The sequence below is a fragment of the Podarcis liolepis genome (genome assembly GCF_965112155.1).
Source record: "Podarcis liolepis genome assembly, chromosome: 1".
Taxonomy (NCBI): Eukaryota; Metazoa; Chordata; class Lepidosauria; order Squamata; family Lacertidae; genus Podarcis; species Podarcis liolepis.
This window is the reverse complement of record NC_139554.1, coordinates 122,450,200-123,026,915: the sequence shown is the minus strand read 5'-3', so window position 1 is coordinate 123,026,915 and position 576,716 is coordinate 122,450,200. Positions and strand designations below refer to the sequence as shown.

At 44.0% G+C, this 576,716-nt stretch overlaps 1 protein-coding gene and 3 long non-coding RNA genes across 8 annotated transcripts; 2 read left to right on the top strand and 2 right to left on the bottom strand.

Moving 5' to 3' along the window:
• The first annotated feature begins 103,989 nt into the window (after nucleotides 1–103,989).
• LOC310691414 lies at nucleotides 103,990–104,257 on the top strand. The gene is made up of 2 exons (XR_014518496.1): nucleotides 103,990–104,107; nucleotides 104,142–104,257. It is a non-coding gene; the product is annotated as an uncharacterized lncRNA (long non-coding RNA).
• Nucleotides 104,258–148,707: 44,450 nt separating this feature from the next.
• Nucleotides 148,708–295,579, bottom strand: LOC310691273. Of its 5 annotated transcripts, none has more exons than XR_014518437.1 (5): nucleotides 295,441–295,579; nucleotides 294,921–294,971; nucleotides 282,618–282,763; nucleotides 267,218–267,312; nucleotides 148,708–148,828 (listed from the first exon to the last, which is right to left on the bottom strand). It is a non-coding gene; the product is annotated as an uncharacterized lncRNA (long non-coding RNA). The 5 variants fall into 5 exon arrangements; XR_014518438.1 differs by lacking the exon at nucleotides 148,708–148,828 and adding an exon at nucleotides 263,801–264,692; XR_014518439.1 differs by lacking the exon at nucleotides 148,708–148,828 and having other exon boundaries at nucleotides 267,095–267,312.
• Nucleotides 197,301–198,261, bottom strand: LOC310705003 (RNA-binding protein PNO1-like). The gene has a single exon (XM_083499174.1). It carries the CDS (start codon nucleotides 198,243–198,245, stop codon nucleotides 197,493–197,495), a length of 753 nt encoding a protein of 250 aa, XP_083355300.1. The 5' UTR covers nucleotides 198,246–198,261; the 3' UTR covers nucleotides 197,301–197,492.
• Nucleotides 242,010–460,820, top strand: LOC310691260. The gene is made up of 3 exons (XR_014518432.1): nucleotides 242,010–242,140; nucleotides 244,396–244,733; nucleotides 460,720–460,820. It is a non-coding gene; the product is annotated as an uncharacterized lncRNA (long non-coding RNA).
• The last annotated feature ends 115,896 nt before the right edge of the window (nucleotides 460,821–576,716 follow it).

The following is a 576,716-nucleotide window of genomic DNA, read 5'->3' as shown; positions in this document are numbered from 1 at the left end:
TGAGCTAACTATTGGAATTGGAATACAAGAAGGGGAGGTGTGGGGAAGTCAGGGAAAGATGTTAAGAAAATAAGGATCCGAAACTATACTTGTTATTTGTGTTGTGTTTGTTTGTGTTTTTGTGTTTGTTTAAAAATTTGTGAAACTTTAATAAAAATGTATATATATATAAAAGAGAGAGTTCAATCCAAATTCCTTAGAGCTCTCCTACAAGTCCCCAGATGCGTTTCAAACGCATGGGTTAGACTAGAAATGGGGATGATGAGAGCGGAGGCTTATATCCACCTAACATCAATCTATAAATGGCTGACATTGAATCTGCTCCCCCGAGGAATGGCCCCACTGATCCTCTGTGACCAGTTCCAGTCAGGCTGGCAGACAGCAGTCCTGAACACCCTTCAGAAACTGGGTTTTGCCCCTCAAACCCTTCTAAGTCTGGGGTTGGGCCAGGCAAAAGCTATGGTTAGGCAAAGAATCATAGACACTGAGAGACAACAGGACTGCTCAAGGTGCCCCACTATAAAATTGGAGAAATCGAGAGATAAATAGCTGCACCAGCAGCATATCTCTTCTTTCTCATATCCAAACATGCAAGAAGGGCTTTTACACTCGCCAGAAGCTCGGCTCTGCCCTCGCCGGTCCTGGAAAGAGCCTTTTAAAAGTCCCATATACTCAGAGACTTTGCGCCTGTTCATTGGGGGATATAGGAAGCCCAGAGCACCTGTTCTTTACATGTCCCTTTTATGAAGAGGCACGTAGTGAGACCATTGATCCCCTGCTGGTGAGGCTTGCTGACCTCCTGGAAAAGCAAAAATGTGACCTTTTCCTGTTAGGCAAAGATCATAAGATGACCTGGATGATCGCCAGATTCTGTGTACAGATCTGTAGGCACAGAACATCCCCCAACCCAAACTAGTTTGTTAAGAAAATCCCCAAACTCGGTTCCATGGGTGACTCATCTCTCTGTGGTAGCTTACCTTAAAGTTTTAAGTGTCTATATGCTTATCACATTTATAAATTTTAAATTTATTTTTGTACATTGTTTTACATGTTTGCTTTCCTTCTGGGATTGTACCCCTAAGTGTGTTTTATAAGCTGGTCTCCGACCGTAATAAATTATCTATCATCTATCATCTATCTATCTATCTATCTATCTATCTATCTATCTATCTATCATCTATCATGGCCTAGGACCCTCATACCTACAAGACCGCCTCTCCCCCACGGAGAGCCTCAAGGTCCATAAAGAGCAACACCCTAGTGGTCCTGGGCCCTAAGAAAGTTAGATTAGCTTCAACCAGAGCCAGGGCCTTTTCAACTCTGGCTCCGGCCTGGTGGAACGCTCTGCCTCATGAGACCAGGGCCCTGCAGGATCTGATTTCTTTCCGCAGGGCCTGTAAGACAGAGTTGTTCCGCCTGGCCTTTGGCTTGGAGCCAATTTGATTCCGTCCCTCTCTTTCTTTTTTCCTTTCCTTCTCCTCCTGCGATGAGGCTACATTTTAATATTTCAATATTTTAATGTTGTATTTTAATTTTGTTTTTAAGTTGTAATCATTCAACTTGTTTTTATTATTGCTTGTAAGCCACTCTGAGCCCGGCCTTGGCTGGGGAGGGCGGGGTATAAATAAAAATTATTATTATTATTATTATTATTATTATTATTATTATTATTATTATCATCTACATAAAATGCAAAGTTGGTTTGGAAAGTTTGGGGTCTGTTCAGTGCTCTAATACATCCCACAGTCTTCAAACGTCAGACATGTGAGAATTTTCATACCTTTCTGGGAATCAAGGGCTTTGCTGTCAGGTCTATGCAAGGATTCAGAGTCACCCAAGATGAGGCTTGTCTAGAGGAGATCTCAGGTCTCCTATCTTTTTAAAATTTCTTTGAACTGGGCTGCAGGGAGAGGGGGGCAAATTGGCTTGGACTGGTGGCACTTGGCTTTTAAAAAACACTTCCCTTTCTCTACTGCTTTCTTGATCTGAATCGTCCTCCCTCCCAGCTGCTATTTTCCCAATTAGGATAAGCCTACTGCTGAATCACATTTTAGGGATTTAAGGAACTGAATCACATCTTGTATTGAAAGTTAATGCAAGTTTGCTAGCATTGTCAAACTGCTTGCATTTGATTATGGTGGTTGCCAGATGTACCATAGATTCAGCGTTGAAAGCTAAAATGCACATCATAGATTCTGACAATCTCAGCTTGTGTCTCTTTATGCTCTTTGTGTCCCCAGGCATCTGATCAGAGATTCATATGATCTCTCTCTCTCTCTCTCTCTCCCTCCCTCCCTCCCTCCCTCCCTCCCTCCCTCTCTCCCCTCTTTATCTGCTTCTCCCTAGCTGGCCAGCTTAATATTTCATAGCCATGGGGGCATAATGAATTGGTCTAAAATAATCATGCTTCGTCTCCTCTTGTCATCCGACTGCTCATTTTGTGTGCGAATTAAAATCATATTAACTTGAGAATAATGTAGATAGGACAGCTGACAAAAAAGTTAATAATCTAAGAATAGGCTGGAGCAGTGCTAAGACGTCCCTTGCCTCAAAGAGGCCATGTGTGCAGGAGTAGTTTCAACTTTATCTGCGGGTACTGCAAGGCTGAGTGCCTGCTCCTCTTGACTGTCTTGTCTCGTCCTGCCAAGTTATTCCTTTCCCACAAACTTACATTATTTTTTTCTTTTAAAAATGCCACTTTAATCATCATGGTTTCCCACAAAGAATCCTGGAAATTGTAGTTTGGGGGAGATGTTCTAACCAAGCTGCAATCCTATGGAAATCTACTAAGGCAGTTCCATTGATTTCAGTAGTGTTTCTTTGGTTTCAGCAACACTTGGTTCAGATGAATAGTGAACAGCATAACCCAGATGGCTAAACTGTAAAACAAAAATAGGGACACCCCATTCCTTAATGATAATTTTACTATTTATACCCCACACATCTTACTGGGTTGTGCCAGCCACTCTGGGCAGTTTCCAACATATATAAAAACATAATAAACATTTTAAAAAAACTTTCCCTATACTGGATTGCCTTTAGACGGCTTGGTGGGGTCAGATAACTCCATACCTTCCAACATTTATCCAATGAAAATAGGGACATCCTAAGGAAAAGTGGGACATTCCGGGATCAAATCAGAAACCGGGACAGCTTCTCTAAATCAGGGACGTTCCTGGAAAATAGAGACACTTGGAGAGTCTGTAAAAGCTCAGGCAGCTAATTCATTCAGAGAATGTTCCAGAGGCTGTCCGTCATGTAGACCTGCTAAAAATATAGGTGTGAGATGTCCACTCTTTGCACCTGATTTTAAGGTCAAGGAAGAGCTCATCAGATACTGCTGGGACTGTAATACTATCCAAATGCTATGGGCATCCAATGCTTTGGCTGCCTTGGAGCAATTGTGGGAGAGTGTCAGGATGTTGTCAGTGGCTCCCTGCTGGTTGCCCAGGAAAGTATAAAGTATAAGGAAAAGTTTCTTATAGTCCTTTTTTATTTCAGGCTATAGAGGCTATAGAACCCATCCTCTTGGATAATGGCCTTGTCACAAGTGAATCTCCACCCCGTCTCTCTCACTTCTCATTCGTCATCAGCATCACCTCCTCACGGGTGCTGCTAAGTGCCCGTTGTCTTCAAGCTCTTTGCTCTCCTACTTTTAAGGCCCGCCAGGTTCTGGGATATGGTGGGTCTGGAATGCTTTCTAATGCAATCGAAGATTACAACATGCACATATCCCAGGTCAGAAAGGAGGACCAGCAAACCCTTTGAGCTGGTTCATGCAGATTTATGTGGGCCGATGTAGGTAGCTTCTTTAAGTGGATCGAAGCATGTTTTGGTTCTGATTGATGATTTTTCAAGACACACCTGGCTGTTTACAGTTAAACACAAGTGGGAGGTGGCTGCACTGATCAGGGATTGGATCACAGCGGTAGAGCTGCGATTCTCCGCCAGGGTGGTTTCCTTTCAATCTGATCAGGGGGCAGAGTTTACAGGTTCTGCGCTGCAATCTTTCTTCAGGCAGAAAGGTATCAGTCATAGATTGACTGCCCCCTACAGTCTGCAACAGAATGGAGTTGCAGAGAGAAAACACCGCACGCTACAGGAAGCAGTGAATGCTATGCTTGCAGGCTCGGGTCTGCCACAGCGCTTTTGGGCAGAGAGTTATAAGACGGCATGCTTTGTGCAGAACAGGGTGTTCAATTCAAGTGTGGGAAACACGCCCTATTTTCTGCTGCATGGTAAGAAGCCTAAAGTGGATTTCTTGCGTGTGTTTGGCTGTGAGGCTTGGGTCCTCATCCCAAAGGCCACTGGCAGAAAGGGTGAACCAAGGTCTAGGAAAATTATCTTTGTAGGCTATGAGCCAGGCTCAAAGGCATGGAGTTTTGCATACCCTACTGGCAACCAGTCTAAGCTGCTTATTAGTGGCAGTGCTGAGTTTTGCGAGCAGAGTGGGTGGAAACGTCTTCACGGGAACCCGGATGTTCTGTTAGACTCAGATGAGGAAGAGGAGGAGGAGGAAACTGAACCTGTTGCTGAGGTGGACAGTCCACAGCCACAGAGTCCAGAACTGGGATCTCCAAGGCAGAGGCTCCGAACCTCTCCAAAGGGAAGTCCCAAGACACCTCCACAGATCTCTGTCAAGTCTGAGCCAAGGAATGAGCCATCCTCGCCTGCAGAACCAGCTGTGAGGCCTAAAAGGCGCAGCAGGTCAGAGGGGGAGGTTTCTGGCACAGGGGATGGTGTGGCTGGCCCAAGTGAATCAGGCACAGTTCCAGAGTTCACGCTGAGAAGGTCAGCAAGGTCAACCAAGGGAAAGCCACCAGAAAGGTACGAAGCCACTTGTGTGTGGGTAGGTGTGGCTAGATGTGAACCTGAATCCTTTGAGGATGTTCAGAAGTTGCCTCAGGAAGAAGCTAGCAAATGGTGTGAGGCGATGCAGAAAGAAATGAACTCAATGGAGTCTCTTGGTGTGTTCTCACTCACACAGCTGCCGGCTGGTAAGCAGGCTGTGAGTTGCAGATGGGTTTACTGTCTTAAACCCACAGAAGCTGGAGAACCACAGTATAAAGCTAGGTTAGTAGCCCGAGGATTCACTCAGAGGAAAGGGGTCTATTTGCCGACCTCGAGAGCTGAGACTTTGAGAGCACTTTTAGCAGTTGCTGCACAGAGAGGTTGGAAGGTGAACCATTTTGATGTGGATGTTGCCTACCTGAACTCAGACCTCCAGGAGGAGTTGTACATGCTTCCTCCTCCAGGTTTTGAAGTCAGTGGGCCAGGCATCGTGTGGCGGTTGCACAAATCCATCTATGGGTTACGCCAATCTGCCAGAAATTGGAACATGTGTTTGAATGAAGCCTTAGAAGAACTAGGTTTCAGGAGAAGCCTTGCGGACAGCTGTCTTTACCTTAAAGGATCAGGTGAGTTGCAGCAAGCTACTCAGATTTTTGTTGATGATATCTTGATCACACAGACAGGTAAACAAGTGGAGAAGTTTGCTAAGGAGCTTGGAAAGCGGTTCAAGCTCAAGCAGCTTGGAGATGTCAAGTCGTATCTAGGCATAGAGATAACGAGAGCAAAAGATGGAAGCTTTTTGCTCAGCCAGAAAGGTAAGATTGAGCAGTTGCTTGAGAAGTTCAGAATGTCTGAGTGTGCAGGTGCCAAAACACCCATGGAGGCTGGTTACGTGAAAGAATGTCAGCAAGTAGAACGCGTTGTGTTCAAAAATACTGAACTCTTTCAGTCAGCTCTGGGTAGTCTGCTGTATCTGTCACAGTGAAGCAGACCAGACATAGTGTTTGCTGTCAATCTGCTCAGTAGAGAGGCTTCAAGTCCTAGTGTGCAGGCCTGGAATGGTATTAAACGGGTGCTACGTTACCTGCAAGATACCAAAGACTTTTGCCTCAAGATGTCAGCTGAGGGTGGTGTCAAGCTGACTGCCTGGGTGGATTCAGATTGGGCTAACCTTGAGGACCGCAAATCAGTGTCAGGCCTAGTGGTGAAGTTTGGGAACTCTGTAGTTGGGTGGAGATCCCGGAAGCAAAGTCTCATAGGGCTTTCATCTACTGGAGCTGAGTTCAGTGCGCTATCTGAGGTTTGCAGAGAGCTGGAGTTCTATGTGTGTTTGGTCCAGGAACTCTGTGGAGAGCATTGTCTTCCCGTCGTGGTGCACGAAGACAATCAACCGTGTCTCAAATTGGCCGAGACAGCGCAAATCAAGGCCAGGACCAAACATCTGGACATACGTTTTCAGAATGTGTGTCAGAGCGTTCATGAGGGGCTAGTTGCTCTGAAATACTATCCCTCAACCAAGAACCTCGCTGATGGTTTCACCAGAAGCACGAGGAGTTCTGTGAAGGTCTGTGTTTGGGGTGAGCATTCTTGCTTATTTCCCCCAGATGCAGGACAAGAGGGGGTGTGGAGTTTGGAGTTTACAGGGTTAAAACTCCTTGGTGTCCTGTATCTGGGAGGGGCCTGACACAGGGCCGTACGTCACAGGCTTTGTCCGACTTTGTCTGTGAGAGTTGGTTTCACTTTAGACTGAAAGACGCAGCAGAGAGACTGTGTGTGCTTTTAGCACGGGAAAGAAGCTGGAAAGCTCCGATGGAATGAGACCGATTTATGGCTTGTAAATAAACGCTTTTAGAGATAGCAACGAACTGTCTCTGGACTGATTTATCCCTCTATCTCACACAGACGGCAGGACCGCTGCGACTCTGTTTTCTTGCCCAGGTCAGCCCCAGCAGAGCTACGCAGGGGAGCGCTGACTGGACAGCAGCATTTAATTGGCAAAAACATGTCAGTCAGCTACCATTCTGGTCCTGCCTCCTTCTCTCCCATAATTTCCCAGCTTTCTCCCTCATCTGCCTCTGAGCTGTGATCTCCCTCAACCCCCTCTTGTAAATCTATACCATCTTCCTCTTCCTCCTCCCTGGAAGGGTCAGGATGGGGAGGCGGTCTTCACCATTCCTTCTCTGCCCAGTCCCTGACAGAGAGAGGCCTCTGTGCCTTGCCTGAGTAACTTCCGGAGGCATCGGAAACAGGATTCTGGCAACCTGTTCCCTTCCAAAGATAGTTTATATTCTGCCTTTTTTTACTCCTCAATAAACATCCAAGGTTTCTTGCAATATTAAAGCACAATCAATCAATAGCATGCTAAAACAGAGGAAGAGCTCAAATGCAACTATTTAGCAGAGAAAAGGGATACTTGTTTCTTTTCACAATCTTGGTGAAGGAGATACTGTCTAAGGGAGGACAAATGGATAACAATTCTCTCCCCCTATACCTGGATAAATGGTGTGTGTTAGAGAAATACTATAGATTTTTGATTCTTATCACGTTCTTTAAAAATAAAAACTTATTTATATCAAAATATGGAGCTTACAACATAAAGCATTGGTTACCCCCACAAACCCCCAGGATCAAAAGACTCATTAGCAGTGTCTTGTTAATATCCAAGACTGCAATCATTCATGGAAAACAATGAGACTTGTTTTTAAGTAGACATGAATATGCTTGCACTGTAAGACTGAGACGGCTGGGTGGCAAAAGTTAATTTAAATGATCTGATCCCTCATGCTACAGTTCTGTCAAGCACCAGCTCATTTGCTACAGTACGTCAATGTGCTTTATTGGAGCATAGTGTATAATATAGGGTACAATAGAAGTAGAGAGCTGGTTCGGGTGTGTGTGTGTGGAAAAATCAATGGCTTATTTGTAAGAAGCTTGCTGTTGACATTCAGTGGAATGACTCCATTTTTCTAATGTTAAGCTTTGGTACTGCTGAGCTTATCCACTTCTGTTTTGCCATTCAAGGAACATGTAAATCAACATGGGCATAAGTTATAAATTCTGGAGGACAAAGGTGGGCAGAAGCAGGGCAAATCTTCAGGATCAAAGGCTGAAAGATTTCATTACATTAGGGAGGGTTGCAGCTCGAAATCTCATATTAAGATATGCTCATTCAGGTGCCAAGCAGAAGTACATTGATAGATTGCAGCACGACAATGGAGAAGGAGGAGAAGGCACATGACTATTATGCGCTGCTAAACTCATTTCACCTGCAAAGGGGAGAATATTGATTTCATTCATCTCACTTAGCGGCTGGTATGACTCAAGCAAACACACACACACACACAAGTTCAATGACATCAGCTGTGAAATGACAGTGCTATAGCTGAGGACAAAAAGAAAAGGCGGCTGGGCAAATGATGAATGTAACTTCGTTAAAAGATTTTAAAAACATAATTTGTCTTCATAAGGAGATGGAGCAGGAATTGCAGAGCCTGGCAGTTGCTTTGGTCTGTGTGATGACCTTTACCGCACTCTTGATATACGAGGCTTAAATGATAGTGGATTATTTTTGAGTGAGTGCATACTTATTCATAATCAGCATACGAAGATCACCAGGGCCAACTTATGGAGCACAGGGGCTGATTCACTGCTCTTGCACATGAATGGAGTGTTCAGTGTGGAAGTACCTGAATTTTATTACACAGGGGGGAGGATGCTGGTCTCCTGGGCTGGAGTCAAGGATCAGTAGGGGTGGAAGGTCACTTATAGTTCTATCGTTTTCTCATTTTTCCAGCCTTCAATTCACTCTTCCACATTTTTTTTTTAGCCATTTGCTTATTTTCCATCCTCATGGAAATTCATCAGCATTTTACAGTGGTACCTCAGGTTACAGACGCTTCAGGTTACAGATGCCGCTAACCGAGAAATTGTACCTCAGGTTAAGAACTTTGCTTCAGGATGAAAACAGAAATCGTGCTGCGGTGGTGCGGTGGCAGAGGGAGGCCCCATTAGCTAAAGTGGTACTTCAGGTTAAGAACAGTTTCAGGTTAAGAACGGACCTCTGGAATGAATTAAGTACTTAACCTGAGGTACCACTGTACTGTGAATTTTTCCTAAAAACACATTTTTATATGCAGTTTTGACAAATGTACTCATTTTTGCAAGCAATTTTCCCCAGTATAATTCTTTTTCTTTTTTCTTTGCTACTCTCTTCATACTTCCCCCTAATATATGTGTCTTTGTGGGTGGTGGTTGAAGAATTTCATTGCAAAATTCGTGTAAGTGTCCATTTCAAAGGATGTATGCATTTTGGTTCACATACTGTTTTGGAACATGATCGATTTGGCTTCAAATGCATCCTGAATCAAATTTCCCCTCCATCCCTAGCCAGTTCAGCCATGTTGGGAATCTGTCAAAGTACACATTCCAGAACAGACCCTATTTCTTCTTTGTTCTTTGGTGATCACTCGTAGCCAAGTAAGATTGTCTTCCATGAACATGATCTTAACAGTTAGTCCGTAAGTGACTGTGGAGGCTAATTCTGGATCCACGTTTTTCCACAGTGGGGACGTAGGTTTCAGAGTGGGAGTTGATCATGGTGAGGGTTTTCCAAGCGTGCCTTCCTCTTAGTGCGTTTCTCCCTTTCATCCTGTTTGAGCGTCTTCAAAGTCCATGACACCTTTGGTAAAGACTGTTCTGCAATTGGAGCACTCACAGGCCAGTGTTTCCCAGTTGTCAGTGTTTATACTACATTTTTTTAGATTTGCCTTGAGAGAGTCTTTAAACCTCTTTTGTTGACCACCAGCATTACACTTTCCATTTTTAAGTTTGGAATAGAGTAGTTGCTTTGGAAGATGATCATCAGGCATCCGCACAACATGACTGGTCCAACGAAGTTGATGTTGAAGAATCATTGCTTTGACACTGGTAATTGTTGCTTCTTCCAGTACACTAGGCATTAGTTCACCTGTCTTCCCAGATGCTGTGTAAAATTTTTCGGAGACACTGTTGATGGAATCTTTCGAGGAGTTGGAGATGGTGCGTATAAGTGGTTCATGTTTCACAAGCATACAGTAAGGTGGTAGTACAACTTCATCCTGGCAATAGCGTTGAGAGGAGGAGCCCCTGAGAGCATCTTGTCCAAGGGTCTCCAGAACCTGGAGCTGATACTTTTGGTCCATGCATTCCAATTCAATGAGCATGATCTAGAGCAGGAATGGGGGAACTTGTGATCCTCCAGGTGTGGTTGAACGACAGCTCCCACAATCTTTTACCATTGGTCATGTTGGCTGGGGCTGGTATCCATTAAATATAATGGAATGTCAGAAATCTCTTTTGCCTACATGCCCATAATGAAGACACAAGAGAACTAACATAAAATGCTTAATATATAACAAATGAGAAGATCTGCAACAAATGTAAATTATGGAAGTATGCATGAGTGGAATCTGGGTTGGGATACCCCCCTCCAGGCCTCTGGGCATGTTCACAGCAGCAGTCCCTTGTTTCAAGTAAAAAGAAGGGAAGCAAAATTCTCCCTTCCCATCATCCTTTACTATTGGCCATTCTGACCGAGGCTGGAAGGAAGTGTATCACTGGCCTATCACTGGCTCAACTTACCTCAATGGTAAGATAAAATGGGGGAGTGGAGATGAAGAAGAAGAAGAAGAAGAAGAAGAAGAAGAAGAAGAAGAAGAAGAAGGGAGAATTATGTACCGTATTTTTTGCCCTATAGGACGCACCGTCCCATAAGGCGCACCTAGTTTTTTTGGGAGGAAATAAAGGGAAAAAAAATTATTTCCCCCCCAGGTGTGGGGCTGGGGTGGGGGAAGCCCGAGCTTCCCCCGACCCCAGCCTGCAGAACAGGCAACTCTCCGCAAGCAGAGGGAGCCCAGCGCAGGGCTCCCGCGCCTTGCGGAGAGGTGCTTGAAGTCTGGGCGCTGAGCTCAGCGCGCTCAGCCTTCAGCATGCAGGCAGCTCTCCGCAAGCAGTGGGAGCCCAGCGCGGGCTCCCGTGCCTTGCGGAGAGGTGCGTGAAGTCTGGGCGCTGAGCTCAGCGCGCTCAGCCTTCAGCATGCAGGCAGCTCTCCGCAAGCAGTGGGAGCCCAGCGCGGGCTCCCGTGCCTTGCGGAAAGGTGCGCGAAGTCTGGGCGCACTGAGCTCAGCGCGCCCAGCCTTCAGCATGCAGGCAGCTCTCCGCAAGCAGCGGGAGCCCAGCGCGGGCTCCCACGGCTTGCGGAGATCTGCATGAAGCCTGGAGAGTGAGAGGGGTCAGTGCGCGCTGACCCCTCTCGCTCTCCAGGCTTCAGCGAAAGCCTGCATTCGCCCCATAGGATGCACACACATTTCCCCTTCATTTTTGGAGGGGAAAAAGTGCGTCCTATGGGGCGAAAAATACGGTACTTCATATTATATTCCTATGGCATGGGGACAAACAGATGGACAATACAATAGCCCTTGTGAGCTGTTATGGTTGCAAATTGACTTATACTGTAAGGTTGGAAGGATAAACACCCACCATCTGAAGATCTCACTGCTCTTTAAACATATAGCTTGCCGATCTCGTTTGGACATGTGGAGTGCTTATATAGATTTGTTTGCTTATAAGTGAAGATCAATGGGATATTTTTAGAGTCCATGTCAGCTGACAGCCCTCCTTTCTCCCTCCCCTGTTGTATTTGGAAAGGATGAATTTGTTGATGATGGTGGGGTTTTTTATATAAAAAATGTCATCTCCAATTTGCTGTTCTGCTCCCTTTCGACCTTTTCCTTATCAGCTGCACTAGCTCTTCTCTCCAAATGCCCTGGTATTTGGCACAGTGCAGAGCAGACACCCTTGCCCAAATCAAACAACCAACGCTTGAAAAACCAGTAGCATAAAGGGATTCTGTAATGGGGACTGAAGCCCAGAGGGCAAAGTGTGTAACGACAAAGATGTTCTCATCGACAGCCGGGATGTTATTTTGATCCCTGCTTTTGTTTTGCTGTTAACTCTGTGCTTCGGCTGTTGCAAACCCACTCTGGCAGCTGTGTAAACTCCACTTTAAAGTTTGATATTTCAGTTGCTCGCTTGGCATTTAAGCTCTACGAGCTTCCTCTTGAGTGAGTTAATGAACACACCAAACAGTTTTCTCTGGGTGGGGAGGAATCCTACAAAGGTCAAGTCCTTATCTTCTAAAGCTTCATTAGCACGTAATTAAAAAAGAATATTTACAGCTGATTGCACTGTCAAAACTAAAGCACCATTTATTCCTCCTTTTTAGTGAGCACATTTAGCGAGCAGGAGGTGGCAGCAGTGGTGGCAGGAACGTCTCTCAAGACAGGCCTTTGGTTATGGTACACTGGAGAGACCTGTCAGGAGTAAGCATGGACCAATGGTACCAAATAGTATGGGAAACAGCCCTACTAGAAAAATTAACTAATAAACTGAAACTGACACGGGGACAAACAGAAGAAGATGCCTTCACCCCGGTATGGCTCCCCTTTATCACATACACAGCCCAACAGGACAGTGACAATAATCCACCAACAGCATACAAATCAATATGGCTAACCTGATCCAAAACACCCACCCACCCACCCCACTCACACACGAAAGCAAAGATCACCACAGCCAATCACAAGCAAACAATCACACCCTAGGCCAACCCCAACCTCTCTCACCACCAAAGGAACACAAGTGAACAACACAAGCAACGCTGACACCAAACTCTACATACATTAAACATAATAGAAACACCGCCACCCGACCCCACCCCTATCCATCCTCCCTCTCTCCACCCCCTTTCTTTTTTCTTTTTTCTTTTCTTCTCCCCCTAATGCCTCAACAAATGAAACGGATTTGTAAAAATGTTACATGAAAAAAACAACGAGGCACTACACTTCTGTAAAACAAGAAAATCCTGATATATATATATATATATATATATATATATATATATATATATAGACAGGCCTTTGAAAGCACTCCTTGGTTCTTCTCCCCTGATGCTTGGGAGACTCTCAAAGTTAAGAGCCGCTGCGAGAAACCTGCTACTCTTTTATACACCTTTTTGGATAGAAGGCTCTTAAGATGGTAAATCCCATTCACATTGCTCTCCATTGTTTCCACTGGCCAAGTTCTGGCACATGTGTGCAAAGGTCACTGCAGGCATCAGTCCCAGCAACAAGGCGCAAGATGTGAACTCAGAAGAGACTCGGGGGGGGGGGGATAGAATGAGAATAATGATAATGATAATGATAATGATAATGATAATGATAATGATAATGATAATGATAATGATGATGATAATAATAATAATAATAATAATAATAATAATAATAATAATAATATATTACTTATACCCTGTCCATCTGGCTGGGCCTCCCCAGCCACTCTGGGCGGCTCCCAACAGAATATTAAAAACACGATAAAACATCAAACATTAAAAACTTCCCTAAACAGGGCTGCCTTCAGATGTCTTCTAAAAGTCAGATAGTTGTTTATTTCCTTGACATCTGATGGGAGGGCTTTCCACAGGGCAGGCACCACCACCGAGAAGGCCCTCTGCCTGGTTCCCTGTAACCTCACATCTCGTAGTGAGGGAACTGCCAGAAGGCCCTTGGCATTGGACCCCAGTATCCGGGCAGAACGATGGGGTCACCCTCATCATTTTATCTTGAGATACTGCATCTGTTGAGTCCTCCTTGCTGTCCCACATTTGGCCTCCCTTTAGAATCCACCAAAAACACCACTGACGCTCCTGGGACAACTTACTGAATTTCTGAACCTTAAACTAGAAAGGCTAATATCATGGGGAGAAAGTGCTTAATTCAAACGATTTATGCTAATTCAACAATTTGAAAGTATCTGATTAACACAGCAGGGGCATGCTGCTCTTAATAGTCTGCATTCTGAAAAACAGTAATCACTGGATACGTATTCTAATGTGATGATATGGTGAAAAAGTCCCCTGACTTCCCCTGCCTACTCAAAATGGAGATGCACACTTTCAGTCTGCAGTCTGCATAAAAATGAGTTTGGCAGGTATTTGGCCAAAATGATGGGAAAGTCTGTCTTGCATCGTTGAAGGTAACCAGATTATTTTTTTTCCTTCAGAAAAAAACAACACAGCATCTTCTTAGCCCCAAAGGCAGTAGATTCAAGGACTGTTTTGTAACTTTTCTACCTGCTATATCTAGTCCCATGCTTTGAGAAACCTTCTTAAGGGTCTTGAGAGCTCAACAGGAACTTTCAACAACAACAAATCAGTAAAACTCCACCAATGTATTGGATCAAAAACCGTGAGGTACATGTTCAAATTACTTAAGGTGTGGGGGAGGGAAAATATGGGGCCCTGAATGAAATCCACAAGCCCCACCCTTGATTCCCACTAAATTTAGCTGGCTCATGTTCCACAGTAGCTGTCTTGGCAGCCACCAAACAGGAATATAGGAGTTCCAGAGTATGGTCTGAATCAGCGTTTCTCCACCTTGGGTTCCCAGATGGACTACAGTTCCCATCATCCCTGACCACTGGTCCTGCTAGCTAGGGATGATGGGAGTTGCAGTCCAACAACATCCAGGAGCTCAGGGTTGAGAAAGGCTGGTCTAAATGCACATGAAGACACAAGAACCTGGGAAGCAGCCTTACACTAAGTCAGACATTTGGTCCATCTTGTTCAGTATTGACTGAGTTTCCTCCTAGTCCTACCTGACCATGCTGGGAACTGAACCTGGGGATGCTTTATCCAATGAGCTATAGCCCTTCCTCCGTGGTTGGTATATTCTCTACGTCTACATTGCAGAAGCTAAGCAGGTCTGGGTCTGGTTAGTTACTGGATGGGTGACCTCCTGGGAAAGCCATGGACATTATGGATACATTATGGAAGAAGGGCAGCCTATAAATGGAAGAAAATGAATGTTATTATCTCTCAGGGACGAGAACAGCAAAATAGCAGGAAACTCCTGAAATTAAGTCCACTGCCACCTTGTGACTCAACTACATACAGGAATAGCACTATCCACACAGTAGCTGAGGGAGCTGTCACAAGAGGTAAGGAGGCCCAGGCCCCATCTGACCAGCCTGCAATTCAAGCACAGCCAATCAGTTACTTCTTTTGCAAAACCACTTTAGCACAGCTAATACACTATAGCCACATCCCAGCTTCTTTTTTCTTGTGTTGGTGGCTATGAACAACAGTTTAAAATTCTGCAGAATGCCCAATGCAGTCTTGCAGTGAGGTATTATAAAACATTTGAAATGATGGCTACACCGATCACAGTAACATCACTGCTCAGTAACCCTACTGAGGAGACCAGTGGTACCAAAGGGCTTTATGCTAAACCGAGAGCTGTTGCTGGATTTAGGTAACATGTAGAAGAGAGACTTGTGCATCTCCCTCGCATTTGGGATTCAGACCCTCCTGTTGTCTCTCTTTTCCAGGGACAGTCCCGGATTTACAGAATCTGTCCCTGTTTCTGATTTGATTCTGGAATGTCCCACTTTCCCTTAGGATGTCCCTATTTTCATCAGAAAAAAATGTTGGAGGGGGCATTTCTATTTTCATCAGAAAAATGTTGGAGGGTGTGGGGGTTCATGCATTTAGTCGCAGGAGAAAGGCACAATTTCAGCATATTCCAAATGCTGTTGCTTCTCAGAACATGCAAAATGACCCTTAGATAGATAGCTGGATCTTAATCAGTTATTCTTCCAGTGTTCATTGCTAGCGGATGAAAGTCCAGTCATTTTCTTAAGCCATATTAGCGTAATGAGCCATATATGGGTCCCTATAGTCTTTGTATTTATATAGCAATTTCCTGATTAATACCAATTAATGACACATCAGTGCACATTAGAAATGAATGGTGATCATTCAACCCTGTTAATGGCATTGCACCCAAGCCAGGGAGAATAAGCTGAGTAAACAAGTTTGAGTTCATATTTTTAGCTGCACTGTGCTGCAAACATGTGCTTAACACTCCTTTGAAATCACTAGGACTTAAACAGGGTTAAACTTGGCTGCATCGTGCTTAAAATGTGTGGTGTTAAAATGCAGAAAATCTCCAATGGGCTGGCCCAAGACATTTTGGCACCTGAGGCAAACCATGAAACGGCACCTCTCCGGCCAAGGAAGAAGGGGCAAGTGACATTGGGAACAAGAGGGGGATCAGATCAACCTTACCTGAAGGTTGAACTGGGAATCAAAGGTGGGTGAAGACCCCAGAGGGCAGCCATAAGGAGACCAGAAGCATTTCTTATCTGCCAAGAGCTCACTGTGGAGGCTGCATGGGTGCTGCTGTTGAGGAGACAGCCGATCTGACCTCCAAGGAGCATGCTGTAGCCACTGCTAGCATTGCGGATCCTGATACCAGGACCCTGTGGATCCTGCCACTTGAGGCCATCACTACACCTTGTCTCGTGGTTGGGTTGGCCCTGGTCAGCATTGAAGGTGCACTCAGTCTTCATTGGGCTGTTTTTGAGGGGCAGGGCACCCACTTTAAGAGAAAGGCACACTTGGCAAACCATCACCATGATCAACTCCCGCCCGGAAACCTATCTCCCCATTGTGGAAGGACGTGTGGATCCAGAATTGGCCTCCACAGTCACTTACGGACTCACTGTTAAAACTATGTTTATGGAAGACAATCTTAGCCGGCTACGAGTGATCGCCGAAGAGGAAGAAGAAGACTTATTTTCTCACTATTTTTTGTACTTCAGTTTTCAGGATATCCGTGAGCATGCCCTTGAAGATTGGGAATAGAATATAACTTTACTACTTTTTCTGTGGCTTTGCTGAGGTTGCCCCTAGCACCTGTCAGGATGCTGTCAGTGGCTCCCGGCTGGTTGTCCAGGAAAGTAGAAAGACAAGAAAAAGTTTCCTACCGTCCTTATTTAATTCAATATTACAGAGAGGGGCTATAGAACCCAGCCTCTTGGATAATGGCCTTGTGCCAAGTGAATCTCCACTCCACTGTCTCTCCCACTTCCTAATTCACCATCATCACCTCCTCTACAGGTGCTCCTATGTGCCCTCTGTCTTGGAGCTCTTTGCTCTCCTGCTTTTAAGGCTCGCTGGGTTTTGGGAGATGGGGGCAGTGTCTAAAATGCTTTCTAAAGACACCATGTCACTCAGCGGCCATTCAGGTCCTGCCTCCTCCTCTCCCATTATTTCCCAACTTTCCCCCTCATCTGCCTCTGAGCTGTGACCTCCCTCAGACCACTGTTGTAAATCTATACTGTCTTCCTCTTCCTCCTCCCTTCCTCCTCTGCCCAGTCCCTGACAGCACATTGGTTTTGAAGCTGATTTGTGGCTGATTTGACTGGCACTTTTTGGCTGACCCAACGAGGATACGGACCCCGTACACATTGCATAACAAAGTACTCTTACAGTTTACTTGTTTGTGGCTACGTCTTGTGGCAATGCCTGTTGTTTTTGTCCATGGAGTTTTCTTGGCAGGGATACTGGAGTGGTTTGCCGGTTCCTGCTCCAAGTGGATCACATTTAGTCAAAACTCTCCACTATGATCTGTCCATCTTGGGTGGACCTGCACGGCATAGCTCATAGCTTTTCTCAGTTATTCAAGCCCCTTCACCACGACAAGGCAGTGAGAGATTTTACTTTCTTGGGCTTCATGATCACTGCAGATGGTGACAGCAGTCATGAAATTAAAAGATGCCTGCTTCTTGGGAGAAAAGCAATGACAAACCGGACTTCCGGGTTGACGCGATCTGGAAATGGCGGATTCCCTCCGAGCTGCGGAGGGAATCGGCTCTACCGAGGATGGGTCTTTGCCGCGCCGGCGACGCGGGGACCCTTAAAAACCGCAGGCGTGGAAGCCTGCGGACTGAAGACTCGGCGGGTGCCTTAAGCGCCCCCCTGATTCGCAAAGAGCCTTTTTAAAGGCTGCGGAGGGGATACGGGGGTGGCGTGGCACTGAGAGTCGATCGCTACCTTGGTGGAGCGAAGCCGCGAGCCATGACCAGAAAGCGCTGACTTCCTTCCTTGAAAATTTGGACTGAAAGAATCACCCGTGAGTAAGACGGATTGGGACTTTAAAAAAATTTACCTTAAATTGGAGACAACCGGGGGGTGTGCTAAAAGGAAGTCCGCACCCCCCCCCTTGCAGACGATCTAAGCAACGACACAAGAGCTAAGCTGGAGAGCCTACCCTTGGCGGGGTGAGTTAAAAAGGACATTAACTTCCAAGATTTAACTAAAGGGAACTTTGGGCTGGAGAGTGGAGTTTTGGAAACCCTCCTTTTGTTTTAAACAACCCCCCCTCCCGGGCTCGGGAACGTCCTGCCTTTGTGCCTGCGTAAGAGCTGCGGAGTTTGACAGCTGTCAAAGCTGCCAAACGGGCGGTTTAAAGTGAGAAATTGTCATTTAAGATCCCTCTGGACTAAGACGAGTTGTAATTGAGTTAAAACTGTTGGAAACAAAGTAATAATAATCAGTTAAAGGATTGTTGGTGAAAAGGCAAATAAGTAACCAGATTCCCCCTAGGGGGAATTCTGTGAAACTACAATGGATACAATGGCTGTGGAAGGAAAGTTACTAGTGGAAATCGAAAGGATGTTTCAATTGGTGGGAATCTTACAAGAGCAGAGCTTGGCCATGAATAAACAACTTGAGACTATGACCTTGGGAACAGGCAACTCTGCTCTTTGTATTGAGGACCTCAATGAGAAAGAATCCACAGCTGTTTGGGAAACAATATCTACAGAGCTGGAAGAGACTAAACAGCAAGAAAAAGAAGAAGTAATCCTGGGAAGCAACAACCAAAAGTTGACATCTGTGGAATACAAGCAAGGAGACGCTGGGAACATATCCACTACAAGTCTGCGAAAGACACAGAAGAAGAAGGAGGAGGTCCCAAGACAAAATGGAATACAGGAACTTAAAATAAAGAAATATGATTGGGGCCTCCGTTTGGACTTAGACTTTGAAGAGATAGACTTTGTGGAAATTCTTCAGCAGTTACTTTTGAATCTTCTTGTGGGAAGAGGATATACTTTGATGGTGAAAGAACTTTTCCCAGACCCGACGACTGACATAAAGGACTACCAACAGGACAGGCGGAGAGGGACTGAAAGAGATTTGAAAGCCTCGGACGTGAGGAACCCAGGCTGAGAATCTCGAATTTGGATTTTTATTGGGAAGGGACAAAAACCGGGGATGGGAGGGAGGGAAGAAGAGACTCTTAAAAACTCTTAAGACTTCTAGGTTTGGTTAAGATGACTCTTAATTAAGATAAAATGAAAATCGATGGAAGAGAACTTAAGTCCAACTTATGAAAATCAATTTTTATTATAAAAAAGGTAATAAGATGAATAAGATTGTTAAGAGGAGAAACACCAACTTGCTGATATAATCTTGAAACTGGGATGCACGAGGGGAGGTGGGGGGAAGTCAGGGAACAAGGTTATGAAACGGGGATTTGCTGATTTCATACATGTTTTTGTCTTTTGTCTTTTCTTTGTGTATGTTTTGTCTTTATAAAAGCAGAAAACCAAATAAAAATTTTATAAAAAAAGAAAAGAAAAGCAATGACAAACCTAGACAGCATCTTAAAAAGCAGAGACATCACCTTGCCGACAAAGGTATAGTTAAAGGTATGGTTTTCCCAGTGATGTATAGAAGTGAGAGCTAAACCATAAAGAAGGCTGATCACCAGAGAATTGATGCTTTTGAATTATGGTACTGGAGGAGACTCTTGAGAGTCCCATGGACTGCAGGAAGATCAAACCTATCCATTCTGAAGGTAATCATCCCTGAGTGCTCACTGGAAGGACAGATCCTGAAGCTGAGACTCCAATACTTTGGCCACCTCATGAGAAGAAAAGACTCCCTGGAAAAGACGCTGATGTTGGGAAAGATGGAGGGCACAAGGAGAAGGGGATGACAGAGGACGAGATGGTTGGACAGTTTTCTCGAAGCTACTAACTTGAGTTTGACCAAACTGTGGGAGGCAGTGGAAGACAGGAGTACCTGGCATGCTCTGGTCCATGGGGTCATGAAGAGTCAGACACGACTAAATGACTAAACAACAACAACAACTTGTGGCAATGCACCACCCCAAGTCCAACAGCACAGGTAGAACTCTAATACTTCTCTGCCCCTAACCAGGGATTTGGGGATAGAATCACATGTTCATAGTGAGTAATGTTCAGATGTGGAGTAATCCGGTGGTGTAGAGGCATGTGTGAACCTTGTGTCACCTGCCTCTTCTTAAACTCACTCATATCAATATTAGAGGCCCAGGAGCAGCTAATATGGCCAAAGCTTCTGATTCTGTCCTCCATGTCTCATCCTTGGTGTGGAAAGCCCATTACTGTTCCTTCAAAAGTAATTTCAAAATGCAAATAGGCTTGCTAACAGATTTTTGTCTCAGAGAGATTGTCAATTTCCATGCCCCATGCTCATTTATTTTTCATAAAGAATGAAATATGGGGCAGAGATTTATTTGTTGACAGTTATCAGCAGTAACTCAGCCTCAACATTGACCTAAATTTTCCCTGCTCAGAAGCAGTGAAGGAGAAAATAATGAAGGCAGTGTTATTTCGGAGATGCAAAAACTTGAAATTGTCAGAATTTATTCAAGCCCCTTGAATGTCAGAAAGTTCAGGGCCTCAGGTTTTAATGTCCTGAATGTGGCAACAGATTCCGATGTATAGTATTTTATTTCGCCACTGCCACCAACCCTCATATTGCAAATGCATTGGTGGAAGGGTTCTTCCGTGGGTTTGTATCATATATGCTAAGCAGCCTCAACTTGGAAGTAAGTTCTACTCAATAAAAGCTGAGAGTTGTTAGGAAATCCATTACAGAACTACAGTTCCCAGCACCCTTACATTCTACGGTTGCCAGGAATTTACCGTATTCTCACTCTATAAGACGCACCAGACCACAAGACGCACCTAGTTTTTGGAGGAGGAAAACAAGAAAAACAATATTCAGAATCTCAGAAGCCAGAACAACAAGAGGAATAGCTGCACAGCGAAAGCAGCAATCCGTCTTGCTGTTCTGGCTTCTGGGATAGCTGCGCAGCCTGCATTCGCTCCATAAGACGCACACACATTTCCCCTTACTTTTTAGGAGGGAAAAAGTGAGTCTTATAGAGCAAAAAATACGGTATTTTCTTTGTTTGGCTGGGGGAGACAAGGTCCACAACTGTTAAAGTGGCATAGAGAGTGCTTTAAACGTATGTTGTAGATGTGACCTTAGTCACTCCTAAATATGTTGGTATGAAAATAAGTCTCACTGAATTCTGTGACATTTATCCTCAAGTAAGCACACCTTGATCCTCAAGTAAGCACACTCCTGCCAACCTAGCAGTTCAAAAGCATGTCAAATTGCAAGTAGATAAATAGGTACCACTCCGGCGGGAAGGTAAACGGCATTTCCGTGCGCTGCTCTGGTTCACCAGAAGTGGCTTAGTCATGCTGGCCACATGACCCGGAAGCTGTACGCCGGCTCCCTTGGCCAATAAAGCGAGATGAGTGCCGCAACCTCAGAGTCGGTCATGACTGGACCTAATGGTCAGGGGTCCCATTACCTTTTTAAGCACACCTGGGAACCAGAAGTTTAATCCATTTGTTGCTTTCCGCAGACTGGAGCCAAATCACATGTGCCAGGTTTAAATAATCTGCTCCAGGGTTTCATAAAGGAAGCTCCCTGTTTCTTTGGATCTGCCCACACCATGTTTGAAATATATCCAACTTTTGAAGATTAATCAAAGCTTTGACCGCTGTCTGGTGCATTAAACACTTCTTATATGAGCCCACAGAGAAGATGGATTTCAGCTTCATAAACAGCCTTCAAAACTCGACTGGTTTTTGTTTTCCTCCTTTGGTGAGACTTTTATTTAGAAAGCAGGTAAACACCAGCAAGCAATAATTAGAGCCCTTTGTGTAGTTTTGACATCTCACTAGGAAACACGACTTCCCCGCTGCTGTTTTCAGGGAGTGAAGCTGATAACAATATGGCTGCCTCTGAGTGCCCACTTCCCCCCAGGTTAAGTTGGCAGGGAGCCCATTTGCCACACATACACACACACAGACACAGACACACACACACACACACACACACACACACACACACACTGCAACTCCTTGCCAAAACACTTCTATTTCCTGTTTCCCCTTCTTCTCCTTTCTATGATTATGGGCTAAGTGCTGCTGATTTCTGTTCGACATTGGAGATTGTTTTCCTTCACAGGGAGCTGCTTGCTTGTCAAAGGATTCCTTTTTCAACCCACCAGAGGCAGTGGGGAAAGAGAACAACTGGGGGGCGGGTGGGAAACAAACGCTCTCCTGTTTTGTTGAGTCAGAGAGAGAGAAAACGCAAACCAAGAGCTAACATTTGTGTCACCAGGGAACTTTGTGGATACCCAATGAAGCTGAATGTTGGAAGAGACGGGGCAGAGAAAAGAAAGTATCTTACAGATGGTATTTAACTCCAGATAGGCGTGCTAAGATGTATAAGACTGAATCAGAAAAGTGTTGGAGATGCAATAAGGTTGAGGGTACATTCTTTCATATGTGGTGGATCTGTAGAAGGGTAAAAGACTACTGGGAAATGATTCATAATGAACTGAAAAAACAACAACATTTAAAAGCACTTTTACAAAACAACAACAACAACAAACCAGAGTTCTTTTTGTTGGGGACAATTCAGGTGGAAATTCCCAGGTGTCAAAAAAGGTTATTTATGTATGCCACTACTGCGGCCCGTGTTTTGTTAGCTCAAAAATGGAAAACGAGTGAAGTCCCAACTAAAGAAGAATGGCAACTTAAACTGATGAAACATGCGCAGCTTGCGGATCTAACATATAGAATAAGAGAACAAGAAGAACATACATTTAAAGAAGATTGGGAAATTGAATATATAGGGGTGGGGTGGGAATTGTGTACACCTGAAAACGTTGGCAGCATCAAGATAAATTCTACAGTGTAAATAAGTTTTGATGGATGCAATAATGGAATACTGAATGGTTTATGTAAAATATGCGGGGATTTATGTTATGCAAAATGAACCATGGAAAGAAAAGAAGGGAAGTCACTGATATTTTAAGGTTGTTTAAATGAATATTCTAAATTGTAAAGCAGAAAATCTAATTATATATATATATATATATATATATATATATATATATATATATATATAGGGAGAGAGAGAGAGACTACCAGAGGGTATATTTGAAGGAGCGTCTCCACCCCCATCGTTCTTCCCGGACACTGAGGTCCAGAACTGAGGGCCTTCTGGTGGTTCCCTCACTGCGAGAAGCCAAGTTACAGGGAACCAGGCAGAGGGCCTTCTCGGTAGTGGCGCCCTCCCTGTGGAATGCCCTCCCACCAGATGTCAAAGAGAACAACTACCACCAGACTTTTAGAAGACATCTGAAGGCAGCCCTCTTTAGGGAAGCTTTTAATGCTTGATGTATTACAGTATTTTAATATTTTTTGGGAAGCCACCCAGAGTGGCTGGGGAAGCCCAGCCAGATGGGCGGGGTATAAATAATAAATTATTATTGTTGTTGTTGTTGTTGTTGTTATTATTATTATTATTATTATTATTATTATTATTATTATTATTACTACCATGCCCATCAACTGCCCTGGAAAAAATGGGACATCTCATCTCCCACCCCGCGAGAGCACGACGGCCATTTGAGATGCCTTGCTCTTGTGCAATTTCATGCTGAGACAGGCCCAGTTGCTGGGAACCACAGGAAGGGGAGTGCTCTATGCTTGGGTTCAGGCCCTGCTTGGGGGTTTCCTACAGGCATCTGGTTGGTCATTGTGAGATGCTGGATTATATGGGCCATTGGCCTGATTCCGGTCAGCTATTCTCATGTTGCTAATCATTCTAATTATCACTGTCATTGCCTGTTACAGTGGTGCCCCGCAAGACGAATGCCTCGCAAGACGGAAAACCCGCTAGACGAAAGGGTTTTCCGTTTCTGAGCTGCTTCGCAAGACGATTTTCCCTATGGGCTTGCTTTGCAAGACGAAAATGTCTTGCGAGCGTTCCGATTTTTTTCCGCTTCCCCCCCTTTTTCTAAGCCGCTAAGCCGCTAATAGCCTTTTAGCCGCTAATCCGCTAAGCCTTTAATAGCCGCTAAGCCTTTAATAGCCGCTAAACCACTAATAGCGCTAATCCGCTAAGCCGCTAATAGGGTTGCTTCGCAAGATGAAAAAACCGCTAGACGAAGAGACTCGCAGAACGGATTAATTTCGTCTTGCGAGGCACCACTGTATATATAACTTGAAAGTAGCACCAACTGTTAAGATTCTTGCTCCGTGTTTGCAGTCATGAGATTGTTGTCTATCACATGACGGTGTATGTTTTCATTCCACAGAGTGGGGAGTGACGGAGACAGGATGTTTTGGTATTACTGTGTTCCATGAATTAGAATGATTAGGAACATGAGAATAGCCGGTCAGAATCAGGCCGATGTTAGAATCGTCCTATTTTTGTGTAGGAACCTGGCAGAGACACATGCCTGACCGGCATGTTCTCTCCCTCCTGGTCGATCGTTCAGGAGCTTCAAAAGCTTTCCTCAGCCTGAACACCACAGCGACTGATGCCAAGAAGCATCAGCACACTTAGGAATCCGCAGAGTATTCACAGTTTGCGTAACAGACCTCAGTAGCACAGCATTCTGGCTAATCTACTTTATTTACATATAATACACTCAGAGCCTGTTGTCTTTGTCCATGGAGTTTTCTTGGCAGGGATACTGGAGTGGCTTGCCGGTTCCTCCTCCAGGTGGATCACGTTTTGTCAAAACTCTCCACCATGACCTGTTTATCTTGGGTGCCCTGCTCGGCATAGTTCATAGCTTCTCTGAGTTATTCAAGCCCCTTTGCCACGGCAAGGCAGTGATCCATGAAGGGGGATGCTACCAGCATGAGTTTGACCAAACTGCGGGAGGCAGTGGAAGACAGAAGTGCCTGGCGTGCTCTGGTCCATGGGGTCACGAAGAATTGGACACGAGTAAACGACTAAACAACACACTCAGAGCATTCTGACTTAGCTCCTTCCTCTTTCTCATCAGAGAGCAAAGAGAGAAAGAACAAAGGACAATAGTTCCACTTATCACTGTCATTATTGCCTGTTATTATAACTTGAAAGTACCAACAACACTGTTGGCATGAGTAGGAAACAGAGGAAACTGCCTTAAAGTGAGTTAGACCATTAGTTCATTTAGCCCAGTATTGCCAACAATGACTGACAGTGGCCAAGGCTTCGGATGGCAGGTTGTCCCAACTCTACCTGGAGATGTGAAGGGACCAAATCTGGGATCCTGTGTTTGTTAGGCTGCATACAAACAATACACTCAAAGAACATAGCTTCTCCCAAAGAATTCTGGGAACTGAGTTTGTTAAGGCTGTTGGGAATTGTAGCTCTGTAAGGGATCAACTACAGATCCCAGGATTCTCTGGGGGATGGTATGTGCTTTCAATGTGTGGTGTGTGCACAACCTTGGATTCTACCCAGTGGAAAAAGGATACACAAATAGTAACAAGCACCCTTAATATGTAAGAGGAAGATTGAAGGACAACGAAATGATGAATTATGAATCTATGTTTTTAAAGTTTCATTTGTATATTTGAAAGCATTAAGAAAAAGACTTGCTTTGATGATTTGCACCTTGCATTTAATAGAATTCCAAGCACTGTGATTCTCTATTTACACAGAAAGACTGTGACATGTCTTTCTCATGTGAAGACACCTGTGTTGTTGTTTTTTAAAAAAATATATCTTTGACAGTTTTGTTAAAGAATAGAGCTGAAGAAAGCAGGAAGTGCAATATGAATTGGCTCTAAATACAGGTATGAGGGTGTGAGGCAAGACTAGTACAGTGGTACCTCAGGTTAAGAACTTAATTCATTCTGGAGGTCCATTCTTAACCTGAAACTGTTCTTAACCTGAGGCACCACTTTAGCTTATGGGGCCTCCTGCTGCCGCTGCGCAATTTCTGTTCTCATCCTGAAGCAAAGTTCTTAACCTGAGGAACTACCATATTTTTCGCTCTATAAGACGCACCAGACCACAAGACGCACCTAGTTTTTGGAGGAGGAAAATAAGAAAAAAAATATTCTGAATCTCAGAAGCCAGAACAGCAAGAGGGATCGCTGCGCAGCGAAAGCAGCAATCCCTCTTGCTGTTCTGGCTTCTGTGATAGTTGCGCAGCCTGCATTTGCTCCATAAGACGCACACACATTTCCCCTTACTTTTTAGGAGGGAAAAAGTGAGTCTTATAGAGCAAAAAATACGGTATTTCTGGGTTAGTGGAGTCTGTAACCTGAAACGTCTGTAACCTGAGGTACCACTGTACAGAGTAAAATTACAAATTCAGTGATAAAAAGAAAACAACCGTGCCTGTTTAAGATCAGGGTTAAGGCTATCTCAATTCGGATCAAGCTCCACAAACCTGTGAAACTTGGAAGCTAATAGGAATTAGTCCCATTGAACTCAATGGGACTGATTTCTGAGTAGACATACATTTGCATGCATTCTAAAGCTTGCAGCCTTGCTCTTTTAATGCAGAAGAGTCTGAAAGAAAACACCAGGACATAGGAGTATTCTCATACTTTTTCAAAATATTGTAGGATAGTTTGCTAACAGAGGATGTCATCTTGCTAATGTAATTTTGTATTAGTCATACTTGCATATTGAGTTTTCACTTTACATATTGTAATTCATATTTGATCTCATTACTACACTTTCCTAGACCATCCTGCCCACTGGGGAGTTGTTAGGCAGAGTATTTAGCCTAGTTTTATTTTTCAATTCATGCTGTTCCTCTCAGAGGTGTTGTTAAGCCAAGAGTTTGATGTTTTATATTTTTAATCATTCGTTTACCTCAGAGGGCTCATTATGCCCTGGTATTTGAAGCTGTGTTTATATAAACTATGCATCCATTACAGATAGTTGGATATTTTGTGGGTAAGTACTTCTTATGAAATGGGACGTGGGTGGTGCTGTGGTCTAAACCACAGAGCCTAGGGCTTGCTGATCAGAAGCTTGGCGGTTCGTAACCCTGCAATGGGGTGAGCTCCCATTGCTTAGTCCCAGCTCCTGACCACCTAGCAGTTCGAAAGCACATCAAAGTGCAAGTAGATAAATAGGTACCCCTCCGGCGCGGAGCTAAACGGCGTTTCCGTGCGCTGCTCTGGCTTTCCAGAAGCGCTTAGTCATGCTGGCGACATGACCTGGAAGCTGTCTGTGGACAAACGCCGGCTCCCTCGGCCTATAGAGTGAGATGAGCGTCGCAACCCCAGAGTCGTCCGCAACTGGACCTAACAGTCAGGGTGTGATGGCCTGGGATTCAGACTCGGAGGCTGAACCTGAGGAATTCGAGCCTGCACAGGATTTGCCGCCTCCAGGGCTGGCTGAGCTGGGGCAGGGGCTTGAATCTGAAGGGCCCCCACCTGTGCTGGATCCTCAGGAGCAGACACCAGCTGAATCCGCTCTGGCTCCGGAGGTGATGGAGGACCCATTGCCTGCAGGTGCTCCTCTCCCAGCCCTCTCAGGGGAAGGTGAGGTTGCCTCTGGGTCCAGTAACCCTCCAGGCTCTCCTGAGCTGCAGAGGCTCAGGGCAGAGAGGCAGAGGGAACTAAGTTCCTGCAGGAGGAGTGCTCGCCTCCAGGCCAGGAGAGGCGAGTCACCTGTGGACCGGAGCCGCCCTATGCCTCGGGGCAGATAAAAGCCGGCCAGCCCCTATCCCAAGTTGCGGGAGCAACGTTGTTGCTAGCCAGCTCCTGCCTGCACCCTGCCCTGCCGGGTCTCCTGAACCCACCCGACTCCCTGCCTTGGACCCAGCTTCAGCTTTGACGGGCGGCCTCAATACTGCTCCCTCGACCTCGAACTGGACTTGGACCTTGCCTCACGGAAACCCACGGGACCAGCACACAAGGGTACCTTTACCTTTTACTTCTTATGAAGAAGGAATTGTGAAGGAAAGGAGATTGAACATTGATGCCTGAAGGAAGGCAGATGCATCACAAAAGGACTCATTGATGGCTGAAGGCAATAGAAGCTCTAGTTCAGGGACGGGGAACCTGTATCCCCTCTCCATGTTGAAATCAACACTCATATTCCTCAGCCAACATGGCCAATGGTTGGGGATAATGGGTGTTGGTGTTCCAAAATATCAGGAAGGCTGAAGTATTTAAGAATGATAAAAAGAAAGGATTTGCAGATGAAACTTCAAATTTTCAGAGAGAAATAATAGAAAGTGATATTAAATTGTTATCAAAAATATATAACATATTGTTGGAATGGGAAACCAACGATGAAGAGGTCAAATGTGTTGTGATAAAGTGGGCAAAAGATGTGGGACACAATATTCAAATTGGGATGACTGATTGGGAAAGACTACAGAAAAATTATATAAAATTCCTGGCCTGTACTTCACATAGACACTAGTCTGTTACATTGTACATATGAACTCTAATAGCTTTATTTCTACTTTTTGAATGATATCATCATTCTATTAGATATGCTTTAACAGCCTACGTGTTGTGCCTATATTTCTGTGATTGGTTCTCATTGCAACACAGGGGCTTTGTTTTGGCATTTTATTTAAATATATGACTATGAATGTTCGGGCATGATTTGCCTTAGTACTCTGTTAAGCCACAGTACTAGGATGTAATCCGGTTTAGTCTCATTGGGAGCCAATAGATTAAACCCTTCAGGACAGCTGGGATATGATTGGCCAGTAAAGACAAATAATACAGGGTTGTTCACAGAGATGAACAGTCTCCGTTTAATCCCTACCATCTGCCTCTGTATGAAGGGATTACATGAAGAAGTGTCTTGTAGGAACTAACACAAGCTGCTAAGACTTCCATGGTAGCACTTTTGGAAACCACAAGGCTCAGACTGAATAATAAGTCTGTGCAAGGACATCTACTAGTGCAACAGAACTTTCTTCCTTCTCCTCCACATTGCAACCCCGCCAAAATTGGCTGGGTGGGGGTTCCGGAGAACGCTAGAACAACACAGAGAGGGAGGAGGTGGGAGATTGTTCCATCGGGCACACAGAAATGTAACAGTGTGGAGTTGAATTCCTTCCAAAGGGTTGCATCCAGGGTACTCAGAGTAGACCCGCTGGAATTAATGGACTTGACAGTCATGTCCATTGATTTCAAAGGGCCAACTCTGAGTAGGACTAAAGTGGATGACCTTGCTCTATCTCAGGACAGTAGCATAGCTGCAGGACGAAAGCTTCAGCACCTGTCCATTCAGTCCCTGTTGTGAGGAATTACTACGTAGAGGGTACTTGGTTGTATAATGGCACACTAGAAAATCCTTTTGCGTGTCGAGGTCCCCCAAGCCACCCCTAAATAATTCACAATTCACACATAATTTTTGTTTAAGGTTTTTGGCATAATTTTGGCCACAACTTTATTAAAATACATAAATGTGAGTGGTTGCTTAGGCATTGGTTATGATTATCTGTCCCCACGCCCAGGGACAGAACTGACTTCCGAATTCCAGGGAAAGCCAGTAAGGGAAAACAATATTGGGGAGAGCATGGAGCCAGGCACCAGACCCTCATCCCCCCTTGTATGCTCCCGGGGGCTTGCGTGGCCCTAAGGCCCATTCAGAATGGCAAGCCCCTGGATCCCTTTAATGGAATTCCCTTTCCGCAGCATCATTGGAGGGGCAGGCACCACCAATCCTTATCCCTTCACCAACCAATTTTTTAAGCAATGCCTAACCGCAACCTTACAAGTTGTGACGATTTGCTACGCAGTAGACAAAAACCAAATGGCACCAGCCAATCAGCCAAAGGGACAAAATTCCTACCAGGCCCCTGCCCCAAAAGCAGACGACCCCATGACAGGCTTAGCAAGGTCAACGCAATAGCCCTAGATTAGGGAGGGTGGGCGGGTGATCCGATGCACGCAGCAAAAGAGCCCAGTCAGTGCTGCGTGACTTGATTTTATAACCTTTGGTCCATCCCCCTAAATGGCAACACCAAAATTTTCTCAGTAACCCAACCGCCCAATCACTGTGGATGGTCATTCGTACTAACCCACCCAACAACAGAGGGGGGGGCCTGTTAGACCCCACCGCAACACAGGCTCTCTATGAAAGAGAACACGCTTTCCAAACTTGAGTTTGATGTGGATTCTAAAACTGAAGCCCTGTATGTTTATTCTGTAGTGATTCCTATTGAAAAGGTTTCTCACGGTTGGGTGGTTATGGATTTGGGTCCTAGGGGCACAGAGTTCTGAATTTACCAATCCTGTATTTTGAGGGTATATTTATCAATGGATTCCTCAGTCACCAAGATGGTTGCTATTGTTGCTCTGTAGACACAGGATTTCTACTTCTGGCAGAAGTCATGTCTCGCATAGGCGGCTGATATTAATAAGATACGGCTTTATCTCTCCCTGCATATTCACACTGGGGAAGCACAACTGTTGCTGACATGTCTCCTGCCCACCCAGTATTTACTGGTGGGCAAAATTAGGAGGATTATGATGTTTTAGGAACGCCTTGTTTTGGGTTTCCTCCATCCCTTTGGATGCTTCTGCTTTGCCTGGTTTGAGGGTTTTGAGGAGTTTTATTTGCTCCAAGCTATCCTGAATGCCGGCTCTGCAAAGAGCATATTGAAATAAAAATCCGCTCTATGATTTATCACCAACTTGCCTAATTAAATCAGCTCTCCTGCTTTCCCCGGCGCTGTTAAGGATAAATTGTTACAAGTCTGCAATCTGCTAAGAACAATCAAATAGTGTATTAATTGTTTTTTCTGGGGAACTTAAATGTATGAGAGATTTGGTGGAAGCAGAAAGCTTAACTCTCCTGCTGGCAGGAATGAAAGTTCTCGGGTGATTTGATCCCGTACATATTGTATGGCTCCATATATAATCCTATCAATCAGCCCTTGCCCCTTGTTCTCCCACATTTCAAGAACAGCCATAAAACATCCAAAAGGCCCATTAGAATAATTTTATTTTTTGTTTCGGGGTCCTTCATAATCAGAACATTTTTCTTTTTAAAAAAAACAACAATTAGCCTACCATATATTAAAAAGTACAGCAGACAAGCTCAAATGCCATAACATAGCAGGCAGCCTTATAGATATAGGAACTAGATGTGAACAGTACACTTATTTCATGTCTGCTGACATAATAATAAATTAACCATAAAATACCCTTCCATAACAAGTTAGGGCCACAATCGTATGTGGACTTCTTTGCATGAAACCAGTGAGGCACCTGTCTAAAAAGCATGAATAGCGTCCTGCATTGATAGAAGAAATTTAAAGTATAAAAAGTCAAGGGACAGGAACATTGTGACTTGAAACAATTGTAGTGCATGACTACTGCCAGGGAAAGGTAATCTCTGGGCGACACCTTCATAAGATGGTTGTGTGTCCTATTTGATGAGGAAGTCCTCTAGTTGAAGGAGTTCTCTATTTGGGGGGTTGTTTGGTCCAAGTCCCATTTCAAGGTAAAGAACCATAAGAAAGGAAAGCAGGAAGGTTCTTGAAGATGCCCATGAACACCTAGCACCCGGTCAGTGCATATTTGTGACGTTGGATTGGTTGGTTCCACAAGCCTGAGATTGTCCATGATGTTATTGGTGGCATCGGCAAGGGCTGATGTCTATTTGCTCTCACTGCAGCAATAGGGTGGGCAATTTGTGGCTTCTGGGCTGTGAGGGAGCAGCGCTGATCAGATGGGTTAGCTCAACAACTCTGGTCAAACTGCCCAAAAAGCTCAACAACTCTGGGCAATCTCCCCCCCCCCATTTTCTGAAGTTTGAGTCCCCCAAAATAGGGGGTGTCTTATACATGGGGGCATGTTATACATGAAAAAATACGGTACTTTTGTCCTCTTTTATGGCAATGCATTACGTGGCTACGCTACTCAGCTCAGTTTGGTCAGTTTCCATATACAAACCCTCCAACATCTCTCCAATGAAAATAGGGGTGTCCTATTCAATAATAATAATAATAATTTATACCCTGGTCATCTGACTGGGTTGTCCCAGTCACTCTTGGCAGCCGCCAACATTTATAAAAACATAATGAAACATTAAAAAACTTCCCTATGCAGGGCTGCCTTCTGATGTCTTCTAAGAGTTGTATAGTTACTTATCTCCTTGGCTTGAGGGTCAGATAGCTCCATACCCTCCAACATTTCTCCAATGAAAATAGGGACGTCCTAAGGAAAAGTGGGACATCCCGGGATCAGATCCGAAACCGGGATGGCTTCTGTAATTCCAGGACTGTCCCTGGAAAATAGGGACACTTGGAAGGTCTGCTATATATTGTATGGTATAGCATATCCATTGTTAGTCAATGTCAGTGACTGGGCAGAGGAGGAGGAATGGTGGAGACCGCCTCCCCAGCCTGACCCTTCCATGGAGGAGGAAGAGGAAGATGGTATAGATTTACAAGAGGGGGCTGAGGGAGATCACAGCTCAGAGGCAGATGAGGGGAAAAGCTGGGAAATAATGGGAGAGGAGGAGGCAGGACCAGAATGGTAGCTGACTGATGCGTTGTCATTACAAAGCATTCCAGACCCACCACCTCCCAGAACCCAGCAGGCCTTAAAAGTAGGAGAGCAAAGAGCTTGAAGACAAAGGGCGCTTAGCAGCACCCGTGAAGAGGTGATGCTGTTGATGAATGAGGAAGTGGAAGAGACCACGGGGGGGGGGGGCAGATTCACTTGTGACAAGGCCATTATCCAAGAGGTTGGGTTCTATAGCCTCTCTCTGTAAAGTTTGAAATAAAAAAGGACTGAAAGAAAGTTTTCCTTGTCTTTATACTTTCCTGGGCAAGCAGCCAGGAGTTGCTGACAGCATTCTGACAGTTAAAGACTTGAAAACAGGGGTGCTAACTCATGGGGGCCAAGCCCTTTTGCCTCCCCCTCAATATTTTTGGGAGGGGGCTGGCCACCCCAATTACCCAAAAAATTGGCGGGCGGAGTAGGCCGAGTGTGGAGCCAAGCACAGCATGGCTTCAGTGGCTGGCAATTGCCTAGCTCAGTTGGTTACAGCATGGTGAGGATTGTCGGAAGCTGTGCTCGGCCAAGCTGATAAAGCTCATCTTCCTCCGGCTGAGTCCTTCGGAATCGCCTCCGACGATAATTAATGACCTGAGCCTTTGATGAGGCCTCAGGCACATTCCCGTTCAGCAGAGTTTCCAGCACAGGGAAGTGATGAGATTTATGGCTACATCGCTATGCTTTATTTCTTACTACGCAGGCAGCAAAGAAAAATACATCTTCTCTCTGTGAAAGCAGAGAGCAACTGAACAACAAAGGAACAAAGGAACAGGAAACCAGTACGTCACCTCCATCTCCTGTCTCCCATGAGACTTCCAACAGCCTGGACTGTCTCTGGAACGTAAACAGAACCTTGTGACTCTAAGCAGCTTCACAGTTGCAAAACAGGAACTAACATGGATAACTCCAAGGTTGCAGGTTCGATCCCTGGATGGGGCAACTTGCATATACCTGCATTGCAGGGAGTTGGAGTAGATGATTCTCAGGGTCCCTTTCAACTCTACAATTCTGTGATTTTATGATTCCTGTTGTGGAAGGGAAGGAGGGTCAAAGCAGACCCTCACCAGTGGTGGCAGCAGCAGCAGGAGGAAGAGCTGCTGGCCATTGAAGCCATGCTGTCAGTGAGGTTGGCTTCACGCCCGACTCATCCTGTTGCCTCATTTGCGACTTCAGGCTCCCCCCCCCCAATTGCCCTGACAAGCTGGCGCCTCTGCTTGAAAACGATGGACATCCCGCTCATCAGTGTACATTGGGTAGTGTCAAATATGGTTAAGTGTCTTCTCCTTCATGGAGAGCACGTGTTGTGGTGGGGGCTAACAAGACACCCACTGTTGCTGGGTGGGAAAAGTGTTTGGCCACCATTATCATTGAGCTTACTGTTGCTGGGGAGATTTAAATGTTGTCATTTCGTGATTGACAGCCATAGCCTTTAATACCCTGCGCGCAGCGTTGAGCTTCCTCTTTTCGCTGCGCGCATCGGGTCACCCTCCCTCCCTCTCTATTTTCAGGTTGTTCGCTTGACCTTGCTATGCCTGTCATGGGGTCGTCTGCTTTTGGGGCAGGGGCCTGATAGAAATTTTGTCCATTTGGCTGATTGGCTGGTGCCATTTGGTTTTTGCCTACTGCGTAGCAAATTGTCACAACTTGTAAGGTTGCGGTTAGGCATTGGTTTAGGAATTGGTTGGTGGAGGGGTATGGATTGGCTGTGCCTGCCCCTCCAAAATGCTGCTGCAAGCGTTTTCCATTAAAGGAACCTAGGGGCTCGCCATGCTTTTGTCCGAACCCCTGTCAAGAGGCTAGGGTCACGCAAGAGCCCCTGGTTGCATTTGGGGAGAGGCGAGGCATGGTACCCAATTCCATTCCCCCCCCCCCAAATATTTTCCCTTTCTGACTTCACAGGCGTGCGAATGTCAGTCTGTCCCTGTGCGGGGTCAGATAGTCACAACCAATGCTTAAGCAACCACTCACATCGCTTGTAATTTTAATAACGTTGTGGCCAAAATTGCACCAAAAACCTTGAAACTAAAATCATGTGTCAACTGTGTTTTATTGGGGGGTGTCTTGGGGACCTCGACACGCAACTCTACAATAGCAGTCAATTTGTTTTGTGAAAGCCACTTCCGGTCTAGGGAGGAGGTGGGATTGCGGGCTTAACGCCCACCCCACACACGCGGGGCTGCCCTCAGCCCCGCAATGACCTGGGGAATCCTCGGACGCGTCTTCCCTGCCCAGCCAATCGGCTGGGCCGGGGTGTGTGGTCTAGCTGCATTTAGGTCTGGCGCGGCAGAGGCTCTTCCTCTTTGCCGTGCAGCTTCAGCCAGGTTTTCCCGCCCCGCCCACCCATTAGGCTAGGTCTCTGATGATGCTATGGACTCCGGTCGGTCACCGTCAAGGGACCTGGTCGGAGTTTTCCCATTTGGCAGATTGGCTCCAGCCACTTGGTTTTCGCCTACCTCGTATCAATCCGTCACAGCTCTGTGGTATTGGCGGTTAGGCATTGGTAGGGGTATCGATCTATTGTTATGCAGATGATGGGGGGAAGGAAGCGCCATCACCGCCCCCAAAGCTAAGGGTAGTCTGGTAAAGGATTCGGGGGGGGGGCTTGTCCTGAGCCTAGGGAGGTGTGGGCCCTCGGCACGCCCCCAAGCGGTAACTCTGGGGGGAGCTCCTAGCCAACGTGCCTCGGCAGGACTCCCCCTATTGGTGGTTAACCTTTACCGGTTGAATCCGGTTAGTGCAGGAGCAATGCCTAAGCTAATACCGCTCAATTCCTGTAATCAATAAAGTTGTGGCCTAATTTGACCCATTAACTCGAATTCTTGTGTCTCGTGTCTTTATTTCCAAGGGGGGAGGCGGGAACTTGCCACGCAAACCACGAGGGGAAGAGAGGCAGCGCTTCTGATAGCAACGTAAATGCTATAACTTTCTTTCTGGAACTTCTTTGATCCACACCAGATTTTACAGGTGGATCTGCTGTATTTAAGGTGATAAAATCCTCTGCAGGCTGCTCTGAAAAAAACAGGCACAGCTAGAGGAGGAATTCCGACTACGGCATGTTAGGAATCTGGTAAAGGAAAACGCTGCAGATGATAATGGCCTAATGCAACAAGGTTCTAAGAAGTAGCTCGTTCTTAGTGCGTATTTTTAGTAAACAGATTTGGGAATAGTGCAAGGAATAATCCCCCAATGGCCAATTAAACTCTCTTAACCAATTTAACAAATACATTGCAAACGGGGAGCCGGAGATACTGTAAATAAGCATACATTTCGCAGTCGAATGTGAATAGCTAAGCAAACAAAAGCCACTTCAGCTTTGTCAAACGTCTCGAATAAATAAGTTAGAAGGCGGTGATGGGAAGAACCCCCCCCCCCCAAAAAAATAAATTAACCAGCATAACAACAAATGTGATTTTCATTCGGATAACTATGCTCCACGGCACTTGTCGGGGGGGGGGGAATATCTTCAGTGATACAAGAACTTCAAAGCTTTACTGGGAATCCTCCCACTCTGCCAAATTCGGAATTGCAATTATATATCGGTCCACACATATCTTCAAACAATGGCTACCAGGCAGCTGTGACAAGTTCCAAAGCTTGAAGTGAAGGGTGTGTATGTTTTAGGCATAGATAATCCTTCTTCCCTCCCTCACCTGTCTTCTCTTTTGGTCGGGAGGTTGATCCTTGATGTGCCAATGAAGCGAAGCATCTGGCTCTCCCTCGCAGTGAGCTTTGGCGTGGTGCCGGCCCAATTTTTATCCTCACGAACGCCCCGCCGAGTGCGCAAACTGTGCCTCAATTAAAGAAGACTGAAGGGCACAGACGGCAGATGAGTAGCAGCGTGTGCCCTGGGACTTGGCTTGACGAGTTTCCGTCAAGCAAGAAGATCAAGCACAAAGCAGGCGACTGTGGATAATTCACTCACGAGCAAATATTTAATAAGTCTAGGATCAGATCAAACAACCACGGTCCGAGGGGGCTTGTTTTCCTGGCGTGTTCATATTCCAGGCCGATTGAAGCGGTAGATGTCAAACATGCGGCAAGGCAGCTTTCCCCAACCCATGTGACTCTCTGTGTTTGTGTCTGTGTGCATGTGAGGGAGGAAGGCAAGAAGAGATTGTATGTCAGAGATGGGGAAACCATGGCTTCCCAAAGGTTGGACTACAAATCCCATAAACCCCGATTATTGGCCATGCTACTGTAGCTGGGGCTAGGATGGACAAGGCTGTCAATTTTGGGTCATAATTTTTCTTGTAAAATTTATTTGTTTGGTTTTTTCAAATCAAAATTTTACAGAGATATATCGCACATAAATCATAAAAACAAGATTCAAAGGAATCTCCCGGACTTCCACCCTCACCTTTGTGGGTCCTATTATTAATCCTTTCCTTCCACATCTTTTATGATACAGTGGTACCTTGGGTTACATACGCTTCAGGTTACAGACTCCGCTAACCCAGAAATAGTGCTTCATGTTAAGAACTTTGCTTCAGGATAAGAACAGAAATCATGCTCCGGCGGTGCGGCGGCTACAGGAGGCCCCATTAGCTGAAGTGGTGCTTCAGCTTAAGAACAGTTTCAGGTTAAGAAAGGACCTCTGGAACGAATTAAGTACTTAACCCGAAGTACCACTGTAATCCAAAACCTTTACCTCTTCCATTATGTCCAGAATTCAGCCTTAAACTACAAGTGGTATTCTAATCCTACTAACAATTTTAACTGTTTACAATGGTCTTTAAGGCAAGTTATAAATTCTTCCCATTCCTTGTTAAAATTTTGGTCTTCCTGATTTCTGACCCTTCCGGTCATTTTAGGCATTTCAGCATAGCCCATCTGCCATTCTTCTCTGGTAGAAACTTTATCTTCTTCCCATCTCTGGGCCAGTAACATCCATGCAGCCGTGGTTGCATACATAAATAGTCTTTTCTACTCCTTTGGGATTTTGGCACCTAGAATTCCTTCAGTCCAGTTTTCTTTTTTAATTTTTTTTTATAATTTTTATTAGATTTTTCATATGTTTTCACAGATTTACTTCACACACAATATATCAATATATCATTAGATTTTTCGTTTTGACTTCCCAGCCCTCCCCCCTGATGCTTTTATTCTTATCCTTGATACATGTTGCTAACCCCCCCAACTCCATCCTGCCATTTTTTTTATGCCTCTCATATCTCAAATCCTGCTCGTGATTTCATTTCGCTGTAATACTATGACAGATAGTCCAGAAAAGGCCTCCAGTTTTCCATACCTTCAGTTCAGTTTTCCGCATTTCTGCCTCAATTAGCGTCTTAAAAAAAGAAAAGTCCTCATGAGCGTTAATTAGCATTTTAGTGCAATTTTCTTATAATTTCTTATAATGGGCCAATGGCCCATACAGTATCCTGTTCTCACAGTTGCCACACAAATGCCTTTCCCCCTAATATATACACCCCCCCAAGCAATTCCCCCTAATACAGTGCATTACTGTCCATTAGGTGCTTTTTTCAGGCACATTTCCCCTTAATATGCACAGACAGAGTGCAAGGTTAGATTCTGGGTAAAATTTGGACCCGTCTTCTTTGTTTTAATTGGATCGTTCCCCTCCCCCATTTTTCCAATTATTTTGTATAAGAATGCGCTGGAACATGGAAAACAGTACATGCTACGGAGCTGAAACGTGCCCTTTTAAAACTGAGAAGGCCTTGAGCATCTTTTTGTCTCCTTCCCCTTCCCTGCATTAAAAAAATAATAATCAACCAGTTCTCTGCCGCTGCAAAATCTTCACTCGAGTGGCTACAAATAATCAGTCAAAATCTGCCTGTAATCAGCAGCTGCAGCACTCCGATAGGAGTCAAAATCTGGCTCTCCAGAGCAGCAATTTCCCCTTTGCTGGTCTTTTATTAAGAACAGTGGCTCCTGCTGTGAGGTTAAAGCACACAGATATATACCCTTTCTCACATACTCCTTGAAATATTCTATAAGATGCATGTACTTAGCTGCCTTCACCACTCCACTCCACCTGGTCCACATTTACCACATTTTTCCATGTATAACATCTCCCCCCCCCCATGTATAAGACAACCCCTACTTTTGGGGACTCCAATTTCAGAAAATGGGGGGAGAGGACACAGAGTTGTTCAGTTTTTTGGGGAGGGGAATGCCAAAAATCACTGACCCGACTGACAAAGCGCATGCCCAATTGCCGCAGCGGCAGCCAATCCACAGCAACCATTGCTGCAGCCACCAATCGCCCACCCAATCGTCGCAGAAAAGCTCCAGAGAGCCAGTGTGGTGTAGTGGTTAAGAGCGGTAGACTTGTAATCTGGGGAACCGGGTTCGCGTCTCCGCTCCTCCACATGCAGCTGCTGGGTGACCTTGGGCCAGTCACACTTCTCTGAAGTCTCTCAGCCCCACTCACCTCACAGAGTGTTTGTTGTTGGGAAGGAAGGGAAAGGAGAATGTTAGCCGCTTTGAGACTCCTTCGAGTAGTGATAAAGCGGAATATCAAATCCAAACTTCTCTTCTTCTTCTTCTTCTTCTTCTTCTTCTTCTTCTTCTTCTTCTTCCTCCGGATGGAACCAATCGCATGTCCCCCCCATGTACTATCCATGTATAAGACGACCCCAGATTAATTTTTTTTATTTAAGAGTAAAAAAACCTCGTCTTAGACACAGAAAAGTACGGCAAGTTCATGTCATGGTACAAAGGCTTTCTGTGTCTTACCGCAACCAAATGAGAAATCTCTTCCACGCTACTATTTCCCAAGACACAGGTAGCATACACTAATAAGACAGGACAAATTAGTTTGGGACTTTAATGGTGCTCAAACTATTTCTCTCCATGCCTTGTAGAGAGGTGGATAAGAAGGGAATCAAGCATATCATTAACGATAAGTTACCACCGCCTTGCAAAACACTTCTGTGGGTTCTTTTAATGTGCTCGGATTCCAAGTGAAACTAATGGGACTACTAATTTACTTTAAGTTTAGCACATGCAAATGTTCTTTGCCTGTTCTTTGACTAGCGATTCATCTGACTTGCTGATAAGCCTCCTGCTCTATCGCCTGAGGAATTGTAACCAAGAAGTAGGGCTATCATCCGGCTTGGTCAAATGAGTAAAACTGTTGGGTGATCTGTACTGGCATCTGAAAAAGTGTCAACACTGTCAGTTCTACCCATAATCCTCCAGGTAAGCCTCATGTAGGTTCCGTTCTTGCTCTAACCCTAAAGCTATGGGATTTTTCTTCTTCTAGGTTTTCTCCACCCCCAGGACACCAGTCCTTGAGATAATACTAACAATAATTTATTTGTACCCCGCCCATTTGACTGGGTTGCCCCTGCCACTCTGGGCAGCTTCCAACATACTGTATATAAAAATATAACAAAACATTAAACCTTAAAAAGCTTCCCTATACAGGGATGCCTTCAGATGTCTTCTAAAGGTTATATAGTTACTCATCTCTTTGACATGTGATGGTAGGGTGCCACTACCAAGAAGGCCCTCTGCCTGGTTCCTTGTAGCTTCACTTCCCAAAGTGAGGGAGCCGCCAGAAGGTCCTCGGAAGTGGATCTCAGTGTCAGAGCTGAATGGTGGAGATGCTCCTTCACGTATACCGGGCCAAGGCTGTTCAGGGCTTTCAAGGTCAGCACCAACGCTTTGAATTGTGCTCAGAAATGTACTGGGAGCCAATGTAGGTCTTTCAGGACCTATATATGGTCCCAGCAGCCGTTCCAGTCACCAGTCTAGCTGCCGCATTCTGGATTAGTTGTAGTTTCTGAGTCGAAGGAGAGAAGGTGAGCATTCTCAGAATGGGGAAGAGTTGTATCTCAGTGACACAGCATCTGATTTGCATGCATAAGGTCCCATATTCAATCCCCAGCATCACCAGGTATGGCTGGCAGAGACCCGGGGGGCGGGTGGGGAGGCACTGCCAGTCAGTGCATACAATACTGAGCAAAATGGTCTGTGTTATGTATTCAGTGGTCTGTGTTTGCCTGAGCTTGAGTCTGAGCTCCTCTGTTCTGATTCGATACATGATATCCAATCACAGAACATTTCAGGATTTGGGCCTCTGGACGCGGGTGGTGCTGTGGGTTAAACCACAGAGCCTAGGACTTGCCGATCAGAAGGTTGGCGGTTCGAATCCCCTCAACGGGGTGAGCTCCCATTGCTCAGTCCCTTCTTCTGCCAATCTAGCAGTTCGAAAGCACGTCAAAGTGCAAGTAGATAAATAGGTACTGCTCCGGCGGGAAGGTAAACGGCAATGTGGTGTAGTGGTTAAGAATAGTAGATTCATAATCTGGGAAACCGGGTTCATGTCTCCGCTCCTCCACATGCAGCTGATGGGTGACCTTGGGCCAGTCACACTTCTCTGAAGTCTCTCAGCCCCACTCACCTCACAGGGTGTTTGTTGTGGGGGAGGAAGGGAAAGGAGAATGTTAGCCGCTTTGAGACTCCTGAAGGGGAGTGAAAGGCAGGATATCAAATCCAAACTACTACTACTACTACTACTACTACTACTACTACTACTACTATCCTTCTTCTTCTTCTTCTTCTTCTTCTTCTTCTTCTTCTTCTTCTTCTTCTTCTTCTTCTTCTTCTTCTGTGCTCTGCTCTGGTTTCACCAGAAGCGGCTTAGTCATGCTGGCCACATGACCCAGAAGCTGTACGCCTGCTCCCTCGGCCAATAAAGCAAGATGAGCGCCGCAACCCCAGAGTTGTCCACGACTGGACCTAATGGTCAGGGGTCCCTTTACCCTTTACCTTTACATTGGCCCTTAAACTCTGAGTGATGATTCGCAGCTTGGAAGTTTAGACAGCCAATCACGTTGGGAGTGGGAGTGGCCCAGGCCTTCAGAAATGTATATAAGCAGTTGTTTTGCTCCTGTTATCCCGTTATGTAGTTCAATAAAGGTTTGTGCTGTTATCACTGTGTCTTGCCTCGTGGGAACCCACCTACAGTTCAGTCTGATTCTATGTTCCCATGGCTTCTTCTTGGACTGACCAAGATATGAACTGATTTGCTTCTTCCCAAACTGGAAGCAGATCAGTTTCATTTCCCGAGTCAGTCTAAGGGCTCGTAAAACGAAAAGAGAAGACTCATTTCTCACAGCCAGCCCTCCTACCGCAGCGCCCTCTCAACTACTTACATGCAAAGGGATTGTGTGAATGTAGCTTAAGTGAGCACCACTAGTGTTTGCAGATTAAAAAAAAATAATCACAAGAACAGCATCAACTGTTGGTTAAACTGTGCCCTAACAAATTGTCCTCTTAGGTTAAGGAATTTGTATTTCCGTTTGAAATGTACCCACGTGTGTGTGTTTGTCTGAACAGATTGGGCAGTGCAGCCTTGCTGTGATTGACTGTCAGAGAAAAAAGAAAAGTTTTGTCATCAGAAACTTTCAGCAGCAGTATCAAATTTTCATTTCCTTCCAGTGCTGCTTTGGACAAAGATACGGAGAGCACAGAAGAAGAGTGAAAGAGGGGAGGGGAGGAAACCAACGAACGCGAAAGTCAAGCAGATAAGCACCCAATAGGTCACTGCTTCTAATCTAAAGAAGTTCTTAAGATTGGTGTTCCAAATTCGAAGCTATTTCCTGGGAAAGTGCTAAATCATTAAAAAATAGCTTTGAATGAAAATGTCATATTTGCTATAGCTGTAGGTGTGACCGGCAGAGTGTTCTGGGTGATGTGTGTTTCTTCCCTTCCTGCCTTTGTGCAACGTTGTAATGTCCAGAGAGAGGTCTTGCTTGATAGTGATCAACTTAACCAACTGTGGATGAGCTGGTTGGGCACCCTGGCCCAATACCAGTCAAGAAAAGGTTCTGAATCAGATAAAACAGTACACATATTTGGCAATTTATTGCAGGAAGCTTCTTCACTAGCCTGAAGTATATAGCCACAAGGTAATTAATAATAATAATAATAATAATAATAATAATAATAATAATAATAATAATAATTTTTTACTTATATCCCGCCCTCCCCAGCTGAAGCTGGGCTCAGAGCAGCTAACAACAGTATAAACAACACAGTTTACATAAATTCACAATCAATTAATTGAAATACATTCTAAAATCAATTCATTCTAAAATCAATCCAGAGTTGAATTAATGGCAACCATTGGGCTAGAGTTCTATGAGGATTACAGAAGGAGGGGGTCAGACTGTGCCTTGGCCAAAGGCCTGGCGGAAAAGCTCTGTCTTGCAGGCCCTGCGGAAAGATGTCAAGTCCCGCAAGGGCCCTAGTCTCTTGTGACAGAGCGTTCCACCAGATTGGGGCCACGGCCAAAAAAGCCCTGGCTCTGGTTGAGGCCAGCCTAACCTCCCTGTGGCCCAGGATCTCCAAGATGTTTTTATCTGAAGACCGTAAGGTCCTCTGTAAGGTAACCAATGTAGTGCCCTCCAGATATATTGGACTATAGTAGTAGTAGTAGTAGTAGTAGTAGTAGTAGTAGTAGTAGTAGCAGTAATAATAATAATAATAATAATAATAATAATATTCATATCCCCCCCCATCTGTCTGGGTTTCCCCATCCATTCTGGGCGGATCCAACAAAAGATAAAAAATACCTTAGAACACCAGTCATTAACAACTTCCCTAAACAGCGCTGCCTTCAGATGTCTTCTAAACGTCACATAGTTGTTTATTGCTTTGACATCTGCTGGGAGGGTGTTCCACAGGGCAGGCGCCACTACCAGGACCAGATTTAGGTTGATGAGGCCCTAAGCTACTGAAGGTGATGGGGCCCTTTATATAACCAGCTGTCCTTGGTCAACAACGGATTGTCACTGTTTTGTGTTGAATATATGCTATATGGTAATTTATGGACCTAATAGGTATCTAAAGCCATTTGCACAGGTAGAATGTAGGTACCCTATATATAGAAATGAGCAAACCAGTGATATTTTAGGGAGCAGGCTAGCAGGTGGGGCCCGTTACGTACATCATAGGAGCCTAATCAACACAAAACACTGTTTGTGCTGGTCCCGGGGGGGGGGTGTTACCGTGCGGCGTGGTCTGAGTCCGGTCCTGGGTTGAGGGTCTGGAGGCTGTCCATCAAGGGGGAAGCGGGGTCCAAGGCAAGGAGCCGGGTGTGGTCAGGAACTCTCGAAGAGCAGGTCAGGGTGCTGGCTGGAACAGGTTTCCAACGATGTTGCTCCCGCAAGCTGGGACTGGGCTGACTGGCCTTTATCTCCTCTGAGGCCTGGGGCGGTCCCAGCCCACAGGTGACTCGCCTCTCCTGGCCTGGAGGCGAGCACTCCTCCTGAGAGAACTTAGTTCCCTTTGCCTCTCTGCCCTGAGCCTCTGCAGCTCAGGAGAGGCTGGAGGGTTACTGGACCCAGAGGCAGCCTCACCTTCCCCCGACAGGGCTGGGAGAGGAGCACCTGCAGGCAATGGGTCCTCCATCACCTCCGGAGCCAGAGCGGATTCAGCTGGTGTCTGCTTCTGAGGATCCAGCACAGGTGGGGACCCTTCAGATTCAAGCCCGTGGAGGCAGGGACTCCTGTGCAGGCTGGGATTCCTCCGAATTCAGCCTCTGAATCAGATTCCCAGGCCATCACACTGTTGCTGTAAGTGGTTTTTATTTTATTTGTAAGTAGTTTTTATTTATGTACGTCCAGTTTTCCTTTTCTTTTAAATTTTTTGGAGACTCCCAAGAGAGTGAGGCCCCAAGCTATAGCTTCTTTAGCTTATACATAAATCTGGCACTGGATACTACCTATTACCCTGTGCCAGCATGGCCAATCATAGATGAGAATTGTTGTCCAAAACAATGGGAGTAACACCATACTTGCTTCCCTGGGCAGAGCCTATTGGTGGAGTTTATCTCAGTGAAGATCTTACTTGGAAAATCAATACAACCCAGGTGGTTAAGAAAGCCCAACAGAGACTCCATCTCCTCAGAGTATTGTGAAAGAAAGATGTCAATCAACATTTGATGATCTCCTTCTACCGGTCGACAATAGAAAGTGTCCTTTTATACTGCATCACAGTGTGGTACACTGATTTGACATCAGATGATAGGAAGTGCCTACAGAGGTTGGTGAATACAGCACAAGATATTATGGGCTCTCCCGTGAATCCACTGGATGACATTACGGAAGAACGTTGCCTCAGGAGAGTGAGGAAAATTCTCATGGATGATTCACACCCTGGTCGGCACTTTCTTGATCTCCTGCCCTCGGGAAGAAGATATAGAAGCATGATTAGTCACACCAACAGGATAAAGAACAGCTTCTATCCGTGGGCTGTTAGGCTGCTGAATGTAAAGATAACAAAAGGGCAACTGACTTTCTGGTTTGGTGTGTGTGTTTCAGTAAACAAGGGAAATTAAGACTAAGAGAGCTGAGTGGGGGGTGCTCGTGTAATCTCACTGTATACAAGTTGTACAAGTGACAATAAAGTATTTCATATTCATTTCATATTTCATATATTTTGAATTCCCTGCTTCCCATTGGCTTCAACCAGAGCCAGGGCTTTTTCGGCTGTGGCTCCAATCTGGTGGAACGCTCTGTCACAAGAGACTAGGGCCCTGCAGGACTTGACATCTTTCCGCAGGGCCTGCAAGACAGAGCTGTTCCACCAGGCCTTTGGCCAGGGCACAGCCTGACTCCCTCCTTTGGCAATCTTCGCAGAACTCTAGCCCAATGGTTGCCATCAATTTGATTTGAATTAAGTTTATAATGAAATGATTTTATAATGTTGTATTATTTTATTGTTGTTAGCCGTCCTGAGCCCAGCTTTGGCTGGGGAGGGCGGGATATAAATAAAATTTATTATTATTATTATTCCACTAGTGAGAGCAGCTTCGCCGTGTACAAAATGGAGAACGGACGCCTCATAAAAGCTTTGAGACCGTGATGTCTCTTCCATGAAGGCACCAGAGGAAAATCATCTTAATCGCTATCTATTTGTTCAGCTGCCGTGTCTGTGGGAAGGCAGAGCTGTGCAGCAGAGGGCCTCAAGTGGAAACAGAAGAACGCGGGAACAAATGCGAAGGAGTGTAACTAATAGGGCTGAATGGATGTGCAAAGCAGAAGGATGCAAAATGCAGCTAATGAAGCTAATTCCTCTTCTTTTTTAACCACATTCATTTAATGGAGGTTTCCTTGGGCACAAGCAAGGCACCCCTACCTCTTCATTCTTATGACTCTGTCCTTCTCCTGTTCTCATTCTGTTTTTTAACTCACCTATCCTCTCCACGCTCAAGCTCATTTCAAGGTGGCACTTGGCATATTCACATTTTCCTTTTGATAAAGAAAAGAGTATTGTTATAATTCTTACGGATTTTCTTCGCCCCCACTTTCTTTTTTTAGGTTGATGGAGGCTAGAGCTCTCATAATAGAGAGATGCAGGCGCAATGTTACTCAAAGATCGTTCAATGACTCTCTAATTGCATGTCTGAAATGGTGTTTTTTCCGACTACAGTGTACTAAGTGGGGTTGTCACCCTCTTTAGTTAGTGATTCATTTGACCTGATTTCTTTTTTCCATTTTTATAATTTTTTTATTAGTTTTACATAAAAGTTGCACACCATAAACCTAACATTTTCAATCCATTTAAAAAAGGTTCATTCGAATCTTGAGACCTCCTTTCCCCCCTCCATGGGTTCCAATACTAAAAGATAAATAAATTCTTGCATCTTTTGCTGTAATCTATCTTTTATATAGGGACGTGGGTGGCGCTGTGGGTTAAACCATAGAGCCTAGTACTTGCTGATCAGAAGTTCAGCAGTTCGAATCCCCGCAACGGGGTGAGCTCCCATTGCTCGGTCCCTGCTCCTGCCAATCTAGCAGTTCAAAAGCACATCAAAGTGCAAGTAGATAAATAGGTACCGCTCCAGCGGGAAGGTAAACGGCGTTTCCGTGCACTGCTCTGGTTCACCAGAAGCGGCTTAGTCATGCTGGCCACATGACCCGGAAGCTGTACGCTGGCTTCCTTGGCCGATAAAGCGAGATGAGCGCCGCAACCCCAGAGTTGGCCACGACTGGACCTAATGGTCAGGGGTCCCTTTACCTTTACCTTTTTACCCCATTCTCATTTCTCAAACCTGTAGGTGGAACAAAACACAGCTATCCATTGACATCCACACTTCTCTGAAAATTGTGATGCAAGTTGTCCAGTCAACCAATCAATATATGCAAGGATGCAGTGGCGTAGCGTGGGGGGTGCAGGGGGGGGCTGGCCGCACCGGGCGCAACATCTGGGGGTTAGGGTTAGGGGGCGCAAATTACTTGCCTTGCCCCGGGTGCTGACAACCCACGCTACGCCACTGCAAGGATGGATATATTAGGGGAAGTTGTTCATAAAAACGAATATATGGGTGAAAATAACATAGAAAAAAATGCATTGTTTCAGGGAAAACTGCACGCAAAAATGTGTGTTATCAGTTGCACAGCAGCAGTAGGTCCAGATGGGCAGCCACAAGTATGGCAGAGGGCTAATGTGGCCCTCTATACCTATTTATTTGGCTCTTAAGACTCTCCCCAGGTCACACACCCTTCCATAGGCCACACTCTCCTTGCCTGGCTGGAATGCCTCTTTGAACTGTGTTCATGCCTCTTGCTTGCCTGGAAAACAAACTCTGATGTTTGCATGGGTGGAATACAATCCATTGTGCAAATTGCCTACTTTTGCACCTGATCCCACCAGTATGTAATCCCTGGAAGGTTATTCAGGAGTCAGCATGACCCTCGGTCCGTAAAAGGTTTCCTATTGCTGGTGTAGCAGAACACAGAAGCACCCAGATTCATGGCAAATGCTTTCCTCTCCATCCCATCATGTGTTTAGAAATAAATGTCTGTTTGCATTGGCTGAATCATGAGCAATCCATGACTTCTTGGTCCTTAACCGGTAACCTTGTTCATTTGTTTTATATCCCCATTAATGTAATTAGCGCTAACCTCTTGAGTGTCAATATTGTTAATGGGAAAATCTAACGTAATGTACTCCAATTCTTTCCGCCACGTTAAGATTTTGGACTTTAAATGGATGTCTGAATAAGACATATACATAATAATAACTGGAATTCTGTATAAATAAAGTTCCCCAAGAAGTTGTATCAGTCCCGTTTACTTTTGAAAATGAAATGTTCATTGTAATCCATTTTAAGGCTCTTGTTTCCCAGAATGTGAATCAGTTTAGGGCTAGCTAGCCTTGGGACTCAGCTACATCAGTAAAAAAAAGAGAGCTTTGAATGAGTTATAAACATGTGACACCAGGTGGCGCTGAAGAGCAAAGAAAAATTACTTGCAATTTCCCATAGTGTTTTTTTCCCTTTTGTTATACCGGTTTTATTTCTTACTTATTTATAATGCCCCCCCCCTGCATGTAGATCCACCCTTGCTCTCTGGATTTTATTTGACCTAGTATTTAATGTTCACTGAGTGAACCACTTAACCATTTCTTCTTAACCACTACCCCAAAGGGCTTGTCCTGTGATTAACACAAACTTATCATACCTTGTCTTGAGAGTCCCATGAACTGCAAGAAGATCAAACCTCTCCATTCTTAAGGAAATCAGCCCGGAGTGCTCACTGGAAGGACAGATCCTGAAGAATACTTTGGCCACCTCATGAGAAGAGAAGACTCCCTGGAAAAGACCCTGATGTTGGGAAAGATTGAGGGCACAAGAAGAAGGGGACGACAGAGGACGAGATGGTTGGGCAGTGTTCTCGAAGCTACCAGCATGAGTTTGACCAAACTGCGGGAGGCAGTGGAAGACAGAAGTGCCTGGCGTGCTCTGGTCCATGGGGTCACAAAGAGTCGGGCATGACTAAATGACTAAACAAATCATACCCTGGCCCCATGGCTCCACTATGCCTGGACCTACAAATGTGGGCTCCCATTAATGAACAAGGTATTTCTAAAACGGCAACAGTGAAGGATATGGAGCTGTCCTGCCCCAGGAAATCAAAACAGAAGCTGCTGAATTGTGCCTTTCTCTCTATCTGTGTGGGTATCAGAAGAGCACACATGTTTGGGCAGCCAGTCCCTCAAATGGGGTAGATATCTTTGAAACTGTAACAGGAGCAACCTAAGTGGAATGAGTGAAAATTTCACTCACAGATGACAAAGCTTAGTTTTGTCGGAGCATCTTCGTACTCCACCGAAACACTAGAAACAGATGCCGCCATGTACAGCTGTGAAAATTTAATCGTTGCCTTTTTGAGTGATACAGAATAACAGCGCTGTAAGTGCCTTTGCCTACTTGGGCTTAGCTGAAACTGCACTAGAAACCAGGAGTCGCTGCCTCTCCCTTACACTTTTAACATGGTTCATAAAATATTCTTGAGCAGGATTAAGTAATGGAAAAATAATGGGTCCATTAAAATACAGTGCAAAGATGTGGGACAATTTCATTTTGATGGGTCCACCGGAGCAGACCTCTTTATAATTTCATATCTTTCAACAGCTTACCATATGAAAAAGAAGAGCTAGGCAGAAACAACCACGTCATAGATCTCTCTCTCTCTCTTTCTCTATCATCTATCTATCTATCTATCTATCTATCTATCTATCTATCTATCTATAGTGGTGCCCCGCAAGACGAATGCCTCGCAAGACGGAAAACTTGCTAGACGAAAGAGTTTTCCGTTTTGGAGGTGCTTCGCAAAACGAATCTCCTATGGGCTTGCTTCGCAAGACGAAAATGTCTTGCGAGTTCCTGCGGTTTTTTTCCCCTTCCCCCCTTTTTCTAAGCTGCTAAGCCGCTTATCAGCTGATCCGATAAGCTGCTAAGCCACTTATCAGCTGATCCGATAAACTGATAAGCCGCTAAAAGCCGCTAAAAGCGCTAATAGCGCTAATCCTCTAATCCGTCAATGGGCTTGCTTTTCAAGACAAAAAAACCGCTAGACGAAGAGAATCACAGAACGGATTCTTTTCGTCTTGCGAGTCACCACTGTATCTATATCTATCATCTATCTATCATCTATCTATTTATCTATCTATCTATCTATCTATCTATCTATCTATCTATCTATCTATCTAGCTATCTATCTATCTATCTATCTATCTATCATCTATCATCATCTATCTATCATCTATCTATCTATCTATCTATCTATCTATCTATCTATCTATCTATCTATCATCTATCTATCTATCTATCTATCTATCTATCTATCTATCTATCATCTATCTATCTAATCTATCTATCATCTATGTATCTATCTATCTATCTATCTATCTATCTATCTATCTATCTATCTATCATCTATGTATGTATCTATCTGTCTGTCTGTCTGTCTGTCTGTCTCTGTCTGTCTGTCTGTCTATCGCATTTCAAGCTTCTCTTCTACCCGGATGGATAGAAATCTCCAGGAGTAGATTGTCCCAAGATCAGTTTCCTATGTGTAAACAGGAAACTTGCATAGTGTTTTTGTAACATTTTTGCATTTTCAGTGTTGTGTGTACACACACAACACACACACACACACACATGCACATTGGCGCTGAGGTGTTTATTTCTTGGACTTCATTTCCTACTACTACTGCTATTATGATTATTTAATAAACATATAAGCATACAGTCAACGAAAACGCCCAGACACATTTCACATGGGTCTGTAATTAAGTTATCATCTGTTTTCTCATACGTTAAAGTCTTACTTCCAGTCTTTGTTCTTTGTGTTCACTTGTCAATCAGTGTAATTTTTGCTTCGTTAAATTAGTGTGTGCTGATCTGGGTAGACACACAAATAGTAATCTCATCCGGCATTCATGACTTGGTTTTCTTCTCCAGCGTATGGCAAAACTGGACGCTAGTCATTGGCGGGAGGGTTGGGAAACCTACAGCGCTCTAGAAGCCGTTGGACTCCAACTCCCATCTGCTCCAGCCAGCATGGCTAATGGTTAGGGATGTTGGAAATTGTAGTCTAGTGGCAATTGGATGTCCACAAGTTCACTACCTAGGGTGAATAGAGACAGGACTTTGGTAGCACTGTTATCTCTTTTCTCCTCAGTGTTAAGTATAGTGATTTAGTTTACTGAAACTGGGGGTGCTTAAATGCATTACAGTGGTACCTCGGGTTACATACGCTTCAGGTTACAGACTCCGCTAACCCAGAAATAGTACCTCGGGTTAAGAACTTTGCTTCAGGATGAGAACAGAAATTGTGCTCTGGCGGCACAGTGTCAACAGGAGGCCCCATTATCTAAAGTGGTGCTTCAGGTTAAGAACAGTTTCAGGTTAAGAACGGACCTCTGGAACGAATTAAGTACTTAACCTGAGGTACCACTGTACTTTGTGTTTCATTCTGGAATGTTCCCCAATAACTCTCGTGTGATTGGTTAACTCTGGTCACATGGGAGGTATCTTATAATATTTTCCATTTTGTTTTGTGTGTGAGTGACTTGACTGTAATGGGCCATGACCACTGAAGAACAGACCATATTAGATAACTCTCTAAACGCAATAGAGGAGAGGAGGGCTAATGTTTCTGTGGGAATGTATGTGACAGACAAAAGTAAAGAAGTTGATGTTCTCCCAGAGAAGCAGTAAGGAGAAGTCTGCTGGAAGGAGAAAGTGGAAACTTTTCAGAAGGAACTTCATGGCCTGGCTGGGTCATGGGCAGAAGGCTGAGTGCAAGTCCTGGAAAGAGAGAAAGACACGGTTTGCTTGAATGTTTAAGGAAGAAGCTGTAATCTTCAACTAAGAAAAAGAATAAGTCCATGCTTGAATAAATACTTGCATTTATTCTTCTTTAGCCAGATGTTCTGCAAGTAAAAGCTCTTGAATATTTCAACAAGTATTTGGACCTTGTTTTAATTTCAATAAAAGAGTCAGTATGGCACATGATGTTGGCTTCCTAGGTTCAATTTAGTTACTCTGCCAACACTCACTACATAAGAATCTTTAAGTGGCAAGTATTGATTCTTTGGGAATTCTAGCCGCCCAGAGTGGCTGGGGAGGCCCAGCCAGATGGGCGGGGTATAAATAAATTATTATTATTATTATTATTATTATTATTATTATTATTATTATTATTAGAGATTTAGTCCCTGTTCAGATCTGGTCTTTTGGTTAATCTTCACTTGAGTTTATTGTGAAAACTGGAAAACGCAACAAGTCTGTGTTTGCCACTGAGCGTTCAGTCACCAGGAACCTGCAGCCAAACGTACCTCTATGACACATAAGTTTTTGAATTGAGAAACATGTTTAAAATAACTTTTATCAAAAAGCCCGAAGCTTTTTTACTAGGAATTATTGGAAGCGAAATACCAAAAAAAATATAGAAATCTATTCAGGTATGTGACCACGGCCGCACGAATATGTTGGAAAGAGGTAAAAAATACCCATAAAAAAACATTGGCAAATGAAGTTAATTGAATATGCAGAAATGGCAAAATTAACAGGAAGACTCAGAAATCAGGACAATAACAAATTTAAAAATGAATGGGAAATATTTATTGCATATATATCAAAGCATTGTATACAAGTTGATACATCAACAGGATTCTAAATAGCATTTGCAATATTTTAAAGAAAGATAGAATTAGATAGGAATAGATGGAGAATTTAATTTGGACATGCATGAATTAATAATAAAAATAAAGGAATCATGGAGAGGGTAAATGAAAAATCCCACATTTTGATGTTGTATTGATTGTATAAAGAGCATGGAAAATGTTACAGTTGTATTTAAACTTTCCTTTTCAATGTTTAAGTTTATATGATGTTTCTTATAATTAAAATTAATAAAAATACGTAAGTTTTCAAACAGCTGCTTGTTGGCATTCACACTTTACATCTTCAAGTGTATACATTAAAAAACCTTACAACTGAAAGATGCAATGTGTGAAGTTGGGCTAAGATTTGGAAAAAAACTTTTAGAGCATATTATAATATCTTGGCTCTGAGTCTGAATCTATTATACAGAGCTTGTTCCATCCCTCTCGCTCTTTCTCTCTCTGCGTGACATACGGCTGAAAGCACATCTGGAATGATTCACAGTTTGCTGTCTCAGGAATTAAACACCTGCAAAAGTCGGAATCGAATCTCAATTAGTCTCGCAATACTTTAATACATTTTGGCAGCAGCAATTAATCTAATTTGTGCATTTTGTACAACTCCTTTCCCTCCCCTGAAAGTAAAAGAAAGAAGGAAATGTAAACAGTAAAAAAATAAGGTACCTAGCGATCTGGATACACAAGGTAGATCTTTATTTTCCTCTGGAATGTTTTTGGTATTATTATAAATGTCATCCATCATTTGTAATGAGAGCTGTCAGGAATATTTAGCTGAGAAGCAGGTACTTGATATGCTAATGGGGGTCTCTTAGTGAATTCATTTGGTTCTGCTGCATGACATTAATGGTCTTCATAATCTAATGAATGATGTGTGTAACAGAGGTGAAGCCAGGGGAAATGGTATTCAGAAACCAGTGGAAGTATACCTATAGTATATTCAATATATTATACCCATTCCAGTTTATTTGCTTTTTTGTGTGAATATATTCTGAAATATAAGCACATGTGCTTTCACCAAAAGGGGCCCATCCTACCTCTCTAGTGGTAGGACGCTATGGGGTCAGGTGGGCTGGGGTGGACTGTTCACAGTTTGGCAACCTGTGGCCCTGTAGCAATGAGTAGACCTTTCTCTAATTTCAAAAGCCATCTGCAAGCAATCAGTTCAGGTCTTTGCCATGAGCGATATAATAATAATAATAATAATAATAATAATAATAATAATAATAATAATAAATAAATAAATAAATAAATATTAATACCCCACCCATCTGGTTGGGCCTCCTCAGCCACTCTGGGTGACTTCCAACAGAATATTAAAAACATGATGAAACATCAAATGTTAAAAACTTCCCTAAACAGGGCTGCCTTCAGATGTCTTATAAAAATCAGATAGTTGCTTACATCTGATGGGAGGGCGTTCCGCAGGGTGGGCGCTACCACCGAGAAGGCCCTCTGCCTCGTTCCCTGTAACCTCACTTCTCTCAGTGAGGGAAGCTCCAGAAGGCTCTCGGAGTTGGACCTCAGTGTCTGGGCTGAACAATGAGGGTGGAGACGCTTCTTCAGGTATACTGGGCCGAGGCCATTTAGGGCTTTCAAGGTCAGCACCAACACTTTGAACTGTGCTCGGAAACGTACTGGGAGCCAATGTAGGTCTTTCAGGACTGGTGTTAGATGGTCTCGGTGGCTACTCCCAATCACCAGTCTAGCTGCTGCATTCTAGATTAATTGCAGTTTCCGGGTCACCTTCAAAGGTAGCCCCATGTACAGCGCATTGCAGTAGTCCAAGCGGGAGATAACCAGAGCATGCACCACTCTGGCGAGGCAGTCTGCAAGCAGGTAGGGTCTAAGCCAGTGTAACAGATGGAGCTGGTCCTTCCAGTGAGCACTCCGGGCTGATTTCCTTAAGAATGGAGAGGTTTGATCTTCTTGCAGTCCATGGGACTCTCAAGAGTCTCCTCCAGCACCATAATTCAAAAGCATAATTCAAAAGCATCCAGTGAGCACTCCGGGCTGATTTCCTTAAGAATGGAGAGGTTTGATCTTCTTGCAGTCCATGGGACTCTCAAGAGTCTCCTCCAGCACCATAATTCAAAAGCATCAATTATTCGGTGATCAGCCTTCTTTATGGTCCAGCTTTCACTTCCATACATCACTACTGGGAAAACCATAGATTTAACTATACGGACCTTTGTTGGCAAGGTGATGTCTCTATTTTTTAAGATGCTGGTGGGGAAGACAAAAGAGAGGGAAGGCAGGGAGAAGAAAGCAGGGAGAGAGAAGGAAGCAATATGTCTCAGAGAGGGATGGAAGAGCAGTTTAGTTCAGTTTGCACTTCACGGCACACTTACCCAATCCACATTTTACAAAGCAATACACAAAGCAAAATTTCAAGTTCCTTCAAAATTCACACTTCCCAGAAATTTGTGCTGCACTTCTCCAGCCAAATAATGTGTACAAAAATGCACATGTTAGATTAAGGGCATATATTAGTGAAAATAACATTTAAAATGCACTGTATTGGGGGAAATTGTCTTGCAAGCCCCCGCAAACCCCCCCCTGCTTACTCCCATTTCTAATGGAATTCTACAACATCCCTGCTTACAGGTCAAAAGGAGCATAACCTAAATTATAATTCTTGTACAAATCCTCCTCCCACCACTTGCCAGTGTTCAGAATGGCAGATTTGATGACACTTGACTCCTTCCATGCCATCTCAACCAAAGTACTATCAGATAGGGGGATTATGACACCATCCCTATGCTTGTTAAGACAGTTTCTTAACACCACACTCAATTGTCAACTCACGTAATCTGTTGGAAGGTCCTGTAGGATGTTTGACTTGCTACAAGATTTTCGCAAGATCTATTTAATGCTGATAAGAGGAAGTGGATTTATCCAGAAAATAGTTACTCTTCCAATCCTGTATTATAAATCTAATCTCCCAAGAGCATCACCTCTGTGCTCTGCTGCCTGACTGTGGAGTTGCTCCATGATTATATATATTTTTAAAAAACCCCGACCAGCCTCTTTTCTCCTATTAGCATCCCAATTCTGTCCCTTCACCAAAATAATCTGTTTGTTTGTCTGCAGTGTTGATGATCTTTGATTATGGTGCTAACCTTTGAAGTTTTGTTAGATCTACCAACTAAAACCCATTTCTATGAAGGCAGTTTAGCCATAAGGCATGGGTCCCCTTAGCTACCATGCATTCAGTTGCCATGTATACAGCCATGGCCTTGGGCCTATCTATCTATACTTTAAACAGATTATCTTCATAGTTAACAATCATGGGTTTTCCTGAAAGTATCATGGGAACTGGAGATCTGTAAGAATGCTGAGAACTCTATTGCAGATCCCTAGCTCCCTGATAGAAGTGCCATTCCCAATGCTCCTCAGGCAAAGAGGAAATGGCTGCTAAACTAGTTTAAAGCTGTCACATAGCTACACACTCCAAGAAGAAGCTGTTCCCATGAAAAGCTCATTTGAGATATTGTCTGCATCTTCATGAAGAAAAGTGATTATGTGAACCATCCCACAGTATCATTGCAACTCCATAGACAATCATGGTAATCATGGAGCCATTGACAAGGTCAACATACTTAGCTATGGGTTAAGTACTTAATTCATTCCGGAGGTCCATTCTTAACCTGAAACTGTTCTTAACCTGAAGCACCACTTTAGCTAATGGGGCCTCCAGCAGCCGCCGCGCTGCCGGAGCACGATTTTTGTTCTCATCCTGAAGCGAAGTTCTTAACCCGAGGTACTATTTCTGGGTTAGCGGAGTCTGTCACCTGAAGCATATGTAACCCGAGGTACCACTGTACTAGTTTCTGGGAAACAATAAACAGTGGTTGTCTATGTCTTGTTTGTGGGTTTCCCAGTGACATCTGGCAGTTGTGTGGAACAGAGCCACAGGGCAGATCTGGGTGTGCATGTGTGTATATGTGTACATGTGTGCATGTGTACACAGCCTTAATATTCATGAATGCAAATCCCGGTTTCCTTTTTTTCATTCAGCAATTGTATTCATGACAGGTACCTCGCTTGGAAATGGCTTCCTGTTGAAGTTAATAACAGCATATACACCTGGGTATACATCCTAAATTGAAAGCACATTTAAGGCACATGACTTCCTCCAAGAAACCTTGTAATTGTAGTTTGTTAAGGGTGCTGAGAATTGCAGCTTTGTGAGGGCTAATCTACAGTCTCAGGATTCTTTGGGGAAAATAATGGGAGTATGTATGGTGCCTCCAAGTTTTGAGCCCAGGGGAGTGAACTTACCCAGCAGTCGGGAACAACCAATCACTCACGATGACTGCTTTTACACCACATAAATCCAACCCTTGAATGCGGCTGATCTGGAACCCATTTTGTGATTTGTCTACATCTGGTGAGAGTTACCTGTACTGCAGAAGTTCACCCGTTCCTCCCATTTGGACTAGAAATCTATAGCCACTGACTGAACTCTAGGATGGCAATTTTACAATAAGGAACTCTTCTCAGATGAGCCAGCCCTTGCTAAGTGCTTCATTCAATCCCCCGATGGCATGCCAAGGCGTTCATTGAGTTTCTGACTATTCCATGTCAAGCAGAAGACTAATGGACGGCTTTGATATCATTTCCAATTTCCCCCTGAGTCTTACAAGTGATTGAAAGCATCTGCTGTTTGATTGTAATGTGGCACCCAGGGCGTGCCTGGAGGTGGAGGAAACATGGAAGAATTTTCACAGTGTGAGCACACGCCTATTGCATGCCATGTGACAAATTGGGGAAGTCTGCTCTCAGCGTGAGCTCAGCTTTACCTCCCATTACACCTAATGGAAGGTAGCGACTGGATGTTTGGAGGAGCATGCAGAAAGCAGCCTCTGATGAAAGCTTATCTCAAAGCTGGCACATCCCATTTTCCTTTAAAAAAACAAATAAAAGCTTCCTGTGGCCCTTTTGGCATGAACCACATTGAATCATGATGAAAGGCTTAGCTAGTTTTAATGGAGTTTTGATGGCCTTGTAATAATAATATAATATATTATAATAGAGTATAATAATACAATACAATACAATACAATACAATACAATACAATACAATACAATACAATACAATACAATACAATATTTAAGAGACTAGTTGGTTGCTTGTTACACAGAGATTCTCCAAGCAACTTCTACTTGCTATGGTCATTTTTACGATTTCACATTTTGTTGTCTTAGTGGTAGTTGAGCATGGATAGCTCAGCTGGTTAGAGCATGGTGCTGATAATGCCAAGGCTGCAGGTTCAATTCCCATAAGAGACAGCTGCATATTTCTGCATTGCAGAATGTTGGACTAGATGATTCTCAGGGTCTCTTCCAACTCTACAATTCTATGATAAGATATTTATGCTATCTGTAGATTCTGATTTTTTAAAAAAATATGCAATGGCTTGTGAGTGCATTTCCTGAAAAAGAAATGTTGGCCAATATTTTTAAAGAAGTCATCAATAAAAAATACATAAATCTTGAGATACTTTCTGCATGATGCTGCACTGATCCTGAAAACAAGTGAGCAGCTGCATTTGCTAGAGAATTGTTATTGTCCTCACTTAATTTTCATTTCTTTGGGTAAGGGGAAACCTGAACTTATCTAGGAAGTGAGAACACTCTAGGTTTAATGTCTCTCTGTGTGTCTTTGATTGTTGTTACATTGGGGCTCTTTAGTGTTGCTGATGTGCATGTTAACTGGCAATCCATTTCCTTCTTCTTAACCTCCATCCTACCCCTTATCAATCGATAGGGTTTCCTTTTAACCTCCTGCACCTTTTGTCCCTGCAGAAAAGACATCAAAATGGGTGGCACATAACTAGCCAAAGGTCTCTGGTCAACTCAACCCTTGTGCCTTAAAAACAAAGCAAGAGACCAAACCTGGTGAGACAAAGGAGTGACCACAGACTGAAGCATGCACAACATTGCAGTGCAACCCCTTTGATTGTGGAAACAACTGCAGCCCTTATCTGGGAGTAAAGCCCATTAAAGTTAAGGGGTTTACATAGAGGGGACATAGGATTGCACTGGAAAGATCTTAAACTGGCTTGCCAAAGTTGGGTAACAATGGGTGCTTCCAGGCAGTTGGTATCTTGCAGGAGGGATTCTAGGATGTACCAAAATTTTAGGTGTGCACATTTAATGTGGATTAAAGCACCCTGTTGCCCTAGTGTAACAAATCCACTAAAAAACCAAACAAGAACCAGTTAGGAAATGGATGTGCAAGTGTGCTGAAAAGTGTGGGATGAACATAAGCAAATCAGGATGGGTGCTCATTGTATATAACTACCCCACTCAGTAAAGACAGGATATAGTTTAACAACAACAACTTTATTATTTACACCCTGCCCATCTGACTGGGTTGCCCCAGCCACTCTGAGCACCTTCCAACACATATAAAAACATAATAAAATGTCAAATATTAAAAAGTTCCTGATACAGGACTGCGTTGAGCTGTCTTCCAAAGGTTATGTGGTTCTTTATCTCCTTGCCATCTGACCGGCAGGTGTTCCACAGGGAGGGCGCCACTGCTGAGAAGGCCCTCTGCCTGGTTCCCTGTAGCTTCACTTCTTGCAGTGAGGGAACCAACAGAAGGCCCTCAGAGCTGGACCTCAGTTTAACCTTCATGTAGGCTTTGTGCAACTGTTAATGGAAAAATCCGAGGGCTGCCTTGGACAAAAAACAAAGACACCAACCAGGATAACTTGGAGCAAAACAGCAGCCTGTAGGCTTGGCCTTTACTGATCTGTTGCAACAGGGTGCTCCCCTCACCCGCAGGAGAGAGGAGGGACCCAGAAAAATGGTGTGCAAGGCCTTATAAAGACTTTTGAAATTGCCACCCTGTAGATCAAGACCACCCCCAGAAACATCATACATACACCACAGAAGGGGTGTAACCTCAGATACATCATACCTACATCACAAAAAGGCGGTCTAAACAGAAATTTGAATGTTGTTTTTCTCCTGTCCTTGTTTATCTCCTGTCTGGCAGGTTACTTGATTGGATTGCCTGGGGAGCCTGACCAATCTTTTGTAATGATAAATACTTAGTTCCTGGGCCATGTCACAGGCTCACACCCTATTCAAACACAGACATACCCTTAAGACAGGATTTGTGAAGGAAAAGACAATGGGGAGGCTTTTCCACTTTGACCTTGCAGAGAAAACATTTGCTCAGTTTAGGAATCAAAATGGCTTCAGGCTGGTCTTCCTGTGCTGATCTATGTATGTGCGGTTATGAACATTACCATATATCTAAGACCTCAAAATTCCTATCACACAAGGAGATCAGGATGAATGCTCAACAGATAGGTCTTTTGGAGGAGCCTATTGATTGCTTCTTTGTATCCTATGGATATTTGTTTCCTATGGCTGCACTTTAACATTGCTTCCTCCCGTGACTAATCACTTTCTGGAGGCAATGTGCCAACTTGGTATGTGTCCATCCATTTTTTTTTTTGCTTGAGGATGCAGTTGCTGTATGTTTTATGAGGTTAAATTATTTATCGACGCTGTTACCTTCTGGAATAATGCGAATTGCAATTAAAAGAGAGAGAGAGAGGCTGTAGCATGTTAAATGTTCCAGAGCAATGGGCTTGTACGGCATTTATAATTCACAGCACTTCCATGTTGCATTTTATCTTCAAAGCGTCTATATGAATGAGAGCATACTGTGAAAAGAAGCAAAGCCTCAGGCATGCCAGCGAGCTATAGTCAATGGAACAGTCGACAGCTTGGCTAAAAGACACAAGTGAAGATTTAAACCTCTGCTAAAGCTGTGTTCGGATCAGAGAAACCAGAGAGACCTGGATCCCTTCAGGACACTCTATTCAGCTGCTCTGATCCTGGGAGTCTCTTAATGTCGCACACAAACAATCACTCCTTTTAATCCACGGTGAAGGATCACTCTCTGTCTGTCTGCCTATAACTCTTTGCAAAATCTCCCCAATTTTGTCACATTTGGAGTGACCGAGAAATAAGAACCTCATCCGTATGCAGACAAAAGGAAGTGGAACTGTGCAGATAAGCACAGGTTTGATCTTTATTTGCAGGAGTCTCCAGACAGAGGGAGCAAGTTTGTTTATATTTATCTATTTACCTATTGCATTTATATCCTGCCTTTCTCTCCAAGGATCTCAATGTGGCACATGTGGTTCTCCACCTCACCATTTAATCCCTCACAACAACCTTACAAGGTAGGGTTAGGCTGAGAGGCAGTTATTGGCCCAAGGTGAGCTTCATGGTCAAGCGGGGATTTCAACTCTGATTTCCCAGGTCCTACTTGCACACTTTAACCACTACACCACACTGAAGTCCGACGCATCTATCTCTGTTATGGCTTTCAGTTTGACCTCTTCCATGCCTTCCAGCGCTGCAGATCTTACTGGTTTCTGCTGTTCTTTCACATCTCTACTTCCTTGTTCTGGTGGCTGACACTCATTGACTAACCATTTCTCCACCCTTCCTTTGCCTTCTGATGATTTGGAGTCAGAGACTGTAAATAAAAGACCTCTTATATTTTCTTCCCACCCTTGTACCCACTCAAGTGTTGTGCTTATGACAAGGATGGTGGAACCTGCAACTCTTTAGAAGTTGCTAGTTTTCAGCTCCCATCACCCAAACCATTGACCATGTTGACTGGAGCTGATGGGATTTGAAGTCCAGATGGTGAAGTCTGGTCTATCTCGATTGGTTGTAACTCTCCAGGGTTTTTAGACAGAAACAGTTTCCCAGTCCAACTTTGCATTACCGAAAACTGAACTTGGGACCTTCTGCTTGTGTTCTACCTGAGGCCACATTCACCCTATACATCTAAAGCATACTTATAGACTGGTGATTGGGAGTGGCCGCCGAGGCCACATTGGCTCCCAGTATGTTTCTGAGCACAATTCAAAGTGTTGGTGCTGACCTTTAAAGCCCTAAATGGCCTTGGCCCAGTATACCCGAAAGAGCGTCTCCACCCCCATTGTTCAGCCCAGACACTGAGGTCCAGCTCCGAGGGCCTTCTGGAGCTTCCCTTACTGTGAGAACTGAAGCTGCTACAGGGAACCAGGCAGAGGGCCTTCTTGGTAGTGGTGCCTGCCTTGTGAATGCCCTCCCATCAGATATCAAGGAAATAAACAACTGTCTGACTTTTAGAAGACATCTGAAGGCAGCCCTGTTTAGGGAAGTTTTTTATGTTTGATGTTTTATCATGTTTTTAATATTCTGTTGGGAGCTGCCCAGAGTGGCTGGGGAAACCCAGTCAGATCGGTGGGGTATAAATATATTATTATTATTATTATTATTATTATTATTATTATTATTATTATTTACAAAACTACAGTGCCCAGCACCCTTAATGAGCTATAGTTCCCAAGATTCTTTGGGCAGGGCAGAAAGTAGCATAAGAGTGATTTAAATCTATGGTGCACATGTGACAAGAATGACAGCCCTTTGCCATAGTTCAAGCACACTGCTCCACCCACGACTTCAGGGACCCTGAGCTGGAGAGACCAAAGTTGGGCAATTATAACCTGTCCATTTTTAGTTTCAACAGTCTTGATAAGAAGTGTTCTCTTTGAATGGGATAGACTCATGGGTCGTTTCTCTGAGGTTCAGCAAAGCAAAAGTCAGAATGGGGGCATTGTAGTTCTGCTTTTGTCTCGGCCCCTGATAACCCCATGGTCAGGCCCGTCCTGCTTTAGAATCATAGAATCATAGAATAGAATCATAGAATCATAGAATCATAGAATCATAGAATCATAGAATCATAGAATCATAGAATCATAGAATCATAGAATCATAGAATCATAGAATCATAGAATCATAGAGTTGGAAGAGACCACAAGGGCCATCGAGTCCAACCCCCTGCCAAGTAGGAAACACCATCAGAGCACTCCTGACATATGGTTGTCAAGCCTCTGCTTAAAGACCTCCAAAGAAGGAGACTCCACCACACTCCTTGGCAGCAAATTCCACTGTCGAACAGCTCTTACTGTCAGGAAGTTCTTCCTAATGTTTAGGTGGAATCTTCTTTCTTGTAGTTTGGATCCATTGCTCCGTGTCCGCTTCTCTGGAGCAGCAGAAAACAACCTTTCTCCCTCCTCTATGTTTTAAGTCCCGTGTTCAGATCTCTTGCCGTCAAGAAAGTCTGATGCCAAACGCCCTTTACGAATGGTTGAGTGCATTCGCTTAAACAGAAGGATGTCTCTTTCGAATGTTTGCTTCAGCCGCCATCTCACCTAGCAGCGAGCTAAGATGATTAAAGCCTGCAGGGTGGGAGGGAAAGATAAGGGAGGAAAAGGGGCGCAGAAAGAAAAGTGCTGATCGCAGTAAGCAACGAGAGCAAGCCCAGACACGAACAAACTCCGACACATCTGGTGTGAAGAAAATATACTGCCGCAGAAGAAGTGTCATCTCTGGTTTCAGGAAGCAAACAAGAAAGCAAAACCAACAGGACAGGGGATGGATTTGTTATTGCAATCACAGCATTATTGTAAAGCTTCCTAAACTAATTCGCTGTTACCTGATGAAGGGGAGGGGAGTGGGGGGGCGAACCTATCTCCAGCATGTCACCTTTCATTAAAATTGTGTTTGTCTGAGATTTTGTTATTTGCAGCTGCTCATCTGTAAAATTAGAAGTTTTAATTCTTCACAGTTTGTCACCTTTTTTAATTCTGCTCTGTTGACATGTGTGTGTGTGTCAGAGAAGGCTAGAAATGAAATTTAAAAGCAAATTAGCTGATGCAGGAACTGCTAAATCAAGCACCTTTTTGTCACTGAAGCTGTTATTTTGCATGCAGGGCACTGAGTCTAGGATTTTTTTTCTTTTTACTTAAATGGAAACTAATGCACGGTGAAGTAACTGACTGTTTATGATCGCAAGCAATGAGCATGGACTGTTTGGAACTGATGCTGTTTGTTATTAGGGTTATGGCCAATCAGCATGTGCAGAAGAATTGTGTGGGATGGGACAGTATCAAAATTCAGCTCATACAATCATATGGCTGAATGCTCTGCCATGAAAAACTCACTCCACATAGAAACCAGCATCTCAGTGCCAGGGCTACACTAGAGCCTTTCTGCTGACACTCAAGCTTTCTGTAGGCAGGGACCATCGCTTATATACTCATTTTTTCTATTTGCTACCTGCCTTTCATTCTAAGGTCCCATGACAGGTTACATCAGGAAAATATAACAAAAGTAAAAATAAAATAAAATGCCCCCTCTCCCAAATAGTATACAATACAATACAGTGGTACCTTGGTTCTCAAACACCTTGGTTCCCAAATGCCAAAAACCTGGAAGTAAGTGTTCTGGTTTTTGAATGTTTTTTGGAAGCCGAATGTCCGATGCGGTTGTCGGGTTTTGTTTCCGGGGCGGCTGCACCAATCAGAAGCTGCGCCTTGGTTTTCGAACATTTAGGAAGTCAAACGGACTTCCGTAACAGATTAAGCTTGGCACCCCTGAAGGCAACCAGTGCGGCTGCTTCAGGAAGAAAAGAAGAGAGTTTGGATTTTGATATCCCGTTTTATCACTACCCGAAGGAGTCTCAAAGCGGCTAACATTCTCCTTGCCCTTCCTCCCCCACAACAAACACTCTGTGAGGTGAGTGGGGCTTAGAGACTTCAGAGAAGTGTGACTGGCCCAAGGTCACCCAGCAGCTGCATGAGGAGCGGGGAAGCGAACCCGGTTCACCAGATTACGAGCCTACCGCTCTTAACCACTAAACCACACCACAGGAGGCATCATGCAGTACACAGCAGGTTCTTTCATGTGGGAAAGGCATTCTATTATGCAGAGTTAGGAGAGGAGGGAATGTAGGGGCAGGTATGAATGGGAAACAACAACAAGAAGACCCTGAGATAATCTTCTGAGCCCCTTCTTCGTGTGCCCCCTCCATAAGAAGTCTGGAGGGTGGCAACATGAGAATGGGGACTTCTCTGCAGTGGCTCCCTCTCTGTGGAATGCTCTCCCCAGGCAGGTTCACCTTGTGCCTTCATTATACACTGTTAGGTGCCAGGCAAAATTGTTCCTCTTTAACCAGGCCTTTGGTTGATCTGATTGACATCCTATGCCCTTTTGAAATGTGTTTGGGAAGGAGGCATTATTGGGTTGTTGTTGTTTTTATTTTCCTTATGTACTTTAAAAAGCAGAGATTTCACCTTGCCGACAAAGGTCTTTATAGTTAAACCATATAGTTAACTATATACTATATAGTTAAAGTATAGTTTTCCCAGTAGTGATGTATGGAAGTGAGAAATGGACCATAAAGAAGGCTGATCACCGAAGAATTGATGCTTTTGAATTATGGTGCTGGAGGAGACTCTTGAGAGTCCCATGAATGCAAGAAGATCAAACGTATCCATTCTTAAGGATATCAGCACTGACTGCTCACTGGAAGGACAGGTCCTGAAGCTGAGGCTCCAATACTTTGGCCACCTCATGAGAAGAGAAGACTCCCTGGAAAAGACCCTGATGCTGGGAAAGATGGAGGGCACAAGGAGAAGGGGACGACAGAGGGCGAGATGGTTGGACAGTGTTCTCGAAGCTAAGAAACATGAGTCTGACCAAACTGCAGGAGGCAGTGGAAGACAGGAGTGCCTGGTGTGCTCTGGTCCAGGGGGTCAAGAAAAGTCAGACATGACTAAACAACTAAACAACAACAACAAATGTACTTTGTGGTTTCATATTCTGATTTTATCCTGTGAACTTCCCTGAGACCTGCAGGAATAGGGTGCTATATAAATTCAAATAATAATAATAATAATAATAATAATAATGATGATGATGATGAAGAAGAAGAAGCAGTAGCAGCCTGGACGTAGTGGAATGAAATGCCTTGCACGAGAATATGGTCAAGCTGGCCAGTCTACCTAGAAAAGAAGCAGTGGGCTAGTCAAGCAGTAGTGCAAATCATCTCTGGTTTAGCAGGTGGCCTCAAGCTGGATTAATGCACAAGACACAAAGCTCAGTGGTAGGCAACACATGACCCAACAATCTTTTATTTCCAGCATGTAAAGGTAAAAAAAAAAGGTAAAGGATCCTTGGACGGTTAAGTCTAGTCAAAGGTCACTATGGGGTTGCGGTGCTCATCTCGCTTTCAGGCTGTTTGTCCACAGACAGTTTTCCAGCATGACTAAACCACTTCTGGCACAACGGAACACTGTGACGGAAACCTGAGCACATGAAAACACTGTTTACCTCCCCACCGCAGCAGTACCTATTTATCTATTTGCACTGGTGTGCTTTCGAACTGCTAGGTTGGCAGGAGCTGGGACAGAGCAACGGGAGCTCACCCTGTCACAGGGATTCAAACCGCTGACCTTCCGATCAGCAAGCCCAAGAGGCTCAGTGGTTTAGACCACAGCGCAGGCAGCTCCTTATTACTGAGTCAGACCACCTAGCTCAGTATGGTCTACACTGACTAACCAGGGCTCTCCTGGGTGTCAGTCCCAGCTTTACTTAGAGATGCCAGGGACTGAACCCAGGAAAGGAGAAGCTTCTCGTGAACGATTTCTGCACTTCTGTCCTGTGGCCATTATAAATGTACAGGAACCCTACCTAAGAAAAGCAAGAGTGACTAATCTCCTGGCAATATATTTGATGGCAGCTTCAAACTGGCATAAATGAGAACCTAAAGGCAAAAAGGGAAAAGGCTTCAGTTGATTATCTCCTTGCCGTTTGGAGCCTAAAAGAGGAAAGAAACGAAGCTAATGACAAATAGAGAACTATCAGGTATTTCTGTAGCTAGATCCCAACAGCCTAACTTGGGCAATAGTTTTGTTGCTGATCTTCCAAACACAGATCTATTGCCCCGGCCCTCCCAAAGTAGCGGTAATGGGTTGAAATTAGTGGAAATTCACCATCAGCAGCATGCTACCACTGATTTGATTACCTTCCAATGTTCTCTGAGAACAAGTTCTTAGGTATATCTTATATTGCACAGGGGATTCATCTAATGACAGGGAACTGAAGTGACGGAAGAGAATGGCAGCACCCCTGCAAAATTTCATTTGAGCCACTTGGAACTGATTATAGCCAGAGGTTAAGCCAAAAGCTAAAATTGCTGGAAGCCAGGCCTCCAAATTAGCCCAGTTAATGTCTTTTCATGCCAAAGTTTCTTTCCTAACACTTTTGCAATAGAAAATGGGATGGTAGTAACGATGAAGGAGGAGGCAGGGGTGTGTGTATGTGTTTGTGCGAGGTTTAAAATCACACATTTTGACGGATTTTTCTGATGACGGAGCAGGAATTTCTCAAGTAATCCGGATGCCTCTCGAATGCCGGCTTACACAACCCATTATTAACATGCTCGTCTTAACCTCTACTTTGTTTGAACTTTGAGGGTTTTTAGAGATGCAAGTAAATAGAAGGAAGTTCTTGAGAAGTTCTTGTTGTCCACTAGCTAGGGATAAACAAATCTGGCAATTTTGATTCTCCCAGTTTCTCATTTCATCAATCTTAAATTCAGTTCTTCACATTTCCACAGCACTCTGAGAGCACTCCGAGAACTGTCCTTAAAGTAACCCTCGTGAAAATTCACCAGCCTTTTAGTGAGAATTTCTCAGAATAAAGACATTTTTGTATGCAGTGTACGTTTTAGCGAGCAATTTTCCCTAACATCACACATTTTTAAAATGTGATTTTCATTAATGTGTGTTTTCATGCTCCACAACTATATGCATTTCTGAGCATAGCAATTGGCTAGAGAACTGCACTGTAAGATTCCGAGAAGTGTGAATTTCAAAGGGCGGGTGTTGTTTCAGAAAGTACGAATTAGGAAAGTTTGCCTTTAAATGCAAGCAGAATCAGAAAACTCCTCCATCCCCATTGCTAGCCTTTCAAAAATCTGTGCTCTCTCCTTCTTTTCTTCCAAGACAGTGCTCTGGAAAATGAGTTTGCAAAAAATAAAAAAAAAAAAAAAAGGGGGGGGGAGAGGTCTCTTTCCCCCAAGTTCAGGCGACTGAGTAAAATAAGGAAGCATTATCCGACTTAAGAACAAAACTTTTCCTAATGTAGGCTAGCCCACCTGGGGCCCAACGAAAGCAGAGCCTTATTACTGCACCTGAAGCCGTATGACTTGGAAATACATCTTCATCAAACATTTATGGAATTGTTGGGCAGCTTCAACCAAGACTGATTCACATAAGGAACACTCATTTTCTGCAAAGGCCTTTCCAAGATTCATGTTTAGATCTCTGAGGCACGGAAAAAGTTCCATGTGTTTATTTTTTTTAAAACCCCCCCCCCCATATATAAGGTAAAGGGACCCCTGACCATTAGGTCCAGTCGTGGCCGACTCTGGGGTTGCAGCGCTCATCTCGCTTTATTGGCGAAGGGAGCCGGCGTACAGCTTCCGGTCATGTGGCCGGCATGACTAAGCCCTTCTGGCGAACCAGAGCAGCGCACGGAAGAGCTGTTTACCTTCCCGCCGGAGCGGTACCTATTTATCTACTTGCATTTTGATGTGCTTTTGAACTGCTAGGTTGGCAGGAGCAGGGACCAAGCAATGGGAGCTCACCGACCTTCTGCCGACCTTCTGATCAGCAAGTCCTAGGCTCTGTGGTTTAACCCACAGCATCACCCGCGTCCCAGTATATATGTGTGTGTGTGTATAAAATTGTGTGAAAAAAGGTGGTATGACAGAGGAATCATTACCCATGGTGTGCATAATTCCACCCGGTAGCAGATGGAGTGGTGTGGCAGCCCCATCCTTGCCCTCTACTGTCTGTTGAGCAGCAGCAATGGGGACAGGTGAGCACCACTGCCTCGCCCTCCACCAATCCCACAATAAGCTCTAGTCCAGTGGTTCTCAACCTGTGGGTCCCCAGATGTTGTTGGACTACAACTCCCATCATCCCTGAGCTCTGGCCTTGCTAGCTAGGGGTGATGGGAGTTGTAGTTCAACAACATCTGGGGACCCACAGGTTGAGAACCTCTGCTCTAGTCAAACTGGTTTTTGAAGTTTGTTTGACTGTAGAAGAGACTGGAACAACCAATACCAAAAGATCAGACTAATTCATGTAGGACGACGCTACCAATAGCTGCTAGCGATGATGGCTATGCTCTGCATCCATGGTCAGATGCAGTGATGCTCCTAAATGCCCGTTGCTGGAAACCTCAGGAAGGGAGAGTGTTGTAATCTCATTGCTGAGCACTATGTGCAGGGCTCAGTGGAGCAGGAGGCCAGCCAGCCGGAAGAGTCTCAGAGGTGTACTTGCCTGGAGGCATAGCCAGCATCCAAAGTCAGGTCAAGTCCTAGGGCTGGGCAAACAGCAGTCTGTGTGGTTAGATGTTCCAGGGGTCAGGGAATCCAATGGTCATGTGTTCAAGGGAAAGATGAGCAGGATGAAGCGAGGCAGGGCCAGGAACTACAACAGGCATAGGCAAACTCGGCCCTCCAGATGTTTTGAGACTACAATTCCCATCATCCCTGACCACTGGTCCTGCTAGCTAGGGGTGATGGGAGTTGTAGTCCCAAAACAACTGGAAGACCATGTTTGCCTATGTCTGAACTACAAGCATTGTTTCCAGCATCTGACTGCTGCTGGAAGCTCTGGTTAAGAAGGCTGAAGCCAGTTGGTTCTCTTCAATGCTTTCTCCTCTGTGTCCTTGAGGGCTGATCAGCTGCAGATGGAGTCACTCCCCCTTCAGCAGGCAAAACTGACTCCTGGCCCATGGCTCTTGGCTCTTGTACTCAGGTCTAGCTTGAAGGTTTCCCACAGTCATCTGACTGGCCACTGTGAGAAAAGAGTGTTGGATTAAATGGGCCTGATCCACCAGGCTCTTCTTATGTTCTTATCTTCTTAACCATGGCAAAAAAACATGTACGCCAAAGCAGTGATGGCTTTATCATTCCAAATTAGCTCTCTTCAAAACCATTGTGGGTTTCCAGACGGTACTACATTCCAGGGGTCAGGTTTGGGGGCCACTTATGCTGAATCTTGCTAGCCAGGTAAGTGTGATCCTTCATGTTTGTGTTATATATTCCTTCCTTTCTTAAAAAGGCAGGAGTGCCATTGACACCAGCCCTGTTTCTGTCTGAGAGCATGGCATCAATCAGCTAGTTTTACAAAAAGTTCTACAAAATTGTTTCCAAGCGCCTGGTTCTTTTTAATACAAGTAGGACAAAAGTGATCTCATCTCTGCAATTCTTTGAAAACCCTTTAACATCAATTCTTGAACAAAGAACTTCAGACTTCTTGAACAAAGAACTTCAGTTTTGAGATGAATTCTTTTTTTAAAAAATCCAGCTACTTTTATATTCTCCAGAATATAACTATGGAGTGTCAGAAGAAACTTTTTGATCCATTCTTCCCTGAACTAGAGAGCATCATGTGCAGCAGATCCTCACATGTAGGAGTGAGCTCGCCCATGTGAGCATCTCTGGCTCAGGGCAAGAATTCATCAAGAAAAGTTTTGACAAAAGGAAAAGTTTGCACTTTCTCGAGTGCTCCTGCAAATCACCTGCTGTGTGTAGAAAGGGAAGATGTGACTAGAATCAATTCTTCCAGACAGAGACCCAAAAAGATGACTGGTGCTGGGTCCTGATATAAAGCTGGTTATTGGTCAATGAGAAATACATGCACAGTTCCCTATGGTGAATATAGAAATCCAATAACTGGACATCTGTTTTGCATACATGGTTGACACTCGTCTATCGTGAAAGACAATAAAGGAGTATGCCTTTGGAGGTGAAGTCAAACTGTTGAAAGGTTGCAGTGCCTGCTGTGGCTGTAGAGACCAATATGGGAGAGACATGTTTCATTGCAGCTGGGGCAGATGAAGGCATTCAGCTGTACTGCTGCATGGCGTTTCTTCTCTTCTTCTTCTCCCTATGGTCATTCCACCTCTGATCACTGCTGTGCATACACAACCTGACTTCCTGTCTCCAGGCACTGTGGCCATCGGGAAAGGATTCCCACATGACAGGATCGGTTTTGCCAACCTTCAGGTCCTGCTTGCAGACATATTTGTTTTTTTTAAAAAATGATATTTATTAATATTTCACAAACAATAAAAACAAATTCCAACAAATTCCAACATTCAAACTACAAAAGCAAAACAAATAAAAGATACACAGTAGAAAAACAGTTGATAGAAGAAAGAATAAAAAATAAAGAATAAAGAATAAGAACAAAGAGAAAAGCCAAAAATCAAAACTGAAAAATAGATTAATATTTTCAAATCTTATACTTTCTTCACTAGTTTCTTGACCTCCTCACACCTCCCATTTTGTATTCCAGTTCAAATATTAAATTCAGCAAATCCTTACCCTCTAACATTCATCCTTACTCCATATGTTAACCTATTATTATAAATATCCATTTCCAATTATCAATCCCTATTTACATTTTCTTAAGCATCTCTTTACCAGTACCACTTATTTTCACTCAAACGTCATTTCAACATTCCTTAATTTTACAGTGCTTCTGCAAGTAATCTTTAAACTTCTTCCAATCTTCCTCCACCGACTCTTCTTCCTGGTCACGGATTCTGCCAGTCATCTCTGCCAATTCCATGTAGTCTTGCTTGCAGACATATTTGGAACATATTTGTATTTTTCTAGTTTGGTAAGTTGTTCTCTGAAAAGAAGCCTATTTTAATGATAGGGTCCCAATAAGAGGGGTAAGTGAAAGTAAGCTCCTTGCTTTTTAGGGTGCTTCCCCTGCCCCCTCTCTGGCATCACCTATTTCCATTCTCCACTCATCAAATGATCTACCAAGAAGCGGGGGAAATTATAGCCTTATATGGGTTCTGGGCTCCACTACCCCCCAGTTCTTGGATGTAATCCTTGGAGCAGTCAAATTCAACCTTCCTTGTTTCCCTAGAGTGGACACAGACAGGGGGATGTTACTCCAGCCAGCTTAACTTCCTGTTACACCTGGTCTAAGGTCCGTATAGCTAAAGCTATGGTTTTCCCAGTAGTGATGTATGGAAGTGAGAGCTGGACCATAAAGAAGGCTGAACGCTTAAGAACTGATGCTTTTGAATTATAGTGCTGGAGGAGACTCTTGAGAGTCCCATGGACTGCAAGAAGAACAAACCTCTCCATTCTGAAGGAAATCAGCCCTGAGTGCTCACTGGAAGGACAGATCCTGAAGCTGAGGCGCCAATACTTTGGCCACCTCGTGAGAAGAGAAGACTCCCTGGAAAAGACCCTGATGTTGGGAAAGATGGAGGGCACAAGGAAAAGGGGACGGCAGAGGATGAGATTGTTGGATACTGTTCTCGAAGCTACCAGCATGAGTTTGACCAAACTGCGGGAGGCAGTGGAAGACAGGAGTGCCTGGCGTGCTCTGGTCCATGGGGTCACGAAGAGTCGGACACAACTAAATGACTAAACAACAACAACACACCTGGTCAGGAGCATCCTCCCCCTGCATGTAACCAGGTAGGTGGGCGTGACCTTGGTAGACCCCACAAAAGGTCCAGTCACGCAGCCATCTTCCTCTATTTTTTTACTCTCAGCCAGCAGTACATGGGATAAATCCCCATATGGGATGAATCCACACCTTTCTCATCAACTGTAACTACAAGCCAAAGCCTTCGAGGATCATACTGTGAACTGAATGTAAGTAAACTTATTGCTACTTTTAAGGAAAGACTGTTGGGTCTTTATTCTTTTGAGAGGGATCAAAAGGGGACTGACCAGGAATAATCCAATCTGGGCAAGCGAGACTGGATTGCTTAACTAAAGAGATTAAAACAAATCTGCAAACTAGCTTCCTGATGTATAAGGGGAATGTGTTCTGCTACTTGACTCACTAGAGTGAGTGAGAAAGGATAATATTTAATCAATATAGCCTCTCCTGCTATCCACAATGGGGACGTGAGTGGTGCTGTGGGTTAAACCACAGAGCCTAGGACTTGCCGATCAGAAGGTTGGCGGTTCGAATCCCCGGGACGGGGTGAGCTCCCGTTGCTCGGTCCCTGCTCCTGCCAACCTAGCAATTTGAAAGCACGTCAAAGTGCAAGTAGATAAATAGGTACCGCTCCGGCGGAAAGGTAAACGGTGTTTCCGTGCGCTGCTCTGGTTCGCCAGAAGCGGCTTACTTATGCTGGCCACATGACCCGGAAGCTGTACGCCGGCTCCCTCGGCCAGTAAAACGAGATGAGCACCGCAACCCCAGAGTCGGTCACGACTGGACTTAACAGTCAGGGGTCCCTTTACCTTCACCTTTTTACTATCCACAACATTCCCACACTGGGATCCCTACACTTGCTGCTACTGCCATGAAAATAAGTGGTGTCTTGGTGGGGAGGGAGGAAACTGGAGAATGGTGACCCCTGCTTTACACGATTGTCAGATTCACTGCCAGGTTTGATGGGCCCCTCTGAAAATCTACTTCATTGCAAATCTCCTTCAAAACCCAGAGAAGGGCACAATGTCAGCAGGAATTACATTTCAATCCTAAAGCAAGTATGGGCACATAGGATTGGGTTGAATCGCTGTAAAGGTGGTGTTCCCTCTTCTCAGGAAAACTCCAGCACACGCAGTGTGATTTTTACAGCCTTTATTACATATATGGGGACGCGGGTGGCGCTGTGGGTAAAACCTCAGTGCCTAGGACTTGCCGATCGTATGGTCGGCGGTTTGAATCCCTGCGGCGGGGTGAGCTCCCGTCGTTCGGTCCCAGCTCCTGCCCACCTAGCAGTTCGAAAGCACTCTTAAGTGCAAGTAGATAAATAGGGACCGCTTTATAGCGGGAAGGTAAACGGCGTTTCCATGTGCTGCGCTGGTGCTGGCTCGCCAGCTGCAGCTTCGTCACGCTGGCCACGTGACCCGGAAGTGTCTTCGAACGGTGCCGGCTCACGGCCTCTAGAGCGAGATGAGCACGCAACCCCAGAGTCGGACACGACTGGCCCGTACGGGCAGGGGTAGGGGTACCTTTACCTTTATTACATATATACAAAGAACAGCTGCAGTTCAAAATCACGCGTCCGAACCTGTCGAGTCAGATTCGGGGAGTGGCTTCCTTCGATTTTGGCGCCAACAAAGCAGATGTGGAAACCTCGTGATACATCTTTGGTCTTTACATTTTGTTAAGTCGTGGGTTGACATAGCAGCCGGCACAGCGATTTCTTCAAGTAGCTCTTTATTGTGGTAAGCTGGAATAGAACTGACTGCGAACAGCTCAGCCGGCCTGTATTTATAGGCAGCCGGCTGTCAACATTGTAACCACCACAGCCCAGAGTTCCCGCCTAAAATAACTGCCGCGGACCTGAGTGAAAACTATCTACAGACCTGAGTGAAAACTATATACAGAATCCCCCTGTTGGCCCAGGGTGAAACTACACTACATAACACCCCTCCCCACCGAGATAAGGCGTTAGTTACAATCGTAATGGTTTCCTTATATACAGCACTACGCGTAATGGTTCAAATAAGCACAAAAGCATATCGGTTACATTTCCCATACTTAGACCAACAGTGATACCTGTCCAACAACATAGTCCTTTAAATACGTTGGGCGCTTGGAAACTCTGCCAGACCGCCGGGGACTGGTAGCCAAGTCCGGAGGGCCACACAGTTCTCGCTGAGGCTGTGGTGCGACCCTAGGTGACGTTGGAACCAACTCCCCTGGATCCGCTGCTGTGGGTGGAGCCTCCGCAAGTGGAGTGGTCTGAGTCTGTTCTGAAACGGCTTGGTTCGGCTCCACGCTGGCAGTTTGCGAGGGAGGTGTAGGTGGGGCCTCGCCATCTGTACGTGTCTCTTCTGGAGCCGCAAGCGCAGTTGGGGGCACCTCGGTAGTGTCCAAGTCCCCAACCCTGCGCCTAAGCTGGTCTATGTGCCGTCGCCACAAGCGTCCATCTTCGAGTGCCACCTGGTATGAGCGAGGTCCAGTGACTCCCACTACTGTGGCTGGCACCCAAGGGATGTCCCCCACATAGTTCCGGGCAAAGACCTGGTTTCCTGGGACAAATGACCGTGGTGCGTTGGCACAGCCTGGGGGTTCAGCCACGGCAAAGTCTGGGTGTAGCCGGTCGAGCGGTGACCTGAGGCGGCGGCCCATAAGCAGTTCAGCAGGACTCCTCCCTGTGGCCGCATGAGGGGTGATGTGTTGCACGAACAAGTATTCGGCGACCCGCTCATGCCAGTCTCCCTGGTCCAGGCGCGCCAGTGCCTCTTTTGTCGAGCGCACCATTCTTTCCGCTTGCCCGTTGCTGGATGGATGAAAGGGTGCCGTTAGGGCATGGCGGATGCCCAGTCCCAAAAGATACCGCTCAAACGTGCCTGACGTGAACTGCGGTCCGTTGTCAGAGACAAGGACATCAGGACACCCATGCGTTGCAAACAGGCCTCGCAGCACCCGGATGACAGCTTCGGTAGTGGTGGAGGGCATCAGGGCGACCTCCAGCCATTTGGAATAGGCGTCCACCACTACCATAAAGGTCCGGCCGTGAAAGGGGCCAGCCAGATCGATGTGCACCCTCGACCAGGGTGTCTTTGGCGTCTCCCAGGTGTGTCCCTTAGCTGCCGGTGGTGCAGGCCTCGACTCCTGGCACGCTTGACAGGCGGACACCCAGGCAGTGATGGCATCATCCATATTAGGCCACCAGACGTAACACCGAGCCAACGCCTTCATTTTGACAATTCCCGGGTGGCCAATGTGCAAAGCCTCCAGGACGCGCTGACGGAGTCCCTGGGGAATCACGACGCGGTCTCCCCACAGCAGGCAGCCGCGATGAGCTGAGAGTTCATGTTGTCTGGTTGCGAAGGGCTGGAACTCCGATGCAAAAGGCCCTTGTGGCCACCCCCTCCACACCCAGTTGAGCACCCGGCTGATGGTGCGATCCTGGGCAGATGCGGAGGCCACAGTGGCAGCCGATACAGGCGCTGCCGGAAGATCCTCAATCAGAAGGAGCGATGAAGCTGGAGCCGGGTCTTCCACAAATGCTGGAAGAGGGCAACGGCTGAGGGCGTCGGCATGGCCCATCGATTTCCCCGGGCGATGGATGAGCCGGTAGTGGTAGGCAGCCAGGAAAACAGTCCATCGCAGCATGCGTGGTGAGAGGACCGGTGGAGTTGGACGATCACCGGCGAGGAGGCCCAGGAGTGGCTTGTGGTCAGTGATGAGGTCAAAAGTCCTGCCATAGAGGTATTCATGGAACCTCTTCACTCCAGCCACAAGTGCCAATGCCTCCTTGTCGAGCTGGCTGTAATTCCGTTCCGTCGGAGATAGTGTCCTGGAAAAGTAGGCGAGCGGTGCTTCTCTTCCATCTGGAAAACGGTGACTAAGGACAGCACCGATGCCAAAAGGTGAGGCGTCGCAGGCAAGGACCAGCGGCCTGGATTCACTGTACTGTACCAGCACACTGTCTGAAGAAAGGAGAGCCTTGACCGCGTTGAAGGCCGCCGTCTCCCGATGACCCCAGGCCCAAGGCGTCTTAGTGCTAAGGAGTCGGTGAAGAGGCTCAGCCACTGTGGCTTTGTGGGGCAGGAACATGTTATAAAAGTTCAGCAGCCCCAGGAATGCCTGCAACTCCGTTTTGTTCTTTGGGGTGGGGGCCTGCTGGATAGCGCGGATCTTGGATGTGGTTGGACGAAGACCGGCGGCATCGATAAGATAGCCCAGGAACTCTACCTGTGGAACGGCGATCTGGCACTTCTCCCTCTTTACCTTGAGCCCGGCCTCCTGGAACCTGGTCAGCACGGCACGGAGGCGCTCGAACAGCTGCTGGTGTGAGTCTGCAGACACCAAGACGTCATCAAAATATGGTACCACGCCCGGAAGCCCTTGCAGGAGACGCTCCATAAGGCTTTGGAAGATGCCAGGAGCCACACTCACCCCGAACTGCAACCGGCGGCAACGGAATGCCCCCCGGTGGGTGACGATCGTCTGGGCTTCAGCAGTGGCATCATCGACTGGCAGTTGTTGATAGGCTTGGGCAAGGTCCAGCTTAGCGAAGACCTTACCCTCACCCAGGGAATGCAGCAGGTGTTGGACAACAGGAACCGGATAAGCATGCTGCTGAAGTGCCTTGTTGATCGTGCACTTGTAGTCAGCGCAGATTCTCACCGACCCATCTGGCTTGACAGGCGTGACGATGGGGGTTTCCCACTTTGCGTGGTCAACCGGCTCCAAAACTCCTTGGGCAATCAGTTTGTCCAGTTGTTCGTCCACCTTAGCCTTGAGAGCAAAGGGAACCCGGCGTGGCTTTAGCTTGATGGGGGCGACTTGTGGATCAAGGCTAAAGGAGATGGGCGTACCTGTATATTGGCCCAAGGTGCCGTCAAAAACCTCGGCAAAGTCTTTGACCAGACCCTCAGTCTCTGCGTTAGAGATGCAGTTGATGCCGGTGACTTCCAGGCCAAGGGCATCAAACCAGTCTAGCCCTAGGAGGCTTGGCCGCTGACCTTCGACCACCACCAACCGGAGCAGGCCCGAAAAATCCTTGAAGGCGATCCGGAACCGGCCAACGCCTACCACGGGAATGTCGTTTCCCTGGTAGTCTCTCAGGTGTACGCGGTGAGAGTCGAGTTGCCTTTTGGACACTCTGGGTACCAGTCTTTTGATGGTGCTCCATGACACGATGGACAGGGCAGACCCGGTGTCGATCTCCATGTCACATGGAGCTCCTTCAATGAGCACCGTGATGTTCAGCTTGCGTCGCGTAGTCGAGTCGGTTTGGCCAATCGTGGTTCCAGACGGGCAGCGGCAGTTGGTGAGAGCGAAACAACTTTCCTTGGCAGACTGGAGTGAAGACTTGGACTTGCGAGTCGATGAAGGGGGGGTGTCAGACGGAGCCGATCGGCAGACCTTAGCGATGTGGCCCCTTCTGGAACACTTCCTACAGATGGCGTCTCTGAATCGACACTTGGCACGGGAATGGTTGCCTCCGCAGCCAGCACATTCCGGTTGGCCCTTGGACTTCTGTTGGAACTTCCTGCGCTCCCGCTTTGTCTGGTGCACGTCATCGTCTTCACTGGAGGATGCCTCCTCACTGCTGGCCTCTTCATGATGCACCGGAACTGGCTCCCTAGCAAGACGCGGGCTGCTGGACTTGCGGATCTCCTGGGCGGAGCGTTCAGCAGCTTCTGAGGCCACAGCCTCCTCAATGGCTTTCTGTAGCGTGAGGTCTGGCTTGGCTAGGAGGCGCCGTTGCAGATGGATGTCCCGGACCCCGCAGACGATTCGATCCATCAGGGCATCGTCTAAGTCTCGGAACTCACAGTGCATTGCAGCCTGTCGCAGGGCGGTGGTGTAGTTGTTGATTGACTCCCCCTCTGCCTGGTTCCGGTGGTAGAACGCATGGCGGGCAGCAATCTTGGACGGCTTTGGTGCGTAGTGGTTGCGGAGCTTCTCTTGGATCGTGTCCCATGGTGTTGCCTGGACTGCTTCAGGCGCAACCAACGCTCGGGCCGTCTCAAACACCTCAGGCCCACAGAGGCTGAGGAATAGGCCCCGCTTCCGATCCTTTGATACTGCTGTCAGCTCGTTGGCTTGGAGGTAGCAGTCGAACCGAGCGAGGTAGGAGTCCCATGATTCAGAGGCTGGCGCAAACGGCGGTAGAGGCACAAGTGAAGCCATGATTCCGATGCCGGCGTGAAGGGCGATGGATGGAACCCAGTGCTCTAGCCAGAACAGTCAGCTCTGAATTGGTTCTGCCCAGTGATTTCGCTCAGTGATTTCGCTCTGTGATTCAGCTCAGTGATTCAGCTCAGTTCAGAGGCTGGCCGCATCTGGCTGTGCTCTGATGTCCATCTATCCCATCCTCGTCGCCAGTGTTAAGTCGTGGGTTGACATAGCAGCCGGCACAGCGATTTCTTCAAGTAGCTCTTTATTGTGGTAAGCTGGAATAGAACTGACTGCGAACAGCTCAGCCGGCCTGTATTTATAGGCAGCCGGCTGTCAACATTGTAACCACCACAGCCCAGAGTTCCCGCCTAAAATAACTGCCGCGGACCTGAGTGAAAACTATCTACAGACCTGAGTGAAAACTATATACAGAATCCCCCTGTTGGCCCAGGGTGAAACTACACTACATAACACATTTCATTTCCCTCCTTGTCTGTTTTGGTGTGAAAGCCTCCCCCCTCCCTTTCTCAGTCTGAACTTCCTCTTACCTGCTCTGGTGGGTCATAGGGCTCTTCACCATCCCTGACCCCCTGCTCCTCCTGTCTACGCCCTGTCCCCTGTTCTGTTTCATGCGCCAGTTCCCTATCTTCCTCTTCTGCCAGTTCCTGCTCAGAACCCTCCCCTGCTACTGACGAAACCGCGCGTTCTGGCTCTTCCTTGACAATCGTTGACAAAAGTAGACAAATGAAGTCATTCCCCAGAACTAGAAACGGGCGTAGTGTGTGTTGGGGGGCACAGGGGCAGGTGTTGCCACGGGTGCAAAATCGTTAGGGGTGCAGAATTTCAACACCCGGTGCTGCCTTAATACAGCTGCACATTTCCGTCGCTGGGCTCCGTTGAAAATGGTTTCTCTGTACGAACCAAGAAGTGACCTCTCCAGACAACGGAATGACTCTTCTCTTCTTATCTCTGCGGCTGCAATGTCCTGGGTGACACAGACGCCTTTAGGCAGTTGAATACGTATGTGTACTCTGTCTGTTTCCCTCCATCCCCTCCACTTGCCCTGGGCACTAGCAGCCCATGCTACACCACTGCCTAGAAATCCAGCAGCAGAAATTACTTTTCAAATGGTCTGTAAGTCATGGCCTTTTCGGTTGTGCAGGGAGAAATGTAATGCGTTTCGCGACGATTGCAAACTCTGTGGTGAGGTATGCCGATGGACTCTTTTCTCACCTAAGCCTATTAATTTAACTCAATGGGAGAAAATGCTTTAAATCCATTGCACGGCTCCAAGTTATTACTGAAAAAAGAAGATTTCCTAGTGCCAGGGAGGAGAATGGTTTCTTTGTGTGCTTCATTTTTAATGTGGAATCCAGGGATTTAATTCAGAAGTCTGTTCAGATTTGTGTCAGTGATTCAGCGATGGGGGGGGGGGAGAGTAAATTCAAACTTGGAGCAGCATATGGTGAAAGCACTAGTATATTACTGCCTCTATTAATGTTTAAAGTGAGATTATGCTCTGTAAAAACACCCTCAAAGCCTGCGGCGAATGTATGCCTTGCCCTCCCCTCCCACTTAGGGTGGTCACTTATCATTGTCAAAAGAAAGAGGAGAAAAGAGAACACAGACTGGCATAAAATTTGCATATTTTTGTGTGTATTACAGAGAGAGAGGGGATTACTCTAATTTAAATAGAAATACAATACTGTACAGCTCACCATGGTTCAAGAGACGGTGACCTTGAAATCTATGTGCTTTCCAAGGATGGACAAATTTGTAAGATTTGGTTTCTCTCCGTTTTCCTTATGTCAAGTCTGCCCAATAATAATCTTGAAAAATCTGCACAAAAAATTGGGCATTTGTGTGTGTGTGTGTGTGTGTGTGTGTGTGTGTGTGTGTATTTCTCCTAACATGCATTTTTAAAAATGCAAATTGGGGCCTCATATCTACATTACTGCAAGCAATTCCTACTAACTGAATGCGGTTTTCAATTTTTCATTATTATTACCAATACATTCTTGAGCATCCTTTTTGTCCATAGGACTACAGCAATTTTTTCTGGAAAGGCGTGAACTTTGAAGGGTATTGTGTTCTGGTCCCCTTATTGGCTTAGGAAATACATGTTAGGCAGTTTTGCATGAAAACTGAACCAATTTCTCCCCCATCCCTGGTGTGCCCGCTTAGCCTGCTCTCCAGGTGCTAACTGTTAATGGACAACTTGAGGGTCCCTGTTCTATTTTCTTATTTTTGTTTTGTTTTTAAAATTAAACAGGGCATAGACCAAACAGCCCTTCAAACTAAGAATACCTTGAAATAGAGGACTGTCCTCTAAGAGCCTTTGAAATACAGGACACATGGCTGCCCTATCTCCTCTTGATGTACCAGAGGGACAGGCTATCTCTGTTGGTTTTGTTTTGTTTTTTCCCCTTTAGCATGCAGAAATCTTAAAATACATACAGTACAGTGGTGCCCCGCAAGACGAATGCCTCGCAAGACGGAAAACCCGCTAGACGAAAGGGTTTTCCGTTTTGGAGGTGCTTCGCAAAACAAATTTCCTATGGGCTTGCTTCGCAAGACGAAAATGTCTTGCGAGTTCCTGAGGGTTTTTTTCCTCCCCCCCTTTTCCCAAGCCGCTAAGCCGCTTAACAGCTGATCCGCTAAGCCGCTTATCAGCTGATCTGCTAAGCCGCTTATCAGCTGATCTGCTAAGACGCTAAGCCGCTTATCAGCTGATCTGCTAAGCCGCTAAACCGCTTATCAGCTGATCCGCTAAGCCCGCTAAGCCACTAATAGCGCTAATCCGCTAAGCCACTAATGGGCTTGCTTCGCAAGACGAAAAAACCACAAGATGAAGAGACTTGCGGAACGGATTCTTTTCGTCTTGTGAGGCACCACTGTACAGACATTGCATTTCAGACATTATAAATATACAGAAAAAGAAAGAAAAAGTAAAAAGTAAAAAGTGAAAGAAATAGAAAAAGAGATAGAAGATTTTATTCACAATAAAAAAGGTAACCTTCCAACTATACCTGTTGTACTATTTTGAAATTATTGTGTTATTTTCACAGTTTCCCAGAAATATTTTCCCCCTTTTTGATTCTAGTTTCCTCCGATGTCACCTTATTCCATTAAGGTTAATTTCATTGTACACAGTTGTACATTGACAATAAAGGTATTATTATTATTATTATTATTATTATTATTATTATTATTACTACTACTACTACTACTATTACTTATGTTACAAGACTCATTCAATATCTGCCAAAAAGCTTTTGTTGTCACAGTAACCTTTAAGGTATTCTTTGATTACTATCCATTCTTTATTAACATCTTGTATCAAATTTCCTCTTACTAACCCAGTTATCCTTGCTAACTGTAGGTATTCTATCAGTTTGGTCTGCCATTCAATTTTTGAGGGGATGGTTTTGCTTTCCAATTTTTTGCAATTAGAATTCTGGCTCCAATTGTGGCATACATGAATAGTGGTCTAACCTTCTTGATTTCTCTTGTCATGATTCCTAATAGAAAAGCCTCCGGTATTTTAGTGAATGGGAGCTTGAACATTTTTAAAAACTCATTATTAATGATATCCCAAAATTCTTTAATCTTTTCACACTCCCACCACATATGCAAGTATGTTCCAATCCCTTTTTTGCATCTCCAGCACTGCTCCGATCTACTCTTGTACATTTTAGCTAACTTGGCCAGTGTTAAATGCCATCTGTATATCATTTTCATTAGGCTATCTCTGTTTTGACATGGTTCTGCTCTGCTTATTGTGGCCTATCCATGTGCAATGCCTTCAGTTTTATTTCCACAGTTGTCGACACAACACCTTGGCTTGCGGTATTGCACTGGGTCTGTTACTTCCCCGCAAGCCTTTTTTCTTTCAGCTCAGCTGGTTAGAGCGTGGTGCTAATAACACCAAGGTTGCAGGCTTGATCCTGTATTTGAGACAGCAGCATATTCCTTTATTACAGGGGGTTGGACTAAGACGATCCTCGCGGTCCCTTTCAACTCTGTAATTCTATGATTTCCCAACAAGAGGCATGTGAACTGCACCATTGTAGGGCCTGAAAATTGTAACAGAACGGGCTCTAGAGAAACATATCCAGCCGTGGTCGATGACCCAGCTTATGGACACATTCAAAGAACAAGCATTGTATTGTGCTTTCAATTGTGCGAAGGCAACTGCTGGGACAGCACCGTAGAAATGCAAGGGATCTGAAAATAATATAGAGCCTGAGGAAGCAACTCCCAGCTATGCATGCATTTCTCTCTCTGAAGCCAACTAAAGTCAATATATACAGATTAAATTTGTTTGGCCAAATCAAGGTCTTGAATCTGCATCCCACTGACTGCATAAAGCCCAAGGCATACTTGAGGAGGGTCCATTGGTCAGTGACAGAACACATGCGCTTGCATGCAGAAGGACTCAGGTTCAGTCCCTGGCATCTCACATTGCAAATATCTTAGATGGAGGGGATGAAAAAGACTCTACGCTGCTCAGGATCTTGGAGAGCAGCTGCCTGTCAGAGCAGATCTTCTTCTTCTTCTTCTTCTTCTTCTTCTTCTTCTTCTTCTTCTTCTTCTTCTTCTTCTTCTCCACATGTGGCTGCTGGGTGATCTTTGAAGTCTCAGCCTCATTCACCTCACTGAGTGTTTGTTGTGGGGGAGGAAGGGAGGAAAGGAGATTGTTAGCCGCTTTGAGACTACTTGGGGTAGTGATAAAGCAGAATATCAAATCCAAATTTCTCCTCCTCCTCCTCTTCTTCTTCAATCATTCATAGCCAACTAAGATTGTCTTCCATAAACACGGTTTTAACAGTGAGTCTGTAAGTGACTGTGGAGTCCAATTCTGGATCCACACGTCCTTCCACAGTGGAGACATTGGTTTCCAGGTGGGAGTTGATCACGGTGAGGGTTTGCCAAAAGGGCCTTCCTCTTAGCTCATTTCTCCCATCCATCCTGAGTTCAAGTGTCTTCAAAACCCATGACAGCTTTGGTAAAGGCTGTTCTCCAATTGGAGCGTTCGCAGACCAGTGTTTCCCAGTTGTCAGTGTTTATACAGTGGTACCTCGGGTTAAGTACTTAATTCATTCTGGAGGTCCATTCTTAACCTGAAACTGTTCTTAACCTGAAGCTAATGGGGCCTCCTGCTGCCGCAGCACCGCTGGATCACGATTTCTGTTCTCATCCTGAAGCGAAGTTCTTAACCCGAGGTACTATTTCTGGGTTAGCGGAGTCTGTAACCTGAAACGTATGTAAACTGAAGCGTATATAACCCGAGGTACCACTGTACTACCTTTTTTTTTTTAGATTTGCCTTGAGAGAGTCTAGAAACCTCTGTTGTTGACCAGCATTACGTTTTCCATTTTTAAGTTCGGAATAGAGCAGTTGCTTTGGACGACAATAATCAGGCATCTGCACAACATGACTAGTCCAACGAAGTTGATGTTGAAGAATAATTGCTTCGACACTGGTGATCTTTGCTTCTTAGACAGGCAACTAGTCTGAGCAAGCTGAAGAAAGCTTCCTCCAGCCCTCCAGAAAATGGACACGATAAGCTTCAGGACAAGAATCTGATGAAAAACTGCTACATTGTAGGGATGATATGATAAATGAGCCTGGACGCTGGCCATGTACCGTTAAATCTCTCTTGCAGCAGGAAGCAAGGCAGCTGTGACTTCTTCTCCTGCCCAATCCATCTCTGGCACTGTCATCGACCCCTCTCCCTCACCTGTAATGTCCAGAAATATGCCAGGTGTGCCACATAGCAGATGAGGAAGGGGGATGGGGAGAGTGAATGGGCAGGGAGATTTGTGGCTGCCTCTCTCTTCTGATACCTTTGGGAAATTCAAAGGGTGCTGCACCACAGTGTCTTTATTTGTTTATAAGATTCCTTCCCCATAAGTTTTTAAAACAACAACAACAACAACAACAACAACAACAACAACAACAATTTATTATTTATACCCCGCCCATCTGGCTGGGTTTCCCCAGCCACTCTGGGCGGTTTCCAAAAGAATATTAAAATACTGTGATACATCAAACATTTAAAGCTTCCCTAAACAGGGCTGCCTTCAGATGTCTTCTAAAAGTCTGGTAGTTGTTGTTCTCTTTGACATCTGGTGGGAGGGCGTTCCACAGGGAGGGCGCCATTACCGAGAAGGCCCTCTGCCTGGTTCCCTGTAACTTGGCTTCTCGCAGTGAGGGAACCGCCAGAAGGCCCTCGGTGCTGGACCTCAGTGTCCGGGTAGAACAATGGAGGTGGAGACGCTCCTTCAGGTATACTGGACCGAGGCCAGGGTTATATGAGCTGTAAATGGAATCCCAGCCATACATGGTTGCTGCATTTTGGACCAGTCATAAAATCATAGAATTGCAGAGTTGGAGTAGATCCCAAGGATCATCTGGTATTCCAGCCGCTTGCAATGTAGGAATCATCTTCAAGGGCAGTCCCACATAAAGCTTATTGCAGTAGTCCGGTTTGGTGGTTAATGGAGCATGGAATATAGTGATCACCATCTCTGTCTAGGAGGAGACATAGCTGATGAACCAACTGTAGCTACAAGGAATAGCTACAATGTGAGGGGGGAGACTTCATCAGGCAAGGCCTCCTTCCACCTGCCTTGCCCCACCCCCCTGGCCCTGGGATTCTTCATAAGGAAGCTATGCCTGGAGGAAGAACTGTGAGGGGAGAGACTCCATCAGGTAAGGCCTCCTTCCACCCGCCTTGCCCCACCCTCCAGTCTCTGCTTCTCATTTTGTATTGTATTATGTTGTGCACTGTGGTTTGCTGTTGTTTGATTGATTGAAGTTTAGAAATTACTTATTGTAACTGTTGAGTGGATTTCTGTTTAATTTTGAAATGCTGATATTTAATATTATTCTATATTGTTTTAATGAATGTTGAATGTTATTTTATTTGCATATTGTATATTGCATTATGCATATTGTCTTATTTATATGATGTTAGCAGCTCTGAGCCTGGCTTTGGCTGGGGAGAGCGGGATACAAATACAATTTATTTATTATTTATTTATATAGGCACTGCCAGCCATTGAGGCTTCCTGTACCTCCAGTACAGGAGCACCTCTAAGCTATGGACCTGTTCCTTTTAAGGGAGTGCAGTCATGTCCAGAACAGGGCAGCTCTCCACCTGCTAGGTGTGAAAACTCGGAACACCTAAGACCTCTGTCTTTTCAGGATTCAGCTACAATTTATTGGCCTCAATTTTCATTGGAGAAATGTTGGAGGGCATAGAAAAGAAGTGAGAGAAATGGACACGTACAGCCCAATGCTTACTCAGGATGAAGTCCCCCTGAGTTCAGTAGGACTTACCCTCAATTGAATGAGCAAGGATTTGCAGCCTAAGCAAGTGCGTCTGTTCTTTCCAGTGGGAGGCACCATTCCAAAGGAAAGTTCACTGTGGTCTGCTGTTAATGACCCACTCAAGCCCTTAGTGGCTAATAAAAGTCATTAGCAACATTTGAATTCAAGAAGCCTGCAGTCTGCTCCCGGAGAATTTGGAAAGGAGGAAATCTATTAAATAAATGCGCTCTTACGAGTTCACCCAGTTCTGGCAATGATGCCGGCATTAATTATTCCATTTTGTCTGATTTCCCAAGGTGGCTCATTCTTACTAGAGCAGTCTTTCTCATTCACAAGGCTTGTAATATTTTAGAAAAAGAAGAGGGAGGAAACAGTCTTTTAATCATAGTCAGCACATCCCAGAAGGCTATCAAGTGAGCACACTTCTAAATGGTAGTTCATCATGGCATCTATGAGATTCATATACCTGGGGGATGCCATTTTCTCAGTAATATAACTCGGTATATCCTGTCCTCCCTTTCCTCTCCCAAATGGTTGTGACCAGGTCTCAAGTGCTGTTTTATGGAGCCACCATTTTCAATCTCTGCTTAAGGAATGTCAGACAGACATTCTGTCTGTCTGTCTGTCTGTCTGTCTGTCTATGCTGCAAGTGTAGCAGAAGGGCAGAAATGTATAGCAAGCCAATGCATCTTCCTATCTTCCTTCCTTCCTTCCTTCCTTCCTTCCTTCCTTCCTTCCTTCCTTCCTTCCTTCCTTCCTTCCTTCCTTCCTTTGGCTATTTCTCGCCAATCAGAACAGAACAGCAACAGGAAACTCCTCACTCCATCCAGATACATCGGAGTCCAATGCCACCTCGTCACCAAGCCATACAACAACACAATCCACACAGGAGACCAACAATATGTCATAAGATGCTGTTATAGGATGCCCATCCAACCAAGACGGTGGATTGTACTAAAGGGAATCTGCTCAGCTTGGGTGGACCAGTTTCTTCGTTAGGCTGATGGCTGTCACTGGATCATACTGCCAGAGAGGCAAATGGATGGGACTTGCCCCTGGCCTGACTGGAAGTGACATCATCTTGAAGTTAGGAGAACAAAGTAAGCAACAGTGATCTACCAGCTAGGAAGACTCACTTTACCTGGTCAACCACCATATCATTACTGCTAATTGGTAGAGTTAGGAGTGAATCAGCAGACAGGTCGAGCTTACAGAAGTGCTCTCTGGCTCTGCCAGTGTACCTGTACAGATGACTTCTTCTTTCCATCTCCCAGTGATGTTGTGGGGAGGCTATTGCTGTGGCTCTGCCCCACCAGACGAGGTGCTCCTTTTATGCTGGCTTTCCTAAGTGCCTGGTTTCCAGTTGCATTCTGTTTTTCCACCTTTGTCTTGAGATTATCGAGAAAGTCTTGCTTCCCAGCGCACTTTGCCTCCTTAGTTCTGAGCTGCTTGGACCCGGGGCTGTGCAGGAGTGCAAGAAACACGTGGATTAATCTGGATCAGCTCCATGATCTGGGATGGGCCAGCCATCCTTTCCCTTTTCCCCAATGTACTTTTAATGGCCAATGAACCTCTGAGCTGATTATAATGGAGATGCTGAAACTTTTTAAATTACAACGCCAGGCAGGAACAGCTCAGCTATAATTACTATGCTAATGACCAAGTAATATTTTAGCACTCCTGAGTGAGTTTCCAGTATTTTTAGTCCCCATCACTTATACCCTGCAGAAGGTTTAAGAGCTGTTGTGAATCCCCTGCTGGCTTCTCATGTGGAGTTAGCCATCAACACTTCTTTTCCCCACACATCTCAGCGAGTCTCTGGCCTGCTGCCACTTCCCTCTCTGTCCCATATATATACACTGTGATTCAAGGGTTCCTTCTACCCTCTGAAACCTCCCACAGAGATCTGCAGCAGTGTTGCCTGAAAAAGGACCCGCAATTGGTCGTTATTGCACAGATCAGATTAGTTATCTGCAGAAGTAATGAAATCCATCTTGTTTTATTTCTGGGAAATAGAATTGCATATCTGCAGCTGTCGAAAGTCTTATTCAGCTTTCACACGCTGCTCCTGGGTAGGGTGTTCCTGTGATTCCTCAGAGGAGAGCCACACTGTTGGACCGACTTTTGACATCACGTCTCCCCCTATGCATTGCCCACTATTGTCTGAAGAAGTGCTGCAGCCCAGGGTCTCCAGCTTGCATGCAAGGTCTCCATGTGGTTGTGACATCTTGTTGTGCAGGCACCTGGGCTGAATGGAGCACCTCCGCAGGTGTTTGCATGTCTGAGTGTCCCCCAGTAGCATCAAAAAGCAAGGAAGAAACAAGAAGTTTGCATTTATGATTTTATTCGGTCATCGTGGTGCAAAGCAAAGAATCCCGTCCTTAACTCCATAGTGACATTGTTCACTCTGAGCTCTTCCCCTTCTCTCCCCAGCAACAGCACTTGGCCCTATGGGGGCCCCCAGTAGTCAAATGTCATTGAGACCGTTGCTGTTGAACTCTAATTGAGCGACAAGTTCTCAGGGATGGTGGCGCTTCTGTGCTTTCCAAGGACGTCTCTGCTGGCTCCTCTCACTCTCCACGACCCAACCTCTGCCATGCAAAATCTCTCTTTCCCTCTCTCTCTCTCCCTCTCTCCTCCTCCTCCCCCAAGCCCATGTCCCACGATAACTCTCACTCTCAGCTCTCCTCCATATGGACCCACCCTTTGCCTGCATAAACTCTCCTTCAGACTCTTACTCTCCTCGTCCAATCCACACCATTTTGAGGATGAAGAGGAGGGTGAGCTCAAATACTTGAAAAGGGGCATCCCGTTTGAAGTCCAAACAGGACAAGAAAGGGGAAGGGGAAAGGGAAGAAAAGGAAAGGAAAGGTATAAGACAAATAATAAATGTTGGAAATGTAAAGAAAAAGAAGGAACATTTTATCACATGTGGTGGGAATGTAAGAAAATAAAGAACTTCTGGGAAATGATATATAGTGAGATGAAAAAGATGTTGAAATATACATTCTTAAAAAAACCAGAAGCATTTTTACTTGGTATTATAGGCCAAGACATTAATAGACAAGATGTCAAACTGTTTTTATATACAACAACAGCGGCAAGAGTATTGTTAGCCCAGAAATGGAAGTAAGAAGAAATTCCGACGAAAGAAGAATGGCAGATGAAATTAATGGACTATGTAGAATTGGACAAAATGACAGGAAGGATTCGAAACCTGCGGGACCAGAGATTTACAGAAGACTGGAAGAAATATATAAATTATTTGAAGAGCAACTGTAATCAACAAATTACGCTAGTAGGACTACAAGAAGTTTTGTAAGGAGAAATATACAAAGTGTTACAAAGTAGAAAAAGAGAGATATTGGTTATGAGTTTGAAATGTAATAGGGAAAATAAGAAATGCATACTAAGAGATTAGATTGGAAAATTTTCAGACAGGACTGATGGAAGTCAAAAAAAATTGACTAAGATGTAAAAGTATGTTTAATTACTGTTGAAAATGATATGTTAAAAAACTAATAAAAATTTATATATAAAAAAGGAAAAAGGAAAAAGGAAAAAGGAAAGGACAATTACATTTTTCTAGGGATGGGTGGCAACCCTACTGAATACCCAAATGGCCATTTGCTCTGATTGAGCGCTAAAGAATGGTTTGCCTCCGGGTATGTGGGTGGGGGGTATGTGGGTGGGGGGGAGAGCAGTGGGGCTCTCTAGATGAACCTGATGAGGCTTGGTGCCAAAAAACCCAGACACCCTCGTCTCTTTGAGTTAGCAGAGTAAGCAAAATGTGTGCAGAGCAATTCCCATGGCGCCGAGGGCAAAAGAGGCAGCAAAAGTTTTCTTCAGTAGTTTGCCGAGGTATAAAGTGTACAATTCACGTTGCGTTTCAGCAGGCAAAGCTTAGCTCTTTTTAGAGCAAACCAGAAATACAAAGCAAAAAACAACAACCCAAAAACCACATGATAAAATGCAAAATGAAAGTAATAAATGTAAAGGCAGAAATCGGAAGCAGAAAGAAGAGTAGCATTGCTCACTAGGCAGCAGATATCTCATTCCCGGAGAGAGCAGTGTCGTTGGAGCACAGATAAAACACACAGCTTGAAAACACCAGCTGTGCTTTGGAAAGTTACAGGCCAGCTAGAATGTTCTAGCACATTCCAGCTTTTACTGGCAGCTTCTTCACAAATAAAACTTCACTCTTTGACAGGACCAATTGTCTGAGTCAGCATAAGGCTGTTTCCTATATTCCTATGTCCCTATTTCCCCCCCTCCTCTTCATCCAGAGAGATTTTATTTGAGAGAAAGAACAGAGGAAGGATTTGGTGCAATGACAGAAGCGAGAACTCAACGCAGCCTTGTCTGCGCAAACGGAAACAGGTTGATTCCTGCAATTTGTAGGTATTTTAGATATATATGATAGGGAGAGAGAGCTCCCTTTGTCCGCTAAGTGGCAGAACACTTAATGGGCCAGAGTGATAAATAGAGCAGGCCGATTGTACGGGATGACAGAGTGCATTGTGGGCCTTTTTCTCTCTCGGCAATGGCCAAGGGATTTACATGCCTGACTCCCATTAGTGCTAACAGTAGCTTTCACACATAAATCGCACAATGCATCGATTGCCATGTAAGACTTCCACTCTCTAGTGCTGGATATAGATAAATGGATTCCCTTCATACTTAGGCCAGGACGCACCTTTCTGTTTGGTCCTACCGGAGACCACTTTGCATTAAATATTTACAATCGGGGTTTTATTCAGCTCTAAAAGGCCTCTTAGCTGCATAGTACCACTTTGAAACCAAACCCGAGCGTCCAACAGTTGTTGCAACCGATCTATATCTAGGTCATAAAATAGCTTTCCAAAAACAGGCAGTTGGTAGGGTTTCAGTTTCTTAACAACTCAACCCTATACCTTTCTACTCAGAAGCATGCCCCATTGAGTACAATGGGACTTACTCCTAGGTAACAGTGTACCGGGTTGGAGCCTAAGCCTTGCAACTACTTACTTTTTTAGCGCTGATGGCACAGTGATGCAAAACCAGCAACTTTTCATTCATATATATATATATATATATATATATATATATATATATATATGAATTAATTGAAGTTGGTTTTATTGAAATGCGATATTTTAGGCTTATGTTTTATTCACGCGTGTGAGCCACCTTAGCAAGGCTCTACCCTGAAGGCAGTATAGAACTATTTTAAAATAGGAAAATAAATTAATTAGCCGCTACTAGCTGGATAAGTATAAAGTCAGCTCCAAGGGAGTGCTTAAAGGTGTCGTATGGCTTATGCCCACATGTGAATTGTCGTAACTTCAGTGGGAACATTATATTGCTAAGATACACAGTGATGCATGCTCACAGCAGCCCAGTGATTTGAAGAAAGTGGGTGGGGTTTTTTTTAGAAGGGGAGGGGAATCTCTGAGTTGGCAAGGCTCATTTGACATCAACACGAAATAGAGCTTTTAGTGTCATTGGCCCAGGCTTCTGGAATACTCTGCCAAGATGGGATTCAGCAGGCAACCTGATTTAGAACACTATTTTAAAGACCCGTCAGGTTTAGATAGAGGAGCAGCAGAAGCTGAATGGGGTTTGGCTCTGCTGTGACTTTACGCCAGCTTAGAATAAACTGGCTTGCTTCATGCCAGCTTCTTCTAAGTAGGATTGCTCCCTTCATCCCTGAATGAGTAATGGTGGGGGTAATGTGGTGGCCATGGATTGTCACAGTCTCTTTCTGTCTTTAAAGTGCAGGTCTTCCTTCAAGCAGAAAAGGGTGTGTATTGTTGCAAATCATACCAGTGCCTGACATCACGGCAACTTCAGAAATAAAAGATGGGGTTTATTTCCCCTCTTTCCTGCTTTTGGCAATGAGTGCTGCTGAATGCTGAAAATCACGTCAGGAGCAAGCGAAGAGAATCTGCATATGTTATTCTGTAAGTTTGTTCTGCAATGCCAGTGCAGGGCACGGGGAAATAAGAAACCATCATCTAAACAGAATGCAGAGACAGTTCCAGTACACGTCTAATTGCTTCGGATCGGAAAGCAACCAAACAAAAAATGACAACAAACTGAGCAGAGTTGTGAGCTTAAGCTTGCAGATTGAGATCAGTGAGGAAATGGGGTGTGGGTGTGTGAAAAGTTTATCAAAAGATTAATATCAAAGACTGCTCAAGAGCTGTCACGTGTAAGGTGAGAGGGACGCTCCACATCTGGGTGGGGTGGTGTTGCGAGCAGGCTAAGGGGCCTCCTGCTCACAAAGGGGGCTGGATCATGCCCCTTGCATCATCAGGAAGGCCCCGACCATGTCATGGTCAATCCAGTTGGCTGGAGGGGGGGGGCTAGGGCTATTTAAACAACTGTGTGGTCAGGGAACGTCCTTTTGGTTTGGCTTTGCAAATCTCCCTCCCTCCCACCCTCTTTTCAAGTCTTCAGCATTGGCCTTGCTTTGGACCTCGGTTGGTTGCCATTGAGGGGCCTGGCAGGAATCTTTTCCACTTGGAAAATTTGCACTGGCCATTTGGTTTTCGCCTGCCTCGTAGCAATCGTCACAACTTTTGTAAGGTTTAGCGGTTAGACATTGGTATAACTTGGTTTGGGAGAGGGGAGGTGTGGCCATCACCTGCCCCTCTATTTTAAGGGTATTCCGTTAAAGGTATCCAGGGTGTGTGGATCTTGTCGAAAGCCCAGGTAGGGGCTAGGGCCATGCCACGACCCCAGCAGACACCCTGGGGGAGCTTGAGTCAATGTGTATCGACAGGGCTCCCCCTATTGGTGGTTGACCCTTACTGGACTTCCTGCATGGCAGATATAGTCGGTTCAATTCCAATGCCTAAACCAATACCGCTCACATTCTTCAACCAATAAAGTTGTGGCCTAAATTTTGCCCATTAACCATTCACCTAATATACTGTGTCCAAGTGTCTTTATTCATCATGGGGGGAGGCCTCGGGGTCTTGACGCGCAAATCAGTTTGTGCGTGAGCATGAGAGCTCTGCCAAAGCCCACTCTTCTGCTCCCTTTTAAAAGTCTCCGTTCAACATTTATGTCAGTGCAAAGAACTTCGGCAACAGATCAAGTTGCAGCTTGAAGCTGTGGGATCTCTTTCCTTGAGATTTTCAAGAATTGCACAGGGCAGGGCAGTACGTTTCTGAGCACAATTCAAAGTGTTGGTGATGACCTTTAAAGCCCTAAACGGCCTTGGTCTTATATACCTGAAGGAGCGTCTCCACCTCCATCGTTCTACCCGGACACTGAGGTCCAGCGCCGAGGGCCTTCTGGCGATTCCCTCGCTGCAAGAAGTGAGGTTACAGGGAACCAGGCAGAGGGCCTTCTCAGTAGTGGCGCCTGCCCTGTGGAACGCCCTCCCAGCAGATGTCAAGGCAAGAAACAACTATTTTACTTTTAAAAGACAACTGAAGGCGGCCCTGTTTAGGGAAGTTTTTAATGTATGACACTGTATTGTTTTTAATATTTGGTTGGAAGCCGCCCAGAGTGGCTGGGGAAACTCAGCCAGATGGGCAGGGTATAAATAATAAATTATGATTATATTATTATATATATTACTTTGCTTACCCTACCTTAGAGCACAGGCCCAGATGAGTGGTAGCCAATGGGGTGATATTGAATGAAAGAATCACAGAGTTGGAAGGGGCACTGAGGATCATCTAGTCCAACCCCCTGCTATGCAAAAATATGCAGCTGTCCCATACGGGGATCGAACTTCCAACCTTGGCATTACGAATAGATCAACCAACCTTTCAGAATGTTTTCCCAGGATGCTGGACTACAACACTCATCAACCCCAGCCAGCTTGACCAATGGTTGGGGATGTTGGGAGTTGTAGTTCAACAACATCTGAAGGACCCCACAGTACACAGGGCATCCCTGGGTTAAATTGTTGAAAGTTCAAGCCCACTCACACCATGAACTGAAAGGACATTTATACAGCTTTAACAGTTATGGCGAAGATCATGCCACTGGTCTCATCACCTCCTGGCAAATAGAAGGGGAAGAAATGGAGGCAGAGAGGGATTTTACTTTCTTGGGCTCCATGATCACTGCAGACAGCAGCCACAAAATTAAAAGACGCCTGCTTCTTGGGAGAAAAGCAATGACAAACCTAGACAGCATCTTAAAAAGCAGAGACATCACCTTGCCAACAAAGGTCCATATAGTAAAAGCTATGGTTTTCCCAGTAGTGATGTATGGAAGTGAGAGCTGGACCATAAAGAAGGCTGATCACCGAAGAATTGATGCTTTTGAACTATGGTGCTGGAGGAGACTCTTGAGAGTCCCATGGACTGCAAGAAGATCAAACCTATCCATTCTGAAGGAAATCAGCCCAGAGTGCTCACTGGAAGGACAGATCGTGAAGCTGAGGCTCCAATACTTTGGCCACCTCATGAGAAGAGAAGACTCCCTGGAAAAGACCCTGATGTTGGGAAAGATGGAGGGCACAAGGAGAAGGGGACGACAGAGGATGAGATAGTTGGATGGTGTTCTCAAAGCTACCAGCATGAGTTTGACCAAACTGCGGGAGGCAGTGGAAGACAGAAGTGCCTGGCATGCTCTGGTCCATGGGGTCATGAAGAGTCGGACACGACTAAACGACTAAACAACCACAACAGTCATGGCTTCCTCCAAAGTATCATGGGAACTGTAGTTTGTCCCATGCAAAGCTGCAACCCCCAGCCCTCTTAAAAAACCACAGTTCCCATGATTTTTTGAGGAGAAGCTAGTGCTTTAATTGTTCTTTGTGGATGTGTCTATCCTACATTCTTTTACTCTGAACACCTACATTCCTTTTTTTAAAAAAATAATATTTATTAAGAATTTAATAATTACAAAAAGAAGAAAAAGAGTTAAACAAAGCAAAACAATACAATACATAAAAACAAAAAAACCACTGCTTATCTTAACAAAACAAAAACAAAAACAGAAACAATTAAAAACACATCCAATATTTTCATATCTTGTCTTTCATTTACTTGTTTCGACGACCTCCTCACACCTCCCTTTTTTGTATTCTAGTTCAATTAGCTATTTCAGCAAATCCTTTCCATCTTTCTCAGTTTTTGTCCTATAATTTATCTTAACACAATCTAACCTTATTTTTTCCCCTTTGGCCCATTAACAGTCTATTTTTACTTAATTCTTTATAACATTTCTGCTAAAGCCATATAACTTCATTCCAGCATCATTCTAACATTCATTAATTTTACAGTGTTTCTGTAAATAGTCTTTAAATTTTTTCCAATCTTCTTCCACCAACTCTTCTCCCTGGTCTCGGATTCTGCCAGTCATTTCCCCAGTTCCATGTAGTCCATCAACTTCATCTGCCATTCTTCCCGGGTGGGTAAATCTTGTGTCTTCCAATACTTTGCGATAAGTATTCTTGCTGCTGTTGTAGCATACATAAAGAAAGTTCTATCCTTCTTTGTCACCAATTGGCCGACCATGCCCAGGAGAAAGGCCTCTGGTTTCTTCAAGAAAGTATATTTAAATACCTTTTTCATTTCATTGTAGATCATCTCCCAGAATGTCTTAATCCTTGGGCACGTCCACCAAAGGTGAAAGAATGTACCTTCAGTCTCATTACATTTCCAACATTTATTATCGGGCAAATGGTAAATTTTTGCAAGCTTGACTGGTGTCACGTACCACCTGTAAATCATTTTCATTAAATTCTCTCTTAAGGCATTACATGCCGTAAACTTCATACCTGTGGTCCATAACTGTTCCCAGTCAGCCATCATGATGTTGTGTCCAACATCTTGTGCCCATTTAATCATAACAGATTTCACCATTTCATCCTGAGTGTTCCATTTCAACAGCAAGTTATACATTCTCGATAAATTCTTAATTTTGGGGTCTAACAATTCTGTTTCCAATTTTGATTTTTCCACCTGGAAGCCAAGTTTTTTATCCAAATTATATGCCTCCATTATTTGGTAATAATGGAGCCAATCTCGCACTTTGTTTTTTAATTTTTCAAAGCTCTGCAGTTTTATTCTGTCTCCCTCTTGTTCCAGAATTTCCCAATATTTCGGCCATTTGGCCTCCATATTGAGTTTTTTCTGAGCCTTCACTTCCATTGGTGACAACCATCTTGGGGTTTTATTTTCTAACAAGTCCTTATATCTTATCCAGACATTAAACAATGCTTTTCTAACAATATGGTTTTTAAACGCTTTATGTGCTTTAACCTTATCCTACCACAAATATGCATGCCAGCCAAATACATTGTTGAAACCTTCTAAGTCCAGCACATCAGTGTTTTCAAGAAGCAGCCACTCTCTCAGCCAGCAAAAAGTGGCTGATTCATAATAAAGTTTAAGGTCTGGCAGGGCAAATCCACCTCTTTCTTTAGCATCAGTTAATATCTAAAATTTTATTCGAGGCTTCTTGCCCTGCCAGACAAATCTGGAGATGTCTCTCTGCCACTTGAAACAGTCCATTTTGTCCAAGATTTGCAATGTTTGGAACAAAAACAGCATCCTTGGCAATACGTTCATTTTTATCACAGCAATTCGGCCTAACAGTGATAACTTCAAATTTGACCATATTTCTAAGTCCTTTTTCACTTCAGTCCAGCATTTTTCATAATTATCCTTAAATAAATTTACGTTCTTAGCAGTCATGTTAACCCCTAAATATTTCACTTTCTTAACCAATATTAATCCTGTCTCCTGCTGAAACTTGTCTCTCTCTATCCCAGTTAGGTTTTTCTCTAAAACCTTAGTTTTTGTCTTGTTCAACTTAAAGCCTGCTACCTGACCAAATTCTTGAATCAGTTCCAGTACTCTTTTAGTACTGGATACTGGCTCCTGTAAAGTCAATACCAAATCATCAGCAAATGCGTTCAGTTTGTACTGTTTAGTTCCCATTTGTATACCTTAAACTGATTGGTCCCTTCTAATCATATTTAGCAGAACCTCCAAGACCGTGAACACCTACATTCCATAGCATTTTTGTTATATTTTCTCCCGACGTTCCAGATGTGAAAACATGCCTAGAAGCATTGCCTTTTCTAGGGTATATAAAAAAGCCACGCGTTAGAAAAAAAAGAGAGGCGTTCTGTACTTTTTAAAATGCTGCACATTAGCAGTTGGGGACAATCTTGTGCGGCAGCAATCCTTGAAATCTTCAAGTACTTTTGTGATTTGGGATCTCGCGTTGCTACTCGCAAAAGGAATTGCCCCCCTCTTCAAATAATGGTCTTTTGGAGTTCTGAGTACACAATCTGCAAACGCCTCAATGCTGATTCCCAAGTGGAATTTTGAGCCTGTTATTTAAATTTATGTTGTTGTTTTTTAAAATTGTTACGTAAAGCGGCATTTGAGTCCTCTCAGACTTGCGTTCTGGGATGGTGAATAATTCAAAGGAAGACTCAAAGGGTGTCTTTTCAATTTTCCTCCAGTCTCCCTATAGCCTCCAAAATCAGGAAGTCATTCAGCCCCTAAACATGCCAAGCCCTTCAAATCCTTGGTCTTCAAAAGACCAATTTAAATAGAAGCACATTTTTAAAAAACCAAAACCCCCCCACAACCAATCAATCACAACATCCTTATGTTGGGAGTGTTCCAAGAAGCAAACTGACATAAAAACCCACCTTATTTTACAGCATCTATTGTCTGCAAATCAAAAACCGAGCAACCACACCTGCTATTTACTGTAATTTATTTATTTAAATAATTCATTTATTACATGTTGTTGTTTAGTCGTTTAGTCATGTCCGACTCTTCATGACCCCATGGACCAGAGCACGCCAGGCACTCCTGTCTTCCACTGCCTCCCACAGTTTGGTCAAACTCATGCTGGTAGCTTCGAGACCACTGTCCAACCATCTCGTCCTCTGTCGTCCCCTTCTCCTTGTGCCCTCCATCTTTCCCAACTGAGATTCCTCTCAGACAGGGGCAGAGGAAGGGGGTGCGGTGGGGGCGGTTCATCCTGGGTGTCACCACTGAGGGGCATGACAAAATGGCGGGCGGCACTCACTGCGGGGCCTGCAGTGCCCCCGAGCCATGTGTCTCTCTTGGGAGTGGCTTGGGCGCCCGCAGAAATAGTCCGCCCTCCACATCTCCTTCAGTTGTAGGGAGGCTGAATTGGAAGAGGCAGGCAGAATCCTTGGAGGCCTCGCGGAGCATCGTGCCCTGGCTGGCCCCACCCCTGGGTGCAAGTCACGCACGCTGCCCCAGGCACCCAATCGGCCTGCTCTGCCACTGCTCTCAGAGGCACCATTTGCCTGTGAAGCTTAGAGCCAGGGCCATAGCTGTCAACTTTTCCCTTTTCTTGCGAGGAATCCTATTCAGAATAAGGGCATTTCCCTTAAAAAAGGGGAAAAGTTGACAGCTATGGCCAGGGCTGCTGCAATAAACAGCAGTGCAAGCCTTGGGGAGGCAGAGATGTGAAAGAGCAGAGGAGGGAAGGAAGGAAGGAAAGAAAGAGGAACAGTGTTGCCCACCGCACCCCTGACCATCATCCAAGGCACCCCAGGGTGCCACAGCACACTGGTTGAAAACCACTGCTCCAACCATTATGCAACACTGACTCTTTAGTTAACAGGTTATTGTAAACTGTGAGGATCATAGTGAGGGATAGATCAATCAATTTCTGGTCCATGGTCAATTGCACATGTGTTCGTTCTAACCCAAAGTTCATTTGTTAAGCCTTAATGTGTTTTTAAAAACTTGAAGCTATCCAGTTAGAAGTAGGCACCAGTGATTTCAATGGAGCATAATGTGAGCATAATAATGGATGAGCGCAGCTTACTGTTGGAGATATTTTGATGGGCTTCTGCACTTCAAAATTTGCCACCACACCACTGCCTAAGGCTGACAGGTTTGGAAACCACTGTTTTAGTCGATGGTGTGGAATTGGTCACATAGGTAAACAGAATAAGATGGCCAAAATGAACAGCTTGAAATCAGTATATGCTAAGCCTTTTGGCTCAATCGACCCCCGTTCATGTCAATCTCCCTCTTCATCTTCATTTGCCCCAATAATCGCACCAATTATTTTAAATTCATTTCTCCTAATCTTTAATTTTAAATTTAGCATTAATTAAACATTTTGGATAGTGATTTCCCCCCTACCTGATTAATTTCTTACAAAGACAGGAAATGGAAAGCAATTTTGTTTTTATTAACGTTAAAATAATTCCAGCTCGAAATTGCTTGCAAAATGAGCAAGTGGTACCCTTGATTGCTCTCCAGATAAGCGCAGCTGGAGAACCTAACAAATTATTCCCTCCCCCCATCAAACTTCATTACTATTAGCTAAATGCAATTAGTCAAAAAGTGACTTCCATTGAGAGCTTTGGGAACACTACAAAAGTCATTCAAGAAAATAAATTTGACTTGTATTTGTATTTACTTTTATGTTTTCCCTTTGCTCATTTTCCCAATATTTCAGCAAATGTGTTGCTTCCAGAAAGAGCAGATTAATAAATTTCTAAAAGCTGGGAATGTCAGTGGTTCTGTGTCTCTGCTGAAAACTGAAGCTTGACTATTAGGGAGCTGATGAAACCAGATTATGGGGGCAGTTCACAACAGTCTATGCATCGCCACTTGCTTGAGCGACAAAATGACTAAGCCTATTATTCACTCTGCCACTAGGGTAAGAATTAAAATCCTCTACCTGCTTTCAGCTTTAAACCCAGGTTGTGAGGGGCTGGGGGAGTCACTGACTATAGAATCTTATTTTGCATTGTGTAAGGGAGCATAAAAAATACTCCCCATGCTTTCCAGCTTTATATATTTTTTCATCGTATATTGCGATGTTTATCTGGTTATATATCGCAATGTTGAAAACCAGATATCACCCAGCCCTAGACAGGGCATAGGTAGCAAATGTGCTGCCTTGCAGCTGTCAGATACTACTGTTACAACTTCCATCATTGCTAACCATTAGCCATGATAGCTGGGGCTGATGGGAATTAAGAGGGAGGACACCAGGACCATCCCAGAATGCAGGAGGGGTTTGGCGAAGTTCAGGGATGACACGACCAGGCGACCTTCTACTCCAGGAGTGGGAAATTTGCAGCTCTTGGGCTAATTTCATGCAGGTAAGTGGGAGCCTGGAGAGTAGAAAAAAGGGGTTTAGAAGAAGTCAACATGGATCAAGCAATAGAAGGAGTTAGGTGGCAAAGCTCTCTATAAGCAATCAGTTTAGACCAGGCTTCCTCAACCTCAGCCCTCCAGATGTTTTTGGCCTATAACTCCCATGATCCCTAGCTAGCAGGACCAGTGGTCAGGGATGATGGGAATTGTAGTCTCAAAAACGCCTGAAGGGCTGAGGTTGAGGAAGCCCGGTTTAGACTCCGGCAAGAAAAATCTGTCCCTCCCCTGGCAACCTGTTGAGTGTGAAGGGAGAGGGGAGAAAAAGAGAGGTGGCCCTTCATAGAAAACTTCCCACCCACCCTCTTCATCATAAATTTTCTGCTTGTGAAAAGCCAGTCTATTACAGACAGAGAAAGGTTTCAACCCATCCTTCTGCCTTTATTTATTTCAAAATTCATCATGAAAATTCAGTGCCATTTCCACGAAAATTTCTCCTAATATTTTTGCGACCTTTCCCTTATCTAATGCCTTTTTAAAGGTGATCTTCACTAATATATTCCTTTCCCCCCTGCACCCTCTACCCTAACAAATGCATTTTTGTATATATTACTTGTCTGGAGGGCTGTATTGCAAAATTCAGAGAAGTGCAAATTTTGAAGGACGGCTGTGTTTCAGTTGATCAGTTGTTTTGGAAAGTGTGAATTTGATATGTTTGCCTAAAAATGCAAAGAGAATCAAGTTCCCCCTCCCCTGCCCTACTTGTGAGCAAAGCAGTCCCCTTCAGATTAATACCAATATGTATTGGCTACCCATCCTACAACCAGGCCTTGTCCCATATATTCCTGTTTGCCCCATTCAGACTGGATGGCTAGAAGACTCTCATGTTTCCAATACATTATGAAAAATTTGAGGATGAATATCTTAACCATAAAGATAGCAAACACTCCATGTTTCATTGTAGTACGTATATTTGTAAGTTCCTGTAATATCTTCTAGTTTACTCTAATATGGATGTCAGTTTGGGTAAAGGAGATTGCTCTGTTATCAAAAGACACTCTTGGCTCACAGAAATCCGTGCAGAGAAATCTAAGCAAGAATTTCCACTGTTTTCTCTTTGGTGGGGGTGAATAGATCTTATTTAACAAGGCCTGGCGTTATAATTGGTTATTGGAATCGGGAATAGCAAGGTTCTATTTTCTTGTCAGGGGTATATATGATATTTCCAGCTATATTTAAATGTGAACAGAAATCAGGAGAGAGAGAAAGGAGAATGAAAGTGAGATTATATGGGCAACCTCTCTGCTATTCAATATTTAATGAGTGTAGGATTTGCAGTCTTCACAAACACATTTATAACTGCAGACATGTCAATATTTTTAAAGGTCAAGTAGGATTCGCCACATTCCTTGTAATTACAATCTTCAGTCTGGAGGAAGCATGACTCTTGGTGATCTCATTCCATAACCTTAACATTGAAGTTCGGCTCTCTGCGGAATTTGCTCAAAAGGATCTGACTTGTTCAAAAGAAACTGTTTGGTGAATTTTCTGTTAGCCAGCATTTTTTATACACACAACTATTATAGGCTGGAGAGACTTTTTTTGCTTCTCTTTCACTCCTTCGGGCAGGAAGGTTGCTCACATTTCTGTATAGTTTTCCAGGGCTTATTGATACAACCAGTGCAAATTCCCAACACTGTTTCAGAGACTGTTGAATGAGATGGCAACCCTAAACATGCTGACTCGGAATGGTATAATGGTGAGAGGGTAGGACTAGAATTGGGGAGATCAGGGTTCAAATCCCCATTCATCCATGAAGCTCACTGGGTGAACTTGGGCCAGTCACTGCCTTGCAGCCTAACCTACCTCCCTGGGCTGTTGTCAATGATAATATGGAGATGGGGAGAACATGTATGCTCTTCTTAGAGGATTGGTGGGATATAAATTAATAACTAATAACTAATCGAGTCAAAGTGCCGGCCTTAAACTGTAATACCTCAAGGACTGCCTCTCTCCATATAAACCACCCTGGACTCTGCGATCATCGTGTGAGGCCCTCCTTTGTGTGCCTCCTCCACGAGAAGTCCAGAGGGTGGAAACACGAGAACAGGGCCTTTTTTGCAGTGGCTTCCAGTTTGTGGAATGCTCTCTCCAGGGAGGTTCACACGGCACTTTCATTATACACCTTTCGGTTCCTGGTGGAAATCTTCCTCTTCAACTAGGCCTTTGGCTGATTAACATCCCATATTATTTAAGAATGTGTTTGTGGCAGGGAGAGGAGGGAGAGGGGTTATTGGTTTGGTTTGCTCTTTTTCTTTTTGTGTTTTTATCTTGTATTTTTTATGCTGTGAACTGCCCTGAGTTATACAGATGGAGGACAGTATATAAATTAATAATAATAATAATAATAATAATAATAATAATAATAATAATGCACTACCTTCTGCTCTCCTGCCACCCCCTGTCCACGATTAACTATTTTCCCCATTCGATATCAAATTTGACATGTTGTTATATCCCTCTCAATCCCTTTGGCTCACAGGCAGATGTTCAGCAAATGACAAACCTGTACTGGAGCTTCTCATTTTCTGTCAGCTGAATATTTTATAATTTGTTCATTTTTTTTGGCTTTCAAGTTTATCTGCAGATCACTTTTTATGTTGTAGCTTAACGCAGCCTTCCTTTGCCTGGCACCATCCAGATGTTTTGGACTACAAGTTCCATCAGCCCCCAGCCAGCACACAGCTTAGCAGGTTTTGTTGCAGGTTTATTTAAAGACTGATAATGAAACTAATAATGAGAGTCGCATGGACTGCAAGAAGATCAAACCTATCCATTCTTAAGGAAATCAGCCATGAGTGCTCACTAGAAGGACAGATCCTGAAGCTGAGGCTCCAATACTTTCGCCACCTCATGAGAAGAGAAGACTCCCTGGAAAGGACCCTGATGTTGGGAAAGATGGCGGGCACAAGGATAAGGGGACGAGATGGTTGGATAGTGTTCTCGAAACTACCAGCATGAGTTTGACCAAACTGCGGGAGGCAGTGGAAGACAGGAGTGCCTGGCATGCTCTGGTCCATGGGGTCACGAAGAGTCGGACACGACTAAACGACTAAACAACAACAACGAAAAATGAAACAGGTTTGATGTATCTAATAAGTATTCATCCGAAGCTTTGGTGTCGAGACCATTACCAATGATGCTAATATAGCTATGCTGACCCCCAGTAATAAATAACCAGATTAGTTGTCAAGAGCCCTATCCATGCATGACTCTTACGTACAGTAGAACGTTCACAGTTTAAAGCAGAAATGGGGACATGCTTCTAACTTGACATTGTGTCCCTGTCCTTTGGCATCCACACTTTTGAGCATGCATGTCTGCAAAGGAACCACTGTGCGGAAGCAGTTGCCAGTGCATAGAAGCTTCACTTGATGGGAACAGCTTCTACGCAAATACCCATGTACAGGGCTCCTTTGCAGGCAAATGTATTCAATATACAGATGTTGGAAGCATGGGGCTGTGATGCTGGAAGAGGGACAAGAAGCATCATCACCATCATCATCATCATTAATTCCATGTCGATCAGAAGGTCAGTGGTTCGAATCCCCGCGATGGGCTGAGCTCCTGTTTCTCAGTCCCTGCTCCTGCCAACCTAGCAGTTCGAAAGCATGTCAAAGTAGATAAATAGGTACCGCTCCAGCGGGAAGATAAACGGTGCTTCCGTGCGCTGCTCTGGCTCTCCAGAAGTGGTTTAGTCATGCTGGCCACATGACCCGGAAGCTGTACGCCAGCTCCCTCAGCCAGTAAACGAGATGAGCGCCACAACCCCAGAGTCGTCTGTGACTGGACCTAATGGTCAGGGGGGGGGGTCCCTTTACCTTTATACCACTTTATATTTTAAACAACAAATCTCAAAGCAGTTTACAACACATTAAAACATCAGATAAAACAATCCAGAATAAAACTAATTCATGCTTCAAGGAAAGTATTTCAGATCCTTCTCTAAGTGACATTTTCTTTTCCCCAGTTGCCAACCTGCCATCCAGAGATCTTCACGTGGTTGCAAATGGACTCGCGTCAGTTGCAAAACACGCCTGGTGCCTGGCTAACTTTGAACACTGAAAGTATTAGATCAAGTGGAGAGGTATACATTTCTCTGAAAACCAGCTGCTTTTCCCTCCACCACTGCTTTTTAACTGTTAATCCCTTTCGTGTGTGTTGTTTTCAAATTCCCCTCTCTCTCCAGTTTCGGAAAGATCAGCAAAGTAGGAAGCTTGAAAATTTAGGGGCGGGGCGGTTCTTCAGAGGTTGCAATACAAAAAATGTTGAAGATAGTATTTTTAAAAACAGTGAGGAAGAAAGCAAATCCAATAAACACTGATTAAAATATATGTCCCCACTCCTGCTTCAAACCTTGAATACATGGGTAACACATAGATCTCCAGTTTCAATTGGCAATTATGGTTGCCAGTGTTTAAATGGCAGGGCTATTATGCCTGATTCACTCGTCTGAAAGGTAACAGGCATTGACTGGACCTTTCTCTGGGATGGTGATATAGGTAAAAAGGTAAAGGTAAAGGACCCCTGGATGGTTAAGTCCAATCAAAGGTGACTATGGGGTTGTGGTGCTCATCTTGCTTTCAGGCTGAGGGAGCTGGCATTTGTCCACAGACAGTTTTCCTGGTCATGTGGTCAGAATGACTAAACCACTACTGGCGTGTGAAGGACCATGATGAGTGCCAGATTGCATGGAAATGCCGTTTACCTTCCCGCCGCAGCAGTACCTATTTATCTACTTGCACTGGTGTCCTTTTGAACTGCTAGGTTGGCAGAAGCTGGGACAGCAATGGGAGCTCACTCCGTCATGTGGATTCAAACTGCCATCCTTCCGATCAGCAAGCCCAAGAGGCTCAGTGGTTTAGACCACAGCGCAGGCAGCTCCTTATTACTGAGTCAGACCACCTAGCTCAGTATGGTCTACACTGACTAACCGGGGCTCTCCTGGGTGTCAGTCCCAGCTTTACTTAGAGATGCCAGGGACTGAACCCAGGAAAGGAGAAGCTTCTCATGATCGATTTCTGCACTTCTGTCATGTGGCCATTATAAATGTACAGGAACCCTACCTAAGAAAAGCAAGAGTGACTAACCTCCTGGCAATATATTTGATGGCAGCTTCAAACTGGCATAAATGAGAACCTAAAGGCAAAAAGGGAAAAGGCTTCAGTTGATTATCTCCTTGCCGTTTGGAGCCTAAAAGAGGAAAGAAATGAAGATAACGACAAATATAGAACTACAGTGGTGCCTCGCAAGACGAAATTAATCCGTTCCGCGAGTATCTTCGTCTAGCGGTTTTTTCGTCTTGCGAAGCAACCCTATTAGCGGCTTAGCGGCTTAGCGCTATTAGCGGTTTAGCGGCTATTAAAGGCTTAGCGGCTAAAAGGCTATTAAAGGCTTAGCGGCTTAGAAAAAAGGGGGGGAGCGAAAAAAAAATCTCAAGACTCACAAGACATTTTCGTCTTGCGAAGCAAGCCCATAGGGAAATTCGTCCTGCGAAGCGCATTGAAAAACGGAAAACCCTTTCGTCTAGTGGGTTTTCCATCTTGCGAGGCATTCTTCTTGCGGGGCACCACTGTATCAGGTATTTCTGTAGCTAGATCCCAACAGCCTAACTTGGGCAATAGTATTGTTGCTGATCTTCCAAACACAGATCTATTGCCCCGGCCCTCCCAAAGTAGCGGTAATGGGTTGAAATGAGTGGAAATTCACCATCAACAGCATGCTACCACGGATTTGATTACCTTCCAATGTTCTCTGAGAACATGTTCTTAGGTATATCTTATATTGCACAGGGGGATTCATCTAATGACAGGGAACTGAAGTGACGGAAAAGAATGGCAGCACCCCTGCAAAATTTCATTTCAGCCACTTGGAACTGATTATAGCCAGAGGTTAAGCCAAAAGCTAAAATTGCTGGAAGCCAGGCCTCCAAATTAGCCCAGTTAATGTCTTTTCATGCCAAAGTTTCTTTCCTAACACTTTTGCAATAGAAAATGGGATGGTAGTAACGATGAAGGAGGAGGCAGGGGTGTGTGTGTGTGTGAGGTTTAAAATCACACATTTTGACGGATTTTTCTGATGACGGAGCAGGAATTTCTCAAGTAATCCGGATGCCTCTCGAATGCCGGCTTACACAACCCATTATTAATATGCTCGTGTTAACCTCTGCTTTGTTTGAACTTTGAGGGTTGTTAGAGATGCAAGTAAATAGAGGGAAACTCAGTCCCTGGCAAGATCCCTGGCAATCTGTTTTCCGTAGCCGAGTTTTTTTATTTCCAGTGGCTGAAAAAACTGAGCTGCAATTCAAAGGTGCAGCAAATAGCTTTGTGTCTGTTTTCAATCCCATCAAAAATTTACAGGAAGGAATTATTATTATTAATAATAATAATAATAATAATAAATTTTATTTATATCCCGCCCTCCCCAGCCGAAGCCGGGCTCAGGGCGGCTAACAACACTAAAATAGTGCAACATTATAAAACATCATAAGAATTAATTAAAATCAAAATTGATGGCAACCATAAACTAAAGTATTGTAAAGATTGCCAAAGGAGGGAGTCAGGCTGTGCCCTAACCAAAGGCCTGGTGGAACAGCTCTGTCTTGTAGGCCCTGCGGAAAGATGTCAAGTCCTGCAGGGCCCTTGTCTCTTGTGACAGAGCGTTCCACCAGGTTGGAGCCGCAGCCGAAAAAGCCCTGGCTCTAGTTGAGGCCAGCCTAACCTCTCTGTGGCCTGGGACCTTCAAGATGTTTTTATTTGAGGACCGTAAGTTCCTCTGTGGGGCATACCAGGAGAGACGGTCCCGTAGATACGAGGGTCCTAGGCCGTGTAGGGCTTTGAAGGTTAAAACCAGCACCTTAAACCTGATCCTGTACTCCACCGGGAGCCAGTGCAGCTGGTATAGCACCGGATGAATGTGATCCCGCAGCGAAGACCCCGTAAGGAGTCTTGCTGCGGCATTCTGCACCCGCTGGAGTTTCTGGGTCAGTCTCAAGGGCAGCCCCACGTAGAGCGAGTTACAATAATCCAGTCTGGAGGTGACCGTCGCGTGGATCACAGTGGCTAGGTCAGGGCGAGAGAGGTAAGGAGCCAACTGCTTAGCTTGGCGGAGATGAAAAAATGCCGCCTTTGTTATAGCTGCAATCTGTGCCTCCATGGAGAGGGAGGTATCGAAGATTACACCCAAACTCTTAACGGACGGTGCTGGCACTAATTGCACCCCCGCAAGAGATGGGAGTTGCCCCCTCAATCCCATATCGTCCCGTCCCAGCCAGAGGACCTCTGTCTTTGAAGGATTTAACTTCAACCGGCTCCCACGTAACCATCCAGCCACAGCTTCCAAGCATCTGATCAGTGTGTCTGGGGCCGACTCAGGATGGCCATCCATCAACAGATAGAGTTGGGTGTCATCAGCATACTGATGGCAGCCCAGCCCAAAACTCCGGACAAGCTGGGTGAGGGGGCGCATAAAGATGTTAAAAAGCATCGGGGAGAGAATCGCACCCTGAGGCACTCCACACACCAAGGAGTGGCGGGATGACAGTTCCCCCCCAAGCACCACCCTCTGTCCCCGACCAGAGAGAAACGAGCGCAGCCATTGAAGGACTGTGCCCTGGATCCCCACGTCGGCGAGGCAGTGGTCCAGAAGTTCATGATCAACCATGTCGAAAGCTGCTGACAGATCTAGAAGAATCAGCAGCCCCGACCCACCTCGATCCAGCTGTCTACGAAGATCATCTGTTAGGGCGACCAGAGCCGTATCGGTCCCATGACCAGCGCGGAAGCCGGACTGGAATGGATCCAGAGCCGATGTTTCATCCAGAAACCTACCAAGCTGTTCAGCAACCGCTCTCTCAATCACCTTACCCAGGAATGGAAGATTCGAAACTGGGCGGTAATTGGATAGATCTAAGGGATCTAATGATGTTTTCTTTAAGAGCGGGCACACCACTGCCTCCTTCAGTTCCCCTGGGAATGTCCCGGTGCCAAGGGACAAATTGATGATATCCCCCAGGGGGGCCCGCACCTCGTCTGGACACGCTCTAATCAGCCAAGACGGGCACGGGTCGAGAGGACAAGTGGTGGGCTTTCCAGCTCGGAGGAGTCTGTCCACATCGGCTGGGGATATCCGGTCAAAGTGGTCCAATACTGGACCCGAGGACAGTCGAGGGGCCTCCAGTTCCTTTATTGTATCCAAATTGGCAGGGAGGTCATGGTGGAGCGACAGGACCTTCTCCGCAAAAAAGCTCGCAAATGCCTCACAGCTGTGTGTCGAATTGTTATTTAAATTTGGCTGTCCTTCGAGGGACGTTAAAGACCGAATTATACTAAATAATTGGGCCGGGCGAGAGCTAGCGGATGCAATGGAGGCCGAGAAGTAGGACTTCTTAGCGGCCTTCACTGCCATCTCGTAGGTTTTCATAAAAACCCTATAAGATGTTCTTGAGGCTCCGTCACGGGCACCCCGCCATACTCGCTCTAGCCGTCTGAGGTCCCGCTTCATTTTCCGGAGCTCCTCAGTAAACCAGGGAGCCCGGTTTCTGCGGGGTCGCAGAGGGCGCTTAGGTGCGATCTCATTGATGGCTGCCAGGAGCTGGGTATTCCAGCCCTCAACAAGCTCAGTCAATGAGTCACCAGGGGGAGAAAGGTCCCGCAAGGCTTGACGGAATCTATCAGGGTCCATCAGCCTCCGCAGGCGAGCCCAAATCGGCTCACCACCTAAGCAGGGTGGGGGTGGAACGTCAATCCTGGCTTTCAGAGCGTAGTGATCAGACCATAGCACCTTCATCGAAGGAAACATGATCACATCTATACCGACGCAATTATTATCATTATTATTATTACATTTATACCCTGCCAGATGGGGTAGCTTCCAACACATATAAAAGCATAATAAATGTCAAACATTGAGAACTTCCCAATACAAGATATTGGGATATAGCCTTCAGATATCTTCTAAAAGTTGTGTAGTTCTTGACATCTGTTGAGGAGGGTGCCATTGCGAAGGCCCTCTGCCTGGTTCCCTGTAACTTCATTTCTTGCAGTGAGGGAACCGCCAGAAAGCCCTTGGAGGTGGGCTTCAGTGTCTGGGCTGAATGATGGGAGTGGAGACAATCCTTCAAGGATTGGCTAATCCAGAATGCGGCAGCTAGACTGGAGACCGGGAGTGGCCGCTGAGATCATATAACACCGGTCCTGAAAGACCTACATTGGCTCCCAGTACGTTTCTGGGCACAATTCAAAGTGTTGGTGCTGACTTTTAAAGCCCTAAATGGCCTCAGCCCAGTATACCTGAAGGAGCATCTCCACCCCCATCTTTCAGCCCGGACACTGAGGTCCAGCGCCGAGGGCCTTCTGGCGGTTCCCTCTCTTGCCTACAAATTCCATTCACTTATGTGAAAAGAAAAGAAGTAATATTCATGTATAGGTTCCTCATTATAGTCAATGGGAGTGAAGCAGAGTTTCAAAGCAAACAGATCAGATTTGAACCTGAATAACAAATCAAATCAGGATGAAAAATAAAGATCCCAAACAAATTGGGCTGCTGCTGAACACTACAGAGGAACTACAAGGCAAATCATATGGCCGTTGCAGATCCTTAATATTTACTTTCAAAGCTGTCATACGCAAGGGTTAAAAATAATCATGAGAGGACTTATGGCTAGAGCATGAATTCATAAACAAGCATTAAATTAAATTATGCCATTTTTCTAATAAAAATGGGAGATTCATTTAAAAATAAATAAACGTGATATTTAAATGTGGAATGCATTTATTCTCCAACGAATTAGGCTTTCTCTGCATGTACTACTATTTGTAATCCTGCCAGTAGTTTTTCAAAGCAGCCTGTGATAATTAAATCTAGTTTTTCATATTAACAGAAGTATGAAGCACAATGCCACACAAATCTGCTGCTTTGTGTACAAGAAAGCTTAAGGGATGTTCCGCAATCTGTATACTGCTGCAACTTTCACATGGTACAAAAATAACTACACGAGGATGGACTGAGAAGAAAACACCCCCTTTAACAAAACAACAACCCTGAAGACTTGAAAATGGATTTTAATCACGAAGCACTGAATGCTCAAAGCACACTAAAGGATGCTAAACTTTTCTCCTAATATTTCTGCCCCCCCCCCCAAGTTCTAGCCCACTCCCAGTGCTTTGGGAAGCTGTGAATTCTTCATCAGTATTCATAGCTGTGCACTGCAAAACAACCCCCTCTTGTTGAATCACAGTTCATTTGATAAATTGAAAAATTGAAAACAGCCACAAATAGCTAGTTGCAATAATTAAAATAGGCATATGCTGTAAGCTGCCCAGAGTGGCTGGGGAAAGCCAGTCAGATGGGCGGGGTATAAATAATAAAATCATCATCATCATCATCATCATCATCATCTATGTAGCCATTCACAATCCCTCCAGTTGATTGATTGATATTACAGTTGTACCTTGGATCCGGAATGCCTTGGTACTCAGATGTTTTGGCTCCGGTTTGTGTGTGTTCCGGTTTGCAAACATTCTTTGGAACCCGAACTTCTGACGCGGCTTCCGCAACTTGTGATTGGCTGCAGGAGCTTCTTGCAGCCAATCAGAAGCCATGCTTTGGTTTCCAAACGTTTTGGAAGTCAGACAGACTTCCAGAACGGATTGCATTCGACTTCTGATGTACGGCTGTACTTATTTATTTCTTCAGAAATACTTAGATCCAGTGGCGTAGCGTGGGTTGTCAGCACCCGGGGCAAGGCAAGTAATTTGCGCCCCCTAACCCGTGGATTTGCGCCCCTAACCCGTGGATTTGCGCCCCCTAACCCGTGGATTTGCGCCCCCTAACCCTAACCCCCAGATGTTGCGCCCTGTGCAGCCGGGCCCCCCTGCACCCCCACGCTACGCCACTGCTTAGATCCCAACTTATTTTATTTTATTTATAATATTTATTACCCACCCTTCACCATGAGACCCAAGGTGGGTTGCTGAAAAAGGAAAATATGATTTTTAAACATATAAAAAAATCACTGCAGTTTTACAATATATAAAACTGTATGAAGGTCCTGTTTGCACCTTAAGTTTAAATATAACATGTTAATGTCGCTGAAAGTTGTTAAGAAATCCCTATAATGAAACTGAAGAATGTGAACTCAGCAAAATTTATAGCCCTGAGAGGCTCTCAAAGTGACTTACAAAAAGCCCTCAAACTAGCATCACACTCAAATCTAGGTCAGGGGCAGAATTGTGCCAGGATTATTCTGGCAGCATGTCTTGCCCAAATCCTGTACTTCCCTGAACTAGGCATGCAGTTTCTGCCAAAGACCTGCGATGCAAGGGAGGGGAGCTCTGAGCAGCTCGGATCTTTTTATAAGTGTGATAAGGCTATCCCTGTCACAGGCAGAAAATTTAACATTCCAATAATAGCCAGTAATAAAACTGCATTTTAGTAGACAGCAGGTCTCTCTACAGCAGTTTCATGTTCACTGGAGGCTATTTCTGACAGGTAAAGGCTGATGACTTCCAGTAGCTCAGAAGTACACCTCCTGCCAACATTGTACATGGCTTATTAGGTTTTATAAAGATGATTAGTGAGTGATTTGTGAGTGAGATATATTTTATGGCTTGTACCACTTATCGAGAACCCACATTCATTTCTCTCTCACACACACTCACACTCTTTCTCTTCCCCTGGTCAAAGTCAAGCAGTAAAAGATAACATTCTAGAAGCTTTAATATACCAACTTCTCAGAGGCAATGGGAGAATATTTTGTTTCCCAGCTGATACTGATGCTATGTTTGCGGACACAATGGCAGAGCTGGCTCTAGGTAAGGCAGGGCTCTCTTCCTCCTTGCAGCCACCCACCTGTTCCAGAGATAAAAGGCAGGTAATGAGTAGGTCTCCAACTCTGAGTTGTTGGAACACTTCTTCTGCTTTGGCGATCACCGTCTTCCATAAACACGGTCTTAACAGTGAGTCTGTAAGTGACTGTGGAGGCCAATTCTGGATCCACATATCCTTCCACAGTGGGGACATAGGTTTCTGGGCAGGAGTTGGTAACAGTGAGGGTTTGCCAAGCGTGCCTTCCTCTTAGCACATTTCTCCCTTGCGTCCTGAGTTTGAGTGTCTTCAAAGCCCATGACACCTTTGGTAAAGGCTGTTCTCCAATTGGCGAGCTCGCAGGCCAGTGTTTCCCAGTTGTCGGCGTTTATACTACATTTTTAAAGATTTGCCTTGAGAGAGTCTATAAACCTCATTTGTTGACCACCAGCATTACACTTTCCATTTTTAAGTTTGGAATAGAGTAGTTGCTTTGGAAGGCAACTGAACAACATGACCAGTCCAACGAAGTTGACGTTGAAGAATCATTGCTTTGACACTGGTGATCTTTGCTTCTTCCAGTCTACTGGCATTAGTTCGCCTGTCTTCCCAAGTGAAAATATTTGCCCATAATGTTGCAGGCTTTATCCATGCTGGAGTGCCTATGATGCCTGCAAACTTCATCCATTTCTGCCAAAAAGAACAGAAAAAACACAATGTTTGGATTTCTCTATAGTCAGTAGGGAGGTGAATGAAACAAACTCAGAGTGAGCCAAATCGAGCAGCCTACAAAGTGCCTTGAAATGCGGTGGACTTTTATTTTAAGGGCCAAATCTGGGTGTGAACTGAATCTTGTGGGTTAGTGGACACTTCTGTTCATCAGGTGCCCCATATTGCTAGCTCTGACAAACTCTGTCAATCTGTCAATCTAGATATCATAAGAGAGACTGGATGAAACTGAAGTGGAATGTACACAAAGAACCTATTTTTGAAGCTTGAACGCCTATCAATTAAACTACTTATTTATCCAATTTATATATTGCCTTTCCTCTAACAAGCTTTGGCAAGCCAGCATACATAGTTCTCCTTGCCTTCCATCTGATCTTCACAGCCACCCTGTGTGATAGGTTAGAGACAGTGAGTAGCCCAAGGTCATCCAGTTTCCATGACTTGTATCCTAACGTAGCAAAGCCTGATATGGCAGTACTTAGCTTGCTTTAGAAGACATGTATCACGGATCCCAGCCCTCCTCTCAACGAAGAAACCTCAAACTGATGCGGATGATAAATAATACATTGCTCAGGAATCTTCTTTGGGAGGTTTGCCAAGCTTGTAAATGAAAAGATAGTGTCACGAAATAAAAAAACAGATAAATAAATTGGAACTTCGTCCTGAACTGTGGAGTGAATCAGTCTTTTTCCAGCTTGAAAAGTTTTATGGCACAAATGTTTTATTATTATTATTTTTTATGCTTTGAAATATGCAGCAACATAAAAATGCAATGGTTGGCTTAACCTATAAAGAGTTTTCTAATCAGTTAGTTCCTGACAGAAGGTAGAATTTGTATCACGGTGGAAGATTTATTTATTTATTTTCCCGCTTTTTTTCTTTCCTTCTTTCTCCAAGAAGTTACTTGGTATTAAAGGGTATGTGTCCAGGTGTAGGGAAAACGCTGTGGCTGCATATATATATATATAAAGAACTTTAGATTTATGTCTGTGCATCTCCTGAGCTGCTTTCTTATAACTCAGCTGGGATAACTGCATGGAGGGAGGAGTATACGCAGAGGGAAAGAAATAGAATGGGCTGCAAATTTGTCTTCTGCTTTGGCATGTGGAGCTGGATCAAGCCATTAAACATGACATTTCCTGGTTCTCGCAAATCACCTGAATCCACGGTGATTGTGAAATTGGAACTGGGAAAAGGGCATGAATTAACACCAGCTCCCTTGAAACCTGCACTGTGTCAGGTCTAGGATTTTGGGGACGGTTTGAATCCCTGCGACGGGGTGAGCTCCCATTGTTTGGTCCCTGCTCCTGCCAACCTAGCAGTTCGAAAGCATGCCAGTGCAAGTAGATAAATAGGTCCCGCTCCAGCGGGAAGGTAAATGGCGTTTCTGTGCACTGCTTTGGTTTCACCAGAAGCGGCTCAGTCATGCTGGCCACATGTCCCAGAAGCTGTATACTGGCTCCCTCAGCCAGTAAAGCGAAATGAGTGCCGCAACCCCAGAAGTCATCCACGACTGGACCTAACGGTCAGGGGTCCCTTTACCTTTACCTATGACCATGATACATTATGCTTAGGAGACAGGAAAGGCCTCACTGGTTTGATGCCAATGGTGCATGCTTCATCTATCCATCCTATGAAACCATCCTTCACAATTTAAAATAAAAGCTCTCTTCTACCTGAGCTGTACAGGCTGCTGAATGGGAGCGGAATTGGACTGCTACAAAACGATATCCACAATTTGTTACAAATGTGTCATCATTATTACCGTGTCAACTCAAGTGCCTTGGATGTAAATGGTCCTTCTATTACAGCAGAGTCAACATTCAACGTGATGGAACTGAACAGTTAGGATAAATTAAGGACCGATCCATTCCGGTCATTTCCATCTTAACATGCAATATTCGTCTGGCTTCATTACTTAGTAAATTAAAACACAGAGAGGACAAGTGCTCAGAATTGTTCCTGCAATCATAGAAGCTTCAGAACTCAGTAGGTGCAACTGAGACAAAGTGACTTTCCCTTGTGCAGACAAGGCTTCAGTGACAGAAGCATTTTGTCCAAATTAGAGCTGCTTGGGGAATTAAGAATAATCTTCTCCAAAGAGATAAGCAAGATGGCATTCAGTTTGCCATTATTAGGTTTCTAAAATTATTTTAATTGTTTTTAAAGGGCTATAGTGGTACTTGGAGCAAAGGAAATTTTGGGTGCAGTCTAAATTTGACCCACGTCGAGGTCTCTGATGTGGTTCAGGGTCCTTCCTTTGGAGGAGTGGAGAAGCATCAGTATCCTATTTGGGGCCCTATTGCCCAGGAGACCCAGGCCTACCACCATCTCTGACTCAGAAGAAGAGTTTCTTGCTGTACCTTTGTGTAGTGGATGGGAGTTACTCGTGCATAAACTTTCCCACTTTGAAGCTTGGTTGCATAGTTTAAACCGTTTTGACTGCACAGCCCGTCTCAGCGTGGCTGCCTCAGTCGCTAGCAGAATCTGTCTGTGGGCGTTTCTTAAACCTTTGCCAGCATAAGAGCTGTTTGACACCCAATTGTCTTCGCCTCTCATTGCGCGGAAGTCTCCTGCGCAAGGAGGGCGTGGGTAGTGGAGGACCAGTGCTCTCCTCACTGACTTCCAAGGAAGAATCCCGGAGCCCTTCCACCTCCTCTGCCATTTGCTCTCCTGGATCCTTGGTGTTACGCTGATTTCCTTCCCCCTCTATCAAGCTACGTCTCCCCCTTGTGCTGGTACCTTCCCCTGCAGAATCGGAGAGCCTCTCCTTCTCCCGTTGCTCTGATGTCAGTTCCCTGACACTTTGTCTCCCATCTAGTCCAACTTCATGTTCTTGCATTGTCCAGTCAGATGCCTGTAGGAAAGCCTCAAGTAGAAACTGAGCACAAGAACACTCTCCCCTCCTGTGGTCCCTAGCTGTGCTGGTCCCGTGGGTTATCTGAGAGTTGAGGTCCAAGTCCAGTCCATGGTCAAAGGTGCAACATGGAGTCTGTAATAGCTGATGCTGGGTGCAGGGCAGGGAGTCAGGTGAAGTCAGGAATAGGTATGCACGCAGGGAGCCAGGGTGGGTCAGGAGCTCTGGCAGAAAAGCAACCAACTAGCAACCAACAATGTTGCTCCCGCAACCCTGGGGCTGGTCGGCTTTTATCTGCCCCGAGGCATAGGGCAGCCCCGATCATCTGGTGACTCACCTCTCCTGGCCTGGAGGCGAGCACTCCTCCTGTGGGAACTTAGTTCCCTCCGCCTCTCTGCCCTGAGCCTCTGCAGCTCAGGAGAGGCTGGAGGGTTACCGGACCTAGAGGCAGCTTCCTCTGACGGGGCTGAGAGTGGAGCACCTGCAGGCAATGGGTCCTCCATCACCTCAGGAGCCAGAGCAGACTCAGCTGGTGCCTGCACCTGAGGATCCAGCACAGGTGAGGACCCTTCAGGCTCATGCCCCAGCCCCAGTTCAGCTGGTTCTGGAGGCGGGGAATCCTGTGCAGGCTGGAATACCTCAGGTTCAGCCTCCGAGTCCAAATCCCAGGCCATCACACTAGCAAACGGTATTCAGAAGCATTTCTGTCTCTGGCCAGGGAGGCAGAGAATAGTCATTGCAGCTGGCAGTCATTGATAGCCTTCTTCTCCATGAATTTATGCAAGCTTCTTCTAAAGCCATCCATGTCGGTGGCCATCACTGTGGGAGCAAGTTCCATTGTTTAACTATGTGCTGTATGAAATAAATAAATATAATAATAATAATAATAATAATAATAATAATAATAATAATAATAATAATTTCTTATTTATACTCCGCCCATCCGTCAGGGTTTCTGCAGCTACTCTGGGCAGCTGCCAACAGAAACTCAACATGGACATTGCATTACAACAAGTAACTTCATCAATATATCACTGATATATCGATGGTATCTAACACCAAGTAAACTGGCAAAAATGTATAAAACTAGATCAAATAAGTGTTGAAAATGTAAAGAGAAATTTACATTTTTTTATCATATGTGGTGGTCGTAGTAAGGTTAAGGCTTACTGGGAAATGATATATAATGAAATGAAAAGGATGTTTAAAACAACGTTTGTAAAAAGAAACAGAAGCCTTCCTTCTGGGAATTATAGGGATAGAACTACCTAAATTGTATAAAAAATTATGCATGTACGTGACTGCAGCGGCAAGAATGTTAATGGAAAGAAGAAGAAGAAGTCCCAGCAAAGGAAGAATGGATACAAAAACTTATGGACTATGCAGAAATGGCGAAACTTACCGCAAGAATAAGAAACCAAGGTAACAAACTTTTGATAAAAGAATGGAAATGGTTTATTGAATATTTACAGATAAATTCTTTCTGGAATGATTTCCATGCTGTGCAGCGACCACACAGATGTCACCTTTATCCATGTCCTAAAGTGAACCGCAAGGATGAAGACAGATCTGTCTTCAGTTTAGAGCAAGCCAGCAGTTTAGGCATTGTGTTACTGAAGCAAAAGCACTTCTTATGCTGCAACTAGCAATGTAATGCCTGACTCAATCTTGAGCTTCACAGCAGATCTGAGATTTGAAGCTGAGCCACTACATCCAAGCACAAGGTTCTGTCTGATGCATGAAAGTGGATGGATGAAGCAGGGAGATAATGGAAGGGATCACGGAAAAGTTACAGGGCTGTTTTCTGCAAAGGCTCCACGGCAAGTAGTTCGTCCGCCATCTTTTATTTTTTAACACTAGGGCTGAGAGAAAATGGCCTCAGCCAAGAGCAGAAACAGGACATTTAGCCCAAATTTTGTTGCTGCGTATCATTCAGGGTGGGGCAACAGTCTGAAACAGGTTGATTTTTTGGGTGTGTGTGTGTTTGTGTGTGGTAGAAATAACAACATTCAAAGAAAATTTTCTTCTGATAAATTTTGACTCAGTTAATACTGAGTGAAACTCCACTGTTTAGCTCATATTTGTGTATGAACAAAACTATGGGCTAAGAGAAGGATACTGGACCAATCACATTGCTTCTTTCAATCATATAAAAAATTGTTGAGTTGCACGCAAAGTTGTACACAGCATTTTCCACTTTGTTTGCAAGTGAAGTTGGCAGTGATGGTGTACCTTTGCCCAATACTTATTTGGATTTGGATTTGATATTATTTGGATTTGGATTTGATATTCCGCTTTATCACTACCCGAAGGAGTCTCAAAGCGGCTAACATTCTCCTTTCCCTTCCTCCCCCACAACAAACACTCTGTGAGGTGAGTGGGGCTGAGAGACTTCAGAGAAGCGTGACTGGCGCAAGGTCACCCAGCAGCTGCATGTGGAGGAGCAGAGACGCGAACCCGGTTCCCCAGATTACGAATCTACCGCTCTTAACCACTACACCACACTGGCTCTGGGGTGTTAGTGTTGAAATTAACAGGTCAGGTGTGTGTTTGTGTGAAAAATACCCTGGGAAAGCACCATGCAAACAACAAACAGCAACAAAGCAATGGGTGGTGATAAGGGGTTTTTTTTTAAAAAATGGGCCATCTCCACTTTTAATAATAAATTAATAATAATAATAAATTTTATTTATATCCCGCCCTCCCCAGCCGAAGCTGGGCTCAGGGCGGCTAACAACAATCAAAATAGTCCAACATTCTAAAACATTCATTATAAAATTAATTAAATCAAATTAAAATCAAATTAATGGCAACCATCAAGCAAGAGTTTGTGCAGATTGCCAGAGGAGGGGGTCAGGCTGTGCCCTGACAAAAGGCCTGGTAGAACAGCTCTGTCTTGCAGGCCCTGCGGAAGGATGTCAGGTCCTGCAGGGCCCTAGTCTCTTGTGACAGAGCATTCCATTTTAAAATGAACTGGTGGAAAAATCACATGCACACTGGGGACCATCTTTCAATCCAGTTCCCCTCCCCTTGACTCCTCCCATGGTAGCCTGTTCCTCTTTCTGAAAGACTGCTTTTTAAGGCCAAGGGAACCTCCTGCGAAAAATCCAGCACAGTTTCCCCCACTGTATGTGTTCCAGATTCTTTTTTCTCTCCCAAACATTCTTCTTTTTATCTTTTTACTTTTGCTGACTATCACCATTTTGCTCACAGAACAGTCATGTGGATGACACTGAGGTGGACCTGGAAAAGTAAAGGGAAGAAATTTCATTTGCTTCTCCAGGTCCAGATTGTCTAAGGCAGAATTTCATCTTGCTAGTCTAGAACAGGGAAAAGGGATGAGGGAACTTATCTGATTTGCTGGAATATTAAATAAATGTGATGACGATTTGCTTAAAGCATTTCTATACCACACTTTACCAATGATTCCAGGGTGCTTCACAGCAAGATAGTTACACTCCCAATCAAACAATACAATAAAAAAATACAACGACATCCCCAGTAAACCTGACAATGACTTCAAAAGTTTGGTTTTAGTGACCAACAGATGCCTGAATGGACAAATAATGCAATGCATATACTGGCACAAGGTGAGAAATAAAATCTGGCCATTAGCCATTAGCGTGCGGTGGCTCTAAAGTGAGAATTTGACATTTCGCACTATCCTCTTAAAATATTAAGCATTATGGATAAAAGTTAATATTCCCTGAGGAGCTGACATTTTCTGTAACGTAGAATGCAGACACATATAAATTCTATGTGCCCAAATAAATCTTTGATCATAGAGTGTGCTGTGCATTATCGTTCTATAGCCACACACAGCATTTTTGCCACTAAGCCTGTGATCTGATATTTGCTTCCCATCACACCAGCTTCAGTGATAGAATTTATTTGGATGGTTTAGCCCTTAGTCGTAGACAGGAGATTTGATGCCCACACTTGTGATTTGAGATCAAGCCTAAGTTTTCCTTGTGATATTTTAACAGATATCAGATTTCTTTGTTGTTGTTGTTGTTGTTGTTGTTGTTGTTGTTTAGTCGTGTCTGACTCTTCGTGACCCCATGGACCAGAGCACGCCAGGCACTCCTGTCTTCCACTGCCTCCCACAGTTTGGTCAAACTCATGTTGGTAGCTTCGAGAACACTGTCCAACCATCTCGTCCTCTGCCGTCCCCTTCTCCTTGTGTCCTCAATCTTTCCCAGCATCAGGGTCTTTTCCAGGGAGTCTTCTCTTCTCATGAGGCGGCCAAAGTATTGGAGCCTCAGCTTCAGGATCTGTCCTCCCAGTGAGCACTCAGGGCTGATTTCCTTCAGAATGGATAGGTTTGATCTTCTTGCAGTCCATGGAACTCTCAAGAGTCTCCTCCAGCATCATAATTCAAAAGCATCAATTCTTCAGCCTTCTTTATGGTCCAGCTCTCACTTCCATACATCACTACTGGGAAAACCATAGCTTTAACAATAAAGACCTTTCTACCTTTCTACCAACACCTGTCATCAAATCTTCATTTGGCACTGGCGGGGGCGGGGGGGGGGGATAGGATCATTCCAGGATCAAACCAGAAGCTGGGATGGCTTCCATAATTCCAGGACTGTGCCTGGAAAATAGGGACACTTGGAGGAAATGCCATCGGACATCTGATATCTCCTTTTGACAGGCAGCAGTGCTCCCAGATCTCATGCTCTTTCCCAGCCTAGTTAACTGAGAATGAACTGGGGCACCTCTCTGTGTGCAAACACGCAGCCTGCCACCAACACCATGAAAATACAACTTGAATAAGATACCTTACAATTCTGTTAGGGGGGGGAAAGCCACAAGTCTCTGGAAGCGGGTGGGGAATCTTAAGATGCTACCATGGCAATAACTAAACACAAAATTATGCGGGGAAAATGTGCTCAAGGGTGTCATTGAAACCACGACATTAATGCCAGGCTCTCATTGCAAATAACAAATCTCACCATTAACACCTAATTATTATGATTATATTGGATTAAATTAAAAAGTAGGAGGAAAACGCAGTGCTCTCAGCATGGCTATTATGAAAACTTTTAAAGGCTGCAATATTTGAACATTTCTGTTTGTGAATAAGCCAATAATTTCCTTTTCCCTAGGATCTGATATATGAGATACAAAAAAGCTACTGGAAACCCATTTCAGTTAAGAGGCCAGATGATACTGGAAATATATCCCATTTTGTTTCCAGAGCCCCGGATATTTAGAATGATATTCTCATCAAGCTTTGCAAAGTTCGTCCCACTGCAGCAATAATTTGATACTGCATCTTTTTCATCTTACATCAGTTGTTATATATTTCTGTGTGGTTTTGTTTCTTTGCTTAATACAAATTTTATGAAATAGGGTTTTGTCTAATCATGGAGAGATCCCCCCCCTTTCTAATTCCTTCTTACATCTACACAGGGCTCCCCCCCCCCCAAGACGGAACTCAATTCTGGCACCTCTCTGGTGGGTGCCATTGCAATTATAAAAGAACATGGTGAGTTCTGGCACCTCTTTTTCTAGGAAAATAGAACTGCATCTATGTGCCATGTTTTGGAGGATATGTAAGAACAGAAGGAGGGCCCGCTGTAGCAGGCCAGTGGCCCTTCTAGTTCAGCGTCATGCTCACAACAGCAGTTACTTGGATTACTGTCAGAAAATACTCTGAAAACGAGGTTTGGGGAAGGCAAGGAAATCAGCTTCTAACAAAAGAGTCAAGGAACTATTCCTCCCCCCCCTTGCCTTCAGCATTTCCAGAATCAAAGAGACAGGCAGAGCTACCCAGCTTTGAGATAGTTGCTAAGCAACCAGAAGGGAGGGAACAGCTGGGAGATATATCAATAGAGAGTGGGAGGAACCCCCTTCCCAAACTCGGAGGTACGAGTGTGTCAGAGAACAAAAGAGACACAGGGAAGGAGGGACATCCTGTTGGTGTGCTTCTTGCTGAGGAAGTGAGTAACTTCGATCCTTGCAGAGAGATGCTGACAGGGCCGCCTTACCATAGGGGTGCGGGGCTCTCAAGGGCACCAGGTCGAGAGTCTGGGGTCGAGATTCGGAGCCCGGGGATTGGGAAGAGCTGACAGCCACTGCCAAGTGGAGCAGAGCCCGCCGGAGCACTGCAGCTCTTCTGCTGCAGGTGAGCGAGGCGCTGAGGCAGCTGGCCAGCTCTGCCCTCCTGCGTGCCTGGGATTGGCAGGCTGTTGAGAGGCCCACCCAGAGCACGCAGCTCGAGGTGCCCAGCTTCACTCAGTCGCCACTGCCGCCTTGGGCTTGACTGTTGTTGTGCTGAGCTCTGCTTGCCCCCCCACCTACCCCAGGTGGCTGGACCCAGCCTTGCTCTGCTGCCACCTCAAGTTCCTCTGTTGCTGCTGACGTGGCCAACTAGGCCAGCAGTTCTGCCATGTGACCTTGCCAGCCTGCCCTAAAAAGATCAACAATTTTGGGTTCCCCCCTAAAAGGTCAACAACTCTGGGCAACCTGGGGGGTGTGTGGATCTTTGCTCCCCGGTGCCACATATGCTTAAGATGGCCCTGGATGCTGATCTGTATTTGCAATATGATACTGTAATAAAAGGACTATAAGTCTACCAGATGCTCATTAATTCTGATCAGTGAGCTAACCGAAGAGGAGAGGGGAATTCCCGTATCTGACAGTTACAGTTTCATGCAAGCTCTGGCAGGCAAGCAAGCCTCGATAAGAAGTAATGACTCTCCAGTTTTATGTACGTTTATTTCCAAAAAGACACATCCAGAGCACGGCTTCTCACCTGCTCGCATTTATGATAGTTGATCAGTCTGAAACTTCGCCCCTCCCACAGCAGGAAGGACGCCAAACTCCCGCCTTTCCTCTCTTGCCCTTCCATTGCCCTCTGATTTTATCCAGTCGCCTAGAACAGGGACTGAGAGACTGACCTCCTTCCTCCCCACTAGACATAGACTCAGACCTTTGCTTATCTGATTGCCTAGCAACACTCTGGCTGCCTTTCAACTCTTTCTCTTCTTGAGAGCTAATTGAGTCTTCCCCGGGAAGGGGGGGGTCAAACTGCCCTTTCTCAACTCTGTCAGCCAGCTCTCATCTGCAGAGTAAATCCCTCAGTCACTTAGTTCCATTTCTGGAACTATGGGGGGGGGGCACGTTCCTGACACTGCAATTCTTGCATCACGCAACTATCTGTGGTGATTTCTCAGTGTCCTCTCCTGGACTCTGGCTTCCTGTCCCTACCTTGACCTGGTGCAAATGCAGCAGCTGACTTGATGAAGAGGTAGGTGTGCTCAGGAGGCAGGAATGGAGCTTCAAAACAGCGCCAACAGGACAGGAGAGTGGGGCAGAAGCAAGATGACTGGCTTTCTACATTTTGAAATAAGTAAAGCGACACACATTCTGATCTAAAGAGCCCTCTCACCCCCAAACAAAAGAACAATTGAGTCTAAAATTATCTAACTAAATCACAGTAGTAAATAACTTTCAGTTCAGACAAGGAGACCTATGGAACTGGTAGGTGTCATTACAGAGCCATGCTGTGGCAACCCTCCTTAATAACTAAACACCCCTTCATGTAGGCAGAAGCAGTGTTAGAAACTGAGATAGGAAAGCTAGGAGCTGAATGGCACATTAAACCTGGGTTATGGGTGCAACAATGGAATGTCTAGGTGCACTTTTTTAATAACAGGAATTCAAAGCTGAAAGTGAATGTGTAGCCTTATTGGAGTTCACCGATTGGGTCTGCGTTGCTCCGGGACAGGAGGAAGGAAGTCAAATGACACCGAGGTTGGTTCAAAGAAAGAGTTGATTCTGCTCTCCGGATAGCAGAAGGCACTTGCGTGGTAAGTCCACAGCAAGTCCAAAGAAATGAGAGATTACATGCAGTATATATATCCTCCAGGCACCCTCTCCCTCCTTCCCCAGGAATCCAACCACGTCAGCCTATGTACGCAGGTTGACATCACATATGTTCTTGCTCTGGTATTCTTAACCATAAAAGGGAATTCCTTCCTGTACTTCTGACCATAAAAGGATCTTCCTCTTCCTACTCTTATCTTGGAGGAAGAGGTCATCATCTCCGAGAACACACTCTGGTGTTATTCCCAGACTTAGGTTTGTGCGTCAGGATTGTGGTCTTTGTGGTCAGGGTGTAAGATAAGGCCCAGAGTGTCATCCCTGTTCCACTAGAACAGCCATGGTCATCCTTGACGTCACAAACTGATAAGGGAGAGAGCTTCGAGCACAGCCGGGTTTTTGTTTATACATTGACTCAGAGCTCAAGATAATGGATTTTAGCTAAGGAAAAATAGGGATTTTGGTGCAGTTTGGGAAACCCATTCCTTCAAATGAACTGCAGCTAAAATATTATGTTCATTTCCCCACATGGTCTAGTCCTTCCCCTGCCCAGGGGGTCTCTCCTCCAGAAGTGGAGAGGCAGAAAAAGGTCATCCATTCTTTCCACTCTGGAAGTTTTAATCTGAAATCTTAGGCTCAGTACTGCGTCCAGAGCTCAGAAACTGCTCGCGCTAATGAAATTCCCTGTCGCAAAAGGCGCCTAGAACAATGGGAGTTTTGAACACTGGTAGAAGCTAGTTGATCAGACATAAATTCTTCCCTTGCAGTTTTATCAGCACCAAAGGAGCAGCCTGCATGAGCCATGAAAGATTATTGGGGAAAAGATCTAGAAATGACACAGTATATCATCATCATCATCATCATCATCATCAGTCAGGCTGCATCTCCCTCCCTCCTCTCTCTCTGTCTATGTATTTCCTAATACTGCAAAGCATATTCCTGTACCTTCTTTTGACAAAGAAAGCTGTTCTTTTAAAATGTCAATACTGGCTGTCCCTGGTTGTCCCAGTTGTCACATCTTCACTTGCATATAGCGATGGCTAGATTGGCAAATAGACTTATCTTCCCTTCATAAGATGCTCATCGTTTCCTGAATGGCCCTCTAATTATCTTGCTAGTTTATGCTGTATGGTAGGAGCTAGTTAGCTGAACCCAGTTTGTAAACTTTACTTTTGTTTGGACCAAACACACTTTAGATTAAGCGGGCATCAATGCAGGCATGCTCCGTAATAAAAACCAATTACCATTAAGGCTTTTCAGGCTTTCAAAACATCTGGAGGAACCAAATGTGGGATAGAAAGTTGATTTGTAGTCAGAAAGCGCTGCAAAAGAACTCAAAGGATTATTCTCTCTCGGTGATTTCATATGAAATTTGCTAAATTTACAAGTCAAAAGATCCTTTTTAAAGCTTGCTTCCCATGCTCCGATTGGGTTTTTATTTTATTTTTTAAAAGCTATTTCCTCTTTGTCTCATATCATCACATAATGCCAGTGCTGCAAGTGATAATGTAGCTGATAATGTTCATGATGATAAGGGTGAATAGACACCACCTTGCCTTTCTGTATCTCTAATGCCCTTACTAACAATCTAAATTTAAATTGAGTCAGCCTGCCTCCTTAGATTCAGCTGCAGCTGAATCCTTACACAAATGTGCATGGATCCAGGAAGGAAATCCATGTGTACCATCATCCTTCGTATATTTATTTTACTGTGTGTCCACGCACTGGAGGATATGATTGGCAGCACGTTCTCAAAGCACATTCCTGAGAAATTCACAAAGAACAGTGTACTTTTCCCCCTTACAAAAAAGGAAACTGGGATGGCTTCTGTAAATCGGGGACTCTCCCTGGAAAATCAGGACACTTCGTGACCCCATGGACCAGAGCACGCCAGGCACTCCTGTCTTCCACTGCTTCCCGCAGCTTGGTCAAACTCATGTTCATAGCTTGGAGGGTCTGTTTCAGGGTAAACAGTGTCATACTACCTAATGACTTCTAGTACCTAATCTCTAGCTTTCAGTTTGCAGACCATAAGGAGCCTGGAGTCCTGGGGAAGTTACATTTCCCGAGTTCTCTGCTCCCTGCTCCCTGTTCCCAAGCCCAGGAAGTGATAGAGGACAGGAGTGCCTGATCACCTCATCTGTCTCCTGAGAAATCTCTATGTGGGACAAGAAGCTACAGTTAGAACTGGATATGGAACAACTGATTGGTTCAAAATTGGGAAAGGAGTACGACAAGGCTGTATATTGTCTCCCTGCTTATTTAACTTATATGCAGAACTCATCATGCGAAAGGCTGGGCTGGATGAATCCCAAGCCGGAATTAACATTGCCAGAAGAAATATCAACAACCTCAGATATGCAGATGACACAACCTTGATGGCAGAAAGTAAGGAGGAATTAAAGAACCTCTTAATGAGGGTGAAAGAGGAGAGTGCAAAATATGGTCTGAAGCTCAACATCAAAAAAACGAAGATCATGGCCCATCACCTCCTGGCAAATAGAAGGGGAAGAAATGGAGGCAGTGAGAGATTTTACTTTCTTGGGCTCCATGATCACTGCAGATGGTGACAGCAGCCACAAAATTAAAAGACGCCTGCATCTTAAAAAGCAGAGACATTACCTTGCGAACAAAGGTCCGTAAGGTTAAAGCTATGGTTTTCCCAGTAGTGATGTATGGAAGTGAGAGCTGGACCATAAAGAAGGCTGATCGCTGAAGAATTGATGCTTTTGAATTATAGTGCTGGAGGAGACTCTTGAGAGTCCCATGGACTGCAAGAAGATCAAACCTATCCATTCTTAAGGAAATCAGCCCTGAGTGCTCACTAGAAGTACAAATCGTGAAGCTGAGGCTCCAATACTTTGGCTACCTCATGAGAAGAGAAGACTCCCTGGAAAAGACCCCGATGTTGGGAAAGATGGAGGGCACAAGGAGAAGGGGACGACAGAGGACAAGATGGTTGGACAGTGTTCTCGAAGCTACCAGCCTGAGTTTGACTAAACTGTGTGAGGCAGCGGAAGACAGGAGTGCCTGGCGTGCTCTGGTCCATGGGGTCACGAAGAGTCGGACATGACTAAATGACTAAACAACAACAATATTTCAGGCATAGGGAACCAGTGACCCTCCCAATGTTGCTAGACTAACCCTCCCTCCATCATCTCTAACCATTGGGTCATGTGCTGGTGGGGCTGATGGAAGCTGGAGCTCGACAACATTGGGAGGGTCAAAAGTTGAAAGTTGCCATGTGTCCATCTTTTTCATGGGTAGAGTCGTCATAGCGATCCATAATTAAAAGTAGAAGTTGGCAAATGTGTCCTCTATATTGCTCTTCAAAATATAGCAACCCTACAACTTTCCCATTCCTGCTATATATTAATATAAGATAGCATCTCTTCTACCTGGTTTTTAAGAATTCTCCCAAGTTCTACAGCAATATTTTCATTTATCATGAGGTTAGAATTTCCAGATCAGTTTGATAAGACTCGCACACAAGGGAGATAATTCTGGTCATGCTTCCAAGCGCAGAAATGACAGGGAGGAAAGATATGGAGAAGCCTGTTCTGCCTTTATCTTTTCAATAACTAGACAACATCAAGCTTCAGGCCTTGTGGTTTGGCATCTCCTGTGGAGTAGTAAAATTGGTATTTACAAAAGGAATTAAGTGAAACTTTGAGAATGATGTTGTATGCTCTTGAAGGGGTTTTATAAATGTCCATCACAGCTTGTTATTCCCTTCACTGAGAAGACACATTTGTTTTATGAAGCCTACTTTGGCTTTTACGGGTTCATTACCTGTTGTATATCTGAACAATAAATGTCCTGTTTCATTTGCTCCATAAAAATAAAAGAAAATGCCATGAGAAACATTTATAAACTGCATCTGTGTTCCACTGTCTGTCTAGAAAAGAAAGTTTGATTTAAAAAAAAAAATGTTTTGGAGAAAAAGAAAGCTGCCAAATTGAAAAAGATACTTATGTCTTGTGGGAGATTGCAGTCAAATACAACGAACAAACACAGGGCTAGTTAGTGCATGAAGGGGCTAAGGACCACAAATAGATAGATTCAGCTAGGTTGCACCCAGTCTCCTCCAGGGGGAATAATAATAATAATAATAATAATAATAATAATAATAATAATAATAATAATTTATTTGTACCCTGCCCTCCCCGGCCGGAGCCGGGCTCAGAGCGGCTAACATCATATAAATAACACAGTATACATAAAAACAGGCATCAAATAATTAATATACATCTTAAAATTAATTCAGACAAATTTAAATCTGGACAAATGGCAGTTTTTGGGTTAAGATTGAGAGCGGTTAATACTTGCCAGGACCAACTGTTTTCACTGATCATTTAAGGACCTGTGAACAGGCTGGGAGGCCTCCTTCATGCTTGTTCTTATTCAAAAGAAAATAGGTCAGACTGCACCCTGGCCAAAGGCCTGTGAAGTAAAGCCTTTCTTCTCTCTCTCTCTCTCTCTCTCTCTCTCTCTCTCTCTCCATCATGTCCAAACAGCTCTATCATCAGTCACAGCTCTGAGTTCATTCATTAGCTAAAAACACTACCAGGCGGGAGCAGTCAGGCTTTTCATTTCACAGAAATCAATTAGAAGGGTACCTGCACATTTTGTTTCATAACTTTCTTGGAAGGCTAGAGACTTCCGTTTTAAACATGAAAAGTTAGATTCTAGAGCTTTTGTGAGGACCATGGCACCCACAGGTGCCAGGTTGGTGACCCCCCTACTCTAGGAGTCACCCCTCTGTTCCAGGGGTGGATAGACCATTTCCTGACCCCTCTTTCCTCTCTCCCATTCCTACAGTTAATCTCTGCTGTCAGAGTTAATGACACCAACCATCTTCTTGACAGGTATGCTCATGCATGAAGCCTGCCACCATCTATACATTCATATTTTAAAATTGTTAAATACAAGAAGAACACAGATTTCTGACAAAGAGATTTTTTAAGGACACATAAAGTTGTTTTTATTTGTGAGTACGCCAAATTGCCACCTATTTCTATGCTTAGACCCAGGTGGATGAGTAATGCTAGGAATTCTTTGCTTAGATGAAAAGATGTGTTTAGTTTTTGGCAGCTCTGCTAGTTGATCTTCTGAACAAATAACCAATCTCCTCTTGAGAGGCCTACCTTATAAGTCACAAAGCCCTTGTTAATTATGCTGTGTACTCACATCACTTTTAATAAGAGCCAAAGAATTAAACCTAAATGGATATCTGAGGTGAAGAATCCATTTTTATCAGGTGATTTCTTGTCTTGAGTTGGTGGTGAGATGTGGGTGTCATAACCTCAGGGATTATATTGGAATATTCAACACATGGCCGGGAGTTGTGCTTATGCCTTTCTTTTTCACTGAATATAAAAATGTTTTGAGAAGTATGCAGAACTTCTGGGCAAGTCCCCAGTTCTAGGTCTACGCAAAAGAAGTAGTAAACCCTGGGTGCCTATAATTTGCACTTCCTGATTAATACATATAAATGCAAACTGAGAGACAATTACTATGAGTGAGAGCCAGTGTTAGTGATACTCAAAGTAGACCCACTGAAAAAAGTTGGCTTAAGTAGTATAACTGCATTTATTTCAAGAGATCTGCTCTTGAGTGTCTCATAGTTTGGCATCTCCCACTAACTTACATTTTTTGAATTATGGCACTGGAGGAGACTCTTGAGAGTCCCGTGGACTGCAAGAAGATCAAACCTCTCCATTCTGAAGGAAATCAGCCCTGAGTGCTCAATGGAAGGACAGATCCTGAAGCTGAGACTCCAATACTTTGGCCACCTCATGAGAAGAGTCCCTGGAAAAGACCCTGGTGTTGGGAAAGATTGAGGGCACAAGGAGAAGGAGACGACAGAGGACGAGATGGTTGGACAGTGTTCTCGAAGCTACCAACATGAGTCTGACCAAACTGCGGGAGGCAGTGGAAGACAGGAGTGCCTGGTGTGCTCTGGTCCATGGGGTCACGAAAAGTCGGACACGACTGAACGACTAAACAACAACAAGTAACTTAAATTAACATGCAACATATCTCACCATTGTGGGGAAGACTTTGACCAGCTGCATACCTGTTTAGTCTGCTGCCCAGATACCAACTGCTGGTGGGCAACTTTAAGGCTCCTTCTGCTCTCCATTCTTGTGGCTCTTTATGTTTAAAATGGTCTTGGACCAGACAGACCATCCAATTGAGCAAGACCTTTTTCAGCTTGAGGACTCCGTTGTCTATGGGCAATCTTCCGGAGCCATATGCCAGCAATGGGCATAGTGAGAGGTCCCAGTAGGCTACATTTTAATCATGCAGATGTCAGGTTTGTTGATATGCATGTCTGTATTCAGAAACATTATCACAATTCAAGGATGCATCCCAACCAGACAATAGAATGACTTAGGACTGCAATACCTCAAGGACCGCCTCTTTCCATATGAACTTAACCCTGAGATCACCTTCTGAGGCTCTTCTTTGTGTGCCTCCTCCTCAAGAGGTCCGGAGGGTGGCAACATGAGAACGGGCCTTCTCTTCAGTGGCTCCCCATCTGTGGAATGCTCTCCCCAGGGAAGTTCGCCTGGCACCTTCATTATACACCTTTAGGTGCCAGGCAAAAAATTCCTTTTTAACCAGGCCTTTGGTTGACCTGATTGACATCCTATACCCTTTTAAGATGTGGCTCTTTTTTTGGGGGGGGTGTTATTGGGTTATTATATTTATTTTTATTTTATACATTGTGATATTTTCTGTGAACCGCCCTGAGACCTATGGGTATAGGGTGGTATATATATCCAATAAAAAAAATAGAAAAATAGAAATCACGGGGTGGGGTGGGGTGGTTTACAGCCTGTGAAGAGTCTCACATGTCAGATAAACCTTAAGGCAGGGGCCGTCCATCCCATTTTACCACCTGAGGTGAAAAAGGCAGCTTTCTTACAGTCCTTTTTTTTCTCTCCAAACTTTACAGAGAGAGAAGCTTATAGAACCCAGCCTCTTGAACAATGACATTGTTTCGAGTGAATCTCCACCCCGCTTCTCTCCCACTTCCTCATTTTGGAATATTCTAGAAAGAACTTGGTCTTGAATAGGTTGCTAGGCAACAGAAAAATCTACCCAGCAACAGGTGCCTTTATAAAGGGCATGTGATCAACAAGAGTCAGTGTAAAGTGTGTAAATGAGCATGAGTCAGCATTAGGTCTCTGACCGGATGGCTGGAAGAGGAAAGGATTATGTTATTTTATTTGCATTCGACCAGTGTAAATTTTTGTAAATAATAAAGGTAAAGGTAAAGGGACCCCTGACCATTAAGTCCAGTTGCGGACGACTCTGGGGTTGCGGCGCTCATCTGGCTTTACTGGCCGAGGAAGCCGACGTTTGTCCACAGACAGTTTTTCCGGGTCATGTGGCCAGCATGACTATGCTGCTTCTGGCGAACCAGAGCAGCGCACGGAATCGCCGTTTACCTTCCCGCCTGAGCGGTACCTATTTATCTACTTGCACTTTGAGGTGCTTTCAAACTGCTAGGTTGGCAGGAGCAGGGACTGAGCAACGGGAGCTCACCCCATCGCAGGGATTCAAACCACCGACCTTCTGATCGACAAGCCCTAGGCTCTGTGGTTTAGACCACAGCGCCACCCATGTCCCATTTGTAAATAATAAAGATACTCAATTAAAAAGAAACTCTGCTGCAAGACTGTTAAAAGAAGAAAACCCAAGATGTCAACATTATCACCTCCTCTACAGGTGCTGCTATGTACCCTCTGTCTTTGAGCTCTTTGCTCTCCTACTTTTAAGGCTCGCCAGCTTCTGGGAGATGGAAGGTCTGGAATGCTTTCTAATGACAAGTTAGCTGGGTGATTTTCTGTCCATCCCATGATTTCCCAGCTTTCTCCCTCATCTGCCTCTGAGCTGTAACCTCCCTCCACCCCCTGTTGTAAATCTATACTGTCTTCCTCCTCCTCCTCCTCCTCCCTGGAAGAGTCAGGATGGGGAGGCGGTCTCCACCATTCCTCCTTCTCTGCCCAGCCCCTGACACCTACACATACAACTTTCAACATTCTGGTTTCTTAACCACCATGCAGGGGTAGGCAAACTAAGGCCCAGGGGCCGGATCCGGCCCAATCACCTTCTAAATCCGGCCCATGGATGGTCCATGAATCAGCGTGTTTTTGCATGAGTAGAATGTGTCCTTTTATTTAAAATGCATCTCTGGGTTATTTGTGGGGCCTGCCTGGCGTTTTTACATGAGTAGAATGTGTCCTTTTATGTAAAATGCATCTCTGGGTTATTTGTGGGGCATAGGAATTTGTTCATTCCCAACCCCCCCCCCCCAAAAAAAATAGTCCGGCTCCCACAAGGTCTGAGGAACGGTGGACCGGCCCCCTGCTGAAAAAGTTTGCTGACTCCTGCACTAAGCCCTACAGGTATATTTTATACTTTGTGAGGCGATTTTTGTCTGCAGAAGAAATACTGAAAAGCAACCATTGGGGCTCTTAAATGCACTAAATGAAGATGATTAATTCATAAATACCAAAGTCGCTGTTATTTTTAGCAAAGGCAGCTCGGTGTGCTGTAGGCAGGGGTGGTTTGAGAATGGGTTTATGAGGACTTCTATATTATGTAGAAATGTTTGTGTAAGGTTAAATATTATTACCCCCGTGCCCCATTGAGATTGCAAAAGCCACATTCAGGGACTGTATTTCTAATTCTCTCACACTCTTTAATTCAAATGTGTACACCAGGCTCAAAGCCTTCTCAAGAAATGCAGATCAGAGGAGTTGTTGCTGCACAGAAGTTATCAGACCATTGCCTGTTCATAGCTCGAGTGCTGCTGCTGCTGTCACCAACAAAGCCCAGCCCCCTTCTAGGCAGGGCAGGCAGATGCCAGGAGGAGGGAGGGAGGAGGCGCTGTCGCCGCCATGTGAGGGAGAGGGAAAGAACGTGCGTGCTGGCGATCCACGCGGCAATTCCTGGACCATCCGCGGACCAGATCCAGAAGGCAATTGGGGCCTGATCTGCTCCACAGGCCTTAGTTTGCCTAAAGTAAAGTAAAGGGACCCCTGACCATTAGGTCCAGTCGTGGCCGACTCTGGGGTTGCAGCACTCATCTCGCTTTATTGGCCAAGGGAGCCGGTGTACAGCTTCCGGGTCATGTGGCCAGCATGACTAAGCTGCTTCTGGTGAACCAGAGCAGTGCACGGAAACGCCGTTTACCTTCCCGCCTATTTATCTACTTGCACTTTGACGTGCTTTCGAACTGCTAGGTTGGCAGGAGCTGGGACCGAGCAACGGGAGCTCACCCCGTCGTGGGGATGAGAACCGCCAACCTTCTGATCAGCAAGTCCTAGGCTCTGTGGTTTAACCCACAGCGCCACCCGTGTCCTTAGTTTGCCTACCCATGCTCTAAACATCTAAAGGAACATCCCATAGCAGGGAAGACTGGAACTATAAGGCAACTCCATGAAGCCGGGAGATTGATAGTAAATGGCAGCACAGACACAATCTGGGGAGGAGGATCTCCTTCACAGCTTCGTAGTTGGGAAGGTGAATGTTGCTGCTGTTCTTGCTGTTGTTTGGTTCCTATGCGTTCACATGATCAAGCTAAGCTGAAGAATCACCCTCGCCACCCTCACAGCACAGCAGATAGCCTGGAAAGAAAGAGTGCATTTTTAAAGGACATTTGCTGCCACAAGGGGGCAATTTGACCTCAGCTATTCTGATTTCCGAACTTCCTCATCCATGCAACCTCATCACTGTCAGACTTTTTTTGGGGGGGAGGGGAAATGCTGGCAGACAAAAACAAATCTCGAAATGGTAAAAATAAAATAAAAATAAAACAAATTCAGATGCTTACCTGACATTAGCGATGAGCCTCCTGAATCTGCCCGTATGTTCAAAAGACTTGACAAGGTTGAATGACTGGGGAGGGGGTTGTAACAAGTCGAGGGTGAAGGCAGGAGTGAGAGGAGCTGACAGGAAAATGGAAGGGTTTGGGAGGACAAGGGATCTGGGCAAAGAGCTCGGTGGCTGCCATTGCTGCTGCCCGCTTTGATTCATGCTCTTTTAGCAGCCTTTAATGAGGTGCTTGAGAAATCCCTTGGGGGATTATTATGGTTGTGTTTTTCTGTTATCCTTGCCAAGGTTCCATGATGGATGGATAGAACACCTTCTTTTTGAGGCTGCTGGGTCTGAACTGTAGGAGAGGGAGATTTTAAACAAAACAAAACAAAACAAAAAAGTAGGGGATTTTGTGTATATCAAGGCATTTAATCACACACACAAACACCCAGTCTTAGAGTTCACATGGGGGTCCGTCCGTCCCCTGCTCAGTATTTAGAGATCAGCAGGCCTGCTAGTTGGACTTGATTTGAATGTCTGCTTCGACGGAGCCTCCTTTGTCATCATCAGGGTTTAAGTGAGAAGCGGCAGAGTTCAGACACATCATGCTTGGACTCCCATGGAGAAGCCCAATCTAAATGGAAAGACTCCTGTCTTCCAAACTGGATTTGTGGAAGCGGCGATTATTTTTTCAACTCCTTTTCGGCTGGGATCCTTTCCGGGAAAGGGAGAGGAGTGGTAGCGGAGAAAGAATGGAACAGCTTAGGGGTCGGATTTTAGGATGGTACCAGCTTCATGAAGAACCTCCCTCAATGTGTGCTGAGATAGTTATGAGACAGTCATCCTTCCTGGATTCCCAGAGGATTTTTCCAATCAGATGGGTGGGGAATAATAATAATAATAATAATAATAATAATAATAATAATAATAATGATAATAATAATAATAATAATAATAATGATAATAATAATAATAATAATAATAATAATAATAATAATAATAATAGAATAGGACGTCCCTATTTTCATTGGAGAAATGTTGGAAGGTATGTGGTAGTGGTAGGAGGCGGGTGGCACTGTGGGTAAAACCACAGTGCCTAGGACTTGCCGATCATGCAGTCGGTGGTTCAAATCCCCGCGGCGGGGTGAGCTCCCATCTTTCGGTCCCAGCTCCTGCCCACCTAGCAGTTCGAAAGCACCCTTAAAGTGCAAGTAGATAAATAGGTACCGCTTTATATAGCGGGAAGGTAAACGGCGTTCCGTGTGCTGCGCTGGTGCAGGCTCGCCAGAGCAGCTTCGTCACGCTGGCCACGTGACCCGGAAGTGTCTCCGGACAGCGCTGGCTCCCGGCCTCTAGAGTGAGATGAGCGCACAACCCTAGAGTCTGACAAGACTGGCCCGTACGGGCAGGGGTACCTTTATGTGGTAGTGGTAGGAGACAGGGCTAGCACAAGACATTTTGGCACCTGAAATGTACCATGAAATATCATCTGCCCTCCCTGACAGGGAATATTGGGTGAGTGAAGATCTACATCAGGAACAAGAGGGGAATAAATATCAACATTGGGATCTGCTGCCCCTGTGGGTTCTGCCACCCGAGGCAGTTGCCTTACCTTGCCTCATGGTTTGGTCAGCCCTGATGGGAGATGATTTTGACCTGTAGCATCGACTTGTAACCCCTCCTGCCAACACCTGTTCTGAACAAATTCATAAAATCAGGGCAAGGGAGAGAGACTTGACTTTTACTGCATTCAGAAGAGAAATAAGGGAGAGAATTAGGTTAATGAGATTTTACCCATGAAAATATAAAAAGCTGCAAGGCATGAACAAAGGATATCTAATAGGTGCTCAGAACAAGGCCACTTAGGAAGGGAGCATTTCCCAGCTTGATCTTGTACCCTCTAGACCCTCTACATTATGGGGAAGGTAAGGTCACACGGAATGAATGATAAAATACTAGGCATGCCTGTTCAACAAGGCATAGGTTTTAAATGGGTTAATGCAGACCTGAGTCTTAGGGAAGGGACAATAGCACCTGCTCTGTACACAAAAGGTTCCTTCAGCATCTCCAGCTAAATAGGTCAGATAGCAAGTGATGGGACAGATCGCATACTGTTCAACATTTCTCTGATGATGATGATGATGATAATTTATTTCTACCCCGCCCATCTGGCTGGGTTTCCCCAGCCACTCAGGGCTGCTCAAAAAGAATATTAAAAACACGATAAAACACCAAACATTAAAAACTTCCCTAAACAGGGCTGTCTTCAGATGTCTTCTAAAAGTCAGATAGTTGTTTATTTCCTTGACATCTGGTGGGAGGGCGTTCCACAGGGTGGGCACCACTACTGAGAAGGCCCTCTGCCTGGTTCCCTGTAACCTCACTTCTTTCAGTGAGGAAATCGCCAGAAGGCCCTTGGAGCTGGACCTCAGTGTCCGGGCTGAATGATGGGGGTGGAGATGCTCCTTCAGGTATACTGGGCCGAGGCAGTTTAGGGCTTTCAAGGTCAGCACCAACACCTTGAATTGTGCTCGGAAATGTACTGGGAGCCAATATAGGCCTTTCACGACCGGTGTTATATGGCCACTCCCAGTCACCAGTCTAGCTGCCGCATTCTAGATTAGTTGTAGTTTCCGGGTCACCTTCAAAGGCAGCCCCACCTAGAGAACAGGACTGTTGACTAGACAGGTGTGTGCACCAACCTTTGGTCAAGATTAAACATCCATCATTGTGTGTATAGGTAGAGAAAATGCACACACATAATGACACGCAAGGTTACGGGACTTCTCAATGAACGTTTCCCCTTGTCTTCCATGTGATTTATAAGCACATTAGCAGGTAGGGGGTCAGTTATTACTCCCACTTTGAATCTTTTTGCAGGTAAGGCCACAGCTATTAGGCTAGTGGCTTTCTCCTTTGACTTATTTTATCTGAGCTGCTGTGTTAATTAGATCCTGGGTTTGGCTTCCTTGACTGTGAAATATAAGTCTGTTATCAGTGAAACCACATTCTGCCCTAGGTGATTTCTGCTTAAGCTTTAATCCTTCTTCCTCTTTTTCTTCTCAGTCTTCTTTTTTTTAAAAAAACAACAAAACAAAACCCATGAAATAAAGACTATTACCTTACCAGGGAAAGCCAGAGAGTCCTTTGCTCTAAAATAGAGTCCTTTCAGTGAGAGATTTCTGATACGTGAAATCTCTGCAAAAGTTTGATAATAAGGTAACTTGGAGGCTTAAAAAAAAATATTAATTATGCTCAGAACATTGACCAGACTCCACTGGGAGGTGTTCTGAAGAATCCATGCATGTAATATAGTGGGAAACATTGTTTATAAAAATAAATGAATTGGAAGGTTTGTAACCCTTGAAACAAAAGATGTAAAATCAGAGTGCATTGGGCAAATTTACAATTAAGCGGTGCACTTGAGTGTTATGATTCTTATCTTTGTTCCCCAATAATAAATAGTTGACAAGGAAGAGGGTGGGGTTGGAGGGATCGCTGCTTAAGTTATTAAAGTCCTTACCATAAGGAAAAGAGGTATTTGAAATGTTTTTTTAAAAATATTTGTTCTCTCTTGCAAAATAAGCAGTGCATGTAGACGTGATCTGCAAAATGTCATATTCTCTGCTTACCTAGGGCTCCACAGAAGTGGCGTTTGCTGTTCGGCGTGACGGCAGCCTGATCCCTAGGGGCCAATGTCTTCTTCCCATGTGGCCATGGGCATTTCCTCCTCTGGCTGCTGTGGGCATTGGCCGAAAGGCCTGTTTGAATTGGCCAAACAGGGGACTTCAGGGAACAGGGTTGCAGTGTTTTAATAAGGAAGGTCACATCTGGGTGTCCTCTCCCCTTGTGGTAGCAGACTTTGGGCTCTCAAATTTCAGTGGTGCCCTGTGTGACGCAAAAATCCAGTGCCCCCTGCCTTTAATCCTGGTGCAGAAACTCAGACAAACAAGGTGTGAGGCAATAAATCAGCTCTTATTTGTAATCACACAAACCAGCTTGGCTAGAAGTTCATCACATTCCGTGTTTAAACCACCTCACCTCAAACACATGTTTAAACAAAGGAAGCTAAATCCAAAGCTTATTTCTGTTTTCCAGATCCACCTATTTAGCAGATGTTCTCAGCAGAGTTCAATTTACTCAAAAAGAGCTAGCCAAATCTCAAGGAGGATGAAGATCAATGATGGACACAAACCTGACTTGGGACAAAAGTAAGAAGGCAAGCCACCTTTCTGTACAGCTCGTCCACCATGATTAATCTTCTCATTCGGGAATCTCTGATAGCTTGTAACTCCAGGCTTCCCCTGAACACAGTTTGCAAACCACAGGCCTTCATGGAAAATCACTATGGTATTCTTGAACACCCCAACTTGACTCTGCTGGATTTGAGATTGAGCTGGAACAGACAAATGCAGGTAGAGAATTTCTATCTCACAGAGGCATTCAGTATCCCACCTTCTCCAAGGCAAAGAAGATCATAAAATGATTTTTTTTAAGAGACGGTGACTTTCAAATTCCCTCTCTAGATGGCCATGTATTGCTAAGGAAAATGTGGCGAGAATTTTACTACAATTTCTACTTAGAACAGACAGACAGATTGGCTTACCTCAAGGTACTTAGAGCTTGCGTAAGTAAAACTGGAAGGTGTCGGAGTTTAGGTATTGAACATCAAGGAACAGAGGTAGAATTTATCCTGCATTTTTCCATCTTAGGTGTTGTGGTTGGGGAGGAACATGTCTACTGTGTATTTTATTTTGTCAGCTGCCTGAAATGGAGAAGTTCTGTGATAATCCTACAAGATTCTCGGAAGATTGCCTTTAGCAACTTGTTTGCTTCCTGAGTTGGCCTTATGAAAACACTGCTTTAATTGCCCTGAAATTCCATGTAGGGAAAAGCTTAAATAGTGGAGTGTGGAACCAGATTTATGTCCTTCTGCTAACTATCCCCTTATGATCCCCCGCTTATTTTTCTTTTGTGGTAAAGATGCCCAACGCCTTATTTGTCCTTAGTTTGGCAGCCTTTATTCTGCAAATTTCATCAAATCCTGACAAAAGGAAAGAAAAGGTTATAGCTGTTCCTTAAATTTCCCCTATATAGTAGTAAGGCTTCGGGGAATTCTACCCCTCCCCCGGTGGCAGCAAGGAGCAGAGAAAAACAAGGAAGAGTTCTTACTAATGAGTATATTCATTAATCACAGTGAGGGACAAAGGAATGCAGTCTACCTCCCATTAATGGCGTTGCTCCAACTGAGCTCCTCTCCCCTCCCTTCCTAGCAACAGTACTTCCCCTTATGGTGGCCACCAGGGGCTAATTGTCTCTGAGTCCTTTGCTCTTCCACTTTCAATGCATGCCAGGTTCTGGGAGAAGGGGGGGGGTCAGAAATGCTCTCCAGTGATAACGTGTCAGCTGGCTGCTCTGTCTCCATCTTGCCCTTTTCTTCTCCCAACACCTCCCCAATCTTCTGTTCACCTGTCTCTGAGCAGTGACCTTCCTCAAACCACTGCTGCATTTCAATACTGCCTTCCTCTTCTCTGGAAGCTTCAGGAGAAGGGGGCAGGGCAATCTCCACCATTCCTCCTCAGTCTCGTCCCCTTCAGTGTGGTGTAGTGGTTAAGAGCGATAGTCTCGTAATCTGGGGAACCGGGTTTGCGTCTCCGCTCCTCCACATGCAGCTGCTGGGTCACACTTCTTTGAAGTCTCTCAGCCCCACTGACCTCACAGAGTGTTTGTTGTGGGGGCGGAAGGGAAAGGAGAATGTTAGCCACTTTGAGACTCCTTTCAGTAGTGATAAAGCGGGATATCAAATCCACACTCTTCTTCTTCTTCTTCTTCTTCTTCTTCTTCTTCTTCTTCTTCAGTCCAGTCCCTGACAATAGTAACTGTGGAAAGGATGAAATTAGTTTTCCCTATTCAGTAAAGGTAAAGCTAAAGGGACCCCTGACCATTAGGTCCAGTCGTGACCGACTCTGGGGTTGAGGCGCTCATCTCGCTTTATTGGTCGAGGGAGCTTCCGGGTCATGTGGCCAGCATGACTAAGCCGCTTCTGGTGAACCAGAGCAGCGCACGGAAACACCATTTACCTTCCCACCGGAGCGGTACCTATTTATTTACTTGCACTTTGATGTGCTTTTGAACTGCTAGGCTGGCAGGAGCAAAGACCGAGCGACGGGAGCTCACCCCGTCGCGGGGATTCGAACCGCCAACCTTCTGATTGGCAAGTCCTAGGCTCTGTGGTTTAACCCACAGTGCCACCTGCGTTCCTTTCCTATTCAGTACCAGGACTGAAACCTGAACTGTATCCGGCGGCCTCCAGAGTGCCGTGGATTGCTTTGGGCTGTTTTCCAAAATGATGGAGTCTGAACCAAATATTGTGGTTGGTGCTACTTTTCTCGAAAAAGAAGTGCCAAAACTCACCATGAACACCTCCCTTGTTCTCTTATAATGGTGCGCACCTTAGGGCTACTACAACTGAAGTGAGTTCCGGCTGGAAAAAAAACCCTGGTGCACTCCCCTATTTCTTGCCCAGAGTATTAGAATCTGAGGCAAGTTATAGCTATTGCTTTAGAGTAGGGACAGCCAGAGGTCATCACATCGTCCTTGACCATTGGCCATGTTGGCTGATGCTGGTGGGAGTTGGAATCTGCCAACATTTTGAGGATGCCATGGTGTCTATCGCTGGCTCACTGCGTGCCCCCCACTCCCAATTTCATTTTTCAAAATAGGGATGGATGTTTTACTTCATCACCACCATGTCTTCAAAGGGTTATTTAGCAGCAGCATGGCTGACATTCAACAATAGGTATATAGCGAAGGAAACTCATAGTCCTTTTTTTGTAATGTACTCTGAGACCACCTTACGGCTGCATTCAGTGGGATGTGTTTTCAGCAGATATTTACTTCCAAGCACATATGCTTTTGAGCAGTACCTTAGCAGGCTACACATACAAAGCTGTTTCAGATCAAGTTTGTGTTATGAAAGATTTCCCAAGCATCTGATTTGTCCTGCGTTCCTTTCCTGTGAGTATTTGTCCCCGAGATCTTTACCAATAACAAGGGATGAGGAAAAAACCTTAAGCTTCCCTAATCCTCTTACTATCCTCAAGCAATTCCATTCAGGTTGTCTACAAAGAATCAACAGTACCCTCTTTTGAACATAATGGTGATCTTGCCCTTTTCTGCTTGGTTATATTCATTGTATTTATACCAGATAGTTACCTGCTGCTATGCAGCAAAGGCAAGCTTTTGAAATAATGTTGAGGCAAGCAAGTGGAAAGCTTTCCTTGCCTACCCAGGATCCCCTGTTATGTGCAAATGTCTTTATTGGCTTACTTTACTAATTCTATCCCCTCCACGTTTATGGTTGGATCTATAAGACAGGAAGAGAAAGGGAGAAGAAAAAAACTGTTTTACTGTAACAAATATAAAAAGAGTATATTACTGTGTAATCGCATCACACATGGGGTTTCTATTCCAGAGGAGCATGTATACAAAAAATCAATCACGTATAGCCAAAATATGTGCCCATAGGTTTAAAACCTTGGTTTTAAAATCCTTGGTTTAAAACCTTGAAATGCAAATACAGTCAAACCTCATTTCATGGATAGGATCTGTCCTGGACGCCCGTCTGCAAGCCAAAAATGATGTGCATCGAAGCGCTGCGTCTGTGCATGAGGTGTGATTCAGCACTTTGCGCATGCGCGAGTGGCGAACCCGGAAGTAACCTGTTCCAGTACTTCCGGGTTTGCCGCGGATGTTCGCCGAAGCAGACGCAAGTGGAGGTGGGCGCAGAACGAGGTTTTGACTGTACAGTTGTACCTTGGAAGTTGAATGGAATCCATTCCAGAAGTCTGTTCGACTTCCAAAACGTTCAGAAACCAAAGTGTGGCTGCAGAAGCTGCTGCTGCCCCGTCAGACGTTCAGGTTCTAAAAGAACATTTGCAAACCAGAACAATCACTTCCGGGTTTGCGGCGTTCGGGAGCCAAAACGCCTGAGTCCCACGGCATTCGGGATCCAAGGTACGACTGTAGTTGGGAATGTGCTGCTTGGGCATCTGTTTCTTGCTGCTTCTCCACAGTACTGCTCCTCCCTCCTATCTCTGGAAGTTGCACTCCTCCATGTTCTTTGATTTCTTTGCAGCAAACCTGCAACTTACACACATTCAATTCATGTGCATTCAGCTTTCTGTGCTTGGCAAACAAACATAAAAAAAATTAAAAGGGGGCAGAAGGGGAACAGGTATCCAGGAAAAAAGACTTTGGCATTCCCACTTGCCATAGCACCAGGTGTGTTTTGACTATACAGTGGTACCTCGGATTAAGAACTTAATTCGTTCTGGAGATCCATTCTTAACCTGAAACTGTTCTTAAGCTGAGGTACCACTTTAGCTAATGGGGCCTCCCGCTGCCACCGCGCCACCGCCACACAATTTCTGTTCTCATCCTGAAGCAAAGTTCTTAAACCGAGGTACTATTTCTGGGTTAGTAGAGTCTGTAACCTGAAGCGTCTGTAACCCGAGGTACCACTGTACCGGATTTTGGCTTTAGGCACAATTCCCAGAAAGTAAGCCCTGTATAAGTTGTGGAGTTACTATACAATGGGGTTTCTTGATACTCTCCTAATTTCTGTGTCTCTTCATTTTTTTATTTTATTTTTTAGAAAAAAACCAATAATCACCACTGAAGGCATCTTTGACAAGTATCACACTTTATTTAAGACACATAAGCATGTAATTTTATTCAAATCCTCACCTGATTATCCAGCCACAGTAATTTCAAAGCAGTTCCTACTGCTGTGCAATGCATCATAAAATCACATCCCCATTTAAATAGATGCTTAAAGCTGAATACCTTTCAGTGATGTAAAGGGGTGTGGGGTTCACACCACGAAAGGTAATCATACAATGTGGGATGGTGTGTGGAGGGGAGAATTGCCCACCCAACAGAACAAAGTGGTCTTATACTGAGACAGGTCCATCTAGTTAATTATTGCCTGCACTGATTAGCAGTGGCTCTCCAGGTTTCCAGTCCAGGGTCCCTTCCAGACTTACCTGCAGATGCTGAGCATCAAACCTGGAATCTTTTGTGCGAGAAACAGATGCTCTACCTACTATGGTACCCTCTGCAAATACGCTTTAATGGAGCAGAAGATGACAACTCAACAAGCCAGAAGAAGGAAGAGAGAGAAGAACACTGGTTGGAGGTAAGTTGTTTATGTAAAGAGGAGTCTCTAGACCTAAGAAAAATGCAGCATGGACATGGATATTGATGCTTTAGGTGCAACTTCCATGTTTTACCTTCCTGAGGAGGAATTAAAGAACCTTTTAATGAAGGTGAAAGAGGAGAGCGCAAAATATGGTTTGAAGCTCAGCATCAAAAAAATGAAGATCATGGCCACTGGGCCCATCACCTCCTGGGAAATAGAAGGGGAAGAAATGGAGGCAGTGAGAGATTTTACTTTCTTGGGCTCCATGATCATTGCAGATGGTGACAGCAGCCACGAAATTAAAAGACGCCTGCTTCTTGGGAGAAAAGCAATGGCAAACCTAGACAGCATCTTAAAAAGCAGAGACATCACCTTGCCAACAAAGGTCCGTATAGTTAAAGCTATGGTTTTCCCAGTAGTGATGTATGGAAGTGAGAGCTGGACCATAAAGAAGGCTGATCGCCAAAGGATTGATGCTTTTGACCTATGGTGCTGGAGGAGACTCTTGAGAGTCCCATGGACTGCAAGAAGATCAAACCTATCCATTCTTAAGGAAATCAGCCCTGAGTGCTTACTGGAAGGAGAGATCCTGAAGCTGAGACTCCAATATTTTGGCCACCTCATGAGAAGAGAAGACTCCCTGGAAAAGACCCTGATGTTGGGAAAGATTGAGGGCTCAAGGAGAAGGGGACGACAGAGGACGAGATGGTTGGACAGTGTTCTTGAAGCTACCAGCATGGGTTTGACCAAACTACGGGAGGCAGCGGAACACAGGAGTGCCTGGCGTGCTTTGGTCCAAGGGGTCACAAAGAGTCAGACACAACTAAATGACTAAAGAACAACAACAACAACTCCTGGAAGATGCACAATTCCGCTTTTGTGAATGAGACAAACAAAATAAATATCAAATAAAATGAGTGAAAGAGCATGTATAAGGAATGCGTACAAGAGAAAATCTTCTACAATTTTCCTATGCCATTTCTTTCCTATTGACATGCAGTTTAAATCACGGGAGGTAATTCCTTCTTGGATCTCCCATAAAACGATGATTTATATCTCTTGCTCACCAGGCAATTCTTGTGATATATAGAAGTATATGTATCAGGGTTTGTGCAAATATATCCACTACACTTGATACATGGCTTATTTATTAGGAACAGATCTGCCATGTAACCATCTTTTAAGAACTGTCATTTCTCTTCATTTGGCATCTCTTTGCTTCGGCCAATTTTTCCCATTTAGCAAACTATGCCATTAAATGATGCCACACTCTTGCAAGCATCCCACATATTTATCTTGAGTGGTTAACATACAGTAATGGAGGGTTGTTCTTTCCCTCAGGAATACGACTCCAATATGCTATTTATATGGAAAGGGATGGGGGGGCGGACAACCTAGGTACCATTCTGAAAAGGCAGTGTTTTAATGTGGAAAAGTGTGTGAATGTGGTGGGGGCGGTCAGATGAACTCCCTTATGCATTCAGTATATTCACATATACAGCATACTTAAGGTGGGAGTCAGGAGCAGGTCAGGAATAACTCACAAGGTGTCTGTGGTTAACTCCTTATTCAAAGAAACAAAACAGCTCAGGCCTAGTGATCACAGCAACTCTTCCCAGTAGGTCTTGCCCCAATGAAGCAGTTGCAAGGACCAAAGATCTCTGCCTTCTACTGCTCTCTAAGACTCCTCCGGCCCCGGGTCCTTCCCCAGCAACCTGAGGCTCCTTCGTCTTGTCTCTCTTTGCTTCATTCTCTTCATCCCTCTTCGTGTTCTTGGAGACCAGAGGGGAGGGGAACTGGTCACAGCAGGGAGGAGGAGACTCTCTGGCTTCTTCAACAGCCTGCCTCCCTGCTGTCTCATGACCTCCACTCCTCACCAGCTTCTGCTTCTGCCTTTGATTCTGGACTGCTCTCTGCCACAGCCTCTTCCTGCTCACTAAACCCTGTTACCTCTTCAGCTTCTGACACCTCTTCCTCCAAGTCTGCTCCCTCTTCTCCCTTTGACCACTCATTGCTGTCCCACCACCAGTGTCCTGACTCTGAGCCTGGTTTCCCTGGTGGTTCCCTTGGGGTTTCCCCAGCTGGTGTCTCACACCACTCCTCAGTATCCAGCCAGCCCATGACACTGCCTGCTAATCGCATGCCCAGCAACAGTGAAAAGGAGGACTGTGCAATCTGGAAAGGGCCACACATCAGTGATAAGAATACCTGTTTTGCATGCAGGAGACCCAAGTTCAATCCCTGGTATCTCCAGGGGTGGTGTGTCTCAAAATTTCAGTGAGATCTCATGAGAGATCACTGGTAGTAGAGGAACCAAATTTTGGCATTCCACCACCTGAGACAGCTGCCTCAGCCTGCCTCATAGGTGTACTGGCCCTGCCAGATAGGACTGGAAATGTTCCCTGGCTGCACAACCACTGACTCCACAGAATTTCCATCTTCCACGATGTCTTCCATGCTTCTGGGTGGCTGTATGTGTGAGGAATTGTGGAGAATATTTGGAGTAAATTCTGTGAAGCCCTTTTCTAGGAGGGTGAAAAAGAGAGAGAAAAAGTTTCATCCATCTTCTCAGAAAACGTGTCTTCTGAAAAATTGCAGCTCAGATCTTTATATAATTCACAGGGGCACAAGACAAACATCTCAGCTGTGGAACATTTATGCAGGAGAACTTTTCCCAGCAAATTGGCCTGTGACTTAGAGAAGACAGGGTGATAACAGATCAGACCTATGATTATGATCTTGAGCTCTTTTGCAATCAAATGAAATATCTCTTTGTTGACCTGGGCTCTCAACCAAGTTTATATTTAAAATAAACAAAATCTATTTTGAGAGTGAAAAGCAAATGAAAAGATAGAAGCCTTATGTCTGATTTAATGAATTTTTAAGAACAGGTCTCCCCTGTGATGGACATGACATTAAACAGAAATATGAGACAGAATCTTTCTGGCGAGATTGGGTTAGGATGACCTTGATGAAGCTCTGTTTGAAATACTTATTTGAATCTGAGTAATGCAATTTGTTCATGGTAATGCTGACAAATTAGAAGGAATTTAGCAACCAAAAGGAAGGAATAGCTGAAAGGATTGACTTAGTACCTCTTTATGGCAGGGGACGGTTATTCTGGTTAGGTAAGAGGCTGTAAATTAGACTTACTGATTAACTGCCTGACCTTCATTTCCATTTTACTATATCGTATTCAGAGTCAGAAAAACCTGTAATAGAAATCTAAGGAGCAACTGGGGTTTAACAGTGTTAGAATTATTGAGGAGGGGGGAGAGAGAAGGTCAGAGGTCACTTAACAAAATCCACTAGGCTGACACCTCGACTCACCTTGATTTTAGTAACTTCATTCTAAAAACAGGACTGGGGAACATACAAGATATAAGGACCACCCCCCCCCGCAGCATTCCCTCCAAGTGTCCCTATTTTCCAGGGACAGTCCCAGATTTACAGAAGCCATCACAGTTTCTGATTTGATCCTGGAATGTCCCGCTTTTCCTGACCATTAAGTCCAGTCTTGGACAACTCTGGGGTTGTGGCGCTCATCTCGCTTTATTGGCCAAGGGAGCCGGTGTACAGCTTCCAGGTCATGTGGCCAGCATGACTAAGCCGCTTCTGGTGAAACCAGAGCAGTGCATGGAAACACTGTTTACCTTCCCGCCGGAGCGGTACCTATTTATCTACTTGCACTTTGACGTGCTTTCGAACTGCTAGGTTGGCAGGAGCAGGGACCGAGCAATGGGAGCTCACCCCGTCACGGAGATTCAAACCGCCGACCTTCTGATCGTCAAGCCCTAGGCTCTGTGGTTTAGACCACGGCGCCACCTGCGTCTCCCCGCTTTTCCTTAGGATGTCCCTATTTTCATCAGAGAAATGTTGGAAGGTATTGTAGGGTGTCTCTATTTCCATCGAAGAAGTGTTGGAGGGTATACTATATCCCCTTCTGCCTCTTGTGTTTTTAGTACTAAGATGGAATGTGTATGTGAGTTCATAGTGGGATCCTGCAGCCACTCAATAACATCACACCTATCTATCTCTGGAGGTTCAGGTAGGTAGCTGTGTTGGTCTGACGCAGTTGAAATAATAATAATAATAATAATAAATAGTCCAGTAGCACTTTAGAGACCAACTAAGTTTGTTCTAGGTATAAGCTTTCGTGTGCATGCACACTTCTTCAGATATGGTATCTCTGGAGAGGAACTGTTGGTCACTGGCGGAGAATGTGCTTTGCATGTAGACACCCCCAGGTTCTGTCAGGAGTAGCTCCAGTTAACAGGGAGCAGGTGATGAGAACAATCTCTGCCAGAAACAGTCTGGAACATCAGGACATATTATTGATACTGCCTTATACTGTGTCAGACCATTACTCCATCTAGCCCAGCATTGCCTTTACAGAATGGTAGCAGATATCCACGATTTCAGGCTGGGTTCCCTCCCAGCAATAACTGGAGATGCCAGGGACCTTCAGATGGCCCACCATTAAGGGCCGGTCCTGCAGAACCACTGCTGGTCATAGCAGACCATGGTGGTGTAACTGGACCAACTGGTTGACCTGGGATAAAGGAGCTTCCTATATTCCAAAAGGTAGTGGTGATAGCTGGATATTAAGATGGTGGTGCTAGAAACTGAGGTTCTTCAAATCATCATGCATTTTTCTTTGTAGCTGGTTAGAAAATATTATATAACAAGGAAGCTAGCATTGTTGTCTTAAACTGGACACCCCCAATCTGACATTCCTAAGATGGTTTGGAAGTGAGAGCTGGACCATAAAGAAGGCAGACCGCCAAAGAATTGATGCTTTTGAAATATGGTGTTGGAGGAGACTCTTGAGAGTCCCATGGACTGCAAGAAGATCAAACGTCTTCATTCTTAAGGAAATCAGCCCTGAGTGCTCACTGGAAGGACAGATCGTGAAGCTGAGGCTCTAGCACTTTGGCCACCTCATGAGAAGAGAAGACTCCCTGGAAAAGACCCTGGTGCTGGGAAAGAGAGAAGGGGACAACAGAGGACGAGATGGTTGGACAGTGTTCTCGAAGCTACCAGCATGAGTTTGACCAAACTGCGGGAGGCAGTGGAAGACAGGAGTGCCTGGCGTGCTCTGGTCCATGGGGTCATAAAGAGACGGACACGACTAAACGACTAAACAACAACAAGATGGTTTGAATGGCAATGTCCATATCCTTGCTCATTGGCCACGCTGGCTGAGACTGATGGGGAGTTGTAGTCAAAAGTCTCCAAAAGGCATCAGGATGGGAAAGGCTGCCCTGAAATTTTCCTCCATCCCCACTAGCAAGAGGCAATCCTACCACCTGCCTTTCTTGGCATTTATCCTGCTTCTTAGTTATCACTGAGATCTGAGCACAAGTGATGTCCTGCCCTTTGGAGCCCTTGCTTCGTTTGTTCAAGAGATCTCAAGCTTAAGAGTGTCAAAGAGAGACATTGTTCCAGAAGAAACAGTTAAATTAACTCTGACCCTATGAGCTTATAATCAATGCTTGCCTAGCTACAGTAACCTGTAGGCCACTTCAGATGAGTCAGATCATAGGGCATTGGCACAAAAGGGCATGAGACAATAAAAATGCCAGATGCCGGAGGGTTATAAATCAACTGCTCTCACTAATTTCTTACTGTTTCCCTTAAGCAGATTTTAAGCTAAAGGGACCCCTGACCATTAGGTCCAGTCGCGCCCGACTCTGGGGTTGCGGCACTCATCTCGCTCTATAGGTGAGGGAGCTGGCGTACAGCTTCCGGGTCATGTGGCCAGCATGACTAAGCCACTTCTAGTGAACCAGAGCAGAGCACGGAAACACTGTTTACCTTCCCGTGGGAGCAGTACCTATTTACCATATTTTTTGCTCTATAAGACTCACTTTTTTCCTCCTAAAAAGTAAGGGGAAATGTTTGTGCGTCTTATGGAGCAAATGCAGGCTGCGCAGCTATCCCAGAAGCCAGAACAGCAAGAGGGATTGCTGCTTTCACTGCGTAGTGATCCCTCTTGCTGTTCTGGCTTCTGAGATTCAGAATATTTTTTTTCTTGTTTTCCTCCTCCAAAAACTAGGAGCGTGTTGTGGTTTGGTGCATCTCATAGAGCGAAAAATACGGTATCTACTTGCACTGTGACTTGCTTTCGAACTGCTAGGTTGGCAGGAGCAGGGACCGAACAACGGGCGCTCACCCCGTTGCGGGGATTCGAACCGCCAACCTTCTGATCGGCAAGTCCTAGGCTCTGTGGTTTAACCCACAGTGCCACCCGCATCCCTTTCAGACTTAGTACCTTTTTAAAAAGAAGATACTCCCTGGGTTTGATTTCATGAAATAATATTCTGATTCTAAACATATTTATGTGGCAAGGAGGTTCGCTGAGTGCCAGGCACACACACACACACAAACGTAAATTCAGCATTGGCTCTGTCCTCCTGCCAGTCCCTGATAGCCCGCTCCAAGGCGCCTGCAACGCTGGAAGTCACGCCGGGACGGCCCCTCCGTAGCAGCCTGGCTTGGCACTGGAGGAGGGGACCAGCTGCTCTGGGCTGACTTTTGCTGCAGAAAGTGACCATGACTGGCCTACATGAGCAGAGATTTACAGAAGAGAAGCCACTGCTTTTGGGGTAGGACACTGAGCTGAAGAATTCAGATACCGGTACATTCCTCTCAGCAGTGATCACAGACTGCTGTCAGATAACAAGCAGAGTTGCAATTGGGTAACTAGGCAATGGCCTTATTGGACAGAGCAAAACCAACATCACAGGAAGAACTGATGAAGAACAAGGCCATAGGTTTACCTATCTGTGTCAGCAAATTCCTTTGCACATCTTCACAGACATGTTGACTCCTTTACAACAGGAAGGGAGTGGAGGGGGTTATTAGTTTGTGAGTTTTTTCATTATTATTTTTATCATGTATTTCCTGTTTTCATATTGTATGTTTATGTTGTGAACCGCCCCAAGATCTAGGGATGAAGGGTGCTCTACAATTTTAATAAATGATAAATAATTGGTGACACCTACAAGCCACATGGAAAGAGCGTTGTTGAGTTACCAACTTATCAGTTAACCTCTGTGCCTATGCATGGTTGGCAGTCATTAGCATTTACCTCCACGATGTGTGGAGCATCACTTGCTATTTTTGTACTGCTGAAGATGTGTAAGAGAGGAGGCTATTTTAGGAGGTGGGGTAGGTCAGTGGGAGGTACTTCGGAAATCTGAACGTGCTTATATCTCCTCTTAAGTCTAAACAGTATACCAGGTACTGGCAGGAACAATGTATGTATCTCAGCCTAGAAGCACAACTATAGCACAAAATTAGTACTTCTTTCATTAAATGTCTTTCCCTACAAAGCATAGCCGACAGCAGCAGGAAGCTGCATCCACATCTACTGTAATCTTGCCCTTTTCTAAAATTTATTTATCAGTGTGTCTGTGTGTTTACTTTTTATAAACCTACCAAGGTATAAAATAAAATAAAATAAATAAAATAAAATAAAGGGGTTTTATCAGGACGGTGGAGGGTGTGTGTGCCATTGGTGTGCCAGTGGTGGCACTTGTCCTTCTTCTGATAGGAAGTGCTTTGTGTGTGGGGGGGGGGGGTGACAAATAAGGGGGGGTCAAGGAGGGTCAGTTGGTGGAGGAGTGCGAAATCTTCCTCTCTTCATCTGGGGTATAAACATAGGTATGCTGTCTGGGGCTCACTGCAGATTCACTTTTGGTGGGACACATTGGAGCACAGTGGAGCCAGCTTCTTTAAGGCAGGCCACAGGCCTGTCCAATAGGTCGATCGTGATCCATTTGTCGATTGTGGGATGTCTGGCTTCCTAAAAAAAGCTCAACAACAATAATTTGGTCAATCCAATGGGTAGATCACTGCCAGGTTGTTGTTTTTTATAGTGGGAGTAGATCACAATCTCTTGGAAGTTGGACAGCCCTGCTCTAAGAGATCAAGTTTTGATGACTTCAGGAGATCTGGTTACTAGCCAAAGGGGCAAGTATCACAATCCACGGCCAACTCTAGTCTTCTTGCTGCTGCTTTTGTCTGAGCAAATCTGCTTCCACACACATGCAGTTAAATTGTGGTGATTCTTTTTTCAATGGAGACATCATCATCATCATCATCATATACTGGATTCATTTTATGTATTTTGCATATATTGCCACATGGCTTGCAAGGTAGTACAGAAATAGAACCACAAGGGGGAAAAATAGTTTAGGAGTGACAACATTTTGTAATAAAAGTAATACTTCATTTGCATGTGCTAATTAATTTTTACTTTATAACACCAACATTTGGGACTTATTGTCCTTATTACCTAAAATGAATTTGCTTATAATCAGAAACTCAATTCTGAGCAGTCTGAATGAAGGTCACCAATTTTTCTTTAAATTATTAAGGTTAATTATAAAATTAATTAGACCCATTTGTAATGTTGATTAGAAGAATACACCCTATTTTACAGCCAGCAGAGAACTTGGATCTTTAAAAAAGCTTCCCTTCTTACCACCTGCAGTTGGCTTTTGTAAAAAGTCTCATTAAAAACTATTTTGGGTTGGATCTCACGGTCCATAATATCCATCTTAGTGTAACATGATTCATATTGTGCTATGATTTATGATTTATAATTGAAGCTTGATTTCATCTTGATGTTCTCTATTGGCTTGCACTGTTCTGATATAGAAAGAAAATTCTTTAGGTTATTTTAGGGGCTTGTTTCTCATACGAAATAGGAAACATAATCCTATCCTCCGGTTACATTGGCTGGGCAGGATAGCATCCTTCTTTTGACAACCTTCACTGGTGAGAGCCCCAGGGCAGTGGCAGCCAAATTGCACTGATAATAGGGTTGCCTTGCATGTAAAGCAGGAATACTTTATACCTGTCCATGGATTTACAACATCTGCTTCGAAGACAGGGAAAGTTTCACAGCCAAATTTACTTACGTTGTTGGGCCAAGAATTGCCGTTCAACAGGGAAGGTGTTCCTTGTCCAGAGTGAGCAAATTAATCCACATTCCATCAACAAATAGAAGAGTGGTCCTCCTTAGCACTGCCCTATTTCATCACATCCAATTATCATAGAATTATAGAGTTGAAAGGGACACCGAGGGTCATCTAGTCCAACTCCCTGCAATTCAGGAATTTCAGCTAATGCATCCATTACACATGCCCACCCAACCTCTGCTTAAAAACCTCCAAGGAAGGAGAGTCCACCACCTTCTGAAGGAGACTGCTCCACTGTTGAATAGCTCTTACCGTCAGAAAGTTCTTCCAGATGTTTAGTGAGAATCTCCTTACTTGTAACTTGAAGTCATTGGTTTGAGTCCTTCTCCCCAGAGCAGGAGAAAGCAAGCTTGTTCTCTCTTCCATGTGACAGCCCTTGAGATATTTGAAGATGGCTACCATATCTCCTCCCAGTCTCCTCTTTTCCAGGCTAAACATACCCAGCTCCACACAACTAGCGACTTCGTGGTAACTGGGGGTGATGACGGCTTACGATTCAGCTTACAAGTGTTCCCCTAAATCTGCTCACCACAAACCATTTGGGTTGCATTCTCAGCTACACGTGAACACACATTTCTTCTTTGTCTTCCTCACTTCCATGAAGTGCATTGATATAAAACACGGAAGGTCTAATCTGACTAATCTGAAGACCAACAAAACTAATGGAGCGAGGAGGAGAGGTTGTCACTAACTTGTACTAAATTGGGGCCAGACAACAGAAGCATGTATTAAGCATTTTAAAAACTGTATCGACATTCCCTGACTTTTAGAAGACATCTGAAGGAACTTTTTGATGTTTTATCGTGTTTTTAATATTATTTTGGGAGTCACCCAGAGTGGCTGGGGAAACCCAGCCAGATGGGCAGGGTATAAATAAATTATTATTATTATTATTATTATTATTATTATTATTATTATTATTATTATTATAAAATCCTTGCATGCTTCCAGAGCTCCCACACATAAGAGGAAGGACATGACATTTACACATGGTTGCTCTTCTCCTTGCTAGATTGCATCACCTTAAGTGCTGCCATCTATGGAAACATTATCTGCAGAACGTTTGCAGAAGTCTAACAAACATTTTTTGGGTGTCTCTCTGTGTGTGGAAATCCTAAGAGGTGGTGAAACCCCCCAAACAGTCCAATGAAGACTGCATACAATCGACAACCATAGAATGTTGGCTGTCCATTGGAAGGAGAAAAATGGAGCACTAAGGGGGGTGGGGGGGAGGCTAGAATAGAATTTCCTGGAAGACAGCATGGTGGATGGACTGTCACCATGAAAAGGAACACTGCACAACACACCATTTTATTGCAAGATAATAGAATATTCTTGTATTAACTTACAAGGCCCATAACAACTTGGGCCCAGGATACATCAGAGACCACTTGAGTCCTTATATTCCTGCCTGGTTACTGAAGTCTGAAGTGATGCTGGTTACTGAAGTACTGTAAGTGATCCCACACGGCTTAAATGCGGCATCTGTTCAGTACTGTGGGTCCAATTTTACGGCCGTCCCTTCCAGTTGAGGTCAGACAGGCACTCTCCCTCTTGAACTTTGGTAAGTACTGAAGACTTCCTCCTCCTCCTCCATCAGAGAGATTCAAACCAAAGTTCTTCACTCTCATTTACGAGTCAGAATAAAACTTGCCCAGGGACTTCTAGGCAGATGTTCCATGACTCTTTGTCCGCAAACATTTCTCTCCACTTCCTAATCCTCTCTATTCATATTGGAAATCCTCTTTCTTCACGTTTGTGTCACAGCCAAGAGTGCTAGTTGAACTAATATCAACAATTCCTTTAGGATATGTTAAAGAATTAAAAATAGACTCAAGTTAAGCCACTAGTTACATTCCCTTGCTTTAGAGAAATGTAAATGCGGTACATGGTTTGCCAGCAATTCTATAACGTTCTTGTGCAGCCGCCGCCTTCTTCTTCTCTTCCTGTTAAATCTTTGGAGTCATTCTGATGCTGTTCTTTCCCATTCCCTCGCCAAAAGATTTAGCATTCTCTTTGTTGTTGGTTTTGCATTTGTGTTGTGGATTAGGATTGCCAGATTTCAAAAGGTCAATTTCTGTAGACAAGGAGCTTTGGGAAGGAAAGGTTCATGGGCAACAACCCATCAGGCTTTGACTGTGACTCAGAACCAAAGAGCACAGCTGAAGGCAACCCAAACGCATTATCTGCCCAGCGTGTATATTGGATTGAAGACGTAACAGCGGTGTGGTCATTCCCAACATGTCCAGGAAGAAGACTCCAGAGAGAGAAATGCATGATGAAAATGTCCTATTTATTAAACTGTGATGGCCTGGGAATCTGATTCAGAGGCTGAACCTGAGGAATCCCAGCCTGCACAGGAATCCCCGCCTCCAGGGCCGGCTGAGCCGGGGCAGGTGCTTGAACCTGAAGGGCCCTCACGTGTGCCACATCCTCAGGAGCAGACACCAGCTGAATCCGCTCTGGCTCCGGAGGTGATGGAGGACCCATTGCCTGCAGGTGCTCCTCTCCCAGCTCTGTCAGGGGAAAGTGAGGTTGCCTCTGGGTCCGGTAACCCTCCAGCCTCTCCTGAGCTGCAGAGGCTCAGGGCAGAGAGGCGGAGGGAACTAAGTTCTCGCAGGAGGAGGGCTCGCCTCCAGGCCAGGAGAGGTGAGTCACCTGTGGGCCGGGCCCGCCCCAGGCCTCAGAGGAGATAAAGGCCAGCCCGTCCAGTCCCAGGTTGCGGGAGCAACATCGTTGGTCACCTGTTCCTGCCGGCACCCTGTCCTGCATTCTGCCTATCACAATAGGTCAGTGTGTCTGGCTGTTAAACAGAAGGTTGATGGTTTGAAACCACTCAGGGATGGTTGTGGGCAGGAATCCTGAATTGCAAGGGGTTGGACTAGATGACCCTCAGGACCCCTTCCAGCTATGATTCTGTGATAACTAACCAAATTGTGAAAGAATGGGCAGGTGACTTCGAATTAACATCTAGAAATGAACCATCCCTCTAGTCCTCTAGGCATGTTTACGGCTGTATTATGTGGCTCTCCAGTCAATGTTGTTGTTGTTTAGTCGTTTAGTTGTGTCCGACTCTTCGTGACCCCATAGACCAGAGCACGCCAGGCACTCCTGTCTTCCACTGCCTCCCACAGTTGGTCAAACTCATGTTTGTAGCTTCGAGCACACTATCCAACCATCTTGTCCTCTGTCATCCCCTTCTCCTTGTGCCCTCCATTTTCCCCAATATCAGGGTCTTTTCCAGGAAGTCTTCTCTTCTCATGAGGTGGCCAAAGTATTGGAGTCTCAGCTTCACGATCTGTCCTTCCAGTGAGCACTCAGGACTGATTTCCTTCAGAATGGATAGGTTTGATCTTCTTGCAGTCCATGGGACTCTCAAGAGTCTCCTCCAGCACCATAATTCAAAAGCATCAATTCTTTGGCGATCAGCCTTCTTAATGGTCCAGCTTTCACTTCCATACATCACTACTGGAAAAACCCATAGCTTTTACTATACGGCCCTTTGTTGGCAAGGTGATGCCCAGTCAATAACTGGGTGAAAATTCTCCCTTCTTGCTAAGTAAGCCTTGGTGTGTGAACACAACATGCACACTCAGTTTCCACTGTGCAGAATCCACCAAGCTATGCACACCAGGTCCAAATGCCCCCCCTCCCCAAGGATCCCCCAAGCTGAAGATAATGGAAAGTGATTCAAGAGTATCCTCAAAACCCATAATGCCTGAGAGTGCCTGTCAATTAAGTTCTTACATTTCTTTACCTTCCTGCACTAAATGCCAAGCAGACCAAATAACTCGCATCAAAAGCCAACCAGGGGTTCTCCAAGTAATTCCCATTCAGCCGCCCAAATGCACTAGTGAACACACACTTGGCTCTTCTCATATTTTGGAACTCCCTCCCTAGAAAAGTTAGACTGGCTCCACCCATGTCACAGTTAGAGATCAAAACACAGGTTGAAACTGGTTTGCAGGCCACCATTTGTGCCAACCATGGCTTGCCGTTATGTCTGAATTAAGAAAAATCAGTCTATGGTCCTTGCTCTGCTTCAAAAAATTGCTGAACCATGGGCAGCAGGAGAGAATTTATGAGTGTTGAGCAAACAGGGAAACCGAAATGGAAAAAACTCAAAACCATGGTATGAATGTCTGGACAACCAAACCATGGTGTGGGTTCTTAACCATGGCTAGCAGAAACCATGGTTTGGCACAAAGCTTGAATTAAGCAAACAGGTCTATTTAAACAGAAATTTAGTCCATGGTCAGAGCTGGGGAGACAGAGTGGAGTCTAAGCTTTAGGGAGCCTCATTGGGGTAAAGTTATAAGGCATAACAGAAGGAGCTCAATGTTGAGTTCTCTGTAACATGAAGCGAATGTACTCTGTGGCCTGATATCACCAGGTTGTGTTTCTCCCTACCTTCATCAGACAGAAGCCAATTATGTGGAACAGGAGTGGAGAAACACACAGCCTGGTGGCATCCAAACACGGAATAAGCTTTGACTGCATATTACAGAGGGGCAGGATCTGCCCTTCCATCCTGCAATCTCTTCCACTAGCTGCATGATTTCAGTGGTCATGTGTCCCAGTCATTCCACACTGGAATTCATCATTGAACCTCATTCACAGCTACCAGACAGCCCTGTGCATGAGCTTCTATCCCCCGTGGACTGGGCACAGGAAAGGTGCCACACCCTAACAGGCACTTAACAAAATGGCCTGCAGGCATTTCCCTTTGCCACACAAATGAAGCACAGTTGTGATTTTCATTTTTTGAGTTAAACAAGACTTTCAGAGTAAGGATATCCTGTTCCAAAAGTCAGCTAGAAGGTCGTTAGCTGGATTGCAGCTGGGAAAGACGTAAGGGAGGGACAAATGTCCTCAATTTTGCATGGCAGAATGGAAGTCATATGGCTATATCGCCAGATAGGTCCTTAGCACAATGGCTCCTAAGGTGAACAAATGATGATAATAGCTATCAGCTCATGATGTGCAGTCAATTAGTGCAGGTTTGCATGTTAAGTAAGACTGTCCACTTCTGCCAGAATGGCCAACTCATGGAGTGATTGGGATATTTGTAACTGGAATGGATTAGCGAAGTTGACAGGTGTGTTTTCTTTCTCTTTTTCTAAAAAATTGGTTCTTGGCATCTAAAAAAAATATCTTGTGAATATACTGTTTTCCCTGTCTTTCATATTCTTCCTCATGTACAAGGGGAAAGCTTTTGCTGCATAGTTAAAAAAAATAATCAGGGGATTATTAGGTTATAAAGAAGTGACGTAATAGGGACTGTTCATTTGCTGAATTTTAATCAGGTTTCAGGCAAAAGTTAACTCTTGAGAATCTCAGTTTGGGTCTCTTCCCCACCTTCTTTGTACATTCTTCTCCTTGAGACTGCCAGTCTGAAAATGTGTGGACAATGTCTTCTCAAGTCGCTGGAATCTTTGACTATAACTTCTAAACAGTGTATTTATGACTGAAGATGCATACTAATAAGCCAGAGGGCTTACTGAATCTCACTAATTAACATAAATTGTCAGCTGTGTGCAGAAAATCCAACCCACAGAAGGTGCTCTGCTTTGCTATCTGGTACTACAGGTGAGGGTACCTGCAGATTTCGCGATATGTGATGACAAATTAAAAATGTGGTTGGAGAACCTTGTTAAGATTGGTATAATCAACGAAATCAACTAGCAGAAGTCAGTGCAACAGCCTTTTCCCTCTCTCTCCTGTGCCCTGCCCAAATTTGCTGCAGAGGGTTGAGAGAACTCCTAGAACAGACCCAGGTGTAAAAACAACAACAACAACAACAAACTATTTGTGTATGCTACCACTGCAGCCCGTGTTTCATTAACTCCCAAATGGAAAACGAGTGAAGTCCCAGCCAAAGAAGAATGGCAACTTAAATTGATGGAATACGAGCAGCTTGCAGATTTAACATATAGAGAGAACAAGAAGAATGCACATTTAAAGTAGACTGGAAAATGTTTACTGAATATATAGGTGAAAATTATGTTTATTTAAAAACGCTGGTAGCATTAAGTTAAATTCATCAGTGTAAATAAGTTTTGATGGATGTAACAATGGATTACTGCATGGTTTGGTTCATGTAAAATATGCAGGGATGTATGGTGGTGCTGTGGTCTAAACCACTGAGCCTAGCGCTTGCCAATCAGAAGGTCGGCAGTTCGAATCCCTGTGATGGGGTGAGCTCCCGTTGCTCGGTCCCAGCTCCTGCCAGTTTGAAAGTGCGTCAAAGTGCAAGTAGATAAATAGGTACCACTCTGGCGGGAAGGTAAACGGCGTTTCCGTGCACTGTACTGGTTTCACCAGAAGCAGCTTAGTCATGCTGGCCATATGACCAAGAAAAACTGTCTGCAGACAAACGTCGGCTCCCTCGGCCAGTAAAGCGGGATGAGCGCCACAACCCCAGAATCATTTGCGAATGGACTTTACTGTCAGGGGTCCTTTACCTTTACCTTGATGGTATGCAAAATGTTGGAAGACACAAGATGTCTACCCACCTTGGAAGAATGGCAGATGAAGGTAATAGACTATATGGGATTGGCAGAAATGACTGGCAGAATCCAAGACCAGGGAAAAGAGACGGCGGAAGAAGATTGGAAGAAATTTAAGAACTATCTTAAGAAACATTGTAAAATTAATGACTGTTAGAATGATGTTGGTTTAGAAATTAAGTGGTTTACAGCTGTAATGATTAAGTTAAAAGAAAAGAAAGCTTAAAAACTAAATTAAATTAAGGGTGAGGATTTGCTGAATTAAAATTGGAATACAGAAAGGGGAGGTATGAGGAGGCCGGGGAAGTAAGTTATAAGAAAATAAGGGACTGAAATTATACTTGTTTTTGGTCTGTGTTTTGTTTGTATTACTGTGTTTGTTTGTTTTTATATAATTTGTGAAAATTCAATAAATATCTTTTTTTTAAAAAAAAAGATGGTATGCAAAATGAACCACAGAAAGAGAAGAAGGGAAGTCATTGATTTAAGGTTGTTTAAATGAATATTTTGAAATGTGTATGTATTATATATCTTATGTATTATATGTATTATGAAATGTGTATATATAAAGCAAGAACTCCTAGAACAGCAAGCAGGAAGAGGAGAGAGGAAATCATTCTACAGGGCAATCTGATGGAACAATCTCCATTGTGCTTTGCTGAATACAAACCTATGTATCTGTATTCTTTACACCAGGCAGAAAAACTGCTGTTTGTTTTGTGGATGAGGATCCTTTATTAAACTATTGACCAGCTGGAGAAAAAGTTAACAGCTTCCAGTCTTGGATCTGAATGGGTTTTGCTCTGAGCCAGCTCCAGCCCTGGTGTCTCAGTCCTGCCAGATTTTTCGGTCAGAAATTCTTACAAGAGGAATTTCAACATGATTGGGTTTTGATCAGAAATCCTTGCACATGCTGTGCTTTTCAACAAATTGACTGAATGGATTGCTTAAAAAACGGAGAGCTCTTTTAATCAAGCTAAAAGCTATTTTTATACCAGATGTGGAAACAATCTATTCCTGCGCGATTGTTTCTGGAACATGCACATCATCAATGCGACTTAGGCAGACTATCTGTATGGAGGAATAATGTTCCGAGACAAAGAGCCTCTATTTGGAATTTTTGGGTGTCCAGCAGTAAGTCCAAATCCTTTGGTTCCAAGTGTTCCTCCTGATTTGGCATGAGGGTATGGGAAACATCAGGTCAATAACATACACATAGCGACGATGGGGAATCTGTATCCCTCCAGTTGTAGTTTGACTACACTTCCCATCATCCCTGACCATTGCCCATGCTAGCTAAGGCTGATGGGAGCTAGAGTCCAACAATCTCTGGAAGGACTCGGGTTTCCCACCCCTTTTAAAGGTAAAGGGACCCCTGACCATTAGGTCCAGTCTTGACCGACTCTGGAGTTGCGTGCTCATCTCGCTTTATTGGCCGTGGGAGCCGGCGTACAGCTTCCGGGTCATGTGGCCAGCATGACTAAGCCGCTTCTGGTGAACCAGAGCAGCGCACGGAAACGCCGTTTGCCTTCCCGCCGGAGTGGTACCTATTTATCTACTTGCACTTTGACGTGCTTTCGAACTGCTAGGTGGGCAGGAGCAGGGACCGAGCAACGGGAGCTCACCCCGTCATGGGGATTCGAACTGCCGACCTTCTGACTGGTAAGTCCTAGGCTCTGTGGTTTAACCCACAGTGCCCCCCGTATTATGTAATGTAAATATGCACGTATACTTGCACATCTACTGAGACCTTGAGCATGGCAGAAGAATATGAGCACCCTACCATGTCAAACCCTGGCTCACATTAGGATATGTAACAGTCCAAGAGCTAGACCAGGTTTTATTTACCCTTGATTCCCAAAAGAAAATGGGACACTTTTTTTCTAAGGCCTGTGTATACATGTCAACAATGCAGGTTCTGTATGCTCTTCAGGAAAAAATGTAAATTTCCACAAAATCTATTTACAGAAAAGTCAATAAAAAATAACAGTGGTGCCTCGCAAGACGAAAAGAATCCGTTCTGTGTTTCTCTTTGTTTAGCGGTTTTTTCGTCTTGCGAAGCAAGCCCATTGACGGATTAGCGGATTAGCGCTATTAGCGGCTTTTAGCGGCTTATCTGCTGATCGGATCAGCTGATAAGCAGCTTAGCGGCTTAGAAAAAGGGGGGGAGGGGAAAAAACCAGCAGAAACTCGCAAGACATTGTCGTCTTGCGAAGCAAACCCATAGGAGATTCGTTTTGCAAAGCACCTTCAAAACAGAAAACTCTTTCGTCTAGCGTGTTTTACGTCTTGCGAGGCATTCGTCTTGCAGGGCACCACTGTATGGAAAAGAACACACAAAAGGGATGGCTTGAAAAAAAGAAACGAAACGAAACGCGAACATGGCAAATCCAGTGTTGCCCTTGCAGCAATTACTGGGAGGGGTTGGCTAGAGGCAGATGAGGCAGCAAAGGTGGCTAAATCAGTTCTCCTCCACACCCCGAATGTCCAGAGCTCACCAATTCCTTTACAACATCATTGCAGAAGGGTCTGTAGTGTATATACTATACTATGCCTACAAATTTCATTCAATTCTGCTCAAAAGTTTTTTTTAAAGTTATTGATGCCCTCCTTTTGCAAACAAACACAGAACCATTTAGTGCTTGTTGCACAAATCCCTTTCACCTATTTGTCTGAAATAAGACAGACTTAACCCGCACCCCCAGAACGAGCTGCTACACCTGCAAACTTAAATCTAACTCTGAGAACAAAGGTAAAAGTTACATGCAGTTGATTGTTTTCCACCGTAGTCCCAATCTTTGCTGATTGGTGCACGAGGATTCAGTGGTTCTAAGGTCTGAGCTTCCTTTTGCAAATAAGTGGAGTTTGTGGTGTCTTTATGATATATGGTTTATTTACACATATATGCAACCTGAAGTACACAAAGGAGGAAGTTCAAAGCATCACATCCCAAGGGATTTCTGGTCCTCTTTTAGGGATAGCAGCATCCTTCCCTTGCAGCTTAGCCTTTTCCGAGACCGGTCACATCCCACCTGTCCTAACCTTGCTAACCTAAGCTCTGGTCTTTTGTAACACAGAGAGTAACGCTCACCTGCGTTCTCACACTTTGTTCTTTGATGCTTTGTTGTGCTAATGGATCATTACCACCAGGGTAATACCTCCAAGGAAATTAGCTTTTACACGTGTCGATTGCCTAGGATTAAAGAGAGTGGCTGATACACAATTTAGGAAGTTTGCCTAGGTTAATTACCTCTTCACATATGCTAATTCCAGGGGATTAACAGCAGCTAACACGCATTTTAAATACACATGAGTCTGGCTATTGCCTCCAAGGAAATTAGCTTTGACACCTCCAATCCTTAATTAAATTCTGGCACTAACTTGATCAAGCATTTAGGATGTCTTGCACCCCCAGATTTGTAACAAAATCATATAGCCATTAGGAAAGATATCCAAAGCTTTGGAAAAGTGAGGTTTTGCCTCAGATTTGAACCAATTCCTGATGTCAGTCCAAAGCTCTGAGGCAGCTCACAATCTGAAGCATCAAATTGGGTTTCTAGCTGTGCACACAGCATATATTTACACAGAGTTCTTTTTCTAGAAAAAGAGGTGCCGGAAATCACCATGTATTGTTGTCAGAACTGTTCTCTGATAATGGCAATGGCACCCACCTGAGAGGTACCGGAACTGAGCTCCAGTGAGTTCCAGCTGAAAAACAGCTGTGTGTGTGTGTGTGTGTGTGTGTGTGTGTGTGTTGACATTCTTATGATACTGTATTCTGTGCTTCAACCCTTATTATACTTGTGTGAAATTTTAGAATGAGATAAATATTAGTAGGAGATAAAATGCACCCCTCTGCAGCTGGGTTGTCAGAAGCATAAGACTACTAACTAACTAACTAACTAACTAACTAACTAACTAACTAACTAACTAACTAACTAACTAAGTCTGTTCCATCACAGGTGCCATCCAGTACTTTTCTGAACATTCAGCTACCATCACCAGCCCCATGAGAACACCTTATATATTTTTGCCACAAAAAAACAGTAATTTTCAGTCTAAGAAAAATCCATTCTGAGTTTCTTGCACTGGATCACAAACTTTTAACCCACCTGTCAACACCGTTAGAAATTTTCTTCAGAGAATGACGGACGCTTTGTGCGAGCACCAGATATTTTGTAAAAATCTGCATTCCACGTTTGGATATGGAAATGTCTGAGGTAGTTTCTCCTAACAGTTAAGGGGGGGGGGGAGAGAGAGAGAGAGAGAGAGAGAGAAACCACCCAAACAAAACGAAGCCATAAAGTGACAAATTGAAATTGTGTGCACTTGCTTTATGCAGAGCCAAGAATTATCTTAAAGTACTGCGACAGCTTGCTAATGTAGCACTGCATTTCACTAAACACCAACAGTAAACAGATTTATGCAATCCCTTATGAACTGCCAGGTGGATGAGGAGTTGTTCTGAAAGTGCTGTACCTCATTTACTGCTTCCCTCTCCACAGGCTGTTCGAAACACACCACGCAATCTAGCCAAAGTCACATCCTTCTGAGTCCCATTGCCTTCAATGGCAAACTTAAGCATGTGCTTGGATTTCTCCCCATTGAAATTGATGGGACTTACAAGAGTATAGCTCGGGCTGGAATGCGCTCAATGTTTGTGCAGCCCATCGATTTTTCCAGTGCCAAACATAAGGCAGCTCAGTCTATTTTCCAGGGCTATAGTTGCCGTGATTGGACAGGGCTCTCTGGGTCTTTTCCAGTCCTGCAACCTTAACTTGACCATTTAACTGAAGATGGATGGGATTGAATTTGGGAACTTCTGCAAGCACAGTGCGTGTTCCATCATAGAAGGACCTGCCTTCTTCTACTGAATAATGTTGGATCAAAGGATAAGCAGGCACTGTTGCAGACGTGAATATCAATTTAAGACAAACTCCCAGAGCATGCCCAGTCCTTGTTGGACTGGCTTTTCTCCTCCTTAGTTTTGTGTATTTTTTGGTACTTCTGCAAGTGTCCTATGCTGTTGTGGGTTGTATAGGTTAAGAATAATGCCTTGAACTTGGCCAGGTAACAGAAAAGTAGGGTTCATGCTGCCCTACTGAGAGGCAAGGCAACTATGTGCTTTTGAGGAAAATATTAGTCACCATGGGTTACTTTGGACAGAAGCTTAAAAGAAGACTCAGGAGATAATGTGCACATGATGGCTGCTGTCTTCACACCTCAGGGGATTATTTGAACAAAGGAGATGTGTGCTATGCCTCAGTTTTGAGGGGGGGGGGGAATGTGCTGTTTTGTATCTCTCTTATCAGGATCTCCTTTACCTAGGAAGAAACCTTTATTTATTTTTTATGTGAAGGAATGCAGTGAAATGAAAAGCACGAGAAGTGATGTGGGGAGGGATGCTAGTCGTTCAGAGTACATTTCCTAAGAAAAATGCCTCATGTTCTTTACTGACTGCATTCTGTTTTCCCTGATTGTAAGAACATTTTGGGGGAAATATCCCGATGCAGACCACTTTGCATAGCCTCTAGAAAACATAATAAAGGTGTAAGGAAGCGCAAACTGTCAGGCTGAGGCAGTCATTCTCACTTCAAAACATTAAGGTTGATCTAAAAGTTATTTTAGCAAATCTTTTCGGTTAAGATTTGGAGACCACAGGGGTGTGTGAGAAAGATGCTCAGAAACCACCCCATGTCATTTTTAAAATTTCCATTGCTCCCTGTTTCCAGGTCTTGGCAACAGGGATAATGATGCCCTTGATGTAATATATGCCCTTTTAAGATAAATGGCTCTGAGGCCACTTCCTGAAGAGCTGATTCCGAGGTGTTGCCTGGGTGGATAAGTTATCACTACTCTCTGCAGGCCCCCAGGCCTCATCAAGAATAAAGTTTAATTTACCATTAGCTCAACTCGTAGTATGTTCAGACTTATGCAGCAGAAGACAATGCACCTAGGAATCTTTGTAGTTGATGGCTGCCATTTTGCTTCTCAGGAGGACACACAGTGAGAGTAAGGAGCAGGGCCCTCTCTCTGATTTGCTGCCTGGTGATATTATGTCATCTTTCATGCAAATCAGTGTGAAATCTGATTGGCTTCATGGAGATTCTGCCACATTACCATCTTTTTAAAATGCTCTATTATAGCAGTTCTTAATCTGTAAAGTCAATGCCTCAGAATCAAGTTCATTTTTTATTTTTCTCATTTGTTCAGTTTATTTTTGCTTCAGTCAAAAAGTTGTGGCAACTACTCTTAAAAATATATCAGATCACCCTATTGCACAAAGCATATTGGTCTGGATTCAACCTTTCAGTTACTGTACTCAGACTAGACCTATGGAAATTAATGAACACAATTAAATTACAGCCATTAATTTCAGTAAACGGGCTCAATTAATTTCTCAGGCAACCAACTATACATATATGGAATATGTTATCATGATCACTGCAGATGGTGACAGCAGTCACGAAATTAAAAGACCCCTGCTTCTTGGGAGGAAAGCAATGACAAACCTAGAAAGCATCTTAAAAAGCAGAGACATCACCTTCCCAACAAAGGTCCGTATAGTTAAAGCTATGGTTTTCCCAGTAGTGATGTATGGAAGTGAGAGCTGGACCATAAAGAAGGCTGATCGCCGAAGAATGAATGCTTTTGAATTATGGTGCTGGAGGAGACTCTTGAGAGTCCCATGGACTGCAAGAAGATCAAACCTATCCATTCTTAAGGAAATCAGCCCTGAGTGCTCACTGGAAGGACAGATCCTGACGCTGAGGCCCCAATACTTTGGCCACCTCATGAGAAGAGAAGACTCCCTGGGAAAGACCCTGGTGTTGGGAAAATGGAGGGCACAAGGAGAAGGGGACGACAGAGGACGAGATGGTTGGACAGTGTTCTCGAAGCTACAAACATGAGTTTGACCAAATTGTGGGAGGCAGTGGAAGACAGGAGTACCTGGCATGCTCTGGTCCATGGGGTCACGAAGAGTCAGACATGACTAAACGACTAAACAACAACAATGTTCACTGCACATGTGGCAAAAAGATGCATACATTTTCCCCATGCGGTTTTTCAGTGTCCATTTTATGCCATTTCTATTTTACGGTATATAGCATTGGGGAATTCAAAGTATTTTGCTCTCCTATATGATGAGCCTGGACCACTGACAGTTTCAGCAGAGTAATGACCTTCAAACATACTGTACAACATTTGTAGTGAAACAGATGGGAAACATACCGGGCAGGCGCTTTTCCAAACAGCAATGCAGTTAGATGTTCCCATCAAGTCCTAGTTATAAACATTGCCTCTTCCTCACATATTATAGCATGTGCCAGCACTATTGGTGAACCAGAACAATTTTTTTTTCAGTGAGTTAAACCAAACTATCCCTGAGATATTTAAAGAAGCCAGAAGTGGGAGGTGAAACTGGATGCCAAAGGTTTCTTGCTGATGTCAAAAGAGTTAGCAAGTACTGAAGTGCAAATTACTTTAAAGCTCAGCTCGTTCTTGTTTATAATATGAAACAGGGCTGTTAATGGAAGGAAAGGAAAATAATTTTTAGAATCATTGCAAAAAATCCACTTTTGAATCTTCCTCATAAATAGTATTGATTAGGACCAGGGATCAGCGAGGTTTACCTCGCCTGGGCCGGTTCCCTCCAGCAGAGATCCCTCTGTGGGCCGGATTGTGCCCACGATTTCCGGTGCCTGCGTCTGCACAGACACGATTCCCGGCACCACAGAAGTGAGTCCCAGTGCTGCGTTGCACCGGTTTAGCACCGACCATGGGGACTCGCCGAGCGGGCGGCTCAGTTCGGGGGTGGCTCATGGGCCGGTTAAACGACCCCCGTAGGCCACTTGTGGCCCATGGGCCTTAGGTTGCCTACCCCTGATTAAGACACACCATGTAGCTAGATGAACGATTCAAGCAGTGGAGACGAAGATGCCTCCTTCCCCTTTCAAGTTCAGATGGCTGCATGGAGAGTACCCAGACCTACATGACCAAGGCTGCATTCACATGGCCGTTTATTCAATTTCTCTGATGCTTCCCTGACCATTAATTCTTGTACTATATTTGAATTTTCACATGGCATAAAAGCCACTGTTGGAAGTTTAGTGGAATATGGCTCAACTGCTCATTTCCAGTTACAGTGGTACCTCTGGTTAAGTACTTAATTCGTTCCAGAGGTCTGTTCTTAACCTGAAACTGTTCTTAACCTGAAGCACCACTTTAGCTAATGGGGCCTCCTGCTGCTGCCACGCTGACGGAGCACGATTTCTGTTCTCATCCTGAAGCAAAGTTCTTAACCTGAAGCACTATTTCTGGGTTAGCGGAGTCTGTAACCTGAAGCGTATGTAACCTGAAGCGTATATAACCCAAGGTACCACTGTATTTGATTCCAGAAACGATCCATTTGCAGCCGCATTAAGCCAGAAAAATCACAGGTATAAAGTGACAAAATTTGGGGTATTATATTGGCATACAGTTCTTCCCTGCCATTTTCATGTGCAGAAGCAAGCATTTGCAGAAAAGGTGGAGGAGGAACAGGACTGCCCAATGACGTTTGTTTTTTCCCCTATAATTTTTATTACATTTTCTGTTTTACATTTTGGAATATTCATTTGAACAACCGTAACATATCAGTGACTTCCCTTCTTCTCTTTCCATGGTTCATTTTGCATAACATAAGTTCCTGCATATTTTATAGAAACCGAACCATTCAGTATTCCATTATTGCATCCATCAAAACTTATTTACATTGTTGAATTTATCTTAATGCTGCCCACGTTTTCAAATGTACACAATTCCTCCCCATATATTCAATAAATGTTTTCCAATCTTCTTTAAACGTATTCTCTTCTTGTTCTCTTATTCTATATGTTAGGTCCACAAGCCGCGCATATTCCATCTTTTTATGTTGCCATTCTTCTTTAGTCGGGACTTCACTTGTTCTCCATTTTGGAGACATAGGCCACAGTATTGGCATTCATAAATTTAAAAAATCGACACCTGGGAATTTACGTCTGAATTATCCCCAACAAAAAAGGACTCTGGGTTTTTGGGGTTTTTTTTGGAAATCCCCCCCCCATCCATTCAATTATATTTACTGTTGTGTCACACCATGCCGACTGGTGTGAGTGAAATTTAGCATGACATGTCTATATATCAGTCAAAAAGCCACAGTTCTATAGCACTGGAATACTGCCATGTGAAAAGAACATTAAAAATGAGACATAAGTGCTAGCATTATCTTCTGGAAAAGTAACACAATACCCCATATGTCTGAATGCACCCTAGGGCTCTGTACATGTTATCATTTACTCTGGCGCTGGTGTGCTCACATATCCACCAACATTTCTCCAGTGACAATAGGGACGTCCTATTCCATACCCTCCAACATTTCTCTAATGAAACTCCTTGAACAGTTCCCCATTGTAAAGAGGGACGTCACTTCTGGGGCCCCTCCAGGCCCTGAAACTTAAGCTTTATTAGTTTTATAGTAGATTTCCTGGTCCTGAATGGGGTAACTGTGCCCCTGAAGGATCAGGTGCACAGCTCGGGAGTCATTTTGGTCTTGCAGCTGTCTGTGGAGCAGCAGGTCAATTCTGTATCTGGGGCAGCTGTTTACCAGCTCCATCTGGTACGCAGGCTGAGACCCTATCTGCCCGTGGACTGTCTCACCAGATTGGTGCATGCTCTGGTTATCTCTCGCTTGGACTACTGCGATGCGCTCTATGTGTGGCTACCTTTGAAGGTGACCCGGAAACTACAACTAATCCAGAATGCGGCAGCTAGACTGGTGACTGGGAGCGGCCGCCAAGACCATATAACATCGGTCTTGAAAGACCTACATTGGCTCCCAGTACGTTTCCGAGCACAATTCAAAGTGCTGGTGCTGACCTTGAAAGCCCTAAACGGCCTCGGTCCAGTATATCTGAAGGAGCGTCTCCACCCCCATCATTCTACCCAGACACTGAGGTCCAGCGCCGAGGGCCATCTGGTGGCTTTCCTCACTGTGAGAAGCCAAGTTACAGGGAACCAGGCAGAGGGCCTTCTCGGTAGTGGTGCCTGCCCCGTGGAACGCCCTCCCACCAGATGTCAAAGAGAACAACAACTACCAGACTTTTAGAAGACATCTGAAGGCAGCCCTGTTTAGGGAAGCTTTTAATGTTTGATGCATTACTGTATTTAAATATTTTGTTGGAAGCCGCCCAGAGTGGCTGGGGAAGACCAGCCAGATAGGAGGGGTATAAATAATAAATTATAATAATAATAATAATAATATTCACCCTTGCTAGGTAGAAGGACTTGGGGAGGGTGTTAGGCAGGGTTGGTGAGGTGTGTAGCTAGTGGAAGGGACATTGTTCTGGGACAGTCTTGGGGCTCAGATGAAGAGGTCTGGAGAGGCCCATTCAGCCCCATGAGCCTGTGGTTCTCCAGTCTTGCACTAAATGTTCATTTTCCATGTTGACCTAGATTCCAACAGTTCCTGTCTCCCCATGAACTGTATTGCAAAATCAAGCACTGCTTTCTTTTTCTGAGATTATTTTTTTAACGTTGCTAATTGTGGCTATTCTCCAGTGTGCAAATTGCTGTGAGGGAGAAAGGTGAACGCAGCACTGACAAATGACTGTGTAGAAGTTCATCACATAAAGACAGTGAGCCAAAGAAAGTGTGGTGATTATGTGCAGTAGCTCTTGAATATTAAGTTGTGAAAACTGTCCTTTTCCAAGAGCGTTTTGCAGGCATTTTTTTGACAAATTGCTCTGTTTTGGAGTTAGGCTGTTGTTGATGTGTTTGCAGTTTTGTGTGTGTTGGTTTTCAACACACACACACACAGTTTGTGGGTCTAGATTCAGGTAGGTAGCCGTGTTCATCTGACGCAGTCAAAATATATTTAAAAAATAATAAAAAATTGTCCAGTAGCACCTTAGAGACCAACTAAGCTTGTTCTTGGTATAAGATTTCGTGTGCATGCACACTTCTTCAGATACACTGAAACAGAAGTCACCAGACCCTTATATATGGTTCGAGGGTGGGGTGGTTTTTTCTCAGGAGGTTAGTAGGAGATGGGTGATTGACTCAATGGATATGGTAAACCTGTTGATGACTGTTAAGGTAAAGGTAATTAGGTCCCGACGCTAATGACTCTGGGGTTGCGGCGCTCATCTCGCTTTATTGGCCGAGGGAGCTGGCGTGCAGCTTCTGGGTCATGTGGCCAGCATTTGAACCTTCTGATCGGTGGGAGTTGATTGCTTTCCATTTTTAAGTCCGGAATAGAGTAGTTGCTTTGGAAGACGATAATCAGGCATCCATACAACATGACCAGTCCCATGCCATGTGGTGTATTACAGTCCCATCAGAAATGGACCCCTTGATTGTTCTGAATGTTTTGACTTCTGACTCGGGGCAGCAGGCTGACAGGGACTTTCCAGAATGAGAAAGCTGCATCTTCTTTAGCAATAAAAGGAGAGCCTTGAATCCATTGTGTGCTAAACTTCAGACGCAAGGAGGAAACTTGCTGAAAGCAGAGATGTGCCCTTCAAATGCAATCTTTTACTTAATTCCTTCCCAGGTGCCTGTTCTACAGTATTTTATTTCATTATAATCAGAATGGAGTGGGGGAAAGTTTAACTTGCAAAAATTACGCTATGTAAATGACAACCGTTTTCCCCTCTCAAGGTGAAGAAAGGCTTGTGGTAGAGTGGCCTCGTTTCTATGGTAACCCTGCAAAACTTCTGTGTGGTGGGGAAAATGTCATGTTCCAAAAGAGACAAAACTTCATGGACAAGTGGCGCTGTGTCTCCGGATGGGAAATTACGCTTTAAGAAGGGAAAGTTAATTTGCATTTATGTTTCTGGGTTTCATTTTCGACTTTACGGGGCCCTGGCTGCACATTCTTCAGCAGGAACAAAATGATATTCAGCATTGCTGATGAATAATCTAATTCATGATGATGTTTAGGCACCTGTGGCCCATTCTGAGGCTTGCAAGTGAAACATAATGAGCTGTTGCTCATAGATAAAAAATGGTGTAAAATCAACAATAGCTCAATTGGCATGAGTGGAGTTGGCTCACATTTGCACCTGCCTTTCAGAGACCTGATCCAGTCAATAAACCGTTGAGAATTCATGACATGGCTTGCCATTTTAGCGAGTAAAATTTTTACCTTCCCATTCTGTGCTACTTGGATGCCATCAATCACCATTCATAGTAGCCGGCATCACATAGAAGAGCATTTTATGAAGAGCATTATCGTCGTGGTATAGCAAAGAGCATTGTTAATGAAGCATGGAAGAAAGAATAAATTCGTCTAATGGGTATATGTGTCAAATTTCAATTAAGGATAGGTTGGAAAGTGAAAAAGAGAGATGAGCATACAAATTAAACCTTTGACCTTCAGAAGGAAGTTAAGGAAGAAAAAATAGGGAGGAAATGGAACTGTTTTAGGCTTCTGTAAAAATGCTATAGTTTTCATAGATACTATTATGATTTTTCTTTTTCTTTTTAAAAAGGCATTGTATCAGATGTTAACCATACTCAGAGTAAATCCAGTGAAATTAATGGATATCTGCAGGTGGTACATTGGATCCTTGGTCTTGCACACAATTCTGATATCAGAGAACATAATCAAAAGGGAAGACAGCCAAACCAACACTCTGTCTTGAGAAATTGTTTTGGACATACAGTCTTTGCAAACTGAGAGGACATATTGCCTTGGCAATATATCAGGCGGAGGCTAAAATCCCTTCTCCAACAAATGCCCAGCTATTTGCTTCTCCCGTCACTGATCGCAGACATCACCGCCACAGAAGACATGACACACCATAGGGAAAAGGAAGTCCAGTGTGGTGTGATGAGGTGAAATAAGGTGTTAAGTCCTAAACATGGGCTTGTTAGGGCATAGGTGACTACAGCTCCCATGAGACTTAGCCAGCATGGACAATGGCCAAAGATGGAATCCAGCAACACCTCTGACCACAAGTTTGTAACCCCCTGATTCAGGGCAAACTTCACTCTTGTGGCTTATCACCACAACAGCTTTGGGTTTTTGTAAAGCAAACAGTCTAATTTGTCAGCGCCTGAATGATATCGAGCGTCAGAACAACTTGCCCACAAGAAGGAAATTTTGTCCATGGTGTGACTATTTTCCACCTACCCATTTCGACTCCCTGGCACCCTATTTGCATAATCTAGCAATCCTAAAATATAGAAGCGCTTTTACTCTCACATGATTGAATGTATTGACCTCGGCTGTACTTGAGGGACGATTCCAACAGATTCCACATGAAAAAAGCTTATGTCCCTGTGGAGATGGCAGTACCGAATTGGTGGCGCATGCCCTTCTGGCTTGTACTCTTTATAAAGCATTGAGGAATTAGATTATCATCCTTCTTTTATTGTCCATTCTGGGTCACCCAGCCACTGCCACAGTGTCCTTTCTCTTGGCAGATCAAGATGAGCAGGTGACAGCAAAGGTTGCAAGGTTTTTAGCTGGGGAAATTAGGATAAGATCCACTATTTGAGTATTGATAAAAAACCATAAAATGTATTTTATATAATTGACTTTTTATTTCTATTCTTTGTATATTGTTGTTTTATTGCTATGGCTGATCGCTGACACAAATAAAGATTCATTCATTCATTCATTCATTCATTCATTCATTCATTCATTCAGGGCAAAGTGTTTAATTTGTCAAAATAAAAAAAAATCCTTCCAGATGCCTATCTCCCATTCCCACCACCCTTCTGAGTAATACCCATCCCCACCTTCTCACTATATAGAAGGATCTGGCAACTTCGTTTCAGTGTATCTGAAGAAGTGTGCATGCACACGAAAGCTCATACCAAGAACTAACGTAGTTGGTCTTTAAGGTGCTACTGGAAGGAATTTTTTTATTTTGACTATGGCAGACCAACATGGCTACCTATCTGTAACTGTTTAATTTGTGGCAGTCACCCTATTTTGATATCTTTAAAAATATAATTTCTGCAATCTCATGCAAACGTAAGTTTGAGTTTGTTTCACTTTTTAGACTTTCAGGAAAATTTGTTTTTCAACAATCACTTAAAGCATATGTGAGTGTGTGAATCCAAGATCTTCTTCTTAAGCTCTTTATCAATTTCGTGCTGAAGTTCTGCAAAACCTAGACGGTCTCTGGATATTCATTATGACTGGTTACTTAATTTATCAAAGTCAACTTCTGAAAGCTCAGTGGATAACACAGAGTTCTGTTCTTCAAGGTTTAAAGCAAGATGAAAACAATTCTCACCTTTTTTTGCAATATGGAGTGTAGATCTAGTAGGTATTGTTAGGAGGATGTCATGAAATATAGATTAATGGCTGCATTTTCATACGTTTGATGTGCCATTTAACGAAGTGTGAACTCTTTCATATTTGACATCAAAAGGGACGTGCTCGAATTCTTATCTTACACATCAAATGGTTTCTTTGCATTCATGGGTATCATCTGAACTTCCAAATACCTGCTTTTTACAACCTCTGATGTGCATTAAATCACAGATTCAATCATTTGCCAGGATGCAGTTTAAGATAAACTGATGCAATTTAACTCCTGGTCAGGCGTCACTCCATAAAACTTCATTGTCTGTAAGCAGAAAGTAGGGAGAGGGGGGAATGAATTCGTGTAAAAATTTACTGCTAAGTTTGCTAATAATCAAAGAAGAACTAAGGGCTGAGGTCAAATGAAAAGGTGTTTGTGCTTTCAAAAAGGATTGTGCGCTGTGGAAATCCATTCCGCTATTTGGAAGAAACCAGAGACAGCTGCATCATGAGCCCAAATCTCTGAAATTTGGGTCTATGTCTCCCTAACATTGCCACCATCTCCCTTTCCCATAAAAAAATTATGAAGCAATTGTACCTTCAACAATGAGGCCTCACTGTAAACTTTCGTTGCTGACACAGGTGGATACAAGGGCCCATGGGTGATCTCCGTAGTTCCCATGGACTATGATGAATGCAGACACAAAATAACCTGGCATAATTAGGAGAGTTTAACTCTCAGATACTAAATACATTTCACTGAAATGACATGCCCTTCCATATCACAGATATTCGATTTCCCATATCCATCAGTTTAAGTCTAATTAAATCTGTTCATTTAGCTAGGTGAAGGTAAAGACACGGGTGGCGCTGTGGTCTAAACCACTGAGCCTCTTGGGCTTTGCTGATCAGAAGGTTGGAGGTTCAAATCCCTGTGACGGAGTGAGCTCCCGTTGCTCTGTCCCAGCTCCTGCCAGCCGAGCAGTTCAAAAGCATGCCAGTGCAAGTAGATAAATGGGTACTACTGGAGCGGGAAGGTAAATGGTGTTTCCGTGTGCGCTCTGGTTTCTGTCACGGTATCCCGTTGCGCCAGAAGCGGTTTAGTCATGCTGGCCACATGACCCGGAAAGCTGTCTGAGGACAAACACTGGCTCCTTCAGCCTGAAAGTGAGAACCCCATAGTCGCCTTTGACTGGACTTAACTGTCCAGGGATCCTTTAAAGGTGTAGGTAAAGGGACCCCTGACCGTTAGGTCCAGTTGCGAATGACTCTGGGATTGTGGTGTTCATCTCGTTTTACTGGCCAAGGGAGCCGGCGTACAGCTTCTGGGTCATGTGGCCAGCATGACTAAGCCGCTTCTGGCGAACCAGAGCAGCACACGGAAATGCCGTTTACCTTCCCGCCACAGCAGTACCTATTTATCTACTTGCACTTTGACATGCTTTCGAACTGCTAGGTTGGCAGGAGCAGGGACTGAGCAACGGGAGCTCACCCCGTCACGGGGATTCGAACCGCCGACCTTCTGATCGGTAATCCCTAGTTTCTGTGGTTTAGACCACAGCGCCACCCGCGTTTACCTTTACCTTACCTTTATTTAGCTATACTTAGGGCTGCCATACATCTGGATTTCCCCAGACACTACTGGGATTTCAAAAGCAGAAATGATGTCCGTGGGTGGGGGTTTCTGAAATGTGGTGCTTTGTCCTGTATCTTAGGGAAGTCAATTGAAAAATTGTGTTTGTTCGGTCTTTTGGTTTTTACTTTTTGAAATATGGCAACCCTACTATACTTATTTCCTATTATTTACTGAACTAGCTGTACTTATTTACCATTACCTGAATTCCAAAAGTGATACTTAAAGCTTATCATAACAGCATCTGTGCATATAAAGTGATTTACAGTGCAAAACCTATTTAAGTTTATTCAGAAGTAATTCCCATGAAGTTCAGTTGTACTGACTTCCAGGTAAATGTGTTTAGAATTGCAGCCTTAGCTTGTTTTTCTTTAGGCATTGTTTCCGACCTTATATTTTAGTCCAAGAATTCGAGGTTAAATAGGGTGGCTTATAGCACTTATAAAAACATAGTAAAATGTCAAACATAAAAAACTTCCTGATACAGGGCTGCCTTTAGATGTCTTCTGAAAGTTCTGTCGTTTTTTATCTGTGGGAGGGCATTCCACAGGGAAGGTGAGACTGCCAAGAAGGCCTTCTGCTATATTGTTTTATTGGGCAGTTTATCTGGTATTTATAAATATATTTACACTGTTGGCTTGTTATTGACTTTATCCTGTTTTATTGTAACATGCTCTGGGCTTATTGTTGGAGAAGGGGGTTGTGATCATCACTGAATAAATAAATAGCCAGTTTGACATTTTGGCTTCCAAAATGGCAAAAACTCTATGCAGGTGAGTCAGTAATATTAGTATTATTTGTGTGTGTGTGCTGTTTTGTCTGTTACTTAGAATGAAAAATCTCCTACACCCCATTCCATTCCCTCTCCAAATCCCTCTTATATGTTCTGAATTGCTTCCAGGCCAGTCTATCCAGAGAGGTTGTCAGTAAAAAAAAATCTAATTGTCCCAGAATTTCCAGTTCAAATGTTAATTCATTTGTAGCAATGGAGGAACGGGGTCCCCCAGGCAAAGGGCAGAGCATCACTCATTTCTTGCCCAGCTCCAAATGGCTTTTCATAAACCATACCTCTTGCAGTCTTGGAAGTTATTGATTGGTTCGTGCCCTAAGGGGTGGAGGCTGATTGACCAATCCTTGTGAGTTCTTCCCACTGACAAATAGGACTCTAGTGCCTGGAGGATCCAGACTTTAGATTAAACCAGCTTCTTTTTTGAGTGCCTGATACTATGAGGAGGAAATCCTGTTAAGGGCTAGCCACCACATGAAGTCCAGCTTTAGAAAATTACTTTTTAGAATTTTGTAACTCAAGGAAATGCACTTCCTACCTCACTGAGTAGAAAGCGTTTCAGAAACATTTTTACTTTCAGTGCTTTGACTTCCAAGCGATACAATTTCTTTCTTTCTTTCTTTCTTTCTTTCTTTCTTTCTTTCTTTCTTTCTTTACTTTTCAAGTTTATACATTTCACTAATTTTACAAGCATTTTGACATTTCAAAACTTGGCTTCCTTCCCCCTCTTTCTACGGTTCCTTAAATTTATTTTTATTTTTTATTTTATTTTTCTTCTGCATATCCAAATTAACTTAATTTGCTCATTTATTCATCTTCTATAAATATATACTCTTATGAAACTGCAGGTTATTACAATAATCATGCCAATGTTTTTATCTGTTTGCAATTAATCTGAAAATATTCAATAAACCATTTCAATTCTTTTATGAAAAATTTGTTATCTTGATTTCTTGTTCTTTCGGTAAGTTTTGACATTTCTGCATATTCCATAAGTTTTTGTATTCATTCTTCGTTTGCTGGGACTTCTGCTGGAAAGGAATCAAGTGATACAATTTCTTAACAATAAATCTACATCTAGAGTCAAACTGAATGGTAATATGTCTGCCACCTTTCCTTTGGCTCAAGGAACCAGACCAGGATGCCCACTTTCACCTTTGTTTCTTAATATTTGTTTAGAGCCCCTGCGTTGTGCTATTAGACAACACTGTGAAATTCATGGAACAGTTCATAATTCAGTTGAACACAAATTAGTGTTTGTTGCAGATGATATTTTTTGCTTATTTCGGAACCTCAGACTAGTATTCCCATCTTGATGCAAATGATAGATGCTTTTGGTAAAATATCTGGTTATTCTGTTAATCAGTCCAAATCTGGACCAATCAGTCTGGCAGGCCATTGCTAACTGAAGTAGCAAACCATCATGCCCTTGGGTGCCCAGTCTCTCCAAGGGTTTTGCAGGAGTTTTCCACAATATTTTTAAAGGATTTTAAAATATTCCAATAGGCAAATTTACTGCGCTTTTCCTCCATGAAGCTTATCTTTCAATTGCTCCTAAGCATGGCATGGCTCAGGGATTTTTGATATACTTTGGTCTGTTGATGTGTTATAACCAAATAGATTGCTATAATACGCTATTAAAGATGATTCTCCCCTTCTGGAAAGTCATTGCATTATAATGAATTATAACCCCATATTTTGGCATATAGTGTTTCAGTCTGCAGTCTATCCTATCAACACAAACTTTACAGAAAGGTCACCTGGGACAGGATTTCAAACTCTACAGCATGAAAGTTTCTTGTAAGGAAAGGGTTTTTATTCCTTTAATTGGATGATAACTTCAAGCAGCAGTACTGGAATTTTGACATGAATATATCTGTAAGAGCCCGAATAGAATTTACTGGGCAATGTGGAAGTCCCAATCCTTTATCTTCCTCCAAAGTGAGGATTGGATGATGATTTGACCAATTCTTTTTCCAATGTTCACCTCACTTTGCCACATTTGTGCATTAGTCTACGATAAAATAAAATAAGAAGTTCTCATTAACATTTTCCAACATTTCAGTGTGTATCTCACTTTGTTGTTGTTTAGTCGTTTAGTCGTGTCCGACTCTTCGTGACCCCATGGACCAGAGCACGCCAGGCACTCCTGTCTTCCACTGCCTCCCGCAGTTTGGTCAAACTCATGTTGGTAGCTTCGAGAACACTGTCCAACCATCTCGTCCTCTGTCGTCCCCTTCTCCTTGTGCCCTCAGTCTTTCCCAACATCAGGGTCTTTTCCAGGGAGTCTTCTCTTCTCATGAGGTGGCCAAAGTATTGGAGCCTCAGCTTCAGGATCTGTCCTTTCAGTGAGCACTCAGGGCTGATTTCCTTAAGAATGGATAGGTTTGATCTTCTTGCAGTCCATGGGACTCTCAAGTGTCTCCTCCAGCACCATAATTCAAAAGCATCAATTCTTTGGCGATCATGCTTCTTTATGGTCCACCTCTCACTTCCGTACATCACTACTGGGAAAACCATAGCTTTAACTTTATGAACCTTTGTTGGCAAGGTGATGTCTCTGCTTTTTAAGATGCTGTCTAGGTTTGTCATTGCTTTTCTCCCAAGAAGCAGGTGTCTTTTAATTTCGTGACTGCTGTCACCATCTGCAGTGATCATGGAACCCAAGAAAGTAAAATCTCTCACTGCTTCCATTTCTTCCCCTTCTATTTGCCAGGAGGTGATGGGACCAGTGGCCATGATCTTCGTTTTCTTGATGTTGAGCTTCAGACCATATTTTGAGCTCTCTTCTTTCACCCTCATTAAGAGTTACAGATAGGTAGCTGTGTTGGTCTGCCATAGTCAAAATAAAAAAAATTCCTTCCAGTAGCACCTTAAAGACCAACTAAGTTAGTTCTTGGTATGAGCTTTCGTGTGCATGCACACGAAAGCTCATACCAAAAACTAACTTAGTTGATCTTTAAGGTGCTACTGGAAGGAATTTTTTCCTCATTAAGAGGTTCTTTCATTCCTCCTCACTTTCTGTCATCAAGGTTGTGTCATCTACATATCTGAGGTTGTCGATATTTCTTCCGGCAATCTTAATTCTGGTTTGGGATTCATCCAGTCCAGACTGAACCATTTCATAGCAAGTGCCCTCATTCCAGAAAGAGAGATCCAATCATTGGCTCATGGAGTTAATGTAGATGCGAATACCCCATCATTACGGTGCCTATCCCAGAGCTATAAAGCTGTCTGGGTGTATGTTTTGATACAAATGAAGATGCCTACAGGCACCCTGGACTGTCAATTCTTCTTCTTCTTTTTTAAAAGTGACTACTACAGATAGATGCTGCCCCCTGATGAATAACAAGCATAAAACATTCTCGGCTAGTTCACCAGTAGGAATCTGTAGAGGATTCTAATGGTGTGAGGCAGCATCCATCTCCTATGCCCCTGTCGAGAAGCTGTCTGTTTCAGGAAATTGTGTGCAAGAATAGGGGAAGCGAATGACACACACTGTTCAGTATGTTGCAGTTCATCTGGGCACCACCTATAAATATAATTAATTTTATACAGGTTAAAAATGGTTGTAAACTGTCAGCAAGGTATATGATGCATAAAATGGCCTTCCAGAAAACAGTTCTACAGTAAATTGTTTTTTGTTCATAATGAAGCCATATATAATCTACACAATGAGGCAAGCTGAGCCCACGGGGAACTGTTTCCCAGCATCTAAACCTGCTATTATTACCTCATTATTTTTTATTTTCTTCCCTGCACAAGCCCCTTTGAATGTTTTTTAAATGAAATGTATGCGGGGTTGTTTTTTTCTTCTTCTTCTGAAGAAATACTCTTCAGAAGAAGCTGGGTCTGGAAATGCATACATTGCACTGATCCTAACTATTCTGCATATTGTGATTTTATGACTTTTGCAGATGCAACAGAGGTAGCAGGAGGAAAGAGCTACAAAGTGTATAGGGAGGCAGTAAGCAGTGATGTAAGAGATATGGTGTCTTGAGGGAAAATAATAATAAAGCAGAGTGTATGGATTAGTCCAAAGGTTTTTGGTCAGGCCAAATTAGAGCTCGTATGGATACTGACCAGGTGAGCAAGTAGTGTTTGCGGTGAGTTTTGAGAGTCCTTAAATAACCCCTAGAACCTGTGAATTGCCCTATGGGTGAAATAATCCAGTCCCACGTTTCAAAAACATTTCTGCACAAAGCCTTCTGGGGAGCATTCAGCTACTTTTTTAAAAAAAAAACCTGCCATTTTGGTGATGAAATGCCCAATTCTCATTTATAAGAGCAAATGACCAATGGTTCATTTCACTGGTGAATACTGGCCAATATGTTGTCTGAAGCTAGGCCTCATGCAGAGCAATAAAAAACATTTTATTTATTACAAAAACATCTCCCCTCCTTCTAAATGGCTCAGGAATTTTAGTAGTGGCTCTGTATTTGTAATTCACACAACTACATGAAGCAGGAAAAGTTTGAGAGAAAACAGTTGGCCCCCAGCAAGCTTTATGACTGAACTGTCTGCCCAGATCTTCCCAGTGCGATGCTCTATCTGTTCCACACAGTTTCACACAACATAGAGTTCACGATGGCAACAGCGGCGTAGCGTGAGTTGTCAGCACCCGGGGCAAGGCAAGTAATTTGCGCCCCCCCTAACCCCTAACCTGCCGCGTCAGGTGATCTGAAGCGAGTTACCGCTGGCGCTGCCGCCCAAACGACACCGCTTGCCCGGAGGAGGAGGGGGGCAGAGGCGAGGAAAATGCAACATGGCCCAGCAGCTGCAGCAGCGGCGGCGGAGGCGGGGCTGTGAGGAGGGGCTGCCTGGCGCGTCCTCCGTGGTGAGCGCTGAGAGCCGCTGCCTGCCGGACGCCTTCAGCCCGGACGCGCGCACAGCTAGTCGGTTCCGCGAGACATGTGGCTCTGCTACAGCCTGCGCCCGAGGCTCTTCGGCGACTCCAGAGGCAGCGAGCGCGCCCCCCCAGATGTTGCGCCCGGTGCGGCCGGCCCCCCTTGCACCCCCCACGCTACGCCACTGGATGGCAATCACTATCCTGTGAGGTGGTGATAGCTGACTACCTGGATGGCTTTAAGGAGAATTAGACAGGACCGCTCACCATTTTTGGTGGGCAGTGTTGTGGCCAAGCATCTGTGGCCCGATAGTGATCCGGCGTGGAGGCGGAGATCGATGTCCCTTGCTTAGACAAATTCACAGAAGATAGAGCAAACAATGGCTCTTACTTATGAGGATATATTATCCACCACCAGACCATCCCTCAGAATACCAGTCGTGGGAGAACATGAGCCAGAGAATGAGATCATGCTCATGTCCCGATGTGGGAACTTCATAGTATCTGGTTGGCTATGGTGAGAAGAAATATGCTGGGCTAGATCAAGGAGCGGGACTTAATAGTGGACTTTGTTATGGTTCTTGACAAAAAAAGAACTCCCCCTTCTTTGTTTTAAACTAACCCCCTTTTTGTATGATAAGGAAAGTGGGTGGTGCTGTGGTCTAAACCACCAAGCCTCTTGGGCTTGCTGATCGGAAGGCTGGTGGTTCGAATCTGCACGACGGTGTGAGCTCCCATTGCTGTCCCAGCTCCTGCCAACCTAGCAGTTTGAAATCATGCCAGTACAAGTAGATAAATAGGTACCACTGTGGTGGGAAGGTAAATTGCATTTCTGTGAGCTCTGGTTTCTGTCACGGTGTTCCGTTGCGCCATAAGCCTCTCGGCTCCCTTGGCCTAAAAAGTGAGGTGAGCACTGCACCCCATAGTTGCCTTTGACTGGACTTAACCATCCAGGGGTCCTTTACCTTTTTACCTTATGATAAGTAGAGATAAGTGGATGATTCATGAAAACAGCAGGAAATCGTCAGCTTTCTTTTGGACTGCGTCCAAAAGCTGAGAGGGGCATCTTGTTGTCAGGGCAGCCCAGGACCTTCATACACACTGCCCAGGCCAAAGGGAGATCACTTTCGTGCTGCTAATGCAGCAGTTTGACTTCTTGCCAGACTGTCTCGCCAGAGTGGTGCATGCTCTAGTTATCTCCCACTTGGACTACTGCAATGCGCTCTGTGTGGGGCTACCTTTGAAGGTGACCCGGAAACTACAACTAATCCAGAATGTGGCAGCTAGACTGCTGACTGGGAGCGGCCACCGAGACCACATAACACCAGTCTTGAAAGACCTACACTGGCTCCCAGTATGTTTTTGAGCACAATTCAAAGTGTTGGTGCTGACCTTTAAAGCCCTAAATGGCCTTGGCCCAGTATACCTGAAGGAGCGTCTCCACCTCCATCGTTCTGCCCAGACACTGAGGTCCAGCTCTGAGGGCCTTGTGGTGGTTCCTTCCCTGAGAGAAGTGAGGTTACAGGGAACCAGACAGAGGGGCCTTCTTGGTAGTGGCGCCCGCCCTGTGGAACGCCCTCCCACTAGATGTCAAAGAGAACAACAACTACCAGACTTTTAGAAGACATCTGAAGCTTTTAGGGAAGCTTTTAATGTTTGATGGATTACTGTATTTTGATATTTTGTTGGAAGCCGCCCGAAGTGGCTGGGGAAACCCAACCAGATGGGAGGGGTATAAATAAATTATTATTATTATTATTATTTGACTTCACCCCTGAAGGCACGTTCCATTGTCTCTCAAGACAGATAGTTGCCAGTAGCAACAACAAAATGTTGCATTGTGTGAGGAGAGGAAACATGATCTAGTTTCCCACTGAATCCTTCACTACAACACCTTGATTACCGTCTCTCCATCTGACCTTCATCTCAGTGGGTATAAGATTCTCATTTAGGCTACAATCCTAAGAACACTTTCTTGTGCGTATGCTCCATTGACTTACTTCTGATTAAGAATGCTTTGTATCCTATTGCCCATCTCTATCACACACCGTACTTAAGCAACACAATTTGGCTTAGCTTCCTTTTCATTCAGGGCTGCTTTTATGTATCAAAGCTGCCTATTTCATATAATAGTGCCATCCTTCCCAGGTGATATTTTCACGGAATGGCAGTTTTTCGGTAGCAATTGCAAACAATTCTTTCATCAAGCAGGTTCTTGGCATCTTTGTCTTCTTGTCAAAGCTATTCGGCTCTCGCTGAGCTTGCCCTAGCGCAAGAGCACCTCGGCTGACATTGCTGAATCCACACTAAACCAAACCAATTCTAATTTAGAAGATAATCAGGCCCAGCAACTGAACAGGATCCTTCTACAAAGCTATTCAACCCACGACTGAGAACGGGATGGTAGAATTTTGGATTGTGCCAATTCTTTCAGGCTGCCGAGAGAGCGTAGCACTTGTTATTTGAATGTAAACTACATCCCCCCTGCTGTTTCTAGCTAAGGAGCAGCCTTGCCGGGCCTCTCCTTAGCTAGAAATGACTCACAGGGTGTTACAAGCCCCATGATCTCCCAGCAGGAAATGACATTCTGCATACCATTTTCAGCTAAGGGGAGGCCTTATGTGGAAGTGAGTTTTCTGCCACCTGTACTCTAAAAGTTTTGCTATATGTATATAGCAAACATTTGACAAGAAGAGAACCAAGAGCCAGACAAGGATAGGGGATCAGTTCACAGATATACCTAATAGGAAGCTGACTTCAGTGGAGGGTTCTTAAATTCGCTCTGAAAACCAGGAACAAGCCTACTGTTGGGCAAAGTGTGACAATGGTCTCAGGGGGCAGATCGAGGGAGGGGAGGAGCAACAGTCCTCTTGGCTGTTCTTCCGAAGCCTTCTGGCCATTCCCCTCTGTTTGAGAACAGGCCTGTTAGAAGAAGAGTTTGGATTTGATATCCCGCTTTATCACTACCCGAAGGAGTCTCAAAGCGGCTAACATTCTCCTTTCCCTTCCTCCCCCACAACAAACACTCTGTGAGGTGAGTGGGGCTCAGAGACTTCAGAGAAGTGTGACTGGCCCAAGGTCACCCAGCAGCTGCATGTGGAGGAGCAGAGACACGAACCCAGTTCCCCAGATTACGAGTCTACCGCTCTTAACCACTACACCACACTGGCTGTCTTGTGTCCCCCCCCCCAACTAATCTGCTGTCTTGAGTAGTAGAGTACATTATTCTGTCACCAGTGTTGAAGTAAAGATTAAACAGTGAGCTTAGCTAATGTGTGTACAGTGGTACCTAGGGTTACATATGCTTCAGGTTACAGACGCTTCAGGTTACAGACTCTGCTAACCCAGAAATAGTACCTTGGGTTAAGAACTTTGCTTCAGCATGAGAACAGAAATCTCACAGCAGCGGCAGCAGGTGGCCCCATAAGCTAAAGTGGTGCTTCAGGTTAAGAACAGTTTCAGGTTAAGAACGGACCTCCGGAACGAATTAAGTACTTAACCCGAGGTACCACCGAACATGGAATAGGGAGGGGGCACAATCATGACCTTTGCCTCAGTCCTGCCAAAAACCACCTCCACATATCACACACAGCTTCCAAGTTCAAAGTCCTGTTGACCTCAGTCTAACAGTTACTTGAAATCCTGCCCTTCCCAACACCAGGGACTGGGCACAGTAGGAATGGTGGAGACGCCTCCCTAGCCTGACCCTTCCAGGGAGGAGAAAGAGAAAGACACTATAGATTTACAACAGGGGGTGGAGGGAGGTCATAGCTCAGAGGCAGATGAGGGGGAAAGCTGGGAAATCACGGGACAGACAGAAAAAGACTCAGCTGACTCGTCGTTCCAGACCCTTCATCTCCCAGAAGCCGGCGAGCCTTAAAAGTAGGAGAGCAAAGAGCTCAAAGACAAAGGGCACGTAGCAGTACATGTAGAGGATGTGATGATGGTGATGAATGAGGAAGTGGGAGGGGGGTGGAGATTCACTTGGGGCAATGCCATTATCCAAGAGGCTGGGTTCTATAGCATCTCTCTGTAAACATAAAATCAAAAAGGATGGTGAGAAGCCAGCCGGGAGCCCCTGACAGCATCCTGACACCCAATGAGAAAAATTAAGCACATGTGTAACTCTCTCAATTTGATGATGTTGGCATGTGTGACTTATCTGTGTAACTCTGGCTTGAGTGTGCTCACAATTAGCTCACACTAGTCACATTTGACGGGTGGCGCTGTGGTCTAAACCACAGAGCCTAGGGCTTGCTGATCAGAAGGTTGGTGGTTCGAATCCCTCAGACGGGGTGAGCTCCTGTTGTTTGGTCCCAGCTCCTGCCAACCTAGCAGTTTGAAAGCACATCAAAGTGCGAGTAGATAAATAGGTACCGCTCCGGCGGGAAGGTAAACGGTATTTCTGTGCACTGCTCTGGTACGCCAAAAGTGGCTTAGTCATGCTGGCCACATGACCCGGAAGCTGTGCACCGGCTCCCTCAGCCAATAAAGCGAGATGAGCACCATAACCCCAGAGTTGTCCGCAACTGGACCTAACGGTCAGGGGTCCCTTTACCTTAGTCACATTTGATGTGCCTAGATATACCTAGATATGGAGTTATTTGATGGGGAAAAGGCATTTTTGAAAAATGTAGAGCAATTCTCTTGTTCTCCTTCCATTTGTGTAGGGGTTCCTTTGACCAAAAAATGAGAAGAAAAATAAAATATCTTAGACACCAAATCATCGTCAGCAAGGCACTGCATCCCATTTTGATGTTATAAGTGTTTTCTTTTGTATGGCAAATTAGAAATGCAACTTTCTTTGTGGAAAGGTTGGCACTGGGGAGAGTTTAAATTACTATCAGGGGAGAGAAAAGTTAAACAAGGTAGTGGGGCAATGCGTACATATCTAGTGGTCCTTATATTTATTGGAAATGAATATACAACAATCCACTATAGAGAAATCGAGTTGCCGCTTATGCATAATTCAGGTTTGTTGTGATATAACCAGGCATAGGTTTTGAGCATAAATTTCAGGTGCCAAAGGCTAGAACTTACTATTTCACCAGCACTACTTTCAATAAAAATATTAATTCCTTTTACACTCTTACGATGAATGCAATTTATAGAGCTGGGAATTGGGAAGAGCATTCCTGCAGTATACTCTTGTTAATGCCAGGACAGGAGATGCACACTGCGACTTTGCCAGCAGAATGACCAACCTGTTCAGAGTACCAAGAAATTTTAAAATGGTGTAAAAATGACAGACACATCCCTGAATTCTAGAGAAGTACCTCCACAGCCAAGCAGATGTTGGGTTTCCTTAATAAGTAAGGAAATATCTCTCTTCCCTCCCAGTCCTCATGAAGATTCGTTTGTGTTTTACAGTGGTGCCTCGCAAGACGAAAAGAATCCGTTCTGTGATTCTCTTCGTCTAGCAGTTTTTTCGTCTTGCGAAGCAAGCCCCTTGACGGATTAGTGGATTAGCGCTATTAGCGGCTTTTAGCGGCTTTTAGCGGCTTTTAGCGGCTTATCGGCTTATCGGATCAGCTGATAAGCGGCTTAGCGGCTTAGAAAAAGGGGGGGAAGGGGGAAAAAACCCGCAGGAACTCGCAAGACATTTTCGTCTTGCGAAGCAAGCCCATAGGAGATTTGTTTTGCGAAGCACCTCCAAAACGGAAAACTCTTTTGTCTAGCGAGTTTTCCGTCTTGCGAGGCATTCGTCTTGTGGGGCACCACTGTACTTTGAATTTTCCCTAATACACAGATTTTAATGCAATTTCCCAGTATCCAATTTTCACTAATATATGCATTGCTATGCACACTTACTATAGTAAGGTAAAGGTAAAGGACCTCTGTACTGTTAATTCCAGTCAAAGTCGACTATGGGGTTGTGGCACTCATCTCGCTTTCAGGCTGAGGGAGCTGGCATTTGTCCACAGACCACAGTGGTACCTCGGTTTACGAACAGTCCTGTTTACGAACTATTTGGTTTATGAACTCTGCAAAACCAGAAGTAGTGTTCCGGTTTGCGAACTTTACCTTGGTCTACGAACGGAAGGGCACCGGTGGTGGGAGGCCTCATTAGGGAAAGCGTGCCTCCGTTTAAGAACAGATTTGGTTTAAGAACGGACTTCAGGAATGGATTAAGTTCGTAAACCGAGGTACCACTGCATAGTATACGAATTTTTCTACCCATTGCAAATTTGGAGGTGTGCGACTATTGAATTATAGCTGTGCTTCAGTTTGCGTATTGTTTTGGAAATTCTAATTATGTTGGTTTGCCTTTAAATGTGAACAGAATTCAATTTGCCGCCCATCCCCAACTGAGGCTGATGGGAATTGGAGCACAACAATATCTGAAGAGCTACAGGTTCTCCAGCTCTGTTGTCTCCTTTCAGCCAATGCCATAATAATAATATAATAATAATTTATTATTTATACCCCGCCCATCCGGCTGGGTTTCCCCAGCTGCTCTGGGTGGCTTTTGACAAAATATTAAAATACAATAATTCATCAAATATTAAAAGCTTCCGTAAACAGGGCTGCTAGTACTGGGCTGAACTAAAAGTAAGCTCTCTTACCCAGATGTTTGTTACTCACCACTGATGCTAGATATAATGTTCTTGTAATGCTTATGATCCACCAGTCGAATAGTTTTAAGAAACTGGAAAATGCACAGAGATTTGATTGCTATCCCCCTCAGTGTACAACAATTCCTTAACTGCCAAAGTAAGTCTCATCTGATTGATTTTATTTCAGTACTAATCAAGTGCTCTACACATTACATTTTGTTTTCAACCAAATGCCATCTTCATGAGATTGTTTGGCTTCTAAGAAACGAATCTCGTGAGGGACTAACCAGCTGGGATGAGGTGAAACTGTGCATGTTAATTGCTTGCTGCTTTTCTATTAAGTAAGATGTAGTTTTGTTTACGTTGATAATTCTTTTTGTACCTCAAATGTCCCACAAAGGGTTTCCTGTCCCTGGTAGTCATTTTAAACATGATCACCAAAGAGGATGATTGTCTCCAAAGAACCGGTCCAGTTTTTGGGATCTCTGTGGCTGAAAATAGTTGGGTGCCTTTCCAAGCAACTGTAAGAGGAGGAGGTAGGCTGGAGAACATCTGAAGAACTTGAGTGAGATGTACAGACTTTTGATATGAAATGCAAAGCTCCCATTTGGGCGGCAGAATCACAATGCAAATAGTAGAACTTGCATTATCCTGAAGCTCTGTAGCAGAAGCCCTAATTGTCTAGTATTAGTTGACATCCTAGATGTAGACCACATGGACAACACAAGCCATGTTGTTGCTGCCCACCCCACAACCTGCTGTGACCCTGAGGGCAAATGCTTTAAAATATGGAGAGGAGGTAGGTGATTCTAGAAGATTCCCCTTCACTGGAAGCCCCTGGCCTTAGAGCCAGGGCTACCAGCACCTCCTTGTTCTGAGAAGCTTGCATCAGACTCCTTTCTGGAACTTATGGCAGAGCTGAGGTCTTCTGAACGGTACCAGAATCAATGTCATAGAAATTGGGGAGGGTCCCCTTAAAAATCACAGGAGGTGGTAGGGGAAGTAATATAACCACTTTTCATGACTGCATTTAGAAATCTTCTGTGAGCCACAGTTGCTTGCTGGTGCAACCCCTAACCCACGAGTTGCTAACCACTGCCCCCAGATGTTGTTGGACATCAACCCACTGTCTTAGCCATGCCAACTCATGCTTCCTGAGTGCGTCAGGGCTGGAGGGACCCCATGGCATCTCCTTGTGTGTCCTGGGCGCACAGGGGCGGGACTGGGTGTGTGTCTCATCCTCCCCACCACTCCAGCGCTGCCTCCAAGTAGACCACTTTGAACTTCTCCTCCTGCACAGACCACTGGAGCCGCTGCAGCAGGGGGCACCAAATTTTGCCCTTGCTCAGGGAGCCATAATAACCTTGAGAGGATAGCGCAATGGCTGTGGTTCTTACCTTTGTATAGTAAACTACATTTCAACCATGCAAAAGCCAAAGGTTTGCATACACGCACCTTCTCCAGTCTCTTCCAGGCAATCAAGAGGAACCGTCCCAGTTCAGGACATATTTCAGCTGCACAAAAGCACCCCTGAAGGGTGCAGAGTCTGGTCAGTGAGGGGTTGTGACATGGGGAGAGTCTGAAGGGCCAGGTAGAGATGTTCAGAGGGCAGGATTCAGGGAGGATCTCCACCACTGGACAATGAGAAACTTTGTATTTTAGAGTTCTAGTAGGTTCTGCCCTTTGACTAGCAGAAAGTCTGCTGTAAGCCTGTATTTCAGGACCTTAGCAGTATATAGTGTTACCTCAGGTTAAGTATTTAATTCGTTCCAGAGGTCTGTTCTTAACCTGAAACGGTTCTTAACCTGAAGCACCACTTTAGCTAATGAGGCCTCCTCCTGCTGCTGCTGCTGCTGCGACGCCGGAGCCCGATTTCTGTTCTTCTCCTGAAGCAAAGTTCTTAACCTGAAGCACTATTTCTGGGTTAGCGGAGTGTGTAACCTGAAGCATATGTAACCTGAAGCGTATGTAACCTGAGGTACCACTGTATAGCATATAATGTTTTAAATAAACATGCTATGTCTCCTACCAGCACCTGTTAGGTAAAGCATGAATCAGCAGTCAAGATTCATCTGAGAATACACCAATGCTCTTCTGTAGAATGCTGTGCCCGCTGATGGAATAACCCCCCTCCCCCCCCCAAAAATACTACCTAACTGTGAGAAATAAACGGGTAGGACTGTCCAAAATTGCAAGTAAATAAAATTACGAGAACTTTTTAGCAAGAAAATCACTACGTGGGTGGGTTTGACTCATGGTTTTGTAAGTCTGCAGCTGACAACGCTGTTATGCCTTCTCTATAGAAAGCCATGTGTAGGTGTTGGGTGAACTAAAAGAGATAGGAGATCAGAGCGATGCTTCCATAATTACAAGTGACTTTTCTGCTCCTGGTGAAAACTTTTAAAAAACCGGTTTCTTTCCTGCAAGACAATGAAGTTTAACCAAGTTCTCAGAGTAAAACAACCGTGCTTCCATTTCTCTGAGGCAGCTTCCAGAAACTCTTGTTTAATTACTCAGAAAAGAAATGCAGTCACCAGTAACCAACGTGTTTCTCAGCACAAATAAGCTGCCAACTTTGGATATCAAGGAGAGAGGAGAGATTAGCAAGATGCATTCATTTTGACTACTTGAGGTACTATCTGGATATTCAGTGGTTTCCATCATTGGACATATTATACTCACATTTGTAATCACTGGGCCTTTCCTTTCTAAATTGGCCACTGGAGTAATTTCCTTTTGTGTTGATCCAGATTCTTCCTGATCATTTCTGTCCAAAGCCCAGGATTTGTCATCTTAGGAATTGTTTTTGTTGCAGGTGGGAGTAAGTTTTCCTCTTTTTTACTTTGCACAATATTATTTGACAAATACAATATTATTTGACAACAGATTTATCTCTGCAATAATCCGTTGCTGTGCAGGGTCATTTTTCCATTTTTTATCTCCTCTATCACTTGTGACTTAAATTCCTTTAATTTTAATTTTAAGCCCATTGCTTCTTCTGTGTTGCACAATTTAAGCCCCGTTAATTACTTTGGCCACCTCATGAGAAGAGAAGACTCCCTGGAAAAGACCCTGATGCTGGGAAAGATGGAGAGCACAAGGAGAAGGGGACAACAGAGGACGAGATGGTTGGACAGTGTTCTCGAAGCTACAAACATGAGTCTGACCAAACTGCGGGAGGCAGTGGAAGACAGGAGTGCCTGGCATACTCTGGTCCAGGGGGTCACGAACAGTCGGACACGACTAAATGACTAAACAACAACAACAACAATTTCTGTTTTGCACAATTTAAGCTTCTCAATAAGTCTAGCCTTTCCAAGATTTCTGCTAGGGCCATGGTTGGCAAAGTCCAATACTGACGCATTAAGGCTTTCTCTTCCGAAGTAAAATTTTCTATCGACTTGATAGCGGAGTATTGTGGGTCGTGTTTAGGTGCTATCTTCCATTCTGTTTTTGATGTCTCGTTTATAATAAAGGGGCAAGGGTTGCTCAGAGTTATAGAATTTCAGCCTTGGAATTTAAAGCATTACATTCATTCAGATGAAATCCATACATTGTGCTAATAAACTGTAGCAAATTATATATATGATGCTCCACACTGCAATGCTTTAAGAAAATATTTTAGGTCAGAAATAGATATTGCTGGTTAGGGACACATTAATGAGCCAAAGGCAACAGCCCCCCTCTCTTTCATCATGTTTCATATTACATGATTCTGAAGTTGGACATGATGTATACCTGTATACCTGAAGGAGCGTCTCCACCCCCATCGTTCAGCCCAGACACTGACATCCAGCACAGAGGGCCTTCTGGTGGTTCCCTCATTGCGAGAAGTAATGTTACAGGGAACCAGACAGAGGGCCTTCTCGGTAGTGGCACCCGCCCTGTGGAACGCCCTTCCTTCACATGTCAAGGAAATAAGCAGTTATCTTATTTTTAAAAGACATCTGAAGGCAGGACATCTGATGTTTAGGGAAGTTTTTAATATTTAATGCTGTATTGTTTTTAACACTTGATTGGGAGTCACCCAGAGTGGCTAGGGAAACTCAGCCAGATGGGCGGGGTATAAATTATTATTATTATTATTATTATTATTATTATTATTATTATTATTATTATGTCACTATGCGATGAGTTTCCTTGAGCCTCCTGAAACCTCGTGAGGTAGCATAGTCTTACGGCTTCTAGGCTTGGGTGTGTGTGAATGGCATCCAAAAGGTTTTAATTAAAACCCTCAAAAACAAATGGGTTTTAAGAAATATATATTATATGTAGACCTGTATGTTGGCTTTTTGCAGTATAGTAACGCTGCAGAGAGCTTGCTGGGGAGATCATGCATTAAAAAGAGGGGACTCAAAAATAACTTAAAGAAGGTTTTAATAAGAAAAACAAAAACTCCATTAACACTAAATATATTAACAAACCAGACCCAACCACCAACCCATCCCCCAGGGTAATGGGAGAGCTAGGTGCTGCTCCTTATATACTCTACCCAGATGCTGACACACCTTAATCAAATACAACTCAGCAGCACCTGCTATGTTTCACAGCTGTAAAGCTGGGTCTCGTTATCTTGCTCTGGCCCTTGCTCTGGCCCCTTAAAGACATACACATGGAGTGGAACAATGATGAACCTTTACATTTCAAGAAACCATTCAACATTTCCCCTGCGGTTCATCATTGTGGAACAAAAACATAAAGCATACTTTGTACATGTTTTTCATGTGTAACCTTTGGAAGTGCTTTAGTAAACTGCAACCTATAATGTTTGGTATGTTTAAGGTACATTACCACTCTCTTAAGAGCAGAGAAACATTGTGTAGTGGGCTTTTCCACATTGTGATGCATCTTTTAACAAAAGCTTAACTGTTTCATATTTTACACTTGGTGAATAGCACAAATCATAATCTCCTGAAATTTGTTGAAAGCCCCTAGCAACTAGTCTTGCCTTGTACCTTACAACTTCATTTTTGTCATTCATTTTAACTCTATAAACCCATTTTGAATCAATAAGTCTCATATCTGGGGTTTGTGGTACAAGAGACCAAGTGTTATGCTCTTTTAAAGAAGCTATCTCAGAGTTCATAGCTTTATACCAATTTACAGCTTGGTGCTTAGGTAAATTCTGAACATCATTGTAGCTTTTTGGCTCAAAAACCGCCTTATTGGCATACACAGTATTAAAGTGTTCATCTGCGAAACGTTGTGGCTTCTGCCTCTTTCTATCTGAACGTCTCAGTCCGGAAGGAGAGTCAGACTCCTCAGACTTAATGGGACTAAGTGAACCACTAGTTTCAGGTTGTAAATCATCATTGTCAGACTGAAGAGGTGCCTGTAGGCTAAGCTCACGGTCAGAAAACTCAAGAGAATCTAACCTCCCCTCAGATGCCTGTGACTTTAAATCATCAAACAAATTATCAGATTCAACAGGCTTTTTGTCTTTCCCCATTAATTCAGAAGCACCATTTCCTGCTGCTGCTGTTCCTGCTTCCTCTTCTTCCTCAGTATCATTTATACCATCAGTATCTTGGAAAACAGCAACCCCATTCCAATTTACAGTTTGTATCATGCTTCTGGTAATATGAAATTTGCCAGTTGCTGGTATGTAAATTCTGTACGCCCCCTGCTGGTAGCCCATTAATTTTCCCTGAACACTACGTTCACCCAATTTTTGCTTAGCAGGATAATGCATAATTACATCTGAACCCCAAATACGTAGGTATTTCAGATTAGGGCGTTTTTTAAACAACTTCTCATAGGGGGTGACATCTAAACCAGAATGATAACTGCGATTTCTAACATAACAAAAGGCATGGAGCGCTTCAGCCCAAAAGTCTTTGGGCAGATTAGCATCGTGCAGATAAGTTTTAACCCCTGCCTGCAGGTCACGCTGCACAACTTCAACAAGCCCATTTTGCCAGGGACTTCGGGGGCAAGATAACTCATGAGTAGTCCCCTGCGCTTCCAGGAATTTCTCAAAATCCTCAGAAACAAATTCCCCGCCCCGGTCAGAAAACAGGTTCTTAATTGGTTTGTTAAAGTGCGTTTTTACCCAGTTGCAAAAAACCTTGTACTTCTCAAATGCCTGGGACTTCTCAGCTATTGCATAAGTCCAACAATATCTACTATACTGGTCTATCAGGGTAAGCCAGTACTTTGAACCTCCTAATGATGGTGGGAGTGGCCCAACTAAATCACAATGTACACGCTCAAATGGCTCAGTTACTTTCCTATCTGAGCACCTACCCTTGCGTGCAACCTTAATCTTATTCTTGCAACAGGATAGACACTGCATAAAGAATTTGCATGGTTTAAAGTTGAGGCCATTGACAATATTCTTTGTCTTAATTACATCAGCAAAATTCAGGTGTCCCAGAATTCTGTGCGCCTCGTGGACACACCCAGAATGTGGCCTTACATTCCTCAACCCCTGGCTTGACTGTGCTACTCTGCAATTTATAGGCGATTGGGAGTAGGTGCGAAAATACAGTCTATATAAACCATCAGATTCCCGGGCATACAATAGACGTTTGTTCCCCTCGAAAAACTCACACATTGACTTTAAGAAACGCACAGTTATCCCTTGACGAGCAAAACACCTTACTGATAATAAATTGTCCATTGACGGGCAGTAAATGCAGTTCGCTATTGTAATGTTTAAAGAGTCAATTTTAACGGTACCCCTGCCAAGCGACTGCAGGACTTGTGAATTGGCTAAATGTACATTACCAATTTCCTCTTTGAAAGAAATAAACAAGCTTCGATTGTTGCAGACGTGCTGGGATGCTCCTGAGTCGATAACAAAAGACTTCCACTTGGCACCTTTAATTCTTTTACGATCTTTAGTCCGAGCGTGAAAAGCTCGCGGCTCGTTTCTGTCTCTACTATACGATGCCGGCTGCTGGGCTGACGACCGTGATTGACGAACAGAAACAGGCTTGGGAGTACTTTGCTTTCTTTTGGATCTGCAGTCCCTTGCAAAATGTCCTTGCTTATTGCAGAACCAACAACGCTTTGCAGCTTTAAATGCAGTTGTATCACCACAGGTTTGCATATGGCGTTCCTCATTCTTTCTGGAAACAGGAGTGCTTATGGCACAAGCCTCCCTTCTATCCAACTCGCCCATTAATCTTGCCGTTACCCCTTCCACAGTTAATTGTGCTGGTGGAACAGCAGATATCTGGCTAGCTATACCATCAAAGTCCTCATTAAGGGAACAAAGGATGATAAAAACATACTGAATATCAGGTATCTCCATGTCCCTTCGAATTAACTCGCCACGTATTGCCTCCAGACGTCTCAAGTGTGCTGCCAAATCACCACCAGGCTGCAACTTCGTCTGGTACAACTGCTTGAAAAACGTCAATGCAGACGCTGACTCTTTTCTAACATGCACTGCTGCAAGACTGTCCCACATTTCTTTGGCAGTTTTCTTATTTCTTATATAGACTACTTGCTGGTCGCTGACTGCCAAATTAATTATCGCCCTGGCTTTTGCATCTCCTTTCGACCAAGCATTAGTTACAGGGTCAGGAGGGTCATCAGTTACATAGGTCCATACTTCTCTAGAGGTCAAAAGCGCCTCCACCCGAAAAGACCATAAACTATAGTTCTCATCTGTTAGCTGTGGGAAGACCAGAGCCTTCTCAGCTTCAGGAACCCGGTCAACCATTCTGGATATCTTCCAGACCCACAAAAACTACGCTAACAGGAGAAGGAGTTTTCAAACCTTTCTCAGAGTCCAAAAATATGCAGTCATCCACTCAGCAGCTGGGCCCATAACCAAAGATGTTGGCTTTTTGCAGTATAGTAACGCTGCAGAGAGCTTGCTGGGGAGATCATGCATTAAAAAGAGGGGACTCAAAAATAACTTAAAGAAGGTTTTAATAAGAAAAACAAAAACTCCATTAACACTAAATATATTAACAAACCAGACCCAACCACCAACCCATCCCCCAGGGTAATGGGAGAGCTAGGTGCTGCTCCTTATATACTCTACCCAGATGCTGACACACCTTAATCAAATACAACTCAGCAGCACCTGCTATGTTTCACAGCTGTAAAGCTGGGTCTCGTTATCTTGCTCTGGCCCTTGCTCTGGCCCCTTAAAGACATACACATGGAGTGGAACAATGATGAACCTTTACATTTCAAGAAACCATTCAACACTGTATACCTGAAGGAGTGTCTCCACCCCCATCATTCAGCCCAGTGCATATTTTGTTGTCGAATGCAGGTTCTCACAGAAACAAGACTGAATGGACTTAAAGGTGAAGACGTGGACCAGAAATAAACTGACCCACAGATCTGCAATCAGTGCAGTTTGAGCTGTTGGTCATATTCATGTTTTTAGTTTCGAAAACTGCACAGAGAAATAACTGGGACGCCAGCGTAGGTCTATTTTTTATGCAATGTTTTATGAATGCCAGGTTTCATGACTCCCCTCTCTAATATAACTGCTGATACATTTCATTCAAAGCTCTTTTGTGCTGGCATGGGAAGGGTTTGGACCACAGTTTAGGGGGGGGGAGAGTTATTGAGAGTTTAAAAACCAGCAAACGATGAGCTTAACGTATCTGCAGAAGGTCCCTACAAAATCATGTCACCTTTCATTATTTTGAAATGGCTACTTTAATAAATCACAAACAATTTTGCGTGACAAGCAGCCTACCTTCCACCACCCCAGCCCCCAGTCAGAATGATAATTGACACATTTACTTTATGGTTCTTCTGTTTTCGAAAATATTATATATCTATAGATGGTGATGATCAAAATGAACCACATCCAGAGCCAAAGTTCGTAACTGGCAGATGGTCACTGAATGGCTACATAAAGGCAGAAGGCCATAGCTTTTGTGAGGGGAAAAAGGCATCCGTGAGGATAACTTTTCATGTAGCACTGGTTCCAACACTTCACTGATGAATTTGGAAAATTAACTTTAACTACAGTCCTGAAGTATTTCTCCACGTCTGAAATTAAGGACTTCAGGACAAAGCAAGAAATGAAATTTTGCATTTAAAGAAATGTTCAGGGGTGATTTTTGGCACATTCCGCAAGTTAGTCTCTACTTTCCAAAATGATCCATTTCTGTGCTCTGTTATAAAATTCTTTCATACTGAAGCAGAAACAAGCATTATAAGGGCCAGGTGCACCTCTGAACCTTTTACCTTTTTATTAGTAGAAATTCCTTGTTTGCCAATTGTGTTGTGAGAAATAAGGGAAGCGTGTGGCATGCAGTCTATACCACTGAGCCTCTTGAGCTTGCCAATAAGAAGGTTGGCAGTTTGAGTCCACATGATGGGGTGAACTCCTGTTGTTCTTTCTCAGCTCCTGCCAACCTAGCAGTTTGAAAACATACCAGCACGAGTAGATAAATAGGTACCATTGTGGTGGGAAAGTAAATGATGTTTCCGTGCACACTGGCACTTGTTACGGTGTCCCGTTGTGCCAGAAGCGGTTTAGTCATGCTGGCCACACGACCTGGAAAGCTGTCTGCGAACAAACGACGGCTCCCTCAGCTTGAAGCAAGATGAGCACCACAACCCTATAGTCGTCTTTGACTGGACTTAACCGTCCAAGGGTCCTTTACCTTTCTACCTTATGGGAAATATTGAAAAGCTAGGAAAATGTTCACCAAATTACGGGAATGTAAATAAGAGTAGTTGTCCTAATGGGTGAACTTTCTCTGAACTTGCACAGTGTGCTGGTCCCGGGGAGGGGGGTTACTGTGCGGCATGGTCCGTTTCCGGTCCAGGGCTGAAGCGGGGTCCAAGGCAGGGAGTCGGGCGTGGTCAGGAACTCCAGCAGAAAGCAGGACAGGGTGCTGGCAGGAACAAATAACCAACGATGTTGCTCCCGCAACCTGGGACTGGGCTGGCTTTGATCTGCCCTGAGGCATAGGGTGGCCCCGATCCACAGGTGACTCGCCTCTCCTGGCCTGGAGGCGAGCACTCCTCCTGCAGGAACTTAGTTCCCTCCTCCTCTCTGCCCTGAGCCTCTGCAGCTCAGGAGAGGCTGGAGGGTTACTGGACCCAGAGGTAACCTCACCTTCCCCTGACAGGGCTGGGAGAGGAGCACTTGCAGGCAATGGGTCCTCGATCACCTCCGGAGCCAGAGCGGATTCAGCTGGTGTCTGCTCCTGAGGATCCGGCACAGGTGAGGGCCCTTCAGGTTCAAGCCCCTGGCCTGGCTCAGCCGGCCCTGGAGGCAGGGACTCCTGTGCAGGCTGGGATTCCTCAGGTTCAGCCTCTGAATCAGATTTCCAGGCCATCACACCCAGCCTCCCAAAACATGGATGATCACATGCCTTTTTCTTTAAGCCATCGCCATGCATTCAGGGTGAATGCATGTGAGCATAAAATGAACATACATGTGAGACCCATTCTCAAATACATTTTTTGAAGTTAATAACTCATTGGTAGTTTGGAGGTCTCTCCCCTTCTTCTTCTTCTTCTCCTTCTCCTTCTCCTTCTTCTTCCCTTCTCTTTCATGATCTGAAGATACCTTTGTTTGACAGGAAGTGTTTAAACGTGCCATTTGAGTTGGCCTTCCCCGTAGATTTTGCCCTAATGAACTTTGACAACGGAAAGCTTTGAGATAGGTTCGTTAAGAAACAAAGAAGCATGGTCATACATTTTTAACTTATGACTGGTTTTGACTTAGTAATGGTTTTCCATTAGATAATCTGTACAGTAATTTTATTACACAATGTGTATGAGAATTACACAAGTCATCTTTACACAAATAAATGTATTTCAAGCCTAATATCTGCCAGTTTGTATTTCTTAGTGCAGAAAGTATTGATCTGATGTGTAGAGTGATTTCCTATTCTACTTAATTGAAGAGGGTTCTGGAAATTTCTAGAAGCTTCTCTGTGTGAAAGAAACAAGCAGAAGGTCCATGATGTTAGGTTTATTCCTTCAGAGAAGCTGAGTACAGCTGGTTTGAACTAGTTCTCTTTCTGTCAAGGTCATGCTGACTATAAAAGTAGAGCCAGAAGGAGCCTGAGTTTCACACTTTCTATCTCTTTTCCTTCTGGTGTGGTGTTTTGTACATAGTATGCATAGTGTTAAGGTTTAGACTTATGCTATTGTTAAGTTTCGGGGACGCGGGTGGCACTGTGGGTAAAACCTCAGCGCCTAGGGCTTGCCGATCGCATGGTCGGCGGTTTGAATCCCCATGGCGGGGTGAGCTCCCGTCTTTCGGTCCCAGCTCCTGCCCACCTAGCAGTTCAAAAGCACCCCAGAGTGCAAGTAGATAAATAGGTACCGCTTTCTAGCGGGAAGGTAAATGGCGTTCTGTGTGCTGCGCTGGTGCAGGCTCGCCAGAGCAGCTTCGTCACGCTGGCCACGTGACCCAGAAGTGTCTCCGGACAGCGCTGGCCCCGGCCTCTTAAGTGAGATGGGCGCACAACCCTAGAGTCGGACACGACTGGCCCGTACAGGCAGGGGTACCTTATTGTTAAGTTTAAGTTAAGTTTGCAGCAAGTGGATCTCTTATGGACAGTGCCAATCCTGAATCTATTGGATTTGTGACCATTATGCTCATTTGCCTTCAGTAGCAGTAAAGCTCTGCTGGATGAAATATTACTTGCCTCTGGTCTATTTTTTGGGGAATTCTGCAATGTGTTTAAGTTGTTACTCTGCTAACTATACGCTGGAATCTACTCTGGATCAATATTGAGTAGAATTTCCATGACAATATCTCCCAGACAATAATTTAAAAAGTAAGACCTCCTCTCAACCAAGTTTGTGCTGAAGGAGGTGCCATTTCTCTTCTGGAGCAAATCAGGCTGCTTTTTCATTTCCTCTAGTTCAAGGCACTTCAAAAGCCATTCCTGTATAGGTGGATCATGAGGGTCTTTCTATTTTCTGGCCCATATTATTCTGGCTGCTGTTAACAAGATTTTTACTAAAGACATCTGTACTGCATCCTCAAACCAGCTAAATATTATCAATATTGGATAAAGTCTCAAATGTTCTGCTATCATCAGTGATCTGTAGCATAACAAATAGACCTTTCCAGAAGAAAGTGTAGCCTCCTTTTTCTTCCTCCAGTTGTCCCTCGCCTGCTCTTCGAGTCTCTTGAAGCGCCACAATATCAATGTGAAAACGACACAGCTCTCTTGCAATGATGGCAGTTCTGCGTTCTGGATGCTCGCTGTCTGTGTTATCTGACAAAGTCCATATATTCCATGTTCCAAAGTTCAATTGTCTTTTACGACCGCTAGGTGGTGACCCCGCTGGGCATCTAGCCCCTCCCCCTTTTCAGGGTGAGCAGAGCGGATCCTAAAAAGGGTTGCTCAATCATGGATACAGCTGCCGAGCTGCTCAACTCCCTTGTTCCTTGAGTCAGAACAACTGAATGGACGTGTGGGTCCAGAATTGGCCTCCACAGTCACTTACAGACTCATTGTTAAAACCGTGTCTACGGAAGACAATCTTACTCGGCTACAAGTGAGCGCTGAAGAAGAAGAAGAAGAAGAAGAAGAAGAAGAAGAAGAAGAAGAAGAAGAAGAAGCATAACAAATAAGGCTTATGTTCTGAAATAATTTGTGTGTGTGGTTAGATAATTGTAGAACGAATCTCACATTATTATCATTTTAGAGAAGTTCTTGGCTTAAAGACATTGGGCCAATTGCAAAAATCAAGAAAGCATCTTTCCCCGCCCTCATTTATTTATTTTTTGCTTGCCATCTTTATTACATATGCTCATCAGACAATATGTCTGCTTGAGAACACAGTTACGCTCTTTCCTACACCCATGTTGGAGTGAAGAGTTGCCACAGGCCTTTTTCTTCAGTCACACTGTTTCTGTATACGAATCATTGTACAGAAAATCCATTTAGCTTCAAATCCAGCATTGTTCGTCTTAAGACCTTTCTGCTGCTCTGCTGGCCACTGCTCTAATATTGCCATAAACCTTTGATGGAGGACTTCCCAAGATGAGGTTGCAGATTGCTGTTTGCGCCATTTTAATATTCTGGAAAGACCCTAAAATATGAATTTTCGAGTCTGCAAGAACTATTCGTGTTCTGGTCACCTTTTCAATAGTGAATTTTGTTTTTCCACCTTTCCCAGCAATTCTTCCTACTGCTCTAGAAAGATGATCTCCTTTTAACAGCTTGACACCTGTGACTTCAAAGGATTCCAGGAAAAGGTCATCAAATCTAATGAGAGCAAGTGCACCCTCAACTTGAAATCCAGGTAGAAAAGCTTTCACAAAATCAACTGCTTTTGTCAAAGCACCTACGTCTTTTGTTTGTTTACAAGTCTTTATCCCTACATTCCTTGTTTTTAAATTAAACCTAATTTGAAGCTGTAAGTGTTCTACGATAGACGTAAAAATTTTCATCCAGTTTTCTTTCAGAGGTGTGAATCTGTTTGGTGGTACAGAAATTTTCCTCACTTCACCTTTTCCACCCCCAAGAGCCTCTCTGCGGAGAGGGGGAAAATCCGGCCGCTTCAGGGGCAGAGGGCCCTCGGCCATCTCCATGGCACCTTCCTGGCGCTCACACGCATGCTGCTTCCGCTTGTGGACCCACGTGAAGCCTTCACCGGCAGCCTGCGCCTCCATGGCCGTGGGAGGCTCCGCGACCCCGCTCTCGCCGGCAGAGCCCTCCATTCCGAGTCCACAGGACACGCCGAAAGGCATCCTCATTTAAATAAATTAATCTATGAGATAGGTTCCTCTGTTTTGTACACATCACGCACCAAATTAACGCCATTTCCTCTCATTATCACATTTCAGATTCAGTTCCATAGTTCTTCTGTATTGCCAAACGAATTCTAGTCATATATGATGGAACCTGCTGACTTTTTTTTTTTAAAAAAAAAATCCCCTCCTGCCTTTAAGCTATACCTGAAAAGGGAAGGGAATCTTCTATATCAGACACTGCCAGATGTAAAACACGACTCGAAAGCAGCTCAGGAACCTGTGTTTGCCCCAGAGACACTTTGTGACAAGTAATAAATGGAAAATAAAAGCATGCGCTCGGTCAAAATTTCAAGGCAACGCAAGTAACCAACCATGATTATTTTCAAATGAAATCTTTCAGACTGTTATCAGCTTGCTCTGCTCCAGTTGGTTCTTCTCTCCCTCTCCTAAAAATTATATAGCTTCGCCTCTTAAAAAGAAAACAGAAAAAAAGATATACATGAGGCAAGGAGTATGTGGTTTAAGTTGCGCAACTCATAAAGCAGTGTGCACAACTAAATTAAGTAATAAGCTGTGCTTCTAGGAAATGTATACAGTGGTGCCTCGCAAGACGAAAAGAATCCGTTCTGTGATTCTCTTCGTCTAGCGGTTTTTTCGTCTTGCGAAGCAAGCCCATTGGCGGATTAGCGGATTAGCGCTATTAGCGGCTTATCGGCTTATCAGATCAGCTGATAAGCGGCTTAGCAGCTTAGAAAAAGGGGAGGAGAAAAAAACCCCCGCAGGAACTCGCAAGACATTTTCGTCTTGTGAAGCAAGCCCATAGGAGATTCGTTTTGCGAAGCACCTCCAAAACGGAAAACTCTTTCGTCTAGCGAGTTTTCCGTCTTGCGAGGCATTCGTCTTGCGGGGCACCACTGTACATTATTTTGAATGAACAAATGAATGTCAGATATAGAGCAGGGGTTGGGAACCTGTTGTCCTCCAAATATTGTTGGAGTCCATTTCTCATCAGTCTCAACTAGCATGGCCAGTGATAGGAGATGTAGTTTTGCAATATCTGGTGGGTCACAGGTTCCCTAGTCATGGCATACAGTTCCATATTCTTCCTACACAACCAATTTACTGCCTTTCTACATTTGCCATGTGATGATCCCAGAGCTGAAATGTGGAGAGCAGTCTCCTCACATGCTCCAACTATTCCAGTATACATGAAGGAGCATCTCCACCCGTATCATTCAGCCCGGACACTGAGGTCCAGCTCCGAGGGCCTTCTGGTGGTTCCCTCACTGCGAGAAGTGAAGCTACAGGGAACCAGGTAGAGGGCCTTCTCGGTAGTGGCGCCGGCCCTGTGGAAAACCCTCCCATCAGATGTCAAGGAAATAAACAACTATCTGACTTTTAGAAGACACCTGAAGGCAGCCCTGTTTAGGGAAGTTTTTAATGTTTGATGTTTTACTGTGTTTTTTAATATTTTGTTGGGAGCCGCCCAGCCAGATGGGTGGTGTATAAATATTATTATTATTATTATTATTATTATTATTATTATTATTATTATTATCCTGCCAAGACAGTATCTGTTTTGTGAAGCCTGTCCCTGGAAAACCACAGTCCCTGTTCCGGAGAGATGTTGACAGAATATTTTATTTATAAAAAACATATATGCACTGGAATTCTTTTATGTTGAAGCTTCTAAATGTCTCTAGAAGTTTAATCTCTGACGGAAGCAGGATGCAGACCACAAATCTCTTGATGGATTTGGAGGCCATTTTCACTCACGTATACAGCAAGAGTGTTCAAAAAGAATACCCTGTATGTGTTGAGGAGGGGTTACATTCAATCAATGCACCTTCTGGCCATGCTGCATGCTCAGTAAGCCGAGAAAGGACTCCTATGCATGCAGAAAGATGTATGACCAGATCTCCTTCATGTGAGAAGGGATTCACCTGAGGTCCACCTTCAAAAGCTTTCTTGTGGTTCCCTCACTCTGAGAAGTTACTTATGATAGTTGGTCAGCAGGAAGGACGCCAAACTCCCACCTTTCCTTTCTTGCCCTTCCATTGGCCTCTGATCTTATCCAGATGCCTAGAATGGAGACTGAGGGGCTGACCTCCCCCCTCCCCACTGCCACTTGACACGGACTCAGACCTCTCCTTATCTGCTGATTGCCTAGCAATGCTCTGGCTGCCTTCCAACTCTTCCTCTTCTTGAGAGCTAACAGTCTTCCCCTGGAAGCAGGGTTGAACTTCCCTTTCTCAACTCTGTCAGCCAGCACTCAACTGCAGAGTCGGTCCCTCTTTCACTTAACTCAATTTCTGAGTCTAACTCTTCCCCCGCGCTCTGGGGGGCCACGTTCCTGACAGGTGGGATATAATAATAATAATAATAATAATAATAATAATAATAACCTCTTGAGGTATATATTATATATTAGAACATGTGTAGGGCCCCTTCTTATGCTCGCTGTATGTACAGCCACCAGAGGGCATGGCCATGAGACACATTCCTTTGAACATCTCTGGTATCATTACAAACCCACCAGGCTTAGTCTTCTCTCAGCCAGTCCCTCACTGGCCTAAAGGTAAAGGACCCCTGACAGTTAAGTCCAGTTGCAGACAACTCTGGGGTTGCAGTGCTCATCTCGCTTTACTGGCTGAGGGAGCTGGCATTTGTCCGCAGACAGTTTTTCCAGGTCATGTGGCCAGCATGACTAAGCTGCTTCTGGCACAATGGAACACCGAAACCAGAGCATCACATGGAAACGCCATTTACCTTCCCGCCGGAGCAGTACCTATTTATCTACTTGCACTTTTGGTGTGCTTTTGAACTGCTAAGCTCGCAGGAGCTGGGACAGAGCAATGGGAGCTCACCCCGTCGCTGGGATTTGAACCGCCGACCTTCTGATTGGCAGGCCCAGGAGGCTCAGTGGTTTAGAGCACAGTGCCACCCGCGTCCCTCACCGGCCTACCTGCTTACAACTATTCCATGAGGTGACACTGGCTGCCAGCTTAGTCTCAGAGTTGCTCTTGTAGCACTCAGCGGGGAAGAGGATAAGAGCTTGCCATTGGCTCTGGTGCTACCTATCATTGCCTTCCCTTGCCTTCCACTCAATAGGCACCAACCTCCACTGTCAGGGCTAGACAAGGTTGAAAATGTTCCATTTAACATTTGTTAAAAAACCCGAGGCATTTTTGTTGGAGATTGTAGGGAAAGACTTGGCAAAAAAGCTGAAAAACATCTTCATGTATGCGACAACGGCCATGAGAGTTCTGGTAGCACAAGGATGGAAGACTGATGAAACCCCAACTAAAGAATCATGGCAAGAAAAATTGATGGGCTATGCAGAACTGGCAAAACTGACATATAAGCTACGGGACAAGGATAACTGTGACTTTAAGGATGAGTGGGAACCCTTTACAAAGTATCTGAAGACACAACAAAGTGAACTGGACTCCTTGGCTGGTTTTGAATAAACATTCACAAACTTTTTATTGATAATAATCAGCTAAATAGTTTGAGGATCTATACAACTGTGTAACATGCAGAAAAAAGCAGTCTCAGAGAAACCAAAGACTGGAACTGAGGGAAGTCAGGGGGTGGGGGTGGGTGGGTTTTGTGTGGGAGGGTGGGGGGAGGGTGGGGGGAGGGAGGAAAAATAAGGATGATATGTTTTTGGATAATATGTCTTGTTTTAATTTTGAATAAAAAAAATTAAAAAGGGGGGGGGGAGAAAAAGGGCTAGACAAGGTTTATCATAGGCAAGTCAAACTGAGGTAATGGTAGATATGTCCTCAACTATCTGTATAGGGAACTGCCAGAACAACAGAAAATGGTATTTGTCTTGCTCAAGGTGGAAGAGGACTTTGATTGCATCACTTGTTCCTCCTTCAATAAGTATCCTTTGTCATTTTGGATCATCTGAGGCTCCAGTTAACTTCTGAGCAGATGTAGGTTATTGTTTAGCTCAGGCTGAGAATCCTAGAAGTAAACAACCACTGAATCTTGATTTCTGTGTTGGAAATTCCTGGGTTGGAAAGTATTGTTTGGCAAGTATAAATAGCTGTGCAAACTCTAGAATTTTTCCACAGAAAGTTTATTTAATTAGTCATTTCCCCAAAGCCCAGCTAATAGGGATTTAGAAGAGAGCCAGTGTGTGGCTGCTTAATAAAAGGTTATGATTTCTCTGAGAGCTGAAAAGAAAGGGAGGGAAGGTAACAGAAAGAAAGCTGCTCCGTCTTGCACAATGGGAGGCAGAATTATAGAATAAACACCTGGGAGATAAGAGAAGAGGAGGAAGATCTGTTTAAATGACCTTTATTCAGGCTCCATTGATTCAGGTGAATAAAGAGGATTTATTTTGCAGGAAACAGAATAGAACGCTGGGCTGTCTAAATAGCATATAATTCCATGTACAGAAGCACATGTAAGTCTAATTACAGTGAGGGGGAAAGATTTATTTATTTTCAAACCTACAAAAGAACTCACAAGCCAATATTGCTAGGGATGGAATAGAAATAGAGTTAAAATGAAAAAAGCCATGTGAACACAATGATGAAAGGGAGCTCATATTTAAATCAGAGGGGAAAGGGATTTCTTGGTTTGCACCATTAATCACAGAGAAATTCATATCAACCCTCTTTTTTCCTAATTGGCTGTCTAATCCTCTGAAGCCCTGGTATATATTCAGAGTGTAGCATTCAGGGAGGGGAGGTGGTTTAATGGCTTATTACTAGAGGTAGGAAAAAAACAACACTCAACGTGCAAAAATAACGATTTGTGAATTAGTTAAGATGCTTGAACAGTCATTGTTATTCAGTTGCCAGAAATGTGAGCGGCTGTTGTGCATGTGTGTATGATCAGCTGCCAGCACGGTGCTATGCCTTCCTTACTTCTTCAAGTGGCAAGGAGTTCCAAGGGTATAGCATTTATCCAGGTTTGGTTCCCTTTGGGAGGAGATGGTTGGAGGATGATGGGCATTTTGCAATATTACAAGCGGAGCACAGGTCAAAATGAAATTTCAACAGACAGCCAAATCCAGTGCCCCACATTAGATAGCCAGAGGGAACTCCGCAGGAAGGCTCTTTCTCTGAGCTTGCACATCCTCCCAAAATCAGCTCTCTTGTCATCTTCTTCAGATGAGGCAGGCTGTATGGGCGGGTATGTTAACCCCAACCACCCCAAATGCTGGTCTAATCACAAGGAGTGTCATTCTTTATAGATCATGGCCACCGGGCCCATCACCTCCTGGCAAATAGAAGGGGAAGAAATGGAGGCAGTGAGAGATTTTACTTTCTTGGGCTCCATGATCACTGCAGATAGTGACAGCAGCCACAAAATTAAAAGACACCTGCTTCTGGGGAGAAAAGCACTGGCAAACCTAGACAGCATCTTTAAAAGCAGAGACATCACCTTGCCAACAAAGGTCCGTATAGTTAAAGCTATGGTTTTCCCAGTAGTGATGTATGGAAGTGAGAGCTTGACCATAAAGAAGGCTGATTGCCAAAGAATTGATACTTTTGAATTATGGTGCTGGAGGAGACTCTTGAGAGTCCCATGGACTGCAAGAAGATCAAACCTATCCATTCTTAAGGAAATCAGCCCTGAGTGCTCACTGAAAGGACAGATCCTGAAGCTGAGGCTACAATACTTTGGCCACCTCATGAGAAGAGAAGACTCCCTGGAAAAGACCCTGATGTCGGGAAAGATGGAGGGCACAAGGAGAAGGGGGCGACAGAGGACAAGATGGTTGGACAGTGTTCTCGAAGCTACCAACATGAGTTTGATCAAACTGCGGGAGGCAGTGGAAGACAGAAGTGCCTGGCGTGCTCTGGTCCATGGGGTCACAAAGAGTCGGACACGATTAAACGACTAAACAACAACAACAAAAGGTGCTTGGTAATGTGTCCAGCTGTAGAGCAAGTTATAAATGCTTTGAACAAGTAATTGGAGTCTAGGAGTTGGCCACATAACAGGGAGGGAGGAAGGGGTGAGAGCACCCACTGGATACAACATATGCACATTGGAGCTGGCAGTAATATAATAATAATAATAATAATAATAATAATAATTTATTTATACCCCTCCCATCTGGTTGGGTTTCCCCAGCCACTCTGGGCAGCTCCCAACAAAGTATTAAAATACAGTGGTCTCTTAAACATTAAAAGCTTCCCTAAACAGGGCTGCCTTCAGATGTCTTCTAAAAGTCTGGTAGTTGTTCTTCTCTTCTCCCACATCTGGTGGGAGGGCATTCCACAGGGCAGGTGCCACTACCAAGAAGGCCCTCTGCCTGGTTCCCTGTAACTTGGCTTCTTGCAGTGAGGGAACTGCCAGAAGACCCTTGGCGCTGGACCTCAGTGTCCGAGCAGAACGATGGGAATGGAGAAAATAGGTGGGGTGATCTTGCCACAAGCCACACTAGCGAATGGTTGGGCGATGGGAATCAGAAAAAGTGTTATCTGGGCAAGAAGAAATAGAAACAGGAAGAAAAATCACAATGATAACAGTGTCCAGGAGAGAATCCATAAATGTGAGAGTATTGAGGGGATCCTTATGTTTTGCTGTTAAATTTAAATGAAATCCACATACTTAAATTAAGTTCTTTTTCAGCATGAGGACTTGGGAGCCCAACACTTTGCAGATCGCATTCCTGCACAGATCTAAGTGTTAATGCAATGGTATCTGCGAGGAAGCAAGCTTTAAGAAACCGGTTTTCATGCACACATGAGGCTACCCACTCTAAGCAATGACCTTCAGTTTACAGAATGCCCCTCTCCCTTTCAGCAATCAAATGTGGCCTCGTAAAAAAACCATTGTGTGTAGCTTCCCCGAGAAAGCGGTATTATATTTCATTTGCCTTATGCAGAAAGCCAACAGACAGGGAGTCTAAGTGACAAAAGGAGAGGTGCTTTGGTGTTTGTACCCTTGAAAAAGCTTCAGGTGAATGCTATATTCTTTTTTTAAAGAAAGAAAGAAAAACCCTTTTGCTTAGTTCTCATTGACTGAGCCGACAAGTGTTAAAACATCAGTTAAAGAGGAAGCTGTGAAACTTCCTGCTCTCCTTAGCAACACCGCCATGGTGAACAAACAATACACACACACACACACATTTGAGTGGATGGAGGATTGGTGTGTTGATTCCTGTTCCCTAAAAAGAAAAGAAAAGGAAGATAGGGCAGTTGCAAATGTTTTATCTTCCTCCAATGGTGAATGCGGTGTTGGGAAGCTATCAGATTCATACTGCAAACATGAAATAAAAGGGTTTTTTTATATATAATAGCCAATAATATGAGTGAGCTGTTGATAAAGATATTCAGCACACACACAATCACAGGCGTTTTCATCTGGTACATATGACAGATGAAATATGGTCTGTGGTTTTGGAAGCCAAAGACACAGGTGACAATAGCAGCCCACAAAAAGGAGGGGTGCTCTAATAATAGGTGTGCTGAATGAATGAATGGGGAAAGGTTATGGTCATCTGGTTATCTGACAGAAAAGCCCGGGTTCAAGCAAAGAGAGCCTTCTGTGCACAAAAGAAAGCCCTGGGCTGAAGCAATGCTGAATAGAAGAAGGAAATGGAATTTATTTTTTTTAACATCTCAGCCAAAAAGCAGCATTAACAAGAAGGCAGCTTGGAAGCTAAGTCCTCCATCACACAATGGGAAAAGCCTGTTCCGGAATCCTAGCTCCTGCTATTAGAGAGAGAGAGGCTGGGGCAATCTAATGAATGTAGGGCTTTGTGTCAGTGTAATTTGCAAACCGTCTCAGAAATAAAGTCAAGGTTTTATATGCTGCTTCCTCTTGGTGGGGATGAAGAATCATATCATCGGAAAGCAGCGTGCACATAAATGTCCCAAAGAGTTCACTGGATTTGAAGCCACTTACGTAGATTATTATTATTATTTTTTATCAAGCAATTATATTTTACTACCTAATTAAAAGACAACTTGCACTGATCACATAAATTACGCTTACCAGTTTAGTACGATGCCTCCAGAGCACGGCATTTGATTAACTGTGGCAAGGGGATTACTGTCATCTAAAAGCCGTTTGCAACCTGCTTGATAGGTAAGGGTTATGAAATCCACAGGAACATAAACTCAATCCTCAGCGTTGGTTTCATTTTTTCCTCCCCTAAATGAAATCTTTTATTTTTGATATTACATGGATGAGCAATATGGTGACATACTGGAAATGTAGTTTAATGGGCTCCAATCTGCATCTGTTAAGGGAAGCATTGACATGGAAAGGAATTCATTTGGAGGCTTGTAAAGTCTGGAATGGAAAATCCTGAACTTGCAACATGATGCCAATCTTTAAATGAGAGAGAGAAAGGCCATTATAATGTGCAGAGGTAGTGTGGTGTAGTGGTTAGGGCACCAGACTAGGACCTTGGTGTCCATGGTTCATATCGCCACTTAGCCATGAAGTTCACTAGGTGACCTTGGGCCAATCATTGTCTCACAGCCTAACCTTCCACACACAAACACACTGTCAGGCAGCAGAGGAAACAACCCCCACGGCAGGTTGCCAGGAACGCATAAGACAAGGAAAAGTTCTTACCTTCAACAAGTGTACAATCTGTGTACCTGTGCACACAAATAAACTGATCTGTGCACTCATACAGTTTTCACATATACAGCGGTACCTCGGGTTACAGACGCTTCAGGTTACATACGCTTCAGGTTACAGACTCTACTAACCCAGAAATAGTACCTCAGGTTAAGAACTTTGTTTCAGGATGAGAACAGAAATCGTGCTCCGGCGGCGCGGCGGCAACAGGAGGCCCCATTAGCTAAAATGGTGCTTCAGGTTAAGAACAGTTTCAGGTTAAGAACGGACCTCCAGAACGAATTAAGTTCTTAACCCGAGGTACCACTGTAATGTTATATGCGTGTGCATATCCACTGATCTGTACAAAACAACAAGTGCAATCTCTTCTCCACAAAGGTTTGAACATGTATAGAGTGGCAGCTTGAACTTGTGTTTAGAGAGAACAAGCCTTGGTATATCTACATCCAAAGATGTCCATAAGTAGCGATGATGCTAGACTTTCGCCCCACATTTCCCTACCATTGTGCTTAGGCAAGTTTTCCTGCTGCTAGTCTAGTGGGGACTTAAATATGGAAGCCGGTGGAGCTCTCAAACTGTATAATTTTATGAAATTGGAGATCCCTGGAACTGCAGACTACAGATCACATTAGTCAGGGAGACACTAAGAGGACTCTGACAAGTGGAAAAAGCTACCAAATGTAATAGCCTAAGTGTTCTGTGTTTATAGCAAAGCTTCCTGGTTATTTTCAAGTGCTATCTGGAATGACTGGTTGATGGAAAATTATGCTCTGTGCTTATCACGAGTGATAAATCATCTCAGTCGATGAGCGTGTGGATAGCAGAACAAAGGGGTTTACCATATGCCATGAAGCATTAGGACTGAGACTCTGCTGCATCCAGCATGGAACTGTAGACATTGAGACATCATTTGGGGAAGGAAAATAACTCCTTCAGGGGATTTGAGAAACATCACAAAATGAAAGCAAAGTGTGCCACAATTTATAAATGTCAAACGGGGGACGGGGGACGGGTTGAAGCAGTCATGGGGCGATCGCTCTTAAATAATTCTGGCAGGCTGTCAGATTTTGATCTCATTGCACACTTTTATTTGAGAACAATTTAGCTATTTTTCGTTGTCATTCAAACAAAGCCAAACAAAACCCAGGGCTGCCTGAACTCTAAAGAGGTCAGCAAAAAGAATAAGAGCAACACAGAGGCCAGAACTGCCCATAGGGCAGAACTGCATGTTGCAAAAGACAAGGAGTCACCATTGTCCTCCCATCCTTCCTGTCTTCCTGTCGTGCATTTTGCTGCCTACCAACAGCTAATGATGATTCGGAAATGCATAGCTTGGGGTGGCTAGCATGGTTCCCCTCCAACTACTACAGCATCCTGTCCAGTCAGAGGCATATGGGAAGCCCACAAGCACAGTCTCTTGTTTTTTAAAAGATGTATTTTACTAACAAAGGTCTGTATAGTTAAAGCCATGGTTTTCCCTGTAGTGATGTATGGAAGTGAGAGCTGGACCATAAAGAAGGCTGATTGCCAAAGAATTGATGCTTTTGAATTCTGGTGCTGGAGGAGACTCTTGAGAGTCCCATGGACTGCAAGAAGATCAAACCTATCCATTCTGAAGAAAATCAGCCCTGTCAGCTCACTGGAAGGACAGATCCTGAAGCAGAGGCTCCAGTACTTTGGCCACCTCATGAGAAGAGAAGACTCCTTGGAAAAGACCCTGGTGCTGGGAAAGATGGAGGGCACAAGGAGAAGGGGACGACAGAGGATGAGATAGTTGGATAGTGTTCTTGAAGCTACCAGCATGAGTTTGACCAAACTGCTGGAGGCAGTAGAAGACAGGAGTGCCTGGTGTGCTCTGGTCCATGGGGTCACGAAGAGTCGGACATGACTAAACGACTAAACAACAACAACAACGATTTTTTTATTAACAATTTCTTGGTTTACAAAAGTATGTGCATTGTCTCTTTTTTCAAGTTACATTACCTGTCAGGAGTAAGCATGGACCAATGGTACCAAATAGTATGGGAATCAGCCTTATTAGAAAAACTAACCAATAAACTTAAACTGACATGGGGACAAATAGAAGAAGATGCCTTCATCTATTTTTATCACACACAGACAACAAGACAATGACAAGAACCCACCAACAGCATATAAATCAATCTAGCTAACCTGATCCAAAAACACCCACCGACCCCACTCACACATGAAAACAAAGTTCACGATAGCCAATCACAAACAGACAACCACACCCTAGGCCAACCCCAACCTGTCTCATCACCAAAGGAACACAAGTGAATAGTAAAGAGAACCTGCACAAGCGAAGCTGACACAAAACTCCATACATACATTAAGTAAAATAGAAACATCGCCACCCGACTCCACCTCCACTCCCCATGCCCTACTCCACCTCTCCCCCCCCTTTCTTCCTAATGCAACACTAATGTCTCAACAAATGAATCTGATCTGTAGCACAGTCTCTTGCTGAACTCCTCTTATGATTAAAGTCAAGTGGCCATGGTGGCTGGGACTGATGAGATTTGTATAACCCTGGAATAGCTAATGACATTACATCCCATGTTGTGTGAAATGTAACATTACCGGGAAGACAGGGAAAGGGACATGAAATAGTGGTCATTACATGTTGCTTGTAGAGTTCCTTCCTAAGTAAGAGCGACCAGTTGGTGGGATCTCAATGGCTTGCTGGACTGTACTAACAGTTCCGTATACTGGGGTGCAGGGTGTTTAAGGACCGGGACATTCACAAGGAAACCAAAATGCTTGTTTACAAAGCTATTGTACTACCAACCTTACTGTCTGCTTGCAAAACGTGGACCAATTATGAATGCCATCTCCATGTCCTCGAAAGAGTCCATCAACAGTGTCTCCGAAAATTTTTACACATAACTTAGGAAGACAGGCGAACTAATGCCAGTGTAGTGGAAGGAGCAAAGATCACCAGTGTCAAAGCAATGATTCTTCAACATCAACTTCGTTGGACTGGTCACGGTTATGCGGATGCCTGATTATTGTCTTTCAAAGCAACTACTCTATTCCGAACTTAAAAATGGAAAGCGTAATGCTGGTGGTCAACAAAAGAGGTTTAAAGACTCTCTCAATGCAAATCTTTAAAAATGTAGTATAAACACCGACAACTGGGAAACACTGGCCTGCGAGCACTCCAATTGGTGAACAGCCTTTACCAAATGTGTCATTGGTTCTGAAGATGCTTGAACTCAGGACGCAAGGGAGAAACGTGCTAAGAGGAAGGCACACTTGGCAAACCTTCACCATGATCAACTCCTGCCCGGACACCTATGTCTCACTGTGGAAGGACATGTGAATCCAGAATTGGCCTCCACAGTGACTTATAGACTCACTGTTAAAACAGTGTTTATGGAAGACAATCTTACTTGGCCATGAGTGATCACCAAAGAAGAAGATGATACTTCATTAGATCTCATGCAAAATGGAATGGCAAGATGCAGTGTTAGGTATAGGAGGGATGAACTCTGAGCATTTCATATTGCTTGGGGACTCTAGGTTATAATAGATGGCTGGCTGCTGAAGCACATTGAATTTTCTTTGCCCTTCAAGCAGCAGCCAGTGAAGTGGACCGGGTTCAGAAACTCACAGTGCAATGGCAAAATTTCACATGCAGCATACGACACAGCTGGACTTTGGTTATGAGCTGGAAGTGAAAAGGGGGCTGTGTGTCATAGTGGGATAGTAATTATTATTATTATTATTATTATTATTATTATTATTATTATATTTATTTATACCCCGCTCATCTGGCTGGGTTTCCCCAGCCACTCTGGGAGGCTTCCAACAAAATATTAAAATACAATAGTCCATCAAACATTAAAAGCTTCCCTAAACAGGGTTGCATTCAGATATCTTCTAAAATTCAAATAGTTGTTTATTTCTTTGACATCTGATGGGAGGCCGAGTGCCACCACTGAGAAGGTGCTCTGCCTGGTTTCCTGTAGCCTCACTTCTCGCAGTGAGGGAATCACCAGAAGGCCCTCGGGGATGGACCTCAGTGTCCGGGCAGAACAATTGGGGTAGAGACGCTCCTTCAGGTATACTGGACTGAGGCCAGTTCGCGCTTTAAAGGTCAGCCCCAAGGATAGAGAAAGTAATGATGATCATGGATTCTTCCAGCCTTTGTTGAAAGAAAAAGTGGAGGAAGGAGCATTTGGGACATTGTTTGCAAACAAGATGATTATGGTTCCTCCACAGAGAAATGGCTGAAAAGAGGGTTCATCCTCTCTTGTATGATATATATTAAGTCAAATGTCTAACACAGAGGTAGACAATGTGGTTCCCCTCCAGATGTTGTTGGACTACAACTCCCATCAGCAGGAACCAGCATGGCCAGTGACTAGGTGTTCTGGGAGTTGTAGTACAGCATCATCTACATTGGCTACCCCTGGTCTAATAGATAAGGACAACTGAGCATCCTTAGGCTTATGTAAGGCACTGTTGACGCCACATCTGGAATACAGGGTATAGTTTTGGTTTTGCTCAACCATATTTCCCAGAGACTGGATTCGAGCTGAAACAGATGCAAGGAGGAGCAATTATGATAATCATAGGAATGGAGAATTTAATGAGGACAGATTAAAAGAGCATGAAAAAAGGAGCCTCAGAGGGGTTTTTATAGCACTCTACAAATCTCTCGGTGGGGGTAATATAGAAGCGAAGCATAGACTACATAGATTAAAGGCAGCTGTGTTTATCAGAAGCAAGGGCTGCATATTGGTCATTCACAAATTTAAGTTAGGGTGTTGTGCTTTACAAATTTGCTTTTTACTAGCAGCAGGTGCTGGGAGAGTCAATCCTGCGACGGTTGTGGAGGCAAAAGGAGACTGAGCTCAAGAAAGAGATTTTTATGTAGGATGTTGTATTTATTCTTGATGCCTTGAGGTGGATTCAGCACCAAGCATGGAAGCAGCTGAAAAACTTTGCGATGTGGTAGAAGGAAAAACCACAGAGAAGTAACAGCATGCAGGTGGACTGGCACGGAGAGCAACAGAGAAGGAAAATCTCCTCCTTTGTTTAAGCCTTGAACTCTATCACATGGAACTCACAGGATCGAACACTCTTCCACAGAACAACAAAAACAAAATCCACACATAGAGCAAACTGGATGCAATGGGGGAAGTCTAGGCCTTAGGACTCTTCTCCCTGACAACCACTTTTCTTGTGGAAAGATAGAGCAACATTTGGTTACATGAGCCCTCGCCTGTAGTTTGAAAAAGGGCACAGCACGAGTCCTTACCTGCTGAGCTACAATGTCAGGTTTACAGAGCAAACTGTACCATCGGAGTGCATGGATCTGATCCAATTCTCAGAGAGATCCTAATGAACACTTCAAATACATCTTTAATAAACGAGGACGTAATAACTACTTATCCAGTGAGGCAAAATGGTGGGGATTCATAGGAACAATTTTCCAGCCTGAGGACCTAAGCAACCTTCCAGAGGCCACAAACTAGTGGAGAACAAGGCCAGAGGCAAACTAACTTTGTGCAGAGAGAGGGAGAGAGCGAGCGAGAGAGAAAACTCAGCTACATTCATAAAAATAAAGCGCTTTATATGTGACACCACATGGCACTGTGGAGACCCATCTTTCGCCAATGGGATTTCCCTGTATGAAGTTTATAATGCATTTAACTGAATCACTTTTTTTGATGTGTGTAGATCTAGACAGAGACAGAGACAGTGTGCATACATTAGTATTGTTAATTGACACTCTGGGGCCACCTTCGCTACCAGTGCCAGTTCTGGTCCCTTTTTAAACTCTTGGAGTGTACCAGGTGAAGCCTGCTCACTCATGGTCTGCTCCTCTGGCTCCACCCACCCCAGCCTCAGGACTGGATAATTTGAATTGCGTTTTGGCGGGAACCCAGAATGCACCACGGCAACCAAGGAGGGGCAACCCACTCAGATGGGCAGTAAAGGTAAAGGTAAAGGGACCCCTGACCATTAGGTCCAGTCGTGACCGACTCTGGGGTTGTGGTGCTCATCTCGCTTTATTGGCTGAGGGATCCAGCGTACAGCTTCCATGTCATGTGGCCAGCATGACTAAGGCGCTTCTGGCAAACCAGAGCAGTACACCGAAACACCGTTTACCTTCCCGCCGGAGCGGTACCTATTTACCGTATTTTTCGCCCTATAGGATGCACTTTTCCCCCTCCAAAAATGAAGGGGAAATCTGGGTGCGTCCTATGGGGCAAATGCAGGCTTTTGCTGAAGCTTGGAGAGCGAGAGGGGTCGGTGCACACCGACCCCTCTCGCTCTCCAGGCTTCAGGAACACATCCGCAGCCTAGGCAGCCCTACGGGAGGTCCGGCAGGGGTGTCTAGGCTGCGGATAGCAGCCTGCCGCCCGGCGGGCGGGGCGCCCTGAAGCAGAGCGCCCCCCGCGCCAGGCAGACATCCGCAGCGTGGGGAGCCTTGCAGGAGTTCCCGGCAAGGCTCCTCACGCTGCAGATAGCAGCCTGCTGCCCGGCGCGAGGGGCACCCTGAAGCAGAGCGCCCCCCACACCAGGCAGACATCCGCAGGGTGGGGAGCCTTGCAGGAGTTCCCAGCAAGGCTCCCCATGCTGCGGATAGCAGCCTGCGGCCCGGCGCGAGGGGCGCCCTGAAGCAGAGCGCCCCCCGTGCCAGGCAGACATCCACAGCATGGGGAGCCTTGCAGGAGTTCCCTGCAAGGCTCCCCACGCTGCGGATAGCAGCCTGCTGCCCCGCAGGGGGGGGCGCCCTGATGCAGAGCGCCCCTCGCGCGGGGCAGACATCGGCCAGCCCCACAAGCTCGGGGGACAGCAGGGAGGCGCAGCGCCGCCATCCCGCTGTTCCTCGACCTGGTTCTGTTTCCCCGACCTGCTTTTTGGGGGGAAATAAAGGGAATTTTTTCCCCCTTTATTTCCCCCCCAAAAAACTAGGTGCGTCCTATGGGGCGAAAAATACGGTATCTACTTGCACTTTGTGCTTTTGAACTGCTAGGTTGGCCAGAGCAGGGACCAAACAACAGAATCTCACCCTGTCGCGGGGATGCAAACCACCGACCTTCTGATCAGCAAGTCCTAGGCTAGGTGGTTTAACCCACAGCGCCACCCGCGTCCCTTTCAGATGGGCAGTATAAAATTATTATTATTATTATTATTATTATTATTATTATTATTATTATTATTATTACTACTACTACTACTACTACTACTACTACATTATGGTGCTAGTGAGAAGTCTGCTTAATATCTAGTTGTGGATGAAGTTTTTAATTCCACAGGAGTGGAGTTTTCTTTTACTACTGCTGGTACCTTTGCTGCTTATTATAAAGTCGCCGATATGAAATGCGCGAAACAATGAATTCAGGTTGTCTTTAAAAAAAAAGCAAAAAAAGGGCAGAACTATGGTTAGAGGTGGAATTGACTAGCTGAGAAGCTATTTGCAAGCTGGTTGTGTCAACTTCAAAAACAGTTCTGTGTTGTGACAGAGTGCATAACTTAGCATGGGCCTCATCAAACAGGTAGCAAGGTATTTTATCACTCTAGGTGCTCCATACTAAATTTGGGGGAAAGGAAAAAGGTGAAATAAACAAGCAGGGAAAAGAACATTGGCCGTCCACTGAACATTTGTCATATTATCTGTACATGCAATGATATCAAGCCTGAGGTCCAGTGCCGAGGGCCTTCTGGCGGTTTCCTCGCTGCGAGAAGCCAAGTTACAGGGAACCAGACAGAGGGCCTTCTCGGTAGTGGCACCCACCCTGTGGAACGCCCTCCGACCAGATGTCAAAGAGAAAAACAACAACCAGACTTTTAGAAGACATCTGAAGGCAGTCCTGTTCAGGGAAGCTTTTAATGTTTAATAGACTATTATATTTTAATATTCTGTTGGAAGCCACCCAGAGTGGCTGGGGAAACCCAGCCAGATGGGCGGGGTATAAATAATAATAATAATAATAATAATAATAATAATAATAATAATAATAATAATAATAAAAATATTTGTGAATTTCTTTCCAAGTTCCCATAGATTTCCTGGTTTCCTTTGCAGACGCCACTTTTCAAGAAATAAAAAGAAATGAACCCACTATAATTTCTCAGTGCTTTCGCTTAGAAGTCTAAAGTTACTCCTATTCGCAGCACAATTTTTTACTTGTGGCTGGTCATATGGAGCCAAACGTCAGGAACCGGCAAGGTTTTTGAGAGTGATGGGCGGGGAGGGATGTTATTATTTTATACTAGGCAGTCTCTGTGTTGGAAATACAAATATAGGAGCCTCATAACCGTGAAATGTTATGATAAGGAAAGCTCCTCTCTGTTGATCTTGCTTTCTCTTTGCTGAGCTTTATACATATGGCGCCATCCCATATATCAGATAGTGTTTCATTATCTTGCTAGACATGATCGTACTTGAGTAATATATTTTCTAATAAATCTTAGATCTGCAGACCTAGCAGAATATCAATAACTTTGCCTCCCAAGCTACTTGCTTGTTCTGCTGTAGCTACAATGTTTCATTCTTAGTGCCGACTTTTTTTTTTTTTTTTACAGTTTACAATGATCAGACATGACAACTTCTGTAAATCGGAGCCCACATTTAGCAAGTTGTGATATTTTTCTTTTTCATATGCATTTATTGCAAAGGATGCTGAAATTTCCACACATACACTTTAGCAGTCACCTAATGGCAAACCTCTAGAGGACTACCTTAATCAGATCAGAAATTGAAACCTAGAGGATAGTATATTTGGGTGGAGGGGGGACATAGCTCAAAATGGCTCAGTTGTTGCCATTTGGATAACAAATTTCCAGATAATGGTCATTTGCATTTGCTTGTGAACCACTATTCTTCTGATACTGAGGCACACTGTGGAGAATATTCATTATTCACTCAAAGGCCAAAAATGTCTGATTTAATATGTTAGGTCTGCTCTATCCAGGAGTCTTGGAGTGAAGAAATTCTCTACCTTTTTCATCCTCTTCTCTGACATTTGCAATTCCAATTTATTTATATATAGGCTTACTTTTACAGACTTGCGTCAAATATATCTCAATCAGTGCTTCGTTTTGCAAGGCCCGATGAATTCTTCAGTGCATCTTCTGTAGAGCAGACTGCTGGGGAAATAACCACAGGATATGGCTATACTGCTGTCTAGCAAACAGTGATGAGTGAATCCCTTCCCCCGGGTTCTGATCAGATTGGCTCAGAATAAGCAGAGTTATTCCATCCCAAATTGGTAAATAGCTCAGTTTATTCTGATACAATCTGAATTCAATTGGACCTTGTGTCCCCACCAATTAGGGGTGTTAAGGAGTACACCTGGTGCTCCCCATTAATCTTCCACTTACCAATGGGCCTGATAACACAGTGAAACACTGCAGATTGGATGAATTCATAATATAAACTGGATAATTATGAATTTTGGAACCATTGCTAATTCCATCACTTGTTCATTGTGAAGGTACTGTGAAAACTGACACACACAGAAGGATATACAGTGGTACCTCGGGTTACATATGCTTCAGGTTACATACGCTTCGCTAACCCAGAAATAGTGCTTCGGGTTAAGAACTTTGCTTCAGGATGAGAACAGAAATCGCACAGCAGTGGCGCAGCAGCAGCGGGAAGCCCCATTAGCTAAAGTGGTGCTTCAGGTTAAGAACAGTTTCAGGTTAAGAACGGACCTCCGGAACGAATTAAGTACTTAACCTGAGGTACCACTGTAGTCTAGAAAGTGTGAAAAGGCACCTAGCCACATCAGGTTTGGAGGTTATACTCTGCATAACCATTATAGCATCATTTAAAACCTTTCAAATTTGACGAGTAAGGAAGAAAGAGATGGGCGGATTGGTTTTGATTTGGTTTTGATATCCCGCTTTATCACTACCCGAAGGAGTCTCAAAGCGGCTAACATTCTCCTTTCCCTTCCTCCCCCACAACAAACACTCTGTGAGGTGAGTGAGGCTGAGAGACTTCATGGAAGTGTGACTGGCCCAAGGTCACCCAGCAGCTGCATGTGGAGGAGCAGGGAAGCGAACCTGGTTCACCAGATTACGAGTCTACTGCTCTTAACCACTACACCACACTGGTTTCCCCAAGACTGCTCCCACATTCCTCTTTTCTTCTGTTCAACAATCCATACTTTTTCATCGGGTTCAGTATGAAATGGGAACCATGAATGCTGCTGTAAACATTCCTGATTCCCCTCTAATGTACCAAATTGAATACAGTGGTACCTTGGGTTACAGATGCTTCAGGTTACAGACTCCACAAACCCAGAAATAGTACCTCGGGTTAAGAACTTTGCTTCAGGATGAGAACAGAAATCACGTGGTGGCGGCATGGCAGCAGGAGACCCCATTAGCTAAAGTGTTACCTCAGGTTAAGAAGAGTTTCAGGTTAAGAACGGACCTCTAGAATGAATTAAGTTCTTAACCAGAGGTACCACTGTATAGCCTTTGGGAATGCTTCCTTCTCCTCAACCAGAGACTGTGTTTTTAGGTGGAGATGGCTAAAGAAGCAATGCAGAAAATTCCCTCCCTCTTCCCTCCCAAACACAACAGTAGCTTCAGGGAGGAAGCATCAGAAATATATTTACTCCCATCTTCAATGCTGGAGCTACCCTTATAAAGATAGGCTGTTTTCTTCTGCCTATGGTAATAGTGGTGTTGGGCGATGAGTGTTCAGACCCCTGGGCTCTCACTTGTGGGGTGCCTCAGGGTTCCGTCCTCTCCCCCATAGAATCATAGAATCATAGAATCATAGAATCATAGAGTTGGAAGAGACCACAAGGGCCATCGAGTCCAACCCCCTGCCAAGCAGGAAACACCATCAGAGCACTCCTGACATATGGTTGTCAAGCCTCTGCTTAAAGACCTCCAAAGTAGGAGACTCCACCACATTCCTTGGCAGCAAATTCCACTGTCGAACAGCTCTTACTGTCAGGAAGTTCTTCCTAATGTTTAGGTGGAATCTTCTTTCTTGTAGTTTGGATCCATTGCTCCGTGTCCGCTTCTCTGGAGCAGCAGAAAACAACCTTTCTCCCTCCTCTATGTGACATCCTTTTATATATTTGAACATGGCTATCATATCACCCCTTAACCTCCTCTTCTCCAGGCTAAACATGCCCAGCTCCCTTAGCCGTTCCTCATAAGGCATCGTTTCCAGGCCTTTGACCATTTTGGTTGCCCTCCTCTGGACACGTTCCAGTTTGTCAGTGTCCTTCTTGAATTGTGGTGCCCAGAACTGGACACAGTACTCCAGGTGTGGTCTGACCAGAGCAGAATACAGTGGCACTATTACTTCCCTTGATCTAGATGCTATACTCCTATTGATGCAGCCCAGAATTGCATTGGCTTTTTTAGCTGCCGCGTCACACTGTTGGCTCATGTCAAGTTTGTGGTCAACCAAGACTCCTAGATCCTTTTCACATGTACTGCTCTCAAGCCAGGTGTCACCCATCTTGTATTTGTGCCTCTCATTTTTTTTGCCCAAGTGCAATACTTTACATTTCTCCCTGTTAAAATTCATCTTGTTTGTTTTTGCCCAGTTCTCTAATCTGTCAAGGTCGTTTTGAAGTGTGATCCTGTCCTCTGGGGTGTTAGCCACCCCTCCCAGTTTGGTGTCATCTGCAAATTTGATCAGGATGCCCTTGAGTCCATCATCCAAGTCGTTGATAAAGATGTTGAATAAGACCGGGCCCAAGACAGAACCCTGTGGCACCCCACTAGTCACTCTTCTCCAGGATGAAGAGGAACCATTGATGAGCACCCTTTGGGTTCGGTCAGTCAGCCAGTTACAAATCCACTGAGTGGTAGCATAGTCAAGACCGCATTTTACCAGCTTCTTTACAAGAATATCATGGGGCACCTTGTCAAATGCCTTGCTGAAATCAAGGTAGGCTACATCCACTGCGTTCCCTTCATCTACCAGGCTTGTAATTCTGTCAAAAAACGAGATCAGGTTAGTCTGACATGACTTATTTTTCAGAAATCCATGCTGACTATTGGTGATCACAGCATTCCTTTCTAGGTGCTCACAGACTGTTTGCTTAATGATCTGTTCCAGAATCTTCCCTGCTATTGATGTCAGACTGACTGGGCGGTAATTATTTGGGTCCTCTCTTTTCCCCTTTTTGAAAATAGGGACAACATTTGCCCTCCTCCAGTCTGCCGGGACTTCGCCTGTTCTCCAGGAATTCTCAAAGATGACTGCCAGTGGTTCTGAGATCACATCTGCCAGTTCTTTTAATACTCTTGGATGCAGTTCATCTGGCCCTGGAGACTTGAATACATCTAATCTAGCCAAATATTCTTGTACTATCTCCTTAGTTATTCTGGGCTGTGTTTCCTTTGCTGAATCATTTGCTCCAAATTCTTCAGGTCGGGCATTGTTTTCTTTATCGGAGAAGACTGAGGCAAAGAAGGCATTGAGGAGTTCAGCCCTTTCTGTGTCCCCTGTTTGCATTTCACCATCTTCTCCTCTGAGTGACCCCACTGTTTCTTTGTTCTTCCTTTTGCTACGAACATACCCATAAAAACCTTTTTTGTTGCTTTTAACCTCTCTAGCAAGCCTGAGTTCATTCTGTGCTTTAGCTTTTCTGACTTTGTGTCTACACGTGCTGGCTATTTGTTTGAATTCCTCTTTGGTGGTTTCCCCCCTTTTCCATTTTTTGTACACATCCTTTTTTAATCTTAATTCAGTTAAAAGTGCTTTAGATAGCCACCCTGGTTTCTTTAGGCATCTTCCATGTTTTCGTCTCATTGGTATTGCCTGACGTTGTGCTTTTACTATCTCCCTCTTAACAAACTCCCAGCCATCATGAACTCCCTTTCCTTTTAGTATTGCTGTCCATGGGATCTCACCCAGCACTTCCCTAAGTTTTATGAAGTCGGCTTTCTTAAAGTCAAGAAATTGAGTCCTAGTATGCTTGGCTGCTACTTTCCGCTGTATAGTAAACTTCAGAAGAGCATGATCACTCGCGCCTAATGATCCTTCCACATCTACCCCACTAACCAGGTCATCAACATTGGTTAGGACCAGATCTAAAATGGCTGTTCCTCTTGTTGCTTCTCCCACTTTCTGGACAATGAAGTTGTCTGCAAGGCCAGTGAGGAATCTGTTTGACCTTATGCTCTTGGCTGAGTTTGACGTCCAACAAATATCCGGGTAATTGAAGTCCCCCATTACTACTATCTCCCTTCCTTTTGCATACTTGGCCATCTGTTCCAGGAAGGCAGCATCTATGTCCTCCGTTTGGCTTGGGGATCTATAGTAAACTCCCACAATGAGGTCTCTGTTATTCTTCTCTCCCTTAATTTTGACCCAAATGCTCTCACTTTGGCTTTGAGGTTCTAAATCTTGGATCTCTTCACAGGTATACACATCCCTGACATATAACGCCACTCCTCCTCCTTTCTTGTCTGGTCTGTTTCTCTGAAATAGATTGTATCCCCCCATTATTACATTCCAATCGTGGGACTTATCCCACCAGGTTTCAGTGATGCCTATTATGTCATATTTAGTTTGCTGTACCAAGAGCTCAAGCTCATCTTGTTTATTTCCCATGCTTTGCGCATTAGTGTACAGACATTGAAGTCCATTAATCATTCCCCCGTGTCTCTTATTTAAGGATTTTTTCCTCCCTCCACTAGGTCCGCGTGCTGTTTGCTCCATTTGGTCTATGACATTTGGATGATCATCTTCATTAATTGATAGACTCCTACCTTCAGGAGCACTGTCTCCCTCCCCCACCTTAGTCAGTTTAAAGCCCTCCTGATGAGGTTTCTGAGATTTTTGGCAAAAACATTTCTCCCAACCGTTGTGAGGTGCAGCCCATCACTTGCCAGAAGTCCATCTTCAAGAAACTGCAGTCCGTGATCTAAGAATCCAAACCGTTCCTGTTTACACCATGCTTTTTAACATCTATATGAAGCCACTGGGAGTGATCATCAGGGGGTTTGGGCTGGGTGTTCATCAGTATGCGGATGATACCCAGCTCTACCTCTCTTTCAAATCAGAACCAGTGAAGGCGGTGAAGGTCCTGTGTGAGTGTCTGGAGGTGGTTGGACAATGGATGGCAGCTAACAAATTGAGGTTGAATCCTGACAAGACGGAAGTACTGTTTTGGGGGGACAGAGGGCCGGTAGGTGTGGAGGATTCCTTGGTCCTGAACGGGGTAACTGTGCCCCTGAAGGACCAGGCGTGCAGTCAAGGAGTCATTTTGGACTCATAGCTGTCAATGGAGGTGCAGGTCAATTCTGTGTCCAGGGCAGCTGCCTATCAGTTTTATCTGGTATGCAGGCTGTCTTGCCAGAGTGGTGCATGCTCTTGTTATCTCCTGCAATACACTCTATGTGGGGCTACCTTTGAGGGTGACCTGGAAACTACAGTTAATTCAGAATGTGGCAGCTAGACTGGTGACTGGGAGTGGCCGCCAAGACCACATAACACCTGTCCGGAAAAACCTTCATTGATTTTTCTGAGCACAATTCAAAGTGTTGGTGCTGACGTTTAAAGCCCTAAACGGCCTCAGCCCAGTGTACCTGAAGGAGCGTCTCCACCCCCATCGTTCAGCCCGGAAACTGAGGTGCAGCTCCAAGGGCCTTCTGGCAGTTCCCTCACTGCGAGAAGTGAGGGTACAGGGAACTAGGCAGAGGCCTTCTCAGTAATAGTGCCCACCCTGTGGAACACCCTCCCAGCAGATGTCAAGAAAGTAAACAACTATCTGGCTTTTAGAAGACATCTGAAGGCAGCCCTGCTTAGGGAAATTTTTCATGTTTGATGTTTTATTGTGTTTTTAATATTCTGTTGGGAGCCGCCCAGAGTGGCTGGGGAGACCCAGCCAGATGGGTGGGGTATAAATAATAAGTTGTAGTTATCATCATAGTTATCTCACTATGAACAAAGAAAGTAGAGCTTTAGAAACTATTCTAGAACTGCGGAAAGGCCTGCAATGTCCATTTTCTTAATTTCTAATTGTACCATAGGTGCAACCCTTAATTCCATAGTATTGACACAGCTGACTTAACCAGTTTCTGAATACCTTCTGGATATCTCAATTTCACTTCAGGTGGTACACACACACACACACACACACAGAGAGAGAGAGAGAGAGAGAGAGAGAGAGAGAGAGAGAGAAGTCATCTGAATGTATCCTTTCGCATATAAAACTACTACTTCATACAGTGGTGCCTCGCAAGACGAAAAGAATCCGTTCTGTGATTCTCTTCGTCTAGCGGTTTTTTCGTCTTGCGAAGCAAGCCCATTGACAGATTAGCGGATTAGCACTATTAGCGCTATTAGCGGCTTTTAGCGGCTTTTAGCGGCTTATCTGCTGATCGGATCAGCTGATAAGCGGCTTAGAAAAGGGGGGGGGAAGGAAAAAAAAACCCCGCAGGAACTCGCAAGGCATTGTCGTCTTGCGAAGCAAGCCCATAGGAAATTCGTTTTGCAAAGTACCTCCAAAACGGAAAACTCTTTCGTCTAGCGAGTTTTCCGTCTTGCGAGGCATTCGTCTTGCGGGGCACCACTGTATAAACTTGACAATATTAGATATGTGAAAGCATGTACTCAAAGGCCTTTTTTAAAGGGGTGAGGGCAAAATGCCCTGGGCAGAGTCTTGAGGATTGGTGGGCCACATTCTCAAAACTGAGGTCTTGAGGTTCCTCACTCCTGCAACAGAAAGTAATTTGGCAATAAGCTCCTTTCCCCACTTGATGGTAGATTTGTGAGTCTTGTGCCTGGTCGTATCACCACTTACAGTCCCATTAAAATCAGTCCCTTGATGGGTAGTTTATAAGAACATTTTGAGTGGTCTGTACTCTATAAAAGCCACATGTAGCTTGTTCCGGTGCCCTGCCTGCCTGTTAAGGACACAGCACCTCTCTCATTATACCCCTCGAGTGTGGCTTGTCATGTTACTGTCAAAATTATCCATGGGTAATTTCATTTCATGAATAATTAGTCCACTTTGTGTCTCTGCTTAAAGGGTATAACTAATGGAACCCCCCCCCCACCCCAAGATTCAGAAATATCCAGCGTGATAGAATAAAGAGAAATGTCTTTTCTCTGTGTGGTTAAGTTCGATTTTGAGTATAGTGACAGGGACTTTTTTAAACCCTATTTTTTTATGTAAAAAATCTCATCCCTCTCCCATGAGTACTGAATACAAAATGTGAAAATAATAAAAGACCATAACTTCTGACATCTCTCTCATGAAAATAGGGACATCCTATTCAATAATAATAATAATAATAATAATAATAATAATAATAATAATAATATTAAATATACCCTGCTCATCTGACTGGGTTGCCCCAATCACTCAAGGCAGCTTCCAGAACATATAAAAACATAATAAAATGTCAGACATTTAAAATTTCCCTATACAGGCTGCCTTCAGATGTCTTCTAAAGGTTGTATACTTTTCTCCTTGGCTTGGGGATTGCACAACTTCAAACCCTCAAATGAAAATATTTTAAAATTGCAGCTATCTTTCTCTTTATTCACGGAGCAGTGGGGGCGGGGAGAGATAATTAAGCTTATTTGCCCCATTTGCCTCCCCCCATTGCCATGTGAATAGAGAGAAGTAAGACTGCACTATAAAATGGAGAATTTTCTCTTCCCTTCCCACGGTAATAATAATAGTAATAGTAATACTAATACTTTCTTATTTATACCCTGCCCATCTGGCTGGGTTTTCCCTAGCCACTCTGGGCGGCTTCCAAGAAAAGATTAAAAATACATTAAAACATCAGTCATTAAAAACTTCCCTTCAGGGCTGCCTTCGGATGTCTTCTAAAAGTCAGATACAGTGGTGCCCCGCAAGACGAATGCCTCGCAAGACGGAAAACTCGCTAGACGAAAGAGTTTTCCGTTTTGGAGGTGCTTCGCAAAACGAATTTCCTATGGGCTTGCTTCGCAAGATGACAATGTCTTTCGAGTTCCTGCTGGTTTTTTCCCCTCCCCCCCCTTTTCTAAGCCGCTAAGCTGCTCATCAGCTGATCCGATCAGCAGATAAGCCGCTAAAAGCCGCTAATAGCGCTAATCCGCTAATCCGTCAATGGGCTTGCTTCGCAAGACGAAAAAACCGCTAGACGAAGAGAATCACAGAACGGATTCTTTTCGTTTTGCGAGGCACCACTGTAGTTGTTTATTTCTTTGACATCTTATGGGAGGGCATTCCACAGGGCGGGCACCACTACCGAGAAGGCCTTCTGCCTGGTTCCCTGTAACTTCACTTCTCACAGTGAAGGAACCGCCAGAAGGCCCTCAGAGCTGGACCTCAGTGTCCGGGCTGAACAATGGGGGTGGCGATGCTCCTTCAGGTATACTGGACTGAGGTCATTTAGGGCTTTGAAGGTCACCACCAACACTTTGAATTGTGCTCGGAAACGTAGTGGGAGCCAATGTAAGTCTTTGATGGTAGTAGTCACGGTGCTGGTAGTGGCAGTTTTGGTGTGTATGTGTGAAGAGGAGACTTTCTCTCCTTTGCTCCTTTCTTTCCATATGGGAAAACTGACATGCGGAGTGCAGGAAGCCTCAATATGCCCACCCAGTGCTGTTTCTTCCTACCCCATCTGCCTCTATCTGCCTTCAGTTCCCTCCTGTGGTGGCCACATGAACTGCAGCATGGCGACATCCTTACAATCTCATTATAAACCAACATGCACACTTTTGTATGTAGCTTCATCTAATCTAAGCAGTTTCCCTTAATATAATGCACCATTGTGTGCTGTGTTCATTAATACATGCATTTCTGTGTATACTTTACCCCATTTTTGCACACATTCTTGGCTTGAGAACTGCATTGCAAGATCCAGAGACATGCACGTTTTGAAGAGCAGCTGTGTTTCACTTTGCGTCCTGTTTTGCAATGTGCAAATTAAGTAAGTTCACTCTTAAATGTGAGCTGAATTGAGTATCCCCTCCCTACTAACAGGGAAGGGAGATGGTGGCTTTTTTTTCTTTTTGCTTGTTGTCAGAGGTATACTGATTAAATGTGGAGTCTTGGGATGAAATAATAGAATTTACATTCTAGGAAAGATGCCTAGATATTTGGAAATACCCTCCCTGACATTCTAGATCCCCCAAGTTGCTTAGAATTCATCAAAGTCGAGATGCTTAGTAGCTTGCCATTTGTGTTACGAAATAAATACATACTTGCACTCTCTAATAACCTTTGTGACACAGAGAAATGATTAAATATTCATGTAATTTAGCTTAGTTCCAGTTTGTTTTCAATTAACAGAAGAAAATCCTCTCTCATACATAATGTGCCATTTTATGTATGGCTTTGGTTTATTTAACTAACAAAATTAAGCTCCAAGGCTTGGGAATCGCAACGATTAAGGCTGTTGAAAACAACGTGTATTAAACAAATGGATAATAATGAGAAATAGGCAATAATGTGCTCGCAAATATAATAAAATGTAATTACTTTTCTTCTTTCCTCTTAAAAACAAATATTTTGCTAGGAAACCATCCCCAATAGGACAGGATGGGGGGGAGATTAAGGAAGCATCTGATGTGTATGTAATGTATCTTGATTTCAATAAGGGTTTTGACAAAATCCCCCATGATATATTTGTGGAGAAGCTGGTAAAATCTGAACTGGACAAGATAAAGGTCAGGCTGATTTGTAGCTTGTTAATGGACCAAACCCCAAGAGTGCTCATTAACAGTACTTGGTCATTCTGGAAAACAGTGACAAGTGGGGTTCTGTAACTGGGTCTGCTGTTCAGCATCTTTATAAATGACTTGGATGAAGGTATTGAGGGGATGCTCATCAAATTTGCAGATGACACCCAACTGGGAAGGGTAGCCAATGCCACTGAAGACAGACTCAGGGGTCAAGATGAATTTGGAGAACTGGGCCAAACTAACAAAATAAATTTCAGTAGGGACAAAAGTAAGATTCTACACTTAGGCAGGAATAACCACCTGCACAAATATAAGATGGAAGCCACCCAGCTTGAGAAAAAGATCTAGGAGTCCGTCTTAGTAGACCATAACCTTCCTCTGGGTCCTGTTTCGGGAACCTGGATTCAGCATAGGCACTAGCTCCTTGGACTTTATGGGGCTCAAGCTCCCCAAAAAATATATTTGAGGGGGCACAGCTCCTCCCCCCCCCCAGATGATGAATGTGCCATCGACACACCAACAGAGGGCAGGCTGTTTCTACAGGGCTGGCAGAACAAAGGTGAAGTCCCAGCCACCCAGAAGTACTCCTGAGCTCTGCCTCACCAGTTGAAACCTGATCCACTGCTCTGTTGGCTTGGGTGGAGGGGAGGCAGCGTTTGCAACTAGGGAAGGGCTGAGGCTGAGCAGGCCGGCTGGCCGGCTCTGTAAATTAAATTGTAAACAAATATTACATGGCTCGCATGGTCACACACAGTCTCATGTGTGTGGGGAGTGAGCCAATGAAGGAGGCTGCTATGGGAGTAGCTGGCTGTTGTAAGCATGCCCACATGGTCCAGTATGGAGTATTAAAGCCCAGGCAGGACCCGAAAGCAAATTGGTAATGACAACAGTGCGTGCAGTATTGGCAATTATATGTTTCTACATCCAAGCCAAGAAGTGAGCCCATTTGTTCTACACTGTTCCTAGAACAGTCTTCAAGGGCATGTTGGGAAACTGTGTATGTGCAGCTACTCACACAGAGTCAATTAAGGTTTGGCAGACAGCCAGAAGGCAATCTGAAGGAGTAAGTCTGCCTGGAGATAACAGAGACATGGAGACTGCTCCCTGATTGGTCAAGCTCTTTCAAGGGAGTGATAATTAACGGCCTACTAACTGGAATGTGTTAGTTCAGGAGTTCAGTGTTCAGAGTTCTGTGTCAGTGTAGGAGTTGTGAGTCGTGTCAGAGAGAGCTAGCAAAAGATCCACGTTCTGTTCCTGTAAATAGTCCACTGTATATAATAAACACCTAACTACAAGTTCCTGGTTCCTGCTTCGTCTATCCTGTCTGCAGCCAAGTCGCCAATTGCTTCCGTGGTTTCTGGGTGTACTCTGCTAGGTCTGGCTAAGGTCCTGCAACTAGTCAGAAAATGGCGAAACACCAAATAGGTTTTGCCAATAGGGCAGCCCTTAAAAAAAAACAACAACTCATAGCTGCAAGTGTCTTCATAATATGGACATGCTAAGATGCCCAGCTGAGGCAGGTGTTTGGCAAAGCTTCCAATTCCTTCTGCCCTGTTTACACTTCTGAGATTCACATCTGAACCACGGCTGCGTTACAAAGGAATCCCCCTGCAGGCATAATCTGACTTCTCCCCTTTAAGTGACTTCAAAGGGCAAGCAGTATAATTTATGTTGGGATCTACTCTCAGCAATACCCTAATGATTTGTACAGTAGCTGCTGCATGCTGAAGAATTTACAGATTCCCCTCTGCACCCAATGCCACAGAACAAATGTCTCCAACAAATCATATATATATATATATATATATATATATATATATATATATGTTTTCGTAGATTTTCACGGGTACAGGAATGCAGGTTTTGGTGTCCTCGGGTGTCTTCCCGTGTAAAAGTTGGGGTGTCTAGGCGACGTTTCGACGAGGTCTCACTCGTCATCTTCAGGCTGGTGCTTTCGGCTTCTTGTTACTGGAACAGAGCGGGATCTCAGTGTTTGAGTTCCTATAAATACTGTTGAGGTATTTATAAGACAGACACACACACCAACAAACTCCACAAACTAGAGAGACGCCAGAAGCCCAGCCACCCTCCACAACAACCCATGAAACAAACAGTACATAACATATCAGACAGGATCCTCACCTCAACTGAAACCAAAGTACTCTCCAAAGGTTTCAACTTTGCAGTTACCCCGAGACGCATCCCCACGGAAAACATCATATGCGGAGTCGAAGCTAGCCTAACCAAAATCAACCCAGATGAAGCCAATAAAATCAGACTTGAAGTCACCAACATCCTCTGCTCCAGCAAACCACCCAGAAGCAATTTACACAAAGAAGAACAGAAAGCACTCACCAACCTGAGGAAAGACAACAACATAATCATTCTCCCAGCAGACAAAGGTAATGCCACTGTTGTGATGAACACATCGGACTACCAAGCAAAACTATCAAATCTACTCCAAGACCCTACCTACCAACCTATAAAAACAGATCCCACCACCTATCTGGAAAAAACCACCAAATCCAAAATAAAAGCCTCTCCTATCAGTGAAGAAATCCAGCTAAGAATCATCCCCAGAGAAAAATCATCCAGATGCCCCAAACTCTACGGCCTCCCCAAGATACACAAAGAAGGAACACCACTCAGACCAATAGTCAGCTCCATAGGCTCACCTCTACAAAATCTCGCTAAATTTCTCGCTAAGCAACTTCAGCCCTATGCAGAATCCATCTCTTCACACGTTACAAACTCCTTCCAGTTCATAGAAACAATAAAGAAGCAAAACCTACATCCCGATGACCTACTTGTGAGCTTCGATGTTGTATCTCTCTTCACACAAGTGCCCATTAATGAAGCCTTGACAGCCATTCAAAACAAATACAATCCCCCCGAATACATCCTGGACCTGACCAACCACTGCCTAACCAACACGTACTTCATCCACAATGGACAAAGATACAAACAGATAGAAGGAGCACCTATGGGATCACCCCTCTCACCGGTCATCGCAAATCTGTACATGGAACACTTTGAAACCAATGCTTTAGACAAGTCAGAACACAAACCCAAACTTTGGCTCAGATATGTTGACGACACCTTTGTAATTTGGCCACACGGGAAAGAAAAACTAGATAGCTTCCTCACACATCTCAACAGCCTACACCCCAAAATACAATTCACTATGGAAATAGAAGCCAACAACCAGCTTCCCTTCCTTGACGTCCTAATCTACAAAAAACCTGATGGCTCCCTAGGACACACTATCTACCGGAAAAAAACACACACCAACCGCTACTTACATGCTCAATCACACCACCACCCTGCACAAATAAACTCCGTAGCCAAGACCCTCATCTCCAGAACCAAACGCCTGGCTGACAAAGACCACTTGACAACTGAGTTACAGAATCTCTCAAATGTGTTAATCGCCAATGGATACCAGCAAAACAGGGTTAAGAAGCTAATCCAAAAAGAAACACCCCCCAAAAACCAAGACACGGAAGAAAACAATGGCATGGCCCTCCTTCCTTATATCAAGGGCACTACAGATAAAATTAGCAAAATCCTCCATAAACACAATATCAAAACAGCCTTTTGCACCAACCAAAAAATAGCCAATATCCTCAGAAACCCCAAAGATAAAATCCAGTTGGAAAACCAAGGGGTCTATGAAATACCCTGCAAAGTCTGCCCAGCCACGTACATTGGACAAACAAACAGACGAATAAATGCACGTATCGCAGAACACAAGAATGCCGTCAAAAAAGAAGAAAAATCTTCCTCTCTTTTCCAACACATGAAAGAAACAGGACACGAAATTAATTTTGCAGATTCCAAATTGCTCTTTAACATGGAACATCACCACAAGAGAATAATCATGGAAGCCATCGAGATAGAGAAACACCCTCACAACATGAACAAGCGTGACGACACGTCCCGCCTGCCAGACATCTGGAAATTAGCCCTCCCCACAAAAACCGACACCAGATCCAGAGGCACACAGAACGCCACCACCAATCAACCACACCAGACCCAAACCCAGACCCTCTCCACAGATAAATTACAGACACCATCCAGTAACCAAACCATAGTGGCACCTCCGGATGCTGCACCCCCCTGCAATCCCTACACAGATCTGGCTGGCACAGGGCACAAAACCACAGCTCGCCCCTATACACGAAGCCAAGCCAAAGCACAACTAAGTGCAGTACAGCCATCTTCCCAGAAAAACTCTTCACAAATTCAAGAGGTCAAGACACGAAGGCTTTAGCAACTAATCCACACCTAATGACCCACCTAAGTGGTACTCAGAATATCACTCAAGAAATCACTCAAGATATCCCTCAAGTAATTAAGGAACAAAAGAAGAAAAGAACACTAGCCTGGGAACTTCCCCTCTGCCCAGAACTTTTGAGGCAATACACCACACCCCTCTACAGTATTTATAGGAACTCAAACACTGAGATCCCGCTCTGTTCCAGTAACAAGAAGCCGAAAGCACCAGCCTGAAGATGACGAGTGAGACCTCGTCGAAACGTCGCCTAGACACCCCAACTTTTACACGGGAAGACACCCGAGGACACCAAAACCTGCATATATATATATATATATATATGCAGGTTTTGGTGTCTTCGGGTGTCTTCCCGTGTAAGAGTTGGGGTGTCTAGGCGACGTTTCGACGAGGTCTCACTCGTCATCTTCAGGCTGGTGCTTTCGGCTTCTTGTTACTGGAACAGAGCAGGATCTCAGTGTTTGAGTTCCTATAAATACTGTTGAGGGGGTGTGGTGTATAGCCTCCAACGTTCTGGGCAGAGAGGAAGTTCCCAGGTTAGTGTGCCTTTTCTTCTTTTGTTCCTTAATTACTTGAGGGATATCTTGAGTGATTTCTTGAGTGATATTCTGAGTACCACTTAGGTGGGTCATTAAGTGTGGATTAGTTGCTAAAGCTTTCGTGTCTTGACCTCTTGAGCTTGTGAAGAGTTTTTCTGAGAAGATGGCTGTACTGCACTTAGTTGTGCTCTGGCTTGGCTTCGTGTATAGGGGCGAGCTGTGGTTTTGTGCCCTGTGCCAGCCAGATCTGTGTAGGGATTGCAGGGGGGTGCAGCATCCGGAGGTGCCACTATGGTTTGGCTACTGGATGGTGTCTGTAATTTATCTGTGGAGAGGGTCTGGGTTTGGGTCTGGTGTGGTTGATTGGTGATGGCGTTCTGTGTGCCTCTGGTTCTGGTGTCGGTTTTTGTGGGGAGGGCTAATTTCCAGATGTCTGGCAGGCGGGACGTGTCGTCACGCTTGTTCATGTTGTGAGGGTGTTTCTCTATCTCGATGGCTTCCATGATTATTCTCTTGTGGTGATGTTCCATGTTAAAGAGCAATTTGGAATCTGCAAAATTAATTTCGTGTCCTGTTTCTTTCATGTGTTGGAAAAGAGAGGAAGTTTTTTCTTCTTTTTTGACGGCATTCTTGTGTTCTGCGATACGTGCATTTATTCGTCTGTTTGTTTGTCCAATGTACGTGGCTGGGCAGACTTTGCAGGGTATTTCATAGACCCCTTGGTTTTCCAACTGGATTTTATCTTTGGGGTTTCTGAGGATATTGGCTATTTTTTGGTTGGTGCAAAAGGCTGTTTTGATATTGTGTTTATGGAGGATTTTGCTAATTTTATCTGTAGTGCCCTTGATATAAGGAAGGAGGGCCATGCCATTGTTTTCTTCTGTGTCTTGGTTTTTGGGGGGTGTTTCTTTTTGGATTAGCTTCGTAACCCTGTTTTGCTGGTATCCATTGGCGATTAACACATTAGAGAGATTCTGTAACTCAGTTGTCAAGTGGTCTTTGTCAGCCAGGCGTTTGGTTCTGGAGATGAGAGTCTTGGCTACGGAGTTTATTTGTGCAGGGTGGTGGTGTGATTGTGCATGTAAGTAGCGGTTGGTGTGTGTTTTTTTCCGGTAGATAGTGTGTCCTAGGGAGCCATCAGGTTTTTTGTAGATTAGGACGTCAAGGAAGGGAAGTTGGTTGTTGGCTTCTATTTCCGTAGTGAATTGTATTTTGGGGTGTAGGCTGTTGAGATGTGTGAGGAAGCTATCTAGTTTTTCTTTCCCGTGTGGCCAAATTACAAAGGTGTCGTCAACATATCTGAGCCAAAGTTTGGGTTTGTGTTCTGACCTGTCTAAAGCATTGGTTTCAAAGTGTTCCATGTACAAATTTGCGATGACCGGTGAGAGGGGTGATCCCATAGGTGCTCCTTCTATCTGTTTGTATCTTTGTCCATTGTGGAAAGAAAAACTAGATAGCTTCCTCACACATCTCAACAGCCTACACCCCAAAATACAATTCACTATGGAAATAGAAGCCAACAACCAACTTCCCTTCCTTGACGTCCTAATCTACAAAAAACCTGATGGCTCCCTAGGACACACTATCTACCGGAAAAAAACACACACCAACCGCTACTTACATGCACAATCACACCACCACCCTGCACAAATAAACTCCGTAGCCAAGACTCTCATCTCCAGAACCAAACGCCTGGCTGACAAAGACCACTTGACAACTGAGTTACAGAATCTCTCTAATGTGTTAATCGCCAATGGATACCAGCAAAACAGGGTTACGAAGCTAATCCAAAAAGAAACACCCCCAAAAAACCAAGACACAGAAGAAAACAATGGCATGGCCCTCCTTCCTTATATCAAGGGCACTACAGATAAAATTAGCAAAATCCTCCATAAACACAATATCAAAACAGCCTTTTGCACCAACCAAAAAATAGCCAATATCCTCAGAAACCCCAAAGATAAAATCCAGTTGGAAAACCAAGGGGTCTATGAAATACCCTGCAAAGTCTGCCCAGCCACGTACATTGGACAAACAAACAGACGAATAAATGCACGTATCGCAGAACACAAGAATGCCGTCAAAAAAGAAGAAAAAACTTCCTCTCTTTTCCAACACATGAAAGAAACAGGACACGAAATTAATTTTGCAGATTCCAAATTGCTCTTTAACATGGAACATCACCACAAGAGAATAATCATGGAAGCCATCGAGATAGAGAAACACCCTCACAACATGAACAAGCGTGACGACACGTCCCGCCTGCCAGACATCTGGAAATTAGCCCTCCCCACAAAAACCGACACCAGAACCAGAGGCACACAGAACGCCATCACCAATCAACCACACCAGACCCAAACCCAGACCCTCTCCACAGATAAATTACAGACACCATCCAGTAGCCAAACCATAGTGGCACCTCCGGATGCTGCACCCCCCTGCAATCCCTACACAGATCTGGCTGGCACAGGGCACAAAACCACAGCTCGCCCCTATACACGAAGCCAAGCCAGAGCACAACTAAGTGCAGTACAGCCATCTTCTCAGAAAAACTCTTCACAAGCTCAAGAGGTCAAGACACGAAAGCTTTAGCAACTAATCCACACTTAATGACCCACCTAAGTGGTACTCAGAATATCACTCAAGAAATCACTCAAGATATCCCTCAAGTAATTAAGGAACAAAAGAAGAAAAGGCACACTAACCTGGGAACTTCCTCTCTGCCCAGAACGTTGGAGGCTATACACCACACCCCCTCAACAGTATTTATAGGAACTCAAACACTGAGATCCTGCTCTGTTCCAGTAACAAGAAGCCGAAAGCACCAGCCTGAAGATGACGAGTGAGACCTCGTCGAAACGTCGCCTAGACACCCCAACTCTTACACGGGAAGACACCCGAAGACACCAAAACCTGCATTCCTGTACCCGTGAAAATCTACGAAAGCATATATATATATATATATATATATATATATATATATATATATATATATATATATATATATAACATTACAATGGGTATTGTATCAACTTTGCTCACAGTACAAAGATAATTTGCCAGTCCCTTCCTCAGCCATGGTCTGCTTTCTCTGCTCTGTGCCTGACTTTCAAAGTGGATTCTGTGTTTGCTCTGACAATCGGCTGGTGCCCAGAATCCTGCTTCTTTAATTAAAGAGTGATTGCCACAGTATGCGCCGTGCAACCCCATTGATTGGAACGAGGGGAGAGCGTGAGAAATAACAGGAGTGCTTTCTACAGAAGGTTGCACCAACATGTCATTCAACTGGGAACACAGATGGCTGGCACTGTGAAGGCGATAGCATAATGGCGGTTCTATAGCAAATCCTCATTACATGGGAATGACAGAAAAACCCTGTTAAGATGAGCGTTGAAGTGCAAAGTTTCCCCAAATTGGCTATAGGCAACAAAGGAAGGAAGGAAGGGAAGGGAAGGGAAGGGAAGGGAAGGAAGGAAGGAAGGAAGGAAGGAAGGAAGGAAGGAAGGAAGGAAAACGGGGGAGAAAAGGAGGCAGGATAGAATATAACATATAACAAGGGTCCATCTAGCTCAGGGGTCTGCAAACTTTTTCAGCAGGGGGCTGGTCCACTGTCCCTAGAACCTTGTGGTGGGCCAGACTATATTTTGAAGGGGGAAAAAATGAACGAATTCCTGTGCCCCACAAATAACCCAGAGATGCATTTTAAATAAAAGGACACATTCTACTCACGTAAAAACACCAGGCAGGCCCCACAAATAACCCAGAGATGCATTTTAAATAAAAGGACACATTCTACTCATATAAAAACATGCTGATTCCTGGACCATCCGCGGGTCGGATTTAGAAGGCGATTGGGCCAGATCCGGCCCCTGGGCCTTAGTTTGCCTACCCATGATCTAGCTCGTCGTGGGCTACCTACACTAAGTGGGAGCAGCTCTCCAGGGTTACAGGAACGGGACATTCCAAACCCGACTTGGAGAATGTTGGAGTGTTGTGGTTATCAAGGAGTTAACACTCTGTGCTGGGTGGAAATGCTGACTCAGCAGCATGTGATGCGTCTCCACCCCCATCATTCTATCCGGACACTGAGGTCCAGCGCCGAGGGCCTTCTGGCGGTTCCCTCGCTGCGAGAAGTCAAGTTACAGGGATTAAGGCAGAGGGCCTTCTCGGTAGTGGCACCCGCCCTGTGGAACGCCCTCCCATAAGATCTCAAGGAAATAAACAACTATATGCCATTTAGAAGACATCTGAAGGCAGCCCTCTTTGGGGAAGTTTTTAATGACTGATGTTTTAATGTGTTTTTATTCTCTGTTGGAAGTCGCCCAGCGTGGCTGGGGAAACCCAGCCAGATGGGCGGGGGGGGGGATAATAAATAAATAAATAAATAAATAGCATCACAAGACATGGAGAGTTGACTAATTGGTCCTTATCCAGCTGGTATAAAGAGGTATGGTTGTTTTTCCCATGCTGGCTTCTCCGCTGTATGGAATCCCACCTGTGTACTCTGGTTCCTGAATGTAAGAGAGACTGCTTTATGATGATGCAAGAGTTGCAACTAAAATAAAGCCCTGCTTAAAATACAGCTTGACTCCTAACAGCTTCATTCAGGGCTTCCGTATATCGCAACAGAGATGACGGGGATGAAACCTATGCATGCGAATCAGATATTCTGCTCTGAGCTCTGGCCTTTCCTCAACCACGCTGTCAATCCACCCACAAGCTCCAAGAAGAGGTTTTGGGAAGATGACTGTGCGTGAATTTGTTTTATGTGTGGAGATCAGTGCACGCAGATCAACGCACAGTCTTCGCAGTAAGGCTCTATTCTGATGGCATGAGTATCACAAAGAACGGTAATTTATTATCTGCTGCAGCCTTCATCCACCGTCACAACCATTGTAGAAATGTTGGACGGTATGTCTTTTTAAAATTTTTATTTATGCATATTTACACCTTTACACTTAACAGAATATCTATCGTTTATCCCTTTTCCCAGGACTTTCTAGTCCATCTCTCCATGCCATTCTAAGTAAACCTTGGTCAGTTGCATATTCTAATACTCCACCCATTCATCTGAAATCTTCCTTTATTCGATGTTATCTGCTGCTCATAAGTCAACTCCTACTTGTAGGTTAAAGTGAAGATTGCATTTCCACTCTTGTCTTATCCGTGAGTCATGTCTTAATTTCGCGGTCAAAGTTACTAATTCTGTATATTCTATCAATTTCTTCTGCCAAGCTTTTTCCGTGGGTACCTCTTTTTCTTTCCATTTTTTCGCATATATCACTCTAGCTGCAGCAGTCACATATAAAACGAGATTGAGTGCATTTTTCAGGATATTGTCACTTATTATCCCTAATAGGAAGTTCTCCGATCTTTTGGGAAATGTGAGTTTAAGCATCTTTTTAAATTCTGTGTGGATCATTTCCCAGTATTCTCTAGCATATTTGCATGACCACCACATGTGTATCAGAGTGCCTTCTACCTTGTGGCACTTCCTGCATAGGTTTGAACCTTTTCTGTATATTTTCACCAATTTGCTTGGTGGCAAGTACCACTGGTATACAGGGCCATCTTACCCATAGGAGCTAGGGGTGTGGGGCACCTGGGCGCCGGGCTCTCAGGGGCACCAGGCTGAGAGTCCAGGGCCCAAGAATTGAGTCCATAGAAGAGCCCACCCATTGTCAGTATCTCAGTTCACAGTCAGAGGTAAACTGGCCTCCCCCGGGCAATTGAGTGAGATACTTTGTTTACATTCCGTCTGCGTCTCCCGGCAGACGTGGTCGTAAACCGGCGATTCTCCTCATTAGACGTGAGGAGAGCACACCCTCTGCTTCTCTCCGCTTCTCTCCCTCCCTGCATTCTCCCCAGGGAGGGGAAATGAGACAGACAGGAGAACTATTTACATGTTTTATTCCTGTCATTCAGCAGTACATAGAAACGCGACTGCTCCCTTCAGACTCCATCAGAAGAGGCACAGCTCCTCCCCTGTATTTCCAGCACAGGTCAGATGACACTCTGAGCTAACATCCGGTGCTCAGTAGAGAGAATAGACTCCTCCTTTTCTCCAACAGTACATCTGCAAACCACAACATCCTGTTTTGCATTCCAGCCATCTGGAGCTGGCTTTTGCCTTGCTGCTTTTATCCAACACCCATCAGCTCCACCCTCCTGCGCGTCTGGGACTGGGCAACCTGGGGGGGGGGGCACCGGGCAGATCTTTGCACCCCAGTGCCACATATGCTTAAGACAGCCCTGCTGGTATATAACATTTTATTAAGTTTTCCTTAATAAAGGTAGCAGGCAGAGAAAATGTTGAACGGTATGTAATCCCTGACCACTGTCTGAGGATGATGTGAGTTCGCTTCGCATACCCTATGACTGTGGACCCAATTTGCATAACTGGCTAGGGATTCATCTCTCCATCATTATTTTGCCGTCTCCATCTCCTCAACCTGGTCATTCCTAGAATGCTCCGAGAGGTCAGGTAGGCAGTCGGTGTTATCAAAGATGAAGAGATCTCTGGGGATCAGCATCACACCCTCTGCTGGCTTGCCGATCAGAAGGTTGGCAGTTCAAATCCCCATGATGGGGTGAGCTCCCATTACTCTGTCCCAGCTCCTGCCAACCTAGCAGTTCGAAAGCAGGTAGATAAATAGGTACCGCTGCGACGGGAAGATAAACGGCATTTCCATGCGTTCTGGTTTCTGTCACGGTGTCCTGTTGCGCCCGAAGCAGTTTAGTCATGCTGGCCACATGACCTAGATAACTGTCTGTGGACAAACACTGGCTCCCTCGGCCTGAAAGTGAGATGCGTGCCACAACCTCATAGTTTCCTTTGACTGGATTTAACTGTCCAGGGTCCTTTACCTTTACCTTTGGCACCAGTGTGCCTCTGTGTCAAAGATTCCTATTTTTCAAATGCCTATCAACTTCTTCAAAGGCAATCTGGGAGAAAGAAAATCCTTGCCTTCTGTTCTGCCGAACTTGCTCTCATAAGGTATTTTATAGACCAGATCAGTTTGAGGAAATGAATAAACTTGCCATGCATTTGTGAGGGAACTGTGTTCATTTCATATTCCAGCATGCAGTTAAATCATTCCCCAGGGGGGAAATAAGAAGGAGTTTGTGTATATCTCTGTGGGTGTTGTATAGTGATTGAAGGATGCCTTGGAGAATTCCATATTTTGTGTCATCTCTGGAGATGGGGATATTACCCAATCTATCAAGAAATCATTCAGAGAAGGGGAATACTTTAAATAATATTGTCATTGTTACATACCAAACCCTGGATTTCCTTATAGCCAGAGTCAAGAAGGATAAGTAATATTTTGGATAAATAGCAGGAAGAAGGAAAACCCAAGACTGAACACTTATGAGAGTTAAATCTGAGTTATAGGAGTTAAATCTGAGTTATAAAAGGAGGAGAACTTCCAGAAATTTTTATCCATTACCTGGTGTTCCTTTGTTGTTTATATTAATTTTAAAAAGATGGGTTAATTTCTCAAAGACCCATGCAGTCATATGATATATGGCCACCGAGACCATATAACACCAGTTCTGAAAGACCCACACTGGCTCCCAGTATGTTTCCAAGCACAATTCAAAGTGTTGGTGCTGACCTTTAAAGTCTTAAACGGCCTCAGCCCAGTATACCTGAAGGAGCGTCTCCACCCTATCGTTCAGACACTGAGATCCTCTTCTGAGGGTCTTCTGCTGGTTCCTTGACTGCGAGAAGTGAAGCTACAGTGAACCAGGCAGAGGGCCTTCTAATAAATTATTATTATTATTATTATTATTATTATTATTATTATTATTATTATTAAATTCCTAAGCATTTCTGGTCACTGGTTTGATAACAACGTAACCTGTGCCTACTCTACTTTACCCTACATTGCACATTCTGCGAGTTTATGGTATTACATGTCGTATCTGTACCAAATATTGAAAAATGTAAATAAGAAAAGATTGGGGTGGAATAAAGGAGAGGGGACTGAAGCCATTGGTCCCTTGGAAAGTTGTTCATTGCCACCCACTCACAACATTTCTCTGATGAAATTAGGGACGTCCTAAGGAAAAGTTGGGATCAAATCAGAATCTGGGATGGCTTATTATGTAAATCCCGGACGTTCAGTGGAAAATAGGGACATTTGTGGGGTCTGATTCCTCCCATATAAATGACTGGCTATAGCAAGTCAATGGTGGTGTGTTTTACATTTTGTTCTGCCCAGTCCCTGGATAAATTAAACAGTCACCTTCTTGATGTACAAAAGTTGTTTCCTGATTGCATTGTGGTGATTTAATTTAAAAAACACACAAAAAACCCACCATGCATAACACTATGACCTCTTCAATCATAGATAAAGGGACCCCTGACCGTTAGGTCCAGTCGTGGATGACTCTGGGGTTGCGGCACTCATCTCGCTTTACTGGCCGAGGGAGCCAGTGTACAGCTTCTGGGTCATGTGGCCAGCATGACTAAGCCGCTTCTGGCGAACCAGAGCAGCGCACGGAAACACTGTTTACCTTCCCGCCGTAGCGGTACCTATTTATCTACTTGCACTTTGTGCTTTCGAACTGCTAGGTTGGCAGGAACAGGGACTGAGCAAAGGGAGCTCACCCTGTCATGGGGATTCGAACCGCCGACCTTCTGATCTGCAAGCCCGAGGCTCTGTGGTTTAACTCACAGCGCCACCCGCGTCAGTCATAAGGTCAGCCTAAAATAGATATGGCATGATGGCTTTCTGGTGTGCTGCCTGGTACATATCTCCCTTCGTATGGGAACACTATATGAACCCCAACTTTCCCTTCTGTTTCCTCGATGAATGCCTCCCTTTATTTTCATTTTCTGTGAGTTCATGGAACTGTTAGTTGGTTATATGCCAGAGTTAAATGAAAGGTTTAGCCTAAAAAATAAGGGGAGGGGAGCTAATGGATTTCTAATGATGTTCCAGCGTTGTTCATCAGGAATTGCTTCCCTTCTCCCTTTCATTTGACCTTTCCCCCTTTCCTTGCTGCAGTTCTACAGAAGAAAACGATACCATGGAAATGTTAATTAAAGCATAGACCGTTCTGTTCCACACTGATTTATAATAGTTTCCTCAAGTGTTGGGCATTTTATTGGAGGTTTGTATTGTTTATTTGAGAGTATACCTGAGCTCTGCCACTCTCTTTGTCTAATGAATTAAACATTTGAATCCTTAAAGAAAAAACAAGGAATTAAGATAAAGCCCCACTTTATCCTCAGCTAACAGTGTAGCCCATCTATTGATGGACCAAACCTGAAACTAAAACACTGCAAAACTGGTTTCTCTGGAGATGACCTTTGTGGGTCAAATCCTCCATCAGCCGTCGGCTGTTATAACAACACAAAGCTGTAAATTTGGAAATCAGAATGTTCTATTCATTCTCAGAAATGTAAAAGTGAGATGTGAAGAGTCCGCATAGGAGAGCCAGCTATCCCAAGGGGAAGGACTCACTCTCAGTCATCCTGCCAAGTGCAAAGGAGGTATTGTCTCACATAAGATGCAAATGTGTGGTAGAATGTGTGAGGGAAGTTTTGCTATTCAAATGCACACTGGAGACTCAGCTATACAGCGGCAGATATAATGTTTTAAGTGCATTATACAGTGGTGCCCCGCAAGACGAAATTAATTCGTTCCGCAATTTTTGTCGTCTAGCGAATTTTTCGTCTTGCGAAGCACGAAATCCCATAGGAATGCATTGAAAATCAATTAATGCGTTCCTATGGTCAAAAAAAGTCCAAACAAAGCCAAATTTGGTACAACAACAGTTTATTAACTGCTCTTTAAAGTCACACATACTGTAAAGAGCAGTTCAAAAATTGAAGGGAAAATAAATAAACTTTATAAACATGACAGAAATACATTTAAAAATCAACAAAGTACAGTATACAGACATTTTCTAAGACTCTGGGGGAGCACTTGAAGAAGGCTCCTCTTCCACTCTTTGCTTCTTGGTCAAGAACCTGTCCATTGTCTGCTGCTTCATCCGCCTTTTCAGCAGCTCCCTGAAATACGACATGACCCTCGTATCATAAAAGTTCCCAGCGTCATGTGCCACGTGCTTCTCATGGTGGTGTAGATCTGCAAAAGTCTGCACCTCCTTCCACCTCTGGCAAATGTCCCTCAGTCTTTCGGAGGACAGCCGTTCCCCAGTTGCTTCCTCCTCTTCCAGTGAGGCCTGCTCCAGCGCAGCCTCTGCCTGCAGTTCGACCAGCTCCTGGGTGGTCAGCTCGTCGTCGTGCCCCTCTACCAGCTCGCAGACGTCCTCCTCCGTGACCTCCAGGCCCATGGTCCTCCCCAAGGCAACAATGTCCTGCACCACTGTTGACTCTGGTGCATCAGAGTCACTTGGTGCCACACAGTCCGGCCACAGGTTGCGCCAAGCGCAATTCAAATTTCTCTGGCTGATCCCTTTCCAGGCCGTGTTGACCATCTTCAAGCAGGTGGCAATGTCGAAGTGGTCCTTCCAGAATTCCCGCAGGGTGATGGTGGTGCAGTCAGTCACCTCGAAGCATCGCCTGAAAAGCTCCTTGGTGTAGAGTTTTTTGAAATTGGCGATGACCTGCTGATCCATCGGCTGGAGCAGTGGCGTGGTGTTAGGCGGCAGGAACATGATGTTGATGAAGCTGAACTCCTCCAACAAGTCCACCTCAAGGCCTTTGGGATGGGCAGGAGCATTGTCCATCAGAAGCAAAGCCTTCAGCGGCAGGTCGTTGTCCAGCAGGTACTGCTTGACAGCAGGGCCAAAAGCAAGATTGACCCAGTCCACAAACAGCACACGTGTGACCCAAGCCTTGCTGTTGGATCGCCACATGACACTCAGCCGCTCCTTGTCGATCTTGTGTCTCTTGAAGGCCCGTGGGTTCTCCGAGTGGTACACCAGCAGGGGCTTGATCTTCAGGTCGCCGCTGGCGTTGGCACAGAAGAGCAGGGTCAGACGGTCCTTCATGGGCTTGTGGCCAGGCAGCCTGGACTCCTCCTGAGTGATGAAAGTCCTTTTGGGCATCCTCTTCCAAAACAGCCCGGTCTCGTCGCAGTTGAAGACCTGCTGCGGAACGTAGCCCTCCGTCTTCACAAGCTCCAGGAACTCCGCTGCAAAGTCTTCAGCCGCAGGAACATCAGAACTGGCAGCCTCTCCATGCCTGACCACGCTGTGGATGCCAGATCTCGTCTTGAACCGGTCAAACCAACCTCTGCTAGCCTTGAAGACTTCTGGCTCGGCTGAGGTTCCTGGCTGATCCCGGATGAGGTCAGCATGCAAGGCCTTGGCCTTCTCACAAATGACGGCCTCAGACACTGTGTCCCCTGCACGCTGCTTCTCTTCTATCCAGATGAGCAGCAACTTCTCGACCTCCTCCAGGACAGCTGGGCGGTTCCTCACGATCCTGGTGACTCCCTTGGCTGCATCAGTCGCCATGATCTTCTCCCTCATCTTCAGGATGGTCCCGATGGTCGATGGGTTCCTGCCGTACTCCCTGGCGATGTCCGTCACACGCATTCCGCCGTCGTGCTTCCGAATGATGTCCTTCTTCATCTCCAGCGTCACCTTCTCCTTCTTCCTCTCGCCGGCCACCGCAGGAGCAGTCTTCTTGGGTCCCATGGCAGCACAGGTCCTACCTTCGTAAACTAAGAAACAGGAAAAAAAATCAGTGATGTGCTTCAAACCCAAAAAATACAAAAGCACCCAGCCACCCACCACACAGAAATTAAAACCCAGAACCAAGGCCTTGAATCCCAAGCACCCCAACCCCAAATCCAAAATCCCAAAAACCCCCAAAAAAGTTTTAAAAGTTGAGCTTACCAAATGGATGAAAGAGAAGTTCTGGAAAAGCTTCAGCAATCAACCACCGAAGTCCTCAGGAACCTCAAATGGCTGTAAAAAAAGTTTAGGAAAAGCTTCAAAAATCACCAATGTCTTCAAAAACCTCAACTGCTCCCACAGACACGCACCAACCCACCCATAACACAGAAATTGCAAACCCCTCCTCAACTGCTCCCCCAGCCCCTCCCCTACTGCTGCAAACCCCTCCTCAACTGCTCCCCCAGCCCCTCCCCTACTGCTGCAAACCCCTCCCCAACTGCTTCCCCACCCAGACAAAAAAAAATTCAAAAAATAACAACAAAATTTCAAAAAAAAACAGCCATGCCTAGTGGTCACAGAAAATCATAAAAATTCCCAAAAAACCCCCACATGGTCCCAGATTTCTGCAGAAACCTCCCCCACTGTTCCCCCAGCCAGCCAGCACTCAGAAATTCAAACTCAGAAAAAAAAATTTGAAAAAAACAGCCATGCCCAATGGTCACAGAAAATCATAAAAATTCCCAAAAAACCCCCACATGGTCCCAGATTTCTGCAGAAACCTCCCCCACTGTTCCCCCAGCCAGCCAGCACTCAGAAATTCAAACTCAGAAAAAAAAATTTGAAAAAAACAGCCATGCCCAATGGTCACAGAAAATCATAAAAATTCCCAAAAAACCCCCACATGGTCCCAGATTTCTGCAGAAACCTCCCCCACTGTTCCCCTAGCCAGCCAGCACTCAGAAATTCAAACTCAGAAAAAAAAATTTGAAAAAAAACAGCCATGCCCAATGGTCACAGAAAATCATAAAAATTCCCAAAAAACCCCCACATGGTCCCAGATTTCTGCAGAAACCTCCCCCACTGTTCCCCTAGCCAGCCAGCACTCAGAAATTCAAACTCAGAAAAAAAAATTTGAAAAAAAACAGCCATGCCCAATGGTCACAGAAAATCATAAAAATTCCCAAAAAACCCCCACATGGTCCCAGATTTCTGCAGAAACCTCCCCCACTGTTCCCCTAGCCAGCCAGCACTCAGAAATTCAAACTCAGAAAAAAAAATTTGAAAAAAAACAGCCATGCCCAATGGTCACAGAAAATCATAAAAATTCCCAAAAAAACCCCACATGGTCCCAGATTTCTGCAGAAACCTCCCCCACTGTTCCCCTAGCCAGCCAGCACTCAGAAATTCAAACTCAGAAAAAAAAATTTGAAAAAAAACAGCCATGCCCAATGGTCACAGAAAATCATAAAAATTCCCAAAAAACCCCCACATGGTCCCAGATTTCTGCAGAAACCTCCCCCACTGTTCCCCTAGCCAGCCAGCACTCAGAAATTCAAACTCAGAAAAAAAAATTTGAAAAAAAACAGCCATGCCCAATGGTCACAGAAAATCATAAAAATTCCCAAAAAAACCCCACATGGTCCCAGATTTCTGCAGAAACCTCCCCCACTGTTCCCCTAGCCAGCCAGCACTCAGAAATTCAAACTCAGAAAAAAAAATTTGAAAAAAAACAGCCATGCCCAATGGTCACAGAAAATCATAAAAATTCCCAAAAAACCCCCACATGGTCCCAGATTTCTGCAGAAACCTCCCCCACTGTTCCCCTAGCCAGCCAGCACTCAGAAATTCAAACTCAGAAAAAAAAATTTGAAAAAAAACAGCCATGCCCAATGGTCACAGAAAATCATAAAAATTCCCAAAAAACCCCCACATGGTCACAGATTTCTGCAGAAACCTCCCCCACTGTTCCCCTAGCCAGCCAGCACTCAGAAATTCAAACTCAGAAAAATTTTCAAAAAAAAACAGCCATGCCCAATGGTCACAGAAAATCATAAAAATTCCCAAAAAACCCCCACATGGTCACAGATTTCTGCAGAAACCTCCCCCACTGTTCCCCTAGCCAGCCAGCACTCAGAAATTCAAACTCAGAAAAATTTTCAAAAAAAAACAGCCATGCCCAATGGTCACAGAAAATCATAAAAAATCCCAAAAAAAACCCACAAGCCCCCAGATTTCTGCAGAAACCTCCCCCACTGTTCCCCTAGCCAGCCAGCACTCAGAAATTCAAACTCAGAAAAATTTTCAAAAATAAGCAACCTGGCACAATGGTCACAGAAAATCATAAAAATTCCCCAAAAAGGCCCACAAGCCCCCAGATTATCGCAAACCCCTTCCCAACACCAAGTCCTTGAATCCCAAACACCCCAACCCAAAATCCAAAACCCCCCCAAAAAGTTTTAAAAGTTTAACTTACCAAATGGATGAAAGAGAAGTTCTGGAAAAGTTCTGGAAAAGTTTTGGAAAATCTTCAAAAGTGAGCAAAGTCTGATAAAAGGCTACCAAACCACGTGCTAACAGTTGCTCCTCGAAGCCAAGTCGCAACTGCAGCTGCTCAAGCTAAGCACCCTTGGTTTTAACGGTTTTTACACAAAGGAAACAATGTCGCGAGACGTTTTCGTTTTGCGAAGCAAGCCCATAGGGGAATTCGTCTTGCGAGGCAAATCGCGGACAAAAAAACCTTTCGTCTAGCGAGTTTTTTGTCTTGCGAGGCATTCGTCTTGCGGGGCACTACTGTACCAATGCGACATTAGATGGCGCTGATGAGCTAATGGCAAATTCTATTTATCTATCACAGTAGTGATGTATATGGAATTGAGAGCTGGACCATAAAGAAGGCTGATTGCCAAAGAATTGATGCTTTTGAATTATGGTGCTGGAGGAGACTCTTGAGAGTCCCGTGGACTGCAAGAAGATCAAACCTCTCCATTCTGAAGGAAATAAGCCCTGAGTGCTTACTGGAAGGACAGATCGTGAAGTTGAGGCTCTAATACTTTGGCCACCTCATGAGAAGAGAAGACTCCCTGGAAAAGACCCTGATGTTGGGAAAGACTGAGAGCACTAGGAGAAGGGGATGGTAGAGGACGAGATGGTTAGACAGTGTTCTCGAAACTACCAACATGAGTTTGACCAAGCTGCAGGAGGCAGTGGAAGACAAGAGTGCCTGGCGTGCTCTGGTCCATGGGGTCATGAAGAGTCAGACACAACTAAATGACTAAACAACAACAACATCTATCACAACTTTTTTTATATAAAAAAGTTGTATGTGTGCATATAAAAGTTATATCTGTTATATCTGTGTAGATTGAGCCTGGGTCACATCCACGCCATACATTTTAAGCACTATTATAGTGCTCCTACAGCCATGGAGAACGCTGGGAACTGTAGTTTGCTAACTGATTTCACAGAACTTCAGTTCTATTATTATTTTATGTAATTCACAGTGCCCTTGACGAACAACAGCTCCCAGAATTCTCCACAACTGTTAAAGCGCTATAATAGTGCTTAAAATGTATGGTGTGGAACACCTTGAGTGACCACAACACCGTATTTAGCATTTGTATAATTGCTGCCAGTGTGTCTCTGCATGTATTTGAGATGGAATTTATATTTGGCAGGGAGAAGCATAATGAGAAACTTGCCGTCTAAACGAAAAGGGAGGGGGAACCCCAAGAAGATAATAGTTGACAGGGAACCCACACTCAGGGTGGACACAGCTTCTTAAAATGTTCTCCTTATAAATGCATATACAGTGGTGCCTCGCAAGACGAAAAGAATCCGTTCTGTGATTCTCTTCGTCTAGCGGTTTTTTCATCTTGCGAAGCAAGCCCATTGACAGATTAGCGGATTAGCGCTATTAGCGCTATTAGCGGCTTTTAGCGGCTTTTAGCGTCTTATCTGCTGATCGGCTTTTAGCGGCTTAGAAAAAGGGGAGGAAAAGGGGAAAAAACCCGCAGGAACTTGCAAGACATTGTCGTCTTGCGAAGCAAGCCCATAGGAAATTCTAGCGAAGCACCTCCAAAACGGAAAACTCTTTCGTCTAGCGAGTTTTCCGTCTTGCGAGGCATTCGTCTTGCGGGGCACCACTGTATGTGGAAATAAATTTGGAATACCTGCTTTTAGCACTAAATGATCGTGCACCTAGGAAACGCACCCACAATTACACCCCAAACCCTGGCATTAGATCTTGTTTTCCACAGCCTGCCATTTAAGAAATATGCAAATTGCTTAAAGGGAGATAAATCTGTTTTAGTGTTATTTATCCTACCATTATTTGAGATTGTAGCAGTGTTGTTGTTGTTAAAATGATTCCAGTGGGGCATTTTTAAGTCCATATTTTTGGCACTTTTGATGACCTGGTTACTGCTGCTCAATGAACCTCAAATTGCTTACCTATCTCCAGTGCTTTTTTTCCTAAAAAATTTTTTAGGCGTACTCTCATTTTGACTCAAGCAAATCACCATTTTATAGTTCAAATCAGGAAAAATAAATACAGTAAATGGACAAAAGTACAATGATCATGCATTGCCTCATTTCCTACTCATATTGAAATAATGCCCCTCAACGAGGCCAAACTTTCATCAGTAAAACACCACACATCCAAATTCCACACTGCTTCACACATTAAATGCTCGCTTCCGTCTCAGACTCAGGAAACACCAGGAAAGGAAAGGAAGCAGCCATTGGAGGTGGTGAGAATGAAACTGACCAATCGCCATGCTAGATGCCAACTCCTACTTCACACATTCAACGCTCGCTACTGTCTGAGGCTCAGGAAACACCATGACAGGAAAGAAAGCTGCCATCGGGGATAGCAACGGAACTGACGATTCACCATGCTATTCACCAGAACTGACGATTCACCGTGCTAGAGAAGAAACCTTACATTTTTTTAAAATTGTTGGTTGCTTCTTTTCCCGTTAGATTCACAAAATGTTTAGGGGTACGTGAACCCCTGCGTCCTCCCCAGAAAAAAGCACTGCCTACATTAAAGCGATGAGATGTTGGGAGTGAAGAGGGGATGTATTTCTCCTTGACACAAACTGGAGGAAAAATATATCGACATATGACAAAGTACTGCTTGAAATTAAAATGTGTGCCTTTACCAAGGAAGCAGTGTGCTGGTAGCACAGCATGCCATTGAACTGTGTCAGGTTCACAAAAAATAAAAGTTTACTCATGAATTTATTCCAGCAAACTCAACAGTTTTGAGATTATATGGTGAGAAATGTTTGTTTGCTACTGGATGTACTTATAGCAGGTAGCTTCCGCTAAAGTTGGCTTTATTTTTTGTTTTTGTTTTGTTTTTAGAAATTTTTATTATAATCCAACGTCTAAAAGAACATATACATTATTAATAATAGAACAAAACACAAAAAAACAAGGATAATAAAATAATTCAGGAATCAATATACAATCTTTACGTTCTTGACTTCCCACCACCACGACGTGACCTCTATCTCAACGATATGTACAGCAGTATCTTTTGTTAATCGTCGTGTTCTACCTCGCGGTTTTTATATTATACCTACTGTGATTTTGGTGTTTCCTAATATCATCTCCATGTATGAAAAGAATTTGTTCCAGTCATTAATAAATTTAGTATTTTTCTGATGCCTAATCTTCTGCGTCATTATTGCTAAGTCAATATATTCAATTAGTTTGGTTTGCCAGTCCGTGATTGTTGGAATGCTGGGTTTTTTCCAGTTCTGCGCTAGCAGAACCCTAGCGGCTACTGTTGCATACTGGAATAGGGTTTGGTCATCCTTATTAATCTCACTACCCGCCATTCCCAAGAGGAATGCCTCGGGTTTTTTTGGGAAAGTATACTTTAGCATCTTTTTTAGTTCATCATAAACGGAGCCCCAGAACTTCTTTACTTCATCGCAGGACCACCACATATGGAAGAAATCTCCCTCTTTCTTTTTACATTTCCAACAGTTCTTATCTCCGGTTTTATACATTTTAGCTAATTTTGATGGGGTGATGTACCAACGGTACATCATCTTTTCCATATTTTCTCGGAGGCCGACACATGCTGAGAATTTCATATCTTTGGTCCATAATTTTTTCCATTTTTCATATTCTAGGGGGTGTCCTATGTCTATAGCCCACTTGATCATAACCTCTTTGACTTCCTCATCCATAGTATCCCAATCTAGTAGTTGGTTATACATTTTAGTTAGGAGCTTAGACTTCCCTTCTATTATTTCTAACTGGAATTTGGATTTGTTTTTACTCATTCCAGCTTTTTTATGTTCATTCCATAAAGAATTAATTTGGTGGAATTGTATCCACCCCGTTAGTTTATCTTTTAACTCTTCGTAAGGTCTAATTTCCCATCCTTTCTCAGATCTTTTCAAAAGTTCAGCATACGTCCATCTTTTACCTTCCATATTCACTTTTTTAATTACTAGAATGTCTATGGGTGACAGCCATAATGGGGTATCTTTTTCTACCAAGTTCTTACATCTATTCCACACTTCCAGCAACGCTCCTCTTATGATGTGATTAGAAAAACCTTTATGCACTCTCCCCTTATCTTGCCATAGGTAAGCATGCCACCCAAACCTAGCATTAAAACCCTCCAAGTCCAGCAAGTCGGTGTTGTCCAAAACTATCCATTCCTTCACCCAGCATAAACACGAGGCCTCATAATATAGTTGTAAATTCGGGAGCGCAAACCCACCTCTATCTCTTTTATCAGTGAGCAACTTGTATTTGATTCTGGCCCTTTTGCCCTGCCAGATAAATCTGGAGAGGGTCCTCTGCCAGTTCTTAAACATTGTTGTGCCCCTGATTACCGGGATGTTTTGAAATAGGAATATCATTTTAGCAAAAATGATATTCCAAAAACGCTAAAGTTGGCTTTAGATATTCCTTTATGACACAAGGAACTGGGAACACGTTTGCCATGTAGCACTGTTTTCTCACATACCTGCAAATATATTTATTTATTTAATTACCCAAGATGGCAGTTCTCAGGAAGTCACCCAACCAGGCACTCACCAGATCCAGACTTGCTTAGCCTCATCAAGGTGGTGGCCTTATGTGCTTTACCAGAACATATACCTTGGTATACAGGAGACATGTGTATATGTTGGTGTAAAAAAAAAAAAAAGTTACTGATTCACACTTGCATGAAAGAGTAAGTGGGTGTGGCTTAGCAGGCTTTTGACAGCCCCTGCTCTCCCCTTCTCAGTCTTTTTCTATTTATGCTTCCTGAAACAATCAAAGAAGGAGCCATGCTGCCATGGCTCCCTGCAAGTTAACTGAATTTCTCTAAAATGAAATTTTACAGCCTGCCTCTTTGCTAACGGAAAGATTGCATGACCCCTTTTTTGTAAGGAAACCAAATTATTTTCTTTTAAAGTCATTTGAAACCTTTGCTTCTTCTTTGTTTTACCTCCAGGGAATGGGGACTTGTCTGATGTAACTTCTGGAAACTCTGAGTAAAACATTCACTTACTTGCAAAGCTAAGTGTCTGTGATTTATTCTAGCCTAAGTATTTTAGTGGGGAATGTTTGTTTAATGGTAGTTGAGGTCAGATGAAAAAAATCTAACCAAGTTTGCCATGCCTGTGCTATGGCTGGACTTAGGTCATGCCCTAAACTTTTAAAATCTGTTGTGCAAGAGCAGTTGTCCTGAAAACTGTGTGCTCTGCCCTGTAATTTCACATTCAACACATTTCATTTCCCATTTCTCCCTGTTGGAACTTTGAGAAAATGCAATTCCAGAACTGGCACATCTTTAAGCTGTTCCACATTTCCAGGGAAATTTTTTTATACATTTCAGTCCTTCTACTTTCTGATTCGAGGACAGAGACTAAGGAAATATAAAAAGGTAAAGGGAACCCTGACCATTAGGTCCAGTCGTGACCAACTCTGGGGTTGCGGTGCTCATCTCACTTTATTGGCCGAGGGAGCCAGCGTATAGCTTCTGGGTCATGTGGCCAGCATGACTAAGCCACTTCTGGTGAACCAGAGCAGTGCACGGAAATGCCATTTGCCTTCCCGCCGGAGTGGTACCTATTTATCTACTTGCACTTTGACGTGCTTTCGAACTGATAGGTTGGCAGGAGCAGGAACCGAGCAACAGGAGCTCACCCTGTCACAGGGATTCGAACCACTGACCTTCCGATCGGCAAGTCCTAGGCTCTGTGGTTTAACCCACAGAAAGCCTTTAATCTGTGGAGTTTACACACATTCGGGGGAGGGGGGAATGAATGGAAAAGAATCAAACAAAATGGTTACTTTTGCACTTTGAAGAGAACAAAAAGCCTTAGGAAACATTATTAGCATTTATGAGCCGGTGGAATTGCCACTTTACTTAGCTTTATCACAATGCTGCCGTGACCAATAATTCAGCTTCTATCTTCATTAATGTGGTTTTGTTTTATGGAACCAATTCAACTTGCAGATGCTTGCCATATCACAAACATGAGGAAAGAATTGCTATTGCTCCCCCCACTCCACTTATTATATTAGATAATTATGCCTCAGTACATGAGATGAATAAGACACATCCCTTCTTCCATTTTCTTTAGTCACTAAACCGCTAACACTTTGCATATTTCTTCCGGCTCAATTCTGTGATAGCTGAAATCAGAGTTTGCTGGAAGAAGGTGCATTTTTTCTGCTTAGCTCAATGGCATAAGTTCATTAATATGCAAGGCAACCTTATAAGACCAGGACTTCTTCAAAGAACAGCAGAAAGTGGGGGACAGTGTTGGTGTTGACCTTTAAAGCCCTAAATGGCCTCGGCCCAGTATACCTGAAGGAGCGTCTCCACCCCCATCATTCTGCCTGGACGCTGAGGTCCAGCGCCGAGGGCCTTCTGGCGGTTCCCTCATTGCGAGAAGCAAAGCTACAGGGAACAGGGCAGAGGGCCTTCTCGGTAGTGGCGTCCGCCCTGTGGAATGCCCTCCCATCAGATGTCAATGAGATAAACAACTACCTAACATTTAGAAGACATCTAAAGGCAGCCCTGTTCAGCGAAGTTTTTAATGCGTGACATTTTAATGCATTTTTAATCTTTGTTGGAAGCTGCCCAGAGTGGCTGGGGAAACCTAGCCAGATGGGCGGGGTACAAATAATAAATTATTATTATTATTATTAGGGTCTGCCCATAGTCCTACAAGATTGTCTTGGAGGTGGAGATTTAGACTCTGGCAGCAAAGGATATGTATGAAAAAATGTAAACACATTTGTTTTTGTAGTGTCTTGGCTCTCTAGCTCAGACTGCCGTCTGAAATTGTGCAGCTAAGTGTACTTATCACATGACGTGACTGGCTGGTACAGAAAGCTTATTTCAAAAATCCCCACAACTGCACCATTCTTCAGCCACGTAGAAGGAATTCTAAGTTCCAACCACACCCCTACGGGGAATAGTTGTATGTTCCCATTATTTTCACATGCAACCTACGACTTCTTGGCTTGATGAATACATTTTCTACTGAGGTTAATATATGCAAGACATGCTCACCTTCAATTGGATAATTCATTGCCTATTTGCAACACATTTTTTTTCTAAAGAAAATCAAGCATCCCATGAGTCTTTAGACTTTGGGAGTGAGGAATCCATTTGCATCTGCATCTTTGAAGATATAATTGCTTGCCAATTATCACAGCTCTGCAAATACATATATCTTAATTTATTACCACTCAGACACCCATTTATTTGTGTATGTATATATAGAGAGAGTGAGAGTGAGAGAGAGAGAAAGTGAAACCTCCCTAATATTTCTACTGTGCTTTTCTTGGCTTAAGCTTTGGGAACGTTTCTCACAAATTACTGTTTCCATAATTGTACAGTGGTTCGTAGCAGATGTGACTCCACTGTTACGGAAACATCAATCTCCATCTTTCTCATAAATGCACCACCCATCTTATCGGTGTTCAGGAAACCCTACGTTTGCAACTGTCCAAGCAGCTACTTGCTTTGGGAAGACAGAGTATTTTATGGGAAAGCACATGGGTGGAGAAATGATTTAATCATATATTTATTTAAACCAATTCTTTGCCACTTCACATTACCAAAAGAATCACTTACTGGCACACAGCCTGTCTTAAATAATCAAGGGCAACTAAGCAAAATATCGAAAGAAACCATTGCAAATGAGAATAATATACCGTATTTTTCGCTCTATAACACGCACCCGTCCATAACACGCACGTAGTTTTTAGAGGAGGAAAATCTGTAGGCATGCCACCCGTAGGCATTCCCTCCATAACACGCACAGACATTTCCTCTTACTTTTTAGGAGGAAAAAAGTGAGTGTTATGGTGCAAAAAATACGGTACAAATACAATAATGATCCACATTTAAAGCAGCAGAACAAAATATGATGCTAAGCATTAAAACACATATATAGATATAACATCATAAGCAAAATATTATGTGAAGGACACATTACTAATAAAAGCCAAGTAGATAAATACGATAAAATTCCACATATAAACATATTCTTAAGCACTAAACAAAATAAATGAAGTAGAAGTTGAACTCACAGTTGTGATTCTCCCAAAAGTCACTGGTAGCATAATCTAGGGCTGTGGTTCCCAACATGGGGCACACCTCCCACAGGGGGGCAATTTGATTTTTAAGGGGGCCAATTCAAGAATGAGTTATTAACAGTTAATGGCCTTTTAGGCTTCCTCCACGTGAATAGGAGCTCACTTTTTAAATACAGCGGTACCTTGGTTCTCAAACTTAATCAGTTTCGAAAGTCTGTTCCAAAACCAAAGCGTTCCAAAACCAAGGTGCGTTTTCCCATAGAAAGTAATGCAAAACGGATTAATTCATTCCAGACTTCTAAAAAGAACCCTTAAAACCGCTAAAATAGCAATTTAACATGAATTTTACTATCTAACGCAGGGGTGTCCAAACGTTTTTTCAAAGAGGGCCAGATTTGATGGCCCTCTTTGGCCAACCAAAGTTGTTGAACTTTTTTCAGGATTCTCCCCCAAAGTTGTTGACCTTATTTTAGGTTTGAAGTTGCTGACCTTGCTTTAGGATTTTGCTCCAGGAAATAAACTGCCGCAGGGACAGGATTCAAACAGCAGGTGGGCAGGATTAGACCCCCAGACCGGACTTTGGACATGCCTATCTAGTGAGACCATTGATCCATAAAATGAAAGCGATAATCAATGGACTGTACTATAAAATAAATAAGACAGTATTGTAGAATATAACACACACACACACACACACACACACATATATATAAAATTCTTACCTGCACTGATAGTCATTGTTTGGATGTGGGACTTTTATCCACTTCCACAGTCACTCACTCACTCACTCAATCAATCAATCAATCATCAATCAGTAACTGAACTGGGTTCCACACAGTTACAAAAACAAATTAACAACAACAAAAGCCTCAAAAGCAAAAACGCAAAATAAATAGCAAAAACAAAGATGCCAAATTTACTCCGTTCCGGAAGTCGGTTTGATTTCCGAAATGTTCAAAAACCAAGGCATCGCTTCTGATTGGTGCAGGTGCCCGGAAACAATAGCTGACAGCTGCATCAGACGTTTGGCTTCCGAAAAACGTTAGAAAACCGGAACACTTACTTCTGAGTTTTCAGTGTTTGGGAACCAAGGTGTTTGAGTACCAAGGCACCACATATAATAAGAATTATATGTCACGGGGGAAGGGGGTATTAGGATTTTAGAGATGCTTAGGTGGGGCATGGCCAAAAAAAGTTTGGGAACCACTGATCTAGGGCAATACAGAAGTAGAACCACCCTCTCCCCTCATCTCATCTAGATAGGGTCTTGTTCTATACCAGTTCAGTCTCTCAAACTATACAACAATCCAGAGACTGTCTCTCTCTCTCTCTGCTTTACAAAGAGCAAAGCACACAGAAATTTAGTTGACTATCCAATAATGCACCACGCCTCCCCCATCCCTAGGTGGACTCAAGCCAATCCACCTCTCTGCTTTGGTTCCGAATTCAACAAAGGCGCCTCGATAAATACTGATGTACAACTGAAAAGCAAGATAATGCGCCCACAATGCCTAAGCTGGCAAACAAACAACAGAACCTGAAAGAGGTGAGCGGATAATCCAAAGTTCCATGGAGAAATCACAAATACAGGAGTGCAATTTAGTTCTTCATTAAGGCCAACAGGTGCCAAAGGGAGATAACCCTCCAAAACAGCAGGCAGGAGGAGGTCGAGGGAGGATGGAGGATTGTTCTGCCTGGCAAGCAGCGATGCTTGAACAGACGGAACGTTTATCCTACGACGACACTGAATTCCATCCATATTCTTTCCCGACATTCTTTTCTATTTGAAAGTTTGTCTTTTGGTCTGGGAGGGCGTTGGATGAGCCCTCACCTACAGTCTGAAGTGTTATCATGGCCGAAATTCAAGAATGCCACCACAGTGAGAACTAGGCCTGAGCTTGCTGGGCTAAATATGCATTTCCACAAGTGAGAGAACAAACGTTTTTAAAGGAAACAGAATGTGCCAATAGTAAGGTAAGGTAAAGGTAAAGGACCTCTGGACAGTTAAGAACTGTCAAAGGCAACTTTGGGTTCCTGTGCTCATCTTGCTTTCAGGCAAGGGAGCTGGTGTTTGTCCATGGACAGCTTTCAGGGTCATGTGGCCAGCAGGACTAAACCGCTTCTGGCCCAACGGAACACCGTGACAGAAACCAGAGCACACGGAAACGCCGTTTACTTTCCTGCCACAGTGGTACCTATTTATCTACTTGCACTGGCATGTTTTCGAACTGCCAGGTTGGCAGGAGCTGGGACAGAGCAATGGGAGCTCTGGGGGGATTTGAACCACCAACCTTCTGATTGGCAAGCCCAAGAGGCTCAGTGTCAGGAGTGCATGCAGGAGCCAAACCCTGTGACTGGTATGGCCTCACAGGACTGGGGCCTTCCTGAGTTTGGCCTGGAAGGGCAAGGCACAGCCACACAGGTGAGGCTTAACAGAAGACTCGTAGCACCTGGTGGCAAGGGCTGGGAGGGGTATATAAGACCATTATTTCCCTCTGGCTCTTTGCCAGCAACATGCTACCCCATCAGACCCTTGGCTTCCTGACCCCTGGACTGCTGACCTTGGACTTCTGATTCCTGTTTCCCGACCTCTACCCCAGTCCCAACGTACCAAGCCAGGACTCCAACTGCCTGTAACCCGGACCGTGACACTCAGTGGTTTAGACCACATCGCTAATTCCTTCCATCAATATATAGGAAAAGGACCTCAAGTTTCTAAAGGTTGAACTACTGGAGTTAGAAGGAAGCTTTTCCATGAAGTTATCTCAGATGTAAAGAGCACCAACAACTCCACAACAAACAATTTCTGTACATGTTCCCCAGCTAATTTTGCTGGGCAGTTTCAATTTGGAATATTACTTTCATATTAATTCCCCATTTGGGGAGAGGAGGAAGAAGGGGAGTGTTATGGAAATTTAGTGAAATACTAATAATATCTAACTTCATAAAAAGATCCTTCAACAATGACAAAGGGAAGTCTTCTTTTTAAAAAGAAAGTTTAAAAAGCACTATTAATACCCAAGAAACAGCATTTTGAAGCTAAGATAGCCCTAATTTATTTTAAGCCTTCAATCATGCTGAAAGGTTTTTGCATATAAAAGGCTTTTGTAATATTTTCTGTCTTTGCTCGTAGGCTCAGTTGCTTTGATTCAGTAAACTTTGCTAAGACGGGGTTGGGATGGGGAATAAGATATTTTACACAGATATGCAGATGAGGAAATAAACCCTTCTAACTACTGTGCCTCTAATGGGGATTATGGCTACCGATGGTGGTTTCTTGGGAGCAAAACAAACCACAGTCCTGGTTTGGACTTAACCCTAAGCCAGGGATCATGGCTTGTTTTCCTTCCAGCAATAGCAAGGAAGAACAATGTGGCCCAGATGGGCATATTCACTGTGACTTACTGTGATGCGCGAAAGGTGCTCATAGGTGTGGCGCTGGCTATATGGGTTCCCAAGGGCCTCTATCTGTGAGTTGAGATGGGTGGATATGTCAAACAGGGTTTCTTTCCGTTTTCCATTTTTCCAGCATTAAGTTCAGTTCTCCTCATTTCCAAATTGGTTTGTGTATTTGTTTGTTTGTTGTTGTTTTTTAAAAAAAGTCGTCATGAAAATTCACCAGCATTTTAGTTTTCATTTATTCTCATATAGACATTCTTGTATGCAATTTTCTGTTATACGTATAAGGCATTTTGTTTATATTTTGAATTTAAAAAAAAAATGGTGCCTCCATATACTGTATTGGCTGGAATATAAGCCTTCCCCCCCCCCCAATTCCAACTGTGAAAAGTTAAAGTGTGGCTTAAATTCGTGACCTAACAAAAATTGGCTTTTGTGATATCACTGCTGAAACAGCATATGGTAAAACAGAGCGGGTGTGAGTGCCTGCAGAATTTTAAGGGAACAGCTTATATTTGGGTATTGTCTCTCTCTCTCTCTCTCTCTCTCTCTCTCTCTCTCTCTCTCTCCCCCCCCCCCCGAATTTGAAAGGTGCGGCTTATATTTGGGTGTGGCTTATATTCGGGCCAATACGGTATTATATCTACATGCTTAAGGCCTCTAAAGGTCTTAATCTGGTCCTGGGTTGAGGTCCTGCTAAGCTAAACCAAAGAGCAGCCAAAACAGGAAATACTTTTCAAAAAGTGAAATGAAGAGAGATATATTAGGGGTGTGCATATGATTTGGATGAATCCCAAATTCTGAGGTGAAGCGAAGTGCGTCCGAGGGGTTTGGGAGCGGAGGGGTCGTCAGAAGTGAAGCAGGATCTGTATGACGCAACTCAGACATCAAATGAGTGTTTGCTGAAAGCAAAGATAATATCTCTAAGCTCACTATTATGTTGTGATTAGGTGATGGAGAAAGAGAGAGCAAGTACCGTAGTGTGGATGGGGCAGAGAGAGATCTCCTTTGTGACTGACATGCCAGTCTTGTAACCAGAGGGAATGATTTTACTCAGAAAAAGAATCCCTTTTAGTTTTTCTCACCCCAAAAATCCATTTTAAAACTAGCTAGCAAAAAAGCCCCTGGACCTATTTATCTGTTATTTGGCAGTTTACAAGAGCACCTTTCTCATGCCTGCCATTTTCAAACCAACTGCCTAGAGAAGGGGTGAACGTCCTTGCAAATTTCATTCAGTTGCACTCTAAAATAAGAAACTTGTAGGTCTTCCCTTAAAAAACAACAAGAAGCAGACTTTAAAGGTGCCCTGAACAAAAGCTTGTGGACTGGTCTGCATCTAATTTGACTAGACTGATATGCATCTAAACTGGTATTTATCCAGCTATTTCTATCAAAAGGTAGGGAAATTATAGCTGTTTTGTTTTTGGGGTTTTAATCCCAATAATGAAGGGGTGGAGAAATGAATCAATGAATCAGACCTTGTGAAATACCTTGAACCAAGACAGACTTTTTATCTCAACCACCAAACAGGGTACAAAACAAACAGGTGGTTAATGCACACCTCTAAAATAAATATTTTCTCCCCATCAATTAAACAGTGTTTCCTTCCCATATTACTTCATTCAGCCTGACATAAACAAATTGTGCAATATGGTCCGGAGAAAGCTTACATATCCCCTTTTTGCTGGACAGATTTAAATAAAGGTCTGCATTAAGTCTCCAAATGTTGCACAGAAGCCGTCGTTGGAATTATTTTAATTATTTTGCAGATTCTGTATTGTAACCATCCTCAGGCACCCTAGTCCTGAAGTCGTAAAGAGAAGATGGAGGAAGCAACGCGGTTTTATTTATGCATCTGGTTGCATTGCACCATCTCCCCTTGTGATTTCCTGGTTTTGAGTGCCTGAAAAGGATGTTTGAAGATACAGATGAAACCGGTTCTGTGTTTCTTTGCAGAAAATCCATTCCTGGCTGCGAGCAAAAGTGGCAGTGCAAATCCCTGACAGGAATGTACCTCCAGTCACAACATCTTAAGAATCCAGCTTCTTTTCTGAAGTTGCTGCATTCCTAATCTCCCATGCTCATTAAATTGGATGATGTTGTTATCCACACACTTGGGATTTCTCTTTACATGTTTCCCAATTAAGAAGCAAATGTCATCGGTGTGGGGTGAGATCAACAGATGCATGCTTACAAAAATATCCCCACCATAAACTAGGTATACAGCAGATGAGATGTGTGAAGATTAAAAAGATAAAGGACCCCTGGATGGTTAAGTCCCTTCAAGGGCGACTATGGGGTTGCGGCATGCGTCTCGCTTTCAGGCTGAGGGAGCTGGCGTTTGTCCACCGATGGTTTTCCAGGTCATGTGGTCAAGCATGACTAAACCGCTCAAGGATGCTCAAGCCTCCCATAGAATCATTGAGCTGTAGAGTTAGAAGGGACTCCAAGGATCATCTAGTCCAGGCTTCCTCAAACTCGGCCCAACAGATGTTTTTGGACTACAGTTCCCATCATCCCTGACCACTGGTCCTGCTAGCTAGGGATCATGGGAGTTGTAGGCAAAAAACATCTGGAAGGCTGAGTTTGAGGAAGCCTGATCTGGTCCAACGCCCTACAATGCAGCAAGTTCATCCATGTTACATGGCCATCCAGCCTCTGCTTAAAAACCTTCCACAACCTCCTGAGGGTGACTGTTCCACTGCCAAACAGCTCTTCCTGCCAGAAGGTTTTTTCTGGATGTTTAGTTGGAATCTCCTTTCTTGTAACTTGAAGCCAGTGGCTCAAGTCCTACCCTCCAGAGCAGCAGAAAACAAGCTTGTTCCCTCTTCCATGTGACAGCCCTTGAGATATTTGGCTATCATCTGCGAGAAGTGAGGTTACAGGGAACCAGGCAGAGGGCCTTCTCGGTAGTGGCGCCCTCCCTGTGGAACGCCCTCCCACCAGATGTCAAGGAAATAAACAACTATCTGACTTTTAGAAGACATCTGAAGGCAGTCCTGTTTAGGGAAGTTTTTAATGCTTGATGTTTTATTGTGTTTTTAATATTCTGTTGGGAGCTACCCAGGGTGCCTGGGGAAATCCAGCCAGATGGGTGGGGTATAAATAATAAATTATTATTATTATTGTATTATTACTATTTCCCAGATTCCTTCAGGCAACTTGATCAAGATGGTGCAGCAGATGGGCTTGTGTTTAAAAAGTGTGCTTTTCTTACTGTCTTGAAGCAAGCAAGCAAACAAACAATTCAAAACAGTTGCCCGCTACTGTAACATAATGTAACCCGCAGCTGACACAACAGCAACTATTTTATAATGAAAGGAACAGGGGCAAGCTGTACACTTTGGTGCTTTCTGTTCATTGGGCATCTTCTGAAAATATGCCGCAAACACTCTAGGAAACTCACAATGTTTTATTCCTGTTTTCTTTCAGTGTGAGCCTACAAAACTAGTGTCCTGGGCATTCCTGTAGCATTGCTGTTTTGCAGCCATCCTGTGGCAATGCCTTTTAATGTCACTGTTTGAACTCATCAGCCAGCTGACTGATAAAATGAGATGGGATTACCCTTTGGCAACCACTTTCCCCATTTCTGAATGAAATGACCTTCAGTGGGTGAAATTCGCAGCAATCTATTCTTTGCTGTGACCCCTGTGGTAGCCGAAATGGTGGCTCACATTATAAGTGGAATGTCTAAGTGCTCTGAGTCATCGTCTGACCAGAGAAGAAATGTCAATGTGTTCAAAGATAGAAGGCTTTGCACAAAGAACACAATACAAAAAAGGCTCAACGGTGTTCCAGAAATGACCTAACAGGCGAGCCAGTTCATTCAGATTCATGGCAACGCTGTGCTCCTCATTCACCTCCTTGATGCCACTGCCTTGCTAAGCAGTTGCAATACATATGCATACATATACCTTTTCTCATCTAGTTTAACATTGAAATGAAGGCATTTTCTGCTTTGATCATGGCAGTGGTAATATTTCATGCTTTGCACCTGTGGACTGCCAAGTATTTTGTCTCAAAACTTTGAAGAAAATAATAATAATCAACCACTGATAAGGTTTCTTTAAAAGGCCAGCGTACTTTAGTTATGGGACAAAGGAAAGGAAAATTAAACGGCACTGTGGTTATCTGCCCCTATTGGGGGGTGTGTGTGGGAAGAGAGCTTACTGTATATTTCCACAACAAATCTGTGCAAATATTACGCCAATTTATTTGTCAGTGGGCCAGATTCAGCCAGTGTGGTGTAGTGGTTAAGAGCAGTTGACTCGTAATCTGGTGAACTGGGTTTGATTCCCCGCTCCTCCACATGCAGCTGCTGGGTGACCTTGGGCTAGTCACACTTCTTTGAAGTCTCTCAGCCCCACTCACCTCACAAAGTGTTTGTTGTGGGGGAGGAAGGGAAAGGAGAATGTTAGCCGCTTTGAGACTCCTTTGGGTAGTGATAAAGCGGGATATCAAATCCAAACTCTTCTTCTTCTTCTTCTTCTTCTTCTTCTTCTTCTTCTTCTTCTTCTTCTTTCTTCTTCTTCTTCTTCTTCTTCTTCTTCTTCTTCTTCTTCTTCTTCTTCTTCTTCTTCTTCTTCTTTTCCTTTCCATGATGTAGAAGGAAGTGCAAGGTTTCCTGCAAATGCAATAGGGCTTCCCCCTCTTCTCCTGCATGCCCTCTGCAGCCTCCACCCCCCAATCCACTCTGGAATTTTTGAGAGAGTGCCTATAAGAGCGCAGGGAGGAGAGGAGAGATAACTTTTGTCCAGCAAGTAGAATTGCTTGCCCTGATGGAACAGCTACATGGAATTCCACCTACTGTTTCCCTCAAGGTAAAGGTAAAGGGACCCCTGACCATTAGGTCCAGTCGTGACCGACTCTAGGGTTGCAGCGCTCATCTCGCTTTATTGGCCAAGGGAGCCGGCGTACAGCTTCCGGGTCATGTGGCCAGCATGACTAAGCTGCTTCTGGTGAACCAAAGCAGTGCACGGAAACGCCGTTTACCTTCCCGCCGGAGCGGTACCTATTTATCTACTTGCACTTGACGGGCTTTCGAACTGCTAGGTTGACAGGAGCAGGGACCGAGCAACAGGAGCGCACCCCATTGTGGGGATTCGAACTGCCGACCTTCTGATCGGCAAGTCCTAGGCCCTGTGGTTTAACGCACAGTGCCACCCGCGTCCCTCAAAGCAGCCGTTTCCCTCAAAGCAGCCTGGAAATCTTGGTCTGGTGAAGGAGAGGGATCAGAGCTCATTCACAGAGCACGTGTTTTGCATGTAGAAATTATAGGATTCAGTCCATGGCAATCTCAGCAGCAGCTGATTTTTAATATTTTTTTTTAATACAACCTCAGCCTGGAGACCTTGGAGAGATGATTTCAGTCAAAGTGAATATCCTGGGATGGTTGGTCAAATAATCCAACCTGGTATATGGCAGCTTCCTAAACTCCTATTCTTAGTTAGTGAACCCTAGTTCCCCTCACAGAACAACAGTTCTCACTGGTGAGAGGGAATATCTATTATCAGTCAGCTGTTGATTAGCTAACCCAAGGCATGCTGGTTCTGCTGTAAGAATTCTGAAGTAAGACCAAGACCCGTGTTAGGTGTTGCCAGAGTAGCACAGCTGCTGCAGAAATAAGACATTGCATGGAATACCGGCCAATGCATTTTCTGTTGTGTTGGCTCTCCTGGCTTGTCATACCATGAACTGCCTGAGACAGCTCTCAAGCACTGTGCTCTTTAACTTCTGTTCTCTGTTGCACGCAGCACACCATTGCATCACTTCTCCCGTAGCCTTATTGGAGTTCACCGATTGGGTCTGCGTTGCTCCCGGAGAGGAGGAAGGAAGTCAAATGACACCGAGGTTGATTCCAAGAAAGAGTTGATTCTGCTCTCCGGATAGCAGAAGGCACTTGCGTGGTGAGTCCACAGCAAGTCCAAAGAAATGAGAAGTTTCATGCAGTATATATATATCCTCCAGACACCCTCTCCCTCCTTCCCCAGGAATCCAACCACGTCAGCCTATGTACGCAGGTTGACATCACATATGTTCTTGCTTTGGTATTCTTAACCATAAAAGGGAATTCCTTCTTGTACTTCTGACCATAAAAGAATCTTCCTCTTCCTACTCTTATCTTGGAGGAAGAGGTCATCATCTCCGAGAACATGCTTCTGGCGTTGTTCCTGGACTTAGGTCTGTGCGTCTTTTGTGGTCAGGACATAAGATAAGGCACTGACGTGTCTTCTCTGTTCTACTGGTGAGGTCAGGGTTATCCCTGCTTTCACAAACTGATAAAGGAGAGGGCTCTGAGCACAGCCGGGTTTTTGTTTATACATTGACTCAGAGCTCAAGTTAATGGATTTTAGCTAAGGAAATATAGGGATTTTGGCGCAGTCAGTTTTGGGTTTGGGAAACCCATTCCTTCACTCCCACCATGTTAAAGTTGTTTTGGTTGCGCATCCTCTGGGTGGCCTCCTCTTTATGATACAGTTGTACCTCGGGTTACAAACACCTCGGGATAAAAACACTTTGGGTTACAGACTCCGCTAGCCCAGAAGTAGTACCTTGGGTTAAGAACGTTACCTCAGGATGAGAGCAGAAATTGTGTGCCGGCAGCGCGGCGGCAGCAGGAGGCCCCATTAGCTAAAGTGGTACCTCAGGTTAATAATGGTTTCAGGTTAAAAACAGACCTCCGGAACGAGTTAAGTTCATAACCAGAGGTACCATGGTACTCTTAATTTTCCAAACAGCATTGGCTAGAGCTGCTACCAACATTTCATCCAAATAGAAATTCGAATTACATTGTAGGGGTTTCTCCTGCAGTCAAACATCTGGGTGTGAGTTCTTAACAGTGGGGTGAGTCCATACACCCCAAGAAGGCCAACGGGCTTCATCTAAATTCAACTTTGAGGTGCATTTTGAAATTGCCTCCCAACCATCAACTGAAACATCAAGGTGATTCCAAGGGAAGCCAATGGAGTTGTTTAAGCCAGTGTGGTGTAGTGGTTAAGAGCGGTAGTCTCGTAATCTGGGAAACCGGGTTCGCGTCTCCGCTCCTCCACATGCAGCTGCTGGGTGACCTTGGGCCAGTCACACTTCTTTGAAGTCTCTCAGCCCCACTCACCTCACAGAGTGTTTGTTGTGGGGGAGGAAGGGAAAGGAGAATGTTAGCCGCTTTGAGACTCCTTAAAGGGAGTGAAAGGCGGGATATCAAATCCAAACTCTTCTTCTTCTTCTTCTTTAAGACATGGGCCTTTTGCTTATCTCTAGCTCTGGTTGATGTCACCACTCCAGCAACCAAAGGGGTTTTCTGTTAACAAGGTTAAATTGATCCTAAGCACACAAGAGCCACTTTGCTCAAATTGCTTCCCATGTAGTTTGTGCATGAATATGATCTCCTTCCTTGCGTTCTCCATCTAATAGTCAATTCTGTTCACGATGATGCCAGCTTTGCAGCCTGTTTCAAATTTTGGAAGATGGGTGAATTTTATTTTTCAAAAGGTGGTTATTTGAAGGGGAGACAAACCACACTTCACTCTTACTAAGAGCAAATGCAGTTTAGACATTTCACTAGCTGGTTACCCTGGGCCTTGGGGTTGTGATTCTATGCACATTTATTTGAATGGAGGCTTTTTGACCTTTGCTTCCTTCTATGCATAGGACTGAGGTGCCAGTCGCATGAGGAAAACCAAACGAAATCAAGCTTTTCATGACACCAATACTGCCCCCCCTGCCCCCCCCCCTGGAATGGCTGCAGTCATCAGATCATGTCTTCATGAACAGACAGCGTTAATTGCTATCATGAAGACAGATGATTCGCTTCAGTTTTATGGCAGCACAACTGAGCACAAGACTCAGCCTATTTGTCTGCACACCATGAAGCAACATTGAAAGCCTGACACTTCATAGACCTCCAGCATGGATTCTGTTTACCATGCTGATCACATACTTGAGTTGAACTTGTCCTCCAAACCATATTTAAGGTTTCTTTAGCAGAGGGCACCACGCTAACAGCCAACGCATATCTTGCTTATGTATGAAACGGCATCTGGAATGCTGTTTGTCCCCACAATGTCAACCCAGCCACATCCTTGGAAGCTCATTTGAAAAACAACCACCTCCCTGACCCAAGTCCTTAGACCCCATCCATATTCATGATTGAGTATTCTTGGATGTTCGGAGGAGAGCTCAGCCAAACTTGCTGGTGGATTAAAGAAGATAGCTGTAATTGTTCCATCTAATTTGTTTGATCTTATGCTTTAGATCTCCAGCTATGCGGTGACTCAGAAATCCAATAAATGAATAAATAAAGTTAAACTAGATTTTGAGAGTCCAACATGGCAGTGATTCCAGTGAATCAGATAAGAGACTTAAGAGGTTTCACTCAATGAGTTTCATTCATAGGTTTCCGTGGGACTTACTTTTCAGGCATAGAAGCTTCCAAATGCCTTGCATGGATAATACAGTCATTAATTTACATCACAGCATGACACAATGACTTATACAGTGAAGGAGATTGATGATGAGCAACACACTGATGGCCCCAGGCTCTTCCACACCACGGAAAGCTACAATTGCCTTCTCCTGTAGAAATCTGCCTAGGTTTTGAGATATTTTGGAAAGACTCTCTGCTCTGTCCCTCTGGTATCTATTGTCAAGGGCCTTTTCATTGATTCCTCAAACAATCCCATCAGAATAAGGCAGTATTCACACACTAATTTTGCTGTTATATAAATTGTCCTTCTGTATGGACTGGCTGCTCTAAAACCATTGAGTTTTACTGCTGGTGATTCCTGTGCCAGAAGACAAACAGAACTCTTCACTTCTACAATTAGTCCCAAATTATTTCTGATTTCACAGGTATTAAGCTAAACAATCAAAGAGATGCACATCATTTGGGTTTTTCATAATGCACTTTAGACGTATGAGGGAAATGTTTATAATCTGATGCAAACTGCACTCCTATCTCGCTGGCATTTGAAATGACAAACAACTGTGAGTCTAATGATGCAAAATATGTTTCTCTCTCTTTGAAGTCTGATGACATGCAATGCCTTTGAATATCCCCTGTTTAATTATATACTCCTTGCTGTGAAGAGTTACAAAGTGCAACATCCACGTTTGAGATTTCATTTTTTCCCTTTTTAATGGTGAAAATCTGAAAAAAGCCTATTGAAGTTTTCATGAGGGACAGAGACTTTCTGAACTAATGAATCGGAATCAGACCAATGCTCAAATGAAGCACCTTTAACAATAACACACACATGCACACAGCCTTCCTACTCTTTGCTGCAGTTAGCAAAGATTTGTAACACGTCAGCAAGTGGCTATCCAATTACACAGAATTTAAAAAGGATGTCCCCAAATGACCTCTTTTGTGAACTATTCTGGCAGGCCTTGCGTAACTGTCCTATATGGCTTTATTTGGTTTTATGATAAGAGAAAATAAGCGGAGGCTCTTTCTTTAGCAAGACCAGTAATTGGAAAGGTTCTGAGCAATCAAACAGAAAAAGGCCAATTCATAAATTACCAATGTGTCATGAGTTTGATGCTTCCTGCTAGTGAACCCACATCAAATGGTTAACATGGAAGCTCTTAATATGTGGATCACATGGTTACTTCCTCTCTTGGTGAACCCAAATTGTGGTGCACCACTGGAGCTGTGGGGGAAGTGTAAACCAGCATTCCCTTAATAACAATAAATGATAATTTTATTATTTATACCCCACCCATCGGGCTGGTTTGCCCCAACCACTCTGGGCAGCTTCCAACACATATAAAAATATAATAAAATGTCAGATATTAATAACAACATTCTGATCCAATACAAAAAAGTCACAATAACTTTAAAATAAACAACACATGAAATAAAGCAACATTCCATTAGAATCTTGGCATACTTGTTTGTATAACATTATTCTTGTTTATAAGACCCAATAAAATAAATATATAAATAAAAAATGAATGAGGAAAGAAAAGAATACCGTATGTTTTGCTCTATAAGCCTCACTTTTTCCCTCCTAAAAAGTAAGGGGAAATGTGTGTGCGTCTTATGGAGCGAATGCAGGCTGCGCAGCTATCCCTCTTGCTGTTCTGGCTTCTGAGATTCAGAATATTTTTTTTCTTGTTTTCCTCCTCCGTGCGTCTTGTGGTCTGGTGCGTCTTATAGAGCGAAAAATATGGTAACTAAACTTTAATCGATAAAAATAATGGCAAGTCACAATACCATAAAACATTTAAAAAAATGTATTCCACCCAACCCTCCTGTTTTTATTCTTCTTTTTTTTTGCAATAGGGCAATGGCATGTGAATCTTGACAATGGCTTTTGAATTACCTTTAAGTATGGATTTTGGAAGCCAACTGGCTCTAAGGCTTTCCCTTACTTCCTTTACTCACACTACCTCCCATTTGTCCATCATCTCCACGCTTCTGACACCCAACAGCCAAAATGGTGCTTTTGTTCTGGTGCTGTTTTGGAATTGAGCCTAATGTTATGGTGTGCAAAGGTAATCACACCCATTTCAGCTAACTAGGCTTCACCTTTCTGTACAATATCATAGCTCACCTGGCTCTTCAATGCTTTATAGGTACGTACCTTTGCATTGCTGTTACGTATATCCTTTGCCTGTTACTTTCAAAACGATAGTTTTGTTACTCTAGCCAATTGCAGTTTTGGACAGCAAATCATAATGATGTATGACCACATAACACTGGTCTTGAAAGAACTACATTGGCTCTCAGTACGTTTCTGAACACAATTCAAAGTGTTGGTGCTGACCTTTAAAGCCCTAAAGGGCCTCGGTCCAGTATATCTGAAGGAACATCTCCACCCCCATCGTTCTACCCGGACACTGAGGTCCAGCGCCGAGGTCCTTCTGGCGGTTCCCTCCTTGCGAGAAGCCAAGTTACAGGGAACCAGGCAGAGGGCCTTCTCGGTGGTGGTGCCCACCCTGTGGAACGCCCTCCCATCAGATGTCAAAGAGAACAATAACAACCAGACTTTTAGAAGACATCTGAAGGCAGCCCTGTTTAGGGAAGCTTTTAATGTTTGATGCATTACTGTATTTTAATCTTTTGTTGGAAGTTGCCCAGAGTGGCTGGGAAAGCCCAGCCAGAAGGGCGGGGTATAAATAATAAATGATGATGATGATGTGTTCATGACATTTAAATAGTATTTAGTATGGAAACGCAGCTTTTCTCAAAATTTTGCCCTTTGTTTCAGATCAAAGAAAACATCCTTAGTAGCAGATGAAATTGAATGTGTATGAAACCACTGGTGGCTCCCATTTCCTTATATGCTATGCTGTCCAATATTACCTCTTATTTCCAAAAAGGACTTCTGCAATGTGGTCAGCATGATGCTATCGCAAATATTTGTGGCACCTTTTTATAACCGCCCATGACAATGCTATCTGCAAGAGAGGACAATGCAAAAGCGAGAGAATATTAACAAATGCCCCCAAATCAATGCAAATACCAAACAAAGAAGAGGAGGCCAATGCTAATGTTAAATTAAAATTCGAAAGAATAGGTTAAAGGTAAAAAAAGTAAAGTAAAGGACCCCTGGACGGTTAAGTCCAGTCAAAGGTGACTATGGGGTTGCAGCACTGATCTCAATCCAAGGGAGCCGGCGTTTGTCCACAGACAGTTTTCCGGGTCATGTGGCCAACATAACTAAACCACTACTGGCACATGGAGGACCATGACGAGTGCCAGAGTACACAGAAATGCCGTTTACCTTCCCGCCACAGTGGTACCTATTTATCTGCTTGCACTGGCATGCTTTTGAACTGCTACGTTGGCAGGAGCTGGGGCAGAGCAACAGGAGCTCACCCGTCGTGGGGATTCAAACTGCCGACCTTCCCATCAGCAAGCCCAAGAGGCTCAGTGGTTTAGACCACAGCGCCACCCGTGTCCCTAATAGGTTATACTTAATAATGTAGGGAATATTATTGAGACCAATATCACCAAAGGGGGTTATATTAGCCGTTCTGCAAATTGTGCCACCTTCTGATTTTATTTATACATTTTCCCCATGTGGGATTGAGGGAGACCTCTATGGTTTTTCATACATGCAGTGAAACTATTGTTCCTTCTAATAGCAAACTCAGCTGATGAATGTGGAGAACATTGTAGCCAAAATGAGGCTGCCCAGAAACAAGAGGGACTATTAGACCTGCCACAGTTTGCTTCTTATTAGATATGTTCTCGCACCCCGGTAACTAAGCAAACCCTGAATTGCTTCAGTTAACCAGACTGTGTGAGATTGCCCATAAAGAGCCTATACTGGTATTTCCTATGGGACTTCTGTGGACATTGTATATGAATCAAATTGCTAGAGAGACAGGTCTTGTATAAAAACTCATTTAGTTCACAATATCAAACCGTATCTACAGAATGACAAGCTTTCAGAGCACAGAACATACATACAAAACACACACAATGGTGGCGGCTGCGAGATACAAAGGTTTCTAAGAATTCCTAAGGAGCTAGCCTTTCCTTAAAAAGCCTCACCTCTGAGCTTGTCTCAAAGGTGAAGAAGAAGTCATAGATGTTAGAGCAGGGGTAGGCAACCTAAGGATGTGGCCCGGATGTGACCCAATCACCTTCTCAATCCGGCCCATGGACGGTCCGGGAATCAGTGTGTTTTTACATAAGTAGAATGTGTCCTTTTATTTAAAATACATCTCTGGGTTATTTGTGGGGCCTGCCTGGTGTTTTTACATGAGCAGAATGTGTGCTTTTATTTAAAATGCACCTCTGGGTTATTTGTGGGGCATAGGAATTCGTTCATTATTTTTTTTCAAAATATAGTCTGACCCTCCACATGGTCTGAGGGATGGTGGACCGACCCATGGCTGAAAAAGGTTGCTGACCCTTGTGTTAGAGGCTAAGGTGTCAAAAGCCTCCTAACATTTTCATATTTATTCCCTGAAATATCGGTTCGAATCCCCGCAACGGGGTGAGCTCCCGTTGCTCAGTCCCTGCTCCTGCCAACCTAGCAGTTCGAAAGCACGTCAAAGTGCAAGTAGATAAATAGGTATCGCTCCGGCGGGAAGGTAAACGGCATTTCCGTGCACTGCTCTGGTTCGCCAGAAGCCACTTAGCCATGCTGGCCACATGACCCGGAATCTGTACTCCGGCTCCCTCGGCCAATAAAGCGAGATGAGCGCCGCAACCCCAGAGTCGTCCACGACTGGACCTAATGGTCAGGGGTCCCTTTATCTTTTTATGATCTCCAACTTTAAAAAGTCCTGAATTATCAATCTTAAATAACAGGCTGTCTGGCCCAGGAATGTAGTGTGGGTTCCAAACTCCCAGGGCCGTGTCCCTTCACTGGCCAGCGTCTAACCAAGGGAATTTCTCCTTGTAAACCAGCCCCAACCCGGGAGCAGAGAAACACGGAGCCAGGAGTGCTGCTATGTTGCCTCGTCTTCCTGTCTTTGAAGTGAGGTGCTTTGGGAAATACATGTGGCTCTGGCAACACTCTCCTCCTTCCTCCCTCTCGGCTGGTCCAGGGGCAGGGTGCACACAGGTGTCCCTTTGCTGACCACGAGGAGAAGGAGGCATTGCTCCAGCCCTGAAGTCCTGGCCTGGGCAAAGCTTGCCTCCTCACAGCTCCAGCTTCGATGACAGAGCTTGTCATGGAGGCACCTGGTTGCACCTCATAAATTTGCACCTGAGGCCATGGCTCCCTGGCCCAACCATGCTACGCCACTGTTCTGATGTGGGTTGTCAGGCCATGTAATTCTGGAGTAAGGATCCAGAGTAAGCCCACTCCTCTGCTCTCACCTCTCTCCCTCCCTTCCCCCCAGAATGCCTATTTTTCAGGGTTAGTGCTGGTGCAAGTTCCTCTCGCGTCAGTTCAGCTGGCTTAGCCTAACTCAGACAGAATCGAAACTGGCTGGAGCCTCTGGACCACCTTGCAAACGCTCACATTTTGTACCCCAGGCAGTCTCCTTCTAGCACAGGGGTCCCCAAACTACGGGCCGTGGGCTGGATAAGGCCCAAGGGACTCGTTTATCCGGCCTGCTGCCCGCTTTTACCAGCACTGTGCTGCCTGGCTGCCCACCTCCGGGTCAGAGGAGCACCAGAAATAGCTTGTGCGCATGCGCAAGCGTTATTTGTGCATGCACAAGCATTATTTCCGGTGCACATCCGGGTCAGAGGAGGCCTGTGCGCATGTGCACAAGCTATTTCCGGTGCTCCTCTGATCCGGAAGTGCGCCGGAGATAGCGTGTGTGTATACATATGGGCACGCGCTGCCCTGATCTTCAGCCCGGCGCTGGAGACACCGGCCCAAGGCTGGGTATGTTTGCTGACCCCTGTTCTAGCAGAACCTTACAAAAGATTTCACCTAACAGGCACAATCCACAGTCCTCTCCTGGAACTGCAGAATGTTATTCAATTACTTCTAAATCAGGGCGATAAGTTTGAGATTCTCATTTATATTTCCTTTTGGCCCTGTATTGATCTGCAATCAATTTTCTACGGGAAAGGAACTGAGGTGATCGGTGGCCAGCCATGAAGATTCTGAAAGCACAGTTTATTCATGCTTAATATTTCATATGGCCAGTTTAATCAGTTGTATAGACAGGGCATTAAGTTCTGAGGTAAGAGTGTGTGTGTGTGTGTGTGTGTGTGTGTGTGTGTGTGTGTGTGTGTGGAATCCCAGCCTCCTTTTAAATTTAATGCACCTGCCATTTGATCTTTAGTCTTTGTGTCCCATCTGGATTTCTATTGATAGCATTTCCCAGTTTTTCATATACCTTTTTTTAAAAAAAATTGTGCTATGTGCTTTTATGCTTTTGATTTAAACGTAGCATCTATCAAAAATCAATGCACACATTGCATATGTCTTCATTTTCATAATTTTCACAGGGACACCATTTGGATTGTTAAAGATGAAACATCCTGGATCAAAAAGGCAGAGTCTTAGCTTTTCTCATTAAAAGAATGACAGAGGTGCTTTATTAATATTATGGTCCCGTGTTTTGATTCCCATTGCGGCTATATATCAGAAGTCCTGGATCCCTTGACTAAGCAATGTTAAGCCCTTTCATTCTGTGTTCTGATCATTTTGCTGTATTTGCTTCATTTTTAAATTTCCTAGTGCTCATAAGTGCTATGATTTAAGAGGAGCAGAAAAATCCATCCAAGTGCTGAGATGCTAGCTTAGAAGTCCTAAAGCGAGCAAAGCTTCAGTTCACTTAATGTGGGAGTTTTTGAGTTAGGATTTCCATAGAATATGGAAGATATCTAAGGTTTCTTTGAGCTTTGCAAAAGCTAAAGATAATCCACAAGTGTTATAAGAATATAGCATAAATATTCATAAATGCACACATATTTAATATATATGAACCATGCATCTGAAATAGTATGGGAGAGCAATCCTGAAGCCATTTTGACTCTCCCAATGACCTCAAATATTCCTCTGCAGTAAGGGAGGCAAATGGGGAAAGCCTTCCCATTGTCCTTTTGCTTGTGAATCCTGTCTTAAGGGTGTATTTGTCTATGAATAGGGTGAGCCTGTGACCAGAATTCAGGAACTAAAGGAACTAAAAACCATCACAAAAGAATGCCCAGGCTGCCCAGGTAATGCAACCAGTGACCATTATCTGTTATCTTGACAGGCAGGATTTCTGCTGTAGACTGCCTCCTGTGATGTATTTTTGCTGTAGATCACCACCCTGCTGTAGACCACCTCCTTCTGTGATGTATGTATGATGTTTTGGGGGGTAATCTTGGGCTACAGGATGGGCAATTTCAAAAGTCTACATAAGGGCTTGCGCACCATCGTAATACAATTGCCATTGACAGCCTCAGCCTAGTTCTTAAAAAGACAAGCACACTGGATGGCTTATGTAGCTGGAGAAGGTAGATAGAGCCATGGGAGGTAAGTAACAGGAGACTGAGGACTCAGCTTTACAGCTGCAAATAAAATGTTTTAAGTGTGTTGTAAAGTACAATATGATGGGACGCGGGTGGCGCTGTGGGTTAAACCACAGAGCCTAGGGCTTGCCAATCAGAAGGTCGGTGGTTTGAATCCCCGTGACGGGGTGAGCTCCCGTTGCTCGATCCCTGCTCCTGCCAACCTAGCAGTTTGAAAGCACGTCAAAGTGCAAGTAAATAAATAGGTACTGCTCCAGCGGGAAGGTGAACGGCGTTTCCGTGCACTGCTCTGGTTCGCCAGAAGCTGCTTAGTCATTCTGGCCACATGACCCAGAAGCTGTATGCCGGCTCCTTTGGCCAATAAAGCGAGATGAGCACCGCAACCCCAGAGTCGTCCACGACTGAGCCTAACAGTCAGGGGTCCCTTTACCTTTTAAAGTACAATACACAAATGTGACACTAGATGGCGATGGTGAGCTATGGCAAATTCAATAAATGTTTCACACAAAAAATATTAAGCATTTTCACAGCGTTTTTTTTATATATGTGTAGATTCCACCTGAGTCAGATGCTACAGTTTCAGCAACTAAGGAGCCACTAGATTCCCAATACTGAAACTGACTCTGGTGATTAGAAGACGAAGAAGAGTTTGGATTTGATATCCCGCTTTATCACTACATGAAGGAGTCTCAAAGCAGATAACATTCTCCTTTCCCTTCCTCCCCCACAACAAACACTCTGTGAGGTGAGTGAGGCTGAGAGACTTCAGAGAAGTGTGACTAGCCCAAGGTCACCCAGCAGCTGCATGCGGAGGAGCGGAGACGCAAACCCGGTTCCCCAGATTACGAGTCTATTGCTCTGAACCACTACACCACACTGGCAGGGAAGCACCGGAACTGGAACTGCCCATGGAACCAGATCCCTCAGCACTGGGTCCTGTAGAAGCATAGTCAGAGCTCTCATGGGCATCTTCTCCTGGGCTGAAGGAACCAAATGCCTCCCAAGCTATCTCATTAGTCCAACAGTGGAGGGAGCACCCTGGGCAGGAAACCATGGAGCACAGGACAAATGCCCGCCTTCAGGCAAGAGGGTTGACCTGAAGCACTCCAGCAGGGGAAAGACCTTAGGAGAGGTGGTCTGACTCTCATAACTTCTCCCTGTCATAACTGAGAAATCCTGCCAAATGGGCAAAAATTAAAATTGGTTAATCTGACTTTGGTACAGTGGTACCTCAGGTTACAGACACTTCAGGTTACAGACTCCGCTAACCAGGAAGTAGTACTTTGGGTTAAGTACCGTATTTTTTGCTCTATAAGACTCACTTTTCCCCTCCTAAAAAGTAAGGGGAAGTGTGTGTGCGTCTTATGGAGCGAATGCAGGCTGCGCAGCTATCCCAGAAGCCAGAACAGCAAGAGGGATTGCTGCTTTCACTGCGCAGCAATCCCTCTTGCTGTTCTGGCTTCTGAGATTCAGAATATTTTTTTTCTTGTTTTCCTCCTCCAAAAACTAGGTGCGTCTTGTGGCCTGGTGCATCTTATAGAGCGAAAAATACGGTACTTTGCCCCAGGATGAGAACAGAAATCGCGCGGCGGTGGTGCGGCGGCAGTGGGAGGCCCCATTAGCTAAAGTGGTGCCTCAGGTTAAGAACGGTTTCAGGTTAAGAACGGACCTCCAGAACGAATTAAGTTCTTAACTAGGGGTACCACTGTACTGTGGAAGATACTAAAATAGATTAGAATAGGTTAGATTAGAATAAACACATTTCTTTCAGTGCAGTGACTTTTTTCAGTCAGGTTACTATCTTCATAGATTGTGGGAATGCTGTGCACATAATTTATCTTTATTTGAACAAAGTTATGGGTGATATTCTGGTTAGTCAACTGGTTAAATATTGGGAGTCATTGGGAAGATTCACAACTGGCTAAAATCCTGTACTCGATGTGTCCTCAACATCCTAAGGGAGGTGTCAGTTGGGGTGGTCCATCTGCCCTGGGCCATATATTTTCAGCATTTTATCAGTTAGATGAAAGAGTGGAGGGACAAATCTGGAACATATAGATTGGTTTACAAAGATGTTATTAGAGATCCCGCTTTAGAAGATTTAAAAGACAATTCTTTTATTTGAGGGTCCTTCCTTTTCATAGTCGCACAGTGCAGCTATAATTCCAAACACAAAGCACACATTGTCCCTAAATCCTGAAGCCATCTTCAATTGATGGTGGATTAAAGGTTTGCTGATGTGTCTATGAGCAATGTTGTCTTTGAACTGAGAAAATCCCTTTCTTCCCCTTCTCTTTTGTTCTTTCAAAATTCCAAGGAGCCTTCCTTAGCACTAGTCTCCGCAGCAGATAAGTTTTATCCACCGAGTATCAGCAAAGTGATAAAGGAGACTACAGCACGGCTGCAGCATAAAACACTACAGCGACTTGCTTAGTGGTGCAGTGAAGTGCTTCAATAGCTGATGATTGAAAATGGAAGCTTAATGGGGTGAGTGTGAGCAAAGGAATTAGAATAAATGCCGCCCTATGCAACACAGCACAAGCCGCTAAACAAATCTTGTGGATTGGAAAAAGCAGATCTGAGCCAAAGATTTGTGAAGGCAACCACAAAAGATGATGCTATCCAAGCAGTCATCATTAGCTCCTGAGAACATCAGGTCAGTCCTCTCCTGCCTGGCCAAATAAGACCACTTCCCTTTCGACAACTGCAGTGGCAGCAGCAACAGAAACTATATTTTTTTAATTGAAGATTTTATCTCAACAAAATAACAGAAAAAAGAAAGGTAGTGACACATGTTAGTAACACAAAGCATCCCACCATCTCACCCCCCCCCCACCGTTGGTTCGACATAACTCGAAATGTGAGTTAAAATCTGACTTCCTTCCATCATTGCATGATCTTAATTCTATAACTTATCTTTACAGTTGTGTTGTTATATTGCATTTGACAAATATTCTGATTTTACTTGCATTTGTAACCTTTCCCCCTTACCAACTCTGTTCTTTACATATCAATATTTCTGTACCGGAGCAATGTTTTTTCATATATTCATTCACGCAACTCCATTCTTTTATTAAATTTTGATTTGTTTGACCTCTGATAGCTGCCGTCATTTTGGCCAATTCAACTAATTCAGTAAGTTTGATTTGCCAATCTATTATTGTGGGTATTTTGTTTCCCTTCCAGTTCTTTGCTATAAGAACTCTTGTGGCAGCGGACAGCAACAGAAACTATTTTGAGGCAGACACCTAAAGGCAGACTTTCTTTCTTTCTTTCTTTCTTTCTTTCTTTCTTTCTTTCTTTCTTTCTTTCTTTCTTTCTTTCTCTCTCTCTCTCTCTCTCTCTCTCTCTCTCTCTCTCTCTCTCTCTCTCTCTTGCTTTGAGCTGCCTGTGGCAATAACAAGTGTCTCACAAATTTGTTTGTTTGTTTGCTTGCTTGCTATTGAGAGTAATAGGCTGCAGGTCCATTTCAGACTTCATTTGTGGGGATGGATGGCAAAGCAACACATGGGGTTGTTGTTGTTGTTTAAGAAGATCCAGCTTCATTTTCTTAAAGAACGATAAGGGCGCTGTGGTCTAAACCACAGGGCCTAGGGCTTGCCAACCAGAAGGTCGGCAGTTCGAATCCTCACAACCGGGTGAGCTCCCGTTGCTCGGGCCCTGCTCCTGCCAACCTAGCAGTTCGAAAGCACGTCAAAGTGCAAGTAAATAAATAGGTACCACTCTGGTGGGAAGGTAAACAGCATTTCCATGCACTGCTCTGGTTTGCCAGAAGTGGGTTAGTCATGCTGGCCACATGACCCGGAAGCTGTACGCCGGCTCCCTCGGCCAGTAAAGCGAGATGAGCACCGCAACCCCAGAGTCGTCCGCGACTGGACCTAATGGTCATAGAAACATAGAGTTGGAAGAGACCACAAGGGCCATCGAGTCCAACCCCCTGCCAAGCAGGAAACACCATCAGAGCACTCATGACATATGGTTGTCAAGCCTCTGCTTAAAGACCTCCAAAGAAGGAGACTCCAACACACTCCTTGGCAGCAAATTCCACTGTCAAACAGCTCTTACTGTCAGGAAGTTCTTCCTAATGTTTAGGTGGAATCTTCTTTCTTGTAGTTTGGATCCATTGCTCCGTGTCCGCTTCTCTGGAACAGCAGAAAACAACCTTTCTCCCTCCTCTATGTGACATCCTTTTATATATTTGAACATGGCTATCATATCACCCCTTAACCTCCTCTTCTCCAGGCTAAACATGCCCAGCTCCCTTAGCCGTTCCTCATAAGGCATTGTTTCCAGGCCTTTGACCATTTTGGTTGCCCTCCTCTGGACACGTTCCAGTTTGTCAGTGTCCTTCTTGAATTGTGGTGCCCAGAACTGGACACAGTACTCCAGGTGAGGTCTGACCAGAGCAGAATACAGTGGCACTATTACTTCCCTTGATCTAGATGCTATACTCCTATTGATGCAGCCCAGAATTGCATTGGCTTTTTTAGCTGCCGTGTCACACTGTTGGCTCATGTCAAGTTTGTGGTCAACCAAGACTCCTAGATCCTTTTCACATGTACTGCTCTCAAGCCAGGTGTCACCCATCTTGTATTTGTGCCTCTCATTTTTTTTGCCCAAGTGCGATACTTTACATTTCTTCCTGTTAAAGTTCATCTTGTTTGTTTTGGCCCAGTTCTCTAATCTGTCAAGGTCGTTTTGAAGTGTGATCCTGTCCTCTGGGGTCCCTTTACCTTTACCTTTAAGGGCTCCAAAGTTGGTTGATTTGGGGTTGGGGCATGGAGAAAGCAAACAGATTATTAGAAACTATGTTGGGGGGGGGTAGTGGAAGTTGGAAGGACAGAAGATAGTAAAGGTAAAGGGACCCCTGACCATTAGGTCCAGTCATGACCGACTCTGGGGTTGCGGCTTCTGAATCCCCGTCACGGGGATTCGAACCACCGACCTTCTGATCGGCAAGTCCTAGGCTCTGTGGTTTAACCCACTGGTCACAGTCCTTCTACAGAGAAAACTAACTATTTTCCTTTCTCCCCATGCCCCACCCAACAAGCAGAAGCATCAGCTCCTTTCAAATATCACAGATATAATCTATAGAGGTTACCTTTGGCCACAGCTTCAGTGATCTCATGCCCAAGAACTGTTCAACATATGACAAGTGGCCCCGAGGGTCACAGTCTTTGAAATGTGACTACTGAGGCTTTTCAGCACACTTTCTGGACAATAACAAAAGAAAAAAGAAAAAGTTTCACTTCTATTGGCTGTTTGTAAATTTTAACTTAACTGTACCTCATAGACTTGGAATGCTAAAAAATGTGAGGCATGATATATTCAGTTTGTGCATCTGTGTGTGGAGAATTCTTGTAGGGCTCAACAGAAGTCTGTTCTCCGTAACCTTCCTCAGATATTCCTGAAGCAAAAGTCACATTCATTTAGCATGGAGGAAGATTGGATTGAGTTATGGTTCAAATGATGTATGGAAGTGAGAACTGGACCATAAAGACGGCTGATCGCCGAAGAATTGATGCTTTTGAATTATGGTGCTGGAGGAGACTCTTGAGAGTCCCATGGACTGCAAGAAGATCAAACCTATCCATTCTTAAGAAAATCAGCCCTGAGTGCTCACTGGAAGGACAGATCCTGAAGCTGAGGCTCCAATGCTTTGGCCACCTCATGAGAAGAGAAGACTCCCTGGAAAAGCTACCAACATGAGTTTGACCAAACTGCGGGAGGCAGTGGAAGACAGGAGTGCCTGGTGTGCTCTGGTCCATGGGGTCACAAAGAGTCGGTCACGACTAAACGACTAAACAACAACAACAACAACAATGGTTCAAATCCTGGTACCTCTGCTCGAAGGATCTCAGGCAACAGAGATTGGAAAGGAGGTCTGGGGGAGCCACTGCCACTTAGAGTAGACAATACAACATGTAGATCAGTGGTATGATTCATTATAAAACAGCCTCATTTAGCCATTTCTTATTATTTCATAAATATTTCACACTACTTTGTGGAAACCGTTTAGATTTTTCTTTTCTTTTCTTATTAAATGGTCTATAAATTTTGTCAAACAATAATTTTAAATATTATTAAGTGGCGTGGCCCTCTTCCACTTAACAGGCTTTAAAAAATGAAATGATGTGAAATTATACGCCTTATTTCTTCAGATACTGAAGAAAGGAGGCAGCCTTTGGAAAAAACAAATTATTCCCAATATTTTCCACTGCTACTGTTGGAGAAGACCATCTGACTGCCCAACACGGATGTCCCAAAGCGCCATAATTAAATTATACCGCTCTCATTTCCTTTACCAGTTGACTTTTTCTTCCCTTAATGAGCAGACACATGCTGTTTTATCTTGAATCTGATGGAACAGTTGATGTAAAAACATCATGCGTTGGACATTTGTGAAGCTTCTCATAATCATGTCGGGGAAGAGGTGAGCAACAATTTGAAATAGCGCCAGCTTATATCACTGCTGACAAATGATGCCCCACAGTGTCCGGTTGTTTTGCCTGTTATTAGGATATATATCCTACAGAGCCAAACTAGAGGTCTTGCTACATTGCATCTCCATCACAGCGCCCCATTGCAAGGGGTGATGGAAGCTGGAGTCCCACAACATCTAAAGGGACTTAGTATATTACCACTTAGTATGGAGATGGGTCACAGCCTAGCTGGGATTGATTTTACATGTTCTGAATTTTCTCTCCCACAGGCTATTATTTTTGCTGTTTAAAAAACTTGCCTGCTGACCTTATCATAGGAATATCTCATCATCTGTTAATCCTGACATCCTTTTGTGCAAGTAACTTGCATTGCCATAACCCAATGCAAGCACCACATGTCAAAAATCAACTCTGATATGACTTGCAATCCTATTGCTAATTAATAATGATGCCTTGACGAATGATAGGTTGGAAGTTGTTAAGAACAATCATGACAATTCAGGATGAGTCAGAATGTCAAATTCATGCTTAATTCAATGATTGGACCCTGATTGGGCACCTAAGTGATTAAAAAAATGTATAAATGGATGGCATAAAGGAACATATAATAAATGACACTGTCATAAAAAATGTTCAGTATAATTAAACCTCTTGACTGTTTGGCACAGAGGAGTGTGGGATTTTATTGAGACATGATTAATCATTTCACATTATGTAAAGGTGCTTTTCTACAAAAATAATGAATTGACACTAGTGACGGACTTGGTCAATTTATGTTAGATTTCCACTGAGTTTGAAAGAAACCACATCATTTCACAGCATTAAAAAAGGCTAAATGCTCAGGTATGTTTTGCCAGAGATAGAACCATAGCTCAGTGTGATTTACAAGATGGGAACTGGCAACTGGCTAGTGCCACCCATGGACTGCAGAAATTACTTTGTAGGGTCTGTAAATTCAAAATCTCATTGTGTATTTTCCTTACCAAAAGAATATCTGCAAAGTCATTCTTAGAAGCAGGCAACATGGAAATTTTATAATCTGAAAAGCCAACATTTACCTGAATGTAGCAATGCCAAATTTCTGTGATTCCAAAGCCACAAAGGCAATGCCTGGGTCTTTAACAACGTGGGACAAAGTTGTCTGTCAGAACACCTCCTCGCCTATCAACTGGCCCAGGTATCATGGGCAGCAGGAAGGGGCGGGCCTTATCTTTCTCCAACCAGTAGATGTAGCTCACATGGCACAGGGCCTTCTCTGTTGTGGCACCCTGCCTATGAAATCAAACCTTCCAACATTTCTCCGATGAAAATAGGGACATCCTATTACATAATAATATTTTACTATTGTCAGGGAACTGCCATCAGTACCGGAGGGAGAGAGCAAAATCCAGAGGGATTCCAGAGAGCGTCCAGGGATTGGGAGAAGCAGCCCATCTTCTGGGGAAGAGAATCAGCGTAGCACCAGTGGAGAAGGGGGGCAGATGGAGGAAGCGGCGAGGCGGTCCCATGACTCCTTGCCTGGGACCAGCGGGGAGAGCAGGGGTCCTCCGTTGCCCACGCCCTCCTTACGCAGAAGGCTTTCGCGCAGAGAGGGTAGGCAGAGACTAGGCATCAAGGAGCCTCTTTGCTGGAAGAAGTTTAAGAAACGCCCACTGATGGATTCTGCCAGCGACTGAGGCAGCCACGGTGAGTGGCGTCTGGACAGATAAGGTTTACTTAGGCAGCCAGGCCAGGCGTTCGCGCCCAGCCAGGGAGATAGTTGCCTGCTTACGCACGAGCAACCCCTTAGAAACCTTTACAACTATTTAAACCCCACCCACTTGACTGGGTGGCCCCAGCAACTCTTGGCGGCTTCCAACACATATAAAAACATAAAACATTTTTTTTAAAGCAACATTTTCTAAAAACAGGGTTGCCTTCAGATGGCTCAGGGGTTGGATAACTGCGTACCTTCCAACATTTCTCCAATGAAAATAGGGACGTTCTAAGGAAAAGCGGGACATTCTGGAATCAAATCAGAAAGCGGGGTGGCTTGGAGAGTCTGTGAAACTCTTTCCTCTCAGAGGTGTGGACATGTTCAATGAAGAGCATGGAAGAAGCCAGTACAAATTACCAGAAGAGAAGAAGAAGAGTTTGGATTTGATATCCCGCTTTATCACTACCCGAAGGAGTCTCAAAGCGGCTAACATTCTCCTTTCCCTTCCTCCCCCACAACAAACACTCTGTGAGGTGAGTGGGGCTGAGAAGTGTGACTGGCCCAAGGTCACCCAGCAGCTGCATGTGGAGGAGCGGAGACGCGAACCCGGTTCCCCAGATTACGAGTCTAAGCCAATGGAGTGCTGAGTGTCCAATTTCATTGCCTACAAATACTACAGCATTATGCACCTCTGCACCCTGGTGGAATGGATTATTCAACAGCATTCTCTTGGTTGAGATTCACTCATTTTTAATCACCCCCCAAGGCTGTTGCATGTGGTCCAAAAGTAACGTTACCAAATATTTTTGATGATCCCAGCTACGCATCATGGTGGCTTTGTGCTGTCTGCAGGATCAGAGGCAGGTGACCTCTGAATGTCAGTTTTCAGAGATTATGAGCAGGAGGTATGGCTGCACACATGTCCTGCTTGTGGGCTACCCAGAGGCATCTAGTTGCCACTGTGAGAACAGAATACTGGACCAGATGAGCCTTTGCTCCACCCCTTATGTTCTTAAAAACCCCTGGGCGGCCTCTTAGTTTGGAATTAAGGGGAAGAAGAGTTTGGATTTGATATCCCACTTTATCACTACCTGAAGGAGTCTCAAAGTGGCTAACATTCTCCTTTCCCTTCCTCCCCCACAACAAACACTCTGTGAGGTGAGTGAGGCTGAGAGACTTCAGAGAAGTGTGACTGGCCCAAGGTCACCCAGCAGCTGCATGTGGAGGAGCGGAGACGCGAACCCGGTTCCCCAGATTACGAGACTACCGCTCTTAACCACTACACCACACTGGCTCTCGGGGGTTGGCAATCCAAAAGAAGGTCTGGTGCCCAACTATCTTGCACATGTAATTCTTAGCTCTGTCTGTCTGTCTGTGTATATGATATTCAATACATGCACCATTCTGAATAACAGCTTGTGAACATGTTCCGTTTCAGAGGCACCCTCCAGGGAAGCAATGAGAGTTCTATCTCAGCAAAAGGACTTGAGAAGGGGTAACGAGCCTGGGAAGAATTCTGAGGGATGCCATGAACGTTGCATTAGGTCCCTGGTTTGATGTTCCTAACACCTGGTCTCAAAGTTTAATTCACTGTACAGCTCTATACAATTCTATACAACAGGACACGGGTGGCGGTGTGGTCTAAACCACCGAGCCTCTTGGGTTTGCCGATCAGAAGGTCGGCAGTTCGAGTCCGTGCGACAGGGTGAGCTCCTGTTGCTCTGTCCCAGCTCCTGCCAACCCAGCAGTTCAAAAGCACACAAGTGCAAGTAGATAAATAGGTACCACTGCAGTGGGAAGGTAAACGGCATTTCCGTGTGCTCTGGATTCCGTCGTGGTGTTCCGTTGCACAAGAAGCAGTTTAGTCATGCTGGCCACATGGCCCGGAAAGCTGTCTGTGGACAAACACCGACTCCCTCAGCCTGAAGCGAGATGAGCGTTGCACCCCATTGTTGTATTCGACTGGACTTAACCATCCAGGGATCGTTTAACTTTTTACCTTTATACATATATACTAACTCCTCCTAACGCAAACTGGGACTGCAGCCTAAAACAGTCTACACAAATACACTTTTCTGGTTCTGCTGAGGATTTGGGGTATGTGTGAATGTGTTTAAAATCTAATCTTGTTTCTTGGCAAGGCTGCCAACGTTTGTGTATATTTGCTCCAGATAGTGTTCTTAGCTAAGCCATCTGTAGAAACAAAACTCCTGGAAAATGCATCTCTTTGAATAAATGAATAAGCTTCGGCGGTGGGGAGTATGTTACACTTGATATAAATAATTGCATTTATATCTTCTTGTTACACTGTGAGAGAGGGAAGACAAACTCGCAGAGAGAGAGAAAACCCTTAACCCTGAAGCCCACCCCCTTTTAGATGACTTCACAGCTATACCTGCCGACAATAAAACACTAACATCTCCCCATCTTTTTCTTATTTCAAGTGTGCGTATGAGAGCATTGCCTAGCTGCCTGCGTCGATAGAAAGTACATGAAAAGTCATCTGGAGAAAAAAGGCACCCACTGGCTCCCGGCTGCTAAATCTTAACCGTTCTGGCATTACATATTTGTCGAAATGGTGCTGGAAGCTCATCCATTGATTTCCTTTTTTCTCCTCCTTGCCCCATGCGCTGCAGCGACAGCCACCTTAGGAAGCACGTAATCCCTTAAGCCACGAGAAACCTACTCACTGTTTGGCTTCCCAAAGCTTTAATCATCTCCATTTTTTATTCCTTTTCTCAGTATGTGTTTCATTATGCCTGTCTGTGCTTGGCCTGGGTTTTTCTTTCTTTCTTTCAAGCCAGAAGGCTTGTTACTGAAACAAGCGGCTACCTTAAAGACAGAAAGAAAGAAAGAAAGAAAGAAAGAAAGAAAGAAAGAAAGAAAGAAAGCTGTTAGCTTTTGCTCCTATTTATTAATTTTAGATAGTTTGGGGGTAGGAGATCTAACCAACGCATCCTGCCAGCGCGAAGATTTATGCTTGTACAAACAGAACTTTCTCCCATCCTCTCATACACCCCTAAATTTGTTCTAGGCAGTGCTTCTTTTCTAAAAAAAATGTTTAGGGGTACTCTCATTTTGACTCAAGAAAATCACCATTTTATAGTTCAAATCGGGAAAAATAAATACAGTAAATGGACAAAAGTACAAAGAACATGCATTGCCTCATTTCCTACTCATATTGAAATACTGCCCCTCAACGAGGCCAAACTTTTGTCAGTAAAACACCACACATCCACATTCCACACTGCTTCACACATTAAACGCTCGCTTCCGTCTGAGACTCAGGAAACACTGGGAAAGGAAATGAAGCTGCCATCAGAGATTGCAACAACAAAACTGACCAATCACTGTGCTAGCTTCCAACTTCTACTTCACACATTAAACGCTCGCTTTTGTCTGAGACTCAGGAAACACCGTGACAGGAAATGAGGCCACCATTGGGGCAGCAACCAAACTGACGATTCACCGTGCTAGAGAAGAAACTAAAAATTTTATTCCTCTGGAATAAATTTGAGGAGGAAGTGGGGTATGCACTGGGGAGGAGAGGGCTGAGGTTCTGTTCCACAAGTGCAAATCCTTGCAATGATTGGGATGTGTGAGTTGGATACCATCAGAACATAAGAAGAGGCTGATGCATCTGGCCAATGGCTCGTCTAGTTTAGCATTCTGTTCTCATAGTAGTCAACCAGATGCCTGCGATACTATCATTCGTGAATGACTTAAGCCCTGTGAAGCAGAGCATAAATCAGATTTTAAGTAAAAGCACAGCTGAAATCCATAAAACAAATATCCATAAAATAATTATCATTGAAAAGCAAGGGGGGGAAATTTGAACTTTAAAAATGAATATAGGTATATAGTAAATTATATGAGTACAGTGGTACCTCGGGTTACATACACTTAAGGTTGCAGACTCCACTAACCCAGAAATAGTGCTTCAGGTTAAGAACTTTGCTTCAGGAGGAGAACATAAATCGTGTGGTGGCAGTGGGGGCCCCCATTAGCTAAAGTGGTGCTTCAGGTTAAGAACAGTTTCAGGTTAAGAACGGACCTCCAGAACGAATTAAGTACTTAACCCGAGGTACCACTGTATAGTAAATTATATGAGTAGGAACCGGAGAACTGTTTGTTGGGCACTATTATTAAGATACGTGCAAATGTCCATCTATCCAACAGATATTACACTTAGACATCTGTTAACAACATGGTAAAGGTAAAGGACCTCTGAATGGTTAAGTCCAGTCAAAGGTGACCTTGGGGTTGTGGCGCTCATCTCGCTTTCAGGCTGAGGGAGCCAGTGTTGGTCCACAGACAGCTTTCTGGGTCATGTGACCAGCATGACTAAACCACTTCTGGTGCAATGGAAACCAGAGCACATGGAAATGCCATTTAACATCCTGCTGCAGCGGTACCTATTTATCTACTCACACTGGTGTGCTTTCGAAATGCTAGGTTGGCAGGAGCTAGGACAGAGCAACGGGAGCTCACCCTGTCGCAGGGATTCAAACCGCCAAACTTCTGATCAGCAAGCCTAAGAGGCTCAGTGGTTTAGACCACAGCGCCACCCGCAGTCAATAACTACGGCAATAACAGAAGGAAGAAAAAGTTATAAGAGGAGGACAGGAAAGAGCTGCAATATTGTATTTGTGCTCCAATATTCAACCCTAATTTGTATTGGCTTTTGTCCCTCTCTATTCTGAACATCCTAATACAAATGTTGAAGATCTAGATGCAGATGCCAATACAAATTAGGGTTCCTCCCTTGTTTTATGGATTGAGGCTTTACGCAGGCTGAAAAGAACAACAATACCTCTTTTGTGAAGCCTTTATCTAAAAGGAAGCCTAAGTACAAATAATTGCATTTGCAGCCCACGTGCATTCCTTATTCTTGCCTGTCTCCTATTCCATCTCTTTACTTCTCTCTTTTGTCTCTCACACTGCTTTTTCATCCAGGTACTATTTACTTATTTATTGCATTTATATCCCAAAGAGCACAAGGTACATGCTTCTCCCCTCTTCACTTAATCCTCACAACAAACCTGTTAAGCAAGGTGTAGAAGCATTGACTGTCCCCGTGAGCTTCAATGGCTGAGTGGGGATTTGAACCCTGGTCTCGTAGGTTCTGATCAATACTTAAAGCACTACACCACTCTCTAAAAGAAAGGGAGCTAGCTGTTTTCAAATGTGTAGTACAAACTTCACAGATCTATTTTTAACCCACCTGGCAAGGGTGTAATCCAAAAGACCTACATTGGCTCCCAGTACGTTTCCGAGCACAATTCAAAGTGTTGGTGCTGACCTTTAAAGCCCTAAACGGCCTCGGTCCAGTATACCTGAAGGAGCGTCTCCACCTCCATCGTTCTACCCGGACACTGAGGTCCAGCACCGAGGGCCTTCTAGCGGTTCCCTCACTGCGAGAAGCCAAGTTACAGGGAACCAGGCAGAGGGCCTTCTCGGTAGTGGCGCCCTCCCTGTGGAACGCCCTCCCACCAGATGTCAAAGAGAACAACAACTACCAGACTTTTAGAAGACATCTGAAGGCAGCCCTGTTCAGGGAAGCTTTTAATGTTTGATGTATCATAGTATTTTAATATTCTTTTGGAAGCCGCCCAGAGTGGCTGGGGAAACCCAGCCAGATGGGCGGGGTATAAATAATAAATTATTATTATTATTATTATTATTATTATTATTATTATTATTATTATTATTATTATTATTAAAAGGTGAGAGAAGGGATGGAAGAGAAATTTGACTCAATGAATTTAAAGGCAAACCTATCTGATCCACACATTTTGAAACAATGTGCAAATCGAAACAAAGCCATCCTCCAAAATTCGCACTTTTCTGAATTTTGCAATGTTGTTCTCCAGCCACACCTATTTTAGAAAAAAAATAATAATATGAAAAGGAATAGGTTGGTGAAAATGAAATAACAAACAAAATGCGTAATATTGGGAGAAAATGCTTGCAAAAATGCTCACATTAGTCCAAACTGCCTACAAAAATGTGTTCATTGGAAGAAATGTACACCAAAATGCTGAAAATTCGTATGATTTAAAAAAAATCAAAATTGCTCCAAAAATTTGGAGAACTGAATTTGAGGCTGGAAAAATGAGAAACTGGAAGCACCAAACTTGATAGGTCCTTCTGTCCCTTGGTGAGAGTGAAAGGGTTCTCGTCCTGTGGCTTTCAGCTGAAGTGTGAAATGAAAAGAACATGGGTAGACTGCTGGAACAGGCAGTGTCTGAAGCAGCCCAAGGGACACCATGACCCTAACATCATATTCTAAAACCTGAAAAGATCTCAGCCCTAGAACATTGTTTCCCAAACTTGGGTCTCCAGCTGTTGTTGGACTACAACTCCCATCATCCCAAAGAATCAATGCTTCTGAATTATGGTGCTGGAGGAGACTCTTGAGAGTCCTGTGGACTGCAAGAAGATCAAACCTCTCCATTCTGAAGGAAATCAGCCCTGAGTGCTCACTGGAAGGACAGATCCTGAAGCTGAGACTCCAAGACTTTGGCCACCTCATGAGAAGAGAAGACACCCTGGAAAAGACCCTGATGTTGGGAAAGATGGAGGGCACAAGAAGGGGATGACAGAGGATGAGATGGATGGACAGTGTTCTTGAAGCTACTAACATGAGTTTGACCAAACTGCAGGAGGCAGTGGAAGACAGGAGTGCCTGGCGTGCTCTGGTCCATGGGGTCACGAAGAGTCGGACACAACTAAACAACTAAACAACAACAACAAAAGCAAGCACGAGCTGTTGTGCACACCTCTTTCCCTTGCTGAAGTATTACACTTTCCAAAAAAGAAACTCCCAACAAATTTTAATAAGAAAGAAAGCTCCATGTTGTCACATTTCCTTTGGACCACCTCAGTGAAAATGCAATCCCCAATTGACTGGTCACACACATTTGCAACAAAGGTAAGTAGCGACTCCACCAAGCCTCCCTCTTCCTCTCGGTGGGCTTCTGGTTATTATGATGGTGGGTTTTGACCTTCTAATTACTTCTCTGTGTTTTGGCCTCTGCTGCGCAACAAGTAGCCCGAGCACTTTTTGATCTCCTTGGCCATCAACCACCTCCTACTAATCTCGGCGGGAAAACAAACAAACTCTTGGCTTAATGAATACCTTTCAGTAATTTCAAAAGAGTTGCAGAAGCTTTTTTTAAAAAAGCTTCTGTGTCTTTGAACAACTCCCTCCCTCCCCCAAACAGAAACTGGCTCCCTACCCTTCCCTTTTCCTTTGGTTTTTAACTTTCAGAAAATTGTAATTAGAATGGTGCCTGTGTGATGCTACAACCCACCAGTCTCTTTAGCACAGGTGGATGAAAGAAGGCTGGGAGGGGGAGAACACTTCATTAAGTTTTAGATGGAAGTCCACTTTCCCTGTTTGTTTGCTTGCCCCGGGTGTCCCTTAAAAATAAATCCTTGGGAGCCATGCAACACAGGGCACACATCAGCATATTTCTTACCGGCGTCTTAAAGGCATCCTTGGCGCATGACAGCCTACAGAGAAAATGCTTTGTTGCCCGATTTCTTTACTTGTTTTATTGCATGTATATCTCACCTTTCCTCCAAAGACCTCAAGCTAACACACATGGCACTCGTTCCTTTCCCCCATATTTTATTCTCACAATAACTCTGGTGGGTAGGTTAGGCTGACTGGGCTCAGGAAGACAGCCGAGCTTCAAGGCTGAAAGGAATTTGAACCCAGGTCTCCCAGGTGCCTAGTCTGACACTGTGACCACTATGCTACACTGATAAGATAACAACCTGTTTCACTTCCCATGGTAGTTCATACTGGATTCCTCACTGGGTCATATGTAGCTTGAGTAGAACAGCTGGTCACTTGGGTCAGTCTTTTGATACTGTAGCACAGGTGTGGAGAACATGTGGCCCTGGAAATGTTGCTGAACTTAAACACCCATCATGCTAGTGGCTATGGATGATGGAAGTTGTAGTTCAGAAACATCTGGAAGGTCAGAGGTTCCCCACACATGTCAACAGTAAGCTACTTGCTATGAATATATTCTCTGATATTATTATTATTATTATTAGTAGTAGTAGTAGTAGTAGTATTTGTATATAACCCCATACCTGTAGAACTGAGGGTGGTGTATCAACACAGGCTGGTTTTTTTAGAGGCATCTTCATTTGGTGACTGTTGCCAGGCAACTGTCCATTTATCTAAGAATATGCAAGGCTGGTCCCTTCTAGTCCTTAAGTATAGGAATCATTTGAAACAAAAATAACATCTTTGGAAGCACACTCATTTTGATCGTTGAAATTCTGCCCCCAAAAGAAAGTTTCATCCTTCCCCAAACTTCCAGATCTTTTTTGATTCTGTTCCACACCGGTATATAGTTGTTTTGAAATAAATCAATATTTTTTTACGTTAACCATATTCCCAAGTATTTTACCTTCTTCACCACTTCAATCCCTGTTTCTCATTGCATTGTTTCTATTACACTCTGGTCCATATTCTTAACAATTACTTTGGTTTTTTTCTTATTTAATATAAACCCGGCCACCTTGCCAAATTGTTCAATCTCCTCTTACACCTTGTTTAAACCTTTTAAAGGATCTTCTATTGTTATTACCAGGTCATCGGCAAAAGCTTTAACTTTATATTTGTTTTGACCTACTGTCACCCCTTTTATTAATTCATTTTGTCTGATTGAACTCAGAAGGACTTCCAGAACCATTATGAATAGCAGTGGCGAAAGAGGACATCCCTGTCTTGTACCTTTCAGTATCTTCACTTCTTCTGTAATTACATTATTCACAATCAATTTAGCTCTTTGCTCTGTATAAATCACCCTTATTCCATTATAAAAATCATTCCCCACCTCCATGTATTCTAAATTTTTTAACATAAATTCCCATGATATATTATCAAATGCCTTCTCCGCATCTACAAACATTAATATAGCTTGTTTCTCATTCCTAGCAGACAGATATTCCAAAGTATTAATTATGTTTCTAACATTATCTTTCATCTGCCTGCCTGGAAGAAAACCTGCCTGATCTTCATGAATAAATTCTCGCAATACCTTTTTTAATCTTTTTGCTAATATTCCAGAAAAAATCTTGTAGTCTATATTCAACAATGAAATCGGCCTATAGTTCTTGACTTGTGTTAAATCGGAATCTTGCTTAGGAATAAGTGTGATAAAGGCTTCTTTCCAAGTTTCCGGAATATCTTTTTCCTTCAAAATGCTATTCATGACTTCTTTCAATGGTACCATCAGGGTGTGCCTCAGTTCTTTATAATAACTAGATGTAAATCCATCTGGTCCTGGAGCCTTTCCTTTTTTCAATTCTTTTATGACCTCTATTATTTCCTCATTCTCAATTGGGGCGTTCAGTCTGTCTTTCTTTTCCGTCGGGATCTTTTGCACCTTTTTTTCTTTTAAATATCTTTCTATTTTCTTCATATTGTTCTTTTCTCTGTTTCTATACAAATGATTGTAAAAGTCCAAGAATCCTTTTCTGATGCCTTTCGGGTTATCTATCTCTTCTCCATCCACAATAATTTTGTTGATTGTGTTTTGTTCGTTTCTTTTCTTAATTTGCCATGCAAGCCATTTACCTGACTTGTTGGCAAACTCAAAATTTCTTTGTCTTAGCTTTTTAATATTCCATTCCACCTCTTTGTTTATTATCATTGCGAACTGCGTTTGCAAAACTTTGATGTTTTGTTTTATTTTTAAATTGTTCGGTTTCTTGATTAATTTTTGTTCATTGTCCATTATTTCTTTTAAAATTTCCTTCTTTCCTTTCTCTCTGTTCTTGTTTTTAATCGCATTCTGTTGGATGAAGAATCCTCTCATTACCACCTTACTTGTGTCCCAAACTGTACTCATCTTTGTGCCTTTGTTAGTATTGTCCATGAAATATTCCATCAACTTCTTTTGCGCCTCTTGTATGATTTTTTGGTCATCCAAGAGGTAATCATTAACTCTCCATCTAAATGATCTTTCTTCATAACCTTTAATCTCCAATTTTATCGGACTGTGGTCTGAAATTACTCTTGGCTGAATTTCAATTTGTCGAATTCTTGGAGTTAATTCATTTGAGACCCAAATTTGATCTATTCTTGACATTGACTGATTTGGTTCCGAATAAAATGTGAACTGTTTCTCTAATGGATGTCTGAGTCTCCAAATGTCAATTAAGTTACAGATTTTCATCATTGAAAAGAAAGTCTTGGATAGTTTTCCTTCTTTGCTAACTTCTTTATGTCTTAATCTGTCCATTTCCATTGAAACTACTCCATTTATGTCTCCCATTAATATGATTTTTTTATCCATATATTCAAATAATCTTTCTTCCAGATTTTTATAGAAATCAGTCTTGTTTCCATTAGGTGCATAGATCCCGACAATTATTAATTTTTCGCCTTGCCATTTGACCTGAATAGCAATTATTCTTCCTTCTTCGTCCTTGAAGATTTGCTGAGCTTCAATTTTTTTCCTTACATATAATACAACCCCTCTCTTTTTCCCTTTGTCAGAAGATATGAATTCATTTCCTAATCTGTTATTGATCAAAATTTTTCTGTGTTTCCTTGCCGCATGTGTCTCTTGAAGACAGATAATGTCCAAGTTTTTCTTTTTTAAATATTGTTCAATTTTGTTTCGTTTTTTCCTATCGTTCATTCCATTGATGTTCCAATTCCATAATTTCAACGCCATGATGACCTCCTGATTAAAATTGATTTAATTTATTTGTTCTTTATAATATATCCTCTTCTTGTTCTTCCTCTTCTTGTTCCTCGTCCGTCTTTTCCCCATTCTTCTCCTCCTTCTCTTCCGGATATTTCCCCCCTAGAGGACCTACTCCTCCCACTGCTCCTCCTCCTCCTTCTTCCTCTGCTGTTAGTTCCTTGTATTGTCTCTGAAATTTACCTGTTTCCTCTGGACTGGTAAGTCTGTGTTTCTTGCTTTTGTAAACAAAGGAAATACCCTCTGGGAATTCCCATTTGAATTCAATCTTGTTCCTCTTAAGCATTTGGACCAATGGTTTATATGGATCTCTTCGTTTCAACAATCTGACTGGAATATCTTTAAAAATAATTATATAATTCCCATCAATATTCAGTCTTTATTCTCTGTTTTTTTGAAGTATCAAATTTCTCAATTCTCTGTCCTTAAAAGTAATTAAGCAATCTCCAGGAACTTTCCTTGATTTGGTTGTTCTTACTCTCATCCTAAATGCATTCTGTACAGTTCTCTCGACCTCTTCCTTTTGTAGCTCCAGCCATTGCACTATCTCCATTACTAATTTCTCTCTGATATTTTCACCTTGAACCTCAGGCACAGCTCTCAGCCTGAGGTTCACTTCCCTCTGCCTCAGTTCATTCATAGCAATTGCATCCCATATCTCCTCCTGTGACTTATTAACTTCTGATAAACCCACTTTTTCTCTTCCTCACACTTCACTTCCTTCATTTCAGCTCTTGTCTTCTTCATTCCTTCTTCCAAAGATTGTGTTCTTTTAGATACTTCTTTAATTTGTCCTTTCAATTTCTTTACTGTCTTGTCAATTTTTGGGTCCATTTTCCCAATTCTCGTATCTACCTGTTCAATTCTCGTATCCACTTGTTCTAGTTTGTCCTCTAAATTCTTTTCACTTTGCCTAATTTCTGCAAACATTCTTAATATTTCTCCTTTGAAATCTGATTCCTGCTTTGATCCTCTTCTATCTCCTGGTGTTCCCCCCTCCTCTCCTTTCTTCGGTTGGTGAGACATTCCCACAAATATACTTTAAACACTTCTCACTTAGTCATCCAAATTAGACTTGTGTTAAATAAGATCCCACCACCACTTCAACCAATCTTATGTAGACCTAACCCCAAATACAAATATATCCAATTGAGTTCAAATTTGATAATTTATGTATTATAAAATTTATAATTAGTCTTTTGTTTATTCCCACTTTGAATTTCCACTTTCAAAGCTTGAAGTATCTTCAGCCCAATCGGATCTATTTATTTAAAAAATAAATAGTTGGAGACACAAGCCAGATGAATATATTCTTCTTGCCACCAATTAGGCTATTCCTTTTAAAAGTCACGGTATTCCAATTATAATCCAATTTATATTCCAGTTTATTCAAGTTGTGCCCCCAAGAAATTCACTCTCCACCAGCAAACAGAAAAAAAGAAAATTAATTCAAAATTTGAGGTTCCAGATCTTCTGCCACCAATTAGGCTAATCCTTTTCGATCCTTTATAATCAAATTATAATCCAGTTTATAAACCACTTTTTCTTTTTTCCAATTTAATTTTATAATCCACTTTAATGCTGAAAAATTTAAAAAGTTTTATAAATTTTTCATAATTATATTGATGAATTTAAAATAGTCTCCAAATAAGTTGTATCCAAATAACAAAGAAAAAAAGAAAAAATATAATCCTTCTTGAAGTTAGGCCTCACATATGTTTAAATAAAGAACCATCCAAACAAATAATTCACCAAAATCCGTTGCTGAGGAGAAAGGGAAGAACCAAAAACATCCAGCCCCCACTAGAGGGACAAAAACAACAAATCGGCAAAGTCAAAGAGAACAAAGAAGAGCAAGCGGAAAAAAACAAATTGTAATTTTCCTTCTGTCCACAAGGGGCCCAAACTCCAAAAAGTTAAGAGAGCGATCTCAAAGTCAAACTTTATTTAGGGATTTCCTAATAATAATAATAATAATAATAATAATAATAATAATAATAAATTTGTAATCCAAATTATAGGTGACCAGTAGATATGTAACTCAAAAGATGCATGCAGAAAAAAAACCCAATTAAAAAGAAAAAAATCCTTCCGTAGTTACTAAAAGGCAAACAAAGGGACAAGTAATGGAGTCGGAAGCTCTTCTTCCATTGCACAGTTTTTTTAAAAAAGTGAAGCTGGGATCGTTTTCTCTGTCTTTTTCCCTCACAGTTACAAAGAGGACCTTCAAAGTTCCAAATTTAAACCCTCTGCTCCCCCTTTTAACTTGGTTTCTTCTTAAGATACTTTATGTCTTCTAAAAAGTTATTTTTAGCGAGTCAAAAGGGGGGAAAGAAACAATAGCCGCTAGCGGTAACTCATTTCTCTTTTCTCCGGCTTTGCTTATATAATGCGTTCAAACTGATTGCAGATGACAGCTGATCTCGTATTTATGTATTTCTCACCTGGCTCCTTCCTGATGTTAAAATCCACTTCTTTTTAAGCAGTTTAGGTCCGAATTTCTTATGATCGAGAATTAAGCGCTCCCCCTGCAAGCTCGGGGCTTCGTTTCCCGGAGGTAGCTATGGCTTCCCTTCAGCCTGCTCTCCCTCCCCGCCGCACTCTTCGCTCCCTTTGGGAGTTACCTGGCGGCCGGGTGGTCTGCGTTTCGGCTTCCGCGGGAACCTGAGTGTCTGGACACCCTCCAGACACTACTTCTGGGGGCCACTGCACCCTGTGACACACCTAAATCCTCTGAAAAACCCGGGATTCTCCGCTCGGAAAAATCCCCGCTTGCGACGGGGTCGCTCTCAACCGGAAGTCCGTCAACACAGGCTGGTTTTTTTAGAGGCATCTTCATTTGGTGACTGTTGCCAGGCAACTGTCCATTTATCTAAGAATATGCAAGGCTGGTCCCTTCTAGTGCAACATTCTCACTATCTTCTATTGTATTTGCTTGTCCTCTGAGGTACTGGCATATGAAGTTCAGAATGGCTTAGGACCCAAGTACTTACAGGAGTAGCTCCCTCAAAACCATCAAATTCATGTTTTGAGATCGACAGGGGCGTCCCTGTTTGTGATCCTGTCCATGGACATGACTTGTGAGGTGGTGACTGAAGAGAGGGCTTTATCTGTTGTGGTGTCCCTATTATGGAATGTCCTCCCCATGGAAGTACAGTTGTCCTCATACTTTTAATTTTTAGTTGTCAGCTGAATGCATACTTGCTTATCCAGATTTTTGGGAGATAAATCTGACTAGAATCTAGCAATGTTAGCCCTGTTGTCCTACGCCGTTATTTTTAGGGGAACACACTGATAACTGGATTTGCTTTGGATCAGTATTATTAGAAAGCATCTACTCTGTGTCTTTCTAATTTGACTGCTTATTTATGTCAGAATCAGATCAGTTAAATTCAGATCACTGGTTTCCCACATTAACTATAAAGGAAAATCCAAAAAAGCTGTAACTCCCCACTCCTTTTCACAGAAGTGGATGAAGTTTTCGGCAAAGGAACCTCTCCAGAGTGTATTAAGCTTGCCAAATTTTTCATCCTGGGATTTTCATGCAGATACACCCCAAAGTTTTATTGAAAATGAAAAGCCTCCAGGCACTGCTAACCTGATTATTCCTGCCAGCAAAAAGTCCTGGACAAGATTTTTTGCTTATGCAAAATTGGCTCAGAAGTGGGGGGGGGGGGGCAGAACATCAGACAGGTAGAAAGGCTGGGGTTGTTCCATCTGGCAAGCTGAAATTCTTTTGCAGATGGGACGTTTGTCAAAGTGCAAATTCTTCCCTTTTGGCCAGAATGAATGAAATTTGTAGACATGGTTGAGGCTTCTGTGGAGATGAAGCTGGCAGCTTTCAAAACAATAGGTGCTGTGGTTCTTTCTCAGGGGACACTACTATTTTGGGATGGGTAGAACAGAAACCACTTGACCTCTCGCAGTGTTTCATGGGCAATCAGTCTGAAAGCTGGTGACACTGAGGAATGCCCCCCCCCAGGTAAGTGGATAATAGCAGACTGTCAATGATCAACACAGCTGAGAACTTATTTAAGGGTCAAGCAGACTTAGCTAATTGGGGGGGAAATGCCAGACCTAGAGGGGAGAGGGAACCAAACTTTAATAAAAACTATAATACTGGATGGCAAGAATTCAATGCAATGAAATCAGAGGTACCAAAAAATTGAAGCCAGGTAGATAAAACTTTGAGCAAGCAAAGGAAAACTGGGAGAAAACAACTGGAAAAGCTTAAAAATCAACACATGCACATGGTGGTTGAGGGTGGGAGATGACAGGCTCTAAGAGAGGTTTGCAGAAACCTAAGGAAAAAATAAGAGAGAAAAACAGAATGGTTTGGGGAGTGGGGGACAGAAAGAGTTTAGAATAAACAAGGAACAAATAAATAAATTAATTAGTCATAACCAGTCTAAAGCAATCTGTGATGGGAGGGAGGCAGCAGAATGAAAGGAAACTGATTGAAGTATCAGTTTTTAATTGTATATTAGAAAGCAGAAAGTGATTGGAAAGGATGCTAATCATCCAGCCTGCTTTCCCAGGAGTGAAAAAGAAACATCATTTGAACGGAACATCCCTCCCACAAATCACTGTGATTAGAAAACAATTCCCTATGATTAAAGCCTAGGCCTGCCTCTCCTAATAAAATATCCCAGTCTAGAGTTGCCATACGCCCAGAATTGGGTAAAACTAACCCCCCCCCCACAAAAAACACTCAACAACTTTTCTGACGGCAACCCTATCCCAATCCCCACCTCTCCACTCCTTACTCACTTGAGGTCAGACTGTTTCCCTCGTTAGCTTGGTTTCCTTTTTTAAAAATGAAAAAGGCAAAATGCAGTTCTTTCCCCCCCACCCCACGCCTGAGTCCACAGAAGAACTTGTAACATAGCCTCCTCCTCAAAGTGTTTGTGATGCGGTCATGAGAGAAACTGACCACTGCAGTATCATCATGCGATTCAGCCAGAGAAAACAGTAACACTGGTGTTTGCCTGAATCTGTACTCAACAGAATCTTTTTATATATATATAAAAATTTTTATTGCGTTTCTTTCCATTAGTTCACAGAATCAGTTACAAAACAGTGAGCAAGAAACAAATTTTATAAGTAGACAGATATAAAAAGAGAAGAAAAAAGAAGAAAAAAAGGAAAGAAGAAAACTTGAAGATATTTCATATTATCTTTCCATAAGTTACTCTCCAATGGACCTCCTCACGTCCTCCCAACATTGCATTCTTTGAACTAACATTATCAGCAATTTATTACCTTATTTCACCACTTGCTGTACCTTTCAATTATTATGTTACCAATTTCAAAAAAAAATTGTAGTTCAATTTTAGTACCTTTGTAATAAACATAATATATTTGTTTCAAATTGTCTTAGTTTCCTCTGTTATAACTTACTTTGTCATTTACCTAATCAAATTGCAGGAGCATAACGTTTCCTAATTGTGCACAATCTTAACATTCAAACAACTTATAGTACTTTTGCAAATAGTCCTTGAATTTTTTCCAGTCCTCCTCAACTTCTTCCTCGCTCAGAATCTAGGCTTAGCTGTCAGGATTGCTGTCGGCAGCTCCCGGCTGGTTGCCCAGGAAAGTATAAAAACAAGGAAAAGTTTCTCACAGTCCTTTTTTATTTCAAACTTTACAGAGAGAGGCTATAGAACCCATCCTCTTGGATAATGGCCTTGTCACAAGTGAGTCTCCACCCCCGTCTCTCCCACTTCTTCATTCGTCATCATCATCACCTCCTCTATGGGTGACACTAAGTGCCCTTTGTCTTTGAGCTCTTTGCTCTCCTACTTCTAAGGCCTGCCGGGCTCTGGAATATGGAGGATCTGGGATGCTTTCTAGGGACAAAGTCAGCCAGCTGCTGCTCCAGCTCTGCCTGTTCCTCCTCCCATTATTTCCCAACTTTCCCTGATTTTACAATCATTTTGACATTTCAAAACCTGACTTTCTTTCCCCTCTTTCTGCGGTTCTTTAAATTTATTTTTATAATCTTCTGCATATCCTAACATACTGTGCTCATTTATTCATCTTCTTCGAATACACATTCTTGTGAAACTGCAGGTGATTATAATAATCCTGCCAATGTTTTTTATCTGTTTACAATTTATCTGTAAATAGTCAACAAACCATTTACCACATTTTTCGCTCTATAGGACGCACCGGCCCATAGGAGGGGGAGAACAGGGAATTTTTTTTTCTTGTTCTCCTCTTCTAAAACAAGGTGCGTTCAAGGTGCATTCACCCAAAGCCTTCAGAGTGCAGCGGGAGTTCCCTCTGTGTTCTGGGGGCTTCAGGCGGCTACCACCCCCAAGCTAGAACAGCGAGACCATCTCGCTGTTCTTGCTTCGGGGACAGCCTTTGTAGCCTCCACAGGGCAGCGGGGTGAAGGCACCCCGCTGCCCTGCAGAGGCTTTCCGCGCAGCCATCCCTTAGCTAGAAGAGCGAGATGGAGCGCTCCGTAGCACTCCGTCTCCCTGTTCTGGCTTTGGGCTTAGCTGTGCAGCCTGCATCCACTCTATAGGACGCACACACATTTCCCCTTAATTTTTGGAGGGTAAAAAGTGCGTCCTATAGAGCAGTGTTCCCCAACCTTGGGCCTCCAGCTGTTTTGGGACTACAATTCCCATCATCCTTGAACACTGGTCTTGCTAGCGAGGGATGATGGGAGTTGTAGTCCAAAAACAGCTGGAGGCCCAAGGTTGGGGAGCACTGCTATAGAGCGAAAAATATGGTACATTTTTTTATAAAAAGTTTGCTATCTTGATTTCTCATTCTTCCGCTAAGTTTCACAATTTCTGCATATTCCATAAGTTTTTGTATCCCTTTGCTGGAACTTCATCTTCTTTGTAGAATGTGTATTCTTCTTTACTCTTTCTCTTCCTTTTAAATATTTGAAAATATTCAGCATGCCTTCCCTTCAGTCTCCTTGAGCCTAGCTTGCCCGAGTTGCTCCCACATTCCTTCAAATCTTGCTCAAATCTTTCCTTCACCCTTGCTGAAAATCTGAGACATTCCTTTAGAATTGTTCCAAAATAAGTGGTATGGGGCTGCCATGATAGAAATGAATGGAGTTATTGCCATGAATGAATATACTGGACAAAGTTAATATCTACTTGTTGAATTTCATGATAAATCAGACCCCCGGGTTATGTTAAAACACTGCAAAGTCTTTACAAGTCCAACTAAACATACTAAGGTCATTTTTATAAACTTTATTCCAAGAGGTAGTACACCTGAAAAAAAATACATTCCCTTTTAAAACACACTACTGTCATATTATTTTATTTCGATCAATGATTTTACATTTCTGAATGCAGGAATATTTAAGCCTTTGCCTTCCCAACCTTCTAATTCTGAGGCAGAAATCATTTATAACAGGTTCTGTCCTTTGTGTCTTTTCAGTGTTACTGGATTCTCATCTTTCTGGTCTAAGCTCCTAATGTAATATATTCAAAACTTTAGTTCTGCTTCACTTTCCATATTAGGGCGATGGGTAGTGGAGGTGCATGCAGCATTTAGAGGGAAGTCAAAAACTTTTTATTATTTAAAGTCAAAGACTTCTTATTTAAAGAGCAGGTTTTATTCAAAAAAGTAAAGAAATTTGATATTCTGATATGGCAACTTTTTTATGGAACAGAGAAAATAGCTTGCATTCATGTTGATGCGTGTTCTTCCTTCTTATAAAATTAGGCTAATTAATACTTCCTACTTACAGTGGTACCTCGGGTTAAGTACTTAATTCGTTCCGGAGATCCGTTCTTAACCTGAAACTGTTCTTAACCTGAAGCATCACTTTAGTTAATGGGGCCTCCTGCTGCTGCCGTGCTGCCTGAGCATCATTTCTGTTCTCCTCCTGAAGCAAAGTTCTTAACCTGAAGCACTATTTCTGGGTTAGCAGAGTCTGTAACCTGAAGCGTATGTAACCCGAGGTACCACTGTAATTCCAAGGTGTGTTATAATGGTGTTAAATGGGCTTGGATCTAAATGTTACAGGTCAACTGGTCTGTGTGGTTAACCTGAGGTTAGCTTGTGTTTGGAGGGCTCCCCACTGTTGCATTTTGAGGCCCACTGGTTTTTACCCAGTGGCATAGGGGAGGGCTGCTCCCTATCTTGTCAAACCCACATTTGCTGGAAATTGGGGCAACTCAAATGCTGCGGCCACAGAGGACCAGTGGCTACCAATTTCCCCTGCCTGCGACCTTCCACATCCATTGTTTCCCTAGCAATGTCTAGGCACACCTTGATTCTTTCAGATCCAATGGCACAACAATAGAACAACAAAAAATCCTTAGCGCAGGAGTTCTCAAACTTTCTACCCCAGAGCCCACTTGAGATGGCTAAAGATTACTGAGGCCCACCAGTTGCCAAATGGCAGTGGGGGCACAGAGCCAGTCACAAAGAGACAGAGTTTGGTCTAAGTGTGAATTTCAAAGCATTTTATTCATTATCAGGCTTTGCAACAAAAAATTTGGATCCATGCAAGAAGAATAAACCTGTTAAAAGCAGTGACAGCGAAAACACCCTGGCAATCAAAAGAAGCAGCAAAAAGGCCATAAGAACAACATACATGACTTTACAGCAGAAAAGATGAAAACACAGAATTAGAATTTTATTAAAATTACTATGTCCAGGGTCCTTGTATTAACACCATCAAGACATCCTCTAAGGTTTCCCCTTAGTTGAAGGCTCTCTTTCTTGGGACATAGGCTGTTCATTGATCAAAGTTCCAATTGCAAATAGAAAGACATTTGTAGAGGAATGATCTCAGTCCAAAATGAAGAGTTTAGGGCTCGGAGAGGGATAACATGAAGAGACATTTACAGGAGCTAAAACAAAAGAAGATATTAATCAAAAATACAGATAAATTCAAACAGGTTTGTAAACCTATTAGTGTAAACTCACCAGCAGGAAAAGTGGCTTTTGTTCTATAGCTCAGTTTTATGCTTGCTGGAAAGAGTGGTCTAATTCAGTGTTTTTCAACCTTTTTTGGGCAAAGGCACACTTGTTTCATGAAAAAAATCACGAGGCACACCACCACTGTGTGCGGAGAGGGAGATGTCAGAGCCACGCTGCTCTCTATGGGGAATCGGATGAGAGCGGACCGCTCTCATCCGATCCCATCCGATCTGATCCCCACCCAGGACGGATGGAAAATAGGGTGGACACAGTCCGAGGCCCGCCTAGTGGGCGAAAATTTGACTTTTTTATTTTAAAAAAATCTTTCGAATTTTTCAATTTTTCCCACGGCACACCAGGCAACATCTCGCGGCACACTAGTGTGCCGCAGAACAGTGGTTGAAAAACACTGGTCTAATTACCAACTTGGATGCGTGAAGCAAGAGGTCAATGGTAATCTAATGGAAACAGTGTCTCATGTAGGAAATGTACTTGTACTTCTCTGAGGATGGTTCCTCACTGGGAATGTTTTTTGCAAGGGGGAGGTGTTAGTTTGGGTCTGCAAAAAAAGAGATATTGATTGACTCTGGAGTTATTCTAGGATATGCTTGCAAACAATTAACAAAAGACTCTCTTGTATAGATCCCACCTGTCAATTACTCCGGCTGCCCTTTTTACAGACAAGAGGGATTTTCTCCCCCTCTGTTTATTTTTTACAGACCCACTGACCTGTAAACCTGACATTTACTGTTACGCACTTGTGCACATTTCAGCTGCTCTCGGATTCATGCTTCGGACTGGAGGGGCAAAGGTCCAAACAAATGGCTTTGACACCTTCAGAAACAAACAAGTCGAGGAGAGTAAATGCTAGGATGATTACGGATGCCATTGCTTGTGCATTTAAATAATATATGGCGTTCAGGACGATTTGAGGTCGGCGAGGCAGATGATGAAACTCCAACCTTGAATCTTACATTTCAGAACTTCTGCATAGAATCGCTCACCCACTCTTTCATACAAAGTCCCGGAAAAATTTAGGATTTGCTTGAACAGGCATGTTTACCTCACTCTGGAGCTGCCTCCATATTTCTCGCAGGTTTTGTTGCTGTCTCCACTGTTCCTGTCACTGAACACCTGGAGGATGTGTGAGCTGTGCCAACTGGACATCATCCAAGCTCATTTGAGAATATTCCATCACAATTCTGCTGAAGACAGTTGCTTCAAACTGCTAAGGCAGGCAAGGAATAAGAGCTGTGGTATCAGGAGGTTCCCCCCCCCTTTCCCTCACCGCATTGTACTTTTCAAGAGAAATACATCTTACAAGAGAATGAAATGTAGAACAGGCCCTCAAGTACTCGAAGAACCAAGAAAACTATTTAAATAAAAATCTGAAAAAGAATGGGAAGCACTTATGGGAATGAACATCTCTATCTTCTGTTTGTGTAAATTTCACATGTGCTTTTTCATAAGTCCTTCCATCCCATTTTCACATCAATTTACTTTTTAAAAAAATCCTCATAGAATCCTTATTAAAAATCATATTGAAATGATATTTATGTGCTGAAATGTGTATTTTTATTTCAGTGTATACATTTCTAAATGCATTTTATCCTAAAGTATACTCTTTTAAAAATGCATTTGGATACTTTTTTTTTTTTTTTGAGCCGGGACCTCTATAAGAAATTTCAGACCGGGAGGTGTGAATCAGATCTGCTCACGAAATTCTCCAACATCCCTGCTGCCTTAAACCAAGTTGCCAAACAACTGATCCATTGAGTCTAGCCCAGACTGGAATTTGCTCTCCAATGTACCAGTCTTGCTACCTGAAATCCTTTGACTTGGAGGTGGCATAGACAGCAAGCATCTGGAACTATATGGAAGCAAATGTTTCTCATAATGTAGTTGCTGTGATGAAAGGTAAATTCAGTGCTTCGACAATGGCCTTAGAAGTGATCAAATGGAAAGGTAACATGCTCTAATCTGAGGCACATGATGCAGTTATCAGCTTATGGAATATCAAGTATGATGCTAAGTCCTAAGAATCTTTTTAACATGGACAACCTTTCTCAGCCTCAGGACCACATGCTTTCAAGCTCAATATTCTGGGGGGGGGCACACAGCAATGATGGGGGTGGGCAAGAGGCAAAAGGTGAGGCAGAAAAATGGCTGTGACTCTCATTTTGTACAGTAGGGTAAGGTAAAGGTAAAGATAAGTCCAGTCAAAGGCGACAATGGGATTGCGGTGCTCATCTCACTTTCAGGCTGAGGGAGCCGGCGTTCGTCCACAGACAGCTTTCCGGGTCATGTGGCCAGCATGACTAAACCGCTTCTCGTGCAACAGAACACCGTGACAGAAACCAGAGCACACGGAAATGCCATTTACATCCCCGCCACAGTGGTACCTATTTATCTACTTACACTGGTGTGCTTTCGAACTGCTAGGTTGGCAGGAGCTGGGACAGAGCAATGGGAGCTCACCCCATCGCGGGGATTCAAACTGCCGAACTTCTGATTCACAAGTCCAAGAGACTCAGTGGTTTAGACCACAGCGCCACCTGCATACGGTTTGGTACTACATTCTAGCCACATGAAGGCCAGAGGTTTCTGCACCACCCTTACGTGCATCTCTTAATTCTCCATCCAGTAAGCAAGAGGCATTATCAGAGATTAATGACACGTTTCAGGCAGGCAAAAGTGCTTAAGAGAGGTGTGCAGCAGGGCAAACAAGAGGTATGGCCTAGCAAGGGGGTATGGCTGTGGGATAATCCCAAAAGTAAAATAGAGAGGCCTAGTGGGTCTGCATTCATACCACGGGGCTAAGGTTCCTCACCCCATTTTAAAATCTACCTTAACAACATGGGACATACTATCCATATCCTAATGTGGTGTAGTGGTTAAGAGCAGTAGACTCGTAATCTGGGGAACCGGGTTCACGTCTCCACTCCTCCACATGCAGCTGCTGGGTGATCTTGGGCCAGTCACACTTCTCTGAAGTCTCTCAGCCCCACTCACCTCACAGAGTGTTTGTTGTGGGGGAGGAAGGGAAAGGAGAATGTTAGCTGCTTTGAGACTCCTTCGGGTAGTGATAAAGTGGGATATCAAATCCAAACTCTTCTTCTCTTCTTGTTGTTGAAACATTATGCATGGAACACATATCAGTCTGATAAGCAGAAAACATCACTGTGACTAACACACTGGGGAAAATTCAGGAGAGTGGGGAAATTGAAGGGAGTCCTGTGAAGAATTCAGAACCAGGTAGTTTCAGAGTTCAACAAGGCCCGTGTTAGCCAGATATTTCAGTTGCTTATGCAGTCAGTAGGAACCAGACATCTACTGTTATTTCACCTTTAAAGTGCTAGTTGTTGTTGTTTAGTCGTTTAGTCGTGTCTGACTCTTCATGACCCCATGGACCAGAGCACGCCAGGCACTCCTGTCTTCCACTGCCTCCCACAGTTTGGTCAAACTCATGCTGCTAGCTTCGAGAACACTGTCCAACCATCTCGTCCTCTGTCGTCCCCTTCTCCTTGGGCCCTCCATCTTTCCCAACATCGTTGTCTTTTCCAGGGAGTCTTCTGATAGGAAGTGGGTTACTTCTCTGAGTTGTTGAAAGACTGTAAGCCTCCAGCTTTTTCTGCATGGTCTGGCATACTTCACATAAGAGTCCTCTCCTCTAGGTCAGTTCCTATGGGGAGAGCCTGTATTCCTATTAGAAAGCAGAAAAGGTAACCAAAATAATCAAGGGACTGCTGCCCTTTGGATGTTGTTAGCCTCTAGCGTCTCGTCAACCCCAATCAGCATTACCAATGGTCATGAATGAGGGAAGAAATGGAACACGGCAAATATTATCAAAGGTTTAGGAAGCAGTTCTTAGATGCTTAGATGGAACTCCACATATGCTGGGATTAGCTTGGCATTATTATACAAGCTTTAATAATGTACCGCACCCTTAAAAAAACCACCTGCTTGCTTAATAACTCATTTACAGATACTTAAAATTAAACATTGCGTCTTTCTGAAGCTGCTCCCTGCTTGTATCCTAGTAGCAAATCTGGTTAACAAACCTTTTTTTTTTTTTAAAAAAAAAAAGAGCAATTTGAAAATAAGCCCATCTTATTTCTTTTATTATCCATGAGCTGTTCAGTCAGGAATTGTCTGCAATAATTAGCATGAGAATATCTCCTTGATGACATTCAAACGACATAAAAGAGGCCCGTGCTTCTTCGATCAAAGAGCATATTTATGAACTGAAACTCCAAAAGGCTGAAGTTCTGATCGTATTATTTTAATGATAATTTCTCCATATGATTTGAGAATTTGTTAAGCTTAACTTCTAGAAACTCTAATAGCAAAGCTCTTCATTAGGCTTCTGCCACTTTCCAGACTGGCACATACACAAAATGAAATCTGGTAAAAACAAATATATAGGGGGGAAATTGCTATTCAGATGTGAAAGTGGATAATGCTGAACGCTGTACAGAAATATGAATAAATTTATCTTTTGATCTCCTTCTAACAATTCCATGAATGGTGAATAGGAAAAATCCCATTCTGGAATCGGAAGCCATTATATCAATTGAATTTCTCATTTATTTAGTGGTTATGGTGGCCTCTTGCAAATAACAGTGGGAATATATAATGCATTATTTTCATTGCTTCCTTGGTCGTAAGGTCCTGCGGATTTATTGGGGCAATTAATGCGGTCCTTTTTTATTCCTTTAGAATGAATCTTGATTTTGCTACCTGGAAGTAAGGAATTGCAAACACAATGATGGGATGCACACATTTGCATCCCCTTCACATCCCTGCTGTGAGTGCTGAAGACCCTTTCCACCTGGCCTAGGGGGCAGGGACCACCAGACCCGCCCTGCTCTGCTTCAGAGGCTCCTGGGAGGCCGGAGAGACATTGCCCTGGTGTGAGTGGTGAAGAGCCCAGACTCACTGGAACAAACTCTGGGCTTGGGGCAACTGTCTAAAATGCTTTAAATGTTTTAAAATAGTTTTTAATCTGCAGCATTTTAAATTTTGTTTTGTTTTTGCTGTGTTGGGGGGTGGAATAAATGTTTAGTTGGGGTTGGGGATTACTTTAATTTTAGTATAACTGTAAAATGTGTTGCATATTGTTAGTTTTTACTGTTTTATTAGGGTGGCACTGTGGGTTAAACCACAGAGCCTAGGACTTACTGATCAGAAGGTCGGCAGTTCGAATCTGCGTGACGGGGTGAGCTCCCGTTGCTCAGTCCCTGCTCCTGCCAACCTAGCAGTTCGAAAGCACGTCAAAGTGCAAGTAGGGAAGGTAAACAGCATTTCCGTGCACTGCTCTGGTTCACCAGAAGTGGCTTAGTCATGCTGGCCACATGACCCGGAAGCGGTACGCCGTTTTCCTTGGCCAGTAAAGCAAGATGAGCGCCGCAACCCCAGAGTCGGTCACGACTGGACCTAATGGACAGGGGTCCCTTTACCTTTACTGTTTTATTGGTTTATTGTACAGTCTGCATAACATATCCTATTCTGGAATGGAGAGGGTCAGGGCTGCCTGTGGAGGGCCCCCAGCGAACAGAAAAACTGGGACAGGTTCCTGGGGGAGGGGCTGCACAGGAACACCTGATCTCAGTGATCACGGGTAGGAGGAGGAGTTATGCTAGGACAAGACCATGTCATTCCCATGTCATTATTGTGCACTCCATCTGGTACACAGGCTGAGACCCTACCTGCCTGTGGACTGTCTCACCAGAGTGGTGCATGCTCTGGTTATCTCCTGCTTGGACTACTACAATGTGATCTATGTGGGGCTACCTTTGAAGGTGACCTGGAAACTACAACTGATCCAGAATGTGGCAGCTAGACTGGTGACTGGGAGTGGCCGCCAAGACCATATAACACCGGTCCTGAAAGACCTACACTGGCTCCCAGTACATTTCTAAGCACAATTCAAAGTGTTGGTGTTGACCTTGAAAGCCCTAAATGACCTTCAGCCAGTATACCTGGAGTAGTATCTCCACCCCCATCATTCAGCCCAGACTCTGAGGTCCAGCTTCGAGGGCCTTCTGGTGGTTCCCTCACTGTGAGAAGTGTGGTTATAGGGATCCAGGCAGAAGGTCTTCTCAGTAGTGGCGCCTGCCCTATGGAATGCCCTCCCATCAGATATCAAGGAAATAAACAACTGTCTGATTTTAAAAGACATCTGAAGGCAACCCTCTATCGGGAAATGTTTAATGTCTAATGTTTTACAATTTTTTGTGTGCTGTAAGCCACCCAGAGTGGCTGGGGAAATTCAGCCAGATGGGTGAGGTATAATAATAATAATAATAATAATAATAATAATAATAATAATAATAATAATTTGCACTCTTCAGATTGTGCCCATAAACTCTCAACATTTAAATTATCTAGGTTTGTTTTTAAGTTTCTGTTGTGAATTTTATTTCTAGCTGCTTAGTTTTAAAGGTTTTTTTAAAATATATAAATAAAAATAAAAAAACAGATCCTTGAGGTGAGCCTGGAAATGGACCCGGACGCAGTGTGGTAAGACTGGTGAGATGTGTTATTTAGGCTCATTTCTGTTTAGTGACCAACTGACATGTTCTGCACTTAATTGCAATTTTTAAACTGTCTTCAAGGGCAGCCCCACAGAGAACACATTATGGAACCCAACCGGTATGCTAAGCAGAGCATGAATATCTTTAATTCTACCCATCCAAAGTAATGAGATCAAACCCAAATTCAGAATGAGAAGAGATTTGGGACCGGGGGGGGGGGGGAGAGTGCAGTAGGAATAAAAGATGTTGTTGTTTAGTCGTTTAGTCGTGTCCGACTCTTTGTGACCCCATGGACCAGAGCACGCCAGGCACTCCTGTCTTCCACTGCCTCACGCAGTTTGGTCAAACTCATGTTAGTAGCTTCAAGAACACTGTCCAACCATTTCGTCTTCTGTCATCCCCTTCTCCTTGTGCCCTCCATCTTTCCCAGCATCAGGGTCTTTTCCAGGGAGTCTTCTCTTCTCATCAGGTGGCTAAAGTACTGGAGCCTCAGCTTCACAATCTGTCCTTCCAGTGAGCACTCAGGGCTGATTTCCTTTAGAATGGAGAGGTTTGATCTTCTTGCAGTCCATGGGACTCTCAAGAGTCTCCTCCAACACCAGAATTCAAAGGCATCAATTCTTTGGCCATCAGCCTTCTTTATGGTCCAGCTCTCACTTCCATACATCACTACTGGGAAAACCATAGCTTTTACTGTACGGACCTTTGTTACTACTAACTGAATATCAGGAAGGTTTCCAGATGAGAAAATCGTTTGGTTGCAGATAGTTATTTATTGATAGCAACCAAAGTACAACATGAGACAAACAGTTTGCCAGCTGTAGGTGACAGCAAAGGTCAGGCGGGAAAGGAAAGAAAGGAATCATACAGAAGCAACTATGAGAACAGCAACCAATATTTACAGCAGGGAAAACAGCAAGAGCTAGCAGAATCTCAAGGAAATAATATCAGGATAGGAACTGCAACCAATGAGGGGAGGGTGAAAACCGAGCCAAGGGCAGCAGGCTCAAACAGAATGGCAATCTGCACGCAGAATTCTAAGTATGCCCCTATCCATTAAACACTGTTAGCAGCAGGACTTAATTGCAGAGTTCGGTCTTATGCCCAAGGAAATGGATATATCAGGGTGGGAGGGAAGAGTTAACAACAATGCCAAAGTGTCAATAGCAGGTGTTTGAATGTTAGACAAATATTAAAAAAGGAATAAAAGGAATCAGGGAAACTTTTAAAACTCTGCCTCCCCCTTCTGCTGTCTTTCTGAAGTCGCCCCAACTCAGCATCAATCATTTGCTCCACAGGTGAGCAGGTAGAGATCATTGCATGCAGCCATGTGAATACAGCCTGCTGCTCTATGTGATGATCCGCAGGCTGAAGGAATAAGCGAAAACTAGAAGTCAAAAAAGGAATAACCCTGCTCCATAACAGCACAGCCAAGAAAAGAGAAGATCTTTCTCAACCACCTTCTCCCCATATCACGTTGGGTTGTATCTAAGTATGTCATTCCCCAGAAGAGACCTAATGGAATCAATGGGCTTAAGTTAGTCATTATCAACTTTATTGATTTCGGTGCGTCTTCTCTGAGTATGACTTGGTTGCAAGCCACTGGGATGACAGGGCAGTAAGGCTGCAGTCATATTCACACACCCATAGATCCAATGTGGATCAATGAGAACCAAGGAGGTATACAATCTAGCTAGTGGAAGAGGGACAACACCTGGCTCAAGGTCTTCTTCCTCCCTTTAACGTTGTGTTTACTCCGGATGCTCACTCTCTTATGAAGGCTCACAGGGATGTGGGTGGTGCTGGGGGTTAAACCACAGAGCCTAGGGCTTACCGATCAGAAGGTCGGTGGTTCGAATCCCCGTGACGGGGTGAGCTCCCGTTGCTTGGTCCCTGCTCCTGCCAACCTAGCAGTTCGAAAGCTCATCAAAGTGCAAGTAGATAAATAGGTACCACTCTGGTGGGAAGGTAAACTATGTTTGCATGTACTGCTCTGGTTCACTAGAAGCGGTTTAGTCGTGCTGGCCACATGGCCTGGAAGCTGTACGCCAGCTCCCTTGGCCAGTAAAGCAAGATGAGCGCCACAATCCCAGAGTCGTCCGCGACTGGACCTAATGGTCAGTGGTCCCTTTACCTTTTACCTTTATGTAGGCTCACAAACAGGGGCTGCCAACACGGTTTCATTAATGACGGTCATGGACACCACAAGCAAAAGAGCCCATTAGACTGCATCTATGCCCCCAACGGGTTTTGCGCCTTGTGTCTTTTAGACAGAAGTCCTTACGTCCATACAGTAATGGAGGGAAGGGCTACAGCTAAGTCGTTGAGCAGCTGCTTTGCATGCAGAAGGTCCCAGGTTAAATCCTCACCATCTCCATGTAGGACAGAGAGACCCCAGTCGGAAATCTTGGAGAGCCAGTTAGCCTAGGCAATGCTGAGCTAGATACACTAAGGTCTGACTCAATATAGTGCAGCTTCCTATTTAGTTATACAACATGATGAATGATGTCCGTTTTCTGAGGAAAGGTCATGATTATCTCCCACTTGGACTACTGCAATGTGCTCTACGGCTACCTTTGAAGGTGATCTGGAAACTACAACTAATCCAGAATGCGACAGCTAGACTGGTGACTGGGAGTGGTTGCCAAGACCACACAACACCAGTCCTGAAAGACCTACATTGGCTGCCAGTATGTTTCCAGCACAATTCAAAGTGTTGGTGCCGACTTTTAAAGCCCTAAATGGCCTTGGCCCAGTATGCCTAAAGGAGCATCTCCACCCCCGTCGTTCAACCCAGACACTGAGGTCCAGCTTCGAGGGCCTTCTGGTGGTTCCCTCACTGTGAGAAGTGAGGTTACAGGGAACCAGGCAGAGGGCCTTCTCAGTAGTGGCTCCCACCCTGTGGAACGCCCTCCCATCAGATGTCAAGGAAATAAACAACTATCTGCCTTTTAGAAGACATCTGAAGGCAGCCCTGTTCAGGGAAGTTTTAATGTTTGATGTTTTCTCGTGTTTTTAATACTCTTTGGTGAGCCGCCCAGAGTGGCTGGGGAAACCACTGAACAATAAAGTATTATTGTTATTATTATTATTATTATTATTATTATTATTATTAGGGACGCAGGTGGCGCTGTGGGTTAAACCACAGAGCCTAGGACTTGCCGATCAGAAGGTCAGCAGTTCAAATCCCCACGACAGGGTGAGCTCCTGTTGCTCAGTCCCTGCTCCTGCCAACCTAGCAGTTCGAAAGCACGTCAAAGTGCAAGTAGATGAATAGGTGCCACTGCAGCGGGAAGGTAAACGACATTTCCGTGCACTGCTCTGATTCACCAGAAGCGGCTTAGTCATGCTGGCTACATGACCCGGAAGCTGTACGCTGGCTCCCTCAGCCAATAAAGCGAGATGAGCACCGCAACCCCAGAATCGGCCATGACTGGACCTAATGATCAAGGGTCCCTTTACCTTTACCTTTATCATGTCACATTTTCTGTACAATAGCCATGCCCACAAACCCGCTCGCTCTCCATCCAGCCTGCTGTCTGCTGTGCCATTTGTGGCACCTGTTCCGCAGTCTCGATAAAGTTTTGGTTTCTTACGGATAAGTTGAGGACGTGATACTCTGCATTGGCCTGTTTCTCTCTCCAAAGCTCAATCATATGTTTCCTAAGTAATGGATGATGCCACTTAGCAGCCAGAGCTCCTGATCCATCATCTTCTGAAATCATTGCAGGTGCACTGCTGGTACTATATGGTAACCTTTTCTGACTGGACAGCCCCTTTGTGTGTGTTCACAGCACAGAATATTTATTAACGCAGTTCTGACTCATATGCTGAAAGAGTCTTTTTTCATTTGTACATTTTGTCTAATAGTGCTATATATAGATTTTAGGTTTGGGAAACTTAAATTGGTTTCTGTCTTCAATTTAAATAATAATAAATAACAATTAATAATTAATAATTTACACAAATATATTCATAAGTCATTGCACTTTTCAATGTCTGCTGTTTTATGTTTAGGCAGAGATGCCATTTTTTAATGTATGGGTTTGTTTGTTTTTTAATGTTGGTTTTATTGTGTCCCCTGTTTTTAATGCCTCTCTTTATCACTATTTTTAAAGATAAACACTTCACCTTTAAAATAGTGATAAAAACAGACCTTAAAAACCGGGGACACAATCTGCACTATTTTATGTAAAGCCCTAAAGTATTTTTAAAAAATTAATTGGTGCATTAATCAAGTAAAATATATAAATAAATGTTTTAATGTCAATATGTGTGTTTGTGTAATATCTGTGTTAGTATATAAGCATGTGTGCATATCAATTATATGTACCGTGGTTTTCGAACAGCTTAGTTTTCAAACGTTTTGGCTCCCGAACGTCGCAAACCCAGAAGTGACTGTTCCGGTTTGCGAACTATTTTTGGAAGCTGAACTTCTGACAGGGCTTCCACGGCTTCTGATTGGCTGAAGGAGGTCCCTGCAGCCAATCAGAAGCTGTGATTTGATTTTCAAATGGAATTTCAGAACGGATTCCATTCAACTTCCAAGGTATGGCTGTATAGTGGTACCTTGGGTTACAGACACTTCAGGTTACGAGATTACGGGTTGTACGCTGTGCCGAACACAGAAGTACCGGAACGGTTACTTCCAGGTTTCGGCGTTTGCACATGCACGCAAGCGCCAAATCGCAACCCGTGTATGCGCAGACACAGTGCTGTGGGTTGCGAACGGTGCGGGTTGCGAATGTGCCTCCCGCACGGATCATGTTCGCAACCCCAGGTTGCAATGTACATCATCCATCCACACATACACACACATTCTGAGCCAGAGTCAACTCATCAGTCTCACTTTTGGAAGCCCGTGCAAGGAGTTTCACTAGTGCAATGGGGCTTGCCCTCACTCTCTTCCCCTTGTGCACCACACCCAACTTGCTCATGGTATGTGTGTCAGGAGATTCTCCAGAACAGTGCATGGGTAAGGAAAGGAGGGATTGTTCAATTGTTCTTGTTGATGTTGTTTAATCGTTTAGTCATGTCCAGCTCTTTGTGACCCCATGGACCAGAGCACGCCAGGCACTCCTGTCTTCCACTGCCTCCCGCAGTTTGGTCAAACCCATGCTGGTAGCTTCGAGAACACTATCCAACCATCTCGTCCTCTGTCGTCCCCTTCTCCTTGTGCCCTCCATCTTTACCAACATCAGGGTGTTTTTCAGGGAGTCTTCTCTTCTCATGAGGTGGCCAAAGTATTGGAGCCTCAGCTTCACGATCTGTCCTTCCAGTGAGCACTCAGGGCTGATTTCCTTAAGAATGGATAGGTTGGATCTTCTTGCAGTCCATGGGACTCTCAAGAGTCTCCTCCAGCACCAGAATTCAAAATCATCAATTCTTTGGCGATCAGCCTTCTTTATGGTCCAGCTCTCACTTCCATACATCACTACTGGGAAAACCATAGCTTTAACTATATGGACCTTTGTTGGCAAGGTGATGTCTCTGCTTTTTAAATGCTTGTGCTGATGAAACCTTTGAAAAAGAGTGACATAGAATTCCCCCCTTTATATATTCATTGTCCAAAGACACACAGAGCATTAACTCAGAAGACATGGCTTCAAATCCTCACTCAGCTATGATGAAGCTCACAGGATACCCACCCCCACAAGCAAACCTTCTCTTACATTCAATTTCTGCTGTTTGAGTTATATGCTAAATATTGTAAAGCATAGTCTCTGTGGTACCCTTCAAAATCGAAGGTGAAAACTCTGACCTAGTGCATCTAATTACTTGGCTTATTAGCTTCCCATTATATCAGTAATGGTGTGATAGGCAATGTAATTGCTAAGACTTGAAAAATTATACTTTGCTGTTCTATTTTATGAAGTGTGAGATAGTTCTATCTCCTTATTAACTTTTGCATTTAATGGATTGACCAGATTTTTGCAACCACTTAGTACATTGATCAAAATAATAATTTGAGAATTTACCGCCTTCTTCTATACGCTGCCCTTTGGCATTGTTCGTTCAGAGTTTCTTTCTTCAGGAAAGGAACACTATTTACTCGAAGGCTTCTTGTGATGGGAGTTAAAAAGTTCCTAATCTATTATCATTAAATTGGTGACCAGCTTTTAATAGGGATAGGGATTTTTTCTAACGTTTCAGGGCATAATGTAACCACAGCTCAATGGGAGAAGATCAGCCTTGAATTCAGAAGGCAGTACGTTTAATCCCTTCCCTGAAACCTTGCAGAAGCATGCCAGCCAGTTAGACAATACTGAATTTGTTGGACCAAAGCAGGTTCTTATGCTCCTAGTCTGCTGTTTTAGATTTGAGTTAGGCCACTGTCTGCTTCAGCCAACTACGTACACTACTGGTTTTAACCAGCCCTGATGCTAAGATCTTTTTTAGCCAGAGAAGTAAGGTGTCAAGGATTGAATTTGAGACCATGTAAACCATGTGCTCTTCCCATTGAGTCATGATTCTACAGTGGTACCTTGGTTCTCAAATTTAATCCATTCTGGAAGTATGTTCCAAAACCAAAGCATTCCAAAACCAATGCGTGCTTTCCCATAGAAAGTAATGCAAAACAGATCAATCCGTTCCGGTCTTTTAAAAACAACCCCCTAAATCAGCAATTTAACATGAATTCCACTATTTAACGAGACCATTGAGCCATAAAATGAAAGCAATAATCAATGTACTGTACAATAATATAAAATAAATAAGACAGTATTGTAGATGATAAAAATTAAAATTAATTTTTTTTCTTACCTGCACTGATGATAGTCATTGTTTGGATGGGGGGCTTTTATCCATTTCCAAAGTCACACAATCAATCAATTAGTAGCTGAACTGGGTCCCACATTGTCACAAAAACAAATTAACCAAAAAAGCCTAAAAATAAATAAATAAATAAATAAAAAGCAAAAACAAAAGCACCAAACTTAATCATTTCTGGATTTGACTTATGAAATGTTCAAAAACCAAGGTGTAGCTTCTGATTGGTGCAGGCACCCCAGAAACAAAACCCGACAACCGCATCAGACATTTGGCTTCCGAAAAACATTTGAAAACCGGAACACTTACTTCTAGGTTTTTGGCGTTTGGGAACCAAGGTGTTTGAGTACCAAGGCACCACTGCATTGTGATGCATACATTATTTATTTATTTATTTGCTGCTACTTATATTGCACTATTGGGATTCCTTAGAGGGTGAGTAGCCTAAATCTTTAACAAAAATAAAATAATTATATATTGCCCCAGCCACTCTGGGCTGCTTCCAACATATACAAAAACATAATGAAACATTAAAAACTTTCCTATACAGGGCTGACTTCAGATGTAATTTAAAGGTTATATAGTTACTCATTGCCTTGTCATCTGATGGGAGAGCGTTCTACAAGGCAGGCATGATTGCCAAGAAGGTCTCCTGTCTGGTTCCCTGTAAGCTCACTTCTCACAGTGAGGGAACTGCCAGAAGGCCCTCGGAGGTGGACTTCTGTGTCCGGGCTGAATGATGGGGGTAGAGACACTGCTTCATATATACAGGGCTGAGGCCATTTAAGGCTTTAAAGGTCAGCACCAACACCTTGAATTGTGCTCGGAAACCCACAGGGAAGCCAAAGCAGATCTTTTAGGACCAGTGTTATAGTCACCAGTCTAGCTTCCACGTTCTGAATTTGTTGTAGTTTCCGAGACACCTTCAAAGGTAGACCCATGTAGAGCGTGTTGCAGTAGTGGACTGTGGCGATCACACAAGGTCCCCGGACGTTTGACGGTCTATTGATCCCCGTGCCACTACTGTGATTGCCTCTTCGCTGCCACCAACCTGTTTCTCTCGGGTACACACATGGGGTCCAGACAGTTGTTAACATTAACAAATAATCAAGTTTATTTTTATAAGCATGAACAAGTTTATGGTTTCAGTTAATTTTTCTTGTCAGTTTCTTAATCTTAGTTTCTTTACTGTCTTATACGTTCCTAACAACTTCAAACTGATTATCCCAACTATCTATCTGACTCCACCTAACAGTTCCTCTCACTCTCTCACTACACAACTCGACCAACCCACAGACTTATCCTCCCTCTTCCTTCTCCAACTCCTAACTCTCAACTGACTTCCACACAACTCCAACTCTAACTCCTCCCCTTGGGTTCCCACTGACCAATCACTTCACACTCATTTAACCCTTTCCTTATGACCCACCTAGGAGGCAAACGCCACATGGACCAATAGGTGTCCACATCTAAGCGGTGGTAAAATATAATGTGAAAGGACAGCCAAGCAATCTATTCAATGCTGTGAAGTCAAAATCAGCCTCACTTTCCAGTAGTCTCTAATGCAGCGTTTGCAAATTTTGATTCTCTGCTTCCTAGGCCTTTGTGTGTCCTCAGCAAATGGGCCGCTTGCCTCTGCTAAAGGTGTTGCTTGCTTCCATCCAGAAAGCGTGTATGCGCCAAATGGCTTCACATCCTCTCCCGAGTGGCCACACTGTGAGCAACCACCTGCTTCTCTGCCTTTTTGCCAAAGTGGCCCGGCGCTCAGCCATGGATTGCAATGCTAACCCCTGTTTCTGATGGCAACAACCGGCGTCATTGAACTCCGCCGCTCATCTGCCAAGGCGGCAACGGAGGACCTGTTTGAAAATACCTTCCAGCCACGGTCCAGCTGTCCAGCCAAGCCACAGCATTCCAAAAAGCAAGCTACAATGACTCTATCCAAGAGGCTCTTCCTAATTATCTTGAAAAGAAACAGATACAAACACGATTCCAATTGATTTCCCTCTAATTTGTGTTAAGACCTTCCTTGCCAATTCAGGTGAATAGGTGAAAAAAGGTGTGAGAGTGTGAAAATCAATCTATTGAGAAATGCAGACAGTTTAAACCAGAGATCTTCCCAGCGGGGGATTTAGAGGAAAATTACAAGGTAATAAGATATTTGAATAGTAATTTAAGATGAAATAGTGAACAAGCACACGTCTTGCTTAAATTACTTTGAAACTACAAAAACTCATGGTATAATACAGGGAATGGCTGGCAACATCAGTTTGGTTTTTTAATGTTTTACTAGAAAACCCAACTTGCATGAAGTGCAAAGGATTGACATTTAGAAGTTTAAAATTGAGTCCAGTACCAAAATGGGTTTTCTCACAAGTAAATCCATGCTTGGTTTCTGCCCGCACCCCGAGATTTCCTCATTTCATCAAAATCAGTTAGAAAGGAATGTGTGTGGAGTCATTAGCCATGTTCAGTGAATACTGAATGTAAGGATGAGGACAAAAGTGTGCATACAAGCGCTGCCCTCTCACACATGTCAAACCCTCTTCAGCCCCCATTTACGGCAGGTTTCTACTTTCATTTGCTCAAGTAGGAGCCAGACTCTCCTCTCTATTGGGGTTGCTGCTGCCAGCCCAGAACTCCTCCCACTTTAGCACTACCTTGTTCCTGTTACGGTATTCTATTCTACCTTAACAGATGTGTGGATTTGTTGTATGTCACATGTCTGTTTACATTCCAGCACAGCTTGCTGGGAACTTCCGTTGTGTGTATAGCTTTAGCTTATGCTGCTTGCTTGGACACGAAGGGGAGAAGACATGTGTTTCCCTTGGTCCTGATGCTGAATAAAATGCCCGTAAATACGCTTTACACAGCCTCTATCTGCCCTTCTGTTGTGAAGAGTTTTATTCTCTGCTGGCTTGCGTGCTCAGCTTCTGAAGTTTCTGAAGCTCGAGCCGCAGTTACATGCTGATCCAAGGACCGGAGATCACCCGGCTGCCGGCCAGTGGGCTGGAGCCAGCTGGGGGTCTGCCACTTGCCCCCGTTTCCTTGGACGCATCCCAACAGTCCCACCCCATCCTAGGGAGCTCAGTGCTGTTGCCACTGGGAGGCAGGTATCACTGCTGCTCTGTTTCCCCATCACATACTGCTTCTGGAGATACCTTCCCCCCATGCAAAGCATCAGGTTGCTTGGCAACGCATATCTGGGTGTGTGTGATGGACACAATGACATCTTGGAACAGCAGTAGCTGAAACAATATTCGCAATGGCAACACCTAAGGCCCACAGAGAAGTCTGAAAGGAGAAAATGGCAAAAAGGGACGATGGCTCCTCCCCCTGTGTGTGACCAGGTAGATGGGTGTGCCCCGGCTGACCTTGAAGACACCTGAAGGCAGCTGTGTATAGGGAAATTTTTAAATGTTTAATTTTCATTATGTTTTTATGTGTGTTGAAAGCTGCCCAGAATGGCTGGGGCAACTCAGTCAGATGGGCGGGATATAAATAAAAAAAAAATTATTATTCTGGAATAGGATGTCCTTATTTTCATTGGAGAAACATTGGAAGGTATGCAATATCCCTTGCACTTTGCATTTACTCGAACTTTGCTGATCACTTTGTGCACATCTTCTAATTTATTCATGTCACTTCATTTTATGGGGCTCCAGAAAAGAAAATGTATCATGACTAATGGAAAGAAAGAATTCTTGAAAGCAGCCATCGCAGCAGCTTTAATTAACTTGCATCTTGCAGATATTGTCATAAGTGATTGCATTAAAGAAAGCATCTCCAATTAATAGGAAAATATGCTTAATTTGTAAAAAAAAAATCAACACCACACAACCGCCCCCCCCCAAACCTTAGTCAACATGAGGCTAATCAAAATGCGGTGCACATTTTAGTCTCACTCAGCATGTTTGCTGGAAGAACACTATGTTTTTAACTCTCTAACTCCTGAGGCAGATCTTCCAATTTCTGGTAGCCAAACTGGATGTAAGCATCACTCATACAGGAAGGAAGTTTTGCGTTTAGAATGACTCACCTTCTGTGCCCATGGGTGTCTGTGTGAGTCTCCCTGCTTTTGAAAGTATCAAAACCACAGCACTAACTCATTCAGAAGGTCTGTATAGTTAAAGCTATGGTTTTCCCCAATAGTGATGTATGGAAGTGAGAGCTGGACCATAAAGAAGGCTGATGGCCGAAGAATTGATGCTTTTGAAATATGGTGCTGGAGGAGGCTCTTGAGAGTCCCATGGACTGCAAGAAGATCAAACCTCTCAATTCTGAAGGAAATCAGTCCTGAGTGCTCACTGGAAGGACAGATCGTGAAGCTGAGGCTCCAATACTTTGGCCACCTCATGAGAAGAGAAGACTCCCTGGAAAAGACCCTGATGTTGGGAAAGATGGAGGGCACAAGGAGAAGGGGACGGCAGAGGACGAGATGGTTGGACAGTGTTGTTGAAGCTACTAACATGAGTTTGACCAAACTGCGAGAGGCAGTGGAAGACAGGAGTGCCTTGCGTGCTCTGGTCCATGGGGTCATGAAGAGTCGGACACGACTAAACGACTAAACAACAAAACTCATTCAGAGATACAACAGGCAGCCTTGTGAAAGGGTCTCTTATCACTGAGAGTGGTTGAATGGGGCAAAATGACACGACACCAGTGGAGACTGATTGGAGACAGGCAAAGAGTTGGAGTTGGCAGAAAGCGAGTCCCTGACACTGTGCAGAATTCATCTTGATTTCATTCATTTCTTTATCTGCTGTTGGTAGTCATTTAGAGCTGATCACTGTTTTTCAACTACATTGTGGGTAGCTGTGCTGAGGCTTTCACAGATTTGGTGCAAATTTAGAAAGCAGGTAAATTAAGCAAGCATTTGGCACAACCCTAGTCTAGCTCATCTTTCCCCTTCAATATGTTGATGGACTACCAACATCCCTGACTATTGGCCATGCCAGCTGGCTGTGATGGAAATTGTAGTCTAAAATGTTCAGAGGGCACCAGCTTGGGAAGAATGATCTAGTTCCTCTGTCCGCCTGTAACAGAGCAATCCAAACCCCTCCATATATATATTTCTCCTTGTACTGTACAGTCCTTGGGGCAGGGCCCTGGTCTCTTGAATTCAGTGCTATTTTTTATTGAAAGAGGTACCGGAATCACCACGAACACCTCCCTTACAATGGCAATGGAACCCACCTGAGAATTGCTGGGAATGAGTTCCAGTGAATTCCAGCTGGAAAAGAGCCCTGCTTGTACTCAATAAAGTTCCATGCACACTGGTGGTGCTATATACAAAAACCACATCATCATGATAGTCATCCAGATAAATTATAAAACCCAACCCTCTGCTTCCCTTCTCTGCTCTCCATGAACAGCCCTTTTCCTGGTGAAGACAATCCATCTTTGGAAAACCTCTTTGTGCTGGTCCCGGGGGATAACCGAGAGGTGAGGTCTGAGTCCAGTCTGAGGTTGATGGTGCAATATGAAGGCAGTCCATAGAAGTTGAAGCTGGGTGCAGGGCAGGGCATCGGGTGAGGTCAGGAGCTTCGGTAGGGAAGCAGGTCAAGGATCAGGCTGGAACTGACAACCAATGATGTTGCACCCGCAACTTGGGACTGGGACTGGCTGGCTGGCTTTTATCTCCCCCAAGGCATGGGACGGCCCCGATCTTCAGGTGACTCGCCTCTCCTGGCCTGGAGGCGAGCACTCCTCCTGTGGGAACTTAGTTCCCTCCGTCTCTCTGCCCTGAGCCTCTGCAGCTCAGGAGAGGCTGGAGGGTTACTGGACCCAGAGGCAACCTCAGCCTCCTCTGACGGGGCTGAGGGTGGAGCATCTGTAGGCAATGGGTCCTCCATCTCCTCAGGAGCCAGAGCAGACTCAGCTGGTGCCTGTACCTGAGGATCCAGCACAGGTGAGGACCCTTCAGGCTCATGCCCCAGCCCCGGCTCAGCTGGCTCTGGAGGCAGGGAATTTTGTGCAGGCTGGGTTTCCTCAGGCTCAGCATCTGAATCTGATTCCCAGGCCATCACACTCTTCATGCAAATCTCACTTGCAATGAGAAACAAAAACCGTGATCTCATTTGCTGCTCCACTGTTGGTGGTAGTATGTCTCTGAATACCAGTTTCTGGGAATCACAGGTGGGGAAAGTGCTGTTGACCTCAGGTCCTGCTTTCAGGCTTCCCATAAGCATCTGGTTGGCTACTGAGAGAACAGGATACTGAACAAGATGGGGCTTTGCTTGAGCCAGGGATAGCTCAGTTTGTTAGAGCATGGCGCTGATGATGCCAAGGTTGCAGGTTCGATCCCTGTCTGGGGCAACCATATATTCCTGCACTGCAGGGAGTTCGACGAGATGATCCATGGGGTCTTTTCCAACTCTACAATTCTGTGACTCTATGACCCTTCAGGGTTCTACTTATGTTCTAATGTTGCTCTGCTCTTGACAGTCAACTGCGCCAATAATAGGTTTGTCTGTGATAGGCTCAAGTGAAGTACTTACCGAGAGGAGTGGAATGATAGAAATGCCATTAAATTAATCATTCTGCAGTGGACAGGCTTTTAATTATAGAGTAAGAGCTGTCCAAAGCAATAAAGGACAGATTAAAAAATGAAGCAGAATACTTTTGCAATAGCACATGAGTTTAGACTAGGGGATTTTTCCTTCCATGAATTATCTTAAGGCTGCAATCATATACATACATTGGAGTGAGTTCCATTGAATTCAGCGTGCTTCACCTGTGAACAGATATGCATAAGATTTCCCTGCAAGTTAACTTATCTCAGGCACCAACCCATTGTCTATGTCAAGCCAGAATGAAGGTCACTAGTCTGTGAAAACGCTCAAGCAAATTTAGCTACATCTCTTCACTAGTCCACACTGTTGATAATACAGAACTAAATGCAACTTAATACGGTGTGTGTGTGGGTGTGGGTGTGTGTTCATAACCAGGAGAGCACATTTTAAGTCAACCCAGACTTTGAGGGGAAGCAGTAATATACAATTATGAAATACATGCACGTTTTATCCGCTAGCTAGCCAATTTCACTAGCTTGACAAAAAAGAAAGAGATGGCTTATTTAGAGCTATTTCTACTCCTCGATCAGACCAGTGGCTTGAAACCTGACCAAGAATTATTGTATTGGGATTGCGTCAGCATTTTATTTTTATTGAGAAATGCACATTTGTGTGCGTTTTATGATCAGGCCATAAACATTTGCTCCAGGACTGTTATCTGGCACAGATAAAGTTAGTCCAAGCACAATTTGTCCTAGTAATTTGAATCTATTTCTATGTTAAGACTTCATGGACCTTAGATAATATCCTAATTAGGTCACAGGCATCAGCATTTGTGTAACCGACCTGCAGCTAGACATCACGTTGCTGAGCACATAGTTGCAGGGGTGAAAGTAGGGATGGACCGAGCTATTTCAGTCTTTCCCATCCTGTTTTGGTCTGTGGATATCTGTATTCAATAGTGAGCAACAGAGATGTGGGGCTGGGGCTGCATTGGGCCAGCATTGCTCTCCTGCCTTACTGACACATGTTGCTGACGCTTACCAAAGGAGAGACAAGGCTGGGGAGCTTTCAGGAGTCCAGGTTCCCAGCTTGATAACACAGTAAGCGTAGGAGTAAAAAGGAGGATTTATTACAAAAACAAACAGATAGCTCCAGATGGCTCTAACAAAGCCTCCGGCATCATTACTCAAGATGACCCTTCTGAAGACTCCATCCAGTATCTACAGAATATATTGAACTTTCGCACCTTAGTCTCTTGTTTTGCTTCCTGTCTAGCAGCCCTCCCATTCACCAACTCCACAGACTTATTGGATCATCTCCAGCCTCTTTCTTTTCTGAGAAACTCTCTCTGTTTCTGTTTGCTCCTGTTTGAGCTCCCTGAGAGCTTTGGCTGTGTTCCAGCCCGTTCTCAGCTACTGCCTTATCAGTCGGCCCGTCAAGGTCAGGAAGAGCCAAAGTCTGTAGCTGCCGGCTCTCCCCTGCCTGGCTAACATCTAAGCCTCTCTGTTCCTGGCTGCTTTCTGCTGTTGGCTGCAAACCTTCGCTTGGAGATGGCTCATTCCTGACAGGAGCTCACCATGGTGCAGGCATGGTGTGGACGCAGTGGTGGAAGCATCAGATTGCCTCCATCACTGAACATAGGGTCGTCTTCTTCTTCTTCTTCTTCTTCTTCTTCTTCTTCTTCTTCTTCTTCAGCTCAGCAGGGCCTGAAGACAGGTTACAACAATTTATGTACAAATTAATTTGTTTTGGACAATAAATATATAAATCCCTTTCTTGTTTTTTTTAAAAAAGGTATAAGCAATTAATCTCTGCTACCAATGAATTGACAAATGCTTTCAGCCCTGGGAAACAAATTGGAAAATTCTGTATGCAAACCTTGGAGCTCACCAAAAGAAATACTGCTCTCATTTAAGTCTGTGGAATTCTCTGCTGAAAGAGATGGCATTTAAACATATGCTGTGGCTTTGAGTTAGAATGTAAAAAGCCAGATAATTTGAAGGTCATTAATAAGAATTGTAGCTTCTAAGGTAGGGTAATGATGAGGGTAATCAAATTTCGTGTTTCAGGGCATACGAACACTTTTCAATGAGTTGGCAAGTTGTTGTTTTTTTAAAAAAATGTAACACTGAGTCATTAGTCGAAGCAGTGTTTTAAAATCTCATCTGATGTAATATCTATTGATTGCTGTTAAAACCAAAGGAGTGAATCTGTGCCACTCAGGGTACAGATGTAGAAATCATTAATGGTTAGCAATAGAATACTATTATATCCTTTCCAGCATAATGCTTAGAAGCGATTCATTGGCGTGATAAACATTTTCACCTTGATCCAGAGCCTTGGGAGGTGATTAGAAATGAGTGAATCTCAACCAAGAGAATGCTGTTGAATAATCCATTCCACCAGGGTGCAGAGGTGCATCTTGCTGTAGCATTTGTAGGCAATGAAATTGGACACTCAGCACGCCATTGGCTTCCCCTTAATTCCAAACTAAGAGGCTGGCCCAGGGGTTTTTAAGAACATAAGGGGTGGAGCAAAGGCTCATCTGGTCCAGCAATCTGTTCTCACAGTGGCAACTAGATGCCTCTGGGTAGCCCACAAGCAGGACATGTGTGCAGCCATACCTCATGATCCCTAAAAACTGACATTCAGAGGCCAACTGCCTCTGATCCTGCAGACAGCACAAAGCCGCCATGATGCGTAGCTGGGATCATCAAAAATATTTGGTAACATTACTTCTGGACCACATGCAATAGGTTCTTTATCATTCCATCAAAAATAAATTCCAAAAAACCTTGCACCAGCTGACATTCCCACCGTAAATGATAATATGTACTAAGTTTATGGGAACCCCTCCAACAATGAGGTGATATTAAAGAAACCATTTTTGACATTTGCAACGGAGTGCAATGCCACCTTGTGTAATAATTTCCAGGAGTTTTCCATAAGAAAACTAGAAACAGATTTTAAGGTTTGTGATTCCCAAATTTTCTTCCAGTCCTTGGAAATAATTTGTGTGGCAATATTTTGTTCCCATATCTTTTTGCTGGGTTCCATAGATCCGTCAGTTATATTGAGCAATATAAAGTACAATTTAGAGACTAATACTTCCTCTCTTCACCCCACCGTGTTTAATAAATTTTCAGATTGTGTTAAGGACCTCAGAGCTTGTGATTTTACATGTTATTTGATTAAAATAAATCCAGTTTGTGTTAAGATTGGACAAAGTTAATTTTATTTAGGAAGTCTGATGACTGAGGATTAAAAGGCCCCAACTTACCAGAGGCACGCTCCTCACTTGGAGTTATCCATAGTGCTGAAGCTTCTGTCTTGCCTCAAGGCTCATCTTGCCTTTCCGTACCTCCAGCCTTGGAAACTTTTCCATGGGACTAGAATACAACACCACCTGAACCGTAGTGTTGGGCTCCTTCTAACTTTCTCAAGCCTATCTAGTTGTGAAACAGAACTTCTACATTCCATGGCATATCCTAATTTCTAAGGTTTCCTAGCACTCTTAGCAATTTGGAATAATGTTCCTGGTTACCAAGCCAGCGATGGGCCAGGATGCCATTGCCTTCGGCTTGGTGAATGCATGTGAAGAAAAGTTAATTAGGCAGAAAGCAGCAAGAAAAAGAATGAGGGATAGAATGATTCTCTGAACACATTTTAGATTGATTAGGAACTGAACCAGATAGATGGATTTTTCTACCTTTCATGTCAGTTTTGTTACTGGTGTAGGTTGGTTTCTTAAATAGTTTTCACATTATTATGGAGCCACAGAGACAAGTATACATTACAAAGTATTCAATAATGTATCCAACTAAAGGCTGGGCATACGAAAGCTAAACATATTAAATAATAACAGGCAATCTGAAATGATGACAACCGTATTTCTCTAGATGGCATGGGGAGAGATACCTGTAAATTTGAAACTAAACTAGATGAATAAAATTGCATCATACTGAACAGAAAAGATCAGAATCTTCCCGTTCCTTAGAGACTCATAACTTATGTGTTTTGCTTTTTCTGAAATAACTAAATTCCAGAGATTTTTATAAGGATATGGTCAGATTTCTTAATGATTCCCTCCGTTGTGCTATAGAGATCCTGGCAGTTGCCAGCTTCCACGTCCTCATAGTATCTGTGAACAGATGTAGACTTTGAGAATCCATAATTGCACCCACCTGTGTACCTTGTGCAGTATCATGGCAGATTTGAGGGACAGGGAATGGGGTCATCCTGAGTTTTGGGGAATGTTATTAGCAGTACCAGATTTTGGGCAGTGCAGGCAGTTCTCTCACACAGGGTCAAGCTGAGGTGGCACAAGATTGAGAAGCTCCATAATTGAGAAGATCCATTTGAGGGTGCCAAATTTCAACCTCACACAGGGCGCCTGTGATGGGGTGATGAGCTGCTTGTGCGTAAAAGCGTAGTCCCTCAGAGTCTGTGCAAGTTCACAAACCTCTGTCTGTGACGGAGCCCCTCAGACATGGCTGCTCTAGTCACTTGCAGATTCCGACAGTGGTTGCTTTCGGAATCGTTTCCAGCATAGAAGCTCCTTAACGGAAACACGTCTTCTGGACTCGCGGCGTGACAGTTTCCGGCGAGGAGTGGGTCTCCCTATGGGAGCTTCAGATACCCCCCCACTGTTCTCGCTGGACGTGTCCCTGAGCCCTCCCTCCTGCTCGCTTTCCCTCAGAGATCCACCCCTCCCCCTGCTGGTTCCTGCTTCAGCTGATGAGTCTCTACCAGCCTCCGTGAGCCCTTCCACCACCTGTTCCTCCGATGGCAGTTCCCTGACATCGCCATATTACGAAAGATGACCAGACTCTGCCCTGGTTGTCCGTAATATGCTGATGACACACAGCTCTGCTTCTCCTTTACACCTGCAGATGTAGCAGTGAATGTACTGACTCATTTTCTTGCCTCAGTAATTAAATTAAAGCTCTGTCCAAATAAGACTGAGAAACACTTAGTGAGTGGTTCCCTTGATGGGGTTACACTCCCTCTGAAGGAGCGGGTATACTGCTGGGGGACTTTCTCGATCCATTGTTGTTGCTTAAGGCTCAGATGGCCTGGTTGGCATCAGTGCCTTTGTCTGTTGGCCCTGCTGCACCCCAGTTCAGACAGGGATAGCCTAACACCTGTTGCCTATGCTCTGGTCACCTCTAGGATAGTGTTATGTACTGAGCTTGGATCCTAGAGCAATAGGCAGGTAGAAGGCAGCCACCTGATTGGTCTGCAGGAGCCGCCCAATCCGGCTCCAGGAGGAAGTGAATCAGCAACTGGAGTAGCCTGCCAGAGCCGCCCAATCAGGCTGCAGGAGGGGAGTTGAATCAGCCAATCACACGGGACCCATTGTGTAAATAATGTATATATAGCCAGAGGTTTTGGGGAAAAACACTCACTTGCTGTCTACCATGAGCTGAAATAAAGAGCATGAAATCAACACTCAACTCCGAGTATATTTTAGATAGGTTATTGCAACGTGCTATACGTAGGGCTGCTTCTGGAGATGGTTTGGAATCGTCAGGTGGTGTAGAATTCAGGGGTCAGGCTGTTCACTGGCACAAGATGGTTTGAGCATATACAGTGGTACCATGCGTTAAGTACTTAATTCGTTCCAGAGGTCCATTCTTAACCTGAAACTGTTCTTAATCTGAAGCACCACTTTAGCTAATGGGGCCTCCTGCTGCCGCCGCGCCGCCGGAGCACGATTTCTGTTCTCATCCTGAAGCAAAGTTCTTAACCTGAAGCACTATTTCTGGGTTAGCGGAGTCTGTAACCTGAAGCGTATGTAACCCGAGGTACCACTGTAATGCCAATCTTGGCCCAACTGCGCTGGCTGCCAATTAGTTTCCAGGCCCAATTTAAAGTGCTGCTTTTGACCTATAAAGCCTTGTGACCCAGAACCAGAATACATCAAGGACCTCATCTCCCCATATGAACTGAACCAGACCCCACAATCATCATTTGAGGCCCTTCTTTGCAGGAGGTCCAGAGGGTGGCAACATGAGAACAGGATTTTTCTGCACTGGCTCTGTGCTTGTGGAATGGCTCACCTTTGTTACATTCCTTTAGGTCCCAGACAAAAACATTCCTCTTCTTCCAGGTCTTTGTCTAATTAAACAATCTATGCCCTTCTAAACTGCATGTTTGTTTGTGTGTGTGTGTGTGTGTGTGCGTGCACACACGAGTGTGTGTGTGAGCTTTTGTTATGCATTTTTTGTTTTTATATTGTAAATTGCCCCGTGATCCTTAGATGAAGGGCAGTATAGAAATTAAATAAAACCGACCAATCAGTATAATCAAATAATGTATCTGGCAGAATGAACATCCAAGAGCCTGGCTGTTACAGCAGCATACGTATCTTTTATTAATTTAAATTCTGCTCACTTGCCAAACTGGCTTCTAAGTGGTTTACAAATGTAAAACCAATCACAGAAAGATATCCACACACAATTAAAATGGCTATCTGTCATGGATGCTTTAGCTGAGATTCCTGCATTGCAAGGGGCTGAATTAGAAAGTCGGTCACTTCCGGCTTTCTCTGAAAATACAACCATTTCATCAAAACATTCAGAAGATCATCGTTAAAATAAAACAAGCCCATTAAAATAGCATAACAGTTAATTGCTTTACTTGGGTCACTTCCACTTTCCATTTTCAACCATGGCATGGTTCCACATTATTCTTTTTCTTCATTATTCTTTAGCATCTTATTTATGCTGATGGTACAACGTTTCCTTTTATCTTATCACCATCCAAAATGCTGTGGCCTCAAACAAAATAACGCCAAGAACACGCAGCCTGCACAAAATATCTCAGGGATGAAATTTTCATCCAATTTGGTCTACTGTATGCTGTCGAGTCTGTGTGCTGTTGTTGTTCATGCTGCAGGGATAGCAGGATCTATCAATTAACATCCCCTCCCCATTAATCTAGTGATCCTAACGGGACCTCAAAATCAAGGGCTAAAATAACGATATACTGTATCTTGGAAAGAACATGCAGAGGGTGTGTTGCGACTAAAACACGTTTCTCTTGGGTGCTCATTACTTAAAAACCCACACCACCGTTATGGGCCACCATCTCCTAATTAGTAGTTTGGAACAGCCATATAAGAGATGCATATTAATATGATTAATTAATAACTTCACTTTTACTAGCATGTCACTATACTGCTCAAGAGCCTTCTTTCCCCTACGCAGACCATTAGAAGAAGATGTGTGTATGCAGGAAACCAGCCTTTCCCAGCTTGATGGGGTCCAAATGTTTTGCACTCCAACTCCCATCAGGCCCAGTCAGCATGGCCAATGGTCAAGGGGAGATGAGAGTTGTAGTCTGCAACATCCGAAGGTCACCATGTTGAGGAAGGCCACCACAGAAAAATACAATCAATCGTGTGCTTTAGACAAAAGAGATGGCCTTTTTAAATATAGGCATGGTACCTATAGACAGGAAACTCAGGAAAACCAGGCTGTTGGCAATATAGGTAGCACAGGATTGAACCGTAACCCTGTGGTGTAGTGTGGGTTGCTGGTGCCCGGGGCAAGCACACACCAGGGAATGGGGCGTGGAGGGTGAACGGAGCCCGCAGCACCCGCCCAGCCGACGCCACCAGAGCAACCGAGATGCGACGGTGTGATGGGTTGCACACATCACCACGAATGACACTCTTTTGGCCACCTGCATGGGGGCACCTGGTTGTACCCCATCAAAACTGTGCCCACTGCTCCCCCCCCAAGCTATGCCTCTGCCGCAGCCATCTTTCCAAAGGAATTACTACTACTACTACTACTACTAATAATAATTTATTATTTACCGTATACCCCGCCCATCTGGCTGGGCTTCCCCAGCCACTCTGGGTGGCTTCCAAAAAATATTAAAATACTGTAATACATCAAACATTAAAAGCTTCCCTAAATAGGACTGCCTTCAGATGTCTTCTAAAAGTCAGATAGTTGCTGTTCTCTTTGACTTCTGGTGGGAGGGCGTTCCACAGGGAGGGCGCCACTACCAAGAAGCCCCTCTGCCTGGTTCCCTGTAACTTGGCTTTTCGCAGTGAGCGAACTGCCAGAAGGCCCTCGGTGCTGGACCTCAGTGTCCGGGTAGAATGATGGGGGTGGAGACGCTCCTTTAGATATACTGGGCCAAGGCCATTTAGGGCTTTCAAGGTCAGCACCAACACTTTGAATTGTGCTCGGAAACGTACTGGGAACCAATGTAGGTCTTTCAAGACCGGTGTTATGTGGTCTCGGTGGCTGCTCCCAGTCACCAGTCTAGCTGCCGCGTTCTGGATTAGTTGTAGTTTCCAGGTCACCTTCAAAGGTAGCCCCACGTAGAGCGCATTGCATTAGTCCAAGCGAGAGATAACCAGAGCATACACCTCTCTGGCGAGGCAGTCTGCAGGCAGATAGGGTCTCAGCCTACGTACCAGATGGAGCTGTTTACCAGCTGCCCTGGACACAGATTTGACCTGTGCCTCCATGGACAGCTGTGAGTCCAAAATGACTCCCAGGCTGCGCACCTGGTCCTTCAGGGGCAGTTACCCCATTCAGGACCCCATCCACACCAGCCCACCCCCTGTCCCCTAAGAACAGTACTTCTGTCTTGTCAGGATTCATCCTCAATCTGTTAGCTGCTATCCATCCTCCAACCGCCTCCAGACACTTACACAGGAGTGTACTATGGCAATTGTGCCAGGGGAAAGATGGTCTCCGGGCATAAAGTGGTCAGGCTCGGTGACATGAATTTATCTAACATTTTCTTTGGCTTTTTAAAAAGAAGCTATGGAGGTAAACACTGAAAAATTAATTCCAGAGCATGCTCTTTTGCTCTGGCTCCTGCTGTGCTTGCTAAACTGGCACAATGGTTTTAATTAGCATTTAGCTAACTGCTCATTTTGGTGTGAAAACTCTGCGCATAGAATCGAGTGAACCCAGAAGCACATAGAACGAGGAAAAAGAGCAATTGTAAACAAATTACCTTGAGGAGCACAGCAGTAATTATCCTGCAGATAGAAATTGCTGTATACATTTCTTTTTACAAGCCCGTCTTAAGCAGCAACATTCCGGCGTAATTCCCAAACTTCCTCACAGACCTGCTGAGCTTGAGGATTCGGGGGCCCTTTCAAAATGGACTCACACTTATGGAATATTTATCTATGCCACCAACTAAGCAGTTTTTTCTGTTCCCAGGGAACTCGTTGTGAGCAGGTGGATGAAATAGGGATATTTACTAACATACTTGCTTAGAAAGCCCTCCATGCAAGGTGGAATCCTGTTTGGGCCAAGGTTCCTCCCTGAAATAGAGGATCAATAGTGGACCCTCCAACAGCTCACAGAGGGAAATCGGGATGTGCATCTATTGGGGCCATGCCTTCGTGGGAACCAGGTGACTCACATGAGAGTGTGGCCCCAAAGATGCCTGTTTTGGGGGCTGTGCTCTCATGTGACTCACCTGGCTCCCCCCCCCCCAAGGGGCATCTTTTGGGGCCATGCTCTCGCAGGAGCCAAAATGGGACATCCCTGGAGCCAATCAGAAGTCGGATGGCTTCCGTAATTCTGGGATAGCCCTTTCAGTTGACAAGTATGCAATATGTCAGTACAGCCAGAGTTTCCATGTGTTGGTCAAATGTCCAACTGGTGTGTGGGAGGGCACTGAGCCCAATCCTGATCCGTCAGGGGTTTGGGAGTCTCAAGGAAGGGCAGATATGAGAAGAAAGTGGTGAGTCTGTGTCTGTTGGTTTATCTATCTAGGAACATTTTGCTCAATACATTCTGGTTTCTTACATGCAAGCATTTCCTGTCTTCAGCTACGTCTCCCCACAAATCAAGATGTGAACTAATCATCTTGGAATAGGAGCAAAATTAGATCCCATGATAACAGACCTTTTCCTGCCTATCTCAACCACAAGCCTGCTAGTCATACCAATGAGATTGCTTGATTGATAATAATAATAATAATAATTTATTACTTATGCCCCGCCCATCTGGCTGGGTTTCCCCAGCCACTGGGCAGCTTCCAACAAGAGATTAAAAATACATTAAAACATCAGTCATTAAAAACTTCCCTAAACAGGGCTGCCTTCAGATGTCTCCCAAACGTCAGACAGTTGTTTATTTGTTTGACATCTGATGAGAGGCCTTCCACAGGGTGGGCGCCACTACCGAGAAGGCCCTCTGCCTGGTTCCCTGTAACTTGGCTTCTCGCAGAGAGGGAACCGCCAGAAGGCCCTCGGAGCTAGACCTCAGAGTCCAGGCAGAACAATGGGGGTGGAGACGCTCCTTCAGATATACTGGGCCGAGGCTGTTTAGGGCTTTAAAGGTCAGCACCAACACATTGAATTGTGCTTGGAAACATACTGGGAGCCAATGTAGGTCTTTCAAGACCGATGTTATGTGGTCTCGGGGGCCGTTCCCAGTCACCAATCTAGCTGCCACATTTTGGATTAGTTGTAGTTTCCAGGTCACCTTCAAAGGTAGCCCCACGTAGAGTGTGTTGCTGTAGTCTAAGCGGGAGTTAACTATAGTATGTCCTACTCTGGCGAGGCAGTCTGCGGGCAGGTCGGGTCTCAGCCTGCGTACCAGATGGAGCTGGTAGACAGTTGCCCTGGACACAGAATTGACCTGCGCCCCCATGGACAGCTGTGAATCCAAAATGACTCCCAAGCTGCGCACCTGCTCCTTCAGGGGCACAGCTGCCCCGTTCAGTTGTCCTATTCAGGACCAGTTCACACCTTCTATTTGCCCACACAAATGCATACTCAGGGATGGTGTGAAGCCTCTGGTACTTGCTTCCAAGGTGATCTCTGATGTTCAGGAAGCTCCCAATTCCACAGCATTGCTGAGCAATCAGTTAATTTACCAGTTCAGACTGAGGAGCATCAGTTCATCAGCTGAAAATGAGCAGCACTAGTTTCTGAATTAGTGACATGTTAGCCTTGTCTTTTGGGAGCTATTAAAAACTACCTTAAGGAAAAAGGCCATTCTAAGCAGGCTCAGGTCAGGAGGCATATAAAATGAGATATCATTCCTGCAGATATCCGTGGGGTAGCACCAACCATGCTGCTTTGCAAAATGAGCTTCTGCTTGTGATAGATCTGTGCAGTGATGTATGCTGCAGGAAGTGAAGGTTTAGCTGCATCGTTCATTTCCCTTCATTTAAGCAAAAATAACTTGTTGGATTTCACTTAGGAGTGAACTGATAATTACATACAAATGCTATTCACTTATTCTGATCTGTTCCTGTGATACTCAGTGCTGGTGCTGAGAAGGAAATACAGTCTCAACAGCACATTTGTTCCACAGAATGGATCATTATACCAATTTAATGTCTCTCACAATTTCTGGGTCGCACACAAGACTATTCTGCATTGATTGAGAAGTTCATGGAGTAGAGTTGGGGTTGCACACTGGAAGATAAGAACACATGCTCCTCTATGCTCTTTGACATACCTTGTTCCCCAGCATTTTCAGATCTTTTCCCCAGCATTTTGTTGAGACTCCTCAACAAAATCTTATAAAAAGCCCCCACCAAATTGAAGGAAGTTTGCCCATCACTGGGCTGTGTTTGTCTGTTCTGAGAACCTTATCAGACCAGGATTTGGGAGTCCCATCTGACTGATTTTTATATATATATATAATATTTATTGCAATTTTAAACAACATAAAAAAAACATCAAACATACAAAAGAACAGAAAAATTCAAAGTAAAATTATAAAAGAAAAGTAAGAATAAAGAGAATAAGAATAAAAGATAAGAAAATAGATTACAAATGTTCATAAATCATACTTTCATAATCTTTGGACTTCCTCGCATCTCCCTCCCCTGCGTTCTCCATCATGTAGTTAAATACAGCAATTTGTTACCTTACTTCCATTCTTATTTTACAGTTCTCAAATATTCAATTCCAAATTTTAAATATTTTGTTCATAAATTAACCTGCTAAATTTGAACATAGTGTTTCTTCAAATTTCACCATTTCTCTAGCCATCACCTATCCTCATATGTCTTACTTTAAATTTACTGCTGCCATATTGCTCTCATTTGTGCATATTCCTAACATTCATACAATTTATAACGTTTCTGTAAGTATTCTTTAAATTTTTTCCAGTCCTCTTCCACCGTCTCTTCTCCCAGGTCTCGAATTCTGCCAGTCATTTCAGCCAATTCCATGTAGTCTATCAGTTGCGTCTGCCATTCTTCCAGAGTGGGCAAATCTTGTGTCTTCCAATGCTTTGCGATGAGTAGTCTTGCTGCCGTTGTTGCGTACATAAAGAAAGTTCTATCCTTCTTTGACACCCCTTGGCCGACAATGCCAAGAAGAAAGGCCTCTGGTTTCTTAAGGAAGGTATACTTAAATACCTTTTTTAATTCATTATAAATCATTTCCCAGAAAGCCTTAATCCTTAGGCACGTCCACCAGAGGTGAAAGAATGTTCCTTCAGCTTCCTTACATTTCCAGCATTTATTATCCATATGACTGATTTTAAATTGGCGTAGTTGAATCTCCTTCATCTTCTTTGCCATTGCACTTTCCAAGAGGAGTATTTTCTGAACTCTGGCTTAATTAGCAGTTTCCAAATCTATGCACAATCATGTGTGCAAGTGTTAATTGGGAGCCATGGCAACTCAAAGAAGAAGTCCTCCTTCATTATGGATGGATGGATCAACCTGTTTCAGGCCCAAGCCAGTTTCCTATGTGCATAAAACCATTTGCGGACAAACGCCGGCTCCCTCAGCCTGAAAGCAGAGATGAGCATCGCACCTCAGAGTCAAATTTGGCTGAACTTAACCATTTAGGGGCCAATACCTTTAGTTTACCTGTTGTTGTTGTTAATTAATTAAATTTGTATAACGCCCTATACCTGCATGTCTCAAGGTGGTTCACAGGATAAAATCACAATATAAAAACACGAAACACATAATCAAAATAAAACAAAACACAAAATACATGACCAAAACAAAAACAAAAACAACCTAATAATTTTAAACTGCTCTGACGGAGTTACTATATGTCATACTCCAAATCACCAAGGTTTTCTTGCAGTCAAGTGGTATACCGTGGTACCTCGGTTTACGAACTTAATCCGTTCCGGAAGTCCATTCTTAAACCAAAGTGTTCTTAAACCAAGGCGTGCTTTCCCATAGCAGCGGGGGACTCAATTTACAAATGGAACACACTCAACAGGAAGCGGAACATGTTCTTATTCCAAGGCAAAGTTCACAAACCAAAACACCTACTTTTGGGTTTGCAGCGTTCTTAATCCAAGTTGTTCATAAACTAAGCTATTCTTAAACCAAGGTACCACTGTATAAATTTTGCTAAATAAAACACACATGCAACCCATTCCTGGAGAAGTGTATGGAGAAAGAAAAGGCTACTCCCATATACCTATGATACAGGGGTGCCCTCTCCAGGGGACTGCGTGTTTTTGCCCCAATATTTGGGGGGGCTGAGTTCCTACAATGTTGCCTACCATCAGGGGGTGAAGGCCAGAAGGCTGCAAAGGGCAAGAGAGAAGGAACTCCTGGCCACTGTATCAGTGGCGTAACGTGGGGGGTGCAGGGGGGGCCGGCCGCACCGGGCGCAACATCTGGGGGTTAGGGTTAGGGGGTGCAAATCCATGGGTTAGGGGGCGCAAATCCACGGGTTAGGGGGCGCAAATTACTTGCCTTGCCCCGGGTGCTGACAACCCACGCTACGCCACTGCACTGTATTCAGCTCCATAACCTGGCTAATCCAAAAATGTCATGAAATCAGATGGTTAAGCCAATAAAGAACACTCTGTTCATCGAAGGCAGCTTCCACAAAGCTCGTGCCCTCCACACTCGCTGGGTCTGATGGAAGTTGTAGTTAAAAAAAATGTGGAGATCACCAGGTTTGCAAAAGCTGACCCAAGGCCCACAGCTATTGCATCTACTTCCCTGCCCTTGACACCGTCTTGTCTGCATCTACCTTGGAAGCAAGCCTTGAACTCATTTCAATTGCCCATAGCACAGTTCAACAAAAGCAGAAGCCGTCGAGAAACAGAGCCAAATTCCAGCCCTCGGTTTCTCTTTGTCAGGCAAGCGGTGAACTCCAAGGTCAGCATTATTGCATAGTTCCTTTTATGAGCTAATAATTTCCTTGCTGTACGACAGTCACACACACACACACACACACAAAGTGATCACATTCTGCTGCCTTTGATCTTCATTAGGGCTTCACCGATGACAACCTGAGCGGCTCACGAGGGGACTTGCGTGGTGCAAACGATCTACTTACTTTATACCTCCCGTAAATTTTTATTAGCAAAAAAGATGTTGAGAAAATCACTCATTGTTGTAAAGAGATTCTGTTTTCATCATCGCCACAAGCTGAGTTCCATTCTTTGACATAGAGAATCCATAAACATACACAAACACACATTCCCTATGGAAAATAAAGATGGGGAGGCGGTGAATAAAAACTGAATCTTCAGAGTCCAAGTTCTGACAGATAGTAAACTAATGATCAATGTGATGCCTAAAACCACACATATATCAGGGGCACCACCCTCCTCTAATGTGGGGGTCACTGGATTTTACAATCTCATAACTTTGCAGAGATTTGCCTGGCACGTCGAAACAATGGCTAAAAGCGCCATAAATCCTAGTGCTAGCCATATGCTTACCCTTTTGACCTTTCAAATATTATTTGGGGGGGGGGGAGTCTGTAATATTTCACTTCATGAACTTCCTCCTTCCCCCCCTTTTTTGAACACAGCAGATTCAGAATATTACTTCATCTTATTTAGGTAATAAAAATGAACCATTATATTAGATAATATTTTGCAGTGCTAGTTAGCTCCGCACTGAAAGGGCTGCTTCTGGCATTAATGGGATTTAACGGGCATCTCCAGTTTCTTCATCTGGCTGTAGACATTTAGTTTTACAGCCATTCCTCTCGTGAATGAGTTCACCTATCAGTCAGGACTGGAAATTACAGGCAACAGCCGCCTCTGATTTGAAGCAAGAATTTGCAGGGACTGCTTCTGCTGGGTTTTGTTGTGGTTTTTTTTCGTGTAGCTTTCAACTGTTTAACGGCAACTGATTGTACCAAATTGCCTTCAGCAGTTCAGATGGTAAAAATGTTAGGCATGAGTACAGATGGCCTCCCCAAATTCCAAACCACATCCCCACCAGTATTTGGCTTGGTTTTGGGTTTATTTGCTAGATAGAACCACCCTATTAAAGGAAAATTGATTGGTGCACAGTGTGTATTGAAATGGAATGTTTATCCCCCAATGCTCTTTAAGAGCTAAAATCCCACAAAAAATCAGATACTGTTGTAGTTTTGGGAATCACCCTATTAAAATGTAGTTACTGCTGTCTTCTTCTTCTTCTTCTTCTTCTTCTTCTTCTTCTTCTTCTTCTTCTTCTTCTTCTTCTTCTTCTTCCTTCTCCTCTTCTGTGACCCATTATTTTGAATTACATGTATAGAGCTTCATGGTGGCCTTTAAAAATGATGCCGTTTTCTTGATGAAAACAGATGGTGTTTATGAGGGAAAGGGTAAGCAGAGTGAGACATGGGCCAATATTCATCTCCTCTCTAGCCATATTGTTATCCTTCCAGTATGTTACATTGGTCTGTTTTAGTGCAGGCCTAGTGAAGCCCAGAACTGGATAAGGAACCATCCCTATACCCACAAAGGAGCACAGTGAAATTTATATCTAAACTCACATTCAGATTCCAGCTATTTCTAGAACTTGATGTCAATTATAGCGATACTGGCTGCCCCTGATGGCCTTTTTCTTGAGGTTTCATCTTGATTTGCTGCCACAAAGCTTACACAGAGGTCATATGATACCAGAGATGCAAAGTTGTTCCCAAGATCTAGTGGGGACCCCAAGGGGTCTATTGCACATAGCGCACATGTCACATCATGCGCACAATGTCACATTACCTGGAGGCCGGCTGCTGAAGCTGTGATGTGCAACACACATGACATCATGTACACAATGCGCATTAGGCCCCCTAAATATTGAGGGGGCACAGTCAACTTGCACCTAATATTGAGAGGGTCGAAGATACCCCAGCCCCCTAGAGTTGGCAGCCCTGTATGATACTCACTCTTTATGGAGCATGAGTTCTGATTTGTTTGCAGCAAGTTTATACGACAATAAGTGAACATCCTGATTTGTTTGAATAGAAGTTATACCTCCTCCTATCAACCAATAAGCAACCCACACTTTTTAATCCATTTCCTTGTCACTTTCCTAACCACAAAAATTCCATTTGTGGAGTGTTGCGGAATAGTTTTTAAATCCACTTTAATTGTGCAAACCTAATTTTTTGGTATGTGATTGAATCCCTCCCACAACGTGTGTGCATGTTGCTTCTCAGAACTGAACTCTCTAGGATTGTTCTGTGTAAGAGTGGAATCGCATAACTGAATTCTCTCTGGCCTTAAAAAGCCCCTCTCTGTATTGAGAAATTAGTTTGAGCTGAAATTCTAGAGTAGAACACTTGCCTCTAACATCTTAACTCCCAGGAAGCAAGAAAATGGGACAGTATTCTCTATGGAAATATGGAAACACGAACAAATGTAAGACAGTTGCTGGCTCCTTCTGCTTCTCCCAGGTTGTGTTCCAACTTGCATGGGTTATAAGAAAAATTAAGAAGATTTCCACAATAAGACATGGATTTAAAGCCCTGTGTGTGTCCTATTCACTTAAGAACGTTTCAGTGAGGAAGAAGCAGAGCTCATCTCATTATTACCGTATTTTTCACTCTATAGCACACACTTTTCCCCCTCCAAAAATTAAGGGGAAATGTGTGTGCGTCCTATGGAGCGAATGCAGGCTCCTTGGCTTCAGTGATAGCAACGCGAAGCCTCCGAAGCGCAGAGGGAGCCCTCCCTCCGCACTCTGGAGGCTTCGCGTTGCTTTCGCCGAAGCCTGGAGAGCGAGAGGGGTCAGTGCGCACTGACCCCTCTCGCTCTCCAGGCTTCAGGAATGCCTGCCTGAAGCCTTCGGAGCACAGCGCGAGTTCCCACTGCGCTTTGCAGGCTTCAGGTTCCTTTTGCTGAAGCTGGGAGAGCAAGACTCTTCTGGCTTCAGCAGAGAGGGAGAGCTGCGCAGCCCCCCTTCAGCCAAGCGGGAGGAGAAATGGAAGGGCTTCTATTTCTCCTGGCGCTTCGCTGAAGGGGCGCTGAGCAGAGATGGGGAGATTTCCCCCCCCCCTTGTTCTCCCCCTCTAAAACAAGGTGCATTCTATGGTCGGGTGTGTCCTATAGAGCAAAAAATATGGTATTTAGCTTTCCAACCCAGCAACTTAAACCAAGAAAGCAAATGTTGGCTTTGATTTCCCCCAAGCTGAAATTACAAGGTCTGGCTAGAAGAGCCATGATAGAAAGGTTTATTAAATCATTTGCAGTGCAGATATAGTGAAGAAGGAAAATGGTTCATTTTACTTCTCAAAAGGTAGGGGCTCACAGAAAGGAATAGGCCTTGGGTTAAGGCAAACAAGAAGTGAGGAGTGCCAGACCTCGAACACTGCTGTAGATTTGCAAACTAATATTAGGCAGGCATCCAAATGTGAGACAAGCAATGTCTGCATTACAAGGTGCAGATACAGATGCTATTTCCACATGTTGGAAGGGGCAACATCCACACCATATAGTTAAACCGTCCCCAATGAATCCTGGGAACTGATGTTTAACCCTCACAGAGCTAGCATCTTTTTAATGAACTACAGTTGCTGGAATTGTTGGGGAAAGTCATATGGTGTGGATGTGACCCAAACCACTTTGGCTGTGTGTGTGTGTGTGTGTGTGTGTGTGTGTGTTGTACTCAGTTCTAGATGAGGACAGTGATGGAAACTAGGACTGTATCGATTCCTTTCCTGTGCGACTTATTTCCTGAAAATACCCTCAATTAGTGAGAGCTCTGATCCGTTTTCAGACTCATTTGTTGTATTCTGTATAATGTTGGTTTTCACACCACATTCTTAGGGCTTTCTTCTTCATATCTTCATTCCAGCCAATCAGGGATCACATAGTGAATGTGAATGCTACAATACCAAACAGATTTGGCTACATTCTGACATCAGAGATGGTGACAAATGAAGCTAATTTAGAGCAATGGCAGTGCTTCTTGGACTGACCACGTAGTTGATTCAATAGCCTAGTGAGGAAAATGCTTTTATCCTTTTTATAGCAATGCCTGGAAAATAGCCAATGGGCTATTTTATTTGTATTACGGCTTTAAAGACTGCTTCACAGCCAGGAGCTATTGAAGCAGTGTGCAACAAAATACAAAAAAATACATAGCTTCTAAGAGCACTAGATTTGTGCAACTGTTGAGGGTGGCCAACAGGTTTGCAAATAGTATCAGTGGCAACGAGCCATGACTGACAACCGAGAGCAGAGTACCTTATTGAAAGTTGACATTTCTCCAACTGGAAGCTAAGTGCAGGTAGATGACCGCGCAAAGACTGCCATGTGAACTTTTCTTTATGACTGGGAGTTGGAGTCTAACAACATGTTGAGGGCTACAAATTCCCCTGCCATGGCTTAGAACAGGGGCCAGCAAGGTTTACCTTGCCTGGGACGGTTCACTGCCGTGGGGCCCCCTCCGTGGGCCGAATCACGAGTGCACGTGAGTGCGCGCCTGTGATTTCTGGCATCTGCAAAGACACGATTTCCGTGTTCTGCATCTGCACAGATGCAATTTCCGGCATCAGTGTCTGCGCAGGCGTGATTTCCGGCATCTGCACATGTGCAGACGCAATTTTCGGTGCTGCGAAAGTGAGTCCCCGTGCTGTGCTGAGCCAGTTTAGCGCAGCACAGGGACTCGCCAAGTGGGTGGCTTGGTTTGGGGGTGGCTCATGGGCCGGTAAAATGACCCCTGAGGCGCCGCTTGAGGCCCATGGGCCTTAGGTTGCCTAGAATGAAAATGGTAGCCTAAGGCGGCTTAGAATGAAAATGCCCAATGTAGGCTCTGCTTGCATTACAAAAATGTTGGTTCCCAATAAAACAAGGTTATATTCCCACAAAGTATTAATTTATTTGCAACATGATTGAAGCCTCCACTTATATTGCGGACAAGGGAAGCAGAAAGGGCAATTCTATTAATGCTCGCAAGTCTGCTTTAGATCATTTGTAATGACATTTGGCCCAGGGGAAAGCGGCGAACTTGCTTTACATACTGATCCCTTGATCTGCAGTGTGCCTATTGCACTATCTGCCATTCTTCCTCAATTAACATTTCAAATGATGCTTGTTCCCCGAAGACAAGGAAATGTCAAGGAACAAAAGAGAGTGATCAGACTAAAAAGCATGGCAATGACAGCAGGAAGTCCTTTCAACTTTCTTTAAAAAAGAAAAGAAAAATGAAAATCATTGCCCTGCTCTCTGCTCCTCTTCAACCAGCTACACTAGCTGCTGTGCCTTCTGGAAAGATCTCATCAACTTTCCACTGGCCACACTTCATGAAAAGCATTGCTCCCAAGGAAGTGTGGCCAGCAAGAAGCAGGATGACTCTCTCCTCTGTGGGATGTGATATATAAGTAGCAGTCAAGTACAACATTCCTTGTTTTCCTAGAGTGGACATGCGGAGGAATGTTTGGTCCAGTCAGTCGAAAACTTCCTGTTTCCTCCTGACTGGGACATACTTCCTTTTGCATGTGACTAGAGGTGGGCGTGGCCTTACCTGCCCAGGTAACAAAAAGGCAAGGCACGCAGCACACTTCCTTCTTTTTGACTCTTTTCCATCTTCCTTTTGTTGTGTGAACTGCAGTGACTGCTAGTCTGCCATCACTGGGATTATTCTCCCATATGGGGTAGATCCAAATGTATATACTTTGTAACTAAGTCTGCCTTCAGGGATCCAACTGTGAACTGATGATGTGAGTAAAATTCTTTTATATACTTTAAATAAGATTGTGGCATCTATAGTCTTTTAAAAGGGATAAAAAGGGAACTTACCAGGAACATACAATTCAGTACTTAATTGTATGATACTGAGAGGCTTACACAAGCCTGCAACCAGCTATCTGCTGTGCTGTGTAAAACAAAACAAAAAGCAGCAATTTAACATGAATTTTACTCTCTAATGAGACAATTGATCCATAAAATGAAAGCATTAAACAATGTACTGCAGTCACACAATCAATCAATCAGTAACTGAACTGGGTTCCACACAGTCACAAAAAAGAAAGAAAAGGAGCCACAAAACCGCAAAACAAATAGCAAAAACAGACAGACCTCAGCATAACACTCAAAACGGAAGTGTGGCACTCAAATCAGAAGTGTAACACTCAAAATGGAGCAAGTTCGGCTTCAGAAAAAAGTTCACAAACCAGAACACTTACCGTATTTTTCGCCCCATAGGACGCACTTTTTCCCCTCCAAAAATGAAGGGGAAATCTGGGTGCGTCCTATGGGGCGAATGCAGGCTTTCGCTGAAGCCTGGAGAGCGAGAGGCATTGGTGCACACTGACCCCTCTCGCTCTCCAGGCTTCAGGAAGCTATCCGCAAGCCTTGCAAGCCCGGTGGGAGTACCCGCGGGCTCACAAGGCTTGCAGGCAGCAGCCTGCAGCCCCCGCGAGTGTCCGCAAGCCTTGCGCACCCGGCAGGAGGTCCCACTGGGTGCGCGAGGCTTGGGGCGGCAGCCTGTCGCCCGAAGCACGGGGAGCCCTCCGGAGGGCTCCCCCTGCTTCGGGGGAGTGTCTGCAAGCCTCGCGCGCCCGGCAGGAGGTCCCGCTGGGTACGCGAGGCTTGGGGCGGCAGCCTGTCGCCCGAAGCACGGGGAGCCCTCCGGAGGGCTCCCCCTGCTTCGGGGGAGTGTCTGCAAACCTCGCGCGCCCGGCAGGAGGTCCCGCCGGGTACGCGAGGCTTGGGGCGGCAGCCTGTCGCCCGAAGCACGGGGAGCCCTTCGGAGGGCTCCCCTTGCTTTGGGCGAGTGTCTGCAAGGCTTGGGGCGGCAGCCAGGGCTGGGGGGGAGAATAATTTTTTTCTAATTCATTTCCCCCTCCAAAAAATGAGGTGCGTCCTATGGGCCGGTACTTCTGGGTTTGCAGTGTTTGGGTTCCAAGTTGTTTGATTACCAAGGCGTTTGAGAACCAAGGTGCCACTGTAAGTACTTTTAGAATGTTTTTAGCTGCAATCACTTTTAGATGTATTTAATTGCAATGGTTTCTAGAATGTTCTGGTTTTGCTTCGTATTGAAATTGGGTATCTGTTTGCATACCCTCCAACATTTCTCCAATGAAAATAGGGACATGCCACCCTGGGTTCCTTCAGGAGGAATGGCAGGATATAAATTCCACAAATAAAAATATCACGCCACTGTTTCCAATCAGTGTGGCTTTCACATTTATTTGCTCTAAAGACTGTTCCCTCCCTTCATTAAGTTGTGAATATTTAATTAAATCTGCAGAAGAACTCCCATTTTCATAAATATGTAAACTTACTTTCTCTCTATCTTTAATCAGAAAATATGCTTTGAAACACATTTGGTACTTTGTGGGGGGGTTTTTAGCTTAGAACTGAATTGCCACAGTAAAAAAAGTGCAAAATCCTACAGTTTTACATTGCAATCTACACATTAGTCCAGAACATGCAGATCACATCAATCCATATTGAAATTGGCAAAGATCAAATCATTTAAAAATCCCTAGACTCTGTACTGTCTTTCTTTCCAATTTCACAGAACTGATGCTAAACTTTTTAAAAGAAAGGACTGCCTCCTCTGGCAATTCAGGCATTTCCATTACTTGATCTCTAGCAGCAGCTGAACATTTGACACAACCAAGCAAATTCTTTCTTTAATTGGAGTAAAAAACTACCAGTTCCTTACCTGCTAGCTACTATGTCTCAACTTTTATCCTGCCTCCTTTCCCACCAATTAACCATCTCCCTTTCCCTGGGTCTTTTTAGAACACCCAGCGTGGGTTGTTTTCACTTTGCTATTTCACTTTGCCATCTTATTTGAAATCCAGCTTTTAAATAACTATTAAACATCCATAGAAAAACATATCATAACAGATGCAGTGATACACCCAGGGATGAATGAATTATAAATATTGAGCTGTTAGAACAGCCCTTCACAACTGCTTTTAAAAATCTGCTTATGCCATCTATACCTGTGGCAATACACCTGCAATAATATTGTGGTCCTAAATAATACATTTGCTTCAAGATGTGCTCTTGCATCTGTTAGATATTTGAGGAGGATTTTTTTTTGTTTTTGTATTTCACATGTGGCTATACATATGTTTAAGTAGTTATACAGCTGGATTCAAGGAGACATATGCAGTATTTTCTTTGAAGCTTTGTCTGTCTATCAACTATCTATCTATCCACCATCTATTTGTCATCTATCTATATCTATCCATCATCTATCTATCCATCCCATGCTTTTTTTTCTGGGGGGACGCAGGGGGATGCATACCCCTAAACATTTTGTTTGGCCTCATTGAGGGGCAGTATTTCAATATGAGTAGGAAAATGAGAGTACCCCTAAACACTTTTTTAAGAAAAAAAAAGCACTGCATCTATCTAGTGTATTTCTGAGGTTTGATGGCTCATAACGCCACTTTTTTGAGAGTAATACCATAAACTTATATATCAATGGAAAGATAATTTAACGAAGAATGTAATGCAACAAAACATGTTCAATTATCTGTATTCTATCAAAAGTTATAGCCAAATAACCAGAAAAAGGAAGCACAACTTGCTTAGGTTGATATGCAGTAGTGTTCCTTCATTTGAATGTAGCCAATGAGCATTTAGAGAGCCAATCAGGTGTTATGAGCCATCAAGCCTGGGAAATGCATTTCCCAAAAGGTTTCCACAATTTTGGCTACTAGTCTATCTATCTATCTATCTATCTATCTATCTATCTATCTATCTATCATCTATCATCTATCATCTATCATCTATCATCTATCTATCTATCCACAAACAGGAAGTTGCTTTGTACTGAGTCAAACCACTGGTCCATCTTACTCAATATTGTCTGCTATACTGGATGGCTGTGGTTCTCTAAGATGACAGAGAAGGGTCTTACGTAGCCCTAACGGAAGATGTCAATGATTGAACCCATGATTCTCTGCATGCAAAACAAATATTTTGCCACTAAGGATGCAAGAAGACAGACGTTTCTGTTCTGGCCTGTATTAATGTCAAATAGCACCTTTTCCACTCTATTACAATTCGGTTTCCGTCAAATACTAAAAGCTGCCCACTATTCAATGCAAGTTCTGTACAACTTATAGAACCATTTACATGACTTACATTACATTCATGTAAAGGAAATGTCAAAACAATGTAAAAATGGTCATTAATAACATTTGCAGACTTAAAAACAACAATTATGACCGGTTGTGTTCACTTGACAGATTTCCATTCCTGACCACAGATGAAGACACAAATTGCAGCAATTTCCACTTTCTTTTCTGTTTTGGTCTCCAACATCTCTATCTGCCACTGGGCTGTGTCCACGAATTGGATATATTTTCTTTTGAAATGATCATGCGTTCTTCATTCTAGTTTCAGAGCTCTGTCCTTAAATAAGAACAGATGAACCAATCTTAACTTTATCTGTGATAAGTTCAAGGCTGGGGAATTTGGTTTGAATTGTGAATTTGGTTTGGTTGTTGCCTTGGGAGAAATTTCAGGGGTATCCTTTTTTAGGATTAAGAAAGGGATTGAGAACATAAAAGAGCCCTGGTGGATCAGGCCCATGCATAGGGACCCACTCCCTGGGGCCCTGCTTGCCTGATCACCCACACAATTCCCCATGAAGGGACTGGGCACCCACAAGTTTTGGTGCCAGGGCCGTGCAGGCTGCATGGCACCTACGGCCCCTGGCACCCACAGTCATGGAACCAAGCTGGCACTCCTGAGCCCAAGTCCCATCTAGTCGAGTATTCTCTTTTCACAGTGGCCAACCAGTTGTTTATAGGGAAGACCGATAATCAAAACTGCACACTGACTGAATTGTACATTATGGAAATATTTACAGTCCTGGCCAATAACAAAAGTGAGGATTTGGCATGCGAAGTTACTTGGACAAAGGTGTGGGGGATTTTTTAAAATGTTTGTTCTTTTAATTTCTTCTTCCACAGTAGTATAATCACTAGGAAAACATGAGTGAGCATCACAGAATTGGAACAGAACTTCAGAGTGCTGTGGTGGTTTCTGTTTTTTAAAGTCTCCTTCCAACACTTCATAACTGCTACAGGCACTTGGCTGGTGTCCTCACAACTCTTTCTGTTCCCAAAGATTGTGCTTGTATCTTCAGAGAAACAGTCTGTTTCACGTTATTGCTTCCTTTAGTAGGCAGGAGAAATACTGGGCACGATCCAGCCAAAGGTTTACCCCCTGAGAAATAAAAGCAGAGTAAAACCCCTAATTGTTCTTCAGCCCTTGTGTAATCTGAGGGCACAAAACTTTGGTCTTCAGTACTTCAGTGATAAGAGTTTCCAGTTAACTTCATACATGACCAGCTGGGGTGAGTGCTTATTCTTTTAGCTCTAAGCTTTGTGAGCTGTTTGACCAAATGAAATAAGTCTCATGCCCAATAAGCGTGGGGCGCCTTTGCCTGGCATAGCTGTGGCCCATCTTCTCTATGTGATGGGCTCATGGGAAAAAACTGTCCCAGGAGCCCTTGCAAAGGGTTGCTTCCGCTGGAGCTCAGGGCCATTTTGTCTTGAGAGCTTCCCACCCATCCACTCTCAGATTAGAGCCTTCCCTGAGCAATTTTGGGTTGCTGGTTGACAGGGGAAGAAATGTTTTCCGTGCCCCCCTCTCATTCTGATTGGTACTTGGGGTTTTCTTGTCTTCCATCAGCAAAATGAGGGCCTTCCTTTGTTGGGCAAAAAATGTTGTTTGTATGAGAGCAGAAATGGCATTGGGCAGGATCAACCTAGTATAGGGCCCTCCCCATAGTATAGGGGGCCTGAGGGGATGATTGACCACTGTGCCCCAAAGCTTGGCATATCTGTCTGGTAGGGAACTGCACCCTCGTCACCCACGGAGACCCCCAAATTTTTAAGTAGGGGGCCGGACTCTTAAGTTGTGGGTGAACATATCAGACGACACAGCGATTCTTCAAACAGCTCTTGTTTATTCACAGCCCAGAACAGAACTGAACTGAAGGGTTCAGCCAGCCTGCTTATATAGAGCTCCACTAGAACGTAAAAGTAACCACTTTCTGTAACTATCCAATCACTGAACGTCACTTTCAATCCCTTATTTGCATATGTGGACCTGAGTGAAAACTATCTACAGTTTCCCCCTGCTGGCCCAGGGTGAGAACTTCAGTACATAACATGTTGTTGTTGTTGTTTAATCATTTAGTCGTGTCTGACTCTTCGTGACCCCATGGACCAGAGCACGCCAGGCACTCCTGTCTTCCACTGCCTCCCGCAGTTTGGTCAAACTCATGCTGGTAGCTTCGAGATCACCATCCAACCATCTCATCCTCTGTCATCCACTTCTCCTTGTGCCCTCCATCTTTCCCAACATCAGGGTCTTTTCCAGGGAGTCTTCTCTTCTCATGAGGTGGCCAAAGTATTGGAACCTCAGCTTCAGGATCTGTCCTTCCAGTAAGCACTCAGGGCTGATTTCCTTCAGAATGGATAGGTTTAATCTTCTTGCAGTCCATGGGACTCTCAAGAGTCTCCTCCAGCACCATAATTCAAAAGCATCAATTCTTCGGTGATCAGCCTCCTTTATGGTCCAGCTCTCACTTCCATACATCACTACTGGGAAAACCATAGCTTTTACTATATGGACCTTTGTTGGCAAGGAGATGTCTTCTTTTTAAGATGCTGTCTAGGTTTGTCATTGCTTTTCTCCCAAGAAGCAGGCGTCTTTTAATTTCGTGGCTGCTGTCACCATCTGCAGTGATCATGGAGCCCAAGAAAGTAAAATCTCTTACTGCCTCCATTTCTTCTCCTTCTATTTGCCAGGAGGTGATGGGACCAGTGGCCATGATCTTCGTTTTCTTGATGTTGAGCTTCAGACCATATTTTGCGCTCTCCTCTTTCATCCTCAATAAAAGGTTCTTTAATTCCTCCTCACTTTCTGCCATCAAGGTTGTGTCACCTGCATATTTGAGGTTATTGATATTTCTTCCGGTAATCTTGATTCCGGCTAGGGATTCATCCAGCCCAGCCTTTCGCATGATGAATTCTGCATATAAGTTAAATAAGCAGGGAGACAATATACAGCCTTGTCGTACATAACATGGACTCTCTCAAAATTCCATGGCAACGTGTGGGCGACACATCAGCCTGTCATGTGGTGTGTGCAACACCTCAGCACATCTCACAGCATGCAGATGTGACGTGAGCATATCATGCGCTGCTGGTAATACCAAGGTTGCAAGTTTGATCCCCGTTGGGGGCAGCTGCATATTTCTGCACCGCAGAGGGTTAGAGTGGATGAGCCTTGGGGTACCTTCTATCTCTACAGCTCTATGATTCTACAATCCTAAATCAAGTGTATAACTATGTGCAGGAATGCAACTGAAGCTGGAGCAGCCTCCTAATTTTAATGGTCTTGGTAGTCTCAGAGTGGTACTTGCCAGGTGTGCATAGTTTGCATCTCGAATGCTCTGGTCACACAGCACATTCATCAGGAGTCTAGACAGTAGGTAGCTATTTTCAGACATGCCTGAACTGGGTTGCTTAAATGAATTCCCCATTTTCCTGAACTCTGGATATGCCAAGCTGTCTAGATGTAATTTGGGGTCTGGTGTGTCAATGTTTGCTTTTAAGAAATTGTCATTCTTCCAAATGCATTTTCTTGGTACGGAGCCCTTGAATGCCTGGCTCGGGAAATGCCATCGCTCAAATTAATTTACATGAGATGGGATGTGATGCAGCAATTTGCAAGAGAATAAACATTTTGCATCAGTTGCCTTTCAATTACATCCTTCCTTAATGCTGTTATGGGGGTCCTCTGGGCCAGAGCCTCTCAACTTCTCTGTTCTGTGGAACCTGGTCAGCCTTTTAATTGTCTAACCTTTTCGTAAACCATGTCCTCCAGATGCAGAAATTGAATATAATTTCCCTTTATTCAGTATTAATAAACTGTAAGCAATATCATTGCTGCCTCTTGGCAACCTGCCTGAATTAAATAGGTCTCATAATGTATCTCATATCTGTACCACAGAGCTATTTTAAAGCAATATGCTGAGCATGCTCTGGGTAACAAGAAAACTTCTAATCCCTTTGTTGTATTTAAGCGCTGTATATTCTTACAGAGTGATGCCATTTGTTAGGGATTCAGTGGAATAGGCCCCCTATCTGAGTAGGACAATAGCTGTTCAAAGGCAGGTTTTCATGTGATATCTCCTGTTGAATCAGGAGCCACGTGGACAATGAGAAACCAGGCATTGCTTCAGACCTCATCAAGCCTCTAGAGATACGGTACATGCACTGTTGTTCTTCCTGGATCATAAACGGCATCTGAAGACGAATCAAGAAGGTGGTTCACTTTTTGTAAAGGCAATACAGTGGTACCTCAGGTTAAGTACTTAATTCATTCCGGAGGTCCGTACTTAACCTGAAACTGTTCTTAACCTAAAGCACCACTTTAGCTAATGGGGCCTCCTGCTGCTGCCGTGCCACCAGAGCACAATTTCTGTTCTTATCCTGAAGCAAAGTACTTAACCCGAGGTAATATTTCTGGGTTAGCGGAGTCTGTAACCTGAAGCATATGTAACCTGAAGCGTATGTAACCTGAGGTACGACTGTACAAAAATTTTCACAGCTGAGTCCTCAACTCTATATTACTGTGCTTGGCTTTCTTCAAGTTGCCATTTAGGTTTTTAAACCTTTTTTGTAAACTCAGTTTTAGAAACTGTACCTTTGAGTCCTCAATCCTTTATTACAGTGGTACCTCTGGATGTGAACAGGATCCATTCCGGAGCCCCGTTTGCATCCAGAAGCGAACGCAACCCGCGTCCACGCATCTGTGCAGGTCGTGATTTGCTGCTTCCACACATGCACGTGGCATCGTTTTGACCGTCTGTGCATGCGTGAGCGGCGAAACGTGGAAGTAATGTGCTCCGTTACTTCTGGGTCGCTGCAGTGCGCAACCCAAAAATACTTATCCTGAAGCTACTTCAACCCGAGGTATGACTGTACTGTGCTTTGTTTCACCTAGGTCGAACTAGGATTATAATACTTCAGAATTTTTGGGAGTTTTACCCCCTTTCTTTGAATTTGGTCATTTAAGGTTTATGAAATATACTCGGAGTCGAGTGTGGATTTCGTGCTCTTTATTCAGCTCATAGTAGTGAGGAAGGAATGTTCCCCCAAAATATCTGCCTTATATACATTATTTACACAATGTGCCACACATGATTGGCTAATTCCGGGATTCTCCCGTAGGCCAATCAGGTTGTAGATTCACTTCCACCTGGAGCAGGATTGGGTGGCTCCTGCGGACCAATCATACTGCTGCATTGTTCTAGGACCAATCAGACTGCTGCATTCTGAATCCTATTGTTCTAGGACCAATCCGACTGCTGCATTTTGGATCCTATTCAACTCAGTACATAAGAGTTTATGATTTCTCTATTTCCTTCTGAGGAATAGTAAAATAAAATGTCATTGATGCATGCGTGCACACACTTATACACAATGACAAATGGAAAAAAGTAGTCCCCCTAAATGATCATTCTTGATTAATTGCCACCTTATTTTCACTGCCATGAAAAGAAAATTTGACCACTACTGGGGACACTCATGGGATTTTATTTCCCAGCAAATTTTAAACATAAAATGGAGCTGACCTTCCTGGTACTTTGACCAGTAAAGGGGCAATCTTTTCCAGATTAAACTTCAGGAGATCCATGGGATGATCAGATGGCAACATGTCCTGTGGAATGCCATCTAGTGGCAAGACAAAGCAGGGCCTTCTCCGTGGTGGCTCCTACTCTCTTGATCACCTTCCTCTGTGTGATTCAGCTGGCAGTAACTGTTGGGTGCTTCTAACATTTAATGAAAAATCATTTGTTTGCTTGAGCTTTCCCTAGCGAATAACACTGATTCTATTCGCCAATGCTATTTTTGGTATTTTTTTCTTTGGTGAAATTGTTTTATAACTTACTGGCATGTTCAGTCACATTTTCCTTTGTTGCAGGCTACCAATGAATTCTAGTGCATATGTGCATTGTCCTGTAAATCAATCACTTGAATCAATGAGGCTTCAACGCGGGAAAATTCCTTAGACCAAGCTAGCCCATTGGTTAATTTAACTCAGTATTGTCTACCCTGACTGGCTGCAGCTATCTCTAGGATTTCAGACTCGGGGAACATTCCCAGCCCTAACCTGAAGACGCCGAGGATTGAACCTGTGACCTTCTGTGTGCAAAACAGATGCTGCATGCAAAACAGCTATAGCCCTTCCGCAAACGGTTTGGCTTATACCTGCAGTGATGCAATCTGGAAGTGTTGGAATGGACTGCACCACTTCAGATTGTAGGTGGGGGTGTGTGTGTGAAATCTCATGCTTGAATACTTCACTGCTTTCAGATTATTATTTTTTTAATGTAAGGGAACATTCAAAGTAGGCATCAGGGACAACAGCCCATCCCATTTTGTGGCCTGAGGTGAAATGGGAAGGTTCTGTCTGCTGCCAAAGCCTTGCTTGCTTGGGGCTACACAGCCACAGCTCCCTGTAAGATTTTACAAGGTATCACCAGAAGCCACAACTGCACAACCCCGGTGGTGTCAGATACTGGTGACACACCCACAGGGGCACCGTCCCATGGGAGTCCACCACTCAAGGAAGCTGCTGCAGTCTGGTTCGTGGGTGGGTCAGTCCTGGCTGGCATGCCCTACTGATATTCAGCCATGGTACAGTCCATTCTACCACCTCAACATTCTCCTCTTTTGTGATGCTTACCTGTGCAGACCTAGCCCAGACTTTAAAGCAGTCCACTTGGGCCTGGGTGCCGTGGATTGTAGGAAGTGTGGCAAAAGTAATACGAAGTCAAGCTCTTTCTTTTAACTTTGGCTAGTCCTGGGAATAATTTAGTAAGCACCCCATGATAAGATAAATATCCCTTCTATGACTGTGGAGCTTTTAATTGCCTCACCAAGTCAGCATATGTTGGAAACAGCAAGAAATAAATTGAAAGAAGTGGGATTTTTGTAACGCTCCGTTGTCTTATGTGTTTTGGAAGCGCGCACCAAAAAATGACAAAAAGTTGGACACTATGAAGAAATATATTTTTGACGATTTCTGGTGTGAATTAAAATGAAAAGTAACTGTGTTTCATTTGGGCAAAGCACCTTCAATAGCAGCACACACACACACAGTCTCAGTCTGGAGCATGTGGGTGGATGAAGACTAAGGTGGAATCTACACACACATAAAAACCGTTCTGAAAATGCTTTTTTAAAAAGCGTTTTTAAAAATACCTTGAATTTCCCATAAGGCTCACCATTGCCATCTAGTGCCACATTGTATATTGCCCTTAAAGCACACTTAAAATGTTTTATTTGCCGCTGTATAGCTGAGTCCTAAGAAACTGCCCATGCTGTTCAAGGGAGCTCTGTGAAAATGGGTGGTTTTTCTTGGGTTATATGTCAGACTGTGAAAGGGACATGTCAAAGGGAATGTGACAGCCACCACAATCTGCCCTCAGACCAGTAGTGGCTGGTGTGTCATGGGGCTGGTGGGGTGAAAGACAGGGAGCCAAACAGCAGGTGGAGCCATAGCCAATGGCAGACAGAACCAATTCATTCTAATATCCTCCTCCCTGTGGAGTCCTAAAAGGACAAGAATGATGTCATAAGGGACAATCCTCCACTCAGCTAGACCCCACTGTCTGCCTTCATACTTACATCCAGTGTGTGGTGCTAGCTGTCAGTTTCCTCCTGGGGACTAACTCTGTTTGCTCTAGTTACTCTGCCTGTCATTGGTTCTTATTCCACATCCTGTTGGCCTCTCTGTCTTTTGCCTTACCAGTTCCAGTGGTTGCCAGCTACCACTGGAGTCTGAGCATAGAAAATGTCTAGCATCGACATGCTCTGGAACCAAGCAAAGGCCCAAGGACCCACCAGGAAGAGTGAAGGAGATCTCTGGACCTGGCAAGCACATAGAAGGATAATACCCAAACTGTTTGCAGGCTAAATAAAAAAATTCCTTCCAGTAACACCTAATTTTTTTAATTTTTTTAATTTTTTTATTTTTTTTATTTTGACTATGGCAGACCAACACGGCTACCTATCTGTTTGCAGGCTGTTTTTGTATTTTATATTATCCCCAAATTAGGCTTCACCTGACCACAAGTTTGCTAAGATACAAAATACTGTATCCAGTATTTTCTGCTAGATCTGCAACATACGCAGCTCACTCTCTGGATCATCACCTTGTCGTGGTGAGTGGGCTTGCACGTTCCTATGATCCTTGTAAACAAAACCATCGACAGTTTCTTACTCCCAGGAGGTTCACCCAAGGTGGTAAGGTCAAGGGGGATGAGCTAGACAAAGAACGATCCAAGAAGTTCTTGGTGGCAGAACAGGCAGAAGATAACAAGCAGTATGTTACAATGACCGTGAAGGTGGATGAAGGCTGTAGCAGATAAGAAACTACTCGTTGTCATGATACTCTTGCCATCAGAATAAAACCTTACTGTGAAGACCGTGCATTGATCAGTGTGCACTGATCTCCACTCACAAAACAAATTCAAGCATAGGCATCTTCCAAAAACCCATCCAAAAATGGAAGACAATCTTATTTGGCTACGAGTGATCTCTAAAGAGGAGGAGAAGAAGAAGAAGAAGAAGAAGAAGAAGAAGAAGAAGAAGAAGAAGACCAAATGGATAGCAGTGGTTTTATCCAACTCTTAGCCCCACCACAACAGGTGATCAGTGAGGTTAAAGCTGTTGCAGATATTAATATTGTGCAGTTTGAAGGGACTAGATGCATGAAAACTGTCTTATTTTGGGAATGAAGCATTGTCCAGACCCATGAAAATGTTATTGAAATTTTACTAACAGAACTCTTTAAAATAAATCAAAAACATCAAATGATACATCCAAAAATATCCATATAATGTATTGTGCTGTCCAGCACAGACTCAACATCTTAGAAAATATAAAATCATCCAAGCAGACCTATAAGCAAATGTCTCACTCCATAGCTTACATTCATGCCTTCATTGGCCTAAGATTGTTTACTGTTCCTTCAGGATAACTTCATTTACATCCTCACTCCATTGAATTTGGGAAACAAAGGCTCAAAGGTGGCTCCCTTTCAAAATGGAGATTTGCAACCCAATACCTCTCACATGAAGGGACGCGGGTGGTGCTGTGGGTAAAACCTCAGTGCCTAGGACTTGCCGATCGTATGGTTGGCGGTTCAAATCCCCGCGACGGGGTGAGCTCCCGTCTTTCGGTCCCAGCTCCTGCCCACCTAACAGTTCGAAAGCACTCCTAAGTGCAAGTAGATAAATAGGTACCACTTTATAGTGGGAAGGTAAACAGTGTTTCCGTGTGCTGCGCTGGTGCAGGCTCGCCAGAGCAGCTTCGTCACTCTGGCCACGTGACCCGGAAGTGTCTCCGGACAGCGCTGGCCCCCAGCCTCTTAAGCGAGATGGGCGCACAACCCTAGAGTCGGACACGACTGGCCCGTACGGGCAGGGGTACCTTTACCTTTACCTCTCACATGATCTATGGTTACAACATTCATATGTTAGCTACCAGAGAACAACAATCAATTAGTTAATCATTAACCCAGTAAGAGCTCAGAGTCCTTAGAAAAACTCCTGTGGAAAACCCCCAAAGTTAGCAATATACATTTAGCCATTTCCCATATTCAACCTGCAATTTTCATTTCTGTGTAAGTTAAATCAATGGTACTTAACAGAAGCTAAACATGGTAGACCTTTGTTTTATGAGTGTATGCTCATGCACAGCTCACTGCTGTATTCTGAGATCTGTGAATCGAGTCTCACTTGTTGTCTAAATTATGTGCTTGCCTTGGTCGTTTGTCTTTTAGCCTGTTCACTCTGCTACTGTGGCATTTCTTTGAAAGGCATAAACAACCAAACTTCCCCATATTTCTCCACCAACCATCTTACCATCAGTGATGATATTTCAATTCTGTCAAGGGTTGGGTGAGCCAATCCAGGTAGCGTCACTTCTTAAAGGAAAAGATGCTTATCAAAAGCTATACACAGGAGCTCAAACAACTGCTGAGGACTGATAAAAACTAAGGAGGTGTGGACACATGCACACACACACACACACACAGAGTTGGTAGGATAACCTATTTGGAAACTAATCACCAGGGGGAAGGAGCAAAATTTCCAATTGCATCACATATTGATGCATTTGGGGAATAGAAAAGAGGAGACTGAAAGGAGATATGATAACCATCTTCTGAAGGGCTGTCAAATGGAAGAGGGAGCAAGCTTGTTTTCTCCTGCTCTGGAGGGTAGGTCTTGAGCCAAGTCACAAGAAAGGAGAGTCCGACTAAACATCAGGAAAAACTTTCTGACAGGAAGAGCTGTTTGACGGGGGAACAGTCACCCTCAAGAGGTTGTGGACTCTCCTTCCTGGAAGGTTTACAAGCAGAGGTTGGATGGCCACCTGTCATGGATGCTTTAGCTTAGATCCCTGCATTGCAGATGGTTGGATTTGATGACCCTTGGGAATCCCCACCTCCCTCTACAATTCTATAATTCTATAGTTTTGCTTGGTACGTAGAAGGTACAATCCCTGGCATCTCCCAAGTAGGGCTGGAAGAGACTCTCATTTGGAAATCCTGGAGAACTGCTGCCAATCTGTGGGGCTGCAGTGAGGGGACTCTGGGAATCACAGCATGTTGCAAAAGACGCAGACTGCTGAAAATCAATGTGTGTGTGTGGGGGGTTAGATCTTTAACATCAGTGGCCTTCAATTCAATCTCCAATGGTGCTTTAGAGAGTGGTAATGTATATCCTTTGGCCCATGTTGCATGCCTCTTGAAGCTTAAAATGTCACTGCCGTGTTTAATGGAGCCACATAAATTACTGCTCGGAATGAAACAAATGATGTATGTGTAATCTCTCAAATCCCATTATGCGCACTTCCTCAAAAACGCTGCCAGCATTCTCTACTGTCTATTCTCTCTGCATCCATAGAGGCCAAATTCTCTCCTAGTTGGAATGAGTTGGCCTTCTCACCTACCTCCCAAATGACCATGCAAGCCACCCTTCCGTTTTGAGATCAAATCCTTTGTGTTCCCAAATGAAACGTGTTTAGGGCAGACCCTCCAAGCGCCTCTCTTTTCCAGGGACAGTCCCAGTTTTACAGAAGTGGTCCTCGTTTCTGATTTGATCCTGGAACGTCCCTCATTTCCTTAGGACTCACCTATTTCCATCAGAGCAATGTTAAAGGGTATGGAATTATGCGACCACCGAGCCAAGGAGATAAGTAACTATGAAACCTTTAGAAGACATCTGAAGGTGGCCCTACATAGGGAAGCTTTTTTAATATTTAATGCTTTTATATATGTTGGAAGCTGCCCAGTGACTGGGGCAACCCAGTCAGATGGGTGGCTAATAATAATAATAATAATAATAATAATAATAATAATAATAATAGAAAAGGACATCCCTATTTTCATTGGAAAAATGTTGGAGGATATGCTGTCAGCCTATTAAAGAGCAGGAAGACAGTGGAATAATATTTGCACCAACCTTAAATAAACACATAAATTTGACTTCCTCCTACAATGGTCCTACTTTTGAGATTCATGCCATGAATATGTTTCATCTCCCACATGTCACTTGGACCAATAGATATGTAAGGCTGTACTTTTTTTTATCTCAAATATTAAGAATTTTGCTCCTCTTCCCTTCACTAATTAACCCACAGCTAATTCTCCCCTGGTCTCCTCACTGGCCCAAATGGAACTAATTTAGCCAGCTAGCCCTGGTGATCATATAATGTTTATTGGACGGATTTCCCCCCTAAATTGATTTTTTATTTTATTGTTATTCATGTTTTATACCTTATTTCATGCTGGGTTTTTTTGTAGCATCAATTAAGTGTTTTAAATTTGTTGTTAGCCACCCTGAGCCCGGTTTTCTGAACCAGGAAGGGCGGGGTATAAAAAAAAATTATTATTACTCCTAAGAGATGTATGATTTAGTTGAGATTCCTGCATTGCATGGGGTTAGACTAGATCACCCTTGGGGTCCCTTCCAACCCTACAGTTCTATGATTCTGCGAGATGTGAACAATATTTGCACTGATAATTTATATGTGTAAAAATCCTCATCCACAGGGGAAAACAAAACAAAACAAAACAAAACAAAAAACCCTCTCAATTCTTTTTCCAGAGGATGGCAGCCCAGTTTCACAAAACTGCCTTCCCCACAAAACAAGGCAATAGGATTCAATAGCTCAATTCCTCCATGCCCACAACTTGCCATTAGCCAGTACTCCTCCTCTTACTACCCCCCCCCCCCAAGATTCAGACTCTATGATTTTGCCAACTCTTTCCAGAACCATCAGTCAACTTCAAAACCTGTCAGGTGTCATTAGACGGCACTCAATGTTTGCTATATTCAGTACGGAAATTATTTCTTTTTTATCGCATTAATTACATGTCAAGCTGAATTGCCTTTTATTAGTCTGTGCAAATAATCAGGCAGTGACTGAATGCAAGGAACGTATTTATAGAACAGTCCCAAGTAAATGGCTGTGGGGTGTGTTTGCGTGTAATAAAATGTAATATGACCTGAACTCTGCTGTGCTAGTAATTACTCTGTCTGTTTCCTAAAAGAGGAGATGTTATTCCCACAGGTCTATCTAGTCTGCGAAACGGGAAGTCGGCACACTGTAGAGTTTGTTTATTAGCACATCAGCATTCAGTGGGGAGGCAGATAAATAAGAAATCATTGACAGGGTTTGGGGGAACTGAGGTGTGTGTGAGGGGGCGACAAACAGAACGAGGACAAAGTTGGAAGAAGCGTGTTCTAGGTGAGGCAGGAGGAATTAAGAGGCTGGTGCGACATTCGCGGAAGCACTTTGCGAGAAAAGAAGCGGGAAGCAGGAAAGGAAGGACTTTTGCAAAAAAGGAAAGAAACGGAGGGCAGGAAAAGGGAGGGAGAATTTTGGCACAGGGACACCTGCCAAGAAGAAGAGTGACTGATCTGATTCTGAGCGACATCTTCGAAACAGCCAGGAGAGCCAAATAGGTAGCAAGAGTCCTCCTGCCTGCTTGTTGATCTCCCATGAATGTCTTTAATCTGGTGATGAGATGGAGAAGAGGTTCTGATCAGTGGCGTAGCGTGGGGGGTGCAGGGGGGGCTGGCCGCACCGGGCGCAACATCTGGGGGTTAGGGTTAGGGGGCGCAAATCCATGGGTTAGGGGGAGCAAATCCACGGGTTAGGGGGCGCAAATTACTTGCCTTGCCCCGGGTGCTGACAACCCACGCTACGCCACTGGTTCTGATTAACCACGTTGTCTTCTGCATATCCTCCAACATTTCTCCGATGAAAATAGGGAAGCTTAAAAAAAAGTTTTGTTATGTTTTTATATATGTTGGAAGCTGCCCAGAGTGGCTGGGACAACCCAGACATTTGGGCAGGGTATAAATAATAAATAATAAATAATAAATAATAAATAATAAATAATAAATAATAAATAATAAATAATAAATAATAAATAATAAATAATAAATAATAAATAATAAATAATAAATAATAAATAATAACATTATTATTATTATACCGCATAGAGAAATGCTCCCTGATACCAAGATGAGGGATTCCTTTGGAATGCAGATAGAGAGAACTGATAAGAATAATAATCTGTTGTGACCTTGACAGAAGTGTACAATAGATGAGCTTTCCTGTGTTTTGGTTCATCTTCCTTTTTTCTCCCCCCCTCCCCCCTTTTTTTCTTTTTTCGTTTTCCTTTTTCTTTTTTCTTTCCCATAGTGGCTTATGTTTTATGCCATGTACTTTGATATTTTTTGTAGTTTTTTTTAGTTTTTGTCATTATTATTATTATTATTAAGGAATTTTCTTTTGTAATTTTGGTTGTCTATATTTATACATATTTGTTTAAAGCAAAATAAAAGTATTTTAAAAAACAACAATATTATTATTATTATCATGGAATAGAAAAACGTAAAGGGACCCTGACCATTAGGTCCAGTCGTGGCCGACTCTGGGGTTGCAGCGCTCATCTCGCTTTATTGACCAAGGGAGCTGGCGTACAGCTTCCAGGTCATGTGGCCAGCATGACTAAGCCGCTTCTGGCGAACCAGAGCAGCGCACGGAAATGCTATTTACCTTCCTGCCGGAGTGGTACCTATTTATCTACTAGCACTCTGACGTGCTTTCGAACTGCTAGGTTGGCAGGAGCAGGGACGGAGCAACCGGAGCTCACCCCACCATGGGGATTTGAACCGCTGACCTTCTGATCGGCAAGTCCTAGGCTCTGTGATTTAACCCACAGCGCTGCCCGCATCCCCTTATCATGGACTAGGACATCCCTATTTGCATCAGAGGAATGTTTCAGGGCATGGAGTTATGCAACCCCCAGTTCCATGTGTAGAACTGAGCAAGATAGCAGCTTGGCAAGAGCTGCATACAGCTGCAGTCAGCTGCTGTGACTTAGCTTTCACCGCTGCTTGCCAATTAACTGTCAGGTGGAATTCGAAGTAATGATCAGAGCCCACAAAGACTAAAATTGCTTTGGCCCAGGTACCCTCTGGAAAGCATCTTTTCAAATCAGATTCCGAATTAGAGTTATCTGCTTAAGTGAAACAAGAACTTGGCACTGGCGATAGTCAAAGTTGTTGGCAGCCAAGTCTTTTCTGGCTAACAGGCATTGGGATTCTGCTCCCACTAGGATTTCAATGAGACCCGATCAATGTGGGTGAACTATGTATTAGTGCAGTGAAAAACTCATGAAATAAAGCTATCATGCTTAATTCATTCCATAGGAGGTTATACCTGCTGCAGATGCAAATTGCTACGCTCAGTCCATGTGTAATGTATTGGATGCTGGTTTCGTATTGCTGGTTTCTCAGGCTACACTTCAGTGTGTGTCTCCCCACTCAATTAATACTGTATTGTCCCAAATATAAGCCGCAGCTGAATATAAGCTGAACCTTTAAAATTGGAGAGTGGATTTCATGCTCTTTATTCAGCTCATAGTGGTGAGGAGGAATGGAAGTTCTCCCCAGAATGTCTGCTTTATATACATTATTTACACAATGGGCCCCACGTGATTGGCTAATTCCGGGATTCTGCTGTAGGCCCATCAGGTTGCAGATTCACTTCCACCTGGAGCTGGATTGGGTGGCTCCTGTGGACCAATCAGACTGCTGCATTATGGATTCTATTGTTCTAGGAGCAATCAGACTGCTGCATTCTGAATCCTACTGTTCTAGGACCAATCAGACTGCTGCATTCTGAATCCTCCCAAAGGGGAGATGAATTTCACATCTTTTTTTCAGTGCTAGTTGGAAATGGGTTGCATAGTAAAAGGAGGATTATAACATTAACCTTCCACCTGTCCCTCCCCCTTCAAAAAAAGTGGGAAAATTAAATAGAATAAATGGAAAGGTAGCACCTTTTCCGCAGAAGAAATGTAGGAAATCCATGAATGCAACTGCCTTTGTGAGCTATACATAAGAAATACTGGTTTTGAAAACCAGGTGCTTTTAAAACAGGATTGGGGAACCCGTGGCCCTTCAGATATTGTTGTAGTGCAGCATCCAGTGGCTATGCTGACTGGGACTGATGGGAACTGGAGTCCAAAAATATATTGAATGTGTTAAGTTGTGGGTGAACATATCAGATGACACAGCGATTCTTTAACAGCTCTTGTTTATTCACAGGCCAGAACAGAACTGAACTGAAGGGTTCAGCCAGCCTACTTATATAGAGCTCCAGTACAACATAACTGTAACAACTTTCTGTAACTATCCAATCACTGAACATCACTTTTGATCCCTTATTTGCATATGTGGACCTGAGTAAAAACTATCTACAGTATCCCTCTGCTGGCCCAGGGTGAGAACTTCAGTACACAACAGAATGGTCACACGTTTTTCATGTCTGGCTTTAAAATGCCGCCAAGTTAATTATGCCCCGTCGAAACAGCAAAAGCATCTTGGAGTTGCTTATTTAACAATTTCATGATGCCACGTGCTGCTTGCAAAATAGATTTGATTTGACAGCAAATTTACAGCACTGTCTGCGGAAAGGATGTCCCCCCCCTTTTGCCTTTTTTGTATTCTGCTCCTTAAAACTGTGTTATGCGTTCGCTAGCCCAGAAATATTCAGATTCGACATCTGCTATCCCACTTACATTACTGCCTAATGATGAATGTTTGTGCGACTTGTTTACAAGACTGGTATAAGGAAATAAGGAGACGGGGGGGGGGGAGCTGGAAACATAAATATTTGAATGGAGCTACTTGTGCATGGAATAATTGACTAATACAGGTGGCTTTCACCAAAACGGCTCTTAAAGTCATGATGTTGTTAAGGAGTTTTTCTTTTTCTTTTTTAAGGCCCAATCCCAAATGTACCTGGGAATATCTTGTTTAAAAATGGTATCCCAATGTATCTCTCCAAATCATAGTAGACACATCAGGTACAGTCCCTACTTGCTTTTCCTGTTGCCATCTTGTAGAGAATAAGCTGCCATATGCCGAGTAAGATTACTAGTTCATCTTGTTCAGCATTGTCTCCATTACATGGCAAACGCTCTTCAGGGTTTTAGAGGCTGCAGGTATTCAATATTGCACAGTTTGAAGTGACCAGAAGCATATAAAATGATTCCTTTGGAAATGAAACATTGCCCAGGCCCATGGAAATATTTTTTTAAAACCTTTGCTGGCAGAACATTCTTTAAAACAGAATTAAAGCATCAAAAATATGCATACAATATCTTGTTCTGTCCAGCACAGGCACATCATCTTACAAAATATGAAAGAAAGAATCCAAATAGACCTATAAGCAAAGGTCTTTCTCTCTCTTCCCCCAGCCTGCTTTCCAGCCTCCAGCTGTTGGCTCTCCCTACAGGACAGTCATAACTTGCACCAAATGTCTGTGGCATTCAGAGAGACGACTCCATTGGCATCTTCACTCCACTGAGTTTGGGAGAAAAAAGACTCAAAGAAAAAAGACTCCAAATGGAGATTTGCAACCCAATACCTGTAACATGATCTATGGTTATAACACTCACATGTTAGCTACCAGAGAACAACAATCAGTTAGTTAACAGTTAACTCACCAAGAAGCTCCGAGTCCTTCAGAAAAATGCTTGTGGAAAACTCCCAGTGTTAGCAATACACATTTAGCCATTTTCCAGTTTAAACCTTCATTAATACATAGACATTTTTAATTTCTCTTTGAAATAAACCATTATACTTAACACAGGATAGGGAGTCTTTCCTAGTCATGTATGGAGATGCCAGAGATTGTATTGGGGACCTCCAGCATGCAAAAATTGTGCTCTGCCATTGAGCTATGGTCCATATGCTTTTTAATTCCTAGAATGAGGCCTAGTAAGGAGCATATAGCCATGTTGTGGGAAGAGACAGCACTTTAAGCTGCTCTATCTGGTGAATCATTTCTTTTCTTCTATGTACCCATATGGTGGACGTAGGTGGCACTGTGGGTTAAACCACAGAGCCTAGGACTTGCCAATCAGAAGGTTGGCAGTCCGAATCCCCGCAACAGGGTGAGCTCCCATTGCTCAGTCCCTGCTCCTGCCAACCTAGCAGTTTGAAAGCACGTCCAAGTGCAAGTAGATAAATAGGTACCACTCCGGCGGGAAGTTAAATGGCATTTCCGTGCGCTGCTCTGGTTTGCCAGAAGTGGCTTAGTCATGCTGGTCACATGACCCAGAAGCTGTACGCCGGCTCCCTTGGCCAATAAAGCGAGATGAGTGCCGCAACCCCAGAGTTGGCCACGACTGGACCTAATGGTCAGGGGTCCCTTTACCTTTACCTTTACCCATATGGTGAGAGACAAGTTGCAGACATCTGCAATGATGCTTAAAGCCAGAAGTTATATGAGAACTGCATTGCACAGGGGCCTCATAGTTTAAGAGGTTCTATTCATACTTTTTAAATAAAAACATGCAATAATAAAATCCATGATATTAATAAGAAGGATAGGGAAAACAAAACATTTTAGCCAATCAGGGTGTCTCGGATGTTCATTTACTTGCCGGAGTAAAATCACAATGTTAACAAGACTTCCTGAGTCAGAGCAGCAACACCTCACATGCCTCTTGTCAGTCCATTGACGCAGTCACAACCCCTCTCCCTGCAAAATAACATCATCATCATCAGAAGGAATTATTTTACTGGGGATCACAAATCAGAGTGCTTCTTGGGAAGGATGTTAATGAAAACATTTTGTTTGACGTGCTTCTTCATTGGTCGGCTATTTGGATTTTTCAGCTACTTTGGGGGATTTCAATATGGATACAAGCATATAACAGTGATTTAGATAAGATACACTCAAGTTTCTTGAGACGTATCTTGGGGCTTCCAAGTTCAATCAAGCATGAGACGATGTGTGCAGAACTAGGTATACACACAATGGAATATTGGGTGTGGGTTAGCAGTATAAAATACTGGTTGCCTTGCCATTTTCGTTGCCAGCCTTCGAGTCTTCTCTCTAATTTACTTAAGGTCTCTTATGAATCCCAATAGCTCCAACTCTTACATAGCAAAATCAGATCTATTGGTATTGACTTGGAACTCTTTTGCAAATTCATTCTTCCCAACACAGGACACTTACAAAAATGGTAGACTAGTTAGAATGTCTCCTGCATCTTTCCAATAGCCTTACCAAGAAATGGTAATCATTTGGTTTTCATTCTGTTTTCTTCTTATGCTTTTGTTTTGTTTCTCTTTTGTGCCAAGCCTTAATGTTAAGCATGTTGCATTTAAAAAGGTAAAGGTAAGGGACCCCTGGACAGTTAGGTCCAGTCAAAGGTGACTATGGGGTTGCGGCGCTCATCCCGCTTTCAGGCCTTTGTCCACAGACAGCTTTCCGGGTCATGTGGCCAGCATGACTAAACTGCTTCTGGTGCAGCAGGACACTATGACGGAAACCAGAGTGCATGGAAATGCTGTTTACCTTCCTGCTGCAGCAGTACCTATTTATCTACTTGCACTGGCGTGCTTTCAAACTGTTAGGTTGGCAGGAGCTGGGACAGAGCAATGGGAGCTCACTCCATTGTGGGGATTCGAACTGCTGACCTTTCGATCGGCAAGCCCAAGAGGCTCAGTGGTATAGGCCACAGCGCCACCTGCGTCCCTGTGTTGCATTTGGACTTATATTGCTTCCCCACCCCCCTCAGACCACACAGTGTTGGTTCCAACCCATATATTATGTTAAAGCACGAGGGGCAAGCACTACCACAAGATAACATTCGGATCTTTAGGAAGCAGCCCAATCTGTTCCGAGTCGTTTTGTGCGATGGTTGGCTCGATTCAGGCCACACATTGGGTCCAAAACAACTCTGTTAAACATCATGTTCTGAAAACGTAGGATTGAAGCCTTGTGGCAAAATGTGTTTGATCTGCATGGATGCCACGTTTTCATGCGGTGACACAACATGGACACTTGACCAAAAAGGGACATTTACCAAGTTACAAATCTTGCTGCCAATTACCACCCAGATCACATTACAGATTTTACAAAACCCCAACCACAGTCATGGCTATCTCCGTTTTGATTGAAATGATTTCCACTCTTGTTTTCAGTAGTACATGCATACACAAACATGCACAAACACATATACAAGCCTTAGAAAAAAAAATATGTACCCTTTCATTCCACAAGGGAAACATTTAATATGAAAATACAACTGTCATTGTGCAGACAGAAACCTGTGTTTAAATATCTCCTGAAACTCATTCAGATATGTTTTCCTCTGGCGTGACAACAACAACAACAGTACAGCTCCTTCCGAGAGACAAATATAGACATATTTAAAAAGACATTAGCGGAGATAGGATCTTGAAAGAAACCCTCAGAATGTTAGCTGATTGCAGGGAGATAAAGTTTTAAAAGGATCCGCAGTGCCTGTTGCTAGGGGAAACCACAATTCAGCTATAAGCTCGGAATAATTTTCTTATTTTATTCCCCCGGGGGCTGGGGGCTGGATCTTGCTGTGGGGGAAAGAAGGGAATAAAATAGAAAGCAAAGCAGTCAGAGATTTGGGGAGCGAGTCATATAAAATGCAGTAATCCAAGTGTGCATAGTTTATAGTACACAGAATTAAGCACTGACCTCTCTTGAGAGCTTCACCTATTTCTGTGAACCTGAGAAGGTGACGAAAGATTGGGCTGCTATTAAATTTTGGCTCACTTTTGTGGATCACAATCAGGGGGTCAGCATAATTTTCTGGGCCCCATATATTGTGTAGGACACATGTATATGAATGTATATGGATAGACGCCATATTGAAATAATCGCCATCACTTCAAGACTGGATTACTGCAATGGACTCTCCATGGGGCTTCCCTTGTTCTTGGTCAGCATGGTTGCTGAAAGGGAGTGTATCACCAAGCCAAATTTAAGGTGCTACCATTAGTATATGAGATTCTTAACAGATTGGGTCTCTTCCATTCCATTCAAAATGTTGGTGCTGATCTTTAAAGCCCCAAATAGCCTCAGCCCAGTATACCTGAAGGAGCGTCTCCACCCTCATTGTTCTGCCTGGACACTGAGGTCCAGCTCCGAGGGCCTTCTGGTAGTTCCCTCACTGAGAGAAGTGAGGTTACAGGGAACTAGGCAGAGGGCATTCTCGGTGGTGGCACCCGCCCTGTGGAACGCCCTCCCATCACATGTCAAGGAAATAAACAACTATCTGACTTTAAGAAGACATTTGAAGGCAGCCCTGTTTAGGGAAGTTTTTAATGTTTGATACCCAGCCAGATGGGTGGGGTATAAATATTATTAATAAAATATTATTATCCTTGAAGGAACCATCTTATTCCATATGTGCCCACTCAACTGCAGTACAAAAATATGACTAAAAATGAAGACAGCTTTCCTCTTCTCCCAGGCCTTTGGCCTTTGTGACCTTTTAGAAGTGGATGGGATTTTTTAAATGTTTTGTACATCCCCCCTGGTTTTATTGTATCTTTGGGGGGGGGGTTCTGTAAGTTTGGCTGCAAGTTGTTTTGGGTTGCCCTGGACAAGGTAAAGTGACTATCAAATTCAACAAATAATAATAATATTAACAACAACAACAACCATGCCTGCTGACTTCTCACCCATGTTTGGACCTCCTTGTCCAGAATAAACCCATACCCTCCAACATTTCTTCAATGAAAATGGGACATCCCATTTCATAATGATAATTTTACAATTTATACCCCACACATCTGACTGGGTTGCCCAGCCACCCTGGGCAGCTTCCAACATACAGTGGTGCCTCGCAAGACGAAAATAATCCGTTCCGCGAGTCTCTTCGTCTAGCGGTTTTTTCGTCTTGCGAAGCAACCCTATTAGCGGCTTAGCGGATTAGCGCTATTAGCTGCTTAGTGGCTTAGAAAAGGGGGGGGGGAGAGCAAAAAAAAATTGGAACACTTGCAAGACATTTTCGTCTTGCGAAGCAAGCCCAAAGGGAAATTCGTCTTGCGAAGCAGCTCAAAAACGGAAAACCCTTTCGTCTAGCGGGTTTTCCGTCTTGCGAGGCATTCGTCTTGTGGGGCACCACTGTATATAAAAAACATAAAAAATATTAAACATAAAAATCTTCCCTATACAGGATTGCCTTCAGACGGCTCAGGAGTAGGATAACTCCATACCCTCCAACATTTCTCCAATAAAAATAGGGACATCCTAAGGAAAAGCGGGACAATCCAGGATCAAATCAGAAACTGGGACGGCTTCTCTAAATCAGGGACTGTCCCTCTAAAATAGGAACACTTGGAGGGTCTGTAAATCCAGGAAGAGGAACCTCTCTATATTTCTATATAGGGGGGTAAAAAAAACCTGATCACATACAAACAGTAAAAGATGTGGCAAACAGAATGTCAACAGCTGAAGCATTTCTCATAACTGCATTTATACACTAAAGAAAGGCTTAACCAGTTGAGTTTCTGTTCAAGCAGTCAAATTTCTGCTTTCTGCTTGCCCCACAGCTGCTGGTGCAAGAGCTGTAGAAACTACAGCTGATCTCAGAATAATTGCTGCAGAGGTGAAAGACCTCATGCAGATTTATAAGCACACATTTTGGAGGTGTGGCAAAATTAAAAGCTTTGTGCAATTAGTATTGTATCCCGTTGAACAGATTACGGGATATAACATCCCAAATGAACCCATTAGGATTTTAATAAATTACTTGGAAGGATCTGTTGATACAATTGTTAAAACGTCAGTAGCCACGTATTGGAGAAATAACATTGCGCCATCTCTTTCAGACTGATTCTGTAGGATCTGTCAGGCAGCAGAGGAACCAGCCCCCACGACAGGTTGCCAGGAATGTTTAAGACAAGGAAAAGTCCTTACCATCTGCTTTTTATTCAATATTTACAGAGAGTGACTTGAGAATGCAGCCTCTTGGAATAATGGCATTGTCCCTGGTAAATTTCTATCCCTCTTTTCTCCTGCTTCCTCATTCGTTTACAGAACACACACACACCCCTTACGGCTGCCACTTAGAATCATAGAATCATAGAATCATAGAGTTGGAAGAGACCACAAGGGCCATCGAGTCCAACCCCCTGCCAAGCAGGAAACACCATCAGAGCACTCCTGACATATGGTTGTCAAGCCTCTGCTTAAAGACCTCCAAAGTAGCAGACTCCACCACACTCCTTGGCAGCAAATTCCACTGTCGAACAGCTCTTACTGTCAGGAAGTTCTTCCTAATGTTTAGGTGGAATCTTCTTTCTTGTAGTTTGGATCCATTGCTCCGTGTCCGCTTCTCTGGAGCAGCAGAAAACAACGCTTCTCTGGAGCAGCAGAAAACAACCTTTCTCCCTCCTCTATATGACTTCCTTTTATATATTTGAACATGGCTATCATATCACCCCTTAACCGCCTCTTCTCCAGGCTAAACATGCCCAGCACCCTTAGCCGTTCCTCATAAGGCATCGTTTCCAGGCCTTTGACCATTTTGGTTGCCCTCCTCTGGACACGTTCCAGTTTGTCAGTGTCCTTCTTGAATTGTGGTGCCCAGAACTGGACACAGTACTCCAGGTGAGGTCTGACCAGAGCAGAATACAGTGGCACTATTACTTCCCTTGATCTAGATGCTATACTCCTATTGATGCAGCCCAGACAGTTCAGAATGGGCCATCTGCCTCTGAGTTCTTAGGGCCATCTGCCTCTGGGTTCTTTGCTCTCCTACTTTTAAGGCTCGCCGGGTTCTGGGAAATGGTGGGTCTGGAATGTTTTCTAGTGATACCGTGTCAGCCAGCTGCTCCGGCTCTGCCTCCTCCCAGGGGCGAAGGAAGGGGGTGCGGTGGGGGTGGGCCGCCTCGGGTGTCACCGCTGAGGGGGGTGACAGAATGGTGGGTGGCACTCACTGCGAGGCCTGCAGCACGCCCAAGCCATGCGTCTCTCCTGGGAGAGACACAGTGGCTTGAGCGTGTGCAGGCCCCACACTGCCCAAACGGTCTGTCCGCTGCCTCCACCCCCCCCCCAGCTGTAGGGCAGCTAAGTGGGAGGAAGCAGGGAGGCTCCTTGGAGGCCCTTCAGAGTGTCCTGCTCTGGCTCGCCCCGTCCTGCCCCTGGGCACAGGGTACGCGCACCGCCTCAGGTGCCTGATCGGCTTGCTCTGCCGCTGCCTCCTCCTCCCCTCCCATTATTTCCCAACTTTCCCCCTCATCTTCTTCTGAGTTGTAACCTCCCTCAAACCCCTGTTGTAATTCTGAACTGTCGTCTTCTTCTGTGGAAGGGTCAGGCTGGGGAGGCGGTCTCCGCCATTCCTCTTCTGCTCAGCCCCTGACAGGATCTGGGATGTAACTCACCTGGTGCACACCTGGGGAAAGAGTGGTGGCTCAGTGGCCAATCATCTGCTTTACCTGTAGAAGGTCCCCAGCATCTTCAGGTAAGGCTGAAGTAGACCCCTTCCTGAAACCTCGGAGAGTCACTGCAAATCAGTGTACACAATTCTGAACTAACATGGACAAATGCCTGACTCAGACAGGTTTCCTGTGTTCCTATAAAAAGGGGGCTGCTAATGTCCCTGAGAATATTATTCTGCAACCACCCAGGGGTATCATTTGTCACATCATTTCCTGCTGTCAGTTCAGTCTTTCTGCCCCCCACCCCACCTCAGCTCATCATTTTGTCCATCATCCCATTTCTTGACATCTATAAGCACTCTTGTACCACACTGGAGGTACTCCTATAATACTTTTAAGAGTCTTGGCTTACCAGAGCACTATCCACAATCTCAATTGATGCTCCAATGTTCTGAAAAACTCTGGGCACCTAAAATTGAGGCAGAAGTAACTTTCAAGCTCCTGTCAAGGTTCTCACTTTAACTCTAAAATACTTTAAACATTGACAGACGACAGTATTTCAAGTAGCTGCACACAGTGAGGCATGGAAATATTCAACTGTGTACAGGGATATCATCTTTGTACCCAGATATCATGTATTGATGCACAGTATAGACGACATTTGTGAAATATATACAAGAGCAGCTGTGAAGGGAAAAGGCACATGCTTAGAAAATCGTTAATAGCCCCAAGTGATGTTCAGTCACGAATGTGTTTACTTATGGGTCAATCTGGGGGCTTCAGCTATGAAGAGAACTATATTTATATCACAGAACTGCACCTCCTCCTTTAGCAAGAAACAGACTCATTTGATCTGTTTCCAAATTAGCCCTGATGGACCGCTCTAATGATCTAGCTGTAGCGCTAACTAAAGAAATTAAAAACTTTTGAGAAATATGCCGTCCCACGTATATGGAACGGATCCAATCCCTATATACAGAATAGCCATGAATAACTTGTTTATTGCACAGATTCTAATCTTTCATTTTGCAGGGTTACTTTGGGGGGGGGGGGTAATTTCAGCTGTTCATGAAATAAATGTAATAATGATAACGATGAGAAAATCACCATGATCCAGAAATGGATAGAATCACAGATATTTTGGTTTTGAAATACTGGATGACAGCCAATGTATGCAACAAAAATTAAGCATATAAATAAATACATATGTCCAACAAGTGTAAGATTAGATAATTCAAGTGTGTAAGGACTGATACATTCTGGGTGCAGGTAATTGCTATAGAGCTCAATCAAGGATTGGGAGAAATTTCATTCAGTTCATATTTTAAAGTGAAACTGCCTTTCAGAGACAATGTGAGAACAGAGAAAGAGCCACCCTTTGAAATTCACAATTCTCACTCTTTTGCAATGCAATTCTCCAACCAACATTTGCAAAAATGCATATATTAGCAGAAAGTGTGTATTAAAATGCATCTGTTAGTCAAAATAGCATACATAAATGTGTTCTATTTGGGGCAATAGCTTTCAAAATTGTGCACATGAGTCAAAACAGCACACAAAGTTGCCCTTTGCAAATGTAATTGGGGTACCGGTCACAGTGCCACCCTCACCCAGGCAGCGAGTAATAAAAGGGGTGATAGAAACAAACTCCAGCAGACGATGATCTGGATTAAAAATGGCCGCAACTTTATTGATTACAGGTGTAGGTGGAATTTTGGCTCAGCCATTGGGCATATATCCATTCCAGTCTCCTGCCAGAGGGTTGAAACCGCTAAGGAATGTGGGCCTCCCCCAATGTGGGATGTAAACACAGGAGCAGTCAATGACAACATTCCTAGAGTGTACATGTTAGAACATGGGGAGGGATGTCTGTCCAGCAAGCAGGTAAACTTCCTGGGGACGGACTTCCTCCGCATGTGACCAGAGGTGGGTGTGGCCTCACCTGTGCAGGTAATGACAAAAGCACAGGGCAGGCAGCCATCTCTCTCTCTCTGCCATTTTTCTTCAATAAGGAAACATCTAAGGATGCTTTCTTGGCTCCCAGCCAAGAGAGGAGATAAAGACTATCTTGCTACAAGATAGATTCTAAATGTATGTAACCTTTTTAAGCTGTCTGCCTTCTGGGATCATACTGTGAACAGAACGTGAGTAAACTCTTTTATACTTTTATAAAGACTGTGTTGTGTCTTGTATTTTAAGAGGGAACAAAGGGGAAATTACCAGAGTAATTATTATAGAGGTTCTAGTGAACCTGTGCAAGCGTTACCGTTGCGAACTTAAAGGGGAATGTCATAAACTCTGCTGATATTTTGGGAACTTGTTAGCACAAATTGGATTAGGATATAATCTCACAAGATACCGTATTTTTCGCCCTATAGGACGCACCGTCCCATAAGACGCACCTAGTTTTTTGGGGGGGAAATAAAGGGGAAAAAATTATTTCCCCCCCAGGCGCGGGGCTGGGGCAGCCTGAGCTTCCCCCGACCCCAGCCCCCAAACAGGCAGCTCTCTGCAAGCCGTGGGAGCCCAGCGGTGGCTCCCGCTGCTTGCCGAGAGGTCCGCGAAGCCTGGACACACTGAGATCAGCGCGCGCAGGCTTCGGGATGCCGGCAACTCTCCCCAAGCAGCGGGAGCGTTCCCGCTGCTTGAGGAGAGATCCGCGAAGCCTGCCCGTGCTGAGATCCGCGCGCGCAGGCTTCGGGATGCCGGCATCTCTCCCCAAGCAGCGGGAGCGTTCCCGCTGCTTGAGGAGAGATCCGCGAAGCCTGGACGCGCTGAGATCAGCGCGCGCAGGCTTCGGGATGCCGGCAACTCTCCCCAAGCAGCGGGAGCGTTCCCGCTGCTTCAGGAGAGATCCGCGAAGCCTGGAGAGTGAGAGGGGTCGGTGCGCACCTACCGCTCTCGCTCTCCAGGCTTCAGCGAAAGCCTGCATTCGCCCCATAGGACACACCCACATTTCCCCTTCATTTTTGGAGGGGAAAAAGTGCGTCCTATAGGGCAAAAAATACGGTATCCTCTCCTGCACCCCAGAACATTCCCACACCCAAAACGTTGATCTACCAAAGCTCTATGGCCTGTCTGCCCTACACTTGGAGATTTCCACTGAGGCCCCTCTAATGGGATGCCCTGTATATGCTGCTGCTTCAAGACAAATGAGGCACTCACAGCCAGCTTTTATGCCACAGTCAGGTGGCAAGACATAGTCTCTCCAGCAGGGCCTCTGACTGGCTCATTTTATCTGGATTTTCTGGTGGGGAATCTCGCTTGGTACTTCTTCCAGCCAGCAAATTCCCTTAATGGCCGGCCAACATCTGGGCTTCTGCTGCTAGGGGTGGTGGATGGGGTGAAGGTCCACAACTGCTGCCCACCATAGAAGGCTGAGCAGCCATTTCTCCAAAGGCTGCTGTAATACTGCAGTGCAGTTGGAGGAAAGGTCCAAATTGAGTCTGGGGAGGACTATTTCAATGGCAATAGGCCTTTGGAAAATTATATTTCCCATGGCCACTGAGGCCTTTGGTCCTGTTGGTGAGGGTTGTGGGGATGTTTAGGATGGAAGGAGAGGATATATTTCTTATTAATATCCTTTCTAACTTGTGCTAGCAAGTTCCTTACTTATCAGAGTATACATTCCCCTTCTCAAGCACAGCAGATAGCTGGTTGCAGGCTTGTGTAAGCCTCTCACTATTATACAATTCAGTCTGTGTCAGATTGAATCGTATATTCCTAGTAAATTCCCTTTAATCCCTCTTAAAAGAATAAAGACACGACAATCTTATTTTAAGTCAATAAAAGAAGTTTACTCACCTTAGTTCATAGTTGGATACCTGAAGGCAGGCTTAGTTACAAATATGTACATGTGGATCTACCCCATATGGGGGAATAATCCCAGTGCTTATGCTAGCTGAAAGCTAGCATAGCAGTCCCTAGATAAAAAGGTGGTCCAATGAAGAAGGAAGTCAAAAGAGAGAGAGAGTGCTATGTGACTTGTCCTTTTGTTACCTGGATAGGTAAGGTCACGCCCACTTCTAGTCACATCCAAAGGAAGGATGCTCCAGCCTTGGAGGAAACAGGAAGTTTTGACTGGCTAGACCAAACATCCCCTTGCATGTCCACTCTAGGAAAACAAGGAATGTTGTATTTGACTACTCCCAGTGGATTACATCCCACAAGGTTGGGGGAAAGTCACCTCTTGCCTTCTCACTCCCTGCAGCTAAAACTCTACTGCTCTTGCCCCTGTTCCATCAGGTAAATGGCGACTGAACGGGGAGGGGGATAGCAGATTAAAAAACAGTTTTAGGATTTGATTTTGGCTCAGAAATAAGCTGAGCTAAATATCCCCACATTCAGAGAAGTACCTCAACTTATTTCTGAGGCAAAGGCAATGCGAGCCACAGGTGTTTCACCCCGCACTAAAGAAAGACGTGATAGTGTGATATATCTTCTCAACACTGTTAGATGAATCCTTTCCATTATCAGACAGTTTTTGGTGTACCAGTGTGAGACGGTTTATGGGGAAGATGATAAATTCTATTGAGTGCCAAGGTGTGAGCATCTACTGAGTTCACATTAGTAAACATTTGCAGGGTGCAGCTGGCTGATAGCAGACCACAGGGGCGGGGAGGAGAAATCCCACGTCCTCTCTTGTTACAGGCATGCCATGGGGAAATTATAGGCACGTATAAAGAAGCTACCAGCATGAGTTTGACCAAACTGCGGGAGGCAGTGGAAGACAGGAGTGCCTGGCGTGCTCTGGTCCATGGGGTCACGAAGAGTCGGACACGACTAAACGACTAAACAACAACATAAAGAAGCCTCGTGTGCTAACTGATATGCTATCCATCTTGACAAAATCTAGAAAGGAAAAATGGCTGAGTGGCAGGTGGGAGAGGGGATAAACTGGATTCAGTTTGCAAATGTATCAGATTTGCATTTTTTAGAAACAATACGAGAATCAAAACACACCCTTGAAAATTCACATTTATCACAATGTAATTCTCCAAGCAAACAATATTTTATGTTAGGGAATATTAGGGAAATGTAGGTTTTAGGGGAAGGTCTGTGTAAAAATAAATATATTTGTGAGAATTGCATACGAAACTATATTATATTATGGAAATGGCTTCCACAAATATGTTACATTAGTCGAAACGGCATTAAAAAATGTGTTTATTAGAAGTTTGCACTAAAATGCCGATGAATATCCATGAGAATTTTTTTTTTTTAATGAAAATTGCTGCAGAAATGTAGAGAGCTGAATTTAAGAAGGGAAAACAAGAAACTGAGATAGCCAAAACTGACAGATCCTTCCATCCCTAGTGGCAATTCAGGATTGGGGAGCCAATGTAGTTCAGAACACTAAAATCCAGAAGGAAAATTTTAACAGGGAGAATTTCATAAGCATCCCTGGCATCCCACTTTTCTGTCAAGTGGTGCTCAAGGTAGCTCACCATAAAATGTAGAGTAAAATGCAAAATAACAACCCAAATATAAAAACGCAATGAAAATGATAGAAAACAACATCCATGCTCATCCACATCGGCCAGCAGGATCCGTAGTTCCTTGCCTCTCCCAAACCTCACAAGAAGTGTGCTCCTGATTAGAAACAACATCAAATTGATGGAATAGGCGCAGCTTGTGGACCTAACATGTAGAATAAGAAAACAAGAAGAACATGCATTTAAAGAAGATAGGGAAATGTTTATTGAATATATGGGGGGGGGGCTGCATACACATGAAAATGTTGGCAGCATTAAGATAAATTCAACCGCGTAAACAAGTTTTGTTGGACGTAACAATGGAATACTGAATGGTTTAGTTTATATAAAATATGCAGGGATTTATGATATGCAAAATGAACAATGGAAAGTTAAGAAGGGAAGTCATTGACATTTTAAAGTTGTTTAAATAAATATTCTAAAGCAGGGGTCAGCAAACTTTTTCAGCAGGGGGCCAGTCCACTGTCCCTCAGACCTTGGGGGCGGGGGGGCGGTCTATATTTTGAAAGGAAAAAAATAATGAACGAATTTCTATGCCCCACAAATAACCCAGAGATGCATTTTAAATAGAAGCACACATTCTGCTCATGTAAAAACGCCAGACAGGCCCCACAAATAACCCAGAGATGCATTTTAAATAAAATTACAGTTTCTACTCATGTAAAAACACGCTGATTCCCGGACCGTCTGCGGGCCAGATTTAGAAGGTGATTGGGCCAGATCCAGCCCCTGGGCCTTAGTGTGCCTACCCATGATCTAAAGTGTAAAACAGAAAATTTAATAAAAATTATATTTTCATTGGACAACATCATCTTGTCCAAACTGCAATGTTTACAGCGGTCACAACAAAGGAAGATGCTTTATATTGAAACAGACCATTTATCCAGTATTGTCCTCTTACCATGACCTGGTAGCAGCTCTTCAGCATTCACAAACTCTTTCCTAGTCCTACCGGTGATGCTGAGGATTCAGTCTGAGAGCGTTGGCGTGAGAAGTGCTCGCTCCACCGTTGAATGTTTCGGCTCAGCCAATTTCTCATGCATACACTGCTTAACGCAAAACAATAGTTTCCCTTAAGGCACTACCAAGTATAGTACCTTAAGCTAGGCTTGGCTCTTATCACGGCAGAGATAGCAAGCTACGTTGGTCCAGAATTAGGGCTTGTTTGTGGAAGCCTGTACTCAGGACTACTGCCAACCTACTTGTCTGTTGCGAAGTGAGTGGCTTGGCTTGGCATTAGGCTTGCACCTCAGGATGTTTATTCTGGCTAATTTAGCAACTGATAGAAGATCAGCAGAACCCTTTTGCAGTAAAACTTCAGTTGCGGGTTCCAGCCGTGAACTGCTTGCATTTTGCTTCCAAATCTCTGTTGTGTAATCTTCATATCTCGTTCCTTTTCTTTTTTTTTTAATGAACATGAGGGAAATTGCTCATGGGGATACCTGAACCTAAAATGAACTGAAAATGTATTACAACTTTTAAGCTTGCCAAGCAATAGAAGCAGAATTCGCACCAATCCCATCTCTCTCAACAGCTGTTGCTACAAGGTGATATTGTGAAGATGTCTCAAAATAGAACGAGGCAGATACTTGCGCAACATGGTTTCTGGTATATTTTGGCAATCTCCCGCTGGGATCTAATTGCATTTTAAACACAGCACTAGTGGCATAGGGAAGTCTTTGCTAACGTGCGTACTTGGGGGAGCGGAATGGAGTTGGTTTAAAATAAATAAGGAATCACAATACTTTGAATTTAGGTGAAAGGAGAGTCTAAATTGACAACTGAACTCAGGCTGGTTGCAATCAAGTCCTATTAAAGTTCATGGGGATGACAAGAATCAGGAGAAATTTGTCCTACTCAGTTTAGCAGAACTTTCTGTTAACTAACTTACAATGGACTAGAGCAGGCATCCCCAAACTTGGCCCTCCAGATGTTTTGAGACTACAATTCCCATCATCCTTGGCCACTGGTCCTGTTAGCTAGGGATGATGGGAGTTGTAGTCCCAAAAGATCTGGAGGGCTGAGTATGGGGATGCCTGGACTAGAGTCTAGCACAATGTTCACATTAGAGATTAATCAACAGGTAACTGCCTTTGGTATAGGCCTCACTGATTTCCTCCAAACAAGAGGCAAAATATTCTTAGTTACTTGTGCTAAGCAACACCCACAATATTCTCTTTTCTCTTACCAGGCAGATTCAAATCAGCAGGCAAGCAGCTTAAAGCCTTCAGCAGACAAGTCCACTTTGATTCCTTTGCACGACATTTATGGGTCTTTTTGGCCCATATCCTTCTTAATTTGTGGTGCTCAGAACTGGACTCAATACTCAAGGTGTGGTTTGACTACAGCAAAATGATCTTGGTTGTCCATTACAAAATGGTGCTGTTTAGCATAAAATAAAGACACAGAGAGCCAGCAATATTTTCAGGATGGTATGAGCAGCTCCTTTCGAACTTCTCTCTCCCTTCGGTAACTTTTTATTCTCCTTTGTTCTCTCTCCAGCCGCATGGCCGTTTGCCAAATGTCTCACATTACCTACATCCGGTCATGGCTTTAACCCACCCACAAACCATATAAGGTTACACTGCCCAGAGGGGGAACATAACTCCATATAAGGTCAATACATTCCAATACATTGTAAAGCTCAGAGTGCTGGTCAGCCGAGGTCAGGGGGCACCCTGCAATATTACAAGCCTTTGCCGTGGCTTTATGACTCCCACACTTGGTCTCTTGAGGGGGTTGCCTGGAATCTGGGGATTGCTTTTCGGAACATAAGAAGGGTTACTGCCTCTCAGCGGACCTGCCTTGCAAGGTTGTTGTAAGGATAAAACGGGAGGGTGGGTATGTAAGAATAGTTCTGCTGGAAGTCCAGGACAAGGGAAATAATAGTACCAGTCTATTCTGCCTTGGTCACACCACACCTGGAGTAAATGTCCAGTTCTGGGTGCCACAATTTAAGAAGGATGTCAACAAGCTGGAATATGCACAGAGGACGGTGATCAAGATGATCAAGGGTCTGGAAACCAAGCCTTATGAGGAACAGTTGAGGGAGTTGGGTATGTGTAGCCTGGAAAAGAGGAGACTGAGAGAAGATACGATAGTCATATTTGAATATTTCCAGGGATCTCCCATGGAAGAGGGAACAAGATTATTTTTTCCCGCTCTGAGGGGTAGGACTTCAAGTTATAAGAAAGAAGATTCCAACTAAAAATCAGGAAAAACTTTCTGACAGGAAGAGCTGTTTGACAGGGTTGCGGACTCTCCTTTGAGGGAGACTTTTAAGCAGAGGTTGGATGGCCATCTCCCATGGACACTTCAGCTGAGATTCCTGCATTGGAGGGAGTTGGACTAGATGACCTTTGGTGTCCGTTCCAGCTCTACAATTCTATGATTTTATATGATTCTTAACTAAAAAAAGCAGGTGCCATTTTCAGTATGAGCCACAAGAACTTGTTTGGCCATTGAATGATGAGTCCTGGTCACTTCCAAAACTATAGTTCTATTGCCCAATAACATTTCATCACAGTTTTTCTCTTATTTTCTTGAAATGCATTCTCATCTATCGTGAATCATTGGGCAGGGTATTGAATCTGTCCCCAAGATAAGTATTCCAGTTCTGACATTGACTTAGTTTTTGTTTTTCCAGTCACCCACAATTCCCCTGGCATCTCAAAGCATAGCGGTGCTGTTTTTTGTCAGCTTGAAGGCTTTGTTCGGTGCATAAATAAACGTGTGTTTGGAGAGGACATTTCTTTTTTAACTGGAGGCTGATTTCTCCTCTCATTCATTCCTCATTATGGCAGGTAGCTCTTTGGGCTGCTTTATAGCTCCTGATTTGTAATGTCACGATCAGTGAGGTCATAATGTTGTTGAAATGTGAAGAACAATACCAGATGTCAGCCTCTGGGCCCAACTGCTATAACTGATAAACTGGTGGAGTGCGTTTTGTTTTGACTAAGTTCAACTTGGTGCGTGAATGTGCACCTGTCTAAGGTAATGGGAAATCACAACATACAGGCAGGACAACGCCAAACAGAAGCAAACCTGAGTGCATTTTGCAAACAATGCTCCTCAGAGATCAGTAGTCGCTGCCAGCTAGGGTTGACTAGTGCTGGCAACATGATTTTTACTGGCCCTGAGTAGAATCTTCTCAAGTCCTAGCTTGTAACATCAGCCCTGAAAGACCTACATTGGCTCCCAGTACGTTTCCAAGCACAATTCAAAGTGTTGGTGATGACCTTTAAAGCCCTAAAAGGCCTCGGCCCAGTAGACCTGAAGGAGCGTCTCCATCCCCATCATTCTGCCCGGACACTGAGGTCCATCACCGAGGGCCTTCTGGCGGTTTCCTCACTGTGTGGGGTATAAACAGTAATAGTATAAATAGTAAAATTATCTTTATGGAATGGGAGTCCCTATTTTCATGGGAGAAATGTTGGATGGTATGCTTCTCGCAGTTCCCTCACTGTGAGAAGTGAGGTTACAGGGAACCAGGCAGAGGGCCTTCTCGGTAGCGGCACCCGCCCTGTGGAACGCCTTCCCATTAGATGCCAAGGAAATAAACAACTATCAGACTTTTAGAAGACATCTGAAGGCAGCACTGTTTAGGGAAGTTTTTAATGTCTGATGTTTTATCGCTATCATCATCATCATCATCATCAATTCTGTTGGAAGCCACCCAGAGTGGCTGGGGAAACCCAGCCAGATGGGTGAGGCACAAATAATAAATTATTATTATTTTATTGTACCAAGGGATAATCTTCATGGCCATTTCAGAACAGCGTATCTTACCAACAGAGTTTTGTAAGTGGCTGAGCTCATACGTTATGTTTGTAGAGATAAGGCTATGAACTCTGGGCTTATTCCCAAGCATTTCAACAATCATTCTGTGTTACATATGCCGGGACATGAAAGAATTGGCTGCTGTCCCCTCACATGTCATCGGCATCGCAAATATGAAGCGCCATCTCTTTTGATTTCTGATTATCTCACTCGGCTTGTGGTGTTGTGCTGTGAGTTCTTGACAGCCGAATGTGGCCAGCCAATTGGAATTTGCATGCAATTATACTCTCCTTTGATTATCACTTTATTTTGATCTCCTTTTGCCTGCAGTGCAACCATACGGATAGTGCCATTCTATGGTTTAATCAGTAGATGGCACTGGAATAAATTCTTCCTAGGGCAAAATGGGAGGATTTGCTGTGGCCATTCTGTTTCAGAGACAATAAAGTTTCACACCAGCATCCTGGCTAATATTAATAATAATTTATTATTTGTACCCCACCCATCTGACTGGGTTGCCTCCAGCTGTTTTGAGACCTCGGCCCTCCAGCTGTTTTGAGACTACAATTCCCATCATCCCTGACCACTGGTCCTGCTAGCTAGGGATCATGGGAGTTGTAGGCCAAAAACATCGGGAGGGCTGAGGGAGCCTGCCCTAGCCACTCTGGGCAGCGTCCAACAATTATAAAACCACATTAAAACATCAAACATTACAAACTTCTCTATATAGAGCTGCCTTCAGATATCTTCTAAAAGTCTGATAGTTGTTTATTTCCTTGACATCTAATGGGAGGGCATTCCACATGGTGGGCGCCACTACTAAGAAGGCCCTCTGCCTGGTTCCCCATAACCTCACTTCTCGCAGTGAGGGAACCACCAGAAGCATACCCTCCAATGTTTCTCCAATGAAAATGTCCCATTCCATAATAATAATTTTACTAGTTATACCCCACACATGGTATTGGGTTACCCTAGCCACTCTGGGGGGGGGGGGGGCTTCCAACATATATAAAAAACATAATAAAACGTCAAACATTTTTAAAAATCTTCCCTATACAGGATTGCCTTCAGACGGCTCGGAGATCGGATAATTCCATACCCTCCAACACTTCTTCAATGAAAATAGGGACATCCTAAGGAACAGTGAGGGACGCGGGTGGCGCTTTGGGTTAAACCACAGAGCCTAGGACTTGCCGATCAGAAGGTCGGCGGTTCGAATCCCTGCGATGGGGTGAGCTCCTGTTGGTCTGTCCCTGTTCCTGCCCACCTAGCAGTTCGAAAGCACGTCAAAGTGCAAGTAGATAAATAGGTACTGCTCTGGCAGGAAGGTAAACAGCGTTTCCGTGCACTGCTCTGGTTAGCCAGAAGTGGCTTAGTCATGCTGGCCACATGACCTGGAAACTGTACGCTGGCTCCCTCGACCAATAAAGCGAGATGAGCGCCACAACCCCAGAGTCGCCTGTGACTGGACTTAACTGTCAGGGGTCCCTTAACCTTAAGGAACAGTGGGACATTCCAGGATCAAATCAGAAACCGGGACGCCTTCTCTAAATCAAGGCTGTCCCTGGAAATTAGGGACACTTGGAGGGTCTGCAGAGGGTCCTCAGAGCTGGATATACAATATATACACAACACACACACATTAATTTCTATAATGTATTTTATTAGTATTGAATAAAATCCAGACAGGAACTTGAGGTGCAGCTTTTCAGCAAAAGGCATCGTATCACCATTAGTGTCAGTGACACAGTGGTATTCCACATGGATATACAGCTGAATACAATGTAAACATTATTACTTCATCGTGACCAAAGATTCACAATGTGAGACTTCACAATGCAGACTCATATGCAAATAGTAGGCCATATTGCTCTGTATATTGGTTTACTCACAGTATGTGTGTTCCTTTTTCGCTGATTTTATTAATTGTACCCCTGCTCACATGAAATCTTCTGGATTTCCCTTCCAAAGTTTACTACTTTTGAATTCATTGTGGGAGTTATCCCTGTTCAGCATACATTCTTAAGAGCAAGAATATACAGAACTGAATATCTGTTGGGTAAATGTGAAGGGCAAAGGGTCACAGTTTACAGATATGCAAAATTTATTGGAGTTCGGTCAGACATTTGTAGCAGGGAAAGTAGGTTAGTTCTCTGCTTAATTTAAATTGTCTGTGCAATGTTTATTTGGCTTGTAAATATTTAACAAACAGAGCTGCCTTATGGATTCGAGCCATATTTTAGTATTATTACTATTTATTAGCTTTGTACAGCAACAGAGGAAAGGAAATCTGGAGATAAATAGTCTTCCTAGCCTTAGCAAGCACGCAACATTAGATTGCAATAATAATATTTTTTTAAAGGAATGGACATGGGGAGATGAGATGGCGAGTTGACTTTTATGCATCTTGCACTGGTAGCTGTAATTGTGCCAGCATGGGCAGGCAATCGTTGAAAACTACAGAAAAGCAGTAAACTTTTGTTTGCATGTCTTTGCTGCAGATCTCCTTCCCTTCCACCTGCCCATGTACTTTTGGACTCAACACTTGTGGCAGGTGTGACGAGTGCAAGGAAAAGGTAAAGACCACAATCGGGTTCTTGGAAAGCGTTCATAGACAGACATTACAGAATTATGCATACAGAAATATACCCCTGATTATCCACAACATTTCTCAAACCATGGCTGGATTAATAATAGTGGAATTCATCGAAAGATAGATAAATGTATAAACACACACACACACACACAAACAGGTTTTTTGAGCAGGAACTCAGGGAAACTGAGCTCCCTTACCTTTTCAAAATTAAATAATTATATTTTCTGTCAAGGGGGAGGGGACTGGAATGGATACACACCCAATGCCTGAGCCAAAAATCCACCTATATCTGTAATCAATAAAGTTGTGGCCATTTCTAATTCAGATCATTGTCTGCTTGAGTTTATTAATCACATCTTACTTTTCGCCATTGCCAAGGGTGGGTGGGTGCCACTGCAACAGGGCCCACAATACATAACAAACAAAAATTATGTTTTTATATTCTGCTAGAAGCTGCCCAGAGTGGCTGGGGAAACCCAGCCAGATGGGTGGTGTATAAATAATAAAATTATTATTATTATTATTATTATTATTATTATTATTATTATTGTTGTTGTTGTTGTTGTTGTTGTTGTTGTTGTTGTTGTTGTTATTCCCCCACTTTTTTCCAGAAGAAAATCATTGTGTGTGTGAGTGTGTGTGGCCCTACTACAAGGAGGGTTATAAGTAAAATGTGCAGGCACCCTTTAGGTTATTTCTGCAAGATATGCCATCTTACCTTGTCCTGCCACTCAGTTTTTTCAGCCAGTGAGTGACCTCAGAACTGTAATTGATGAGTGAGTTATTTAGACAACTGGTTATAAAGATGACTGGGGTTCTTAAGAGGTGCTGTTTCTCCCACTCCTTTAGAGCACATATTTTTTCCTTCTCCTGATTTATTTTCAAAACCTTTTAATCTCCTTAGTTCTAAAGGTAAAAAGAAGATAAAGGACCCCTGGACAGTCAAAGGCAACTATGGGGTTGTGGCGCTCATCTCACTTTCAGGCCAAGGGAGCTGATGTTTGTACGCAGATAGCTTTCCGAGTCATGACTAAACCGCTTCTGGCACAACAAGACACTGTGACAGAAGCCAGAATGCACGGAAATACTGTTTACCTTCCCACCTTCCCGTACCTATTTATCTACTTGCACTGGTGTGCTTTCAAACTGCTAGGTTGGCAGGAGTTGGAACAGAGCAACAGGAGCTCTTTCTGTCGTGGGGATTCAAACTGCCAACCTTCTGATCGGCAAGCCCAAGAGGCTCGTGGTTTAGACCACAGCACCACCCACGTCCCTTCCAGGTCCCCCTTTTGCCATTCCTGTCTTTCTGACAACCAAGATGCACCATTCCTCGGGCAGTTGAATCTGAAATAAGGGACTCTCACCAATTTATTTTCTGCAAATGCTACAATGCAATAAGTAGCTGAAGTCCAGGCCAGCAACAAGACTTCTATGTATAGGGAACTGAAGGAAGCAGTCACCTAACCAGCCACATCAACATTTCACACATACACACACACATAAAAAATAAAAATGGCCGTCTGATTCCAGGGAATAACATTTTTAAAAGAAATGGATAAAGGTGTTCCAAGATGTCAAGCTGGTATTTAAAAAGACATGAAGGTGTTAGTTTGACTCAGGAGTGCTTTCTCAATCCCTAGATAGAATCAGCAACCATGGACAGCGCCCGCAGATCAAAGGATGTACCATGGATTGCTGAATGCCTTCAACAGTCATGAAGAGGGAAAATCAGTGAAAACAATAATAATAATAATAATAATAATAATAATAATAATAATAATAATAATTTATTATTTATACCCCGCCCATCTGGCTGAGTTTCCCCAGCCACTCTGGGCGGCTCCCAATCAGTGTTAAAAACAGTACAGCATTACATATTAAAAACTTCCCTGAACAGGGCTGCCTTAAGATGTCTTCTGAATGTCAGGTACTTATTTATCTCTTTGACATCTGTTGGGAGGGCGTTCCACAGGGCGGGCACCACTACCGAGAAGGCCCTCTGTCTGGTTCCCTGTAGCCTCACTTCTCGCAATGAGGGAACTGCCAGAAGGCCCTCGGCGCTGGATCTCAGTGTCCGGGCTGAACGATGAAGGTGGAGACGCTCCTTCAGGTATACAGGCCTGAGGCCGTTTAGGGCTTTAAAGGTCAGCACCAACACTTTGAATTGTGCTCGGAAACGTACTGGGAGCCAATGTAGGTCTTTCAAGACCGGTGTTATATGGTCCCGGTGGCCACTCCCAGTCACCAGTCTTATGAGCTGGGATTTGGATACTTCCTTTTATTTATGGATGTATTCGTTTTGGCATTCCGGGGTAGCTCAGTTGGCTACAGCAGGGGCAGGCAACCTAAGGCCGGAGGCCAGATGCAGCCCAATCGCCTTCTCAATCTGGCCCGTGGACGGTCCGGGAATCAGTGTGTTTTTACATGAGTAGAATGTGTGATTTTATTTGAAATGCATTTCTGGGTTATTTCTGGGGCATAGGAATTGGTTCATCTCTTTTTCTTTTTCAAAACATAGTCTGGCCCTCCACATGGTCTGAGGGATAGTGGACTGGCCCATGGCTGAAAAAGGTTGCTGACCCCTGGGCTAGAGCATGGTGCTGGTAACACCAAGGTTGCAGGTTTGATCCAGCTGCATATTCCTGCAATGCAGGGGGTTGGACTAGATGACCCACAGAGTCCCATCCAACTGTACGGATCTAAGATTTAATGTTTCTTTAGCCTGCTCTTCATTTTTAAAATCCCCCAGATAAGTATGGGATGCGGGTGGCGCTGTGGGTTAAACCACAGAGCCTAGGACTTGCCGATCAGAAGGTCGGCGGTTCGAATCCCCGCAACAGGGTGAGCTCCTGTTCCTCGGTCCCTGCTCCTGCCCACCTAGCAGTTCAAAAGCACATCAAAGTGCAAGTAGATAAATAGGTACCGCTCCGGCGGGAGGGTAAACGGTGTTTCTGTGCGCTGCTCTGGTTCACCAGAAGTGGCTTAGTCCTGCTGGCCACATGACCCGGAAGCTGTAAGCCGGCTCCCTTGGCCAATAAAGCGAGATGAGTGCCACAACCCCAGAGTCAGCCACGACTGGACCTAATGGTCAGGGGTCCCTTTACCTTTACAGATAAGTGTACAACATACCAAAATCAAGAACATAGAACCAGAATATCCTTAATACTCCATTATTGTTTACATGCAGAAAAGGAGCAATTCTAGGAAGGACATGCCCTCATGCTTCACACATCATTTGAGCCAAAAGTTGGACATTATTATTATTATTATCAAAAAGATTTTTAACTGGCATTGAAATCGCATCAGGGTCAGAGGTAGTGAAATGCATGAGGAAATGGGAAGCTGAAACTGACAAGGCCCTCGTGTGTGCTGCCATGTAAAACACACACACACACACACACTTGCAAATTAATCCTCCTTATGAGGCATGTCAACGTCTGTAATCACAGTAATGAATGCTTTGGGAGTCACTGATCATGCGAGAGTTGCCACAGAGTGAATGTGCATTCTTGCGTCATACAATATATGCATGCATTTTTATGGGACACGGGTGGGGCTGTGGTCTAAACCACTAATGCCTCTTGGGCTTGCCGAACAGAAGGGTCGGTGGTTCGAATCCCCACGACGGGGTGAGCTCCCATCACTCTGTCCCAGCTCCTGCCAACCTAGCAGTTCGAAGGCATGCCAGTGCAAGTAGACAAATAGGAACTGCTGTGGCAGGAAGGTAAATGGCATTTCCATGCTCTCTGGTTTCCGTCATGGTTTTCTGTTGCGCCAGAAGCGGTTTAGTCATGCTGGCCACATGACCCGGAAAGCTGTCTGTGGACAAACGCCAGCTCCCTCGGCCTGAAAGTGAGATGAGCACCACAACCCCATAGTCACCTTTGACTGGACTTAACCGTCCAGGGGTCCTTTACCTTTACCTTTTTACCTGCATGCATTTTTTTCCAGTCATGTACATAGGAATGGTTTCAGGCAGCAAAGCAAACTGATTGTGTGAACCTGTCCTTGACTGATGCTGAATGTCTCTCGGTAATGTCGATTTCTGTTCAGTGTCTAAATCTTAAAACCTTCCGTTCAAGATAGTGCCCATTCCATGGAGAGGGATGTCACAGAGCTGACACAAGCCCTATAACCTCTCTCCATTTGTTACAACAATTTATGTAGTAAGTTGGGTTACTAAACAAGGTACCAGAGTCTTTCCAGCCACTCAGTGTTTATTAATGGCAAAGTGATGCCTTCTGCAACTGAAGGCTGCTTTTATAGCAGTTAGTGGTCCATTCCATATGTCCACATGGGATAATCATGCTTCTTACTGGAACCTCACACAGCCCACATATCTATATGTTTAAAAACGAAAAATAGCCTTGGCAAAGCGAATGAGGCTTTTTGAAATGTATGCATATATACAAATGCCTTCCTTGTGTGGGTGATAATGTGAGAGGGGAAAATTGCGAGACACATTTGAAGGTTTGGAATTATTTTTATTTTTTTAACAGTAAATCCTGCATTTCTAAAATTGTTTTAAATGTCAAAAACAAACCAGGATGCAACTTGCATTTAAAGAATCAAAAAGAAACCTCTCTCTGGGGGCTTTGTAATGAAAATGTTAGGTTTGTCAGTTTGCATTTCTTAGTACAGAAAGTATTGATCTGATGTGTAGATATCTTTCCTATTCTAATTGAATCAAGAGGGTTCTGGAAGCTTCTGTGTGTGAAAGAAACAAGCAGAAGGTTCACAATGTTTGGGTTATTCTTGGGTTATTTCTTCAGAGAAGCTGAATACAGTAGCTGGCTTAAACTGGTTCTCTTATCTCTTCTGTCAAGGTCATGCCGACTATAATAGTAAGGCCAGAAGGAGCCTGGGGTTCACTCTTTTCTATCTCTCTTTCCTTCTGGTGTGGTGTTATGTATATAGTGTTAAGGTTTAGTCTTGTTATAAGTTACTGTAAGTTTAAGTTAAGTCTGCTGCAACTGGACTTCTTATGGACAGTGCCAATCCTGAATGTATTGGATTTGTTCCCATTACGCTCATTTGCCTTCAGTAGCAGCAAAGCTCTGCTGGATGAAATACAATTGCCTCTGGTCTATTTTTGGGAGAATCCCACAATGTATTTTAAGTTTTTACTCTGCTAACTATATATCCGAGTTCTGCTTTGGATCAATAGAATTCCATAACAGAATTGAGGCTGCAATCATATGCATGCTTACCCAGGGGGGAGCCCCATTGGACTCAGTGAGATTTACTTCAGAGTAGAGAAGGTGTAAACAGGACTTTGGTGTTTGTTAGCTTTAGTCAAACACCTGCTAGTCAAGATGGCTACATGGGGCCATTAGGATCAAAGCCAGTATGCCACTGAATGTCATTTTTTAAGGAGGTGGGATGAGGGCAATAGAAGAAGAAACTATTGTCTCCCAGCAATAAATGAAGAAATATTTTTAGATATTGTTGTTCTGGCTTCTGGGATTCCAAATATATTTTTTCCCCTTGTTTTCCTCCTCCAAAAACTAGGTGCGTCTTATAGTCTGGGGCATCTTATAGAGCGAAAAATATGGCAATAAGAGTCTGGCTGGATCAGGCCAATGGCCCACTTAATCTGGCATCTTGTTCTTGGTACACTGCCTCCAACAATGAAGGTAGATGTCATGGTTAGGAGCAGTTGATAGCCTCTGCCTCCATGCATTTGTGTAACCTTCTTTAAAAGTTACCCAGTTGGTTACCCAGTTGGTAGCCCTCTCAACTACTGGCAGTATTGTATATGAGCCCCTGTAGGAGGAGGGAGCCCCTGAATCACAGTGCGGAGAATGGAGAAGATGGTCCCTCCTAGCTTTCAGTAGTAACAAATTTATAATAGTCCACTCCAAACACCCTCCTCAGTGGGCACTGTTGTGGGCTGGTTCTCTTCCCAAACAATGGAGGCACCTTGGGCTGCTTCCAAGGCATCAAAAGTGGTCTCTGGGCTGAGCTTGCTGCCCGGAGAGTGTATTTTGACCACTCACACAATTGGCCCAATCATGAACAGGCAAGGGGGCGGGCCACTCCCGGGGGGGGGGAGGGCTCAACACGGGCCTGCAGGTTTCACTTGGGTCCGCTCTCTGTGCATATAAAGCTTTCCATAGTGGGAAATCCATAATACTCCCTGAGATGTCAGAAGAGTAAGGAAGATCTAGATTCTGGCTTGCTAAGTAGAGAGAGTGATTTACCTGTGAACCACTGAAGTGGATACAGGATTGGAATAAAGCAGCATAAATACTCTTTTAACTGGTTTGAGGATTGCCGGCTTAGTTGCACTTGATTGCACCAGGCAAATTAGCAAGCTATAAAGGAACAAAAAGAAGAGCAATCAGGGCCTTTTGTGAGATTGGTTAGGACATTTTAGGTTTCAGTACTCAATGGAAATTAGTGGCTTTGTTCAGGAGGTTTGTAGTTCTCCTTTTTGCTCTAGGTGTTTGTGGTTTGGTTGTTGTTGTTTTTAACAAATACCAGTCTGAGCATCTGCACGTTTTGAATATGGATTGGAATTGCTTGAACTATTTTATACCAAATGAACTGTGGCTGGTTAAGGTCTGTGATTGCAATACTGCTGATGGGGTGAGCAAAAGCAACTTTTTCCCCGTTTGAAAGTCCATCCCTTCTGCTTAGTTTGAATGTTGACTACAGTATTTCCACCCCCTCCTCCTTCTGTGAAAGAATAGGCATAACCTCAGGCTGCTGGCTAATTACTTCTTTTATAACTTCTTCTGTAAACGAGAAATGATTGTGAGAGAACCTAAGGCCGAGGACTAAAAATACAAGAGTCTGAAAGGGGGTGTCAATGGGAGAATTGCATCTGTCAGAACCAAATGTATTTTGATTAACAGTTGAGTTTGATTTCTTAGAGGGGCACACACACGCATGCATATACAGAAAGAGATAAAATGTTTCAGGCAATGAAACTGTGTACTGTGTCCAGTTCTGGGCACCACAATTCAAGAAGGACACTGACAAACTGGAACGTGTCCAGAGGAGGGCAACCAAAATGGTCAAAGGCCTGGAAACGATGCCTTATGAGGAATGGCTAAGGGAGCTGGGCATGTTTAGCCTGGAGAAGAGGAGGTTAAGGGGTGATATGATAGCCATGTTCAAATATATAAAAGGATGTCACATAGAGGAGGGAGAAAGGTTGTTTTCTGCTGCTCCAGAGAAGTGGACACGGAGCAATGGATCCAAACTACAAGAAAGAAGATTCCACCTAAACATTAGGAAGAACTTCCTGACAGTAAGAGCTGTTTGACAGTGGAATTTGCTGCCAAGGAGTGTGGTGGAGTCTCCTGCTTTGGAGGTCTTTAAGCAGAGGCTTGACAACCATATGTCAGGAGTGCTCTGATGGTGTTTCCTGCTTGGCAGGGGGTTGGACTCGATGGCCCTTGTGGTCTCTTCCAACTCTATGATTCTATGATAATACTATTCTGTGCTCGGCTTCCGAAAACCTATTTCCTTTATTTTTTCTTTTTCCATAGCAGCTGCATGCCTGCTCTCCAAAAAAAGCCAATTAATTTTATTAGTGTGCAAAAGGAAAGGGCTGAAGTAGGGGGGTGCTGAATTTCATCATCTCTTTTTCTTTTCTTTTTTAACTTTTTTAACTCTTTAGGAATCCACCCACTAAAAGAATCAAAACACTGGGATTCGAAGACAAGGCCAGCTCAGACTGAGAGCGAAAGGCTGGCAGGCACTTTTCTGAATGATATCTCTGGTGACTGAAGTGGCTCAGTGTGAAGTCAGCCATAAAAGTAGGGGGATAAGAATAAGGCCGTGGATGACACTGGAACAGAGCTGAGCTTGTCCCTCAAGACTCCATCAAACAGAAATCTTGGGCTCTCTCTCTCGCTCTCTCACTTATCACGAGTATTGTCAGGCTAGAAACAGTGATGTGTATCTTCATGAAGTTTCACATGCTTATTCAACAAGAGTTGGGTTCTTGCAAACTTTGCAACTTTGTAGCCTCTAGTAGATTTCCTGCCCAGCAGTTTTTAATAAGCAGCTTGCCAGGATGCTGTGTTTGAGGACAGTTTTGCAAAAAAAATTCTTCTTGTTCTCAGGTGTGCTCATTTCATGTGCTTATGGTCCACTGATCACCCAGCAACCACCCCCACCACGGTTATTTTGGATGGTAGGTAAAAGGTAAAAAGTAAAGGACCCCTGGATGGTTAAGTCCAGTCAAAGGTGACTATGGAGTGCAGCACTTATCTAGCTTTTTAGGCACAGGGAGCCGGCGTTTGTCCACAGACAGCTTTCTGGGTCATGTGGCCAGCATGAATAAACCGCTTCTGGCACAACGGACCACCGTGATGGAAACCAGAGTGCATGCAAATGCTGTTTACCTATTTATCTACTTGCACTGGCGTGCTTTCAAACTGCTAGGTTGGCAGAAGCTGGGGCAGAGCAATGGGAGCTCACCCCATCGTGTGGATTTGAACTGCTGCCCTTCCGATCAGCAAGTCGAAGAGGCTCAGTGGCTTAGACCACTGTGCCACTTGCATCGTCTTTTTGGGTGGTATTCAATGCTAGTCTTATTCAGAGTAGATTCGCTGAAGTTAATGGATATGTTTATAATGTTTAATTCCAATGGTTCTACTCTGAGTAGAACACACTTGAATACAACTCTCTGTCTTTTTCTATAGCAAGAAACTGTAGTCCATAATGTCCAGGAGTAGGAAGTGATCAGATGTTTTTCAAAAGGGTCTCTTCCACCCCCTCACCAGTTATTTTATTGCCACCCTCCAGTTCCCCAAGGCTAATGTAACAGAAAGGTACAATGAGAGCCATGGTTACATTGTGAAAAGAAAGCTGCATTTGGAACTGGGGTGATCTGGGTTCAAGGCCCTACTCAGCCATGACACTCGCTGGGTGATTTTTAGCCACTCATTATCTTTCAGCTTAAGCTACCTCACAGGCCTCTTGCAATGATAAAACCAGGTCAGCAATCATAAACCATTAAATTGGCATATTAAATGGTCAATTAAATAAACCATTATAATGGGCAGTCAGTTGACATTCATAGCAGCAGCACTGCAAATCAAACAAGTGCATCATCGTCATTGCCATCCATAGTAGTTGTAGTACAAAATAAAACAGTCGTACCTCAGAAGTCGAATCGACTACCAAAATATTTGAAAACCAAGGTGTGGTTTCCGATTGGCTGCAGGAAGCTTCTGCAGCCAATCGGAAGCCGCGCTGGATGTTCAGGTTCCAAAGAATGTTCGCAAACAGGAACACTCGCTTCCGGGTTTGTGGTGTTTGGGAGCCAAAATGTATGATTGCCAAGGCGTTTGGCTTCCAAGGTACAACTGTAGTAATAATTATAGTAGTAGTAGTAGGTTTAAATCTTCATAATGCACACAACTTCTAAAAGCAAGGTCTTGGCTGTTTTTATACTAAAGAGCTGGGAAGGTTTCCTAGGTGGACTTATCAACAGTGAAGCTGTGTATGTGTGCCTTTTACACTCTGAGCCCCCAACTGTATTTTCTTGAAAATAATAATAATAATAATAATAATAATAATAATAATAATAATGTAACAATAACAGCATTGTTTGGAGCATATCCTTCTAAAACAGGATTGGTCTTCCACATATTTTTGGACTCCGGCTCCCATGAGCCTCATCCAGAATAGCCAGTGGGCAGGAATGATGGGAGTTGTAGTCCAGCAATATCTGGAGGGCCACTGCTTCCTCATCCTTTCCTTCCAATTTCAGAAACAGCATTCTAGTCCCCAATGGAAATAAATTACAGTACTTACTTAGGACAGCCTTCCAGCCATTCAAACATCTGAATTAACCTCACCGCAATTTGTTCTGGGTTTCATTCTTTATTCCTTTCACCCTCTGCAGTCATAAAGCAGTTGCAGTTGTCAAATGTGCGACACACATCGGAGTTCACGGTGATACAGATTTAACTCATTTGGCGGCTATTTACATGTGTTTGTGTCTCAGCGTAAAATGGACATTTCCCTTGGAAACACGATTTTGTGGTTGCCATTATCCCAAGCCCTCCTCCTTGCTTATTCATTCATGTATTCATTCATAGTATTTGTAGAGCACCTTTCATCAAATCTGACAGTACAGGCAAGTTGGGGCAGGAGTAATGGGCTCTACCGCTCTGCTAGTTCAGAAAGCCAAAGTTTTCCATCATCACCTTTCTACCCAGAGGACAACTTTCATGCAAGGCATGGGAAGGACAGAATCCCCTCCCCTTTTAAAATAGTTTTTTTGAGTGAAAGGTGCCCATCTTTTCAGCCAGACCTGTAACAAGAAGATGAGTGTTATAGCAGGTGTGTCACAGGCTGCTTTTATAGCTAGTGATTGCCACATAGGAGAGCTCCCTTTTGCTTGACCCCTTGTTAACGGTTCTTGGGTAATGAACTAAAAAAAAAAATGGAGCACAATTTATAAAGCCACTGTGGTCAAAGATTTCAATTCAAATGACAGGAGGGCAAGCTTTGCTCAACCCTGGGGAACAACTTGCAAGATAATTACACAGCAGATCTGTGAAGTATTGAGATCAAGTCGCTGTAGTGCTTTGAAGGTCAATAAGGCAATTTCTTATATGATTTAATGGGCAACTGCCCTAGAATGCTAAACCTCATGTGAGTGATGTGATGTCAAATCTCTGGTTGCGGCATCCTGTAATAGATGACACTTGGACATTTGCCTTTTTCAGTGACCTTAAAAACCAAACAAAAACCAAAGAGATTTGGTGGAAGTTGAAAACGGAAACTTCAGCAAAATATATGCAATTGTTTTGACAGTTTTGATCATGTAGTCACTATTGCTTTTGCAGATTCTTCTTCTTCAGGACTTCAGCTGGAATCCTGAATTTTTTCAACTGACCAGACAGAGCAAACTAGGATCTGAATAATATATATATATATATATATATATATATATATATATATATATATATATATTATTAAGTTTTATCAGTGAGAAAATACAAAAACAGAAAATACAAAATCACAAAATACAAAAATACAAACATTAAACACAAAAAGAAAAAAGAAAAAGGAGGAAAAAAGAAACACATAGAAAAAAAGAAAAACAAAACTCCCTCTTTTTTAATTTCTCATCTTTGGTTAACTTATTTTCCTGACTTCCTCACGCCTCCCTTTTTTGTATCCCTTTTTAAAAATTTGGTTCAGCAAATTCATATCCAACTTAGCTTATCTATTATCAATCCCATCTTACATTTTACCTTGTTGCTAGAACCCCTTCAGTTCATTTCAACGTCATCAGCATTCAAAAATTTTACAGTGTTTCTGTAAATAAGTTTTCAATTTGCTCCAATCTTCTTCCACGAACTCTTCTCCCTGGTCTCGAATTCTGCCAGTCATTTCCGCCATTTCCATGTAGTCTATTAGTTGCATTTGCCATTCTTCCAAGGTGGGTAGATCTTGTGTCTTCCAGTGCTTTGCAGTGAGAATTCTTGCTGCTGCTGTAGCATACATAAAGAAAGTTCTATCCTTCTTTGGCACCAATTGGCCGACAATGCCCAGGAGAAAGGCCTCTGGTTTCTTCAGGAAGGTATATTTAAATACCTTTTTCATTTCATTATAGATCATTTCCCAGAAAGCTTTAATAGGATCTGAATAATTATATCCACCCAGAATGCAGTCGTGCCTTGGTTCTTGAATGCCTTGGTACTCGTAATTTTTGGCTCCCAAACGCCACAAACCTGGAAGTAAGTCTTCCGGTTTGCAAACATTTTTTGGAAGCTGAACTTCTGACACAGCTTCCATGGCTTCTGATTGAGTGCAGGAAACTACTGCAGGCAATCGGAAGCTGCGCCTTGGTTTTTGAATGTTTTCGGAAGTTGAATGAACTTGGGTTACGTTCGAGCACCAAGGTACGACTGTACTGGCTTTCCAAATTCTACCAAGTCTGTTAAATATACCCAGGGAGAAGGAATGGGAAACTATGAAATGGAAGCTGCTGGCCACTGGGGAAATCTCTTGGATAACCCTTCAATTTGGGCAACCCTCCACATTCTGACTCACAGCATACAACAGTCACCCCCAGAAACATATACACATAACACCCAAATTCTGTCTTACACTGGGCAATTTTTTTCAGCTGGAAATTGCCGGAACCCTGTTCTGGCACCTGTCAGGTGGGCGCCGTTTACCATTGTAAGAGAAAAGGAAGGCATTCGTGGTGGGATACTTTTTCTAGAAAAATAGCACTGAACTTACATATCTTGCATATCCCTGTATCTAACAGAAATCACACAATATCCTTTGCTTACCTCACTAGGGGGAAGTTTGCACAAATGCACATATTAGGGAAAATAACATGCAAGATACCTTATGGAAAAGTCCTTGTATGTGTATATTGGACATATGAAATATGTGCACATATGCATATGGAAACATGCATTTTAGGAGAAATGCACAAGAAATGCTGGCAAATTTCTAAAAAAGAAAGAAAGAAAATTAAGTCAGACTGGGAAAAAAGAGGAGCCAAAATTGATATCCCTAAATATAGCCACCCCAATCACTACTACTACTACTACTACTAATTACTCACCCTTCACCCTAAGGTCCCAGGACAGGTTACAACATTAAAACCCTGTACTGAAAACAGTTCAAAACAACTTACATTCACAAAAACAAGGTGGTTCCTAATATATATATATATATATCCCAAGTGCCAAAAGTCAAGGTAAAGAGGTGTGGCTTCAGCATGTTAGGATATTTCCGTTCCACCTAAAAGGGAGCAGGCTTTGTGAGTCACAGAGTCTGCGTATTTCCTGTTCACAGGATGTTTATGTTGTGTCTATACTTTCTTTTTTCTCTCTCTGTGCCTGAAACACTGAAGCAGGCAGTCATGTTTTCTCTGTTCTGACCAATGCAGAATAAACTTATAAATAATGCTCTCCTGCGTGCATCTTTCGCTGTGCATTATCTGCTGATAAGAGCGTGCATCAGCTCTGGAATGTGGCAAGCTATTTCTGGAGCTCGTGTCGCTAATTGCTGATACTGCGTGTCTACGGGAGATCGATGGATGTCCGGAGGCGACGTGGAGTCATGATGGACTTTGTCTCCCTGGCAGTATCCCAACACAGCATTCGCCAGAAGCTGTATAATGAAGTGCCACACAAACTTCTGTGGGAAGGAAGTTCCACAAATTTGCAATTTTGAGAAGAGTGGGGTTATTTATATATAATGCATTTTTTTAAAAAAAAATGCTTTAATGTCCTAACCTTGTACAAGCATGCTTCTTTTCATCCACCTGCCAGGCAAATGCGTTCTAGCAATCAGGCAACAGTTCCATATACTACAGTAGATTAGCTTGTTAAGGTATGGAGAGCTTCCCCAGGACAGTCATGGGAACAGGTGGAGAGAAAACAGAGGAGAGAAAAACCTACCAACCTGACAAAGTAGGAAAAAAAGTCGAAACGAGTCAATAGGCAATCAATTTTCAGTAGGGGTAATACTGGCTGTGAGAGTGTCATGCATCTCATGGTGCCAATAGAGCTGGTGACATTTTGACAATAAGTTATTGTCTTCTTGTTTGGTGATTAATGGGCAGGGTCAGATTCAAGTTCTGGCTCGGGAACTTGCAGATGTGTCTTTGTAAACATATGGCAATCCTTTTTATATTGTATACACTTTTGTGTTCTCCTGGTCCCAAACTCTTTGGGCTTTGTAAAAGGTAAAGATAAAGGACCCCTGGACAGTTAAGTCCAGTCAAAGGTGACTATGGGGTTGCGGCACTCATCTCGCTTTCAGACCAGGGAGCCGGCATTTGTCCACAGACATCTTTCCAGGTCATGTGGCCAGCATGACTAAACCACTTCTGGTGCAATGGGACACCGTGATGGAAACCAGAGCTCATGGAAACACTGTTTACCTTCCCGCCTCAGTGGTAACTATTCATCTACTTGCACTGGTGTGCTTTTGAATTGCTAGGTTGGCAGGAGCTGGGCCAGAGCAACGGGAGCTCATCCCGTCATGGGGATTGGAACCACTGGACTTCTGATCAGCAAGCCCAAGAAGCTCAGTGGTTTAGACCACAGCGTCACCTGCATCCACCAGGCCAGCTCCTTGAACTTTGCTCAGTAGCTAACTGGCAGCCAGTGTAACTCTTAAACGCTTTTCCTGTGTCTGCCTATGCTTTTATCAGGCTTTTGCCTTTATAATCTCGCCATCATTATATTTATCTCCCGGATCAGTAATTACATTTTAAAAATAAAGATGATTGGGTTTGGTTAGGCATGGCCTGTAAGCACATGTAGCTTATCGGCGAGCAAATACTTCTTGCAATATTGCAAATATCCCCTATATTGATTCTCTTATTGCATTCTATTAGAGCTCTTAATGGTTGGTAGAACTTGATATTGAGAAAGAAGAGACCGGGGTACAAGATGTAAAGCAGCAAAGCTTGTGTCAAGAGCAGGGGAATGACGATAAAGTCAGGGATGACATTAACGGTTTGGGATGGTTGGATGAGCAACTCATCTCAATATACAACTGCCACAGTCAAGAATTCAGCGACAGACAGTAAAGAATCTAAGAGAATGAAATGCAGGTTGGTAACTGGTAGAGATGGGGAACTCTCATCATCCCTGAGTACTGGCTTTGGCTGATCAGGTCAAAAACGTCTAGAAGAACACAGATTTCCCACCTGTGATCCAAGAGTACAGAGGTTCTTAATGCTACATTGAGTGTAGCTGTGCAGATAAAATAGATTGAATAGTTAGGAATTGTCTATCCCTGAGTGTCCAATGAAGAATAATGAATCGTATGAAGTCCACTCTGAAGCTTCATGATAGTACCACAATGTTTAACTTTATCTGCCGAACAACTTTTGATTTAGAGGGTCTATAAAGATCACCAGTATTTTCTGTTGTGTTTTGTTTTGAATCATAGAATTGGAGAGTTTGACAATTCCTACAACGCAGGAATCTATCAGACTTGAGGGATTTTCTCTTCTTCCGGTAGCATCAAGGATCAAGGAAGAAACAAGAAAGTTTTTATTTATGGTTTTATTCAGTCATCATGGTGCAAGACAAAGAATCCAGTCCTTAACTCCATTGTGACGTTGCTCACTGTGAGCTCCTCCCCTTCTTTCCCCAGCAATAGCCCATGGCTCTATGGGGGACCTCAAGAGTCAATTGTCGTTGAGTCCTTTGCTCTTGAATTCTAAGTGAGCAGTGAGTACGCAGGATGGTGGTGCTTCTATGCTGTCCAAGGACGTCTCTGCTGGCACTTCTACTCCTCCTCCTTTTCCTAACACCTCATAACTTGGCAGCTCTGAGTTCTGCTGTAATGCAATCCTGTCTCCCTCTTCTCTCGAAACTACTGGAGAAGTCCGCACCGATCTCCCCACTCCCCCTTCTCCTCTGAGGGAGGTAGAGGAGAAGGAGGGGGTGATCCCCAGCCCTCCTCTTCAGTCCAGTCCCTGACAGAATCTCAACTAAAGCATCCATGACAGAGCACCGTCCAACCTCTGCTTAAAAACCTCCACGGAAGGAGAGTCCACAACCTTCTGAGGGAGAATAGGACTCGGTTATGTGCAGGTCTGGATTTAGGTTTGATGAGGCCCTAAACTACTGAAGGTAATAGGACCCTTTATATGTCCAGCTGTCCTTTGTCAACAACAAATTGTCACTGTTTTTGTGTTGAATATATGCTATATGGTAATTTATGGACCTAATAGGTATCTAAAGTCATTTGCACATGCAGAATGTAGGCGCCCTATATATAGAAATGAGCAAACCAGTGATATTTTAGGGAGCAGGCTAGCAGGCGGGGGCCCATGACTTACATCATAGGAGCCTACACAACACAAAACACTGTTGCTGTTTGTACAGTAGGTTTTATTTTATTTGTTTTGTTTTTTATCTTATATTTTGGAAATGTACATCCAGTTTTTCCCCCTTTGAATTTTTTGGGGGGTCCCCAAGAGAGTGGGGCCCTAAGCTAGAGCTTGTTTAGCTTATATGTAAATCCGGCATTGGTTATGTGCAAACATGCATATGATTAGTAGGTGCACGTAAGTTTCGGAAGAGATGCTTGCCCAGTTCTGTTCTTCTCCCGCTTTCCTCTTCCTCCAACTTTCAGCTTCATCTGACATACACAAGTTCTAGTGCTATGAGACAGGGAGAAAAAACATTTTTCTATCCATTTTTCTCCATGCCATTTCTCTATCAATTTTCTCCGTGCCATGCATAATTCCGAAGCATTATTGCCTCTGACTGTGGAAGTTCCCCATCCCAAGTCTAGTTCAATATTACCTCCTCTGACTGACAATGGCTCTCCTGAGTCTCAAAAGCCATGGTCTTTCCCATCACCTTCTCTACCTGATCTTTTTAATTGCCAATGCCAAAGTTTGAACTTGAGACCTTCTGCATATACAGCAAGTCCTCTACCTCTGAGTTGCGGTCTCCCCCCCTTTTTTTGCAGAGGTACTAGTGTGCTTTCAAAATTTTACTTTTTAAGTTCAGGAACCATAGGTGGAATTCCATGGCAGCTCACCCCCAGAGGCATAGTACTGAGTGCTTCAAAATCTCCCAGAACATTTTTGATAGACTGGATTGAACAGAAAAGTTGAGCTTCTGTTGAGCTCCCAGTAAAGTTTTTACTGACTTTGTTCATGTTGTTGTCGTTTAGTCGTGTCCGAACTCTTCGTGACCCCATGGACCAGAGCACGCCAGGCACTCCTGTCTTCCACTGCCTCCCGCAGTTTGGTCAAACTCCTGCTGTTAGCTTCTTGAACACTACCAACCATCTCATCCTCTGTCGTCCCCTTCTCCTTGTGCCCTCCATCTTTCCCAACATCAGGGTCTTTTCCAGGGAGTCTTCTCTTCTCATGAGGTGGCCAAAGTATTGGAGCCTCAGCTTCAGGATCTGTCCTTCCAGTGAGCACTCAGGGCTGATTTCCTTCAGAATGGAGAGGTTTGATCTTCTTGCAGTCCATGGGACTCTCAAGAGTCTCCTCCAGCACCAAAAGCATCAATTCTTTGGCGATCAGCCTTCTTTATGGTCCAGCTCTCACTTCCATACATCACTACTGGGAAAACCATAGCTTTTACGATACGGACCTTTGTCGGCAAGGTGATGTCTCTGCTTTTTAAGCTGCTGTCTAGGTTTCCCATTGCTTTTCTCCCAAGAAGCAGGCGTCTTTTAATTTTGTGGCTGCTGTCACCATCTGCAGTGATCATGGAGCCTAAGAAAGTAAAATCTCTCACTGCCTCCATTTCTTCCCCTTCTATTTGCCAGGAGGTGATGAGACCAGATGGGACTTTGTTCATACAACACAGTAAACCTTGGCTTACAGCTCATGGCTAGCAAGGACAAAGCTTCATCACAAACCCAGATTTGGATGACAAACTAAACCTTGGTTTAGCTCAGCATGTCATGGGAGTAAAACTTGGAAGAAGCAAAGTGGCTGCAAACTCCCCTCTGAGTGCTCACACATTTGTGTGGTCCCAGAAAACCATAGCTTATCTTTGTGTGTTGTGCAGGCCAGGCCACTGTATGAGATCCAACATATTTCAGCTTGTTGCAAAATGGGGAGAAACTCCACAAAGAGACATGATGAGGCTTCTGGAATAAGTTCTGTCAAGCACATTGGACACCAATAGCTTTCTGTTAATAGACTTGCTAACTAATAACATTGTTACTAGTTCTGTTTCTAAAATCCTTTACTCTGGTGAAGCCCACAGGGAGACTTCAATAAATTATTACACCATATTAGTGTTGGTGATCCATTTTAAAAGATGTCCTCCCCTCCGTGTGAAAAATCCCACTTTAAACTATTCCTTTTCATGGGTAATATTCTTTTGTAACCTGCAGCGATGAAGGCAAGATAAAGGGCTGACTCATCTAAGCTCTTCTAACTGCTAAATATGCACAAGTAAATTGTTTTGTTGATACACATAGAGTGGTGCGTTGCTTTCTCACACTCCAGCTTGCTTATCTGATGACATGAGCAACAGAGATTAGCACAGTTTCTCCCGCTATTTCTCTTTTAAGCTGCTCTTAGAACTTGGTCTCTAGCTCCTTGATGTCTTACTGATAAGTGTTTCTTGAGATTTTAACTCTTGTTCCTTGAGAAGTATTGTTCCCTCTGATTTCTATTAGCCTGGCACACTCCTTGTCTCCTTGTGGGATATGGCAGTTTTGTCCGGAAAGGATTGCACCTGAAGATTAAAGTCTGAAACAGCCCAATAGGTGAAGAAGAGGAGTTGCTGCAACACAGTTTTAGTAAGCTCCCTCATCTTCCACCCTCTAATTCAACCAACATTGTCCTAGTTAAAGCTGCAAATGAATGTTTAGGGAAGTTTTTAATATTTAATGCTGTAATATTTTTAACACTCGATTGGGAGCTGCCCAGAGTGGCTGGGGAAACTCGGCCAGATGGGCGGGGTATAAATAAATTATTATTATTATTATTATTATTATTATTATTATTATTTAGGAATAAACTCTCTGGTATTTAGTGAAACCCATTTCTGAATATATATTTTTAAATGATAGATTTGGTTAAATGTTTTTTCCAGCAGCTTAGAACAGCACCTTTCAATCTGAGTACCCCATAGATTGGACTACAACCCTCATAGACCCTCCTGGCTATTCACCAAACTGACTGGGTCTGATGAGACCTGTAATCCAAAAATATATGGGGACCCAAAGTTGGAAAGCGTTGGCTTGGAACATTCTAGAACATTCTTCCTTACACAACGATGTCCTTTTCTGTTTTTCCTGTTGTTTGCCACCACTTTGCCCTCTCAGTTCTTCCCAGAACTTCTGTACCACTGCCAGTAGAGAGATCTATTTCTGAGATGTGTTGAGAACAATTGTTTAATTGTACATTGAAATGGGAAATGAATCTGTATGTGTATTGCTAAAGGGAACCTTGGAAGAATCCAATTGAAGCAAAGTTAAGGCTCTCTGGGTACCTAATGGGTTGATAATTAACTGTTGATGTACCTCCGTTGCTCTGTCAGTGCCTAACCTTAGATCACATGAATAAAGTATTCAGTTGCACATCACCATTTTGAGGGAGTTGCCCTTGTTTCTTGAGCCACTGTAGAAGAAAAGTGTGCTAAAGTCTCTACTGAAGAGAAAACAACCTTAGGCTGGAATGCCGGCTAATGGAGTCTTGTGTGTTCAGAGAAAGACCTTTGATTTCAGGTTTGCTGACTTTCAACTTTGAATCGCTATGACAACTCTCATTTTACATACCCATGAAAAAGAGGACGTGTCCTGGAAAAAGAGGGCATATGGCAATAATTTACTAAGAAGATGAACCTGTGCTTGGACAAGCACATCATTTTATGCAACTATTTGACTGGGGAAACCCAGCCAGATGGGCAGGGTATAAATAAATTATTATTATTATTATTATTATTAAAGTCTGTTTTGAATAAAGTTCTGTTAGTAAAGCTTTGGAGCCATATTTTGGGTCTGGACAATTTTTATTTCAAGAGGATTCAGTTTTTATTCATCCCATTGCTTCAAGGTACACAGTATTAAAGGGACGTGGGTGGCGCTGTGGGTTAAACCACAGAGCCTAGGACTTGCCGATCAGAAGGTCGGCAGTTAGAATCCCTGCGACGGGGTGAGCTCCCATTGCTCGGTCCCTGCTCCTGCCAACCTAGCAGTTTGAAAGCATGTCAAAGTGCAAGTAGATAAATAGGTACTGCTCCGGCGGGAAGGTAAACGGCGTTTTCGTGCGCTGCTCTGGTTCAGCAGAAACGGCTTAGTCATGCTGGCCACATGACCCAGAAGCTGCCTGCGGACAAATGCTGGCTCCCTTGGCCAATAAAGCGAGATGAGAGCTGCAACCCCAGAGTCGGTCACGAATGGACCTAATGGTCAGGGGTACCTTTACCTTTTTACACAGTATTAATATCTGAAATGGGATGTATCAAGGAGTGTATCCCATTTTTTTCTCCTATCTAACAATGTTTTGAGTCCAGCTGTGCAGGGGATTTTCCCTCTGTCTTGAAAAATCCAGGAGACATAGCATACCTTGAATCTTTCCAGCTTTCAGTGCCCTCAGCTGCTTCACACTGCTTGCTTTTCAGATTTCCTCCCTAATAAATTTTTGCTGAACATAAATACACCTCTGTTAATAGCAAAGTCTGCAGAATACTTTCATTTCTAAACTACTCACTTCCCCAAACAAAATGTGTGTAGGACTGATGGAGTGATGTTGATGTTGTGTACACTCCTTAACCCATGTGGGGTAGCAATCCCTGTATTTGCGCAGAGTAGAAATCCAAGCGCATCAATACAAGACCTCATCTATTTTTCTGCCTCTTGTCTGAAAAGATGCTACTCCAACAAATGCAACCTTGCCTCCTGCTACAAATGAATGTAGATCATTCTAAGTTAAATGGAATTCAGGCATGTCATTAAACTATATATCACACTTTATGCAAGGGAGTTTCAGAGGCGGCAATGGTTTACGGGCCAATCTTTTGTGCCGAAAGAGGTGGGGGGAGAGCAAGATGCTTTTCGAATGCCCCTCTTATATTGTCACTTGGAAACAATTTTCTTTTCCTAGAAAGCAATTTTCAGGAAGGTAAATTGAAGCGCCAATGCAATGGGAGTATTTTATTAATTGCCACACTCCTGCTCAAAATGCACATTATTTATTATCTATGACCTTAATAAGTACATCTCTGGAAGATGTTGGGTCTGTGTATAACCTACATGCAAAAATTAAAGGCTTCTCCCACAGAGATCCAAGGCAATGCTTCTATTTAATATGAATCACTTTTGCAGTGTACAAAGTACTTTACAATAAATAAGAATGAGAAGAATAAGAATACTTCCACTTTCAAACCAAAGGCTCCCAGAACTGTTTCCATCTCGTATCTTCCCACAGCAGTCCTGGAAACTAGGAAAGGACAATTTTATGACTAAAATTTGACCAGAATCTCCCCTAGCTAAAAGGAACCCAAGAAGCTGACTTATAATTCATCAGACCATTGGTGCATTTGGTTCAGTGTTGGCAGCAACTCTCCGGGGTTTGAAGAAAGGGTCTCTCCCAGCCATGGATCATATAACACCGGTCCTGAAAGACCTACATTGACTCCTAATACGTTTCCGAGCCCAATTCAAAGTGTTGGTGATGACCTTTAAAGCCCTAAATGGCCTCGGCCCAGTATACCTAAAGGAGTGTCTCCATCCCCATCGTTCAGCCCAGAGGTCCAGCGCCGAGGGCCTTCTGGTGGTTCCCTCACTGAGAGAAGTGAGGTTACAGGGAACCAGGCAGAGGGCCTTCTCAGTAGTGGCGCCCGCCCTGTGGAACGCTCTCCCATCAGATGTCAAGGAAACAAACAACTATCTGACTTTTAGAAGACATCTGAAGGCAGCCCTGTATCTGGAAGTTTTTAATGTTTGACGTTATATTATGTTTTTATATGTGCTGGAAGCCACCCAGATTGGCTGGGGCAACCCAGTCAGGTGGGCAGGGAGTTATAATTAGAATTATAATTGTGGATCAAATATGGGACCTTCTGTAGACAAAGTAGATGCTTTATCATTGAGCTCCCGCTCTCTCATAATTGTTATTTTTGAACACATAGACTCAAATCACATCATCCTTAGCTTAAAGGGAAAGACTTCCCTCCCTCCGGTTAGTTCTCTCCCCCCCCCCCCATTTTCAGAATATTCCAAATGGCCTGGACTCAAAAAGAAACTCGTTAACCTTTAGTTCCAATGGAAGCATATCATTGGGCTGTTGTCTCAAGACAAGTGACAACGGTAGTCCTATTCACAGGATTCTGATAGCAAACCCACAAAATTATTCAGAGTACTGTACAAACTATGATTTATGCATTGCTCTCCTGCAGGGGCAGTCCTCTCCATTCATTTCAATGGAGAAAGGGAAAGCAATAGCAGTACAGAAAAGGTTTTCTTCTATTTACATAAATGAGGCAGCCCGTGGACAAAAGAGTTTCAAGTATTTAGTGAAACTCACAACATCCATTGGATTTCCAGACCTGGGACGATGCACAACGGACAGTGATTGTTTGTTGGCTTCACATTTCCTCTGCTGGGGCAGGAAGGGTGGAAGAGGAACTACTTGATGGTGTTGGACTTTCGGAGGAAGAGAGGGGAACTAGCCCCATTGTATATTGTGTGTGTGTGTGTGTGTGTGTGTGTGTGTGTGTGTAGAGGGTCTCTTCCTTTAAATTCCTGGGAGTTTACCTTAGTGAAGACTTCACTTGGAAAAACAATATAACTCAGGTGGTTAGGAAGGCCCAACAGAGACTCCATTTTCTCAGGGTCTTGCGAAAGAACAAGGTTAAACAACAATTGATGACCTCCTCATATTGTATCATAGTGTGGTACGTTGGCTTGACAGCCACAGACAGAAAGTCTTTACAGAGGGTGGTGAACACAGCACATGATATCATGGGCTGTCCCCTGAGCCCGCTAGATGACATCGCAAGGGATCGTTGCCTTAGGAGAGTGAGAAAAATTCTCCGGGATGATTCACACTCTGGCCAGCACCTTTTTAATCTTTTACCCTCGGGCAGGAGATATAGAAGTATAATCAGCCATACCAACAGGCTAAAAAACAGTTTCTATCTGTGGGCTCAGTTACAGATAGGTAGCCGTGTTGGTCTGCCATAGTCAAAATAAAAAAATTCCTTCCAGTAGCACCTTAAAGAGCAACTAAGTTAGTTCTTGGTATGAGCTTTCGTGTGTATGCACACTTCTTCAGATACACTGAAACAGAAGTTGCCAGATCCTTCTATATAGTGAGAAGGTGGGGAGGGGTATTACTCAGAAGGGTGGTGGGAATGGGAGATTGGCAGATAGCTGAGATGAGCCTGTTGACGACTCTTAATGACTGCAATAGGTCTTACAGGAAAAGGCAAGGGGTGAGAAGGTGAGAAATGGCTTAGTCATGTATAATGAGATAAGAATCCAATGTCTCTGTTCAGACCTATTGCAGTCGTTAAGAGTCGTCAACAGGCTCATCTCAGCTATCTGCCAATCTCCCATTCCCACCACCTTCTGAGTAATACCCCTCCCCACCTTCTCACTATATAGAAGGATCTGGCAACTTCTGTTTCAGTGTATCTGAAGAAGTGTGCATGCACACGAAAGCTCATACCAAGAACTAACTTCGTTGGTCTTTAAGGTGCTACTGGAAGGAATTTTTTTTATTTTATCTGTGGGCTGTTAGGCTGCTGAAAGGAAAATAATATAGTGCAACTGACTTTCGGGGTTGGTGTGTTTTGCGACAAGCACACAGAAAGGAATGAGATTGAGTGTGAGGGGGGAAGGCTTGGTTAATTTCATTGTACACAGGTTGTACATTGACAATAAAGGTATTATTATTATTATTATTAATGCAGATAACACTCCATTATTATTAGTATTAGTATTAGTATTAGTAATGTTGTTGTTGTTAAAATAATGCATGTATGGATATGGCTGCCTCAAAAATAAATGTAATTAAAATAGTTCAAGTTTGTTGAACTTAGAAGTCCCATCTGCCTGTGTCATGAATTTACCCTAAATATGTTTTAGCACTGCTCAACTTCCTGAGAACAATACTTATGTCACAACATGGCTTATAATTGCTGGAACAGGACAGCCACTTAATTATTAAAAGACATTCTTTCACTGGTTTCAAAAGCAGGAAAAAATACGACAATAAAGGGAATGCCAGCTCATTACCATTTTCATAATCCTTCCTAACTGATGCTTTGTCTGAAGACTAGGAAAACCCACTAACCTTCTCACATCAAAAGCATTTGCTTTCCTCAGAACTCTTAATACGTTATTTTCACACCTAATGCTCCAGTTTTGACACTTCAGCTTCCATTTATAATTTGCATCGAAACCTGCTTTTCATGAATGACTTTAAAAACCTGTGATTAGGCCCCCTTATCTCTTTGTTCAGCCGCCCATTATTTCCAACACCTTTGTGTATTAAAAATATCTCTTGAATTTAATCTAACTCTTCGTAAAAAAATAATTCACAGATGCAAAATTGCTGTGGACCTTTCAGATTGCAGTAGCAAATGCCACATTGAGACAATTGCAGGGAATTCTATGGATACTTAAGGGATTAGACATGGACATTATTATTATTATTGGTTTTTTAAATCGATCCTTGGGATTGAGCTCTAAACTCAATGGACTTTTCCTCTGAGTAGGCATATATAAGATTTTGCTGTAAATAAGTTATAGCCCCATTTCCTATGTGTGTTCCCTCTGAGGTTAGGCTGGCAGATTTCAACAGGACATTCTGCCATGTAAATCAGACCCTCCAAGTGCCCCTGTTTTCCAGGGACAGTCCTGGATTTACAGAGGCCATCCTGGCTTTTGATTTGATCCCAGAACGTCCTGCTTCTCCTTGTTGTTGTTGTTTAGTCGTTTAGTCGTGTCCGACTCTTCGTGACCCCATGGACCAGAGCATGCCAGGCACTCCTGTCTTCCACTGCCTCCTGCAGTTTAGTCAAACTCATGCTGGTAGCTTCAAGAACACTGTCCAACCATCTCATCCTCTGTCGTCCCCTTCTTCTTGTGCCCTACATCTTTCCCAACATCAGGGTCTTTTCCAGGGAGTCTTCTCTTCTCATGAGGTGGCCAAAGTATTGGAGCCTCAGCTTCAGGATCTGTCCTTCCAGTGAGCACTCAGGGCTGATTTCCTTCAGAATGGAGAGGTTTGATCTTCTTGCAGTCCATGGGACTCTCAAGAGTCTCCTCCAGCACCATAATTCAAAATGCTTCTCCTTAGGACATCCCTATTTTCATCAGAGAAATGATGGGGGGTATGGAGATATATGGCGGGGTGCATTGATTTGACCTGCACCAGAATTGGGGGCACCAGGATCTGTTCAAAGCTGCCCCGAGTCTCTTGGTAACTTACTGTAACAACTTCATGGTGAGTTCAAACAGTGCCGGATTTACATATAAGCTAAACAAGCTATAGCTTAGGGCCCCACTCTCTTGGGGCCCCCCAAAAAAAATTAAAAGAAAAAAACTTGAATGTACATTTCCAAAATATAAGATAAAAACAAATAAAATAAAATCTACATACAGCAACAGTGTTTTGTGTTGTGTAGGCTCCTATGATGCAAGTAATGGGCCCCGCCTGCTCCCTAAAATATCACTGGTTTACTCATTTCTATATATAGGATAGGGACATTTCTATATATAGGATAGGGACCACTGAGCCTAGGGTTTGCTGATTGGAAGGTCGGTGGTTCGAATCCACGTGACGGGGTGAACTCCTGTTGCTCTGTTCCAGCTCCTGCCCACCTAGCAGTTCGAAAGCACACCAGTGCAAGTAGATAAATAGGCACTGCTGTGGCAGGAAGGTAAACTGCGTTTCCGCGCACTGCTCTTGTTTCGCCAGAAGCGGCTTAGTCATGCTGGCCACATGACCCAAAAAAACTGTCTGCAGACAAACGTCGGCTCCCTCGGCCTGTAAAGTGAGATGAGGACCGCAACCCCAGAGTCGTTCATGATTGGACTCAACTGTCATTTTAAGTCCTTTACAATATATAGGATACCTACATTCTGCATGGACTTCGCATTCTGCATGGACTTGTCAAAAATTACTTTGATAAAATACCTATTTTGTTATGTGCAAATGGCTTTAGATCATAGCTGTCAACTTTTCCCTTTTTTAAAGGGAAATTCATTTATTCCGAATAGGATTCCTCACAAGAAAAGGGAAAGGTTGACAGCTATGCTTTAGATACCTATTAGGTCCATAAATAACCATATAGCATATATTCAACACAAAAAACAGCGACAATTTGTTGTTGACAAAGGACAGCTGGACATATAAAGGGCCCCATTACTTTCAGTAGCTTAGGGCCTCATCAATCCTAAATCTGGCCCTGAGTTTGAGCACCTATTTTTCGTGAGGGGGGAAAAACATTGTTAAGAAACACAAAGAAACTGCCTTGTACAGCTTCAGCCCATTGGTCAATCTATCTCTGCGTTGTCTACAGTGAATGGCAGAGGCTCTGCAGGACTTCAGACAAGCTTCTATCCCAGCCCTGCCTGGGGTTGCTAGGGAATGATCCGGGGATTTTCTTCTGTACATGCCAACCAGATGCTTCACCACTGAACGATGGCCATACAACTTTGTACTTGTGCAACAGTTATTTGCTGTCGGAAACAGGACCGGGCTGTGTGGCGTTTGCCCTCCTAGGTGGGTCATAAGGAAAGGGTTAAATGAGTGTGAAGTGATTGGCCAGTGGGAACCCAAGGGGAGGAGTTAGAGTTAGACTTGGAGTTGTTGGGAAGTCAGTTGGGAGTTGGAGAAGGAAGAGGGAGTATAAATCTGTGGGTTGGTCTAGTTTTGATGTGAGAGAGGGAGAGAAACTATTAGGAGGAATCAGATAGACAGTTGGGATAATCAGTTAGAAGTTATTAGGAAGGTATAGGCTGGTAAAGAAACTAAGATTAAGAAACTGACAAGAAAAATTATCTGAAACCATAAACTTGTTAATGCTTATAAAATGAACTTGCTTATTTGATTTAATGTTAATAATAATAATAATAATAATAATAATAATAATAATAATAATTTATTATTTATACCCCGCCCATCTGGCTGGTCCTCCCCAGCCACTCTGGGCGGCTTCCATAAAAACCAAAAATACAATAAAATATCACACGTTAAAAACTTCCCTGAACAGGGCTGCCTTAAGATGTCTCCTGAATGTCAGGTAGTTGTTTATCGCTTTGACATCTGCTGGAAGGGCGTTCCACAGGGCGGGCGCCACTACCGAGAAGGCCCTCTGCCTGGTTCCCTGTAGCTTTGCTTCTCGCAATGAGGGAACCGCCAGAAGGCCCTCGGCGCTGGACCTCAGCGTCCGGGCTGAATGATGGGGGTGGAGACGCTCCTTCAGGTATACTGGACAACTGTCTGGGCTCCGTGTGTACCCGTGAGAAACAGGTTGGTGGCAGTGGGGAAGCAATCACAGTGGTGGCATGGAGATCAATAGACCGTCAAACGTCCAGGGACCCTGTGTGATCGCCATAGGCTGTTACTTCCAAACGCTTCCATAAAGGCACATCAGCGTCTCATTGCTCAAGAAAATGGCATGAAACTTTGACGTCCAACTCGAGTGCTAATGAAAAGGTTTCCACTGTACTGAGTTTACATTTCAGGAAGAGATGACTGAAAAAACTTATGATATTTTCTTCAGGGGTACTAATTTGCCCCGAGAGCAGCTTTTACTTAACGGCACAATCTTGCTCCCGGTGCTTTGTCTCCTGCACAACATCCCTTTTGCTGCTCACCAAAAGGTTAATTGTTAAAATTACACAACAGGTATCAAATAATAGGGGTTAAAGAGGATCTCTTGCTTCTGTTTAACAACCAGCCCCATTTAACCCAGCCGTTTCATTAGATGGTGAGGAGGAAGAGAGGATTGGGAGTTGTGCACAGATAGGACTATGAGATGAGCAACGAAAGTCCGAGAATGAGGAATCCCATAGCCAAGGAGTCAATTTGCACACAATTAAAATCCAAAGGGATGACACAGCCATGTAATGAAATCCTTGCTAGATGCTGAAAGTGTTTCAGTCAAGGCCTTTTAAAATTAATAACTAGCAATACACCAAATGTTTTTAGCATGAACAATGCGCTTTTGAAGGCATCCTTGTGTTCCCACCAATCCCCTCCCACTCTTTTGCATGTCATGCATATTCACAATCCCTTTTGTTATTCTTTACCCTCCTTCTTCCTGGAAGCTAAATGATCCAGCCAATCAGGGAACATATTGGTGCCTTGCTGTCATCCACTACCAGAGAGACACATAGCTGGATGCTGGGTTCTGTCATGCTGGAGAAGGGCATATTGAATTTTTCCACTTTCAGAGTTGTAATATGACTTGGGAATTCAAAAGATATTTTGGTTAAATTTATATAATTTAGTTTTGCTTGGCAAGTAGAATGTGTTTAAAATTTCCCAGAAATCATTAAAAATGACTGTCCAGTTCTTGCAGTTATTATTGTTGTTGTTGTTACTACTATTATTACATCACCTGACATTTTCAGAAGGCAAAATTAAAATTCTTTGGTTTTCCAAAAGCAGTTCACATGCATCAAATGTAGACACTTTGGAAGAATGGCAGATGAAGCTGATTGACTGTATGGGACTGGCAGAAATGACTGGCAGAATCCGTGACCAGGGAGAAGAGTCGGCAGAAGAAGACTGGAAAAAATTTAAGGACTATCTACAAAAATACTGTAAAATTAAGGAATGTTGAATGATGTTGGACTGAAATTAAGTGGTTTCTAGCTGTAATGGTAAAAGGAACATAATAAAATGGTTTTCTTTTTGTAAGCAAGAATTTAAAGTTATAATAAGTTACGATGTTGGAGAGAAAATAAGGTGTTTTCTTTTCTTTTTTTTTAAGCTGTAATGCTTTGAGATAAGGATTTGTTGTATAAATAATTTGAACTGGATATACAAGAAGGGGAGGTATGAGGAGGTCAGGGAAATATGTTATGAAAAATAAGTTGTGAAATTTATGTGTTTTTAACTTTTTTCTTTTTATGTCTGTCTTTTTTCTTTTTGTCTGTAAAAAATAGGAAAATTCAATAAATATCTTTATAAAAAACAAAAACAAACGTAGACATAATAAGCTAAATGTTGTCCAATCACAAAGATAATAGCAAATAGAAATGTGACTCCCTTTAACAATTGGGTTGAAGATACGTACAAACTTGCTATGCCTGAACAAGTTGTGTACAAATGTAGACTTGCCAGTGACATATTTAATGATATTTGGGATTCATTTTTATTAATACCGTACAGTGGAACCTTGGTTGTCGAACGCTTTGGAAGCTGAACATTTCGCAACCCGAACGCCAACAACCCGGAAGTGAATGCTTCTGTTTGTGAATGTGCTTTGGAAGTCAGAACAACTTCTGAGGTGCGTTTCTCCGTTTTTTAAAAGGAATTTGCCGACTGGCAATTGCGCCTCAGTTGTCAAACATTTTGGAAGTCGAACAGTCTTCCAGAATGGATTACATTCGACAGCCAAGGTTCCGCTGTATTAGGTTACGGTCTGGTTAACTACAATAACATTTATTTCTTTTATTTTTGGTAATGTATGCCATTTCCTTTTGTTTGTTTGTACTATTTTGTTTTCTACATGGGTACTATTTATCTCTTCTTTTTTGTGTCCTATCTTACTTTGTGCACTTGTAATGATGTACTTTTTATTTTTCAGTAAAGAATATAAAATGTGAAAAACCAAAAATAAGGGCAGATTTTAATTCCTCACACCCCAAAACGTATTTTTAATACCCCTCGTTGAAGAATTTTATTTTTTTAAAAAAAAGTTCTGCCCCCTAAAATGACACGCCCTAATGCTGGAGTCTGCAATTGCACCTAAGAAGGCAGAATGACCGCTCCCCGCTTAAAATGGGGGGCGCCCTTTGCGTGGAAGCGTGCAGCCCCTGGATCTGGAGCGGCCCCAACAGCATAGGCTTGGCTTTGCCTTCCCTCAGGTGGGATACCTGGAGGTCTCCGCCTACCTCAGTCAGTTGTCCAATCCCACCTGGGGGAAGCGTTGCCAAGGAGACCAGGCCAGGTAGGGGAGGGATTAGGACTCCGCCTGTCCACGCAATGCTCTTGCCAGCTGTTTCTCCCTGGTGGTAGCAGGCAGAATGTGAGTACCAATAGCTCTGGATCTGCTGCATCCAAAGCCCCATGGATCCCCTGAAGGGGACCAACCCACAAAAAAGAAGAAACTACACAGCATCTGTCATAGAATTCTACTCAATCCAGAGTAGATTCCAGCATATAGTTAGCAGAGCGTCAACTTAAACACGTTGCAGGATTCCCAAAAAATGGACCAGAGGCAATTGTATTTCATCCAGCAGAACTTTACTGCCTATTGCTCAACATCCAAAAAACCAAAGTGCTGCACCAACAAGTACAAAATAACCCCTCTGCAGCACCACAAATCCAACTCAATGGTGTAACGTTGGAAAATGTAGATCACTTCTCCTATCTAGGTAGTTATCGTTCCACAAGGGCCAACATTGATGCCGAAATCCAGCATCGCCTGAGCTCTGTGAGTACGGCTTTCTCCTGACTGAAGTGCAGATTGTTTGAGGACCGGGACATTCGCAGGGAAACCAAAATGCTTGTTTACAAAGCTATTGTACTACCAACCTTACTATATGCTTGTGAAACATGGATCACTTATAAACGCCATCTCTAGCTCTTCGAAAGATTCCATCAACGGTGTCTCCAAAAAATTTTTACACATCACTTGGGAAGACAGGCAAACTAATACCAGTGTACTGGAAGAAGCAAAGATTACCAGTGTTGAAGCAATGATTCTTCAACATCAACTTCGATGGACTGGTCATGTTGTGCAGATGCCTGATGATCGTCTTCCAAAGCAACTACACTATTCTGAACTTAAAAATGGAAAGCGTAATGCTGGTGGTCAACAAAAGAGGTTTAAAGACTGTCTCAAGGCAAATCTAAAAAAATGTAGTATAGACACCGACAACTGGGAAACACTGGCCTGCAAGCGCTCTAGTTGGAGAACAGCCTTTACCAAAGGTGGCATGGGCTTTGAAGACACTGAAACTCAGGACGCAAGGGGCAAATGTGCTAGGAGGAAGGAACACTTGGCAAATCCACACCATGATCAGCTCCTGCCTGGAAACCTATGTCCCCACTGTGGAAGGACATGTGGATCCAGAATTGGCCTTCACAGTCACTTACAGACTCATTGTTAAAACCGTGTTCATGGAAGGCAATCTTACTCAGTTACGAGTGATCGCCAAAGAAGAAGACTGCTACTGAAGGCAAATGAGCATAAATGGTCACAAATCCAATGCATTCAGGATTGGCACCGTCCATAAGAAATCCAGTTGCAGCTAACTTAACTAAGCTTACAATAAGTCTAAAACTTAACACTAAGCATACGGTACTATATACAGAATACCACACCAGAAGGAAAAGAGATAAAAAGAGAAAGTGAACCCCAGGCTGAGTCTGGCCTGTTTTTATAGTCAGCTTGACCTTGACAGAAAGAGATAAGAGAACCAGTTTAAGCCAGCTGTACTTGACTTCTCTGAAGGAATAACCAAAACATCATGAGGCTTCTGCTTATTTCTTTCAACACAGAGAAGCTTCCGGAAGCTTCCAGAACCCTCTTGAATTAATTAGAACAGGAAAGATCTTTACACATCAGATCAATACTTTATACAATACAATACAATACAATACAATACAATACAATACAATACAATACAATACAATACAATACAATACAATACAATACAATGAAATGCAAACTGACAGCATCATCCACCCTGGTAGGTGAATAAGCAACAAGAGCATAATATTCTTTCTCTTCCACCATCCTGGAATGATTTCAAAAGACATTGCGTGGACAGGCGGAGTCCCCAGATCCCGCGCGGTCCCCCCGTCATGTGAAATAACGACTCATGACAACGTGCTATGGGATTAAATTGGCCACAACTTTATTAAATTTCAAATGTGGGTAGACCTTGGCTCAGGCATTGGGCGTTCTCCCTCCCCGGTCCCCGGCCGGGGACCTAGGGAGCATCAGGGTTATCCAGTGTGTGTGTGGGGGGGGAATGGGCCAGCTCTGGAGAACTTAAGTTCAAGCAGAGATAACCACCCCCGTTACGCTGCCGCCGCAGGGGAGAGCAATGACGACATTTCGGCGTACGGCCAAAGCCTCCCTTCAGAAACCCCTTTAACGGGGAACCCTGATATCACCGCCGCAAAGAGGAAGATGGACTAAAGGATTCCGCCCAAGGCCTGATACCGCCAAAGTTGTGACGTTTTGCTACGGGAAAGGCAAAACCTGCCAATGCAGGGAAATTCCTTTCCGGCCCTTTAACAGCGACCTTAACGTAGCAGCGCCGCATACCTGTGAAGAAAAGTTAACCTGCAAAACCTGTGAAGAAAAATTAACCTGCAAATAAGACATTAACTGAGGGTGGGTAGGGTGGGAGAAGCTCTTGAGCCAAGTGAGGATTCCCAGGTAAGATCCTCCCTCTATTGTGTGGGCAGGTAATCCTTCCCCTACCTGGCCTGGCTTCCCCCAGGTGGGATTGGACAACTGACCTGGTGGGAGACCTCCAGGTATCCCACCAGAGGGAAGGCAAACCAAGCCTATGCTGTTGGAGCCGCTCCAGATCTAGGGGCTGCGCACGTCCACGCAAAGGGCGCCCCCCGTTTTAAGCGTGGAGCGGTCATTACGTCACATCTCTCTCTCCTTATTTCTCAATTTCATGTATCCCTGTTATCTGCGACTGCCGTTCGTTTGAGTCACTTTATAGTTTCCATCCAGAAACTGCCTCAATTGGCCATTTTTTAATGTCAGGTGAGATACCATTATTGCTCCTTTTATTCCAATATTTGGCTCCTTATTCTGTCATACTATTTTGACTGACTGAAAGCCGCAGATGCAACTCGCTTATCAGGATTGCATGTCTGTCCTCTGGGGTTGTGCTTTCAAGTCCTTTATTGGTACTGAAGTTTTCTTTCCCTTCATTCTCCTACCTAATTTCTTTCTGCCAAGGAGTGTCTTATCTGTCCTTTCACAGACTCTGCATTGGTTTTTTATTTTATTTTTCTCCTGGATACAATTAGAGGTGCTAGTTTCCGCCTTGAAGACCCCAGACAGCTTGGGCTATTGACTCCTGACACAAGCTTATCTCCCGTTTGTCATCGTGATCGCTAAGGCAGATGGAGAGCATCCTTTTCACCATAACCGTAGCATGGATATCATGTCTATATGCATATTCATGCTCTTCTTTGATGTTTCTCTTTGCTGCCTCAGCTCTCCCTACCAAACCTCAAGGCACCTGAAAACTGAAGGAAGTTGAAAAAGTGGTTTGAGGAGCCAGTGGGAAGCCTGTTGATGGAGAAAACGCCCAATAAACGCCAATGTGTTTGTTGATTTCCCACAGGAAATTGGTTCACTGCTGTGAGAACAGAAGGCCAGATTAGATGGGCCATTGGCCTGATCTAGAAGGCTCTTCCTATGTTCTTACATTGATCTCCTTGGTATAATAATAATAGTAATAATAATAATAATAATAATAATAATAATAATAATAATAATAATAATAATACCCTGCCCATCTGGCTGGGTTTCTCCAGCCACTCTGGGCAGCTTCCAGCAGAATATAACAACATAATAAAATGTTACACATTAAAAACTTCCCAGTACAGGGCTGCCTTCAGATGTCATCTAAAAATTGTGTGGTTATCTCTTTGACATCTGAAGGGAGGGTGTTCCATGGGGAGAGCACTACCACCAAGAAGGCCCTCTGCCTGGTTCCCTGTAACTTCACTTCTCGTATTGAGGGAACTGCCAGAAGGCCCTAGGAGGAGGACCTCAGTGTCCAGGCTGAATCATGGGGGTGGAGACGCTTCTTCAGGTATACAGGGTTGAGGCCATTTAGGGCTTTAAAGGTCAGTACCAACACTTTGAATTGTGCTCAGAAACGTACTGGGAGCCTGAGAATATCCTTTAGGACTGTTGTTATATAGTCCCGGCAGGCACCCCCAGTCACAAGTTTAGTTAACGCATTCTGGATTAGTGATTGTGGCTTCTGCATGCAACAGTGAAGCTTATTGTTTAAGGCAGCATTCTTCAAGCTCGAGTCTCGAAATCCACTGATTTGGTGGTAGTGGTGGGGCTCCCGGGCAGCTTCCCTGGGCACAAAATTTTGAGAGGCTGCAAATAGGCCCGGGTCAGGCCTTTGGGGCTGAGATGCCGTCTTCTCCTCATGGCAGAGTGGAGGGAGCCATGCCGCTGAAGCACATGAATGCTTGGGACGGCCATGGAGGAGTCAGAGGCAGTACCAGTCAGCCATCAGGAGCACTTGATGTAGCAGCAGCAGCAGTGAGCAAGCCCTTCTTTGCGGAGCCTTGACTGGCCATATCTCTGGAGTGGCTCCAGTTGCGGCCGAGCACACGCCGAGTGTGCCTGGCGGCCATGAATGAAGTGCATAGATGGGTGTAGGAACACAGTGAATGATTACTTTGGCACATTTTATATTTCTGTATGGTGGCTATCCCATTAATAATTCTTCTATTTAGAGTATCATTACCCCCAACCCTGAACCTATGGAATGGAGAGGGTTTGTTGTTGTTTAGTTGTGTCCGACTCTTCGTGACCCCATGGACCAGAGCACGCCAGGCACTCCTGTCTTCCACTGCCTCCTGCAGTTTGGTCAAACTCATGTTGGTAGCTTCGAGAACACTGTGACACCATCTCATCTTCTGTCATCCCCTTCTCCTTGTGCCCTCCATCTTTCCCAACATCAGGGTCTTTTCCAGGGAGTCTTCTCTTCTCATGAGGTGGCCAAAGGATTGGAGCCTCAGCTTCGGGATCTGTCCTTCCAGTGAGCAGTCAGGGCTGATTTCCTTAAGAATGGAGAGGTTTGATCTTCTTGCAGTCCATGGGACTCTCAAGAGTCTCCTCCAGCACCATAATTCAAAAGCATCAATTCGAAATCTTCATAAGTGAATCATATGGACCCAAATACATATGTGTGTGTATACATGCGGATATATGCGTCATGTTTCACCCTTTTGGTTTGCTTGTTGCAAAGACAAGATGCCACAAGCTATTAATACTTTTCTCCCTCTATCTAGAGTGCTGTCTCTGTCTTTTGAATACCCTTTGATCATAAATGTAGCTTGAAATCCTTTATCTCAACTCTGCGTCTGAGCATGTTTATGCATGCTCCGAAAGAGAAAGAGTGACTGATATATATATATTTATGGAGAGAGAGAGAGAGAGAGACAGAGAGAGTGCAGTAGTTGTGCCAATTCATTGCGTCTCTGAATCCCTTCATCAAAGCAGCCTCCCTTCTCTTTATAATCGGCTAACTGTGAGATGCACTGAGTCCTCTCCTCCCTCCGACACCTCCGGAAATTTATCTGTTCTGAGAACTGCTGTCTATTGTGTCCTTTTTCTTATATGCTGGTTAATGTAGAAGAAAAATAAAAGAAACAGGGGAAGCTTGTAAGATTGTGACTGTTGCTTAAGAAAGTGCATAGAACCATGGATTAAAGGACTCGCAGAAAAATGCCTTTACAGATGGAGAGCCATTTGTCCCTTCTTATAATTCGGGATGAAGACATTGTATGGGTTTAACTATATTATTACATTATGAGTAGGAATTAATGATTCAGTCAATTACTATGTCACTCTCAAAAGTATTCACCCATAAGTCCATGCCAACTTGCTTCCTCACTAATCTGCAGCTTTGAAAATTCACATTTAAACATACATGTCTAACCCATGTCTTTGATCTTAAAATACGAATTTCAAAACAAATTGATCCTTGTATGTTTCTGAGCTCAATTCAAAATTGAATTGGTTTCCACTGACTGATCTGTGCTTTCCTTGGCTTGATCACTGAACTGGTGTGCCAAGAAGGTATCTGGCAACTTCCCCTCCACTCCAGATGGACACCCTTAGGTGGGTCAAATCCAGTAGCTCCATCCCTACATCCCCTGATGCTGAAAGGTTGAGAGAGGCAGTTGTCTTTGCTGTACTGGGGTCTGTTCCACCTGTGCAAGAATTTATCCTTGTACAGTGGAACAGTCTCCCTCTCTCCTCCCTACTGCATGCCCCCTACCATCTGGAACAGATTTGGGGATGGTGCAGGTGGAGGGAGGTGGAGAAAGTCCCAAAGTAGCAGAAGAAGACATTTTGCTTGCACAATTATTTAGCTGAATGCTGCCCCAAGTCCAGGACTGTTTGTGGCAACAACCTGTGTGAGCCTCTGGCTTGAACTCAAGTAGGAGCTGTCCAGGGTGCTAGCTTGAACATAAAGGCTTAACCTAGCCTCGAACCATGACTATTGTCTTAGACTGGATCTCCTACTGGAACTCCTCCCTCTGAATGGAACTCCCATCTGTCTGTGGCTACCACTAGGGACAGAATAGCAGACTTAGTAAGGGAAACTTTACAGTCAAGATACATCAGAGTAATCACCAGTGTTTCCTGTGCTTAATTCCCCCCCTCCCCGCTCCTCTCAACCTACCTAATTGCCATGGATTGGCTGGATGCCAAGGAGTGGTGTGAGGCAACAGTTGGGGAACCCCCAAGTGAAGAAGGCTCAGAGCCAGGGGATTGGTGATTGGACAATGATGAGTGGTCAGAGGAAGAGAAGGGAGCAGACTCGGAGGAGTAAGTGTCAGAAGCTGAAGAGGTAACAAGGTTTAGTGAGCAGGAAGAGGTTGTGGCAGATAACAGTCAAGAATCAGAGGCAGAAGTGGAGGCTGAGAACAAAGAAGTCAGGAGGCAGAGATGAGGCAGGCTTCTGAAGAAGATACTGCTTTAGACAAGATACTTCATAAACCCAGGAAGCTGAACAGTACCAGCAAAGCAAAAATGTATCATGGTGGCTGCTTCTACATGTGACAACAAGACATATAGGATGAGGCAGTGTATTCATTACATAAGTAAGACCATCATAGGGAAAGCAGAGAGAACGTGGCAAGAAATAGATAAGAGGAGCCCCATCTCGTTCCATCTTTCATTTTGGAAAGAATAGAAAAGATGGATATTTGGGTGACAAAGGAACTAAAGGAGGGGTCAACACACACACACACACACACACACACACACACACACACACACACAGAATTGCCAGGTACCAGGCAGAGGGCTTTTTCAGTGGTGGCCCCCTCACTGATCACATTACTGCTACTACTTTTTTGTTGTTTAGCATTTTATGCTGGCTTTCATATTTTGGTTGTTAGCTTATTAATGTTTTGTTGCTTGATATGTAAATTTATTGTCTTCTGTTGGCTGCCTTTAGAGGGTTTTGCCCATAAAGGTGGAATACAAATACATTAAATAATCATAAAAATGTCAGTAACTACATTTGCCAACTTCTTCCCTTGGGCCTTTCACCACCAGCTAATAAGACTTAATCCACTAGGCACAGCTTCCTCCATCATACCTCCATGCCCAAAAGCTGCACCTGTTGATTTTCTGCCACTTCATTGGCAGTTAATGCTTCCCCCGCCTGAGCATAAGGTAAGCCACCCTGTAATATGCATTTTGCCTCAAGCAAGCAATGCAAAAAACCAAAACAAAACACATTGCTTCCCTAGGTAGAATCCACGTCATTTGATCTGTAATAACTGGAGCTTTAAAGTCTGGCTGTATTCACTCTTAAAATGTCCATTGATTATTATTTATTTATTGGGTGCTCGTATATTTTTCTCACCAACTGAAATTTAGCTTTCTGTTCCTTTCCTTCTGCAATGTAAATCGACTTAATGCCTTAGGCCATCCAATGTCCTCCTTTCCTCCATTGTTCTTCTTTTCCTTTTGTCCTAAAGCTGCACATTTTCATAGCTCTCTCTCTCTGCCCCACCTTCCTTTCTTGAAAGAAAAGATGGTTTTTCATGTTACCTCTCACTCACTTGCTGATTCCCCATCACAGGATGCTAATGTGATATTTCTCTGTCATTTTCTGGTTCTTGAACAGTCTATCTTTCAGGCAGAGTTCACTCCATGAAATAAATCTTGACTGAGTTGCGGAGGCCTCAGATCTTGCAGCGGCTGCCAGTTTCTGCTGACCAAAGGAGCCTCACAACAGTCAAGACCTAAGGCTTGTGTAGACTCATCTCCGGGGAAAGAACGAAGAGAAAGCGAGCCCCCAAAGCTCTTTTCTGTCTTCCTTCTCAAGTTGGCTCAAGTTGAAATAGTTCTTGATCTCAAATTAACAGGCATCTACATAGAAGGCTTCGCACTGCTTGCAAAAAATCAACAGTGGCAACGGATAGCTAATTATATTGTTGCCTAGCAACATTCGGGCAAGTAGGGGGCCTGTCAGCACTTTCCCAACAACTCCTCTTCCTGGCAAGTTTAAACTTAATCATTTGAAATTTGGAATGGCAGAGGATTTAGCAAAAAGAAATGCACAATTTCCAATTTTTTTTGTTTTTTTAAAATGGTGAGTCTAGCCTGCTTTTCTTCCAAAGAGCATACACAGTTACCCACCTGCCAATTTTATCTTCACTCTAGCCCTGTGAAGTAGGGTTGGATGAGAAAGTGTGACTGGCACAATATTACCCAGTTGAGATTAATGAGCAAATGGGGATCAAACCTGGGTTGCGTCTTGAGGCCCCAAGACCCACCCCCAAAATAAATACACACCTACACTTATATTAGTTTAAGTTTTGGGGCAAATTTTGGCCACAACTTTATTGAAATACAATCACGTGAGCGGTATTGGCTTAGGCATTGACTCCCCACTATAACTGACTCCACCTCTCAGGGTGATCGTCGAATGGGGTAAACCAAACGAGGGAGCAAGGTCGATGAGGAACAACCTAAGCTCACCCCGGGGTTCCTGTGGTCCTGGCATGGCCCTAGCCCCTCAAGCGGACTTTGGACGAGATCCAGGACCCCCAGATTCCTTTAATGGAATACCCAATTCCTGGAGGGGCAGGTGATGGCTGCACCTCCCCTCCCCACAATCCAACTAAGCCAATGCCTAACCGCCACCTTACAAGTTGTGACGATTTGCTAAGGGGTAGGCAAAAACCAAATGGCTAAAGCCAATCTGCCAAATGGAAAAAATTCCTACCCAGCCCCTGTTCCAAAACAGGCAACCCAAACCAAAGCAAGGCCAAGCAACTCTACCTAAACTAGGGAGTTCACCCATGCAAATGCAAGTGCCCCACTTGCATCACACTGCTGTTTTTAAAGCCCCTGGGATCACGCCACCTACTGGCTATTGGCTAAAACCGCCTGGCATGATCCCAGGGGAATGGCCAGGACTTCCTGCTCCTCCGCCCCCCCCATATTAACCCTGTCAGGTGAGCTACTGGGTCCTGAGCGCAACCAGGACCCTCTGATATGATCCAATTTTTCTCCTAGTTCAGGGCTTCCCAAAGTGTGGTCCGTGGATCACCACTGGTCCATGAGCTTCATTCAGGTGGTCTATAGTGGTGGTTCTGGGGAGCAGCCTAGCATTTCGTTTTGCAAAGAATGATGTGTATATGAAGAATGGAGGGGGCCCATGGCAGTTCCATTGTTCTTTGAACCCTGTGGAAGTTTAGCATGATGGACCAGAATAGACAAGGGCCTTTCCTCAAAGGAATAAAGCCCCATCTGGTGGCAAGATGGGGAAAGGTACTGAGTGGGGGAAAGATGCTGACAAGGCACTTGAAAGATTTTTTTAAAAAAGGTAAAGGACCCCCGGATGGTTAGGTCCAGTCAAAGAAGACTATGGGGTTGAGGTACCCATCTCGCTTTCAGGCCAACGGAGCCGGCGTTTGTCCACAGACAGCTTTCCGGGTCATGTGGCCAGCAGGACTAAACCGCTTCTGGCACAACAGAACGCCATGACGGAAACCACAGCGCACAGAAATGCCGTTTACCTCCCCCCCCCCGAGCGGTACCTATTTATCTACTTGCACTTTGACATGCTTTCGAACTGCTAGGTTGGCAAGAGCTGGGACAGAGCTCATGTAAATACATGCTAATTCCCAGACCATTTGTGAGCCAGATTTAGAAGGCGATTGGGCTGGATCCGGCCCCAGGGTCTTAGTGTGCCTACCCATGGTCTACTCTAGACACTTGGCAATCTTCAAGAAGTCTGGGGGAGGGGATTTGGGACTATTGTCCCGCACTCTAGCTAGCAGCACTAAACTTCTTTAAAAATACTTATGACTTAAAGCTCTCTTTAAAAAGTCTAAGCACACCTTCTTGTACCAATCTTTTTCAGGCTGGGAATATTTCTGTCAAAGTGACATGTCGGTGCTTGTTGACAACAAAATGGATTGCTTCTATCAGAGACAGTCTAAGCAAGAAAGAATAGGTTGGGAAGCACTGGGCACAGGGATTGCTAAGCACTTTGCACGACACTTCCAAAATGGCTGACAATTTATTGGGCCAGCAAAGCCCCACAACCAACCCCACACCGTAGAGCAGGCAGCCATGGCTTGTCCAAAATGGCCTCATGGGCCAAACAGGGAGTCTTGGTAGGATGACCCGAAGGTTCCTGACCTTGTTTTAGTGGTTTTGATTTGTCTTCGGAACAGGATTCCGCTTCCCCCCACCAATGACAGAATGTTGTTTTTCATTTCTCGTAAGAGGAACTGTAACATCTAACCTTCTACGCAGGAATGTAGAGAGCAAATGACAGCTGAAAAATGAACAGGTGAAGCAGAAATGCCCTGCACACAGACACATATACACACACACATTTTCTGGAGTTTCACTCGGATCGATTTTTGGCTCATAGCTTTTGTTTCGACACAAAGCGTGTATATATTATTTGGTTCAGAAAATGGAGTTCTTATTCTGCTTTCTGCTTGATGGCACCCAATCACGAAAAAAGGAAAGGGAATGTACTCAGTGGTACGTTCTCTTTGTGATGGGAAAGCATGTTTCTTTGCTCACACAAAAGTTGCGTTTTCCTTTGTCCCAGCCTAATCAGAGCATCAGAATGTTAGCTTTCTTGTCACAGAGGTGGAAGCTGGTCTCACACCTTCTGAGCAGAGAGGTGTAAAACATGATTATTTATTTCTCCAAAGCTTTCCCAAGCACAGGTATTCCATACTGGGGACAACATTTTGGCAGACAAAATGCATATCCCTGGGCTTCTCTCATTGGCTGCCTTCTGCCAGCTGCTATTTTACTTAGCCAGAGCGGCTTAGAATCATAGAATCATAGAATCATAGAGTTGGAAAAGACCACAAGGGCCATCGAGTCCAACCCCCTGCCAAGCAGGAAACACCATCAGAGCACTCCTGACATATGGTTGTCAAGCCTCTGCTTAAAGACCTCCAAAGTAGGAGACTCCACCACACTCCTTGGCAGCAAATTCCACTGTCGAACAGCTCTTACTGTCAGGAAGTTCTTCCTAATGTTTAGGTGGAATCTTCTTTCTTGTAGTTTGGATCCATTGCTCCGTGTCCGCTTCTCTGGAGCAGCAGAAAACAACCTTTCTCCCTCCTCTATGTGACATCCTTTTATATATTTGAACATGGCTATCATATCACCCCTTAACCTCCTCTTCTCCAGGCTAAACATGCCCAGCTCCCTTAGCCGTTCCTCATAAGGCATCGTTTCCAGGCCTTTGACCATTTTGGTTGCCCTCCTCTGGACACGTTCCAGTTTGTCAGTGTCCTTCTTGAATTGCGGTGCCCAGAACTGGACACAGTACTCCAGGTGTGGTCTGACCAGAGCAGAATACAGTGGCACTATTACTTCCCTTGATCTAGATGCTATACTCCTATTGATGCAGCCCAGAATTGCATTGGCTTTTTTAGCTGCCGCGTCACACTGTTGGCTCATGTCAAGTTTGTGGTCAACCAAGACGCCTAGATCCTTTTCACATGTACTGCTCTCAAGCCAGGTGTCACCCATCTTGTATTTGTGCCTCTCATTTTTTTTGCCCAAGTGCAATACTTTACATTTCTCCCTGTTAAAATTCATCTTGTTTGTTTTTGCCCAGTTCTCTAATCTGTCAAGGTCGTTTTGAAGTGTGATCCTGTCCTCTGGGGTGTTAGCCACCCCTCCCAGTTTGGTGTCATCTGCAAATTTGATCAGGATGCCCTTGAGTCCATCATCCAAGTCGTTGATAAAGATGTTGAATAAGACCGGGCCCAAGACAGAACCCTGTGGCACCCCACTAGTCACTCTTCTCCAGGATGAAGAGGAACCATTGATGAGCACCCTTTGGGTTCGGTCAGTCAGCCAATTACAAATCCACTGAGTGGTAGCATAGTCAAGACCGCATTTTACCAGCTTCTTTACAGGCTGCCACTTCCTTCCCATGATGGGGCATTCTGGGTAATTGAAACGAGGAGCGACACCCTTTGAGAGAAACTTTACTGCTCCTGTCAACACAGGCAGTGGCAAAAGAATGCTTTGAGAATGAGAAGGAAGGAAAACCGGAAGGAAAATAACACAAATGTGTATCCAGGAGGCCTCCAACCCAGTGGACATATTTGGAATTTTGAAGTGTTTGGTGTGCTATAAAGGTAAAGGTAAAGGGACCCCTGACCATTAGGTCCAGTCGTGACCAACTCTGGGGTTGCGGAGCTCATCTCGCTTTACTGGCCGAGGGAGCCGGTGTACAGCTTCCGGGCATGTGGCCAGCATGACTAAGCCGTTTCTGCCGAACCAGAGCAGCGCACAAAAACGCCGTTTACCTTCCCGCCGGAGCAGTACCTATTTATCTACTTGCACTTTGACGTGCTTTCGAACTGCTAGATTGGCAGGAGCAGGGACAGAGCAACGGGAGCTCACCCCGTCGCGGGGATTCGAACCGCCGACCTTCTGATCAGCAAGCCCAAGGCTGTGTGGTTTAACCCACAGCGCCACCCGCGTCCCTTGGTGTGCTATAGGCACCAGTTAAAAAATATCTGCCAGGGGGCATAACACAAAATGGCTGCCACTTATAAAAAGATGCAGAAAAGGGGGAAGGAATGCAAAATGCTGCGGGCATGCCTCCCCCATCAGCCACCCCTTTCAAGGGAAAAAGGTAGCAGTGTCATTCATATTCACCCACAAGTAAAAGCTATTTGCACCATTTCTCTCTTCAGAATGGAAGAGACTGGACTTGTGTGCAGTCCTGGCATCCAATTAGATGTGGGGAAGCTTAATGTAACTTCCATGTAAGCTTCAATGTAGAAGAGGCTTGAGCCCGTATAAACAGAATCTGAGCAGAAAGAACAACAGTCTCTCATACAATGCAGTTTTTTTGAGGGAATAATCACTGAGACATTTGCGGGTCGAGACTCCGAAGCCACCCCCTCGTTGAGAAATAACACAAGGACACAGATATTAGGTTAATGTTATTGGGCAAATTTTGGCCACAACTTTATTTATTACAGAATGTGAGCGGTATTGGCTTAGGCATTGGATGGACCCAACTATATCTATATATTGTAATTAGCTGCAGTTTTATAAGAGCATATATTTAAAGTAGATGAATAAATGAGCAAATTAAGTTAATGTGGTTATGCAGAAAACATTAAAAATAAATTTAAGAAAAAGGGGGGAGTCAAGTTTTGAAAGGTTAAAATGATTGTAAAATCAGGGAAATGTATAAACCTGAAAAACATGAATAATTTTTTAAAAGGAAATTGCATTGTATCTAGATTCATTCTTGAATTGTACTGACGAAAGCAAGCAAAGAGGCAGGATACGGTGACAAAATTAGATATTCTTGTAGCCAAAAATCCATAAATAATGGAGAACTGAAAGAACTAGAACAAAGTTGTGGTTTCGCTCTGTTTACTTTTCTTCATTCTTTTCCTTCTTCTACTTGTTAAACATTCAAGAAAATCCTGTCAGTTTCATTGTTCATTCCTTGAGACACATTGTACATCAATGAAGAGGCCAGGAATAGAATCTTTGGAAGAAACTACACATCCGTCAGGCGTGGGCAAACTCGGCCCTCCAGATGTTTTGGGACTACAACTCCCATGATCCCTATCTAACAGGACCAGTGGTCAGGGATGATGGGAATTGTAGTCCCACAATATCTGGAGGGCCAGAGTTTGCCTATGGCTAGTCTACAAGTCCCATCAGCCCCAGCTTGCATGGCCAATGGTAAGGGATTATGGGAATTGTAGTCCAGAGATATTTGGATGGCCACAGATCTTCCATCCCTAAAGATATCTGAAAGCCCTTCACCAGTTATATATAATTGATACTAAAACATGAAGGATGCAGAAGATAGGCAGCAGAAGCAGCACATGGAATATACACTGAAAGGGGACTTAAGCAACCTTAATGTATTTACCAATCTTGGAATTAGAATTCTAACTGGGGAACAATATATTAAATGCACCACTGCTTCATTCAGAGGGGTGGAGCCTTATGAAGCCTAGGCATAATAACAACAAGAACAATATCAACAACAATAATTGTATACCACCCTTCTGACTGGTCTCAAGTATACTGGAGCGGAGAATGGAGCAGCAGGGAAAACAAAGGAGTGAGTTTAGTGAGTTGCAAAAAAGAGGCTTGAAGTCCCCAGTCCTGGAGGGCTAATAATAAATTTCTTTACTTCCCCCCACCCACTCAAACTTTATTTCAAAAGTATCAGTGATACTTTTGTCCTTTGCTAGATAACGTTACATCTTGACCTTGCAAATGCGTAAGGTTCTGAGAATTCTAGATGCCTTATAAAGTGGGAAACATTCTTCAATTAAGTGATTGGTGACATTTGATCGTCATTGTTGTCGGGTTGAATTCACAAGAAAGTGGAAATTTCCCAAGATGCTTATAACTAGCTAAGTGCTATGTCTAGAGATTTTGCTCCCCTCATGTATTCTCCAGTTGCAAAACCAAAGAGGTAGTTATTTAAAGAGATACATCTTCTTTTTAACCTTAAATTTTCCTTCCAAGGGCAAGTGAAATCTGTACTGGCAATGTTCTGTGGGTGTGGGGTCACAATTTAACCAAAAATCTGATGCTATCCAATTCACACAAAAATGGTGCCAAACTGTTGCAAATTCTACCCTGCAACATTTGGCAATGGAAACAGCACGTTTTATCATGGACCAAAAATATCAGTGCTTGGCTCCTTAACCCATGAAAACACTTTTTTTGTGAAAAAAATCCCTAAACCGCAGGGTCACAATTTCACTAAAAATCTGACATTATCCAATTCACTAAAAAAATGGTGCCAAACAGTTGCAAATTCTCCCTGGCAAGGTTTGGTGGTGAAAACAGAAGGCTTTTTATCATAGGCCAAAAAATCAGACCTCTACGCCTTAACCCGTGGAAAAACTTTTTTGGGGAAAAAGTCCCTAACCCTCAGGTTCACAATTACACCCAAAATCTGATGTTATCCAGTTCACTCAAAAATGGTGCCAAACTGTTGCAAATTCTCCCCTGCAAGATTTGGTGGTGCAAAAACCACATTGTATCATAAACCAAAAAAATCAGACCTCAGTGCCTTAACCCGTGGAAAAACATTTTTTTCGAAAAAATCCCTAACCCGCGGGGTCACAATTTCACCAGAAATTTGACGTTATCCAATTCAATCAAAAATGGTGCCAAACTGTTGCAAGTTCTCTCCTGGAAGGTTTGGCGGTGGAAACAGAAGGGTTTTTATCATAGGCCAAAAAATCAGCCCTTGAAACCTTAACCTGCGGAAATATTTTTCCCCCACAATTTCACCAAAAATCTGAGGTCATCCAATTTACTCAGAAATGGTGCCAAACTGTTGCAATTTCTCCCCTGCCAGAGAGGAGGGAAAGCAATGAAATTCTCATGGTGTGCAGGGTGTTGGGTTTTTTGGGTGTGTGCTCTTACCTTACTTTTGAAGTGGTTGAAAGGTTTTGCAAAGCCTTTCTTTTATTTTGAAAGGCATCTCTCTGATGTACATGCGACAGGGCAATCAAATATTGTATGAACAATCACAGCAGCATCATAAGTAGTGTATACAAGTCAACACACATGTTAAGTTTGAACACTTTATTAGTGCACCATTTCTGTCTAGAAAGCAGAAAGCTATTGATTTATACAAACAACACAGACCAACTGGGAGCAACGACTTTAGAATAAGTTATTTTTCTGCATCATCTAAAAAAAAAAAAAAAAGTGGGGGAGGGGAGGGAATACTGGGGGAAGAAAGGAATCCCATGCAAGTCATGAGAAATGTTTCCCATCCAAATTAACCTGAATGGTTTTTATGTGGCCGTCTCAGGAGATTTGATGCAAAAACATTGTTGAAAGACGAACTCTCCAGTGAGTGTCATTTTCTCAGTATTGTTTTCTGTCCTTTTTAAATTATTGATTTATTCTTAACTATGCTCCAGTGTAGGGACGCGAGTGGCGCTGTGGTCTAAACCACTGAGCCTAGGGCCTGCCGATCAGAAGGTTGGTGGTTCAAATCCCCGCGACGGGGTGAGCTCCTGTTGCTTTATCCCAGCTTCTGCCCACCTAGCAGTTCAAAAGCACAGCAAAGTGCTAGTAGATAAATACAGCGGGAAGGTGTTTCCGTGCGCTGCTCTGGTTCACCAGAAGCGGCTTAGTCATGCTGGCCATATGACCCATAAGCTGTATGCCGGCTCCCTCGGCTAATAAAGCAAGATGAGCGCCGCAACCCCAGAGTCGTCCGTGACTGGACCTAACGGTCAGGGGTACCTTTACCTTTACTTATGCTCCAATGTATTCCAGATTACCACCAGCGGTACAAAGGAGACAACATTTTTCTGCATTCAGGGATACAGTTCATGCAACGCCATTTGATTTCATCAGGAACACTACGGCAGCAAAACGAGAAAGTTACATTTCAGGGAGAGCATTCCTGCTCTGTAGTACAATAGGATCCAACCTTCTGAGGTCATATAAAATTCTGCAAAAGTAGCTACAGCAGAACTAGGCAAGGGCATCCCATTGACAGCTCTGCCTTTTTTTTCCGGAGCAAATGACAAGGTGGTCAGGTTTCCTGTCAAGCACACGAGCATTTGCCTATTCCTTGCAGGTCTTTCCAGCTGCAGTTCAAAGCATGTGTGTGAAGCGATAGGATCTGATTTAATTCATATGCAGGGCAATATGTGTGACGTTATTTTAGGAAGGAAATGGGTGGGTGGAAAAAAAGTGGTTCCATCAGATCTGATCAAAGTCAGAACAAATCATATTGTTTCATACAAGTCTTTCTTTCAATATGTTGTTGTTGTTGTTTATTCATTTAGTCGTTTCCGACTCTTCATGACCCCATGGACCAGAGCATGCCAGGCATTCCTGTCTTCCACTCCTCCCGCAGTTTAGTCAAACTCATGTTGGTAGCTTCGAGAACACTGTCCAACCATCTTGTCCTCTGTCGTCCCCTTCCCCTTGTGCCCTCCATCTTTCACAACATCAGAGTCTTTTCCAGGGAGTCTTCTCTTCTCATGAGGTGGCTGAAGTATTGGAGCCTCAGCTTCAGGATATGTTCTTCCAGTGAGCACTCAGGGCTGATTTCCTTAAGAATGGAGAGGTTTGATCTTCTTGCGGTCCATGGGACTCTCAAGAGTCTCCTCCAGCACCAGACTTCAAAAGCATCAATTCTTTGACGATCAGCCTTCTTTATGGTCCAGCTCTCACTTCCATACATCACTACTGGGAAAACCATAGCTTTAACTATACGGACCTTTGTTGGCAAGGTGATGTCTCTGCTTTTAAAGATGCTGTCTAGATTTGTCATTGCTTTTCTCCCAAGAAGCAGGCGTCTTTTAATTTCGTGACTGCTGTCAATATGTAGGGATGGGTTTATAAAGAAGAACAGACCTTCATCTTGGGTTCCCCATCTATAGCTTCTTCTCTCTCTTTTAAAAAAATGTTCCAGCAGGTTTGTTCAGGGGCATAGCAAGGGGGGTGCGGTAGGGGTGGTCCGCCCTGGGTGTCCCCACCGAGTGGGTTGACAAAATGGCGGGTGACACTCACTGCGGGGCTTGCAGAACACCCGAGCCATGCGTCTTGGCTGCCCGCAGGCCTCCACGCTTTCCATCCGCTGCCTCCCCCATTGGTTCCGTGAGCCCAGTCCCATCCCTCCCTAAGGGCGCTGCTCACCCCTTCCCTATGGGCACCACACACCCTGTCCCTATGCGTGCCGCACAGCCCACCCCTATAGGAGCTGTGTGCCCCGCCCCTATGGGCAGTATGCCCCGCCCCTGGGCACACCACCCCATGTGCCCAGGAGGCTTCCTCCGCCACTGGGTTTGTTCATTATTAGTGACTAATAGTGCATCCCAGTTTTTATGAAGGGAAAACTCTATTTTCATAGGTGTGAGTTGACTATCAAAGCTGTGAACTACTTTCCATCTTTAAAATATTTAGAGAAGAAGACGAAAAAGAAGAGGAGGAGGAGGAGGAGGAGGAGGAGTTTGGATTTGATCTCCTGCTTTATCACTACCCTAAGGAGTCTCAAAGCGGCTAACATTCTCCTTTCCCTTCCTCCCCCACAACAAACACTCTGTGAGGTGAGTGGGGCTGAGAGACTTCAAAGAAGTGTGACTGGCCCAAGGTCACCCAGCAGCTGCATGTGGAGGAGCGGAGACGTGAACCCGGTTCACCAGATTACGAGTCTACTGCTCTTAACCACTACACCACACTGGCACAGGAGTGCTGTCCACTGAAGTAGTGAGAGAACTGGATAGGGTTGCAATCCCCATGGAACTTGCTGCATGATTTTTCACCAAGAAACCCTTGGCCGAAAGGTTAAGGAATGTCCTGTAAATCAAGTTTGGGGACTGTTAAGTATAATTGTTTAATTCACACTGAAATGGAGAATGCCTGTGTGTATTGCTGAAAGGGTTTAACTGGAAGATTCCACTGAAACCAAAAATTTGTCAGAATTTGTTTCTGAGAAAATCTCTGCTCATTCCTAACATTGTCACCAAGTGTCGTGTAATTGATACAGAACTGCTCAACAGACTCATCTCTTCTTCTGGCAAGCAACAACCTTTTTACTTTCTCTTTCACACAAAGTTAAAGATATATAACTGAAGTGATATATTTACAAAGCTTTTTTGGGAGGGAAGATGGGCATATCTGAAATACCCACCCACAATTCTCTAGGTGTTTAGCTTTCATCCTTATTTGTCAAACCGTGTACATACAGATTGCGAACAAATATAAGACAATATTTATGCCCTTGGGGAACCATCCCCCCCCCAAATGAATATTCAGAGTATTCCACTGGAGAAATCAAACGCAAATTGTCACGTGCAGAGTGCAGATGGGAATATTGGTGATGGCAGGCTTTTCAGAGATAATTGGCATGTATTTCACGGAGGAGATTTGAAGGAAGGGAATGGGAATCTGACTGACAAGGAGCACCAGGATCCATCCATGGCATAAGGCAGTGTTGGAGAAAGATTAAAGTGGGCTAGTTGTTGGGTGGGCTATTATCCCCTTTGAAATATACCCGGAGTCGAGAGTGGATTTCATGCTCTTTATTCAGCTCATAGTGGTGAGGAGGAATGAATGTTCCCCCCTAATATCTGCTTTATATACATTATTTACACAATGGGCTGCACCTGATTGGCTAATTCCGGGATTCTCCTGTAGGCCAATCAGGTTGTGGATTCACTTCCACCTGGAGCTGGATTGGGTGGCTCCTGTGGACCAATCATACTGCTGCATTGTTCTAGGACCAATCAGACTGCTGCATTATGAATCCTATTGTTCTAGGACCAATCAGACTGCTGCATTTTGGATCCTATTGTTCTGGGACCAATCAGACTGCTGCATTTTGGTTCCTATTCAACTCAGTACATAACACCCTTCAATCAGAACATTGCTCCTGTTGGCATTCACCAGGGGTAGGGTTGCCCCCCTTTTCCCAAAGGAGACCTCCTGGTTGCTAGAGACACGTCGACTAAAATGAAGACATCATAGCCTCCTGCACAATCTCTTTGGATTCAGTATGGCAACCTGTTCACCCATCCCAATATAGCAGTGTTGGATCAGGTGGTTGCCTACAGAGGCCGGACAGGACTTTTGGGGTGACGTTTGGCCAAGAGAGGTGCTTATTTCTCCTACTCCTACCATTAGGTAGGTTGATGAAGCTGCTTCAGGCGGCTGATTTTGAGTATCATGAAAGGGCAGCAAATAGTTCATCATTTAATGTTTTGCATGGACAGGCGGAGTCCCCCAAACCCTGGGTGCCCCCCCATGTGGAATAACTACTCAAGACAATGTGCTATGGGATTGAAATTAGCCACAACTTTATTATATTTCAGATGTGGGTAGACCTTGGCTCAGGCATTGGGCATTTATCCCTCCCAGTCTCCCACTGGGGATCTGGGGAACATCAGGGTTATCCAGTGTGTGGGAGGGATGGACTGGCTCTGGAGAACATATGTTCAAGCAGAGAGCCCACCCGGTTACGCCGCCGTCGCAGGGGAGAGCAATGATGAAGGGGGCGTGTGTCACCACTGCACGCCCCCCCCATTCAGGGAAGATAGACTAAAGGATTCCACCCAAGGCCTGATACCTCCAAAGTTGTGACGTTTTGCTATGGGGAAGGCAAAACCTACCAATGCAGGAGAATTCCTTTCCGGCCCTTCAACAGCGACCTTGACATAGCAGCGCCCGCATACCTGTGGAGAAGAGGTTAACCTGCAAAAGAAGTCTTAACTGAGGGTGGGTAGGGTGGCAGAAGCTCTGGAGCAAACTGAAAATTCCCAGGTAAGATCCTGCCTCTACTGTGTGGGCAGGTAGTTCCTCCCCTTACCTGGCCTGGTCACCTTGGCAACGCTTCCCCAGGCGGGATTGGACAACTGACTGAGGTAGGCGGAGACCTCCAGGTATCCCACCTGGGGGAATCGGAAGCCAAGCCTGTGCTAATGGAGCCTCATAGGGTCCAGGGGCTGCGCATGACCACGCAAAGGGCGCCCCCCATTTAATGTGGGGAGTGGTCATTGTTGTATTTTTGCTGCCCAAGTTAGTGGCAGGGCATGCCTGCAGGGGGTTGAATGGTAAATACAGTAATACAGTGGTACCTCAGGTTAAGTACTTAATTCGTTCTGGAGGTCCGTTCTTAACCTGAAACTGTTCTTAACCTGAAGCACCACTTTAGCTAATGGGGCCTCCTGCTGCTGCCGTGCCGCCATGCCGCCGGAGCCCAATTTCTGTTCTTATCCTGAAGCAAAGTTCTTAACTTGAAACACTATTTCTGGGTTAGTGGTGTGTGTAACCTGAAACGAATGTAACCTGAAGCGTATGTAACCCGAGGTACCACTGTATTGACTGTAAATATTGTTTCATGTCTCTGTTCCAGGGTATATGGGGAAAGTTCCTTCTCTCATATTCTTTTTTAGGTGGTCTCAGCTGCCTCTGTCATAAAGCTTAGTCCCTGGTTAATAAACTCAGTGTTCTGATTGTCCACCAGTGCTCCAAATGTAATTAAACAAGAATCCTCACACACAGAAATTTAGCATGTCTGGGAGAAAATTAGCCATCCTTCCTGGCGGTATGTATTCCCTCTGTACGCAGCGAGCATTTTGTATGCAGGAACATTTAGTCATGAGAGGCCCTGTCATCAGTCTGGTATACCCCAGACACAGGTTTATCATCTCAGTTTGAACTGGGTCCTACAGGTGAAGCTGTACTTGCTAACTCAGAAATAAAGTCCCACTGTATTTGGTGGGTTTCCCCCCAAAGTAAATACACATAGGTTTGTATCTTCAGATGCTATTGACATGAAATATGTTCCCCACCACCACCAGGCTTATTTAGCTGCACATGCTTTTAATTCTCTTATGGCTTCTGAACAAGTGTTTCATTTGGTCAAGGGAATCATTTGGGAAACCCCTGTCTCTCATTCAGCAGGAAGAAACTAGACATTTCTCCCTTGGCCCAGGTACCACTGACAGGAAATGAGACTGAGGAGCAATGAGTTTAGGGAGATGTAATGCAACGTAATGGGGGGGGGGGAGAGAAGGAGCATCCAGCTTGTTCCCGGATTAGTCCACACAGAGAAGAGAAATATAGTGCATTCTTCTGCATATATAGTTTAGCCATCTTTGTCGCCTGGGAACTTAACATGCAATTACAGACTGAAGTTGTCTCTTCTCCCGATTGCTCCATTGCTGCATCAAACTTGATGCTTTTGACCTCTGGTGGATGGTGGGGTTCATAATAACATAAGAAAAGCAACTACCAGCAACTGAGCTAGACACTCTGTTTGGTATAAGACAGTTTCCCCTGTGTTATAAGAAAAAAACTGCTCCCTTTCCCTTATGGGGTATCGAAGAGCCCGTATAGAGTCTTTAAGTGGGTTCCTTATCGGTAGGAGAAAATAACAGAGGCCAACCAGAATATATTGAGAAGCAAAGCGGCTAGTAAGCCTGATCTTTATTAAACTGTTGCAACAGGGTCCCCATGCAACACATCCAGGAGGAAGGAGAGAACCCAGAACAATGGTGCGTAAGCCCTTATATAGACTTTTGAAATTGCCCACCCTGTAGCCCAAGTCCACCCCCCTGAAACATCATACATACATCACAGATGGCCATTCTTCTGTGACCCATCACACCATTAGTTCCTGAATCCAGGTCACAGGCTCACCCTATTCATACACAAATACACCCTTTAAGACAGGATTTGTAAGGAAAAAGACAAGGGGAAGGCTTTCCCCATTTGCCTCACTGGGAGAGTCAAAATGGCTTCAGGATTGCTCTCCTATACTATTTCAAACACATGGTTTATATACCTGTCTATGTGTTTGCCTTTTATATTTATGAACATTTATTTTATATTTGAGACCTTAGAATTTTATATTTGAGACCTTAGAATTCTTATAACACCTGTTTAGTGTTGTCAGGAACAGCAGAAAAGTCCTGCTGGGATAGGCTAAAGTCCCATCTAGTCCCATCTAGTCCAGCATCCTGCTCTCACAGTGGCCAATCAGAAGCCTTTGGGAAACCCACAAGTAAGACTTGAGTACTCTCCCTACTAAGGGAAAGAATGCCTAAAAGCTTATTTCCATGGTCTGCTTCCTGCAATCTTTTTTTAAGAGAGAGAGGGAGGGAGGGAGGGAGGGAGGGAGGGAGGGAGGGAACCTCCAAGTGTCCTTATTTGACAGGGAGAGCCCCAGATTTACAGGAGCCATTCTGGTTCCTGAGTTGATCCTGGAATGTCCCTCTTTTCCTTAGGACATCCCTTTTTTCATTTCATTTTGAATTGTGGTGCTGGGGGAGACTCTTGAGAGTCCCATGGAATGCAAGAAGATCAAACCTATCCATTCTGAAGGAAATCAGCCCGGAGTGCTCACTAGAAGGACAGATTGTGAAGATGAGGCTCCAATACTTTGGCCACCTCATGAGAAGAGAAGACTCCCTGGAAAAGACCCTGATGTTGGGAAAGACTGAGGGCACTAGGAGAAGGGGACGAGAGAGGATGAGATGGTTGGACAGTGTTCTTGAAGCTACCAACATGAGTTTGACCAAACTGCAGGAGGCAGTGGAAGACAGGAGGGCCTGGCATGCTCTGGTCCAAGGGGTCATGAAGAGTTGGACACCGCTAAACGACTAAACAACAAGTTTCATTGGAGATATGTTGTAGGGTATAGAGTTATGTGACCCCCCCCCCCAAGCCAAGGAGATAAGTAACTATACAACATTTGGAAGACAGCTGAAGGGAGCCCTATGTAGGGAAGTTTTTATATATATATATATATATATATATATATATATATATATATATAGAGAGAGAGAGAGAGAGAGAGAGAGAGAGAGAGATATGTTTAATGTTTTATTATGTTTTTGTATTTGTTGGAAGCCACCTAGAGTGGCTGGAGCAATGCAATCAGATGGGCGCGGTATAAATAATAAAATGATGATGATGATGGAATATGATGTTCCTATTTTCATCGGAGAAAAGTTGGAGGTTATGGAGAGATATTAATGATTGAACCTTCCGCATGCAGACCATATGTTCTGCTACTGACCCCTACCTTGCCAACTCTCAAATGTTATTTCCCCCCTGATCAGTCTTTTGGAGAAATGGTGAGAAAACAATCTCTTGCATTTCAAAGTTGTTGCTGTTGCATTTTAAACTCACATGAAGGCCCCCATGGCTGGAGGCAGCTGTCAGGCATGAAATCAAATAATAAGTCCAAGCCATTTCCTAAGAAGCGTTTCTTAAAAACCTGTCAGCCTGGGGAAAGTGGCTTATCAGGATGCCATCTTTATTACAGCACATCCAAAACATAGCAAGACCTACGCTGCAATTAAGGAGACATGTGTCAGAGCATGTGTCTCATTTCAGAGCACTGCTCAGATGCTGAGGCTGCATTTGAATTCTGTTGGATTCACTGAAAATGCCACAGCTGTTCCCTCGAGGTCAGGGAGCGTGTCTTCACAACAGGAATGCACAGGCAAAGGAATATGGCTATGTAGCAAGGAGTGTCACTAGAAGAATAAGAAGGATCGCCATGTTTCATAGGACCATAGAGGTGGAGGGAGTCTTGAAGCCTTTAATCTTCTCAGAATCAACCCCAAAGGGGTCAAGAGCACTGAGTGTTCCAAAATACAGCTGAACACTTTGTACAATTGTGGTTCTCAAACTGTCCCACAGAGACCTGCAGTTATGCAAAAGGTAATTGGGGTTCCCTCAATGGGAAAAAACAGCACTGGTGACATTTCCTGCCAGACAATTTATCCACCACTATTTATCTTCCTGAAGAATTGAATAATCTTCAATTCTTCACCGAAGAATTGATGCTTTTGAATTATGGTGCTGGAGGAGACTCTTGAGAGTCCCATGGACTGCAAGAAGATCAAACCTATCCATTCTTAAGGAAATCAGCCCTGGGTGCTCACTGGAAGGACAGATCCTGAAGCTGAGACTCCAATACTTTGGCTGCCTCATGAGAAGAGAAGACTCCCTGGAAAAGACCCTGGTATTGGGAAAGAGAAGGGGATGGCAGAGGACGAGATGGTGTCACAGTGTTCTCGAAGCTAACAACATCAGTTTGACCAAACTGCGGGAGGCAGTGGAAGACAGGAGTGCCTGGTGTGCTCTGGTCCATGGGGTCACGAAGAGTCGGACACAACTAAATGACTAAACAACAACAACAGCATTGATCTTCCTAAGTAATGTGTGGATGCAGAGAACTAGTGAGTGCACACAACCACAGTATATCCCAACAAGTATGGATAAGCCATATTTTGAACTAGAGACACTAAGTGTTGGTGCTGACCTTTAAAGCCCTAAACAGCCTCAGCCCAGTATACCTGAAGGAGCGTCTCCACCCCATTGTTCAGCCCGGACACTGAGGTCCAGGTCTGAGGGCCTTCTGACAGTTCCCTCACTGCTAGAAGCGAAATTACAGGGAACCAGGCAGAGGACCTTCTCAGTAGTGGCGCCCACCCTGTGGAACGCCCTCCCATTAGATGTCAAGGAAATAAACAACTACCTGACTTTTAGAAGACATCTGAAGGCAGCCCTGTTTAGGGAAGTTTTTAATGTTTGATGTTTTATTGTGTTTTTAATATTCTGCTGGGAGCTGCCTGGTGGCTGGGGAAACCTGGCTAGATGGGCGAGGAATGAATGGATGAATGAATGAATGAATATATTAATCTTGTGCTCATCACAAGGGCAGACCTTGGCATTTCAAATTTCTGTGGCGCACTGTGTGATGCCAAAATCTGTTGCCCTTCACCTCTTGCCATAATGATGATGATGATGATGATGTTATTTGTATTCCACCCATCTGACTGGATTACCTGAGCCACTCTGAGCAGCTTACATTGGATGCACCTATAGCAGTGCCCCAGAAGCTCCATGCCCGAGAAACTGCACCGGTTGCACTCCCTTGGAGCTGCCTCTGCTTTCCACTGAATTATGGCTCTCCTTAAGAATCATTTCAAATGCCCTCCTGTGAACTGAGCATGAGATGTGCCCCAGCATCCTCTGTTGTACACAGGGGGTCCCCTGCAGGTGAGCTGAAATGCAGATGTTTTCCCTGAATGCTGCTTTAGGTGGATTAAGCAACACCTCACTGGGCTCTATTTGTTTGCTCCAGATTGCTTCCTCCTGATTGCTTCCACCCGTGTGCAAATTAATCGAAACAAACAATGTAATTTATTGTACAAAACTCACATATACGTACATTAGTAACGGATATGACCTCCGCTATTTTTAAGCAGCATTTGAACGCAGTTTGGCATGTAGCCTACTAGTTTCGAACAATCACTGAATGCCCTTCTCCATAGCCTTACAGCCTACAGCACAGGGGCAACTTTTGCATATAGCCCACAAATTCTCAATGGGATTTACATCCAGGGAATTCCCTGAATGAATCTGAGTATCTGTATTTGCTGCTCTGTCATGAATTTCTTCACCACTTTTGATGTGCGACAGGGGGCTAGGTCCTGTTGCAATATCCCGGTACCATCAGGATATCTCTTTTTCAGCTCTGGAATAACTCTCTTTCGTAGAACCTCAATATATTGTGGCGAGTGCATCATTCCTTCTATTGGCTGCAGGCTTCCGACACCATCATGATCAACTAACTCTTCGTGTTTGTTTTGCGTACAGGATTACAAGTAAGATACAAAATGTTATGTACTGAAGTTCTCACCCTGGGCCAGCAGGGGGATACTGTAGATAGTTCAGGTCCACATATGCAAATAAGGGATCGAAAGTGACGTTCAGTGATTGGATAGTTACAGAAAGTTGTTACAGTTACGTTGTACTGGAGCTCTATATAAGCAGGCTCACTGAACCCTTCAGTTCAGTTCTGTTCTGACCTGTGAATAAATAAGAGCTGTTTGGAGAATCGTTGTGTCATCTGATATGTTAACACAAAACATGCTTTGTTTCAATTAATTTGCACAAGGGTGTAGGTTGTCAGGATTTTGTTACCTGCATTCTGTGTAAGGCAGCTTGTAACGCCATATCCACACATGCAAATCAGCATGCAAGCACCTCTAGTTCTATTGTACCCTTAAAACCATATTTTATGGGCCTCTTTCCCAGGTGCATGAAAAGTCAGAAGGCATAAAAGGAACATTCAACAACCTGTTACTTTTTTAGACTAATTTACTCCACAAGGATTTGTGCGTGTGTGCATGTAAAGAATTTATATAGTACTCTTTAGTCATCTTGAGGCCAAATTCCATATTTTCAATTACATTTAATGCTAATTGAATCTAATGTAGCGGCTCTGATTTCCTTTAATTAAGCACAGGTGGGGGGCATTTTGTTATTGGGACCACAGTGTACAGGGAGGGGAGCTTAATCCCTTCTGAACTCAACTGTGCTCAGGACAAAGATATCCCTTCCCCTCCTGCACTGAAAGCTGTGAGCTGATGGTACCCAGGGGGACTTCTTTCTCATAGTAAGTGGTTTTCATTCCATTTGCAACTGGAGGGTGAAACCTCCCATAGCTGCACTAGGCAAGGATTGTTAACCGGGGGGTGGGGAGGCTGAGAAAAGATTCAACTGCATAGTATACATTTAGCCTGATTTGCAACTTGGCCATCAGTGTGGCTAACGTAAGCTGTGAAAATGAAATAACAATGAAACTAATGAGTCACACAAAACAGTGATGTAAGGTAAAAAGGTAAAGGACCCCTGGACAGTTAAATCCAGTCAAAGGTGGCTATGGGGTTGCGCTGCTCATCTCGCTTTCAGGCTGAGGGAGCTGCCGTTTGTCCTCAGACAGTTTTCTGGGTCATGAGGCCAGCATGACTAAACCACTTCTGGCACAATGGAACATCATGACGAAAACCAGAGCACATGGAAATGCTGTTTACCTTTCCGCCGCAGCAGTACCTATTTATCTACTTACACTGACGTGCTTTCGAACTGCTACTTTGGCAGGAGCTGGGACTGAGCAATGGGAGCTCACTCCATTGTGGAGATTCGAACCACTGACCTTCTGATCAGCAAGCCCAAGAGGCTCAGTGGTTTAGACCACAAGGCCACCTGCTCCTTAGTGATGTAAAGATACAAGGAGGTAGTCCATAAATCAACCTGAGCTCATTAGAAGAAATGTGGTGGTGGTGGGGAAATGTAATAAATCTTTAACATAATGTAATAAATTGATTAAATAGCTGTATCTTCTGATGTCTCCCAGAACAATATCTACTTTTTGCTCCCTTAGCATCTCTTCTCTAAATTAGATAACCAGAAGACATAGATGGTGTCCCCTTTGGATCCCTTTTAAAGGAATAAAGACACAAGAATATTTCTGAGTAAAGTAACAAAAAGTTTACTCACATTTCAGTTCACAATTTGATCCCTGAAAGGCAGGCTTTATTTGGTAGTTACACAAAGAAAGAGTGAGTTTGTCTCACAGGGAGACTGAACTCATGTGCTGCTGGCTGAGAGCCAGCAGACAGCAAGAATTACATTAATAGAACAAAATGGCTGCAGGAGAGCAGCATGGCAGCAAGAGAGAGAACAAGACAAGACAAGACAAACTAGACTGAGAAAATGGCTGCATGACTTGGCTCTCTTATGGAGTCAGCCAGAGCCATGCCCATCTCCCAGATCACATGCAGGGGGAGGAAGCTCCAGACCAGTGGAACAGGCAGTTACACTGACTGGATGTCCCCCTGCCTGTGCCCACTCTAGGGAAAGAAGGAATGTTGCATTTGACTGTACTAATGGTTTACATCCCACTAAAGTTAGCCCCCAAAAACGAATTTTCAGGAAATTTATGTTAAAGACTTTTCTTGGAAATTTTGTTCCAGTTCTGTGCTATGTGCGTAACTAAATAAATGCATAAGGCTTGGACAATGTAGATGGATTGATTCGTTCTCTGCTCTCTCTGACACCCCCTCCATCCCCATTACTGTGATTGAAATGATCATTATTGTAGATTGTCATTTACAGAGAATGTTGTTTTTGCAGCCGTGGCTCCAGTTAATTTATTTGCTTGCTGGAGCATTTGAAGAACAATTTAGCAGTTTAATAATTTATCTGTTCCCTAATAGAAATGAAATGCAAGGAATACACCAAGCAGCACCGAAGGAGAGGCTGTTAAAATTTCAGCACCCAGTTTATATTTTGATAGCTTGCTCTCACCCTGATATGCTCTCTAGGTATATAATGACTACAAGGGCTACTGATTCATCTTGCACTTACAGCAGAGAAATAGGAAGATGATTTATTGGTTTTAAGTCAAGTCCTGTCCATCTTTACCTGGGAGTAAGTCCCACTGATATCAGTGAGACTAACTTTTAAATAAGTGCCCAGGATTTGGAGCCTAATGTTGCAGTTCTATAGCCACTTATCTGGGAGTACGTTCCCTTAACCTCAATAGCATTTCTAAGCAGGCATGCATGAGATTGCACTGTTAGAATACACGGAGGCTGATTTAAATCAGTCCAGATTTGGGATAGGATGGAAATTCATCAATCTGCAGTTTAACATGAGCCTTCCTAATTCATGTTTCCCGAACCTATATGCAAGCTAAAATATTTAATACTTCACACTTCTCTGAATTTTGCAACACAGTTCTCAACCCGCTCCCTGCCCAACAAATGCACAGAAAGAAAATATACATTAGGAAGAAGCAACCAAAAGAATTCCTTGAAGCAGGGAAAAGAATGTACAAAATTGCATCATTTTAAGGTAAACTGCTTGCAAAAAGGTGTGTATTAAGCATAAGTCCATATATTGGGTGAAGCGCACACAAAAATGTGTACAGGTTTTCGTGTTATCTTTTTTAAACAAACAAACAAACACAGCCGTAAACGGATGCAGAAACTGAGGGGTGGAACTTAAGAATGGAAAAGTCAGAAATGAAGAGAAAATAAAATGATCAAAGAGTCCTGCATGGTGCATTGAAATACCTCTAGTCAACTGATAGTTTGTGCTTTAAAGCCACAACATGGCTCTTTACAATGGTTTAGTGGGGGGGGGGGTTAGGAAGGACCAGTTGCCCCAGGCGCAAAATTGTTAGGGGGCGCAAAATTTCAACAACCAGTGCTGCCTTGATACAGCTGCATGCTTCCGTTGCTGGGCTCTCTTGAAAACGGCTTCTCTGTGTGAACCAGGAAGTGACCTCTCCAGACAATGGAATGACTCTTTTTTTTCTTATCTCTGTGGCTGTGATCTCCTGGGTGATGCACGCACCACAAAGCAGTTGAATGTTCATGTGTCCATTTGCCTCCCTCCCACCCACTCAGCCCTGTGTGCTGGCAACCCACACTATGCAACTAGCTCTTTGCATAGGGTTATCTGAAGTTTGAGAAGCACTCTGCTGAAGAGTGGCAAAGGACATAAGAAGAGACCTGTTTTATCAGACAAAAGGCCCACCTAAGTCCAGCATCCTGCTTTCCATAGTGGCCAATCAGATGCCTCAGGAAAAGTCATGGGCGGAGTCTGAACCCTCTCCTCTTGTGATATGCACTGAGTGCATTACTTAAGAATTAAAAGAAGGCAGTCCAGCGTAGTGTATTTTTAACAGCTTTAATCACAAGCTGTTCAGAAGCTGTAGCTTATTTGCAGCGTATTTATATGTTACGCACTTACTTGCTAAATGTAGTTTTCTACACCGACACAGATTTACAAATGGCATAATATATGCGGCTTCATATATCAATCTGTGTGCATCCTCGTTAAGTGTCACATTTTATAATTGCCGTTTGAGCCAGGCTTCTCCTTGTAGGGATTATATTGGGACAAAGAAATTAAATGTTGCAGCTGATGACTTTGGTTATGCAACTCATCATATTCCTTGAGACACTCAATTATTGAGTTTTCAGAACAACCAGAAGTGGCATGTAGTAAATAAACATTAACTGTTTGGGGGGGGGGTTCTTTGTTGTTTTTTTGGTTGTTGTTCACAAACATTATGTTGTGTTTTGCTGAAACTGCTCATAATGGCAACATGTTCCACTGATGTTGAAATTACATTTCCTAACTGACTATATTAAACTGTTCTACTGGAACATGGTTGTACAAATGCAACATGATTAAAGTCTTGATGCAGATGAAAGGGAAGTTGAAGTGACAGAGAATATTTATGTTTAACTGTTAAACAGGGATGCATGTAGCAGGAACGAGAATGTAATTATCTTTAGAGCAGCAATTGCTGCTGCTGCTTGTTTCTGGGTTCCGCATTATGCTACTCTTGAAGACAGATGGGGATTTCAAAAGAAAAGGGAGAAACTGGGTTTTGATTATTGAGTTGAAGGGCTAACAAGTGTTTGCTTCCCCTGTTGCATATCTAACTTTAAAATAGTTTTGGACCATTAATTTAAGTTGCCAGCATATGCTGTCTTGCAGAATTGATGGACACTTGAGGCTGAACTAGATTATATTGGGGACGTGTGAATCCGTCCATTTAAGTTTCTCTCAATTTCTTCTTTTTTCCAATCTTAAATTCAGATCTCCACATTTCCACATCAGTGTGCAATAAAAAAAAAATATTCAGGAAAAGTAATCGCAAATTTCTCCTCGCAGACAAATTTGGTACGTGAGTTTGCCTAATAGTCACAATTTTGCAAAGCATTTCCCCTTAATATAATGCACTTTGTATGTTGTTTTCAATACTAAATGCACTTATTTGCAAACTTTGTACCACTGGATGTGGTTTTTTTTTTTTTGTACACACTGCTTGGTAACAGAATTGCATTGCCAATATTGGAGAAGTGAAAATGTCAAAGGACGACTGTGTTTTAAGTTCCAGAATCAAATGTCTTCCCCTTCCCACTCCATCATATGTGTAGTTATGTTCCCATATCTGTTTTTAATAAATAACCACAGCCCTAATAGGTGCTCCTTCCTTCACACAAAGTTAATCACACACAGGAAGAAGTGGGGATGCTCCCTTGGCCTCCTTCATCACATTCTCAGTTGTACTCCACAAGTTGGAAGGTAACGGTATGTCGCGAGAAGCTTGTTCCCCTTGTTTTGAAACCCTAAGTTCAGAAGACACAGAGTCTTCATGAGCCAAGAAGACTCTTTGCTAGAAATGGCTGCCCTTCAACTCATGGAGAATGACTGGAAACTAGGGATGGAATTATCACCATCAATTTATGCACCACTTAATTACAATTGTCTCTAGGTGGTGTACAAGTAACTCAATAAATGAAAATGAAAATCATTGGAAGCCATAAACTCAGAATCTTCTTAAAATGTCTGCTGGAATAAAAGTAGAGAGTCTTCATTTAGTACCGGAAGTTCAACAGGGAGGGGGCCTGTCTGACCTCAGTTGCAAGGGAGTTCCATAAAACTATTCTCAGGGACCGGACTGAGGGGGATGAGACGGAGGAGGAATGGTGGAGACCGCCCCCCCGAACTTCCCAGAGAAGAGGAAGGCAGTATTGAATTACAGCAGTGGTTTGAGGAAAGTCACAGCTCAGAGACAGGTGAACAGAAGAGTTGGGAAGTGGTGAGAGAAGAGAAGGGGAAGACAGAGACAGAGCAGCCAGCTGACATGTTATCACTGGAGAGCATTTCTGACGCTCCCCTTTTCCCAGAACCCAGTGTGCATTGAAAGTGGAAGAGCAAAGGATTCAGAGACAAATAACCCCTGGTGGCCACCGTAAGGGAAAGTGTTGTTGCTAGGAAGAGAAGGGGGAAAGGAGTTCAGTTGGAGCAACTTCATTTTTAGGAAGGCTGCATTCCTTTGTCATTCTCTGTGAATTATTGAATAAATGGTTTGGTAAGAACTCTTATCGTGTCTCTGATTCTGGGCTGCCTCGTGGGAGGGAGCTGATTTACCGATGCCTTGACAACTTTTAAAGTGGGATCTATCTCAATTTTCAAAGGGATGGAATTAAATCCATCCCACACCATATCTGGGTGGGTTTTTAATGGGACACCTTCAACAACATGCATTTAAACACTTTTGTTTTAAAATTACAAATGAGAAGGTCTGAGGCTTGTGCACTACCTAAGTTAGCCTAAAAACACCCCTTTACATTTATTTATTTATTTATTTATTTATTTAGTTAGTTAGTTAGTTTTAAAAAATAGGGCATTCAGCATCTCACAGCCTGGAGTGGTTGGCACTCAGCTCACAGTCAGAGGTAATTGGCCTCCCCCGGGGCAAACTGAGTGAGATACTTGTTTACCTTCCGTCTGCGTCTCCCGGCAGGCTAGGTCGTAAATCGGCGATTCTCCTCGTCAGAGAAGAACACACCCTCTGCTACTTCTCTTTCCCTGCTTTCCCCCCCCAGGGAGGGGAAATGAGACAGACAGGAGTCCTATTTACATGTCTTTTATTCCTGTCATTCAGCAGTACATAGAAACGTGACTGCACCCTCTAGACTCCAGTAGAAGAGTCACAACTCCGCCCCTGTACTTCCAGCACAGGTCAGATGACACTCTGAGCTAACATCCGGTGCTCAGAACAGAGAAAGGACTGCCCCCTTTCTCCACTAGTACAGTTGCAGACCACAACATCCTGTTTTGCATTCCAGCCACCTGCTGCTGGCTTTTGCATTGCTGCTTTTTCCTGACAGCTACCACATGCTCTGAATTCACATACAGCCAGTTTCCCTATGATTAATGGGACTTGGTGACCTTCTGTTGGTGCCTGGTGGAACCGAACAGAGGAAAAAACCATGTCTGCTCCAGTGCAAATACTTCCATCTGCCTAATGCTTGTTACATTCCACTTACTGCAGTCGCATGGTGTTTCCAAAATTTAGCAAGCATAAGGTCAAGTTGAGGCCTTGACTAGCCAGAGCAGACAAATGGATTATTAGCACCAAGTGAGCTGTCCAGACCATCTCATAGCCTGCTACTTTGTTGACGCTGCCCAACAAAAACGGTCCTTTTCATCTTGCTAAATCTGTCCTTTCCCCCATGACATTTGTAATGGTATTCTGGGATAACAGTCTGGAGAGAGAAAGAGGAGAAATGAACTGTCTGTGTATATAGAATCGTTGTTTGTCCATTCTGAAGGACTCAGGTAGCATCTTAATAAAAGACATGCCATTGCTCAGGAACACAGAGGAAACTGTATTCATGAAGCAAGGAAACAAAATGAAAACCCACTCTATCCAGGCTGTAGATTCCCCCCCCGTCCAGAAAGGACTGATGACTCTGTGGATGAGTTGTTTGCAAGATTCAATTCACACCATGAGTCAGAGCTGCAAATTTATGGAGGATGCTGTGCAGACAGATTCTCAGGGTAAGACTGTCCTTTAAAAAAAATATATTCTTGCAAACTGCCTACCAATTTACACCAGTGCAAAATAAGTGTAAATGCTAAATGACCATGGCAGCAATTTATTTTCTCTTTGAACTCCGGTTGCACTGATGTAAAAGCTTTCTGTCAGGGATCAGGGGGGCTGAGTGGACGATGCAAGATTCATCTAATGGGCATCATATAATTCACGACCCCGGGGAAATCAGCGCTCTTGGGCAGGTGATTTCACATGCAACTATCCATCAGCAGTATTTTCTTTCCCAACTCACGTCATATATGTGTATATTTTAAATATTGCAACACTGTCCAAAAAGTGCACTGCCTGCATGTTTCAACTGTTGGGAGAGGGGTACCAATCCCATTCAGATGTGGATGCTTTTCAGGGAGTAAATCCTAGTGGTGAGTGGGACCAGAGGCAAACGTGGGCGCAGAGGACCCTCCAAATGTCCCTATTTTCCAGGGACAGTCCCAGATTTAGAGAAGCCATTCCAGTGTCTGATTTGATCCCAGAGTGTCCCTCTTTTCCTTAGGACATCCCTATTTTCATCAGAGAAATGTTGGAGGATATGGAATAGGATGTCCTTATTTTCATCAGAGAAATGTTGGAGGATATGGAATACGAGGTCCCTGTTTTCATCAGAGAAATGCAGTGGTGCCCCGCAAGATGAATGCCTCGCAAGACGGAAAACTCGCTAGACGAAAGAGTTTTCCGTTTTGGAGATGCTTCGCAAAACGAATTTCCTATGGGCTTGCTTCGCAAGACGACAATGCCTTGCGAGTTCCTGCGGGTTTTTTCCTCTCCCCCCTTTTTTCTAAGCCGCTAAGCCGCTTATCAGCTGATTCGATCAGCAGATAAGCCGCTAAAAGCCGCTAAAAGCCGCTAATAGCGCTAATCTGCTAATCCGCCAATGGGTTTGCTTCGCAAGACGAAAAAACCGCTAGACGAAGAGAATCACAAAACGGATTCTTTTCATCTTGCGAGGCACCACTGTGTTGGAGAGTATGGCACAGCAATGGATGTAAACCTTACCTTTGTAGAGTAGACTAGCTTCTAAGCATACGTACGCCTTCACTGTCCTCCATCCAGGAAAGCAAAAGGCATTATTTGTGTGCAATGACACATTCCAGCCAGTAAGACGATGCCGTGAAGAAAGGCCAAAGAGGAGGGTCCCCAGAGCAAGAGTCCCAAGGGGGAGATAGAGGGACCTGGAGGGTTGCATTTGGTTCCCGGGTCTGAGGTGCTTCCATCCTTGGAATAAGCCATCTGGTCCAGCTCTGAGGGCCTTCTGGCGGTTTCCTCACTGCGAGAAGTGAGGTTACAGGGAACTAGGCAGAGGGCCTTCTCGGTAGTGGCACCCTCCCTGTGGAAAGCCCTCCCACCAGATGTCAAGGAAATAAACAACTATCTGACTTTTAGAAGGCATCTGAAGGCAGCCCTGTTTAAGGGCATTTTTAATGTTTGATGTTTTATCGTGTTTTAATATTCTGTTGGGAGCCACCCAGAGTGGCTGGGGAAACCCGGCCAGATATGTGGGGTATAAACAAACAAACAAACAAACAAGCAAACAAACAAATTATTATTATTATTATTATTATTATTATTATTATTATTATTATTATTTGAGTACAAAGTGGGACAAGGCTCATGCACTTTTCAGGGTTCACAGAAGAATATTTGACTACTGCAATTTGCTGCACAGGAGTACCAAAAGCTTCACCTGGCTGAAATTCCCTCTTTCACGGAACTGTTGAACGCAATGAAGGCCTCTCTCACCTGCATTTGGCCACCCTAGCCTTAGCACCAAGTCCAGACCCTGAAAAGAGAAGAGATCCATTGCGGCATAATGGTTAAGAGTGTTGGACTAACACCTTGGAGAGCGGGGTTCAAATCCCTGCTCAGCCATGAAGCTCTCTGGGTGACCCTGGGCCAGTTGCCATTTCTTAGCCTAACCAGGGTTGTTATGAGGAGAGAGCCATGGACACCACATTGAGATCATTGGAAGTTAAAAGTGGTATATAAATGTAAATAAATAAATAAGAGAGCTCGTTCAGATGAAGGCAGTGAGGTTGCTACCCTATTGTCCGGGATCATGCTGGGGAGGGCTGCACTGAGGAGGAATGGTGGGAGCCTCCCCCTCCTCCTGCTCCTGGTTCGGATCCTGAATATTACCAGGAGCAAAGCAGTAGTATAGATTTGGAACAGTGGTTTGCAGAGGGACATAGTTCAGAAGGCAGAAGTTGGGACGTACTGGGTGGGGAATAGCTAGGTGGAGAAGAACTGGGAGAGAGAGAGTGTTAACCGACTCACTGTGGCTGGAAAGTGACCAGTGCTCAGCCCCAGGTCAAGGAGACCAGATAAGGTGCACAGAAAGCACAATGGTTGCGAGATCAGGTCACAAGATGCGGTAGTGATGTGGGTGAGTAGGAAGGAAGTGGGTGAAGCCCTTAATTGGGAGCAGCTTCATTCTGAGGAATTGATTCTTTTTTTAAAATAATTTTTATTGAATGATTTTATGTTACAAAAAACAATACAACCATACTACCACTAAATAGGATTTAAAAATAAAATTATATACATCAATATTTAGTTTGTTATTTGTTATTTACCATCTTATTTCCTCCCAAACATTCCATACAAAAACACACATATGTGCAGACACCCACACACCCGCACACAAAATGAGAATAATGAAAGTAATTTTTCCCCTTTTATCTTCCAAAATCTTTTCTTCAACTTTGACTTCCTGTCAAGTCCCTTTGCATATATTTTATCTGACAATCAAATGTACACAAAACAATAAACCTTTCTATATAAATTTTCCAATGCATTCTGAAAACATAATAAATCCTTATTGCCCACCTCCTTTTAGTTCCTTTATCACTCGAATGCTAGCACGGAGTCAAAACTATTATTGTATTTTGGAACATATCTTCTATAACCATCCAATTTTTCTGCAAATTTTTGCTTTGAGTTTCCTCTGAGTTTGCTAGTCAATTGAGCCATCTCCACCAATTCCTGTAATTTGATTTGCCAATCTGTTATTTCTGGAGCCTCGTGATCTTTCCATCCCTTGGCCACAAGTATACGAGCCGCTGCGATCTCTTTATCTAAAATACTTAATAGAAATGCCTCCCTTTTTTTAGTAAATTGAGGAATTGATTCTTTGTTCTCTCGCAGTGATCATTAAAATATCTAAATGGTAAGAGACTCCTTTCACTTTGTTCTGCTTATCTACTGCTAAAGGGAGATGGGGGGGGGGAGAAGGCGACGCTCTGAAGACTGACACCTACTGTATGCACACTCACCTGGGAAAGCGTGTTCTCCATAACAGAGAGCACGTGTTGTGGCGGGGGCCAGCAGGCCACCCCACTGCTGCTGGTCAGTTACGTTTGAATGGCCACAGGCAGTGATTGGGTAATTTGAGTCTCTGGGCAGATTTTGTTGTTGCCAGTTTGGCGGAGGGGTCAAAGGTTTTAAATACTGGACACGCAGCTTTGGGCATTCTCTTGGGCTGCGTGCAGCGGATCACTGAATTGGGGGGGGGGGTTCTTTCTTTGACCTTGCTATGCCTGTCATGGGGTCGTCTGCTTTTGGGGCAGGGGCCTGGTAGGAATTTTGTCCATTTGGCTAATTGGCTGGTGCCATTTGGTTTTTGCCTACTGCATAGCAAATCATCACAACTTGTAAGGTTGGCGGTTAGGCATTGGTTAAAATTGGTTGGTGGAGGGGTAAGTGCCTACCCCTCCAATGGTGGTGCGGAAAGGGAATTCCGTTTGAGGAATCCAGGAGCTTGCCAGCCTTTCGTCTAAGTCCCTGGCATCAGACTTGGGCCATGCAAGCCCCCGGGAGCATGCGGGTAAAAAGTGAAGGACTGATGACCAGCTTCATTTCTCCCCAATATTGTTTTCCCTGACTGGCTTCCGCTGGAATCCGTAACTCAGTTCTGTCCCTGGGGCAAGGACAGATAGTCGTAACCAATGCCTAAGCAACCACTCATTTGTGCGTACCATATTTTTCGCCCTATAGGACGCACTTTTCCCCCTCCAAAAATGAAGGGGAAATCTGTGTGCGTCCTATGGGGTGAATACAGGCTTTCGCTGAAGCTTGGAGAGCGAGAGGGGTCGGTGTGCACCGACCCCTCTCGCTCTCCAGGCTTCAGGAAGCTATCAGCAAGCCTGGGGAGCCCGCGGGAGTTCCCACAGGGCTCCCCACACTGCGGATAGCAGCCGGCCGCCCGGCACGCGGGCCACCCTGAAGCAGAGCGCCCCTCGCGCCAGGCAGACATCCGCAGCATGGGGAGCCCTGCGGGAGTTGCTGCAGGGCTCCCCATGCTGCAGATAGCAGCCTGCCACCCGGCGCGCAAGACGTCCTGAAGCAGAGCGCCCCGCGCGCCGGGCAGACATCGGCCAGCCCCACAAGCTTGGGGGACAGCAGGGAGGCACAGCGCCTCCATCCTGCTGTTCCCCGACCTGGTTTTGGGGGGGGAAATAAAGGGGAAATTTTTTTCCTTTATTTCCCCCCCAAAAAACTAGGTGCGTCCTATGGGACGGAGCGTCCTATGGGACGAATAAAGTTGTGGCCAAAAAACATGCCAAAAACCTTAAACAAAATTGATGTGTGAAGTGTGAGTTTATTTGGGGTGGCCTGGGGACCTCGACACGCAATAAGCCCCATGGAACACACTGGTACTTGCTCTTGAGTAAACATGGACAGGATTGCCATGTAAATGTCAGTTTTGCAGAGGCATACTCAGCATATACCTTCTTTTTTATTATTAAAAAAAGAGTGAAAGAGATTTGTCATATTTCACATAAAACGGGGACAATGAATGTGGCAGAAATGTGTGTCAGCGACACTTTTTCATCTGAGCTGCTCTTTGTTTCAAGGTTGACTCAGACGTTCCTGGCAAGAATGGAAGGATGTGATATATGTTTAATGCAGCTAACATTTATTTATTTCTCTCTCTTTTTTTGATATGGCATTTGGAACCAACAATCACACGCTACAAAAATAAATAAAAAAAGGTCTGCCTTCATATAATGCTCTGGCAGCAATGTCCACATGATCCTGACTTGTTTTGACACACTTTCGTTTAGTTCGTTACTTTCTGAGTGACGCTGCTCACTTAAGAATGTTGTAAATGGAGTGAAAAGTAAATGATTTGGACTCAGAGTATTCTGACCTTGTCAATGAAATACATCAATTACTGGCGACTATTTGGCCAGTGGAGTGAAAATCTCATTGGTATTCATGCTTCTTACCTGGTGATGATCACTCCAGGTTTTTTTAATCTCCTCAGTTGTGTAAAATAAATTAATTGCCCACCAGAGTGCAAGAGAACACTATATTTTGGGGAAATGTATGGATTTATTATGATAAAAAGGCACTTCTAGAGGCCCAGTTGTGTCTCACATAGGTATGCATGTAAAGTGCTCCCCTCCCCCCCCCCAAAAAAATAGGTGCTGGTACTCATCATGTTGTTACAGTAAGTGCCTCACTTTTTAACAACAACAAAAGAGGTGCTGGTACTGTGTAGGCAGTAGGGATGCGGGTGGCGCTGTGGTCTAAACCACCGAGTCTCTTGGGCTTGCCGATTGGAAGGTCGGTGGTTTGAATCCATGCAACGGAGTGAGCTCCCATTTATCTGTCATCCCAGCTTCTGCCAACCTGGCAGTCTGAAAGCATGCCAGTGCAAGTAGATAAATAGGTAGCACTGTGACAGGAAGGTAAATGGTGTTTCTGTGTGCTTTGGCACTCATCACAGTGTCCCATTGCGCCAGAAGCAGTTTAGTCGTGCTGCCCACAAGACCAGGAAAGCTGTCTGCGGACAAACGCTGGCTCCCTCGGCCTGAAAGCAACAAGGGCGCCGCAACCCCATAGTCGCCTTTACCTTTACCTTACTACTCTTGAGTACCTCCTGAAAAAAGCACTGTGTACACTTTTAAAAAGCAACACTTCAAACAATATGATAGCTTGGGGTATGTACAGTGGCACCTCGGGTTAAGTACTTAATTCATTCCGGAGGTCCGTTCTTAACCTGAAACTGTTCTTAACCTGAAGCACCACTTTAGCTAATGGGGCCTCCTGCTGCCGCCGCGCCGCGGGAGCACGATTTCTGTTCTCATCCTGAAGCAAAGTTCTTAACCTGAAGCACTATTTCTGGGTTAGCAGAGTCTGTAACCTGAAGCGTATGTAACCCGAGGTACCACTGTATTTGGCAGAAAGGGCCCCTTTAAAAATGCAGTCCATGCCACCTTATTGAAAACTTTCTGCCTGTGGAGCCAGAGGAATTTCAAAGTTATGAGATTCCTATTTGGTAAGGAAAAAGCCCACTGACTATGCAATCTGTGACCTACCAGCCCCACGTTGTGGCATGCCAATTACTTGACCACCACCCCACTCCCAATTTGGCAGTCCCAGTTAGGTTGCAAAACCCGAGAGGGATTTTTGCGTCTACTGGGCCAGCATACAGAGCTGGCAATCTGCAATAGGTTTAAGGAGCTGCTGGTTCCATAGGGCTGATCTTAAGGAGGCAGCATTACACAGCTTTTAAAATAGGGGACCCTTGTGAAACAAAAGACCCTGATTATTCTAAGTGATCCCTGCAAATATAGTTGCCAGGAAACTGAGCGATTGGATTAGGCCGGAAAGCTGAAACAACAAGCTCCACAGATATAGCATTTTTCCGCACGAATTGTTTTAGTGATGACCTAGATGATACAGATCTATAGTATGTCAGTTTGTACAAGCAATGATTATTTTTAAATTGCCTATATGGGGGGGAGGGAGGGAACAGACACCCAAAGCATTTCCTTGTGAGAGGATATGTATGAGGAAAAGCACTGCCGATGGATTTTCATACCAATACTTAGATAAGGATATCCTCACATAAACCCTGTACAGTGGTACCTCGGGTTACATACGCTCCAGGTTACATACGCTTCACGTTACAGACTCCGCTAACCCAGAAATAGTACCTCAGGTTAAGTACTTTGCTTCAGGATGAGAACAGAAATTGTGTTCCGGTGGTGCAGCGGCAGCAGGAGGCCCCATTAGCTAAAGTGGTGCTTCGGGTTAAGAACAGTTTCAGGTTAAGAACGGACCTCCAGAACGAATTAAGTTTTTAACCTGAGGTACCACTGTATTAGGGACGCGGGTGGTGCTGTGGGTAAAACCTCAGCGCCTAGGACTTGCCGATCACATGGTCGGCGGTTCGAATCCCCGCGGCGGGGTGCGCTCCCGTTGCTTGGTCCCAGCGCCTGCCAACCTAGCAGTTCGAAAGCACCCCCGGGTGCAAGTAGATAAATAGGGACCGCTTACTAGCGGGAAGGTAAACGGCGTTTCCGTGTGCGGCTCTGGCTCGCCAGAGTAGCTTCGTCACTCTGGCCACGTGACCTGGAAGTGTCTGCGGACAGCGCTGGCTCCCGGCCTCTAGAGTGAGATGAGCGCACAACCCTAGAGTCTGTCAAGACTGGCCCGTACGGGCAGGGGTACCTTTACCTTTACCACTGTATTGCAAATGATCTGCATCTTCCCCTGTGCTTCTATTCGAATCCTGCTGAGTCTTACATGTCAACCCTCCATTGCTTGGTTGCTTGTGCCACAATAATGTTGCTTGTGCATCTCCTACTGACATGCAAGTTATGTGTTGGTCTTCTGGCACATTGTCATATGCCTAACCCCTTGGCATCAGCATAGTACTTGGATAGGTTTGCCAAGTCCTGCTGTTGATACCTTGGCACCTTGATACCTTGAGGCCTTGAAGCTCGCAGGTGGGCTAGCTCAGTTGGTAGAGCATGAGACTTATCTCAGGGTTGTGGGTTTGAGTTGGGACTGGAAAGGATTCCTGCCTGAAACTCTAGAGATCCACTACCAATCAGTGTAGACAATGCTGCACTAGACAGGCCAACAGCCTGATGGTATAAAAGGTAAAAGGGTAAAGGACCCCTGGACAGTTAAGTCCTGTCAAAGATGACTATGGGGTTGTGGCACTCATCTTGCTTTCAGGCAAAGGGAGCTGGCATTTGTCCACAAACAGCTTTCTGGGCCATGTGTCCAGCAGGACTAAACTGCTTCTGGCACAACGGAAAACCGTGATGGTAACTAGAGCGCACAGAAACGCTGTTTACCTTCCCGCCGCAGCGGTACCTATTTATCTACTTGCACTGGTGTGCTTTCGAACTGCTAGGTTGGCAGGAGCTGGGGCAAATGGACAGGAGCTCACCCCTTCATGTGGATTTGAACCACTGACCTTCTGATCGACAACCCCAAGAGGCTCAGTAGTTTAGACCACTGCACCATCCGCATCCCCTACAAATCATGCAGGATATTGTCCACTCACCCAGTATCACTCATCCCATTCTACGTCAATTTACTACTTTGCCAGAAGACCCCACAGGTGTTGGGTTAAACTTTTAGTGACCTGAGAACCCTATGTAGGGATCCTGAGGACTGGATCCTGCCACTTTTGTGAGCATTTCAGCTCACAACTACAGAGGGAATGAGACTGCGAGAGGAACAAAATAGGAACAAAGAGCAAATGTACTAATCTTTTATTATTATTATTGATAATGTTATTTGGCAAATACATGAAAAGAATCATTGTTCTATTAGTGGTTCTGTTAGCTAGTTCCCAGGAGCCCTGAGATGTAGAAGAACTATTGTTTTTATGTCTCATGTATAAACAGTGAGCGAACTATCGGATCTTTTATTCCCTTTGTTTGTAAGAATATATACATGTGACACTGGGTTTTGCTTTCCTTTTTGAAAACCAGCCTCAGGAGGGCTGGAAGTATCAGGAAAGTGTTTGTGCTATATAAAAAAAATCTCTTTCTCTTAGTTTGAAGCACTAAAAATTCAATGCACTCGTGGGAAGTTTTTGATATGGTCCCCAGTGTTGAAGATGTGAGTAAGCCAAACTCTTGCTCCACTCAATCTTATTTATAGAAGTTGGAGTTTGGCAATGTGGTGCCATTTGGTGGTTGCTGGACTTCACTCCCCATCATCCCTGACCATTAGCCATGCTGGCTGGAGCACATGAGAGTTGGAGTTCAACAGTATTTGTGAGGCTATAGGTCAGTTACCTCTGGCCTATATGATGTCACAGACCAGGCTGAGGAGTGCTGCTCTGATGAGGAATGGTGGGAGCCTCCCCCTGCTCCTAACCAGGATTCTGAAGCTGCCCAGGAACAGTGGAGCAGTATAGATTTGGAAGAGTGGTTTGCAGAGGGGCATAGTTCTGAAGACAAAAGTTGGGAAGAACTGGGGGGTGAACAACAAAGTGAAGAGGAACTGGAAAAGACAGAGCTAATAGTTTCTCTCTCACTGGAAAAGCCTCTCCTCCTCAAGGAGGGGAGGAGTTGTGAGCAGGAGCCGTTTCCCGCATTGGCAGGGGGTGCTTTGCCTACCTCGTAGCAAATCGTCACAACTTTTGGGTATTGGCAGTTAGGCATTGGAATATGGTTGTGTGTTGGAGGGCAGGGTGTGGCCATCGCCTAACCCTCCATTTTATGGGTATTCCGGTAAAGGAATCTGGCAGTCGTGGATCCTGTCCGACGCCCTTGCTGGTGGCTAAGGCCATGGCACGACCCCTGGTGACATCAGGGGGAGGTTTCAGTTGTATTTGCATCAACAGGCTCCTCCCACTGGAGGTTAACCCTTGATAGACTCACCTCTCCCTGAGGAGGTGGAGTCACACTGTTGTTTTATCCAATGCCTAAGCCAATACCTCTCACATGCTGTAATCAATAAAGTTGTGGCTTTTTTTAGTCCATTAACTTAATATACCGTGTCCATGTGTCTTTCTTTTCCTCATGCGGGTGGTGGGTCCTTGAATCACAACTATTCCGCATATCAGTCCAAGGTCACGTAGAGCAGATAAGGTGGCTACACAAAAAGCAGGGTGGTAGCGACATCAGGTTGCAAGATGCGGAAGTGACTAGGGAGAAGTGGGTGGAAACTTTAATTAGGAACACCTTCATTCCAAGAATGGATGCTTTGTTCTTTTGCTGTGATCATTAAAGGTAAAGGGACCCCTGACCATTAGGTCCAGTCATGACCGACTCTGGGGTTGCGGCGCTCATCTCGCTTTATTGGCTGAGGGAGCCGGTGTACAGCTTCCGGGTCATGTGGCCAGCATGACTAAGCTGCTTCTGGTGAACCAGAGCAGCGCACGGAAATGCCGTTTACCTTCCTGCCAGAGTGGTACCTATTTATCTACTTGCAATTTGACATGCTTTCGAACTGCTAGGTTGGCAGGAGCAGGGACCGAGCAACAGGAACTCACCTTGTTGCGGGGATTCTAGCCGCTGACCTTCTGATCGGCAAGTCCTAGGCTCTGTGGTTTAACCCACAGCACCACCCGCATCCCTGCTGTGATCATTAAAGACTGTGTAAAACAGGAGTGGGCCCATAGGACACAAGTGGCCCACGGGGGTCATTTAACCAGCCCACGAGCCGCCCCCGAACTGAGCTGCCCGCTTGGTGAGTCCCCGCCCGCTGCACTAAACCGACGCAACACGGTTCGGAGTCTCACTTCCACGGCACCAAAAATCGCATCTGGCCCACGGAGGGATCTCCACTGGAGTGAACTGGCCCAAACAAGGTAAACCTTGCTGACCTCTGGTTTAAATTGTAAACAACTCTTTTCACTTTGTCCTGCTTTTGTTGTTGTTTAGTCATTTAGTCGTGTCCGACTCTTCGTGACCCCATGGACCAGAGCACGCCAGGCACTCCTGTCTTCCACTGCGTCCCACAGTTTGGTCAAACCCATGCTGGTAGCTTCGAGAACACTGTCCAACCATCTCGTCCTCTGTCGTCCCCTTCTCCTTGTGCCCTCCATCTTTCCCAACATCAGGGTCTTTTCCAGGGAGTCTTCTCTTCTCATGAAGTGGCCAAAGTATTGGAGCCTCAGCTTCATGATCTTTCCTTCCAGTGAGTACTCAGGGCTGATTTCCTTCAGAATGGAGAGGTTTGATCTTCTTGCAGTCCATGGGACTCTCAAGAGTCTCCTCCAGCACCATAATCCTGCTTATCTCCTGCCAAAGGTGGGGAGTAAGCCGAGTCCCCGAAGCCTGACATATATGGGGGCACAGGTGCCAACAGGATCCCTAAAAGATCTTCTAACTTACTACATACTCAACCGATCACTGTTCATCCTGGAGGTACCACCCTAACAGGAGTTCTGTTCCACACCATGTCAGAATTGCCCCTTTCGACCTCCTTCTCATTGTATATCATACAGGTGTCTTCACTGATTGTCTTTTCAGCACCTGCTAAAGACGGACCTCTTTCAACAAGCTACTAGGTGGTGATATATGCTGGATATGTTTTATGTTATTTTATTTATTTACATATTTATAACCCACACTTTCAGGAAAAAAAACATATATCAAGGCAGAACACAGCAGAACAGTTAATTGATTTCCATAACGGTTAGTTGATTACAGATTTTTCACAATGTATGAAAAATTATACTCATACAATGGCTGCAAACCACTCTGATATCTTTTATGAATAGTGGTATATAATTTTTTTTAGTAAATGAAATAAAATAAACAAATGAAGCATATAAAAAACAAAATCAGCAAATCAATGTGCACGAGGTGACAAAATGTGCGTCTCTTTCAAGAAGTCTTCTAAATGGACATCTTTAAAGCATACTTTTAAAGAACATTCTTCCCTTCAAAGAATTCTGAGCACTGTAGTTTAACCCTCATAGAGTTGTGATTTCTAGCAATCCTTAATAAACTATTCTGTGCCCAGAATTCTTTGAGCGGAGAAAATGTACCACAAATGTGCTCTGAAGGTATATTGTGTACACAGCCAGGATGCTGTGAAATAAGGTGGTAGATTTGTGAGGTGACTGAACTGTACCACTTCAGGTGAGGGAATCTCATTTTTTAAAAAATGCCATACTGAATATTAAAATCAAGCAAAACAGAAGCCTGAAAGCAAAAAGCTAACACATCAGGGAGTCAGCTGGGTTAGAACTCCCTACTCAATGGCTCGTTTTAGGAATTTATTTCATGTTGCGAAACAGAAAAAAAATGGCATACCCCATCTGTGGCCTGATGCGATAGAATCCAGTAAATGACTGAAGTATGCTAAAATCTATATGTGTAGATGAGGCTTTAGCAAAGAATTAGTTTGAGGTTTGTAAAATGATTGCCCGACATTTCATGCTGCAGCACATGCTGATACTTGCCTAAACGCCTCACATTATGTGACATAAAACATCAGTCACCTTTGAGCAAGGACAAGTGCTCAGTTTTGTACACAGTTTTAAACTGTCAGTCATCAGCTCTGGGATATAATCTTATAACCAACAATTATTTAGAAGTGCTTAGAACTCCTTGTTTCCTTAGCTACTCACAGCTTTGTAGTAATTGTACTGTGCTGGAGAGAGAGAAAAAGTGGAGTCCAATTTTGACCAAAGACTGGTGGGCCACTGAAGTGGCTGTGTGGGCCAGATATGTCCCACCGGTCCACCTTCCATGTTATATGGACAGATACCCTTTTCCCATTAAGGTGAGCATGGTAGATATAGTTCCCTCTAATCAATCAGACACAGTTTAGGCATTTGATCCAGCCATGTCTTGCAATGAGGTCCTTGTTACAGTTGCTAAGGCAACTCAGTAGAACAGAAATCTAACTGGGTCATTAGACTTTCAAGTCCACTGTACCCAGTTACGTCCATGGTTTCCTTTTAAAGTCAGTGTTCAGTTTCATAGAATGGTTTCATAGGGTCCGAAAGTGTCCTCGAACTCAATAGTCTTCATTGTGTTATGTGCATCTCTTCAAAAACATGAACGCTATGTTAGTTTTGCGTAACCACATCCTTTGCTGTATTCAAATTGTTCAGTGGAGACACTGGCTGTGTTGACTCCAGCCTCAATTTTTCTTGCTTTTGTTCTCGCCTTCTCTGTCTGGGGCGTTTGTTGTTGTTGTTGTCCTTGCATTTATCTGTCTGAGATCACCTAAAGCCACATTTGCGGGGCACTAGGCTAGAAAAGAGACTCTTCAAAGTCTTTTATTGAAGAGAAACAAATGGTGGTTGGAAGACATAAGATAGACCCATTTACAAGAGAGACAGCACCTAAGATTTAATCTAATATTTAATTTAACATTTAAAGGCTAGGAATCCCAAAGGGTAATGTTATGTACTGAGTTGAATAGGATCCAAACTGCAGCAGTCTGATTGGTCCTAGAACAATAGGATCCAAAAGGCAGCAGTCTGATTGGTCCTAGAACAATAGGATCCAAAAGGCAGCAGTCTGATTGGTCCTAGAACAATGCAGCACTATGATTGGTTGGCAGGAACCACCCAATCATGCTCCAGATAGAAGTGAATCCACAACCTGATTGGCTTACAGTAGAATTCCGGAATTAGCCAATCATGTGCAGCCCATTGTGTAAATAATGTATATAAAGCAGATACTTTGAGGGGACATTCATTCATTCCTCCTCACCACTATGAGCTGAATAAAGAGCATGAAATCACTTTGCGACTCTGAGTATATTTCAGGTAGGTACCACAAACACTAAAGATCTGATTCATACATTGTGTGAAAAGGACATCTTCATAAGATGGAGGAACCCCTCACCTGCAGAGCATATACTTATTTCATACAAACATAAGAAGAGCCTTCTGGATCATGACCCATCTAGTCCAGCGTCCTCACAGCTGGCCAGCCAAATACCTGCGGGAAATCAACAAAGAGGTCCTAAGCACAATACCCTCTTCACTCCTGCAGAAGGATATTGCCTCTGACCCTGGAGGCAGAAAATATCATCATGGCTAGCAGCCATCGGCAGAGCCTCTCCTCCTCCCGGATGGGAGGGGTTGTGATCTGGAGCCGTTCCTGCACTTTGCAGGGGGCGTTTCGGCCCCTGTTTGCCGTCACGCTCTCCAGTCAGTCTTCCAATTGTAGGGAAGCTCGGGGGTGGGGTTTAGCCGCTCAAATGTGGCCGCTGTAGCTCTTTCCCCTCATTGTGCTGCTGGGTTTCAATGGGTCACCCACCCTTCCCTTTAGTTCAGCGCTTCATGATTGACCTTGCTATGGACCTGTGGTTGGTCGCCTTGGTTGCCCAAGGGGCCTGGTAGGAGTTTTTACCCAATTGGCAAATTGGCACCAGCCACTTGGTTTGTCGCCTACCTCATAGCAAATCGTCACAACATTTAGGTATTGGCGGTTAGGCATTGGAATATGTTGTTGGTGTATGGGAGGGCAGCGTGTAGCCATCGCCTACCCCTTCACTTTATGGGTATTCCGTTAAAGGAATCTGGTGGTCGTGGATCCTGTCCGATGTCCTGCTGGTGGCTGGGGGCCATGGCACGATCCCCGGTGACATCAGGGGAGAGCTTACAGTCATATTTGCATCAACAGGCTTTCCCTACTGGTGGTTAACCCTTGTTAGACTCACCCCTCCCCGAGGGGGTGGCGTAAAGCTCTGCTGTTTATCCAATGCCTAAGCCAATACCTCTCACATGCTGTAATCAATAAAGTTGTGGCCTTTTCTAGCCCATTAACCTTAGATACTGTATCCATGTGTCTTTCTTATCCCCACGCAAGTGGGGGGGGGGGTCCTTGAATCACAACTTCATCTTCCATGAATTGGTCAAATCCTCTTTCCAAACCATCTGAGCTGTTGGGGACCATTGCCTCCTGGGAGAGCAAGTTCCATAGTTAAACTACACACAATGCAGCTTCATTGGTTGGCTGGATCTCAGCCTGCCTGCCTATTTGGCCAATGGCAGGCGAGTTGCGGCACCAGCCCCACCCCTGGGGTGGTTCTGACCAAGCCAGCAGGCTTCACTCCACCCCGACTCATGAGTTTTAATAAATAATTTTATAATTTCAAGCTTCAAGGTGTCCTATTTACAACAACGTCTTTCTTTACTATGTTGTGGGACATAAGCAGAAATACAGATACAAATTTGTCACTGCATCTTTCTTTCTTTCTGTTTCTTTGCTTCCAGGGGGGCAGTGAGTATTTTATTTTTCTGAAAAGGGGATGGTAGGCCAAACACCATGTTTACACAAATCGAATGCACCATCAAATCGAATGCACATCTCAATTTTCACGACATAGGTAAAGGGACCCCTGACCATTAGGTCCAGTCGTGGCCGACTCTGGGGTTGCGGCGCTCATCTCGCTTTATTGGCCAAGGGAGCCGGCATACAGCTTCCGGGTCATGTGGCCAGCATGACTAAGCCGCTTCTGGCGAACCAGAGCAGCACACGGAAATGGCATTTACCTTCCGGCCAGAGCGGTACCTATTTATCTACTTGCACTTTGACGTGCTTTCAAACTGCTAGGTTGGCAGGAGGAGGGACTGAGCAACGGGAGCTCACCACGTCGCAGGGATTTGAACCGCTGACCTTCTGATCGCCAAGTCCTAGGCTCTGTGGTTTAACCCACAGTGCCACCCACGTCCCTTTCACTACATAATTTGGCAAAAAAAAGGGGGGAAGGTGTGCACTACATTCGAGCCAATACGATAAGTTTGGGAACCTCTGGTCTAGATTATGAAAGGGAAGGGAAGTTTTACTATGTCCCCCCCCCTCTCTCTCCACTGCTCTTCTGGGCGATTTTAAATTAAACAACTAGCTACCAAATGGCTTGGTGTAAGTAATTTCTTGGTTTTTCCATTCCCTTCGACTGACAGAATGTACCATGTGTGTGTGTGCGCGCACACGTATTTTGCTTGCAGATATTAACACAGCCTACCAAAAGATTCTGCAGCTGAATCAAAGCATGTCCGGAAGGAATGAAATAAAGGAAAGCAATGAAAGGAAGGGGGGATCTTTTTGGGGGGAGGGGGGTGGAAGTAGATTCCACCATGCACAGAAAATTCAAACACTGTTCCCCACCTCCGAAATGGAAGAAGAAAAGATAAAAAATACTGATATGCATCGCAATATCATAACGTAAAATCAAATGCAACAAAGCGTTTTGAAAGGCAATTTAAGATAAAAGCTCTACAGCTTGTAAGGTCTACAGAGGCACTAAAGAAAATATGCTTTCAGCTGTGCTGCCTTTTAAACAAAATGTCCAGCTTAGTTCAGACAGCCTTGAAAGCTAAAAACATTTGATTCAGAATTGATCTGTCCATCTGTAGGAATTATGGGTGGCAGTAAGTGGAAAACAACATTCTGGGTTGTATCCAGTGGTGGCTTTGTGGTACGGGGAAGCACTTCTCTTGGGCAACGTTGCTCAGGGGGCAGCAATGGATTGGTGAATCTCATATGCCCTGCCTAGCACAAGTGAAACTCATTTCTGCTTGTGCAAAGCCTCCTTTGCTGTTACTTAAGGCTCAGTTGGCCTTAGTGGCTTGGAGTAAAGGTAAAAGGTAAAGGACCCCTGGACGGTTAAGTCCAGTCAAAGGTGACTATGGGGATGCGGCACTCATCTCGCTTTCAGGCCAAGGGAGCCGGCGTTTGCCCACAGACAGCTTTCCAGATCATGTGGCCAGCATGACTAAACCACTTCTGGTTTAGCAACAGAACACTGTGATGGAAACCAGAGCACGCGAAAACACTGTTTTCCTTTCCCGCTACAGCATAACTTATTTATCTACTTGTACTGGCATGCTTTCGAACTACAGTGGTACTTCGGGTTACATACGCTTCGGTTACAGACTCCGTTAACCCAGAAAGAGTACCTCGGGTGAAGAACTTTGCTTCAGGATGAGAACAGAAATCATGCTCCGGCAGCACGGTGGCAGTGGGAGGCCCTATTAGCTAAAGTGGTGCTTCAGGTTAAGAACAGTTTCAACTTAAGACCGGACCTCCGCAACGAATTAAGTACTTAACCCGAGGTACCACTGTACTAGGCTGGCAGGAGCTGGGACAGAGCAACGGGAGCTCACTCCATTGCGGGGATTAGAACCGCCAACCTTCTTATCGGCAAGCCCAAGAAGCTCAGTGGTTTAGACCACAGCATCACCAGCTCTGTCTGGTCACCCAGCTGCACCGCTATCTGGGCAGGCATACCCTAACTTCTGTTGTCTACGCTCTGGTAATCTCTAGGTTAGAGTACTGCAACACTGCCTCTGAATCTGGTTCAGTAAATTCAGCTGGTGCAGAATTCAACCGCTAGGGCAAGACAGTTTGAGCATATAATGCCAATCTTGACTCAACTGCATTGTCTGCCCACCAGTTTCCAGTGCTGGTTTTGACCTATAACGCCTTAAGCATCTCAGGACCACAATACCTGGAGGAATGTCGCTCCCCATATGAAGCAATCTGGACCTTCCAATCATCATTCCCTTCCTTGTGTGCCTCCCCCACAAGAGATCTGGAGGGTGGCAAAACAAGAAGGGGTCTTTTCCGCAGTGGCTCCCCATTTGTTAAATGCTATCCGCCTGGCACCTTCATTACATATCTTAAGGCACCAGGAGAAAATGTTTCTCTATAACCAGGCCTTTGGCTGATTAAACATTTTATGGCCTTTTAAATTTTGTCATCTAATTTTTTATTTTTGTGTTGTGTACTGCCCTGTGATCTTCAGATGAAGGGAGGCATACAAATTAAAAAAACAAACAAACAAATAAATAAATGTGTGGAGCAAACCCACCTCCACCTAAAGGTTCGGATGATGATGATGATAATAATGATAATGATAATGATAATGATAATGATAATGATAATGATAATGATAATGATAATGATAATAATTTCTTTATACCCTGCCCTCCTCGGCCAGAGCAGCAAACACCAAATATGAATTACAATAAAACACAATAGAAACAACAACAACAACAACAACAACAACAACAACCAGTTAATTAAAATACGGCTTAAAATACAGCTTAAAATGCAGCCTCATGTTAGTAGTAGCCCATAAATCAAGACCATAAAGGGAGGGAACATCAGATATTCACCCGAGCCAGCTATCCATGCTGGTCCTACATAGGCCAGCAAAAAAGCCAAGGGAAAATTTATATGCCAAATCCCATATAAGGGGTCAGAGTGAGTCTAAGCCAAAAGCCAGGTGGAACAGCTCAGTCCTGCAGGTCCTGCGGAAAGATGTCGAATCCTGCAGGGCTCTAGTCTCTTGTGACAGAGTGTTCCACCATGTCGGGGCCAGTGCTGAAAAGTCCCTGGCCCTAGATGAAACCAATCTAACCTCCTTGAGGCTTGGGACCTCCAAAGTGTTGTTATTTATGGACCTTAAGTGATTCTTCCATCTCCAGCATTTATAAGCTATGGACTCAGCTAGATTGGTAAAGAAAAAGTGTTTTATATGCACTGTGACACTAGTGGGCGCTGTGGAGTTACGTTTTTGACAACCCAATTTTCTCAGACAAAGTTTACAGTGCATTTAACTGCAATGCTTGTTTGATGTGCACCTGTTTTTCAATACTATGTGATCACAAAACAGACATGCATTTTCACAGTCAACAGCCCACTGCATCAGATTATACAGTGTGTATATGAGCGGAGTCAAAAAATGCTACTGAAATGAAAATAAGGGACATGAGATGAACACCTTGAGATCCTCCGTTGCAATTATACTGATGCATTAAAAAGGTATTTTACCCTCTGGGGTGTTACTAGCAAAGAAGCCTTAAGTGCTCCTCCATGAAATGGAAGTCCATGGGGGGATTTTTGTATAACTTGTTTTGGAGCAAAGGCATCAGTATCAACCAGATGGTTCTTGCTATTCCATCAAGGTTGTGTTTAGGGTATTTCCATTTTAAAGATAGCTATGAAATGTTTCAGCAGAAGGAGATGTGGAATTTTAAAGCTGTTCGCTCTCTGCTGAGACAATACGAAGCTTTTAACATTATCTTTTCTGCAGCACTATGGAAGCACTTTGATTATTTTTTTTAAGGTAATAGTTTGCTCAGTGCTGATGCAACTGCAGGGAGGGGCCTCAAATCTCACATCAGGGTTGAATTGCAAGGGACAAACATCTTTCAGGATGAACAAATTTAGCAGTGCATCCTTTTGCACAAGCTCTGCGGCTTTGGGCATTTGAGACCTCCTGATCACATTGTAATATTCAGCACCAGTCAGATCTTTTGCTCTGTCTGGTTTGCAAACCTTCCACGACTTAACGCAATCAGTCCTTCCTCTTAGTATTTGAGTTCACTTACGGCGGTCAAGAAAACAGCCATGATTTTAAGGACTTTGATGGTGTTGCATTTACTGGATTGGTAGCACCTGACATGAAGTTTGAAAGGAGTGTGATGCTTAACACAGAATCAAATTCACACTCCAGAAACATTTCTCCCTCCTTCACCAATGCAACTGATCGGAATTGACTGATGAGCACTATTATTCCAATTTTAATTGCATTTATGGTCTATAGAGCTGGCTCACTTTTGTGGAGCTTTCCTGAAATCCGTTTTATTTTCATTTTGCTATTACATTTTCATAACCTTATTATTGTAAGGATATGCAATCATGCAGTCATGAGAAGTAGTGTGTCAGTACATCAAAGAGGTGGCTGCTGCCAGTGTTTCCAAAATCCATGTGCAAAGTATTATAAAAACAAAGAGGCCTTTGAAAGTTTGTGATGATGACTAAAATGACCCAAGCATTCTGAGATGAGTTGGTATCTCCAAAGCCATAACTCCTCCAAATTATACTTGGCAAAAGTACTTGGCGCTAGTACACAGCAGGACTGTACAAATTGTCCGCACAAATCTTGGATCCTGATCTGTGCCGATTTGGGCTGAACCACGAATTGTTTGGGCTGTTGGAGGGTCATTCATTCATTCATTCATTCATTTTGTACAAAAGAGCTGTGCTCAAGTTCTTTTTTTCTCTCCATTAAGTTACATTAGGTAAAGGTAAAGGGACCCCTGACCATTAGGTCTAGTTGTGACCGACTCTGGGGTTGCGGCGCTCATCTCTCTTTATTGGCCGAGGGAGCCAGAGGACAGCTTCTGGGTCATGTGGGCAGCATGACTAAGCCGCTTCTGGCGAACCAGAACAGCGCATGGAAATGCCGTTTACCTTCCCGCTGGAGCGGTACCTATTTATCTACTTGCACTTTGATGTGCTTTCGAACTGCTAGGTTGGCAGGAGCAGGGACTGAGCAACAGGAGCTCACCCCGTCACAGGGATTCGAACTACCGACCTTCTGATCGGCAAGCCCTAGGCCCAGTGGTTTAGACCACAGTGCAACCCGCGTCCCTCTCTTTTCCTTAGTATATGCCTATTTTCATCAGAGAATTGTTAGAAGGTATGGCAAGGATACCCCTATTTTCATTGGCAAAGTGTTGGACGATATACAGTTATGAGACTCCTGAGTCAAGGAGATAAGTAACTTCACAACTTTTAGAAGACATCTGAAAGCAGTTCTGCACAGGGAATTTTTTTTTAGTGTTTAATGTTTTATTATGTTTTTGAAGCTGCCCAGGGTGGCAGGGGCCACCCAGTCAGATGATTGAGGTGCTATTATTATTATTATTATTATTATTATTATTATTATTATTATTATGGAGGTCCCTATTTTCATTGGAGAAATACTTATGTACTTACCATCTGGTTGTCAGAGGGTTCAGTCTTGTATGGTGCTGGTTGCTGTTGCTTCATGAGTGGCCAAAGAAACAGCACCCCACAGGATATAGCCCTTCTGAGAGCCAGTGTGGTGTAGCGGTTAAGAGCGGTAGTCTCGTAATCTGGTGAACCGGGTTTGATTCCCTGCTCCTCCACATGCAGCTGCTGGGTGACCTTGGGCCAGTCACACTTTTCTGAAGTCTCTCAGCCCCACTCACCTCACAGAGTGTTTGTTGTGGGGGAGGAAGGGAAAGGAGAATGTTAGCCGCTTTGAGACTCCTTCGGGTAGTGATAAAGCGGGATATCAAATCCAAACGCTGCTTCTTCTTCTTCTTCATCATCCACATTAAAAAACAGCCTCTTTATTCCCTCTCCTGACACTCATTCAGAGGGAGAGCCCTTACCTAACCTTCCTCTAACCTTGAAAAATAACCTTGGCATGTAGGTGTGCCTTACATTCCTGATACATGGAATGGTGGATGTTTGTATTAAAACATAAATAAAACCATATAAACAAACCATTAGTGTCTGATTGTGTCTGATCATGTCACACCATGCCTATTAAGAGAACTATTTTGTACAAGGCAGCATGCCTCTTAGAAATAACACTCTCGACAATTTCACTTGCCAGATATATCTACTGAGCCTGTGAACACAATAACATAGAAGAAGCTGAGATCCTCTCATCATCGTTAGTGTAAAGCATTTACTTTACCTCAGTTGCAAAGCAGAATATTTAAGAATACGCTTCTCCTTCCCCCCTTCAGCACTTATGGCAAAGGTTTTGCAAAAAATAATTGGTCTAGGGAAATTATTCTCTTTAAAATCAAACTAACATTAGACATTTCTTATTAACCTCAAAAAAACGCTATTTCCCCGGGTCATCTTATTTTCAGTCTGAAATGTCAGGGTTTTCCAGAATATAATTACTTATGTGTTTGACAAAGCCCTTATTTTTTCCCCCTCAGCCCTGATCAGATTATTAATGCAGGATTCTCACCACATTTCATACATCAATCCTTTGTCATGAGAGACATTATTTTTCATTCAGAACGTTCTGCGACTGCTATGCAAATATTCTGCAATGTGAACTTTTGTTAAGATATTGCTTTAGGATGCATTGTACAGCTTTGTTTAACAGTCCTAAACACCCCCCCAAAAAAAAGTTTATTTGAATTTCTGATCCCACTGTGAAACATATTCATTTGTGGATTTATTAATTTGATGATATTTGCCTCTCTCCCCATAAGACAGAATTTGCTGAGCAGCTTAAAACAAACAAGTAAAAATAAAAATGAGAAATGCAAACTAAAATGTAAAACCATTAAAGAAGAGGGGGAAACTTCATAAATGCAAAAAATAAATAAAAAATCAGTATTCTAGGTTAATTGCAGTTTCTGCTACATATTAGTACTTAGTCATATACCACATACTGCAATAGTGTAAATGAGAAGTTACCAGAGCATGGGCAAGCTATCTCCATCCAAATAAGTGTATCATCCAAAGATCACAGGATTGTAAAGTTGGAAGGGACCCAATGGTCATCTAGTCCAACCCCTGCAATTCATATGATGATAAATGGTACTTCTGAACCTCATGACTGTGTTGTTTCAATAAGCAACCCCAGATTGCATAACATATCTCTTACACAACCCCATCTTGAACACATTGAAAATCATACACCATAAGTGCTGGAGATGCAATGAGGTTAAGGGAATGTTCTTTCATATGTGGTAGACCTATAAAAGGGTAAAAGAGTATTGGGAAATGTCAGGGAACTGACATCGGAGCCAGAGGCGAAGGGAAGGCTCTCAGATGATGCTGGCAAAGGACCCAGCAGCCGGGGGAGAAACAGCTCAGTCGAGGGGGAAGCCAATCGGCGCAACACCAGGGATAAAGGGGGGCCGACGGGGGAATTGGAGAAGGGGCTCCAGGACTCTTCACTGGACATTAGTGAGGAGAGCCCAGGTCCTCCGCTACCCACGCCTACCCTGCGCAGAAGACTCCCGCGCAGAGAGAGGAGGAGGAGACTGGGTGTCAACAACTTTTATGCTGGAAGAGGTTCAAGAAACGCCCACTGACGGATTCTGCCAGTGACTGAGGCAGCCACGATGAGCAGGGGCTGCGCAGTCAGAAAGGTTTAACTAGGGAAATTAACCGAGAAAGGCACCAGCTTACGCACGAGTAACTCATACTCACTACAGGAAACAATAAATGATGAATTGAAAAAAATGTTTAAAAGTACTTTCCCCCCAAAAAACCAGAGTCGTCTTTGTTGGGGATAATTCAGACAGAAATTCCCAGGTGTCAAAAAAAGGTTATTTATGTATGCCACTACTGCGGCCCGTATTTTGTTAGCCCCCAAATGCAAAACGAGCAAGGTCCCAACCAAAGAAGAATGACAACTTAAACTGATGGAATATGCACGACTTGCGGACCTAACATAGAATAGGAGAACAAGAAGAACATATGTTTAGAGAAGATTGGGAAATGTTTACTGAATATTTGGGGAGAAATTGCGTACACTTGAAAACGTTGGCAGCATTAAGATAAATTCAACAGTGTAAATAAGTTTTGATGGATGTAATAAGGGAATACTGCATGGTTTAGTTTGTGTAAAATACGTAGGGATTTATGATATGCAAAATGAACCATGGAAAGAGAAGAAGGGAAGTCATTGATATTTTAAGGATGCTTAAATGAGTATTTTAAATTGTAAAACAGGAGAGAAAGATATATATATATATATATATATCCTGCCCACCTAGCAGTTCGAAAGCACCCTTAAAGTGCAAGTAGATAAATAGCGGGAAGGTAAACGGCGTTCCGTGTGTTGCTCTGGTGCAGGCTCGCCAGAGCAGCTTTGTCACACTGGCCACGTGACCCGGAAGTGTCTTCGGATGGCGCCGGCTACCGGCCTCTAGAGTGAGATGAGCGCACAACCCTAGAGTTTGACAAGACTGGCCCGTAGGGGCAGGGGTACCTTTACCATATATATATATATATATGAATGAAAATCATACACTTTGGTGGAGGAACAACCAGTTTTTGACTCAGTTGAGTCTGTTGACCTTCATCCAGTTCACCCCCACGTAAGCACCAGCTGAAGGCCCCCACAGTCTCACCTCTGTCTGATGGAAAAGAGAAATTGTAGAATCGTAGAACTGTAGAGTTAGAAGAGACCACGCGAGTCACCTAATCCAAACCTTGCAATGCTGGAATATTTTGCCCAATGTGGGGCTTGAGCCTACGACCCTGAGATTAAGAGTCTCAAACTCTGCCCTTTGTATATTGGTGACATCTCCAGATGTTCTTGGACTCCAACTGGGTGTCCAACTGTGAGAACAGGATTCTGACCTAGATGGGCCACTGATCCAATCCAGCATGTTTGTCTTATGTTCTTATGTTCCCACTATCCATCAACATAGGCCATGTTGGCTGGGGCTCATGGGAAATGGAATCCAACACCATCTGGGGGGCCATCAACGGTGTCTCCCAAAAAAATTTCACATCACTTGGGAAGACAGACGAACTAATACCAGTGTACTGAAAGAAGCAAAGATCACCAGTGTTGAAGCAATGATTCTTCAACATCAACTTTGTTGGACTGGTCATGTTGTAAAGATGCCTGATTGCGTGGTGAGTTCCCGCCTCCCCCCCAAAGAAATAAAGACACAGGACACAAGAATTCAGGTTAATGGGTCAAATTAGGCCACAGCTTTATTGATTACAGGAATTGAGCGGTATTGGCCTTAGGCATTGGTCCTAACTGCTAACCGGCTAAAAGCCGGGTTAACCACCAGTGGGAGGAGTCCTGCTGAGGCACGTCAACTAGGTCCTCCCCCCAGTGTCTCCGCGTGGGGGCGTGCCGTGGGCCCACACCTCCTTAGGCTTAGGACAAGGCCACGCCCCCCGGAATCCTTTACCGGACTACCCTTGTTTGGGGGAAGGTGATGGCGCTCCTTCCCCCTTCATTTGCATAACAATAGGACTGTAACTCCACCAATGCCTAACCGCCAATAGCGAAGAGTTGTGACGGTTTGCTACGAGGTAGGCGAAAACCAAATGGCAGGTGCCAATCTGCCATTTGGGAAAATTCCTACCAGGCCCCTTGACGGCGACCGACAGTAGTTCATAGCAACGTCAGTGAACCTAGCCTAAAGGGTGGGATGGGGGGGAAAAACCGGGTCAGCTGTAAGGAAGAAAAGAGGAGGAGCCTCAAAGTGTCATGGGCTTTGAAGATACTCAAACTCAGGATGCAAGGGAGAAATGTGCTAAGAGGAAGGCACACTTAGCAAATCCACACCATGATCAACTCCCCACCCAGAAACCAATGTCCCCACTGTAGAAGGATGTGTGGATCCAGAACTGGCCCCCACCATCACTTACGGACTCACTTTTAAAACCGTGTTCATGGAAGACAATCTTACTCAGCTACGAGTAATCGCCAAAGAAGAAGACCCCTGCTATAAGGCAAGGTAAGGCAACCCATTCAAGACTCGAATTCCAGGCGTCACTGGGGTACTATATAATAATGTGTGGATTCTAAACAAGCTTTTTTAAAAAGGTGACCCAAATGTCCAACATGGTACCACCCGCCATCAGCTTTTTTTAAGCACAGAATCGTCACCTTCCGGTGTAATCAATGGCTCCCATGTCTGTTGAGGATTTCTTAATAGTTCTTAATTGGATTAATAGCAAAGTGAGGTGCTCAACAGCCATTTTCTCAGCTGCCAAAAGTAACCAGCAAGGCTCACTAATATATGACTTAGTCGAGGCTTGAGACATTTATGCAAGCGGCATCACGAATTTGCTCTGCTGTCCCTGCAAAAGAGCAGATAACATCATAGTTGAGAGCTGTAAATCTCTCTCACTCTAATTTGTGCTTCTCTGACATGTGGTGCCCAGACCTAGCCTAGCACTCAGGCCAGCTGGCTGTGTATTAGTCAGCTAATGCCACTTTTGGCTTAGAGTCTGGTGCTTTATCTTGAAATAATGTGTGGGAAGTAGACAGTGTGTACTAACCTATACTTATCAGAGCTGACACGGCGGGGGGTGGGGAGATGTCTGACCAAAGGACAGTATGGAAACATCACATTCAACTGGAAAATATTTATTGCATTCTCTGTGCTGGTACCCCCCAACCATTCCTCTATTCACCCATCTATTTTTGTGCATGCTGCCTTTCGAAGGCACGATTGGTCACCCTGAGTTCTTTGTTGACAGATATTGGAGATATTTATTGTCTTTTTTAGTCTGGGTACCTTTAAGGTGCCTCACAAGGTGACACCCGGGACTCAGCTACATTAGTCAAGAAACAGCATTTTGTTTTTTGTTTTTATAAAGCCTTTCTTTAGCCATCAAGAATAACACTCAACAATAACTAACACAACAATTCACCATTCACGACAGTCAGCCGTCCTTAATAATACATAGCATTACAAAACATTGCAATAAATACCAGTAGATCAACATTCCATAGTTTTTTATCTCTATCTATTTTACATAACAAAAAGAGAGAGAAAAGAAGAAGAAAGAAAAAGAAAAGAAAAGAAAACGAAAAGAGAAGATCGAGAGAGAAATAAATTTGACTTCCGATTAGACTCATTGTACTGTTATTCCTGTTATTGTTTTACACACAGTTTCAAATTACCATTTTATTTTCTTGGTTGTTGTCAAAAGAAAGTTGTTATCTGTAGTCTTTATTTAGTTTTGAATGCCCAGTCAGCACGATAGGAGAGCTTTTTTAGCCACTGTATGCTCCAAAGCAAAGCATTCAGGAACACTGAAACAAACAAGGTGCTTCCATTTCAAGAGACTGATGTGCATGATCTGTTACGTACCATAGATCAGAGCTTTCCAAATTCTGATGTTGTGGACACACTTTTTAGACATGCATCATTTCGCGACACAATAATTCAGTTTCACTAGCAAACTGGAGGTTGTATAAACTAACTCCTTCCAGCCCTGGGAGGAGCGAAGAGACCATTCGTGTGACACACCTACACGCCACAGGTTACACACTGATGTATCACGACACACTGTTTGGAACACTCTGCCATAGATACTCACGGAAAACACAACTAATGCCGCTCTGAAAGAAGTTACTGGATCACTCCAAATCATTTCCCTGTGTATGTGCATGGAAAGGTCGGAATTTCAAATCCGCGCAATGAAGTGAGCTCCTGTTGCTCTGTCCCTGCTTCTGCCAACCTAGCAGTTCAAAAGCACACCAGCACAAGTAGATAAAGAAGTACCGCTGTGGCGGGAAGGTAAACAGCATTTCTGTGTGCTCTGGCGCGGTGTCCCGTTGTGCCAGAAGCGATTTAGTCCTGCTGGCCAGATGACCTGGAAAGCTGTCTGTGGATAAATGCTGGTTCCCTCAGCCTGAAAGTGAGATGAGTGCCACAACCCCCTTGTCGCCTTTGACTGGACTTAACCATCCAGGGGTCCTTTACCTTACCTTCAAAAGGTAAAGGGACCCCTGACCATTAGGTCCAGTCGTGACCGACTCTGGGGTTGCGGCGCTCATCTCACTTTATTGGCCAAGGGAGCTGGTGTGCAGCTTCCGGGTCATGTGGCCAGCATGACTAAGCTGATTCTGGCGAACCAGAGCAGCACACGGAAATGCCATTTACCTTCCCGCTGGAGCGATACCTATTTATCTACTTGCACTTTGACGTGCTTTCAAACTGCTAGGTTGGCAGGAGCAGGGACCGAGCAACGGGAGCTCACCCCGTTGCGGGGATTCGAACCGCCGACCTTCTGGTCAGCAAGCCCTAGGCTCTGTGTTTTAACCCACAGCGCGTCCCTTACCTTACCTGCATGGAAAATAGCAGATTTAGCCAAAAGGCAACACAGGGAGATCTGCATTAATTGCTACACTGCATCCCATTATTATAATATTTTTGCATATTCTGAGAAGGTGGTCTAATCTCATAAGGGGCATGGCTATGACGATCACAAAGGGGTCCTGCACATCTGAATTTGCCATTACACTGCTGTCTGTGTGGGGATGTGGTTCTGAGGCTGAAAAAGGTTCTCTGCCCCTGACGTACACCAACTCAGCAGTAAATGATAGTGGTGAGCAAATCTGAACTGTTGTATAAAGCGTGTTCTCCATAACAGAGAGCACGTGTTGCGGTTGGGAAAAACAGGCCACCCTGTAGTGACTAGGCAAATTTGGAGGAACCCAAGCCTTTAAGTGGTTAAATTGGGTTGCTGGGGAGTTTTGATTGTTGCCAATTCGGAGGAGGGGTCAGAGTCTTTAAATACAGGGGCCAGACGTTGGACGTTCTCTTGGCCGTTTTGCACCGGATCACCCGCCCTCCCTCCCTTTTATAGGGTGGTTTTTTGTTTTGCTCAATTGACCTTGCTATGCCTGTCATGGGGTCGTCCCCCTTGGTGCGGGGGCCTGGTAGGAATTTTGCCATCTGGCTGATTGGCTGGTGCCATTTGGTTTTTGCCTACTGCGTAGCAAATCGTCACAACTTGTAAGGTTGGCGGTTAGGCATTGGTTAAATTGGTGCTTGGAGGGGTAAGTGCCTATCCCTCCAAATGATGCGAAGGGAATTCCGTTAAAGGAATCCAGGGGCTTGCCATTCTTTTCGTCCTTGTCCCCGGAGTCGGACCTGGGCCGTGCAAGCTCCACAGGAACATGAGGGTGAGAAGTGAGGGACTGTTACCCAGCTTCATTTTCTCACCCAATACTTGTTTCCCATTGCTGGCTTCCGCTGGTGTCCGGAAGGGCCAGCTCTGTCCTAGAGGGCAAGGACAGATAGTCGGAACCAATGCCTAAGCAACCACTCACATTTTTTTGTATTTTAATAAAGTTGTGGCCAAAATTATGCCAAAAACCTTAAACAAAAAATCACGTGTGAAGTGTGAATTTTTTGGTGGGTGGCACTGTGGGACTCAACACGCAATGCACATTGCAGAGTGTTTTGTCTACCGCCGTTGAAAAACATCAGGACCTGGTTCAGTGTGAAGAAAGGCAAACTTTAATGACTGTTTTGCTGAGCCAATTTGATCTGGAGACCTAATGTGGTGTAGGATTTTCTGTCTCCCTGCCCTCCCCTCATTAGCAGGGAACTTCGTGAGGAGAAAACATGGCGTTGTGAGCTCATTAGTATCAGCCTTCTTGTGTCTGAAGGTGTACACAGTGACAGGCTGACACAGGCGACAAAAGACAGAGGTTGGAGTGTTGCATGTTAAAAATATCCCTCCCAGCACCACTGTAAAATATTAATTTGACTAACAGGCTCTTCACAATCAGTTATGTTGAATTAATGCAAGAATGAGGTGATTTTTTAATGCATTTTGCTCAGACAGAATGTCCTTGGTATCTCCCCTGCAGAGACAAACCAAAGTGTCATTTTGAATACAATTTCCTTTGATTAGTGATGCATGTTTGCTTTGAAATAAGAGCAGACAGCTGATTCCCCCCCCTCCCCATTTGAGGAAGAAAAATGCATTTTTATTTTTTACACACCATAGTATTTATTAGGAAAATGTAAGTCTGTCTGGGATTTGTTGTGGTTGTTAAGAGTAGGAATATATTCCCGATGCTAAAGTTAGCTACTACAGTTTCCTGTAGTAGTAAAAGGAAATAACCAGCTTAGGAAAAGTTGTCCAGCAGAGAGGCCACATCTGCACCATACTTTTAAAGCACATTTATACCACTTTAGCGATCATGGCTTCCCCCAAAGAATCCTGGGAATTGCAGTTTACTCCTCAGTAGAGTTGGAAGTATCTGTCAGTTTCAGTCCTCTCTGTTTCTCATTTTTTCCAGACTTAAATTCAGTTCTGTCCATTTCGGCAGCAATTTGTAATTTGAACATTTCAGTGTTTGTAAAAAAGAGAAAGGGTTTGACTTCCCTTTGTCGCCTCAGCCTGGTCCTCGGATCCTCGTCAGCATAAAAGAGTCCACGAGAAAAGTATCCTTGCAGAGTACTTTCTGCTTTTAATCTTAAAAGTCTTTCTGCAAAAGCGAGTGACCAGCTGTACACGCATCAACACTACCAGCTTTCACTAACTAACAAATCAACCAACCCAACAACAAACAAATATATATACAACCCAGTGCAGGCCGCTGACTCATGCTGACCCAGCTTTTTAAGCATTAAAGAAACAGCGGCCAATTTTTAGCCGTGACAGAACATTTTGAATAATTCTTATATATATAAAATTGACAGACGGAGAATCAAAAGTCATTTTTATTTATTTCTCTTGTTATTTTTATTATCTTTTTTTTCTTCCTGTCTTTTCTCTTTCTCTTTCTTCTGTTATCTATTTTGCTTTTGCTTTTGCTTTGTCCTCTATTCTGGGTTAATGAGAGTATGCACAGGAAGTTTATGGGTGGTTGGTGAAAGACCCTGTGTGAGAGTCAGGGTGAGAGGCTGGTGGGGGGGAAAGAAGCTCTCAGGTGAGAGCTGGGTGGGACAACCCGCTTCTGTGTGAGATTAGGGTTGAGATCTACATTTAAGAGATGACTTTGTATTTTTAAAATATTTCTCTCCCCCCCCAATGATATTTATTGAATTTCATACAAAGACATAACTTTAACATAATAAAAAAAGAAAAAGTAATAATAATGAAAAAACAGAAAAAGGAAAATGAAGAAAATAGAATATCACAAACCCACATATACCACCACCACATACATAAATAAAACTTAGTTAATTGGTTAAATTCCAACTTCATAAACATATTTTATTCAAATAGTCTTTAAATTTCTTCCAGTCTTCTTGATATTCCTCTTCTTTCTGGTCGCGGATTCTCCCGGTGAGATCAGCCAGCTCCATAAAGTCCATCATCTTCATCTGCCATTCTTCTATCGTTGGTAATTCTTGTGTTTTGCATTTTTTGGCTATTAAAATCCGTGCAGCAGTTGTGGCATACAAAAATACTTTTACATCTTTTTGGGGCAATTCAGAACCTATTATTCCAAGGAGAAAGGCCTCTGGTTTCTTCACAAATGTATATTTCATCATTTTTTAAAATTCATTATAACCCCCCCCCCCCGAAATCTTTTACCTTGGGACAAGTCCACCACATATAATAGAAGGTACCTTCCTTTTCTTTACATTTCCAACATATATTATCACAATTTTTCTTTTCTTTTCTTTTCTTTTCTTCTTTTTTGACAGATACAATAATAACAGGATAACAGAATTGTAGTTTTGGAAGGGACTCCAAGATGGAGTCCAACCCTCTCAGCTAAAGCATCCATGACAGATGGCCATCCAACCTCTGCTTAAAAACCGCCAATGTAGGAGAGACTACAACCTCCTGAGGGAGACTGTTCCCCTGTCAAACAGCTCTTGCTGTCAGAAAGTTCTTCCTGATATTTAGTCGGAATCTGCATTCTTGTAATTTGAAGCCATTCGTTCAAGTCCTACCCTCCAGAGTAGGAGAGAACAAGCCTTCTGCATCTTCCCTGTGACAGCATATCTCCTCTCAGTCTCCAGGCTAGACATACCCAGCTCCTTCAACTGTTCCTCATAAGGCTTGGTTTCCAGATCTTTGATCATCTTGGTTGCCCTCCCCTGCACACGTTCCAGCTTGTCAACATCCTTCTTAAATTGTGGCACCCAGAACTGGACACAGTATTCCAGGTGTGGTCTGACCCAAGGCAGAATAGAGTGGGAATAGACCCAGCCAGATGGGCAGGGTACAAATAAATTATTATTATTATTATTATTATTATTATTATTATTATTATTATTATTATTATTTCCCCTTGAATGGATGGATGAGCCATCCCTCTTCCTTCCACTGGCTGATGCTCAAACTCTCTTCTTTACTTAGTGGAAGTATGCCAGGTCAAACACATTTGAGAACACCTGGAACAGAATCTAAAAATACAAATCAAAACATAGCCTCTGTGTCTCTCTCCATCTGTGCACTTGGAATAACAACGTTTTTACATAACAGAGTTTTGTAAGGATAAACGGCATAAATTCTACCAGCTCTCCCTGTTATCAGATAACATTCTGACCTATCTCTTGCTAAGCAAAGTAGGATAGCTGATGATGAGTCAGAACTCAGTTCTACAATTTTCACACTTAGTTACTTCGTTTTTTTAAAAAACAAAAACGCACCTGTCCAGAACATTAGATTGGTCACGAGACATCAGTCATAGTTACTTCCTTGTACAGCTATCCATCCATTTCTGACTTCATTGTATTTTGTTCTCCAGAATTTATGAAGCCCAATTTTAGGTTCCATGGGACAATGCCATTAACTCTTGGCTACAAGGACTACTGCTTTAATTCTGACTGCTTGGGGACTCCTGGCACATGCAGAATTGTCCAGCCGCCATATGTCAGCTTGCCTGGTGGACACACCAAATTAGGGAGGCCAAAAAAGTTCACCTGAGCAAGCTTCTAACCCTGCCCCCATTGCTTCTCCAGCTAAGATCTAAATCCAAGCCAGAGAACATTCCCCTCCGAGCTGCCTACCCACTCATGGATGCTGTCCCAGCACATCCCCAGAAGCCTTCCTTGCTCAGTCCTCAACATGCACTCACCTTTCCCTTGTAATAATAATAATAATAATAATAATAATAATAATAATAATAATTTATTATTTGTACCCCGCCCATCTGGCTGGGTTTTCCCAGCCACTCTGGGCGGCCTCCACAGAAACCAAAAAACACTAAAATATCATACATTAAAAACTTCCCTGAACAGGGCTGCCTTAAGATGTCTTCTGAATGTCAGGTAGTTGTTTATCGTTTTGACATCTGATGGGAGGGCGTTCCACAGGGCGGGTGCCACTACCGAAAAGGCCCTCTGCCTGGTTCCCTGTAGCTTTGCTTCTTGCAATGAGGGAACCGCCAGAAGGCCCTCGGCGCTGGACCTCAGCGTCCGGGCAGAACGATGGGGGTGGAGACGCTCCTTCCGGTATACTGGGCCAAGGCCGTTTAGGGCTTTAAAGGTCAACACCAGCACTTTGAATTGTGCTCGGAAACGTACTGGGAGCCAATGTAGGTCTTTCAAGACCGGTGTTATGTGGTCTCGGCGGCTGCCCCCAGTCACCAGTCTAGCTGCCGCATTCTGGATTAGCTGTAGTTTCCGAGTCACCTTCAAAGTTAGCCCCACGTAGAGCGCATTGCAGTAGTCCAAGTGGGAGATAACCAGAGCATGCACCACTCTGGCCAGACAGTCCGCGGGCAGGTAGGGTCTCAGCCTGCGTACCAGGTGGAGTTGGTAGACAGCTGCCCTGGGTACAGAATTGACCTGCGCTTCCATGGACAGCTGTGAGTCCAAAATGACTCCCAGGCTATGCACCTGGTCCTTCAGGGGCACAGTTACCCCATTCAGGACCAGGGAGTCCTCCACACCTGCCCGCCTCCTGTCCCCCCAAAACAGTAAAAGGAGATAGGTGCAGTGGAACAAGCAGTGGCTGCCAAGAAGGGGAGGGTATTTCCTTGTCCTCCTTTGATGCTCCAGCAGACTGGGTAGCAGTGTCCTGGACTGATGGTGACCCAGTGACCCATAGGGACACAGTTTCCCCAAATGCTGCTGCAGCAAAAAAAAATAAAAAATGAAACAGGTATTACAGGCGGCACCATTCCCCCAAACGATACTTAACTTGTATCATTTATGCTTTGACCCTGCTCCCATCTTGAGGGTCATTCAGGTCATAGAATTGGAAGTGAACCCGAGGTTCAGCTAGTTCTGCAAAGCTGGTATATGTAGCTGCGACTGAACCTGCAACCTTGCTGTGATCAGCACCACACTGTAACCCACGGAGCTCTCCAGCTATATGACACAGACAAAGGAAGCTGCCTTATATCATCGGACCAGGGTTTCATCCAGAGGACCTTCCTATTTCCCATTTCCTGGGGAATGCCAGCGATTGAACCTGTGTCTACCAGCAGATAAATCAGATCAGAGGTAGAATCATAGAATCATAGAATCATAGAGTTGGAAGAGACCACAAGGGCCATTGAGTCCAACCCCCTGCCAAGCAGGAAACACCATCAGAGCACTCCTGACATATGGTTGTCAAGCCTCTGCTTAAAGACCTCCAAATAAGGAGACTCCACCACACTCTTTGGCAGCAAATTCCACTGTCGAACAGCTCTTACTGTCAGGAAGTTCTTCCTAATGTTTAGGTGGAATCTTCTTTCTTGTAGTTTGGATCCATTGCTCCGTGTCCGCTTCTCTGGAGCAGCAGAAAACAACCTTTCTCCCTCCTCTATGTGACATCCTTTTATATATTTGAACATGGCTATCATATCACCCCTTAACCTCCTCTTCTCCAGGCTAAACATGCCCAGCTCCCTGAGCCGTTCCTCATAAGGCATCGTTTCCAGGCCTTTGACCATTTTGGTTGCCCTCCTCTGGACACGCAGGTGGGCTTAGGGAAGTGTGATCCACTCCCCTGCTCAAGGCACTGAGCCAAAGGAAGCACCTTCCCAAAGCCTAGCTATAATGATAATGGTGGTGGTGATGATGATGATGATGTTGATTTATACATACATACATACATACATACATACATACATACTGTCAGAGCTGCTTCCAGGTCCCAGCTCACAGAGGACCACGCTAGCCGGCAGTAATGTACAAAAGTCTTTATTGAGTTACAGTTTCCATTTCCAAGCCGCAGCGCGCAGCTCTACGTCTTAGAAGCTAGACCGGCGAAGCTCCGTCTGAGTCTCCGCCTCCTGTACACCAACTTAATACTCTAGCCTTACTCCACCTCTTCCGTCTTTCCTTCCTCCTCTGGGTCCCTCTGCCCCCCGTGGTCTCTTCCTTCCTGGACTCTTCTGACACTGACCCCCCGGACTCTTCTCCCTCCTTGCGGCGGGCTTTAGGACCTGGCTCCCTATCCGGGCTGCTTACTGTGCCGCCTTCCTGTGCATTTGAACTTGGCGCGCGCGCCCAGCCTTCAACCTTCCTCTTGACCGTTTCCTCGCTCCCCGATGGAGGTGTGGCCAATCCTGACTCATGCCCTCCCGCTTGCGGTGAACCGCCTGATCCCGATACCTGGGACCCCTCCCCTCTACTGCGCTCTGGTGGGGAAGCTGGTCCCGATTTCCAACTGCTGCTCTCTGAGTCCCCTCTGGTCCCTTCTTCCTGGGGTGTCCCCCTAGGCGCCCCCCTTGCTCTGACCACTGGCGCCCCTTTCTGTGAATCTTCCGATTCACTGGAAAGACTCAGAGATCTCGGGCCGCTGTCATCGCTCATATTTCCTTCGGATTCCTCCCCCTCGCTCTCTGTTTCCTCCCTTTCCTGTGCCTCTGCTCCTGAACCCCTGACACATACATACATACATACATACCCACCGCATCCATTCAGCTGGGCTTCCCCAGATACTCTGGGCAGCTCCCAACAGATTAAAAACAAAATAAAACATCAAACATTAAAACCTCAGCTAAACAGGGCTCCCTTCAGGTGTCTTCTAAAAGTCAGATAGTTGTCTATTTCTTTGACATCGGATGGGAGGGCATTCCACAGGGCGGGTGCCACTACCGAGAAGACCCTCTGCCTGGTTCCCTGTAACTTCGCTTCTCACAGTGAGGGAACTGCCAGAAGGCCCTCGGAGCTGGACCTCGGTGTCCGGGCAGAATGATGGGGGTGGAGATGCTCCTTCAGGTATACTGGGCTGGGGCTGTTTAGGGCTTTAAAGGTCAGCACCAACAATTTGAATTGTGCTCGGAAAGTAATTGCCCGGCTTTGGGAAGGAGATAGGGTACCTCTAGGACTCGGTCAGAGCTGGGATGGGAGGTGTCAATTATTGGCCTTACACAGGATGCTGTGTTACCATGGGCAACCCCTGATCAGATGCTCTCCCACCTTTGTCCATCACATGCTGTGATCTATGTGAACTGACCCCTATACAAATATAACATGCCAACACATGGGGGCCAGGGCAGAGGGCTTGGGAGACAGAGCAGGCACACTGCTGGAACATAAACCTGATTCTTCATTACCTGTAGGCTCTCTCCAGTACATACATCTAAGTAAGACCAAGTCTTGATGCAGACATTTTTACATGTAGGAAGAAGTACATTTTCTATCCTACAGAAAGTATAAACAGCTCTTTAGCTGCCAGCCTGGAGAAAGGGACTGGATTATTTGGAAAGGAATGTCCTGAAAGTTTCATGCTAGCTTTGTGAACCCATTCCCACAGTTTGGAAAAAAAAAATACTCCCTGAGGCTTCACTATCTGTCTAACATCACAGTAGGTGTGATTCCACTCTCCCATCTTCAAACAGGAAATTTCCAGCAAACATCTGATGCCCATATCCTCTTCAACTTCAGTAGCTTTGACGGGACAGCATGATGTCAGGTACTTTACAGATTTCCGTGATGCAGAAATACATGTCAAGCAATGATTTCAGCCTTCTTTCTCCACCTCCAAATAACTATTTGACATGAATGGAGATGTGTCCATTTGACAGATGTTGCTATAATTGAAGTACTTAAATGCCTTCAACTGACAGAGGCAAAAATGGAAAAGAGACCACAGGTGGTATGCAATCCTGACAGATGTGGTTAGGTTTAGATGTATGATTTAAATCTGCTGTCACTCCCTTCACTAGAGAGACAGGGCAAATTGCGGGTCTGCTCCAGCAGAAGTTTATTTGTGAACTAAGTTTCATTGGAAATGGTGGGATGGGAGTCATATGGCCAAGTCATACCCACCTTTGGTGAATGGGACTTACATAGGACTGCAGCCTTACACAGCTAACTTTAGTTGGATTAAGCCCAAATGTTTCTTGCTTTGGCAGAGCTGGGCAGTTGATTTTGAATCAATGGTTAGCTGTAGAATAAATCTAGAACCAACAGAACTGCCATGCTTTTTCCGTAGATTTCCAAACGGCACCTCTGAGTTCCCTCATTGGGAAAATATACTCCTGACAGTATGTGTGCTGATGTGCTTATGAACCCACAACCAGCTCATCTCATAGGTGCCAACTCCCTGGGACCCTGGGTGTCTGAGCACCCACAAAATCCCCCATGAAGGAGCTGGGCACCCACAAATTTTAGTACCAGGGCCATACACTCTGCATCGTGGGCCCATGTTGGCACCCTTGCCTCATCCTGCTGCCACACCATTCAAGTACACAGCGGTGACACCAGTATCAGGAGTGTAGCTAATACACGGCTAACCCTACTGCACTGGCTGCTGCTGCATAGAGGAGTGATGGGAGGCATCTGTTGGGGATCCCCCAAGGAAACCCTCAGGAGAAGAAGGCTCAGAACCAGGGGATTGGTAGTGGGACAGCGATGAGTGGTCAGAGGGAGAAGAGGGAGCAGATTGGGAGGAGGAGATGTCTGGAGTTGAAGAAGTAACAGGGTTTAGTGAGCAGAAAGAGGCTGTGACAGAATCAGGCAGAGGTAGAGGCTGGTGAGGAGGGGGTCAAGAGGTAGAGTGGAGGCAGGCTGCTGAAGAAGCCAGGGAGTCTCCCCTTCCTGCTGTGACCAGCTCTGCTCCCCTCTAGTCTCCCAGAACATGAAGAGGAATGAAGAGGACAGAGCAAAGAGAAACAAGACGAAGGAGTCTCAGGTTGCTGGAGAAGGAGGAGCCTTAGAGAGCAATGGAAGGCAGGGACTTTCAGTGTCTCATTGGGGCAAGACCTCCTAGGAAGAGTTGCTGTGATCATTAGACCTGAGCTGTTTTGTTTCTTTGAATAAAGAGTTCACTAACACCTTGTGAGTTATTGCTGACTTGCTCTCAACTCCCGCATTGACATCTACCCAGTGCTGAGAAACAGTGTCTTGTGACCTCAGTCCCATGCAGCTCATGAGTTCCTAATGCCATGTGACCTGCTGTCCTTTCTAGGCTTGCCCTGGACTCTATGGTCACTGCAGGCCCACTCTAAAATCTGCAGGCCCGCACTATAATCTAGAATTATAATGCATTCAAGAAGGAGCTTTGCAAGTGCAGTAAGAAAATTCCTGAGGTGTGGAGGTTTTCAATAAAGGTTGGACGCTAATCAGCCACTTAATGCTCATCTACGAGATCCCCAATTAAAAGCCTCTAAGAGCCAGTCATTAAATTATTTCACTGATGAAGCACTGATGCCTAAAGCGCTAACCTACACATATTGGCAATTAATTTTTGTAAACAGAGACTAAGAACAACATACACCGCTCTTCCAAACGATATATTCCTTCCACTATGATTGGAATTTTTTTTATATATGTATGAAGCCTAAACTCAGTGGTCAGCAACTCAGATATCAGATATATACAATCTGAAGCATACGTGGGTTTCTAAGAGGTGAGACACAGTGATAGCAGCAAGAGACTTTATTGAGCCAATGGCTAACAGAACAGAACAGTCAAACAGGGGCAAAGCAACTGCTTATATGTATTTCTAAAGGCCTAGGTCACACCCACTGTTATGTACTGAAGCTCTCACCCTGGGCCAGCAGGGGGATACTGTAGATAGTTTTCACTCAGGTCCACATATACAAATAAGGGATCAAAAGTGACGTTCAGTGGTTCTTTATGTATGCTACAACAGCAGCAAGAATACTCATCGCAAAGTATTGGAAGACACAAGATCTACCCACCTTAGAAGAATGGCAGATGAAGGTGATAGACTACATGGGATTAGCAGAAATGACCGGCAGAATCCGAGACCAGGGAAAAGAGACGACGGAGGAAGATTGGAAGAAATTTAAGAACTATCTTAAGAAATATTGTAAAATCAATGAGTCTTAGAATGATGTGGTTTTAAAAATTAAATGGAGTACAGCTGTAAAGATTAAGTTAAAAGAAAAAGAAAGGATGACAATTAGATAAAACTAAGGGTGAGGATTTGCTGAACCAAATTTTTGAAATGGGAATGCAGAAAGGGGAGGTATGAGGAGGTCGGTGAAATAAGTTTTAAGAAAATAAGGATCTGAAATTATACTTGTATTTTTTCTTTTTCTTTTTGTTTGTGTTTGTGTGTACTGTTATGTCTGTTATAATTTGTAAAACCTTAATAAATATTTATAAAAAACAAAACAAAAGTGACTTTCAGTGATTGGATAGTTACAGAAAATGGTTACTGTTGCATTGTAGTGGAGCTCTATAATAAGCAGGCTGGCTGAACCCTTCAGTTCAGTTCTGTTCTGGCCTGTGAATAAACAAGAGCTGTTTGAAGAATTGCTGTGTTGTCTGAAATGTTCACCCACAACCCACAAATGTTCACCCACAACACCCGCTCTCAACGTGATTGGCTGCCTAAACCCCCAAAGCTGCAAATCGTAACCCAGAGCTTATGAGCCAATGCCAGTACCCCAAATGCTGACAATGCTACATGATTGGATATCATGCATCAAATCAAAACGCAGGGCTCAGGATCGTAGTCCAGACTCAAGCTCAGGTGAGCACAGACAGCTGCCTACCTAATACAATAAACAATAACAGATATGTATGTAAGCCGCTTTGTGACTCACGTGAATGAAACATGGCATAGAGATATAATAAATGAAATGAATGAATGAATGAATATGAATGCAGAGAGAATGCAGGGTTTTCCCTTTCCCCTTCAAAACGATCAACACCAGTGGGAGACCACAGGTCTGCCAACTGTTTCTTATCATAAAATGGGGAAAACCCAACAGAAAACCAGACCTATTAAGGGCCCACAGCAAGCAAGTAACACAGCACTTGGGGAGAGGATCTAAAAATGGTCTTCTCTTCTAAAAGTATTTTAATGGATCAGACCACACTTTGACATTTCCCAGTTAAACATGCATACACTTGCATATGATTGCGGCTTCAACTTCCTGTAGAATTTCTGGAGTTTTCTGTCCAGGCAAATGGAGAACTATAGGTCAGTGGAAGTGCAAGACCCAAGCTTCAATCATCCATATAAGCCAGCTTCCTATGTCTCTGTGAATGTTGCTTTAGGCTAGCCTTCCCGATCCCCTCTAGATGTTGCCAGACTGCAACTCCTTTAAAGCCCCAAACAGCCTTGGACCAGTATACCTGAAGGAGTGTCTCCACCCCCATCCTTCTGCCTGGATACTGTGGTCCAGCTCTGAGGGCCTTCTGGTGGCTCCCTCACTGCAAAATGGGAAGTTACAGGGAACCAGGCAGAGGGCCTTCTCGGGAGTGGCACCCGCCCTGTGGAATGCCCTCCCATCCGATGTCAAGGAAATAAACAACTATCTAACTTTTAGAAAAGATTTGAAGGCAGCTCCGTTTAGGGAAGTTTTTAGTGTTTGGTGTTTTATTCTGTTTTTAATCTGTTGGGAGCTGCCCAGAGTGGCTGGGGAAACCCAGTCAGATGAGCGGGGTATAAATAATGAAGTATTATTATTATTATTTGCCTCAGCCAACATGGATTATGGGAGCTGTAGTCTAGCAAAATCTAGAGGAATCAGGGTTGGGGAAGGTTGATCTATATGTGTCGCATACTGCCCTGAAATATCTTCTTATGAAAGGTTGTACAGAAATGTTTAGGTCAATGTTGGCAGCTACATTAGCATTCTTGTCTTCTTCAACAGTTTAATTGTATTATTCTCAATGAAAAGCTACTGCATGACATCAAATAATTATATACAGTGGTACCTCGGGTTAAGTACTTAATTTGTTCTGGAGGTCCGTACTTAACCTGAAACTATTCTTAACCTGAAGCACCACTTTAGCTAATGGGGCCTCCTGCTGCTGCCGCGCCGCCGGAGCACGATTTCTGTTCTCATCCTGAAGCAAAGTTCTTAACCTGAAGCACTATTTCTGGGTTAGCGGAGTCTGTAACCTGAAGCGTATGTAACCTGAAGCGTATGTAACCTGAGGTACCACTGTACGCTTTTGGCACAGCACACCCAACGTTAAGCACATTCGGTCCCATTTATTTCAATAGGAAAGGGCTGTAGTTCAGCAGGAGAGGTGCAGAGCATCCACTTTGCAGGCGGTAAGTCCTGGGTTCAACCTCTAGCATATTCAGATAGTCCTGGAAAAGATCCCTGCCTAAAACCCTGGAAAGCTGCTGTCAATCGGTGTAGAGAATACTGAGCTAGATGGAACAATGATCTGTCTTAGAATGATGGAAACGATCATATCTTAGAATGATGGAAACGATGCCTTATGAGGAATGGCTAAGGGAGCTGGACATGTTTAGCCTGGAGAAGAGGAGGTTAAGGGGTGATATGATAGCCATGTTCAAATATATAAAAGCGTGTCACATAGAGGAAGGAGAAAGGTTGTTTTCTGCTGCTCCAGAGAAGCGGACACGGAGCAATGGATCCAAACTACAAGAAAGAAGATTCCACCTAAACATTAGGAAGAACTTCCTGACAGTAAGAGCTGTTCGACAGTGGAATTTGTTGCCAAGGAGTGTGGTGGAGTCTCCTTCTTTGGAGGTCTTTAAGCAGAGGCTTGACAACCATATGTCAGGAGTGCTCTGATGGTGTTTCCTGCTTGGCAGGGGATTGGACTCAATGGCCCTTGTGGTCTATTCCAACTCTATGATTCTATGATTCTATGAACCATGGCTTCCTATGTTCCTATGTGTGAAATACCTGCTTAAACCACTTCTCTTGAAGCTGATATAGTTTCAAAGGGCTCAGCATCGTCTGGGTTGTAAATGAAAATATGCCTCATCTCCTCTCTCCCCTCCCTCGAAACCATTTGCTAGAAAGATATTCAAGGGGCCACTAGACCTTCTTATGTGATATATCAGGTTGTCTCTTAAAGAGGGCATGTGTTGCAGTGAGACCTGGCAACCGAACCCTGTGTTGTGGGTGGGTACAATTCGATAGCCACAACACCCTTGATGCTGGGTTTGATCAGGCCAATGGGACGCAGCCTAAATGGATCAAGGGACCTATTTATACCCATGCACGTGACCCAGAGCTTCCTCTTTCGGTGTGTGCATCGGAAAACCCGCCCACCTCTCCCTTCTTTTAGGGCTGTGCGCTTGACCTTGCTATGCCATCGTGTGTCGTCTGCCGTTGGGACAGGGACACAGCAGGAATTTTCTCCACTTGGCTGACTGGCAGTTGCCATTTGGGTTTCGCCTGCCACGTAGCAAATCGTCACAACTTGTAAGATTGCGGATAGGCACTGGTTCAGGTGATAAGGATCGGAGAACGCTCTCACCCTCTGTATGTGAAGGGTATTCCATTAAAGGAATCCAGGGACTTAATGGTTTGGTCAACCCTGTGAGATGGTTGTGCCCGTGCCGGAGTCCAGGGGGACATCTGGCTGGTGGACATAGCCTGTTCCCGGCTTTCTGCCTATCTGGATGTTCACCCTAGGCTGACCTATACTGGAACCCTGGGTCAGCGCTACCTGCGTGGCAGGGAGCTAGTCAAACCAGAGCCTATGCAACCATTCACTTGCTGTAATCAATAAAGTTGTGGCCTAAATTCTGCCAAAAACCAAACCAAAAATTTGAGTCTTGTCTGAATTTATTTAAGGGGGGAGGTTTAAAGGTCTGAACATGCAACACTGTTTCCACCTCCCATCTCCTCCCCTCCTTCTTCTTATGCTTCTCCATTCCTTTCTGCCATAGTCAGGATAAAAGTTATCTCAAATTGTGACGGAAAGCAGACAATGATGAAAACCAATGATGAAAATTCATCAGTCAGAAAGCATGACAGAAAGATCTGAGGGCCGCCCATCAGTTTGGGTATCACACCGTGAAAGTCTGCAGAGGCGCACAGACACTCCATAATTGCTGTTTCCACTAGAAGTTGAAATATATATATTTTATTTTGTTTGTCTTTGAGATGCTAACATTTCATCCAGCTTAGCCGAAAGACAAATGAGTGACTGGATGAAATCCCAGGAAAATACTGGCTTTATAAAATATGCTCTCTCCTCTTTGCATAGAAGGGGCATAAAGGGAATTGCGCCGACGTGAAGGCAGCCATTTTGACACACACACGCTATAAAATACTTTAATTAAATTGTGGACACGGCCATTTCTCTAGGACTTTATTTAGTTTTCAGAGGGGGTAATTGTTTACTGGGAGACAAGACAAAGAGGCTCACGTAATTTTTCTGAGAGAAAGCTTGCAAAAGGAAGGATTACAGGAGAGTTCTTACTTAATTGCTCCGAGGAGAATTTTAAAAGTAAAATGTGTTGAGCTCAGTGTTGATGCTTTTTTCTTTTCTTTTCCACCCTTTCCAACTTGAAGCTTGACTCTTTTCTCCTAATCAGCCTTTCATTTGTTGCTCACTAAACAGGAGTGGTGGAAAAAACACACGTGATAAGGCCAGTTCAGAACTCCACATGCAACCTAGGATGTATATCTATAGATAGTAGGTAGGTATTCAGACATACAGATATATTTTTAATAGTTTTTATTAAAAATTATATACAATCCACTTATTTAAAATATCAAGGCTGTCTATGACAATATAGACAAATGCAATAAAATGTAAGATAAATAAAAAACTATTCAAAATACAGTGGTACCTTGGGTTACATACGCTTCAGGTTACAGACTCCACTAACCCAGAAATAGTGCTTCAGGTTAAGAAGCCTGGTTCCCTGTAACCTCACCTCTTGCAGTGAGGGAACCACCAGAGTGTCTGGGCTGAACAGTGGGGATGGAGACACTCCTTTGGGTATACTGGGCTGAGGCCATTTAGAGCTTTAAAGCTCAGCACCAGCACTTTGAATTGTGCTCAGAAACATACTGGGAGCCAATGTAGACCTTTCAGGTTATATGGTCTCGGCAGATAGTAGATGAAGTAGAATGCCAAATGTAGTGAACTGGCTGCATGTCTAGCAACCCATTGTCTTTGGAGTGATCATGGAGTTATTTCTGCACCATGTGAATGCGATATGGGGAATGACCCTGTCCATTCAGGACCACAGGTCATTTCCCACATTGCATTTTCCTTTTCCCTTTAAAAAACACGTATTCTGTCACTTTACACACTGCCATGAAGTGGCAGTAAGCATCACAAGAGATTAAGGAAGCAGAGAAGGTAAAAAGGAAAACAAGCAATTATTTTAGAACATGCTGTTCTGTTTCAGGCAAGTTGGTTTAAAGCACCAACAGGGAGACAGGTGTTATAACCTAGAGTAAACAGGAGATAGTAATTAACGTGGAGTATTTTGGATGCTATTTATAGATATGTCTTTCTGCCTTCAAATCTCTCTACAAGAGTGCCGTTGGGTTGGTGATTGAAGGCCAGCATGAAGATATCAGGATAGTGACAAACAAGACTCCTGTAAAGGAATAAAGATGCGTGTTATTCTAAGGAAAATACAATTGCAGCTAAGAGTATCCTTGCAAAGATGTTCTGCATGTCACTTATTAAAACAATGTGCTGAGATAAATTGTTCACATAGCAAATTCTCATTTAGTCGGGAGAAACTCTTTTGCTAATTAAATATCCTCAAATAAATATCTCTTGAACATACTGCAATATTTTAATTGCTCAATTAATTGATTTTATCGGTTAAAAGCACAACAGCTAATTGACCAAGCACCTTTAATTGGTTGACAGGCTTAATAGCAATTAATGTTTCCTACTAGCTAGCTGTAAACATCAGCTGTGACCAGTAAAAATACTGCAGCTAATTGGGGACTGGAGAAATTAAATACTTCTGTTAAATGATGATTTCTGTCAAAGTGGGGGGTTGTGTTGACATTTTACATAATAATACAATGGCAAGAAACTTTGTTCATGGAGAGCCAAGCAAGGCTGATGCACACAAAATGAATTGTCAGTGGTACCCAGCAGCACTCCTTCACTATAGGAAATCAAATTTTTCTCACTCCAAAACCTTCTTCACACATTTTTTAAGCTTCACACCTGTTTTGTTCTCAATACCATCCATGAGCTAGAGGGCAACAGTCTGAAGTGAGGAGACTCCTGAAATTTCAGAGGGTCCCTGCACCTTTCAGATGCCTGACTGATCACATCTCACTGGGATAGAAAAAAACTGTGATTTAGACGTTTCCTGAAAATAACGTAAGGGCATTGTCATAACATCAGGAGTGAGGGACCTCTTGTCCATGCGTCAATGGCCTGGCAGAGGTTCTAATTTGTCCTACAAGGCAGTTTGGTCCCATCCACTAGACCCATCACTGAGGTGACATCAGGTGGCAGGAAGGTTAAGGTATGGCCTTCAGATTGAAGTCTAAATGGAAACGCACTTCAAAGATGTTGTTACCAGGTAGCCCTGCCTACTTGTCAGACTTGGTCAATAGGGCTGGAGACAGATTAGAACAGGGGTCAGCAAACTACGGCCCGGGGGCCAGATGATCCAGTCCGCGGACCCTGCCACCTGCTCGGTCAATCCTTGTGCGCTGCGGATGCCTCGTCATGCAGGGACTGACTTCTATGATGCTGGCACGGCTTCTGGGCAGGTGGCGACGCTGGTGCAGCTTCGGATTGGCTGCAGGATGCTCCTGCAGCCAATCCAAAGCTTTGCCACCTGCGCACTGAGGTAAACCCAGTGCGGCCATGGACGGAAAGCCCGGTGTGCGGGTGGTGGGTCTGAGCCGCACTATGGGCATCGTGACAGGCGTGTTGCGGGACTTCAGCTGGAGCTTGGCATGCCTGCTGGCCCCATCCCTAGCACCTGGCTTGGCGCTGCTGCTGGTGGTGTGCTTGGCAGCCACGCTGGAGCAGCTGGAGGAAAAGCTGTGTGCCACCTGCCTGATGCTCCTGTGTGCGTGGCCTGCCCATCGACCTGGCCTCGAGCGATGGGCTGCAGCGCATGATGCACACCACCTGGGAGCTCTGCGGGGATGGGCAGATTGAGCGGCTGCTGCTCGTCAACAATGCCAGTGAGCGAGGGACACCAAGACGCGCTCCTGAGCACGTGCAGAGTACATTCCTTCTCCAGGTCTGGAGGCAGCTGTGGGACCAGTTTGCAGTGTATTTCTATTTTTCAAAATATAATCCAGCCCCCAACAAGGTCTGAGGGACAGTGGACCTGTCCCCTGATGAAAAAGTGTGCTGACTCCTGGATTAGAATCTTGGCCTGGTGGGCTGAAAAGTTTCCCTATCCCTGTAACATCCACTTATCTGGGAGTAAGCTTCATTTAACTGGGGCCTAAAGGGCTGGTGTGAGACCTCCTGGGGCCCTTTGCATGGTGTTGCCGATGGGCTCTTGCTACCAATGCACTTCACACACAAATGGCGGACCTTTTGGCAAAAGACCTCCAGTAGTCTCATGCCCTGAATTCCATAGTCTGTCCATTCTTTGGGGGGAAATGTGGGAAGCCTTACAGAGTTTACAGAGCATCACACTCCCTGTGAAGCATTCTGACGCAGGAGATAGGACCAATGACAATATTGTAGCTGTAGGCTTAGCGCCTGCTTCACTGCACAAGAGCATCAGCCCTCACTTGACACTTTGCTCATTATGCCTCTACAGTTGTTCCATAGTGACCTTGCTGGTGGGCCAAAATACAGAATGTAACACCCATTTTTTTGTTATTAGGGGTGTGCCTTGGTTCTGTGTATACATTGCAATGACTACCCCTACTCTACATGGTAGGAGGACCTTAGAACGGTAATATGAGCATCATGGGCAACTCCACATTTGTGTGCAATTGACATGCACTGCAAGGTGGGGCAGAAATGGGATGGGGCAGTGCAGGGGCAGAACAGGATGGGATGGGAGCAGAATGGGGTGGGCTTATGTACATCCCACTGATGTGCATGGTGCCTCAGAACACAACCCCTGCATATGAGTAATGAGTATTGCAATACTCATTGCAAAGTATTGGAAGACACAAGATTTACCCACCCTGGAAGAATGGCAGATGAAGGTGATGGACTACATGGAATTGGCAGAAATGACTGGCAGAATCCGAGACCAGGGAGAAGAGTTGGTGAAAGAAGACTGGAAGAAATTTAAAGACTATTTACAGCTGTAATGCTTTAGGAGATACGAAAAAAAAAAAAGGTTTACAAATAGGTAAAAGCCTAATGGTAAGGATTTGCTGAACTAAAAAATTGAAGTGGAATACAAAGAAGGGAGGTATGAGGGTTTCCACAAAGAGTTGGCCAATGGGTGTTCTCTCAAAGATGTCTGTGTCCTTAGACTTGTATAAGAAATGGATCCTTGGACCCTTAGAGGTTAATAATGGACACAGCCAGCGAGGAAATGATCACATGGTCAGGAGTCTTTTGTGTGGCAAAAAGATGTGTTGCTAACTAAGGGACTGAGAACGTCAAGAAAAAAATTAAAGAAAGAGCAGGGCGGAATAAACTGAGAATCGCCGAGAAAACAAATTCCAGACTAGCACTCAGTATTTCTCAAGGTGGAGCAACTGGATAAAAAATTATGACCTTTCCCCCCGCCCTGTCTACCTTATTTTATTTTTCTGCACTAAAATATTGCTGGTGCCTGAGGCGTAAGTCAGAGCAAACTTCCATTATCACTCTGGAGACTTGGCACTTTGCTCATTAGGCTTCTAAGGTTCTGACTGAGTGACCTTGTTTAGTGGCGAAGACACAGATGGAGTCTGCCAGTAAATCTTGTTAATGTAACAAGTATTTCTGCTGTTAGATGGATTTTGCACCTGATACAAGCATTTCCTTCCTCAGTAAACATCCTTCCCCTCCCCGGTCCCCTTTCCTCCCTCCTCTTCATGCTGCCAGGTAGTTCACCATTTGTTTTTTTCACACACACATGCTATCACAAAAATGTGTCTTGCTGTGTTTGTAGGCAACTCAGCCTCTTAAAAGAAAGCCTGTGGCTAGCTTCTGAGAGGGACCAAAACTTGCTTTAAAAATAGGAACAGTTCCCTTATAAAGACAACAATTTCCTTCTGCTGTGACTCTCGCCTCCCGAGCTACTTTCAGCTCACTGCAGGCAAAGATGGTTCCCTCCCTCTCCTTCATTTTCCTAGAGCACTTTGCTTATTACTGCGGGGAAATAAATAAAAATTAGAAGAAAGCGTTATGGTTTAGGAACCTAAGCACTACCCCCCCCCCCACTGATAGACTGTTGCTCTTCTGGCAGAGTGTCCTTTGCAGACAGGTCCTATGTTACCATAGGAAGTGTACATAAACACACATACATACAAATGGTGGTGACTTGGGGGTATTTACTCTTGATTATTGTATCCTGGTTCCAGTCTCAATGGAAAGTCTAGCCTAAAAAAAAAGAAAATAAGGTTGTTCTTTTGCAACATGACAATATCGATATGCCAATTTTTTTTATTTTTTAAAAAATAATTTTCTATTGGAAATTTTATTTACAACATAACATATACACCCCCAATACAGAAATCCACCCTCATTAAACGTGAACATAACATACAATAAGCATAACATACAACAATACAAACAACCAAATAAAAGACTTCCTTTATCCTGTATCTGGCCTCCTTATTTACTTTTTATAAGCTGTTCCCTTTATGAATAATTATTAAGATTTTTCTAATTATAATTTAAATATCCACAAAGTCTCCTGCAGATGTGCCATTTTAAATCTCCCATTCGTAACCAGGCATCCACTTTCTTTCTTGACCACATTAACTCACATTAACTAATAAAGGTAAAACGATCCCTGACCATTAGGTCCAGTCGTGACCGACTCTGGGACTGCGGCACTCATCTCACTTTATTGGCTGAGGGAGCCGGCGTACAGCTTCAAGGTCATGTGACCAGCATGACTAAGCCGCTTCTGGCGAACCAGAGCAGCACACGGAAACGCCGTTTACCTTCCCGCCAGAGTGGTACCTGTTTATCTACTTGCACTTTGACGTGCTTTTGAACTGCTAGGTGGGCAGGAGCAGGGACCGAGCAACGGGAGCTCACCCCGTTGCGGGGATTTAAACCACCGACCTTCTGATTGGCAAGTCCTAGGCTCTGTGGTTTAACCCACAGCGCCACCCACGTCCCGTGCATTAACTGATAGCACTACACTAATTCCTTTTCCATTCCTTTTTCTTCTACTACTATCTTTACATGAACCTCCGACGATCCTTTGTCTGCGACTAAGACACCGGCTGCTACCACCAGTAGCACAACAAACTCCTGATAATATCTTAAATGGGACATGGGTGGCACTGTGGTCTAAACCACTGAGCCAATTGGGAATGCCGATTGTAAGGCAGGGGGTTCGAATCCACGTGGCGGAGTGAGCTCCTGTTGCTCTGTCCCTGCTCCTGCCAATAAAGCAGTTTGAAAGCACACCAGTGCAAGTAGATAAATAGGTACCACTGCGGTGGGAAGGTAAATGGTGTTTCCATGCGCTCTGGTTTCCATCACGGTGTTCCGTTGTGCCAGAAGTGGTTTAGTCATGCTGGCCACATGACCCAGAAAAGCTGTCTGTGGACAAATGCCGGCTCCCTCGGATTGAAAGCAGAGATGAGCACCATACCCCATAGTCGAATTTGGCTGGACTTAACCATCCAGGGGTCCTTTACTTTTTACCAAAATGATATCTTAACTACCACTAGCAATACAACTGATGTTTCTATTACTTCTGCTGCTGGTATACAATTACCACCACCACCTTGCTTGGTGGTGATACTTGAATGGTGAGTCATTTCCTCCTCTATTTCAGCTGCATTGAATTTATGGAAGAGAAAAACCCCATCCCCTTCAACACACACACACACACACACACACACATACACACACACACAGTAGACCTGGACAATAGCCGCTCATTTCCCTTCTGTTGTTGTGATCTGCTCCATAGCGGCTGTGGACAGATCAGAATTTTCTGCATGTTTTATATGATGTCGTTTTTGTAGATACAGCATGCCTGCAGCCATGGAGTGGTTCCATCCTAGGTGATTTTATAGTTAATTACAATAGCTATGAAAGTAGAACATAACTTTGCTTCTGCATCACCACGTATACACTTCCCAGAGATGTGTTTCAGTCCCAGTAAAGCTCCCTACCTCAGCTGAGAGCACCCACAATGAAAGCCTGAGGCAGGAGCAGGGAAATGGAGCCTAAAATTCAGATTGTCCTCATTTTATCAAAGAAGCAAAATTACCTTTTTTCTCCCCAAGGTACTTCATGTTGCTATTTCTATTGCTGCCTTGCTGTAGCTTCTCTCCCGCCCCAGTCTTAACCTTCAACAGATCAGAGTGTGCAAAAAGTTATGGACTTGTTGAATCCTGCGGAGGATTCGTTCAGCGATGGAGGAGGAATTTCTTCCGTCCGATTTTTGCAGTGGACTGACCTGAAATAATGCTTGCAGACGGAAACACAGCTCTCACTCAAAAGGCCACCCTTCTTCAGATTTTGTGATGCAGATTTGGTGCGCAAAAAGTGCATTTAATACATAGATACATCTTTCACGAACGGCAGAATTATTTTACAGAAGAATCCATTACAATGCGTTGGAAAATACGTACTTCATGTAAAAAGTGTGTACGGAATGGGAACGGTTCAAATGTAGACTTTCTTTGTGGTCTTTCTTTCCAAAAATCTCAGAAAGAGTCTGTACTGTAGCTGCCTCCACACCACAATGATGATATTGTTTTATTATTGACTGCCAAACCACTCCGTGAAGTTCCTCCCCCTGCTGAGTTTATCCTGCTGGGATTGGTGTGGCCACCTACCTGTGGCTATGCAAACTGCAGTGTGATGACAACCTTGCACGTGTGTGTGTGTGTGTGTATATATATATATATATATATATATATATATATATATATATATGAATTATTATTATTATTATTATTATTATTATTATTATTATTATTATTATTATCACCACACCCTGTGTGATGAACATATCCTAGCAATGTCAGCAGCACATCATCTTTTCCCCCTGAGGGTTGACTTTTTATTATTATTTGTTTCTACCACTGCAAGTAGTCATTTTGGCATATAGGAAAGGACCCATTCCACAGCAATTTCCCCACCAAAATGGTAACACAAGAAATTATTGCGACTGAGTTATGAGCTACAAAGTACAGTGCTTTTTTCCCTTAAAAATATTTATGAGTGCTCTCATTTTGTCTCAAGGAAACCACCATGTTATAGTACAAATCAGGGAAAATAAATACAGTAAATGGACAAAAATACAAAGATTCACAAAATGTTTAGGGGTATGTTTACCCCTGAGTCCCACCAGAGAAAAACACTGACAAAGTATATAAAAATAGGAATACCTATCTAAGTATTTAAACAGAATATTTCAATGTTGTAATGAAGGACAGAGTCTGATTTGGACAATCACACCAAGGCTATTTGTGGATGAACAAATTGTATGCATTTTGCTCTGCTTTGATTGCATGCATATTTAGTTGAGGAGAAATATATTATTCCCAGAATAATCTGCCTAGACATCTAAAGTTGAATATTGATTGACAATAGCCCTCTTGTCCTTCCAGGTGACATGACACTGGACCGTGGCTCGAATCGATACAAAGCAATTTCCAATCAAGGGGAAACAGTTGCCTATTGGTTTCTTCTGATCCATTTGCTGATAGGATTCTGCAACCTCCCATGGATTTCAGCAGCGCAATTGTAGTCTAATTGGGTGACCCCTATGGAGACACATTCAGTAAGCATTCTTGGTACAGTGACATTCTGAATGAAGGAAACCCTTCAGCGTATGTGGTTGCCTGGCTGGTCAGAAAAATGTAAGTACAGAATTTGTAAGAAAAGAGATAGCGCTCTGTATGTATGTGCCAATTATATTCTTACAACTGAATCCCAAACAATATGAACACGGCATTATATTGCTTGACCTAAGTTCTCAAGAAAGGCCAACATGAAATCACCTAGATAATGGCTTTGCACAGAGACCCTTATCTGTGAGTTGTACATGACTATTCCTTAATTTTAACAAGGCAAAATTTCAACAGGCACAATAACATCTCATCTCATTAAAGATGCAGTGTCTTCTTTTCTTTTCTTTTTAAGAAAAGAAACCATGAGATGAAGTTCAATGCACAATCATCTCTCAGCTTGACCACCTGTCAGGGTCACCTGACAGGGTGAGGATTAAGTAATGGGAAGAAACATGTACACCATGGAGGATGCATGGGCTAGAAATGTAAAAAAAAATAATGAAAGGTAAGGCCTATTACCCCTTCAGGGATCACTGCCTTGTTGTGGCGAAGGGGCTTGAATTACTCCAAGAAGCTATGAGCTATGCCATGCAAGGCCGCCCAAGACGAACAGGTCATAGCCAAGAGTTTAGACTAAATGTGATCCACCTGGAGAAGGAACTGGCAAACCACTCCAGTATTTTGCCAAGAAAACTCCATGGACATGAAAAAGGAGAAGCTTTGGGAAGAAAGTGAGTTTCCAAGGCATGTTTTGGTTCATGGTGTCATGGAGAGTCGAACACGACTAAGATGACTGAACAACAACAAAGGCCTATTAAGGAGACTGTTAAACTAATAGCTGATTTTTTAAAAAGAAAAAAAACTTTGTAGGTTGTGTCTGAGGTGTGATACCTATATAGTGGTACCTTGGGTTACAGACGCTTCAGGTTACAGACGCTTCAGGTTACAAACTCCGCTAACCCAGAAATAGTACCTCAGCTTAAGAACTTTGCTTCAGGATGAGAACAGAAATCGCACGGTGACGGCACGGCAGCAGCAAGAGGCCCCATTAGCTAAAGTGGTACCTCAGGTTAATAACAGTTTCAGGTTAAGAACGAACCTCCAGAATGAATTAACCTAAGGTACCACTGTATTAAAAGAGCTCCAATTTGTATGCCGGAGAAAAAGCCCATTTCCTCCCCTCCATGTAAAAAAAAAGGCTAAAGGACCCCTGGATGGTTAAGTCCAGTCAAAGGCGACTATGGGGTTGCAGTGCTCATCTGGCTTTCAGAGCAAGGGAGCCAGGTTTGTCCACAGACAGCTCTCCAGGCCATGTGGCCAGTATGAATAAACCACTTCTGGCGCAATGCAACACAGTGACAAAAACCAGAGCACACGGAAATGCTGTTTACCTTCCCATCACAGCAGCACCAATTTATCTACTTGCACTGGTGTGCTTCCGAACTGCTAGGTTGGCAGGAGCTGGGACAGAACAACAGGAGCTCACCCCATCGTGGGGATTTGAACCGCCGACCTTCTGACTGGGATGGTCTAGACCAGTGTTTCCCAACCTTTTTGGGGCAAAGGCACACTTGTTTCATGAAAAAAATCTCGAGGCACACCACCATTACAGCCCCGTGATGTCAGCGCACAGCGTCACGCCGGGAGGGACGCACGAAAGTGTAAGTTTCATTTTTTCCCCTCCCCCTTGCCTTCCTTCTGTGCCAACCGCCAAAAAGCCAAGACTTTAGGGCAGCAGGTCGACACGGAAGAAGCTCCTACCTAAGGACAGGTGCGACGGCCGTGTCCTCTTCTGCCACACTTGGCAGCCCTGCCTCACGGTCGTGACTCCCACCCTGATTTCTCCCCGCAGGTCGAGCGGCACAGGCAGCCCAATGTGTCCAGCCCAGACACAAGCCCCGCTTCCCCACTCTAGATCCTGAATGCGACCAAGTGCTCTGGACTCCCGAGCAGGGTGGGAAAGAGGACTCGCATCTGGTAGCCTCCGGGCTCCTCGCCTGCTCGAGGGATGGCATTGCAGGCAAGCTGCCGGCCGTCGCCATTGCCGCCCCCTCATGCGAGTGGACCTGCCCGGAGTGGTGGGCCGGGGGAGGCTCGCTGTCTGTGGGGATGTGGCCCGCACGCGCGGCCCCGCTTCCTCCTGCCCAGGGCTGAGCTCCTTACCCGCGATCTCGGTCTCGCGCACGCGGATCCCACTTATTCCGAAGCTTGCGCCACTAGCCGGGGCTCTCACACCGTGCCAGGGCGAGGCGGCGCGGCCCACTGACATCATCGCGGCTCGCCGCCGCCCTCGACTTCCCTGTTCCCTCCCATCCCTTGGGTCACCGTGGTTACCGAGGACTGCAAGCTGCTCGGGCGAGCGTGGGGCATTAAGTGGGAGAAGGAAAATTAAAATTAAAACTCGCCTGAAGGCCGCCTCTCCGGATATGAAGCTATCTTTCGAATTTTTTAATTTTTCCCGCGGCACACCAGGCAACATCTCGCGGCACACTAGTGTGCCGCGGAACAGTGGTTGGGAAACACTGGTCTAGACCACAGTGCCACCCATGTCCCTAGTCCCCTCCATGACACCCACAATGACGCCAGTTTTCTGGATGGTAGAGGTGTGCGCCGACGCAGATTCAGCATTTTGGGCAACAGCCCTCCTCACTCCAAGGTGAATCTTCCCTCTCAAAAAACAGAAACAAAACAAACAAACAATGATGATGGGTGCTCAGCTGTGATGTAGCAGATAACATGTTGGACTGACAACAGAGACACCCAAGTTCAAATCCCCATGCCACCACAAAGCTCACTGGGTGCTTGAGCCCCTCACTATCTCTCAGCCTAATCTCCCCTGCAGGTCTCGAATGAAAAGGGACAGGGCAGGAATTATGTATTCCACCTTAAGATGGGATAATGGTAACAGGCCATTGTGAGTATGTATGGATATCCACATGGTTCAGCTACCACGCACATAACATGGCACTGATCATCAAACAAATTGGAAGAAGTAAGCGTATGAACCCAGGCCTTAGTTCCAGAGAAATATAGAACTTCCTCAGATTGCAAATGGACACACAGAGGGAGAATTCAACTGTTCTGTAAATGGGTGAGCTAAAAAGAAGGTAATCGTTCTCTAGTTCCATTGTGTGTGTGTGTGTTTCTGCTTTACAATTTAGAATATTCATTTAACGACCTTAAAATATCAATGACTTCCCTTCTTCTCTTTCCAGGGTTCATTTTGCATAGCATAAATCCCTGAATATTTTACATAAACTAAACCATTGAGTATTCCATTCTTGCATCCATCAAAACTTATTTACACCGTTGAATTTATCTTAATGCTGCCAACGTTTTCAGGTGTACGCAATCCCCCCCCGCAATATATTCAATAAACTTTTTCCAATCTTCTCTAAACTTATGTTCTTCTTGTTCTCTTATTCTATATGTTAGGTCCACAAGCCACACATATTCCATCAATTTAAGTTGCCATTCCTGTTTAGTTGGGACCTTGCTCGTTTTCCATTTGGGGGCTAACAAAACACGGGCCGCAGTAGTGGCATACATAAATAACCTTTTCTGACACCTGGGAATTTCCTTCTGAATTGTCCCCAACAAAAAGGACTCTGTTTCCTCCCACCCACTGGAAAAGTGCTTTTAAACGTTTTTTTCAATTCATTATGAATTGTTTCCCGGAACTCTTTTACCCTTTTACAGGTCCACCACATATGAAAGAACATACTCTACATAGTTTTAGATCCTTTGTAGCAATACCATTTGGGAGTCACACTATACCTGAAGCCAGAACTCATGCAATCTCTCCTCCTACTTCTTTCATGTCTTGATGTGGTTCTGGCCTACGGTCTACTGAGCAAACAGCCATGCTGGTGGGGTAGCAGGAGTCTTAGTGTCTCTCCAAACCTGACCACTGGCTGTTCCCACCGGACCCTGCATTGTAGCCTTTATAGACCAATCAGATTAAGCGGCATCATATCATCTAGTTTATAGTTATACCAATTTCTAATTACAGATAGGTAGCCGTGTTGATATTAATCTGACGTGTTAACATCAATCTGACATCAAGAATCACAAAACAGAGAAACCAGTAGGAGAACACTTCAATCTCCCAGGACATTCTATACAAGATCTCAAAGTAGCTGTTTTACTACAAAGGAATTTCAGAAATAGACTTGAAAGAGAAGCTGCTGAATTGCAACTCATTACCAAACTTAAAACCATGGAGAGACCTGGTCTGAACAAAGACATTGGATTCTTATCTCATTATACATGACTAAGCCATTTCTCACCTTCTCACCCCTTGCCTTTTCCTGTAAGACCTATTACAGTCATTAAGAGTCGTCAACAGGCTCATCTCAGCTATCTGCCAATCTCCCATTCCCACCACCCTTCTGAGTAAAACCCCTCCCCACCTTCTCACTATATAGAAGGATCTGGCAACTTCTGTTTCAGTGTATCTGAAGAAGTGTGCATGCACATGAAAGCTCATACCAAGAACTAACTTAGTTGGTCTTTAAGGTGCTACTGGAAGGAATTTTTTTATTTTGACCAATTTCTAAATGATGGATAAATCATTCAGTTTGTATGTGTGATATCTCAGCCTCTGGAAGAATGTTTTATTATATTAGCAAGTATATCACATAACTATTATTATTTTATATTCGGTTTACATATTCAAGGCACATTTATTTACCCGACATTCAGCTAATATCTTTAGAAGGTCAAATTTCAGCTTTCCCCCCTTTACATCACTCCACTTTTACTGTCTTCTACCTATACCTCCTCCATCCTATTGGTCATTAATGCATTTCCCTTTGGGGCCATAAACACTTCAAATAGCTGCGCATTAAATTTTGTGCTGTAGTCGCAGCCCATGAAAGCTGTACATCTTGTTTAATTTTAATGTTCATAGAGAAGTATTTCCAAGTGCGTGCAAAAACCACTGAAACAGAAATAGATATAGAGGACTTGGCATTCTGAACTCTTACCCAACCCTTTCCCTTAGTAGCCATAATAAATCAGCATTTGGAAGAATACTTTACTGTGTTACTGAGTGCATCACATAACTATTATTCTTTGACATTTATTATATTTCTTATTCAGTGTTCTCTAAAACGGACGGTGTGGAAAATATTAATATTAAATTGTGTAGTTTTAGAACAGATCAACATCAAATCATGGCACATAACACCGGTCTTGAAAGACCTACATTGGCTCCCAGTATGTTTCCGAACACAATTCAAAGTGTTGGTGCTGACCTTGAAAGCCCTATACGGCCTCAGCCCAGTAAACCTCAAGGAGCGTTTCCATCCCCATCGTTCTACCTGGACAGTGAGGTCCAGCACCGAGGGCCTTCTGGCGGTTGCCTCACTGCGAGAATCCAAGTTACAGCGAACCAGGCAGAGGGGCCTTCTTGGTAGTGGCACCTGCCCAGTGGAACGCCCTCCCACCAGATGTCAAAGAGAAAAACAACTACCAGACTTTTAGAAGACATCTGAAGGCAGCCCTGTTTAGGGAAGCTTTTAATGTTTGATGAACTATTGTATTTTAATATTTTGTTGGAAGCCACCCAGAGTGGCTGGGGAAACCTAGCCAGATGGGCGGGGCATAAATAATAAATGATGATGATGGCAGATGTCTTTGCCATTTGGGGGAAGCAGACCAAAGTCCAGGAAGGATCTCCACAGCTGTGTATCATTCTGCAAACTTCATGCAATTGCATTTGTCACAATCAATACATGAGCTCTTGCCCAGAGCACCATACATTTTCAAGGCTCACATGGAGGTTCTTTGGAAGAAGACATTCCCATTCACTGCAATGTTGGAATCACTGGAAGCCTCAGTATACACCCCAGGCTGTGTCCACAAACACAAAAGGAAGTGAAATGACAGGTGAAGCTCTTGTGGACAAGGGAGCTAAATGAGTACAAGCAAACTCCCTTCCCCACAAGAGATTTTTGGATCAGGGCAATGAGGCTAAATGAATCATTATTATTTTTTGCTATGTGAGACACACTGTGTCATATAAACGCACTCCTTACCAATTAGAACTGATAGAGGTCTCAAAGAAAGGCAACTTGTGCGAGAGCTCAGCTCTGCAAGCGAGAGGGAAGCTACAGTTGATCAAATGTTCCAGCCCCAGGAGGAAGCAGTCAGTCCCATCCTGTTTAAATCTTAGAAATCTGAACTTTGCAAGTGAACAAGGAGTGGGGGCTATCCAGTATCATTAAGATCACATGATTTACAACTGTCCGTCTGCTGGACAGAAGTCACACTATGCAATGGGCTCCTGGCTGGTAGGGAAATATATTGGTATTAGATATAAAAGATCTGTATTGTATTACATTCTGGATATATAACATCCATCACACCTGTTCAAAATGTGTTCGGTTAAGAGCTTTTGACATTCCAGAGAGCAATCCTGGCCAAGTGTAGACAGTATTGCAAATCATATATTCCATTGTATCGCTTCTCCTTCAGTCAATCTGTCTGGCCACCATTGTTAAATAGAACCATAAGATTCTAGAGTTGGAAGGGACACCATCTAGTCCAACCCCTTGCAATGCAAGAATCTCAACTAGCACATCCAACCTCTGCTTAAAAACAGCCAAGGAAGGAGAGTCCACCACTTTCCGAGGGAGACCGTTGTTGAACAGCTGTGATCATCAAAGTTATTCTTGACGTTTAGTTGGAAAGCGTGTTCTCCTTCATGGAGAGCACATGTTGCAGTGGGGTCTAACAGAACACCCCCTCTAGGTTACTGGGCGGGACCATTTGGATGGCCAGGACTGTGATTGGGCCAATTTGGGTTGTTGGGGAGATTTTGATGTTACCATTTAGAGGGTTGGCCCGAAGGTTATATATTCTTGGCACACAGTTTTTTCAGTCTCTTTTGCTGCATGCATTGGATCTCCCGCCCACCCTCCCTAATTTAGGGCTGTTGCGTTTGACATTGCTATGACTGTCATGGGGTCATCTGCTTTGGGGGCAGGGGCCTGGTTTTGTCCAGCCCATTTTGTCCATTTGGCAGATTGGCTGGTGCCAGTTGGTTTTTGCCTACTGCGTAGCAACTTGTCAGGTTGCGGTTAGGCATTGGTTAATTGTTGGTTGGTGGAGGGGATGCGGTTGGCAGCGCCTGCCCCTCCAATGCTGCTGCTGCAAGGGAATTCCATTAAAGGAATCCAGGGGCTCGCCATGCTTTCGTCCGAATCCCTGGTCTGGGGCTTGGGCCGCGCAAGCCCCTGGGAGCATGCAGGGAGAGGTGAGGGTCTGGGGCTCAGCTCCATGTTCTCCCCAATATTGTTTTCCCTTACTGGCTTTTGCTGGAACCCGGAAGTCAGTTCTGTCCCAGGACGGGGACAGATAGTCGGAACCAATGCCTAAGCAACCACTCACATTTATGTATTTTAATAAAGTTGTGGCCAAAATTATGCCAAAAAACCTTAAACAAAAATTCTGTGTGAATTGTGATTTATTTAGGGGGTGCCTTGGGGACCTCAAAATGCAATATACTTTCATGTAACTTGAAGTCATTGCTGTGCAAAGATTTATGGGTATTAGAGTTTTTGTGCTTGCACCCTCCACCCCCCTCCTGATTCTGGTTTATCCATTTCTCTGCTCATGTTAATAAGCAACAAGGGCAATTTTTATGTTCATATGACAGTTCTCTTGAGGAAGAACTCCTATTCCACTGTGGTAACAGATAAGCAAGAAAAATGTGACTCTCTGCAGAATCTGATCTGCAAAATGTGATTGTTTTTCATTAGTTGATATTATAATTCTGCCTCAATTTATTAGGCCCCCCCTTCTGTTTTTCAGGCTTATAATATGCATACAACACATTTTAATTTCCTTGCTTAGTTATGTCTCATGTGGGAGCCGTGTAGCTGAATTACAACCCAACATTTTGTGTATTTCCATCAAGATGCTGTTGAGTTAAAAGGGCAATTTGATACAATAATTTATGATGATAAAAAGTCACCACGTGTTGACCTTTCCTCACCTATCCCAAGGTGAAACTTTCTTGCGAGCACGCAATGCCCTAGTGTCAGATTTATATTCAGCAAACATCCGTGGAATTATCAGAATGTACCTTTCTTCCAGATGCAGTAAACTGTAAATTTGACCCAGTGGAGGTGCATTTGCAAAAATATCTTTGACACAGGAGAATGGCAGAGGAAGGTCACCATCTGACGGCTCCCTGCTTTTCTCATATTATATTAGAAACTCACCATTTGTTGATGGTATACAGCTGGAATTTTTAAAGCTGGGACCAAGCAACAGGAGCTCACCCCATCACGGGGATTCAAACTGCCAACCTTCCGATATGCAAGCCAAAGGCTCAGTGGTTTACACCACAGCGCCACCCGCACTCACCATTTGTTGAAGGTATACAGCTGGAATTTAGGCAGCCATAACTCCATGAAAGGGACATTCACGTAGTTAACGAAATGTGAGAAACAGATCCCCAGAACAGCTTGAACTACTATAATAAAAATAGTTACAGTACTTTTCTGTGTATAAGACAATTTTTTTTATTTTAAAAATCATGCTAAAAAGTGGGGGTCGTCTTATACATGGGTAGTGCATAGGGTGGACACTTGATTGGTTGCTGCCGCATCTGTCAGTGGCTATTGTGCGTGTTATTGGTTGCTGTGTCAATGAGAGGTGTTGATTGGCTGATGCTCCAGTAGTTGGGCAGGCGATTGGCAGCTCCTACCTGAGATGGGACAGATGGGAGGCAGGTGAGCGATTTTCGGCAAACCCCCCCCCCCCAATAAAGCTCAACAACTCTGGGCAATCCTCTGCAAAAGAAGCTCAACAACTTCTCCCCCCCATTTTCTTAAATTCGAGTCCCAAAAAATGGGGGTAGTCTTATACACAGGGGCCTCTTATAGACAGAGAAGTACAATAGTTGAGTGATGCTGCTCATTATAAAAGACACCAATAAAGTCACAACAGAACAATTTTAAAAAGCAAATGTGCCAAAATAAATTTGAAGAGGGAGCAACAATGTCATGGAATTAAAAAAAAACAAACATGTTTGGGTGTGGATGGGTTTATGGAGGAGGATTTAAGCTCTATGGCATATTCACAATCCATCAGAAGGAGGAAAAAGGTGGATATGCATCCTGGAGAAAACAGTTCCCAAAACCTAGGTGTCACCACTGGAAAGGCATACCCGCCAACTTCATTTCAGTAATTGAAATTAGATTTAGAAGACGCGGTGGTGCTGTGGACTAAGCCACTGAGCCTAGGGCTTGCTGATTGGAAGGTTGGCGGTTCGAATCCCCACGACGGGGTGAGCTCCCGTTGCTCGGTCCCTGCTCCTGCCAACCTAGCAGTTCGAAAGCACGTCAAAGTGCAAGTAGATAACCTTCCAGAGGGAAGGTAAACGGCATTTCCGTGCACTGAACTGGTTTCGCCAGAAGTGGCTTAGTCATGCTGGCCACATGACCTGGAAAAACTGTCTGCGGACAAACGTCGGCTCCCTTGGCCAGTAAAGCGAGATGAGCGCCAGAACCCCAGAGTCGTTCGTGACTGGACTTAACTGTCAGGGGTCCTTTACCTTTTTATCTTCCTAGGAATGAATAGAAGTGGATTTGTAAAAGTAAATAAATGTGTTCACAAATATGAATAAGGAAGAAATGTGCTAGATGTCTGAAAGGCAAGGAAATTATTATTGATAGACTATATCTTCACTAACAGTGCATTGGAAATCTCCCAGAGCAGCGCCCATTGGCTCTAACATCCCTACTCACAAATCTACACTTCAGGCAAGACCAATCATTCTATTTACCATGTGGGTTGCTGGTGCCAATGGAATGGGGCATACCACAGCAGATAAAAAGAAAATGGGGGAGTCCCAGAGCTGCAGATGCACTGATTATACACCTGCCTTCTGTCCACCTGGCTTGGGGCGGGGCCTAACAGACTCCATAAAGGACTGCTACTGCTGCTGCTGGGCAGAGAGGATTCCCTTTTTGTTTTTCAAATTGCTTTTATTTTTTATCTATGTCATTTTAAATTGTGATTGATATTAATGCTGTATTCTTAGTTTTAGATTTTATCATTTATGTGGAAATTGTTTTCCATTTGGTTGTGTACTTTTTGATGTATTTCATTTATTGTTTATGACTTTTGTCATGTTGGTAATTATGTAAATACTGTCATGTTGTAAGCCAGCTTGAGCACTGTTTTAACTATGGAAAGGCGGCTTACAAATAGAATGATGATGATGATTATAATACCTGATGGACTACAGTACAGTGCTACCTCGGGTTAAGAACTTAATTTGTTCCGGAGGTCCGTTCTTAACCTGAATCTGTTCTTAAGCTGAGGTACCACTTTAGCTAATGGGTCCTCCCGCCGCCACCGCGCAATTTCTGTTCTCATCCTGAACTAAAGTTCTTAACCCAAGGTACTATTTCTGGGTTAGCGAAGTCTGAAGCGCCTGTAACCTGAATTTCAAATCTAAAAACGATAAGAACGTGTATGCTTTGTTTTCAGCATTGTAACCCGGATTTAGTAAATAAACAAATATTTAATGGAGGAAAGAATTAAAGCTGGATCCAGCCACCTAAACGGCAGATGCAAAGCGAGTTGAGGAAAGAGGAAAAAGAGGGGTGTATTAACGGAGGAATCCACACAAAATATGTCACTACCGCTCAGAAAATAGTGCTGGCTCTGAGCAAACAAGCATAATCCTTCGACAAGAAAGAGGTTTGCTTTCTAATCAACAAAGGAGTGACATAGCAGAGTCTGTTTCACTGTCACTGAGTACTGTTGATAGCTCTGCTCCAGACTTCAAAGTTCCCTTTTTCACCAAAAAATACTCTTGTATTCCTTTGAAATCCCTCAAGTTCACAAACCAAGAACCATTCTTAATCCATGCTTTGATCTGAATTTTTGAGATACCAGACCATTGATCCCCCAACCCCTCACTTCGCTGTTTGCTGATGATATTTCTTGAGCTTCTTGCCGCACAATCTCATGTGCTCCCTGCTCATCAGACGCTGGATTTTGAAGTTCGCATTCTGCACATATACTTTATAATCACCCTTTTGCAAAGTTAACCTTCAGATTTAAGAAGTCTCAAGAGAATAACTTTGGTTTAATAATACATAGAGAAACTTTGGAAATGGGGCGGGGATAGAGATATTTCCTGATATTGTATGTGTGCGGATGTTGAGTTTAATAACTTTGTGATTCCAGGGGTTTAAACAGGCAAGCATATTTTTTTAAAAAAGTTTTGTATACATTAATCATCATCATCATTTTTACTCTTATAGTTCAGTAACTTAAAGCACAATCCAGCTGCGTCTACTTACAAGTAAGTCCTAATGAATTCAATGGGACTTACTCCTAGGTAAAAGGATTGCAGCCAAAATTGGCGGAATGTGCTTCCAAGCAACTTATGCAGAAATGTGTGCTATTCACAGTGACTGAATTCATTCTTTTCTCTCTCTTGAAAATATAGTCCGGGCCCCCACAAGGTCTGAGGGTCAGTGGACCGGCCCCCTGCTGAAAAAGTTTGCTGACCCCGGCTCTACTCTAAGAATCAAAACAGAAATCCCTTGTAAAAGGATAACAGATTCAAAATTATCTATTTGCTCTGCCGATAGAGGTAATTTACCTCAATTTAGCTAAACCTTTAGCCACATCGTCATCATATCATTAAGTGTTTGTTACAAAAACATTAGGAATGTGGCCTTGAGGCTTAAACTAGTTTGATACCATTGACTCAAATAATACAAGCTTACTGTGAGTGTGATGGCTTTATCCAATCTGCGAGACAATGAGGGGTGATTTCATTCTGAGGTTGCAGTCTGATATACATCTTAGAGAAGAAATACAACTCAGTCATGCTCAGTTTTAATTGGCTGGTCAACCATTCTGCGATTGGACCATTAGGTGGATGAACTGAGAACATTCGAGTCTTCATTTTTAAAGAGCATAACCAGCCCGCATAATTTGGAAAAAGACCTAGCCTTCTAGAACATTTGTGCCGATGGCTAGGAAGCTAGAGGGAGTCTAGTTATCAGGAACAGTTTTTTTTTATTCTGCTTTGGTCCCAATTTCTTCTTGTATTCAGCAGTCCATTCTGTTGTAACTGTACTCCAAACCTTATGAATTCTACCCCTTCTTTAAAAACTTTTATCTCTAGCGTTTTCCCACACATCTCATATTGTGCAATCAAAATAAAGTCTGCAGATGAAGAACATTTATGCAAGCGTGTCTAACTCATTTCTTTCCAATTGCAGAATTTAGGTTACAGATTTGGGGCTTTTTTAATTTGGAATTTCAGAGTCCTGAAATTAACAACCTTCATTTCAGAAACAAATGGAGACCAGTGGCTTAAGAAAAAATATATATGGTTGCATTAAGTTTTGAAGCCAGTGCTTTAGCTGGCATGAATTAGTGTAACCCACACTGAAATAAAGTACAGCGTTTACAGTTTAGCTAATCTCATTTTCTTTTCTCAATTATAGTCTTTGAGGAAGGCATTCATTTTAGCACCTCTGCTTCCAGACCGGTGTATTTCCACTTTTAATGTCACATTTAAATGCAGGAGCATATCAACAATTGCAGAATATCACTGCCTAGCCTTGCACTGCCTAAAATGTATTCAGGTATGTCATCATAACATAAAAGATGTATTCCCCCAATGACATTCCGCTTTGAAGATTTTTGCCTGGTGCAAAGGTGCAGTTATAAGAACAAAATAAATATACTCTGATACAGAATGAGGAGAGATGAGATAATGGCCAAGAGAAAAAAAAGCAAGATGAATACTATTTAACCCCAATTATGAGAAGTGTTTGTACCTCTTTATTACTTTTGCATGCAAATATCAGGAAGTAGGGCCTAGAGAAGGCATCCCCAACCTTCAGCCCTCCAGATGTTTTGGACTACAATTCCCATCATCCCTGACCACTGGTCCTGTTAGCTAGGGATCATGGGAGTTATAGGCGAAACATCTGGAGGACGGCAGGTTGGGGGTGCCTGATGTGGAGGGACTGTTCCCGAGTGGTAATATGAATGGTACTCCCTCCTTGCACAAAGGGCAGTATCCAGAAACTCTGCCAAAGGTGACATCATCTTGAAGTTGAGAACCGGGGTTCAAAGCAACCCTGAAGCTCAATGGGTGGGATTAATAGGCTATTATATCTAAGCCTGTCTCTTCATAATCTTCTTATCTCCTTGAATTCCTGAAAGTCCACATATTTGGTGGGAAAGTCACAGCTCAGTGGTGAAGCAAGTGCACACATTTTCATTCCGCAGGTAGAGAACATAGGGCTGCTGTATTTCACAAAGTGAAAATCCAGTCACAAAAGTTGTCGAGCTGTTTTTTTGCAGCTACTTTAAATGAAATTTGCCAAAATCTACACTTCTGACATGGACTGCCATATGTCCAGATTTCCCCGGACATTTCCCAGCTATGTCCAGGAAATTCCAGATGTATGGAACATCTGTCCAGAAACCACTGGGATGCTCTTGTCAAGTCAGTGTTGGCGATACTGAGGAAGATGTGCCGAAGCATGCTTCCTATATTCCTATTTTCTTTCATTTGCCCTTTCTAGATATTTGGTGTTTTCAGCACCTTTATTCGGTAATTTTCTAGCATCACTGTCTGGTGCTTCTAAGGAGCGGATGATTGCTCATTTGAAAGATTAAAGCCCAGGAAGTGATTCTGAATTATGTCGTCAGTAAAACCATAAATTATTACCGGAAGATATAACCTCTCCTCCCCTAGTTATCAGCCCAACAGATGCCCTTATAACTCTTTGGTTCTTTGGTACCTTCATGTACATTATTGTCAGGCTGATTGACAGTAAGAAAGATAAAACAACAAAACAGAGATAAATCATGGGGAACAGAAACTAAAGGAGATAACAAAAATGCCACAGGGATTGCAAACGGGGCAGAAACAAACAATGGAAATGATAAATATGATAACTTGCATATCAATGAGTCTCAAATAATGCTTAGTTGTTGCTCACACTTGCATAGATCTACTTGATTGAGGTAATTTACATACTCTGAAGGTCATTCCCCACGGAAAGCTGTGATAAAACACTCCGATTATGGCAGATATGTCTCCATGCAGGGGCAGGAAGCCAAGCCCTGTGAAAATCACCAGAGATGGAGGCAGAATCAATTCCAGAGATAACTCTGCTAACCTGGGCCCACTGTGAAGAGGACAACTGTGTGACTGGACTTCATTGTAGACCCAGAGTTGGCCAAACCATGAGGCAAGATGAGGCAACTGCCTCAGGTGGCAGGATCCACAGGGGCAGTAGATTATGATGTAGATATTGTTATAGATTATTGGGGTTGTTTTTTTTTTTTTGCTAAACTCAGTAAATTAATGAATGGTAGGATTTTGATTATTTGGGATGTGAAGGGAGAAATACAAGCTGCAGATGAATTCCTGGTCAAGCTAGCACCACTAAGAAACAATACAGAGCCACTGAGGACCATTGGCAAGATGGTGATACTACTACTACTACTACTACTACTACTACTACTACTAATAATAATAATAATAATTTATTGTTTATATCCCACCCATCTGGCTGGTTTCCCCAGCCACTCTGGTTGGCTCACAACAGAATATTAAAAACACCAAACATTAAAAACATCCCTAAACAGGGCTGGCTTCAGATGTCTTCTGAAAGTCAGATAGTTGTTTATTTCCTTGACATCTAATGGGAAAGTGTTCCATGGGGTGGGCGCCACTACCGAGAAGGCCCTCTGCCTGGTTCCCCGTAACCTCACTTTTCACAGTGAGGGAACCACCAGAAGGCCCTCGGAGCTGGACCTCAGAGGGTGGAGATGCTTCTTCAGGTATACAAGAGAACTGTTCCCCTTCCCTGAGGTGTGAACAGAGACTGGGGGTTTGAGAGGTTGATGGCAACTGGGTGTGAGGGGACAGGAAAAGAGAGGAATTTTAGCAAGGTGTTCTGGAAAGAAGAAAGAAAAAGGAAAAAGATTGAGATCCATCTTGGGCAGGATGGCTGAAGGCTGGCTGGGAGACATGCCTTGGACTCCAAGGCTGCACTGCTGTGGGGTACAAGCCCCTCTTGAAGTGACCATTCATTTCAAAATCTGGACTTCCTCGATTCAGACTGAAGGTATAAATAGGTAAATAAATCATATTTCTTAAAGCTATGATAGTCTCATCTGTGTCTCAATTCTCCAAAGGAACACAGACACTGAGTGAATGCCTGAAACCCCATGGGCTCTTGCCACAACTTGAGAGAGAAGGAGGCACCCAACTTTTGTAACAATATTTATCCCCCCCCCCCTCTTCCTGATGTGGATCTTCACTCACACAGCTTTTTGTGGTTTGTCTCAGGTGCCAAAATGCCTTGGGCCAGCCCTGTTTAGACCACTCACTTCATACATTCACTGAAGTATATCATGACTAGCGATGGGGGAGAAATGAGGTCCAGTTCACCTTTAAAGGCAAATCTACTTATTTTGCACGAACCGAAACACAGCTATCCTTTGATATGAGTGCTTCTCTGAATTCTGCAATGCAGGTTGCCAGCCATGTCATGTGTACAAGCATTCATGCGCTAGGGTAAAATGTGCCCAGAGATGCCTATATTAGTGAAAATGCATTACATAAGGGAAAACTTTTTTTTTTTTTGCGAAAATGTGAATAATATGCAAAACTGTTTACAAATATGAATATATTTGGAGAAATGCGTAGGAGATTTGTGGTAAATTGGAGTCACGCCCATACTTCATATGGCCATGAAGAGGCATTGGTAAGATAACATAAAGTATTGAGATAATAGAACATAATATAACTTCATATTTTCCACCTTATTTAAATTTTTTCACACAATTACATTGGACACTGGTACAAGTTTGGTTTCTTTTTCTTTTTCTTTCTCCAGAGTTTGTGAAAACCCACTCTTTAAAGCTCACTTGGAGCAAATAGCAATCCGGGGAAATCCCAAATTGCCCTTAGTTGCGCTTCAACTTTATAGAGTGGTTTTTTTGGAGGGAAATATGCGGAGCAAAAATAAAAATAAAAAAGCACCCAAAGACACAGACCAGGAAAGTGTGGGCTGTACCTGGAAAACACGGAGGAAATGAAAGTGTCCTCTTGCATCTTATAAGAAAATATGGGATAGCTCTTTCATTCCAGTAACTTTAAATTCAGCAACTGAAATCAAACCATGGGGGTGGCTTGTGTGGGATTCTTTTTTAAACTTGCCAGCAACACTTAAATCAACATCGCTGTGCAGAAATCGTACATTACATAAAATAAACCCCACCGTTTATTTTAATCAAATCTATTTTGAACTGAATTAGTCTCAGTAACCAAAGCTGAACCCAGCTGAGCACACACGCTGCAAAAAGAAATGGCATTATTGTGCAGAAAATTAGCTTGGAATTCATTATATCTTTTAAATAATTTAAGTCGCATTTTGTCGTGGAAAAAAGAGAGAAAAAAACATAAATAGCTAATCGAGATCAAGATTACAAGCTCCAGTAATTTAACAGAGCTGTAACTTTGCAACAGAAGTTGTTAACCTCGCTGGTGTTTTCCCATCACCATTTGGAACCGTTGCCATTAATAAGAGATTGACACTCTGCAAAGAAAAGAGTTGCTGTGCTCCAAATAAGCTATGGTGGGTGAAGCAGTCTCAGATTTAATTGCACATCATTTTTTTGCACGGTCTAATCCAGTAGTGACGTATGGAAGTGAAAGCTGGACCATAAAGAAGGCTGATCGCCGAAGAATTGATGCTTTTGAATTATGGTGCTGGAGGAGACTCTTGAGAGTCCCATGGACTGCAAGAAGATCAAACCTCTCCATTCTGAAGGAAATCAGCCCTGAGTGCTCACTGGAAGGACAGATCCTGAAGCTGCGACTCCAATACTTTGGCCACCTCATGAGAAGAGAAGACTCCCTGGAAAAGACCCTGATGTCGGGAAAGATGGAGGGCACAAGGAGAAGGGGACGACAGAGGATGAGATGGTTGGACAGTGTTCTCGAACCTACCAGCATGAGTTTGAGCAAGCTGCGGGAGGCAGTGGAAGACAGGAATGCCTGGCGTGCTCTGGTCCATGGGGTCAAGAACAGTCGGACATGACTAAATGACTAAACAACAACAACAACAATCTAGTGTAAGATAGCTGAGTAGCTGAGTGTTTGCTCTGCATGCAGGTGGTCCCATGGTCAATACCTGGCATCTCCAGGAAGGTCCCTGGCCTGGAACTCTGGAAAGATGCTACTAGTCAGAGCACACAGTGCCGAGCTACATGGACCAAATATCTGACTGACAGCTTCCCCACATTTCTGTGTTCATGAATCATTGGCTTTAAAAGGAATCTTGAAGGTGGACAGGTAAAGCAGCTAAACGCTTCTGGGAGATGATATATAATGGAATGAAAACAAGCATTTGCTTTAGGAATAATTGAGTCAAACGTCCCCAAGGATCAAAGGAATTTATTTCTTTAAGCAACTACTGCAGGCTGAATTTTATATGCCCCCAAAATGTAGGGGGTGACAGCAGTCATGAAATTAAAAGACACCTGCTTCTTGGGAGAAAAGCGAAGGCAAACCTAGACAGCATCTTAAAAAGCAGAGACATCACCTTGCCAACAAAGGTCCATATAGTTAAAGCCATGGTTTTCCCAGTAGCGATGTATGGAAGTGAGAGCTGGACCATAAAGAAGGCTGATCGCCAAAGAATTGATGCTTTTGAATTATGGTGCTGGAGGATACTCTTGAGAGTCCCATGGACTGCAAGAAGATCAAACCTCTCCATTCTGAAGGAAATCAGCCCTGAGTGCTCACTGGAAGGACAGATCCTGAAGCTGAAGCTCCAATACTTTGGCCACCTCCTGAGAAGAGAAGACTCACTGGAAAAGACCCTGATGTTGGGAAAGATGGAGGGCACAAGGAGAAGGGGACGACAGAGGATGAGATGGTTGGACAGCGTTCTCGAAGCTACTAACAGGAGTTTGACTAAATTGTGGGAGGTAGTGGAAGACAGAAGTGCCTGGCGTGCTCTGGTCCATGGGGTCACGAAGAGTCGGACATGACTAAACAACAACAAAAAAATGTAGGGAGGGAGCTGTCCCAATCAGGGAGGAGTGGCAGATGAGGATGATGGAACATGTAGAACTGGCGAGTCTAACCAGTAGAATTAGAGAACAAGAGGAAAGGGTGTTTTAAAAGAATTGGAAAGTGTTTGTAAGTGTTGTAAACAGGATAAAACGTTGGAATAAATTCAGCAGTCTAGGTTGTGTTGAGATAAAATGAGAGTGACCAGAATATGCAGCAGAAGTAATTGTTGGAGGAAGCCATGGAAAGGTGGAAGGGAAGTCGATGATAATGTACTGTTATTATGAATGTGGGAAAATTGCAATGAAAATCACAAATAAAACCCTTTTCTTAAAAAAAAGGATCTTGATGGTTATCTAATGCAACCTCTGCTCAGTGCAGGATCTGCAATGCAGGATGCAATTGCAGCCCCTCTGACCCTTGCTGGAAATCTCTTTGGATGAGGCAGGCCTCTTCTTATTTCATAGTACCACAGAATTGTAGAGTTGGAAGGGGCCACGAGGGCCATTTGGTACAAGCCCCCTGCAATAGACTCAGTCACCCGTGCAAATGCTTAGAACCACACACAAAAACTCAACAGATGTCAAAAACCCATGGCAGCCTCCTTACTTTCTTTTTCTTTGAAAATTACCAACATTTATAGAATCATGACAAATCTACCGCCTTGGCTATTACGATCGTTACTGAACACACTGATGAATTATTGTTATGTGAGGTGCAGTGAGGTCACACAATTTCCGTTTCACAACACACATTTACAAGCATTGCTGTTGCTTAAGCCACACTATAATCTTGTCCTCCAGTGCTCTCACCTGCTGAGAAGCAAAGCTTCCCAAAAGTATATTCGAAATACCTCAAGGGCTTAAAATCATACAGCAACAATCCTTGTCTTTAATATTATATTTTACTGTTTTGTTTTCCACCTTGCAGCAGCTTGCTAGGTGCAAAGCACAGTGGTGTGTGTGTGTGTGTGTGTGTGTGTGTGTGTGTGTGTGTGCGCCAGCCGCCATTCCACTGCTTATTTTTCAAAACAAAGTGAATGCATTTACATATTTTTTCTTCAGATATGGAGATTGACTATGCTGTCTGTCTAGAAATAGCTGTGATTGCTGATAATCTGTGATAGATAGGCCGAAGCAAGTGACTCCAGTTAATCTATAAACCTATAAAAAAACAGCATGTTATGTATTTGTAGTGCAATTCTATGCATATGCTATACACGGAAACGTAGGTGCCAACTCCCTGGGGCCCTGGGTGCCTGAGCACCCACAATATTCCCCATGAAAAGGCCAGGCACCCACAAATTTTGGTGCCAAGCCCTTGCACTCTGCATGGCACCCGTGGCCCCAGGCACCCACAGTTGCACTGCCAAGCTGGCACTCCTGCACAGAAATAAGCCTCCCTGAGTTCCAGTGGGCTTACTCTCAGGCAAGTGTATCCGGAACTGTGGACTGTAATCCTATGCACGAGAGGTGATAAAATCTAAGGCTCAGCGGCCTTAGTCTTTGAGACTCCTTCCCAGGCCACACCCACTGTCTGCTGACCACATCCCACACAAGCCCTGCCCCACGCCTTGCTTGAGTGTTTTTGCTTATCTGGAATATTTCCTTGAACTGTGCCTTTTGGTTGCCATGGAGGAGATGTGTGCATAGAAACCTCTGGCACGACTGGCTGAAATTTGCCAGTTGTGCAAAGGGAAGAGCTGCATGCAATACTCCACCCACTTTTGCCCCTAGATTTGCCCACCCCTAACATGTAGTCCTTGGAGGTTTGCCCAAGACAGAATGCAGCTCGAACCTGCTGTGTATACCATGGGTCGGCAAACTAAGGCCCAGAGGCTGGATCTGGCCCAATAGCCTTCTAAATCCGGCCTGCGTACAGTCCAGGAATCGGTGTGGATCAAAGAAGGTACTTTTTTCATATGTGGTGGACGTGTCCTAAGGTGAAAGACTTCTGGGAAAAGATTTATAATGAGTTGAAAAAAAATGTTGAAAAATACATTTATTAAGAAACCAGAAGCCTTTCTACTTGGAATATTAGGACTGGAATTGCCCCAAAAAGATGTTAGACTGTTTTTGTATGCCACTAAAGTGGCAAGACTTTTATTAGCCAAAAACTGGAAATCGCAAGAAATACCAAAAATAGAAGAATGGCAGATGAAGGTGTTGGACTTTTTGGAGCTGGCTGACCTGACTGGAAGACTCCGCAACCAGAAAGAAGAGGAGATACAAGAGGATTGGAAGAAATTTAAAGACTATTTAGCTAAATATTGTGATATAAGATAAATAGAAAATTCTTGGAAATAATAAATAGGCTTGGGGGTAGAATAAGCATATGTGGTAGTAAATATTAAGGATTAAAATATTAATAAAGGTGAAGAGGTTAGTTAATGAAAAGAGTTAATATTAATAGAAATATGAATTTGGAGAACTGTTATACAGGTGATATAATGAAATTCAGTTAGAGGGGATCCGAGGAAGTCAGTTATTCATGTAATGAGAATTAGGTATTTGAAGAAACAATTTTTCTTTGTGTTTAGTTTATTGTAGTGTAATGTGTTTTTCTTTGTTGTGTGTTTTGTTATGTCATTTTTGTGATAAATGTGGAAAATCAATAAAAAATTGGGGGCGGGGAGGAATCAACTACTAGGGCGGTTCATAAAAAACTTTTTTTTAAAAAAAAATGCCTGCTCCAAAGGTCTTATCTTACTGCACTAGAGATTATATAGCTATATATGAAATTTCATGCATATCAGTTAATATCCTGACCCCCGCCCCACAAAAATAGCTGTTTACTTGGCCGTTTTCATTTGTCGTGAAGGCTGAAATTTCAATTCAGTGGAGCACTTACTGTTCCCAACCCTAACCCGACAGAAAGCCATCTAATTAGACTTTAATTTGATTTTGACATGTTTTTAGGAGGTAATTTGATTATTGTTTGATTTTATACCAATGTTAATGTATCTGATGTTAGCTGCCCTGAGCCCGATTTTGGCCGGGGAGGGCAGGATATAAATAAAAGTTTATTATTATTATTATTATTATTATTATTATTCCTTTATAAAAAATATGAAATAACGTAAAACCATTTTTGCAAGCAAATAAAAAAATAAAAAATATATGTGTGTGTTCGGGGGGGGGGTGACAAGAAATTTTCCGCACCAGGTACTACCTGACCTTCCTATGCCTCTGGTGCAGTGTGCATAGGAATTCGTTCAGTTTTTCTCTCCAAAATATAGTCTGGCCCCCCACAAGGTCTGAGGGACAGTGAACCGGCCACCTGCTGGAAAGGTTTGAAGACCCCTGACGTATACTTACCTCTGAGGAAACATAGACACAACTGTGTCATTACTGACTCAGTATAGAGAAGCTCTGTTTCTTTCTTAGCAGAAGCTTAGCTGAGCAAATAGCTTTGAAACAATACGAGATCTACAACTGAAAAACAAACAGCTAGTGTAGGCAAAGGTAAAGGGACCGTTGACCATTAGGTCCAGTCATGGCCGACTCTGGGGTTGTGGCGCTCATCTCACTTTATTGGCCGAGGGAGCTGGCGTACAGCTTCCGGGTCATGTGGCCAGCATGACTAAGCCGCTTCTGGCGAACAAGAGCAGCACACGGAAATGCCATTTACCTTCCCGCCGGAGCGTTACCTATTTATCTACTTGCACTGTGATGTGCTTTCGAACTGCTAGGTTGGCACGAGCAGCGACCGAGCAACAGGAGTTCACCCTGTCGCAGGGATTCAAACTGCCGACCTTCTGATCAGTCCTAGGCTCTGTGGTTTAACCCACAGTGCCACCCACATCCCAGTGTAGGTAGGTATATCAATAAAATAAATACATAAATTTCTATTCTGTTCCCAAAGGAACAGAAATTTCTATTCTGTTCCCAAAGGAACAATAAATAGCAAAGTAATACTTAAACTAAATAAATAAATATTTTAGACCTTGGACTTTTTTTTTTTTTAATGAGCTTAATTGCCTGACAGGGCCTCATCCTCCTTCGATGGCAAACAAAATAGTTCATCACTTATTGCAAAGGACTTGAGCAAAGCTTCAGCATCTGATGTTCTTTTAACTTCCACCCTCCTCCATCCACACCTGAATTTCAGCAGTAAGGATGACCTCTTTATGTAACCAATGAAGAAGACTTTGTGGTCCATGGAAGAACCAGGTGTCCAATTACGTCAGATGGATTTTGCTTAAAATATCCATCACTTCCATTTCTGAACTCGCTCATGCTCAACTGCTTGAACGGAATGTGTTACAGGCCTTATAGGTACTGGGGGAAAGAATGGTCTGACCATTTCAGCACTTAAAAGACAGAACAAGAACAGTGCTTGAGCTGCTGTTGTATTTAGAGGTACCACTTTCAGGTGAGATGAAAAAGCGTGAAAATTCCATGGTTGCTCATGATCTTGTCACATTTTGTAAAATTGGAGGGTATTATCCTCAATGTCCTGGTCAAATTCAAACACTCATTTTTACAGCTTACCAGTCTAAGCATCTTGCTTTTTGAAAGGGATGCGAGATTGCTCAGTCTTTCGGCAAATGGTCAAAATCTTGATGGCTTCTGCTACAGGCAGAAACAGTGAGAAAGTGTGATTTGCAGCAGAGAAGCGGTGGGTAAGAGTTGGCTTAATCAGAAATCTTTTCTTTTCAACAATGCCTTATAGAATTCTAAAAATATAGAAATGGGTAAAATGGAACATAGAAGTATCAGGTTCGGTTGCTGACTCTCCAATTACAAGGATTGAAATATCCAAGCTTTGGAGTGCTTCTCAAGTCAGAACAGGTTACATCATCATCATCATCATCACTTTTAATTTGTATACCGTTTTTCTATCTTACAATACCCAAGGCGGTTTACAAGCTGAAGAAATGAAGAATGTACACCTTATAACCATCTAATGCAATACAAAAATGCAATAATAAAACATAACTTTAAAATAATCAGCCTACATCAAATAAAGTACAGTGGTACCTTGGGTTACAAACCCTTCGGGATACAGACTCCGCTAACTTGGAAGCAGTACCTCAGAATAAGAACAGAAATCATGCGGTGGTGGTGCGGCAGCAGTGGGAGACCCTGTTAGCGAAAGTGGTACCTCAGGTTAAGAATGGTTTCAGGTGAAGAACGGACCTCCGGAATGAATTAAGTTCGTAACCAGAGGTACCGCCGTACCATTCAACCATCATTAAAATAGTGTAGAATAATATTAAATATCAGCATATAAAAATTGAACAGAAATCTACTCTTAACAATTACAATAAATAATTTCTAAACTACAATCAATGAAATAACAACAAGGCACAGTGCATAAAATAATACAATACAAATTGGGAAGCAGAGACTGGAGGGTGAGGCAAGGCAGGTGGAAGAAGGCCGTGCCTGATGAAGTCTCTCAGGCTGTAGAGATGGATTACATGTCTAGTTTGATATTCAGACATCCAAGCAACATGTGGTGGGTGAGTAGGAAGTGTGCAGGTCATTGTTTCCTGCTTGGCAGGGGGTTGGACTCGATGGCCCTTGTGGTCTCTTCCAACTATGATTCTATGTGTGTTGCCCTCCCTGCTTGCATTGTGCAGGAAAGTCTGAAGGTCCACACACGTTAAGTTGAAGGCAGTCCACTTTATCACTTAGTGGAGGAAAGCCTCCTTTGGGGATGGGGATATTGGAGGTGGGATGTGTGTACACAGCCTCACTACCCTTTCTACACATTCCCTTTGAATGCCTGAATATGGCTATGATCTTTTTATAACCATCACATATAAGCACCCCTTACCTGTGACTTACTACGCCAGCACTCCATAAACCCATAAAAGGTATAATAGGGAGCGAGTGGTGCTGTGGTCTAAACCACTGAGCCTCTGGGGCTTGCCGATCGGAAGGTCGGCGGTTCGAAATCTGCACGACGGGGTGAGCTCCCATTGCTCTGTCCCAGGTCCTGCCAACCTAGCAGTTTGAAAGCACGCTAGTGCAAGTAGATAAATACAGTGGTATCTCAGGTTACAGATGCTTCATGTTACAGACGCTTCAGGTTACAGACGCCGCTAATCCAGAAATAGTACTTTGGGTTAAGAACTTTGCTTCAGGATGAGAACAGAAATTGTGTGGCAGCTGTGCAGCAGCAGTGGGAGGCCCCATTAGCTTCAGGTTAAGAACAGTTTCAGGTTAAGAACGGACCTCCAGAACGAATTAAGTTCTTAACCTGAGGTACCACTGTAGGTACTGCTGTGGCGGGAAGGTAACAGCTTTCCCATGCACTCTAATTTCCTTCACGGTGTTCCGTTGGGCCAGAAGCAGTTTAGTCATGCTGGCCACATGACCCAGAAAGCCGTCCGTGGAGAAACTTTGGCTCCCTCGGCCTGAAAGTGAGATGAGCGCTGCAACCCCATAGTTGCCTTTGACTGGATGTCATTGTCAGGGGTCCTTTACCTTTACCGTTACCTGACTGTCTCGCCAGAGTGGTGCATGCTCTGGTTATCTTCCGCTTGGACTACTGCAATGCGCTCTACGTGGGGCTACCTTTGAAGGTGACTCGGAAACTACAACTAATCCAGAATGCGGCAGCTAGACTGGTGACTGGGGGCGGCCGCCGGGACCATATAACACCGGTCTTGAAAGACCTACATTGGCTCCCAGTACGTTTCCGAGCACAATTCAAAGTGTTGGTGCTGACCTTTAAAGCCCTAAACGGCCTCGGTCCAGTATACCTGAAGGAGCGTCTCCACCCCCATCATTCTGCCCGGACGCTGAGGTCCAGCGCCGAGGGCCTTCTGGCAGTTCCCTCATTGCGAGAAGCAAAGCTACAGGGAACCAGGCAGAGGGCCTTCTCGGTAGTGGCGCCCGCCCTGTGGAACGCCCTTCCCGCAGATGTCAAAGCGATAAATAACTACCTGACATTTAGAAGACATCTTAAGGCAGCTCTGTTCAGGGAAGTTTTTAACGTGTGATATTTTACTGTATTTTCGGTTTTTATGGAAGCCGCCCAGAGTGGCTGGGGAGGCCCAGCCAGATGGGCGGGGTATAAATAATAAATTATTATTATTATTATTATTATTATTATTATTATTATTATTATTATTATTATTTATCTAAGCCTATAAATTCAGTCTAAATCTATTGCATTTTTGTCTCCATTCTTATATAATTTGTTTCACTTGCAAAATGAGAGGTGGTGGCGTTTCCCCTCTCATTCCAGGTTGCTTGTCTTCTTTCTGTGGAACCTTTTACTTTTTCCTCAGTCTATCAAGACAGTCTGACCTACTGCACGGCATATTTTTCAGGAGCCACCCACTGTGCCCTAAATTCTTCCCATATGTAATCATCCATGGATGCTGTTTTGCATTCAGTGATCTTTTTAAAAAAATAACAGCAGCACAATATTCTCTCCCCCCCCCCCATGTAGCTCAAACTAGGAGTTAGATAGGGACAGAACAAGAAAGGGCAGCCAAGGCATATTAAATGCCTTTCAGTTGCTTAATTGTGTGAAATAAAATTCTGCTTTATGAAAATCTTAGCTGTGTTTTCTGCACACCCTGCTGTGCACCTCTAAGCTCCCTCAGCAGTATTGGGAGATGTTATCCCATTGCCAGCAATGAAATAAGATTCCATAGCAAGCCTAGCCAACTTCAATACATGGAATTGTGGAGTGTGGAAGGAGCCTCTTGTTCTTTGCCTTAGGCAGCAAACTGTCTTAAGAACTACCTTGCAGTCCTCCATGAGCAATACGACAGCCATGAGTCATGTTTCTATAACCGGTATTATTCTCACTTGCTAAAAAAAACCAGTAAGAAAAGTGGTTCATCCACATGAAAACAAGCCACACTGCAACCAACTGAACACAATCTCCAACCCCTTGCAATGCCTGTGTGTGTGTGTGTGTGTGTGTATGGACTGTTCATGTTGTTCCAATGCCTGATTATTGTTTTCCAAAGCAACTACTCGATTCCAAACTTAAGAATGGTAAACGTAATGCCGGTGGACAACAAAAGAGATTTAAAGATGTTCTCAAGGCAAATTTTAAAAAGCACCAATTGGCCTGCGAGCGCTCCAATTGGAGAATAGTCTCTACTCGAGGCATCATGGACTTTGAAGAAGCATGAACTCAGTATGAAAGGAAGAAATGAACTAAGAGGAAGACATGTGTGGCAAACCCTCGCCGTGATCAACTCCCTCCCTATGTCCCCACTGTGGAAGGATGTGTGGATCCAGAATTGGCCTCCACAGTCACTCAAGGACACACTGTTAAGACCACATTCATGGAAGACAATCTTACTAGGCTACGTGTGAACACCAAAGAAAGAAGAATATAAATAAAGGACCTAGCCACATGGTGCTGACACAAATCCCCCCACTAACACTATGCAATAGAATGTGTGTGTGTGTGTACACACCCACCCACCCACCCAGCTCTCCCCTCTTTATTTCCCCCCAACTGCAAGATGTCTCATTCCAAATCTAAATGAACGGTGAGAAACATTCTATGAATTGAAAGTAGAACCCTATTTGAACTTTTCCTCTCTCTTTTTTTAAAAAAATTGCAACACAAGAAAACCTTCAATAAAAACTATTTTAAAAAACAAACAAACCCCAGAATAAGGTGTTCATAGAAAGATTTTGGTGCTTGACTAGCCCTTTGAAAAGGAAAAGGGACCCCTGACCATTAGGTCCAGCCATGGCCGATTCTGGGGTTACGGCACTCATCTCGCTTTATTGGCCGAGGGAGCCGGCGTACAGCTTCTGGGTCATGTGGCCAGCATGACTAAGCCGCTTCTGGCGAACCAGAGCGGCGCACGGAAATGCTGTCTACCTTCCCACCGGAACGGTACCTATTTATCTACTTGCACTTTGACATGCTTTTGAACTGCTAGGTGGGCAGGAGCAGGGACCGAGCAACGGGAGCTTACCCCGTTGTGGGGATTTGAACCGCCGACCTTCTGATCGACAAGTCCTGGGCTCTGTGGTTTAACCCACAGTGCCACCCGTGTCCCTTAATGACCAGCCCTTTACATGGTGGTAAAATAAACAAAGTGAGTGGATGTTTGTTGCCCTGCAAGAGTGCCAGCTTGGCCCTGCAACCGTGGTGCCATGCATTGTGCATGGCTCTGGCACTGAAATTTGTGGGTACCGGGCCCTTTCATGGGGAATTTTATGGGTGCTCGGACACCCCAGGGATTTGGCACCTATGTTGCCCTGTAAAGGTACCCTGTCTCTTGAGCTGACCACTGCATGGCAGAACTACTCTTAGAAGTTCATCCATGGCTATCAGGATAGAGAGGTGGTTCTGGGGTGAAAAAATACACTCAAATGGAAGTGTGTGCTATTTTTTATTTGCCCGTGCTGCCTTGACGTCGTTGTAGATGGAGAAATGGGGAAGTTCAAACTAGTTGTGATCCGCTGCCCCCTTGACATTTTAGAAGTCCCTCCAACACCCAATTCCATTTCATCCTGTTGTTGCTGATAAGGAAGTTGTTCTAACTTCGGCGAGGCGACGTGGCGCCAGTTAGTGTTCCCTCAGTGTCTTTCATACTCTGGGACGCGATCCAGGAAAACATTCTGTTTTATGAGATTTCCTTGGCCCGCTTGCATAAAGAAGCTGGAAGGGAAGATAGCACAAATGCAAGTGTTTTGTTAGAACAAAGGCAGTTTAGAAAGAAACGTTGGTGCTGGTGTGTGCCCAGAAAATAGTTGTGATTAATACAGAGTTGCTATCCTCAAACATTATTCAGAAAACCTCTCCTCCTCCAGGAGGGGAGGGATTGTGAGTGGGACAGTTTCCTGTGTTGTGCAGGGGGCGTTCCGGCCCCTGCCCTGCTCCGGCGCTGGCACGCCACGCCTCCCAAAAGAACACCCAATCAGGTGGCAGCTCGGGGGCGTGGTTTAGTCACTCAAATGCGGCCGCGCCAGCTCTCCCCACCATTGCTCTGCCAATCTCTTGTTGGTGTATGGAAGGGCAAGGTGTGGCCATCGCCTACCCCTTCAATTTTGGATATTCCGTTAAAGGAATCCAGCGGTCATGGATCCTGTCAGATGCCCTGTGTGGCTGGGGGCCATGGCACGACCCCCGGTGACATCAGGGGAGAGCTTATAGTTGTATTTGCATCAACAGGCTCCCCCTACTGGTGGTTAACCCTCATCAGACTCACCCTCTCTGAGTGGGTGGAGTCAAAATTTGTGGTTGTCCAATGCCTAAGCCAATACCTCTCACATGCTGTAATAAATAAAGTTGTGGCCTTTTCTAGCCCATTAACCTAATATGCTGTGTCCACGTGTCTTTATTATTCCCGAGCGGGAAACGGGTCCTTGAATCACAATGCAGAGCCCTAAAACTAGGAAAGGTTGAAACATGGTTTCTCAGTTTTGGAAAGAAAGGGTATGGAGCAACAAACTGTAACAAATGGCTCTTTCCTTCTGAATATGATAGACACCATGAAGGCCTTTTCCTAATAATAGTCTTGTAGCTGTAGTACAAACTAGGTAACTGGCAGTGACCAGAGAAAACCTCACACTAAGAATGAAGGAAGACCCCTACTAGATCAGTCCAAATGTCTATTTGATCTAGCATCTTGTTTCCTACCGGATGTCTTTGCGAAGCCCACAATAAAGGGCATCAGAGCAATGCAACTCTTTCTTGAGCCCTGTGGTCCATAAAGTTTCTACCAAGACCAGGTCCACTGTTTAAGTGATGGTCACTTTGCCGATTCTCCTTCCATCAAGCGAGGTTTATGTTTTGCCCCATAGCAGTGCAGATGGGAGAGGACCAGTTTGGGCGAACGGATCAGAGTGATTCAGCAGGGCAGGAAGTACAACAAATGAATCTTACTCTTTTCTTTCCATCTTTGAAAGGTCCAAGCATCTTCTCTTTGCTGGTGCCTAGGGAGCTCCACAAGCTTAGGGGTTGTGGAACTCCTTCACTCATCTGTCCTGCCGGACTTCAATGGAGCCAACATTTTCAATGGACAAACTGACTTCAAGATGGCAAAAGGTCTGTAGTTCAGTGTCAGAGCCTCTGCTTTGCATGCAGAAGGTCCCAGGTTCAGTCTCCCAGGTAAGGCCAGGAGAGTCCTCTTCTGAAATCCCAGACAGTTGCTGCCGGACACAGTAGACAATGCCAGGCTAGATGGACCAATAGTCTGAATCAGAAGAAGGCAGCTTCCTATGTTCCTGTGATTGTCACAATATCTAGAAAATGATCCTAAAAGGGTTCCATGCAATAAGCAAAAATAAATAGTCTGTCAAATTGCTTTATAGACTCTTAGAATTGTAGAGTGGAAAGGGTCATATTTTGCATGGCAAGGCCCAGGGCCCCGCGGCCCCCTGAGATAATAAACACACGGACACAAATATTTAGGTTAATGGGATAAAATAGGCCACAACTTTATTGGTTACAGATATGAGTGGTTTGGCTTAGGCACTGGGTGAAACCGGACTATATCCTAACTTCTGCCTGTCTGCAAGGGTAAACCACTGGTAGGGGGAGCCCTGTGATATACCGGTACACCAAATCAGGGCACCTCCAGGGTCACTCATGGGGTCTAGGCATGTCCCTAGCCCACACCCAGGCTTCGGACAGGATCCACACCCCCGGATCCCTTTAATGGGATACCCTTAATGAGGAGGGGCAGGCGGAGGCTACAGCAAGGCTTAACCAAAGTTGTGACGATTGCTACAAGGTAGGCAAAGACCAAACTGCTGGTGCTGATTTATCCAAGTAGGAAAAATTCCTACCCAGCACCATCAATATGGCAGTCGACATATGTCCATAGCAAGGTCATGCCATACAGGTAAAGGTAAAGGGAACCCTGACCATTAGGTCTAGTCATGGCCAACTCTGGGGTTGCGGTGCTCATCTCGCTTTACTGGCCAAGGGAGCCAGCGTACAGCTTCCGGGTCATGTGGCCAGCATGACTAAGCCATTTCTGGCGAACCAGAGCAGCACACGGAAACGCCGTTTACCTTCCCGCTGGAACGGTACCTATTTATCTACTTGCACTTTGACGTGCTTTCGAACTGCTAGGTTGGCAAGAGCAGGGACCGAGCAACAGGAGCTCACCCGTCGCGGGGATTCGAACTGCTGGGCTTCTGATCAGCAAGTCCTAGGCTCTGTGGTTTAAACCAAAGCGCCACCTGTGTCCCAAGGTCATGCCATACTAGAGCTTAAAAAGAGGATGGGCTGGAAGATCCAGCCAGAAGACAAAAAGGAGGGCACCCCACCCCACCCCCAGCGGTGTCACAGTTCAAATGGTCAGCCAGGGTGTGTGAAGTGGCTGAGAGTCTCGGTGATGCGGGTGGCATCCCCCACCCTCTGCCGGGTCACTGCATGGTCCGGGTGCCCTCCTGCAACACCGCCCCCTGGGGGAGGGGAGCAGACCTGCACAACATGGAACGTGAACCCACAACCCTGAGATTACAAGTCTCATACTCTACCAACTGCTACCACAACTCCCATCAGTCCCACTGAGCTTGGCCAGTGATTATGGATGATGGGAGTTGTAGTCCAACAGTACTTGGCCCCTGCTCTGTAGTCTACACTGCCCTCAGCATATATAGCACTTTGCAGAGTGGCCTAAACAGAAGCCCAGCCCTAGAACTTTCCATCTAAACTGCTGAAGCAAATGTTACAATGGATAATTTAACAGGGATCCTGCTGTAATCACAGTGTGCATTAATTCTACTCATAGAGTAATAAACCTGTGGATGAGTACATTTCTAACCTATCTCAGCAAATACCTTTCGTGATGGATCTGCAAGATGGGGACACTTTCTGTTTTTTAAGGTTGAGCGTGCGAGAGCTTATCAGAGCTGCTGCATATCATCCTGTACATAACGAGGGTGCAAGAACATGTGTGACAGCTTTTAAGAGAGCCCTAGAGAAGAATTCTACAAAAGGCTAGATCACTGAAGCAGCAGAGTCCAAATTTATTGCTGTCATACTAGACTACTCCTCAGTCTACCAGCACAAAGGCGCCTAGGGAGCTGTATTTGAAAAGACAGCTCCACACGAGAGTTTCATTAGGACTAAGATTTCTCGATAGAATAGGATAAAGGGCAAAATAAAATGGCAAGAGGAAGATGAAAGACCTGCGAGGTGACTTTCTTGGTGACAAAATGTTTAGTTAAAAGTTTGCAAGAAACACCGGGTGAGAGAGAGAGGGAGGGGGAGAGAACTTTGCTAATTGGAATATATATATATATATATATATATATATATATATCTTCCAGAAAAGCAGAACAAACATATGAAAAATGCATAAAAGATAATGTTGGGGGTTAAGGTGTATGGTAAAAATGGGTTGCTTATGATACAATAAATAGTTGGGACAGCCAATCACCAAGCAGTGACTTTTTATAAGCTACAATCTAGACACACACTGTGTACAGTGGTACCTCAGGTTACATACGCTTCAGGTTACAGACTCCACTAAGCCAGAAATAGTGCTTCAGGTTAAGAACTTTGCTTCAGGATGAGAACAGAAATCGTGCTCTGGCGGCATGGTGGCAGCGGGAGGCCCCATTAGCTAAAGTGGTGCTTCAGGTTAAGAACAATTTCAGCTTAAGAACGGACCTCTGGAACGAATTAAGTACTTAACTCTGTATGTAGGGGATAATCAGCATAGGGGTCAATGTGGCACTTTTGGGGCTGCACCACAGAGGCATGGAGCTTTGCTTACTCTCCTTATGTGTGTTTAACAAGTTGCTGTTCTCTAGGTGCAGCCAAAAAATAGTTGGTGAGGCTGCGGTTGGTCTCCACCTGACAGCTAACAAAAGTCTTTTCACTGCAATCTGCCTGCTCCCTAAGCCAACAGCTGCCTCCAGATGAATAGCAACCCCCCCCCCCAAAAGCAGCCACAGCAGTGTCCATGTTCTTGCTTTTCATGGGTACAGCTAGTTGGTCAAACCTTCTGGATCCTTCACAAAACTAACCAATAGACTGAAACTGAAACGGGGACAAATAGAAGAAGACGCCTTCACCCCAGTTAGGTTCCCCTTTATCACATACACAGCCCAACAAGACAACGACAAGAATCAGCATATGAATCTATCTGGCTAACCTGATTCAAAAATACACATTCATACCCCGATCACACACACAAAAAATTATTACCACGGCCAACCAAAGACAACCAACTACACCCTAAGCCACCCCCAACCTCTCTCATCACCAAGGAAATACAAGTAAATAGTAAGAGAACCCACACTGTACAATTGCATGTCAAGGTTCCCAAGCCACCCCCCTAAATAAATGACCATTCACACAGGATTTTTGTTTAAGGTTTTTTGCATAATTTTGGCCACAACTTTATTAAAATACATAATGTGAGTGGTTGCTTAGGCATTGGTTATGACTATCTGTCCGCGCCCCTTCAAAGGTCCGTATAGTTAAAGCTATGGTTTTCCCAGTAGTGATGTATGGAAGTGAGAGCTGGACCATAAAGAACGCTGATCGCCAAAGAATTGATGCTTTTGAATTATGGTGCTGGAGGAGACTCTTGAGAGTCCCATGGACTGCAAGAAGATCAAACCTATCCATTCTGAAGGAAATCAGCCCTGAGTGCTCACTGGAAGGACAGATCCTGAAGCTGAGGCTCCAATACTTTGGCCACCTCATGAGAAGAGAAGAGTCCCTAGAAAAGCCCCTGATGTTGGGAAAGATGGAGGGCACAAGGAGAAGGGGACGACAGAGGACGAGATGGTTGGACAGTGTTCTCAAATCTACCAGCATGGGTTTGACCAAACTGCGGGAGTGGAAGACAGGAGTGCCTGGTGTGCTCTGGTCCATGGGGTCACGAAGAGTCGGACACGACTAAACGACTAAACAATAACAACAACATTTGTCGTCCCGTCCCCCCCAGACAGAACTGACTTCCGGATTCTAGCGAAAGTCAGTAAGGGAAAACAATATTGGGGAGAGCATGGAGCCGGGCACCAGACCCTCACCCCCCCCGCATGCTCCCAGGGGCTTGCACAGCCCTTAGCCCCATTCAGGGGTACGGACAAAAGAATGGCAAACCCCTGGACTCCTTTAACAGAATTCCCTTGCAGCAGCAGCATTGGAGGGGCAGGCACAGCCAACCCTTACCCCTCCACCAACCAAATTTTAACCAATGCCTAACTGCAACCTTACAAGTTGTGACGATTTGCTACGCAGTAGGCAAAAACTAAATGGCACCAGCCAATCTGCCAGATGGACAAAATTCCTACCAGGCCCCTGCCCCCAAAGCAGATGACCCCATGACAGGCATAGCAATGTCAAACGCAACAGCCCTAAATTAGGGAGGGTGGGTGGGCGATTTGATGCACACAGCAAAAGAGGCTGAAAAAGCTGCGTTCCAAGAATATATAACCTTTGGGCCAACCCTCCAAATGGTAACATCAAAATCTCCCCAACAACCCAACTTGGCCTAATCACAGTCTTGGCCATCCAAACAGTTCTACCCAGTAACCTAGAGGGGGTGTCTTGTTAGACCCCACTGCAACACATGCTCTCCATGAAGAAGAACACGCTGTAACGCTGACACAACGCCTCACACAATAAGTAGAATAACAGAAGCATAACCACCCCACCCCACTCGCCACTTCCCCCTCTCCTCCTCCTCCTCCTCCTCCTCCTCCTCCTCCTCCTCCTCCCCTTCTTCTTCTTCTTCTTCTTCTTCTTCTTCTTCTTCTTCTTCTTCTTCTTCTTCTTCTTCTTCTTCTTCTTCTTCTTTCTAATTGTTTAAACCAGTTCTCGAACCAAGAACTTATACATTGACCACTAATAATGAAACATATGTTGTAGTTATTTTTCCACATTTATCATGCTGTTTTTGTGATATACAAATGACACGAGAAAACTTGGTAAACTTTTTTGTATAACATTATTCTTGTTGATTTGTTCTTGTTGTTTAGTCATTTAGTCGTGCCCGACTCTTCATGACTCCATGGACCAGAGCACGCCAGGCACTCCTGTCTACCACTGCAAACAAGAGTGACAGATTCTTCTTTATAAATCCTAATAACAATAACAATAACAACAACAACAACAACAACAATAATAGGCTGGTGACTCCAGGAGAAGTAAGCAAAGGTCAGGGTTGTTTGCGGTTGGTGATCCCAGCCTACATTATTACTGCTACTGTTATCTGCCTCTGCTCTGTTGTCTTCCCAATAGTTGAAATTTAGATAAGTATCTGAGGAAGGTGTTTGTCATTATTTTTATTTTTTGGCTTACGTTACTTTGTAAAGCACCATGCACACTGATAATGATTCCAAAAACTAATAAAATCAAATTCTACATACTTACCCCTACTGTCTATTGCCTTTTCTCAGTATGATGCAAAGTTACCTGGAAATGCTAGCATGCATCTTAATGCAAAGAACTGCAAAATTATATATGACTTTATTCTTACTGAGCTCCTCTAGTCATTTTCTCATCCTTTCCAAATGACAGCACTTCGGGTTCTTCTTAAATGGCTGTATTCTCTCTAGACCAAACCCTATAAACATGGAGATTTGGTGAACAGTTGTGTGTAAGAAGCAGACAAGTTTTATGTTTCTGTTCTTGCATTTTTGCTAGAGTGCCCGTTTGTCAAATGTCTGTCATTTGTCACAAGTGGCATGCCTCAGTGAATAGCATCATCCTGCTTTTAATGACCCCAACACAGAAAAAAAGCATGAACCCAGAATGAAGAAAAATGTGTAAACATCTCATATATGAAATACATGCCTCAAACGCTTAATCTACTGTAACCGTGTCATAGCCCAGCTCCTTGGCTCATCATAAGAGGACACATCATATGAAAACGGGCTCTACTTTAATACAAATGCTTATGTACAATATTTGTTTCTTTAATTAACTGCCTGCCTGCCTGATCTATATACTGCTCCATATTTCAACAGAAATCTCTAAGTGGGTTGCATATCTCAATATTAAGAAAATCACGATACAAATTCCATGTTCAAAACTAAACAATACTACTACTTCTAATAGTCTTCTTCGAGTATCCTTTGTATTGTGCATGCATGATGTCTTGTCATTATGATGGTATTGGGCTGGTTATATGTGGTCCAACTTTCAATACTGTTTCAGGTCAGACATGCTGCTTCATTTCCCACCCCCCACACCCCGTAACTTTCTGCTGAAATCCTGTAACTTGTTACATCACAAATGTTCTGGTGCCCCAGTCACAGTGCCTTCTCTCTCCTTCAGCCCAGCAAAGCTGAGGGTCATTTTCTGTGGGGGAGGGGGCATTATTCACTCTTTGACCAGACACATCCCTCCCTATTCTCGCCCTCCAGTGCCCCAGAGCCCCTTCCTATGGGACCCTGCTGCCGCCACACCCCATATACCTTCTCTCTCCTTCATCCTGGCAAAGCCTGCCTCTCACCTCAGCCACCTCAGTCGCCCAACACGCGTGCTGACCCAAATTATTTCGGAGCTTATTTTCGCCACTTTGGGAGTTGTTTTTTTTTTTAAAAAAAAATGCATTGCCATATGTCTCAGTTTTCCCAGACATTTTGCTGTGAACTGGAAATCCACCCCCCCCCCCGATGCAATTTTCAAAGTCAAAATCCCGGATATGTCTGGGAGACCCCAAATGTATGGCAGCTCTAGACTAGAGCGTGCTATGTTGTTCTTAGAAAATGTTTGAATATTCTCAGGGTGTGTGGGAGCAATTATCCAAGAGCTGTAAAGCGGGAAGTCAAATTTATTTCTAAGAAATTCTGAAATCATGTTCTACTTTAGACCAGTGAAGGAAGGAAATAACTAGGATAAAAATAGAAGGACGGAGAGGAGAAGGGGCTGGACCCACTGTTTCAGTCAGTAATATTAAAATATATTGGATTGCATCAGCTGTGGCTCTCAAAGTTCCCCACCACACTTGTGGGTGGACGGGGGTCACATTCTGTCTAATATTCTCCAGGAAAACTGGGGGGGTCAAAATTTTGCAACAGTTTAAGGGAAACCCAAAGTCTCGTCGTGTTACAACTTTTCTATCAACTTCTCCTGAACTATTTTGCCAGCTTGTGTGTGGGAGGTACCATCAGAAAAATAGGGGGAGAAGGAGAAACTAATGGACTGTGCTTAATGAATAATAAACCAAAGGCATCATATGCATAAATCATTTACTATAGAATAAAAGGTGCTACACAAAGCAAGCCCTGAAGCCTTGAATTCCTGCATGATTCCCTACTCCATATGTAATAAAAGGTAAAGGTAAAGGACCCCTGGACGATTAAGTCCAGTCAAAGGCAACCATGGGGTTGTGGCTCTCATCTCGTTTCAGGCTGAGGGAGTCAGTGTTTGTCTGCAGACAGCTTTCTGGGTCATGTGGCCAGCATGACTAAACCACTTCTGGTGCAACAGAACACTGTGACGAGAACCAGAGCACATGGAAATGCCATTTACCTTCCTGCCGCAGCGGTACCTATTTATCTACTTGCGCTGGCGTGCTTTCGAACTGCTAGGTTGGCAGGAGCTGGGACAGAGCAACGGGAGTTCAGCCCCGTCACAGGGATTCAAACTGCTGACTTTCTGACTGGCAAGCCCAAGAGGCTCAGTGGTTTAGACCACAGCACCACCCGCATCCTTCGTTCTCTTATACAGTGGTACCTCAGGTTAAGGACTTAATTCGTTCCAGAGGTCCGTTCTTAACCTGAAACTGTTCTTAACCTGAAGCACCACTTTAGCTAATGGGGCCTCCTGCTGCCTCTGCGCCGCCGGAGCACAATTTCTGTTCTCATCCTGAAGCAAAGTTCTTAACCTGAAGCATTATTTCTGGGTTAGTGGAATCTGTAACCTGAAGCGTATGTAACCCGAGGTACCACTGTAATGGCAATGGCGCCCACCTGAGAGGTGCCAGAACTGAGTTCCAGTGAATTTCAGCTATGAAAAAAGCCACACACACACTTTTAGTGATTAACTGCATTCTACAGGATCCAAAACTTGTCTGAAGTACTGTTTGGTGCTTTCATGACTCTCTCTCTCTCTATATGTGATACAAATAAATCTTCGGTAGAATCAAGTGATGTCTGCTATACTCCCTTTTCATCCCTCACCTGTCCACCAGAAACACCTTCAAGCGCCCTCAAATCCTCCATGATAGAAAGGAACAAAAAATATAAAGGAAAAGCTAGGATTCTGTGTGCAGCAGTTGCTTATCTCATCTCTCCACTTGTTCATGTTGTATTTGATTTTTTTTTTTAATCTGTAAAGAATGGTCTGAATCTTGTTTTTGTTAAGCTTCATAAAGCTTGTAAAGTCTGAATGGTCCCCCTGTCTGGCACTTTCTCATTGCTGAAACACATGTGCAGAGCTTGAATGTCTGCCTGTTTCTGCTAAGCACATCTTCTTCTAAACAGGAGTGTTTCAATGGGGAGGGATTAGGCTTCAGAACCCAGGATTTCTGCAAAATAAACTCGGATGTGGCTACAGAGACAGCTAGGCAAAATGAACAAATCAATTCGACCTATTACAGCGCAACAACATGTTATCTCATCAATACTATGCATAATGTTGCATGAATTGTTATTGCTATTAATGCTGCTTACTAGGGGTATATGTTTTATTTATTTATTATTCAAATATTTGTAAAACTGGATTTAATCAGTTACAGATAGGTAGCCGTGTTGAAATAATAAACGGACATAAATCTGACATCAAGAATCACAAAACAAAGAAACCAGTAGGAGAACACTTCAATCTCCCAGGACATTCTATACAAGATCTCAAAGTAGCTGTTTTACTACAAAGGAATTTCAGAAATAGACTGGAAAGAGAAGCTGCTGAATTGCAACTCATTACCAAACTTAAAACCATGGAGAGACCTGGTCTGAACAAAGACATTGGATTCTTATCTCATTATACATGACTAAGCCATTTTTCACCTTCTCACCCCTTGCCTTTTCCTGTAAGACCTATTGCAGTCGTTAAGAGTCGTCAACAGGCTCATCTCAGCTATCTGCCAATCTCCCATTCCCACCACCCTTCTGAGTAATACCCCTCCCCACCTTCTCACTATATAGAAGGATCTGGCAACTTCTGTTTCAGTGTATCTGAAGAAGTGTGCATGCACACGAAAGCTCATACCAAGAACTAACTTAGTTGGTCTTTAAGGTGCTACTGGAAGGATTTAATCAGGACAGCGTACAAATAAAACCCAAACTGATCATTCCACCAAAGATGCACCCATACAATCTAACACCACGAAATCCAATAAAAACAGACCCTCCAAGTATCTCTATTTTCTTGGATTTACAGAAGCCATTCAAGCTTCTGATATGATCCTGGAACATTGGAGAGTATAGAGTTATCCAACCCCTGAGCCACCTGAAGGCAGCCCTGTTTAGGGATTATTTTTTAAAATGTTTAATGTCTTATTATATATGTTGGAAGAAACCCAGTCAGATGCCTTTCCCCTTAAAAGCTCTTTTACAGTGCAAAATGTACAAGAGCCTGTGGATACAAAGAATGTCCTTTTAGCTTCTCTATTTTTGTCCCAAATCCTCGGAACTAATCTCAGCTCAAACACAGCTGAGCAAACACTCCCCAATGTGATTTGTTGGGTTCCAGGGACCTGTGGACGAGTCCAGTGTTGCTTCTAAGGCCTTGGAAAAAGAAGCTGTACAGTCCTTAGGCTGGTCTGACCAAGTTTTGAGAAGTTTCTTAAAGCCATATACAGTGGTACCTCTGGTTATGTACTTAATTAGTTCCGGAGGTCCGTTCTTAACCTGAAACTGTTCTTAACCTGAAGAAGTTTGGAAGAGTTTGGATTTGATATCCTGCTTTATCACTACCCTAAGGAGTCTCAAAGCAGCTAACATTCTCCTTTCCCTTCCTCCCCCACAACAAGCAGCCTGTGAGGTGAGTGGGGCTGAGAGACTTCAGAGAAGTGTGACTGGCCCAAGGTCACCCAGCAGCTGCATGTGGAGGAGCGGGGAAGCGAACCCAGTTCACCAGATTGCAGGATTACCACTCTTAACCACTACACCACACTGGCTCTACAGATGTACTGAAGCACCACTTTAACTAAAGGGGCCTCCCGCTGTTGCCATGCCGCCGCCGTGCGATTTCTGTTCTCATCCTGAAGCAAAGTTCTCAACCCGAGGTATTATTTCTGGGTTAGGGGAGTCTGTAACCTGAAGCATATGTAACCCAGGGTACCACTGTATATGGAATGCTCTCCCATCAGATGTCAAGGAAATAAACAACTATCTGACTTTTAGAAGACATCTGAAAGCAGCCCTGTTCAGGGAAGTTTTTAATGTTTGATCATATATTGTGGTTTTAATATTCCGTTGGGAACCACCCAGAGTGGCTGGGGAAACTCAGCCAGATGGGTTGGGTATTATTATTATTATTATTATTATTATTATTAATAGTTGTTGTTGTTGTCAGAACTGTGATTCTACGATTCTGTAGTTTACCAACTTCTAGAAGGCCACAGGTTTTCCACCCCCTATTTTAACCCTTTTTAAGGCCTAGCTGCAGACCCCCCAAGTGTCCCTATTTTCCAGGGACAGTCCTGGATTTACAAAAGCCATACCGGTTTCTGATTTGATCCTGGAATGCGCCGCTTTTCCTTAGGATTTCCCTATTTTCATCAGAGAAAAGTTGGAGGGTATGAAGTTGCTGTGTGACTAGACATGGATGCCCAGAGAAAACGCAAACAGCATTAAGGCACTCTTGAATAACTTCCTATTTTGTTTTCTTTAAAGCCAAATGCAAATCACCTTTGTCTATGCGAACATGTTCGGTATAGATTAACATCGAGCTCTGCTTCAGTCTAATCCTGTTGTATCTCTGAGTGATAAAGGTCGATACAGAGAGAATAATAACTGCTATTAGCTTGATAACAATTGTTATGCTTAGAAACTGCAGTTTGCATGACGACCTCATTGTGTACAAACCCCAGGGAGGAATTAATCCACCAAACAGAGTGAACTTCAAAAAAATAAAAAAAATAAATCAAAAGTTTTCAGAATGTGAAATTTATAGCAGTACGTTTCCGAGCACAATTCAAAGTGTTGGTGCTGACCTTTAAAGCCCTAAACGGCCTCGGTCCAGTATACCTGAAGGAGCGTCTCCACCTCCAGACACTGAGGTCCAGCTCCGAGGGCCTTCTGGCGGTTCCCTCACTGCGAGAAGCCAAGTTACAGGGAACCAGGCAGAGGGCCTTCTCGGTAGTGGCGCCCTCCCTGTGGAACGCCCTCCCACCAGATGTCAAAGAGAACAACAACTGCCAGATTTTTAGAAGACATCTGAAGGCAGCCCTGTTTAGGGAAGCTTTTAATGTTTGATGTATCACAGTATTTTAATATTCTTTTGGAAGCCGCCCAGAGTGGCTGGGGAAACCCAGCCAGATGGGCGGGGTATAAATAATAAATTATTATTATTATTATTATAGACAGCAAAGCAAACAAGATATTGGTGTATATGAATCAACTAGGGAAAAAAGTCACTTTGAGTAAATGGGAAAACATGTCTTTTTTAAAGCCCTGTATCTTGTCAGGGGTCCAGTGTCAACATCCAGCATACCCAGATCTGTTGGAGCCCATTATCTTCTCTTTGAAAAAAAATTGGGGCCCTCGCCTCCCCCCCCCCCCATGACGCCCTTGCCCTGCATTGAAATTTCTGATTGGACTTAACCAATGATTCCTGCATTCAAATTTGTGGATGATTAAGGCTAAGGGGACGTGGGTGGCACTGTGGTCTAAACCACTGAGCCTCTTGGGCTTGCTGATCAGAAGGTTGGCGGTTCGAATCCCTGTGACGGGGTGAGCTCTCATTGCTCTGTCCCACCTCCTGCCAACCTAGCAGTTTGAAAGCATGCCAGTGCAAGTAGATAAATAGGTACCGCTGCGGCGGGAAGGTAAACGGCGTTACCATGCACTGCCCTGCTTTCGGTGTTCTGTTGCGCCAGAAGCGGCTTAGTCATGCTGGCCACATGACCCGGAAAAACTGTCTGTGGACAAACGCTGGTTCCGTTGACCTGTAAAGCGAGATGAGCGCTGCAACCCCAGAGTTGTCTGCGACTGGACTTAACTGTCAGGAGTCCTTTACCTTTAAGGCTAACAGGGACTAGAAATTATTATGGCTAAATGTTTTGGTCCCCCCCCCCCCCAGAATCAGAGGTAGCACGTCTCTGAATGCCAATCACTTGAGAACGACAATAGCAGAGGGCTTTTGCCTTTATGCTCTGCTTGTGGGCTTCCAATAGTAGAAGAAGAAGAAGAAGAGTTTGGATTTGATATCCCGCTTTATCACTACCCGAAGGAGTCTCAAAGCGGCTAACATTCTCCTTTCCCTTCCTCCCCCACAACAAACACTCTGTGAGGTGAGTGGGGCTGAGAGACTTCAAAGAAGTGTGACTAGTCCAAAGTCACCCAGCAGCTGCAGGTGGAGGAGCAGAGATGCGAACCCGGTTCCCCAGATTACGAGACTACTGCTCTTAACCACTACACCACACTGGCTCTCAATAGTCTTCTGACTGGAGCTGTCAAAAAACAACAACACCACAGCGTACTGACGTTTGATCTGATTCAGCCACATGGATGCTTTAGCTGAGATTCCTACACTGCAGGGGGTTAAACGAGATGACTCTCAGAGTCCCTTCCAACTGTACAATTCTGTGGTTCTATGATTCTAAGCTCCCCAGGGCAATAGATAGTGTGTTCTCCTTAATAGCATGTGTCGCAGTGGGGTCTAGCAGGCCACCCCACTGTTGCTGGGCTGATCAGTTTGGATGGCCACAGGCTGTGATTGGGTACTTGTGTTTCTGGGGAGATTTCGATGTTACCAATTTGTGGGTTGGGCTCACAGGCTTTAAATATTGGGCACGCAGCTTTGGGCTTTCTCTTTGCTGCGTGCACCAGATCACCTGCCCACCCTCCCTGAACTGGGGATTTTGCACTTGACCTTGCTATGCCTGTCATGGGGTCGCCTGCTTTTGAGGCAGAGGCCTGGTAGGAATTTTGTCCATTTGGCTGATTGGCTGGAGCCATTTGGTTTTTGCCTACTGCGTAGCAAATTGTCACAAGTTGTAAGGTTTGCGGTTAGGCATTGGTTAAAAAATTGGTCGGTAGAGGGGTAAGTGCCTACCCCTCCAATGCTGGTGTTGCAAGTGAATTCCGTTAAAGGAATCCAGGGGCTTGCCATGCTTTCGTCCAAGTCCCTGGCATCGGACTTGGGCCGCGCAATCCTCTGGGAGCATGAGGGGAGAGGTGAGGTCTGGTGCCCAGCTTCATTTCTCCCCAAGATTGTTTTCCCTGACTGGCTTTCGCTGGAATCTGGAAGTCAGTTCTGTCCCTGGACGGGGGGACAGATAGTCAGAACCAATGCCTAAGCAACCACTCACAGTTATGTATTTAAATAAAGTTGTGGCCAAAAATTATGCCAAAAACCTTAAACAAAAATTATGTGTGATGTGTGAGTTATTGGGGTGGCTTGAGGACCTCAACACACAAATTAGTCATAATATAGACATGGAAGCATGGGAATGATTGTGGAATATGGATATAAAATTTACTGCATGTTATGGTTTAAGAGAAAATTATATGAAAATGATTGTATCTAACACCGAGTAAACTGGCAAAATGTATAAATCTAAATCAAATAAAAGTTGGAAATGTAAAGAGAAATAAGGTTCTTTTTATCATATGTGGTGGTCTTGTAGTAAGGTTAAAGCTTACTGGGAAATGATATACAATGAAATGAAAAAGATGTTTAAAATAATGTGGGGGTTTTTTTTGGGGGGGGGTCCCCAGAAGCTTTTCTCTTGGGAATTATAGGGACAGAACTACCTAAATTGTATAGAAACTTGTTCATGTATGTGACTACAGCAGCAAGAATGCTACTTGCCCAAAAATGGAAAGAAGAAGAAGTCCCAGCAAAGGAAGAATGGGTACAAAAACTTATGGAATATGCAGAAATGGTGAAACTTACCGGAAGAATAAGAAACCAAGATAACAAACTTTTTATAAAGAATGGAAATGGTTTATTGAATATTTACAGATAAATTGCAAACAGATAAAAACACTTGCAGGATTATTACAATAATCTTCAGTTACATAGGAGTATGTATTGAAAGAAGATAAATAAATGAGCAAGTTAAGTTAATTCAGATATGCAGAAGATATTAAAAATAAATTTAAGGAATCGCAGAAAGAGGGGGGAAGGAAGTCAAGTTCTAAAATGTCAGAACGATTGTAAAATCAGTGAAATGTATATATCTGAAAAGTATAAATTGATTTTTTAAAAAAAGATTCTAAGCTCCCCATCCATTTTTTTATAGGGCTCTAAGGACAGAGAGGGTGTTAAACACCTCAGCCATTCTTGCATGTTCCTCACCCTTCAACCCTTTAGAATTCCTAGATTTCAAGGTGCTCTGAAAGTACTTTAGCAATTTGGGGGCACAAACTCCATCCCCCATTGTGATGGGAAGAGCTACAAACATCCCCCTTCTTATATATTTTGTTATCAGTGTGTCTTGGATTATAGGGAGAGTCACATTTCAGCTTCCTTCCTGGGCTGGCAGTGCTTTAACTAATGCCCAAATGGTTGGTTTTCAAGTTTTTTCTAACATAACATGGAGCATCTTCCATATCAGATTCCGGGGGCTGTATCTGCTTCAGAACCCCCACAACCTCCATATCTCAGTTTGCAAGCCAGTCCAAACATCTTTATAAACATATATTCATATTATGCATGTGTGTAAGTGTTTTTGTGTGTGCACGGAACACACACCTGTGTACATGTTTATGTATGAGTCCGAAAAATACAGCCCAGCTGAGAAGAGACATGTGCGCCTGTAATTGCAAAGGCACCAGGTAAACAGTGCCAGAACAGTGCAGTCGGCACATTCAAACACAGACAGTATGCTTGTATTTAATAAGCACAGCAGGCTAACAATTGGATTTGAAAGGGAAATTAAATGGGCTGACCTCAGTGCAGCGGCTTTTATTGTCTACCTCTGTGCTTTCTGTGCCATGATTATGGCTAAGCTCTTTTGTAAACCAGTATGAAGGCATGCTACTATTGTGATTGAGCATCAATTAAAGCAGGGGAGTCGCAGTAGGAAATGCAAATACGTTTTTAAAAAGTCAAACTCAATCAGCTTTCCCCTTCCAGCTGTTTTATATATATATATTTATAAATATCGCCTTCCCCCCGCAAGCCATCTATTGGAAAACTCACCAGTGTGTTTGGTATGGCCATTTCCTGATAGGTGATAAGAGCAGAAAAACCAGGAAATTATCCATCAGCTAAGAAGCTAGACTTGGGCAACCAAAAACAGAAACCACTGCCCAATAATATTCTTGTTTTCACTATTAGTAGTAACATTCATGTATGTGTAGATGTATAAACTGCCTTTCAATCAATCCCATCTAACACATTCAAAACAACTTCTATACAGTGGTACCTCGGGTTACATACACTTCAGGTTACATATGCTTCAGGTTACAGACTCCACTAACCCTGAAATAGTGCTTCAGGTTAAGAACTTTGCTTCAGGATGAGAACAGAATTCGTGCTCCGGCAGCGCGGCAGCAGCAGGAGACCCCATTAGCTAAAGTGGTACCTCAGGTTAAGAACAGTTTCAGGTTAAGAACGAACCTCCGGAACGAATTAAGTATTTAACCCAAGGTGGGTGGCGCTATGGGTTAAACTACAGAGCCTAGGACTTGCTGGTCAGAAGGTCGGTGGTTTGAATCCCCGCGACGGGGTGAGCTCCTATTGCTCAGTCCCTGTTCCTGCCAACCTAGCAGTTCGAAAGCACATCAAAGTGCAAGTAGATAAATAGGTACCGCTCTGGTGGGAAGGGAAACGGCATTTCCGTGCGCTGCTCTGGTTTGCCAGAAGAGGCTTAGTCATGCTGGCCACATGACCCAGAAGCTGTATGCCAGCTCCCTTGGCCAATAAAGCGAGATGAGTGCCACAACCCCAGAGTCGTCCGCGACTGGACCTAATGGTCAGGTGTCCCTTTACCTTTACCTTACCACTGTATAACAAATGTTATAAGAATTCTAAGGTCTCAAATATAAATGTACAAGGCAGACACATACATAAGTACATAAACTGTGTGTCTGAAATAGTACGGGAGAGCAATCCTGAAGCCATTTTGACTCTCTCAAATTGACCTCAAATATTTCTCTGCAAGGAGAAAGGAAATGGGAAAGCCTCCCCATTATCTTTGCTTGTCTTAAGGGCGTATTTGTGTATGAATAGGGTGAATCTGTGACCTGGATTCAGGAACTAAACTATTAACCATCACAAAAGAATGGCCAGGCTGCCCAGGAAAAGCAAGCAGTGACCATTATCAGGTATCCTGGGCAAACATGATTTCTGCTGTAGATTGCCGCCTCTGCTGTAGACAGCCTCCTTCTGCGATGTATATATGATGTTTCAGGAATCTCTACACACAGGGGGACGGACGACGCTATAAATAAGTCAGAAATAAAATTCTTTTAGCAAAAGGTAAAAAACAGTACGTAAAAGTCTCATAGAAAATCATTTTCCTCTCCGGTGCCATCTAGCGCAGCATGTTTATAACACATTCAAAACGTTGTTTTTGACCAATGTAGCTGAGTCTTCTGTGCATTTTCTGTCCTGATTCCTTAATAAAATGATGAACTGCAAGATAGCTTGTGTTGCCTTGTCTCTCTCTGCTCTGCGAACTGTGCTACCTGTCAGCTCCCTTGACACCTCTCTTGTCTCCAACACCTCCCACCCAACTGCTAGTTACTCCCTCCTTCTCAAGAACAAGATGGCTTTTTTCCTTGTGAAGGGAGGGCAGAGTAGCGGCAGGAATGGGGGGTAAACTCTTTGAGGAGTCAGGGTTGGCATCTGCACCCAGAATCCTCAGGGAACTGACAAGACCCCAGTGTCCCAGTACTTACGTCCACCCTGGACAGCTGGATATATACCGTATTTTTCCATGTATAAGACTATGTTTTTTTTCTTTAAAAGTCATGCTAAAAAGTGGGGGTCGCCTTATACATGGGTAGTGCATAGGGTGGATGTTTGATTGGTTGCTGCTGTGGCTGTCACTGGCTATTGTGTGTGTTATTGGTTGCTGCGTCAATGGGCGGTGTTGATTGGCTGACATTCCGGCAGTTGGGCGGGCGATTGTCAGCTTCTGCCAGTGATGGGACAGACGGGAGGTGGATTTTGCGATGCTTGTGGGTGAACGATTTTCAGCAACCCCTTCCTTAACAAAGCTCAACAACCCCAGCTGGAGGGTCTCCCCTCAGCCTTGCCGCTGTGGAGATTCATTGACCTCTGCTCTGACGTACATCAGTGACTCAAGCTTGCAGACTTGAGCACACTTTACTCAGCAGTGTAAACTGCGCAACAGAAGAGGCTTGAGGCTGTAGACACATACTAAACCACCATCCCTGACCACTGGTCCTGCTAGCTAGGGATCATGGGAGTTGTAGGCCAAAAACATCTGGAGGGCCTCGGTTGAGGAAGCCTGATCTTGAGCAATATACCCATTGTATGGAAATTGACAACAGGACAGAGAAAATGGATTATACATGCCCTAATGGCGGCCAATATCATCAATGATATTGATGAACTGGCAAAATAGAGATATGATTCCCTTTAATCAGTGGCTTGACAACATGATAACATTGGCAACATATGAATGGACGGCTTATAAACACAGACTTTCTTTGTATAGTTTACACAGTTTACACAGAATATATTAGGTTATTGACCATTAGATGTGTATTAGGATAAGAAGAATATATGCATCTGTAGATCAATGTATGGTAATGCAACAGTATATACTTTTTAAAATTCTTACTTTTTTTCTTTCTTCTTTTCTCACTCTATCCTTTTATAAATGAAATTCTTCTATTATTTTTTTAATGAAGAGCTCTGGATAAATTCCTTGGAGCCTTACTTGTCTGGTGAGCGCATAGTGTCCTCTGGCACTGTCAGTTTTTCACATTTCACAGCCACTAAATTCATCACGAAGCCATTTCGAGTGAGTGGGGGAGAGGTTGAGTAGGAAGGAAATTTGTCCAAATCCAAGTATTTTTTCTATCTATATAAGAATGATGGAGTAGATCTTTCTACGCTGTTGGAGAAATGCCTTCGGCACCCAGACACTGAATGAGCAGAACGTTCCTTCCTGTCTCTAATGTAATGGTTAAAGAGTTGCCCCTCTAAGCTCCCCAGACATAAACCCTGTGTTTCAAAACAGAATGCAGATCATTCAAACCCAAAGTGAAATAAAGCAAATGATCTAAGTGACGAGCGGTGGATATTAAAGCAGGACAAAGGGTGTCACAGGTAATTATAAAGATGCATCTGGTCCCTAGTTACTTTTGACAAAGCCGTTTCGGTGATTTATGGCAGGTGCTTGTTTATAAACCCATTTCTGCCGAGACACGGTATAGCACATTCATCATTCTGCCCACTTTTCATTATTAGATAAACGTCACTTAAACAGAGCCAGAACCCGGAAGCTTGCAACCTAAACACAGCAGCAACTTGCTCCTATCTGATGCTTATTTATTTTGATTGACCTAAGGCAGCTGGGCTTTGTTTGACACTTGGTACAATACCCCCTATGTAATTCAACAAGCACAAAGGAAGGCAGCCGGCATGTTGGAGGTCAGCTAACAGCAGACGACACTCATCTCAACATTGATTTCTGTTTATTCCCAGTTTCTTGTCGTTTCGCTCCATTGTCGTGCAGGCTCACTGGTGCGGTAGCTGTTAACTGATATCTGCTTTAAACCCACAGACAAAAATTCAGTCCCTCTGCTTTGTTATGACCCATGTGCAAAAGGAACTGTGCAGTGGCAAACCATTCAGATCAGCATAACTACATTGCATTTTGATTTCCCCCGCCCTTTAACAATGGATATTTCAGTCGGCAGTTTCATTCTGATTCCAAAGGCTTGCCGTTGGAAAGTATCTGTGTTGTTCAGTTCCTCTGTCACGTTATCTACTTGTTCTCCTTGCGATAAATACAATCTAAATGGTTTGGGTGGGTGGGGGGAATACCATTCAGACAGACTGCGCACACCAATATTTTTAGGATTTCCCTGTATGTGTTGCCATCTTCTTCATTTGCAGAATGTTCAGTACACAAAGCCATGGAGGTATAATAAAACAGAAACAAAATGTGTAATAAGAAACCAACCTGTTAAGTTGTGGGTGAACATATCAGACAACACAGCGACTCTTCAAACAGCTCTTGTTTATTCACAGGCCAGAAAAGAACTGAACTGAAAGGTTCAGCCAACCTGCTTATATAGAGCTCAACTGCAAAGCAACAGTAACCACTTTCTGTAACTATCCAAGCACTGAACGTCGCTTTGAATTCCTTATTTGCATATGTGGACCTGAGTGAAAACTATCTACAGTATCCCCCTGCTGGCCCAGGGTGAGAACTTCAGTACATAACATAACCAACCAATAACTCCCGTCGCACAAACATGTTTTCAAGGCCATTGGATGTTCATCAGCCAAAGGCCCGGTTGAGATGTATAATGAAGTCACACGGTGAGAGCATTTCACAAACGTGGAGCTGCCACAGAAAAGGCCAGTTTTCGTGTTGCCACTCTGCGGACCTCTCATGGAAGAGGCACACAAAGAAGGTCCTTAGATGATGAACACAGAGTCCTGCTCTGTTCCCATTGGGAAAAGCCATCCTTGACCTTCCAGTGAAGCGGAATGCTGGAAGATCCATTACAGATAAAAGTACTTCTTTAAGCAGCACAAAGTTAGGCCATTGAACTTGCTTCTATTAGAGGCAACAATGACCACCAGCTTTGACAAATTCAAGAAGTACAAAGCTATCAATGGGTACTAGTCATAATGGCCTCTGAATACTGGAATGCTGAATACACGGGTGGCGCTGTGGTCTAAACCACTGAGCCTCTTGGACTTGTCGATCAAAAAGTCAGCAGTTCGAATCCCTGCGACAGGGTGAGCTCCCGTTGCTCTGTCCCAGCTCCTGCCTACCTAGCAGTTCGAAAGCACACCAGCGCAAGTAGATAAATAGGTACTGCTGTGCCAGGAAGGTAAACAGCATTTCCGTGCACTCTGGCTTCCGTCACGGTGTTCCATTGCACCAGAAGCGTTTTAGTCATGCTGGCCACATGATCTGGAAAGCTGTCTGTGGACAAACACCAGCTCCCTCGGCCTGAAAAGTGAGATGAGCGCTGCAACCCCATAGTCGCCTTTGACTGGACTTAACCATCCAGGGGTCCTTTACCTTTACTTTTTACTAGTTCCTGGGAATTGCAGGTGGGCAGAGTGCCATTGTACTCTTGTCTGGCTTGTAGGTTTGGCCACTGTGGGAAGAGGATGCTGGACTAGATTGGCCATTGGTCTGATTCAGCAGGGCTCTACTTATGCTTTTTAGGTTCTTACGTCTTCTTCTAGCATCATAACAGCCCAATGAAATAGCTTAGGCTGAAATGTTGAGTTGGCCAAGTTCACCCAGTGAGCATCACTGCACATTGAAAATTTGAAGCTTGATCTCTCCAGGTCTGTTTCACCACACTAACTGCATCTTGGTTACATTGCCTTTGAACTGCTTTTAATAATGTTCAGAAATATGAAGAAAATTTCCAAAGACTTAGATCCTAGCAGGTTTGTCGTTATTAATTTCTTTATATTTTATCATCAGTCCTCCTATTTTTCAATATTAAATACATCATTCTAATGCTTGCTATGAATTTTTCCAGTAAAATAAATATTTCCTTACATGCTATGCCATTTCATTTTACTAGCGTTTAAAATATTTTACTGCACGTTTCATCTGTGGAGCTTTTGTTTTATGTATTTTGTTGCTAAGAAGGCAAAAAGCAATAAATGGTCTCTCTCTCTCTCTCTCTCTCTCTCTCTCTCTCTCTCTCTCTCTCTCTCCTTCTCTAATATATATAAATATGCCGGGGCTGGGGGTAAGAGGAAGAACTGGCCACAGTGAATCTATGCTGGAAATTAAATTTATTCCGAAGCTTTAGTCATTATGGATGTAGTAAATTAATTGAATTGGCCAGATATTATGATTGGACAAATACATTTGTACTTTGGTGTTTTATATGAAGTCGCCACCTGATCCACTCATACCCCCTTATGCATGGTGTTCTTGCACAAGTGATGTTGTTGTTTAGTCGTTTAGTCATGTCCGACTCTTCGTGACCCCATGGACCAGAGCACGCCAGGCACTCCTGTCTTCCATTGCCTCCCGCAGCTTGCTCAAACTCATGCTGGTAGCTTCGAGAACACTGTCCAACCATCTTGTCCTCTGTCGTCCCCTTCTCCTTGTGCCCTCCATCTTTCCCAACATCAGGGTCTTTTCCAGGGAGTCTTCTCTTCTCATGAGGTGGCCAAAGTATTGGAGCCTCAGCTTCAGGATCTGTCCTTCCAGTGAGCACTCAGGGCTGATTTCCTTAAGAATGGAAAGGTTTGATCTTCTTGCTGTCCATGGGACTCTCAAGAGTCTCCTCCAGCACCATAATCCAAAAGCATCAATTCTTCGGCGATCAGCCTTCTTTATGGTCCAGCTTTCACTTCCATACATCACTACTGGGAAAACCATAGCTTTTACTATACGGACCTTTGTTGGCAAGGTGATGTCTCTATTTTTTAAGATGCTGTCCAGCACAAGTGATATGCACCCCTTATTTGAATGGCAATAGCTGCTTGGAAGATGGCATGGCTTGCAAAGCAGCACCCTTCAACGATGCAAAAGGATCAGCCTGGCTGACAGGAGAGGTACATGTATGCATCAGCACTGCAGCACCTAAAATGTAACTGAACAGGGGGCAGCTGCATTTTATTTTAAATAACAACGTACCACAAACTTGTCACAATTATGAAATGAGAATCAAGAGTACTTTGGGGGCTGAGTTGTTCTTTGTATCATTTGGGAGGCAGAAATTGTTAAACCAATATCTGCAATGCACTCTCTCTCACACACTTATAAATTATGAGATATATAAAACATTTGGCTAAAAGAGAGACCCACTTTGAAGATTTGTTAGAGGAGAGTCTCAGAATTTATCCCGGCAATTTAGCAATAGTTAGGAATATTAGGGTTACATGACTTCACAATCTTTAAAGCCACGCACACATCAAATTCTTAAATTTGCTCTCTCTCTATACCTCTCATTTCTCTGGACATGAGAAGCTGCAGGGCTTCTAAAAATGTTTGTACATCACATAGGGCATGGGGAGTGTTGCTGTGTGGTGGGGGAGCTATTTGATGGAATCATTCATTACAACGGTTTGGCTCAGCCCTGTTTCTAGGAGATTTTTGGTTCTTCATTGGTCGCAAAACTGCTGGTTGTGTTCAGCGATGAAGGCAAATGGGGAAGAGAAAGGCTTAAGTTTGGAGATAACGAAACTTCATGACTTCATTTTTCCGCCTCTTGGTAAGCAGGTGCGAGTGAGAGATTGTTCTATTGTTTTCATGGCCTTCCCATCAAGCTTTTGGTTGAGGAGTTATATGCTTCTGTAGCGGCAGTTGTTCCACGGCACGAGAATATATTTGATAATACATTGATTTCTTTCCTCTCTCTTTTTGGTATATGAAAACTCACCCCCAGAGATCAAACCATTCCCATGTGAATATAACAGTAACTGCTGTCCCATATACTCTTCCAAAATTGCACCTGGAGAAGCTGACCTTATTAACAAGTCTATTTCTGTACCGTTCCCATTTAGCTTTCCCTTTGTGATTGGATAATTGCAGTTCTCTTCCTAATTTGCCCCAGTCACATTCAGAAGCTGCAGCTGTCTCTGAAGAATTTGGGCAGCAAATAAACAAACAAGTAAATCAACACACCACGCTCCAAGGACTCTTCTTCTGACGATGTCCACCAAGCAACTAGCGTGCATCCACTAAAACACCAAGAAACATTTTATACTCCTTCGTTCATAGCTATATAAATAAAAAATTGTCCAGTAGCACCTTAGAGACCAACTAAGTTTGTTCTGGGTATAAGCTTTCATGTGCATGCACACTTCTTCAGATACATGCACATGAAAGCTTATACCCAGAACAAATTTAGTTGGTCTCTAAGGCGCTACTGGACAATTTTTTATTTATTTCGACTGTGTCAGACCAACACGGCTACCTACATACCTGAATCTAGAATCATAGCTATATATTTTCTTTGACTGACCGTAGGGAACAAGCTTACTACTAGGGAATCAAGCTTACTACTGAGTTCCCTTGTCTTTTAAAAATTAAATAATTCTCCTCTGGGCTCCCCACAATGAGAATGGAGCCTCCTGAAAGTTGTCCTCTAGGGAATGCAAAAGAGCAAAATTCAGAATATTTGAGGAAATGGCAGACACAATGTTCTCCATGTTGAACGGAGCCCATGGTGGGCATGTACGAACCAGGCAGTGTAAGATTTCTTTTTAAGCTACTTCTGCATTTTCATTTTTATATTTTAAATGGCTTCTTTCAAACATTAACTGCTTGAGCCTCTGAGGACAGAGGACGGTGAAGAATCCAATCAATAAATAAAAAATTGCCAGCTTGTTCCCTCTTCAGCTTTATTACTGTAGCCTGCTCTGGAGGACCGTACATCATAAGGATGCTTTTCCTGTTGTGAAAGAGGGCAGGGAAAGGGCATAGCAAGTTCACACCTCTCCTATTTCCCTTGTGTTGGCAAGAACTGTAGTGTGATTAAAGTCCTGTGATTAAAGTCATTGGCTTCTCTCAGAATATTGCCTAAAATTGTATGGTGAACAAAACTTAAAAATTAGTTCTATGCCTTGTATAGGGGACATACCCTGCCTTTGCAGGCAAGCATAATTCTTTCGCTCTCACTAAAATAAGTATAAATTTCTATGCTTGTTTTTCACAAGAGGAACTGATAGACGTTGGAGCCCAACAACCTCTGTAAGGTGTCAGGTTCCCCATCAGTGGCTTGGAAAATTGATGCTACAGTAAGTTGCTGGGACCAAACCACATCTGTACAACAATACAGATTCTGATCTGTTTGGAGAAAGAGTCAAATTTTTTCTCCTCATGTGATTGCTATGGCTACGAACATGTTATTGCTACTGATATGTACTGTGCTTGTACATACAAAATTCTATGTTGATTGATCAGAAGATTATGGATTTGGGAATCCCCTTTTCAAATCTGGAATTAAACAATCCAGCTGGAAATCCCTGCTGAGTACATATAGATTAAAGGTAAAGGGACCCCTGACCATTAGGTCCAGTCTTGGCCGACTCTGGGGTTGCGGCGCTCATCTCGCTTTATTGGCCGAGGGAGCCAGCGTACAGGTTCCGGGTTATGTGGCCAGCATGACTAAGCCGCTTCTGGTGAACCAGAGCAGTGCACGGAACCGCTGTTTACCTTCCTGCCGGAGTGGTACCTATTTATCTACTTGCACTTTGTGCTTTCGAACTGCTAGGTTGGCAGGAGCAGGGACCGAGCAACAGGAGCTCACCCCATCGTGGGGATTCAAACCGCCAACCTTCTGATCGGCAAGTCCTAGGCTCTGTGGTTTAACCCACAGCTCCACCCGCGTCCCTTAGATTAGATGCACACAAAACAAGGGATGAGATTGCAGACAGAAGCAAATAAATAACTTTGTTGTTCCCATGCCGTTCTTAAGAGGACTCTACAACCATTTTGAGAAGCTTTTTCCTTATGTGGCTTTGCAGGGAGATGAACGAAATCTTCCTGTTCTGCTGCGTCAAGAGCTCCTTCCATTTTTGAAGTCAAAGTCACTCTGAATTCCGATAGGGATGCATGGATCTGCCATTTTCAGTTTCTCTTATAAGATTATAAAAGAGATCTGCTAGATCAGGCCCACGACCCATTTAGTCCAGCATCCTGCCTTTACAGTGGCTAACCAGATGCCTGTACGAAACCCCAAAGCTGGTTCTGAGAGCAAGAGCATTCACCTCGCTTGTGATTCCCCAGTAGTTGATATCCAGAGGCATTACGCCACAGAGAGTTGAGGTAAAACATAGAACCGTGGCTAGTAATTCTTTTTTAAAGCCATCCAAGTTGGCCATCACAAAATCTTGGGGCCACACCGCAGGTTTGTATAACAACATTACTGGCAGTTTTATTTATGGTTGTTTCCCTAATGATCCCCAACATGAAATTTCCCCTTTTCACAACTGCCACACAGTGGGTTAGCATATTTTTGAGATGATCAAGGGTCTGGAGGGCAACCAAGATGATCAGGAGTCTGGAAACTAAGCCTTACAAGGTGCGCTTGAAGGAGCTGGGTATGTTTAGCCCGAAAAAAAGAGGAGACTGAGAGGAGAGATGATGTTGTTGTTGTTGTTGTTGTTTAGTCGTTTAGTCGTGTCCGACTCTTCGTGACCCCATGGACCAGAGCACGCCAGGCACTCCTGTCTTCTACTGCCTCTGCAGTTTGGTCAAACTCATGCTGGTAGCTTCGAGAACACTGTCCAACCATCTCGTCCTCTGTTGTCCCCTTCTCCTTGTGCCCTCCATCTTTCCCAACATCAGGGTCTTTTCCAGGAAGTCTTCCTTTCTCATGAGGTGGCCAAAGTATTGGAGCCTCAGCTTCACCACCTGTCCTTCCAGTGAGCACTCAGGGCTGATTTCCTTCAGAATGGAGAGGTTTGATCTTCTTGCAGTCCATGGGACTCTCAAGAGTCTCCTCCAGTTCCATAATTCAAAAGCATCAATTCTTCAGCGATCAGCCTTCTATAGGGTCCAGCTCTCACTTCTATACATCATCGGAGAGATGATAGCCGTCTTCAAATATCTTAAGGGCTGTCACATGGAAGAGGGAGCATGCTTTTTTTCTACTGCTCTGTATGGTAGGACTTGAACCCATGGCTTCAAGTTACAAGAAAGGAGATTCTGACTAAACATTCAGAAAATAACTTTCTGACAGGAAGAGCTGTTCGACAGTGGAACAGTCACCCTCAGGAGGTTGTGGGCTCTCCTTCCTTGGAGGTTTTTAAGCAGAGGTGGGATGGCCATCTTCCATGGATGCTTTCACTGAGATCCTTGCATTGCAGGGGGTTGGTTGGGTCCCTTCCAGCTCTATGATTCTATGATTCTATGTTATCCACTATGAACCCCAGGTCTTGTTTCTGGTCAGTCGGCACCAGGTCAGATGCCAGTAGCATATATGTGAAATTAGGGTTTTTTGCCCACTTCGATTACTTACACTGAATTATGAACACGTTAAAAAGCTTTTTTCCCCCTCAGTGTTGCAATCCTAAATTCAGTTTGCTACATTTCTGCATCAGTTTGCTTTTTTTTTCTTTTAAGAAAAGAGCCTTATGGAACTTCATCAGCATTGTAGCGTGCCTTTCTCCTGATAAAATATTTTTGTGTGACGTTTTGCCTGACATAATGACTTTTTGAATGTGAATTACAACTAATATATGCATTTTTAAAGCACACTTATCATCACATGCATTTTTTAACACATTTATTGGTTGGAAAACTGCATCGCGAAATTCAGTGAAGTGCAAATTTCAAAGAATAGCTGTGCTTCATAGATCACAGAATTGTAGAATTGGAAGAGACCACAAGGGTCATCCGGTTCAACCGCCTGCAATGCAGGGATCTTTTGCCCAACATGAGGTAAAAGATTCAGTTTGCATATAATTTTTGGAAGTGCAAGTTAGGTAGCTTGGCATTAAATAAAAATGGAAACCAAACCAAATTTCTCCCCATCTCTGGAATCAGCCCATTATTTACATGTACAAACAATCTCAGATGCCTTTTAAAAGCATTAATAAATACAAATTTCCACATTTAATTTACTTCCGGTGAATTAGCTGCAGAACTACTATCACACAGTCTACTGGTATTTCTTCATCTATTAAAACGAAATACAGTGGTACCTCGGGTTACAGACGCTTCAGGCTACACGTTTTCAGGTTATGGATGTGCCAAAGAAGTACCGGAACAGGTTACTTCCGGGTTTCAACGCTCACGCATACGCAGAATACCAAATCACGTCACGCATGTGCACAGACACGGCGCTGCAGGTTGTGAACGTTGCGGGTTGCGAACGTGCCTCCCGCACGGATCACGTTTGCAACCCGGGATTCCACTGTAACATCTTTTTAGCTCACAACTCTTCATCATGAGTATGAAAAGTTGGTTGACATGAGATAAGTGGTAACTAATCTGTATTAGTGGCCTTATTTGTTTGTCTTATTTCAAGAATTTCCATTAAGCACCTTATTAAATGTATTTTTTACTGACATCAATGGAAGAAGTTGACTAGATCAACAGAAATGGAATCAATCTATGCAGTGGGGGAATGAGCCAACTAACATTGATGAAAATTGGCATCATATTGGCACGGCTCCATTATCTCATTTCCTACAATATTACCATGTTATTTCATAAGCTTTGTGTATTACTGTCTGTTTGCTGTATCCGTTTACTTTACATTAAAGATGAGGAAATCACTCTGACAGGAACAAGAAAAGGCTAAGGAAAGAGGGGGTGGGGAAATCGACATAGAAAACAACCAAGAATAAATATATGTCTCCTTCAAGTATTGATGCTATTGCTTCAAAGGCTAACAATTAAGAGTCACTTAGGAAGTATATAAGATGATGTATTTCATTACCTTTCCTACCCCTTCCATTAACTTCTTCCACAAAAACTGTTTTTATTTATATTATTGCGGGTGGACTTATGAATGTTCCATCTGCACAAGCTTTTCAGTTTGCCACATGGAACAATCCTCTCTCTCTCCTCCCACTGGGCAGTGTTTTCTGGGGGGGGGGGTTCTCCTATAATTTAGGGGGGTGAAGGGGGAGAAGAGAAGGGATTCCCCCAAACTGCCAGCAGATGTCCATGCACAGTGGAGAATCCTGTCTTCTATTGTTAAAATATTTTTATTCTGTAAGATTCTTCCTGAGGTGATTTATAGTCATACCTCAGAAGTCGAATGCCTTGTGAGATGAACATTTTGGCTCCCGAATGCCACACACCCGGAAGTGATTCTTGCGGTTTGTGAACTTTCTTTGGAACCCGAACATCTGTTGTGGCTTCCACAGCTTCCGATTGGCTTCAGGAGCTTCCTGCAGCCAATCAGAAGCCACACCTTGGTTCCTGAATGTTTTGGACAATGAAAGAGCTTCCGGAACGGATTCTGTTCAACTTCTGAGGTACGACTGTACTACACATTTTTTTATTTTAGTGATTTTAAATCTATCATCTATCTATCTATCTATCTATCTATCTATCTATCATCTATCTATCTATCTATCTATCATCTATCTATCCACCTATCATCCATCTACCTACCTGCCTGCCTACCTACCTACCATCTATATCTATCTATCAATATCTATCTATATCTATCTATCTATCTATCTATCTATCTATTTATCTATCTATCATCTATCTATCTATCCATCTATCTATCTATCATCTATCTATCGATCTATCTATCTATCTATCTATCTGAATATCTATCTATCTATCTATCTATCTATCTATCTATCTATCTATCTATCATCTATCTATCGATCTATATCTATCTATCTATCTATCTATCTATCTATCTATCTATCTATCTATCTATCTATCATCTATCTATCGATCTATATCTATCTATCTATCATCTATCTATCTATCTATCTATCTATCTATCTATCTATCTATCTATCATCTATCTATCTATCGATCTATCTATCTGTCTATCTATCTGAATATCTATCTATCTATCTATCATCTATCTATCTATCTATCTATCTATCTATCTATTCTCTCTCTTTCTCTCTCCCTCTCTCTCTCTTTATATATATAAATCTACTCCACTCGTTCCTGGATAAGTGTTGCTGGTATTGCAGCTGCTTCAGAAAAGCCAGATGAACAAAGGTCTAAGGCGGCAGCAGAAAGATCATTCTTACATCATTAAAACAAAACAATCAATAAATATTCCTCCTTCTGAAATTTAGATCTCTAAGTATTTGTGCCACTTTTTCATATTCTATAAGGCTGCATTTTATACTCACAGGGGTTTTCTGCTGCAAGGAATTTTTACATTCTGTTATGGATATATTTCACCATTTCCAACAGTCTCTAAACTTCTTCATATGATTCAGCAGCTTGTATAGAGAAATGCTCGTTTCAGTTATGTTCTCTATATTTGTGTTACTGTTTTTCCTATAATAGAAATGGATTCTGAACCTGTGAAGGTAGGATTTCCTTTAGTGGGAACGGAACCTTCTGACAAATTGTAATGTTTTAGAATTATCTCATAAAGCCTAAGGAATCTTTTTGGGGGGAAAGCTGACAGTCACAGATAGTTGAAAGCTCAGCCTGAACAGAAAAGGTTTTAGTGTAGATCTTTTAAATAAGCAGCTGTATTTAACTGACAGGGATGGATGGCTCAGTCTATTTTTGCTCCATGTCAGTTTCACACGTATTCATTCATAAGTTTCATGTCAGCATTTCATACTAGAATTGTGTTTTATCTATGTGGTATTGAAGAATAGTAATGGGGAGAGAAATTTGATTCAGTTCACATGTCAAGGTGAACCCTACCTAATGTTCACTTTCTGAAACAATATTGAGAACAGAACCCCCACCCCCCCAAAAAAAACCCTATTTGTCCCTACTGAATTTCAATAGGGACAAATGTAAGGTTCTGCACTTAAGCAGGAAGAAACAGATGCACAAATATAAGATTTGGGGGTGGGGAGGACACCTGGCAGTACATGTGAAAAGGACCTAGGGGTCTTGGTGGACCACAAGCTTAAGATGAGTCAACAGTGTGACGCAGCAGCAAAAAAAGCTAATGCTATTCTAGGCTGCACCCAGAGCCATAGCTGGGTGATCTTGAAAGACTGGCATAACCGTTCAGATTGTGCTCCCTAGCCCTGGACAAATCAGCTCTTCTTTCCACCTCTCCTCCAACGCCGCCCCCTCTACACATTCAATTCATCCTCTGTTTAAAACCTTTTAAAATAATAATAATGATGATAACAACAACAACAACAACAACAGCAGCAGCAGCAACAACAACAACAACAACAACAACAACAACAACAATTGATTTATACCCCGCTCATCTGGCTGGGCTTCCCCAGCCACTCTGGGTGGCTTCCAACCAAATATGAAAATACAGTAATACATCAAACATTAAAAGCTTCCCTATGAGACAATATTTTATTTTATAGACATATTTATAGAGATATTTTTAAGCTAATTTTGCGGGTGGCCCTCACCTGCACCCCTGTTAGGTGGGCACCTTGCCACCCCCTAGCTACAGCTCTGGCTGCATCAAAAGAAATATAGTGTCCAGATTAATGTTTCATAGTCAATCACAAACAAAAGGTAGCAACTGAAGTTAATTTGGCTGCAGTATTACATATTCAATCGTGAATAAAAGGAATGAGAGGAAGGTATTTCTGTATGCTCCCTAACTTCACTAAAGGGAAAGGTAAATTGACCCCTGACCATTAGGTCCAGTCGCAGATGACTCTGGGGCTGCAGCGCTCATCTCAGTTTACTGGCCAAGAAAGCCGGTGTACAGCTTCTGGGTCATGTGTCCAGCATGAGTAAGCCACTTCTGGTGAACCAGAGTAGTGCACGGAAACACTGCTTACCTTCTTCCCAGAGCGGTACCTATTTATCTACTTGCACTTTGTGCTTTCGAACTGCTAGATGGGCAGGAGAAGGGACCGAGCAACAGGAGCTAACCCCATTGCGGGGATTTGAATCACAGACATTCTGATTGGCAAGCCCTAGGCTCTGTGGTTTAACCCACAGCACCACCAACGTCCCAAGCTAACTTCACTACGTATGACCAAATTTGCCATGTTTCAACAACAATCTGGACACATAAGTTGTTGAGCATTTCTTAGTTTTGCTGAAAGTTGTTGAGTGACAAGACATTGTGCAACTTTAGAGATTATTCAACAAAACCTATTTAGATATACACATGCACAAACACATTGCCAAGGTTGTTTGGGGAGTTCTTTGAAGAAAAAAGCTAGTATTTTGGCAGGTAGTCCTGAGAAAACCATCACCATTGCTTGGGAAAAGCCACACCTTATATCAGCAAAGCTGTACGTCAATTTTGACCAATCAAAACTCTTTGTTGTTAAAAATTAGTCTTCTGCCTAATGGATTTCAGTTTCAGCATCCAATAGTTTGGCTTCCATTTACACCAGGTGTCATGAAGTTATGACCCTCCAGATGTTACTGGACAGCCAACTACAACCCCCATCTTCCTTTATCATTTACCATAATGGCTTTGGTAGATGGGAGGTGGAATTCAACATCTAGAAGGTGACAGGTTCTCTATCTCTGGTTGACCTCCACAAAGCATTTTCCTCACTATTTCTGTGTTTAAGGTAGTCCTAGCTGTCGCCAGAGTTAAATATTCAGCTCACAAGCCCAGACCAGCTGCCTGTCACATAGTATGAGCTGCGTGAATGCTTTTTCTGATCTACTTCTCCTTTTAATAGGGCTGTGCAGGGCAAATGCCTTTGGAGAAACATTTATTAATGCTCTTGCAGATTAATCATACAGGTAGAAAATGGCCTTTTTTTTAAAAAAAAGAAAAAGTCATAGCAAGCACTCCTATCTGTAAGTGTGAAAGCATTTTATTAATTTTAAAGGAAGCTTTGGAGAATAATGACTTAACAGACAATATTAATTTGTCAAAACCTGAAAGAACGGCTATTATAATGAAACAGAGGTATCATGAAATGCAAAAGGTGTGAAATCACAGGTGTACCGCATATATTTCCAAAGAAATAGAAGTGTGAGGAACAAAAGGCCCCTTAGAAATTGTTCTGTTGTGGGGAGTCTTCAAGGGACGCGAAAGGTGATCATGACTTTGTTTTCTTGTGTTCTGATCCAGGAGCCTTATGTAAAGATAAAGGTAAAAGACTCCTGGACAGTTATGTCCATTCAAAGGCAACTAGGGGGTTGGGGCGCTCATCTAAATTTCAGGACGAGGGAGTGGGCTTTTTGCCTTCTTAGCAACAAAATACATAAAACAAAAAGCTCCACAGATGAAACGTGCAGTAAAATATTTTAAATGCTAGTAAAATGAAATGGCATAGCGTGTAAGGAAATATTTATTTTACTGGAAAAATTCATAGCAAGCATTAGGAAGATGTATTTAATATTGAAAAATAGGAGGACTGATGATAAAATGTAAAGAAATTAATAACGACAAACCTGCTAGGATCTAAGTCTTTGGAAATTTTCTTCATATTTCTGAACATTATTAAAAGCAGTTCAAAGGCAATGTAACCAAGATGCAGTTAGAGTGGTGAAACAGACCTGGAGAGATCAAGCTTCAAATTTTCAATGTGCAGTGATGCTCACTGGGTGAACTTGGCCAACTCGACATTTCAGCCTAAGCTATTTCATTGGGCTGTTATGATGCTAGAAGAAGACGTAAGAACCTAAAAAGCATAAGTAGAGCCCTGCTGAATCAGACCAGTGGCCAATCCAGTCCAGCATTCTCTTCCCACAGTGGCCAAACCTACAAGCCAGACAAGAGTACAATGGCACTCTGCCCACCTGCAATTCCCAGGAACTAGTAAAAAGTAAAGGTAAAGGACCCCTGGATGGTTAAGTCCAGTCAAAGGCGACTATGGGGTTGCAGCGCTCATCTCACTTTTCAGGCCGAGGGAGCCAGTGTTTGTCCACAGACAGCTTTCCAGGTCATGTGGCCAGCATGACTAAAGTGCTTCTGGCACAATGGAACACCGTGATGGAAACCAGAGTGCACGGAAACACCGTTTCCCTTCCCGCCGCCGCAGTACCTATTTATCTACTTGCGCTGGCATGCTTTCAAACTGCTAGGTTGGCAGGAGGTGGGACAGAGCAATGGGAGCTCACCCCGTCGTGGGGATTCGCACCACCGACCTTCTGGCAAGCCCAGGAGACTCAGTGGTTTAGACCAGGAGCTACTCCAAAAAGAAAGATGCTGAAAGTTCTTCATGCATGTTTTCAACAATGATAAGATTTTATATATTACGTCTCTTAATTCTTTTGAAAATGGTTTTTATTTGATTTTACAAAAGTAAAGTTATAACAGTACCAAATACATAATCATATTTAAAGATTCCTCTGAATCTCCAGACTTCCCACTATCCCCTCCCTGGCTCCTAATGTTAGTATTTTCAACTGCTTATTATTTCAAAATCCATATAATATATCTCTCCATATTGTCCAGAGTGTTTGTCACATTACAAGTGTTACTGAAATCATGCTGTTTTCATCTGCTTACAATGGTCTCCTAAGTAAATTATAAATTTCCCCCAGTCTTTCTTGAAGTTTTTTGTCATCTTGGTCAGTTTTGCCATTTCAGCATAGTTCTTCAGCTTGGTTTGCCATTCCTCTCTGGTAGTGATTTTTTCTTCTTTCCATCTCTGGGCTAGTAGTATCCATGTGGCTGTTGTCACATACATAAAATATCTTTTCTGCTCCTTTGGTATATTGGTACCTACAATTCCTAATAAAAAAAGCTTCTGGTTTTTAAATTAAAAGTTATGTTATTTTTTTTTAAAAAAAATCATTATAAATCATTTCCCAGAATGCTTTTATTAACTTACACGACCACCACATATGATGAAAGGTGCCTTCTTTCCCTTTACATTTCCGACAGGTATTTGTACTTGTCTTAAACATTTTTGCTAACTAGGAGTCAGATACCATCGGTACATCATTTTCAGTGAAAGTGGAGAGTGCAAAATATGGTCTGAAGCTCAACATAAAAAAAAACTAAGATCATGGCCACTGGGCCCATCACCTCCTGGCAAATAGAAGGCGAAGAAATGGAGGCAGTGAGAGATTTTACTTTCTTGGGCTCCATGATCACTGCAGATGGTGACAGCAGTCATGAAATTAAAAGACGCCTGCTTCTTGGGAGAAAAGCAATGACAAACCTAGATAGCATCTTAAAAAACAGAAACATCACCTTGCCAACAAAGGTCCGTCTAGTTAAAGCTATGGTTTTCCCAGTAGTGATGTATGGAAGTGAGAGCTGGACTATAAAGAAGGCTGATCGCCGAAGAATTGATGCTTTTGAATTATGGTGCTGGAGGAGACTCTTGAGAGTCCCATGGACTGCAAGAAGATCAAACCTCTCCATTCTGAAGGAAATCAGCCCTGAGTGCTCACTGGAAGGACAGATCCTGAAGCTGAGGCTCCAATACTTTGGCCACCTCATGAGAAGAGAAGACTCCCTGGAAAAGACCCTGATGTTGAGAAAGATGGAGGGCACAAGGAGAAGGGGTTGGACAGTGTTCTCGAAGCTACCAGCATGAGTTTAACCAAACTGCGGGAGGCAGTGGAAGACAAGAGTGCCTGGTGTGCTCTGGTCCATGGGGTCATGAAGAGTCGGACACAACTAAATGACTAAACAACAACAACATCATTTTCATATAATTTTCTTTCAGCGTACAACAGGCGGTGAAGTTTAAGTGGGTTTTCCATAACTTTTCCCAATCTGAAAGTTGAATATTATATCCCAGATCCCTCACCCAGTTTATCATTGAAGTTTAAGTGGGTTTTCCATAACTTTTCCCAATCTGAAAGTTGAATATTATATCCCAGATCCCTCACCCAGTTTATCATTACAGATTTCACTTGTTAATCTTATATATCAGGTCTTGAACTCACCAACATGAGAGCCACTACTTTATTGAAATACCTTTCTGAGAAAATTAATCTATGTGAGCAAATAGTCTACATTATATAATTTGCTTTGGATCCAACATTCTTCATCTCCAAGGATCTTTTGCAGCACTTGGGATATGGTGGACTGCACCTTCCACATAAAGACCGGTTTCTCTTCTTGCTTCCATGTGTATATCTAAAAGATACATGGAATTGGTGGCTGCTGCATCTTGGAGCTTTGGTCACTGCCCTGGCCCTTCCTGGTAGTTTTTGCGTACCAACAGAAACAAAAAATAATAATTCATAAATACTGCCACATCCTGCTGTCTCTTTCCTCTGCTTCGTTTGCTTGGCTGGTTGGTCCTTTTGCTACCCATCTGATCTGCCCTGCCATTGGCAAAAAGCATTGGGAGAGAGGCAACATGGATTTGCACTGCAATATTTGGTTGGAAGCTGCGGTGCTCATGTGAAAGCTCTATCGAGCTCAGCGACACATCATTAGAGATCCCTGCAATGGAATTGCTTTGTGGAATGGATCTGGCAGGTGGAATAATGTTGCTAATATTGCATGGAATCAAGGGAAGAATTGCTACCCACTCATCTGCATTGGTGAGGTTTGAAAGCTATCAAAGTAGAAATAATAATAATAATAATAATAATAATAATAATAATAATAATAATAACAATAAATTATTTATACCCCACCCATCTGGTTGGGTTTCCCCAGCCACTCTGGGCGGCTTCCAGTGAAATATTAAAATACAATAATTCATCAAATATTAAAACCTTCCCTAAACATGGCTGCCTTCAGATGTCTTCTAAAAGTCAGATACAGTGATACCTCGGGTTAAGTACTTAATTCGTTCCGGAGGTCCGTTCTTAACCTGAAACTGTTCTTAACCTGAAGCACCACTTTAGCTAATGGGGCCTCCTGCTTCTGCCATGCTGCCAGAGCACAATTTCTGTTCTCATCCTGAAGCAAAGTTCTTAACCTGAGGTATTATTTCTGGGTTAACGGAGTCTGTAACCTGAAGCGTATGTAACCTGAGGTTCCACTGTAGTTGTTTATTTCCTTGACATCTGATGGGAGGGCGTTCCACAGGGAGGGTGCCACTACCGAGAAGACCCTCTGTCTGGTTCCCTATAACTTCACTTCTCGCAGTGAGGGAACTGTCAGAAGGCCCCCGGAGTTGAACCTCAGTGTGCTCAGTGTGCACTGACCTCAGTCAGTGGCTGAATGAAGGGGGTGGAGACGCTCCTTCAGGTATACTGGGCCAAGGCCTTTTAGGGCTTTAAAGATCAGCACCAACACTTTGAATTGTGCTCAGAAACTAAGAAAGAGTTTGTGAATGCTGAAGAGCTGCTACCGGTTCATGGTAAGTGGACAATACTGGATAAATGGTCTCTTTTAATATAAAGCATCTTCTTTTGTTGTGACCACTGTAAATATTGCAATGTGGACAAGCTGAGATATATATATATATATAAAATCTGTTTTACACTTTAGAATTTTCATTTAAACGACCTTAAAATGTCAATGACTTCCCTTCTTCTCTTTGCATGGTACATTTTGTATATCATAAATCACTGCATATTTTATAGAAACTAAACCATTCAGTATTCCATTACAGTGGTACCTCGGGTTACATACGCTTCAGGTTACATACACTTCAGGTTACAGACTCCGCTAACCCAGAAATAGTACCTCGGGTTAAGAACTTTGTTTCAGGATGAGAACAGAAATCGTGCGGCGGCGGCGGCAGCGGCGGCTGCGGAAGGCCCCATTAGCTAAAGTGGTGCTTCAGGTTAAGAACAGTTTCAGGTTAAGAACGGACCTCCAGAACGAATTAAGTACGTAACCAGAAGTACCACTGTATTACACTCCAGGTATAGACAGCTTCCTCTTCCTCCTCCTCCTCCTCTTCCTCCTGTTCTTCTTCCATGCTTAGGTTGGCAGAGAGCTCTGTAATTGCACTCACTGTTTGAATGGTTTGGCTTCAATTAAATTGAAGGGGGGAGGGGAATAATAGCATTAAGTACTCTGCCATTTACAGTACTTAAGTGGATACAGCTAACGCAATCTGGACTAACACACCATTAGTGGCCTTCTTTATACAGAGCCTCAGTGATTAAATCATTGTATGTATTATTAGACAATATCCGGTGAGCATCCTCATCAGGGCTATTAGAAACCTTGATGGGATTTTAAACAATTAGAAGCATCAACAGATTTTATGGATAGTTAAGATTCCTAAAGCCAGAAATGGTTTTCAAATGGGTTAAAAATGCTTGTAACGCTGCTATATCCCCCCCCCCCTAATGTTCTACTTCCTCCTTGGTTCATTAGCATTGATACCAATTACACCCACTTTGAGTCATTAGATTTCAGTTTCCACAGCCTCGTCTTCCCACCCCTGGCCATTAATCTAGGCTCATACAGTCCTCCCAGCCCCCAGCTCTCTTCCTTCTCCTTTCCCCAAAGGGAACATCCTTTTCAATAACCGCTTCTCAAACTGACACATGGAAACTCTTCCCTCATTGTAGAAAATCTTCCTTTATTGCTGGGGATTCGATTTCCCAAAGTGGTGGAGCATTCTGTTCACAACCTCTCCCCCATCCACTAAAAAATAAAATAATAATAATAATTGGGGAACTGAAAGAGGAGAAAAGCACCTGATAGCATATTCTCAGACTCATATACACTATACACTTAGAACTTATTCTTTTATTATTATTATTTATTTTTAAATAAGTTTTTTTAACAGAAGAAGAAAAGACAAAACCTACATACATACAAAAGAAAACGAGTTAGAAACACTTAAAAACCATAACAATATCGCTACATTTTAGTTAACAAAAGACATTACACATTTCTCTGACTTCTGATTCACCTCCTCATGTATTTTATACATCATTTACCCTTTCACACTTTCTATTTTATCCATTCCTTAACTATAATTCTCTACATTTCTCAGTATCTCTTTCCCCTGCAAGATTCAGTCAAATCCTGTCAAAAGGTTCAAGTTGCCGCAATGCTCTTTTATATATTCTTTAAATACCATCCATTCTTTATTAACTCTTTGGTTTAAATTTCCTCTGATTCTTCCCATCATTTTAGCTAATCCTAAATACTCAATCATCTTTACCGGCCAGTGTAATTTTGTAGGAATCAATTCTCCCTTCCAGTTTTTTGCTATAAGAATTCTAGCCACCATTGTTGCATACAGGTTCTTCTACAATTTTTTTGGAATTTCATTGGACATAATAACCAACAGGAAGATCGCTGCCTTTTTTCTGAAGGAGAGGTGTGTTGTTGTTTTTTAAAAAATCATTCTATATTGTCTCCCAAAAGTCTCGTTTCTTTGTGCAGTCCCACCACATGTGCATTAATGTACATATACTCATATACACTATACACTTAGAGCTTATTCAATGCACATTTGAAGCACATGACTCCCCCACGAAGAAAATGCTGGGAATTGTAATTTGTTATTGCTGCTGCAAAGGGTAGCTTTGTGAGGAGGAAACTGCACTTTCTGAGATTCTTTGTGGAAAGTCATGAGTTAACATGTATTGAATATACTTTAAATATGAATCTGCTCTAATACTCCAGGTTACATGGAGTGGACTTCAGGAGATAGAAGAGCAACGTCCAGCCACTTTTGATTGATGGGGTCTGTGTGGAGAGGGTAACAACGTTCAGATTTTTGGGCATTGAATTACAAGAGGATCTGTCCTGGAGTGTCAACACAAGGGGGCTTGTGAAGAAGCCGGAGCAGAGACTGTACTTTTTGAGAATACTAAGGAAAAACCATCTTCCGCAGAAACTGCTGCTTGCCTTCTATCACTGTGCCATTGAGAGCGTGCTCACTTATGGCTTATGTGTGTGGTACGGAAGCTGTACTACCCAGGACAGGATGGGGTTGTGCAGGGTTGTTAAGGCAGCAGAGAGCATTGTTGGCTGCCCACTCCCCACCTTAGAGCAGATTTATGCCACAAGGTGCCATAGGAAGGCACTGGACATAGTAAAGGATCCATCGCATCCTGGTCACTGTCTCTTCGAGCTCTTGCCGTCGGGACGGAGATACAGGACGATGAAGACAAGAACGAGCTGTCTTAAGAACAGCTTCTTCTCCAGAGCGATCTCGGCCCTGAATGGGAAGCCCAGACTTTGAAAGTCATCTAATCTCCCTTGCTGTATTACACTGTATTGTTTAATTAGTGTTTTTATGGAGCAGTCAAGTAATTTCGTTGTCCCCGAAGGGGGCAATGACAATAAAGATATGATTATTACTATTATTATTATTATTACATCATCATCATCATCATTAGGTATACCACCCTATACCCATGGGTCTCAGGGCGGTTCACAACATAAAATCAAAAAATACATAATAAAAACAAAAACGAGAACAACCCAATAAACACCGCTGTCCCCAATACATTTTGAAAGGACATTGTATGTTAATCAGCCAAAGGCCTGGTTAAAGAGGAACGTTTTCGCCTGGGGTCTAAAGGTGTATAATGAAGTCGCCAGGCAAACCTCCCTGAGGAGGGCATTCCACAAATGGGGAGCCACTGCAGAGAAGGCCCCGTTCTCGTGTTGCCACCCTCTGGACCTCTTCTGGAGGAGGCACACGAAGGAGAGCCTCAGAAGATGATCTCAGGGTCCAGGTGGGTTCATAGGGAGAGCAGCGGTCCTTTTTAAAAAAATATTTTCTTGTTAGGAATTTCAACATAACAATTTATCAAAAATCCTCATTTTCCCATTTTCCCCTTTCCCCCTCCCCCTCCCCAAAAAAGAAGACCCCCCTCCCACCACACCCCCAGACTTCCCTCAGCTCCTCTCTCTGGTTTTTCAGCACATGTTATTCTCTGCATGTTATAAAATTGTAAAGATCCTTAATTTATCTTTCTGTATGTTATCAATAAAGGGACGCGGGTGGCGCTGTGGGTTAAACCACAGAGCCTAGGGCTTGCCGATCAGAAGGTCGGTGGTTCGAATCCCCGTGACGGGGTGAGCTCCCGTTGTTCGGTCCCTGCTCCTGCCAACCTAGCAGTTCGAAAGCACGTCAAAGTGCAAGTAGATAAATAGGTACCGCTCCGGTAGGAAGGTAAATGGCGTTTCCGTGCGCTGCTCTGGTTCGCCAGAAGCGGCTTAGTCATGCTGGCCACATGACCCGGAAGCTGTATGCCGGCTCCCTCGGCCAATAAAGCGAGATGAGCGCCGCAACCCCAGAGTCGGTCACAACTGGACCTAATGGTCAGGGGTCCCTTTAACTTTATGTTATCAATAATAAATTTGTGTATGTTTCTTCAAAACCTGCCAAGGAGTCCAGTTCATTTTGTTGCTTCTTTAAGTACTTTGTAAAAGGTTCCCATTCTCCTTTAAAGTCACAGTTGTCCTTATTACGTAGTTTGTGTGTCAATTTTGCCAGTTCCGCATAGTCCATCAGTTGAAGATTATTCCATCCTTGTGCTATTAAGACTCTTGCCGCCATTGTCGCGTACATGAAGATGTTTTTCAGTTTCCTTGGCAGGTCTTTTCCTACAATCCCTAACAAAAGTGCTTCAGGCTTTTTTACAGAGAGCGGCGGTCCTTGAGGCATTGTGGTCCTTAGTCGTTTAAATAAATCCAGGGCAATACTAATTTCAGTTTTGGTATTCGCTTGTTTTTCACCCTCCCCATATCCGTTCCAGAGGGTTGGGGGAAAACCCAGAATAGATTTAAGGGAAGAAAGCAGAAATCATTGCATTGACACAAGTTTCACTTAGTGCTACATGCAGAATTCCTGAGTTTAGTAGTATTGAGCATGCATATGTGTAATTGTAATTAAAACATTTAGAGCAGAAATGCTTTCATCATTGAAAAGTTTTAGTAGCTGGCTACTTTGTAAACCTTTCCTAGTTCATGGAATAGGAAAGGGGGATTTAAAACTGACGTCGTCCTTAGCAAGGTGGCACGAATGTGTTTCTATAATTTTACAGATACCCTTCAGTCTTCTTCACAGATCTTAGTACTGTGAAAATCTTAATAAAGTAAATTGAATAGGTTCTAAAAGGAAGAAAAGTATGTCAAATTTGAAGCTAATCAGTTCTGACTTGGAGCAGTTTAGCACATAGTTAGTGGATAGGACTGAATATTTCACCGAAAATGTAATTTTACATTCAGCCTCAGTTAAAGGTGGACTCTTGCTGGCAAGCATCTCTGAATTTTTTTAAAAAAAATCAAATTGTCATTCTGGAAAGAGGAGCTTGGAAGGCACAGTAAGTTTTAACAATTTTAATATGCAAGCCAAAGCGTATCTCCTTGGAAGTTGGACCTACTCTGTTAAACAAGGCTTGGGTCACCTCCATACTGTACAATTAAAGCACATGCCTTCCCTGAAAGGATCATGGGAGCTGTAGGTTTTTCAAAGGGTGCTGGGAATTGTAGCCCCATGAGGGGTAAACTACAGTTCTCTGGATTATTGGGGGGAGAATTCACATGAGTTATATGTGCATTCATTGTGCTTTAAATGTATGGTGTGCGGCTATATCCTCATACCAATAACAAATTTAGTTGGTCTCTAAGGTGCTAGTGGAAGGATTATTTTTTTATTTTGTTTCGACTACAGCAGACCAACAGGGCTACCTACCTGTAACTTATCCCTTCTGTTTGTGACAATTATTCTGTCCGTGGTGTTCCTTCCTGTCCTTGTAAAATGTTATGTCTATCTTTTCCCAGCCGATGCTTCCATCATGCCTTAGGCGGAGCTATAAGTTTATAAATCATTTAATGTGTCAAGATGAATGAATGTCTTTAATATTGCAGTTGTTATATAAAGGTAAAGGGACCCCTGACCATTAGGTCCTGTTGTGGCCGACTCTGGGGTTGCGGTGCTCATCTTGCTTTATTGGCCGAGGGAGCCGGCATACAGCTTCCGGGTCATGTGGTCAACTAAGGGTCATGTGACTAAGCTGCTTCTGGCGAACCAGAGCAGCGCACAGAAACGCCGTTTACCTTCCCGCTGGAGCAGTACCTATTTATCTACTTGCACTTTGACGTGCTTTTGAATTTCTAGGTTGGCAGGAGCAGGGACCGAGCAACAGGAGCTCACCCTGTTGCGGGGATTTGAACCGTTGACCTTCTGATTGGCAAGTCCTAGGCTCTGTGGTTTAACCCACAGCTCCACCTGCGTCCCTTGCAGTTGTTATATAAGGGATGGTTATTTTGTTTCTTAAAAATAATTTTTATTGATTTTTCCATGTATACTTCTTCTAACAATATATCTTTAACAATTTTTCATATTTTTACCCTCCTCCCCTGGACTTCCCCCATACTCCCATTTTGTTTTATTTCCATATTGTTCACCCTGTGTATTGTTTCCCCAGAATTTTCTCAAAACATATAGTCTTCTTTTTTGTTGTATACAGTTGTGATTGTTTACTCAAACCCTGCCAATGAGTCCATTTCTTTATGTTGCCTCTTCATATACGTTGTAAATGGTTCCCATTCTCTTTTAAAGTCTTTGTTGTCCTTTTCATGCAATTTTTCTGTTAGTTTTGCCAGTTCTGCGTATTCCATAAGTTTCCCTTGTCATTGTTCTTTGTTTGGTATTTCTTCTGCCTTCCAAGCTTGTGCTAATATAATTCTTGCGGCTGTTGTTGCATACATAAATAATTTCCAATTTTCTTTTTAGGGATGGTTATTTTGAATGGAATGTAATCAAGAGGAATAGGATCTTGGAATGCAGAAACAAAGTAAAGTATCAAACTATCAATTCTAGCATGTGGGAGGCCACCTAAATTATATAATTTGGCATCTGAATGATTGGGATTAGTAATCGTATTGTAATTTGGCATTGTGATAATGAGGCTATTATTGGGCTATTAAATTGATGGCGTGCAACTGCCCCAAGTCAGACCACGGATCATCTAACTCAATACTATCTACACTGTCTGACAGCAACTTTTCAGAGTTTCAGGAAATAATGTCTTCCAGGCGCAACTGAAGATACTGGGGATTGAGCCCGGTTCCTTTCTCTACCACTGAGCTATAGTCCTTCTGCTAAGCATGTTGGATGGGTGACCAGGTTTGGGGACCAGGATAACTGAAGGAATACCTCTTCCTGCATTGACCTGCCCATCAACTGTGCTTTAAACATATGGTGTGGCTGTGACCTTACTCACAGGATTGCAGTTTTGGTACATTTCGCTTTAGAAGTGGGCTCCTTTGAGAGGCGACTATAAAAGAGCTTGTAAAGTTGACATTTGACACCCCTGAATCACCTCCTTTGGACTGCTTACCTGGCTGATGCACAGAGCTGGGGCAAACTTCTAGTCTTTACCATAAGCCCTAAACAGCCTCGGCCCAGTATACCTGAAGGAGCATCTCCACTCCCATCATTCACTGAGGTCCAGCTCCGTGGGCCTTCTGGCGGTTCCCTCACTTTGAGAAGCGAAGTTACAGGGAACCAGGCAGAGGGCCTTCCCGGTAGTGGCACCTGCCCTGTGGAACACCCTCCCAGCAGATGTCAAATAAATAATCAACTATATGCCATTTAGAAGACATCTGAAGGCAGCCCTGTTTGGGGAAGCTTTTAATGACTGATGTTTTAATGCATTTTTAATCTTTTGTCGGAAGCTGCCCAGAGTGGTTGGGGAAACCCAGCCAGATGGGCGGGGTATAAATAATACAATTATTATTACACCCCAAGTTGGTTTAAGCCAGCATTGGGTGAGTGTGTGTCATTGGACAGCTGCACTGTCATCTAAATCACAATGGATACCCAGCCCATCTTTCTACTTCCTGTCTAGCTTCTTTCATATTTTGAAGCTCCAGTCAAATCTGCCTTTGCTCTCCCCCCCCCCCCCTCCTTCCTGGCTGTGGTATAATTTATCAGTCTGCTCTCGTGCTGCTCACCTCTCAAGCAGTTACCGTTAGATCATGACAAAGCGAGCTTGTGTGGAACATGACCTTTTGTTTCAAGTAATTTGTCTTGGGTTGGGGATATCAAAACAACCATCCCATGGCCCCAGTACTCTCCCTTTGTCTTGCCCATGTTTTTAAATCATGAGACCACTACCTTGGCAAGAAAACAAAAATAGCAAGATTAAATCAAAATAATAAATGGGGGGGGGAACTATAGTAAAGATTTGGGTTTCCCTCCATTTACTCTTTTTATTTAATCTTGCTATTTTAATTTCTTTCTTTCTTTTGCATTTGGTGGATCCTTTTCCCCTTTGGATAGTTCTAGTCTGAAGAGTTCGCTGTCTCATGTGATTTCATTCTGCCACTGAATGCTTGGCATTGTTAAATTCTTAGTGCTTTTGTATATGTGATTTAGTCTGTCCCAAGTGATTTTTATTTATTTTATTGCCAAACCTGTCTGCCTTATTAAGTCATAGTTAATGCCTTTGAGTGGGTTTGTTTATCACACAAACACACAGTCCTTTCTGCTGCTAAACTATAGTACTATTCTGGGCAGAAGCACTCCCTGATTTTCTAAGTGGCAAAGTATCAAATGACACATTTTGTTGTTTGAACAAAATTATCATAAGGTTATCATAAGCATCTTAAAAAGCAGAGACATCACCTTGCCAACAAAGGTCTGTATAGTTAAAGCTATGGTTTTCCCAGTAGTGATGTATGGAAGTGAGAGCTGGACCATAAAGATGGCTGATCACTGAAGAATTGATGCTTTTGAATTATGGTGTTGGAGGAGACTCTTGAGAGTCCCATGGACTGCAAGAAGATCAAACCTCTCCATTCTGAAGGAAATCAGCCCTGAGTGCTCACTGGGAGGTCAGAGCCTGAAGCTGAGGCTCCAATACTTTGGCCACCTCATGAGAAGAGAAGACTTCTTGGAAAAGACCCTGATGTTGAGAAAGATTGAGGGCACAAGGAGAAGGGGACGGCAGAGGACGAGATGGTTGGACAGTGTTCTTGAAGCTACCAGCATGAGTTTAACCAAACTGCGGGAGGCAGTGGAAGACAGGAGTGCCTGGTGTCCATGGGGTCACGAAAAGTCGGACACAACTAAACAACAACAAGAAATCATGAGGTTGTTGCACTGAGAACATGACACCTAGTATGGTAAGGTCTCCCCAAGCAAAACACTTGCTCAAATAGAAAAGACAGCTCCCAAAAGTGGAAAAGGCACTCTGCTCATTCTGTACAAAATTAGTGTTTTGCCGTCATATCATTCCATTGTGGGCCAACCGGAGGAAGTCATTTGAAACAGACATTTGCATCCAGTGATCTTGTCGTCAGAGTCCCGCTTAGGATTTCACACAGCTGGGGCACTGCTACTGTGGTTTGAGTGACTGAGAGCAAAGCTACAGCACTCCTGAGGATGTGAACAGTTTTCCCCCGGTCTGTGAATTATCCCTTAGGAACAAAAATACGTGTAGAGATTCTTTTCTCTATTGGACAAAGGAATATTTGTACAGAACACCCTGTGTTGCACTTGAATATGATTTCAGTATTGCATACACAATGTAAAAATCTATATTTCAAGAAATGGACACTTGGTGGAATATAAATGTCTTATTTTTATATTTGGTCTTTGGGAAGTTCTATATAACTGCCTACAGAGTTGTGTGAGCTGTGTTTCTTTATTTCCCTGTATTCCTTTGTGTTGTGTTTACAGACTGAAAACAATGACTGGCTTTCCCTCACTTTGCATTGTGTTTCCTTTGCACTGAAATGAACGGTGTGAAACGATGTGATGGTAACATCATTCATTATGTAAAAATTCACCACAGGGGCCTGTGAGGCGAATAATGTTCTTTTTGTTGGAAACTGAACCGCAGCAGAACAGAAACAGTGCTGTGTGCAACAAATGGAGGGCGGAAAGGAAATTGATACTCAGATGTGTTCTCAGAATGCCAGAGGTTAATGTCACAAAGAGCACTGCATAACATGCATTTGGACAATCATATGTCATATTCAAATGGGGACTTCGTATCCCAGCTTGTTCCAAAACCATCAAGTTCAGATGTAATGGAAAGCTAAAGTTACAAGACTTCCTGCTTGTCCGTTTGCTTAAGGGAAGGGAAGAACAAAGTGACTGTAATGGCTTGGGTCTCTCCCACAAATGCGAGACGACTCAGGCAGTCAATTATTTCAGATTTATTGTCCAAACAAACAAACAAACCAACCAACCAGGTCAGCTAATCTCCGTCATCCTCCGATAGCACAGTTGCTGGAACGAAGCTCCACCCCCTTTCCCCCCAGCAGGAAAACCCCCACCTTCTCTTCCTTTCCTTTTTTGCACTTCTTGTAAATTCTCATGATCCTACCAGATTTTGGAGAGGACACTGCTGGTATTCCTGGGTCTGAGTCACTGTCTGGGCTGACAAGCTGCTTTCTTTCACTCTGGCTCTCCCTTCCGTTATCCCTGTGCCCAGAGATCAAGTTAGGGCTGCTCCCTGCCGCTTCTCCCTTCTGCATTCCATTCTTATCTGCTCTCTCTCTATGCCAGCACCGTGATTCAAGGACCCACCACCCGCTTGGGGATAAGAAAGACACATGGACACGGTATATTAGGTTAATGGGCTAAAAAAAGACCACAACTTTATTTATTACAGCATGTGAGAGGTATTGGCTTAGGCACTGGATAAAACAACAGAGTGTGACTCCACCCCCTCGGGGAGAGGTGAGTCTAGGGTTAACCAGCAGTGGGAGGAGCCTGTTGATGCAAATACAACTGAAAGCTCCCCCTGATGTCACCGGGGGTTGTGCCATGGCCCTAGCCACCAGCAAGGGCGTCGGACAGGATCCACAACCGCTGGATTCTTTTACCGGAATACCCCTAAAGTGGAGGGGTAGGCGATGGCCACACCCTGCCCTCCAATACACAAACATATTCCAATGCCTAACTACCAATACCTAAAAGTTGTGACGATTTGCTTACGAGGTAGGTAAAAACCAAGTGGCTGGTGCCAATTTGCCAGTTGGATAAAAATTCCTACCAGGCCCCTTGGCCAACCAAGGCGACCAACCACAGGTCCATAGCAATGTCAAGAACCAAGCAATGAACTATGGGAGGGTAGGTGTTTGATCCAATGAGAAGCAGCTTCAGAATGAAAGGGAAGTGCTGCCGCGGCCAAATGTAAGAGGCAAAACCCCGCCCCCAAGCCTCCACCTGATGGGTTGGCTACCTGGCAGCGTGGTGCCGCAGCAAGGCCAGCTGGGCAGGGGCTGGAACGTCCCCTGCCAACGCGGGAACCGGCTCCTGCTCACAACTCTTCCCCTCTGTGAGGAAGAGAGGCTTTCTCATTCCCTGTCAGTGAATGAACGTAGCTGACAGTGACTTTATGTTGGGGCATAAGGCTCATTTATATACTAAGTTATGTTTGTCTGAATGTGGTCATAGTCTGAACTTTGGTTTGGGCTTAGAAATAATATAGACTACCACCATAATTCTGTTGAGGGGTGAGAGTAAAATATGTATCAGCTGAGTCCAATCTAAACTGAGAGCAGTGGCGGAGCTTCATGTTCCGGCACCCGGGGGTGGAGAGCAGGTGGGGGGGCTGGCACATGTCCCAGGGGGCACATTGCCCACAGGGACGGGGTGTGCGTCCTAGGGGCGTGTTGCGCTGCCCACAGGGGCGTGGTGCATGTCCTGGGAGCAGGGCGCACCGGACCAGCATGGGCAGGGGAGCAGCTGCGATGGTACCCCACCGGGATCGCGCTGCCGGGGGCAGTGCGCTCCCCCCGCAATCCTCTTCCTCCGACAGTGTATGCATCTGTGCATTACCCAACACTAGATAATATTCTGTGGTAACAGAATAATGTCTAATGGAAAAGAGCCAGGCTTCTACATTCCACTCAGAGACATAAAATATCTTCAGTGTGTTTAATTGGTGCAAAATATCTAAATAAACAGGAAGAGAACAAAATTGCAAACCCAGCACAAGTGTCAAATTGCTGTAAAGATCACACATGAGAAAGTGAGAGAGAGAGGAAGGGAGGGAGGGAGGGAGGGAGAGAGAGAGAGAGAAAGAGAGAGAGAGAGAGAGAGAGAGGAAAATGGGTGAAAGAGAGATGATTAGGATCCATTAAATTAATGTACCACCTTGAAGTATTTGAAGGCCAGTGATTGGCATGAAAAAGAAAATGACAAAAGAAAGATCTTTTATGATGAAAAATATTTCTGAAAACAAGCAACGCTCCTCCACCCACTGACCTCTTTTCAAACTGCCAGGATTCAGCACTTAGGTTCATTCTAGTAGGCTTGAAGGCTTGGGAGGTGGGTGATGAGCATTCACACGACCAAAAGAAAACCTGGACCTGTCATCACAGGGAGGAATATAATTGTGCTTGTATGAATTCCCCTTCAGATATTCCCACAATACAGGAAGGTTGGGGGATGGAAAAGCGATGGGGCACTTGTGCCCTCTTAGCACCTTGCCCCAAATACAATCAATGAATAGGGCACTCTAGTTAGTTTAAAGTCAACCCTTCAAATGTACCTTGACTGAAAGTAAACAGATTGCCTGTATTCCTTTCTTAGCCTCTCTACAGCTTTCTTGTAATGCTAACTTACAAGACTGCTGATAAAAGAGACTTCCCCTCCTCTAAAGCTTAACACAGCTTTTCATTCATTCATCTGCTTACCTACCCTGTTAAACCCTAAATAATTATATGCAGTTAGCATGGCTTGAATATTTATAGGAACCTCTCCTCCCTCCCCACCTCACCTCCAACACATCCACAAATACACAAATGAAGCATAGACTTATGAGATTAGCAGGCAAATAAACCCAATGTAAGGTTGATTAAAGCATGCTTAGCAGCAGCGTATAGCATTGTCACACTTGTGTAGTCAATTTCATGTAACTGGGAATATCCAATTACATACATACATATATATATATATATATATATATATATATATATATATATATATATATATATGTCTGAAGCATGGCAAACACTGCAGTGTGCCAGGGTAAGCAGCCAGTTAAAATATACAGGAAGTTAAGTTGCTTCAAATTTGACTTTTTGTTTTCTAACCTCAAGGTATATTTCATGTCAAGTTCAAGAGAAGACAAGAGAATGCTTTAAAGTGGAACAAACTGGGCCAACCCTCTTCAAGACTCTCTAATGCTCTCTGGGCCTTTCTACCTCTCTCTCCAAACTTTTCCAACCCTCCCTGACCCTCTCAGGCCCTCTAAACCCCCAGCATTTGGTAATCTTTGGTAATATGCTTCCTTGTGCGAGGCCAAAAACTGGCACCCCCAAATGGATCTTCTCAATTATGGATCTTCTCAATTTTGTTCCCCCCTCAACTTGTGTGTGGGAACTGCCTAAAGGTAAAGGTAAAGGGACCCCTGACCATTAGCTCCAGTCGTGGCCGACTCTGGGGTTGCAGCACTCATCTCGCTTTATTGGCCGAGGGAGCCGGCGTACAGCTTCCGGGTTGTGTGGCAGCATGACTAAGCCGCTTCTGATGAACCAGAGCAGCGCATGGAAACGCCGTTTACCTTCCCGTCAGAGCGGTACCTATTTATCTACTTGCACTTTGACGTGCTTTTGAACTGCTAGGTTGGCAGGAGCAGAGACCGAGCAACGGGAGCTCACCCCGTCACGGGGATTCAAACAGCCGACCTTCTGATCAGCAAGTCCTAGGCTCTGTGGTTTAACCCACAGCGCCACCCGCGTCCCTGGGGGAACTGCCTGCATCACCTCAAATCTGGTGCTGAACGCTCTGTTGTCCTCTCCACCCTCTCTGACCCTCCCTCATCCTTTGCAACCCTCTCCACCCGTCTCAAACCTCCTCTAACCCTCTCCAACCTTTCTTGAGCCAATAGAAAGCTCACAAGAAAGACCTGAGTGCAACACCTTTCTCCAAACTTGTGCTTACCAGCAACTGGTATCCAGGTGCATCCTGCCTGTGAGAGCTTCTGGAGTGATGGGGGTTTCTGTTTCATCATCAGTGCTGAATTGAGACCAAGCCGCCCGTTTGATCACCTGCTTGTGAAGGCAGCAGAGGTCAGCAGGGTAGCATTGCTCACCTGGCTTCCCAATGCTGAGCATCACTACTGGTTACCGAGAGAGTGAGGCAACAGGGAGCTCTGCATGGTGCAGGCACCGCAGTGGGAGCGATGGGCTGGTTCTGTACTCACACTGCACCAAGCTCCTTCTCAGTAATCGAACACAATGCATGGCATTGGGAAGCCAGGTTACAACAGCCCCCACTCCTGACCTCTACTGGTGGAATGCAGTGGTGTAGCATGGGTGGGGCAACAGAGGCAGTTGCCCTGGGTTCCAAATTCTAAGGGGTGCATTTAAAAAAAAATATGAAAGTAGGAATAACAAAAATTAGCGCACCCTCCCCCTCACACAGAAAATCTCCCAGTGTTCACATGGGCGGACTGAGGAGTGGATTTGGGTCACGGTTGGTTGCCAGGGTGCCTTCTGCTCAGACTTTAGAAAGATACCCATTCCTGACCAATCCTCCTGCCTCACTCTCTGCTGTGCTCAAGTCTCACAGGGCACTGCGGCTGCCACTCAGGTTGTTCGCTGATTTATTGCCCCTTCATTCCAGCTTATTGGTGGGCAGTTCCAAGAATATTTGCCCTTTCCCTGGGCACTGACATCCCATGTTATGCCACTGGTGGAATGGGCATGAGTGCATGACCTTGCTTTTCACCTCAGGCAACAAAATGTATTTGACTGATGCTGTACGTGCCTCATCTTTTCGTTCCATGCCTGGGTGACAATGTTTTAAGCCTAGTATTGCTGCCTGATTTCATTTACTTTATGTAATACAACTAGCCCAGAACCTTCAGGATACAGCAACGTAAAAATGGGCATCTTAACACACGGTAGCCAGCAAGTCTTGCCTACCAAGAAGAATGATAAGAAGAATGGTGTGTGTGTTGTTATGGTTCGCTGTTGATGTGCCTAGTATGATAACAGTAATTTCCTGCCCTTATTTCTTTTGTTCGACGAGCTGTTAATCTATACACCACATTCTTTCACTGCCATTGAATATTATCATTTATATAGCCCTTTTATTGGGATTGTTATGAAGTTTCATCATTTTTTAAGTGCTGGCTCCAAATGTAGATATTCCACAGAGAGCAGTGCCGGCATGTTCTAGTCCAACAATCTGGTTTAGCAATCAAACAACATGTGCTGCCATTATATTCCAGAACTGAGAACTGCAGTGTCGCTCCAGCATCTCACAATGCAACTCGGTACATACCAGCTTAGTATGGGAAGGAGCCCCATGTTCCTCCATGTCAGTAACCTCCGGCAAGCCACTGGCCTGAAACTAAAAGCCACAGCCAGTCACTCATGACGGTGTAGTGCTGTAGGGCACATTGTCCTGCCTCCACTTCTTTTGGGATGCTTTCCTATGGGAATCATCTATGGATTCATGTATGGATTTGCATCAGATTCAATGCAGGGAGCCCCTTTTTCAGCTGCTTATAGTGTTATGGTATCTACCTTTCATGATTTATTTGCCTGTGGTCTTATTTGTTGAGGAAACATGGATGTTCTTCAACAGAAGAACTTCAAGAGAGAACACCAGCATTTGCTTAGGGATCTGTAGAGACCAGGAGTTGTTGTTGTTGTTGTTGTTGTTGTTATTTTATTATTGTTAATTAAATTTCTATATCACCCTTTCTCCGAATGAAGGTGCCAGGCAAGCCTCCTTGGGGAGAACATTCCACAAGTCAGCAGCCTGGGATGGCCCGGGATTCAGACTCGGAGGCTGAATCTGAGGAATCCCAGCCTGCACAGGAGTCCCTGCCTCCAGAACCAGCTGAGCCGGGGCTGGGGCTTGAGCCTGAAGGCTCCTCACCTGTGCCAGATCCTCAGGTGGAGGCACCAGCTGAGTCTGCTCTGGCTCCTGAGGTGATGGAGGACCCATTGCCTGCAGGTGCTCCACTCTTGGCCCCATCAGGGGAAGCTGAGGTTGCCTCTGGGTCCAGTAACCCTCCAGCCTCTCCTGAGCTGCAGAGGCTCAGGGCAGAAAGGCGGAGGGAACTAAGTTCCCACAGGAGGAGTGCTCACCTCCAGGCCAGGAGAGGCGAGTCACCTGTGGACTGGGGCCGCCCTATGCCTCGGGGCAGATAAAATCCAGCCAGCCCCAGTCCCAGGTTGTGGGAGCAACATTGTGGGTAGCCTGTTCCTGCCTGCACCCTGTCCTGCTCTTCTGCCAGAGTTCCTGACCTCACCCGACTCCCTGCCTTGGATCTGGCTTCAGCTCTGACGGACAGCCTCCATACCGCACCCTCGACCTTGGACTGGACTCGGACCTCACCGCATGGTTAATTCTCGGGACCAGCACAGAGCCAGTACATGAAAGGCCTGTTCTTGTGTTGCCGCCCTCCAGACCTCTTGTGGAAGGTCCTCAGATTATTATTGCAGGGTCCAGGTCGGTTTCTATGGGGAGAGTGGGTTTCTCTCGCACTGCAGGTGTTTTGTGTGTATTGAAAAGGAAGGAAGGGGATAGTGGGGATTCAGGTGAACCCCTTCACATGTTAAAAGAACGCATGGGGATGGGGTCACATGGCCATGTGGCCTAACCCTGCTGGTGACCATGTCCCCTGCTGGTCACACATTCAGCAAGCATGAGAAGGGACCTTATGGGCACACTGATGTACACACAGAAAAGGGGAATCTCGACTGGTACAGGATCCCACATTGGAGGGCAATGTGCATATACCACGGTCACTATATGTGTCAAGGCTCTGGCAAGGCTTCAGGGAATTACATTCCCTCCCCCAAGGGCAATCAAAAGGCAGATAACCGAAACGTAATTTATTCAGTATTCACAGAGAGTGACAGAGGAGCGCTGTCTCTATAATGATGGCGTCGCTCCAAGTAAAGTCGCACCCCTTCAGTCCCTCCTAATATACGTCCCTCCTAATATACGTCACCCCTGTGCAGGCTGGTCAGTGCTTTCTGCCTCTGAGATTTCTGTTCTGCTACTTGCACAGCACATTTGGTTTTGGGAGGGGGAGTCAGAAATGCTTTCAAGGGACACTGGGTCTGTTAACTGCCTCTCCCCCGATGCTTCTCCTTCCTCCTGCTCCCCCAATGCATCCCAGTTTTTCCCCTGGTCAGCCTCTGAACTATGCCCTTCGGCAAACCACTGTTCTAAATCTACACTTCCTCCTCTTCCTGGGAAGGTGCAGAGAAGGGGGGGCGGTTCCCATCATTCCTCTTCAGTGCAGCCCCTGACATATATGCAGAAGGGAAGAATGGACTCTGAGGATGACTCCATCCCCCCAAACAAATGAAGGGTGTTTGTCTGGAAAACCTACAGTAGCATTGCTTACTGTTGTGGATTGTCAGTGTGCTTTTGTCAAGAAGAGTGAAGCAGTGGCTGCTGAATTTCTCTTATTTGTTCAAAGTACTTTAACACTATGCACAATGTGGATTTATCAGAGTGCTTCATTTAACATTGGAAAGCAAGGTTTGAAAGGCAATATGAGTAACGGGCATCACATCAGAGCAGGAAAAAGAAACAATTTCTAGACACTTTAACGTGGGGCCATTTAGCCATCAGCAAACATGCCAACACAGCTTTTTATATAGGTGCCGTGATCAACATCATCTAGATAATTGCCTCCATATCTTACTGAATAATCTCTTTAAAATGTGTATGTTATAATTCTGAATCCACATTGAAAACATAGTGCTTGATGTCAGAGGAAACTCAATAGCGGAGAAGTCTAATGTTCTTAAAGGCACAACTTTTTTTTTTAATTAAAAAGACATATACTCCGTTGAAAACTCCATATAGGCAGCTCTTTACTTCGAGTGCCCATTAGTGCTAAATTGGGGGAGGATCCATAGACCAACATGCAAAAGTCATTTTAAAATAATTGAATTTAAAGTGGTGGGCAATTCAGATTGCCCTTCAAAAAAGAAGGATAAAAGGGAAAATATATATATAAACTGTTCCCATAAAAAATATTTTCCTATAAATAGGAGAAATGCCACATTTTTTATGAATTTTGCTTTGTTGCATCAAATGATCAGAAGTTTTAGCATTTCTCTTAGCAAATTAATAATTCAGCTAGCCAGCCGCACATCTTAACCCCTCTGTGACCCTGCCTACATTGATTTTAGCCCACACGTTGCTGCAGGAAGCTGTAACATCCATGTACAATCCTGAGGTGGGCTGAGATAATAGCCATTAGCTTGCAAAGTCAAATGAGCACATAAGCAAGATACAAATAAACCTTACGGATGCACTGGCAGTTGCTTTCCTCCTCCCTTCATGCAAGCC

Coding starts and splice junctions, on each gene's coding strand:
- LOC310705003 (XM_083499174.1), bottom strand. CDS start 198,245: ATGGAGGGCTCTGCCGGCGAGAGCGGGGTCGCGGAGCCTCCCACGGCC.